At 40.8% G+C, this 576716-nt stretch overlaps 4 protein-coding genes and 2 pseudogenes across 9 annotated transcripts; 3 read left to right on the top strand and 3 right to left on the bottom strand.

Moving 5' to 3' along the window:
• The first annotated feature begins 29580 nt into the window (after positions 1-29580).
• On the top strand, positions 29581-34521 carry LOC136150708 (bifunctional 3'-phosphoadenosine 5'-phosphosulfate synthase 1-like; annotated as a pseudogene).
• Positions 34522-45600: 11079 nt separating this feature from the next.
• On the top strand, positions 45601-54424 carry MTRES1 (mitochondrial transcription rescue factor 1). 4 transcript variants are annotated; one of them, XM_065911498.1, is made up of 4 exons: positions 45601-45636; positions 48264-48745; positions 50320-50392; positions 53913-54424. In XM_065911498.1, exons 2-4 carry the CDS (start codon positions 48276-48278, stop codon positions 54090-54092), a joined length of 723 nt encoding a protein of 240 aa, XP_065767570.1. In that variant the 5' UTR covers positions 45601-45636; positions 48264-48275; the 3' UTR covers positions 54093-54424. The 4 variants fall into 4 exon arrangements, with proteins under 4 accessions (XP_065767570.1, XP_065767569.1, XP_065767571.1 ...); XM_065911497.1 differs by having other exon boundaries at positions 45630-45766; XM_065911499.1 differs by lacking the exon at positions 45601-45636 and adding an exon at positions 45643-45935 and having other exon boundaries at positions 48268-48745.
• Positions 54425-64769: 10345 nt separating this feature from the next.
• On the bottom strand, positions 64770-98229 carry BEND3 (BEN domain containing 3). The gene is made up of 4 exons (XM_065911694.1): positions 98196-98229; positions 82931-82978; positions 80973-81175; positions 64770-70701 (listed from the first exon to the last, which is right to left on the bottom strand). The coding sequence occupies exons 2-4, from the start codon at positions 82965-82967 to the stop codon at positions 68452-68454; spliced, it is 2490 nt and encodes an 829-aa protein (XP_065767766.1). The 5' UTR covers positions 82968-82978; positions 98196-98229; the 3' UTR covers positions 64770-68451.
• A 30827-nt stretch (positions 98230-129056) lies between these two features.
• Positions 129057-380071, bottom strand: PDSS2 (decaprenyl diphosphate synthase subunit 2). Of its 2 annotated transcripts, XM_065911355.1 has the most exons (9): positions 379521-380071; positions 323315-323365; positions 272037-272171; positions 225446-225644; positions 205491-205565; positions 172986-173159; positions 171832-171963; positions 156212-156244; positions 129057-129872 (listed from the first exon to the last, which is right to left on the bottom strand). In XM_065911355.1, the coding sequence occupies exons 1-9, from the start codon at positions 379799-379801 to the stop codon at positions 129714-129716; spliced, it is 1239 nt and encodes a 412-aa protein (XP_065767427.1). In that variant the 5' UTR covers positions 379802-380071; the 3' UTR covers positions 129057-129713. The 2 variants fall into 2 exon arrangements, with proteins under 2 accessions (XP_065767427.1, XP_065767428.1); XM_065911356.1 differs by lacking the exon at positions 323315-323365.
• On the bottom strand, positions 346154-346786 carry LOC136150885 (ras-related protein Rab-28 pseudogene; annotated as a pseudogene).
• Positions 380072-407946: 27875 nt separating the features above from the next.
• On the top strand, positions 407947-576184 carry SOBP (sine oculis binding protein homolog). 2 transcript variants are annotated; one of them, XM_065911414.1, is made up of 7 exons: positions 407947-408073; positions 424435-424573; positions 426647-426832; positions 455007-455158; positions 506869-506964; positions 554609-556558; positions 574531-576184. In XM_065911414.1, exons 1-6 carry the CDS (start codon positions 407978-407980, stop codon positions 556553-556555), a joined length of 2616 nt encoding a protein of 871 aa, XP_065767486.1. In that variant the 5' UTR covers positions 407947-407977; the 3' UTR covers positions 556556-556558; positions 574531-576184. The 2 variants fall into 2 exon arrangements, with proteins under 2 accessions (XP_065767486.1, XP_065767487.1); XM_065911415.1 differs by lacking the exon at positions 506869-506964.
• The last annotated feature ends 532 nt before the right edge of the window (positions 576185-576716 follow it).

The raw sequence follows: 576716 nt of genomic DNA, 5'->3' as shown, positions 1-576716 counted from the left end.
GACGGTCCAGCGGCTAAGCCTCCACACTGCCAGTGCAGGGGGCCCAAGTTCAATTCCTGGTCAGGGAACTAGATCCCACATGCCGCAACTGAGAGTTCTCAAGCCACGACTAAAAGATCCTGAGTGCCACAACTGACAATCCCACATACCAGAACGAAGATAAAAAATCCCATGTGCCGCAGTCAAAACCTGGCCCAGCCAAATCAATGAATAAATATTAAAGGGTTATTGTCTATAAAGTGTTAGAACAGAGCCTGTCTTACACTGGGAGCTCTCGGGTAATATATGCTCCTGCCCTAAAGGTCCCAGGAACCTTCTTTGCAGCTGCATGATTCGTGAAAGACATACCAAGCACCAAAAAGTACTTAAATCTGGTAAAGCACCTCATCACCAGTTAATGATCCCGCATAATTCACAAAGTAAGACCCTTCAGATCTGTCCAGCAGTTCCTCTGGACATCCTGTAAGGGGCAGTACCTGTGGCCATTCTGTGGCCTGGAGGCTTGCACTCCTAGGGAAGTCCTCACGCTGCTCTATTTCCTATATGGCAAGAATCTCAAGTAAACTGCTTGAACCTTTCTTCTCGGTTTCTGTCTGTGAATTCCTTCTTCCTATTCATTCTTCTCTTCAGGTTTTCTGTAGTTGTTTGCTTTTCCATTTGGCCAATAATAGTTCAAACTCCTAAGACTAAATCGTGAATCTCAGTGGTTATCCTGGAATATTTCTTAAGTCATGTGGCCAATTTACATTTTTATAAAGAAAAGTATTTCATGGAATGATCTTGAAACCGATGGATTCCATAAATTGGAATCATAGCTTTAAGTTTTAATATTTTTTCATGAGTTGCTTTTTAAGGTGAAATGGTAATCCTAATTCTAGGGGGACAGAAGATATTATTTGACATTTTTAGCACTTGTCAACAAAACGGATGTGAAATGTGATAGAAATTCCATGCATTTACTTTTGATCTATCCTGGTTTTTTAGCTAAGCTTTTGCTCTACACCCAGGAACTCCAGCCGGGAGATGGCAGTGAAGGTAACCTAGGGAAGGAGCATTTTTGGTTGAGTAGGTTTCAAGTCCCCCTGCTAGAGTTTGTTCAATCAGCGGGTGATACAGCCGGACTCTCCGTGGGGAAGTGCTGCCCCCTACTGGCCATGTAAACCCCTCAGCTCTCACTGCCAAAAAATAAAACCCCTCCCTTGTGCGAACCATAAAAGCTTTGAAATGTTGACGCCTTGTAAAGCTAACAAACTTTACTAAAGAGCCTCTTGATGAAGGTGAAAGAATGAAAAGTTGGCTTAAAACTCAACATTCAAAAAATTAAGATCATGGCATCTGGTCCCATTACTTCATGGCAAATAGATGGGGGAAAAGTGGAAACAGTGGCAGATTTTCTTGGGCTCCAAAATCACTGCAGTGACTGTAGCCACACAATTAAAAGATGCTTGCTCCTTGGAAGGAGAGCTATGACAAACCTAGACAGTATATCAAAAAACAAATGTCACTTTGATGACAAAGGTCTCTATAGTCAAAGCTATGGTTTTTCCAGTAGTCATGTATGAATGTGCGAGTTGAACCATAAAGAAGGCTGAGTGCCGAAGAATTGATGCTTTCGGACTGTGGTGCTGGAGAAGACTCTTGAGAGTCTCTTTGGACAGCAAGATCAAACCAGTCAATCCTAAAGGGAATCAACCCTAAAAATTCACTGGAAGGACAGGGGCTGAAACTGAAGCTCCAATACTTTGGCCACCTGATGCAAAGAGCTGACTCATTGGAAAAGACTCTGATGCTGGGAAAGATTGAGAGCAGGAGAAGGGGGTGACAGAGGATGAGATGGCTGGATGGCATCACCGACTCAATGGACATGGGTTTGAGTCAACTCCAGGAGATGGTAAGGACAGGGAAGCCTGGCATGCTGCAGTCCATGGGGTCACAAAGAGTAGGACACAACTGAGCGACTGAGCAACAACAATCAATCTCTTAGGCTAGAATTTGAATTTGGTGTCTCCATTGTGTTTTGGCAAGGATGTGAGAAAGCCAGTCTTCTCATCCATGCTGATGGGATTATGGAATGGAATTTGATATTTATCAATATTAAAAATATATGTCCCCTGGAAATAGAACTGCCATATGACCCAGCAATCCCACTTCTGGGCATACACACTGAGGAAACCAGATCTGAAAGAGACACGTGCACCCCAATGTTCATCGCAGCACTGTTTATAATAGCCAGGACATGGAAGCAACCTAGATGCCCATCAGCAGGTGAATGGATAAGGAAGCTGTGGTACATATACACCATGGAATATTACTCAGCCATTAAAAAGAATTCATTTGAATCAGTTCTAATGAGATGGATGAAACTGGAGCCCATTATACAGAGTGAAGTAAGCCAGAAAGATAAAGAACATTACAGTATACTAACACATATATATGGAATTTAGAAAGATGGTAACGATAACCCTATATGCAAAACAGAAAAAGAGACACAGAAGTACAGAACAGACTTTTGAACTCTGTGGGAGAAGGTGAGGGTGGGATGTTTCGACAGAACAGCATGTATATTATCTATGGTGAAACAGATCACCAGCCCAGGTGGGATGCATGAGACAAGTGCTCGGGCCTGGTGCACTGGGAGGACCCAGAGGAATCAGGTGAAGAGGGAGGTGGGAGGGGGGATCGGGATGGGGAATACGTGTAACTCTATGGCTGATTCATATCAATGTATGACAAAGCCCACTGAAATGTTGTGAAGTAATTAGCCTCCAACTAATAAAAAAAAAATTAATTAAAAAAAATATGTCCCCTTAGACCTAGCAGTTCTAATTTTAGGAACTTAGCCTACAGCTATATACTTACAGAAATGCAAAAGCTTATATGTTCAAGGATATTTTGCAGCACTGCTTGTAAGAGTAAAGGATTAGAAATCACCTAATTATCCATAGGTAATGTCCCAACTAATGATAGTATATCCAAATATCACAAAATATTATAAATCATTTTAAAAAGTATAATATCTACTACAAAGGAAAATATCCAAATTTCTTAGGTGAAAAAAAGTAATGTACAGAATAGTGTATACAATAGGGAACTGTGTTTTAGAAAGAGAAAAGAAAAGGCTAGGCAGAAAGAAATTATTATTATTTCCAAAGGAATAGGTGAGAAATAGATAGCGGCACTTGCCACTGAGGAGGAAGCTGGCTGGTCAGGCCATAGAAGAAATAAGAGCCATTTTTGATTACATGCTGGTTTGTACTCCATTCACAAATAGATAAAATTATTTAAAGAAAGTAATGTCAATACATTCTGTGGCTGACTCCTATAAAGCAAGTGTGTTTGCACCCCCCCTCACCAAGGAGCCCCCCTTCCATCATTCACAGTGTCTTAAAATTATAGTTTTGCCTCAGTTCATCCATTCTATGACAACTATGAGACCAATTCTCTTGAGTCAAGTGGCACATGCAAAAAAGTTTTCAGGAAAAGTGAAGAACGGAGCTGTAGGAAAAATAATGAGAAATCACTTGGCAAAACATCTGTTTCCTCATTTTGTTCTCCCTGTGGTGGGTGCCTTCAGTTGCCGAAGGCTGTGGGGGAAGAAGAGCTTGGGGTTGGGGGTTGCCTCACAGGAAGGCCTGAGTTAAGTGGGCTTATTCCCATTAAAAAGTGAAAGTGAAGTCGCCCAGTCATGTCCGACTCTTCGCTACCCCGTGGACTGTAGCCCACCAGGCTCCTCCATCCATGGGATTCTCCAGGCAAGAATACTGGAGTGGGTTGCCATTTCTTTCTCCAGGGGATCTTCCTGACCCAGGGATCAAATCCAGGTCTCCTGCATTGCAGGCAGACGCTTTAACCTCTGAGCCACCAGGGAAACCTATTCTCATTAAGGGAGCTTATAAAGATCCCCTTTCCACTCCTGAGCAGACAGTGAAGTAAATGAAGGCTAATGGGATAAGTCCTAGCATACATGAAACCCTTCTTCCCCCTCAGAGAAAGGAATCTCCAGGCCACAAGAGTGCCATCTGCATGTGGACCCTGAATGATCCTTTGTGTAGAAATAATGAAATTGGAAGAATGCTAAAGTGTATGTATTTTTTATGCTCCTATGACTTTTAGTCTTATTTCCGTATCCCTTTGTTTTCCCAGGTCCTTCCCTTTATGTTAGGTTTCAAGCAAGAGGGTCCCTTATGCTACAAGAGATTACAAAACTTTAACTGAATTTTAAGTGGATTAAATATTTTTACAAACCTAAATAATGTTATAACATGTAACACAATAGTCCATTTCATGAAATGTTACATTACACCTAAAATAGGAACCACATTTTCAGACTGTGAAATCCTTTCTAAATCTGTGGACACAGTTATTCAGGATTCCACCCAACAATATCTAAAGCAGACAGTGCTGACATCCTATCCAATATAGTTTTAAGATGTCCCTATGAGGAAGAAGCATTCTAGAACAGTCTGCCATTAAGACTGGGTGAATTTAATAAGCTAGGTTGAAGAGGCATTTCTCTATTGACAGCCATAGGTTTATATGTAGATCTCTGACTTTTTTTTTTAAAAGTCTTCTCAATATTCTTTTACATTTTTTTTTTTCATTTTCAAATTTTAAGAGTAATCTTGTGCTTCGTTGCTCAGTTATGTCCGACTCTTTGTGACCCTATGGACTGCTGCCTGCCAGGCTCCTCTGTCCCCATGGGATTTTTCAGGCAAGAATACTGGAGTGGGTTGCCATTTTCTTCTTCAAGGGATCTTCCTGACCCAGGAATTGAACTCATGTCTCCTGTGTCTCCTGCATTGCAGCTGGACTTTTTACCTGCTGAGCCATCAGGAAAGCCCCATTAAAAGAGTGATATAGGTCCAATATAGAAAGATTTGGAAAATACAAAAAATTATAGTAAAGAATATTAAAATTACCCATAGCCCACTAACCAGAAATAACCACTAATAATAAATTTTTAATATTTTCTTTTTTATTATATATGTATGTATTCAGATTTAGAGTTTGCTGAATGACTTGTTTTGCTGAACTAGGAGCAAATGTGCATAAAGTTATCTTGTTTTTTCCACTCAACAGAAAATAGCAAAAAACTTAATCATAAAATTTGAAGTCACATTACATGGTTAATGAAATGATAGGATGACCTGTGCAGGTGACAACCAGGTTTTCAGCAAGATCCAAATTCACCTAGGGATTCCTGGCTTCAGTTTTGTGCACTGGTAGCAATTATCTGCTCCAAATATTGATGGGGATGATTCAGGCTTTGGGGGTTGGCAAGACTTCCAAGATAGCAGTGTCAGTCTCTGGACTTTTTTTGGAGCTCGGAGTACACTGGGGTCTCTGCATCCCTGATCTCCAAGAAGGGATGTCTGTGGTCAACCTTGTCCTCCCTCTATTCCCAACACCCTAGAAAGACTTTAGTTCAGCCTTATTAGCATTAGACAAGAGGAGCTGATAAGGATGACAGCCAATAGCACTGTATCTGAATTCGTGTTATCTCAGGACATATTTTTGGCAGGCTTTACTGTATTTTTCTTTGTCACTACATATTCTTCAAAAATATTATGCATAATGACTTTACAAAATTCTTTTTTATTGGATGTTTGTTCCTCTTGTAGATAACCTCATAAACATCCTAACACATGCATTTTGTTTTCATTTCTAGTTATTTTCTTATGATACATTCCTGGTTTGGATCCTGAAATAAACTGCCAAGTTGTTGTCTAGAAATGTACACTTGAAACAGCAATGTGTGAGATTGCCAAATCCACAAATCTTTGCTAAATGTGAGAATTATATTTTTTAATTTCATAGGACAAAAATCTCATTTTAATTTGCATTTTCACTATTGTTGTTAAGTCACAAAGTTGTGTCTGACTCTTTGTGACTCCATAGACTGCAGCACGCCAGGCTTTCCTACCCTTCACCACTTTCCCAGAGTTGGCACAAACTCATGTCCATTGAGTCAGTGATGCCATCCAACCATCTCATCCTCTGTTGTCCCCTTCTCCTCCTGCCTTCAATCTTTCCCAGCATCAGGGTCTTTTCCAGTGAGTCAGCTCTTTGTATCTGGTGGCCAAAGTATTGGAGCTTCAGGTTCAGTATCAGTCTTTCTAATAAATATTCAGGATTGATTTCCTTTAGGGCTGACTGGTTTTTATCAGCTATTTATTAGCCATTTGGAATTTTATTTCTATGAATTGTTCTGCATACATTTTTCATATCCACAAAAGTGACGTGCCATGAGTGTGCTCAGGGTGAGGAGACAGTAGACTCAAATGTTACTTGGTTAGTTCATCTAGAACCTATATATGGGAAGGATGCAGAGGTAAGTCAATGTAGTCAGTAGGGCTTCACAGAGAGATCTACAATATTTTCCAAAATAGTCAGAACATGTTTTCAGACCCTGAAATCCTCGTTGGGGGTACACAATTGCAGATGGTAAAATCTGAGTGAATGAGGGTGAGATCAGACTTTGTGTAAGCTCACTGCTCTCTCTCAACACTTGGTCTTATATACATGAGAGTCTAACTATTCTGTAGGTAAACTCGAAACATGTACTACAGGCCACAGCCATGAGACCTGGAACACCTCTTCAATCCTGGAGATATACTACACACTTCATGATTACAGGGTATGGTACCCTGAGGCATGAACTTGGTCCTCTTAATCACTTTCAGCCTCAAAGAGGAACACATCCTAGTTCAAATACATTTTGAAGTTAGAATATTTACTGTAGGTCTTAGTTATTCACATATCTGTGGGTTATCAAGTTAATAAGTTCTTCAGTCAGCTAAAAGTCTCTTCCTGTTCTGTTCTTATGTTTAAGAACCGTTTGTTGTTGTTGTTTAGTTGCCAAGTTATGTCTGGCTCTTTTACAACCCCATGGACTATATATAGCCCACCAGGCTCCTCTGTCCATGGGATTTCCCAGGCAAGAATACTGGAGTGGGTTGCCATTTCCTTCTCCAGGGGATCTTCCCAACCCAGGGATCAAACCCACATCTCTTGTGTCTCCTGCATTGGCAGGCAGATTCTTTCCCTGAGCCATCAGGGAAGCACTAAGAACTCTTTACATATTAAGAATCATTTGCTCATTAGAGATTCATTTGAGTGAGGTTTTTGCTCATACATTTATAACTGACAAGAGTCCAATTAAGGCTGAGGGTGACCAGACAGTACCAACGGTACCAATCTACAAGGGACCCTACAGCATTATCAGAAGTAAAATGAGAAAGAAAACATTTTCTTTAAAACCATCCTGTTCAGAAAATTCTGTCTGTGGTTAAAAGAAATATTTGATATGCACACAGGGAAGTACTAAATGTAGTAATATCCTAACTGTTATCTGTTTTCTTGTTTATTTTGCCAACTAATTTGTTTGAGATAACGGAGGACATGTTGAATGGTTCAACCACTGGGAGTTCCTCTTCCTTCAATTTCTGAAACTCTTCTCTCAAGAAAGGTAAAAATGGACTTCCCTGGTGCTCCAGTGGTAAAGATCCACCTGCCAGTGCAGAGGACACAGGTTCAACCCCTGGTCCGGGAAGATCCCACATGCTGCTAAGCAACTAAGTCCGAGCACCACAACCACTGAGCTTTTGCTCTGGAGCCTGTGAGCCACAACTGCTGAAGCCCACGTGCCTAGAGCCCCTGCTCTGCAACAAGAGAAGCCACCATAAGAAGTCTACACACCGCAACTAGAGAGTAGTCCATGTGCAGCAAAGAAGATCTGGCATAGTCCAAAAAAATAAAGATATAAAAAAGAAAAGTATATAGAATATTAAAAAAAATCTAAGACACAACAATTAGTTATCCTGCCCAGGGTATCCAAACATATTGGTTACCTTCTACGTATTCTCAGCACTTGTTTTCTGTCCCAACAAGCTATATTAGCATCAGTAGCTCTGTTAGTTGTTCCATCGTGTCTGACTCTTTGTGACCCCATGGACTGTAGCCCGCCAGGCTCCTCTGTCCGTGGAATTTTCCAGGCAAGAATACTGGAGTGAATAGCCATTCCCTTCTCCAGGAGATCTTCCTGACCCAGGGATCGACCCTGGGTCTTCTGCACTGCAGGCGGATTATTTACATCAGCTGCCAGGGAAGCCCAGTAACTCTTGACAGCACCAATTCCCAGGGGAGTCACTGGGAGCACAGGTCTGGGGAAAGTCAGGCCTTCAGAGGGGGTGTGGTTTGAATTGAAAGAGTTTCCTAAAGTTTAAGATCACTAGGGATGGCATTATAGCTTTATTAATTAACCACAAAGGGTATAACATAAGTTATAAAGCATTAATCAGTAAAAGGCACACCTATGACCCAATGAGTAAACAAATAATTCAAAATAATTAGCATTTATTCCCTGGTTGTGTAGCTGCCATTGCAAATAAGGAATTTCAAATATAGTGCTTAATTTGTAATTTTTTTCCTTTAATTGCATCTGCCACCTGCTGTTAATCTGAAGCAAATTAAACCCTGAAGGCAGCATCTAAAAGTAAGAAGACTAAGCAGATTTCAGCTTCGGGCAAAAATTATACAACAGCTTCCCCCATCTTCAAAAGGATGAATCATTCTTTTCCAGATGTGACAAACTATTTTCTGATGAAGTGTTTCAATAGCATACCCCAAGAAGTGACAGGCTGATACTCAGGGTATAACAATCAACTCCCTTCAGCATGCTGGGCTACAAAAGCTCCATGAAACCCTTATCTCCCTGGGGTTCTATACCAGTGCTGCCCAATATCATTATAATGCAAGCCACATATTTTAAATGTTCAATTTTCCAGTAACCACATTAAAAAAGTAAAAAAGAAACAGGTAAAATTAATTTTGGTTAAGGTATTCTATTTAATCCAATATATCCAAAATATTATCATTTCCACAGGTACTCAAAATTAAATAGTTATTGATGATGGAATTTATATTCTTTTTGGGTTCTCTATTATCTATGGCAGCACAATAAATTACTACAAACTTAGCAGCTGACAAGAAGACATCTGTTACCTCATAGTTTCTGAGTGTCAGGAATCTAGGCATGATTTAGTAGGTTCTCTGTTTCAAGGTCTCTAAGTCGAGAGGGCTGCAATCAAGGTATAAACCAGGGAGGGTCTCATCCAAGGCTTGACTGGGGAAAGAATCCACTTTTTTTTTTTTTTTTTTTTAGTTTCTATCTACTTTATTTTATTTTATTTTTTCAATATTATTTTATTAGTTGGAGGCCAATCACTTCACAACATTTCAGTGGGTTTTGTCATACATTGACATGAATCAGCCATAGAGTTACACGTATTCCCCATCCCGATCCCCCCTCCCACCTCCCTCTCCACCCGACTCCTCAGGGTCCTCCCAGTGCACCAGGCCCGAGCACTTGACTCATGCATCCCACCTGGGCTGGTGATCTGTTTCACCATAGATAATATACATGCTGTTCTTTCAAAACATCCCACCCTCACCTTCTCCCCCAGAGTTCAAAAGTCTGTTCTGTACTTCTGTATCTCTTTTTCTGTTTTGCATATAGGGTTATCACTACCATCTATCTAAATTCCATATATATGTGTTAGTATACTGTAAGGTTCTTTATCTTTCTGGCTTACTTCACTCTGTATAATGGGCTCCAGTTTCGTCCATCTCATTAGAACTGATTCAAATGAATTCTTTTTAACGGCTGAGTAATATTCCATGGTGTATATGTACCACAGCTTCCTTATCCATTCATCTGCTGATGGGCATCTAGGTTGCTTCCATGTCCTGGCTAAAAGAATCCACTTTCAAGCTCACATAACTGTTGGCAGGACTCAGCTCTTTGTGGGCAGTCAGACTGAGGGGCTCACCTTGCTGCTGGCTAGCAGCTGGAACCCTCTCAGTTTCTGGCCACATGGGTCTCTCCATATGGGGGGTTAGTGAAATATCATTAAAGCCAGCAAATGAGCATCAGTAGAAAGAGTTTACTGACAAGATGGAAATTACAATCTGTGTCACCTGATTGTGGAAGTGTCATCCCATCCCTTTTGCTATATTCTGTTAGGTAGAAGTGAGTCAGGACCCACCCACACTCAAAGGGGAGGAAATTTCAAAGGTGTGAGGCAAGGATTATTGGGAGAGATCCTAGAATCTGTCTACCCAGACAGGGTCTTTGTCTTTGACCCAGTTAGGGTCTTTGAGATCCACTTTGTCTTTTCCACTTGCAATGCATCTCAGGTAAGACCAACCACATTTCAAGTGCTCAGGAGCCACCAACTAGTGGCTTCCATATTGGACAGCACTGTTCTGTAATAACTAAGCCCAGACATCTGGGAATTACAGGGGACCCAAAGACTGATGTAAAAAAATTGTGTCTATATAGATAACTCAAACTCAAAATATTGGAAGTATAAAGATATAGAAGTTTAAAAGTATTTTGTTGCTTTCAATACGTAAAGAACTTAGTACTATCATTTTAAATCTGCATCCTCAAAGCAAGTAAAGCCTGGAAAATAGTTTTGCATTTGTTTTTACAATTTTATCCTTCACACTTCCCCTGGCTTATTGGGCAAGTCCTATAGGCTGAGAGAATGAGCTTAAACAAAGGCAACTTACAGAAGGGTTAGGTGACCGTAATATCACAGGGCTCCCAGGAAGATATCTTGGTAAGTAATCTTATACCTTTCCCCTTGATTCCTAGCAGGACCACTTTAGCCAGTCAACACAAAGAATCGATCGTTGCAAAACATTTTACCAGAAATAGGAGGCTCAGAGGAGGGATGAAGCTGGGGATACTTTCCAAGCAATTCTCCAGTTTCCCACTTGACTCCTGTGTGAGGGAGCCCTGTGTGAAGAGGATCTGATTCCTGTTAAATTAATTAAACAGGGATGCCATTAATCTGAGGTGGCTCTATGCCTTGGCAGCCTACATAAGCAAACCCAAACCTAAGCCTGTCAATGCCTCAAGGTTATGAAACTGAAACCTAAAGACAACCCAGCACAAACAGCCAACTAGGTTTTCCCAAATAAGGCGCACACTTAAGCTCTACAGCCTGTCAAAAACTGCTTTGCTTTACTTCTGCACCTGTTCTCTAAAAGTCTTGCTACAGTCCGTCGGTGGGTCTCTCCGAACCACTTCTGGTTTGATATTGCCCAACTGGAATGGACGTTTGCTTAAGTAGACTCTTCACAGGTTTAATGTGCCTCAGTTTATCTCGTAACAATCCTGAGCATGAGCTGGTAGTCAGAGAAGTCTGCAGAGGGACTGCTTCTTTGCCAGAGCCTGGGCATCCCACATGCAAGCCTATGAGTAAACTTCAGCTCCTCTGAGCTCTTTGGGCCCCACCACACGGAGTTCAAGCATTAACTCCATATGCAAATGTGCACTTGTTTCAGCTGTCGACATGGTATGTTCTCAGGTCTTTCACTGTCACTTCTCTTAAGACTGCCCTAAACCTGCCCTGACTTCTTGTGGGAATTTCCAGTCCCACCTCACCAACTGCCTCCTGGATGTTTCACTCTGAATATTCCCCTTCTGTTTTCCGCTCCACATATCTGACAGCCAGTGTCGAACATTAAATGCCCTTCCATGGGCTAGTCAACCTCAGCAGGGACTGGTGAGGTGAGGGACTGGAGGTGTTCTGTAGAACAGAAGATGAGTGTGTGTGTTGGGGGCTTGGGGTGGCGGCGCATCAAAAGCCATGCAGTGGCACTGCCCAGGTCTGGGCTGTTTCTACACAATAAATAGATCCCATAATTTGAAAGCGTTTAATCTTCTCCATGTATATAATCATATATGTCGACATGAATGAATCAGAGTCATTTTCCCCTTCTGTGTCCCAGAAAGCCTTTGACTCTGAGAAGGGGAGTACTCCACTAGTGTGCCTCAGTGTGGTCTTAGTCAGTCCCTCCCCTTCATCAAACACCAAGGCTATAGGGACATTCCTGGCCTTGGGGAAACGGAATAAAGAAACTCCCAACTCATGGTTCCCCTGGTGACAATAACTGGTAGTACAAAATCATCCTAAATCCTCATCAGTGATTCACAGTCAGATGAAATATAAGATTCATAAAATTGCACCCAGGGTGGAGAAATGATAGCATCAAATTTGATTTTATGTGACAAGTAGCTAATGAAGGGGAATGATAACATACTTACACAAATGCCCTCACTCGTTAAATTCTTATAGTAGAAACAGTAACATCATTTTACAAATCGTATAAAACAAAGAATATCATGATGGTGTGATGTTATCATACTCCTCCACTCACCTTTTATCAAACCATTCTAAGAGACCAAGATTTCATTTATCACCAAGACCTGAGCTAATGTATGTACATTTTAAATTGAAGTATAGTTGATTTACTGAGCTAATATATTTGTGATATCAACCTAAAAAATAGCCACAGCCTAAAAGTTGAGACCTGTTTTATTTGCTGGGAATTTTTAGGACTTCAAGTCTGGGAGACAGTATCTCAGGTGACGCTGAAAGAACTGTTCCAAGGAGGTCAGGGGAGGAGTCAGGTTATATAGAAGTTTGCAACAACTGGCAGGTAGTCTGAACATCAAAAGTATTTTTGTGAATGAAAGAAAACCAGATACCTCAAGTTAAGGAATTTAGCGATTTTCTGTGTATGGTAAGATCCAAGAATCTAGGCTCCCTGAAATCATCCCTTTCATAGGCATCTCAGCTATCTGGAGCCAGCATCCTGTGTCTTTCACAACCTGAGTTCCTCAGGACTCCCTGAAAGGAGAGGCTGCAGCCTAACGGCTGCTGACTGGAGGGATCTTTCTCCTTCCTGAGTCCCCTGAAAGGCTAGAATCCCTGATGACTGTGACAATTTGTTTACTGATATGGCAGGAAATATTCCAATTCTCAGTAATAAAATTCCAGACCCTGGGTGCTATAGACTGAATGTATCCCCCTAAAATTCATATTGTAGAAGAGAAAAAATAATTTTTCTCCTCCATCATTCTAAGTTCTTGGCTGGGGCTCCTGTAATAAGACAGATTAACAAGAAAAAAAAAAAGGAAAAGAGAGTTTTTCAACATGCATACTTCATGGACACATGGGAGATACCCAGGAAAAAACTTAGTAAGTCTCAGAGAGGTGGTTTAGAATTCAGGCTTAAATGTCATCTTCGGCTAAATTAAAAAAAAAAGAAAGGAAAGGAAAGGTGTAGGGGACCAGTTATGGGTAGGTGACCATGAGAAGTTTGGTGCCTTCACCACTGACAAGTCTTTAGCAATTTACAGTCAATATTCCCTTCCTGATAAGGCCCCTGGTGGCTCAGACAGTAAAAGAATCTGCCTGCAATGCAGGAGACCCGGGTTCGCTTCCTAGGTTGGGAAGATGACCTAGAGAAGGGAATGGCAACCTACTCCAGTATTCTTGCCTGGAGAATCCCATGGACAGAGGAGCCTGGTGGGCTACAGTCCATGGGATCACAAAGAATTGGACATGACTGAGTGACCAACAATTTCAACAATTTCCCTTCCTGGTACAGAGAGGGAGTCACCCTTACAAATGGAGATTTCCTTTGGAAATACAAATTCTCCTTACAAAAGGTAACTTCTAGTTTTTAGAGGTTCTCTTGTGTCTACTGTTTCTCAAAATCACCCCCTCAAAATGATCCAAAGAGACATATTTTGTGGTGGCATATTCTGCAATCCTACAATATGTTGAAACCTAATCCCCAAGATGATGGTATTTGTAAGTCAGGTCTAGGGAACTGATTAGGGATTAATGCCCTTATAAAGAAACCCCATAGAGCGCCCTCACAGATTCTGCCATAGGAGGACTCAGAAAGAAGAGGGCTGTTTATGAACCAGAAAGTAGGAAGAAACAGAATCTGCTGGTGCCTTGATCTTGGACTTCCCAGCCTGCAGAACTGTTAGAAATACAAGTGTTGTTTATAAGCCATCCAGGCTGTGGTTTTCTGTTTCAGCAGCCAGAACTGAATAAGACAAGGTGTAGGCACATCTAGGCACATACTCTGGCCACCTGATGTGAACAGTCAACCCGTGGGAAAAGACCCTGATGCTGGGAAAGATGGAAGATAAAGGAGAAGAGGGCAACAGATAATGAGATGATGGGATGCCATCATCACGTCAGTGGACATGAACTTGGGCAAACTCTGGGAGATAGTGAGGGACAGGCTGGCATGCTACAGTCCCTGAGGTCGCGAAGAGTCAGACACGACTTAGCAACTGTTCAGTCTCGTTCAACAACAAGACACATCTAAGCCTATGCTACACCCAGATGAGGCGGCCCCAGCCCGCGCCTGTGCACCTGTGCCTCTGGGATGCATCCACTCTGTGACTAAGGCCAAGCACTTCTCCACATCTCTCACCCTCTGTCCTCAAGACAATGGCAGGTCAGCTGGTGGGTTGGGCTGCTGCCAAAGTGGAAGATGGACATTGCCTCGGCGGTGGAAAGATGTGAAGGGCACAAACGTTCAAGTAAGAGAAAGACTGAATTAATTTACTTGTGAATCCTCCCCTCTGAGATGCAATAGGTTTTCACATAATGGACTACAGCATCTCTGAGGCCTGAAACTGCTGCTCTTCGTGTTGTCATTTGAAGTTCTGGAGGGTCTCATGGCCCTCCAGAAGATCATGGTGAGTGATATTCAACACAATTGTCCACAGCTGCTGAGGAGCATCTTGCAGCATGAAACAGAAATTTTCATACAGATAAACTTGCTGTAACATGCATGAAGCATGATGTCAATTCTCTCCACTGGAAACAAGATGGATACTGACCACAAGAATTTTAATTGCTTTGCTTTCACAAAACTATTAAATAGTATTTAAATTTTTTAAAAAATAAATTCAAGATGTTTTATTTATTTTATTCTTTAACGCTTTGAAGAATTTTGATTTAATATGTTGATATTCATTAAAATTTGCTCTTTACTTTTTAATTTTAGCAGATAATTTGACTATTTTAGAATGAAAGGTTGAAATATATATATATTAAATAATTAAAATTTCTATTTGTATAAACTTTAATATACAGTTTAATGATACACACTACTATATATAAAATAGATAACCAATAAGGACCTACCCTATAGCACAGGGAATTATATTCAATGTTTTGTAATAACCTACAAGGGAAAAGAATCTGAAAAAGCATGTTTTATATACATATATATGTATATATATATATATACACACACACATATATGGGCTTTCCCAGTGGCTCAGCAGCATAGACTCCACCTGCATGCAGGAGATACAGGAGATGTGGGTTTGATCCCCGGGTCAGGAAGATCCCCTGGAGAAAGGAAAGGTAACCCACTCTAGTATTCTAGCCTGGAGAATTCCATGGACAGAGGAGCCTCACAGGCTACAGTCTATGGGGTCACAAAGAGCTGGACATAGCTGAGCCACTAAGACTTTCGCATACATGTATATTTATCTGAATCACTTTGCTGTATGCCTGAAACTGACACATTGTAAATCAACTAAACTTCAACCAAAAAATAGCCTGCATGAGCTACGTAACCATAAATACATATATCACACACACACACACACACACACACACACACAGCTTAATGGAAATCTCTGCAAATAATACTTGAATACAACTATATTTTCATTGTTAATCTTCTAGGCCATTGCTAAAAATCTTGATAACATTATTAGTAATTTTGCTGAAGTGAAAGAGAAACAGATTTATAGAAATACTTATGAATTATGTATCTTTTTTTGGTCTCATCCAAACATCAGTGGCTCATCAACAGAACACTCAAACATGTGCAATTAATAATTAGATGTAGTCAAATTTGAACTTCCTACCATATAAAAACCATCTCTTTAAACATGTTTTATTTTTGTCATTATGAAGGTATATTTATCAATGTAGGAGGGCAAAGCATACTTTATTTAACAGCTGTTAGCTTGACTTATCGGAGAAGGCAATGGCAACCCACTCCAGTACTCTCGCCTGGAAAATCCCATGGATGGAGGAGCCTGGTAGGCTGTAGGCCATGGGGTCGCGAAGAGTCGGACACGACTGAGTGACTTCACTTTCACTTTTCACTTTCATGCATTGGAGAAGGAAATGGCAACCCACTCCAGTGTTCTTGCCTGGAGAATCCCAGGGATGGCGGAGCCTAGTAGGCTGCCATCTACGGGGTCACACAGAGTCGGACACAACTGAAGCAACTTAGCAGCAGCAGCAGCAACTTGATTTATAACTTTTAAATACATAGGCACTTGGAATGTGCCTCCATTTGAATGCTTGCCCTGCATTTTAGTGACCCAGGATGAATTAGGTGCCTGTTACCAATCCATCAGAATTAAGAGCAGTTTCTGTCTGGCACATTTACTCACAACTTAAATCCCTGGGGTCATTCAGAAATAAGAGAGTCTTTTAAAAAAATGAAGCTATTCCTGAAAATCCTCCATTTATAATGCTGCCTTATGACAGGATGCCATGGACAGAAACAGACAGACCAGAGACATTTTTTGTAAAGTCATATGCAGAAAGGTCATATATCACAAAGGGACAAGAAAACCTCAGCAGGAAAAACAGATAAGCTGAAGGAAACATTATTACTGTTGTTGAAAGGACTGTATCAATGAGCCCCTAATAGACAGGAGGGTGAGCTTCTGTTAGACTTTATCACCAGGGAAATGAGAAATCAGTCACTCCTGGAGACAGAAATGTACTATGGACAAGTTGATAAGCAACTTAAGAGAAGAGAGGATCAACCCTACAAGGAAAAAAGGACAGGAATTAAGGGTTGCTGAAGCATCTAAGATACTCTGATGCCTTCAACTATACGACACACCAGTTTTTAACAGGATTTAATATATTAAACCTATAGAAGGGAGGCTACTTAACCTTTAATGTAACTAAGGAATGGACTCGTATGCCCACCTTGCAGAAAGCCAAACGGCAGGCATTTTCCACAAAATCAGGGCTTATTGTAGAGCACTGAGCAAGGAAGTGGACAACAAGCCTTAGATCCACTCCAACTTGGTCTCTGAGTTGGGGATGTTTTAAAGAGAAAGAACCAGGTAGCTGGGGTTAATCATCCTCTTGTGACATTTCTTTATCGTAATCTCAGGAGTCAAGATGCCTATGATTTATGAGTCTGTGGTCTGGTGGTGCATGACCCCGGGGTCTGTGAGCTCATCTTGCCCTGGAGAAACAACCTGAGTCTGTGCATTAACAGCAGCAACCGCAATTTCAGTCCTTTGACTCTAGTTGATTAGTATTCAGTTAGCACAGGATTGCGGTCAGAGGGGACAAGACAGGGAATTACGTTTTAGGTAGAGAGGTTGATCATAAACTCAGAAGTGGAACTGGGTTTTAGGGGGTTGCATTAATGCCTACAGCTTCCCAGGTGGCACAGTGATAAAGAATCCACCTGCCAATGCAGAAGACTCAAGAGACACGGATTCAACCCCTGGGTCGGGAAGATCCCCTGAAGTAGGAGACGGCAACCCACTCCAGTATTCTTGTCCTGGAAAATCCCATGGACAGAGGAGCCTGATGGATTACAATCCATGGGGTCACAGGAGTCAGACATGAGTGAACATGCATGCACATGTGTGCGCACACACACCCATTAAGTTCATTAAGCAAGTTCAAATTGGCTAGTGTTGACTTTAAAAAATAGTCACAACCTAAAAGTTGAGTGTTATGTTTTATTTGGCAGAAATTTTTAGGATGTAAGCCCAGGAGGCAGCATCTCAAGTAGTCTTGAGAGAACTGCTCCAAGGAAGAAAGGGAAAGAGAAGGTCATATAGAAGTTTTACAACAAAGGGGAAGGTAGCCTGAATATCAAGAGATTATTGTTAATTAAAGGAAACCAGATATCTCAAGTTAAGGAATTTAGTGATTTTCTATGTATGGGAAGATGCAAGAGTCTGAGCTCGCTGAAATCATTCCTTTCATACACATCTCAGTAATCTGGAGCCAGTGTCCTGTCTTCACATCCTAGGTTCCTCGGGGCTCCCCACAGGGAGTGGCTGCAGTCTGATGGCTACCAGATCCCATAGGTATTCTTTTCCTTTCTGAATGGCCTGGAGGGCTGGAATTGTTGATGACTGTGACATCATTCACCTAGAGTCAGACATCATGGAATGTGAAGTCAAGTGGGTCTCAGGAAACACTACTATGAACAACGCTAGTGGAGGCGATGGAATTCCAGTTGAGTTATTTCAAATCCTAAAAGATGCTGCTGTGAAAGTGTTGCGCTCAATATGCCAGCAAATTTGGAAAACTCAGCAGTGGCCACACGACCGGAAAAGGTCAGTTTTCATTCCTATCCCAAAGAAAGGCAATGCCAAAGAATGTTCAAACTACCACACAATTGCACTCATCTCACATGCTAGCAAAGTAACGCTCAAAATTCTCCAAGCCAGGCTTCAACAGTATGTGAACCATGAACTTCCAGAGGTTCAAGCTGGATTTAGGAAAGGCAGACGAACAAGAGATCAAATTGTCAACATCCTCTGGATCACTGAAAAAGCAAAAGAGTTCCAGAAAAACATCTACTTCTGCTTTATGGACTATGCCAAAGCCTTTGACAATGTGGATCACAACAAACTGTGGAAACAAGAAGCAACAGTTAAAACCAGACATGGAACAGACTGGTTTAAAATTGGGAAAGGAGTACATCAAGGCTGTACACTGTCACCCTGTTTATTTAACTTATACGCAGAAGACATCAGGAGAAATGCCAGGCTGGATGAAGCACAAGCTGGAAACAAGATTGCTGGGAGAAATATCAATAACCTCAGATATGCAGATAACACCATTCTTATGGCAGAAGGAGAAGAAGAACTAAAGAGCCTCCTGATGAACGTTAAAGAGGAGAGTGAAAAAGTTGGCTTAAAACTCAACATTAAAAATACTAAGATCATGGAGTCCAGTCCCATCACTTCATGACAAATAGATGGGGAAACAGTGACCGACTTTATTTTCTTGGGCTCCAGGATCACTGCAGATGGTGACTGCAGCCATGAAATTAAAAGACACTTGCTCCTTGGAAGAAAAGCTATAACCAACATAGACAGCTAATATATTAAAAAGCAGAAATATTACTTTGCCGACAAAGGTCCATCTAGTCAAAGCTAGTTTTGGAAAACTCAGCAGTGGCCACACGACTGGAAAAGGTCAGTTTTCATTGAATAGTTTCTCCTATAGTTATGTATGGATGTGAGAGTTGGACTGTAAAGAAAGCTGAACACCGAAGAACTGATGCTTTTGAACTGCGGTGTTGGAGAAGACTTTTGAGAGTCCCTTGGACTGCAAGAAGATCAAACCAGTCAATCCTAAAGGAGATCAGTCCTGGGTGTTCATTGGAAGGACTGATGCTGAAGCTGAAACTCCAATACTTTGGCTATCTGATGCGAAGAATTGACTCATTGGAAAAGACCCTGATGCTGAGAAAGATTGAAGGCAGGAGGAGAAGAAGACAGAGGGTAAGATGGTTGGATGGCATCACTGACTCAATGGACATGTGTTTGAGAAAGCTCTGGGAACTGGTGATGAACAGGGAAGCCTGGTGTGTTGCAGTCCATGGGGTTGCAAAGAGTTGGACACGACTGAGCGACTGAACTGAGCTGTGACATCCTTGTTTATTGATATGGCAGAAAATACTCCATTTCTTACCAGTAAGCTTCCTGCCACCTGTGTCTTCCTGGCCCTAATTAGCCACCCAGTCTCCCCCTCCCCTAGCACACTGCCCCTCTCACTGTCCCTAGCACACCAGCCATCTCATGCCTCTGTGCCTTTGCTCATACTGGTCATGGCATGTGGCTGGGGATGCCTTAATCCACTGGCAAAATCCTACCCATCCTGCAAGCCTCAGCTTGAAACGGAGAAGGACAATGTGGGGTTCCTGAGCATGGAAGGCTTTCTGCATCCTGTTTCTTGTTTGTAGGAAATAGGCTTTAGCCTTTATGACCTTCCCTGAGTTCCAAAGGGTAGGTTCAAACAGTTGCTAACCAAGGAAGAGAGGGGCTATGGAGACAGGGAGAAGCAGTAAGAAACAACAGTGCCGCCTCGGGCAGGGTCCTGGCTCCACCTCAAAGGATACACATAACAGTATCTTTGAGCTCTGCTGAAGAACCAAAATCCCCAACAAACACATTAACTACTTGATGTATATTCTTCATTCCAGAGAGGTCACAGTTTGATAACCTCAGGGACCACAGCAGCTCATCAGGAGACTACCTGAGGCCAGATTAAAGGAGTGCAGGCCCCGCACACACCCAGACCTTTATCAGCAACGCCTCCCTTCCACATTGCCGTAACACTCCCCACCAGATCCATTGGGATACACAGTTTTGAGGGCAGTAACCCACTATGCCCCCATTTTCCTGGCAAAGCAATAAAGCTATTTTTTCTACTTCACCCAAACTCTGTCTCTGAGATTCGATTTGGCACCAGTGCACCGAGGCTGAGATTCAGCACCAAGCTCAAATATCACCTTCTCTGTGATAGTTTATCAAACTCTTCCTGGCCCAGCAAGTTTATTTCCTCTGTTTCCATAAAAGCTTCCACATCATCACACATATTAAAATATGTCTTACTGCGTTACCATGACCTGTTCTTATGTCTGTCTCCTCTAGACAGTAGTTCCTCATGGACGGTGCAGTATCTCAGCACCTACACTATACCTGGAACACAGCAGGGGTGTAATAAATGCACAATGACTAAAAGAGTAATTGAATGAATACACACAGGTACTATTTACTAATCCACCAGGGCTTCCCTGATGGGTCAGATGGTAAAGCGTCTGCCTGCAATGCGGGAGACCCGGGTTTGATCCCTGGGTTGGGAAGATCCCTTGGAGAAGGAAATAGCAACCCACTCCAGCACTCTTGCCTGGAAAATTCCACGACAGAGGAGCCTGGTAGGCTATAGTCCATGAGCTGGCAAAGAGTCAGACATGACTGAGTGACTTCACTTTCACTGTTTACTAAACAGTAACATGTAAACAACAGACTTGTGAGCAACTATCTAGAATATCTCAGAGGAGCTCACTTTCCTTTTAGCTCAGTCTGCTGGATGAGATCTGAGCATTACCTTCCATTCCTGCTGGTTGGTTTGTTTGTTTTTTGGTCATGTCATACAAAATGTGGGATATTAGGTCCCCAACCAGCAGAAGTCCCTACACTCCTTTCTTGAGTATATCTTTGAGGCGCATCTTTGAGGCAATCTTGATTCCAGCAAGCCCAGCATTTCTCATGATGTGCTCTGCATGTAATAAGTAGGGTGACAATATACAGACTTGACATACGCCTTTCCTAATTTGGAACCAGTCTGTTGTTCCATGTTCAGTTCTAACTGTTGCTTCTTAACCTGCACACAGATTTCTCAGGAGGCAGGTCAGGTGGTCTGGTATTCCCATCTCCTGAAGAATCTTCCACAGTTTGTTGTGATCCACACAAACAAGTGAGTGATTCAAATGATATGACTTGTGTTAACATTTAACGTGCCAACAATAGATCATTTCAGACCCGTGCATACAACAGAACATTAGGCAGTGATGGAAATACTCTGTTTGCACTTGCACAAATGGTAGCCAGTAGTTAAATACAGCTACTGAGCACCTGAAATGTGGGAAGTGCAAGTGAGAAACAGAATTTTTAATTTTAAATAATTGAAAATAACCACATGTGACTAGAAGTTACTATATTGGACAGCATACCCTTCAGTTCAGTTCAGTCACTCAGTCGTGTCCGACTCTTGGCAACCTCATGGACTGCAGCATGCCAGGCTTCCCTGTCCATCACCAACTCCTGGAGCTTGCTCAAATTCACATCCATTGAGTTGGTGATGCCATCCGACCATCTCATCCTCTGTTGTTCCCTTCTTCTCCTGCTTTCAATCTTCTCCAGCATCAGGGTCTCTTCCAATGAGTTAGTTCTTTGCATTAGGTGGCCAAAGTATTGGAGTTTCAGCTTCAGCTGAAAAAAATATTCAGGACTGATTTCCTTAGGATGGACTGGTTGGATCTCCTTGCAGTCCAAGGGACTCTCAAAAGTCTTCTCCAACACCACAGTTCAAAAGCATCAATTCTTCGGTGCTCAGCTTTCTTTATAGTCCAACTCTCACATCCATACATGATTACTAGAAAGACCATAGCTTTGACTAGATGGACCTTTGTTGGTAAAGTATCTCTGCTTTGAAATATGCTGTCTATGTTGGTCATAGCTTTTCCTCCAAGGAACAAGAGTCTTTTAATTTTATGGCTGCAGTCACCATTTGCAGTGACTTTGGAGCCCCTCAAAATAAAATCTCTCACTGTTTCCATGAAGTGATGGGATGGGGTGCCATGTTGTTTGTTTTCTGAATGTTGAGTTTTAAGCCAACTTTTTCACTCTCTTCTTTTACTTTCATGAAGAGGCTCTTTAGTTCTTCTTCACTTTCTGCCATAAGGGTGGTGGCATCTGCCTATCTGAGGTTATTGATATTTCTCCTGGCAATCTTGATTCCAGCTAGCCCAGCATTTCTCATGATGTACTCTGCATTTAAGTTAAATTAGCAGGGTGACAATATGCAACCTTGACGTACTCCTTTCCCGATTTGGGACCAGTCTGTTGTTCTGTGTTCAGTTCTAACTATTGCTTCTTGACCTGCACACAGATTTCTCAGGAGGCAGGTTGGGTGGTCTGGTAGTCCCATCTCATGAAGAATTTTCCAGTTTGTTGTGATGCACATAGTCAAAGGCTTTGGCGTAATCAGTAAAGCAGAAATAGATGTTTCTCTGGCATTCTCTTGCTTTTTCAGTGATCCAACAGATGTTGGTAATTTGATCTCTTGTTCCTTTGCCTTTCCTAAATCCAGCTTGAACCTCTGGAAGTTCACGGTTCACATACTGTTGAAGCCTGGCTTGAAGAATTTTGAGCATTACTTTGCTAGCATGTGAGATGAGTGCAATTGTGTGGTAGTTTGAATATTCTTTGGCATTGCCTTTCTTTGGGATAGGAATGAAAACTGACCTTTTCCAGTCCTGTGGCCACTGCTAAGTTTTCCAAGTTTGCTGGCATATTGAGTGCAACACTTTCACAGCATCATCTTTTAGGATTTAAAATAGCTCAAATGAAATTCCATCACCTCCACTAGCTTTGTTCATAGTGATGCTTCGTAAGGCCCACTTGACTTCACATTCCAGGGTGTCTGGCTCTAGGTAAGTGATCACACCATGATGGTTATCTGGGTCATGAAGATCTCTTTTGTACAGTTCTTCTGTGTATTCTTGCCACCTCTTCTTCATCTCTTCTGCTTCTGTTAGGTCCATACCATTTCTGTCCTTTATTGTGCCCATCTTTGCATGAAATGCTCCCTTGGTATCTCTAATTTTCTTGAAGAGATCTCTAGTCTTTCCCATTCTATTGTTCTCCTCTATTTCTTTGCATTGATCACTGAAGATGACTTTCTTATCTCTCCTTGCTATTCTTTGGAACTCTGCATTCAAATGGGTATAACTTTCCTTTTCTCCTTTGCATAGCTTTAGACACGTGTTAACCCACAACATTGTAGGGAAGTTCCACGTCATTATTTTTCTGTATAAAACCCCCCAAACTCAGCCACTGACAAACTGGGTAATCTTGAGAACTTTCTTTTCTGTTATCTCCTTCTCCTGTAATGCCAGCAATAGGGACTGGATAATGGAAGACTGATAGCTCAGAGTTCTGGGGATGTAAAACTCTGGGGCTCAGCTGTCTTTGCACAGCAAACTGTCTGGAGAGACAGCAGATGGAAGCACCCCTCAACCCCTTTCCAGGGTGAAAGGGCAGGCACAGGCTTCTGCACCCACAGGGATTCCAGAGGTCTGAATTACAAATGGTTGGTTCATTCCAACCTATGAGTCAGACAACCATAATGAAAACACCTAAGGTCACTGTGGGAAATCCTATGTTTTAAATCTTAAAGAAGAATGAGAAAAGGCCTCACTGATGCAAAGCACTGCATCCTCAGGCCCTTTCTATTCTTCAGGTTGGAGCTATCTCAGGGACTCACCTGGGTCAGGGGTAAATCATTCAGTTTCTTTTCCTTAGGGTTTTGAGCCTTAAAAGAGTGAGGCTTGTAAGGCTAGTTGAGTTTCTAATCATGTTTATTAAGCCTGTTATCTAATTTCCACTTGTTTAGGCAGAAAAAAAAAAAGCACTTTGCAATTTCCAAGGAGAGATAATGCTAAATCTCCTTCCTAAGTTCTCTGAGACAACTGGACTCGTGTGCCTAAGCTGAAAACACCTAGCCCATCCCTTTTTCTTAAACAGAAAAGACAAAGAGAGGGAGAGAGAAAAAGAGAGAGGAGGAGGAGAAAGAGGAAGAGGAGGAGAAGGCAGGGAAAGAGAGGGGAAAGAGCTGCTGAAGTAAAACCAAGGTATCTGCTTTAGAATGTTCATAACAATTCTATAGAACTTTGGTGTTTTCTGTTCATCCATTTGTCTTCAGAAATGTTACAGCCGAGAGTGGAATACTTGCATGAGTGGCCCAGCATAGACACTTCCCAAGAGGAAAGTCTAGCTGAGAGACAGCCTCGGCATATCAGTTGTTGGGGATAAAGAGAATCAAGGTAAAGCAAACTGGAAGATCTCAACAGACCCTGACACCCAGCCTCATACCCCAGTTCCTCTCACTAACTGGATGGGAAGATTTTTATTGACCAGTCAGCCAGTACTGGCTGGTCACATGGCCAATACATGGCCAACCTCTTAACCTGGCTCCTGCAGGAATTTCTCTCTACAAACACACATATATCCTGTCCCTGCCACAAGCAGAACACTAGACTAGATATTATATGCTAGGGGTAAGAAAAGGGAACAAAATACAGTTATCATCCTCTGGGAGCTGACAGACTGGGAGGGGATAGAGGCAAACAGGTAGCCGTAATACCTTATCTCATTATTAGTGACAATTCAACCTGTTGGATGAGACTTGTATCAGATGCCATCCTACTTTGACAATATCCTTGATGGAGACATGGAATATTGCTTTGATGTATTTGCCGCAGGCACTGTAATGAGCACATTTACACAGGGAGGGTTAGCAGACAAAATACAAGTCACCAGTTAAATCTGAATGTATATATCCCATGCAATATTTGGAACATACCTATACGGAAAAGTATTGGTTGTTTTTCTGAAGTTGAAATTTCATTGGACAATTTTTATCTGCTAAATCTTGCAGCCCTATACACAGATTATTGCTAATCCTGACAGTAACTTTTTACTGAGGTAGGCACTAATACTGTCTTAATTTTACAGATCCCGAAACTTCATGTGACATAGTCACATGAAGTAACTTGTCAAGGCATATGTCTATCTGCTAACATACATTAGAAACCAAGTTCTTAGGCTGCTTTGTTTCCACCGATGGCCAGTTTTTTGTATTTTATGTTGCTAACTACTATCATCTATCTCACTGAATCCCACTTTCTGACCTTGTTTTCAAATTATCTGAGTACCCCCTTCCTCACTGACCAACTTGTAAAGTTCTGGGTCCTGATTTTCATAGTTAAGAAACAGATTTAAGTATTACATAAAAGGAAGATGTATGCTAAGTCACTTCAATCGTGTTGGACTCTTTGCGGCCCTATGGACTATATCCTGCCAGGCTCCTCTGTCCATGGGGATTCTTCAGGCAAGACTACTGGAGTGGGTTACTATTTCCTCCTCCAGGGGATCTTCCCGATCCAGGGATCAAACCCACGTCTCTTACTGTCTCCTGCATTGGAAGGCGGGTTCTTTACCACTAGCACCACCTGGGAAGTGCAATAGGAGGGCTGGGATATAATTTACTCATTATAGCAAAAATCAGATTTGTAATTTCCAAGAAGGTGAGTCAGCACAGTCCACGCACAAGGGGACTGCAAAAAAACATGAGATATTGGAACCCCATGGCACCTGAAGACAAGACGACTGCAATTCAACAACTAAACTATTCCAGGGGACAGATGGCAGTGACATTATAAGAGTGCACTCTGGAACATCAGAATTTAAAGTTATTCAAATGTCCTTCATTTGACAGTTAAAACTGCCTGACAATGAAAGAGTGAACTGTACTTAGTTCTTTGTGATATTGACTCTATCTGCTCTCCCTCCCAACTCCCCATATCAGTCATTTTCCCCTCAAGTCGTTTAAAAGAAAACAAAGCCCATTAACAGTGTGCTGAGCAACTGAAACACCACCAGTTCCCTGCTTTAGACTCAAAGTACAAAAAAAAAGGTTTATTTCCTGATCAAATCCTAATGGTTTATCAAAAGTTCAACATTCATTAGTAGCCTTGAATTTTAAGGTTTACCAACTGTGACACAATTACTTATGGTAGTTCTTTAACTTTTTCCCATTTTTTTCTTTTAGCAGAAAAGAGAATTTCCCTGACAATGCCATAGATTTGCTTCCACTCAAGCTCTAACTATTCACAATTGAAACATATGAAATTGGAATCTTTGTAGGTTAAAAATGGTTGAATATCTCATGCAGTTCGACCTAATGTAAATACACCCAATACACCTGCCATTTGCAATGACATGAATGAACCTGGAGGATATTATACTAAGCAAAATAAGCCAGACACACAAGAAAAAAATCTGCATGATCTCAATGATATGTGAAATCTAAAAATGTCAGATACATAAAAGCAGAGAGTAGACAGTGTCAGGTGGGGGAAATGAAGAGTTTGGTCAAAAGTTACAAAGTTGCAGACATGTAAGATGACTAAGAGGATGTAACATACCATATGATAACTGTAGGTTAAAAATACAGTATTGAATACAGAAATTTACTGAGAGAATAGATCCCAGGTGTCTCACCACACACACAAAAAGAATAATTATGTAATGAGGTAATATGCTAATTAGGTGAACTATAGTAATCATTTCATTATCTATACGTATTATCAAATCATCATGTTGCATACTTTAAACACATAAAATTATTAAAAAATAAAAAATTTAAAACATGCATGATATATAAATAAATGCAATTCTCCCTCATTCTTCCTGGTCAGTTCAGTCACTCAGTCATTTCTGACTCTTTGCAACCCCATGGACTGTAGAACACTAGGTTTCCCTGTCCATCACCAACTCCCGGAGCTTGCTCAAACTCATACCCATCAAGCTGGTGATTCCATCCAACCATCTTATTCTCTGTCATCCCTTCTCCTCCTGCCTTCAATCTTTCCCAGCATCAGGGTTTTTTCCAATGAGTCAGTTCTTCACATCAGATAGCCAAAGTATTGGAGTTTCAGCTTCAGCATCAGTCCTTCCAAAGAATATTCAGGATTGACTTCCTTTAGGATTGACTGGTTTGATCTTCATGCTGTCCAAGGGACTCTCAAGAGTGTTCTCCAATACCACAGTTCAAAAGCATCAATTCTTCAGTGCTCAGCTTTCTTTATGGTCCAACTCTCACATTCATACATGACTAGTGGAAAAACCAATGCTTTGACTAGACACACCTTTGTTGGCAAAGTAATGTCTCTGCTTTTTAATATGCTGTCTAGGTTGGTCATAGCCTTTCTTTCAGGAGCAAGTGTCTTTTAATTTCATGGCTGCAGTCACCATTTGCAGTGATTTTGGAGCCCAAGAAAATAAAGTCTGTCACTTTCCACTGCTTCCCCATCTATTTGCCATGAAGTGATGGGACCAGATGCCATGATCTTAGTTTTCTGAATGTTGAGTTTTAAGCCAACTTTTTCTCTCTCCTCTTTCACTTTCATCAAGAGGCTCTTTAGTTCTTCTTCAGTTTCTGCTATAAGGGTGGTGTTATCTGCATACCTGAGGTTACTGATATTTCTCCCAGCAGTCTTGATTCCAGCTTGTGCTTCATCCAGACCAGCATTTCGCATAATTGACTCTGCATGTAAGTTAAATAAGCAAGGTGACAATATATAGCTTTGATGTACTCCTTTCCCAATGTGGAACCTGTCCATTGTTCTCTGTTTGGTTCTAACTGTTGCTTCTTGACCTGCATACAGATTTCTCAGGAGGCAGGTGAGATGATCTGGTATTCCCATCTCTTGAAGAATTTTCCACAGTTTGTTGTGATCCACACAGTCAAAGGCTTTAGTATAGTCAATGAAGCAGAAATGGATACTTTTCTGGAATTCTCTTGTTTTTTCGATGATCCAACAGATGTTGGCAATTTCATCTCTGATTCCTCTGCCTTTTCTAAATCCAGCGTGAACATCTGGAAGTTCTTCGTTTATGTACTACTGAAGCCTTGCTTGGAGAATTTTGAGCATTATTGAGCTTCCCTGGTGGCTCAGATGGTAAAGCGTCTGCCTACAATGCAGGAGACCCGGGTTCAGTCCTTGGGTCGGGAAAATCTCCTGGAGAAGGAAATAGCAACACACTCCAGTATTCTTGCCTGGAAAATCCCATGGACAGAGGAACCTGGTAGGCTACAGTCCATGGGGTCGCAAAGAGTCAGACACAATTGAGCAACTTCACCTTCTTTTCTTTCTTTTGCTAGCATGTGAGATGAATGAAGTTGTGGGGTAGTTTGAACATTCTTTGGCAATTGCCTTTCTTTAGGATTGGAATAAAAACTGACATTTTCCAGTCCTGTAGCCACTACTAAGTTTTCCAAATTTGCTGGCATATTGAGTGCAACACTTTAATGACTTCCTGGTCATTCACACAATAATAGAAAGGTTCCTAGTTACCTACCCCATATCCACCCAAATATGGATCTTGAAATTATGGGATAGAAGAAAATGAATGGTAGCAAGGCGCATGTTCATGGAAGATTAGAACAAAGTGTAGATTTAGAGTATGAAAGGCTGCCCTTGAGAAGCTTCCAAACCATATGGTTCAAAGAACTGAGAAAACTTCTGACCAAAGAACTTCCCCTTTTCATTTTACTAGTAAACTATAATTTTTGGTTTCTCTTTCAGGATACAGTAGAGAACAAACAAGAAGCACATTTTTAAAAAACTGCCATTTACCCCAATATAATCCTTGGTTGTTTTTGTTGTTTAGTCGCTAAATTGTGTCCAGCTCTTTTGTGACTTTATGGACCACAGCCCCCCAGACTCCACTGTCCATGGGATTTCCCAGGCAAGAATAATCATCCTTGGTATTTAAGTATATATTGGGGGCTGAGACTGTTTCTCTTCATTGTTTCATAGGTTTGGGTCACTTTGCTTCCTTGATTACTATTGACATTGTCTTATTCCTATTGACTTCAACATCCTTATAACAAAGGAAAATGTTAGGACTGCAGAAATTCAAGGAAATGAGTCACAACAGAAGTATACAACAGATTCACTTTCCTGTAGATTTTCATATCTTAGGGTGATTATCATAGTGGTTTATACTTAGTAAGTACTCAAAAAATTTCATTTACTTGTCATAAATCAATCTATACCAGAAATCCCAACTGTGGTCCAGAGAATGGTATTGAAGGGACTTCCCTGGTGGTTCAGTGGTTAAAATCTACTTTGCAATACAGGGGATGTGGGTTTGAGCCTTGGTTGGGGAACTAAGATCCCACATGCTGTGGGGCAACTAAGTCCAAAAGCCACAACTAGAGAGAAGCCCGCGCGCCAAAACGAAGGTCTGTTGCAGCCAAAAAAAAAAAAAAAGGAAAAAACACAAGAACCCCGCACCCACATGCGCACTGTGCAGCCATGAAGGTCCTCAGCAGCCTGTGCGAGAAAGTTAAACTGAGCAATAACGCACAGAACTGGGGGATGCAGAGAGCAACTAATATCACCTATCAAGCTCACCATGTCACCAGGAACAAGGGAGATCAAGTGGTGGGGACCACGGGTGGCTTTTGTGGTTGCACAGTATGGTTAACAGGCTGCTCTGGAGCAGGAAAGACCACAGTAAGCATGGCTTTAGAGGAGTACTTGGTTTGCCACATTATTTCATGCTACACTTTGGATGGTGACAGCATTCATCAAGGTTTCAATAAAAATCTTGGCTTTAGTCCTGAAGACAGAGAAGAGAATGTTCGATGTATGGCAGAAATAGCTAAACTGGTTACAGATGCTGGCTTAGTGTATATCACAAGTTTTATATCACCTTATACTTTTGTTTTATAGACTATGCTAAAGCTTTTGACTGTGTGGATCACAAAAAACTGTGGAAAATTCTTAAAGAGATGGGAATACCAGATCATCTTACCTGCCTCCTGAGAAACCTGTATGCAGGTCAAGAAGCAACAGTTAGACCTGGACATGGAACAATGAACTGGTTCCAAATTGGGAAAGGAGTACGTAAAGGCTGTATGCTATCACCCTGCTTATTTAACTTATATGCAGAGTATATCATGCGAAATACCAGGGTGGATGAAGCACAAGCTGGAATCAAGATGGCCAGGAGAAATATCAATAACCTCAGATACGCAGCTGACACCATCCTTATGGTTAAAGTGAAGAGAAACTAAAGAGCCTCTTAATGAAGGTGAAAGAGGAGAGTGAAAAAGCTGGCTTAAAACTCAACATTCAAAAAACTAAGATCATGGCCTCTGATCCCATCACTTCATGGCAAATAGACGGGGAAACAATGGAAACAGTGACAGACTTTATTTTCTTGGTCTCCAAAATTACAGCAGATGGTGACTGCAGCCATGAAATTAAAAGACACTTGCTCCTTGGAAGAAAAGCTATGAAATTTAGACAGTGTATTAAAAAGCAGAGACATCACTTTGCTGACAAAGGCCCATATAGTCAAAGCTGTGGTTTTTCCAGTAGTGTATGGATATGAGAGTTGGACCATAAAGAAGGCTGAGCACCAAAGAATTGATGCTTTTGAACTGTGGTGTTGGAGAAGACTCTTGAGAGTCCCTTGGACAGCAAGGAGATCAAACCAGTCAATCCTAAGGGAAATCAATCCTGAATATTCACTGGAAGGACTGATGCTGAGGCTGAAGTTCCAATACTTTGGCCACCTGACTTGAAGAAGTGACTCACTGGAAAAAACCCTGATGCTGGGAAAAATTGAAGGCAGGAGGAGAAGGAGAAAACAGAGGATAAGATGGTTGGATGGCATCACTGACTCAATGGACATGAGTTTGAGCAGGCTGGAAGATGGTAAAGGACAGGGAAGCCCAGCATGCTGCAGTCTGCGGGGTCGCAAAGAGTCAGACATGACGGGGCAACTGAACAACAATACTGAGAAATGCAACAATGTAAGGCACACTCACAAGGACGCAAGTTTATTTTTCTTTGAAGTGATTGTTGATGCTCCCCCGTATGTTTGTGAACAGAGGGATGTTAAGGGACTTTAGAAAAAAGCACAGCCTGGAGAAATTAAAGGTTTCATTGGGGCTGATTCCGATATTTTCTGATATGAAAAACCAGAGGCCCCTGAATTGATGCTGAAAACAGATTTCTGTGATGTAAATGACTATGTTTAGCAGGTTGTGGAGCTTCTACAGAAATGGGATGTTGTGGATGCCTCTTATGAAGTGAAAGAACGGTGTGTGCCATAAAATAAACTTCATTTGACAAAAACAGATACAGAAAGCTTTCTGGCACTGAAAATTAATAGTAGATACGTAGTGGGTGCAGGTGTTGGCAGAAGACTGGGCAACCCCACTGAGTGGCTTTATGAGAGAAAAGGAGTACTTGCAGTACTTTCATTTTGATTAGCTTCTGGATGAGGCTGTAATTAACTCGTCAGTACCTAGAGTCCTGACGGCTACTCAGGAAAATAAAGAGGGACTGGATGGCTGCACGGCATTTGCTCTGATATACAAGGGACTCTGTGTGGTTATTCTTCAAAATCCAGAAATCCAGAGTTTTTTGAGCACAGGAAGGAGAAGCACTGTGCCAGGAAACGGGGAAAAACATGCAAGAACCACCCTCACATCAAGATGGTTATGGAACAAGGAGCTTGGCTGATTGAAGGAGATCCTCAAGTCTTGGACTGAACTTATTGGAATGATGGTCTTGATCAGTATCATTTTACTCCTACTGAGCTATAGAAGTTTAAAGATCTGAATGTACAATGAATATAGTAAAGTTGCAGGATATAAAATTAACACACAGAAATCCCTTGCATTCCTATATACTAACAATGAAAAAACAGAAAGAGAAATTAAGGAAACAATACCATTCACCATTGCAACAAAAAGAATAAAATACTTAGGAGTATATCTACCTAAAGAAACAAAAGACCTATACACAGAAAACTATAAAACATTGATGAAAGAAATCAAAGAGGACACAAACAGATGGAGAAACATACTGTGTTCATGGATTGGAAGAATCAATATTGTCAAAATGGCTATTCTACCCAAAGCAATCTATAGATTCAATGCAATCCCTATCAAGTTACCAACGGTATTTTTCACAGAACTAGAACAAATAATTTCACAATTTGTATGGAAATACAAAAAACCTCGAATAGCCAAAGTAATCTTGAGAAAGAAGAATGGAACTGGAGGAATCAACCTGCCTGACTTCAGACTCTACTATAAAGTCACAGTCATCAAGACAGTATGGTACTGGCACAAAGACAGAAATATAGATCAATGGAACATAATAGAAACCCAGAGATAAATCCACGAACCTATGGACACCTTATCTTTGACAAAGGAGGCAAGGATATACAATGGAAAAAAGGCAATCTCTTTAACAAGTGGTGCTGGGAAAACTAGTCAACCACTTGTAAAAGAATGAAATTAGAACACTTTCTAACACCATACACAAAAATAAACTCAAAATGGATTAAAGATCTAAATGTAAGATCAGAAACTATAAAACTCCTAGAGGAGAATATAGGCAAAACACTCTCCGACATAAATCACAGCAAGATCTTCCATGACCCACCTCCCAGAATATTGGAAATAAAAGCAAAAATAAACAAATGGGACCTAATGAAAATTAAAAGCTTTTGCACAACAAAGGAAACTATAAGTAAGGTGAAAAGACAGCCCTCAGATTGGGAGAAAATAATAGCAAATGAGGAAACAGACAAAGGATTAATCTCAAAAATATACAAGCAACTCCTGAAGCTCAATTTCAGAAAAAGAAATGACCCAATCAAAAAATGGGCCAAAGAACTAAACAGACATTTCTCCAAAGAAGACATACAGATGGCTAACAAACACATGAAAAGATGCTCAACATCACTCATTATCAGAGAAATGCAAATCAAAACCACAATGAGGTACCATTACACGCCAGTCAGGATGGCTGCTATCCAAAAGTCTACAAGCAACAAATGCTGGAGAGGCTGTGGAGAAAAGGGAACCCTCTTACACTGTTGGTGGGAATGCAAACTAGTACAGTCACTATGGAAAACAGTGTGGAGATTTCTTAAAAAACTGGAAATAGAACTGCCATATGACCCAGCAATACCACTTCTGGGCATACACACTGAGGAATCCAGATCTGAAAGAGACACGTGCACCCCAATGTTCATCGAAGCACTGTTTATAATAGCCAGGACATGGAAGCAACCTAGATGCCCATCAGCAGATGAATGGATAAGGAAGCTGTGGTACATATACACCATGGAATATTACTCGGCCGTTAAAAATTTGAATTTGAATCAATTCTAATGAGATGGATGAAACTGGAGCCCATTATACAGAGTGAAGTAAGCCAGAAAGATAAAGAACATTACAGTATACTAACACATATATATGGAATTTAGAAAGATGGTAACGATGGCCCTATACGCAGGGCAGAAGAAGAGACGCAGAAGTACAGAACAGACTTTTGAACTCTGTGGGAGAAGGTGAGGGTGGGATGTTCTGAAAGAACAGCATGTACATTATCTGTGGTGAAACAGACCACCAGCTCAGGTGGGATGCATGAGTCAAGTGCGCGGGCCTGGTGGGCTGGGAAGACCCAGAGGAATCGGGTGGAGAGGGAGGTGGGATGGGGGACCGGGATGGGGAATACGTGTAACTCTATGGCTGATTCCTATCAATGTATGACAAAACCCACTGAAAAATTAAAAAAAAAAAAAAAAGTTTAAAGATATGAATGCAGATGCTATCTTTGCATTTCAATTACACAACCTGGTGCACAATGGCCATGCTCTATTAATGCAAGATACCCATAAGCAACTTCTAGAGAGGGGCTACTGGTGTCCTGTCCTTCTCCTTCACCCTCTTGGTGGTTGGACAAGGCATGATGATGTCCCTCTGATGTGGTGGATGAAGAAGCATGCTGCAGTGCTGGAGGAAGGAGTCCTGAATCTTGAGACCACAGTGGTGGTCAGCTTCCCGTCTCCCATGATTAATGCTGAACCAACCGAGGTCCAGCAGCATTGTAGAGCACGGATGGTTGTGGGAGCCAACTTTCACATTGTTGGACAAGACTCTGCTGGCATGCCCCATCCAGAAACAGGGGAGGATCTTTATGAGCAGACTCATGGCACCCAAACACTGACTTGGTCCCTGGTCTGATCACCTTGGAAATAGTTCCCTTTCAAGATGCAGCTTATAACAAGAAAAAGAGGCAGATGGACTACTGTGACACTGAGCATCATGAAGACTTTGAATTTAGTCTTCAAAACACAAATGCAAGAACTTTACCCAAGAAGGCCAGAAATCTCCTGAAGGTTTCACGGCTCCTAAAGCCTGGACTGTGCTGATGCACAGATGATGTTTCTTCTCCTTGGAAAAAGCTTAAGTTGTTAACCTAGTCATTTCACGTTTGACACCTCATCGAGTAACAAGAGGGGACAGGTACTTAATGTTGGCATCTCTTTGTGTTGGTATCTCTCTGGACATGCTTCCTAAAAATACACCCTTTTCCTTAACTATTAATAGCATCAGTTTGGACTGCCTTATGAGTTCTGTTCTGAACTAGTGTAACACACTCCTGGCTTTAATGTATCTTTTAATGTATATTTAATGTATCTTTATTATAGTTATATTCCTACTGTACAGTTTTAAAATCCTGTCTTTTTGTATTATACTCATACTTCAGCATTATCATTTTTTTCAAGCTATTATATCAGTTGTAACCAGTAGTATACACTTTGAATCTCACTTTTCTTCTCTTGAAAAAAGAAAAAGGGAGGGGGGATTGGGATGGGGAATACATGTAAATCCATGGCTGATTCATGTCAATGTATGACAAAAACCACTACAATATTGTAAAGTAATTAGCCTCCGACTAATAAAAATAAATGAAAAAATAAATAAATAAATAAATAATAAACAAAAAAGAAAGAAAAAAGAAAAAGTCCACTAAACAATAAACTTGGCAAGACCTTGTTTTGGGAATTTAAAAGAAAAAAAAAACTGATGTTTGTCTATCAAAAAAAATTAAACAAACAATAGCATTGAAAATATTTGTGTGTAAAGTTAAAGCAATTCTTAGAGGGGAATATATATTTTCAATTGTTTACTAGAAAGTAACAGGGTAAAAGTGGATGAGACAGGTATCTAGCTAAAGAAGTTAGGAAAACATAATGAGATAAGTCCATAGAAAGTAAAAGGAAGAAAATGATAAAGAAAAAAGAATCTAAAAACCAAAAGTACAATCAAAAGGATTTTTTAAAAGCCAAAAGTTGGATATTTAAAAACACTATTAAAAGTGACAACCTCTGGCAAGATGGATCTAGAAAAAGAATAAAGGAGGTAAACAAACATATCAGAAATTTTCAAAGATTTTTTAAAATTATGAACAATCATGCCATTTAACACAATGAAATAATTGACAAAATTTTAACTTAAAACTAATTCAAGAAATAGGAAGCCTGGATAGTCCTATTTTAAAAAATAATTGAATCAATAAATAAAAATCTTAACACACATGCACACAAACACACATACATATACACCTAAGTCAAAACATATAGATATAATCTACCAGACTTTAAAGAAATAACAGTATTCCAATATTATATAAATTCTTCTGGAGTATGAAAAAAAAGGCAACAATCTTGATATAATTGAGATTCTAAAGCTATTCAAAGATAGTATAAGAAAGAAAAGAGGCTACTTTTGCCCATAGATACATAAATCCTACACAAAATATTAGCAAATGAAATTTACAGGAGTGTCAGAGTGGACCAAAAAACACAACTCTCCTATGTTGTCAGCAAGAAAACCACTTTAAATATAAATGTCATAATGGAATTTTTTTTTCTTCATAATGGAATTTTTTTTTCTTCATAATGGAATTTTTAATGACCAAGTTGGGTTTATACAAGAATGGTTTAACACTAGAAAGTCTATGCATACACTTTATCACATTAACATACTAAGGAGAAAAATCATATAAACTCACAACATGAAGAAAAGTTATTTGATAAGATTCAAAATTCATTCATGATTAAAATATGTAAAATATTCTATAGTAAAATAAGTACCAAAGGGTACTTCTTGACCTGAAAAAATGTATATGCCAAAAATTATTAGCAAATATTACTTTTAAGGGTAGAAAATAAAATTACAAGCATTACTTTTAGAAGGAGGAAAATTGATACCATGGCTGCTTTTCTTCAACATTGTACCAGAGCACTTAACCAACAGAGTGGAACAAGAAAAGGATTTAAGAAGTAAAAAGATAAAAAAAAAAAAAAAAAAAAAAAGAAGTAAAAAAATTAAAAAAGAAGAAACAAAACTGTTATCATACATAGGCAATATGATTGTCCACATACAAAGTCCCAACTGTATACAGAAAAACAAACACAAAACCACCAATATATAATAAATGAGAACACAGTGAGGTGGCTCAATATGAGTTCAATATATCAAACTTAACTGCATTGCTAAACACTAGCAAGAAGTGAAACTGAGTTCCCCGAAAATTTAGTTCCTTTGCCGAGTTTAGGATTTACCTCTCTATTCAAAATGTTATTCCTTTTCTTGTCCCATACCTGTTCTTCTCAGGACTGAGGAGCATCAAAGAAAAGAGGGGAGTGAAACAGAGAAGGACCCTGTGGGGTCTCCCAGGTGTAAATTTGTTCCATTTCCCCCATTGCTTGTTTGTAAGAAATAAACTTCATTCAGCTTCCTTGACCTTCCGTGAGTTCTGAAAGGCAGATTCAAACAGCTGCTAAGCAGAGAAGGGAAGGAATACAGTAACAAAGGAGGAACAGTCAAAAAACAATAGTGCAGTGTCCTGGTTCCTTCTCAAGGAATATACATCATATATAACAATATCTTTGAGTTCTTCTGTAGGAACTAAGGCCCCCACCCACAGGGAGGATGCTAACTTTGGGCTGAGCACAAGCTTCCTGGAACACCACCTTGGTACCTAACCACCAACCAACCAGAAGAAAGTCTGCACACAGTGGAAGATGATAGACTCTGAAAGTGAAAATCTCTCAGTCATGTCCAACTCTTTGCGACCCCAAGGACTGTAGCCCACCAGGCTCCTCTGTCCATGGAATTCTCCAGGCAAGAATACTAGAGTAGGTAGCCATTCCCTCTCCAGGGGATCTTCCCAACCCAGTGATTGAACCCAGGTCTCCCACAGTGCAGGCAGATTCTTTACCATCTGAGCCACCAGGGAAGCCCAAAGACTTTGACCCCCTCCTCAAATGATTCTCCCTTTAAAAAACTTTCATGGACAAGCCGAATTTTTAGAATTGGTTTTGGGGCACAAATTCATACAAAGCTGTTATATTAAAATTATGTAGATTTGATATAGGGACCAACAGACTATAACAGAGAACTCAGAAACACATACACACATATATGAATACTCAGCACGTGACAGAGATGTCATTCAGATCACTGATGAAAGAATACTTATTCAATAAAACAGGCTGAGATAACTAGATGTTCTTATGAATAAAGATTAAATTGAATCTTTGTCCCTCACCATAAATAAAAAAAATAATTCCAAATGGAACAGAGACTTAAATATGAAAGATAAAACTAGAACTGTTGAAGAAACTATAAAAGAACACCTTCATGACTTCAAGGTTGGGAAGGATTTTTTAAACAAAAAACAAACTGTGTTAATCATTAATGATAAGACATAGACAACTATGAAGGGGATCAGAGTATCTCACTTTAACATAAGGATTATTTTGAGTTGAAGGCAACTAAGAAACAGCAGATGCAAGAAAAGGTCTCTTCCTTCCCCCTTTTGCCTAAGTGAAAGAAACTGTTACTCGCTAAGTCATGTCTGACTCTTTGCGATCCCATGAACTGTAGCCCACCAGGCTCTTCTGTCCATGGGATTCTCCAGGCAAGAATATGAATACTGGAGTGGGTGGCCATTCCCTTCTTCACAAGATCTTCCTGACCTAGGGATTGAGTCCAGGTCTTCTGCATTGCAGGCAGATTCTTTACCATCTGAGCCACCAGGGAAGCCCCTTGCCTAAATGAAGGGTATAAGTTTTCCCTTATGACAGCTTCCTCCTCCTCTCTCCAGGTGGAAGAGAGCCATCAGACACTCACCACCCTAGAAACTGCTGAGGTTGAGACGCTTGCAGACTGAGAGTCACAGGATACAGACAAGGAAGAAAGCCATGTGACTGAAATCAGGCAGGACTCTGTAAGGCTCCTGGGCACTGTTTGGAGAGAACAGACTCCAGCCTTCACGACCTTTGTTGAGTCCCAAAGGGCAGATTCAAACAACTGCTAATAGGTAAGGGGAGGGATGGAGAGATCAGGGAGGAGCAGCCAAAAAACAACAGTGCAGGTGTTGCCAAAATCTTGGCTCTCGCTGCACCAGAAATACAGACAGTTACGGAGGAGAAAGAGTGACTTCACTACTTTGCCAGGCAAAGGGGGAACACAGTAGGCTGGTGCCCCTCAAGAACTCCACCCCTTCCCCTCCCCTCCCCCAACCCTAGTGAGTTGGGAAAGGTTTTACAGTCAGAGTTTATGATAAGGATCAAGGCATTAACACTTTTATATTCCTTCTTCTGCAAAGTTTCAAAGGGTGGGGTTGCTGACAAGATGAGGGTGTGTGCCGGGTCTCAGGTGGTCTAGTCCCCTAATCTTGATGAGCCTCTCTGGTCCTTTAATCTCACCTCAAGTGGTTTCCCTGCTGTTCTTCCCTTGATTAGTAACTGCTCTGTAGTTTGGAACTGAAAGTCACAGAGGCTGGAGTGTTGCCTATAAGAAATGGGGGACAAAATGGGCTCCGTGTCCAGGTGCCCCATGAGGCCATGCTCAGCATCACAGGGACTTCCCTGGTGGTCCAGGATTTAAGAGACCTTGCTTCCACTGCAGAGCAGCGGGGTGTGGGGCAGGATCCTGGATCCACCTCAAAGGCTACACATAACAGTATCTTTGAAGTCTTTGGCAGAACTGAAACACCCAATAAATGGAAGATGTTAACTACTTGATGAATCATTCTTCTTTCCAGAGAAGGTCACAGTTTGAAAACCTCTTTGAGAACCATAGAACCTCATCAGGAGACCACCTGAGGTGAGAATAAAGGAGTACATGCTCTGCACACACCCTGATCTTTACCAGCAACCCAGTCCTTGAACCACTGGTATCAAGTCAGTCAATCAGTTCACTTGCTCAGTTGTCTCCAACTCTTTGCAAACCTGTGGACTGCAGCACGCCAGGCTTCCCTGTATATCACTGACTCCCAGAGCTTGCTCAAACTCATGTCCATTGAATCAGTGATGCCATCCAACCATCTCATCCTCCGTCATACCCTTCTCCCACCTTCGATCTTTCCCAGCATCGGGGTCTTTTCCAATGAGTCACTTCTTCAAATCAGGTGGCCAAAGTATTGGAGCTTCAGTTTCTGCATCAATCCTTCCAATGAATATTCAAAATGGATTTCCTTTAGGATTGACTGGTTGGATCTCCTTGCAGCCCAACTCTCAAGAGTCTTCTCCAACACCACAGTTCAAAAGCATCAATTCTTCAGTGCTCAGCTTTCTTTAGGTCCAACTCTCACATTCATACATGACTATGGGAAAAACCACAGCTTTGACTAGACAGACCTTTGTCGGCAAAGTAATGTCTCTGCTTTTTAATATGCTGTCTAGGTTGGTCATAGCTTTTTTCCCAAGAGGCAAGCATCTTTTAATTTCATGCAGTGATTTTGGAGACCAAGAAAATAAAGTCTGTCATTGTTTCCATTATTTCCCCATCTATTTGCCATGAAATGATGGGACCAGAAGCCATCATCTTAGCTCTTTGAATGTTGAGTTTTAAGCCAACTTTTTCACTTTCCTCTTTCACTTTCATCAAGAGGTTCTTTAGTTCCTCTTCACTTTCTGCCATAAAGATGGTGTCATCTTCATATCTGAAGTTATTGACATTTCTCCCTGCAATCTTGATTTCAACTTGTGCTTCATCCAGCCCAGCATTTCACATGATGTACTCTGCATAAAAGTTAAATAGCAGGATGACAATATACCACCTTGCTATACTCCTTTCCCAATTTGTAACCAGTCTGTTGTTCCATGTCCAGTCTAACTGTTGCTTTATGACCTGTATACAGATTTCTCAGGAGGCAGGTCAAGTGGTCTGGTAGTCCCATCTCTTGAAGAATTTTCCACAGTTTATTGTGATCCACACAGTCAAAGGTTTTAGCATAGTCAATAAAGCAAAGTAGCTTATCTTCTGGAACTCTCGTGCTTTTCGATGATCCAATGGATATTGGTAATTTAATCTTTGGTTCCTCTGCCTTTTCTAAAACCAGCTTGAACACCTGGAAGTTCACAGTTCATGTACTATTGAAGCCTGGCTTGGAGAATTTTGAGCATTACTTTGCTAGCGTATGAGATGAGTGCAGTTGTGTGGTAGTTTGAACATTCTTTGGCATTGCCCTTCTTTGGGATTGGAATGAAAACTGATCTTTTCCAGTCCTGTGGCCACTGCTAAGTTTTCCAAGTTTGCTGGCATATTGAGTGCAACACTTTCACAGCATCATCTTTTAGGATTTAAAATAGCTCAACTGGAATTCCATCACCTCCACTAGCTTTGTTCATAGTGATGCATCATAAGGCCCACTTGACTTCTCATTCCAGGATGTCTGGCTCTAGGTGAGTGATCACACCATCATGGTTATCTGGGTCATGAAGATATTTTTTATATATTTCTTCTGTGTATTCTTGCCACCTCTTCTTCATCTCTTCTGCTTCTGTTAGGTCCATACCATTTCTGTCCTTTATTGTGCCCATCTTTGCATGAAACATTCCCTTGGTATCTCTAATTTTCATGAAGAGATCTCTAGTCTTTCCCATTCAATTGTTTTTCTCTATTTCTTTGCACTGATCACTGAGGAAGACTTTCTTATCTCTGCTTGTAATCTTTGAAACTCTGCATTCAAATGGGTATATCTTTCCTTTTCTCCTTTGCCTTTTGCTTCTCTTCTTTTCTCACCTATTTGTAAGGCCTCCTCAGACAACCATTGTGCCTTTTGCATTTCTTTTTCATGGGGATGGTCTTCATCACTGCCTCCTGTACAATGTCACAAACCTCTGTCCATAGTTCTTCAGGCACTCTATCAGATTTAATCCCTTGAATCTATTTGTCACTTCCACTGTATAATAATAAGGGATTTGATTTCCTTCATACCTGAATGGTCTAGTGGTTTTCCCTACTTTCTTCAATTTAAGTCTGAATTTGGTAATAAGGAGTTCATGATCTGAGCCACGATCAGCTCCCAGTCTTGTTTTTGCTGACTGTATAGAGCTTCTCCATCTTTGGCTGCAAAGAATACAATCAATCTGATTTCAGTATTGACCATCTGGTGATGTCCCTGTGTAGAGTCTTCTCTTGTGTTTTTGGAAGACAGTGTTTGCTATGGCCAGTGCGTTCCCTTGGCAAACTCTATTAGCCTGTGCCCTGCTCCAAGGCCAAATCTGCCTGTTACTCCAGGTATCTCTTGACTTCCTCCTTTTGCACTCCAATCCCCTATAATGAAAAGACTTCCCTGGTGGCTCAGATGGTAAAGCATCTGCCTACAAGGAGGGAGACTCGGGTTCAATCCCTAGGTTGGGAAGATCCTCTGCAGAAGGAAATGGCAACCCACTCCAGTACTCTTGCCTGGAAAATCCCATGGATGGAGGGGCATGGTGGTCTACAGTCCTCGGGGTGACAAAGAGTCATACACAACTCAGCAACTTCACTTCACTTCATAATGAAAAGGACATCTTTTTTGGGTATTAGTTCTAGAAGGTCTTGTAGGTCTTCATAGAACCCTTCAACTTCAGCTTCTTCAGCATTAATAGTTGAGTCACAGACTTGGATTACTGTGTTATTGAATTGCTTGCCTTGGAAATGAAGAGATCATTCTGTCATTTTTGAGATTGTAACCAAGTACTGCATTTTGGACTCTCTTGTTGACTTATGAGGGCTACTCCATTTCTTCTAAGGGATTCTTGCCCACAATAGTAGATATAATGGTCTTTTGTATTAAATTTGCCCATTCCGGTCCATTTTAGTTCACTGATTCCTAAAATGTCAATGTTCAATCTTGCCATCTCCTGCTTGACCACTTCTAATTTCCCATCCTCAACATCCTCTTTTATTTTTAGCTCGGAATGGTATTTCAACCATTTTGGGGACTTAGTTTTTCTGGGTCTCTCTCATGTATACACGTTAAACTGTTTGATTTTCTTCTGTTAAAAAATTAGCAAATTAAAACTTGAAAATAAAAAAGCAATTCATGAGCACATTTTCCATTATATCAAAACCAAAAACCAACAAAAAACCTAGGAAGAAGTCATAGTCCATCAATAGATAGTGTCACAAACACATAAACTCATGTTGTTTCTTGATGGCACGATAAATTCAGAGAGCCCTGACCACTTGGTTTATGATCCTCTGGCCAGAGACATCCTGACTCTCACAACTACAATTTAAGAAATGTCACAGAGGGAATTCCCTGGTTGCCCAATGGTTAGGGCTTGGCATTTTCACTTCCGTGGCCTGGGTTCAAACCCTGGTTGGGGAGCTAAAATCCTGCAAGCCAAGTGGTGTGGCTGAAAAAATAAAAAATAACTTAAAACTCGCCTATACGTAAAACTAAAAGTGCTCTGATTTAGTCATCACTTTATGTAAAATTAAATACTTGAGCTATATTAAAGGCTGGAGTCCAGACTTGTAAGCTCAACTCTCAGTTCAATTCTCAGTGCCTTTTTGTCTGACCTGGTGTAGCCCTATGAGGGAATGTAAACTCGGCCCTCTAGGCGGTCTAAACTAGTCAGAACTACAATGTGTCACAGCAGGGGCCAGTTTCTATGGAAAAAAAACAACCCACAAATATGTGTGTACACACATAAAACTACTTCTTAACCTCACATCATTTTTTAAAAATATTATTTAGCAATTTAAAGCTAAAAATAGTCATCTAACAAAATGTTGATTTTTCTAAAGGCCTGCGACTAGTTGATTTTATGTAATCCAATAGCACTGTATTATCTCCTTCCAAAATCATGCATAATCACACAGCAATTTTCTCAGCTGATAATAATACTGATTAACTCCTATTACTGGCAGATTTAACAATGTATCTGTAGTCTTTTACAAATGACTTAAACTAGTAAATGTAACTGTGCATCACCTGTGTAAAATGTCAACAGTATAATCTGAATTTGTTAGGGGAAGCACACTGACTGACCGCCTACCCTGGCCAGGCACCATAGTTACTATTTGCATGAGTTGTTTTAGGACAGGAGGTCCTAGTAAGGATCACAGAAGGAAAAAGCCACCATCAAACAGAAGACTTTGGGAAAGGTCAAAAGGAGACACCACCTCCCAGAATCCTTCCTGCTGGCATCCTCTTGGCTGAACAACGCATGCACCTCTAGGAAGGACTGAGTCAGAATGATTGGTCAAAGACAACAGGGAAACTAACCCTATCACCAAAAAACCTAAGACTGCAAGCCATGTGGCAGAGCAGTTCTGCCGGGTTCCTTTACCCTACTGCTCTCTGCCCAGGCCCCCCTTTCCAATAAAATCTTTGCTTTGTCAGTATGTGCATCTCCTTGGACAATTCATTTTCAAGTTTTAGACAAGAGCCCACTTTTGGGCCCTGGAAGGGGTCCCCCTTCCTGCGACAAATTCATATAATATGTGAAGTTTCAGCACTTCAGCACCAGATATAATTTGGAACTGCCTTTGCGTACCGCCCGAATGCAACCAAGCAGGTTATAAACTCTGGGGAGTATGTGCATTTTTCTGGAGACAACATCTATAACTCTCAAAGATATTCAAAGCGGTTGGTGATCCCAGAAAACTCAAGGCTCACAGCATTTAAAAAAGCTGTCTTCCCAGAAATAAACCCACGCACTAAAGGCCAATTAATCTATGACGAAGGAACTAAGAATACACAGTGGAGGAGAGAGAGTCTCTTCCATAAGTGGTGCTATGAAAACTGGACAGCTACATGAAAATGAATGAAATTAGAACATTCTCTTATACCATATGCGGTAATACTCAAAATGGATTAAATCCTAAATATAAGACCGGATACCATAAAATTCCTAGAGGAAAACACAGGCAGAACACTGTTTGACATACTTCACAGCAATTTTTTTTTTATCCTTCTCCCAAAACAAAGGAAATAAAAATCAAAAATAAATGAATGGGACCTAATTAAACTGAAAAGCTTTTGCACAAATGGTACTGTTAAATGGAAGAAAACCTTTACAAATGATGACTAAGAAGGAGTTAATATCCAACATATATAAACAGTCCATTCAACTTGACATCAAAAAACCAAACAACCTGATTTTAAAATGGAGCAGAACTGAACAGATATTTTTCCAAAGAAGAAATGCAGATTGCCAGCAAGCACATGAAAATATGCTCAACATTGCTAATCACCAGAGAAATGGAAATTAAAATCACAATGAGATACCATCACAGACATGTCAGAATGGCTATCGTCAGAAAGAACACAATAACAAACATTGGTGAGGACTAGAGAAAGGGAAATCCTTGTACACAGTTGGTGAACTGATGCAGCCACTGTGGAAAACAGTATGGCAGTTTCTCAAAAAACTTAAAATAGAACTACCACGTGCCCCAGCAATTCTGCTCCTAGGTATATATTTAAACAAAACACTAATTCAGTAGAAGAATGGATAAAGAAGATGTCATGTAAGTACAATGGAAAACTACTCAGCGGCAAAAAGGAATGAAAATTTGCCATTTCCAACAGGGATGATTTGGAGGGGATTATGCTAAGTGAAATAAGACAGAGAAAGGCAAATACTATATCTCACTTATACGTGGAATCTAAAGAATACAACCAGGGAATACAATAAAAAAGCTGACTCACACATACAGAAAACAAACTAGCAGGATAACAGCAGAGAGAGGGAAGGGGGAGGGACAATATAGAAATACAGGATTAAGAGACACAAACTACTCAGTTTAAAATAAACTACAAGAATATTTTATAAAACAGAGGGAATACAGCAAAGGAGTATAACCTTTAAAAATTGTGAATCACTATTTTGTACACCAATAATTTATGTAGTTTTACGTATAAACTAGACTTCAATGAAAAATACTTATCTTAAAAAAAAAAAAAAAAAATCCTCTCTTCAACCACGTGGAATCAATCACCCGGAGGTGGCTTCCGGTTCAGCTCACAGCTAATCGGTCCTCCAGGCCGCCCACACGCCCCACGCAGTCCTCCCAGACACGACTTGCAGCAGAGGTCGCTGTGTCGCCATCACCGCGCCCCTGAGCCTCGCCCAGCCCGCTCTCAACGCGCCGGCGCCGACGGAAGGGGCGGGGCAAAGACAGGGCGGGGCCTGGAGGCAGGCGGTCGGCGAGGCCGCGGGGAGGGGGGCGGGGAGGGAGGAGCAGCGCTGACGTACAGGTAACTGCGCCCCTGCCGGGCCAGCTGTGACCCCGGCCCGCGCCCCCTTCTGTTGCTTCATCGCGCGCACGTGGGAAATACAGGAGCGGCGAGCTCCTCTCCCCCGGCTGCGCTCCCGCCAGGTCTCCGCGTGAGTGTCTCGCGTCCTGCCCCGGCCCGGCCAGCTCGGGACGCCCTGTGGACCCCGGGGGCCAAGGCTGTCCGCTCCTGGGTCTGGCTGCTCCTGCTGGCTGCAGACGCAGACTGCAAGCTCGAGGATTCTGGTGTCCAGTTTCCCTTGACCTTGAGAACCTGCGAAGGTGCGCAGCCCGAGGGGGTAGGGAGGGAGCGAGGGGAACATGACCTTGTCTCAGCAGTTTGTCAGCCTCAGAGCCAAGAGATTTTTTAGTTGCAATTGACCTAAAAGCAGTTCAGTCAGGTTCTCCATTCGGAGTAGTTAACAGGCTCAGGAACGTGGAGCGATTCCAAGGGTTCAGGACAGAGTCGCCTCTGCATTCCAGTCGTTGCTCTTCTTACAGACTTTGGTTAGTTCACAGATTTTATATCTCGCCTGAAGATCTCAGTCAAAACCACCTTCAGGCTTCCTGCTGCGATCATCCCTTTATGTCCACGCTGTCGCGCCAAAGAAATCTTTTAAAAAGCACTACTGTCGGATCACTTCCCTACCTAAGATCTTTTCGATAACTCACGCTCTCTGGATAAGTCCATGCTTTGACATGGAAGGCTCCTGGCGATCTGACCTCTTACCCGTCAACCCAGCCCCATCTTTGCTCTTCATTCTAATGCACCGATTCTTCTGCTGTGCTTTCACTTCACAGTATTTAATCAAGCACTTAACCACGTGCCAGGCACTATTCTGGGCACCTGGGCTTGAGCAGAGGAAAAAAGCACCGGTGAACAGTTTATATTCTACTAGAGGAGTCATTAGGAAAAAAAAAAAAACACCAGAAAACCAGTAAATTATATAACATGATAGCAGATAATGCTATGATGGAAGAAAGTAGAACAGGGGAGATTGGGAGGACAAGATACCTGTTAAATGGAGTTGGAATGAGTAGACTTCACTGAGTTAAAAATGAGTTATCCCTGAAGATAACCTGGACTAAGGGTGTAGTAGGGCATCTGGAACAAAGGAGTCTACCCAGAAATTTGCCTGTTGTGTATGAGGATCTTCAGGAAGGGGCTGAGTAAGCAAGGGTGAGAGAGGCGGGAGATGAGGTCAGAGAGGAAATGGAGGGGCCAGATCACACAGGGCCTATAGGGCAAGGGAGGGAGTTTGCTTTTTCAGTGCTTTTGTAGGATTGTGAGGGGAGGAGAGACATGATACAAATTCCTTTTAAAAGAGTCACTCTGACTGACTGTTGTATGGAGAACAGACTGTGATAGAGCCTTGGTGGTAACCCGGATGATAGAAGCCTTAATCTGTGGGAACAGTGGGAACGGTGAAAGGGAAACCAAATGTTTTGGTTTTGGAGATAAGCCAACATGATTTCCCAACATAATGGATCTGAGTAGGGGGGAAAGAGTCAAGAGTGACTGGAAACTTTCCTTCTCTGGAACTAGAAGGGTGGAGTTACTATTAACTGAGATGGGGGTGGCTGTAGCTAGAGCAGATTTGGGGTTGGAGATATATCAGAGTTTGTTTCAGGGCCAATTAAGAATGAAGTCCCTGTTATGCATACAAATGGATATGTCGAATAGGCAGTCAGATACTATGTCAGGATCCCCAAGACCACCTCTGGGTTCACTGATTTCACTGGGGAGACTCAACAGGACTCAGCTATGGGTCATGGCTATGATTTACAACAGCAAAATGATACAACCTGCAAGGTTCAAGATGCCTGGGACAAAGTCTAGAGGAAACCAGGTACAGTCTTCCAAGAGGCCTCTCGCAGTGGAGCATACAGGACATGTGGCATGACAGCACCTCAATGCCTCAGGAAACTATTTCCTAGTTAGTGGGTCTCCAGGCCCTTTCTTTGCTAGCTAGTGAATCTATCAAGAAGAAGATGTGAAAGGGGGTAGAATGCAGATCTGTACAACTTGCTCATTCCTAGCTCTGAGTTGCTGCAGTTGGAGGTTGAAAGTTTAGAGACTTACTGTGGGTTTTATAAAGTGATGATCTGGTATCCTTGGCAAAGTCCATTATTGTAAGCTTGTAATAATGTATGTCAGTAGACAGTGTTTCTTGTTCTGAGATTTTTTTTTTTTCCTAAAATCATTAAGGGTGGTGGCCTAGTGGTTAGGATTCTGGACTTTTCACTGCTGGGGCTCAGGTTTAATCCCTGAGATCCTGCAAGCCGCACGACATAGCCAAAGGGTGGGGGGGAAGCACTGAGCAGTCAGTACGCAAGCTAATTTGGGGGAGTCAGAAGAGTGGAACCTGTGTTTTCACATGTCCTAGCAGCCAGTTTGACCTTCACGACCGTCCTATGAGGTCAGTACATTAAGTACAGCCAGAAGACTCACCCGGTAAGGATGCATGGCCTTGGTTCACGTGGACCAACATGGCCTTTCGTAGGAGGGAACATAGTATCAGCTGTAACGTGTTCACGGTGTCTCTGGTTTATGTAATAAGAATGCCAAGATACCACACTTGTGAAGTAAAACTGAACTGTCTGTTTCAGGTAGTATGTGCCATGGCCATGACTAGTGTCAGGCTGCCCAGCAGCGTTTTAAGAAAGCCAGATGCCTGGATTGGACTCTGCAGGGCACTGCGAGGGACACCTTCACATAAAGGCTGTGCTTCCTGGAATCGACACTTGTATTTGTCTAGTGCCAACTTAAATGCATCAAATTATAAAACAGTCCTCCATAACATTTTCTCACTGAGACTCCCAGGGCTTTTAATATCTCCAGAATATATTTTCCCATTTTCCATAAGACTCAAAAGTAATATAAGCTCTAAAAAATCCACTAAAAAGACTCTACAAAAAGTGGAAGATGAAGGGGACTCTGATGAGGAGAGGGACCATGATGAGATGAGTGAGCTGGAAGAGGAGCCCGAGGACAACCCCAGTGAGGTCAAAGACTATAAAGACCTGGATAAAGTAGTACAGTCTTTCCGGTATGACGTTATCCTGAAGACGGGCCTAGATGTCGGAAGGAAGTAAGTATGTGCGTTTTCATACAAAATCACTTGTCTTCTTGGTTGTTTTAAAGCAGCATTACCAATCGCATGGCTCATATTACAGTGAAGGGTAACCACAGATGTGAAAGAATCTTATAGGAACCTGGTCCAATTATTTCATTCTATATATGAAAAAACTAATTCCCAAAGAAGTCAAATGACTGCCTCCAAATCCCATGTGCCGTATTTCCTTGACTCTTAAGACACAATCAACTGTAAGATGAACCACTGATGTAAAATCAGCTTCTTGAGGAAAAAAGGAATCACCATGTTAGATGTATATAGCAAGCATAGAATGCATCTGGGTTTCATAAATGCTACATGAAACGGTATCTCTTAGATGCAGCATAACGAGGTGGTTAAAACTGCAGGCTTTGTATCCAGACTACCGGGGCTTTAATCCTGGCTCTCTGTGACCTTGGACAAGTTACTTATAATCTCTGTGTAGTTCCCTCATCTATAAAATAAGGGTAATAGAACTGGCTTTAGAAGGTGGTGGCTAGGATTAAATAAGTCAGTCTATTTTTCTTTTTTTTTTTCAGTCTATTTTTCTATAGTATTTATAACAGTGTGTGGCACATGGGTTCTCAATGTATGTTAGCTATGATGATGAAAATACTATGTGTGTTTATATATATAGTGCATGGAGATAGTAAGCGTAACCTTCAAGGTTTCTTTAATCTCACTGTTTCTTTGCTAGACCTATTATATAATAATAGTGATCTTCACTGTTCATTCATTCCTTTAGCAATCATTGTGTGCATGCTGCATGCAAAGAAAGAACTGTCGTATGAATAAAATTAAGATTCCTTTGTCTAATTTGTACCTTTATGTCCTAATTTAATGGCATAGTTTAATTTTTTAATACACGAAATTTAAAGACTTATAAAGATGGCTCTGAGCCCACAGTCACCCTCAGCAGGACTTGAATGTTCTCTAAAATCTGACCGGCTCATTAAGGGCCTCCCCGTCTCTCACAGTAGTAGCTAGTACTGTTATTAGGAAAACCCCCAACATCAGTCACCAGGAGTCTGAGCGTTAAGACGAAAGGGCGCTCATTTTTGTCTGTATCCTGCCTTGGTCTAGTTGCCCCACTGATTAAATTCAGAGAGATCAGCAGTGGCTGGATTGGCATTTCCGCAACCTCAGTGCAGATCAGTGGAGCGTTTCTTAACAGCCTCACCATAGGTGTGGTAACTGGTTTCTCCCTCAGAGCACATGAGGGGAAGGTGGCACCCACTCATTTTGACTGTCGTGGATCACAGGAGCTATCACCCATGCTAAGTCCCAGCAGAGCCCTGCTTACCTCCTGTCTCACTCTAACAGATCTTTGCAGCAGCCGCATCCACTCAGTGGTGCCCTTTGGTCTCCCTGTTTAGATTCATATGGGAGCAGTTGACTTTCACTTTCCCAGTGCCCAGAATGGAGATTTTGTGGCGAGGCCAGTCACTGTCAGAAAAAGCATTATTAATAGCCAGTATTTTTCTCAAAATTATATAATTGTTTTGAATATATTTCTATTTTAGAGTGCTTTGACTTTTTTTTTTTTAAAGCAAAGTGGAAGATGCATTCTACAAAGGTGAACTCAGGCTGAATGGGGAAAAACTATGGAAGAAAAGCAGAACGGTAAGATATTATGACAACCGAATATTTCTGTGTGTTCTGTACTCAGTTAACGCCTTCCCCAATTTCCCTTGGGGCTCCTTCCTTGGGGGCATCAGTGGCTCCTCAGGTTTGTCTGTCTTACCACCTCTAAGGTCTCCCTCAGGTCTAGCTACATAGCTTCAGTCACACAGACCACTTGCTCTTTGTAGCCATAATGACTTTGAGATGAAGCTTCCTCTTTTTCTTTAAAATTTTAAGACAAGTCACGATCAGAACTGGAAAAAATCTATTAATTAAACTTCTTAAGTTATTAATATTAGCCCATCAGGCCAAAAAAAACGTTTGATCCATGTAGAGGTCTCTCTGGGCTGCTGTAACCGGAGCAGATGTGCGATTCTGTTCAGCTCAGCAGAAGTACCTGCTGGCTACAGTGCTCTTGTGTGCAGGGCAGCCATCAAAAAGAAGGTTCCATATTTCCTTAGCTCTATTGATACTGTTGTTTTATGACAGAATCATTCATAAGTGTTACAAGAAAATGAATTTCTAGTATCTGATGTTATAATAAATGATATATATATTCTTATAAACATGTATTTTTGTAAAAATAAGTTACATATATACATACATCTAGAATTAAAATATTAATACTAGTGATATTTATCTTTGAGTGGACATTGTGAGTTATATATTCATGTGTTTTTTTCTTCTGAATTTTTTATGAGTATGTTTCACTTTCATAATTGGGAAAAATAATAATGATAGTATAAGTTAACAAGACAGTTTTAAAAAGTATATGGCAGAGACCCTTAAAAAGTGTGGCAGACGCTGACCCTTGAGGCATTGGCAGACATAATCTAACTCACAGTGTCCAGGGAATAAATGTTCCAGCGGAGTTAGACCCACTTTTGAAGGTTTTTATTTTAGCTTCTCCCGTATTTCAAAGCAACCCTGGGATTGGAGAACGTGAGGTGCATCCCATTCCCCTGGGACATGGGAGGGTGTGAGCCATCAGCGTGGACCTAGGTGGGCACGGAGGCTGTCTTCAGAGGCCCTGATTCCTGTACTCAGGGTGGTTCTTGCAGCTGGGTGGACTGAAGGGGGGATCCCCAGTGCTTGTCTTGGCCATCAAGTCTCAAGGCCCCTGTCCCTCTGAAGGCACCCACCCTGGCAGGTTCACATTATGGGTGTCAGCCCTTGCCCCGTGAGCTGCAGGAAGTCAGGCACTCCAGACAGGCATCTGGACATCAAGTCCTTCTTGTCCCTTAATTGCTTTTTCCTGCATAGCCCAGCCCCCTCTCGCCAGCCGCAGCGTTCCAAAGACAAGACCTGTTCTTGGTGCAGGATGCCTCTGCCAGGGCCTCATTTGCAGACACCACAGATCTATTTTTCTCCCTCTGCTTTGAGATATTGTTAACTACAGTCTAATTGCTGCTTCTTCATTCTGCCTTGGTTGTTCTATTGTCTTGGCTGCCTTCCAGATTTCTCCTGAGGGTCAGCAAAGGAAGGGCCCAGTATTAACACACGGCTGCCTTGTTACTAGGAGGCCTGGTAGCCATAGTAACTGCAGCTAAGGGGAGATTGGAAATGTAGATACTTGGAACAGCCCCTAATCCCAGCCAGTCTTGCTTTGTGTCTGCCATGCCGTCTCCCACAGTTGAAGGGAATGAAGAACACCTCCCCTTCCGTGGCCTGCTCCGTGGGGCTTGTGCCCAGCTGCTAAGGATACATACGGGTTGACTTTTCTCTGTATATCCTTTTATACCTTTTACATCTTGTATCATGTGCATTAACGTATTCCTTTATTTAAAAAGGAATTTTAATGACTTGGAGTTATCCCTAAAAAGGTAAAGCAGAGTTCCCAAGCCTTGTATTTCTGAACACTGATTTTAAATGCCTATATAGGTTGGCGACATGGTCATTTTTTAAAAAATGAAACCCAGCAGAACTTCAAGAGAATTGACTACCCCTGCCCCTGCATCTGGCCCAGATGATGCCCTCATACCCACAAAGAGAAGCAGTCATCATGCCTCGCTGTGGTGTTAATCTCTCTGCTCCTCAGCCCAGAGGGGAGAAAGTTAATGGTTTAAAATAAGCCCTTTGAGTTTTGGGCTTCCCAAATCCGCCTGCAATGTAGGAGACCCCAGTTTGATTCCTGGGTCGGGTTTTCTTGGGCTTCCCTTGTGGGTCAGCTGGTAAAGAATTCGCCTGGAATGCAGGAGACCTGGGTTCAATCCCTGGGTTGGGAAGATCCCCTGGAGAAGGGCAAAGCTACCCACTCCAGTATTCTGGCCTGGAGAAGTCCATGGACTGTATAGTCCATGGGATTTCGAAGAGTCGGACACGACTGAGTGACTTTCACTTCACTTGTGAGTTTTACATCCAGCTGCCAGGATTGACCAGTGTGGCTTCGTGGTGAGCAAGTGTGCGTTCCCACGCTGTTGACTGAGTATTGGGCCTATGGATGTCTTGAGTAGGTCGCTTGCCCTAGTGAAGTACAGATATTCCAACAACATGAAGTTAGGACTGCCTTAGGGAGTTTTCATTGGAAAGTGCAGTAAACATAAGCATTTGGCATGATGGCTTCTTAAACAGAAGCCCCCAAGCAACCTTTTAAACGGGTACCTATGCCCACTTAAGGGTCCATGGCCCACACATGAGGGTCCCTCTCTGTCTTTCTGTCCTGCCTCTTCACCCCTGCAGTGGTGAGTGGTCTGAGATGGCCTCTGGTCACCCTGGATTGTGTTGTAGTAGAAGCCACATATTGCACGTGGGTCAGTTTAGCCCCTTCCTGTGTTGCTGGGCAGATCCCCTGGGATACTGAGCTGCCAGGACCCGGTGTCTGTCTTGGGCTGTTTGCACCCTGACAGCACTAATGTGACTGCCCCCAAGGGCATGTCCTGCACTCGCTCAAGCCAGAGCTCCTATCTGGATAAAAATGGGTTTGACCTCAGCCCTTTTAACCCAGGTCAGCATCCTCTTTTCTGGGGCATTCCATCCTTGTTCGTGGAGTCCTGTCTCTTCTTGATGATGTGTCATCCCTGGGGTTAGCCAGTGCTGGAAAGCAGTTTCTTTACTTCCATTTCTTAAAGAGATACAGCTGTTGTTGCACTGTGATGAATTTTCAACAAATTATGCCCTGTACGCAATGATGTAGCTTATCTGGGTTGAAATCAATGAATGTGTTATACTGAAAATTGTCTTCTCAGTGCCTGTAGTAATTACTGTGCTCATACTCTCTAAGATTGTTTTTTGCCATTATTACCAAAATAAATGCTTCCATTCAAGTGCTCCCTTAAGTCATGCAATAACGGTGAAAACCAGAGCCACAAAGGACCCATCCTCAAGTAGCTAGCTGTCTCAGCTTGAAGGAGGGACACTGGTCCATGTTGAGCCACATGGGTTTGAGGCACTAAGATAAGTGACTGTTTCAAAGGAGTACCTGCCCCCGGGGAGTGGTTCTCTAGGGAAAACTCAAACTAGAGATGTTTGCATTGGCCTGCATTTCCCAAAATGACAGCTGTGTTTTCTTTTTAATTTTCAGGTGAAAGTGGGAGATACATTGGATCTTCTCATTGGAGAGGATAAAGAAGCAGAAACAGAGACAGTGATGAGGATTGTCCTGAAAAAAGTGCTGGAGGAGAAGACCAGCAGTGAGAAGTACAGGGTGGTGTTACGACGGTGGAAAAAGTTACAATTGCCTAAAAAGAGTATGCTCAAATAAAAGGATTGCTTTTCAGTGAGAAAGCTGCTTTCTAGTGGTGCAGGAAGGGGCCAGGTTCAAAAGATGTTTTTATTAAAATAAAGTTCTTCCATCATTTGTAGAAGATGCTGAGCCATTTTGTGCAAGTCAGGATCTGCATCATGGCTCTTGAAGACACTTCCCTTGGACTGGATTTCCCTCCCAGGCTTGATTTATTTGCTTTTTGACCTCATGAGCAAGAGTGAGATTTGTAATGAATGAACTAAGCTCAGAGACGGTTTACATGATCAGCCACTGTTTCTTAGGTTAAAAGCCTCTGGAGGCAGAGTAAAATAAACTGACCTTGTTCTTAGTGTCTTTATTTCAGTTTTATCCCCGTCGACCAGCTTCCCTGGGTTCAGGCTTAAGGCAAACCCGAGCTGCGTCCAGGTCTCCTTCCTCTCCCTAGGGCAGCAGCACTGGGAGACCCCCTTTCTCCATTGACCTTTCTCAGTTACCAACGTCTTGGCCTTAGTTCCCTTCAGTTTGTCTCCAGAGGTCTGGATAGTAAAGTTGTTCCAACTAATTCCAAATGGTTTCATTTGGGCCCATTTAAAATTAACTGTTTAGGTCAAGGGTTTGATAGACAAAGGCAGCCAGAGGCCTTTTGTCTGACACACAAGCACGGCTTACACATTTTTAGAGAGTTGGTTTTTTTTTTTTTTAAAGAGAGAGAGGGAAATATATAACAGAGACCTTATGTAGCCCACAAAGCCTAAAATATTTACATTGACTCTTTACAGAAAGAATGTAATGACCCTTTCTGGTTTAAGCTGATGGTGTACTTTTCAGCTGATAATAGGAAATACACAGATTTTTTATCAGCAAAGAGAATAAAGCATCAGAGGCCAATTATTTTAATTGTCAAGACAGTGTTGTAAAAGGGACTGAAAAAACAGCAGTCATAGAAAGAACACACATAATACACATCATCTAAGAAAAGGGCATCCACAGAAATAAACTGGTTTGCAGATTCTCAGGAGCAGTTTCCTAGCAGTGGAAGGATCGGCTCAAATAGGAGACTTGTTAGACTACGTCATGTAAAAAGACTTTGTTGGGGTCCATTTATCTGCCCTCCAGAAATATCTTGAGAATTCAGGTTAACTGACAGAAGGGAAACTTCTATAGCCCAGAGCAGTGTGATGTTTGGGCCCATGAGTCTGGTAGCCTTATCAGGTCAGATTTCAGAAAACTCAGGAAAAATTGATTTTCATTTGAAAGCTTAAATAAACTCCGAGGAAGAAATAATAAATACCCTGCAGTGTAACAGAAGGAATTTTCCTACTTTACCATTTGTTAATTATGCTTTTACATCAGTAAAAATAATTAACACAATTTCAACATGAGTTAGAGTTTTAATTTAGGAGATTATAGTAATGACCATGATTCTCTTCACCTCCCCGTGCCTTTCTTCCACTCTTTCCCACCCTCTCTCCTTTTTTTTTTTTTTGTTGGGAGGAGGAGGGTGGAAGTGAAGTAGAAAAGGATAGCTTTATTGCTTTGCCAGACAAACGGGGACCCAGTGGGCTAATGCCCTCTAAACCAAATGTCCCAACTTGGGGAAGATAATGACAAGTTTTATAGTAAAACAGTCTCTTCTCTTGATTGCTCTTTGGAAAGTAATAGAAAGCTGAAGATCTCTTGAATGGTGAGGGGCAGCATGACCTAGTGATATGTCAGGGGTCCTGGTTTTTAGGCTCTTGCCTGTACCAAGTTGGGTTACCTTGGTCATACTCTGGCCTTAACCTCTCTTGAGCTTCAGCTTCCTCCAGGTCAGAAGGGAATTGGCATACTAATTTCCTTACCTTGTCAAGTCTTCTAAAGAGGAAGAAAGTTAAAATGTGTTGTGTGAGACCGGATGAGCTGCTAGTATTAATAGCTAGAAAGCAGCAAGGGCCATTTGAAAGGCTTTTTTCACTCTGTTGGTAATTAAGTCCCTCAACTTAGCTGGTGGGATTTGCCCCATTCCAGGCTTCTCTGTTTTTGCAAATCAAAATTAAGAAAAAAGACGTCTGATGGTAGAGAATGTTGATTTGGTCATAGCAAGTGTCAAAAACTGATCTCTCATAGTTATCTATAGCACAAGGACTTGGAACATATTTATGAAAGAGCAGAAACAAAAGCAATTCATAAAGATTTATGAACTCTTGCAGCCCACTCTAAGATAGCTGGTTTATAATGCCAACTTGGCAAGGCCTCAGTGAAAATGTGACCAACATGATGAAACGATGGATGTTTCTAATGCAGTGCATCTCAACCCTGTGTGATTCTGCCCCCTGGGGACATCTGGCAATGCCTGGAGATATTTTTGTCTGTCACAACTGAGGGGGTAGGATGGGTATCTAGTGGGTAGAGACCAGTGATACTAAACATCCTATAGCATACAGATAGTCTCCAGACCTCAAATGTCAATGGTGCTGAGGCTGAGATATCCTGCTCTAATGAGGTGACAAGAATTTTTGCTCCAATAGATCTGGCTATCACAGCGATCAGAAAAGAAAAATAAAAGGTACTCCAAATCAGAAGGGAAGAAGTAAAATTGTCACTATATGCAGATGACATGATACTCTATAGAAAACCCTAAGACTTCAAATATACAACTGATAAATGAATTCAACAAGGTAGTAGTGAAGTTAAAACACACCCTCATACCATACACAAAAATAGAATGGTTTAAAGACTTAAATATAAGATATATAAGACACCATAGAACTCCTAGAAGAGAGTATAGGCAAAACATTCTGACATAAATCGTACCAATGTTTTCTCAATAGAAATAAAAGCAAAAATAAAAGGGGCCTAATCTTTTGCAAAATAAAGGGGCCTAAGCTTTTGCAAACTTCAAAGAAATCCATAAAATGAAAAGACAACCTCCAGAATGGGAGACAATATTTGCAAATGATATGACTGACAAGGGTTTAATTCTCAAACAGCTCATACAACTCAATAATAATTTAAAAAAAACATCTAGCCAAAAAATGGGCAGAAGACCTAAACAGGTATTTCTCCAAAGACACAGATGGTCAACTGGCACGTGAAAAGATGCTCAAAACTGCTAATTATTCAGTTCAGTTCAGTTGCTCAGTCGTGTCCAACTCTTTGCGACCCCATGAACCGCAGCATGCCAGGCCTCCCTGTCCATCACAAACTCCCAGAGTTTACTCAAACTCATGCCCATTGAGTCGGTGATGCCATCCAGCCATCTCATCCTCTGTCATCCCCTTGTCCTCCTGCCCCCAATCCCTCCCAGCATCAGGGTCTTTTCCAATGAGTCAACTCTTCGCATGAGGTGGCCAAAGTATTGGAGTTTCAACTTCAGCATCAGTCCTTCAATGAACACCCAGGATTGATCTCCTTTAGGATGGACTGGTTGGATCTCCTTGCAGTCTAAGGGACTCTCAAGAGTCTTCTCCAACACCACAGTTCAAAAGCATCAATTTTTCAGCACTCAGCTTTCTTCACAGTCCAACTCTCACATCCATACATGACCACTGGAAAAACCATAGCCTTGACCAGACGGACCTTTGTTGGCAAAGTAATGTCTCTGCTTTTTAATATGCTATCTAGGTTGGTCATAACTTTCCTTCCAAGGAGCAAGCATCTTTTAATTTCATGGCTGCAGTCACCATCTGCAGTGATTTTGGAGCCCAAAAAATAAAGTCTGACACTGTTTCCATTGTCTCCCCATCTATTTCCCATGAGGTGATGGGACCAGATGCCATGATCTTAGTTTGTAGTTTTGATTTGCATTTCACTAATTATTAGAGAAATGCAAATCAAAACTACAATGAGATATCACCTCACACAGGTCAGAACAGCTATCATCAAAAAGACTACAAGTTACAAGTGCTGGAGAGGGTGTGGAGAGATGGAAACCCTCCAACACTGTTGGTGGAAATGTAAATTGGTACAGCTACTATGGAAAACAGTATAGAGGTTCCTTAAAAAACTAGAGTTACCATCTGATCCAGCAATCCCACACCGGGGCATATATCCAGAAAAGACAACTAATTCGAAAAGAGACATGGACCCCTAAGTTCAAAGCAACACTATTTACAATAGCCAATCCATGGAAACAACCCGAGTGCCGATCAACAGATGAACAAATAAAGAGGTGGTATATATATAAAAAGGAGGGAATATTGCCATTTGCAGCAACATGGATGGACCTAGAGATTATCATACTACATGAAGTAAGAGAAAGACAAATACTATATAATTTATATGTGGAATCTAAGAAATAATACAAATTTACAAAACAGAAACAGACTCACAGATATAGAAAACAAACTTATGGTTACCGAAGTGGGGAATAAATTAAGAGTATGAGATTAACAGATATGCTCTGCTATACATAAAATAAACAACAAGGATTTACTGAATAGCGTGGGAAGTATATTCGGTATCTTGTATAATGGGAAAGAATCTGAAAAAGTGTGTGTATACATACATATATAGATCTGAATCAGTTTGCTGCATATCAGAAACTAACACAATATTGTAAATCAACTATACTTCAATGTAAAAATAGAACAAAAATTTTAAAATAGGTCTGGCTTTCTCAGCAAAATCTGAAAATGCTTCTAGAGCATGTTTGCAGTTTTTTAAAGATGAACAATCTAAAATTATGACTATTTTGTAAAGACCCATCTAGCCCTTTTACCAGTAATGGTTAATCCTTTCAAAGAAATAGCTCTCCTCTGGGAAATGTAATGCTAATTGCATTTCTCTGCCAAATAGCATTTACTACCTTTCATGGAAAATTATATAGATGGCTGGGCAATAGTTTCATCATCATTATTTTTCTTCTTTAGCATTTTGGGGATAAAAGTAGACATTTGGGGAGAAATTTTTAGGTCATAGTTTATTTGATCAATAATGATTAGGGGGGTAGAAACTTCCATTTTTCAAGAAAATAAAAAGAAGACAGATTTCCTTCAGGAAGGTGGTACATGTTCTATAAACGTTCTTACAGGGTGTGCAACATATAGGAGGCAAATAAAATGACACTCTACTAAAGTCCTGCCTTATCTTGGTTGTATATATTTTGGTTTTCTAAAAGTTACTGCCAGAATTATCAGGCAGCTTATTGACCATCTTGAGACATTAAAAACTCCATTCAATAGACTGCAAAAAGCAGAATGTGAGCATCTCCCAAAATGCTTTCATGAGTCACAGGGTTGGCTTAAAAATCAACCACGGTAGGAGGAATTTCACCTTGGCAATCAGCAAACACCATGAACCAGGACTGATTTTTTTTTCCCCTTGGAGAGCGAAGTGTCACACATTTACCAACACACCCCTAGGTGGAATGGAGAGGTGCACCTATAAGAATTTCCACTGGGAGATGCTGGGGCAGCAGTCCCCACCCTCCAAGTTCTTTCAAGTTACTGTTTCTCTTCTCTTGTTCTCACATGTCCTCATCCCTTACCTTAGCCAATCATTCGGATGTGTTTAATGTATCTTTTTGTTTCCATTCTTGTGAAATGTGTTTTGTTGTTTTGTGCACATATATTTATGTTTCATAAGTGACATTACAATATATTTCATTTTGTGTCTTACTTTCTTCACTCAGATCCATCCATGGCACTCTAGGTGCAGATGATCCACCGCTTCTTGCTCCTTTGTTGCCTAATAAATACCAAAGAGCATCCACTACATTTTGCCCACCCACTCTCCCAGTGACATTCTCCCATCTGACTCCCTTCACCACAAAAAACACAGCACTGATTTCTGCTAGTCTAATTATGAGGGTAAAAAGATGCATTAATAGTCTGACATACACTCTACTTAAGAGTGCTTCTGCCTTTTGGTACCTGCTACTGCCCAATGTGCGTTTAGCATTTCTCTGAGGGCTCTGAAATTGGACAAAACTCTCTTGAGTCTGCCACTCATCTCTTCCCCTCAAAGATACACTTGCTGGCCCTTCTTTTTGTCTCAAGTTTTGGTTTTTTGGGGGGTTTGTTATTAGCTAACAGATCAGGTACATCAAAAGAAGAATGGTGAAAGTCAACAATTTTGCAAGATCCTGAGGACAAGATCACTCACAATGCACTTGATTCCCTTGTAGAGATGTCAACAGCATTCAATGGAACTTTGATTCTGGGACTTTTTTCTTAAACCTAGGGAGACCTTCCCCAAGGCGGACAAGTGAAAGCCTAAAGACTTCAGTCAAAGTAGAATAGCATGTGTCTAAAATGGGCAAGTTCTGTTTAGAGATCTGTACTGGTAAAGCCCATTTCTGGAACCCCACTCAGAGGGGTTACTTAGATACTTCCCCACAGAATGTGTAGGGAATTTTCTTTAGGATTGTAGGAGAAAATCCTTTAACTTTTGATTCTGACATAAAAGTGAGGCTAGAATAATAGCAGCAAACTCTTTGGATTCAAGAAAATAGTATTAATTATGTGAAGACAAGGCAGGCACCACCATATGCTGAAGTATATGCCTTGTCATGCCTGACACTGTGCCTGCACTGAGATTTCAGCTAACCAGATACAGTGGGGAGATGTGGGTTTAATACATCATGTCGGAAATAGCAGGATACTTAGCAACTCTGTCTCAGCCCTGAGAGCCAGGAGAGTCAGGAACCTGCATTCCGGCAGGTGTGCCTCCTGCCATGGTCTCACCTGTCTACATGGGGCAGAGCCAAGGTCCTCAGTCTGCTTAAACCCATGTGCATCTTGAAAATCAGCTGAAGGCAAGAGACATTAGGTTTTGTGCTATTAACGATCAGAATCTTCTCTCCAAGCTCAAACAGGCTTCTCACCTACAAACTAATGAGACTTATTTGAATCATGGAACTGTGCTCAGGAGATAGTAGGTGTTACAAATATTTTTGCTAAATGAATGAACTTCTTTTAGAGGTAGAGATGATTCTTAACTGCATTCCTTGTTCTATTTCCTGTGGCACTGAGAGGTTTCCCGAGTCTGATACTGGGGCAGATCCAGAAGCTCAGAGACAGTGAACAGTCAGCAAAACCCCAAGTTAAATGATGGGGGACCACCAGGCAGACAGAAAAACAGATTTACTCTGCATAGCTACACAAGTGGCAGCATGGAAATCAAGAGCACAAACTTTGGAGTCGGCCTGGCCATCATTAGAGGCCCCCTGCTCTGCCAGCCATGTGACTTTGACCAAATTAATCTCTAAAAGCATCCCCATCTGTAGGGTGGGGAATACAAATATCTATCCCACCAGGTTTCTGTGAGGAATAAATGGAATAACGTATGTCACATCTCTAGCACATTCCTGACCCACTGCAGGCGCTCAGGAAATGGGAGCTCTTATGGAAAACAGAACTCCCTGTAATTTAGGGCCCCACTGTCACTTCTGAATACACAGTTGTCACACTGCAGGAGACTCTGGAAGGAGAAGCCATGGCATTCCACGTTCTCAACCTCTGTTGAAGACATGTTCACCATCTGGACTACACACATTAGAAGGATGAACAAATTCCCACTCCTTAAAATAAAGTCAACAGACAGGCTTTCCTCTGCAGAAATGTTCTGGCACCAGCCACCACACTTGGCCCTGATGCTGAAACATTTGTAAAGCTGCCTCTTCCCACTGACCTGAAAGCTACATGATGGCAAGGTGACTAGACCACCAGTGGAGGAGGGGAACCTTGCTGGGCAGAGGAGGCAGGGTTCAATACGAATGTATCAGAACTGAGTATTCCCCTCCCTATTCAGAACAGGTGAAGGGTTTCTTCTTTTCTTACTGATCCAAGGGCAATTCAGTGAAGACAAAATCCTTCAGCCCCTGACTGCTTCTGCAGCTTCACGAAACTCCTCCTCCTCTAGTTTCAGCCTTCATTGGCCTCCTTTATTTGTTTCCTAAGAGGTTCTTCTCACACCCCAAAGCTTGTTTGCATGCTGAACTTTTCACCTAGTTAATTCCTCATTCTCAAATCTAGGCTAGCCATCCAGTTCCTTGGGGAAGTTTTCCCTGATGACTCCACCAAGGACCAGTCCCCCTTGTTTCATAGCATTAAGGACCCCCTCATTAATAAACTTATAGTTTGTAATTTTTAAAAAGTCAATTCTATTTGAACACAATAGGAAACCACTTAGTTCAGTTCAGATCTAGCTCTACTAAGTGTTAAGCTTTCCATTTCTGGAATGTTCACAGTGTGTTTTTTGAAATTACATGTTTCTGCACCCTCTGGACATCAGCACCAGGCACCATCTCATTAGAGGGGGAACTTCCTAGAAATGCAGACTTTCAGGCCCTACCATGAGAATTCAGGTTCCAACAGACTGAGAACCTCTGGCAGATGGGGCCCCATGACCTGGTTAACGTGCAATCTGGTGGGTCTGCCCCTTAATGGATGCTGTTGGAGTCCCACCCAGATCCCCTTTGCTGGCACACCCACTCCCTCACCGTTGAGGGCCAGCTAACCACTCACAAAGGCCCTTTTGGAACACTGCCCTTGGCAGAGGGAGCCACCCTGCCAGGCCAACTACCCCTTACCTGGAGGAGACTTCAATGACCAACTGGCCCCTCTGCTTCAGCTGGTACTAATTCTGCAAAACAGTTCATGTTTTAGGGCCTCACAGAGGATGGCAGTGAGCCTGGACTGCAGAGACCACACTCTTTTTTTTTTTTTTTTCAGAGACCACACTTGCTTCTGGCCTTCCCTGGCCCCATACTGCTTCTCATGCACCTTTTCTCCTGAGAGCAGGTCCTCAATCAACTGCACAAGAACCCTAGTCTCAGACTCTGCTCCTCAGGAATCCGATCCATGGCAATTACTTTCATAATCTCAAAAAATTTTCTCTTACCAGAACATGTCTGTCCACAAATGGCCACAATTATCTCACCCAGGGCAATGTGAGAGCCAGCACCCATATCTAAAATCAGACAAACTAGTTTCAGGTCTGAATCTCTGTGTTTTATATTGCAGGCGGCTCAGGGGGTGTTTAGTTTCTGAGATGGTGTGGTGCACACACAGGCAGACTCAAATCTTGGCACCGCAGTTTGTGTGGACCTCTTCCTGCTTCCTCACCACAAAACGGAAACAGCAACATTGCCCAAGACACAGAGTTTTTACAAGAATTAAATGAGATGGTATATATACTTTTCAGGGCCTTAGCTTTCTTAACAGGCTTAATTAGGGAACTTACCTCACAGGGCTTCTGAGATCCTCACCAGCTATGATCCAGGAGAAACTCTCAGCAGTGTGCCTGGCATGCGGTACACACTCAGGTAGGCCCAACATTGCCATCCAAGCAAGTGGGCGATGAATGTTCGTGTCTTTTCCATAACTGGTTTGGGGATTTTAGATTTCTCTGGAAGTTCAGTGTCCACTGCATCTCACCATTCCAATAATCAGAATAATCTGGTATGGAGTTCTTATTTCGGAGAACTGGCTTTTACAAGTAAGCCCACTGAAATTCTCTATTACCGTTATCTGCAAGACAGCAGCAGCAAAGAGCTCAGCTTTTTATTGAGCCTGACTCTAAAGAGGTTTAGTCAAAACGACCGACCGAAGCCGCGGGTCATCATCACACTCCTCAGATTCCTCTTTGTTTTCACTTCCTTCTCCTCAGCCGGGGCAGCAGGGGTGGAGGGGTGAGACCTCCTGGCGGGCAGGCCCGCAGCCCCGGCACCGCAGATGAGGCACCCAATGTTGACACTGGCCAGAGCCTCTGCAGACAAGCCTGGCCAGAAAGGCCCCCCGTTTACACGCCGCTCTAATGAGGGCACTGGCCTTACCCTCGGGGACGGTCACCTCACCCACCTCACCGTCCCGTGCAGGCTGAGGCGAAGAGATGCCAGTGAGCTCAGCGGCCCGAGGCCATGCGGCGGACGGGGGCGGCCGCACGCCCCACGCCATGTTACTCGCCGACGGACCCACCACCTTAGAGGCAGCTGAGGAAACGGACTTTTTTTTTTTTTCCTTTTGGTCGAAAACAAAGATACATACGGCCAGAAAGGATCTAAAGAACTTCGCCTTCAAGTCTTGTTTCAACTTGCTTATGGAGTAAACCAGGCTCCCGTCCCCACCAGCCCTGACCTGCGCACGGCCGTCCGCACAGGTGTGCGCGCTCGCTTGCTCGCTCGCTCGCTGTGGGAAGCGCGCTCCTGTCACAGGCCACGACGCACCCTACGCCACGTGACCCCCGGGCTAAAAAACGCTTGGTAGCTTGATCTTATTTTACTAAGAAATATTATTGAATGATTTATAATTCGCCAGTGAGGCAAGAGAAGAACATGCATCCTTTTGTTATCAGTTAATAACAGGTTTGCCTTGAGAAACTAAATCCCATTTAATCCAAAGTGGAAAAGAAAGAGTGAGCTGAAACTCCTCCAGTTTGGCAACAGGGCGGGCTTGGCAGTCGACCAGGGAAGGGAAGGTCAGTTGTGCCTCTACTGCATGGCTGGGAAGCGGTCTGTGTAAGAAATGCGCTAGGGCTTATTTGATGACGTCTCCGTCATTCAGCTGTGACAGACTGCACCCCGACACCCAGAGTGTGGAAGCCCGAGAAGCCGTTCCCCGAGTGCCCCTGCCCTCCCCTGGGAGCGGGTGGCGAAGCCCCACGCAGACACATAGGCCCATACGTTCCCAGAGACCTCTGCCCTAAGAAAAGAAGATGTTAGGAGACCGTATTTTTATAACATTTTATGTAACTCATAAAACAGTGCTTGTATAAAAATTCACACAGTTGCTAGAGAGCATACAATTTCCAAAAAATGTCCTGGGTTTTTGTTACATTCAGTTTTCTAAGGGTGCACTCAAATCAATGGTAAAATGCAGACATTATGCAATGTTTCATTATCTTTGGTAAAACTATTCTCATTATTTTGTCTCCTCACAGTATTAACTCTGATATCCACTTTGCGCAGGGTCTGCTATCACTAGGATGTCAGAAAAACATTAAGGCTGGATCTACAAGAGACATGTATCTCTGAATGACATTAAGAGTCCCTTGGCCCAGGGCCCCCCCACTTCTTTTCTTTTTTTGCCCTATAGCATGAGAGATCTTAGTTCCCTGACCAGGGATGGAAGTCGCGCCCCCTGCAGCGGAAGCACGGAGCGGCAACCACTGGCCCACCAGGGAAGTCCCACCACTTCATAGCATCTCTCTCCATGGTGAGGCAGGGTTAAGAGCTCAATGGCCTCCAACCTGAGGTCTTGAGACCCTCCTCCTCGATCGGGCAAGAAGTAAACATCTGGGGCAAAGGTGGAAAATGAAGCCGTGTCTGCAGGAACCCAAGCGGCCATGCTATGGCGTGGTCAGGCCAGTGACTCTTAGCATTTAAACAGTTAATCCGCTTACCACTAAGTAGATCCCATTGGTTGGTTGATGATTGCTGCTGACGTGGTACCCCCTCCCACCAAACTTAAAGCAAGGAAGGCTGGGGGCCAACACTGAGGGGGCGGGGCACACTAACACCCATGACACCGGGCACAACTTTATTCCCTGTCAGACCTGTGTTGTCATGGAGACACAGCCAAAGTGAACGGAAGCAGGGTTAGAACACTCAGTACATTCATGACTATCTTCGTACATTCTTTTAAAACTCAACTAACAGAAAAACGAGGGACACTACCACCTATTGTGACGTGCTATTTTACTCAACATCAGAATGTGTCTGTGCTACTTCTGGATGTGAGGGAGAAAAAAATTCCCCAAACACAAACAAGTATTAACAAAAATCAAAGAATTTAGATGCGGAGGGAGTAGGGGTTTTGCCAACAGATTTTATGGAAAACATTAAATTTTGAAAAAAATTTAGATATTTTATAATTCTATTGCTTCATGTAAAAAAAAAAAAAAGCCCCTGGAGCCCACCTGTATGGCTGGACGCTGAGGACACCACACAGACACAGGGCCTGCAGGTGGTTCCTGGTGAGTCAGTCCAGAGAGACAAGATGCAGCTCACACAGAGAGCATCCACCTCTCTTCACTGGAAGGGACTCTGAGATTTGGGGGAAGAAGCCCCATGCAGGAAAAGTATTAAAGAAACCATCAAAACACGGTTTCCAAAAACTGAACACGCTCTAGGTTATAAAGAGATATATTTAATTCCTAGAACCTGTTGACGTCTCTATTGTGGGTAGACAGGATGATTAAAAAAAAAAATTATTAAATGATTGTGCTTCTGAAGTTGCAGGGTCACATTCCACCCTCTAGAAAGCAGGGCAATTTTCACATGGCTTGGAATCCTCTTGGATACATCCTAGAGACCAGAACAAATTCCACAGCACCCTCCCACCCGCAGGACTGGTGAGGGAGGGAGCCACTGCCATCTTTGGGTGTGTGCACGCACATGCACGCAGGCATGCGTTTGCGTGCTGGAGAGACTAAGGCATCGAGAAAGGCCCAGGAGAGGGGGAAGTGAGTCTCCGGCTGCTCCAGTCCTCCTCCTTTCCAGGCACAAAGAGGTTGAGCTTGTTATTCATGTCGGTCCCCTTCATCTCACTTCAGTTTTTTACTAAGAAATGTGTGTGTACACATGTATGTGGGTGGGTGAGAGAGAGTCATTAAGTCCCTGTGTGTTTCCAAACTGTAATAATTTCGGTCTGCAGTTACAACGGAAATAATCTGTAAATGACATTTAAAAGCAAATTTACCAAAGTTAGATCGGCAACTTCACACTGCTCAGAATCCTGTCATTAAAAACAAAAAAAATGGCTGTGAGTGCAGGCAAAGTTCCATCATACAGTCACTAAAGCTGAAGTCCTTATCAGTATGAAGAGAATTCACAGATTGTTTCTATTATTTCTGCATTTTAAGGTAGCAAAATATTAAGCCTTTAGGTTATTAAATTAACATTCCACAAGGGTTTTACGACTACCCTGTGTGATTCATCAATTTATTTTCTAGCTTTCTGGTATGATGTATTGTGTTTAGACTGTTCCCTTTCCCTCTTAGGCACTAGCCCCCAAAGTCAGGTAGGTAAAAGTATTGTTTTTACATTAAGGACTTTACCTGTTGGGGAGTTTCCTGGTTGGAATCCTGGAGAGCATGCCACTGGCCTGGAGCAGTGTGACCTTCCCAACCAGGGAAGAGAAAAGAGGTGTCTCATCCTGAGGCCGACGGACCGGCCAGATGTAGGAGAGCAGGACCTTCTGGGGGCCCAAAGGGAAAGCTCTGAGTGGACCCCGGAAAGGGATATGGGAGCCCTATTTCAGATGGCCTGTGTCCTTCCAACACCAGGTATCCTCAAGAGAGCCCATGGTTGAGGCCCAGCCCTGAGGAACAAGGGTGTGTACTGACTGCAGGAGCCGACACTGAGGTGTGGTGAAGCCACCATATAGCTCCCAGAACCTGGGTTTTATACAAATACACACACGCAAAGTAAACAGTTCTTGGTGAGCCCAATGGGGCCCATCCTTAAACAAGAAGCCAAATATCCACACAGTTTTCCAAGGAAATGTGTTTGTCCCTCTAACTAGCATCCTTGTATAGGAAGGAAAGAGGGCAGTGGAAGGACACAGCTCAAATGAAGACATTGTGACGTGTTTCCACATCTATCTACATTCATATCACCATCATCACCATCCAGTGTTCTCGTCTACAGGGTGAGCACAACATTCTTACTGGCGCAGCAGTGTGAGACAGGCCAGGCCAGGCCGTCCCCATAGCCCCTTCCTCGGCACACAGTGGGAGGGAGAGTGCCACTGACCGTGGTCAGGAAGGTCACTGAACTACTCCATCCCCTCCACCGCCATCCAAGAGGCGTCCTGACTCTTCCAGAATCCGATGTACTAATAAAAGACAAGGTCAGTAAAATCCGTCTCTATGCCACCTGAAGCTATCGGCCATCATGCATGAACATGGCACTTCTAAAAATTTCATATATCTGAAACCATCTTAAAAAAAAATTCCCAGTGACTGAAGTCATCTTACAGTACTTCATCTCAAATATTAAAAAAAAATTTTTTTGAGTAAAATGGCCTCCACAGAGCCCAATGATTTTCTTAAAAAGGGTTTCTTTTTAATTTTTAAAAAAAAAAATTTTTTTTATAAAAATGGAAGATGTAAAATGTGGGAAGAGGAACAAGAAGGTTGTTTGATTTGCATTTCAAATAGTGAGGGGACCAGGAGGACGCTGCCGAGGAGAGGGAACCCTGACTCCTGAGGCCCCTCTGCCCTCGCAGCTCTGTTCTCCCCAGACTCTGGCTGCATCACCAGGAACACAGGACAAAAGTCGTAAGTACAAGAGACCAAATGCGAGGCTTCTTTGTCGTGGCCGTGGCCGGCTGGGCGAGCGCGTGTGCAAATGCAGCAGGCCCCGCCGCGCCGATATAAGGTGCGCGGCTGCGGACGCGGCTCGGGCTCGTGGTGGTGGGGGGCAGGGGGCGACGCTCAGTGCCCCACGCACCCCTCACTTCTCCACCTTCTTGGCTTTCTTCAGGATGTCGCATTTCTTTCTGTTGGGGCGGCGGCAGCGTTCGTCGATGCTCGGGATACATTCGTAGTGCCACACCTCCTCCATCTTCTCCACCGGGTACACGGCCTCCACGTAGTGGCGGATGAGCCGCAAGCGTGTGGGGTCTAGCTGCTTCTTGTTGCAGGCCCCGGAGTGGTTGTACTGCAGCCGCAGGTTCTCGGCGGTGAAGAGTTCTGGGAAGAGCCGGACGAGCAGCCGCGCGGCGAAGTTGCCCACGGAGAGGCTCTGCTGCACGATCTCGCGCACTTCCTTGTCGGACAGCAGGTACGGCGAAGGCACCGGGAAGTCGGGCGAGGGCACCACCAGCTCGTCCAGGGGGATCTTGCAGAAGTCCTTGCTGCTCCTTTCGGGGGGCAGCGGGGGCCCCTCAAATTCCTCCCGGAACCGCTCGGGGTTGATTGCATAGCTGGCCAGGTCCCTGCATTCGGGGCCCGGCACGTGGACCTTGCGCTGCTGCTGGTAGGAGCGCCGCTGCTCCGTGTCCCGGCGCCGGCAGCGCTCGTCCAGCTTGCCCACGAACTCCAGTGTCCAGACACGGTCATTCTTGGCCCGTGGGTAGAGCAGCTGCACGTAGTGGCGGATGAGCTTGATACGGGATGGGTCCAGCTGCTTCTTGCCCAGGGAGCCGCTGCAGTTGTACTGCTTGCGTAGGTTCTCGTGGGTGAAGAGCTCCGGGAACAGGTGCACCAGCAGGCGCGAGGCAAAGTTGCCGATGGACAAGCTGCTCTCGTAGATGCTGCGCAGCTGCTCCTTGCTCAGCAGGCAGTCGGCGCCCGGCACTTCGAAGTCAGGCTGCGGGATCTCCAGCTTGTCGAAGTCGATGGGCACCAGCCAGATCTTCTTGGACCGCCGGCCGGGCCGCTCGCCCTCGAAGCTGTCTTCCACCTTGACCACGGAGATGTCATCGGGCAGGCTGGACGAGTCGTAGCAGTCGTCTCGCGGGGGCTCGCCCTCGCTGCCTGCGTCCAGCCCCAGGCCCTCTAGCTCGTCATTGATGCGCTGCGCACACTGCTGCAGCCAGGCCTCCTCCTCCTGCATGTCGGGGAAGTAGATCTCCGTGTAGTTGCGGATGATCTGCAGCCTCTGAGGGTCCAGCTCCTGCTTGCCGCCATCCCCGTAGCAGCTGTACTGCTCGCCCAGCTTCCGGTGGTCGAAGAGCTCGGGGAACAGCCGGTGCAGAAGGAAGACCGCGAATTCGCCAGGGGATGAGGCCTCGTCCAGGAACTCGGTGAGGTCCTGCGTGTCCACCACATGGTCAGAGGCGATGGTGCTGCTGCGGTCCAGGGACAGGGCCTCCTCCTGCTCCTTGCTGTCCAGGAAGTGGCCAGCATCCACCTGAGGCTCGGCCTCGAAGAAGCCAGACACCTGGCCGCTGGGCTGGCTGTCCTCCATCTCCCGCTGGGCCCAGAAACGGCTGAAGAAGTCGTTGAGCTGGGGCAGGCACTCGGCCTGCCACACGGCCGTGTCCTTCACCGACGGGTAGTAGACCTCCACATAGTTCCGGATGAGCTGCAGGTGCAGCGACTCCAGCTTCCGCTTGGCCGCGAAGCCGCAGGCGCCACAGCCCCGGGAGAAGTCCACGTCGCTGAAGAGCTCTGGGAAAAGCTGCACCAGCAGGCGGCAGGCCAGGTCGCCGCCCGAAAGGCTCTGGTCCACGATCTGCTTGAGCTCGGCCGCCGTGAGCTGATACTCGGGTGGCGGCTGGAACTTGGCCACCATCTCAGTGGGGCTCACCTGCTTCTTGATGCGGCTCACCTCCAGGGAGAGCAGGTCCACCTTGCTATGCAGCTGCGACATGTTGGAGGAGAGCGTGTTGAGCATGTAGAACATCTTCTGGATGAGAAAGTAGATATTGGGGTCACTGTCGGTGGCTGCTGCGGGGCCACCAGTGTCCCGCTTCTGTGTTTCGTTCAGGAGCCGCAGTGGTGAGGGGCTGTTGCTGGGGTTCACCTTGTCTGAGAGCTCATAGGTGTTGAGCATGTCCCCTGCGGGAGGGTTCTTCTTCTCCATGATCTTGTGTGAGATGCCATACAGAGGCTTCTTGTAGGAGGGTGTGCTCACGTCGTGGCTGGGATCCTCCTCGCCTGGCCACACGGAGCCCAAGTTCTTGCCCCGGCCTGCCGGCTCCCCGTTGCCCTGGCAGGGCGAGCTGTTCTCCCGGTTCCGCATGCCTGCTAGGAGCGCCTGGAAGACAAAAGGTACGTCAGGTGAGGGTTCTGATCTATGTCACACACAGAGGGAGCCAGGTCAACCTCAGGAGCCTATGAGAAAGTGCTTCCTTTGCCTGGGAACCATTCTGTGGGTCCAGAACACACCATTAACCCAAACCTGCATCCCAGGGCCAAACTTGCTTGCTCTCCCTAACCCCTGAGAGGCTCAGGCTGGACCCTGGAGGCCTTCAATTCCTGTAGGACACCATCCCTGAACTTCCTGTCCATAGACTGCACACAGATGCTGACAGGCCTGGCGAGAGCCCATGAGGGATGGGAGAGAGACCCCAGGAACAGGAAGTGCTCCTGTGGCAGCCTGGCTACGGACAGGTCACCTCACTGCCCTGACTGCTCTAAGACAGGCAGGAGTCCTGCCAATGGCATCTACAGAAAGCACAGCCTATTGCCTAGTTTGCAGACTCTAGGAGAGCAGGCGTCTCTACTATGGACAGCTCCCAAGATGCACAGTGCTGAGCATGGACGAACTGGAATCTAGAGAGCCATAGTCAGCTGCCAGCTCTACCAATGCCTGGAGTCATGTCTTATTTCAGGCTGAAAAGGCCCAGAATTGCCCCAAGCCTAGCCAACTGTGGATTCCGTGAAGTGATGAGGCCTCCCAGGTTTCTAAGTCTCAGTCTCCTAGTTCCAGCAGCCCTTCTCAATCAGAACTGCCGAAGAGTTTTAAGCCCCAGGTCCTAAAGCACCCACTGTGTGTAATGAATTAACACCTTTCCTATGCATCTAGAAAGGTACTTTCGATGCTCTCTCCAGCCTTGCTCAATAGAAGACAGTGAGAGAATTAATGATTTCAGGAATTATCTCCTCAACTTGCCCATTTGACATACTTTGCAGGTCCACTCTCAATGTACTCCCAGGCCCTGTTCAAGATACCAAAGCTTGAGTCCAAGCTTCATACCAGAAGGCAACTGCCCTGACCATTTGGGATCCCAGAGTTCTCACTGTTTTCATTAGTGGTTTTCCCTATTGCTAGGCCCTGGATGGTTTAAGAGTTTTACTGACATATATATGGACAAATGATTTTCAACACAGATTCAAAGGCAATTCAGTAGAGAAAGGAGAATCTTTTCAACAAATGATGCTAGAAATATTGGGCATACATGTGCAAAAAAAAAAGGAAAAAAACTTTCATTCTATATGTATCATATAAAAAATTAACTAAAAAATGGATCATGGATGTAAAAATAAAAACTAACTTGAAATTCTGGGCTTCCCTTGTAGCTCACTTGGTAAAGAAGCCACCTGCAATGTGGGAGACCTGGGTTTGATCCCTGGGTTAGGGAGACCCCCTGGAGAAGGGAAAGGCTACCCACTCCAGTGTTCTGGTCTGGAGAATTCCATGGACTGTATAGTTGATGGGGTCGCAAAGAGTCGGACATGACTGAGCGACTTTCACTTTTCACTTTCAAATTAAAATTCTAACACCTCTAGAAGAAAACATAAGAGCAATCCTTTATGACACTGTTTTAGGCAAATACTTCTCAGAGGTAACACACAAGCACAATACATAAGAAAACAAATTAACAAACTGGACTTCATCAAAATTTAAAACTTCTTTAAAAAAATGAAAAACAAGCCTAGACTGGAAGAAACCAGACATATCATTTATCTGATAAAGGACCTGAATCCAGATTACATAAAGAACACTCAAACTCAATGACACATAACCCAATTAAGTTTCAACAATCACTCTGGAGAAGCTATATAAATGGCAAATAAGCACATAAAAAGATGCTCAGTGGGACTTCCATGGAGGTACAGTGGTTAAGACTCCACACTTCCACTGCACAGGGCATGGGTTGGATCCCTGATCAGGGAACTAAGATCCTGTATAAAAGATGCTTAAGAATGGGACCTAATGAAAATTAAAAGCTTTTGCACAACAAAGGAAACTATAAGTAAGGTGAAAAGACAGCCCTCAGATTGGGAGAAAATAATAGCAAATGAGGAAACAGACAAAGGATTAATCTCAAAAATATACAAGCAACTCCTGAAGCTCAATTTCAGAAAAAGAAATGACCCAATCAAAAAATGGGCCAAAGAACTAAACAGACATTTCTCCAAAGAAGACATACAGATGGCTAACAAACACATGAAAAGATGCTCAACGTCACTCATTATCAGAGAAATGCAAATCAAAACCACAATGAGGTACCATTACACGCCAGTCAGGATGGCTGCTATCCAAAAGTCTACAAGCAATAAATGCTGGAGAGGGTGTGGAGAAAAGGGAACCCTCTTACACTGTTGGTGGGAATGCAAACTAGTACAGCCACTATGGAAAACAGTGTGGAGATTTCTTAAAAAACTGGAAATAGAACTGCCATATGACCCAGCAATACCACTTCTGGGCATACACACTGAGGAATCCAGATCTGAAAGAGACACGTGCACCCCAATGTTCATCGCAGCACTGCTTATAATAGCCAGAACATGGAAGCAACCTAGATGCCCATCAGCAGACGAATGGATAAGGAAGCTGTGGTATATATACACCATGGAATATTACTCAGCCGTTAAAAAGAATTCATTTGAATCAGTTCTAATGAGATGGATGAAACTGGAGCCCATTATACAGAGTGAAGTAAGCCAGAAAGATAAAGAACATTACAGTATACTAACACATATATATGGAATTTAGAAAGATGGTAACGATAACCCTATATGCAAAACAGAAAAAGAGACACAGAAGTACAGAACAGACTTTTGAACTCTGTGGGAGAAGGTGAGGGTGGGATGTTTCGACAGAACAGCATGTATATTATCTATGGTGAAACAGATCACCAGCCTAGGTGGGATGCATGAGTCAAGTGCTCGGGCCTGGTGCACTGGGAAGACCCAGAGGAATCGGGTGGAGAGGGAGGTGGGAGGGGGGACCGGGATGGGGAATACGTGTAACTCTATGGCTGATTCATATCAATGTATGACAAAACACACTGAAAAATAAAAAAAATTAAAAAAAAAAAAAGATGCTTAAGAACATGCATGACATTAAAACCACACTGAGATAGCATATCACTCCCCACAAGGATGGGTATAATCAAAAAAGACAGATGATACTGAGTGACAGAGATGACATGAAGGAACTGGAACTCTCATAGGCTGCTTGGGTAGATATAAAATGGTATAACCACCTTGGAAAACAGTTGGTATTTTTTTTAAGAAGTTATATGTTGGACCATATGAACCAGGTATATTTCATTCCTAGTTATTTATTTGCCAAGCAAAATGAAAGCATATGATCAAATACTTTTATGCAGATGTTCATGGCAGCCCTGTTTATAAACAGCTCCCAACTGGAAACAACCCTAATTTTTATGAACAAGTATATAGATACACTGTGTTTACAGCAGAGTACCACTCAGCAACAGAGCTGACCAACCTGGTACTCATGATGAACCTCAAAATAATTAAGCCGAGGAAAAGAAGCCAGATAGATAAAAGAGGCCTGTAGGATGCCATTCGTATAAAATTCCAGGCGAGGCAAACTCATCTTTAGTGACAGAAAGCAGGGGAAAGGATGCAAAGGGACACAAGGCAACTTTCACGGTAACAGGTGATGGATGTTTCTCACCTTGATCGTGGTGTGGTTCCACTGGTATGTACACGTCAAAACATATCAGATGGTATATGTCGTTCATTACATTCCCGTCATAAACCTGTTTTTGACAAATGTTGAATCTGACTTTTTGAGGGCCTATTTAAGCAGAAGAGCTAACTGGAGAGCAGTGGTGGGTGTCAGGGGAGCAGGCAGGGTTGAAGCACAAAGAAGTTCTTCCAGACACGTGCGAGCCTTGGGCAACTAGAAAATGCCAGAGAACCAAGCGCCTCCTTAGGAAGCTGGGGAAAAATACAGCTGTGTAGCCTGACCTATCACAGCACTTGCAGAAGTCTAATGTCCATATAAATTGCCTGAGATCTAGTGAAAAAAAGATTCTGATTTGAGGCTCTGCATTTCTAACAAGCCACTGGGCCTCTCTGGATGGCCAGGGCTAGGAAGACAGTGTCTGTCCCCGGTTTATCTCATTCAGGCAGGTTCAGTGTCGTTTATAAGCCTTCAGACAGCGCTAATGCCAGCATGGCACAGTACCCGAGGCGCCTTCCTCTTGCAACCTTAAAAGAAAAAAGGAAAAACACAGGGAAAAGAGGCAGCCTCTGGGGGGATTGCTACTATAGCAGCAGGTGAGCAATACGAAGGCCTGAGTTGGAAAGAGACCATGGACTGATCTCCCTACTCATGTCCTGTGCCCCCTGCACGGAAGCTGGGAGTTCTTGCCACTGGACCGTCACGGAACTCCCCAGACCCTCTTTTTTAGATCATGGGAACATCAGACTCATATTAAACACAGGTTGATTTTTCTCCTGCATCTCTGCTGACAACCATGAAAAAGAACACTTGCCTTAGTCTCTCAGGAACCTGAAAAATAATAGGATTCTTTCAAGTGTTTTAATGCTCCTGTGTATGTGTGTGTTATTCACTCATTTATGTGTGACTCTTTGCCACCCCATGGACTGTAGCCCACCAGGTTCCTCTGTCCATGAAATTCTCCAGTCAAGAACACCGGAGTGGGTAGCCATTCCTTTCTCCAGGGCATCTTACCAACCCTGGAATGGAACTTGGGTCTCCTGCATTGCAGGCAGATTCTTTACCATCTGAGCCACCAGGGAAGCCCTAATTATCCCTCGGAGGTAGCCAAAAACAAACCTGATAAAGGCTCAGAGGTCCCTGACCCTCCTACTACTGCCCGTGAGCAGAGGGCAGAGGTCACTGGGCTGGAGCGAGCCTGCTGCCCACCCCTCTCCCTCGTGGGGTCTCCTCCCTGAGACTTATCTGTACCCTCACCACACGGCATGATGGTTACATGTGGGACCACGTCTTCCCTACTCCATCTCCAGTGTCCTGCAAAGTGCCTGGAACACAGAGTGCTCACTGAACATTTGTTAAGCAGGGTAAAGTGTCTACTGCTCTCAAATAAATGCTTAAGAAAAATGTCCAAAGAGGCCATTAGCTTCATGAATAACATGAGTGTAGGGAGGTATAAGGCCTCCCTGGTGGCTCAGTGGTAAAGAACCCGCCTGCCAATGCAGGAGACACGGGTTCGATTCGATCCCTGGGTCGAGAAGATCCCCTGGAGGAGGAAATGGAAACCCACTCCAGTATTCTTGCCTGGAAAACCTCATGGACAGAAGAACCTGGTAGGGTACATTCCATGGGGTTGCAAAAGAGTCACACATATCTAAATATGACTACAGTCCATGGAATCACAAAAGGTCACATCCAACTTAGCGACTAAACAACAAAAATAAGGGAGGTATAAAGGAGTGGCTGGGTCCTCTGCGTGACCCCTTACATGTCAGCTTCCTGTGTGTAACTCAGGAATATATAATGGTCCCTGTCTCAGGTACCAGGGTAGCTATGAGCACCTAATGAGATAATGAGCATGATGCACTGAGCCCATCTCTGAATCACAGAAAGTGCTTAATAAATATTTACTGTTATAGTACGACTATTGTTAACAGTGCTCTTCCCAAGCCAGAGCAGTGACAATACAACGGGCTTTTTATTGAACTAGTTGTAATGATTACTCTTAACTATTAAATAAAAGGGAGAACTAAAGAACCTAACATGAGTTAAGGAAGGTATAAGTAACTTAAGAACTTAAATAAAAGGAGAACGTTCCTCCAGTGTAGCAGGGTAAGTCACTCATAGAAGGAATTCTTAGAGGTCTGTTTGCCCTAAAGGCTGGGCTGGGAGGAGTCCAAGAAGCACAGGTGAGCTCAAGGTGGGGTTTTAGGCTCTTTTCAGTTCTTTAGTTCTGCTGTCAGCAGAGAGCAAAGGATAATTTTAAAAAGGAAGGAAGAAAGGAAAGAAACCACGTCACACACATCAGAAATATGAAGAAAGGAAGGAATGGAGATGGTTGAAAATCTTTACCCCTGAGGCAGCATGTCGGGAACTGTGGGTTGTCATATGACCCATTTAGAAATGATGACACTGATTTGATGGATCAAGACCAGCATAAAAAAGGGAAGTGTGAAAGACGGGAGAGAAAGAAAGAAAACTACAGAAAATATTAGAGGGCATTTCACACAGTAAATACACTCAAGAAGCTTTGTTCTACTTCTCTGTGTCTATATATTTACATACAAATCCAAATATGTGAACCGAATGGCTCTGTAAGGTGGATTTACACCTGTGGGTCACTGTTGAAAAGCACTGCCCTAATAAATTCAAATCTTCTTGCTAACTCCTATAGATTATAAATAAGATTTTTAGCAACTTACTCACCATTAAATTTTACTGCACCAAAATAATTTTGGAGGTCCTATGGATTATGAGATTTCCATGAGGTTTTACCAATGTACAGAAATTTGAGTGTGTAATGCCAATTATTAAAGAAAATCATAATTATATTACAATTGATTTTGGAAAGGGACAAGTAAAGGCTTTATAACAAGCAGTTCCACTAATACATTTGAAATAAGATTCTATGCAGAGAGAGGTTACCAGAAACTCACATGCCACGCAACAAGAGTACATGTTCTTAAAGGGGATCTGCCTTCATTAACACTCAGAGTAGGAAATAAGCACAGAGAAAAGTTTTTGGGTGAACTGTCTGAACAAAACAAACAGAAGTAGTTTGACTCCCCCCACGTTCCTATTGCAGGCAGAGGCCAGAGTTGATCAGAACTGGAAATCCCCCCAATAACTCTCACTCGTCAGCCTCATTAATAAAAATATTTCAGTTTCTACCAGGCATGTTAGAGATACTGCCATCAATACAAACGTTTTTGGCTAACTTGCTTGAATAAAAAATTAAGTTAGAGTCCCAGCAGAGGGCAATGTTCCTCGCTCCCAGAGACCTTGGATGCACAATTCCTCACAGAACAGGACCCAAGCACCGAAGAGACGGTCCTAAGGTACGCCCACCCCGACGTTCTGTCCGGTCGGCGCTCCGTTTAATTCCGCGAACACTGCCAAGGTGACGATGGGCTGGCTGCGTCTGCTGCTGCTGATAAAATCTCTGCTCAGCTGTCTAGGAGCATCAAGAAATCTTTAAATCTGTGCTACTTGGCACTGGTGTCTGGCTGACACCATCCCCAATTCTCCGAGGCTCATCTTCCAACCAGATGGGAAACCTGCTACGCAGCTCAGGCTCTGCAGTACCAGCATCTCTGCCGGATCCAATCGTACATTTCATCCTTCTGCTAGCACTCAGACCCACGCAGGAATGCCCAGCTCTCTCAGCTGGAGGATCTGACTGATCGAAAAGAAGCTGATGTAAGGTTACCAGTGAGGCATGAGCAGGTTAAGGGGGGACCCCAGGTGTCCATACCCAGTGACATCTTGGGGGCTGGGTCGCCACGGAGAGGCCCCCAGCACTGAACATCTTCTTCAGGACTCCAAATCCAAGAGCAGTCACTGAATTCAGTTCAACAAAAGAGGAATGGCTAAATGGTGCCCACGGAGCCAGCAAACTGGGACACCAAGAAAGCAGCATGCCTCCAGAGTAGGGAATTGAGGATTAATGTGGCATCAAGGGCAGACCATGAAAAAGGGCTGGCAGCACCACTCACCTCCAGAAAACTGAGGCAGGGGTGATGCTTTTCAATTCTAATAGAATGTTCATCTTTATCATCATCCTCCTTAAATAACCAGGTATAGCTAGTGATAAGGAATGGATAAGCTGTCTACCACACAGAGCCAGTAAACAAATATTACAAGGCCCTGGGGACATAGGGAAGAAGCAAGTCTCTGCCCTCGTGGCTTTAATCCCCTGGGTCATCCTTACACAGTATATGGCAAGGATGAAGAATGTGCTAACATGCCCCCAAAAAATAAGAATCGGGGGGGATAAAGCAAATGAGGGGAGAAGAAAAAGACTATTGGGATGGCCAAATATCAGACCAGGAGCTCCTCACAGCATCTTACAAACACCCCACAATCCTCAGGTCATGAGTGTTTCAGTGCAGTTCCAAATCAAGCAGGCCTGGGAGTGCTAGCTTCTCTGAGGCTCACTCAACTGGGAAGGGCCCCGGTGCCTATCCGCTAGGGCTGCTGTGGAAATGACGGCGAACCTCCAGCTGGGACCACAGTGAATGACACTGAGGAGGTCCTCAGTACACCTGCACTGATTGAATGAGATGGCATTCCACTCTCCAGTTGAAAAACAAACCACAGACACACTTTAGGATTAAAAACAAAGATACAAGGAAACCCAGGCAAACGAAGCTAACTTCTACCTGGCATAGGGCTCTTGAATATCACTCCCACTTCTGTGAACAAAAAGATGATTAGCAATAAAAATGCTGGCTACTCACCTCCCACATCTGCTGTATTTGGCTATGGTGCCTTTCCCAGCGGAAGCGCCAAATATGTCTTTATACAGCCTTTTGTTAAATTTTGGAGGGAGGTTTTATTTTTCTTCTAAGCATTGTACTAAATGTCTCTCATGAACAGGCCTTCAGCACTGATAGGGGTTTGAAGTGATGGACCTTTAGCATCAGGGCTGCCAATCAATTCCTCCCCCTCTCCCTCATCCCCTTCCTTGGGGTTGAGTGAGAAGATGGAAGGTACTCAGAATGAAGGGCATTGAGGCCTGGGGTGTCTGGGAAGGCATCAGAAGGCCTCTCTTGGCAACTCCATGTCATTTTCCTCCTGATAAATGTGGAGGGAGGCAGCTGAATACTGACCATAATGGGTGGTAGTTGGAGATGGGGGTTAGGGAGCAATAAATAAACACTTCTGAAAGCTGACGTGGGGCAGGCTCTCTGCTGGGCTTGTCTCGATGCTCCACACAAGGAATCAATGAGGGAGCTGTGTCACTCCCATCACCATAGAGGGACCTGAGTTTGGGAGGTCACAGTGACAGCCAAAGGCTCCATGGTGAACTCCCCCTTATCTGACTCCAGGCTCCGATCATTCTGGAAATGACCATTCCTATGGGCTGGATCAGAGAAGGTGGGGCTCACTCACCTCCTCGATAAGGAGCAGGGTGCTGAGTGTTCTAAGTCACTCCTGACACCTCACACCAGGAACAAGGCTGCCCCACTGGGGTTCTGGCACTTGAGTTCAACTTACATGTAGGAGATACAAATTCTCTCGTCACTGTTATATGGATTAAATGAAACAAGAAAAGGTATGCGGGGCTTCCCTGGTGACTCAGTAGTAAAGAATCTGCCTGCCAATGCAGGAGACACAGGTTCAATCCCTGGTCTGGGAAGATGCCAAGGAGCAATGAAGCCCATGTGTCACAAGTATGGAGCCTCTGCTCCTCAACCTGAGAAGTCCACACACAACTATAGAGTAGCCTCTGCTTGCTGCAGCTAGAGAAAAACCTGCACAGCACAGCCAAAAATGAGATAAATAAATGAATGTAGCCCTCAGCGTTCCATGATGTGGAATGTAGGTCAGTCCTCGTTATAAGGTAATACAAACATGCATACTGAAATCCAGTGAAAATCTTACATCTTCTGACTTTGCTAATTAAGAAGAAGGATAGTTTTTACTTTTCAAAGGCTCACTAAATCTCTAAAACCTATCAACTCCCAATCTGCTGTAGCATCTAACAGAGGAGAATTAAACCAAGAGCAACCCAGTGAGTCCCAGGCTGACACCCCATGTGTGGGCTAATGACAATGAGCTCTGAAACTTGGGCTCTATTGGATAGACATGAAGAAGTTGTAATGCCTACCTGGGTCCCCCCAAAAAGTGTGTGTGTTGGGGGGGAGAGGAGGGGGCTGGAGAGTTTGGGGAAATGTTCTGCTAAGAGTTTACGGTGTGATCTGGCTATCTGCAGGGAGGCTCTGCTGACCAGGCATTCTCATCTCCCAAACTCCCCTCTCTCCTCAGCCTTCACTGTTTTGTGAATCTGTCTTGTCTCCCGTGGGGACTGCAGGCTGCTCGAGGGACCACTGTGACCAGTTTCATTTTCTCTCTCTCAGAATTCAGCCAAGTTCAATATAACCAGCAGGTGATTAAGAAATAAAGCAAATTTATAAAATAGGTAGGTTAGGGGTAATGGGCATATTATAAAATAATTGTCCTCTTTACAAAAAGATTCACTGAACAAGCTCCCCGAATAAATACATAAGATGGACCTGATTTAGGAAAAACCCTGCTGAGCCTCACTTTCTCCAGCAAGGCGCAGGCTATGTGAAATGTAGTAGGCTTTCATTAACAGTCCGTGCTGTCAACAAGTTCCTGCCTTCCCAGGAAGCCCTCACCTCAGGAATAAGCCGCCGCCTCTTCACGCTCGGGACGGAGTCCAGCGGGGCCTCGCCACCCAGGGGCTTTCTCTTGCTGGAGTCCTGGAGGGCAGTGAAGACGCCATCCAGAGGGTGCTTCTCGGACAACCTGGAATTCACGGAGCAGTCCAGGGCAGCATCTTCGGCCTCCGTCTCCACTTTCACAGTGTTATTTTTTAGAACTGTGGCAGAGAGGAAACGGGGCTCAGCGGGGAGACCACGGAGCAGGGCCTGGTTTAGCAGGGTCCCCAGGCATCAGGCTGTACGCAGCCACCTTCTGATATTCTCACTCAAGTAACAGTGTCAAGGGTAATAACGGAACTGGCTTTCCAACCAACCAATTTATATTCACCACACTAGTCATGCTATACACTGATATTATATTCCAAGAACATTCAGTTTAAAGCAGCTTTTAAAGTCTTTTCTTGGAGAAGGGAGGAGAGATGGAAGAAGAAAAACACACTACTCTTTTAAATGGTGCTTTTTAAAAAGTAGCCCTGGAAAGATGCATAAGATACCATAAGTGTGAGTGGAGAAGGATGGAGAAGGATGAGAGGAGACTTTTCCTTGATTTTTCATTGTGTATCTTTTAATACTGGGTTGGCCAAAAGGTTCGTTAAGTTTTTCCCATAAGATAGCTCTAGTAGCTCTTAACTGTCTTTAATTTAATCTGAAACAATATTGTTAGACTGTACTGTGACAGCTATCATATCAGTGTGCATTAAAAAAAATGGTGAATTTTTGTGCAGCCATTTTAATATTGAAGATGGAAGAAAAAGCAACATTTTCAGTATATTATGTTTTATTACTTCAAGAGAGGTAAAAACGCAACTGAAACACACACAAAAAGATTTGAGCAGTGTATGGAGAAGGTTCTGTGACTGATCAAATGCATCAAAAGTGGATTTGAAGCCTCATGCTAGAGATTTCTCACTGGACAATGCTCCACGGTCACACAGACCAGTTGCAGTTGGTAGTGATCAAATCAAGACATTAATTGAGCACAATCAACATTATACCACTCAGGAGATAGCCAACATATTCCCAATACTCCAGTCAAGCACTGAAAATCATTTCCTCCAGTTTGGTTATGTTAAATTGCTTTGATGTTTGGGTTCCATATAAGTTAAGTGAAAAAAACCTTGAGAGCATTTCCAGGTGCAATTCTCTACTTAAGAGTAACAAAAATGGTCCATTTTTAAAACAAATTGTGATAGGTGATGAAATGTGGATATTGTATAACAATGTGGAACGGAAGAGATCATGGTGGTAAACAAAATTACCCACCACCAACCACAACAAAAAAGTCTCCATCCGAAGAAGGTGATGTGTATATGGTGGGATTAGAAGGGAGTCCTCTACTACAAGCTCCTTCTGGAAAACCAATCAATTCCAACAAGTACTGCTCTCAATTAAACCAACTGAAAGCAGTACTTGACAAAAAGTGTCTGGAACTAGTCAACTGAAAATGCATGATTTTCCATCAGGATAATGCAAGACCTCATGTTTCTTTTGATGACCAGGCAAAAACTGTTACAGCTTGTCTGGGAAGTTCTGATTCATCCTCTGTATTCACCAGACACGGCACCTTCAAATGTCCATTTATTTTGGTCTTTATAGAATTCTCTTAATGGAAAAAACTTCAATTCCCTAGAAGACTGTAAAAGGCACCTGGAATAGTTCTTTGCTCAAAAAGATAAAAAGTTTTAGGATGATGGAATTATGAAGTTGCCTGAAAAATGGCAAAAGGTAGTGAAACAACAGTGACTATATTGTTCACTAACATTCCTGGCGAAAATGCAAAATGTGTCTTTTAGTGTTACTTTAAAAACCAAAGGAACTTTGTGGCCAATCCAGTAGTTTTGAACCACGTGAATATATCTTGAAAGAAGTATTAAGTTAAACTACTTTTTAAAAAGAGGCTTTTTTTTTTTTACCTTCTTCTACATCTTCACTGAATTCAGTTGCGTTCATCTTCTGTTCCACTAAAAGAAAAGACAAAGTCTTGATTTATTGTTTATTTTTTAAAATTTCACCCACCCATAAGAAATCCCCTTACCCTCCCAACCCTGGTTCTGGGTAATAGAAGGTTAAGTTGATACGACTCTGCAACATAAAGGAAAACTGCAGCCTCTTGTCTGCAAATGCCCAGAAGCAGTCGAGTCTCCTCTGCTCCTGCCGGGAGTTCTTCTCCAAGACTTTATGCGGGCAGAATGCAGCTTACCAAATGAAAGGACCTGAGAAACTCAAGACTTACAAAAGACCTCAGTTTGGATGATCTGTTAGTCCCTGCCTTAAACATCTAACCACACTGTGAAAAGGCTGACAAAGGTCCACAGCAGGCTGTGGCGCCTGTGAACCTGAGCTGACATCCTAAGATTCCAGGTGGTCCAAAAAGACCTACGCCGTCCATGAGGGCGGCCACTAGTCATGCGTGCCTCCAGAGGACTCGAAACGTGGCCAGTCCAAATGGAGATGTGATGTAAGATACATGCTGGATTTCAAAGACTCAGCAGGGCAAAAAGAATGTAAAATATCTCGTTAATAATTTTTATACTGATTACATGTTAAAATGGTAATATTTCAGATTTATTGGGCTAAGTATTAAAATTAATTTCACCTTTTAAAAATGGCACCAAGAATAGTGCCATACATTAGAGCACTACATGAGTGACTCTAGAAAATTTAAAATTGCACATGTGGCTTTCACTACTGTTATTGGATGATGCTGGTCTAGCCCTTTCTTCAGAAGCAAGAGGAGAAGTTCTTAAAGCTCCTGAGCTCCATACAATCTGGTCCAAACCACTCTATTTACTGACGAGGGGATGACATTGGAGGGGTTGGCAGTACCTCCTTCGTATGGGCTGTAGGGTCTGATAGAAAATCAGGGGCTGCATTATACAGAGTGAAGTAAGCCAGAAAGATAAAGAACATTACAGTATACTAACACATATATACGGAATTTAGATAGATGGTAGCGATAGCCCTATATGCAAACCAGAAAAAGAGACACAGAAGTACAGAACAGACTTTTGAACTCTGGGGGAGAACGTGAGGGTGGGATGTTTTGAAAGAACAGCATGTATATTATCTATGGTGAAACAGACCACCAGCCCAGGTGGGATGCATGAGTCAAGTGCTCGGGCCTGGTGCACTGGGAAGACCCTGAGGAGTCAGGTGGAGAGGGAGGTGGGAGGGGGGATCGGGATGGGGAATACGTGTAACTATATGGCTGATTCATGTCAATGTATGACAAAACCCACTGAAATGTTGTGAAGTGATTGGCCTCCAACTAATAAAATAATATTTAAAAAAAAAATAAAGGAATAAATAAAACAGAGATTATAAAAGGAAACAGAAAAAAAAAAAAAAAAAGAAAATCAGGGGCTGGTTTCCCTGCCTGAGCCAAAATGGAATGGACCATCATGGACTGGCATTATGCCTTTGAGATTCCCCAGATGACATAACAGCATGTCCACAAATAGGATAAAGTATAAGTGAGGTGGTAACGTTGGAAAAGAATACATGACAGCCTTTACTGACGACATTGAGGAGTTGTGGTTCTTACCACTGGTGAAGCTGCCTGCAAGTACTGGGTGCCCATTCCAGTTACGGGTCAGAGGGCAGCAGGCGTAACTTCATGAAATTTGTATAAGGAAAAGGGATGCCACCTACAAAGTTCAGTAAACCATTCACCAAGCAGCTGTGGAATGGTGTACACTTCCGGTTGAGGCAGGTCAATGGCGGGACAACCAGAGGATGACCTGTGCAGAGGCTAACAACTTCCAAGGTCAGCAACAATAGCAATGCACAGTGCCTGGCACTATTCTCAGTCATCACAATTAGTTCACGACAGGAACGACTTGTTTCATCTCTGTGTGACTGATTTTCAAAGGAATGAGTAAGAAATTTTAAGATTTACCTGAAACTGAAATTACACTGAAATTATTACTACTTACTAAACTATCTACTATCTGAAAAAAACATGCAGGGGGGATTGAGTGAATATAGACAGTAAGTCAGTCAACTTCAAGGGGCCAAGAACTATTTTACCAGAGGTGAATTTTTAATCAAAGACAATCTCCACTGTATTCCAGGGAAGTAAACCTCAAGTCTGGGTGTCTCTGAGGGGAGAGTGCCAAGTAGGTAGCAGGGCATGAGTACTCTTTTCAGACAGCACGGCTGGCCCACGCTGGGCAGAAACTCAGGCCTGACTGGTAGGGGGCTTCTCAAGGAGGCGAGAATGAGCCGCCCCGCCCCACCCTGACCAAGCCTGGGCCGCCACCTGCCCCTGAAGGCCCTGCCGCCCCGTCCCGAGCCGGTCTCCTCAAGGGAGAACGACCGCTGGACGGGGCGCCGTGTACAAAACCAGTCTCATTCCGGAGAGGAGCGGGAGGGCGGGGAGGAGGTGCGCAAGTTTACTGGGGGTGCTGCGTGGTGAGAGTTCACAAAGCCTCTCTGGCTAAGCAAAAAGCATGAAAAGGACAAGTGGCTCCTAGAGGAAAAGAAAACAGGAGTTGATGAGAAAACCCGGCAGAGAATCACAGGCACTGAGCAGAGGTGGTCTGGATATCCGACACTCCACTTCAGAGGAGCGGCGTGCGTGGGGGTCCCCACGCGAGTGTGACTCGGTGAGACCGCCGTGGAACACCACCAACTCAGCACCTGACCCCGAGCTCCCCCTGGCTCCCGAGGCAGAAGGTGATGAGGGAGGGTACACACCTGAGCCACCGCGGGCGGGAGGAGAGCTGGAGGGGGCTGCGCAGCCTCACCGGGGAGGTGGGAGGCAGGGGTGGCGGCTTCCTGGGCACTCAGGGTGCTCAGAGTGCATCTGCTTTGGAAAACATTTCCGTGTTCATTTATAGACCAGCGACAGATGCTAGACCAGCACAGAAGTCACCCAGGATGCAGTGTGGTGGGCCCCTTCTCTCCCAGACAGTGAAGAAGCCACGCTCATTGAGAAGCTGGGCAATGTCCCATCTGCAAGGCCTGGAAAACTAAGTGCCTCTGGCTCGTGTGGTGGGGAGTGAGGTGAGGGTCCCCACTCACATCCCTGGCTGCAAACTTGGGGCCTGGTGCTGCCCGGCCACTTCATGTGGCCTCCATCTCACCCTGAGCGATTTCAATCCCAATTTTACCAATAAAAAATACCGAGGGCATACACCTACAATATTTACCATTTTTATCTGTCACTCATACTTCGATGAAGCTCAAAAATTATTTTTAGGTCATTCTGATTACAGAAATAAAGAATTTGACTACTGGAAGGGGAAGCAGGTACTTGATCAGTGTCACACAGCTATTAGGTGGTAGAATTAGGATTCAAATCAAATCTGTGTGTATCTCCAGTCAGCCACAGCGAGAGGGAATAATAGAATTCGCATTCTTCTGTTAAGGTTCTTCTGATGAACACCGAGGGCAGTTTCTAGCCTTGGATCTCTCTGACCACTAGCAGCTGGAAATCTCCTTTCACCTCCACGTCACTACCGGGAAGACGAGGGTGCTCTGTGCTTATACAGACTCTACAACTCGGAAGTATCTACAAGAAGGATGGGATGTATGGGTTGCTTCCAGGGATTCAGAGCTGATGGACAGACAGCGCATCAACACCATCCCATCCCTCCACTTCCTGGTCACCTGCCAGATGAAGGTCACAAGGCTGTGCATCCTGGGCGGACACTAAACACCCGCATGCCAAGCATGCCGCAGAAATTCCTTTCGCTTACACAACTATAGGTTCTGTAAGAGCTGCCAACTACTGCAGCATCCCCCACAGGGCTGCTAGGATTACAATCTCCTTTGCCTGCAGGTCTTTGGAGCATTTGTTTTACCATTCTCTCCTTCTCAAAATCCTCTTATCCCTTCACCACAAATCTCAAAATGTGACAGTCTAACCATGCATCCCGTGTCCCTGAAAATCAGCTTCTCCCCTAGGGGTGCCTGTTCCATGTTCCTGACCAAGCCCAGGGGAACATTCAATCGAGTGAAAGGGGCGTGTGTCGTGGAGACCAGTGGGGCTTGCTGCTGCCTCTAGTTAAAACGCACAGGCCCTAAGACATGGATGACCTCTGGGAGGGTAACTCTCAAAGAGGACTAATCTCCAGTGAAGTGAAGTCACTCAGTCGTGTTCGACTCTTTGTGACCCCATGGACTGTAGCCCATCAGGCTCCTCCATCCATGGAATTTTCCAGGCAAGAGGACTGGAGTGGGTTGCCATTTTTTTCTCCAGGGGATCCTCCTGACCCAGGGATGGAACCCGGGGTCTCCCACATTGCAGGCAGACGCTTTACCTTCTGAGCCACCAGGGAAGCCCAATCTCCAGTGGTTAATCCAATTAGTGAAAATGCTAGTTTTTTGTTTCACCAAATAGCCTAGGAAGCCTCAGGTGAGGTGACCATCATTGGTAAAGAAAGGTTTTAAATACTGCACAGCTCATAGCAGTACATATACAGTACACACAATTTTGTTAGACTATCCAATAGCCTCTATCTTTCTTCATAGGGTGAGAGGATAGTGTAGTCCCAAATGTTTAAGAAACAACAGGATGCTTGAGACACTCAAATACCAAATTACAAAGGATAAGTTGCTTAAATTGGCTACATAAATGCAGTATCCCTGGGAGGCCTACCTCTGGGCCTCATGCTGGAAAAATGGCTGAATCTGCCTCCTACCTATCCTGGCTGGGAGCTGGAAGTGAGGGCGGGCGGAGCAGTGAGAACCAGTCACTGGTGTTTCCAAAGAGCCAGTTCTAAGCGACCCCACAAAAAAGTGGAAAAGCGGAAGAGACTTTCCAATTGTAGATAACTGAGCATTCACTTTATGAAGGGAAGATACCTAAAAGTCTTCTTTGCTTTGGACTAGATACACACGCATCCAAAAATTCAAAAGGTATAAAAGGACACTGGTTTAAAAAGCCCCCTGTCCTCCAGTCACTGGGTTATTAGTCTCTTGGAGGCATCTCATTGGTTTTCCTGAGTTTTTCCATAGACACTCTGTACCAGAAGTTGTCAAAATGGGACGTAAGCTGCCTGGATGGACTGCGTGTCTCTCCCCAACTCCAACACTAGTGGAGTCAGGCTGGTAACTTGCAATTGTCGGTGATGGGAACTGACATTTTGTACAAACTTTGGGTTCTGGGCTTTTTTTTTTTCCTTTTTGGAAAGCCTGTTTATCAGTACATCCAAGGCCCTTTCACAAGGTCCATGAAATCAAAACTATTTTCATTACACTGGGGTGCTATTGCCTCCTTCATTTCACAGGTGTGCTACATGATACTTTATTATGCAAAAGATCGACATTAATTCATGATCCCCTGGAGAAGGGAATGGCAATCCATTGCAGTACTCTTGCCTGGAGAATTCCATCAATTGGTGGGCTGTAGTCCACAGCGTGGCAAAGAGTGGGACACGACTGAGTGGCTAATACTTTCACTTTTCACTCTTTTTTTTTTTTTTTTGGGGTAATGGATTTATTTTGGTTATTTTTCAATGAATTGGTAAATAAATATTTAAACTTTTTTTTTTTTTAGTTTCTACCACGTAAATGTTGACAGGAAACCATATAAACAAAAGTTCTTTGGGGGTCCTCAATAATTTTTAAAGGTAAAAAGGGATCTTGAAACTAAAAGGTTTAAGATCCTTGTTCCTTGCTTCTTTGGCTTAATGTATCATGAAAATCTCTATCACTTTTTATTTTAGTTTAAGTTCCCCCAGAAGCAGACTTTGATACGAGGATTTGGAGAGAGTAGTTTCTTTGGGAGAAGACAGAGAAGTACTGAAAACCAGTTCGGGGGCCTGTTAACGGGCTTCCAGTGGGTCAGCTCCTGACAGAGGACAGCACTGAGGTGCTAACAGAGATGTCCCTCGGGGTGTGGTGTGAGCAGAGGGGCTCCCCCGCTCACCTGGGCACCCCCGGAAGGCGGAAGCCCCACTGTGCCATCCCCTCCCAACTCCTCGTCACACTGCCCACTGCTCTGCCACTCTACAAACACTCAAATGCAAAAGACAGCTGCCCACACCCTGGAAGAGGCTGGGCCAAGAGCTGTACTGAGTGGACATAAGCTAACAATCCTAGGAGGTGGACGCTCCTCTTAGGCTCATTTTACAAGTGAGGAAACTGAGGCAGAGTTTTAGAGGCAAATGGGGCCTCCAAAATCATCTTGGGTGGCTCAGTGGTAAAGAATGCAGGAGACACAGGTTCGATCGCTGGTCCGGGAAGACCCCACATGCTGTGGAGCAGCTGAGCCTGTGCGCTGCAACTTCTGAGCCTGAGCTATAAAACCCGGAGCTGCAACTGCCGAGTCTACTCGCCCTAAAGCCTGTCCTCTGCAACAAGAGAAAAGCCCACGCAGCAGTAAAGAGCCAGCACAGCCAAAAATAAATAACAATTATTTTTAAGAAAGAAATCATCTTGCTTAATAGGTGTGAAACCCAAGGCTCAGAAAGGTTAGTTAGTAGCATGCTCAAGCTCCTACGTCGGGCGTCGCCCCCAGTAGCGCTGCGCTTGAGGTGGTTGCACTCCCCGCTGTGTGACGGGTGCTGGTGGGGTGACTGTCCTCTGCAGAGGGGATCGACCGACCGTACAGCTTATTTACAGGGATCGAAGCTGACACAGGGTAGAGATGAGAGGGCCCAGAGGATGAAGGCGGAACTCTGGGAACTCCTATTGGGAGGGGAGGCTGGGTAAACACCAGATGATACAGTAACAGGAAGGAAAGAGCAGTCAGAACCTCAAGATTAGAAGATGTTACATTAAAGTTTCTATAACAACTGTAACTCCCATCTAATAAACAGGCTGCATGCCACAGCTATGTAGAAGACCACTGGTGCTTAAAATTTTGTGACCTGGACACAAATAATTTTAAATTGACATATACTTACAAGATTCCACACCCCTCCCCCCTTCTTTGGGGGAAGAAATAACATTAAAGTACATGCTTGAAGAAAATATTTGCTCTGGAAATAATGCTGCCAATGTTTAAATGGGTCTATCTTGATCTTCTTCGTTACTTTCAGCTCCTAAAGACCCACAGCCAATCTTTCTGTCACTGAAAGCCCCACAGACTTGACAATTATGATAGGAAAGGTCAGAAGAACAATGAACCTGGGCTGGGGGTCTTTAACTTCGAGCTGATCTCAGGTTAAGCACAGGCAGGAACTCTAGCGTCAGGCTGAGGAGGTCCTGGGGCAGAGAAAGCCCCCCGTAACTTCAGTCATTACTGGTGGTGGTTTAGTCACTCAGTCGTGCCCAACTCTTGTGACCCCATGGACTGACTGTAGCCCTGCCAGGCTCCTCTGTCCATGGGATTTTCCAGGCAAGAATACTGGAGTGGGTTGCCATTTCCTTCTCCAGGGGCTCTAATTACTCATTAATTCCACAAAAAGCTGCAGAAAAAATGGAAGGGACAACAAACTCAATATGACCTGGATTGAGACCACCTTTGATCACTATTGTTATTTCCAACAGACAAAAGTTAGAAAGTCAACTGATGTTTTTCCCAACATGACTTCAAAATCTCTATTGACAGGAAGAACTGAGCATTAAATTATGTGTAAAGATTCAAAATCAATTGTTCATCACAGCACCACATAGTCAATAACAACATACTTCAAAGTTCACTGGGGATATCTCTACGATAAAATCAAAATATGCCATAAAGCAGACAGAAGAAAACATTCCAAAATGTTAATTACCTCCAATTAGGATTATGGAAAATTTTTTTCTTTAGTTTCTACTTTCCAAACATTCTACAGTGAGCATGCAGTTCTTTGAAACGGAGACATTTTTTAAATAAAAAAAGAAGTTTTGCAATCTTCACTGCCTAGCCATGTCATGTTCTAAGTTATACCCATAATAGCAACAAGCTAAGAATATAAAATCAAATCTATTCAAGCACTGAAATTACTGATGCTCTAAGAAACAATATAATAACTGACAAACTAGTGCAGACCTTTCATTTTGTAACTGTCCCTGAATTACTAACTCTGAAAGTGTAAAAAACTCCTCAGTATGGAGTGTGGGGGAGGTCAGAAAAAAGTCTCAGCTCAAAAGCCCACGTGTGAACAAGAAGGTGAAAAGATCAGCTTTGAACACTAAGGAAATATCGTTTCCTGGTGGGTATATTATAGGCTTCATCAGTTCATTGCATGATATGTGGGAGTGTTTTTCTAAATAAGCCAAATCCATTCATGGGATGGGGGAAAAAAAAAAACCCCAAGCCTGGACCAAGTACTCTGGATCAGAGACCCAAGCTGAGCGCTGAAGTCAGGACATTTAGAGAGTCTGTGGTTGTCCAGGGAAGCACCTTAGCAATTCTCCAGCCAGGCTTGCTCTGGGTTCCTGCTTTCTGGATGACCGCTGGCCCCTTCGGAGTTCTCTCAGGTCTGTGCCTGAGTACCTTGAGAGACTTCTTACCCACACCTGGAGCCCTCCTTCTGACTCCTCAAAACCAGACTAAACTGGGCAAATCAGAGGCCTGCTCCAGGGGCCGTGGCTCCAGGGTGAAGCAGCAGGATGCAGAGGGGAGGGAGGCCCGGGGAGCTGGGGAGTGGCTGGGCCACAGAAAAAGGAAGGAGTGTGCTGAGGTCACCGGCTCAAAGTGTGTAATAAGGAGTCACGCAAGGACCTGCCAAAGAGGTGGGGTGGTGGGCTGTCTTTGTTGGGAGCTGGATGCAAGGCCCCAGCAAAGCGAGCAGGCGTGGAGGTCCCCTGGCAAAGCCCTGTGCCCGCACAGGATCACCGGGCTCTTGGGTCCTTCCCTAAGCGCCCTGCAGGTTTCCCAAGGAAAACGCCCTCCAGGGCCGCCCCCAGGGGCCGGGAGTCACCTGAGATGCCTCAGTTGGGAGAGTCTAGCCCAGGCTCACCAGAGGCGCCGGAGGCTTGTGGCTGCCCCAGTCACACAGGACAAGCACCGGGCCCAGAAATGGGAAGTACTTGGGCTTCCTGAAACCTCGACGTGCAAATCCCGGCCGGCTGACTCAGGACTCGGCTCCACCGCCGCGGAAGCGTCCACAGGACTTAGGACCGGCCTCACAAAGAGGTCGACCCCAAGACCTGGCCCAGCTGTGCACCCTCAGGCCACCCTGGAGCAAGTCCTCCTGACCTCCATTCCTGTTTCCTGAAGCAAAGTGAGCCGAATTCGCACTCCCCGAGGGCCTCCTTGAGAACCCAAGCCCCAGAACGGGAGTGATGAGAGCCTGAGACTTTGGGGACAGTGGCTGTGCACCCCTGCCACGTACCAAGGGTGAAGCAGGGAGAACAGGCCCAGACTACTTCAACGGTGTCATCAACAAAATACATGCCAGGATTTAAACAATTTATACTTGGGCTTCCCCGGGGGCTCAGAGGGTAAAGAATCTGCCTACAATGTGGGAGACCTGAGTTGATCCCTGGATCCGGAAGATCCCCTGGAGGAGGGCATGAAAACCCACTCCAGTCTTCTTGCCTGGAGAAGTCCGTGGACAGAGGAGCCTGGCGGGCTACAGCCCACGGGGTCACAGAGTCGGACACTACGAGAGACTAGGCCCAGCACCTGCTGTTAACGGAGAGCCACGTGGTCTGACTTTGTGAAACCTCCCCACTGCAGGTCGCACTGATTTTTAAAAAATAAAACACAGAAAAGGAGGACAAGGGTGGGATGGGGTGGAGGTTCAAGACGGAGGAGACATATGCACACCTATGTCTGATTCACGCTGATGAACGGCAGAAACTAACACAATATTGTAAAGCAATTATCCTCCAATTAAATTTTTTTTTTTTAAAGGAAGTTAGCAGCTAACATTCACGTAGCACTGGCTCCAAGGTCTAAGTTTTACACATTCACCTGTGCAATCCTGGCAAAAATCCTCTTACTTTGCAGACAGAGAAGTGGGAGGCAGCAGGCTGTCCCTTGGAGTCCCTTGGAGTGCTGCAGAGAAGCCGAGGGAAAGAGGTGGGGCGGACTCATGCTGGCTTTCCACCAAGAGCTGGGACTGAAGGGGGCTCAACCACCCCCACTTGGCTTTCTCCCTTCCTTACTGAGCACACATCTGTAGGCTGGGCTCAGATGCAGAGGCAAGTCAGCATGCCAAATGGGCCTTTGGATTACTAAGTACAGATGATCAGTACACCTGATGTGGAAGAAAATGGAACTCCCTACTAAACTTCAGGGGCAGGCAGACCTGGGTTATATCTAACCCTGGCTTCACCTACGTTTAGCTTCTCCCGCTGGGCAAGATGCTAACCCATCCAAGCCTTGGTGCTTTCTTCTGTAAAAGCGCCCACTACCTTACCTCCTAGGCTCTGTGAAAACTACAAAGGGGAAAGTGCCTGGCACACAGTGCTCAGTAAATGTTACTTAGCATAAAGTCTTTTTTTTTCCTTAAAGATATGTTAAGTGCATCTTAATAGTGAAGATTTTTAATATTTTAAAAAATTAAAATGGTTTAAAACTTTAAAAAAGTTTTGTAATGTTTCTTTCAAATAAAAGAAAAAAGAAACATTACACTGGAAAGGGAGAAATCAAAATGCTCTCCCTAAGGACAGGAAGAATGTTCCCATGCCACCCACCCTTGCTGGGCTCAGTCTCCGGGTCTGCAGGGAGGGCTGGGAGCCTCGGTGCTCTCGGAACCCGGCCCTTTAGGCAGTGGCATCCTGCCCATGGGACTTGCAGGACATGTTTGTAATTTGTCTTTATTTTTAGACACATCTGCAAATGCAGTTTGAAAAATACCAGTCTTCAGAAAACCAGGGCAATTTCCCCCCCGAGTTTTTCTAAAGCTGTAATTGTCGCTTCCCTCCTTACTGTCTCATCTTTTGGCGCACAGCGAAGGACAATATCACAGCCTGGATGTGGCGTCTCACCCTTCAGACGCTGCATTTTCTGAATGTGACTAAATGTGACGTCTTCCTCAGCTAAGGGCTTCTGCTTATTAAGCCCTCCCTGGCCTCACAAAGGACTGGCTACCTCCTTCAACATCAGTGGTAGGAGGTGCCAGACTCTGCTTTTAACTTTAACCTTGGCGTCCAGAAGCTGGGGTCAAGGAGAAAAGGAAGGCCAGCATATCCCAGCAGCCACCCACGTGATGGACTGGACAATGGTGACTAACCTTCCTAGAGATATAAGCAGAGTTTCCTCTATACTTCCCACTTTTACAAATGTGTCGTCTTGTGACCACATGAGCTAATTACTAAACCCCCACACCCCCAGCCTCCCTCCTTCAGTTGACTAGCTCCGTGCTCAAACCAACAGCCCCTTGCAAACAAGAAAAGATCAACTGAGCAATCACTGCCTTTACAGATATCAATGCAATGGTGTTTCCCTGGCCATTGATAACTGAAAAATCAGACGAGAGGAGACAAGAGGAGAGGTGGCGGTTAGTAGAGAACAAAAACATTGTAAGGGCTGATTTAAAGAACAGTCAACCTTCCAATCTGTGGGTTCCTAATTCGACGACATGGAGGACTTGCTCTAAGAGACTTTGGGCATCTGGAGATTTGGAATCTGAAAGGGACCCTGTATCCAATTCCACACAAATATTGAGTGATGGCTGTACATGTGTTTCAGGTGGAATTAAAAATGGAGGAAGAGGGGAACAGAACTGCCATACGACCCAGCAATCCCACTGCTGGGCATACACACCAAGGAAACCAGAACTGAAAGAGACACGCGTACCCTAATGTTCATCGCAGCACTGTTTATAATAGCCAGGACATGGAAGAAACCTGGATGCCCATCAGCAGACGAATGGATAAGACAGCTGTAGTACATATACACAATGGAATATTACTCAGCTATTAAAAAGAATGTATTTGAATCAGTTCTAATGAGGTGGATAAAACTGGAGCCTATTATACAGAGTGAAGTGAGTCAGAAAGAAAAACACCAATATAGTATATTAACGCATATATATGGAATTTAGAAAGATGGTAATGATGACTCTATATGTGAGACAGCAAAAGAGACATAGATATAAAGAATAGATTTTTGGACTCTGTGGGAGAAGACGAGGGTGGGATGATTTGAGAGAATAGCACTGAAACACATGTATTACCACATGTGAAACAGATCGCCAGTCCAGGTTCGATGCATGAGACAGGGCACTCAGGGCTGGTGCACTGGGATGACCCCGAGGGATGGGATGGGGAGGGAGGTGGGAGGGGGGTTCAGGATGGGGGACACATGCACACCCATGGCTGATTCATGTCAATGTATGGCAAAAACCACCACAATACTGTAAAGTAATCAGCCTCCAATTAAAATAAATAAATTAATCAAAAAATATATAAGTTGAATAAATGGAAAAAAAAAAAAAAAAGGGAAGAAGAGTATGTTACCAGGTGAGCTGCTGAGAAAACGTAACTGTAAAACAACAGTGTGTGGGACTTCCATGGCAGCCCAGAGGTTCCTCCATGCTTCCAATGCAGGGGGTGCAGGTTTGGTCCCTGGTCAGGGAACTACGATCTCATAAGGTGCAGCCAGAAAATAAATAATTAAAAAAGAGAAAAACAACAGTTTGTAAAATGTCTGATCATTCAGTGACTAATATAACAGGCATTAACACCAGTCCAAGTGAAATTGCACCACTCCTGTTTGACACATTGAAGGCCTGATGCCAGGGTGGAGAGCCCTTAGCTAGGCATGTGCGGGTCATGTGTGGCAGCTCATTCCAGAAACCACCACAGAGCCTGGACTGAAATAATAATGCTGCAAGAGATACTGGAACATCAGAAGGGAAAGAGCCACTGTTCAATCTGGAACATCAGAAGGGAAAGAGCCAAGGAAAGAAACAGCAAGGTAATGCTCACAAAGCACATAAAATATCCCTTTGTGTGTGTGTGTGTGACTTTAAATTTTATTTTTTAAAATTACCATACAGTAAAATGTACTCTCTGGTTGCAGGGCGGGGGGAGGAGAGGGCATACAGTTCTATGAAAGGTAACACAGATATACACATCCCTGTAGCCACCATCAAGAGGATACAGGAAAGTTCCACCATACCAAAAGTTGGTTCTACAAATAATTCCCCCCAACTTGCTTTAGCCAATAACAGGCACAATGAATAATAGGGGAGGAACCATAATTTGTCATCAAAATTAAGTGCCAGGAAAAACAAACACATCACACTCCAACCTCCCATACACTGAATTTTTTTTGCTGGTTGACTAGCAGCCTTCATGTATCTCTACATTATAAAATTTGAGGTATTTACAAGCCACATCCCTCTATTTTTTCACTGTGGAATCAGTACAGTTCATAAAAGCATGTTACTTCTTGTTGCTTTAGGGCTTTGCAGACAAGTGGCCAGAGGGACATTCCTGCAGGATATTAAAATTTCACCAAATCAAACCACTGTTAGGGTAGATTCCAGTTCTTTTCTTCCTAATTATCAGACATTCTACCCTTCTTTTGCTCACTTAAGGAATGCTTAAGAACTTAGAAGTTTGCAAGTGGGTCAAGTAAATGTGTCTAAGTGGTACCTTTAACAGACTATTGAGATGCTGACCAGCTTGTCTACTGGGTCCTAAGTGGTCTTGCTTTTGGAGGTTACTAGTGCTTTGTGCGTGATGGGAGATGGTAAGGACATAAAACTTCGTTAAATCCCTTCAACAAGGAGATGGCCTCTAAGGCAAAACCCACGTTCAGTAGTGGAGTTATTATGCGATAGGCTCTGGTTTTTCCATGGATTTATTTCAAGGGCCATGCACATGCCAGCCAGCCCACTAATAGGAACAGGGTGCACTGGTCCTTTCCCCTGGAATCCAAGAGGTTCTCCATATTCATTTAGCAAAAATTTACTGAGCACCTACTAAGTAGTCAGATCCTGGGTTAGTGGCTGGGGATGTAAAACTGTTAAGACATAAAATCTCAAGCACCCTCAGCACTGAGGGAAGGGACATGAAACTGGAAACTAAGGATGGATGGGTTGGGGGGGGGGGGGGAGAAAAACCAAGGCGGGGATTGGGTGCATAACAAAAAAAAACCTGTCCTCAGTCTCTGTCCTTCTGGGCCAACAGGAGCCAGCCCCAGCCCGAGAATTCACTTCCTTGCCTCAGTTTCCACAGCCCCAGCTTTCGGGCACTCCACGTGTTGCCCCGTGGCACGGGGAACAGTTAATAAGTTACAAAAGTTACGTTAAGAAGGTGAACTTGAACGTTTCCGACGCTGAAGCACACAGCCCTCTTCCGCACATCCTCGCCCAGTTGGCATTTGAGTGAAAAATTCTTCCAGACAGGCCACCTGAGCACTCAAATTCCTTGACCTCTGCAAAAACACCTTGGGTAAAAATGTTTCGGCACACAAGGCCCTGACGGGCACTGCAGCACAACTCACGGGCGCGGCGTGCACCAAGTCTGCGTGGGAATCACGTTTACAAGAAAGAGGGAGGGGGCGGTCACGAGGGGCGGCGGGCGCCAGGGCTCCGGTTCCGCGGCCGGCCGGGAAGGCCTCGCGCCAGCCGGGCGCACGCCCAAGGCGCCGGGCCCGCCTCCAGCTCCCGGGCAGCGGGAACCGCGAACCGCGCCGTGGACGGCCCGGGAGGGAGCGCTGCGCCCCCTGGCGGCGGGGCCCGTCCCTGCCCGCTGCCGGCCGCCGGCCGTCGCCGCCGCGGGCCTGCCTCGCTCCATTTGCTGACTCCGGAGGCAGCGTCCCTCCGAGCGGCGGCTTCTCGGGCCTCCCGCTCCCCGCTCCGTGTCTTCCTCCAGTCCCCGCCCCCTACTCCTGCTCTGACACCCCCCTTCTGCACGCCGAGCCCGTTCCCAGCCGCAGCCCGGCGGAGCGCGGACGCCGAGTCCGCCGCTGGCTTCGCTGAGCCTTCCGGCAGCCCCGGCCGCTCCATCGCGGCGCCCGGCGGGGGTGCGGGGCCGGCGCACGGCGCGAGTGGGGCGGTGGCGGCGCGGACTGTTCCACTGCGCGTCCCCCCCCGCCCCCGCGCGGCGCGCGTGCTCCCCGGAACGCCATGGAGCCGCCGCGTTCCGAGCGGGCACAAAGGGGCGCGCGGCACAATGGGCGCGGCGAGCCCGTGGGCGCCCGGCGCCCGCTCCGGCGACTCGGCCCTGCGCGGGGGTGGGCGCCCCTCCCGGCGAGCGCTCTCCGGGCAGCCCCCCTACGCGTCCCCTCCCCTGCTCCCGCCCCCCACCCCGGCATGGATGTTGCAGCCACTCGCCCGTCCGTCTGCTCCGGAGCCGCCGCCACCGCGCGGCCGGCTTGAACCGCCCCGCACTTACCTGGGACACGAGTTCTGTACTTTGCAGAGCGGGCCCGCGCCGAGTTGGGGCGCCACGTGGGGGGTAGGGGCAGCGCGGGGCTGGGGAGTGGGGGCCGCGCGCGGAGGGCCAGGCCGGGGCGGCCCGGGGAGTTGCTGGGGGCAGCGGGCGGGCGCCGTGTATTTTCCCCTCTCTTTGTGTGTGTCCGTGCGCTGCGCTCTCGCGTGACGTGACGGGACTCCGTGTGTCATTTCCGCACAAGGACACAGGAGCCCCCGCTGCAGTGGAACCACAACCCCTCCGCCCCCACCCCCAGCCCGCCCCTCCCCCTCAGCGGGGCACACGCGGGACCGGCGGCGGCGCTCGGGCGTGAACGGCCGCGGCGGGGAGCTGGGGCGCGCACTCCGGGGACCCGGGCGGCCCAGCGCGCTCATCCGGTGCCGCGCCGCTCCACGTGGGCCCGCGCCCGCTGCCCGGGGCGGGGGGCGGCGGCCGCGCACCCACGGTGCGCCGGGCCAGCGCCGGCTAACAATGTACCCTGCACATCGTGTGTTCTCCCCCCCGCGACTCATTTCTCTAAAACGTGGTTACTCAGACCCGAGGAGTTTGACCTGAAAAGCCTCTTTTTCTACTTTTTTTTTTTTTCCCCTCCGCGGATCGGCGACTGTGCGGGGCGCCTCCCTCCACGCCCGCGCCTCTCCCGCATTTTTTGGGATCTCGGCCGTGGCCCTGTCCCCCTCGGGCGAGTGTTCCCTCGTCCGATCGGCACAAAGAGTTCGGGGCGCGGGGACCCGGGTGGCCCCCGCGGAGCCGGCATGGAGTCTGGCGGGCCGCGGGAGACTGACCCCGGCGCTGGGAAACACTGGTTCTGGCCACTCCCCCAGTAGGGTGGCCGCCCTCTCTTGTAAGCCTAAGAGCTAAAATCTGCCTTCTGCTTGTAACCCGAAGTTTTGAGGTTTGAGGCAGCGGAGCCTGAGATTCATAAGTGCGCGGGCTCACAGACCCACATGCCACAGACGAACCCACGGCGATAGCTGCGCCGAGCGCTTAAAATAGAAAGACACGAGTCACCAACTCAATAAAGGCTCATTCTTTCTACTGCTGACTCCCGCACTGGAGATTCCAAGTTGATAAATAACGAAACCTACCCCTCGGGTATTTTCTCAAATCTCAGTGACTTCAAGGGGTGTGGTGTGTGAGGGTCAGGGAAGCCCAACCCAACAGTTAAGCCGCGTTTATATTTAAGACAAACAATGAGAATGTAAATTTTAAAAAATCCTTTAATTTGCTGGTCGAAGAAAGTATAAAAAGAAAAATGCAAATGATCCCATCTGCTGCTCACAGCTGACTGGCTGCAAGGAAGGGCCATGTGGCCCGGCCCTGCGCGGTCAGTGAATTGGTAGAATAGATTTTTAAAAGAAGGCATATGCTGGCTCCTAGCTGCCCGGGCGCGGGGAGGGTTTGAATTAACGTATCGTATAGTTTTGTATTACGTATCCTCTTCCAGACCGCTCCAACTGGGAATTTAGCAATTATGCAAGTTCTTCCCCTTTGGCTTTGAAATCTGTAGGCAAGAGGTTATCTAAGACCTTTGAGGGTCTACGTGGAACAGTCTCGAACTGATTTTGAAAAGTCAGTACTAATTGCTATGCAAAATTAGCAAGCAGCAGGGAGAACCTAGCCCTGAGTCCAGGGGGTGTTTTATAAAAGAATCCATACGTGCTCAGAGCCATTCAAAGGAGGATGATGAAAAGAATGGGGCCGAGATAGCAGCCCTTCAAATTCAAAAGACTTGAGTCGCCCTATCTACATTTAAAATAGGGCGGAGGGAGAAAGGAAGGAGGACCGCTTGGGGCGGAATGGTTAATTTATACATTCCCTGAAGACGGAATGGAGGCACTTCTATTTCTGCCGGGAACTTGACTTTTAACATTCGCACATTAAATAACATGCATGATATAGTACATCTCTTGACTTAGTTAACATATAGCAGTTTTAGTCTCACCTTCAATTTAATGTGAGTTAGAATTAGAATTTAAAAAGTATAAGTTGCATTTCATTAATTCAGTTTTCTAGGGTTTCCCAGTGGAAGACTTAGGAAGAATTAAGAGTAGCATTTAAGCTCACTTTGCATTTTTAAACCGCTTTACTTAGTGCTTTAAAAATGTAAAATGACCTTGTTAAATTTTTACAAAGGGGACTAGATGAAATGTGTTATAGGATATATCTAAGCCAATCATTAACAGTAACAACTCAGGTATTGGAGGAGAAATTAAATAATAAATCAGTGGAAATAAAATAATTAAAAATGAACCAGAGGAATAGGGTGGAGAGGGAGGTGGGAGGGGGGATCGGGATGGGGAATACAGGTAACTCCATGGCTGATTGATGTCAGTGTATGACAAAACCCACTGCAATGTTGTGAAGTAATTAGCCTCCAACTAATAAAAATAAATGAAAAAAAAAAGAACATTTCCTTGTTCACATTGTTCAGAACCAAAGGTTTTGTGAAATAACAATAATTCTATAGTATCTAAAGCAAGCAGCGTGCTTAACTGATATAAACTGACTTTTCAAAACAATCTCTCAGGAAACTACAAAGTGACCTTGAGTATTATTGTAAATTATGTATCTTAATTTGCATAACTGGATCAACATTGCTACTTAAAGTAAGTTATTCCAAATGAGTTGTTAGCAAAAATGGAAGTTACTGCAATGTGGGAAAGGAAACTACCTACCTTCAAATGGTTTTGTATGTTTATATGAATTTGGCTTTTTTTTTTTTAATAAGGAGAAAGAGAAAGCAGGACAAAAGATTTTTTTAAAAACATGCTTGGAATTGTCGTCTTCTTGTATTTTGGAGTCTTTAAAAAACAATATTTTTGAAACTGCTATTGGATAAATGTAATGCCTATGAAAAATTATGAATAAACATGGAGTTTATAAACAGGGGAGAAGGGCTTCCCTGGTGGCTCAATAGTAAAGAATCCTCCTGCCATTGCAGGAGATACAGGAAATGCGGGTTTGATCCCTGAGTAGGGAGTATCCCCTGGAGAAGGAAATGGCAACCCAGTCTGGTATTCTTGCCTGGGAAATCCCATGGACAGAGGAGCCTGGTGGGCTACAGTCCATGGAGTCAAATAAAAGTCAGACGTAACTTGGAGACTAAACAACAAGATGAGGAAAGGAATGAGGTTTTAAAAAACACAATTCTTGCCTGATGTAATCTTAAGAAGTCAGCAGGAGTCACTGCTAATGATTCATAAGGATATGTATAAAGACCTGAAAAAATAAAAACCTAAGATTTAGAGGTCTGCTTGATTTGAAATTTCTTCATTAGAAATGCATTTTTCAAGATTTCAAATTAGAGCTGCTACAGTTGATCTAATGAATTCATTTCCAGTTTTACCTGAATAAAAGGCAGCAGGGAGTAAATTGGCTACTGGCCATACAAAGGACTCACAAAAAAACACTGAATGTAAAAACTCAAAATTATTCAGCGTTTAATGAAGAATGGGATATCTTTAACATCAATCAATGTGTATAATTAAGAGTGGCAGATAGACATCAATTTCACATATCCTTTAGCTGTTGTTCTAAGGTTTTGATCATCATAAAATGTACCTACAGCTGCCTCAACAGTATTTATAGGGCTTTTTATCCCCCAGTAGTTAAGTCTTAAAACAATGCAACAGATTTCACTGTTACTTGTACACATTTCCACTTTACTTCTTGCCTGCTGGATGTATAATTTTGCCAAACCTTCAACTTCAAACAGAAGTAGCTGGCAGATCCAGATTCTGTGAATACTCACAACTGAAGTTAAGAGGGAAAAAGAGGAGGCGCAGAGAAGCTTGTATTAACTTTATTAAATAGAACCTACTGAAAGACAGCTGGCTGAGTAACTTGCAAAACTGACATTTGTTTGGGAAGGTGGGCTCAAGGAGTTCAGTTTAACCCCTTGTGTGCTGGGGATGGGGTGAGAGGGGAACCAACCCCACCTTTAGTAGAATCTGGAGCAGGTAAATGACACACCATGACCCAGAGTGGGAAAGAAAAAAAAGGTGTTGCATGAAAAGTTGCAGAGAATTTGTGCGGGGCCGTTTTCCTTATGTGTAGAACTATTGAATAATTTATAGCCCCTTGAGATTTTAAGCACCCAGCATAACCATTAGGATCTGATTTTAGTAGAATATCTGGCTTGCACAATAGGGAGTCTGCAAAAAGAAATCTTAGGGAGAGTGAAAACTGCTGCAATCCCAGTCTCAATTTCAAGCCCTTGAGAAAACAAATGCCAATATGAAGGATACCTCATTCTGAACCCAGAGTGCTAGCTAGAGGCGCTGCAGCCACCAGGGCCCCCAAGCCCAGAGGGGTGCCCAAGGGCCTGTAGTCAGGAGTTCCCCACACAGATCACACAGCAAAGCGACAGGCAGGAAGCAGGGAGCAAGGGGAGGCTGGTTTCCCAGCCAATCAGAGTACACTAACAAAGAAAAAAAAAAAAAAAGGAGGTATACACTACTCTAGTAACTGGCTGGTTTTTAAGAGATTATTTCTTGCTTTGGGCCAAAAGACTCTAAATGAAATGCTCTCCATACATATATATACATTTTTAAAGTCTTATTTGACTTGCCTGAAATCTCCTCTGTAAAATTAAATACCTCATAGAAATGAACTTGAGATCCAGTGATTCTACTTTTAGGAATCCATCCTAACTCAGCCAAGGCTACAACTACCAAACACTGCAACACTGCAAGCAAATGTTGGATGTTCATTGCAGGATCATTCATAACAGAAAAATTGGGAGAGAACTTGGAAAATAGCCAAAATGATGACACATGCTATGGCATACTATCTCAGCTTTAGAAAGAGGAAGGTACTCTTTTTCATAAAGGGTACAGAAAGTATCTATGACATATTATTGAGTAGAAAGAAAATTATAGATCTCTGTATAGTGTAAACCCACTTTTGTAAAAAAATAAAAATAAAAAGAAAGAAAATCATGTATGTACCTATATCTGGGTGTGAACAGAAGAGGTCTGGAAAGCACAGGGGTAACACTGGTTACCCTGGAGGTATATGATGGTAGAAAGAAGGAACTTATTAGTACTTTTTCATATTCAGCCTTTGTGAAATATTTGATTTCCTTGTTGTCCCCCAACAATAAGCATCGATTGCTTTTGTAACCCCTTCCCCCTCCCACACACCAAAAAAAGAGTTGCCACCTTGGCCTAAGGAACAAGTCACCCTGGAGTAGCTAAAAGTCATGCAGGGTTTCAGTGGCGGCTCAGTGGTAAGGAATCCGCCTGTGGCATTCTCTAGAATGTAGGAGAGATGTAGGAGAGAGAGTAGGAGAGATGGGTTCTGTCCCTCACTCAGGAAGCGCTCACATGCTGCGGAACAACTAAGCCTGTGTGCCACTCCAGAGCCCACGAGTCACAACTACTGAGCCTAGTACCCCACAGCCCATGCTCTGCAACAAGAGAAGCTACTGTAATGAGAAGCCTGTGCACCACAACCAGAGAGCAGCCCCCCAATTGCCCCATCGAGAGGAAAGCCTGTGCAGCAAAGAAGACCCAGCATGGCCAAAAATAAATAAATAAATAAATATATAAATAATTTTTTTAAAAGTCATGCAACATTGGTGTGAGTGCCTGGCTTGACACCTGTCACCTAACTCCCCTTTATCAATCTATTGTTTTGACTTAAAAAAAAGAGAGAGAGTGAGTGAGTTAGAAGAAATCTCAGTAATAATGCTCCAAAAGTAAATATAGTATTTGGCTACAGAATCCACGGCTCCTTTTCCACAAACTTCTGAAATGTCAGCACAGTATTTTAGAGATGTAACCGAATATGTCTAAGGATTTCACTATAATCATGGCACGTTAAGGCTTGAGAAATAATAGATGCCAACAGCCTGGTTTTACCAATAAGGAAACCGAGGCAAAAAGAAAAGGTAGCTTGCCCAAGGCACACTGGCCTTTGGAACAATGTTTTGGGGTTCCTTTTTGTATGTCACGCCTACCAAAGGCCAAACAGATTTCAAAATCAGAGTCCACCAAAGAGTAAAACATACAAGGTTAGTGTTTCACACAGTTGTATTCACAAACGTGGCAGCTCACCTCCGGCCTCAACCTTTACTCCTCAGCAGCTGAGCTCTCTTCCTCAAGAGGCCTCGTGGGTCCCAGCCTGGGGTGGGGTCCTAACCCCCTGTGTAGCTCAGAATGTGGCTGTATTTGTATACAGAGCAAGAGGTAGTTAAGGTTAAGTGAGGCTATATGAGTGGGCCTCAATCTCATGTGACTGGTGTCCTTATACAAAGAGGGATGTGCCTACACAGAGAAAAGGCCATGTCAGGACATTTAGGTGGCTGTCTGTAGGCCAGGAAGTCAGCCTCAGGAGAGCCCTGCCAGCAGCTTGATCTTAGACTTCAAGTCTCCAGAATGGCGAGAAAATACATTTCTGTTGTTTAAGCCCCTCAGTCCATGGTATTTTGTTACGGCAGCCTGAGCTGTCTGGCACAGAAACCTTGTTCACATGAAGCTATAATGGCCTTTCTGTCTGTCTCTTCAAGCAGAATGTAAACTTTTGGAGGGCAAGGGCATGATCCTACACTATCTCCAAGTGCCTTGCTCTGTGCCTGAGACATAATCAGTTCTTAACAAATAGTCGTTGAAAGAATAAGTGAATTGTTAGATATCATATGTTCCATTTCTCTTCCCCTTTCTTTCTTTTTTTCTCTTCCCCTTTCTATAGATGAAGAAATGAATGGTTGAAGGCTTAGAGCAGGACAGCTCCTAGTCTATGTGAACAGTGCCTCCTGGAATGGCCCCTATACCACCTATGTGTTAAATGGGAATAGCCCAAAGACAGGCGGCTGAGTCATGGCAGGATCTGGGCCACATGTCAGAATCCTCTCACCTACCAGTCTAGGACTTCATCCACCATTCTATACCAACTCTGGAGTAATATCACTCAGGTATAAAGTTCTTTCCATAGTTGTCTTAGTCTCCTCAGGCTGCCATAATAAAATACCATACCCTGGGTGCCTTAAATAGATTATTTTTTTACATTTCTGGAGACCTGAAGTCCGAGATCAGGGTGCTGGCATGATGGGGTCTGGTGAGAGCTGTCTTCCTCATTTGCAAATAGTCACCTTCTTGCTGTGCCCTAAATGGTGGAGAGAGAGCAAGCTCCATCCCTGGTATCTCTTCTTGCTATACATGCTCAGTCACTTCAGTCATGTCTGACTCTCTGTGACCCTCTGGACTATAGCTGGCCAGGCTCCTCTGTCTGTGGGATTCTCCAGGAGAGAATACTGGACTGGATTGCCATGCCTTCCTCCAAGGGATCTTCCTGACCCAGGGATCGAACCTGCATCTCTTGTGTCTCCTACGCTGGCAGGCAGCTCTTCTTATTAGGGCACTAATCCCATCATGAGGGCCCCACCCTCATAACATCATCTAACCCTAATTACCTCCTTGACACCCATCTCCAAATACCATTATATTGGCAGTTAGGGCTTCAGCATATGAATTTGGGAAGGACACAAACATTTCATCTATAATAATAGTGTTTTCACATTTTGTCATTCTGTTTGCCCTTGATCACAGACCTGAGAGAGCTGGAGTAGCCATACTATTTCCCCATACCAACCCACCTCATTTTTAAACAAGTGGGGAAAAAATAAAGCCCAGAGAGACGACATGGCTTGTAATTCATTCTTTCATTTAACAAATAATTATCTCAGGCTAATATGTGCCAGACTCTAGAGGCATGACTGGCAATTGGCATGACTTACACTATATCCTAAGTACTAATTCTTCTACTGTTTCCCAATTAAGTCTGGTTATTTCCCAGTTTAGTTGTTTGAAACATCAGCAGTACTGACCAGAATAGAATTTAATCTTTTCAGAAAATTCCATCCTACTCTAAGACACAAGGGAGTCTTTAGGCACACCTTCCTGCTTAGGCTGGGCATTTCTATCTTCTTTGCCTTTGCTTGTGATGCTTCTATCTTGCCCCTCTGAATTCCTATTCATCCTTTGAAGCCCAGCCAAATGTCTACACTGGTGTGAGGTTTTCACCATCCCTCTCCCACATGCAGGCCTGTACTCCCAGTGTTCTAGTTATTCCTCTACTGTAGACGACCCTTATTTTAGCCTAACTGGTATTACTTGACGATACTGTTTATTCGTGTGTTCCATGATGCTCTTGTACTGGACTCCACAGAGCCTCAACATCATCCCTCCTGTTGCCTTCTGCAGTATCTCAAGTGGCTCCTCCCTGCTGTGGCTGTGATGCATGCACTGGACACTCCAGCTGGATGGACTGGGGTCTGAGGCTTGAAATGTGAGTAGTCGCTCAAGGCTGCATGTGGATGATGCCAGACTTCCCAGTGGCAGGGTACCAGCCGTGCTCAGCAGGTCTCTGAAATGGACAATGACAAGTCCACACAACAGAATCTTCTTTTTTAAAGTGTGTACACATTGGGTGATATTTTTCTTTCCTAGGGCTGCCATCATAAAATACCACAAACTGGATGGATTAGATCATCAGAAATTTATTGTCTCAATGGTTCTGGAGGATCAGTTCAGTTCAGTCACTCAGTTGTGCCCGACTTTTTGCAACCACATGGACTACAGCACGCCAGGCTTCCCTGTCCATCACCAACTCCTGGAGCCTACTCAAACACATATCCATCGCATCAGTGATGCAGTCCAACCATCTTGTCCACTGTCATCCCCTTTTCCTCCTGCCTTCAGTCTTTCCCAGCATCAGGGTTTTTTCCAATGAGTCAGCTTTTCACATCAGGTGGCCAAAGTATTGGAGTTTCAGCTTCAGCATCAGTCAGTCCTTCCAATGAATATTCACGACTGATTTCCTTTAGGATTAACAGGTTGGATCTCCTTGCAGTCCAAGGGACTCTCAAGAGTCTTCTCCAACACCACGGTTCAAAAGCATCAATTCTTCAGTGCTCAGTTTTCTTTATAGTCCAGCTCTCACATCCATACATAACTACTGGAAAAACCATAGCTTTGACTAGACAGACCTTTGCTGGTAAAGTAATGTCTCTGCTTTTTAATATGCCGTCTAGGTTGGTCATAGTTTTTCTTCCAAGGAGGAAGCGTCTTTTAATTTCACAGCTGCAGTCACCATCTGCAGTGATTTTGGAGCCCCCAAAAATAAAGTCAGCCACTGTTTCCCTACCTATTTGCCATGAAGTGATGGGACTAGATGCCATGATCTTAGTTTTCTGAAAGTTAAGCTTTAGCCAACTTTTTCACTCTCCTCTTTCACTTTCATCAAGAGGCTCTTTAGTTCTTCTTCACTTTCTCCCATAAGGGTGGTATCATCTGGATATCTGAGGTTATTGATATATCTCCTGGCAATCTTGATCCCAGCTTGTGCTTCATCCAGCCCAGCATTTTGCATGATATATTCTGCATATAAGTTAAATAAGCAGGGTGACAGTATACAGCCTTGACATACTCCTTTCCCTATTTGGAACCAGTCTGTTGTTCCATGTCCAGTTCTAACTGTTGCTTCCTGACCTACATACAGATTTCTCAAGAGACAGGTCAGGTGGTCTTGTATTCCCATCTCTTTCAGAATTTTCCATAGTTTGTGATCCACACAGTGAAAGGCTTTGGCATAGTCAATAAAGCAGAAATAGACGTTTTTTTTGAACTCTCTTGCTTTTTCGATGATCCATTGGATGTTGGCAATTTGATCTCTGGTTCCTCTGCCTTTTTTAAATCCATCTTGAACGTCTGGAAGTTCATGGTTCATGTACTGTTGAAGCCTGGCTTGGAGAACTTTGAGCACTGCTTTGCTAGCATGTGAGATGAGTGCAATTGTGTGGTAGTTTGAACATTCTTTAGTATTGCCATTCTTTGGGATTGGAATGAAAACTGACCTTTTCCAGTCCTATGGGCACTGCTGAGTTTTCCAGATTTGCTGGCATATTGAGTGCAGCACTTTCACAGCATCATCTTTTAGGATTTGAAATAGCTCAACTGGAATTCCATCACCTCCACTAGCTTTGTTTGTAGTGATGCTTCCTCAGGCCGACTTGACTTCGCATTCCAGGGTGTCTGATCACACCATCGTGGTTATCTGGAGGATAGGAGTCCCGTATCAAGAGGTTGGCTGGCTAGGCTCGGTCTGAGGCCTATGCAGAGGCTCTGTTCCAGGGCTCTCTCCTTGCTTCTGGGGGCCTCAGAAGTTTCTTGGCTCTTAGATGATGTTCCCGTGGGTCTTCCCAACCTTTCCTCCAGTACATATCTGTCTCTGTGTCTAACTTTCTTCTTTTTATAAGGACAAAGTCATACTGGATTAGGGACCCCCTGCTAATAACCTCATCTTAATTTGAGTATCTGCAAGGACTCTACTTCCAAGTCGACCCTATTTCACAGACAATGGGGGTGAGGAGTTCAACATCATTTTGGGGACACAGTGCAACTCATAACAGTGGGGGGAAAAGGACTAAACTCACTTGGACTCAATCCTAACATCCCAGAAGCACTGGGTCCCAGAGTGAATATCTGCTGACACGGTGGCTTTCTCCGCTGCACCACAACTCCAAGGATCACTGCTAACATCTCTGTCACTGCACGAATATGCTTTCCCTTTTCTTTTAAAGAATGTGCCTGATTTAATTTTGCTACTCCTTGGGGACTTGGCCCTTTGCATGCACATTTCCATGCCTCCAGCCCTACTGCTGCCCTAGAGGGAGCAGGTGGTGATAAATCCTGTCACATTTGATGGTGACATCAAAGTGATGCTGGCTGACAGTGCAGGGCTCATGAAGTCAAACAGACCCCTGGATTTGAATTCAGGCTCCCACATGTACTAAGTGTGGGATTTTGGATGCTGCTCAAGCTTTTAGCATCCATTTCCTTTGTCAAGGCATGGGGCACCCCGCAGGATGGTTATAAATGAGGCAGGCAGCTGTGGGGAGCACCGCAGAGTGGTTGGCATTAAGTTAAGTTCAATAAAGGATAGTTATTTTTATTGGTTATAAATGGGGTGAGCAAACTGTTGAAATAACTAGCCTGGGCATGTAACAGTTAAGGTTTTGAAAAACACATTTCTAGTTTAGCAGCAAAAGCACAAAGGTTCATATGATTGGCCTGAATGCTGTCTGGAAGACACCACTTTAAATTCAAACTCCACCCAGGAAGGGAAAAAGACAGCATCATGTAATTCTAAAACACGTGATGCCCCACCAACCCTCATGTCCTTTCTCCTTACCCCTCTCATAAGGAAAAGACAGTGCATCTGCTGTCTTTCTCCAGGACAGGCCCTGGTCGCCTCTGTCATGAGTGCGTGTTGGTGCCATCAGAGCCCCTGAGCTAAGTAACCAAGTCAGCCAGAAAGAAAAGGTGCTGCATGCAAATCTCAGTCCGTACACTTGTGTTTGTGAAATAACGATTTTTCTAATTTACTTTCTGTCTTGAGCCCTGCCCTTTTGGAGTCCTCCCTACCCCCACCAGAAGCTTCCAGGGGCCTCTGGCCTCCAGGCATCTGCCCACATGGGTTCTGGCTGAGCTGTCCATCACTCTGCCTGCTCTGTACCCTGCAGGCAGCGGCTCTGCCATGCCCAACCAGGGACGCGGTCGGCTCTTTGCAAGGCTGCCTGGAACAGGGAATCCGTGAGCCAAATGCCCACAGGGAGCAGGCTGGGAGAGCTCACGAACGAAGCGTGCAGTCTGCCTATCAGACACAGAAGAACATCTTCACTTCCATGGAGAAGTGCACCAGCTCCTCTGTTTCTTTCATGAGCCATCTTTATGTTTCGTTTCTTCAGTTACGGAAAAAATCTGGGGTAAAGAGAACCATCTCCTATTGCCTGGAGCAGTGCCAGTGGCACGATGAGTGACAACTAACCCCTGGCGTCAGCGTAGGGATGACTTCTAGGGATTCTGGCAAGCTAGAGCATTTATTCCTTATCTAAAGCAGGCAGCCTTGGTGCTGTAAGAGACTGAACACAGTGTGGCCAAATCTGCTAATTATTCAAGAGAAGCTCCAACCTGGACGTCTGTGTAAAATTGCCTAGATTTATAATGCTCAGTGACTGAAATTCACATGGTCAAACAAAGTCAGATGTAATGCACAGGCCTCTAGTTTGTGGTCACAGGTCCCAGCTACAGCTACAGCTTCTTGGGGCAGGCCTGCCTCCCAGCCAGGCTACTGGAGAGCCCACCCACACAGCAGCCTGCCCATCCCCACCACCTTGTCCAGGGTCCTCCTGCCTCTGCCCACGCATTGTGCCTATGGCTCAAATCTTCTTCCTGCTGGGGCTTAAGATTTTAGAAACAAAAGCTTGAGGGCAATTTCAACTTTCTGCTACATCTTGTCCCTTCACTAAGATAATAAACCCAGATGGGAATATCTGCTTGGAGACAGGGAAGGGAAAGGAGGAAATGCCAGGAGAATAAAAATATAGATTAGTATCTCAACGATACAGTCTTGGCATACACACTTACTGACCATATTTGATCTGAGGTTATCTATAAAACAGCTTCAGAATTTCTCTATGTTGCGGACTCCTAGGAAAGAAGCACCAAGAAAATCTTTTAGAAAGGAAATCCCAGTTCAGCCAATTAATCAAAGATTCCTTTCTTTTCTTAACAGTAAAATAGATGTATCTAGCACTGCATCTTCTTAATAATATATTGATAGTATGATGTAACATTTACTTTTATTATATATGTCCCTTGTTTTCTTGATTCTGCCATGGGAAATTTCTGATTTCAATAATAAGGTTTTTGAAAAAAAAAGTAATACCTTTGAGGTTTTATGCATTGAGTTAATAGTAAACACAGTGCTACTTATTACTGAGCCATCATTGGTTTAAAGGACTAATGTTATTACAAGAGTCATTATTGGTGTGAAGGACTAAAGCAATATAACCCTTGTGCTCTGGGAAGATGACAAATTTGGGAGCAGAAAGTTCAGACTCAAATTACCTTTGTATCATCATTTTCTTGGGTGGAGCGAGAGAGATGTGGGACTCCCTGTAATGCTGATCTGAGTGGTCAGGAATGGGGCAAGAATATTAGAAATATACCAGATGAAAATCCTCCAAATAAATGACCTTATTACCCTCCTGACCTATATAATCAGCATGGAGCAAAGAGGAATGATTGTGCTTTGGAACTCAAGTGTGTGAATTTGAGGAAAGCTACCAGAGGAATCCAATAATCCATATTATTTGCTTCTTCCCCCTGAATGTTTTACACTAGAAATTAGAGAAGTTCCGGGTTACTTGCCTCCAGTAAGGTTACAAACATTTTTTAAAAGGAGAGTGTTAGGAACAGCAGAATTAAATGGTATATCTATGGTGGCAGGGAGAAACTCATGTTTGAGGACAAATATGGTGCTTATGTTATGATTCCCTAAGACTCAAACATTTGGTATTTCCTGAATTTTTCTAGAGATAATGAAGTTTTCAAATGGTGTCTATAGTAGAATATATTACACCCAAGTTGATATCTAATGATTTAATAATATTTAAATATTAAAAAATTAAGACACATAAAAGGTACAGCTTCTGTAACCACGCAAATTCTTCATGAGATGCTTGATGCAATCCTGGTTTTCAGTAAGTAAACTTTGTACTTGTGGAAACTGCATTTATTCAGCCTTGACATTAGGAAAGTAAGCAAATTGTTTCAGTGCCAAAGAGATGGCTAATCTAGCTGGAGTGAGTGAATGTGCTTTCCCAATGCCTATATTCCTGGAGGATTTTTGCAGTGACAGAATCTGGCTCATGCCAACTGTAGAGAAAGGTGGGGGAGACCATTTAGTACCTAAATATAGGGCTGAGCACCCATGCAGTTGGCAGGAGGAGGTGAGACTTCTTTGGAAGATGGCCTGGCCGGCTTTAATGTGACAAAGGCTTTCAAAGTTAAACAAATATTTATTGAACACCTACGACTGCAAAGCTCTGAGTTCTTTGGGGAATTAAGAAACAGATAAACAAGGTCCCTGTCCTCAAAGAGATGTCATTCTATCCCAGAATCAATCATGAACCCTGAAAACTGATATAAAACAGAAGGCAGCACCTCAGGAGAGAGCCAGATCGGGCATGACTGAGGAGTCAGAATAAATCAAGAAGGTTCTGGAGAGAAGGGGCTGTCCTGGGAGCCCGCAGGAAGGCTGAGGGATTCTGACCCACAAAGGGCAGGTGAAGGGCATTCTGAGTGCGGAAAACTTCAGGCAGTAGCTACTGTAGGAAACGGCAGATCCTATTTGGAAAACTTTTAAACTGAGTAAAACAGAGAGCCTTGATACTAGAGAGTGGGCAGAAGTAGCAGTCAGATCAGAGCGACAGGCCGTGGACAGGGTAAGGCCTTTGCTAGTCTGTGCCACGAATCTCCCAAGATTTGACACTCAGCTTGGTGTGTGACAGTGTCGCTGAAGAAACCTGTGACCTCTGGAAGCCATAAGGCAAGGAGACTCTGATCCCAAAATGCTAGTTCTGCTGGACTGCTGTGCCCCGACTCTGGTGGTAGTGACCCAGGTAACTCAAAAGTGGGAGGATGGCAGGAAGGGTGATGGGGACAGAAGCTAAAGGTAAATGATGACTAATCACTACCCCCTCTGTCATCATGCCCCTCCATGCAGCTTCCAAGAAGCCCAGGAGGTGTGTTCAGGGGGTGCACCTGAAAATAACGGAGCAGGGCGGCATGTTTATACAAGGAAGGGAAAGCTGCTCCTCCACATCAAGAAGTTTAACAAAGAAATAACCAAACTAAGAATTTCTGATCCTGCTGGGCAATAAGAGATCATCTTCAAAAGCAGTTATATATTTAAAATTTCACGGCATTCATGTAATAAGGTTAATAGTCTCTGGATGAACTTTTCCACTTTTTCCTGTCTTCCTTTATTTTTGCTGCTTGAAATGGGTTGTTGTTGTTGTTGTTGTTGTTTTGGCCACACCATGTGGCCTGTGGCATCTTAGCTCCCAGACTAGCGATTGAATCTGGGTCCTTGCAGTGAAAGCACTGAGTTCTAACCACTGGAAAACCAGGGAATTCCCTTGAATTTCAGTTGGTTTCTATCTAGTAAAAGCTTTTTATAACCAGCCAGAAACACTTGTAGTAATCAAAGACTCTAAAATAAAAAATATATTGCTGCTATGTTGTAAGCATTCAGGGGATCCTGGATAAAACACAGTAAAAACCCATTTTTAAAAAATATAAAATCCCCATTATATTAAAATATAATTTTAGATATTCTGCAGAATTGGCCACTGGCTCCCATTTCCTGTCTAGCCCCTACTTGAGAACAAGGCAGGGATAAGGGTCATGAAAGTGAAAGTCACTCAGGTATGTCTGACTCTTTGCGACTCCATGACTATTGTCTACCAGGCTCCTCTGTCCACAGAATTCTCCAGGCAAGAACACTGGAGTGGCTAGCCATTCCCTTCTCCAGGGGATTTTCCTGAGCCAGGGATCAAACCTGGGTCTCCTGCATTGCAGGTGGATTCTTTACAGTCTGAGCCACCAAGGAAGCCCCAAGGGTCAGAGGCGGGGGTTAAAGTTCTATGCTACGGTGGGGAAGGGGACCTTGGAATGGAGGTCAAGGTCATGAAGGTGAAGGAAAGTCATGGGAAGTTGTTTCAGAAAGAAGGGTGAAGAGTGAGTCTCTAGTGGTCAGTATTCTCCTAGCTGAATTTTTGAATCTGGACAACAAACTGGTACACCTCTGGGATCACTGATCTTGTCCTGCTGCCTCTGGACTCAGAATTATCCCTACCAATATTTAAGCTGGAGCTGATCACCAGCAGGTGGCACCAAATCACAGCGGAGTCGGGCATGAATTGAGGGAGGGCAGCAAGGCTCCCCAAATTCCTCACCAGCTCGGTCTATACGAGTCATTTGTTCGTTAATCTTAAAAAACAAATTGTGACCTCACATTTCACATGACTGAATTTTTTGGATCTCACTTATCCAATTGCTAATAATTGAGGAAAGTATTCTCTTTGTAAACTACCAAAGGAGAATAAATTAGACATTGTGCTAATTGCTTTATAGACATTAGCTAGTTTAATTCCTTCAACAAACTATGAGGAATAATATGAAACTGTTTTTAGAGGCAAAAAATTCTCAACTATTCACATTTTCACTTAGTTGAATCTAATATTTACTAACTATTCCTTTGGTGCTGAGCTCTATGTATACTTCATAGCTTGAGCTTATTAATTGTATGGTTCAAAATTTCATTATGTATATTTTATGTCTGCTTGATGTATCAATTTCTGAAAGATGTGGCTAAAATCTTTTTAACTAGAATTTGATGTATTCATTTCTTCCTGCTACTTATTTTCAGTTGTTCCTTTGTATATTTTGAGGCTGTATTGTTAGGTGCATACATGTTTTTGATGGTTGTATCTTCTTGCTCTATAGTTCCTTTTAGCAGCATATAATGACCTTCTTTGTCCATTATGTATTTTTTGCCTTATATCCTATATTGTCAGATACTAATATTCTTTCTCTTTTTTTTCCTTTTGGTTCATATTTTCCCCATCTTTTATTTTCAATCTTTCTGTGTCTTTTAAGTTTCTCTTTTAGACAGCTTATTGGATAGTGCTTTTTAACTGAATCTGAGATTCTATTTTTTTAGTTGGTGAATTTAATTAATTTACTGTGATTCATTCTAAGATAAGTACTAATGTCTTCCATTCTATATTGTTCACTTTTTACACATTTTATACTTCTTTTCCCTTTTTGCTTTCTTTTTTAAGAACTGAGGTGCAAATACATGTAAGATTAGTTTCAGGTACAACATGATGATTAGGTATTTGTATATACCGAGGGATGATTACCACAATAAATCTAGTTAACACCCATCAGCATATATAGTTACAATTTTTTTTAGAATTTACTCTCTTGGCAACTTTCAAACATGCAGCACAGTATTATTAACTATAGGTCACCATGCTATACGTTACCTTCCCATGACTTACTTTATAACTGTAAGTTTGTGTCTTTTGACCACCTTCATTCATTCCCCTCCTCCCTCCATCCCAAATTCTGCTGTTGGCAACCACCAATCTGTTCTCTGAATCTATGAGTTCAGTTTTTTTCAGATTACATATATTAAGGGGGCTCATGCAGTATTTATTTTTCTCTCCTGCTTTCTACTGGGTATGTGTGTGCTAAGTTCTTCAGTTGTGTCTGACTCTTTGAGACCCCACTAGGCTCCTCTGTCCATTGAATTCTCCAGGCAAGAATGCTGGAGTGGGCTGCCATCTCCTTCAGGGGATCTTCCTGACCCAGGGATCGAACCCGCATCTCTTAGGTCTCCTGCACTAGCAGGTAGGTTCTTTACCCCTAGACCCACCTGCAAGCCCCCTCTTCTATTCGGTACAGTTCTTTTTGTTTGTTTGGCTTAAATGTTGAGCATTCCAGTTTGGCTGGAATCTGTCTTACTTCAAAGTTCATGTTTTGTCTTTTGTACCACACCAAGAATTAGATGTCAATGGAACCTTAGAAATTTGTTATCTACTCACTGGATCTAAAACTGGTGTGTGTGTGAAAATTACTTTGCAATTTATGAGAAACACTGATCTTGGACCTCCTCTTTAGATTTGGCCCAGTAGGTCTGGGTAAAGTCCTGATTCTACAGCAAGTCCCAGATTTTGATGCAGGTTCACAGACCACAACGTAGGAAAACTGTTCCCATCCAACCCCACAGCTTTCCAGACTGTAAGCTTTATACCTGTCTTGACCCTTTAAATATTGCTTTTTAAAGATACACCCTTGGGTGGGTTCTATCCCCTCTCTACTAGATCTTTTCTCCCCTTATATTTTCCTCTGTGTTAGAAGAATTCTCTAGACCTACTTTAGACGTTCTAATTAGAGTTTCCAATCCATTGCTCCTTTACTATTATTCCATTTTACTTGCTTGTTCCATCATTATAAAAACATATTCAACATTTTTGGGGAGTGCCCTGGCAGCCCAGTGGTTAAGACTTGGCACTTTCACTGTCATGGGCCCAGGTTCCATCCCTGGTCAGGGAACTAAGATCCTGCAAGCCGCGTGGCATGGCCAATAAAATAAAATAATTTAAAAAACAGTATTTCCTTTAACAGCATTTACTAACTATCAACATCTGTAATAGGTGCACTTTCAGGCATTCAGCAACCTCTTCACTAGCAAGCATGACTATATCCATTTCTACCAGAAAGCAAGATAAAGCTTGGAGAATTTGCCTAATATCACATTTAATGGAAAAGCTAGTATTTGAACCCAGATCTGTCTATTCTATCTGTCATAGCCCACTTGCCTTCAAAGAGACTCTGGTTCACAGAAGCCCACAGTACAGTGGGGAAAGACACAATAATCTCCCTTTCGGGTCTTGCTTGTATCCACGATAGCGCTTTGCACAAAATAACACTTAATATACATCAGTGAAAAGAAAACATGAATTTATCCTTGCTTTCTTACTTTTTTTTTTCCTTCTACTTATGGTCAGGGGAATCACAATCTGGTAAAACAAGAAATAAAGAGGACTATCTGGGACTTCCTTGATGGTTCAGTGGTTAAGACTCCAGCACTTTCAATACAAGTGGGACTGGTTCAATCCCTGGTTGGAAAACTAAGATCCCACATGCTGCATGGGACAGTCAAAAAAAAAAAAAAGAGAGAGAGAGAGAACTGTTTGGAAAAAAACAAACTCAGAGACAAAACAGAAAGAACAGTCTGTGTCATATATAGACTTTCTTCCTCTGAACAGCTACTATAATAGGTCATCAAAGTCCCATTATGTGAAAATATCCATTATAATAAGCTAGAGCTATTTTATTTTGAACCCTTTGTTTTTCTAATTAATTCACTGAAAGTCTTTAAGAGATACAAAAAAGTAGTATCAGTACTATTTTCTCCTTCCTGGACTCAGTTTTATAATACTGATGTTTAACACAATAGAGTAAGCAACTATATGTAATTGTAGAAATTACTGCTGGGAATTTGCATATGAAACATACACCTCTCACTGCCTCTAGTTGGCATTAACTCTATTATAAATAGTACAGCTAACACACTGCAAACAGAAAGTCCTTTTTGATGGGCAAGAATGGAAGACTGCTAAGAATGGAGAAGTGTCAGCACACGATGTTTAAGTTGGTAAGCTTTCATTAGAACTAGTCAAGAGGGAAAGTGGTTTATTAACTAATCATAGACTTGCTTAAGAAGCCAATCATACAGAAAAACTATGGTAAAGCTTTCTAAAAACAGATATTTATGCCACTATTTAGGTAAACAAGTAATATATCCAGTCTATAAATATAGTTGAATAGTGTTAATGGGCACTTTCAAGAAAACTGAGCTTTTCCTTTTGGATTAATCGCTTGCTGTGTATATGCAGTGAGGCAAAGGAAGTAAGGGGACCGAGATATAACACTGGAGAGTACAGTTTATATTTATACCACTCTTGAAGATAAAGCTTACATGAGGTCATTTTGCTGAAATTATCTACTAGAATTTGAAAATTTTAAAACTATCTGAAAAACTTTAACCATTGAGAAAGAACAAAAAGATGCCATTCATTGTGACTGCATGACCATAAAAATTATAATTAATAGGACAGTATTTTTGCTGGTGTTTTACATTGCTTGAGGGCAAAAAAAATCAATCACTGTTACCATGCAGGCTGTTTCAATCATTACAAGGTATAGGTACAAAGACTAGTGATGACTTTTGTAAATGACATTTGCAGACATCCTTATAGTTTTATGGGCTGTAATAATTTGGTTTTCAAAAGTTTCAGGTTAATTTGTTTTGTTTTGTTACAGGTGTAAAGCAATTATGACACTGAAATTCAATGTTGAACTACTCATCCAGATGACAGGAGAGGTGAGGAGGCTAGGGACAAAATTTTCTTCCTACATATTTGTTTTTAGCGATTATATCTGCCTGAGTGCATTGGTACCATAGTGATAGCTTAGCAACAGCTAGATACAAATTAAGGCAATGTGTCATGCCAGCTTCTGATCATAAAAAGTTGGTAGGTAGGACAGGGAAAAAAAATCAGATGTTTAGATATTTAATGGTTTAATCAAAAAGAGACTTGCTCTATTACCTGTCCTTGTTCATCTCTTCATCTTCTATCTCTGAATCTCTCTATAAAGAGATAAGGATCTAAAAGAGAATCCCAAACAAACCTCTGTGTTTCAACTGATGCAATAAAACAAAAGTCAAACCTTTCCTAAATATGAAATAAAACACAATTTAATCTTTCTTAAATAGAATCTAATGATCACAGTGTGCGCATGGGAAAAAAATTAATCGCTCAGTCATGTCTGACTCTTTGCAACCCCCATAGACTGTAACACATAAGGCTCCTCTGTCCATGGAATTCTCCAAGCTGTCTTCCCAACCCAGGGGTCGAACCTGGGTCTCCTGCATTGCAGGCAGATTCTTTCCCATCTGAGCCACAAGTGTTTTGCAAAGATGTTTCCAAAGGGTTTTTTTTCATACTAATGGACATGTGATTTCCATTGATGGCTATTAGAACAAAAATACCTTTGGACCAGCTGACTTAAGATGACATGATGGATACTGTCATTTTTAAAGTCAACATATCATATGATGTCTTTCGTTATCTTTATTATAATTTATATGTAAAACAGAGAAAGTAAAATAATTTGAAAGGAAGAACATAACCTTTGGAAAGCCAGGAGTAAATAAAATCACATTGATTTTCAGGACTGCTAATTTTATTTCAAATACCCTGAAATGGTAAAATACAGGTTAAAACATATAGTTGTTAGCCAGCCGAACAGAGATGGCAAACAGACTTCAAGTTGATACAGTAACAGGGCCTGACTGGAGAGCTATGTTGAGGAGAATTCTGAGGTTCTGTAGGAAAAGGGCTGTGAATGAAGAGTGATGTCTGTTAGACCTGAGAGGGAGACTAGAGGGCAAAGGACTCGTTAAGGGGCATGTGTGGGGGGTGGGGGGTGGGAAGGAAGAAGGGTTAGCCCACAGCACATGAATAAAGGCTTTAAATTTATCTTAAGTCTTATTTTTTATAATGAGTGTAAATCTTACATGTAATTCTATTATTTATATATATATATATATATATATATATATATATATATATATATATATATGGTGTGCTATAAAAGTTTAAAAACTCATTTGTAGTTAAATTACCTAATGTTAGTTTTGTGGGGAAAAAATATGTTCCTGGACAATGTGTGTGTTCATTCTGTGGCTTCCACAGCATGTGGCAGGCTGCTGAGTATCCCTGGGAGTCTCTGCACTCCATTTAGGGATGCCCACACCTGGAAGGTTGATAGAAATGAAACAGTTTAAATTTTTGCATGATAATGGAAGACTCAGAGAAGTAAATTAACCTGCTTGTCAGTGGCAGAGCTGGGATTTGAAGACTCTAAAGCCCAATTTCTTAACAAAGACTCGTTTATATTCTTCTAAAGACAAGTACCAGGATTCCCTGGGATTCAGGGTTTGGTGTTAAATTACTAATCTGAAAAAGAATTTTGGGGGCTACAGGAGACCATATGGTAACTAGTTAAGCTGGCAATTTCAGTACTGCTAGTTAAAGAAAAGCATGGTTTCCATTTGGGGTGATGGAAGTTTATAGAAATAGTGATGATGATTGCAAAACAGTATGAATGTAATTCATGTCACTAAATTGAAAACTTTAAATTATTGAAATGGCCCATATCATGATACATACATAGATAGATAGATAGATAGATAGATAGATAAAACCACAATAAAAAAGAAAACCATGATTCATGGATTAGAAGATTAATATCATTAAATGGCAATTATCTGAAAATTCTTAAAGAGATGGGAATACCAGACAACCTGACCTGCTTCCTGAGAAATCTGTATGCAGGTCAGGAAGCAAGTTAGAACTGGACATGGAACAACAGACTGGTTCCAAATAGGGAAAGGAGTACATCGAGACTGTATATGATCACCCTGCTTATTTAACTTATATGCAGAGTACATCATGAGAAACACTAGGCTGGGTGAAGCACAAGCTGGAATCAAGATCGCCGGGAGAAATATCAATAACCTCAGATATGCAGATGACACCACCCTTATGACAGAAAGCAAAGAAGAACTAAAGAGTCTCCTGATGAAAGTGAAAGAGGAGAATGAAAAAGTTGGCTTAAAGCTCAACATTCAGAAAACTAAGAGCATGGATTCTGGTCCCATCACTTCATGGCAAATATATGGGGAAACAGTGGAAAAAGACAGACTTTATTTTCTTGGGCTCCAAAATCACTGTAGATGGTGACTGCAGCCATGATATTAAAAGACACTTACTCCTTGGAAGAAAAGTTATGACCAACCTAGACGGTATATTAAAAAGCAGAGACATTAGTTTGCCAACAAAGGTCCATCTAGTTTATGGATATGAGAGTTGGATTATAAAGAAAGCTGAGCCCCAAAGAATTGATGCTTTTGAACTGTGGTGTTGGAGAAGACTTTTGAGAGTCCCTCGGACTGCAAGGAGATCCAACCAGTCCATCCTAAAGGAGATCAATCCTAGGTGTTCATTGGAAGGACTGATGCTGAAGCTGAAACTCCAGTACTTTGGCCACCTGATGCAAAGAACTGACTCATTTGAAAAGACCCTGATGCTGGGAAAGATTGAAGGCGTGAAGAGAAGGGGATGACAGAGGATGAGACGGTTGGATGGCATCACCGACTCAATGGAGAGGAGTTTGAGTAAACTAAGGGAGTTGGTGATGGATAGGAAGGCCTGGCGTGCTGCAGTCCATGGGGTCACAAAGAATCAGACATGACTGAGTGACTGAACTGAACCGATCTGAAATTATATCTACATACTCAATGCAATCCCTATCAAAATCCCAGCAGACTCTTTTGTAGAAAATGACAAGTTGATCATAAAATTTTTATAGAAATGCAAAGGACCGAGAGTGGCCAAAACAATTCTGAAAAAGAAGAACTAAAAGTATAAGTGGGGAAATCTGAATAAGATTGATGGATTGTATCAATGTCAACACTCTGGTTGTGATGTTATCCTATAGTTTTATAAGATGCTACCATCAGGAAAAACAGTAAAGGGTGCACAGAATCTCTCTGTATTATTTCTTACAACTACTTGTGAATGGGGTGACAGAGGATGAGATGGTTGGATGGCATCACTGACTCAATGGACATGAGTTTGAGCAAACTCCGGGAGATAGTGAAGGACAGGGAAGCCTGGCGTGTTGCAGTTCATGGGGTCACAAAGAGTTGAACATGACTCAGTGACTGAACAACCTGTGAATCTACAATTATCTTAAAATTAACAGGTTATTTAAAATTAAGCTGCAGGACTTCTACTTCCCAATTTAAAAATTTAATATAAAGCTACAGTAATCAAGGAGTGTAGTATTGGCATAAGGATGGACACAGAACTTGCACTCCAGCAGCAAGCCCTTAGATTTAGGGTCAACTGATTTTCTACAAAGTTGTCAAAGCAACTCAAAGGAGGAAAGAATTATCTTTTCAACAAATGGTTCTAGAACAGCTGGATATTCACTTACAAAACTAATTAATTTAGTCCAGTGGTTTTCGATGGAGAAGATTTTGGCTTCCCAAAGGCAGGGAGCATTTGGCAATTTCTGGAGGCGATTCTGGTTGTCACAGGTTTTCAATGGGGAAGATTTTGGCTTCCCAAAGGCAGGGAGCATTTGGCAATTTCTGGAGATGATTCTGGTTGTCACCGCTGGGGCAGGAGCTTCTGGCCTTTAGTGGGAAGAGGCCGGAGATGCTGCGCAATCTCCAACAATGCACAGGTAACCCTCGCAGAAAAGAATGACCCAGACCAATGTGTCAACGGTGCTGAGGACGAAACACCCCCATTTAAACCTTTACCTCATACTATATACAAAAACCAACTAAAAATGGATTATAGACTTAAATGTAGGAGCTAAAACTACAAAGCTCTAAGAAAAGAACATTGGAGAAAATCTTCGTGACTTTGGGTCACACAAAGATCATTTAGATATGACATGAAAGGTATGAACTAGAGATGAAAAAAACTGATAAAGTGGATTTCATTAAAATTATAGACATTGCACTTCAAAAGGAATCATTATGAAAATGAATTTAAGCCATAGATTGAGAGCAAGTACTTGCACATCATATATCAGATAAAGGACTTGTATTCAGAATACATAAAAAATGCTTATGACAATAATAAGATAAAGAACCCGATTAACAAATAGGCAAAAGATCTGAACAGACATTGCACCAAAGAAGATATATAAATGACTAACAAGCTCGTGAGGAGAAGCTTGAACATCATTAATCACTAGGAAAATGCAAGCAAAAATCACAACGAGATAAGTCTCATTCCTACTAGGATAGCTATAATAATAAAAAAGGGAACACCAAGAGTTGGCAAGGATGTGAAGAAATCAGAACCCACATGTGTTGGAAAGGTAAAATGATACCTTTGGAAAACAGTCTGGCAATTTCTAATAAGTTAAACATAAATTTATCATAAATTTTACTCCTGAGGATCTACTCAAGAGCAATGGAAACTTTTCTCTACACAATGACTTGTACACAAGGATTCACAACAGCACTATTCATACTAGGTGAAGAGTAGAAATAACCCAAATGCCAATCAACTGGTAAATGGATAAAGGAATGTAATGTATCTGTACGGTGGAATATTATTCATAAATAAATGGATGAAATAATGATTAATTCTACAACATAGATAAACCTCAAAAACATTATGCTAAGTGACAGAAACCAGATGCAAAAGACTAAGTATTGTAAAACTCCATTTACATCAAATGTCCAAAGAAGGCAGATGTATAGAGACAGAGAGTAGGTGAGTGGCTGCCTAAGACTGAGGATGGGAGTAAGGGTTGACTACAAATGGGCACAAGGGATCTTTAAAAACCAAATTGTGGTGATGCTTACAAAACTCTGCAAATTTATGGAAAAATCACTGAATTGTATACTTACACTAGATGGATTTCATGATATGTAAATTTTACTTCAATAAGTTGCTTTTAAAAATTCAATTAAAGCAACTTTAAATCTTCAAAAAAGGATAAAAAGAAAGAAGTACAAAGCCGCATAAATAGGCAGCAATTAGGAAGTTCACAATTAACTTGCTCATATTCCATGTACACAAGTTAAGTAACTGCAACTCATGATATAAGGCAGGAGGCAGGCAGGGGACTTCACTGAAATGTGGGAAGTGAGGAGTGATGCAAATAGTAAAGTTATGAAGACTAACTTAAGAAAAGAAAGGTTGCAGGTATAGCTTAATTCTTTGAGAATGATACTGTTTTCTCATCCATCTGAAGGCTTAAAAAAAAGGATTCAAACAAAACAAGATAATACAAAACACCGTAAGCTCATACTGTCACAGCACGAAAAAGACTTAAGTCAGATAAAGGTTATTTAGTTTCCCGTCAAACAAACCCGAGGAGTTTCCTTCTCCTACGTCTTTGAAGAAGCAAGATAGCTTATCAATTCTTAGAAAATGATTTCTACATGATCTTGGCCAAGAGCAGAACCTACCACAACTGCCCAAGGGCCTTTTCTGTTCCAGGAGATCCTTAACCTCAGTTGACAAGGAAGAAGTCATCCTACAGAAGCGTGGATGACTGAGAACTTGCAGGAAGCAAGAGGAAAAGGCATGGAAGTGTCAATTTATTTTGAGCATCATCTTGAAGGAATGGGAACCACCAACAGAAAAGATTTCTCATTCAGGTTGAAGAGTTTTAAGGGAATTTATGTCACAGTTTTAAACCTGCTGCTGTGGAGAACCTGGACGGGCACTATCTTTCTATGACAGAGGCTTTCTTAGTAGCAGGTGGGAGGTGGACTTAACGAGTACTTACCACATACCCATTTACCTCAGAGAAACCAATCAGGAATAGAAATTCAAGGTGCCTTGTGTAGAACTTAAGCTTCTTATTAAAGTGGTTATGAAGACTGCTTCCCTGGTGGCTCATATGGTAAAGAATCTGCCTGCAATGCAAGAGACCCGGGTTCAATCCCTGGGTTGGGAAGATCCCGTGGAGAAGGAGATGGCAACCCACTCCAGTATTCTGCCTGGGAAGTCCCAGGAACAGAGGAGCCTAGTGGGCTCTCTGTTGTTGTTTTTTTTAGCGGGCTCTTTGTATGGGGTTGCAAAGAGTTGGATATGACTGGGCAACTAACACTTTCACTTTGCTTCACTGAATTGATACTACTGCATATAATTACAATCATGCAAAAAAAAAAAAAAAAAAAAAAAAGAGAGGCATGGCAGAAAAGACTGGAAGAAATACAAAGGAAATGGTGATACTGATTATGTGAGCATGGTGAGATTCAGAATAATTTTTTTCTATCAAAATTTCTTTATAAGTATTTATTTACTTAAATGCATCAAAAAGTGAAATCTTCTCAACAACAGTCAGGGCAATGGGGAGCCTACTCATCTGCTCACAGGATGCATGACAGGTACAATGTCAGTCTTAGAAATGAACAGACCACATTGAGAGAAAGCTGATAGAGCTTTTTCATGAAGATGGAATTAGCATCTATGAAAAAGGAATGAAAGCCTGTGAAACTTACCCTTTTTTTGGAAGAGTAAGAAATATATATTGAAGAACATTCCTCCACCAGCAGAGGCCTAAAACCTAGTATTGCAGAGCTCCAAGGGCAAGTTGGGGAGCTAAAGGGAGACGTGGACTGCTCCGTTTTGGCCCCTCTGGGGTCTCCCCAGGTGACCTTCTTTTTAAAAATATGTTATCTCCTTAATGGAAAGGCAGGAACCATTCTGAAAGAATAAAACAGCTAATTTGAGAAGAGATTAGGAGTGACTGGTAGGAAACGAAGAAAGGGGTAAAAGATTATCTTGCTAGATTGCTTCATGTTTTAAAAAGAAAGTGCAAATAATTTTATTATTACTAAAAGGTGATTAACAGTAATGGAAACTATTGATAATGGAGTAACAATTGTGTCCTCACAGTTAAACAGACTAAAAAATCAACTCAATCTATCTCTGTCCTTGTGGGTTTTAGCAAAGGTATGGCCTGCCTTCTCCAGACTGAAAAGCAGTCATGCTCAAGGTAAATCCTGGAACTTCTATTGGTCAGAAGGTGAGATCTTAACAAGAGGATCTCAGTGGGAAGACAAATGAAGGGGAAGGAAAGAATCTTCCTGAAACTAAGAAATCTAGGAAACAATGTGAAAAGAGTGTTCTGAAAAGCAAGTTTTCTGTATATGTGATGGACCTGCTGCTCAGTCAAGAGTTTTGTTTTGTTTTTTCCCCTTTTGGCAATGCCACTTGGCTGGCAGGGTCTAGTTCCCTGACCAGGGATTGAACCCAGGCCACAGTGGCGAAAGCATCAAGTCCCAACCCCCAGACTGCCAAGGAATTTCTAGTTAGAGTCTTAAAAAAAGAGAGAGAGAAAAAGAAGTATCCTTTAGCTGTATTTTTGTTGATTAAACACAATTTTCACAAACCTTCTTGCCCAAAGAGATCTATATTACAGCAACTTATCAGGTTTTGAAATATCATCAAGAGTTATTCAGATTGCTTTCTGGTCACCTGAGTTCATTGTGTTGTAGGTTCTAGGCCTTAAAAAAGGTCTACATCTCTTTGGAGCATTCGGCACTAAAGTATATTTACCCCAGGTTTATAGGTTTCACCTGCATCCCAGGCCATAGTAATAATATTAGTATAGATAAGAGACAGTCTCATACTTCAGAGAATGAGACCTGGATCAGGCACACAGTGTCACCCATCATTTATTTTTAGGTGTGACTAGGTAACTATATTATAGGAGCAGGAAAACATGATGTGGATTTAAGGTTATCATCAAGTAAAGCGCACACCAAGTTTAATGATTGTCATAATCCTTATCTTCTTTCAGGGTAACTAATAGTGAATGGCAAGTAACTCACTAATCAGTATCTAATTGATAACTGTTTTTTAGAAACTGTTTTTCTAAGTTGGGGAAATTAAAGGAAGATGACAGTGGCACAGGAAACTGCTTTGTACTTCCTGGGGAAATAGAACCTTAAATTTCAGAAAAGAATGTCTCTAGGGGTGGGTCTGAGAGCAAGATGTGTGGGACACCAAAGAAGCATTGTTGAGAACAGTGGAAGTGGATCACAGGTGCTGGGCAGTGAGCAGGGAAGCTGCAGTTGGCAGCGTAAAATTATGTAGGACGTCCGCGTTCAGGGGTATGGCTGTAAATTTTACAGTGAGGCCACCACCTGAGAGCAAGAAGAAGGCATCTCCGTGGAGCAGAGCTGTGAGACCTGATAGATTTAAACGTCTCTGAGTATCCGAAGTGCCAGGGCTGGTCGAGATGGTGGGGACCCAGTAGTGAATGCAGTGAAATGATGAACTGCAACGGTTAAGTAGTAGCCTGTAAGAAGGTGTACTGCTAATGCTAGGAGGAAAAGCGTGGAGGTGGAAGGATAAACAGGGGAAGTGAGGGAAATTTCATTTAAGGGAGAACTGAGCACATTCAAAGCCAGCAGAGGAAACCCAAGCCTCAAAACCAGAGACATGAGACAGGAGGCTGCAGGCTGAAGAAAGAGTGTGAATGGATTCGAGTGTGCTCAGGAATGTTTGACTCTTTGCAACCCCATGGACTGGAGTCCCACCAGGCTCCTCTGTCCATAGGATTCTCCAAGCAAGAATACTGGAGTGGCGTGCCCATTTCCTCCTCCAGAGGATCTTCCTGACCCAGGGATCGAACCCAAGTCTCTGCATCTTTTGCATCTCCTGAACTGGAAGGCGGATTCTTTACCATTGCACCACCTGGGAAGCACCTTTGGAAAGGAGTAGAGTCTTATCTGGAAAGAGAAGCAAAGGAAGAGAGAAAGAGGCGCTGTCTGGAAAGACTTTAAAGTCGGAAAGGGAGTGTGAAGGCAAGCCAGTCAGGCAGAGGTGGGCTCTCTGCTGGCTCCTGCATCTATAAATGGGGGATAAGCCTTAGCCCCAGAGGGTAGCTATGGGATTTGGACAAGATAGCACTGTTAAAGCCTTCAGCAGAGTGCCTGTCATGCCTGCAGAGCCCTCACCAAGCCTGAAGAAAAGACCGACAGGGAGGCAGGAGAAGTCAGGTGGCTCAGGGGCTGAAGTGAGTGAGGTTCGCAAGTCCAGGTGGAAGGAACAGGACAGTAGCTAATGAATGAATTCTTCCCTCTAGCAAGAGACTGGACGGTGATGCAGAGGGGGAAGGAGGTGGCACGCTAAAGTCACTAACTGCCTGACAGAGCCCTGGCACTAGGCCAAAAAAGTGTAATGAAATGTGTCTCGCTGTGCCCAAATTTCTCCCTAGAGAGTGTCCGAAGTCAGGAGGGTTTAGAATGGATGAATAAAGAAATGTCCCTGAAGAAGGGGCGTGGAGAAGACCATCAGTGTTTAATACCTAAGAGTGACTGAGCCAACAGAGGAGGTTTAACGAAGGCAGAGCTGTCCCTCTACAGTGAGGGCAGAGCTGCTGCTCCCAGGGAGCCCCGACGCGAGGTGCAGGAGAGGGAAGAGAGGCGGGCGGGGCTTCTGGGGAGGGGGAAATGAACCAAGGCAAGCAGAAGGGCGGGGGCGCTGAAACGAGGTCAAGGTTGTAAGACACACAACCGGAGAGCTGGGAGCTCCTTCGGTCACCGGTGGGGCAGCTGGGCGAGGAGTCGGCCGTTAAGCTTCACGCACTCCTTCATCGCCTTTCTTTGGGTTTCACCTCTCTTCCCCGAATCTCACATAGCATCTCTGTCATCTAGAGAGTCAGAAATGGGAAACTTTTTGACAATAAAGCAAAGGTGGAGGGGACTTCATATATTTCCCTGTTTAACCTTATTTTGCAAATGCGGAGACAGGCTCAGAGGGAAGTGCCTTGTTCAAGGTCACACGGTGAACCTGGTGCTCGAGCAGACCTAGAAGAGCCCTAGAATCCTGCGCTGTGTTCCCCAGCGCCTGACCTTCTGTTTGATGAAACCTACAGCTTGCTGAAGTTCCTGCACAGCCAGAGAACAGAAAGCAAGGCTCCTCCTCTGTGGAAGTTAATGATTACAACCTAGTCTGATCTAAAGCATCTAACCCTAGTTACTAATTAAGCCAAATTCTGTGAGAAAAGACATTTCAAACAGAAGAGTGCTGTGTTCTCTTCAGTTAAATCTATAGGCCTTCAAATTATAGTAGCATAAACTGCACAATTACAATGTTTCAAGTATGCTTAAAAATATTTCATAATGCAATACCTTAATCTCCATAGCTTACATTTTCTCTTCACTGCATGCCACATGCTGGGTCCTGCTAAAACGATTTTGTAACTTTTGGAGAAGGAATTTAACTAAAGTGACTTCACTTACAGTGTTTGAGTGAAGTAGGTAATAAAATCTGTTTGCTGTGTTCGATGTCTCCAGATAGGGCTGTAATTACACCACATAAGGAAGAAAGGTGGCTGAGTCTCAACCTAGATCATTTATGTAAACTCAGCCTTCTTGTCAACGGTGTTCTCATATTGCCTGCATCCAAACCGCAAAAATCATCTCCTGTGAACCACACAGAGACAGTGTCCGATTGCAGGCCTGTGAGACTGCTTATATTCTTTCTGTAATTGGAAGTCTGTGGTTCAAGACCAAAATCTGACATTCTGAGGTTAAAAACAAACAAATAAACAAAACTCACCAATGAATTCCCCAGTACAACAACTATGTATCTGACGCTTGTAAAAATTAAGGGTATTCTTTATACCAAAGTATTACAAATGTATACACTTTAAAAAAAAGAAAAAAAAGCATCCTGTTCAGCTTAAAAGAAAAAAACAAGCTTGGCTCTTTGAAATGCACTTGAAAAAAAATTTGGTCCAGAAAGAAAAACAGGCAATTTCTACTATAACCAAGTTAACATTTGACAACATTTTAATCTCCTACTTCAAATATTTGGCATTATTTTTTCAACAATTTCCACCCCTCCCCCAAATCTTACAAAAACCAAGAAGCAAAAAGTATAGCCAGACTGTATCTATAAATACAAAGACATAATTGCAAAAAGACAAAGCATGTTTTTTTCTTAATCATTAGACTAGCCTCCATTATGACAAGTTGGTCACTGGGTTTTCATTTGACGGTCCTCCCTGGCCAGCACTGACAGCGCTTCTGACACCTGCAGCTCCCAGCTCGCCCTGTCCTCTCTAGAAGGAAAACCACAGGCCACCGCCCTGGCGCCATCCCTGGCTCGGTCCAATCAATAAGGACTTATTTCCTGTCCATTTGCTGAGGTCACAGGAGCGAATCTCATTAATTATTTCTGCTACTGAAGCCTCAAGTGTGCTTCTGGCATGACAACTGAAAACTGCTTGACCTTTTTTCTTCTAATTTTGTTTGCAGCAGTTCCAAAAAGAAGGCAGTATTCATTTAGCAGTGTGATAAAAAGAAGAAAAAAAATGTATATGTTGTTGAAGTCATTAATACATTTAGATATTTCATCACGAAAGCTCTCCCGATCACCTCCTTCCCCAATTTTTTCAGCCAACGAACAACAATCTTTTTAATTTGGTGTCAGGAAAATCTCATCACAGCAAACACAATGTTTTCTAAAGCAGTTCTGGCCTCCGAGGGAGGAAAGCTCTCCAGGGCCTCCAGTGCTTTGTTTCCATGGTAACGACACAGGTCAATAGCTGAAGTCACACCTTTGCCAGCTTTGATTGTTTCTCGCAACTGTTAAGAAACAAATGCACAGTAAAAGTCAGTTTTTAAGGTACCACAATTAAACTGGGGAGGGGAGCTGGAAAATGAAGAAAGGCAGAAACAGAACAGATTCATTGTTTCTGCTTTTGAGGTTAAAGAGGACATCATTCTCCAATGATTTGGAGGCACTAACATTGCCTAAGGCTGCTAGATGTCAGCCCTCCCCGAGCAGAACAATAGGCTCCAATCAGCCTAATTACACCTCCTCCCTGACTGCCACCCTGTGATAGCTTGAAGTGAGCCCTGCTAGAGGGTGGAGGTGAGGAAGGTGGAAGGGCATTTACATCTCTGGCATTTTGAATTCAGCAGCCTGATATTCTAAGGTGAGGAAGACTTCATTAACATCCTATTAATAACTAATATTTTTACACTGTATGTTGACACAATAGTTCACATGAAAATTCAAGAAAGACACGGTAGATATGAACATTACTAAAGCTGTAAGACTCTGGGACAAATGAATTAAAATGCCTTTTGTAAAGCATAAGGTCAACTCTTGCTCACAAAGGGAGCTGATTTCCAATCCCTCTCCTTGACAATCAGAAAGGACCAATACAATAGTTATATTCTAGAGCTGAAGAAGAGTTATAATGATTTGGCCGGTCCATTCCATCTTTTCTCTCTCAGTGAAAACCTCCAATGTCTGCCTCACTCCCTAAACCAGATACTTGGGAGTCCTCCTTCATCCATTCAGGCACCACGGCTCACCCATGGCTGAACTTTTTGCACACCCCCGGGTTGGGTGAAGCCCGCTGGCAAGTTCTAGTCCATGAGACGTGAATGGTGCATGTCACTTCTGGGCTGTAGCACTTAGCCATCCATGGGAGTCCCGCCAGAGCCTTCCCTCTGGTAACTCAACTGGTCTCACTGGAGAAGTTCCTCAGGTTGGACTGGAGTGACCACAGTGAGCACCACGATCCTCCCCAACAAGAGCAGAATGTCATACGGGCAAAAAACTTGTCTGTTGTCTGAAGAGACTGTCAGCTGTCTGTGGCCATCTTGACCGATACACTCGCTAAGTCCCAGCCATTCTAGCTCATACAGAGCCGTCATATTATCGTCTACTCTTCACTCTCATTGCATATTAGTTCAGGCTATCATTATCCTTCACTTGGGTTATTTTTGCAATCACCTTCTGAAGAGTCTTCCCACTACCAGCTCTTTCCCTCTGGACTCCATCCTTCACGCTGCCAAGGAGCTCTTTATAAAATGCAAATGTGTTCTTGCTTAAAACCATCCACTGCCTTCCAAGAACTCTAAGAAAAAAAGAAGTCCAAGCTCTTTCATGAGGCATGGGAGTCCTTTATCTGTCTAGTTCTTTCTCAGCCTGTTTCTTCCCTTTCCCTGTTTCATCATTACTTAGGGAACCTACTTGCGTCTGATGAGGTCTTCCCTGATAGCTCAGTTGGTAAAGAATCCACCAGCAATGCAGGAGATCTGGGTTCGACCCCTGGGTTGGGAAGATCCCCTGGAGATGGGAAAGGCTACCCACTCCAGTATTCTGGCCTGGAAAATTCCATGGACTGTATAATCCACGGGGTCACAAAGAGTTGGACACGACTGAGTGACTTTCACTCACTTCACTTGCAGGACTGCTGGTGGGTACTACACGAGACAGTACAGAGTGCTTGACAGTGTCTAAAACACTACAGATATTCAGAATGACTTAATTCTTCTTCCTCCTCAAGCCCTTAGCCACTGCCAGGAAAGCTACTCCAGCCACCAAGATCAAGTCTATTTTAGCTTGATGCATAACAACCTCACAGGTAGTTGAACTTGGATTAGACCAGCTTAAAGACTTAAAAAAAAAAAAAAAAAAGGAAGAGAAAGGACATACCCCTTATTTTCATTACTAGGTGTTAGGGGAACCAGGGTAGGGGGGTGTGCTCTGAAAACCAACCTAAAAACTTTATTTAAAAAATTTTATTATAAAATATTTTTTATTTTTCTTTTCTATTTTTTGGCTGTGCTGCATGGCATGCAGGATCTGTTACCTAACCAGGGATTGAAGCTGTGCCCCCTGCAGTGGAAGCGTGATATCTTAACCATGGGACCACTGGGGAAGTCCCCTGAATATTTTAAAAGTACAGAAAAGTTGAAAGACTAGCACAGGAGTTGGCAACCTATAGCCTCAGACCAAAGGCTCAGATCAGAAGGACTGATGCTGAAGCTGAAGCTCCAATACTTTGGCCACCTAATGGGAAGAATTGACTCATTGGAAAATACCCTGATGCTGGGAAAGATTGAGGGCAGGAAGAGAAGGGGATAACAGAGGTTGAGATGGTTTGAGTTTGAGCAAGCTCCAGGAGTTGGTGATGGACAGGGAAGCCAGGCGTGCTGCAGTCCATGGGGTTGCAAGCAGTCGGACACGAGTGCTGAACTGAGCCTCAGACCAAATGTGGCCTCCCTGTTTTTATAAATTAAGTTCTACTGGAATATAACATGCCCATTCATTTAAGTATGGTTGCTTCTGTGCTGTAACGGCAGAGAGGCAGAATTGAGCAGCTGCCACAGAGACTGTATGAACTGCAAAGCCTAAACTATTTACACTTTGGCCTTTACAGGAAGTCTGTGACTCCTGGACTAGCAGAACACATATCCTCTACCTAGACTCAACAATCATTAATACTTTGCTATTTTTGTCCTATCTACTTGTATATGTGTTTTCTGAATCATTTGAAAGTAAGCTGTAAGCAGTGGTAAGCTGCTTAATTACTCCCCAGAGGAGAAATTAACTTTCTAGAGGAGAAAAAAACCCTACTCGTAGATTTTGTGGTTTGCATACTCCCATCATGGTGGATTTCAAGCTACCAAGGGTTGCACAATCACAGAATTCTTAAATAGTTAACAATTGGCTCTGAGCTGGCAGGCCATGACTTGGATGCCCCATGAGCTGTAGGATGTTTTACCCTTGTTTTGAAAGTATCTCCTAAGATAAGAACATTTTCCTACACGGCCAGAACTCTATTATTAGAGGTCGGAAAGTTAACAGTAATACTCTCCTATTATGTAATATCTAGTCTACCTGTAAATTTTCCCAACTGGTTCCAAAATTTCTTTTTTAACCTTTCAACGCCCACCCCCCCATCCCTGAAACTGTAATAAATCCTGGTTCACACACTGCATTCATTTGTTATGACACTTTAAACTTCTTTCTCCCCCCATGATATTGCCATTTTGAAAGGACCAAGCTATGTTGTACAGTGTTCTACATTCTGCATTTCTCTGATTGGTATGCTTAGTTTGTTAGGCTATAAACTTTATTCAGTCAGGCTCCACTGAATATTTGATGCTGACTTATATGGCATTTAATGGGCTTCCCTGGTGGCTCAGATGGTAAAGAATCTGCCTGCAATGCAGGAGACCTGGGTTCACTCTCTGGGTTGGGAAGATCCCCTAGAGAAAGAAATGGCAACCCACTGTAGTACTCTTGCCTGGAGAATTCTATGGACAGAGGAGCCTGGTGGGGTATGGTAGTTAATCCTACGTGCATGCATGCCAAGTTGCTTCAGTCATGTCAGACTCTTTGCAACCCCATGGACTGTAGCCTGCCATGCTTTTCTGTCCATGGGATTCTCCAAGCAAGAATACTTGAGTAGGTTGCCATGCCCTCCTGCATTGGCAGGCGGGTTCTTTACCACTAGCACCACCTGGGAAGCCCATTTAATCCTACAATGAAGGGTAATTCAGATTATGGCAAAATAGCACCCAGGAGGGCTTCACTGGTGGCTCAGTTGTACAGAACCCGCCTGCCAATGCAGGAGACTGTGGGTTCAGTCCCTAAGTCAGGAAGATCCCCTGGTGTAGGAAATGGCAGCCCACTCCAATATACTTGCCTGTGAAATCTCATGGACAGAGGAGCCTGATGGGCTGCAGTCCATAGGGTCGCAAAGAGTCAGACAAAACTGAGCAACTGAACACACATATACACCCAGGAGGACATCTCTAAAAGTTACTCATGCCCTAAAAAGAGTTAATTTCTCTTTCCCAATGACCATTCTACTTCCAGTTAATATTCCAATCTGCTCTCCACAGAGTTGGCTCATAAGACTTTGCATACCAAGGACCCAATAGCTTCCATGTGTAAAGTGCCCATTTCAGGACTCACTGGTAATCTAATCCTTCATGGAAGGCATTAATATTATTCTTCATAGGCATCTATATACACTTCCACAAACTAAACATAAACTACTGGTTCAAAGGAAATCCTTCAGATATAATTAATAGGGCATAACTGAGATTCATTTTTACTATAAATTAGAATAGGCCATGAGTTCATCCAGAAAAATACAATATTGGAAAATACAGAAAAGTACAAAAACAGAAAATACAAATATATAAAATACAAATAATACAAAAATAATATACAAAAAAATACAAAAATACACAAGACACATTAAACTGGAGTTTCTAAACCTGGCTGCTCATAAGATTCACCTGGGAAGCTTTAACATACAGATACCTAGACCTCATTCCTGGAGATGCATTCAGTAAGGCCTTAAAAAAATACTTCTTAGGTCACTTCAATGATTAACCACATTTGGGAGTACCTCACTCACTGGGGCATGTATTTGTAGCGATGATATTTCAAAATTATCATGTTGGATTTATACTGTTTTAACCACACTTGCAAAGTGTTGTCTTTGTGATGATCAAATTAAATTCAGCAAGCATTTATTGGTCACCTCTATGCCACAGCTATATAGTAGGGGCTAGAGGTACAGAAAGAGACACAGTTGCTGCCTCCCAGGACCACTTGTTAGAGGGCTTGTCATAGGGCTGCAGAACCAGAGAGGACTGAGTGGAACACAGAGGGATTGGACCCATGATGTTGGTTCTGATAGTTGCAAGAGAAAAGACCACATAAAAAAAATTCTTTTCACTTTTGCCCTCACCTACATTTTGACTGGGCAAATTCCCAACTGATGCACTTAATAATGCAACTTATAATACAAAATAATGCAACTTGAAAATACAACTTTCCACATTAGGATGTGGCTAAAATGCTCATAAGCCCACTCTGGCCTTTATGACCTGAAAACCACTTTAGCTGTAGGATAAATCTAAAAAATACAAGAAGGTGAATTATCATTTTGCATTTTATTTCCTTGATATAGCACTTTAGGGCAATAATTTAATTAAACCTCTAATTAAGTCAACTGAATAGTTGTATAAGTACAGTATCACCTGAAATAAATTAAGTCCAAATCGCCTGTTGGAGGATCCATTAAAGATATTAACACAGAGAGAAGAGAATGCATGGTACTTAAAATTAAGTGCATTATTATTAGTATTTATCAAAAGGTATCACTTTTCAGTGATAAATGTATCTTTATGAGACCATTTTAAGAAATCACTGTATGCCTCTGAAAACTCACTGGTTTGAAAGTCCTCTGAAAATTAAAGACAAGCCCCTGCCACGGGGTCGCGGTAGCTTTAGAAGATGAGGAGGCAGCAGCTCCTGCCATCCAATGAAAACAGAGGGAGACTTAGAGCTAGAAGAAACCCCAAGTACTGTCCTCTCACCTCATTTTGCAGAAGATGGTGGATGAGAGAGGCTAAGTGGCATGGACAAGAGTCAACAGCAAATCTGAGAAATGGCCTGGGTTTCATTTCTGCACATCCCAAGCTCTTCCACCCTATAGCACTGGAAAAGACTTGGAGATAACCCCAAGTTGTATTTCACCCAACCAGAACAGGGATACTAAAACCCATCTGGAACACAGGTTAGACTGTGTTCTGAAGAAACTGTATAACAGAGTAAGGGAGTATGAAACAATATAAAGTTGTTGTTGTTTTTTTTTTTAGTGGTTGAAAACAGCTGGATAAGGGTAAAAGAAAACAAACAGAAGCTATGCTATTATGGGAAGAGACCACATACCTCCCAACCAAGAGGTAGGAGTGGACCATGCTTGCTTAATAGAGATTATACAGCTGGAAGAAAGGTACAATACAGTAATGACATGGAACTTCAACCTTTGAACATTTGCTAAAACTTGCATTCTATGGTTGACAAATTCTTGGTGTGCCTGACTGATAATCTTATGTATCAGTTGAGAGAAGAAGCACTTTTTGCTTAGCTATGTCAGCATAACTGGCTATAAATGTGATAGAGATTAACAAAAAATTAATGCCATCCTGGTATTAGAATCGGCTTCCCTGCTGGCTCAGACAGTAAAGAATCTGCCCACAATGCGGATGACCTGGGTTTGATCCCTGGGTTGGGAAGATCCCCTGGAGCAGGGAATGGCAACCCACTCCAGTATCCCTGCCTGGAGAATTCCATGGACAGAGGAGCCTGACAGGCTACAGTCAATGGGGTCACAAAGAGTCAGACATGACTGAGGGACTAACACTTTCACTTTCATTGGTGTTAGAATCAGTCCTTAGAAAGGACTAGCGGGTATGGGTTTGGACACCTGGACTATGTGTTAGGAAAGTGCATTGCAAAAATGAGTTTAGTGAAATGATGGCCATGATTCCAAGAATCTATAACTGGAAATACAGTTCAAGGGTGACAGAAGCTACTGGAAAACTAAACTCCAACAACAGTCATAATTAATTATGAAAGTGAACAAAATAATGGCTACTGAATAAAATAATGGCTATTGAATAAATCAGGACTCACATTTGGGAAGGCATGGGTGCAAAAGGAGGAGCCTATCATCCCCTCCACTGCAGAGTGCCACCATGGAGATCGGGTCCTATCCCTGGCTTGAAGGAGCTGACAGAAAGAGAGGCACAAAGCTGTAAAAATTGTGTAGGACTCCACCAATAGGTCTGTATTGTCACAGGCTGCCTCACAGAAAATGTTCAGAAACAAACAACCTTGTCAAAATCTGCTAAAGTCTGATGGGCATTCACGGGGGCAGCACGGGGAGGAGATGATAACAAAAATGAGGGGCTTTGAAATGTAAAGGCTGTATGCTGAGTAAGAATAAATATGTGCAAATATCTGCAAAAGATAATGTACTATTAAAAGAAGACAAAGGAAATAGAACAACTGAAGAATGAGTTCAAAATTGTAAAGACCAAATTCCACAAAGAGGGGCCTTTAAAGATGATGCATAAGATATTATGCATTCAAATGGCCCATGACAGATTGTCAGGGAACCTTGGATGCAGCTACCATCTTGGCTTTTGGTGTCCTTAGCCTTCCAGGACCACCCACTCTCCCACGCTAAACATCGTGCCATCCTCTGGGACAAAGAGCTGTGTGGTTTTCTCACTCTCTTTGCCTGATGTTCCTGTCCAGTTTTCATCCTCTGACACTTTCCTTCTTTGCCTACCTCCTCACGCTGAAGATGTAGTTCCTGGTCTAGAGCACCTTTCACAGATGCACCCACCCACCTCTGTCCTGCTCTCATATGCCTGGAATGCATATAACTGTCCTTCCCAGCTACTGAAAGACTGTGAGAAATGTCAGAAATGGGAGAGTCAAATGACTAATGCATTCCAATACTGGACCAAAAAAATGAGGACAAATGTGCATTCTGTAACACAGATCCGTGAACTTATGAAAATTATGGCAAAAATCCCGAAAAGGTTAACAGACCGATTGTGAACTCCAGAGAAAAAGCAGTGGTGATCACGGCCCCAGGATAGGTGGGTCACAACTGGCACATTATAACAGAACAATCTCATTTTTCTTTTGATATTAACTTGACTGCTAGCTTCAGAAATAGGAGAGTACATTCAGATTTTCATCATGGATAAGACAGAGAAACAGGATCTGTATTAGAGTTTGGTAATATGGATTCAAATATGTAAAACAACCATTCCCAGAAAATGTTTAGCAGTGGATTTATATTGAACAGAAAGGTGATACCTGGTATTGTACTGAAAGACTCAGTACTTGGTTCCTTTCCCTTATCACAGTGATTGAAAGATGATGGAGAAGAAATGCAGGTTAAATTTTAATTTTCAGATGTCACACAGTCAAGAGAGGAAGCTAACACATGGACAACATCAAAATTTTAATGGCTTTGACATGTTGAGCAATAGACTGATACTAGCCAGATGAAATGGAACAGGGCAACCGTATAGTTGAGCATTTAGGTTTCATAAACTAATTACAAAAATGTAAACCTCAGTTTGGCAGTGACTCATAGAAAAATGCTGAGAATCTTTGATAACGACATTCTGTATATAAGCCAAAACTGTGACGCAGATACTAAAAAAAAGCAAATGCAAACCTTGGCAGTATAAACAGATGCACATGTCCAAAACACAGGCAAGAACAGTCTCACTGCAGTCTTTGATAGCTAATCATTTTTAGAAAACTGTGTTCAAATCCTGGGTGCCATGTCTCAAGAGGGACACTGACAAGATAGACAGGGTTCAGCATGAGGATGAAGAATTATCTGGAAACATGTCATCTAAGGAATGCTTAACCTGGGGGAAAGGGTTAAAGGAAGATATTAAACCCATCCTCAAACTAACGCAATTAAATGGAAAGAGGAGAAGTCCTGTTTTATATGCTTCAGGGAACAGAACAAAGAGCAATCAGGTGAAATTTCTAGGAAGCTTCAATTTCAAGTAAGAAAGAGCTTTTAGATGACTAGAATTGTCTAACAACGAATAATTTTTTTTTTTTGACAAATTGTAAATTCCCTATCATTGAAAGTCCTCAGCAACTAGATACCCACATCAGAGAAGGTATAAGTGAAACTCTAAGCTGAAGATGGAGGTGGGACAAGGCTGCCTCCAAGGTGCCACACAACTTTAAGATTCAAGCTGACTGTGCTTCAACTGAATGGTTTTGCCAGCTTCTGAGTGGCAAGACTTGGTACAAAATGAAAAACAGTAATTAAAACCTTTCTTTAATACAATAAACTGTGAAATGTATCACAAACAACATAAAAATTTCCTTTTTACTTAGAATGATTTATTTTACTTAGAATGACTTATTACTAAAAAGCAGAGACATCACTTTGCTGACAAAGATCTAGTCAAAGCTATGGTTTTTCAAGTAGTCATGTATGGATGTGAGAGTTGGACTATAAAGAAAGCTGAACGCCGAAGAATTGATGCTTTTGAACTGTGGTGTTGGAGAAGACTCCTGAGAGTCCCTTGGACTATAAGGAGATCAAACCAGTCCATCCTAAAGGAAATCAGTCCTGAATATTCACTGGAAGAACGGATGCTGAAGCTAGAGCTCCAATACTTTGGCCACCTGATGCAAAGAACTGACTCACTGGAAAAGACCCTGATGTGGAAAGATTGAAGGCAGGAGAAGTGGACGACAGCAGATGAGACGGTTGAATGGCATCACCAACTCGATGGACATGAGTTTGAGCGAGCTTTGGGAGGTGGTGAGGGACAGGGAAGCCTGGTGTGCTGCAGTCCACAGGGTTGCAAAGAGTTGGACACGACCGAGCGACTGAGCTGAACTGAACTAGAATGACAAATTATGTAAAAGAATCTATAGGGAGAAAAAATGTACTGATCTTAAATACTTGATCTACTGATCTAATGACCTTAATTAAATGTCTTATTTTGGCAAAAATGGAAGGAAGTGGAAATAAGAGAATTTTTAGTTATTTCCTCAATCACATGAATTCACAGGTGAAGACACAATTAGAATGGTAGTGTGTCCCGATATTAAAATAGTAATAATAATAAAATAATAATAGCAATAGCAACAAAGACAACCCCATATGTAGTCCTTACATGTGCCTAGCACGGTTCTAATAATATAATATATATAAGATACATATAATAGTACTTACCTCATAGAACTATTGTGAGGATTGCATACACACACATATACCTTCTGTTCTATATACCTCATGAGGTGTATGTGTGTGTGGATCTATCTATCTAGGAAAAATTTGAATTTCATTTGAAAAGAGAACACATATGCCAATATTGCCCTTTGCACAGGACAAACCTTTAAAATACACATCACAGATTTTAAAAAATACATCAAATCAAATACTTTTGGATAAAACCATATTTACAGAGATGACAAAAACCTAAGCCATCATTAGATTAATTATGTACCTCTGACAGTATACACATTTTTTTTTCCTACCACAAGTAAAAATGCCATACAGTTGTGGAACAAATGTCAACAGGAATTGGAGGTGGAAAATTTCCACATTTTCTGCTAAGAAAAAGCCATAAATACCTCAATATACTTGAGTAAGTATATTCTTGTAGTCATATTTTTTAAACAAAAAGGCACTGAATAAAACAAAACTAATATATTTGTACCTAAAAAATTCTTAATAACAGAAACTTTTTTTTAAAATTAAAAGTCTCAACCAAAGACTCTGACTGCAACACTGGTATTGGGGTTTCACACAACCAACCGGACACTGCCTTTTATCATTTTCACAATTAAAAAAAAAAATTTCAGTGTTCATCATGCTACATTGAAGTCACTGGATAAAAGATAAGTTCAAAATGACAAACATAATTTATCACATGCTTTAAACATTTTTACTATTCTCTAATAAAATATCAGAGTATTTTTCTTTTGTAAAATAGCCTGTAAAATTACTTTAATATGGATCTGTATTGAGTTCTGAGATACTAATTTTTAACAAGTTCTATTTATTGTTTTGAAGAATTAAAGTCATTCTGTATAACGGTGTGAGAGTTCAGGACACACATGACATTTGTTACACTACTCTCCGTTTCCCTGGCTAAGTTCTGGAAGCCCATGGAGATGGGAGGTAAGAGAGATGAACTCTAAGAGGGACAAAATGCCACATATTTCCAGACATGATGGCCTTTCAAGCACCTTGGAGCAGAATCCTCCAAATGAAACCACACAGGGACCAGTTTTTAATCTTATAACAGGATGATATGTTCCCTTCCTAAGACTGATTAATTCATTTATGCTGTTTCATAATAATACAAAAAATAATCATAGAGCAGCAATAAGCACACTGCCTCTCTCCCTGGCAGTAGGGAAACCCTGGACCTGGACATGTGTGACCTTGGGCATAGTAACTTCTCTAAGCCCACCTCACCTATAAAATCACAGAGATAATATTTATGCCACAGCCAATTATTACAAGGAATGAATAAGATAATGTATGTGAAATTAACATCAATAAAATGCTTCACAAATATAAGGTTTGAAGAGTAAGGGAGCATGGGGATACATTGCAAAGCTCACATTAACATTTATATAATGTACCTGGTTCATTTCCAAGGCAAACCATTCAATATCATAGTAATCCAAGTCTATGCCCCAACCAGTAATGCTGAAGAAGCTGAACGGTTCTATGAAGACCTACAAGACCTTTTAGAACTAACACCACAAAAAGATGTCCTTTTCATTATAGGGGACTGGAATGCAAAAGTAGGAAGTCAAGAAACACCTGGAGTAACAGGCAAATTTGGCCCTGGAGTACGGAATGAAGCAGGGCAAAGGTTAATAGAGTTTTGCCAAGAGAACGCACTGGTTGTAGCAAACACCCTCTTCCAACAACACAAGAGAAGACTCTACACATGGACATCACCAGATGGCCAACAACGAAATCAGACTGATTATATTCTTTGCAGCCAAAGATGGAGACGCTCTACAGAGTCAGCAAAAACAAGACTGGGAGGTGAATGTGGCTCAGATCATGAACTCCTTATTGCCAAATTCAGACTTAAATTGAAGAAAGTGGGGAAAACCACTAGACCAATCAGGTATGACCTAAATCAAATCCCTTATGATTATACAGTGGAAGTGAGAAATAGATTTATGGGACTAGATCTGATAGACAGAGTGCCTGAAGAACTATGGACGGAGGTTCGTGACACTGTAGAGGAGACAGGGATCAAGACCATCCCCATGGAAAAGAAATGCAAAAAGGAAAAATGGTTGTCTAAGGAGGCCTTACAAATAGCTGTGGAAAGAAGAGAAGTGAAAAGCAAATGAGAAAAGGAAAGATACACCCGTTTGAATGCAGAGTTCCAAAGAATAGCAAGGAGAGATAAGAAAGCCTTCCTCAGTGATCAGTGCAAAGAAATAGAGGAAAACAACAGAATGGGAAAGACTAGAGATCTCTTCAAGAAAATTAGAGATACCAAGGGAACATTTCATGCAAAGATGGACTCAATAAAGGACAGAAATGGTAGGGACCTAACAGAAGCAGAAGATATTAAGAAGAGGTGGCAAGAATACACAGAAGAACTGTACAAAAAAGATCTTCATGGCCCAGATAATCACAATGGTGTGATCACTCACCTAGAGCCAGACATCCTGGAATGTGAAGTCAAGTGGGTCTGAGGAAGCATCACTACGAACAAAGCTAGTGGAGGTGATGGAATTCCAGATGAGCTATTTCAAATCCTGAAAGACGATGCTGTGAAAGTGCTGCACTCAATATGCCAGCAAATTTGGAAAATTCACCTGTGGCCACAGGGCTGGAAATCAGTTTTCATTCCAGTCCCAAAGAAAGGCAATGCCAAAGAATGCTCAAAGTACCGCACAATTGCACTCATCTCACACACTAATAAAGTAATGCTCAAAATTCTCTAAGCGAGGCTTCAACAATACATGAACTTTGAACTTCCAGATGTTCAAGTTGGTTTTAGAAAAGGCAGAAGAACAAGAGATCAAATTGCCAACATCCGCTGGATCATCGAAAAAGCAAGAGAGTTCCAGAAAAACATCTACTTCTGCTTTATTGACTATGCCAAAGCCTTTGACTGTGTGGATCACAATAAACTCTGGAAAATTCTGAGAGATGGGAATACCAGACCACCTGACTTGACTCTTGAGAAATCTGTATGTGGGTCAGGAAGCAACAGTTAGAACTGGACATGGAACAAACTGGTTCCAAATAGGGAAAGGAGTATGTCAAGGCTGTATATTGTCACCCTGCTTATTTAACTTATATGCAGAGTACATCATGCAAAATGCCAGGCTGAATGAAGCACAAGCTGGAATCAAGATCGCCGGGAGAAATATCAATAACCTCAGATACCCAGATGATACCACCCTTAGGGCAGAAAGTGAAGAAGAACTAAAGAGCCTCTTGACGAAAGTGAAAGAGGAGAGTGAAAAGGTTGGCTTAAAGCTCAACATTCAGATAACTATGATCATGGCATCCAGTCCCATCACTTCATGGCAAATAGATGGGGAAACAGTGGAAACAGTGGCTGACTTTATTTTTGGAGGCTCCAAAATCACTGCAGATGGTGACTGCAGCCATGAAATTAAAAGACGCTTGCTCCTGGGAAGAAAAGTTATGACCAACCTAGACAGCATGTTAAAAAGCAGAGACATTACTTTGCCAACAAAGGTCCATCTAGTCAAAACTATGGTTTTTCCAGTAGTCATGTATGGATGTGAGAGTTGGACTATAAAGAAAGCTGAGCACCAAAGAATTGATGCTTTTGAACTGTGATGTTGGAGAAGACTCTTGAGAGTTCCTCAGAATGCAAGGAGATTCATCCAGTCCATCCTAAAGGAGATCAGTCCTGAGTGTTCATTGGAAAGACTGATGTTGAAACTCCAATACTGTGGCCACCTGATGTGAAGAGCTGACTCATTTGAAAAGACCCTGATGCTGGGAAAGATTGAAGGCGGGAGGAGGAGGGGATGACAGAGGATGAAATGGTTGGATGGCATCACCGACTCAATGGAGATGAGTTTGAGTAAACTCGGGGAGTTGGTGATGGACAGGGAGGCCTGGGATGCTGTGGTCCATGGGGTCTCGAAGAGTCAGACATTACTGAGTGACTGAACTGACTGACTGACTGATTAACCTGGCTTTAATTATAAAGAATATAGGCTATTTTACATAGATTCATGGAAGTATTTTAAATATTTTACAACTGTGATTATTAGAAAATAGGAAACATGCTTGTTCTGAAAAATGAATTTCCAAATCATCTTGATCACTGAAAATTCTGTCTATTCTCCCTAAAAGGAGAAAGAAAAACACATGATAAAAACAGATAGGGTATCATTTTTCTTGCCCTCTCTTCCACATAAGTCTATTAAGCTCAGTCTGGATGATGTGTGGCCTCCTGTTGAGAGTGAGATTTCAGAACTGATTTCAAGGCTCAAACTCTCAGCTAAGTACATCTGAGTCTGTGCTGTGAAATACTATCCACAAAGACCTGAACATAATCAAACAACTCATTTCATACAAATTATCATATCTGAATATATATGTATATTATATGCATGCTATACTTAGTTGCTCAGCCATGTCCGACTGGTTGCAATCCCACGGACTGTAGCCCACCAGGCTCTTCTGTCCACAGGGATTTTCCAGGCAAGAATACTGACGTGGATAGCCTACCCCTTCTCCAGGTGATCTTCTGGACCCAGGAAATGAACTGGGGTCTCCCACATTGCAGGCTGATTCTTTACCAGCTGAGCTACCAGGGAAGCCCACATTATATGTATAAATACCTCTAAACAAACACCCATACATACTTATATAATTTACAAATATTTTCATATAGTTAAAACATTTTATTGGCATAATCAAAACTGACCAAAACTGTTCACTCTATGGCTGAGCATTCAGGTAAAGTTGTGCTTGCTGCTTAAGAAACAAGAGGCAGCTTGGAGCTCAGGGTATGAGTAAATGTGCCTGATTTCAAGTTGCAATTAAAGGGAATAAGTATATGATTTTAGTTTTTAAAAGTTAATTTATAAATTCTCACTAACATTTGGTAAGTAGGGTATCTGAGGGTGGTGGTGGTGCTCAATTGTGTCTGACTCTTTGCGACTCCATGGACTACAGGCCACCAGGCTCCTCTGTCCATGGGATTTTCCAGGCAAGAATACTGGAGTGCGTTGCCATTTCTTCTTCCAGGGGATCTTTCCAACCCAGGGATCAAACTTGCGTCTTTTGCGTCTCCTGCTCTGGCAGGTGGATTGTTTACCACTGTGCCACTTGGGAAGCCCCATCTCACATATGTATGGAATTATATTAAATTTGAGGCTTAATTCCACAGGAAAAGCAATCTTTGCTGCTTGGTTATCATGTCTTCTAGAGGAAAATTTAATGATGCACACACATCATGTATGTAAACCATCCTGGGGATTACGAGAGAAACACATAAATTATGCAAGAGTGAATTTGGGTTTCTAGCTTGACTTGAGTCTATATCTTCCTAAAAAATTAAGTAATTAATTTGAAATTTTTGGTTGCACTGGGTGTTTGCTGCTACACTTGGGTTTTCTCTAGTTGCAGCTGAGTGGGGACTACTCTGTTGTGGTGAGCCGGCTTCTCATTGCAGTGGCTTGTTTTGTTCTGGAGCACGGGTTCAAGAGCATGGGCTCAGTAGTTGTGCACAGACTTAGGTGCTCCAAGACATGTGGGATCTTCCCAGAGCAGGGATCATGTCCCCTGCATTGACAGGTAGATTCTTATCCACTGCACGCCAGGGAAGTACCTTCATTCATTTCTTAAATTCTCCTCATATTCTGATTTTTCATCTGCTAAAACCTTGAGATCACTTACCTCAAAACCACTATTACCACCAGCATCACTACTATCCATTGAGCCTAGATTCCTGGCATCCCAACATACATCCTGAAACAAAATGAGCTCAAAACACACGACTTCCATCAGTGATCTCTGTGTGCATGCTAAGTGGCTTTAGTCATGTCTGATTCTTTGCCACCCTATGGACTGTAGCCCTCCAGCCTTCTCTGTCCATGGGATTCTCCAGCCAAGAATACTGGAGTGGGTTGCCATTCCCTTCTCCAGGGGATCTTCATGACACAGGGATCAAACCTGCATCTCTTCTGTCTCCTGCACTGACAGGCAGGTTCTTTATCACTTAGTGCCACCTGGGAAGCTCCCCACTCATCACTGGAACACACATCAAATGACAGAAAAACGATAGCTACTGAGAGCAATGACAACCAATGTATATCTCAGCCAGGCCTTCCAGGCAGATCACATCAGACTGAGGGCACATGCAGGAAGCAATGCTATGGGGGTGACGCTGTTACTCTGTACCACATAAGTGTAATCACATCTGCAGGATTAACACCTCTTCCAGATGTAGGAGGTCTCGACATTATGGTGCTATGGTATTCGTTAACATAGACCCTTGCTTTCATCGAGAGAACAGTGATGAGAACGTGTTTTATTTTTTTATGTTTATTTATTTGGCTGCATTGGGTCTTAGTTGTAGCATGCGGGATCTTTGATGCTCGTTTGGGATCTTTCATTGCAGTGTATGTGGGCTCTTAGTTCCCCACAAGGGATCAAATCTGCATCCCCTGCATTGCAAGGCCGACCGGATTACCAGGGAAGTCTTGAAAACTTGTCTTAAATGGTCATATCTCTAAAACTTTCATGAAAAAGGGAAGAATGCATACTAGCTTAGGAAAAAAATCACAATAATCACTGAACTAGTTCAGCAAATAAATCCTAAGATATTTACTTACTAGATAGTCACTATTTCAGAGACCAGAATTATGTTAGGATTATAGAGTAATGCATACCATTTTCTGGATTTTGGTAAGACCAGAGACTGACTACAATTTCTCTCTTCTTTTTGTTGTATGTCTAAAGCACCCTGGGAAACAGCGTGGTAGTGAAGAGTCAGTGTGGAGTCAACAGACCCGGCTAGAATGATGACTGTGAGATAGTAACTGTGTGAACACCGTTAGCTTATTTCATCTCTTCTCCATAAAATGAAAGGATTCAGAGACAGGATCTGATAGAACTGCTTGATTGAAGTGCTCAGCACCCTGAAGAAAATGCTTACAGTGACATGCATCTTACCAGGGTCACAGGATGTAGAAAAGCCTGCAGCCTTTCCTAACAGGTGCATAGGAATGAAGACAAAAGGCAGCAAAATTTCTTTGGCTCTAGAACAGCGAGACCTTCCACAGGGGGCACCGTGCATGAATCAACCTTCAGAGGCACATCTTTGGCTTTAGTACTATCTGGTGGACAGGTAAGATCTTTCCTCAAGCCAGAAAGTCAAGCACTTGGAAGAAAGAAAAGATCTACTCAGTGGTAATCTCCGTCATCTCCACCGTGACCTCAGTAATTCTGTTTAACATTGAGGTGCACAGCTACCACGCCATTTCAGAAAGGTGCTTAAGCACATCTAGGATCGAGATTCAGTCTCATGTGTCAGCAGGGAGGCTAAGCAGTGCCTTCAGACACAGCTGAGGAAACACGAGGGAATGGCTTCAGATACACCATCTGAACAAATTATAGCTTTCTGTAAGATCAAACATCTTGACATCACAGAAGTCCTTAAATCCACGTAAAATCAGGCTGTAGGATTAGTGAATAAATTTGGAAATAACAATCTAAGACAATGACAAAGACTTCCATCTTACTGAAACTAGATTCAACATCGACACAGAGGTGCCTCCCTTTTCATTCTCTTTTTGGAAAACTCATGTCCTTCCACTGCTTTTGATGACACGGAAATAAACAGTATTCCCTTCAGATCTACTTAAAACTGTTTCATGGACTAAGCAGACTCCTCCAGGGGACAAAAGGCTCGGTCCTCCACATAAAGTCACACACTCACTCCCTGTTCACAGGTGGGTCCTGATACCACAAACTGGGAACAATAATTGAATCCAGCTACCCCACCGTGCAGAGCATTTATCCACAGAACCAGCTGGTGAGCATCTGTAGTTAGCTAGACTAAGATTCAAAAGGTTACCCCAAATGAATCTTTGTTTTAACCCAGAGAGTGCATGCCATTGAGAAAGTATTTGATTAAATATACTAGGGGAGAAATTAAGAGGATCAAAGATGGAGTCAAATTCATCTTATGAACGAAAAGGAACATAGGCACAAACAGCTGGCGTATCTTGGGTTATCCATTCATTCAATAGTAGTTCAGCATATATTTATTGGGTACCCAGTATGTGGCAGGAACTGTGTTAGGCCCTCAGGATATAAAACCAGACACGATTCCAGGCTTACAGCTAAGAACTCCTCTTCATCAACAATCTAAGTTTGCCTTAGCTTCCTAATAAATGTGAGATATGCAGAAATGTAATTTTTCAAGAACCAGAAATTCAAAATTATAAACCTAAGGATGGGAGAGATTGCCCCACTAAATATTATTGCTATAAACAAAATAATTCAATATTTTATATATAAAATTAGAGATGAAAGGCCAATAAGCTAGAAATATATGGCATAAAGAAAAATAAAGATTTATAACTGCTTTGAGGATTGAATTAAAAGAATATCAATAATATTTGAGCAAACAGCTGAGAGGGTGGCATTATTTTATGATGTCATAAAGAGGCTTATCACTGACATCATTTAATAATTTTATTCATGGTCCATGAGGGACTAGAGATTATGATCATTAAATCTGTTGATGCCGCTGAAGTGTGTGGGACTGCAAACACCTCAGAGAACAAGAATCTAATTTTAAAATAACATTAAGAAATTAGCGGAATGGATCATCAAAGTAAGATGATAGTTACTGGGGACAAATGCAAAATATTATACTCAGAGACTTAAGGAAGAAAAGAAATAGCTTGATAATAGGGGAACAAATGAATGAATGAATGCCCAGAGGATGACTGTTCTGCAGAAAGACTTGAGGGTCATAATAAGGCACAACTCTGGCTCTGGAGACTAACTACTGCATGTGCAATTAGAACTTATTTTTGACTAGAAATTTTACATGGTACAAAAGATTGTGGCTTTATTATGAACAGAAATAGATCAATGATTATTTATCATCATTGATAACTGTACTTTGAAGGAGATTTGGAATCAAAGCAGTAGTTGCAAAAACCAGCTTTAGTACATTAATTGTTCTGAAAAAAAGATTAAACAAAATTATTCATTATTGCTGGGGAAAAAACCCCAAAACGAAATCCCCCTACGTTTCTGAAGTATGACTGCCAAAAGAAAGATAATTGGTCAAATGTGATTTTAGGGAAACAGGGAGTGGAGGATTTAAAAATTTCAGATGGCCGTCCTGACGGTGCCTTTCAGCCCCATTCCTCTGCAGCGGGCGGGACGTCAGTGCTGCAGCACAGGCTGAGCCAAGGTTTCCGTTTTCATCTTTCTCGACTATTCCCTGGCGCCTCAACCACAGTTTGAGGCCTGCACAAAAATTCCCAGTGTAAAACATCATATTCCAGGAAACAAACTTCTGATTATCAAAGAGGGAAGTGGGGGGGATAAATCAGGAGTTTAACATGTATACACAACTACATATAAAACAGGTAACCAATAAGGAACTATTGTAAAGCACAGGGAACTATACCCTGTATTTTGTACTAGTCTATAAGGGAAAATAATCTGAAAATATAAATAAACATGTACGTGTGTATATGTATATAAAACTGAAATAGTATGCTATACACCTGAAACTAACACAACATTATAAATCAACTATACTTCAATTAAAAAAGTTATTTTTAAAAATCCACATTTTCCAGTGAATTCCTTCTACTGCCATAGAAGCAAGCAACTCTTTAGGAGCCTAGGATTAAATTCTGGTTATGAACTAAAAACATGAGTTCAGGAAAGTTATTTTTCGATTCTCAGTAGCTCAGGTGGTAACACAGAAAAACTCCAATTCAAATCAGAGTCTACATTTTTAAAACTGATACCTTTCAGACAAAAAGTTATTATCTTAAGGCCCTTTTTACATTTTACATGTTGTCATGCAGTCTTTATCAAGCATATGAAATTTTATATAATTGCACTCATATCATATGGATTTGGAGTTTTTCTTTTAAATTATATTATAAACATCTCATATAATTGGACCACAAATTCTTAATGAAAAAAGAGGGGGGAATGTTATTGCTTCTAGATAGTCTCCATAATTATTACAAAACCAGAAATCCTAAATGTTAAGACAGCTTCAAGAGGTTAGAGGAAATGAGAGATTCAGTGCATACAATGATGCTGTTTGGAATATTTTACCAAAGGAGCTAATGCAAAGTCCCAGAGTAAGAGAAGGAGCATCTGCCCAAGAAAGGGGTACAGCAAAGAGAAAATACAGCAACATCTGGTCTCTAAATGTGCCAACATGAAAAATTCTCAGAGCCGGTTAGCTAGGGTTATGAGAACAACAAGCCGGCTAAAACTCTGCCAAAAAAAAAAAAAAATCTGGCTTTGTCAGTAAAGAAAGGGCAATAATATTTATAGAAAATTTCCTACACTGGTTCAAAAAAGAATTTTGGATAAAATATGCAGCAAAATGGTTGAAGCAATCTATGGATAATAAATGGGAAGAAATGGCTAAAAGGGCAAGCCGTGGAAAGGAGAACCATGACATGAGAGGAAGTGATGATGTGTGATCGTGCAAATGCAAATGTCTGTGGATGGCACAGTTTGCTGCTGGGAAGGGAATTTTAATGTGTACCCTATGCAAATGTGTTTTATAATAAAACAAAATGTGCAAGGCCTGAGGGTGGGGAGGGATGAAGAAGGCAGGGGCTCTAGACACTGCTCCTGAGGCAGGGGAAAGGGCTACTCTGAGACCTGAACAAATTCCGGGAGAGGGGGAACAGCAAAAAACTCCCACTCCTTTCAAAAAGCCTCTCTCACATTTGACTGAAAACTGGATGCCTGATAAACTAGCATAAGCAAAATCTTTACCAAGTGCTTAACCTTGAGCAACCCTCTGTGCTTCAAGTGAACCTCAGTGGGAAAACACACAAAAAAACTTTCTTTTCTGTACTGAGTCATGGGAAAATTATATGAACTACACACAGTAAAGGCTGGAGATGAATATCAGAAAGCTCCTGCAAACCATTCAGAGTCTTTGCATCAAAATCAGCATGACTGTCAAAGCCCATGTAAGGCCTAGTCCTATGCACTTGTGGGAGAATGAGCAGGAGGGTGGCCCACAGGGCTGAAAGTCTGGTTCTGACCAAGCGATATTTATCCATAATCTGTATATCTGAGGCAATTATTTAAAAGAAATTGAGAAAAGTTCTGTATCCCTGTGATGGAGATATTTTTAAGCCAGCCATCTCGAAAGTGTTAAAAAATTAAAATTGTAGAAACCCGAACCATAGGTGCCATGTTTTGCCTGAAGTGGTAAAAATACCATCTGCCTCAGTCTTTGAGCAGCATGCTTCTTTCAAGGAGCAGTAGGCTAAACTACAGGCATACGCTCAGCTCCAGCTGGGGAAAATACACAGACGTTTGTAGATGTTTTTCTAAGAGTAGCCAACATACTTGTTTTCCTTCAGACACATATATTAAGTTACCATAGCAAACCAAGAGTGAATGTGGCCTGAGACACTTCTCCACGGGTCCCCACACATGTCCATGGATTTCTACAATTCAATAGGTGGCACTCTTCCCTCTAACACTGAACTCAATCTGCTTGGGGCCAGAAACCTTGGGAACATGGAACCGTTTCCTATTGCCTAAGACAGACACATTCAGGGCTGAACACCAGTCACGTAAAGAAGATCCTCTGTACAGCGTATGTGAGCAAAACTGTTGGCACCAGATTTTTGGTCACAATTCACTTCTGGTAAATACATTCTGTCCAATAAAACTTCTGCAGTTTTAACTAGGTAAGTTGCTTCTTGTTTTTTCATTTTAGAAGCTGGGTAGAATCACCTTACAGTTAACAGCTTCCACCCCAGGCCAGCCTCAGGTGAATGAGCTTCAGAAGTGGGTAGAGTGCACTGGGACTGGTGTTAACCACCTTCCAGAGGCGGGAGACTTAATGAAGGGATAGTTGCTGAGCGCTTTAATATCTGCAGATGAAAGGCACTGCCGCAGTGTAAAGCATTCATAATCCAGGCTCCATCGCAACAGGAACTCAATTAAGAAGTAATTCAATTTCTTTTCTGAGTGTTTGAGGACACACCACTGTTTCGTTGAATGTGACTGACACTCTATAGCGATCTAGCGGAGACCGATTTTGATCACCACTTCTACCCTCTCCTCTACTTCCTTGCCGTTCTGAGACTGATAAAATTGGAGAGATGGCATATGAAGCCAGAGAGCACATGGCCAAATAATCTGCACTTAAAATCTGATTTTTCAGATAAAACTTGGCTTTTGAGAAAATGTTCACCACTTGGAAAGAAAGAAACATCCAGCAATAAATAAATTTCATGACACTCTCCGGAAATGGACACTGAGTTTTTAAAATGCAGTTTTACAGGTAAACCCACCAGGGGAGCCCTAAGCTGCCAAAGCACGATGCTGGAATCAAATAGCATGAGACCAGGACTTCCCCACAGGCCCATGATATGCAGCGTAAGAGACAGTACTACAGATATCTCCTGGACGCTTGGCAGAGAAGGATACAATCATTCTACCCGCGGTGCTTGGATCTGGGTCTATGTATGGATAACAGCGGAGAAGGCAATGGCACCCCACTCCAGTACTCTTGCCTGGAAAATCCCATGGACGGAGGAGCCTGGTAGGCTGCAGTCCATGGGGTCGCGAAGAGTCGGACACGACTGAGCGACTTCATTTTTGCTTTTCCCTTTCATGCATTGGAGAAGGAAATGGCAACCCACTCCAGTGTTTTTGCCTGGAGAATCCCAGGGATGGGGGAGCCTGGTGGGCTGCCGTCTATGGGGTCGCACAGAGTCAGACATGACTGAAGTGACTTAGCAGCAGCAGCAGTAGCATGGATAACAGGCCTGGGTTAACTGCTGAGATCAAGTTATGCCCTTAAATGTCAGCACAGCACCACTTACCCCAGTAGGTGGGTTTCTGTTAGCTGGCATCACAACTATTGTCACTGGGTGCTTGGGAAGGCAACCTGAGGGCTACTGAACATAGGGATGGACAGTGTCCTAGAGTATACTGGCTGTATTGGCTAATTTGAGTCTGTGATCCCCAGTTCCAGACCTCTGAGCTGCCTGCACTTCTAACATCTCACTAATGCAGCCCTCGTCCATACACATTTGTCAGGCACTCCTGCATGTAAGCCTGTGCTGGGCAGAGACGATGCCACAATGGACAAGGCCATTGAAGGCCCTGCCTTCAGGTCTTGCCTTAACAGTCTACTGGAAAAAGAAACAAAACACAGGGAACTAAATAAAAATGGTAATTGTAGATTATGATAAATGTTAAGGAGGAAAAAAACAGAGCAAAGGGGGACTTTTGATAGGAAGGTCTAGGTTAGGTCTGGCTGCATATATTAAATATCAGATCCACCATGCTTGGGTGGATGAAGCAGATGAAGGAATGAATCTGGACCTTAATAGTATATAAGATAAGAATGTTCCCTCTGCCCAACTCCCCACCCCAAAAGAATGTCTCCTCTCAAATTTGGGCCTGGAGAGTAGAATAGCACTACTGTAATCTGCTCCTCTCATACTAAGGAAACTGAAAGAAAAAGGTGAAGTTGCTCAGCTGTGTCCAGGTCTTTGTGACCCCATGGACTGTAGCCTACCAGCTACAGTACCCTACCAGCCTACCAGCTACTGTACCCATACTCCTACAGTACCCTACCAGCCCACCAGCTACTATACCCATCCTCTGTCAATGGGATTTTCCAGGCAAGAATGCTGGAAAATATTGTAACCTGCTCCTCTCATACTAAGGAAACTGAGGGGAAACCAAAAAGATTCAGTGACTGATAACAGATTTTGCAGTGAGTTGGTGACAGAGCCATTGCTTGGTTCAGAGTGTTCTATCTGTGTCTCCATTTTCCTTTTTTTCTTTTCTTCTAGTCTCTTCCCCTGGCAGGTGCTTCTGCAATAAGAAATCCTAAAAGAGTTTTCTGAGTCATAAATAAGCAGCAATGATAAGTAATCACTCTATTGCCAAATCATGATGTCACTGCCCTTAATTTTTTGTTTATAAGTTATTTCCTTTATCATAGTGAAATCCCTGCATTTATCTCCAAGTTAGTTCATTAACCTTCTCAAGCAATCTTCTTATCCCTGCTGATACCTGCAGCTTGTGTCAAAAGCTTTCCTTTCCTCTGTGATTGAAATAAAAAACCATATACCAGAATTTCTCCTGCAACTAATTGCATGGGTCTTCTACTTTCTTACAATCTTACTCACTCACTCATTCACCATTTGCCAAGGGCCAAGCACTGTGTTAGTCACCAAGTGTACAAATAAGTTCCATCTGTGCCCTTAAAGAGCTCAAGGTCTATGATCTTTCTCATAAATGGCCATGATAAACAATGGAGTGAAGCGCAATGACTGAGAGGTGCACAGTGGACTAGAGAACGGAGGAAAGCAGCTCATCCAGCCCAGGGACCCAGGCAGACTTTCTCCTGGAGACGATCCTACATTAGGCCTTACAGAAGAGGCAGGGGAAGCCAGATAAAGAGGGACACTGTTGCATTCCAAGCAGAGCGGACAGCTCGGGTCAAGGCACAGAGAACAGAAACAGCATGCTTTATGTAATTTGGTGCCACTGGAGCACAGTCTGGAGGACATGAAGCTGGAGAGTGCCTCCAGGGGGCGAGATCACAGTGCTTTATATGCCACTGTGGTAAGCTTTGAATATGCCTTATAGAAAACATGGGGCCAAGGAAGGGTTTTAAGATGCAGTGTGGAACTGCCAGGCTTGTGGTTTAGATAGACATTCTGGCTGGTGATGGACCTTTGGGGACAAAAGAGAGGCACAGAGAACAGTCACAGGCTTTCTAGTGGTTCAGAGCAGGATGCAGTGTGAGCAATGGAAGAGGCATCAAGAGGAGGGACTGAATTTAAGAAAATGTAGGCAATAAAACTGGTATGACTTGGTCATGGAACATAGGCGTGAGGGGGTAAGAGCATTTGAGAGTGATTTCTAATTTTCTCACATGGTTCACTGGTGGGATGACAGACAACATCAGGAGACAGAACAAGTAATAACGACCAGAGATATAACACTAACACTAGACCCTAATGTCAATGATGGACTTTGGGTTATAAAGATGTATTAATGCAGGTTTATTGATGATAACAGATGTTCCAATCTGCTGCAGGACGCTAACAGTGGGGACGGCTATGCTTGTGTGGTGTCAGAGGGTAATGCAAACTTTCTACACTTTTTGCTCAGTTTTGCTGTGAACTTAAAAACTGCTCTAAAAAATAAAGTACTAAAAAAAAAGGTGACCAGAGATGTTGGGAAGATGTTGAGTTCAGTTTAAGACGCTTTGAGCATCTCTGCCTGTGGGAGACCATTTAGGGATAAGGCTCAAGTAGACATCTAAGAAGGAAATGGCAACCCACTCCAATATTCTTGACTGAAGAATCCCATGGACAGAGGAGCCTGGTGGGCTACAGTCCATGCGGTCACAAACAGTTGGCCATGACTGAAACGACTTAGCACAGACATCAAAGACAGAGTGACAGACACAGAAGTCTTCAGTATAGAGATACCACTCTTAATCTAATTTTTCTTGAAGCACATGTAAGTCTGTGAGACAGGGAAGGAAAGAACTGCACTTCAGGCAAAGAAAAGGCATGGAACCATGGGAGCACACTTCAGGGCTGCCGAGAGAGCACACGGCTCTGGATCAGCCTTGGAGCGATCACTGGGGGGTTCCAGCTGTCCCAGTGCAAGCACACACAGCTCTTACAGGTCCCATCTCGTCCTCCTTGTCTTTGGAGTACAGGTGTGCTCACGCTCTGGCTATTCTTGACTGTTGTAAAAACCAGATGGTTAGCATGTTCCTTTATTCAAGCAGCTGTGTGCATCCCACACACCTGCGAAAATACTTCATTTGTTCCTTAGGAGAAAACCCAAGTGTGTTCAAAGGCTTGCACAGGTGCGCTGAAATCCAAAATCCCACGGCAATGTTTGAACAAGGCTATGTGTCACAATGATCTGTGGAGCCTGTTTTTCAAACCCTCCATCCTGCCCCTGGCCTGCTCTGCCTACCAGGGAATTCTGGCATTGGTGAAAGAGGTATAATGCTGTGGTAACCCAGGCACGTATGTTTTCAAAAGCTCCACAGGGTATGTGAAAACTACTGCCTCTAGGAATCCAAACCTACCCTGTATGGTGCTTCCCAGGTCTTACCTGATGATGCTAAAAGCTCTTTTCCATAGTCCAAAGACATCCTTCTAGCAATGGTCAGTGATCTTACCCAGTTAATTTTTCCTCATGGCACTTACCACCAGTTGACATTATATTATGTATCCATTTAGTTGTTTATTAATCACCTTCTCAACTAGCTTGTAAATGTCATGAATGAAAGAACTGATCTGGTTCACTCTCCTACTCTTGACGCCTGACACAGTGTCTGGAAAGAAGTAGACATTCACTAAATAAACTTACCATTAAATGAATCCTATTCCACCTGTTAATGCCTGTTACTTCACAGGGAAGGTCCCTTAGTTTTGAATGTGATGCTTTTCTTTTGACTTTTCAAATATAAATAAAAACCAAATAGCAAATAGAAATGTATAAAACTGTGTAGAATGCACAAAATCTACCTACCTTAGCATAGTCTAATCTTCCTTTCTCTTGAGCCTAAAATAGAAAAGAGGGGAAAATCAATTAGTTCTTTTAAAATCACTTAGTATTTCTGTAACTTCTGCTTCTCAAAGAATAAGCCAACTTTCTTCCCCTTCTCCACTTCCTCTTCTACCTCTACATAGCATGTAGTGAAACATACATATGTATGTATGTATATACATATACACAGAACTCTCAAACGTATTGAAGAGTTGAAAGATCAGTACCACAAGCACACTTATATACTCTAGGTTTGATAGTGGCAGATACCATGACTCCTCATTCCTTTATGCCTCAGCAAATATCTTGTAAGCACAGGACAACTCATACATGATCACTTTCAAATGAAAAAAAAAAAAAAACTAACAATAATGCCATACCATCTGATATACAATCCATATTCACATTTCTCCAGTTGTCCCAAGAATATATTTTAACTTTTCTTCTCAAACTAGAATTAATCAAGATTCACACATTGCATTTGGCTTTTATCTCTATTTCGCCTTTTAAATCTAGACTAGCCCTTCCCCATTTTTTAAGAAATGAAAATAAAAATCATTAACTTTTTTCATGGAAATAACTGACTTTTTGAGGAGACCAGGGCAGCTGTCGTATAAAATGTCTCTCTCTTATTATTATCACTTTTTTCATTGTGTCATTTAACTTGTCCCTGTTTGCTTACAAAGTTGCGTCTGAAGAAGCTTGCTTAGATTTAGGTTAAACATTTTTTGCAAGAATATCTTCTATGGAATATTATATACTTCATCTGCATCAATTCAGGGGGCACTAAATGTCAGGTTCTCCTGTATCTCAGTAATGCTGTAAGTCTGATCACTGGGTTTAAGTGGTGACTATCAGATGGTTTCACTGTAATGACATATTTCCTTCTGTACAATTAGTAAGTAATCTGTGGGTTCATTTTTCCCCCACTCCCTTTGGCATAATTTTTAACGTGTTGTATTGTGCAAAAGGCCCGACCTCCATCCCACCGTCACCAGGGATGAGGAGAGGGAAAAAGCTGGAGGTGAGGAGACATCCTATATAAGGTCAACTTTTAATATTTTTAGTTATTAAAAAGCAATTTGAAATTAAAACATATACTCAAAAGCGTTATTTATCAAATCTGAACATGACAGAGACAACCACTGCGTTAGTTTTTGCTGGTAGGTTAGCTCATCTTCTGCGGACTTGAGAGCAAAACTCCTGCCACCTCAGCACACAGCGAGAGCCTTGCAACTTACAAACAGGTTGGGTCTTGAGACCGTGTTTTTTCTGAATCCAAAATGACACTCTATAGATAACGACACTAAATGTGGGCAGATTACTTACATGAGAGAGAATGAGATCTTTATAACATTAGTTTAAAATCTTTTGCTTCTTTATAATCTTAAAAAAATTTATCCTAAGAGGCCTAATTTTGTTTTTCTTATTTTCATGAAAAGCAACTTCTAATAAGATACTGCTCATGTACAGCTTTTGACACCATCACAAATGATTTAGTTAAAACTGGGACTTCCAAGATTTCAATGAAACAAAAGGCCTCTGCAACCTATGTACTGTAAAAAAGAATTTGTGGTTTTCAATCTATTCTTCAAAGATGTTTTGGGGATCTAAGATTTTCAGTGAACTAAGAAGGGTTTGAATTTAGTCCTGAGATGTAATATACCAGCAGGAATAAGAGTCGGTTCTTGCAGATATTTTAAAATGAGGCTCATTCTTCTCTCTGCTCGGGTATTTTATATCTACTGTTCAGGGACAGACTTGTCTTTTCCCCAAGTTAAAACAATTCTGTCAAAAAAAAGCAAACAAACAATTCTGTCTACACTGAAATCTCTCTCCCAACACTGTAACTTCTGCAGGCGTGGTGTGGAGCCCAAGAACATCTGCATGGTGCACACATGACCTAGCTACTCACTTTGATACCATGCAAATATGAACTGGCTTTGATCTCATGAATAATCCATGGCTTGTGACCAAAACTTCAGCAGCAGCATTTCACAATATGCTTAGTCTTCAAGTTCTCAAATTCTCACCTGTCTCTCAAATTCACTTTGGGTTAAGGGTTATCTGACATGGAGGCTGATTCTGTGGCCGCCACTTTTCCACCTTTTCAATTGCTCGTCCTTTCCCTTGTCTCTTGCTGGGTTTCTCAGGCAAGGGTTGTCTCTTGCATGGGTTTCTCAGGCACAGCACTTTTCCAGTGATGCACAAACTGGGAGCCCTACGGAATTACACTATCAAACAACTCATTTCTGTAATGTGTCAGCCGTTTCGTCACTACTTTTAGTCATGTTTCTGTTCTAACTACCTCCTCTTCATTCTAGCACTTTCAACATTCTCATCTTACAGTGTTTAACATAAAGGGCATGTGAGAAGTGTTGAAAGTGGTATCTGTTGAAAGTTTGAAAGTTAGAAAGCTGAGTACCTTTCATATCTTAATGTTGCAGGGTAAAGTGCAGAGAAACTATAATTTACAACGATGGAGGTGGCCTTTTCCTTTTGGAGGTGCTGAGCCATTTCCCCAATCGTCCCAGAAAAAAAAAATTCAGTTTCTTCAGATAGTAATAGTGACTATAATGCTATTTACAGATAAAGACATCTAGAGTAGTCTCATCACATACCTTGCTTATAAACTAATCATCTTAAAGAATTATATTATTTTGAAGTACTTGTGCTTTAATCAGTTACAAGCTATTTTCCTTTTTTTTTTTCTTAAAAATTGAAGAGTTGATTTACAATATTATTTTAGTTTCAAGTGTACAGGATTCAACATTTTTATAGAATCACATGCGTGCTAGGTCCCCCCAGCTCCATCCTACCAGCTGATTCGCTTCAGTGGTGTCCAGCTGTTTGCAGCCTTAAGGACTGTAGGCTGCTGGGCTCCTCTGTTCATGGGATTCTCCAAGCAAGAACACTGGAGTGGGTTACCATGCCCTCGTCCAGCGGGATCTTCCTGATCCAGGGATAAAACCCATTTCTACTGCAGCTCTTGTGTTGCAGGTGGATTCCTCACTGCTGAGCCACTGGTGAAGCTAACCCCCACCCTTTTCTTTTCTTTTTTAAATAGAATCACAGCTATTTTCAAACCTTCTCATTTTATTTTGTATTCCGAGCTTGGCTACCACCTTTTACATGGTGGAGATATCCTTTGCAGGGGATGATGGCAAAGAAACACCATGTATGTAAATCCCTATTTAACATCAGCTCTTAAATGTTTTGAAAGCTGAGAGACTAGAACCCTACATACAATGACAGCATGACAGCCACAGCCAATACAACCCGAACAAACTCTAACTGCTGATATGCTGCTCACCTGAATGTCCTTTTTATTTTGTCACAACAAACGTTCCAGTCTTGTGGAGACCATGTCATCCTTGACTGCTTTAGCTTGTACATAAAAGTATCATTTATTTTATAAAATAAAATACTATAAATAATTAGATCTTTATAGGTATATAATATATATTTCCAGCTGCTATGTGAGTTAATATCCATGTATGCCAGACACACACCTGAAAGTACACTCTGATATAAATTTTTTTTTCACAAAAAGCTTTTAGAGCTTATAAAATACAGCAAATTAGAAACAAATGCACATGGTTTAATCCTGTACATAAATAACATTTCTTATGGAATGTTACCAATTGTTTCTGCTTATAAAACAGTTAATTTGGGAAGGGCCATAGTTTCTGTTTCATCTGATGGTGCTCATTCATTCAATACTTGTTCACTGTGTACCTGATGGGTGTTAGATATTGCTCTGCCACCGGAGACACAGCAAGGAACAAAATAAATAAATATCTCTTCCTCTAGGGGGTTGTATAATCTTGTTTTCACATACAATCTCCCTCTAGAACTTAAGCTCCATGAGAATATGGACATTTTCTCTCCTGATCATAACTGTATTCCATGTCTAGAACAGTGCCTATGGATAGGAGATGGTCAGTATCTGGTGAAAGAGTGAATAAATGGATAAATGCTTTTTCTTAATAAGTGCTGGTTATATACTGTTTATTCAGGAGACTTACAGAGCAAAGTTCATATCATTCCTAGTTCTAGGAAAGCTGGGTGTTTAGATTCAGTCAGTATACAGTTAATGGGGAGTCAATATTTTGTGTCTTAAAAATAATTTTTACTGATATTGAACAGTACTGTGTTTTGATTTTATTACTCAACTTCTATTTAGAAGTAAGCTGAAGATGGGAATCTATAAAAAATAAATTCAAGAAATTTGTGAAACTCAACAAAAGAAAAGAACAGAGAAAAATAATCTACCAAGCTTCTCATAGATGCAGCAGTTTAGAGTAATTAAGAGTTTCAACCTTGAAAACAGTGACTGAAAAGGAAAGAGCCCTAATGGAGGTCATGAGACCTCAGATTTCAAATGTGCACCGCCAAACCTCAACTGGTAAGTAGGCCCTGTCTATGGAGGGAAACTGGTGGCCTAAGCCCTTAACTGTGACCACTTTAAGAGGCACTGTGACCTCCTGGGAAATGGATATGCTGGGAGTCAGAAAATATGGTTTCAGGTCCATAATAGAATAACGCCTCAAGTAATTTTAAATTTTTACATGGATTTTCATTTTCTTATTTGTAAAATAAGTGTACTGGGTCAGACCAGGTGTTCCCAAGTACTGGCCTGGGTATTATCAGAATCACCTGGGCAACCTGTTGAAAATGCAGGTCCTCAATACCCTAGCCCTGAATTCTGAGTCATTTGAGGGTCACTGATGTGGGCTATGCCTAACATCCTGCTTCTGTATGCATCAGTGTTTATTTCAAAGGCTAAAAAGAGAACAACTATATAAACTCTGTAAGTCTCAAGGAGAATGGAGTGCTGCAACTTTATCCCCCTCTTTTTTTGACATCTGCCACTTAGTATATTTCTAGCAGAGCAAGATATTAAAATAACTTTCTCACTGGGGCCCAAAATAGGCTGATATAAAATAAATGCAGACTGTATTTCAACAGCCGGCAGCCCTGAACCTCCTCCTGCCACACTGTTCATCTCCAGGAGCCACTGTAAATTCTGCCACGCACGCCAATTCCCTGAGGGCTTCATTACTTGGGTCTTTAAAAGGGATTCACTCATCCTGTGGCTCTTGGAGGTGTGCTTCTTGTCAATCCAGGTCATGAGAAAAGAAAGTAATTTTTCCCGGTCTTTAGCAGTTCACAGAGAATGTGTGGTTTGAACCTTGTTTTATCTTAAAAAAAAAAAAAATGTGAAAACAGACCAGTTGCGTGCCAGCGCTCCTGACACGGAAGGCCTCCTCTGACAGCTACAGTGAGCGCTGCAAAACAGTATTCCACACCAGAGCAAACAAAGCCAGTGCTCTGATTGAGAGGATGCACAGAGGGATTAATTCCAAAACGTTTATATACCCGCCTCTGCAGACCAAAGGCAGATAGATTCCCTGTTGGTAAGTAATGGATGTACAATGTGGTCTTTTTACTTTAAGAAACAAATGCTTTTTTATAAGTCAGGTAACAAAGAAGGATTGGATGACATAAATGAGCTGCTTCTAGTTTCTAACTACTATTATCTGGACTTGAAAACTGGATACGGAAAAACCTTTTTCTAAAAGCAGAAAACTAATATTTCGCAGCAGGGAGTGCAGAAATTGCTAGAGACGGATCATCTCTGCTTATCATGTTATTCTTCCCCAATGCTACCAGTTTATGTTTTAGAGTAACAATTTAAAAAATAAGATTCTCATCTTAAACCGTCAAGAAAAACTTTCTTTTAAAATTTTTCAGTTGAAAGGACATAAAGAACACCCATTTGCTCTCCAACTCGACTGGTTAGTTGCCAATATACTGCCGTCTTTGTTTTCTCTCTAAATGATCATTTGCTCACTATATGAGACATAACGATGTCTCATCTCTAACTATGTCCCTCAGCATTTATCTCATAAAAACAACATTTTCTCCTACACAATTACAAACCCATGACCACATATAATAATTTTAACATTTATTATTTAATATAATGTCCATATTCAAAATTTCAAGTCCAAACAATGGAGTCCTTTAGAGGTATGTTTATCCCAATCCAAGATCAAATTAAAAATCATACATTCCCTTTAAATGTCACAGCTTTTTAATCTCTTCTAATCTAAAACAGTCTCCACACCCCCACCTTTTCTGTCTTTTATAATATGTCATTTTAAAAAGGAATCCATGTTAGTTGCCCTGCAGAATATCCCTTATCCTGGACTTGTTTTCACATGATTAGATTTAGGTGAAGCTATTTTTGAAAGACAGCTACATAGATGATGCTGTATACTTCTCCATTACATTAGGAGTCATACAGTATCAGCTGTCTTATTATTGGTGAGACTGTTTGTTCACTTCTCCCCTTTGTCTTCAGTAAGTAAACTGTAAGGGTGCTTTGAGTCCCTGTGATTATTTGGTTTCCTTACTAACTATTCATTCAATTGTTTTAACCAATTATTCACTAATGATTCTTGTTTGAATAAAAGATTACATTGGTGGCTGCAAAAATAAAAAAGATAATAATGATATTTTAAAGGTCTGCTTTGGTACTGCCAGAAATATCACTGACTCCTTCAGAGAAAAGGAATTTCACGACTTACTGAAAACAAATTCGCTTTGCATTTGCATTGGTATGAAGATGTGTAATTTAGTATGTATATATAAGATCTATTGGTGGACAGAACTGGACTGCGTAGGTACCTGATTTTACCATCCCTCTCCAGGGAAAGCTATTTTTTGGAGGCAAATGTGAATGTCCACGGAATTAACTTTCTTATATTCTCTTCCTTCCTCTTCAGTGTAAGAGGAAGAAATACACAGATAAGGAAGGCTATGGTATGCCATTAGGGTTTCCCAGGTGGTGCTGGTTAAAGAATCTGCTTGCCAATGCAGACAGACACAACAGATGCAGGTTGACATAACAGACACAGGTTGACCTAACAGACATAGGTTCGATTCCTGGGTTGGGAAGATCCCCCGGAGGAGGAAATAGCAACCCACTCCAGTATTCTTGCCTGGAGAATCCAATGGACAGAGAATTGTGATAAGCTACAGTCCGCAGGGTTGCAAAGAGTCAGACCCGACTGAAGTGCCATAACACATGGTACCCCATTAAAAAAGAGCAGAGGCTTTTATCACCTACATGATAAATCTCTCTCTGTTCAGAAGTCCTGTTATTGCTTTTAAGCCATTTTTCTTACCATGCTTCTCTTGGAATCCAGAAGAGATGTGAAATATAAAATTACAGTTTGACTAAGAAAAAAAAATCTAGCTGGATCTCAGAAAGGCCATGAGCAAGGAAATGAGGCTGACAGAACTGAGTTGCTTCCTCTAGTAGCTATGTCCCAAGGTGGTGGCCAGGTCCCAAGGTGATGGTCACCAACCCTGATGGTGTACTCCAAGCTCCCTGTGTCAAAAAGCAAACTTATACCAGTGTTCCCACTTAACTTTCCTATTTTTATTAACAGCACAATTCTTCCTGTTATCCAAGTTCTATATCTTGGTTTTGGCCTCTGACCACTCCTCACTAGTATATATCTGCCAGCTTCTTCCTGTCATATCAATTTTCAGGTCCAATATATTTCCTCTCTAAAGTGAATTTTATAACTAATCTCCTTACTTTTCCATTCTCACTGCCAACACTCTGATTAGGACTTTCCCCCTGCACTTATCAACAGATTCCCCACAACTCTGACTACAGTATTGATAGTATTTTCTTGTTCTTCTGATTCTATATAATGTAGTCAGATATACCTCTAAAACACATTTCAAACCTTGAAATTACCTGGCTCAAAAACTTTCAGTTTCTGCTCCATGACTTCTGAATCAAGTTCACTTTCTACAAACATCCAAAAGTCTTATTTTTTCAATTGGGGCAAAATTCACATCATGAAAAATTTACCATTTTACTCAATGACATTTAGTACATTCACTATGTTGTGCAACCATTACCACTATCCAGTTCCAGAACATTTTTGTCATGCTGGAATATGTATCAATACTTCATTCCTTTTAATGGCTAGATAATAATCCATTGCATGGATACATTATCCATTCATCATTTGATGGGAACTGAGTCATTTCCATTTTTTGGCTATTGCTATACATGTTTTTGTTTGACCCAGTCTTTAAGTATAGTCATTATGTACTATTTTGGCAATTCTTCATCTGTCTCTATACTGCCCTATGTTTTTTGTCCTCCATCCAAATTATAATGTTTTTTTTTCCCTTTGAATACATGGCACACTTGCCCATCTGCAACTGTTCTTCATGGCTTCTGTTGTGAAGGAAGCCCTCACTCCCATCTTCATTGTTAAGCTTTTCTTCAAGGACTATCTCAGATATCACTTACTTTACAAACCCTTTCTTGACATTTTCAACCAGATTCAAACTCTCTTTCCTCTGAGCTGCCCAAATGGCATCAATTACAGTATTCCTTACATTTGTTTCTCTTAACAAGGCCACAGACAACCTTCAGACAACTTACTGCTGTATCTCTTAGATTCAAGCACTTCGTTTCCTTAAGTGCATCAGAAAACCTTAAGAAGTATTTTAATTTAGGAGATAATTAGAGCCATTTCATAGTCTTTGTGGTCTCCTTTCAAATGCCTATACTCTACATGGTAGAGGATGTTGTATTACTCCTTTTGAAACTACTAAAAAATAACATAAATAATTAGAAAAATATCATATGGCATTAATGAGGACTCTCTGAATGTGTACCTTCTCTTTTGTTTAAGAATATACATGTGTTATGTTTGTGCACACTATCCTTTTCTAGCAATTTGTTTTGAATGTTTTATTTTTTGAATAAAAAGTAGGATAGCTAGGGACAAGTGAGTTATAGTTTAGTACTGGTAGTATGTATTCACTTAAGGTATTTTGTGGATGGCTATGACAGTGTCAGAATGTCACAAGCCTAAGTGACATTTCAGTACTTTCAGACATAGCCAAGAAAAAAATTATCATAATTCTTATTTCTTATTGTAATGGCAGCAGGAAACTAGAAGGATCATTAAAAATAAAGCATGCTGACCTGCAATAGCCCCTGGACTGCCTGAGAGAGTCAGAGCTCTGTGGTTCTCTGAAAGATTCTAACTTTCTTTTATTAGGAATCAAAATGATAGCTGAGTAATGACTTCACTTCCCTAGGGTGAATCACCCATTCACTATCAGTATTTCTACCTGATCATTATTTTTCAGCAGCTACAAATTTAAATTTAAAATTAAGGTAGGGAGGGATCTGTAGAATTTAGTATGGAGACGTTGCTCAACAAATATCTTTCAGCTGTTTCTGATCTGGTTTGGGGCTCTGAACTGCCTCTTATAGAAGTGCATAGTGTGTGTGCTGTGGGTGCAATGGAAGAGTGCCTTCCAATCTTAAGACTTGGGGAGGAGGAGGAAGTTGGACAGAGTGATATGAAAAATTCCAGAGGTGCTCTGCTTCTCGGCTTTGCAGTGATGCTGAATGGGCACTAAAGGTATGTAATCCCCTCTTCCCTTCCTTGTCTAGTCATTAATTCTCACTCTCCCTAAGCAGGAAATTGAAAAGGTAGATGGGACTCAAACCTACCTGAGCAGAGCAAGGAAATAATTTTATATGTGACAATAAAAAATCATAATTGTCTTTCATCACTGGGAGCAAGATATTTCTATTTCTTAAAGGTGTCAAAGGTAGTATTTAGCTTCTAATCCAGATAAATATATTTTCTTACAATGCATCTCTTGTTTAAGAGTTTTTAAAAAAAGAAATTTTTTAGATTTGAGAGCCGAAAGGGACCTTAGAAATGATCTACTTCAATGCCATCATTTTACAAAAAAATAATAAAAAAGATGTTAAAGAGAGTGATTAAGGTAAACAGATGCTAGCGGAGCCCAAACCAGAATCCAGGTCTCCCAAATCCTGGTCCTCTATGGGCCATTTCTGTTAATACCACCTTGACTATTTCTATTTAACAAAATAAGCTGCCACCAGTTTTGTCCCCAGAAGACTACACCACACACACTTTTTGACAAATACTAATGGGTGACTGGGGCTTCCCAGGGGACACTAGTGGTAAAGAACCCGCCTGCCAATGCAGGAGACATGAGACACAGGTTTGATCCCTGGGTCTGGAAGAGGGCAGGGCCACCCACTCCAGTATTCTTGCCTGGACTGGACAGAGGAGTCTGGAGGGCTACAGTCCATAGGGTCCACAACGAGTTGGACATGACTGAAGCGACTTAGCACGCACGCACAATTGGATGACTACTCCAAGTGAGTCATTATGCAAATACCATTGGTAATTCAAAAGTAAATTCACTATTATCCTTAAGAATCTTACAATAAAATTCAAAACCTGGGGGAAGAAAGTATCATAAAAATGCAGAGGAGAAAAATATCACAGGAAGTTGGAAAGAGAGCACTAGAAGTAATTTCAGGATTAATAAGTAGCCTCCTTGAGATTGAGGATAGAATGTCCCTCTCAAGTGTTATGTAAATTGTGTTCCCTAACTCTGACTAGGGGATATGCACAGATCAAGATCATTATTGTAGACAGCTTTATCTAAACATGAATATAACTTAGAAAATTAAAATAAACTCAAGTAAGGAGTTTTTTAACCTGAAAAATGTTGCTCCTTGCATGACAGAAACTAACTTCTTACATTTCTTATTTGCTTCAGGTGAATTCATCTTTTTTTCTTCTGTGACCCTGTTCATGACTCAGACATGTAGATATAAGAAGGGCCTAAAGGCACTGAGGTGAGGAATAAACTGCTAGTTTTTCCTGAAGGATGAGGATTTAGAGATGATCACAGAAGACCTAGGTTGATGGACATAACCCTGTTTGCTCATGGGTTTCATCTCAGCAGAGTTTATTGACCTCTGGACAATGTAGTTAATTTACTAGAGTTAATGCCTAGATGGTGGTTTAGTTGCTAAATTGTGTTTGACTCTTGCAACCTCATGGACTGCAAGCCTGCCAGGCACCTCTGTCCATGGGATTCTCCAGGCAAGAATACTGGAGTGGGTTGCCATTTCCTTCTCCAGAGGATCTTCCTAACCCAGGAATCGAACCCAGGTCTCCTGCACTGCAGGAAGATTCTTTACCAACTAAGTTATGAGGGAAGTTACCTGAGTTAATGCCTAAGGCATAGGCTATTTGGAAAGCATATCCCTTTGAACTGAAAATCAAGTTGAAGATAACGATTTGGGGATATTTCACCAGCTGTTTAGGAAATCCTGGACTCTCACGTAGTCTATATTTACAACTCTGTAAGTTTGCAAAGACACTAAGAGTTAAACATGTCCCTTTTCTGTGAAGCTTCTTTAAAATTCTTATCTGTGTTACTCATATATATATTATATATGCATATATGTGAATAGCCAACTGAGACTTCATAGCTTTCATTTAACATATTTAGCTGGATCTTTTCAACCAAAGTATATAAATCTGCAATGTATTCTAATGTAACCCAATTAGAGTTACTAACGCCATCTGTATATATATATTTTTGGTTCAGCTGTCAAAAAGCATACAAATACAATCCTTGTAATACAATATTCAATAGTTGTATAATGTTTCTTTTTATTATACTTCATTTAACTTTTTTCTATTTTCAAGTGGATCAATTTTCATTTTCTTCCTTTTACAATTAGTATCTTACTACATATTTTAATATATAAATCTTTGCCCACATCTCTGATATTTTTCCTGGGATACATTATTAGAAGTGCAATTACTATAGCAAAGTATATAAAACCTTAAAGGTTTAAAAATAAAAACAAACATATATATAGTAATTAAAGACTCGAATAGCGCAAGGCTTCTAACAAAATATCCTAGCACTCTTCAGACCTTGTCGGTCTCATTTTTCCTCTCTTTGGCTAGTTCTTCTATCTTCAAGTACTGTTCTTTCTTGATTTTTAAGTTTTAGACATTATCTATTGATCCTATTATGATAACAGGAATAATTACATTTCTTATATGACCAAACATATTCCTTTCCCTTACCCTCTCCTCAGTGATTGTATTTTTTGGTTTAAATTAGTATTTGGTATTCACATTTTTATGCTATATAAATATTATTCTCTAAGCCATGTACAGTATTATGATTACATTTCCTTTCTTATACATTAAAATTTTTTCACTATAGCTAAAAACTGCCTCATTTAATTTCACATGTTTAATGCGGCTGTTTAAAGAAGTGGGCCCCAAACTGATAGAAACTGTTACCAGTGATAGATGAGGTACACAGGTGCCTCCCCTTGATTCTGGGTGGGCTTGTGATTATTTTCAAAGGAGACCATGAAGACGAGAGGTGACACCAGAGGCTGGTCATAGAAGAAAATGCGGCCTCTGTTTGCTGGAAGGACGCTCTGTGTTTGGAGTTTTGAGTTGGCAAGTAAGTAGTCTGACTACTCCGAGGCAGCCATTTGTGAGAAGCCAAGCTAAGTTGGGGGGTGCGGGGGGATGTATGAGTACTTGGGTTGGTAAAGACCTCATTTTCTTGACAGCCCAGCCCAAGTGCCAGATGTGACTAGAGTCTCCAAATGATTCCAGTCTCCAGCATCACTGAATCACCTCCAGCTTCTGAGTCTTTCCGCCTGAGGTCCCAGACATCAGGGAGCAGTCATCCCCTCTGTGCACTGTCCAAATTCCATCCATGAACATAATAAAATGGTTATTATTATTATTATTATATTTTTTTGGCCAGGCCGTGCAGCATGTGGGATCTTAGTTCCCTAACCAGAGATCAACCCCACAACCTTTGCATTGGAAGCTCAGAGCCTTAACCACTGGACCACCGGGGAAGTCCCCTAAAATGGTTATTTTAAGCAGTTAAGTTTTGGGGTCATGTGTCAGGTAACAGTAGTAACTAGTACACTTAGTTTTCATGTTCCTGTCATTAATTGTTCCTAAATTCTCAACATGGCCAAGCACATCAGGGGATCATCAGTTCCATGTTTTCCTTAGAGGTATTTCTTCTGGAGATCTCTGTCCTCGTGTTCCAATCTGGCTTGGATGCAGAGCCATCAGCCGAGGACCTGCTTGGATGAGAGATAGTATAGCATGTTACTGTATTTAAGGGTTTGGGTCCTGTAGTGAGGCTGCCTGAGCTTGCATACTGGCTCCATCACTTGCCAGTGCTGTGTGGCTGTGCTCAAGTTAATCTCTCTTTGCCTCAGGTTTCTCGTTAGAACAGTAGGTGGCACATAGTAAGTGCTCTTATTGTTGGCATTCTTCTTGTTGTTTACTACTTTTCCTTTCATGGGAAGTCCTGGGAATTCCTATCACTTCACACCTATGGCTGATGCCCTAGTTCCTAAACTCCATGCCTTTTTCTTTCTTTGTTACTCCCTTGATAGAATATATAACCAGTTTCCTAAAAAAAAAATAAGCTTAGGAGGTTTTTTGAAATGCTGTTTTAAGTTGTCTTTATTTAATATCACATTTGCTAGTACGACTGGCATAAAATTCTAAGTTGGAAACAATTTCTCTTTGAATGTTGAAGTTATTACTTCATTGCCTTGAAGCTTTCAGTGTCACCACTAAGATAATACTAACTCTTGATCCTTTGTACATTGGTATTTCTTTTTCTTTCTGGAAGTATTAGGATCTCTTATTTACCCCCACTGTTTCACAATTTGATAATGATAGTACTTGGTGCTGGTCTTTTAAAATTCATAATTGAGAATACCATTTCAATTTGGAGACATCTTCAGGTCCCTCAATTCTTAGAATTTTTCTTTTCTTTAATTCTTTGTTAATTTTTTCATCTCCATTTTCAGTTTTCTCTTTCTGGGACTCATCATAGATGCAAGATCTTTCAATTGGTCCTCTAATTTTCTTATCTTTTCTATTTTTCTATTGTCTTTTTAGTCAGTTTTCTGGGGATTTTCTTATTTATTTATTCTATTCTTCTGATTTTTTTTTAAAGCTCTACTTTCATATTTTTATACTTTATAATTCTGATTCCTTATTTTTGAATTGTCCCACTTTACATATCACCTGTTCCTTTTATTTTAAGTGATTTTATTTATTTCTTTATTTTTGGCTGTGCTGGGTCTTCATTGCTGTGAAGGCTTTTCTCTAGTTGCAGCAAGCGGGGGCTACTCTCAAGTTGGCACGCACGGGCTCCTCGCTGCAGTGGCTTCTCTAGTTGCGGAGCACAGGCTCTAGAGCACGCGGGCTTCAGTAGTTGCGGCATGCGGGCTCCGCAGTTGCAGGTCCCAGGCGCCAGAGCACAGGCTCGTAGTTGCGGCCCCTGGGCTTGGCTGCTCTGTGGCTTGTGGGATCTTCCTGGATCAGGGATTGAACTTGTGTCCCCTGCACTGGCAGCCAGATTCTTTACCCCTGAGCCACCAGGGAAGCCCACCATATCACTTGTTCTTATTTTATGGATTTATTATCTTATGTCACTGAATATATTAATTACAGTACATTTGAAATTTTTTTTTCCCTTTGCACTGTCTCTGTTTCTTTTTTTTTTTTTTAATCAGTTAGCTTTTGACTCGTTCTTTCACGGCAGAGGCTGCTCTGAAATGCCCAGGGGTCCTTTATTAGCTATTCTACTTCAGTTGGATATTTCGGTGCCCTTGGACACTCTGAGGCTTGTCAACTGTTGGACCTCACTGTAAAGCAGCCGGTCAGGGACACGGCATGTTTACTGAGGGAGCCCCAAAGGTCCACATCTGCAGGGCTTTTCCTCTGAGTTTGACAGTTTCCCCAGAAAGGAATCCTCTCGTTTTCTACCTGGTGAATATGAGGAATTTTAAGCTGGCTGTTGGCATTTTGAGATCTATTACGGAGGAGGCAGGGGAGAGGGAAAATCTTATTTTTCCAAAAGCAGGTATCTCTGCTCTCTCTTCTCTAAGTATGTTATCTATCTCCACCTCAACTGTGCCTGGTTCCCCAGGCTGTGTCTCAGATTAACCCAATCAATTAGAACCACCAAGCTAAATAAATTTCATGAAGCTCTGGATAAAAGGCCAAGAACTTTTTAATCCAGAGTTTCTGGATCAAAAAAAATCCAAAAAAGTTTTGTCTCATCTTCCATACCTTCTCTCTCCCACAAAAAAGTAGAAAATATATCCAATTCAAGTCCCTTAACTCCTCCTACTTAACCATACTTTTTTTTTCTTTCTTCTTTGATAATGCCTCAGAACTTGAGTATTCAGGGTCCAAGTTTGTTTTAAAATAACCCAATGAGCTGACAGACGGAGCTCCTGGAATTCTGCAGCTTGTGCGAGAGTCTACAGATGGGAAATTGCCGTCAGTTAAAGGGTGGTGCTATTACCATAGCCCAATTTTTGAAAGCCTTTAGGAAAAAAAGTCATCTGAGTTAATTAGCATTCACCACAGGCACTAGTTTTGTATTACAATATTCTATAAACTCAAATAACAAGAAAATACAGTTGTAGTCTCTAGCTTTTAGCTAACATTTAACTCTCAAAAATCGTATATTATAAAGTAAGAGTTTTACCTGTTACATGAATAAGCTCTTATATGACTGATATATATGCTCTATATGACTATTGCTCTTAGATTGTCATAAAATATGAGTTATGTTTTAAAATTAACTAAATACTATTGGTATCTAAAATAAGAGCAATTTCATTTTACCTCTCCGATCTGCTTTATCCACAAATCTCTTCCAAGAAACTCCTGGTGTAAGACTACAGGCGCGGAGTTTAGATTAAAAGTCGAGGAGTCACTGGTCTTTTCTTTAATAAAAGGCTGGAGATCAGAATTTATCTAGAAAGAGTAGTCAAAGAGTTAAATCAGTAAATGCATATACATTGGCATGTTTCAGTCATGTTCAGAAAGCACCAGTTATATAGTGAAAAATAAAGCTTAACGAACAGTTTTTAGATGTACTGTAATAAGCAAAAGAACAGCTCATATGATTAACAATAATCTTAAAAAAATTTTTAAATAGTTTTTCCCTAACATATTCCTTTTTTATTTAAATTTATTTTCATTTTTAAGTTTAAGCTAAGGATTTAGAAATTATATTTATTTTATAAATATAATTGCTTAATAAACTAATCAATGATTTAATAAAGTACATAAACACTCATCTGGAAATATTACATATTTCTGTACATATTCCCCCCTTCTTATGAGCTATTTAAGCAGCATCTAAGAAATACATACTAAATGGAATTTAAAATAACATATACATAGACATAACAATATAGAAGCTAATCTTGAGACATTTTTAAAAAATTTATTTTTAATTGGAGGATAACTGCTTTATCGTGTGTGGTTTCTGCTGCACAATGTGAAGTGGGCACAAATATACATATATCTCCTCTCTCTTCAACCTCCCTCCCTTAAGACATTTTATATTTCAGTTATTGGAATTAAAGCTTTCAATTTTACTCCATATATTTTTAAATTTCATTAACTTTCCACAATATGTTTTACATAGGAACTACACAGAAACTGTAACAAAAATCCAAATATTCTTGCATTTTGTTACTAGCAACATTACATGTTATTTAATAATTTGCAACAATCCTTTCAAGAACCTTTCAGGTGGTAAAAAGACAAACATCACAAATATGGCTGAAGTAAGTTCTAGCTTTCTATCAAAATTATGCAGTACTCACTAATCATACTGTTTATATTACATAATAATCACCATGAACAATAGATTTTATGTACTCAATAAACAGTTTCTGATATATAAAGCAGTTTATTAAATGGTAAAAGGCTTCTTGTGTATCATTTTAGCTATTTAAATACTGAAAAAACAAAGGGTGTGCAAATACCTTATGACTCATAGCCATGTGCTTCCCATACTGAAATGCCATATCCTGAACCTCAGCATCATGCTTTGCTAATTCCATCGCAGCTTGGCAGCTCTTTGCTAGTAAGGCCCCATGGGAGAGAAAAGTCTGCTCCTTCCAAGTCGATATTCCAATATCATCTGTGATACGATTTTCCTAAAAAATGCAACAAAAGCCAAGATTAAAAAGATTTTAGGAGTAATTTAATTGTTTCAGTTTTTGAAGAACAAGTGTTAAGAAATGAACTATTGGGACGTCCCTAGTGATCCAGTAGCTAGGACTCTGCTCCCAATGCAGGGAACTGAAGTTTGATCACGGGTCAGGGAAATAGATCCCACATGCCCCAACCAAGAGTTCGCATGTTGCAACTAAGGATCCTATGAGCCGCAACTAAGACCCGGCACAGTCAAATAATTTCTTTTTTAAAAAATGAAATGAACTATTTAAAACACTCAGGTTATCACAACAAGACATAACTAAAGGATGCTGACCCTCACCTCCACCTGAAGGGAACTAAGGAGGTGAGAACTGTTTTTTTGGGGTAATTGAGAAAAATGAAAGAAATGTTGAAGTAAATTTTATTTTGAACTAAGGAATTTCTATTAAAATATACTTTAGGGGAATTCCCTGGCAGTCCAGTGGTTAGGGCTCTGCGCTTCCAGTGCTGGGGACTCAGGACAGATCCCTGGTCAGAAAACTAAGGTTCCACAAGTCACGTGGCAAAAACAAACAAAGCAAATTTAAAAAATGATATAAAAAGTATACATCTGTAGATCTCTATCTCTCTATATATACACTTACGGGATAAGGCAAAAATATTAACAGAAACTTAAACCTTCAAACTAACTCTTCTATATTTGTATCAGTTCTTAATTAAGTGCTAGTATTCCAAGATACAAGAATCCTGTTGTCTTTATGTTAAAACGTCAAGGGCATAATGAAGGAACTGCATTCTCTTATAACCAGGTAGACAGAAAAATCAGAGAGGAGGTAAACCATTATTATAATGGAGTATGATTAAATAACACTATTCAACAAAGTTTATTCCCATAAGAAGAAAAAAGGTATAAGGGACGAAATAATTGTAGTTTATTTAATTTCATCTTTTTACATTACAAAAATTACAGTAGTGTCTTTAAGTAAGCATACACAAACCTACTGACTGTAGACCAGTGATGTCAAATAAAAACATAATGTATATCTCTTATGCAATTAAAAATTTGCTAGTAGCAAAATTAAAAAAGTGAAAAGAAACAGGCGGCATTAATCTTAATGACGTATTTTATCTCACAATATATCTAAAATATTACTAAAACATAGAATCAATATTAATAATCATATACAATCATGCATAATCATAATTACTATTAAAATATTTTATATTCTTTTTTATACTAAGTTTTCAAAATCAGTGTGTATTTTCCACTTATATTTCCAGTGACTTTTCGAGTACTCAACAGGCACAAGGAGTTGGTGGCTATCCTGGTGGACAGCTCTACTTTAGGCAGTGAGCTCCCTGAGGAGAATGATGAAGCCATATGTAGAACAAAGCTCATTTCACAGTGTTTCTTTGAAACCTCAAACTAACTAGAAAGCATCCATTAATCCAAAAAGATTAATGAACCTAAACACTTTACTTCCTGCTGCCCACACCGCAATCCTTCTTCCACCATTATGTGGTGACAAAATAAAAAACAGTAAGAAAACTTAAACAGAGAGATCATTAAAAAATGACCTCAGATTTAGCCCCACCTCTTTCACCATGCTGAAGGGAATCTTCAATCCATTGATCAGATCAAATTCTCAATTTTATATGCTTTTAAACAAAACGAGAGTTCCACTTATAGCAACAGTTACAAATACGCAACCTACTATTGTGTAATAATCAAAAAAGTCACACAGGGAGAAACAGTGCATAGACTGCTTCATAAAACATTACAGATAAATAACAGCATTTAATTTTCGAAATTTGAGAATGGATTTTAAAATGTGCAAAGTTAATATATCATACTAATAAGCCTAGATAAAAACCATATTATCTCTCCAGATATACTAAAGATGAATTTGACAAAATTCTATTCTTGATGGGGAAAAAAAGCACTTACTAAAATAAGATATGTATTTTTTTATGTATATACTGCAATCCTATTTCAAATCCATAAATGAAGTTAGCGTGTAGGAAATTTAAATGAAACAGTACAGTAAAAATAGCAGGGAACCAAAAAATCTAAAAAGGCAGCATACCTAAAGCATGAGAATTCATTAAAGCTTCATTTTGGGGTTTTGATTGACACTTGGCGGTTGCAAATTTTGAAACAAACTTTGATATCACAATGAGATATCACAATGAGATTTCAGCACCAGCACTAAGATTTGTACGTTCAGTTGGTTTGCAATTGACTTATTAGCCATTTACACAGTGTATAGTACAGATTTGTCACAGGACAGATCACAGTGTTAAAGGAAAGAAGAACCTTCCTGTAATGAGAAAGGATCCCTTAAATTGCACACAGCTTACGACATCCAACAAGAGCATATCCACAAGAGCGTAAAAACCATCATAATATTGTGATTCCAAGAAAGACAGTTTTGGTCAGGAAGATAACCTGAGATCCTATTTCCCGTTTTAATTTCTAAAATCTCTTACAGTGACAGAACTGTCAGGTAGGACAGAAAGTATAAAGTGCTGGGAAATATAATGTGATTCAGCACCGGTTCTTTTTGTCATTTAACACAGATATCATGCTGATATTAGACCAAAGCACAAAACGTTTAGTGCATAAACCAGTTTCTCTTTTAAGACCTAGGAATTTTATCACCGTCTTTTATCTTAATTTGGACCACTTATACCCAGTACTCTATCCTACTATAGACTAACTTAGTCAACAGAATCAAAAGTAATTTCTGGTGAGATTTATGGGGGACATAAACATTTATATCATTAAAGTGTCTGCATAACCAAAAGTACAATAATAAAAATGAAAATGCCTCATGATCCTTTTAGAAAAATAGTACTTCATAAGCTTGCTGCATTTTTATTGCCTTTACTATTGCATGACAATGAATAGTGGATAGAAAAAAAGAACTATATACTTGAATTATGATAGCTTAATCCATCACAAATTAATCTAAAAATGAAGCTTTTAGGGGTTTCCCTGGTGGTCCAGTGGCTAAGACTCTGTGCTCCCAAGGCAGGGGGCCCTGGTCTGATCCCTGGTCAGGGAACTCGGTCCCAAATGCCGCACTAAGAATTTGCACGCTGCAACTAAAGATCCCAAATGCTTCAACTAAGACCCGGGACAGCCAAAAAAATACATAAATGAAGTTTCTACAGAAACAGGAACTATTTTTTGAAAGATTTATTTATTTATTTATTTATTTTTGGCTGTGGTTGGTCTTCGTTATTGCATGAGGGCTTTCTCTAGTTGCGGGGAGCAGGGGCTACCTTTCATTGCTGTGGGCAGGCTTCTCATTGTGGTGGCTTCTCCGTCCTTGTGGAGCAAAGGCTCTAGGGCGTATAAGCTTCAGTAGTTGCAGCGAGTGGGCTCCAGAGCACAAGCTCAGTACTAACGCCTCATGGGCTTAGTTGCTCAACGGCATGTGGGATCTTCCTGGACCAGGGATTGAACCAGGTTCCCTCACCTTGCAAGGTGGATTCTTAACCACTGGACCACCAGGGAAGCCCAGGAACTATTTTAATAAGGGGGAAAAAATGCCCTCATTCCAGATGTGTATTTCTTTAATATGACAAGTGTGTGTGTGTGCATACACATGCACACACATGATCACCCAAAAGTTAGCAAACACTTTACAGGGAAACATATGACCCTTTCTTCCTAAAATTAGGAACAGGACAGAGGTGAACACAATACCATGGCTATTTAACAATGTAATAGAAGTGGTGAAAAAAGGACAGATGTACAAAAATTAGAAATGAAAGGTTTATCACTATTTGAAGATAACATAACTGCATATTGGGGAAAACCAAGAGACCCAACTGAACAATTACTAAAGCAAAAAGATAATTCAGTAAGGTAGTAGATATTAAGTCATAAAACCTCAGTAATTTTTTAAGAATGTGTGCCTTTAGACAGCCAAACAATGAAACAAAATAGGAAGTCCAGGAATCAAACTACACACCAGAATTTAATATATTTTAGGGAAAAGTTGGACTTTTTAGTAAATGGCGCTGGAATAACTGAACAACCTTCTGGGAAAAACACTAACACTGATCTGCATATCACACAATTTATCAGGATAAACTCCACATGGTAAAAATAAAAACAAAAGAACCACAGACAATAATTGAAGACAAAAGACAATAAGGAAAAGTATTGGATTGGCCAAAAAAGGTCATTTGGGTTTTCCCATAACATCTTAACAGGAAAACCTGAACAACTTTTTTGGCCAACCAAATATTTGCATTTCCTATCACAGATGAATGACAAATCTTCCTATGGTTGGTTAATCATGATCCCCCACAAAGACAGCCACATCCTAATCCCTGAAGTCTGTGAATGTCACCTTACATGGTAAAGGGGACTTTGCAGTTCTGATTAAATTCAGGATCTTCAGTTCAGTTCGGTTCAGTTGCTCATTCGTGTCTGGCTCTTTGCAACCTTATGGACGGCAGCATGCCAGGCTTCTCTGTCCATCACCAACTCCTGGAGATGAGGAATTATCCCATAACTGGATGAACCTAATGCAGTCAAAAGAGTCCTCATAAAAGGGAAGTAGCAAGGATCAAAAATGGTGGACGAAGCCACAAACCAAAAAATGAAAGTGGAGACTAGAAAGGGTAAGGAAAGGGATTCTCCCCTAGAGCCTCCAGAAGGAATGCAACCCTGACAACACCTGGATTTGGGGGCTTCTGATCTAAAACACCCACACTTTCCATCTCCTTAAGGCTTCACTCAGTGTTGGTGAGGCTGTAAAGAAACAGACCTATCAAATATGACTGGTAGAATTGGAAACTGGATAGAAATTTTGTAATTTCTTTCACAATTACAAATGTATTTGCCCTGTGACCTGTCAGTCCTACTTTCAGGAATTAATCCCTCATATAAGCCCCCACACTTGTGAAATTAAATACATACAAGGTTATGGTCTAATGTTCATCCAGCTGCCTGGGTGATCCTTTTAAAACATAAGCCAGACAGAAGCATACTGGCATTTGTGCTGTTTTTCAAACACTCCAGGTCTGTTCCTCCTCAGGCCTCTGTGCCCAGTAAAAAGAACGTATCCAGTTCAAATATCACTTCTTTAAGAAGCATTTGCAAATACCCCCAACATATACTTTCCTCTTTAAACTAACATAACGTTATGTATATTTCAAAACAGGTCTTAATTCTCTATAAATTGTATGCCTGCTTATTGGCCTGTTTCCTTAAGGACTGGATATAGTGTTAGTCACCTTCACATTTTTAATCATTTAGGTCATATTTAACTTTCAACAAATGCTTGTTAAATGAACAGAAATGTGTTTATCTGTTACATTAAGTAACTGTGTGTTCTTTTAAACAATTTAAAAGTTAATGAGCAGATATATCTATTCAACGGAATGCCACTGTACAAAAAAAGAGAAGGAAGTGCTGACACGCACTACACCATGGGTGAGCCTCAAAAGCACGACATTCAGTGAGAGAAGCCATCCATGAGACCACATACTACATGATTCTATTCTTATGAAACGGAGATTAGTGGTTGCCTGGTCCGGGGTGGGAATTGTAAATGGCCATGAGGGAGCTAATGAGGTGTGTGTGAAAATTTCTAAAACTGATTTATGGTAATGATTGTATCACTTGATAAAGTTACTAAAAATTACTAACTGTAATTTTTAAATAGGTTAAACTTTTTTTCTTGGGCTCCAAAATCACTGCAGATGGTGACTGCAGCCATGAAATTTAAAGATGCTTGCTCCTTGAAAGAAAAGCTATGACAAACCTAGACAGCATACTAAAAAGAAGAGATATCACTCTGCCAACATAGGTCAAAATATGTCAAAGATGCAGTATAGTCCGTATAGTCAAAGCTATGGTTTTCCAGCAGTCATGTATGGATGTGAGAGTTGGACCATAAAGAAGGCTGAGTGCAGAAGAATTGATGTTTTGAACTGTGGTGTTGCAGAAGACTCTTGAGAGCCCCCTGGACAGCAAGGAGATCAAACCAGTCAATCCTAAAGGAAATCAATCCTGAATATTCACCAGAAGGACTGAGGCTGAAGTTGAAGCTCCAATACTTTGGCAACCAGATGCAAAGAGCCAACTCATTAGAAAAGACCCTCATGCTGGGAAAGATTGAAGGGAGAAGGAGAAGTGGACGACAGAAGACTAAATGGTTGGATGGCATCACCAACTCAGTGGACACGAGTTTGGGCAAACTCCAGGAGATGGTGAAGGATAGGGAAACCTGGTGTGCTGTAGTCCATGGGGTCCCAAAGAGTCGAACACAAGTAAGGGACTGAACAATGTTATGATATGTAAGATATATCTCAATAAAGTTGCTAAAAAAGAAAAAAGGGTAATGAATATAAAATTTTACATTTCTTGGTCTCAAATGCTTAAATTATCATTTAAGAAATTAACTTTTTGTGGCTTGTATACCATCCTCATTTATTCATATAAGATTTATTTAGTTTCTATTATGAGTTAGATTCTTTATAAAGTAATATGAATATATTTATTAATAAATAGCCTGTCCTCAAGAAACTCACAATCCAGGTATGGCATCTATATATCTATCTCTATGTGGATATTAATATAATAGATAAATTATCTGATAGAGTTCTATCTCAGAATAATTCTTGGAAGATCTCCAATAAAAGATTCAGTTTTATATTTTCCTTATTGTGACTGACATTTTATTATCCATCACTTTTACATTTTTAATGCAATAATACACAGTCACTGAAAATACTCAGGAAATTCAGATAACCAAGAAATAATTAATGTATAGTCTCTTGAAATCTGCTATTGTAAGTTAATCATGTCATAAATCAGTAATTCCATTCTAAATTAATCAGAAAATTTATTCCCTGAATATTAAATTACTACCTATCATGAACTTGGTTACAAATGAAACAAAGCCCCTCCATCCATTTCTGTCAGCTTGCCATGTACCCATTAAGAGAGCATGCTTTATTACAAAGGAAAAGTTAACGCACAATTTTGGATGTGGTTTAATAACTATATCCAAATTAGTATCTTCAGACATCAGATATATAGAATTAATATGAAATGAATGAATGCGGTCAGAGTAAATGAGATTCAGATATACTTACAGCATCAACTTACATTTGTGCAATTTACAGAAGGAAGATACATACAGTTGATATTCACTTTTGATGGGATTTTCTTTTTTTCAGAAAGATAATATATGTCAACATACCTACTGAATGACTGTCAGACTGAAGTATATTAATTTTTAAAATGTAGGTCTCTTATTCACTGTAACCTGACCTTTTTGCTCAAGTAAGACTAGTTTCAAAAACACACAGGAAAAAATAACCTGAAGCTTGCAAGGTGTTCCCTAGATAGTGGGACCGGTTGTTTTACTCAGATACAATGTTCTGTTCTGCTGCTGAGCTGTCAGGGGGACATGCACTTTAAGTTGCTTTCCTAATGGTAGTAATGCATTTGTATATACCTATTTACATGAGATCAAAGTGTATTTGTAAAGTGGCTGCTGCTGGGGATTAAAAGTCTAGTCCATGGTCATAGAACAAAGGCAAGCTAAGTGACCCAGGAAGATGTCCAAGCCCCAACCAGAACCTGCCAAGTCAAACTTTTACCCTCCATATTATCAGAAGAGTGTTAAGGGTACTTCAAAGAAAGCATGCAAATATTTCCTGTTTTATACTTCTTACTTAAGATTCACATACTAAGCTGTTACCTTTATAATTTAACTTTAAAATATATTTATGCAGCATAAATTTGGGTTTGGTGAGAGATCACATTCTCTAACGTCACATTTTACCATCTTAAATGTTTGGTTTGAATTAGCCTCTTCACCTATTTTAAGAAGCTAAACAAGAGCCAAAATGTTTATTAGCCTAATTAAAAAAAAAATTATTTGGCTGCACTGGTTTTAGTGACAGCATTTCTTAGTTGCAGCACGTTGGACCTAGCTCCTGACCAAGGATTGAACCTGGCTCCCCTGCACTGCGAGTGCAGAGTCTTAGTCACTGGACCAACAGGAAAGTCCCTACTAGCCTTATTTTTTAAAAAAAGGCAAGGAAAATTTTAATAAATACTCTCTAAATTTAGGAAGCAAAGTGGGAAACAGAATCTCCTACTTCCTGGGAGCCAACAATATGTGATGACACTTCCATGTTCATTATTATATTAGCACTTAGATTCTATCTTGTTTAATATATAATAGAAATACTTAAAAATATCTTCGATAGTTTAAAAAGTAGGTTTATATATGAGTAAATGACATGATTCATTGATGTATCAACAAAGTATTTTAAGCCCGTAATTAAGTCTTTTAATAATATAAATTAAAAGATCCAAGAATCCAAAGCATATAAATAACAAGATTAGAAATAGTACATATCATAGTATTTTTTTCAGGAATCTTGAGGAAGAGGGGAAAAGTATAGTATTTTAACAGCATCATCTAATAGGATGTAATAATTTGCTTTGATTTACAATCTGGTCACACTGGAGATAGTAAAGTACGTATCTATGTAAATCATGGGAGAGAAACCGATAAGATGTGATGTGTATAACTAAAGTCTGTTTTAAGAAGTACTTCTATATACTAAACAAAGCTATTAAGCTTTTCCTCACACATTAGAGAGCAGGGCTGTCAGTGAATTTAAACGTCAGGAATTCTTTGGTCTAGGTATAGCCAGCCCCTTCCTGTGCTCCCCACCAGACAGTTCTTGCTGAGATGAATGGGAATGATCCTGATGAAGAAGGGTTAGTATGGAGAGGGAAGACTTGACAGCTCAAATTCTCTAGCAAGGGGTATCCTTCAGATGGGGAAAGCTTTGAACAGCTAGAGGGCAGCAGATAGTCTTCAGAGGGGCTGCTCAGAGGGGCAGTAGGGAATGCTTATTGATTAATTCTTTGAGATGAACAAACGGCACCAAAGGGAAACTTTGCTTGCTTCGAGATGTACAGTGTATGATGGTGTTTGACGTACCGTGTAAGTGTGCGGCAGATGCAGTTTAATTAATTTTGTGTGTGTGCTTACTATGCCAGGCACCATAGATTTGGGAAATAGGTATTCCCCCTTGACCTTCAGTAGAAGCTCAGCAAGGGAGAAAGACAGTACAGAGGAAACAGTTTGGTTTTATGAAAAGAAAGCTATGCTTACAGTATAGAGAAGGGAGTGACTAGTTTTACCAAGGAAGGCTTCAGTGTGAGAACTATCAGCTGAATCTGGTTCTGAATAATAACCTGGAATTAGCCAGGAAAATAAGGTATGAGATGACTTTAGGGTATCAGTATGAGTTCCATATTGCTGAAGCAGACAGTGGGAAAAGGAGGTGAAGGACAAGACTAGTTAGGTAGGTAACAGGTCCAGAGGGTTGTATCTTATTATTTAGGAGCTAGGAGACTGACTTTAGCAGGAAATTATATGACTACATGTGCAATCACATGGGCTGCTTCAGAGGCAGTGTGGACTGGAGGGGCAACAACTGGGATATCCATTAAGGGGTGAAGTTATACTCCAGGTGAGCAGGGATGACATAAAGTGGTAGCCAGTGGGAACTGAGAGGCCTGACCATCATTCATCAAGGATCTACTTCCCTCTCCCTCCTTACTAACGAACCCCAATTTTGTTCAGGCAGTCACTGCTGTTGCCAACGTTAATTTAGGAATGGGCATGTGGTCCAATTTTAGGCAATAAGACATAAGGAAAGTCTACTGCAGAACTCGTAGAAAGAGATCCAGACAAAAGTGGCACCTGTGGAAAGTGCTCTGTCTTGAGCCACACTCAGGGCTACTGAAGCCAAACTGCTACAATCTTGATGATAAAGAGGACACCAGGAAGCAGAACAGAGAGAAAAAACCTTGATATCTGGAGTTGTCATGTTAACTGTCCCTTGATGCCTGATTGCCTCTGCATGTTCAGTTAGAGTAAAATGTGTTTCCTTACTTTTATATCTATTTAATTGGATTTCCCATTCTTTGGCAACTGAAAGCATTTCCATGAATTAATTCTTTCCTTAAGATGAAAAATGTTTACACTATATAAAGTCTGCATATGCCAACATTAACAAACTACTACAACATTTAAAGAAGATTTTCCTTAGGATGGAGTATTCTATTGTCACATAACAAATTACCGACAAACACAGCATCTTAAAACAACAAACACTTATTATCTCAGAGTTTCTGAGGGTCAGGAATCTAGGAATGGCTTAGCTGGCTGGTTATGGCTCAGGATTTCTCAGGAGATTGCAGTTAAGCTGTTAGCTTGGGTTGCAGTCATTTAAAGGGGCTGGATAACCCACTCCCAAGCTCACTCAGGTGGCTGTTGACAGTCAGTGTTAGTTCCTTGCCTCCTGGCCGCTATGTAGGGCGGCTCTGACCCAGTAGAGTAAGAGCACACCCAGGAGGGAAGTTTAAGGATTGTTCGGACCCTATCTTGGAAGTGACACTATCTTTCCTGTGGTATGCTATTCATCATACAGAGCAACCTAGCACAGTATGAGAAGGAATGAGACAAGGAATACTAGGAGGTATGGTTCATTGGGGGCCATCTTGGAAGCTGGCTATTACAGATAGAGTCTATGATTAGAATCACTAGGTCAACAGATCTGAACATTTTTAAATTTCTTAAAACATTCTGCAAATTGTTTTACAGAAAGTTTCTTCCAATATGTACCTTGACCAGATAAGTTTGAGACTGTCTTGTCACTGAGTAGAATTGTTTTACTTGTGAATTTAACAGGTGAAAAGTGGCATTTCATTTAAAATGGGAAGCAATTTCATTGATTAACCAGTTGTATTTCCTCCATTTATTCTTTTATTTACTGAGTATCTTCTACATATAAGGCACTGTTTTAGGTGTTCACACCAGTGAGAAAACCAAAGCATCCTTGCATTCATAGTTTATAGTCTAGAAGGGAAGTCAGACAATCATAACCACAGAGATAAACATGTAACTCCAAACTGAGACACTTCCAATGGGGAAAATGAACATACTTTTATGACAGCAGCAATAAGAGGACCTGACTGAGACTGAGGCTTTCGGAAATTGTTTCCGAGAGGAAGTGACACTTGAGCTGACATAGGAAGGATGAATAAGGGATAATTTAGTAAAGAGGTACGCAGGGTTGCATAGTAGGCTGCAAGGATTGCACATACAAAGGAGAATGGTATGTCTGAGGTAGGAGAGAGGCTCTTGGGGCTGATATGCAGACAGTGAAGGTTCAAATGGTAAGAGGAGAGGCTGGAGGGATAGACTGGGTCAGATTATGCAGGGTCTTCTGTGTCACGTTCAGGATTTCGGTCTTTATCCACAGTGATGGGATGTTACTGGGGGTCGAGAGGAAGGCACTACAGCACCAGATTCGCGTTTTGAGATCTCTGGTGGTATAGAGAAAGACTAACAGATGGGAGAATTGTAAACATGGAGGTGAAGGAAGAGGTTACAGGAATTGCTCAGGCCAGACAGGATGACATTGTGGACCATGCAAAAGGGGGAGGCATGGGGTAAAGCTAGACTGCGGCTTGTGCCATCGATGGTGGGCCAGTGAGGGCATCAACAAAGTACTGCCTTTTTTGCTTTTTTCAAACTTTTAAACTTTTGATTTTGTTTTGGGGTATAGCCAATTAAAAATGTTGTGGGTGAACAGCGAAGGGACTCAGCCTTACATATACATGTATCTATTCTCCCCCAAACCCCTCCAAGGTACTGTTCTTGACTACTTATGGACCGAATGTATGTGTCCCTGCAAAATTCATAAGTTGAAGTCCTAACTGCCAGTGTATTTAGGGTAAGGAAGTAACTAAGGTTAAATGAAGTCATGAGTGTGGATTAATGTTCTTTTTTTTTTTCTGGATTAATGTTCTTATAAGGAGAGATACCAGGAAGCTTGCTGGGCTCTCTCTACCACGTGAGCACACAGTGAAAAAGCCGTCATCTGCAAACCAGGAAGACAGTTCTCATCAGAAACCAAATTGCTAGCACCTCCATCTTGGACTTCTCATCTCCAGAACTGTTAGTAAATAAATTTCTGTTGTTTAAGTCAATTCAGGCCATGATATTTTGGTATGGCAGCCAGAGCTGACTAGAGCAACCAACTTCTCTCTAAACCTTAGGATTCAATCAGTGATGTTTTGAAAGTATATTTATACTGTTCCTCCCAACATCTTTCCAGCATGGTAACAACAAGCATGTTGAAAAGATCTATAGTCTAGTTATCTATTTCTGTGTAACAAACCACCCCAAAATTTAGTGGCAAAAACCAACAACCATTTTACCATGACCACAGATTCTGTGGGTCAGGAATTAAGGAAGAGAACAGAGAAGATCTGACTCTGCTTCACGATGTCTGGGGTCTCAGTTGGGAATACCTAAAAAAGCTGGGGATGAATCTAGCCCCAGAGGGCTGCGGCTAGAACAGCTGAACTACCAGGGATCTACTTCCAATAAAATGGCTTATTCATCAATACATCAATCAGGCACAACTGGGATGGATGACTGGAGCACTTATCCACAGTCTCTCACTCATGGTGCTTAGGTTCTGAGGTGGGGAGTGGTGAGAGGGAGTGTTTCAAGAGAGTGAGTATTTTAAGAGACCCTTTCCTGGCACAGACTGAGAATTTAGGTAGTGTCACTTCTACTGTACTCTTATCTATTAAGGGGCTCACAATCCTGCTGAGGTTCAAGGGAAAGAGTCATAGATCCATACCATTTGACGGGAAGTGATGGGAGGAAAGATAAAGAATTTGAGGCCTTCTATTGTTTGTTCTTAACTACCATAGTCTACTGCTGAAGATGGCGCTGAGGAAACCAACTTGCTTTCTCTGCTCTCTCCCAGTTATATTTCTGGCTAAGCTGATGATATAGGAGATGGAGTAAGGCAGTCATGGGGATAAACGTGGTGAGGAAAACAAGTATTAAGAATGACTCATAAGTTTCCGACTTGAAAATCTGGATGAATGGTGGTGCCCTTCATGAAGACAGAGGATAATGGACTGGGTTTGGGGAGAAAGATCATATATCTGGTCTTAGTAATAAGTACTGAGTCTGAGACGAGTGGGATACCACCAGACGGAAATATTGAATAAGCAACAAAATATTCGGCTTCAGAGCTCAGGAGTGAACTGGGATGGAGATTAGGACTTATTGACATATAGACAGACGGTAATTGAAGGCTTGAGCTTCATTTTTTAAAAGGTCTGTTCTTGTCCTGTGATCAAAATGGTATTCTATTAAACAATTTACAAGCTTAATAGTGATGTTTCATCTCTCAGGCAAATAAACTGCCTTTTAAGATGTTTTGCTGCAATAGCTGTCAGTGAGTGACCTGGAGTACCTCTAAATGGTGCACAAATTCAATTTAAACAATAAACACATTCACCAACCATACCCACTCTAAACTTGAGGGCCTGCTTAATCAAAAAGGCCATTATATACACTTAGCTTTCTTAGTCACTAATAGCTTTTTTCTTCTCTATATCAACTTCTGCTTTCTCACCTTTAGCCTATCTAACCTAATACTCCTATATTTGATTTCTAACATGCTTACTTCATGATACATGAGCTATTTTTTCCTTTAAATAAAAACATTTTGTGGATTAAAAAATATAGACAGCACTATTTCTTAAATGTGGTATGGGCATCTAGGTGTTTTATTTTCATTCTTTAAACTGTATGTATCTGCCATATACACTCTTTCGTATGCTTGATACATTTCATAACAAAAAAACATTTAAACTATATTCAATAGCCTTAAATTTTTATTTGCAACAAATGATTTAAGACTATTTTATGAAAAAAGGATGTTATTAAAATTATAGGTATTTATTATTACCACCACCACCATCTTCGGAGTCTTGGATATGTGAGTGATATAAGCTTGAACAGATGCCCAGCAAACAATAAAACATGACATGGCCTGTTTTATTAGCTCATTAACACATGCCTTGGGTACAATATGAAGGACAGGTTGTGAGTAAATGTACCAATGAAATATACCCCAGAGTATCTTAATACTTTTATATTTTACTCACTGTTTCACTTTTAAACCGCTTAAGATACATTTTCTTTTAAAGGTAGTTTTTACATGTATATATACTTGGGATATTTCTTACTTCAAAGAAAGATAAATAAAATTTTCCTATTTCTAATCTACAAAAGAAAACCTTCAACATGAATTCCATTCCACTTTGATGATGTTAATTAGCATCCTTGTACTCAAACTCACTGATTTCCTCTCTCTAACCAACCTCCCCAGACCACCATCACCCATTTTTATGGGAATAGTCTGCAAGGCCCTGAATTTCCTATCATTATTCTGTGCTTGTTTGCACATGGCACAATAATGTCTCCATACAAAACACTGTAGCCCTCTCTGACTGCCTGAGGATTAATTATCATCATGAACAACATGGTAAATGTCCCAACCAGGAAGTATATGACCAACAAACTACTTCAGTGGAAACAAATGATCATTGATGACTTTCATCCTCAGTGCCTTAGATAGAAATTTGGGAAAAGCTTGCCCAAATGGACCACACTTGATGTCATCTTTGAATTTGGATTAAAAAAACCCTTTTTGGTAGTGGCAAGACACCTAGCTTCAGTCTGATTTAAAATTCATGAAGCCAAACACAGACTTGTAAGACATGGTCTTAATGAGAAGAAAAAGATCTCAAGAAAACTGAAAACATAAAAACAGATTGAAGAAAGTTGGCGCTGGCAAAAAGAAGGTGCAGATTTTGCAATGACTATCTGTGGTGACTGTGCAAATTTTTTTTTATAAGAGAATATGCTAAGAAAACTTTAGGAAAAGAACACAAACAAACCCCACTATAGGTGTTTCATGAAAGTCTTGATATGAATTTCCTGAAACTCCAAATACCAAGCCTCTCCCCTTTCTAACCAGGGGGATGTTGGATTTACAATTACTAAGTGAGTCCTAGCCCCTAGAAAGTAAGGCTTCGATCCTCAGGCTAGAAGCCTACTCACCAGCTTAGCTTAGACCTTCAGGTTCCCATGGCTCCTCTGACTTATCTGACTCCAGTTCACTATTAGAAAAGCTACCCCAGACTCAGTGGTTTCAAACAATAATCATTTATTATCGCTCATGTGTTTGTGGATCAGCTGGGATTCAGTTAATTTAAACTGGTGGCTCTGCTTCTCAGTGCATGTCTCTGGACTGGCTGGAGACATCTGGTCTGCTCCAAATGTTTCTCATTCTTCTTGGACCAGCAGTCTAGCCAGGATATGTTTTTCTCATGGCAATGGCAGAGGCCCAAGAGAGCCTCCTATTGGCCATAGCAAATCAGAGTTAAAGGGCTAAGTATAAGAACACCCTACCTAAATGCATCACAATTACATGGCAAAGACATAGATGTATATGCTGTTGTTCAGTCACTAAGTTGTGTCCAACTCTTTGTGACCCTGTGAACTGCAGCAAGGCAGGCTTCCCTGTTCTTCATTATCTTCTGGAGTTTGCTCAAAGTCATGTTCATTGAGTCACTGATGCCATCCAACCATCTCATCCTCTGATGCCTTTGCCTACCCATCCTGCCTTCAATCTTTCCCAGCATCAAGGTTTTTTCCAATAGTTGGCTCTTTGTATCAGGTGACCTAAGTACTGGAGCTTCAGTTTCAGCATCAGTCCTTCCAATGAATATTCAGGGTTGATTTCCTTTAGGGTTGACTGGTTTGATCTCCTTGCTGTCCAAGAGGCTCTTCTCCAGCACCACAGTTTGAAAGTATAAATTCTTTGGTGCTCAGCCTTCTTTATGGTCCAACTCTCACATCAGGACATTTAATACTGGAAAATACCAAAGCTCTGACTTTACAGACCTTTGTCAGCAAAGTAATGTCTCTACTTTTTAATATGCTGTCTAGGTTTGTCATAGCTTTTCTTTCAAGGAGCAAGCGCCTTTTAATTTCATGGCTGCAGTCACCATCTGTAGTGTTCTGGAGACCAGGAAAAAAAGTCTGTCACTGTTTTCATTTTTCTTATCTATTTCCCATGAAATGATGGGACCGGACGCCATGATCTTAGTTTTTTAATGCTGTTTTAATGCCAGCTTTTTTACTCTCCTCTTTCACCTTCATCAAGAGGCTCTTAAGATCCTCTTCAGTTTCTGCCATTAGGGTGGTATCATTTGCATATTTGAGGTTGTTGATATTTCTCCAGGCAATCTTGATTCTAGCTTGTGAGTCATCTAGCCCAGCATTTTGTTCTGCATATATACTCTGCATAGAACTTAAATAACCAGGGTGACAATATACAGCCTTGATGTACTCCTTTCTCAATTTGAACCAGTCCATTGTTCCATGCTCAGTTCTAACTGTTGCTTCTTGACCTGCATACAGGTTTCACAGGAGGCAGCTAACATGGTCTGGTATTCCCATAAACATTTTCCAGTTTGTTGTGATTCACACAGTCAAAGGCTTTAGTGCAGTCAATGAAGCTGAAGTAGATGTTTTTCTGGATTTCTCTTGCTTTTTTTATGATCCAACAGATGGTGGCAGTTTGATGTCTGGTCTGTCTGCCTTTTCTAAATCCAGCTTGTACATCTGGAAATGCCCAGTTCATGTACTGTTGAAGCCTAGCTTGAAGGATTTTGAGCATTTCCTTGCTAGTATGTGATATAAGCACAATAGTAAGGTAGTTTGAACATTCTCTGGCATTGCCCTTCTTTGAGATTGGAATGAAAACTGACCTTTTCCAATCCTGTGGCCATTCCTGAGTTTTCCAAATTTGCTGGCATACTGAGTGTAGCACTTTAACAATATCATCTTTTGGGATTTAAAATAGCTCAGCTGGAACTCCATCAGCTCTACTAGCTTTGTTTGTAGTAATGCTTCCTAAGGTCCATGTGACTTCACACTCCAAGATGTCTAGTTCGAGTTGAGTGACCACACCATTGTGGTTTTCCAGGTCATTAAGAACTTTCTTGCACAGTTCTTCTGTGTATTCGTGCCACCTCTTCTTCATCTCTTCTGCTTCTGTGAGGTCCTTGCCGTTTCTGTCCCTTGTTGTGCCCATCGTTGCACAAAATGTTCCCTTGGTATCTCTAATTTTCTTTAAGAGATCTCTAGTCTAAATGAGTATATTAGTTACCTATTGCTGCATAATAAATTATCTCAAACTTAGTGGCTTAAAACAATAATGAACACATTATGTTTCAGAAGGTCTGTGGTCAGGAATGGCTCAGCTGGGTGGTAGCATGGGGCTTCTCATGAAAGACTAAAAATGCTCTATTTTGTAGACAAAGAGACTCTTGTACAAATATCCTATATTTCTAATTATTGTCTATTATTTATTAAAACATATTTTTGTGCAATGCAATACATTTTATGGGGAAATGCTGTTTAGAGAGTTTTTAGCAGCAAAACAAGGACTGTGACCTTTAAAGAATAGGCTAAAAGATGGCGAACATTAACTCAATTCCACAAAATACATAGCAAGGGAATAATAAAACAGGAGACATAAATTGCAAATCACTTTATAAATTGAGAGATAGGATACCTGCAGAATTCCTGGGCCCTTGCCCTATGCTTGTTTCTACTGCCAACAATCTTGTCTTTTGCTTCATACCTGTGTTATTTCAACACTCTTCCAGATGGTATCTCTGCTTCTGATTGCTTTGGTTTCCAATTTACCTTATTCACAGCTTCTAAATAATCTTTTTATAAAAAAAACTGTAGCTTATTTTCTTAATATTTATTTTTTAAATTAATTTATTTATGTGGCTACGCCAGGTCTTAATTATGGCACCCGGGATCTTCAAATTTTATTCAGCATACAGATCTTTTTTTTAATTTGAGGGATGAGAACTTTTACTTGTGGTATGTAGGATCTAGTTCCCTGACCAGGGATTCAACCAGAGTCCACTGCATTGGGAGTGCAGAGTCAGAGCCATTGGACCACTCCTACAATAATCTTAACCAAAGATCTTCTCTTGTGTAAGAGCCTATGATACTTTCCTTCTGTTTACTATTTTAAATCCAAACTCCCCAATATACATGTTCAGGATCCATCCATTGATGCATTGATTCCTCTTAAAACTATCAGCCATCCCTAGCAAATGCCTTTGCTCCAGTTCAGACAATAGCTTTGTCTCCATCTCAGCTTTCAAAACACAAGCATCTGACATGTCCAGCACAGCTGCTAGTGAATAATGGGTACTCATTATGCATTTGCTGAATGAGCAGACCTTGAAAATAACTAGGTAACCTAAAACAAAATTATAACTTTCTCTTCTCAGTTCTTCTGAATCTGTGTTCAAAGTACCTTCATAATTGAGTCACATATATTGTCATAAAACCTGTCTGCCTCTTTAAACTTACCTCCCAACCACTCTTCTGTTCATCCACCATGTTTCAGCTGAGTGGGCCTACTCTCTATTTTCTGGATACTTTAAGCTCGTTCCTCTCTCAGGCTTTTCCCTAAGTTGCTTCCTCTTCTTGGAACACTTTTCCGTTTTTTTTTTTTTTTTAATTCAGCTAGCTGCTTTTTTGTCATTCAGATCTCAGTTTAAAATTATTTCCTCAGATAGGACTTCCATGAACATCCACTTTAAAGCAACTCCCTCAATCCTTAACTATCGGTCTCTCTTTTTAGTTCTACGTTGTGCAGTATCAGCTATTTCTCTTGTTCATCTATTTATGTGATTGTTTATAGTTGGCCTTTTTACAAAGATGTATGCTCCATGAGAACAAAGATGTCTTGTTCACTGAGCACTTACATTCCTAATGGCTGCCCATCTGGCAGATGCTCAAAGATGATGTTAAATGAATGAATAAACAAATAATGTTTATTTCCAATCTTCCAGATAATGCTCTGATCCCAACAAACCTCAACAACTTCTCTTAATTCATTTCTACTATACCTCCTAAGACTCTAGATAAAAGAAAATTAGCTCTTCCAAGTAGCTTCCCCTGAAACACTCTTCATTCCTGACATTGTACATTCACCTATATGTTTAGTCTGTATCATATAATTTGATGTGTGGTCTTATGGGTAAATTGCTCTCCAGTGGATCCATGCACATGTTTCTTCTCTGATCTATATGTATCATCAGATCCCCAAGAGCATATGTGCGTTTTTGTTGTAGCTTTGAGTGTTCTGGTAGCACTCAGAGTGCTGTTGTAGATATAACTGCAATTCAAGCAGGCTTTACCTGGTGGCTCAGATGGTGAAGAATCTGCATGCAATGCAGGAGACCTGGGTTCAATCCCTGGGATGGAAAGATCTCCTGGAGAATGGAATGGCTACCTACTCCAGTATTCTTGCCTGGAGAATTCCACAGACAGAGGAGTCCATGGGGTTGCTATAGTCCATGGGGTTGCAAAGAGTTGGACACAACTGAGTGACTAACACACACACATATGTATCATCAGATCCCCAAGAACATCTGTGTGGTTTTTGTGGTAGCTTTGTTTTGAGTGTCCTAGTAGCACTCAGCATGCTGTTGTAGACATAGTAGCAATTGAAGTTTACTAATAAGCACTTCCTCAAAACGGCCTAATACAGTTCTTTAGCCAAGCATTTAACCAAGATGGTGGAGTAAAAGAATGTGCGCTCATCTTCTCCTGCAAGAACACCAAAATCGCAACTAGCTGCTGAACAAGCATCAACAGGAGAATGTTGGATCCCACCAAAAAAAGATATCCTGTGTGCGAGGGCAAAGGTGAAGCCCCAACAAGACGGTAGGAGGGGCGAAATTGTGTTTGGAAACAAAGCTCATACCCACCAGAGATGCTCAGAAGGCACAGGACCCAGGGACGGGACAGTGACCCCCACAAGAGACTCAGCCACACCTGCCTTTGAGTGTCTGAGAGTCTCCCGCAGAGGCACAGGTCAGTACTGGCCTGCTGCAGACACAGGGGCTCTGGCTACAAGCAGCCCCGAGAGGCAGAGAATATGGCATAAGTCCTCCTGGAGGAGGTCGCCATTAGCCCCACTGAAGAGCTGCTGAGCAGACAACCCACAAAGTGGAGAACAATTATACCAAAGAAGTTCTCACATTTTTGCAAAAGTTCTAGGGCCCACAACAGATTTCCCAACCTGGGGATCTAGCAGGGACTTAGAAGCTCCAGGGAATTTGACTTTGAAGGGCAGTGGGATTTGACTACAGAACTCCCACAGGACTGGGGAAACAGACTCTTGGAGGGCACAAACAAAGCCTTGTGCACACCAGGACCGAGGACAGAGGAGCAGTGACCCCACAAGAGACTGAGCCAGACTTGCCTGTGAGTGTCCAGGAGTCTCTGGCGGCGGCGGAGGTTGACGGTCAGGGGCACTGAATACAACAGTCCTGGGAGCCGCAGCGTGCTGGCCTAAGTCCTTTTGAAGGAGGTCGCCATTATCTTCATTAACCCTACCACAGTTTGACCTCAGGCCAAACTACAGGGAGGGAAGACTGCTCCACCCATCAACAGAAAATGGGAATAATGATTTCCTGAGCATGGCCCCACCCACCAGAGCAAGACACAGTTTACCCCACAGCCAGTCCCTCCCATCAGGAAGCTTCCACAAACCTCTTAACCTCATCCAACAGAGGGCAGAGAGAATGAAAACCACAGTCACAGAAAATGAAACAAAATGACTGCATGGATCACAGCCTTGTCTAACTCAATATGAGCCATGCCACGCAGGGCCACCCAAAACGGACAGGTCATGGTGGAGAGTTCTGACAAAATGCAGTCCACTGGAGAAGGGAATGGCAAATAATTTCAACATTCTTGCCTTGAAAACCCCATGAACAGCATGAAAAGACAAAGAAGTATGACACTGAAAGATTAACTCCCCAGGTTGGTAGGTGCCTAACATGCTACTGTAGAAGAGCAGAGAAAACAGTTCCAGAAGGAATGGAGAGGCTGAGCCAAAGTGGAAACAACACTCAGGTATGGATGTGTCTGGTGGTGAAAGTAAAGTCCGATGCTGTAAAGAACAATAGAGATAGGAACCTAGAAGATTAGGTCCATGAATCAAAGTAAACAGGAAGTGGTCAAACAGGAGATGGCAAGAGTGAACATCGACATTTTAGGAATCAGTGAACTAAAGTGGACTGGAATGGGCAAATTTAAGTCAGATGACCATTATATCTACTACTGTGGGCAAGAATCCCTTAGAAGAAATAGAGTAGCCTCATAGTCAACAGAAGAGCCCAAAGTGCAGTACATGGGTGCAATCTTAAAAACAACAGAATGATCTCTGTTCATTTCCAAGGCAAACCATTCAATATTACAGAAACCAAGTCTGTGTCCCAATCACTAAAGCCGAAGAAGATGAAGTTGAACAGTTCTGTGAAGACTTACATGACCTTCTAGAACGAACAGCAAAAAAGGTGCCCTTTTCATCATAGGAGACTGGAATGCAAAAGCAGGAAGTCAAGAGAGAGCTGAAGTAACAGGCAAACTTGGCCTTGGAGTACAAAATGAAGCAGGGCAAAGTCTAACAGAGTTTAGCCAAAAGAATGCACTGGTCATAGCAAACACACTCTTACAACAACACAAGACGCTACACGTGGACATCACCAGATGGTCAATACCAAAATGAGACTGATTATATTCTTTTGCAGCCAAGATGGAGAAGCTCTATACAGTCAGCTAAAACAAGACTGGGAGCTGACTGTGGCTCTGATCATTAACTCCTTATTGCAAAATTCAGAAATAAATTGAAGAAAGTAGGGAAAACAACTAGACCATTCAGGTATGACCTAAATCATATCCCTTATGATTATACAATAAAAGAGACAAATAGATTCAAGGAATTAGCTCTGATAGAGTGCCTGGAGAATTATGAACAGAGGTTCATGACATCACACAGGAGGTGGTGATCAAAACCATCCCCATGAAAAAGAAATGCAAAAAGGCAAAATGGTTGTTTGAGTAGGCCTTATAAATAGCTGAGAAAAGAAGAGAAGCGAAAGCAAAGGAGAAGAGAAAAAAATATACCCATCTGAATGCAGAGTTCCAAAGAATAGCAAGGAGAGATAAGAAAGCCTTCCTCAATGATCAATGCAAAGAAATAGAGGCAAAGTAAAATGGGAAAGACTAGAGATCTCTTCAAGAAAATTAGAGATACTAAGGGAACATTTCATGTAAGGATGGGCACAATAAAGGACAGAAACGGTATGGACCTAAAAGAAGCAGAAGATATTAAGAAGAGGTGGCAAGAATACACAGAAGAATTATATAAAAAAGATCTTCATGACCCAGATATGTGATGGTGTGATCATTGACTTAGAGTCAGACATCCTGGAATGCAAAGTCAAGTGGGCCTGAGGAAGTATCACTACAAACAAAGCTAGTGGAATGACAGAATTTCAGTTGAGCTATTTCACATCCTAAAAGATGATACTGTGAAAGTGCTGCACTGAATATGCCAGTAAATTTGGAAAACTCAGCAGTGACCATGGGAATGAAAAAGGTCAGTTTTCACCCCAAACCCAAAGAAAGATAATGTCAAAAAATATTCAAACTACCACACAATTGCACTCATTTCACATATTAGCAAAGTAATGCTCAAAATTCTCCAATCTAGGCTTCAACAGTACATGAACTGAGAACTTCCATATGTTCAAGTTGGATTTAGAAAAGGCAGAGGAACCAGAGACAAACTGCCAACATCTGTTGCATCATAGAAAAAGCAAGAGAAACCAGAAGAATATCTACTTCTGTTTCATTGACTTTGCTGAAGCCTTTGATTGTATGGATCACTACAAACTGTGGAAAAATTCTTCAAGAGATGGGAATACCAGACCACCTTACCTGCCTCCTGAGAAACCTGTATGCAGGTCAACAGCAACATACAACTGGGGACAGAACATTGGAGTGGTTCTAAATTGGGAAAGGAGCACCTTAAGGCTGTATATTGTTTATTTAACTTCTATGCAGAGTACATCATGGGAAATGCTGGGCTGGATGAAGCACAAGCTGAAATCAAGATTGCTGGGAGAAATATCAATAACCTCAGATATGCAGATGATATCACCCTTATGGCAGAAAGCAAAGAGGAACTAAAGATCCTCTTGATGAAGGTGGAAGAGGACAGTGAAAAAGCTGGCTTAGAACTCAACATTCAAAAACTAAGATCATGGCATCCAGTCCCATCACTTCATAGCAAACAGATGGGGTAACAGTGGAAACAGTGACAAAGTTTATTCTCTTGGGCTCCAAGATCACTGCAGATGGTGACTGCAGTCATTAAATTAAAAGATGCTTGCTCCTTGGAAGAAAAGCTATGATCAAACTAGACAACATATTAAAAAGCAGAGACATTACTTTGCCAACAAAGGTCTGTAGAGTCAAAACTATGGTTTTTCTAATAGTCATGTATGGATGTGAGAGCTGGACCATAAAGAAGGTGACCACCAAAGAATTGATGCTTTCAAACTGTGGTGTTGGAGAAGACTCTTGAGAGTCCTTTGGACTATAAGGAGATCCAACCAGTCCATCCTAAAGGAAAGCAGTTCTGAATATTCATTGGAAGGACTGATGCTGAAGCTGAAGCTCCAATACTTTGGCCACCTGATGCAAAGAGCTGACTCATTGGAAAAGACCCTGATGCTGGGAAAGACTGGAGGCAGGAGGAAAAGGGGGTGACAATGGACGAGATGGTTGGATCACATCACCGACTCAATGGACATGAGTTTGAGCAAGTTCCAAGAGATGATGAAGGACAGGGAAGCCTGGCGTGCTGCAGTCCATGGGGTAACAAAGAGTTGGACATGACTGAACAACTGAATAACAAGTTGAGTATTGCCAATAGGTGCAAGGAGACTACAAAGTGTGTGTGTGTGGTGGGGGGGGGGGGGGGCGGGGGGGGCGGAATCATTCAGAAGGTATGTGGTGAACAATTTATAGGGCTGGGAATAGCTCCTGCTGCCATCAGCTGGAGTGGGAAAACAATTCACAGGGTATCAGTAGGGTATTCTGAAGGGTTTGCCTTAGCAGTGGGAAAAATGTTAGACTAAATGTTACTCTGATCCCCTAAAAGCTTAAAGGTAGGACCTGAAAGTATCAACCTGTTTCCAGTAACTTAACTGCATTCCAGAAGAAAATTCAGGAATATTCATAGAGACACAAAAATGTCTAGTATCAAACACAATAAAATTCAGTGTCTGGTAGCCAATCAAAAATAACCAAGCATGCAAGAAAAAACAAATGGGCAGGAAAATAGCAACACATAATAAGGAGTAAAATAAGTCAACTGAAATCAACTTAGAAATGACACAGATGATAGAATTAGTAGATAGGGATAGTAAAACATTTTCCATGTGGTCTGGGAGTTACAACAAATACTAAGTATGTTAAGCAGACGCATGGAAGATATAGACTGGTGAACTTGAATGCATACCAACAGAAATTATCTAAAATGAAACACAAAAAGAAAATTACAGGGGAACAAAAAAAAAAAAAAAAGAATACAGCATAGTGGACTCTGTGATAACTTCAAGCAGTCTATTACTCACGTAGCTGGAATCCCTATGATAAAAGAGAAAGAAGGAAAGATCAAAAAATATTTTAAGATAAAATGAACAAAAATTTTCAAAATTTACTAAAAAAAATAAAGTCATCAGAACCAAGAAGCTCAAAGGACCACAGACAAAAGAAACATGAAAATAAAAAGAAAAATGACACAAGGCATCATAATCCAATTGCTCAAAACCAGTGGTAAAAAGAAAATCAGAAAAACAGCCAGAGAAATTTACACATGTTATGTACAGAAGAACAAAGATAACAGCAGCTTTGGAAACAATGTAAGTGAAAAGATAATAAAGCAATACCTTTAAAACTCTGAAAGAAAAAAATTATCAATCTTGAATTCTATATCCAGTGAACATATCTTTCAAAAGCAGTGTTGAAGTAGACTTTTTCAGACACACAAAAGAAAGAATTAATCACCAGCAGGCCTGCACTATTAGTAGTGTTAAAATACAACTTTTAGGAAGAAAAAAAAAAATACCACATGGAAATTGGGATCAACATAAAGAAATGAAAAGCACTGTAGATATTAACTATGTGGGTAAATATGAAAGATACTTAAATGCTTGTATCATGATCTTAATATTTTTTGATTTTTCCCAAACAGATATAATTTTTGTTCACACTTTCCTCCTGCTATGGTTTTCAATGGCAAAAACTTAGCTTGTTTATCTCTTTATTATATATTAGATGGTGGCATAAGGTTTTTGCAAATAAGAGATAATGTACAACTTCCTAGTGGACTGAAATAGCTTATTTCCATGTTTTACTTGAAAGTTGAACAAGAGTCAAAAAAAAGATAAACATAAATATAAAACAAGTAAGTGGATGGAAATTATCTTGCCCCACAAAACAATGATATTCCTTGTAAAACAATGATATTCCTCATAAAACAATAATCTACTGAAAATACAATGTGTTTAGGAAAAAAACCAGAATCGATCTTTACTATTTCAGCGACAGTGTTAAAATCAGTTAAGAACTTGATTCTCTTTAAAACCCTCTCTCGGCTTCCCTAGTGGCTTAACAGTAAAGAATCTGCCTGCAACTCAGGAGACGGGAGTTTGATCCCTGGGTTGGGTAGATCCCCTGGAGGAGGAATAGGTGACCCACTCCAGTATTCTCGTCTGGGAAACCCCATGGGCAGAGGAGCCTGGCAAGTTACAGTCCATGGGGTCCCAAAAGAGTTGGACATGATTTAGTGACTCTACAACAAACTCCTGAGGCTGCAGTCGAGCTAACATGAGCAGAACCTCTGAAAATAGGGAAGAAGTCTGCCATTCCCTATTTCAACAGCAATAGAAACTGAAGACACATGCCTTGCAGAGGACCTTGATTAGATTCCTAAGGAGGGAGCAGGAGTGGATGGGAAATAAATAATAAAAAATCAGAAAAAGGCAGTGTTGGGGTTCCTAAGATCACGCCCAGGTTTGAGGATTTGTTAGGAGGATACACAGGATTCAGCATATAGTTGAACTCACAGGTATGGTTTATTGCACCAAAAGGATACAAAGTAAAAGCAGCAAAGGAAAAAGGTGCATGAGATGAACATCGGAGGAAACCAGGTGTAAGGTGTTAAGAATTCTTCCTCTTCCGGTGGGGTCACAAAAGATGTGATTAATTACTCCAAGAATTAACACATATGAAAACACACGTGAAATGCTGTCTAGCAGGTATATCCACTGGTGACTCAGTCCTCAGGGTTTTGGTTGGAGCTGGCGATGTAGGTATCCTCTGCCCAGCATGTACCAAAATTCTAGACTCCCAGAAGGAAAGTAGGTGATCAATATAAACCATATTGTTTGCAGAAACTGTTTAGGTACAGTGAACTGCTGTTATCAGTTAGAGAAAGGGGGAAACATTTCTAAAATCCAAGTTACAAGCAGGTTTGTCTTTTTTTTCAAGGACAGTAGTCCTTTTCTGCATGCTGCTGCTAAGTCACTTCAGTTGTGTCGGACTCTGTGCAACCCCATAGACGGCAGCCTACCAGGCTCCCCCGTCCCTGGGATTCTCCAGGCAAGAACACTGGAGTGGGTTGCCATTTCCTTCTCCAATGCGTGCCTGCATGCTAAGTCGCTTCAGTCGTGTCCGACTCTGTGCAACCCTATGGACGGCAGCCCACCAGGCTCCTCTGTCCACAGGATTCTCCAGGCAAGAACACTGGAGTGGGTTGCCATTTCCTTCTCCAATGCATAAAGTGAAAAGTGAAAGTGAAGTTGCTCAGTCGTGTCTGACTCTTAGCGACCCCATGGACTGCAGTCCACCAGGCTCCTCTGTCCATGGGATTTTCCAGGCAAGAGTACTGGAGTGGGGTGCCACTGCCTTCTCCGCCTTTTCTGTATAGGGATATATTAAAAATATTCTTACTTTTTAATTCAAGAATGTCACTTTCAGAACTTTTTTTTAGCAAATAGTATGAAATACAGTAAAGTTATATACACTAAAATGTGCACCATAATATCGTTTACATTAGTAAAAAAAAGGAAAGGAAACAGTGTCCAAAAACTGTGGAATGGTTCAGTAAATGACAGTACAGTAGAATGAAGAAATATTAAATAGCCATTAGATATTTTGAAGACTTTTAGTAACAAAAATGACTATCCTGGGAAGTAAATCAGAATGAAAAAATTACATATACAATAATAACTCAAAAATTGGAGAAATTTTTTTAAAATGGGAGAAATACAGAATGAAAGCTAGAAGGAAATACACTAGAATGTAATCATGATTCATTTCTGGGGGATGGCTTATATAAAATAATTTTTATTTTCTTCAACCTTTTGCTGTGCTGTCAATTTTTAGTTAATGAACATGTATTTACTTTTCTAATTAGAAACTAAGTTATAATAATAACATAATTGTGTTAAAAAGATTTTAGATATAATGGTCGATGGATTCAAAGCAACTTTAGCTAAACTATAAAATATTTAGTATGCATAGTGAATAATATGAATAGAAAGTTAACTAGGGAACTTTTAGCATGGCAAATGACCATTTAAAGTGTATTTTTAAAACTGATGTGCTTCTTTGTTTAACTAGTTAACAAGAAAAGAAAAAAACAGGTAAAGGGAAGAAAGATATAAACACTAAAAAAAGCACTGACTAATTTTTATTGCAAGGAAAAAATGGCTCACAAACTAGCAAAAATACAAAAATAAAAATGTTATTTGCAAAGGATAGAACAAGGATGAATTTTCTAAATAACACTGAATCCCAATTTACATACAATCTGTTAAGCATTACTAACATAAGTCACATAAATTTTCATAGTTTTAAGGAGGATTAGGTAATTACTCTACAAACTTCCAGAGAAGGTGATTTTTTAACATATTTAGTTACAACTCCCCCCCATTTGTTTTAATGCATCTACTCTAGTCACAGAGATACTACTCCACAGAAAGCTATTTTTATACTACCCAGCTTCTTCATCACTGCACTAAGAAAGGAGCACTAAGGAGGGAGAAAACAGACCACTATTGTATCCTCTTATCCCTGGAGAGATGAAATGGTTTGCAGCTCATTTTAAATCACAAAGCAATTCTTTTGTGTACGAATTGGCCCCAGGCGAGGAGGTTGTGCAACTCACTTTCCACATGACCTCCACTTGTGGCTGCTTCCCAATCATGTCAGAACATGAAAACCTTGAAGGCACTCCATGTGGGGCAGTGCTCTCTCTGCCTCTGAAGTGATTCCTGGGCCAAGTTAGAAAAACCAAATTCTGAAGAACCACTGCAATGGAAAGCATACTCAGAAGGAGGGTAAAAAACCCAGAATTTTTCTGGTTAAGAAGGGAAATGTGGTTAACCTAAATTGGTCCTAGAGAGCAAATGGAGGAATCAAGAAGCATTTCTACTGCTTCAGTTCAACTATGCATTTTTGTTTCCGTTATAAAAAAAGAACAGCTCTTTAAATGGTTTGGCTATATTCAGAAATGTAACTGCTTACAAAAATTCTGAAGTGTTTGGGAAGGTGGCGGGGAAAGAGGGCAGATAACAAAGCATTGCTAGAGTCTTGAGTAAAATTTACTAGATAATCAAAGTCAGCAACTGGTGCCCACTAACAGGTGGTTCATCGAAGACTTTGTTGCTACGTCTCTTCTCTTTCCCAGGAAGAAAGATTATACGGGACTTGGAGTAAAAAAAACTTGGGTTCAGATCATGTCACTGTCAAACATGTGTTAACCATTTCCAGACACTATGCTTTCCCGGCATTTGTAATCTCTGAATTTTAGGCTTTTTTCTCTATATTCTTTTCATAGGTGGTTATGCAGAAAGCATAAGCAAACTGTAAAGTGCTAAGCATTTATTATTGTTGTTGCTAGTAGGTCTGCCTGAAATAGAGAAAGTATTTAACAAATGTTCACAAAGTTATTAATAAACTGTAGCAACTACAGTGGACAAATGGTAAGAGTAAATAAGTCAAGAACCTTAAAATCAACAGTAACACTTCACTTAAAACTTAACAGATATTTAACTACAAAACATTAATATCTTATATGGAACTATTAGGTTAGTGCAAGTGTAACTGCAGTTTTGGACCTGAATTTTGAGTCATTATAACTAGGTTCAAACATCTTTATTAATCAAAATAGGAACCATTACAATCAACACAGTTTTGCCAACAAGAAATAAGTTTGTTCCTGTAGCATAAAAATCTGTGCCTTGGGATTCGATGAACTCTTGGAAAGCAATTTCTGCTTTCTGGTTGTGGAAGCGTTTTCCCTGCAAAAAGTTGTCAAGAACATGAAGAAGTGGTAGTTGGTTGGCAAGAGGGCAGGTGAATGTGGCGGATGAGGCAAAACTTTGTGGTCCAATTTGTTCAACTTTTGAAGTGTTGGATGTGTGATATGCAGTCGGCTGCTGTTGTGGAGAAGAACTGGGCCCATTCTGCTGACCAATGCCAGTTGCAGGCGTTGCAGCTTTTCGTGCATCCCATCAATTTGCTGAGCATACTTCTCAGATGTAATGGTGTCTGCAAGATTCAGAAAGTTGTAGTGGATCAGACAGGCAGCAGACCATCAAATAGTGACCATGAACTTTTTTTTTGGTGCAAGTCTGGCTTTGGGAGGTGCTTTGGAGCTTCTTCTCGGCCCAACCACTGAGCTGGTCGTCGCTGGTTGTCATATAAAATCCATTTTTCTTTGCATGTCACAATCCGATCAAGAAATGGTTTGTTGTTGTTGTATAAAATAAGAAAAGATGACACTTCAAAAGAACAATTTTTTTGATTTGCAGTCAGTTCATGAGCCACCCACTTAGGGAGCTTTTCCACCTTTCCAATTTGCTTCAAATGCCGAATGACCATAGAATGGCTGACACAGAGTTCTTTGGCAACTTCTCGTGTAGTTGTAAGGGAATCAGCTTCAGTGACTGCTCTCGGTGGTTGTCAGCTTCTGAAGGCTGGCCACTGCGCTCCTCATCTTCAAAGCTCGTGTCCCCTTTGCAAAGCTTCTTGAACCTCCAATGCACTGTATGTTCATTAGCAGTTCCTGGACCAAATGCGCTGTTGATGCTGCAAATTCTCTCTGCTGCTTTACAACCAAGCCATTTGGAATTCAAATAAGAAAATTGCTAGAATTTGCTTTTTGTCTAACATCATTTCCACAGTCTAAAATAAACATAAAATAAGCAGCAAGTAATAAGTCATTAGCAAAAACATATAAAGCAAGAAATGCGCATTAAAATGATGTATTAGAAGGGTGAGTGAGTGAAAGTTGCTCAGTCGTGTCTGACTCTTTGTGACCCCATGGCCTATATAGCTCATGGAATTCTCCAGGCTAGAATACTGGAGTGGGTAGCCATTCCCTACTCCAGGGGTTTTTCCCAACCCAGGGATCGAACCCAGGTCTCCTGCATTGCAGGCAGATTCTTTACCATCTGAGCCACCAGGGAAGCCCGATATATAACATAATCACATTTATTTAAGAACGTATTCAATAATAGCAAATTTCGACAATGCTAAAACCACAATTAGTTTTGCACCAACCTAATAAACACCTTAGAAATATCCCAGGGGAAAAACAATTCTTCAACTGCCAGAAGCATGCATGCGCACTCAGTCACGTCTAACTCTTTGTGACCCCATGGACTGCAGCCCACCAGGCTCCTCTGTCTATGGAATTTTCCAGGCAAGAATACTGGAGTGGGTTGCCATTTCCTTCTCCAAAACTGCCAGAAGAGGTCACTGCAATCGTCACATGTGGTGGGATCTCAGGTATGGCAGAGGCATGCTCGCAGATCAGGTTTCATTAAGGTACAGGATGAGAGGTTAAGAACTGAGCTCTTAAGTTCAAATCGCCAACTAGCAAGTTGTATGACTATGGGCACACTACTTAATCTTTTCTAAGCCTCAGTTTTCACTGATATAAAATGGGCAGAGCAGTAGTCTCAGCTAGCAGGATTGCTGTGAAGACTTCAAGGAAGACACTCACGAATTACTTACCATAGTGTTAAGTGCTTGCTGTTGTTTAGTCATTAGGTTGTGTCGGACACTGTTCGACCCAGTGGACTGAAGCCTTCCAGGGTCCTCTGTCCATGGGATTTCCCAAGCAAGATTGCTAGAGTGGGTTGCTATTTCCTTCTCCAGGGGATCTTCCCGACCCAGGGCCCAAACCCAGGTCTCCTGCATTGGCAGGAACCACCAGGGATGCCCATTACGTGCTTACCTACCATCATCTGCATCATACTTTATACGAGGCGTCTTTTTATGAGTGGAACCACACCAGGTCCTCCACTTTACAAACTGCTATTTACCCTCAGCCGTGGCAGAGAACTATGGCATGTTTTTGAAAAACACAGCAAATGGGGTCTACAGTGGTTATATATCCCATCCCCACATAGCACTATGCTACTTAGGTGAAGTTAAGATAAGCCTGCCAGGAACTGTGTATCCTGAACCAAATGTTAGCAGATGTTCAAGGTACACTTCTTCATATTTCACTAACCACTCTCTGAGCCATCCAGAATCCCTGGGTTATACTATTAAATCTAAAATTTCATATCCAAGTTGCTCATGCCCTATGTTTCACTTCCAGTAAAATTTATCTTTCTTTTTTTCAAATGGAAATGTCGAAAAGCTTAAGATGTGCATACATGCATATTTTTTCTAATTTGCAGTGAGTGGAATCTTGCTAATGCAGAAAGCTAAAGAAGTTAGAATAATGAAACACTAATAAAGGAGTCCCTTATAATAGCATATAACATGTTAAATGATGGTGGTGGTCAATGAAGCAATTGCTTCACATTCAATATCCTGCTGAAATGAAATAACTGCATTTTAAGGAAATAAAACATAACCCTTTTTGAGATGTCCTGCTAAATGAGTCAAAAAACCTTAATTCTAGATCTATAAAATTAATCAAAATAATCCAACTGTGCAATCACTCTACATCTTATCATAGAGAATCTAATAGCGCAGTAAATTCTAGATCTTGGATATAAAAGACATTCCTCCCTTATGCCCCCAACAGTCACCTTCTTGGGATCACATCTACACTTTTGGGACATGGAAAGCCTCTTCTCCTGAGGAAAGGCTGGGTCCAGCCACCTCACCATGAGCCATGAGCTGCTTCTCCAGCCTGTCTGCCTTATTGACAGTGCTACCTGCCAGCCAGAAGCATCCTGGTGCCTACTGGGCTGCTGCAGACGGAGCAGACTGTGAATCCAGCCAGAGGATAAGAGGTTGTTTTAATTGGCTAAATCTGCTATGTACTAAGCGTATGGCCATGAATTTGTAGCCAAAACACTAATCTAAACACAAAACAAGAATGACATTTTCGCTCAATTCTAGTTCTGCCATGAGGATTTTTAATCTAACGTTTTATAATGAGTACCAAATCCTTACCTTTGCTAAAGTAGAATTTTCATAGTATACTCCTTGTACCAAATCCATAAGAGCACTTGCTATAAGTTCCACAACCTAAAAAACAAGAAAAATAAAATCAGAAGAATTTTAAAAATGTATCCCCATTTTTACCTCAGACTGCCTCAGGAGGCTCAGTTGCAAGGGAGTATTGTGTTTGATAGAAAAAAAAAGGGGGTGTTATGCACAAAAATCCTGGCAAATGGCACTGTCCACCTGGATATTAGAGCTGTGATCCAGTTTTTCCAGTCATAAGTTAAACAAAAAAAATCTTACAAGCATAGCATTTAATGAATATATGTGAAAATCCAGTAATAGCCATATTGAACATAAGTTTAAATTTCAGATAATGAATAAAATCTTAACCCAATTTATTTTCTGAATGTTTGTTTCTGTCAGGTGGATACTTTTTCAATATCCCCATTCTGGGAACCATCACATTGCCAATTTTCATACTTAACACAGAAAGAAAAGCAAAAGCAAAAGAACAGTTAACCTTTCTAATGTGTTCATTCTCTTGCACTAAAAATGTACTGTGGATATATTTGGTATGGGGCCCTTGGGTCGAATGTACTACAACACTGAAAATGTTAATAGAACTGTAATAGTAAAATTGTATTCATCTAACCTGTATCATTTTCAAGGCTTAGACTATTTAAAAAATCAAACAAAATCAAAAGCTTTGAACTTGTTCCAGAATGTAAAACAAGCAGAAAACAGTGAATGGTCTCCTTGGAACTACTCTACAATTTAGAGTTGTTTGCATAAACCATCATAGTTCAAGAGGATAAAATAGTGGTATTTATTATAACGTTCAATGCAGCCATTTCAAACAACAATTCTCAAGGCAACCCTATCTGTTTCTTACCAAGTCTTATTATCTTGTATTTTTAGCTCTCTATGTTATGCAGTCTTATATCAAATTCCCACTCTTGACTTCCTAAAATTTAGCTCAGTTCTGATTGAATTAAAGGATTTTGTTTCAGCTTTTATCATTCTTGTAATTGAAGACATTATTAAGCCAAAGGATACAGACTCAAACAACAAGATACTTCAACCTCAGGTACCTTGGATTTAATAAACATTTTCTAGAGGTAAATGACATTAATTTATAGAAAGGTATGCTTTAAAATTTTAACACATAAGCATTTATCTCCAAATTTATATTTACATTCATCCTGCTTAACACACACAAGGCTGCTGATACGGAAATTTTGCTGATTAAAGGGATATTTTTTTCTAGCTCTGCAGATGGGTTAATTTGTAAGACCTATACAAAGTCTTTTTTTTTTTTTTAATTGCATTGCCCTTAGGTAACCAAATACTTAAGAAATATTGTAGCAATATAAGCTGCAGAGGAACTACAAGGACAATGATCCTACAGTGTTACCAGATGTGTTGAGTTATTTAAGTGGGGAAAAGAGAAAAATGAATGGATTTTTTTTCCCCTGAAGGTATCAGATAAGCTCTGCTCTCAAATCCAGGAGGATAGAGTATCGCCAATAGGTCTATGAAAGACTGTAACTAAATGCACAGCATCAGATTGGATTACAGTTTACACAAGCAACATCCCAAGGTCCCTCTGATGGCTGGACATATAATACAGATCAATCAGTCACTAAGAAATGTTATGGTTTTGAAACAGTTTGAGGTCTGAGATCAGCACTGGTAAAGTGAAGAGGGATTTACAAAAAGAAACTCCAACACTAATTTTAACAGTGGACCTGGTTTTGGATAACCAGAGTTATGTTCCCTTACTTTCTGAAATTCCAGACCAGGAAGAAGCAACAAAAACAATTTATTTTCTGATTCTTTTTTTGTTAATGCAATTAGCAAATATACCTGTATTTACAAATTTATAATTTATAAGTGACCTGTACTTCCAAATGACCTTCCTTGCTTAAGCAGAATATAATATCTCCATTGCCAACAACAGCCATCAAAGAAAAAACTTTGGACTTGCTTGTGTTAACAAGTCCAGGAAGGTAGGAGAGTATAGAAAGCAGGATAGCCTAAGGGAGCTGCTTGTGTCCCAGACAAAAATGACTTATCCAGCACACACTTAAGTATCTTTCCACTGCTTGAAATGTTTACTTTTAAAATTATACCCAAAAGAGATGTGTACCATTCTCCTTTAGAATCACAACTATTTCTAGGAAGATGATAGGGCTATCAGCCCGTATATATGTTAATTAGAACATTTAATGATCCGATCTTTTTTGTTCATTACATGGCTTACTACTATAGGCATTCACCTGTTTAGATGTTTACTGTACTTAAATATAAGAAGGCACCTGCTGGGCTTCTCTGATGGCTCATGGTAACCCATGTCTCCTGCCAATACAGGAGACATGGGTTCAATCCCTGAGCTGGGAAGATCCCAAATGCCATGCAGCAACTAAGCCCATGTGCCACAACTACTGAGCCTGGGCTCTAACCCAGGAGCCACAACTACTGAAGCCCATGCTCCGCAACAAGAGAGGTCACTGACCATGAAGCAGCAAAGACACAGCACTGCCATAAGTAAGTAATTTTTTTAAAAGGCACTTGCTTAATGAGCTCTCCCCTCCACCCCCGACTCCTGCCTCAGATTCTTGAGGAATGATTCATTTAGGCAACCTATCTAAAATTTACAGTAGCAAGGATAATGATAGCCAGAGAAGAACATACAGCCTAACTGCCACACTTTGGTGCTTTAGATAGAAGTGACCCTGAGAAGGATTCAAGGACTTCTGTTCCAAGCCCTGGGGCAGGGTGGTGTGGGGAGGCAAGCAAATACTTTCTATTAGAAAAAGATAGGCTAAAAAGAGCCCTGAAGTTAGCCACCCTCAGAAGCCCAACAGATAAGAGAGCTGTAATGAAATAAAGCAAAACACTACAAGGGAGAAGATCTAAATTTTACTCCAAGGCGTTAACTACCAATTTCATTGTGAGATTTGGGGCAAATCAATTATTTCTCTGAATCTTGGTTTTCCTCAACAATTAAATGGGGGGGGTGGGGGGTTGCAAAACATAATTCCTTGAAGTTTCTTCCAGTTTTAAAATCCTGAGTTTAGAAATGCAAATCCTAGTATTTATAATGAAGAAATTAATTTGAAAACTGCTTTTTTGTAAACTGACATCTTTGCTCATGATATTATTTTTAATCTGTTGTCTTCACATGGACCTTTCCCTCCAACTAAACATTAATGATCACTTTCTTTGTGAAACTTTGTACCCAATCCCTCTTGGTTCTAATATCTGAAATTATAATGAAACTATTTCTATTTTTTAAATCACTTTAAGTCATTTCCACTTTTTAAACTATAATGACTGGTAGCCCACTCCACCAACTGGCAAAGAAGTCCTAGTTGGGTCAATTAAAGGTCACATTGCTAAATTCTGGGGCTTGAAGGGCTCTAATACTAGGAAATAACTCATATATATTGAATTCAGAACAATAACAGGTTTAAGTGCAAAGTTGCAAAAAAACAATAATGGCATAATTGACCATATTGCTTCCTTCCTGGACTCTAATGAGTAAGTATGTAGAGCACTTCGAAGAGAATCTGGAACATAGTCTCAGGGAGTGTACAATATAAGTCTTAGACAGATGAAAGGCACAGCATGGAAACCAAGATTAAAATGTGTCCAGATATTTGGGAAGAAAGTGGGTTTTAATTCAACTGAACACATGAAAAGACTATTTTAACCAAAATCAGAGGTCTCTGTAACACTGACTTACAGTTTTTTGAATCATTATTTCAGATTATATGACTGTCATCATCAATATTATAAAGTTTACTTTATAATAAACTTTAGAGAGTTTATTACTGCCTACAGAGTAATCAAATAGGAAACATGTTTCTTCATTTCTACATTTCTAGAGGTTGTGAGAATAGCAGAATAGCTTACCTGTACAGGCAGATGCAAAAATGCTTTTTGCACAAAAATGATCTGTGTCATGTGTTTAAGTCTGACTCTACAGCAATGTCATACACTATCTCCCAATCTTCTAAGTAACACCTTAGATTTCAGTGAGCCAGAAGACGGAACCACTCACAATGTCAGTGTTATGAGCGGGTTTCTCCTGCCACCTTGCTTTTGGCTACCAAGGAGAAGGCTGCATAGGAAATGAAGTGGACATCAAATTGCTGTTCTCAAGTAAAATGTTGATCTTTTCCCATTTTAATCACTATTCTCTCACCGAAGATTAAAGATTAGGTAATTTTTAGATGCAGCTGAACCTTGGCACAATTACAGATCCGATATAACTGATCTTTGGAATGGCTTTGTTAAATGGTTAATTCACAGGACAAATTTTACCAGTTGCAGGGGAATATGTAATTGCTTCATTCTTTATCTTTTGGAGAGGGTAACCACAATTCAACAATTTTTTCAACTGAAAAACTAAAGTGTTGTGATTATTATGCCCTGAGCTGTAATAAAATTGTCATCTTAAAAATTAGAAATTGAGAGAAGTAGGAGGTGGTAATGACCAAAAAACATCCTCACTCACCGCTATACAAAGATGTCAGTAACATATTCTTAAGGAAAAGAAAAAGAAAAGCTGGTTACAAAACAGAATAACATGACAGGTATTCTTTTTTAAAAAAATCAGCTCAATCAATATTTATGTATGCCGAGAAAAGTCTGATACAACAAAATATTAATAATAATATAATCTGTAAATGGTAAGATTCTAGATGTTTTTAATTAAAATTTTTTCAACGTTTCCAGTTTGCTTAAATTTATAATCACTTAACTATATAGTGAATTACATATTCTCCCCCCTTTATATATTTGTCTTCATAATCAGATACAACAGAAAACCTACTTCTAAGGCAGCGGGACAGGAGGAGGCATATCCTGTTTTAGCCTCAGAAAGGTTTCAAGCTAAGCTGTGTCCACACACTGATTTATGGAATATAGCAACTGAAAGTCCCTGTATTAGCAAAAATAAGATCAGTAACTGGTGATAAGCATTCTTTGCAGACAACTTGTGCCCTTCTCAATAAATGTGATTCAGGAGTACTGTCAGTTAGCATTTGACAGATGGAACAGGCTCAACAGAGTTGTAGATGTTTCACTAGTAAACCAGACCACTTTGGTTTGAGCAAAGGAGTGCCTATCCTAAATTTAAAGTAAAATGCAACCAAATCTTTAGAAAAATGTTAATTTAAACTGATGTGGCTCAAATGAAACTTAAGCCATCATAAGCTATCTGAGTTGATGTAAGAAGGTGGTATAATTGTATTTTAATTCACTTTAAAAAGGTCACTATGTACTTAATCTGCTTGGTATATTAAAACTGTGGAGACTATTTATAATAGTCTTATAATCTATTTATAATCTTTATAGCTTATAAAGATTTTATAATCTTTCAAAAACTTGCACTGGGAAGGTTTTTTAATGATTATTTTTTTACTACAGTGTGGAATGACAGGACAACATATGATCCATCATGCTATCTGGGAAGCAAATGAACACACAGCCCCTCGGCCTTTAGTACTCTTAACAGCTGCTAGCAAAGGAAACAGTCATGTGTGTGCATGCATCTGCCGTGCTCATGGCATTAATTATGCACAAATTTATTGCATTCCTCCCCCAGCCCCCAGGAACAAATAGCAAAGCATGAAGCGGCAGCAAAGGTAAAACACCCTTGAGGGAGAATTAATTCTCATATACATCTTGGGAGGAACAAAAGATGGACTCGGTGTAAATATGTCCTTTTCAAAGAGCTTTGGCATTTGAAGGGATATCGTCAAGAATTTTTTTTTAAGCCACAGAAATTATATTGTCAGTGAAAACATTTTACAGAAAAATATTTTTATAGGTAAAGGATGCCAAATAGGCTGCTAATGGTAATCAGAGCCATTAGCTTCACACTTCCATTCCTCTTCATTCAAATGGAACACAAAGTATTTGAGAGATGCTTTTAAAGATGGAGATTTACTTATATCACCGAGGTAAGGTACAGGAGGACTGGTAAAGGATGAACGCTCTCCCATAGAGGCCAGTAATATCTAACATTTGTAAAGCACTTCATCATTTACAAACTGGGTGTAAACAAACTATCTGGTTCCAGGTGGATTCAGTCCTCAGTACCCGGCCAGAGCTTCCAGGCTGGCAGCCTCAGTGGAGAAGCAATCTCTGAGAACATGGGGATCTGCAGCAGTGGCCAAAGAAAGGGTGAATCTGCTCACTCACCACCTGGGCACAAACCACCCAGATGAGCCCTAATCTGTATGCTGATTAGTATAAATGAGTGGCTTTAACAAGCCGTTGATGAAGTCTACGAGAGTATGGCTCTCTCCACTCCTTCCTACCAGACAAGGACCAGGTCTAATGAAGACAATGATAAAAAGTCTGTTGCAGCAAACACACCACTAACTCACAGGAGTTCTGGAAGATGCTTCTAACTCGGCTTTTTGAAGGGAGTCTTTTCAATGCTGCCAAATGTGTAAGGCCGTGCTTATTTGTGGGAGGGATGGCAATCTGTTCGAGTGAGCTGGAAGTTCTTTCTGGCTAAGGGGGAAGAGCAGAGAGAAATGGCACTACCAGTAGGACAGGTGCAGCAAAAACTAAGCAAATTGATAATCTTAATTTTTAATTTAGAACAGCTGATACATTGGTTTATAAACTCTAACTACTGGTAACATTTGTCAAAAGGGTTCATGAAAATTCAGTGAACTACAGAAAAGTATAAAATCACAGCTGATAAAACAAACAGTCCACAAGTTCAGGAAAACGGCTTGCATGTAAAGTTTGAAATTTAATATTACATTGGCTAGTGCACTCATTTCAAAAACATGTGTTAGCCTACTATGTACCTGGCACGGTATTAATGAGAGAAGTGATAGCCATACAGAGATGAAACCCATTTATTTGTCTTCGATCACCTAGAAGGATAATACACAGATGAGCTGCATGACCTTGGGCCAGTGCATCACTTCTTTTTTTTTTTTTTTTTTTTTTTATTAGTTGGAGGCTAATTACTTCTTAGGGGCTCAGTTTGCTTATCTAGGTAAGAGGTAACTGTATCAGCAGTAAGCCCCAAGATCAGAAATACCTAAATGTGCACCTAAACTGCACATTTGTAAGGAATGTCAATTATAATGTGCAACTCTACGTGTGTTAGTCACTCGGTTGTGTCCGACTCTTTGTGACCCCATGGACTGAATCCCACCAGTCTCCTCTGTCCATGGGATTTTCTTGGCAAGAATACTGGAGTGGGTTGCCATTCCCTTCTCCAGGTGATCTTCCTGACCCAGGGATTGAACCCGGGTCTCCGGCATCGCAGGCAGTTTCCTTACTGAGCCACCAGCGAGGCCCGTGCAATTGCAAGTTATAGCCAATTAGCCCAAAATGTGGATTTCTTTTATTAGCAATATAAAAGTAATCCAAAAGTTGCTTACTTTTTGCATGAGGGTGTATGACTGGCTGTGTTTGTCATTGAGCAGTGACAAATATCATTTATTTAAACAATCATTAGGTTCCTGAAAAAGTGGCGGGTAATTTAAAATGCTGACATCAAGATCAAACTTTTCAGAAGAGATAACGAAAAAGGAGATGCTTTTGAATATTCATTGGAAGGACTGATGCTGAAGCCGAAGCTCCAATACTTTGTCCACCTATTGCAAAGAGTCTATTCATTAGAAAAGACTCTGATGCCAGGAAAGACTGAGGGCAGGAAGAGAAGGGGGTGATAGAGGATGAGATGGCTGGACAGCATCATTGACTCAGTGGACATGAGTTTGAGCAAACTCCAGGAGATAATGAGGACAGGGAAGCCTGGTGTGCTGCAGCCCATGTGGTCGCAAAGAGTCAGACACGACTGAGCGACTAACAACAACAACAAACCTTGTTATGACTGGACTTTCTCTGAAGAAAATAATGTCTGCCATTTCAGTGATCTGCACACTTTTCCCATGTGGCCAATAAGCTACATTTTGCTTTCACTGCTTCTTCATTTGAGGGCCCTCTCAGTGATGTTAAGTGATGTTTTCCAAGTATGACTTTACTGAAAAGTTAATTCCACTTTTGAGAAGTTCACAGTGTGAATCTTCAGAACACTAGAATCATAATCGAGTATTTCATGCAACTGAAAGGATGCTGCTGGCTAGGACACCGCCCAGTAATACTGGGTTTCAAAATTTTTAAATGGTAACCCAGAGTAAAAACTGTATTTTACATCATGACACAGTACATGCATACATGCATATGTATAAATATGAATGAAAAGTTTTATAAAACAAAGGTTTCATTATTCCTATTTTCTTTTGTATTTCATTAAAAAAGGTGTTAATAGTGACTTACTAAAAAAAAAAAAAAAAAAAATAGTGACTTACTAAATCGATTTCACCACCCACCAAAAAACAGGATGTGACCTGTGGTTTGAACCATCATCTCACATCATGCTGATATGTCATGCACAGCTCATGGCTTGTCATATATGACTCATTCTTTGATATGTGGCTTGAATCATTATGTCATGCTGATAAATGTCATGTATAGCTAATACCTTAGCCATCTTTAAAAAATTTTTTAACTTATTATTAATTAATTATTGCTGCATGGGCTTTTCTCTGGTTGCAGTGAGTGGGGGCTACTCTTCATCGTGGTGCAGATTTCTCGTTGCGGTGGCTTTTCTCGTTGTAGCGCGCGGGCTCTAGGATGTGCAGGCTTCAGTAGCTGTGGCTCCGGGGCACTGCAGCACAGGTCCAACAGCAGGCTCAGCTGTCCCGCAGCGTGTGGGACCTTCCCGGATCAGGGACGGAGCCCACGTGCCCTGCGTTGGCAGGAAGAGTCTCTACCACTGAGCCACCAGGGCAGCCCCTTGGTTAGCCAAGTTAATTGCAAAATCCCCAGATTTTTGACACGCAGCTTAAACATTGCTATTCTGAAACATATTTGTAATGGTGTCAATTTCTTTATCACTTTATACCAAAAACAAGTAAATCAACTGAGTGTAAACAAAGGCAGGATAAAACAAAATCATTCTTGGGTTCTATAGGATATATTCCGTTAGGGTACACCTCAGTCTTGTTGGTTTATATTACTGATGTTGACTATTAGCTGTAATTGTATTAGATTCATGAAAACAAATTGGCTTAGACCACATTTGGGCAAAGAGTTTAAAACTTCGGCATTTTTCTGGGATTCACATATACACCTTGCAAATTCCAGGGACACCATGCCCTATTGGGTAACACAATTCACCTTTCAGCACAATCAGTTCCTGTTCAAACTGGGCCATACTGAGAGGCAGATGTTTGTAATTTAGAGACATTCCCAAGGTCTGCACTTCAAAGCAGTCACAGAAATAAAAGCATGGCTCATGTGTGTTAAAAATCCATGCATCAAACTGTAATTGTACTTCTTCCAAATACCTTCACAGTTCTTCAAAATCTGTGATTTAATGAAATTCTAAAAATAATGGGCCCTACTAATACCGCATTCTAGGAAATTAAGACAATCCATTTTTCCCTCCTTTAAAAAAATTAGGTAGTAGAGAATTGAGACTAGCTGCATTGTTCCCTTGAATCAAATGATGAATACCCTTGGGTTAGAAATTCTCTAATTTATAAAGATATACAATTGACTTTTAAACTGATATCTCTGTCTCTAATGCTTAGCACACGAACATAAAAATTTTTGTTGAATTATCAATACTACTCTAATGTGTGAATTCACTGTATAAATCTTAACTATTTCAAAGTAAATTTGCACAATTACCACTCTGTTCAATTGCTGTTTTCATTTGTATACCACCTTATGGCTTAAACTACTTGAAAAAAATGAAGCTTCTCATCACAAAATATAAGTTTCTCATCACAAATCAGCCATAAAGATGAGTTCATAAATTTGGGGTATTACTTTAGATTGCTGAAATATGCGTGTCCAATCTTAAGATCTCTGATAGTTACAAAACATTTTGATTTCTCTATTACACCTCCAATTTTATTAAAATTTTTGTTGATTGCTTTTCTTTATATTGAATGTCTTTTTCAGAATCTGGTTGTATGTTGTAGCTTTTGATATTTTCCCACAACACTCAGAACTACAGAATGTTGGAACCGGTAAGGAGGCCGGGGATGGAAACAATGCTGCTTTTATTTTATAGATGAGGAAACTAAGAAAACAAGTTGCCTTTGCTTAGTAGTTGTTACTCTAAAATGTTTTATAAAGCCTTATTGATATTTCTATTGAAATGTTTATTTAAAAACCACTAATTGCTTAAGATATTATAAATTCCAATATCTCTAACTGCAAAATTTCTCGCAAAAAAGCTATCATGGTTCTTTCTTTGTTTTCTTCTTCAGTTAAGCATGAGGATTTCAAAGCTGGATTGCCTGGATTTAGACAGCAGCTCTACCATTTATTAGCACTGTTATCGCAAGGAAATTAGCTCTTTCCTTTGTCTCGGGAGAGGTTATATAGGTTAATATACAAAAATCACAATAGTGTCTACTACATAGTAAATACTCAAAAGTATAAGCTGCTATTTTTTTAATGTCTGGTGGTAATTTTAATAACTATTATATAGTCTACCTTATGAAGTTTCTAATTTCATTTCCAAAATGGTGTATTAAGACATTAGATAAACAATCTGGAGAAAACGGTTTCACCTGGAATTCTGAGAGATAAAATGAGTTGTCCAACGTTAAATGACTAATTTTTTTAAAAAAAGGTAGAGATAGGAACTAGGTCTACACACTTCAACATCAGGGCTATTTCCATGTCTCTTTGTAGCTTTATCTGACATCACTAAGGAATATAAAATAGATAAATGCTATAAAGCTTAACATATTATGAAAATGTAAATAATCCACAAGAGCGTAGCTGCTTAGCAATAAAGTAGTTAATCTGATATTCTAAATAGGAAAACTGTCCTTCAAAAACTAAAGATTAGACAGACACACATAGCATAGTTTTAGTGTTTACTGATATCTGACTTGAACAAAGAACAAAGACAATTAAACCACATGAATAACAACAAACAACTCAACGTATTTTTCAAAATTCTTAAAAAGAAAGTTCCTTGGCACAACTATACTTTCCAACAACCCACTTTAATGTTTTCACAATTTACAATATCAGAAATGACCTCAGGGTCAGGCATTTGTCAGTTAATGACCTGTTGGGCTAATGGCCTTCAGCTTTGCCTTGGGCACACAAGTCCTCCAGTAGGTCATTAGCTGCCAGAAAAGGGCTCTTCCCAATCACTATTGCTAAATAAATAAAATTTGCTTCTGGGTTAAGGCCCTGTAAGCCAACTTGGGCTTACAGTGAATTTTTTCGTTGAGTATTTACAACTCAGAAGAAAATGATGGAAATGCTAAAACCAAAGTTATATCACTATAATTAATGAAAAGTAGTCACATGGATCCTTTTGGATGCTCTTAAATTTTCTTTTGCTTATGCTATCCAAATTCAGTATTAATTTAATAGAGCAGGCACCAGATTACAACTGTAATACATTTAAAATTTTTATCTATAAGTAAATTTTTTGGAGCTCAAACTACATTTTCCCAAAATATAAGGTTATAAATGATGGCTCGGTTTCCAGGGCAACCCACAAAAGCTTATTTAGTCGATAATATTAGAAATACCTTATACCTGTAACCAAAAAATTGGATAGAAAACTACAATCTTACAATACCTGCAACTAAACAAACAGAAAAACAAAACTAAATAGGAAATATTTTAAAATGATCTTTAAATGCTGACAGTTACAGGGAAATTTGGTTCAATAAGAGAATGAGGATAGATCCACTGGTTCTTTCCTATGCCTATTTCATTTCTATTATAATTTTCCTTTTATATACCAAGTTTTAGCTCTTCAACTCCAAGTAAACTTTGTTGGTTTATTTTTCCTCTTAAAAAAAGTAAAGAGAAGGCCAAAAGGTGGATGACAATTTTTCTGAAATAACAGGTAAAAGGAGAATGAAAAACTGAAGGAAAACAATTAAAGAGGATGTTTATACATTCTGGAGACTGCCTAAGGTGAAATGAACTGAGTAATGAATAGTAAGAGACAAAGAAAGGGGCATTGTGTACAAGCCACTGGGTGAAGAAAGGATGGGTAGAGAAGAGACCAGGGTCACGTGGCTGAGGATGAAGAGGAAGGAATCAGCTGTTTATCTGCCCAGTACTTTGTATACTCTGAACTCAGGAAGTCCCTTGAGTAAAATCAATAGAAAGGCCAAATTAGAATACTGAATAACTCAAGCCGGAAAATACTTTTCTTTCCTCTCTCTGGCTTTGGAGAAACAGCAACTTATGCCAGTGAAATTGGTGAGGAAAAAGTAGATTTAATTAACATTACTTCTAGAAAATGGGTAAAGGGGGATTACAAAAATTAAGATTGCTGAAGTGTACACAATAAGATTGCCATAATCAGTATATTTCTACCTCTCATGGCCAACCATGGTTCAACTCTATCCATTTCAGAGGGTGTATTTTTGCAGAAAACAGGCTTTAAAAAAAACTTTCTTTAAATGCCAAGCATATGGAAGAAATGCTTCTCTTGCTCTTTTTTCTCCTCTTCAGGTTTCTGACATAGACAATTTAGAGAAGTATCCATTTTACATAATGACATTTGACCTTCCTACCCCCAAAAGACATTTCATTTCATTGTTTTTTGGCACCAAAAGGGTAAATTTCAAGGTTTTAATAAGATAATAAATTTTAAAAGAACATAATATTTTGTCTTCTTACTTCTAGTACACATCTCAAACATGTATTACTTTTATTTTAAATGCAAGGAAGCAGATTCAGAATATAAATATAGTGTCTGCTTAGTACTTGGCTATGTTAGCATCATATGATAAGAAAAAACTGGAAAATTATTCTGAGAATTTTGAAATTGTGATTTTATAATGGAATTCTGACTTTTCTAAGTGATATGAAGATAGTTTCCTTTATCATTACAATGTATGACACCCCCCTTAGGTTCTGTGCATATTTATTCTAGTCATGAAAATCTACACTTGAGTGGGTTATATGAAGAAACGAATATTAATCCTGGGGGTCAAACTACAGAGAATGAAAACAATTAATTCAATAATTTCCACAAGTAAAATACTGATGACAAGACTGTAAACACACAAGGTCACAATAATCCCTATTCTAAATGAATATGACAGAGAAAAACTTAAATTTCATATGACATAGCGTGTTTTTAGATTTCACTTTTCAATATGAATTTGTAAGTAAAATTAATATAACAGATAAGAAAAACATCAAATAACCAACAGCAGCTGCTTTATTAAAATATATAGATGGTACAAAAGGAGATTTATATGCATAAATTGAGCATATTTATACAACTAAATTCCTTTCTTGTAAACAACATATTTATGCCTTTAGGAAAACAAAGTTAACATAAGGAAATACATCAGCTATGTAAGGAGTACATCTGTGCCACTGGTTATTTAGAAATATAAATCACTAATGCTTAATAGAATGATTCCCAGGAGTGATATCGTGATGATGTTCAGGGTGCTTAGACAAGACCCAGGCTAACTCTCAGATGTCTAAGGATAGGTCCATTAAATGAAAATCACTACAAAGGTTAAAAATAATAATATGGTGAATTAAATTTTTTAAATACTAGGGTTATTACTGTACATATAAAATAAAACTTTTTTTAAAAAATATGACAAGTGGTAATGTGCACTGTCTTATATTCACTGTGGCTTAATCCTAAAATACAAATCTAGTCCACAAATAAATACAGGGAACCAGGGAAAAACTGTTAACGGTCATCCAGATTTCTAAATTATAGTGCTTTTCCATGTCATGATTTTCCCCCAATTATCTAGCATGTTTCGTTGATAGCCTGATGCTCAAACATTAAAATTTTAGATTCTGGCATGACCCCATCATTTCAGCACTCAATGATGTTTTACATGAATACAATATAGAGCAATTTATTTCAATGGAGTGAGAGAATTTATGGCTTAAAAAGAGGTATTCTGAGGTCTCTTAGTTCACGGTCTTTATATAGTGAAGTACTAAAATAAAAAGTTGCCCTTAGGTTCCATAACTGAAAATGAATGAAAATTCAAGCATTAATTTTTAAATTCACTACTGAATTCAAAATCTTGTTAATTCACACTTATGTGACTATAGCTATAATAGTAAGACAATTACCAGAGGATTAATATACCAATTTCTATACTTAGAGATATTTAAAAATCTAAGTGTTACCTAAGGCAATTACCTTGAAGACCCCTAATATCTTCAGGGAAAAGCCAAAGAGAGAATAATTGACTTTGCTAATTTTACCCTTGGCAATTATAAAAGAGCTCTGAATTTCATATGACTGCAGAATACTTCATCTAATGGTCTACCCCAGGAGAAGTACAATGACAAACATATAACATAGAAATTCAGATAAGAATTCAGTAGCAAAAGAAAGTGGGAAGTTGGTAGAATAAGTGAGTTATAAAAAATTAAAAGTTGCTACAAATATGCTAACTTTAATTACCAAGTTAAATATATACTCTCAAAGAAAAAGCAGGCTGTTAACTGTGAAAAAATAGAATACTATACACAGCATTTCTGTGTTATGTTCTGCCTGTCCCCTTATTGCTGAGGTCTCTGTTTATGTTGCCAATGCAACATAATTTTCTTTCTTATTAAAGAAAGTTAAAATGCCAAACAGACATCAAACTTTGCTAAGACATTATCATATGTAGAGAAATCTTACTTATCATCACCTTTTCCTCCCCTCGGACTCCCTCTTTTAATAGTAGTATACTGAAGTGTCTGGGAACTCTTTTAACAAAATTAGTCCTCTTCTGAGATAAAACCTTACTTTGCTTAAAAAAAATTTCAAGGGGAATACCACCATGTATTTAAATGAAAGGAACCAGTTCTGAATATGGGGTATTTGCTTTATCAAAGAATTTTCTCTGATAAAGCACTTTAGTTACCCATTACAACTTACTCAGTTTAAAACAATATTCATATGATTTGGAAATCATCCATTATGATTAAAATAGGGCTACAGAAAGCCTAGATTTGTAGATCAATTATGGACCCTCGACATGGTACTCAAGGTATTTCACGAAAAGTGAGCCAGTGAAGCACCTTTTGAAAGTGACCTTGTAGAACCTTTAAATGACCGTTTGAAGAACAATGTGCAAAAGATCAATGTTTTGGATGAACAGAGGGGATGCATACAATAAAGACTTCAATTTTACACACGAATATCAAATTCAGAAAAAAACATACCATGGCTTAAAAAGGGGAAAAAAAAAAAAAAACACCTCCTCATTAGACAAAGGTTGATAAAATGCAAATCTAAAGGTGCAAACCTGTGCAGAGACCATGAAGGTACAGGACTTGAGGGGAAGGGAATGCTTGACCATTGTTATTTCAAGGAGAAGCTTCAGGCTGAACTGTTGCTTGGATATGCTAAGCTTTTTTTTTTTTTTTTTTTTGGTAAATCAAGTAGTGCTACTGAAATCCGGTGCCTAATGGAGCAGATGGTGGAGGTCTTAGACTCTGGAACATTTATAGTGATGCTTCTGAATGCAAAGCACCAAGAATGGATTTCACAGGCTATGAATCTGATTTGATTTTGATGAGAACAGAGCCTCCATTTTCTCTGAACTTGAACCACACTGAAAGAATGTGTGAATGATACAAGCTAGCTAAGAAAAGGAACAGATTAAATATTATTTCCATAAAGTGAAGTGGCTAAAGCAAGTGATCACTTGTTTGTGTCATTACAGTATGTTAATAATATTTGTACTTAATACCACCATCTTAACCTTATATAAAAGGTTAATGAAAGTGAAAGTCGCTCAGTTGTGTCCGACTCTGCGACCCCATGGACAGCAGCCCACCAGGCTCCTCTTTCCATGGGATTTTTCCAGGCAAGGATACTGGAGTGGTTTGCCATTTCCTTCTCCAGGGGATCTCCCTGACCCTGGGATAGAACCTAGTTCTCCTGCATTGCAGGCATTCTTTACCAACTGAGCTACCAGGGAAGCCCAACCTTTTATAAGACTCCATCAAGGGCTTCCCTAGTGGTCCAGTAGTTATGAATCAGCCTTGCAGTACAAGGGACACCAGTTCGATCCCTGGTCCAGGGAGATCCTCCATGCCACAGAGCAATTAAGCCCCTGCACCACAACTGCTAGGCCAGAACTGTACAGAGCCCATGAGCTGCAACACCTGAAGCCCTCACACCTAGGCCTGTGCTCTGCAACAGGAGGAGACACCGCAGTGAGAAGCCGGTGCACTGCAATGAAATGTAGCCCCAGCTCATCACAACTAGAGAAAGCCCCGTGTAGCAACAAACAGCCCCCAATGCCAAAAATAAATATATAAATCTTAAAAAAAGAAAAAGACTTCATCAGAAGAGCTTAAAGTGAGTTAAAACTGATGATCAGAGCAAACATGTAAATTTGTCCCATGGCATGTCTTCCTCTCAGGTGTGTAGGTCTAAACCATGAGTGGCCAGTGTGTATGGTTAGTCACGTGCAGCTCAAGGGAGCCAGAAACCATACCAGATCCACACTTTCTGAGGCTTCCTCCTTCTCCAAGACCCAAAGTTCAACAGAGACCATGGTAGGTATGGTGAAGAGGGAAAACGCAGAGCGGCTCCCAAGTAAACTGAGATTATTTATAATTCCATTTTATATGGCCAACCAATTTCTTTCTTTAGCTTCTTTTTCAGATGAACATAAACTACATACTAAAGTCACCATACTATGTTCTCCCTAAAACCAGCAGGTCTGTCTTATGAAACTATGCGTTAACCAAAATGTATGAAGGGAAGGCAGGGCAGAATGCTATTTGTCTCCCAATATCTATTCTCTGTATCTTTCAGATTTTGGGCTGGGCACATGGCAACCCACACAAGTTGGGTTCTCTTCATGGCAGACTGAGTGAAACACCTTCCAACATTCAGTCTGTTTCATCTTCTTCACGTGCTCATGTAGCTATCCCATGTTCTGATATTGTTGGTTTCTCTGTTCAGATTTCTTTTATTTTCTTGCATCTTTTCCCACACAGACCTCATTATGTTCAGAAGCTTCTGCCGGTATTCCTCAGCTCTCCACTGAAGGGAACGGTGCCTGGGAGCACCCTGCTGCTCAGACAGACAGCAGAGTAAACAACACACATCCTTGGTGACTTTACAGAAGTTCTTGGTATACCTGTGTATCTCACATATCTCTTCTGCAGGATTTGGTAAGTCACAGGGTCCTTTCTGTTGGGCAAGAAGTACCAGTTTCCTCAAGTTGGTGCTGGTTTTCAGGTTCAGCTGATAGGGTGTTTCCCTGCACACGGGGCAGCGGGGAGGCCGTGGGCCTTCCTCCCAGTAGAGACAGACACGGCAAGCAGAAGCTGGGCCCACGGCCCAGCATGACCGGGCCTGTGAAACCCTTCACACACACAGGCAACAGGGGACGTCATTCCAGAGGCTTCTGGAACTCATGTTTCTTTGGGTACCGTTAATGCAATGTTCTACTCTTGTTCAGTAAGTAATTCTGTTAATTTCAGTTCAAGGATTAAGTGCTCATTGCCTTGTGGCAGTAACTTCCAAAAGTCTCCACAGCCCAGCCAGCTCCAGACACAACAGCCCAGGGCTCTGCAGAAGAATGAGCGTGGCTCTTTGCTGAATGCTTTATATATTCTCCAGTGACCATGCCCATTTCCTCCCAGTGACAGGGTTATCGAATCTCCTTTCGAAGACAATGGGCTGCTTTTCTGGCGCCTGATGTCCTCTGCTAGCGATCAGAAGTTGTTCTGTGCAGTTGGCTCAGCGTTCAAATGTTCTTTCGATGAATTTGTAGGAAAGTGGCCTCCCCGTCCTAGTCCTCACCATCTTAGCTCCTCCCCCTGAAGTACAGTTTTATACTCAACATCAGCTACATCCTCCAAATCTTACAGTCCTCAGGTCTGACTATAAAGATACTAGTTAGTTTTGGTAACAATAGCTTTTATTTCAATTAGTAGAATGTTGATGCTTGTTTTGATGCAAATATGAACTGTGAGTAGGCCTCAATTAGCTCCAACTACTCTATAGTTTCTCAACAGAGTTAAGATGGTCACTTTTATCACAACACTGTGCTGGGTTTCACTTAAATTTGTACTTGTATTATTATTGTGAGCTAACAATTTTCTTTCATGTTCAACTTTTAAATTGAATTTCCAGTCTCACTCAAAATGGCTTTACCTTTGATGGAATACATTTGTAAAAGTTTTACCTTGATTTCATGAATGGACTGAAAAAGAAAACATTTTTAGAATTAACAAAAATGATTTAATCACTTAATAGTAATTTAATTACTTGATAGTAATTTATCTCAACAAAAGTTAGGCATTACAGAGCTGCAAGTATATATACTTTCTTCAGCCATATGTGTTCTTCATATGTTCTTCAACCATCATGTTTAGGAAGTCTCCCTAAAGTAACTACTAATTTTAGTAGTAACTACTACTAATCGTAACAGTTTTTCAGCAGATTTGATTCTTCTCCTTTTCATGTGGTCAGTAACCCAACTATGGCTTCCACAGTGAACAGTAAACGTCAAGGAACATGTTATGCAAGTTATACATTCCTTATTAAATTAACTTTTCCAAAAAATGAAAATCTAGTACCTTTTTAAACATAAAATACATACTTTTATGTTTTTGAGCTGCTGCCAAAAGTTTTATTGCAAAAACAATGTACTGTCAAATAATAAAATAGTTATTAGTTTACATCATACAAGCAAATGGGCTCAATTTACTCTTAATCTGCACAGAACTGATCAGTCTTGATTTCTCACATGTCTACTTCATAGACAATGGACCTCTCACTTATTATATTTCCCAGTGAGTTTCTAAACTGCTACCTGGTAGTTTTATGACTCTTGAAGGCTAGACATGGGCCATACAATTGGGTGATACACCAAACAGCCAGCTGGGGCAGCAGTGTCAAATACTTCTATCACCTGAGACAGGAAGGAGTTTTAACTGTCTCTAGACATTCAGTATACTTTGTATTAACAACTATCCTATATTCTGTCCTTGATTGGGGTGTCTGAAAGCACTGGGAAAAGAGAAGAGTTATTGCTGGTTCTCTTTCAGATTTAATAATACCTTAACATGAGAACTTATCTTGTTTTGGTCACTGCTATTTTATAGTCACACCAAATTCTAACTGATAAATAAGGACTACATCTACAGTCTTTCTAGAGAGCAGCTTAACAATATGCATCGAGAATACTAAAACTAAACCCTTTGAACCACTTCCAGGCACTTATCTTAAAGAAGTAATCTGAAATGAAGAAAAACTGATGTGTAAAGATGTTTAATGAAAATCTATTTATGAGAGTAGAAAATTAGAAGCAACCTAAATGTCCCAAAATAACGAATCTGTTAAATAAACAATACTACATCAAAATAACTGAATACTGTGCAACCATTAGGAAAGCTTATGAAAAATGTTAATGATATGGGAAAATGCTCATATCATATATGCAATGGGAGAAAAAGGTAGGATTAAAAAAAGCTTACACATGTTAAGTTTTCACTTATGCTACCCCCAAATCCACACATACAAAGGTATGAATAAACAAATACAGACTGGAAGGAAATACATGAAAACAGTAACCTACAGTAATTATCTCTGAATAGTGAGATGATAGGTAATATTTATGATACCGTCTTTATCCTGAGTATTTAACACTACCCTATAATTAACAAATAATTCCATCTGTTACCAGAAAAAAAACAACTGGAAATTAATTTCAAAACTCTTTCCTAGCATTTACCAGTTTTAGCTGGTGTTGATATTGCATCATCATCATTAACCTCATCACAACTTTACTGAGCATCCATGTGTGTGGAGTTGGGGCAGCAGGGTGTCCAGACCTCTGAGACTCCCGCAGTCAACCAAGAGCCACCTAAAGGCCGTTCAGATAAGAACAAACCCTGCCCGGTTTTACCTTGGTGTTCTGTAGCAGAGCGAGTCCATTGCAGGCATTTGCTAGAAGAAAGTCTCCACTCAGGATAGCTATTTTATTTCCAAATTGCATATCTTTCAGTGGCCCATCAGAAGACTGTAATTCATTTAAATTTACTATCCCACGATGTACAAGGAGAGCAGTATGGATAAGTTCTGTGATCTCTGCCAAACTTCTTTGACTAAAACACAAAGGTAAGATTTATCTGAGTGTAAAGAATACCATCTTATCAGTATTGTCAGACTTTAGATTTCAACAACAAAATATTTCATAGATTAGTGTCTCCTTTTTCAGGTTATTCCTTTTTAATGAAGTTTTTTTCTATGAGATATAGTGGACACAGCACTATATTAGTTTCAGGTGTACAATGTAATGATTCACTATTTGTACACACAGCTGACTCCTGAATAGCAGAGAACCATGTGAGTCCTTTTATGAGCATTTTTTCAATAAATACGTAGGTAGTACACAATCTGAGGTTGGCTGAAACTGTAGATGTGGAACCACGGATACAGAAGACAGACTGTGGGCCGTGGACGTTCGTGGATTTTGATATCTGAAGTGAGTCTGGGAACCAATCTCCTGTGGGCACCAAGGGAGGACTGTATTGTGAAATGATCACCACAGTAAGCCTAATTAAATCTGTCATCATACATAGTCACAATTTTTTCCCCTATGATGAGAACTTTTAAGATCTACTCTCTTAGCAACTTTCAAACACACAATACAGTATTATTAACCACAGTCACCATTCACACACTATATCCCCAGTACATTATATCTTCATTTTTTTTTTCCTTCTTGATAATATGTAACTAGAAGCTTGTAACTTTTGACCACCTTCACCCATTTTTTTTCTCCCTCCCTTGGCCCATCCCAACCCTCCCCGCCAACCTCTGGCAAACACCAATCTGTTTTATGAGTTCAGTTTTTGGGTTTTGCTTTGTTCTTTATATTTCACAAATAAGTGAAGTCATATAGTATTTATCTTTGACTTATTTCACTTAGTATTTTGAAGTTTTGTGGAGTTTTGTTTTCTTTTTAAGGTTTCAAATGTACTTTATTTCTTCAATCATGCCATATTTTAATGGGTACACAGTGCTTTTACTTATTTGGCATCAATTATGAGTTCGTTTTGAGGCAATTCAGTACTGTACCAGCTAGATGATTACTGATTTAGCTGGTACAATACTGCCAGTAGGGGACAGGGTCCAAAGTATTCTAATCTGTTCTGCTGCATATACCCCCATATAGCAACACAAAATGACCCCGCTAGCATTACCATATTTGCATTGGAAATCAGGTATACATTTCTGGTGTCTCTGTCCTAGCTGAAGCATCAAACTCAGGGAAACATCATGAAAATGAAGACAGAACTATGGCAACTGCAGCTGAGGGTTTGGTGTAACTTTGTATCAGTACCCTTGCAAAGAGACTTGAATGAAGTTTTTATTAGAGACTTTTCCACTAAGTTATTTGGGAGCTGTAAGTGGATCCTGACACCTTCCTGCTCTCTACCATTCCCTATTCTCTATCCCATGAGCCACCAGGATTCCCCAGAGAGAAGATGACCAATAACGGCCACCCCCCACAATTCCATTTAGATACTTGATTCTCAGTATAAGTTCAGGATTTCTAAGAATCCTTACTAGTATCTTATAAAATTCCAATTTAGGTGGAAATAGAATTTGTGCCAGTCATTAGTCCAAGCACTTTTACACATGATCACTTTTAATCTTAAATACAAGGCTGTGGGATTTACAGAGATGAACAGATGTGGTCCCTTCCTTCAAGGATCTTATCTTTCAGAATAAGAACCACGATATATACCTACAGTAGTAATTAAAATAAAGAAGACCTTTGAGGAACTTACAGTATAGGACTGTATCAGATGGCATTTCAGATGTTTGTTTTCTTGTTTATACGTTTCTATAGTTTGTACATTTTCTAAAATGACAAAAGAATTACTCTATAATCATTAGAAAATCAACAATTACTAAAAATTGTAAACCTCATAACCACCCTATGACGGTATTATTAATCTCTTATTTTACAAGTGAGAAAATTGTTACACATAGTGTAATGACTTGCCCAAAGGCACACAGTGATACAGAGCTAGAACTGCACTGAAATCTGTTGCAAATGACCCCCTGTGAGCCAGATTTCCTCATTTCCAGGCCCCTGTGTAGTCCCCTCCACACTAACTTTGGGCTTCACCACGTGACTGACTTTGGCCAAAAAGACATTAGCACAAGTGACATAAGCAAGGCCTGGTAAGTGTTTATGCATTAAGGCTTGTCAATGCGGTCACATGAGTGATCCCAGAATGGTAAGAAATAAAATGGTTGTTTCAAGTAACTAAAATTTAGGATAGTTTGCTATATAGCAATAGGTATCTGATACAGAAACTGTACATCTAGGAGTGGGTGTTTTGGCAACAAAAGCCTAAACTATGTGTCAACAGCTTTGGGTCTGAATGTTTGGGGCTAGAGGTAAAGGCTGAATAAATGGCAAACTCTCAGTAGAATTTGGAAAGGTAGTGAGGAAACTGTTACTGGAGGACTGAGCAAGGACATATGGTATTATAAGGACATATGGTTGTAAAACTTTTGCCTGTGGTTAACTTGAAAGATAGAAAATATATCTAAATAAAAGCTTAAAAAGTAGGTAGTGAAAGTAGAGAGATCAGAAGAGGCTAAAGCAAAAGCCCAAGGGACAATGTAACAAAAGGATTTGACCTAAAGGTCAAATGTAAGGATTTGACCCAGAATAACAGCCTTAGAAAAGGAGACAAATACATATAAAACAATCAAATAATAAGAGACTCTTCTCTAAAAACAATGTACTGCTAGTTTCACAACTACAAATTATATAAAGATGCAATAAAGGAACCAAACAATTTGGCATCTACAAAGAAAAAGCATGTTTCTAATTTACTCCCTTTGCTTAAAAAAAGTAAAAGAATATGTAAAAATGTTCCAGTGAACATAGTGTACCTCACTACAAATTGGGGAAGTAGGAAAAGAGGAACCAGTAAGTTAAACAGCTTCTGAAAAGAGTAAATTCGTGGTTTAGACGAAAACCTCACTACATCCCAAAGAAAATCACTGAGGATGGAGGTTTAAGGACTGAGAAGTTAACAGAAAACATTTTTTTCAAGGGAGCTAACATTTAAAACTGTTCTTTAAAAGAGTAACTAAAAGAAATGAATAAAAATGTACTTTATTGGTATCCTGTAAATGTATTCTAGTTTACAAAAACGTCCACTGCTACACGTCACAAAAATTTGCACAATGAGATTATGAGCAAGTATAAACCTCAAGAAGGGTTCCACACGGGATAAATCTCTCATGTAGTTCAGCTTATGAAAAAGCAATAACTAGGCAAGTCAAAGTTGTAGGTGTTTTGAATTACCCTAAGGATGAAAATGAATGATTGGGAGCTTTTAATAAAGACATCCATAATCATAAAACTCCATTCATTAAACAAATGGCAATCTTTAAATGCCTCATGGCCAGAAACTGCCGGGAGCCAACACACGAGACCCTACCCCTAAAAAGGCCATAGGGGAGAAAACCTGACGGGCAAGGCGGATCAGGTTTTCAGGGGTTTCGACTCATGAGACCCTGCCCTAACAAGGCCGTAAGGGAAAAAACCTGACGGGCAAGGCGAATCAGGTTTTCAGGGGTTTTTCGAAAAGGCCAGCTCATGAGATCCCACCCATGACAAGGTCACGAGGAGAAAGCCTGACAGGTAAGGCAGATCAGGTTTTCAGGGATTTCGGAAAGCTGCCCCCGGCTCTCACCTTAAAGATATCTTTCTGATGCCTGCCTCAATGGACTACTCCCTAATTTCTCTGACACAGGCAGGAAGGCCTTCCCCGATCTCTTCCCAAATAAGAATCAATTTAGAATTTTAATCAATAAGCTTCCCAGGTGCTGGTATTTTATGAAATTATTTAGGGTGAAAGGAGTGTTTTAATTTAAACTCCTTTGCTGGTAGTTTGTTAGCCAAATGCCTTTATGCTCTTGGTACTAATATGCATGATTGCTTATAATATCCTAATCATAAAATAGCATAAGAAACCTGATTATATAAAAGCCCTAATAGATATAGAGCCCTTTTAAGGGGTAAAGGAGTCCTATTAGAAAACATAAGAAAATTATTCTATAGGTGGTTATTGGGTTGTGATTTGCTTGCTATGTTTTGCTTGCTGTATTTTTGCCTTTAATGTGCTAAGGTTGTGTTGTAAAAACCATTGTTAATATAGTTAAATATCTAGGGAAATAAGAACTTAGCCCTAGTGTGGTAACAATGAGATGGTTGTTAATTGTCAGCCAGGAGTACTAGGCAGAAGCTGCCTCACTGAAGCCGCAGAGTCTGTATGGGGTAAACTACTTAGATAAACGCAACTGACAACTTTTGCAGAAAGATTAATTTTTGTATTAACAAGAATATAATTCTACTCTGTACTACTTTCCTATGACCCTGTTACCTTTCAGTTAAGGTCACCATAAAAACAGAAAATAGGTTTACAATCACCTGACCTGCAAAAGTGTTGATAGGCCCCAAGGCCAGAAGATAATGTACAAGACCCTCATAAACAAAGAAGTATGCAGAAAACACCCTGGTTTCGTGAAGGACAAGCTGACGTAATGTTAAACTATCTTCCCCTTAGAAATGTACTAACTTAGGGTATAAAAGCTACGGTAAAAAATAAAGCATTGCCAGACTCTTCCAGACTCTCTGCACCCCCGTCTGGTCATTCTCTCTCTCTCTCTCTCTCTCTCTCCCTCGCAGACTTGGCCCTATCAAGGCTAGTCTCACGTCTCTCTCTCGCCGACGCCGTTCATCCTGAGGGTACCCCCTGGATCCTGCCGAGGCTGGACCCCGGCAAGAAACAACAAAAACAGTGGTAATAATGAAAGTGAAAACCATAATTTGTACAGTACCCACGATTCACAAAGAACTTTTACTTATTTTATCTACTTGTGATTCTAATTACAGCATGTGTGGGGAGTTTAAATACCTGGTTGGAACATTCAGTTTATGAAAGACAAAGACAGAACTCAGAGCCTCATTGTCATAGTGTCCAATGATAGTTTAAAATGTTTATTTACCTGATGAATAGTAAATGGGGGAGGGGGCAAAGTTACAATGCTACCAAGATTGATATATGCTCACCACAGACTTGTCCAATTTTCACCGTGAGTTCTAGGCGCTACAGAAGAAAACTTTTCTAGGAGAAAGTATGACTAGACTTGACTCTCTGTTATAGTAGCTGGAGAAAGTAATCAAATTGCTTCAAAAATCATTTGGTTATACCAAACCAAGTGATTTAGCTCAATCAGAGGGAGATAACCATTCTCCCTCTGCTTATAACAGACAGTTTATGGGCAAATTCCTTAAAACCCCCAGGTCGTTCGTCTTCTCATCTCTGAAAGGAGGGGAACTGCAGAAAGTCTCTTCTAGCTCTAAGTTTCAGGGACTTCTGTTCTAAATTTAATATTCAGTCCTAAAATTCTAAGATTTGGGGATTAAAAAAATTACTTAGACTGGTAGTTAATAGTTACGCATGTGCCTTGTTGCTCAGTCATGTCCAACTTTTTGGGACCCCATGGACTGTAAACCGCCAGGCTCCTCTGCCCATGGAGATTTCCAGGCAAGAATAATGATCGAGTGGGGTGCCATTTCCTACTCACGGGGATCTTCCCAACCCAGTGATCAAACCCACATCTCTTGCATCTACTACAATGGCAGGCAGATTCTTTAGCACTAGTGCCACCTGGAAGCCCAGTTAATAGTGAAAAAAGATAAAATTATTGTGATGACTGGTATCTACTTTCTAAAGAAACAGAAATGAACTGATTGGTCATCTTGAAATCTGTCCTGCAATTCCGCTCTAGTACTGTGCTCACAACTTCTAAGATTTTATCATTAGAAAAACAACTTCGGGCCACATTATACAACTTTTAATTTAGAGTTACAGCAGTGACAGTATGAAAGAATCTGGGAATTTTTCCTTTTCATTATCTTATTCCTAGTTTAGCCACTAAAAGTAATCTAGTAAACTTTCAGTGTAATGGATTTTTAAAAGTATCTTATAAAAAGTATTCATACAATTTTATGTACATATATTTTAGTACTCAGGTATTTCTTCATGCTAAATCTTGACTGGATAAGAGTCATAAGTGAATACTGTTTATGTTAAGTAATCAGAGTAAGGAAGTAATTACTACATTGAATGTAACCCTGAGGATTAACCAATATTTTTACAAGAACTTTCACCAAATTACTTTCTTTCAATTATATGTTAAACAACTTAATCTGCTTTGATTCATATTCTTCCAACATTTCTCCAAATTGTTTAGCATCCTATGCTTTAGATATAAGATGACAGACATTGCTAGTTAACCTATTCCCTCTCTCCCTCACTACTAAGGTACCTGTTCCTGTATTTGGAGAGACAAAGAACTCTTTTAAAAACTCACCTCCCCCAAATCCCTTGGGGCTAGAGGCGATCCCGTACCACAGTTTGGCCAGTGAATATAAGTAGAAGTCCACTAGATGAGTCTCTGAGAAATCTACTGAGTTTCTAATATAAGGGAATAGATTCAGAGCGCATGCACCTTTGGCATTTTGAGTTTACCCCTTCCTCCTGTTTGGAATATGGCTCAGCTGCCTGGGGGCACAATAGAAACTTTAAGCATCTCAAGAGAGCCCACAACCTAAGGATGGTAGAGCAAGAAGAAATGAGAAGCCTGGACCTCTGGTGATGTCTTAGGGCTACACTAGCACTGATGTACCTGTCTTTACAGTTCTTGATACCTGAGATAAATAAATACCACTTTCCTTTAAGCTATTGTTTGTTGGACTCAAACTCCTAAAAGACATAGTCAATAAAAACTATATTACAAAAATAATAAAGATAATTTATGTTTATATTTCTGCACTCAGATTTTATTTACCTAATATTATCTCTTGGAGACAGTTTCATGTTATTTACAAATAAAATCTCCTTGCTCTATTTAACACCTCTTCAGAGGTCCACTGTATACATGTGCCATACTTTTGCTGCTATAGGGTGAATGAGAAATAAATTTTTGTTTAAATAATTTTTAAGAATCAGTCCATGCATTACTTTTGGGAAGTCTTTCCTCACTTCCCCAAGGTTAACTCTTTCTGCATTTGAAAGCCTTTGAACACAACTCAGTCATTTGTTGTACTATGCTGGCATTATTACTTGAGCCATCTTTCTTCTCACCACCTCTCTTCTTCACAACACTATAAATGATATTATCCTATTTCCCTAGGCTGCCTATAAATATCTTTTAAACTAATAGTTCTTTACTTAGTAATCAATTTTATAAAGGTAGAGGGAACAGCTGTCACTCTTGAGTTTCAAAAGATAAGGAATGATGTAAACTAAAAAGTCAGATTTACAGATTCAGAGTTGGAAGTGACCCCAGAGATCAATTAAGCTCAATTAGCCCCTTCCAGCAGAGAAGGCAATGGCACCCCACTCCAGTACTCTTGCCTGGAAAAGCCCATGGACAGAGGAGCCTGGTAGGCTGCAGTCCACGGGGTCGCGAAGAGTCAGACATGACTGAGTGACTTCACTTTCACTTTTCACTTTCATGCATTGGAGAAGGAAATGGCAACCCACTCCAGTGTTCTTGCCTGGAGAATCCCAGGGGTGGGGTCGCACAGAGTCGGACACGACTGAAGTGACTTAGCAGCAGCAGTAGCAGGCCCTTCCAGGGATAAGTAATAAATTACACAGGAGCCAGGTCTCCTGATGAATAGTTTTATCAGAAATTGTTCCTAATATTAACTTGCATGCTAAGTTGCTTTAGTCATGTCTGACTCTTTGGGATCCTTTGGATTATAGCCCACCAGGCTCCTCTGTCCATGGAATTCTCCAGGCAAGAATACTGGAGTGGGTTGCTATTCCCTTCTCCAGGGAATCTTCCTGACCCAGGGCTCAAACCCAAGTCTCCTGCACTACAGGCACATTCTTCACCATCTGAGCCAATTTGGAAATATTAACTTGAAATCTCTAAAAAATGTTTTACACATTTAAGTTTGTGTTAAAGTAACAGAAGGGTCAATAGTGTTTCATCACACAGGCAAAGATAAAAGACAATAGAGTCTTCTTTCTTATTCTATTTTTTCCTTTTTCTTCCTCTTGTTTTTCTTCTTGAGAGGTCTACGATACAGTAAATAAAAAATATTTCCCCTTAGAAATAACAATTGTTTACCCTTTGCCATTTTCAACAATTTAAAAAGATGTATTTCCTGAAAAAACTTTATTTTGGGAATTTTCAAATATAACAAAAGTTGAAAATGTAGCATAAAGAACCGCTGTGACCCTAATCTTGTTTTACTTACATCTTTCACTCTCCTTCCAGGTTTTTTTGAAGCAAATGTCATGTTATCATGTCATTCCATCCAAAGATACTTCAATATCCTATTTTTAAAAATGCCTAATAGTGGAAGTGGCTCCCAGTTACTAAATTACTTTGAGCCAATTAATTATAGTATGCTGAGCAACTTTATATAAACTTGCAAGCATAATAATAGTTCAATTAACAGATTAATAAATAAAATTATGTAAAATTCACAGACTCTCCGAGGTAAGCATTATCTCTACTGCTTTCTTCAGAAGGAAGCTGGGTGGGCAGACTAAATAACTTGCTCAAGTCTACATAGGAGGTAAACTGCAGACATGGAGTTCAAGCCCAGGACTCTCTGATTCTAAAGCCCAAAACACAAAATATACAAAATTCCAGGTAGGCAAGAGTCACTTATTTAAAAGTCATTTTATTTGAGCCCTAAAAGATTTTTTTTTTAAGTTGGAAAACTGATTTTTACATTCATGTGGGAAGAATAAATTTGAAAATTACAAAGAAAATCTTGGAAGAGGCTGCCATTCTAGATTTTAAAACTTATGAAGTTATTGCAATTTTAAAAAGAATAGAAACACCATGAGAACAAACTAATAGATTAGTGGAACAAATTCCAGAAAGAGATCCAAATATATTTGAAAAATTAATTATGTATGATAAAGATAACATTTCCAATTGTTAGAGAAAAGATGGAATATTCTTATATACAAACAATGTTGGGGCAATTGGCTATCTACTAAGGGAAAATATAATGAAGTTAGATCCCTATTATACTCCAGGGATAAAAATATTAGTATATTTAGATAAACCAAATATATAAATGTGAAAAACAAAACTGTAACTTTAGGTAAACATTCTTATGACCTTGGGGTGAGAAAGCCTTGCAAAATAAAATAGGAAGTTATAAGTTATAAAGAAAATAATGAATAAAAATGAGTGGCTAAAATATACAAACATGTTTATATAATAAAATACAGGCTGAGGCAACACAGATTTGAAATAACACATTTGCAACACACACAACAGGCAAAAGATTACATTCAAAATACATGTGGAGCTTGTCCAAATTGGACAAGAAATTAATAGGAAAAAGATAAACAGCTTAAGAACAAAATGGGAAAGGATATAATGAAGCAATTCCAGAAGAAACACAAATGGCCAAAACCATATAAAATGATGCTTAACTAATAATTTGGAAATGGAATATTATACGAATAATGAGATAATATTTTTAGTCCATTAGCTTTGCAAAAATGAAAACGATTAGAAATGAGGCAAGCAGGGAGATGAAGAAACCATGAGGTCATCACTTTGCTCCTTTGCTCAAGACCCTCCAGTGGCTCCCCATCTCACTCCGGATAAAAACCAAAGTCCCAACAACGGATTATTCCAAGGACCAACACAATCTTCCCCCGAACCTTTACCCTCTTACCTCTATGACTTCATTTACTACTCTTTTCCTCTTTGCTCACTCTTCTCTAGCTACATTAGCTTCCTTGGTTCTCCCTGAACATGGCAAGCTTGTTCCTACCATAGGGCTTTTGCCTCTTCCTGTGTCTGGACTAATCTTTCCTTATATAATTGCAAGATTTAGTCACTTGCTTTCTTCAGGTTCCTTCAAAGCGTACCTGAGCAGAAAGTCTTCAGGTGCTACTGTGCCAGGTTCCAAACGTCAAGAGGACCAAAGTTCCTTTGCTATCCTATGAATCTCTTCATCTGGCTACTGGTTCCTATGCTTTAATTTTGTTGCTGGTCAGTTGCTAAGTCAGTCCGACTCTTTGCAACCCCATAACTGCAGCACACGTGGCTTCCCTGTCCTTTACTATTTCCTGGAGATTGCTCAAATTCATGTCCATTGAGTCACTGATGCTATCTAACCAGCTCATCCTCGGCTGCCCCCTTCTTTTGCCTTCAGTCCTTCCCAGCATCAGGGTCTTTTCCAATGAGATGGCTCTTTGCATCAGGTGGCCAAAGTATTGGAGTTTCAGCTTCAGCATTAGTCTTTCCAATGAATGTTCAGGGTTGGTTTCCCATAGGATTGATGCTTTAATACCCTCAGTAATAAACCATTCTTCTGATCCCTTCTTTGCCCTTCTGTTCACCATGGGGAGGCTGACCCCCTACACTCTGCATCTCCTGAGCTCCCATACAAGCTAGCTGGTTTCCACTTAGATTGGAAGCTGACAGAAGGAAACTGGAGTTTGGGAGGAGAGAGAGATATTTATTTCTTCTCTGCTGCCTCCATGTCTCTGGGTCTTAACCAGATGGTCTTTCCTTCACAACTTTAGCTGTGATTCTGAAAACACCATTTCCACCCTTGTCCCATCAGCCTCACAGACAGGAGAACCAAGAAGTACAATCTTGCAGCCTCCAGAACAAAACCCACCACCACAAAAAGTTAAACTAAATGAAAAGGCACAGGATTATGTCCCAGATGAAGGAACAAAAAAAAAACCCCACAAAGTGCACAGGACCAGTAAGGCCTTCGCTGACTACTCCATTTACAATAGCAACCTTCCATTCCAGTCTGCACTCCCTAGCTCTACTTCCTGCCCTTTTTCCCCTCCACAGCATTTACACTAGTTATTTCATCTGTGTTTTGTTTCTCTCTCCAGGGCCCCACAAAAACAAAGTTCCACAACAGCAAAGAATGGAGAAAGTAGGGAGGAAACCTGGTAAGAGCAGCAGAATTCCTTACATATACTTCAAAAATACCAAAATAGCAATAATAAAAAGAAACAGTATATGCTTTTAATACTAGGTAAAAGGAACTTTCATGGTGATAACTTTAACTGTCAACTCAGAATTTAAGGTTTTCCATGACTGCAGCAATCAAAACTGATATAGCTTCATTCTATCATATGGGAATGAGAATTCTGATTTTAAAAATGGTGACTGAACCCAGAATCTCAAAGCTGTAGGCTGCAGTAATGGTAACTTCCAAATAGAGATCAAGTCACAGGTTCAAGGGCTGAAATATTGACCAGGCCTTCTTTCAGCTCTGACCACACACACTGAGCAATCCTAAAAATGACTGGGGGTCTGCATCTCTTTTAGGAAAGCTCACCTAACAGTCTAAATCAGCATACATAGAAAAGAGGCAGAAAGCAAACGGTCTTTGTATCTGGTCTCATTCAAATGATTAGATATCTAAGCAATGTTAGAATCTTTCTGTCCCATGAAAACACAAGATCTCAAAGTGAGGGGTAAGAAAAGACAAAATCCTTAAGTAGTACTTCAATGAGAATCTTTAAACAAAAGTAAAGTTCTCTCATATTCAATATTGTAATTTTGAGCTACTAATAGTTTTGCAGAAATGATTTTTAAATAATTACAACTTAACACAAAGATTTATCCCTCTTGATTAGTTTCCATAAAAGAAAGTTCAGTATTTTTAAAAATTTTAAATAAAATTACATATATTTAATGTGTACAACATGATGCTTTAATAAACATACAGTGAAATGATTCCTACAGCTAAGTTAATTAACATATCCATCTTCTCACAGTTACTTAAAAAAAAAAAACGGGTGACAGTTCAGTATTGATGTGTTCTGTAATAATTCCCTCCATACCTGCTAACAATCTACAGAGAGGTGAGCTGCCTTCCGTGTTGGTACTCATACTTGAGAAAGCAGAGGATGCAGGGACTCAGCAGGAGTCATAATAGTTACTACTAGAAATCAGCCAACCAAAACAAAACCTGTAATACAGTTTCTCTTTATGCATGAACATAATAAATTTCTGCTTAGTGGTCATTTAATACACCTGTGAAACTAATAAACCATAACCAAGCTAGGTAATTTACTGCCCTTAAGAACATTTCAAGAAACGTTATTTTGAAAAACTAGACACAACTTGACACTGTCACGTAATTATCTTGCAGGTTACCAAGATGCTTATTATAAGGAGAGGGACAGCTAACCTAAGAGTATGTGGTTTCTGGAAAGGCGGCTGGGCTGGGCTGGGCTGCTCTCTGCCAGAGAAGCAAAGGGCAAGCCTAGCTAGGCCTCCTTAGCTAGGTCCCTAAAAGTACTTTTGGGTTTGCATATCACAAAACGGGTTAAAAATACTTGAGATTACAAAAAAAACCTAACAAGACATCTGGGTGCTGCGGCTGTCACTGTCAGGACAGTCCTTGGAGGGAATGCCCATATCAATTCAGTTTATCAGATGGACAGCTGATCAACATTAAACAGATTTGCTCTGGGCAGACCGAGCTGAGCTTCCTGACATGAATTCCAATGAGAGCCCTCTGCACTCTACCACTGAGCTCTGCCATTTTTTACTGTTGCAGCTCCCCGGACATATGGGAATCCCTAGTGATGAGCACATAAAGCTGCCTCTAACTCACGTGACGGCTCATTTCCCCTGGCTGAAGGCAGACATTAATATCCTGAGGAGATCAGACCCGCCTCTCTGACCCCCATCTACTGAAGCAAAACCACTGTCCTATTTCTTCATTTAATAAGCTTTTAATGAAGAAAAGCAAAATCCCCTCTCTGACTGCAGCACAGTTCTACATGAAATGGTTATACAAATACATCTGATTCTGTGTCAAAGTTTCCAAAAACCCTGTCCCCCTCCTCACTGGAGTGTAGATTCTGTCACTTGCCCCCCCACAGTGTCATTCTTTCTGCTGAAATACAAGAGTTTGGTTCTCTGCTCTGATAATTATGAGCCATCGCTACATTATGGCAGGTGGAGGATTAAAGAACTGGTTACAATGAGCAAGCTGGTGTTTCAATTTTCAATATAAACCTTTCTTTAAAGATTCATCATGGAGTTATGAAATTTTCTACAGGCTCAATCAGACTGGGAAAAATAACAGTTCAGTGAAACCCAGAAAGTACACCAGAAAATGCTTGGGAGCTATATTAGAATGTGAGAAACCTAAAAATATTTAGTGAATTGGAGTTGGCATACACACTTTGGTTGTAGAAGTGGGATGGCAAACAAAGAAGATAAGCAGATTTTTACCTGTGATTCTTGGGAGATTGTTTAAAAATAAGGGGAATCAGAATCATTACTGAACTTTAGTGTTGGATCCACTGCCTATTGCCAGGGCTTTGTGAGTTCTGAACTGTTCATGAGAGACTGCGGTGTGAGTTTTCTCTTCTTTTGAAAGCAAGTAGGGGTTAGGAGAAATGCGAAGGCTGCATGTTAAATGGGGCACAGGAAGCACTGTGGGAGGGAAATGTCATTCTGCAAAGACCTCTCCAACTGAATAACAGGAGGCAATGATGTCTGAAAAGGGAACCTTGGCAGGCTTCATTTAGACCATGAAATGTGTCTGAGGCTGGGAGATGTGAAGGTAAGGTGAGCATAAAGTGGCAAAGATTTGTTTCGTATGAAAAAAGGTGTCAGGATACAGGCTATGTAATGACATGCTTTAAATCTGATGACTTACACTGGCTATCTAATCAACCTAGGTATCCAGAGTCACAGATCCTAAATGTTATCCCAAATATTTTGCGTATGAAAGGACGGTGGGTCCGCATGTGTTTAAACCATGGACGGTAAAAACCACGGGCGGGTACTCAGTGTGCAGGTTAAGGCACAATTCATAACCTACTACAACCCAGATATTTAGATTTTTGTTAAAACAAAATCTCATTTAATCTTCACCAAGTTTACTTATTAACTCCATTTTAGAGATAAAGAAATAGATTTCTACAGGGGAAAGAAATGTCAGAGAGCCTCTCCAGGAAATACTACCCAAGAGAGGGAAAGATGGGAAGATTCCACATCAAATGGCATTTCCAAATACCACTTTAAACAATTAGATCCTACAAAATACTCTTGTTACCAGGCAGAAAGCTATTTTCAGATCACATATATGGCTATAAAAACTCTTAATATGGTCACTGAAGGCTACTTTATCTTCTTTTTTAAAAACAGGTTTGTTGAGATTTAATTTATTATCATAAAATTCACCCATTTTTAACTGTACAATTCACTGAATTTTACTATTTACAGAGTTGTGAAACCATCACCACAAACAAGTTTTAGAACATTTCCATCACCCTAAAAAATAAACCTGGTGCTCATTTAGAGTCATTCCTTATTCAGGTTCCTTGTTTTAATTTTTTAAGTATTTGAAGTTTTAAATTAATTATAAAGAGCAACAATTATAAAATGGAAATGTCAACATACTTTTACTAAAAAATAATACAATCAATGACAAAGAATAAAATGTCCACATGATATACATGTTCTTCAAACCCAAATATAAGTTACAGATCTATCAGGTGTCAGAAAGTAAAGTTTGCTTCTTAAAAAACTGACTATAAGGTATCTCAAAGGACATATACAGAAAATGGTATCCATATACAACTTTCAAGCAAATTACTTTAAAAGGTAAACATACACAGTCTGTTTATTCACCAAAAATTCCCCAAACAAACAAAAAAAACCCATATTATTTTATAATCACACCCCACATCCCAGGCAACTCCTCAGTTTCACATTTCTCCTTTAGTGTGTTTTTGTTTACATCCAAAGAAACAACACATACGAAGTAATGAAAAAGTCTATGAATCACAATTTAGATGTGATAAAAAGCTATCTTCATTTCTTTTTTTCAAATTACACTACTTTATTTAATTTTAGTATGGACTTACTGTGTGTTAACTGGAATGAAAATCCTTGACTACTAATTTCAAGTGAAACAAGCATGGCATCCAAATTTCTTTTTCATAGGAAAGTGGTAAAGGAAGATTAAGATAGGATTAAAACTCACCTTTAAACCTTCACAACAGTTAAACGGACTACTTACAAAAATAAATCATACAAGTCAGATGAAAGCATACTTTTATGGAAAAAAAATCAAGACAATATAAAAATATATTGAGCTACACTGTTCAGTGTGGCAGACGCTAACCACATACAACTATTAAGGACTTCAAACATCACTGGTCTGAATTTGGATGTGCTTAAGCATTAAAGACTTAGTAAAAAAAAAATCTCAGTAACAAATACTTTATATTGACGATGTTAAAATGATAATATTTTAGCTATGTTAGCTTAAATAAAATATATTATTAACAATAACTTTACTCATTTGTTTTCTTTTATATTTTTAGTGTGGTTACTAGCAAATTTAAAATTATATTCCTATGAGGTCCTACCAGGTTCATCATCCCTTCATCCTACTTCCTTCTCCAGAAGTTATCTGTCTTGCAGTTTGGTACATTTTCTTTCAGATTTTTTTTTACATGTAAACATGTTTACAGAGACTTCTAAGACCACATTATTTTCGGCTGCACCTTCCCCACACACCTCTAGTTATCTTTGCCTTTCCCAGTGTCTAACCATGACTTCTCATCCTGGCCTTCTGGACCCACAGTGCTCACCTCTACTCCTGGAAAGGCAAGTAACATGCTTATTTAGATAAGCACACATTTTAAGAACATACTTTTTAAACAAACAACTAACCAAATATACTTTCAAAGGATGGCCAGGTGTGCACACGGTTCTGCCAATTTTGTATTGGTGATGTGCCAGGCACTGTGCCTGGTTCTGCCCTTACCCCATAAACACACTGGAGTACTTACCAGTCCCAAGGAGCTTAAAGCCTCGCAGGGACAAAAAAACAAAACCAAAAACCACAAAACCATTGTATAATAATGCGTATGAATGAAACCTAGAAAAATGATACTGATGAACCTATTTGCAGGGCAGGAACAGAGACGCAGACACAGAGAAAAGACTTGTGGACACAGTGGGGGAAGGAGAGGGTGGAATAAACTGAGACAGCAGCACTGAAACATATACATTACTCCACGTAAAACAGATAGCCAGTGGGAATTTGCTGTATGATGCGGGGAGCTCAAACCTCGTGCTCTGGGACAACCTAAAGGGATGGGATGGGGTGGGAGGTGGGAGGAAGGTTCAAGAGGAAGGGAACATATGTATATCAGTGGCTGATTCATGTTGCTGTATGGAACCAACACAATACTGTAAAGCAATTATCCTCCAATTAAAAGTAAATCGCAAAAAATCCCAACAAAGCTAGAAACAGAGACATCTGAACAAGCCCCCTGTTCACCTCAGAAAATACATGAGCTTTATGAAGGGATAAAACTATATATCCCAAACAGCAAACATGTTATTCACGCTTTCAACTGAAATACAAGGCAGCATCTTAAAAAGTCTGGATTTAGATAATTAAATGGAAGGAATTCCCTGGTGGTCCAGCAGTTAGAACTCAGTGCTTTCAATGACATGGGCCCAAGTTTGATCCTTAGTCAAGGAACTAAGATTCTGCAAGCGACCTGGGGCAGCCAAAAATTAAAAAAGAATTAAACAATGACCCTGAAGCTCATTTAATACACTTTCAACCCACAGATAAGCAGTTCTATTCCAAAGACATTTTTTGTAGGCAAGCAGTTGAGAGTATGGCTGCCTGTATTATTGTGTTTATTCTGAGCAAACTCTGCAATGTCTAACTTTCCAAGTAATCTGATCTTTTTCCTCTTCTTATGGGCTTTATCCTGCCTTTCATGTTTTTATACATTTTCACATTTAATCATCTTGGCACTCTGTTACCATTTTTATCTTCCTCACCCAGTAATCTAGTTAGTTCTTATGTCCACAGCATGATTTTCTCAAAGGATACCATCTTCCTTTCACCATTCTGCATTCTAAGACATTCTTTGAATCAAGTCCAATCATTTAAAGAGTAATCTAAGCCTACAGTAATCATTTTAAAAATACTGATGCCTCTTTTCTTTATAAATGTGTAAGTTTTAAAAAAGAAGGCTGTAAAGAATAAGATAAACCTGAAATAACTAAGTCACCAACTTCCCTTATTAAAAAGCTTCCTGATAGTTGGCGATACCAAACGGTTCACAAGCTAATTTGGAAGTCAAAGCTCAACAAAATGTAGTAAGAAATGAGAAAGAGTTATTTAATAGACACGCACTCAATTCAGATTATATTTACTTCTACTACAATAAACTATGCTAACCTTAATATACATATAATAACATGAAATAGCTCACTCCTGAGTTGATTTATGGGAGAAAAGCTTTGAAAGCAATACCTTGACTATTTGTAACTCAAACAAGTCAGAATAGGTGAAAATTGAGAAAACTGTTAATCTTGGTTATCTGATTATCACCATTGTCAGTAAAATTATTAATAGAGTACCTACTTGCCAAACCCCAGAAATGTAAATTATAAAAGTGTTTTTTTTTTCTATCCATGAGTATGTATCAAGGTATGAGTATACATGTACTCTTTTTCTTAACACTGTTTACGACATGGTCTGCGCCTTGAGGACTCACCGTTTAGTTGCATATAGACTACAATGACAAAAATAATTAACCAAAAAAACTATATGGCATATGATAAGTGTAAAATGAATGCCACAGTCTGTACTTGCTGTCAGGATACACAATTATAATCACTGAAGATACGGGGGGAGAATGGGAAGGCTTCATGGAAGAGGTAACAGGAGAGCTGGACTTTTCTTGATCACTGAGAACAAGGATGTTGCTGCTCATCCCCCACAGTGCCACGCATGGCTGCCATAGCCCCACCATGTCACGCGTGGCTGCCACAGCACTGCTGGGGGTTATCTGTATGAGGTGGGGGGTCAGGGGCAATGAATGGCTCTCCAGTTGGCTTTCTGATACTACTGATGCTGCAGGCCCCAACAGGTTTCACTGCCCCTGCCAGACAATGAGCAAAGTCGACAGCTGCCATGCAATAGTTCGAGAACGGCTGCAGATAGAAAAAGGAATATGGGTGAAGCATAGGTTTAGGACAAAGGTTTGGGTATCTTTTCTCAGGGCTTGAGAGGAAAAGAAATGAGAACAATACAAGAAAGGAGGAAAAAAGTCCAGGAACATCCTCCATCCTCTGGCCACAGCCCCAAATGACTTGGACAAAGTAAGGAGAACAGAACTAACTCAGATTGAAAGCAAAAACATGAATAAGCTAACTCAGCCCTTTGCCTTCAACTTCATTCTAAAGAGAAGAATGCAGTGAGGACTTTATCAGAGGAGGTGATACAGAAAACACCCTGGCTTGCCCTTGTAGCAAGCCCTCCTGAAAGATAAAAATGTACCCACAGTTCAGTCTCCCTGGGTCTTAGGTTTAGGCATTAATTTAGATAGTTCCTAATTGAACTGCCTTCAGATGTAAAGGTCTTGCCCTTCTCCATAGGAAAGGACTAATAAGGCAGGAGACCCAAGAGAGGGTATTAAGAGAGGGTTGCTGGTGAAGCCTTGGTGCCCACAGAGAGAAAAGGGTATGAAGCTGGGTTGTTCCTCAGGGGGTTAAAGGTGAGTGGCTGTCATTCTGAATCTCTGCTAATACACAGAGTTTGACTTCTCTGTATTTCTAAAAAAAACCTTATAATTATTCCACTCATATTGTTAATGCTATATCTTGAGTAATTTTGTGGTACTACCTTTTGCTGGATATTTATGTTATCAATTATGAACATTTCTTTATATAATATCTGATTTAAATTCTAAATCAAGACATAGTATAACCTACTCAGGAATATCTGTATATAGTTTTTATTGTTTGATAATGTACTAAAGTCAAGAGAAAATTAAATTAAACTTTGTTCATTACAAAACACATTTAAAATTTAAGTTCATTTAAAAAAATAAGTATGTTTTAATGTTCCATTTCTTTCTTCTCTAAAGCACAATTTTGATAGGATCTAAGGGTAAAAAATGACTAAGACACAGTACATACCTTGAAGTGTTTGCAATCTGACTCAAAGACAAAAGCAGACAATGTCAACAAAACATGGCAAATACACTGCAGTTTTACGAACAGGAGTTTGGAGTAAGAAAGACCTGGTTTAAATCTCAGATCTGCCACTTCGGGCTGTATGATCTTGACTAAACTATTTAATGTCCCCAACCTTAACTGTCCTCATCTATCACTGTTGTTAGGTCGCTAAGTCGTGCCCAACTCTTTTGCGACTCCATGGACTGTAGGCTGACAGGCTCCTCTGTCCGTGGGATTTCCCCGGCAAGAATACTGGAGTGGGTTACCATTTCTTTCTCCAGGGGATCTTTCTGACCCAGGGATTGAACCTACGTCTCCTGCCTTAACAGGCAGATTCTTCACCACTGAAGCCACCAGGGAAGCCCAATCTATCACTACTGGCCCTTTAAGACTGCTGTGAGACATGTGTAAAGTGTTTTCAACACAATTCCTGGCACATGGTCTGTACCCAGTATATGATAGTTATTACTCTCACTTATTAATGCTATTCCCACTAATATCTGTATAGGCTTATGCCCAGTGTGCTATGAGAGTCCAGAAAAAAGTATTTAGCTTAGCCTGGTGGTCAGCGAAGGTTTCCTGGAGATGAGAGCTAAGCTGTGTATTAAGGAACACTTCCTTTATAGCTTAGTTGGTAAAGAATCTGCCTGCAATGCAGGAGACCCAGGTTCAACTACCAGGTCGGGAAGATCCTCTGGAGAAGGAAATGGCAACCCACTCCAGTATTCTCACCTGCATAATCCCATGGATAGAGGAGCCTGGAAGGCTACAGTCCATGGGATTGCAAGAGTCGGACATGACTTAGCAACTAAACCATCACCACCACCACCAAGAGTTAAGTCAGATGAAGAAAAGTAGGAATGGCAGTCCATACTGAGGAAACAGCATAGTGTATAAAGGGTGCTCCAAATATTTGCTATTTGCTGGCAGGTCTCGCATAAGAACAGTCATTGCTCAGTTCCCCCTTTCCTTGGTATCCCATAGCCTAGCTGCTTTCTTCTTCATATAGTTTACCATTTATCTTCCCTAGAAATACCCAACCGATCCCTGACAGCTATGTTGGTTTTGTCCTTTAAGAATAATTCAGCCTTACAAAGAAAGGCAGACCAGGCCTCTCTAGAACCTTATGAGAATCTTCTCTTTCTTTTGTGACATGAGAAAGGGTAAACTGCTGGGGTAATACAGTCGAGCTGAAGAGTGTGGGCTCTGGAGTTAGACTGCCTGGGGTCAAATACTGGTCCCATCAGTGTCACTTTGGGCAAGTTGTTTCACCTCTGTGTGCTTCAGTCATTTTTATCTGTTAAAAGGGGATGAGAATAATCTCAGAATTGCTGTGAGAATTCAGTGAGCTAACACGTGTAAGAAAATTTGAACAGGGTCTGGCTACTAATAAGGATTAGCTAATATCACCTAACAAAATTAAGATTACATGTTTCATGGACAGGACATCCTTGAGAAAATAGAGAATGCACTAGATTAGAAATGTCATCTGTGACGGGCAGAAGGAAGAAGGGAGAATAAAGAGTAGTACAATATTTATTGAGTACCTACTAGGTCCTATTGTCCCTATTTTTATACATGGGAACGCTGAGGCTCAAAAAGATCAAGAAATGTGCCTAGACAAATGAGCAAAACCATGATTCAAAACCATGGGGAGATGAATATAGAGCTATGCTCTTCTAAACACCTGCTTCTCTTCACCAAAATGGTGAAATGGGCCTCCATTTTCTTAGCTTGAAAATTATGATATCAAACTTCACATTGCTAAAAAGAAACCTGAGAGCTGCCTAAGTTTTTACATGATTTTTTGGGCCTACTCCAGGAAATATAAACATCTTTCATGGTATGATTTCATGTATTATGCTGAGGATTCCATTTCATAAAGATCATGAACTATAGGATATAAATCAAGCATACATTTGCTTGTCTGAAGTTCACAGCATATTACAATTACACAATGGGTAACAAAAATACTATTCTTTAGAATCCCACTTTTACATTTTCAGACATAAACTGACTAGATCTACATTTGCTTTATAACAAGAGGTAGGCCCAATTCTAGCCTTTAATTTCCTCCCCCCGGCCAACTTAAGTATTGTATAAGGTGTTTGGTGGGATTTTAATATACTTGAGATTGATATTGCATAGTAATCTGGCTTCTCAGGTACCTTTCTTTTTTTTTTCCTAGCAAAGAATATAAATTTCTTATAACAAAATGAGAATAAAGTCAGGAAAAAATAAAGTTAAAGAAAACCATGGGAAAAGTGAATAATATGAGACTGTCTGGCTACAAAGCATTAGCTTCACGAGTTGAACTCAGAAGTATACACTACAGTCTTATGGATCTTACACAAATCTAGGAGCTTTTCATATTGTCACTTCTTTGTCAATGAAGATGCTTTTTTAAGTGGGGAGGAAATTCAGTCTCTCTCTCTTTCACACACATACACACAACACACACACATGGGATTTGTCACATGTTGGTCCTATACTGATAAAAGAGCACCAATCCTCAGGGGAAACTTCAAATACTCTAAGATAAGAAGCTGCAAAGGGGGGTTGAGGGGCAGAGAAGAGCAGACAATCCTGTATAGAGATATTTTATATACATACACACAATTTTTTAACCTAAAATATGCAATTTTTTCTTTAATTACAGCTTCCTATATAACCATTGATGGGTTCCAGCAATGCAAGCCATATTTATTAGAAGCAGCATGTCAAATAGGAGTTGACAATTACGGTCTCTATCAATACATATTATGCCAGACGGTAATGAGCCATCCACAAAGGGCTAGCCATCCAAAATAATCATGTCGCTTTCCAGAGAAATGTCGAAGAGGTTATGGTTTATTACACAGTGCTCATTAGATATACAGTGGCGGCATTAGCAATTTTTCCTTCATTTGCGTCTCATTTAAAGATCTGCCCCCACAAGCACAGTCAAATTAGTACACAAGGTTAAAACCATTACGCCCAGAAAAAAATTAAGTTGCATTTTATTTTACAGTAATGGTGGATCAAAGGTCCTCAGAATCTATTATTTGCAAAACCATTATCTAACACAGAATATTAACAAAAGGGAAAAGAAAAGCAATGCCCTGCCAGCATGGCTTTGACAGGAACAAAGACAGACTGTCTGAAATAAGCAAACACCACATTACTTAATTAAATATTCTTAAAAAAAATAAACTATTTTAAAAATAATACTAAGGTTGTGACATCAACTGACAAAAGTCACAAGACTAAAGTTAATGATGAAGCACCAACCTATACTTTGAAATGCTTTGTTCGCATCAACTTATTTTTAAACGTTTTAAAAATTGCCTTTGTGCACAATTTGATTATAAATCCACTTATTGCTATAAAGTATTTATTTTCTAAAGATAACCTAGGTTCTCATTTTTGGGGCTAATGCACATTTATAGATATCTATTAAATTGGGAATTTGGATAAACTATTATCATCAGAAAGATCTGGTCAAGAAAGCAAATTTTGGAGTAGGTAATAAAAACTAAAATGTGCTTAGTTGCGTCTGACTCTTTGCGACCCCATGGACTGTAGCCCGCCAGGCTCCTCTGGCTGTGGGAATTCTCCAGGCAAGAATACTGGAGTGGGGTGCCACGCTCTCCTCCAGGGGAGTTTCTCAACCCAGGGATTGAACCCAGGTTTCCACATTGCAAGCAAATTCTTTACCGTCTGAGCCTCCAGGGAAGCCCAAGAATACTGGAGTGGGTAGCCTATCCCTTCTCCAAGGGATCTTCCTGACCCAGGAATTGGACCGGGGTCTCCAGCATTGCAGGCAGATTCTTTACCAGCTGAGCTACTATGGAAGCCCTAAAAACTAAAATAGGTACTACCAAATCATAAATAGTAGATTTTGTCAAATCATCAGATAGCTGATTAATAGCACCTGAATTCGGGACAGTAAATAGTTGTAGCAAAGAGATCTTTTGAAGAGATTTCTAAAGTCCTGCTTGGTTGTATACCTTGCCCATATTTTATTATTAACAGACTTTAATTGAAGTGGATATTCAAAGATCTCTTGCTTTCACTTGGTGGACATTTATTTAGTGTCTGCCACATGTCAAACCACGTGATAAGCTCTGAGAATTCATCTAAAATGGGGGGCAGGGGCAGAAAACTTAGAGCTGTGTTCTTGAGAAGCTCACGGCCAGAGCAGTGAAGGATTCAGACATGAACTAAATGATGTCAATCATAGGCGACAACTGCTATCAAGAAGTAAACACACACAGGGACCCGGGGAGCCCAACTCTTAACGGAGGAAGGCAAGGGCTTTCAAAGAAAGCAACACCTTAAGTGGGACCGAGAGGAGAATTCTACCCTGCAGAGAAGGGGGAGGGAAAAATACGCTGAGAATGTGGAGGAGTGGAGAGCGAGGGGGCTGAAGTGGGATCATCTACCTCAGAGAATCAGAAAACACAGTTTTAAGGAACCTCTTAAAAGTTGATCCAAATTAGAGGAAAGTATCCCGACACTGGAATGATGGACTTTATGAAATAATGTCAGCAGGAAAGGTCTAGGAAGTTCAAATGACCTTTTTTTTTTTTTAAGCATCTTAAGGAAAACAGTTTTTGGTTAGGTCTATGTATGATTAAACTAATTTCAGAGTGCAAAAATGTATTATCCATTTAATGCTAACTGTGAGACCAAATGAATAACTTCTATCTTGCCATGACCAAATTTTGAATTTCACTGGTTATTCTAATTGTTCTTTACCCCTAAAAATGAGAGAAGTATCCTTGCCTCTTTTCCCTTAACTGATAAAAGTATGAACTATAATATACTGTAGTCTAATACGTGTGTCTGCTCTCAAAATATCTGTAAAACATAACAGACTTTTAGAGAACAGAGAACAGAATTATTTAATTCTTTTGTTATGGTACCCAGTACAGGTATAATCAGATACCCACAAAAGTTTGTTTTCTTTTTTTAACAGAAATGCCATTATGTCCTAACACAGCATCTATACATAGCTATGGTCAATGATACAGTGAATTCCTTAAGAGATTGTAGCATCATGAGAGAATATTTCATTTCTTCCAGAGTATAACTGGTATCCTTTTTTTTTTCGAGTATTGTGATGTTTCTAAATGAGGTCCTATGTATCTATGCTGTTTTAATGAAATAGTATTTGACCTTCCAAGACATTCATCTCTTGAACAAATATAAGTAAAGATTCCAAAGATTAAAACATCTGTAACTGTGTACATATTATGTACATACAGCTTTGTGTAAATGGTTGCAGCATCATTCCTGCCTTTGAATTTTGCTTGGCTCAATTTTTTTCAATCAAGAAAAGCCCTAGCTAATGAACATCAGAAGTCACAAGAGGTAAGCAGTATGAGATGGAAACTGTAATACAGGAAGTCATATTGTTAAACTATAGAAAAGGAAAAAGCAATGAGGTCCCACACTGATTATTTATTGCTCTAAGTCCACATCATTACCATGTGTAACTATGAATCGCAAGGAAAAAAACAAAAATGAGACTGTTGAAGGTGGACAGAGAGAAGAGCATGGGTGGCCCACTTCACGAGAGCATCCAGAGGCCCTGCAGGGACAGCTGTTTTGTCAATGTCTTTTCTTCCCACCGTTCCAAGGACCATGATTTATTCATTTGATCTCATCTCTGTCTTATTCTATAGAATTTTAAATCTTTTAGGTATGGTCAATAACAGATAAAAAGCACAACCAGTAGATGTGGGGAAAACATGAGACAAAAGTATAACGAGATAAAGTATGATACACTGAGAAAGAAAAGCACAAAATGCAAGGGAGGCAGGAAGCCACAGCAATAAGCTGATAGTCTGAATTACAGACTTCAATGGAGCACCCAGAAACAGCTTTTTCCTGTGTGTAACGAATGTGCCATTTTATCTCAAAAGGTTAGCGTCTGAGTTTTAGGTTTGATGACTGCATCGCCAAACCAAAGACAGTACCTTGATTAAAATCTTGCCTGATCTCCCAGTTTTAGGAAAGAAAGAAATTCTGTTTTAGAAACCCTCATGGCTTTGGGTGATATCTGCAAGTCCTATTCTATGAGTACAAATAAAACCTTCTGAGTCACCATTTATAACAATAACACAGGGGCTCACATTTTACTATTTGAAAGTGGCACTAAATTAGAAATGATCACCATCTGTATGGCAAAAATATCTGAGCACTTAATTGCTTGATAATATACTCTAAGACAGTAGCTCCCTGTCTGGATTTCCTAGATCTTTAAGGATTCTTCACAGGAGGTGAAAAATTCTTCAGAGAAATGAGCTTTATCCCCCCTTTCCAAAATGTCTAAGGAAACTAATTCATTCACCTCTTAGACAAAGGTACATCTGTTGATAAAAACACCAATTTCCTTAGTGCTGTATTCATTAATAAGATGTGACAGTAGTAGTTACATTTTGGTCACTAGGCACCCAGATTGTCAGTTACAAGTGCATGTGATAAAACAGAAAATCAAGTAATCATTATATTACATATACAGTGTGCTTGGTAAACAGACTCCTTTACAGAAGGGCAGGGGAACAGCAAAAGGAGTCTTGAGGGCTGAAGAGGCTGAGAGGTCATCATCACCAACCCTACGGCTGGCTAACTTCCCTCTGCTTTTCCTTGGCCATCCGCTTTCACCAAGGTATCCTAAAAGAGAGCGGCTGTCCACTTCAACAACACATCTAACAGGAGGCCAGAAGAGGTCAGTGGAGAGCAGTGCTAGGCACCCCATTCTCGCACCCAGACGTCTGGGCTCCGGCACTTCTCAGATCTCTGTTTACTCAAGAGGAAGAAGCCAAAAAAAAAAAAAAGAAAGAAAGAAACACACACACAAACCGAAAACCCAATTTTTTATTCTGTCACAATCAGAGTTGACTTTAAGGCTATTGTAATGTGTAACTTAGAAAAAAAGAGATTTGAAATAGAAAACATTTTCCTGTGACAATGCTCCAGCTTCTAAATTGATTTTAAACAAAGAGTGAAAAAATTAAACATGTTGTTTTGAATGTTTTAAATATTTAAATATAAAATTTTCCTCTCTTTTACCTCCAGGGAAGTATAAACTAAATAAAAAGCTCTTCTGTCATCAAGAGCTGAAGAATTACAAGAAAAAATGATACAGATTTTTAAATACCAGTTCCTGTGTTTTTACTTCTCTCTCTTAGGAAGCTCCTTCACTGAAGGCCCACCTAAAACGTACAGAACCTAAAAGTGAGCTCCAGTCCTTCACAGAGGAGCTACTTTCCCGTCAAAATGGAAGTCACGGTCTGGGGCATATTTATCCAATATAAACTTGCAGTAGTGTACCAGGCACAGAGAGAACCTCAACCACATAAGACTACGTGGTATCCTGACTTTAAGGGCTTTATGAATCTAAGAGTGAAACCAATAAAATTAGACAATGCTAAGGAAAGGCCTAAAATAGGTGGATTATAGAAAGGTCCAAGTTACCTTGCCTACCCTTCTAACTATTCCTGAGGAAGGTTAACTTCTAGTCAAAGTGGTATAGACAATACAAAGCAAAATCTGCATGAAGCATCTTTGAAAAATAACAAGTTGTCTATTAAACACTGTAGATATATATTTTTAAAAGCTAGCTTTTATAAAATCAAAGTCATAAATTGAATTAAATTCTAATAATTTAGTACCACTCCATTTAAAGTCTCTGACAACTGATTTTTCAGCTTATTGTTTTTGTTAAGCTACTCTGGCCTGTACAAAGAAATAAAAAGTAAATTCCTATTTCTAAAGTTCTGAATTGAATGGTATAAAATTAAATACAGAGATGTATTTTAAGTGCAAAGTATCCTTCCACTGTTGCCAGAAAACTACTAACAAAGGGGAGTTAAGTAATTTCACAGCCGTATTTTCTCACTCTCCTTCACTGAGAACACAGTCGTTTGCATGGCATAATAAGCTGTAAATTATAAACATTTTTACATAGCCTGCTGCAAAGAAAAGTCTGCCAGCTACTATATTGGACAGGGTTCAAGTGATTAACTACAGCTTTGGAAAGAAGGGGTGGAAACTTATTTTGCGTCTCAGTTTGTTGGTTCTCTTATGCATAGCCTCTAAAAATCTGTTACATCATTATTTGCAATGAATATGTAAGTTATTCATTGTAATTATAGTAGAGAACTAGAAGCTCCATATTACTGCAAGATGTAAATTACCCATGGACAGCAGCACATTTTGTAGGTGCATAATTATCCAAGTACTTCCTTGAAACAGTGTCTCCAATGAGTATGAATGTAACGGGTTTTAATACCAAAATTTATAGCATTGAGCATTTCAGGACTAAAGACAAATGAAATACACTGTGCTCTTTGTCTATAGCGGAAGCCCATTAGACAGAACCTCTATTTGGGGCAGGTCTAAATTTAAAAATGGTTTCTGTATCAAAGAAAATACACAGGGATCTATATTCCCAACAGATGAAAGAATAACGGAGATGTGCAATGAAAGAGGTATAGTCTGCAAACCTAAATGTTTTCATTTTTAAATTGTATAGAACATTACTATGATCCACATTCAACCTCTAAACAAAAGCGAATTTTGTCTGAATAAATCAACAGTAATTCATGGAGCACCTGAGAGCCCACTATGGTGCTTAGATTTTAGAGGCTAAAGAAAAAAAGTCTATAATCTGGTTTCTAAGCACTATGTAATTCAATACCACTAAATATAAAGATTTGTGCTCAGAGGTGAGGATGTCAAGATAAAAAACAAAGTACAGTTGGCCCCCTGTATCTTTGGGTTTCGCATCCATGGATCCTACCAACTGTGGAGCTGGCTGTATCTGCAAGCGAGAAACTCATGGATGCAGAGAGCGCAATGTACTCCTTGTACTGTATCATTTTACACAAAGGACTTGAGCATCTGTGGATTTTGGTATCCATGGGAGCTCCTGGAATCAACCCCCTGTGGATACCAAGGGGCAACAGTATATTTGGGGCACTCTAATCCAGAGGCTGCCTACAATAATGGAAAGAGCATGAATTCATGGTTAAATGGGGTCTGAATCCCAATTCCTTCGTCTATTTACACTATCAATTTTGTTAGGTTATTAAATTTCTCTAAGCCTGCTTCCCACCAAAAGTGATTTTTTGTTAAGCAGTACTGTAAGGATTAAATGAGTTAACATTTATAAAGTACAGGGAGAAGTACCAGACATACAGAAAATTCAATGTGTTAACTATTTAGTGATTATTTCTCTATATTTATCACAGTCAGCTTTGCACATAGCAGACACTCAACACATGTTGAGTTTGAATGACTGAACAAACATAGTAGAAGGATAAGTATGTGTGTGCTAAGTTGCTTCAGTCATGTCCAACTCTTTGTAACGCTATGATTGTAGCCAACCAGGTTCCCCTGTCCATGGGATTTCCCAGGCATGAACACTGGAGTGGGTTGCCATTCCCTTCTCCAGGGGATCTTCCTGACCCAGGGATCACACCCATGTCTCTTATGTCTCTTGCATTGGCAAGTGGGTTCCTTACCACTAGCACCACCTGGGAAGCCCAGATAGGTATACAAATTACTACAGAATTTTTTTTAGAAAAGTGCCTCAGAGGTACAAAATGTAATAAAAGGCTCAGTGATGGGAGAAGTGCTGAATTGGAAGATGACTAATAAACAAGGCGCTGACTTCAAGAACTGGGGTAACATACATAAATCCATCATTACAAAAAATACATTGGGGCTTCCTTGGTGGTCCAGTGGTTAAGACTCATGCTTCCAATTCAGGGGGTGCAGATTAGATCCCTGGTTAGGGATCTAAGATTCCATATGCTGTATGGTGCAGCCAAAAAATAAGTAAAAAAAAATAAAAAATAAAACAAAAACCCAACCATGTATTAAGCATACTAAAAATTCACAGAATATTCCCTCTACGTTCTGGCTCTAATTGAGCCAGAGCTCTTCCTGGGGTACTGAAATCCCCATATCTTTGTGAGTAGATACCGTTAACCTCCTACAAGCCACAAACGGAGGAGCTGAGAGGTGGGACTGGTGCTCTGCTTCTGCACCATCTTGAGAAACCGCTGGTCTACTTTTTACCACCACTTCTGGACGTCACTGTGTTCACTGGAGTCCTCACCGTTTCGCTTAGTTTGGTTCTCTTGGTTGACATCAGTCACGTGAACTGTCCACCCTGTAGTTTCTCTATCTACTCAATTCAAATGCTGTCAACCCCACTCTGAGGAAAAACTAGAACTTACCATTTAGAACTATTCTACTTCTGAAATCAATCCACATATCCTATCTTCTATCTACAATTGTCAAACCTCTCAGTTCTCTCATTCACTATTACTTTTCCCTCTAAAATACTAATCTTCATGACCTCCAATATTTGATCACTACTTTTAACCTAATTTTGGACTCCCTCAGCCTTCCTTCCTGAGTGAGCCTAAATAGCTCTACTAGGTGGGCATAGAAAAAATCACAATCATGCTTTTATCTCTATCATTTCTACTTTAGGGCAGCTAGAGATTACCTGCTGCTGTTAAGGAATTCAGATTTAATTCTGTAGGTAATAGGATATCACTGAAAAATTAAGGATACTTTATTCCACTTAAAAACTTGAACAGAATAGAAGGGAATGGGGCAATCTTAATAACAAAAAAAACCATCTTGCAGAAGCAAGATGGTGCAGAAGCAGAGCACCAGTCCCACCTCTCAGCTCCTCCGTTTGTGGCTTGTAGGAGGTTAACGGTATCTACTCACAAAGATACGGGGATTTCAGTACCCCAGGAAGAGCTCTGGCTCAATTAGAGCCAGAACATAGAGGGAATATTCTGTGAATTTTTAGTATGCTTAACACACGGTTGGGTTTTTTTTTGTTTGTTTGTTTTTTACTTATTTTTTGGCTGCACCATGCAGCATATGGAATCTTAGATCCCTAACCAGGGATCTAATCTGCACCCCCTGAATTGGAAGCATCAGTATGCCAGTAACTTTAGAGAAGGATTACAGGGTTTGAGATAACCAACCTGAGAATCTTTGCCTCTATTACCAGCAAAGACCCTGATGCTGAGAAAGACTGAGAGCAAGAAGAGAAGAGGGCAACAGAGGATGAGATGGTTGGGTGGTATCACCGACTCAATGGACATGAGTTTGAGCAAACTCCAGGAGATACTGAAGGCTAGGTAAGCCTGGCGTACTGTAGTTCATAGGGTTGCAAAGAGTCAGACATGACTTAGCAACTGAACCACCACCACCACCACTACCCAGCTACCAGTCCAAGAGCAAGAAGAAGAGAATAGTGAAGGAGGAGCTCCCTGGGCACTAAGCTACCTATAGATGCCAGCTTCTCCAAGGATCTTATTATTAGTTGCTCAGTCGTGTCCGACTCTTTGTGACCCCATGGACTGTAGCCATCAGGCTCCTCTGTCCATGGAATTCTCCAACCAAGAATACTGGAGTGGGCTACCATTTCCTTCTCCAGGGGATCTTCCTGACCCAGGGATCGAACCTGCGTCTCCGCATTGCAGGCAGACTCTTTACCAACTGAGCCACCAGGGAAGCCCCCCAAGGATCTTAGGTGAAGGATATTCATGATTGTCTTTAATTAAACAAAGGGTTGCAATTGGACATGAGTAGATTGTGGACCCTATAGTGAATATGGTTACAGTTCTGGAAGTTAAGTTCCAGAAACAGAGTTCTAGAAATGAAGTTGCATCAATGGAGTCAGAAGGCTAATAGATGCATAAATTGTTTCTTTACCTTGTCATTGGAGGTCAAAGACTATTTCTGATTAATATTCGCATTCCCCTCAATGCTCAGCCCTCTGACTTGCAGAGAGGAGGTGGTCAGAACAGACCACAGTCTACTTGAACTTAGCTGGATATGTGCCTGTACAGCTCTCTGATGATTTAAGTCCATTTTATCTTTATCTATCTTATAGATGAGTAATCACACAGCATGATTAGTGACTTGCCTAAGATCAAATAACTAATCAGTTACATATTTGAAACAAGAACCTTTATCCATGTCTCTTTTACATCAAACTGTTTACCAATGGGGGTGTTTTGAGTTTGGGTTCAAAGGATAAGCATTAAGTCATGAAGCTATTAAGCAAACTCTGTCATTAAACATTTTAAATGGCTGCAATTCTTCTGACAGAAATAACACTTTACTACAGTGAATGTCAAGAATTGAGCACAGTTTAAATTTAGACACTGGATAATGCCTTTGCCTATGGCTTCTTACTAGTTAATGTATAGCACTTCTTTAAGAAAAAGAGTTTAGTTTTCTTACTATTGACAAAACAATTTATGCAGCTTGTTTTTTGTTGTGATGTAGTCAAGCAGGCTAATCTATATCAAGATATTTATATACAATTAACTCTCAGCAGAGTAGATTAGTAGCTGAGCCCACCTACTTTTTGTGGTTAATTATACTTGTTTTGTAAGAGGCTGTTCCTATTTTGTGCTTTTCCAAGAGCTCTGGTGAAGTAAAGACTTCTGATGTACTGTACATGGAACATAAAGAGCCTTCCCCTTTCTTACTCAACATATAATTGCTGCATTTGTGCATGCTGTGTAAGTTGAAAATAACAATAAAAAGTTAATGAAGAAAATAAGTACTGGTTGTAACGAATTAATAATATTACTAGATTCGTATCTGGAGTTTATTTTTATTGCTGTAAATGGAACACAATCAATAGTAATATGTAATCAAACTGCACATGCTTTCATCTCTTGAGATAGCTCTGAAAAGGAGCTGAGATATCTTTAAGAAACTATCTTCAAAAGCCTACTCTAAATTCAGTTATTCAGCATAATCATTTTAAATCACTGTCAATAAGTATTCCTCATTTTCTAATTTCTTGTAGTACAAAAAGGTACATTTTCTAAATAGGTTCTTAATGTTTTATAAGTCTGAAATATAATTTCCTTTTAATTTTCAAGTTAATTTAAATTAGATTTTCTTTGAGTTTGGGTTCAAAGGATATAAATAAGAAAAAAATAATACTAAAAGTTATACTAAAAAAATAATACTAAAAATACTAAAAATACAAAAAAGAAATGCTAAAAATAAAGTTCCCTTTGATTATTCCCCTATTACTGTTCTCAAACCTTTCCCCGACCCCACTTCCTCCGAACACAGTTACCATCAAGTAGGTAAGGTTTCCTCAAAGTCTTTTTTCTACACATTTACACATGTCGTTTGAAAAAATAATAATAATCATAGTTTTTTAAAATGCTATCTCAATATTAATTATTGCACATTAATATAATTAAGCCCTAAGTAAATATAATAATATGTTCCTACTTAAGCCTCATTTCTTAAGGTGTTTTTTGATTTGGTCAATCCAAAGGGAAATATGACTTGTTAATTTTGTTTCTGCTGTTGTCCAGTTGCTCAGTCATGTCTGACTCTTTGCAACCCCATGGACTGTAGCATGCCAGATCCCTGTTCTTCACCATCTCCCAGAATTTGCTAAAACTCATGTCCATTGAGTCAGTGATGCCATCCAACCATCTCATCCGCTATTGTCCCTTACTCCTCCTGCCTTCAATCCTTCCAGTATCACGGTCTTTTCCAATGAGTCAGCTCTTCACATCAGGTGGCCAAAGTACTAGAGCTTCAGTTTCAGTATCAGTCCTTCCAATGAATAATCAGGGTTGATTTCCTTTAGGATTGACTGCTTTGATCTTGCTGTCCAAGGAATTCCCAGAAGTCTTCTCCAGCATCACAGTTCAAAGGCATCAATTCTTCATTGTCTAGCTCTCATATCTGTACATGACTACTGGAAAAGCCATAGGTTTGATTATATGGATCTCCGTCCACAAAGCAATGTTTCTGCTTTTTAATATGCTGTCTAGGTTGGTCATTGCTTTTCTTTCAAGAAGCAAGCATCTTTTAATTTCATGGCTGCAGTCACTGCCCACAGTGATTTTGGAGCCTAAGAAAATTAAGTCTGTCACTGTTTCCATTGTTTCCCCATCTATTTGCCATGAAGTGATGGGACTGGAAGCCATGATCTTAGTTTTTTGAATGTTGAGTTTTAAGCCAGTTTTTTCACTCTCCTTCACCTTCATTAAGAGACTCTTTAGTTTCTCTTTGCTTTCTGTCATTAGGGTGGTATCATCTGCACACCTGAAGTTATTGATATTTCTACTGGCAATCTTGATTCCACCTTATGCTTCATCCAGTCCGGCATTTTGCATGATGTACTCTGTATATAAGCTAAATAAGGTAAGTTAAATAAACAGGGTGACAATATACAGCCTTGATGTACTCCTTTCCCAATTCTAAACCAGTCCATTGTTCCGTGTCCAGTTCTAACTGTTGCTTCTTGACCTGCATACAGGTTTCACAGGAGGCAAGTAAGGTGGTCTGGTATTCCCATTTCTTGAAGAATTTTCCATAGTTCATTGTGATCTACACAAAGACTTTAGTGCAGTCAATGAAGCAGAAATAGATGTTTTTCTGGAATTCTCTAGCTTTTTCTATGATCCAATGGATGTTGGCAATTTGATCTCTGGTTCCTCTGTCTTTTCTAAAACCAGCTGTACATCTAGAAGTTATAAGTTAACATACTGTTGAAGCCTAGCTAGAAAGATTTTGAGCATTATTTTGCTAGCAAGCGAAATGAGTGCAATTGTGCAATAGTTTGAGCACTCTTTGGCATTGCCCTTCTTTGGGATTGGAATGAAAACTGACCTTTTCCAGTCCTGAGGCCACTGCTGAGTTTTCCAAATTTGCTGGCATATTGAATGCAGCACTTGAACAGCGTCATCTTTTAGGATTTGAAATAGCTCAGCTGGAATTCTATCACCTCCACTAGCTTTGTTGGTAGTGATGCTTCCTAAGGCCCACTTGACTTCTCACTCCAGGATGTGTGGCTCTAGGTGAGTGATCACATCAACATGGTTATCTGGGTCATTAAGATCTTTTTTGTATATTTCTTCTGTGTATTTTTGTCACCTCTTCTTAATATTTTCTGCTAGGTGCATACCGTTTCTATCTTTTTTGAGTGCCAATCTTTGCATGAAATGTTGCCTTGGTATCTCTAATTTTCTTGAAGAGATCTCTAGTTTTTCCCATTCTATTGTTTTCCTCTATTTCTTTGCAATGTTTCCTCTGTTTGCATTTGAACCAGAGATTCAATTGTCAATGTCCGCTGGATCATCGTAAAAGCAAGAGAGTTCCAGAAAAACATCTATTTCTGCTTTATTGACTATGCCAAAGCCTTTGACTGTGTGGACCACAACAAACTCTGAAAAATTCTTAAAGGAATGGGAATACCAGACCACCTGACCTGCCTCCTGAGAAATCTGTATGCAGGTCAAGAAGTAACAGTTAGAACTGGACGTGGAACAACAGACTGGTTACAAATCGGGAAGGGAGTACGTCAAGGCTATATATTGTTATCCTGCTTATTTAATTGATATGCAGAGTACATCATGAGAAATGCTAGGCTCTATGAAGAACAAGTTGGAATCAAGATTGCCGGGAGAAACATCAATAACCTCAGATATGCAGATGACACCACCCTTATGGCAGAAAAGGAAGAAGAACTAAAGAGCCTCTTGATGAAAGTGAAAGAGGAGAGTGAAAAAGTTGGCTTAAAGTTCAACATTCAGAAAATTAAGATCATGGCATCTGGTCCCATCACTTCATGGCAGATAGATGGGGAAACAATGGAAACAGTGACAGACTTTCCTTTTTGGGCTCCAAAATCACTGCAGATGGTGACTGCAGCCATGAAATTAAAAGATGCTTGCTCCTTGGAAGAAAAGTTATGGCCAACCTAGAGAGCATATTAAAAAGCAGAGACAATACTTTGCCAACAAAGGTCCATCAAGTCAAAACTATGGTTTTTCTAGTAGTCATGTATGGATGTAAGAGTTGGACTATAAAGAAAGTTGAGCGCTAAAGAATGGATGCTTTTGAACTGTGGTGTTAAAGAAGACTCTTAAGAGTCCCTTGGACTGCAAGGACATCAAACCAGTCCACCCTAAAGGAAATCAGTCCTGAATATTCACTGGAAGGACTGATGCTAAAGCTGAAACTCAAATACTTTGGCCACCTGATGCAAAGAACTGACTCACTGGAAAAGACCCTGATGCTGAGAAAGATTGAAGGTGGGAGAAGGGGACAAGAGAGGATGTTATGGTTGGATGCCATCAGCGACTCGATGGACCTGAGTTTGAGTAAGCTCCGAGAGTTGGTGATGGACAGGGAAGCCTCGCGTGCTGCAGTCTGTGGGGTAGCAAAGAGTCAGACACGACTGAACTGAACTGAACTTTGCATTGTTTACTTAAAACGACTTTCTTATCTCTCCTTGCTATTCCCTGGAACTCTGCATTCAGTAGGATATATCTTTCCTTTTCTCCTCTGCTTTTCGCTTCTCTATTTTTCTCAGCTATTTGTAAGGCCTCCTCAGACAACCATTTTGCTTTTTTGCATTCCTTTTTCTTGGGGATGGTTTTGATCATTGCCTCCTGTACAATGTTACGAACCTCTGTCCAGAGTTCTTCAGGCACTCTGTCTAATTTTGTTAGGCATTTTTAAGTGCCAAATACTAATATGCAGTGTGAAGGTAAGAACTGATAGTCACAGCCTATTGTGAGTATAATCAGAAGTCATCAGAAGCTAATTAGGACTACATTAAAATGATAAATTATGCACCATAATATTTGCAGCTGAGATCAAGTCCCTAAATTTAAAGATTATTTTAAAAGAAAAAAAATCATTTTGCTTCTTCACAGCTTTTCATGTTCTCCACTTATCTTCATAAATTAAGATTTCAAATAGGTCTCCAAATATTTTACTACCAGTTCTTCTAACAGTACACCAAGCCTGACCAATTTTCACTTAGAGGAGAGAGTAATGTTTAGATTAATAATTTGATTATAAGCTATTTTCTAGATTTAACTTATATTTATAAGGTCTTTTATCTGATTAGTTCTTTAAGCCCAACAATCACCTTAGATGTTTAACCTTAATCATTAATTTAACTTTAATCAACTGAATAATATACTGAGTTGAAAAAGAATTAGCACAGTTACCAAAAAGTTGATAGTGTCCATTTTAACTCTGCCATGGATGGCAAAGCTAAGAAAGTTAATTAAAAGATGTCATTTTGCATCACTCCTGCTTTCTTTATTTAAAAAACATCTAGAGTTCATGCATTTTCATAGGATATTTTATCCTGTCAAAGAGGGGAAAAGATAAAAGTTTAAATCAGTTCAAAGTCCTTCATTTTAATAGTAGGATAGAATTTCTAAGCTAACTACCTGCAGTCAACAAAAATTTTCACTGCTTTTTAAGAAGTACATAAGTAAAACCTGTATAAATGAAAAATAATTAAGACCACTAAACAGGACATAGAATAAGCAAAGTCTTTCATCCCATTTCCCTACAGCTGCCACTCCCCAGAGGTGACCACTATTGACAGTTCTTTGTGTCTCCTTCCTTCTGAGATATTTTTCATGCAAATAAAAATCCACTGCCCACCCATTCAAGCCCCAATGGGACCAACTATTATAGAATCCATTTCGGAGTCTTGCTTTTCTTACATGTTCTTTGAGCTCTTCCCAGATCGGCACATACAGATCTCCTTCTTAATTCTTTTAAATGACCATTTGATATTCCTTTGCATCAATAACATAACATGTTCCCGCCTGATGAACACTTAGGTTATTTCCTTTTTTGTTGCTGTTCTTACAAAGTATACTACAAAGAGCATTCTTCTACATATATGTTTGGGCACTTAAGTTAATATATTAGTACACAATTTTGCTAAACCAAAGGGTAGCTGGATTAAAATAAAATTTACAGCTATTGCCAAATTGCTCTCTAAGCAAGTATACCAGTTAACATCCCTACGAACAAAGCATTTGGGTGCCTTTTTCCTCACAAAGAAACGTTGGCTATCAAACTTTTTAACCTTTTCCAACCTGACAGAGGGAAACTATGATTTTAATTTGTCCTTTATGATGAGGTCCAGCCTTTCTTCTCTTTTGTTTACTAACCATCTATGAGTTTTCTTCACTGAACATCCTGTTCATGTTTTTCATCCATGATTGCATAGTACTATCTTCTTCCTGATTTATAGGATCCTCAACTGATTTGTTTATTAAAACGTAGCCCTCTGTCATGTATGTTGCAAATATTTTTGTAACTTTGGCACCTATCTTTTGACTTTATGGGACATTTCTTTCCATTGAAGAATTCTTTTTTGATGATTCTTTTTGTTTATGGGTCCAGAGTGCTGAAACACTTTAGGAAGGTCTTCCTTGCTTCAAGATTAAATAATAATAATCACAACGATAATAATAGTTACCAGGATTATTCCACTCTAAGCAAATAGTCAACTGACTGGCATCTAAGTACTAGGAACATGCTGAATACTGGGCTCCTATGAGGAAAACAGATCATTTGAACTATGTTTAATGGCACACACAGCACAGCTGCCTTTTATCAGTACTACAAATAAATACATAAAAAGATCAATCCATAATTTTATTACCATTTATCAGTTCACCTGCCACTCAGAAGCCAAATGAGTAATATGATAAAAGTACTTGTTTTACAAACAGAATTGGCATGATAGACAATTTACCAGTACCCACATGTATCCTGGCCAACAGACCATCTAAAGGACAAAAATAACAATTACTTTGTTGCTGTTGTTTAGTTTCTAAGTCACGTCTGACTCTTTGCAGCCCCATGGATTGTAGCTCATCAGGCTCCTTTGTCCAGGGGATTTCCCAAGCAAGAATACTGGAGAGGGAAGCCATTCCCCCTTCAGGGGAATCTTCCCCACCCAGGGATCAAACCTGCATCTCGTTCATGGCAAGCGGATTCTCAGTTACTGCTGAGCCACCTCAACACCTCAACAATCAGCAGACTGTTGGGAAGCCCAACCATCACTTTACTCCTGATTCATTCAATACCTTTTCATTCTTGTAGGTTCTACTTATCACTGAATTTATCTCTAGCAAATAGATTAGAGACAGAGAAAGGTATGCAAGAAGAAGGTGGCACCATGTTTATAATATATCAGGACCCTGCAGACCTTTAATTAAATTCAGTGGCTATGCCTCAAGATGACAGGTATGCATTACAGTTCCAGACAGCCGGCTGCTCCGCTATGATGCTAATGGCTGCAGGAACACTCTACCACAACAGTCCCTCAGCAGCAGCTCATTCTCCTCCCTCTGCTGCCCAGAGGGAATTAAGTTCAGAAGAGTCTACAACCTATTAGTAAAATTCAAGCCATATAGATACCAGAATGGAAGTTGCAGATAACAGAGATGAATAATCAAAATATAAGTTTTAAAACAGGAAAGGAATAGATGGAAATATTGAGGAAGACAAAACGCACTTTTGATGGGCCTTTTAAGATTGCCCAGTAGATATTGGGCAGTACTTTAAAAACTTCTCGGCTTTTTTGTGTGTGCTTTTGTTGATACTTCATTAACACTTCTCATTCTTTAAACAAAACTATATATTGCTTTACATGATAACTAAGCTAAAAATTAAGACTATTCCACGAAGAGTACTTTAGTGTCTCATTACAGCTCATGTCCTAAATTACAAGTTGCAAAGGATATAATAAGATATAGTGATTGTAAGTTCAGTTCAGTCGCTCAGTCGTGTCCTACTCTTTGCGACCCCATGGACTGCAGCACGCCAGGCTTCCCTGTCCATCACCACCTCCAAGAGCCTACTCACACTCATGTCCATCACATCAGTGATGCCATCCAACCATCTCATCCTCTATTGTCCCTTCTCCTTCAGCCTTCAATCTTTCCCAGCATCAGGGTCTTTTCCAATGAGTTGGTTCTTGACATCAGGTGGCCAAAGTTAGGTAGAGTCCATGTTAAACTACTCTAAAAAGCACATACTGTAAAACGTGTGATTCAAATGTTTGTTTTGGTGTAGAACAGTTATGTATATTGAAGATTCAGTCATCCAGACAAAGATTTAAATAAATACTATGTCCAGCACACTGGTGAGATGAAAATATGCACAAAGCTAAGGGTCTGCCCTGAAGGAGTGAGAAATCTGATAAAGGACATAAAGCAGTATGACAGGGCTCTGGAATAACAATAAGAAATAACACTTGTTAAGTTCAGTCTACACACAACACACTGTTCTAAGTGTTTTATTCAAATTATCTTCTTTGATCCACTCAACAAACCTATGAGGCACAGAGAGGTAACCTAACTCTCTGGGGTCACACAGCAAATAAGTGACAGAATAAGGAATTAAACTGAGGCCACCAGCATGATATATTTCTTCCCCTACTTGATCACTTAATGTAGGATCTCAGAAAGTTACTTCACCTTTTTGACTCTGTTTTCTTATTGGTGACTCTGTTATTTCTGCCTCACAGAGTTTCCACTGGCACTCAAAATTAGGTACCCTAACATGACATAAGATGTACCAAACTGTTTCACAGTATTCCACAAGATGTATTGCTGACAGGGGTTTAAAGGTTTTACAGTCAAATAACCGGGAAACAATATCTCTTCTTAAAGATTCATGATGGATGCCATATATACCTAACAATTTTTGAGATTTCTGAAATGAAGAAATCTTTTAAACTCTGTTTAACCTGGCAAAACCAAATTTATTTGACCACAGGACCTTTTGTCTCACTGACCACCTAGTAAAACCTTCATCCTAAATGAAGCACAAACTGGGAAATGCTGGTAGAAAATGGCATGAGATCAAAGGACCTAACGGGTCTAAACCCAACTCAGCCAACTGCTAACCTGCTGCTTTGGGGAAAGACTCCTTAATCTCTCCAGGTCTCTGTTTTCCCTCTCAGCAACCACCTAGACTATTTCAATAACTCCCTGGCTGGTCCTCTTTACCTCTTGAACCTCAACTCTCTGGGTTATCTTCTCAACTGATTACATTCTAGAACACAGATATAGTAATGTGACCCCCTCACTTAAAGACCTTTATAATATCTATAAACAAGGATAAACATGTACAGAATGCTGACTATGCAATGCATTACTCTATTCACTCATTAATTCTTAAAGCCATTCTCTGAAAGGTGAGAGCTGAAATCGGAGGCTCAGCTAGTAAGTAAGGTAGCCTGCTTCCAGATTCCAAGGCTATTCTATGCCTCTTGGATGGCTCCCCGCTGTTTCTCCAGGATAGAGCTCTGATCCCTTAGGACCTTCACAATTCAACTTCAACCTTTCTTTTCTAGACCATCTCCTCATCAGTGGTCTGCAATATGTTAGTTTGCTGGGGCTATGAGGGACAAACCTGTTCTATGCCCCTCTCCTTGACTTGAAAATGACCATCTTCATATTCATAGGGTGTTCTGCCTGTATATGCACATTTGTGCCCAAATTTCCCCCTTTTTAAAATAAGGTCATTGAATTATGGCTCATTCTAATGACCTCATTTTAACTGGATTATCTCAATAAAGATCCCATCTCCAAACAAGGGCACACTGTGAGGAATGAGGGGTTAGGATTCAATGTATGAATTTGGGGGCAGGGACAGAATTCAACCCATAACACTTACAAGCATAATGCCCCGGTCTCTATTATGTAAATTCATGTATTCACATAACAAGTTACTTACCGAGTGCCCATTACAGTGTCAGCACGGTGGAGGACCTGCTATGTACTTCCAGACCACATGTTTGGTGAGTCTGTTCCTCACTTTCTTTACCTTCAACACAACCACTTTTACCAAACCCCTTGCCTACCTGCTTTCCTCTGATAACCTCCTAGTTACCTCCTAGTTACCTTCAGAAGCCACTTATAAGTTCCCTCTTTGTAAAAGTTCATATGCTTTCTTTTACTGAAATTTTCTCCTTTCCTCCTCCCAACCATTCAATTCCTCTACAGAATTCTACTTATACTTTACTTACAGCATCTATGGCATTGCATTACAGTTGTCTGTAAACTTGTATGTGCCCTAGTTTGATGCTAATAAGGTCATTGAAGGTAAATATACTCACTATTCAGCTTCTATCTTCCTGTACCTGCCTGGAACACCACATCAAATTCAAATTCAATTCAGTCGCTCAGTCGTGTCCGACTCTTTGGAACTCCATGAATCGCAGCACACCAGGCCTCCCTGTCCATCACCAACTTCTAGAGTTTACTCTAACTCATGTCCATCGAGTCAGTGACGCCATCCAGCCATCTCATCATCTGTCGTCCCCTTCTCCTCCTGTCCCCAATCCCTCCCAGCATCAGGGTCTTTTCCAATGAGTCAACTCTTCGCATGAGGTGGCCAAAGTATTGGAGTTTCAGCTTCAGTATCAGTCCTTCCAATGAACACTCTGGACTGATCTCCTTTAGGATGGACTGATTAGATCTCCTTGCAGTCCAAGGGACTCTCAGGAGTCTTCTCCAACACCACATTTCAAAAGCATCAATTCTTCGGCGCTCAGCTTTCTTCACAGTCCAACTCTCACATCCATACATGACCACTGGAAAAACCATAGCCTTGACCAGATGGACCTTTGCTGGCAAGGTAATGTCTCTGCTTTTTAATATGCTATCTAGGTTGGTCATAACTTTCCTTCCAAGGAGTAAGTGTCTTTTAATTTCATGGCTGCAGTCACCATCCTCAGTGATTTTGAAGCCCCAAAAAATAAAGTCTGACAGTGTTTCCGCTGTCTCCCTATCTTTTCCCACGTCACATAGTGACTGCTTAATAAGAATCCATTTAATGAGTGATCAAAGCAGGTGTGCAATTTAACAAGACCCAGAAAACAAAATGAAGAACTATCTAGAGACAGGGAGACCTGATAGACAGCTACTGCTAATATCTAAACATGAAGTAATAGAGGCCTGGAACAGGAGAGAGGAAAGTGGACTGAAAGAAAAAGACCTGGAGAAACTTGTGAGTTGGTGGTTTACTGGTCATGAAAGGTAAAAGAGTGGGAGTAATCAAGAACCACCAAATTCACAGGGATAACCAGGTGACAGAAAGCAGAAAAATATTAATTACTATGGCACTATTGGTGGCTCAGATGGTAAAGACTCTGCCTGCAATGTGGGAGAACCGGGATTGACCTTTGGGTCAGAAAGATCCCCTGGAGAAGGATCTAGCAACACACTTCAGTATTCTTGCCTGGAGAATCCCATGGACAGACGAGCATGGCAGGCTACAATCCAAGGGGTGGCAAAGGGTCTAACATGACTGAGTGACTGATAGACACATGGCCCTATTATTAACAGATAAACCCTAAAGTTTAAGTGGTTGAACAAATAGGTTTTTCTTCTCATACATCAAGACTATATGGATATTCCTGATGAACAGGTGGCTCTCCTTCTAGGGGTGTAGACACCTTTCATCTTGAATAGATCATCTGCTTAAGGTGTACCACAAATGTGCGATTTTTATGGTCAGGAAATAGTAAATATCACTTATATTCTATCGGCTAGATCTCATTTATATAGCCCAGCCAACTGCAAAGGAAGGCTGAGAATACATGTAGTCTAGCTGAATACTCAGGAAGAAAAGAAAATGTTTGGCAAACTTGTTTCAGTCTCTTCTAACATAGATAACAAGAGGTGGTAGGAAATTTCAGGGAATGAAGGTAGAGTGAAAATTTGTGGTCTGTTTATAATCACTAGTTGGATGAGAAATATTTGAGTTGGTTCTTCCTAAAGCAACAGAGAAAACTGAATCATTATTCACAAAATTCACATGCATTTCTTTAAATGTAATAATCATGTTACATTAGGGAAGTCTCTACTTTGTAATACTATGTATTATATATTATAGTTCTCTATCTTCTATACACAAAAATATCCTATCATTAATAGAATAGGCTGTAAACGTATTTTCTCAGTTGTGGTTAGGGATGCTTGCAAATTTAAAAATAACCTTTTTGCCTGATCACCTTTGTAACCAATTTTTAAAGTCAAGGTTGGTGGAATAAACTTAAAGCCCATGGTCTTGCTAGCAAAAGGTCATGGCAGATGTTTACAGTGCATTTTTATAAATGTGATTCACTTACCTATTTTTCAAAATGTTATTACATTCTAGCTAAAAATTTGCCTCTTCTGGCCATTATGTGATCAAGTTCATGAGACACATCCACAAGATATATCCAGCAGTTATAGCCTTAGGCCAAAAAAAAGGAAGTCATCTAACTCACTTTTGTTCCCTTAGGTAATTTACTCAGGTCCCATTAACTGACATCAAAGTCAAGTTTATGAGAGGAAAAACACCAACAATGTAAATCCCAGTAGTTTGGAAGTGAATTAAAAAGCTCCCAAATCAGCACTTTCCTCAAATGTTAAATAATTCATTGTGACATTACAGATACAAGCCTCCAGCAAAAGTTACACTTGAACAATTAAGGAAGTAGGAGCCAAACAAATGACTTTAGGGATAGAGAAACAAATGAATGGTTTCTCGTAGTACTATGCCAAATTACATTTCCACATTAACAAGTCTGTAGAACACCCAAGCATCACCAGTGACTTACTAGATAAAGTCTGATTACAGAAACACAGCCTGGAACCACATACTATCTCTTAAATGTAACTGTGGATTCTATACACTTGGGTATGAAACCCATTTATACCATTTGGGGAATTTTTACATTTGTAATGTACTAGCTACTCTTTTGCAAATTTCTTTTATAATATTCATATTACAACATCCATCAACCAAATACATTATGTTCCTATGAAGAATCAGAAGATAATGTAGCTGTTTCTTAGAGGCTAGATTAGAGATTGGAAACACAAGGTCACAACATAGTGCATTGTACATAAAGGTAACAGCATCTGCATAGTAGAAAGAAATACACTTCAGATTTAAATTCCAACTCTATCATTTTACCTAGAGAATTTTAGACAAGTTTTAGCATCAGTTTTTGTTCCCTTTTCTATAAAATGGGAATGATTCATTTATGCAGCAAATATTTAATGAACACTTATTAGGTCTCAAAGACTTTCAAGTGTTATTTTAAGATTAGTGATAGTAAACCAGCGGATATTCATTAGAGATATGTTGTTGTTCAGTCACTCAGTCGTGTCCAACTCTTCATGACCCCCTTGACTGCACACGCTAGGTCTCCCTGTCCCTCACCACCTCCCAGAGTTTGCCCAAGTTCACGTCCATTGCATCGATGATGCCATCCAGCCAAATCATCCTCTGTCTCCCTCTTCTCCTTCTGTCTTCAATCTTTCCCAGCATCAGGGTTTTTTCCAATGAGTAGGCTGTACGCATCATGTGACCAAAGTATTGGAGCTTCAACTTCAAATGAAGCATCAGTCCTTCCAATGAATATTCAGGGTTGACTACCTTTAGGATTGACTGGTTTCATCTACTTGCTATCCAAAAGTGAAAGGTGCTCAGTCATGTCTGACTCTTTGCAACCCCATGGACTATACAGTCCATGGAATTCTCCAGGCCAGAACACTGGAAGTGGGTAGCCTTTCTCTTCTCGAAGTGGGTAGCCTTTCCCTTCTCTAGGGGATCTTCCCAACCCAGAGATCGAATCCAGGTCTCCCGCATTACAGGCGGATCCTTTACCAGCTGAGGCACAAGGGAAGCTCAAGAATAATGGAGTGGGTAGCCCATCCTTTCTCCAGCGGATCTTCCCACCCCAGGAATCAAACCAAGGTCTCCTGCATTACAGGTGGATTGCTGACCAAGGGACTCTCAAAAGTCTTCTCCAACACCACAGTTCAAAAGCATCAATTCTTTGGCACTTTGCCTTCTTTGCATATTCAGCTCACAACTCTATGTGACTGAAAAGACCACAGCCTTGACTATAACCGACCTTTGTCGGCAAAGTATTGCCTTTGCTTTTCATCACACTGTCTAGGTTTGTCATAGCTTTCCTGCCAAGAAGAAATCATCTTCTAATTTCAAGGCTGCAGTCACCATCCACAGTGACTCTGGAGCCCAAGAAAATAAAGTCTGTCACTGCTTCCACTTTTTCCTCTTCTATTTGCCATGAAGTGATGGGACCTGATATCATGATCTTTTTTTGAATGCAGAGTTTTAAGCCAGCTTTTTCACTCTGCCCTTTCACTTTCATCAAGAGTCTCTTTAGTTCCTCTTCACTTTCTGCCATAAGGGTAGTGTCATCTGCACATCTGAGGTTATTGATATTTCTCCCTGCAAGTGTGATTCCAGTTTGGGATTCACCCAGGCCAGCATTTCTCACCATGTACTCTGCATAAAAGTGAAATAAGCAGGGTGACAATATACACCCTTAATGCACTCCCTTCCCAATTTTGAACCAGTCCATTGTTTCATGTCCAGTTCTAACTGTTGCTTCTTGACCTGCATACAGGTTTCACAGGGAACAGTGAAGGTGGTCTTGTATTCCCATCTCTTTTAAAAATTTTCCAGCTTGTTGTGATCTACACAAAGGCTTTAGCATAGACAATGAAGCAGAAGCAGATGTTTTTCTGGAACTCCCTTGCTTTCTCTATGGTCCAGTAGATATTGGCAATGTGATCTCTGGTTCCTCTGCCTTTTCTAAATCCAGTTTGTACATCTGGAAGTTCTCAGTTCATGTACTGTTGAAGCCTCACTTGAAGGATTTTAAGCGCTACCTTGCTAGCATGTGAAATGAGCACAATTGTGTGATAGTGATGTGGATTGATTTTTAAAGTAAATCAATAAGATCTATTAACCATAAGTCTAAGCTTCGAGAAATAGTTCTTCTTGTGAAGAAAATTTCCTCATCACCATGTTTGTGGGTGCTTTTAGTTTCACGTGCCAAAGTCCACCTGCAGATGGTTACTTCCATAGAGGTTTTCCACACTGTGCCAAGTCACTTCTAAGATTCAGCAAACTTATTGCTGACATATTGCTAAAAAACATTTTTAAAATCACATTTTAAAAATCACAACTGAAATTTTAAAGTTTGTTTTATATGCAGCAAAATAACTAATATATACTCATAAATTTATTTTTTAATCTAAATGTGAGATGTAAAAGTTTCTTATTTCAGTTACTTTAATAAAAACCTCTTCACCATCCACAAAATAAAGTTAATGATACAGCACTAAAACAGACATCTCCTAAAATGGTAGTTGCATCATTATATATATAGCTAAGTTATCCTATTGAGTAGGTTTAAAAACCATGAATCCTGGACTAAATGATACAGAGTTCTCTACAGAAATAAAATGATATCATGATGGGGCAGAAGGGTAGCATTCAATAAAAAAATTTAAATGCTCAAGGTAGAAAGGAAAGTATTAGACAAAAACACAAGGGAAAATTTACCAGAGTTCCATACAAAGTAGCTAAGACTATTAGATTTGTTAAGAACAATAAAAACCCATGTTTTAACCTTACAAAATATTTTAATCTATCTCTGAATCAGAGAATGACAAAGAACTAAACAGTGATTTCTACTGACCACTGTATGAAAACACAATTTAGAGAGCAATCTCAAAATTTCTTCTTACCATGAATAGATCCCACTGACCATGTCATACTTTTGACACGAAGCATTCACACTGTTGGGCCCAGCTGCCTTAGAAATAAGTAACACCACCAAGCCCCTCAACTGAAGGTTATTCTGGCTGTCGTATACAAGACCCCTGCCAACAAGAAAGGAAAGAAAATCACAAAATAAGTTGGATCAAGTAAGAGAACTGCTGCAAATATACCCATGCTTCCAAAATCAGACAACGGGACCCGCTGAAAAGAAATAGGATTGTGGAAGAAAGAGTTAATAGGAGGAAGCAGTGACTGCAGGCAACATCTAGAGAAACCGTGAGCTAGTTTTGAAAGTGATAATCTCAAAACTGTGAGGCCTAATGATTTGGCTTCCTCCTCTTTCTGGGTTTTCCTATGCAATCTTAACCATGTGGTCTGATAACCAGAGGAACCCATAGTGTTAAACTGTTTTGTGGTAGTTGACTGCAGGTGAAATATAAATTGTATGGCTTCGATGAAGTTGTACTATGTGGTGATGACGCTGGTAAGGGGAAGGGTACAAAATGATTTCTGTCTTCACAGGTTGAAAATTTGAGAAGTAAAATGGAAATGAATGCCATGGGCAAATATTTAACCATTTCTTATTTTTTATGCAAAGAATAATCATTCTAAGCAACATTAAGCTTTAACATAGAATGTAATTTTTTTGTTATGAATATTCAATATTTATAATTTCTACTATAAGTAAGGTCAGAAATACTTTCCGAGATTACATTTTTGTTTGTTTAAGTATCACAAAAGGTTGTCATATAAGAACTAAAGGGCAACATTAGAAAAAGAAAAAAAGACAGAAAATTATGTGTAACATATTATAATTGGCTCAGTCAGTAAAGAATCCGCCTGCAATGTGAGAGACCTGGACTCTATTCCTGGATTGGGAACATCCCCTGGAGGAGGGCATGACAACCCACTCTAGTATTCTTGCCTGGAAAATCCCCATGGGCAGAGAAGCCTGGCGGGCTATAATCCATGGAGTCGCAAAGGACATGACTGAAAGACCAAGCACAACATATTATAATAAATTAACACTTACAACAATCTTCATGAGCACTAATCAAAAAGGCTATACTAAAAAGTATACGTAAATAACATACAAACAAAATTCCTGAATGTGGTAAAAATAGCAAAAAAATTTTATTAATTTTTATTGGAGTTAGTTGATTTACAATTTAACTAATACAGTTGTATTAGTTAAGTTATACATCAAAGTGAATCAGTTATACACACACACACATTCTTTTTTAGATTCTAATCCCATATAGGTCATTACAGAATATTGAGGAGAATTCCCTGTGCTATCCAGTAGGTTCTTATTAGTTCTCTAGTTTATATATGTAGTGTATATATGTCAATCCCAATCTCCCAATTTATCCCTCCTCCCCTTCCCCCTTTGGTAACCATAAATTTGTCTTCTACATCTGTGACTTTATTTCTAAAAACAGGAAAATTTGTATTCTAATACTTCACTCACTTATTAAGACTTCCTTGGGTGACTTCTGAACAAAGAATTAAATTAATACAGTAAAAATTAATGAGTTAGCCCATTACTTAAGAAAATTTTCACCCTTCATGCTTTCAAGTAAATTTTTAAAAGGGCCCCTTACTCTTTCATTAGTTTCGAAATAAGACATCTTCAGGCTTACTGCAAAATAATAGTTACAGTTCTTTCTTTACTTATATTTTCTCCTTAATCTAGTAAGTGATCTTCAGTAGGTTAGAGAGGTTAATGATTTTTACAAAGAGGTTCTAATTTCCTAGAAAACGGAAGTTAATTTAAGGTAATTAAGCTATACTATAGTAGAAACAAATAATCAACAGAAATATCCAAAGCTCTTTATTATAATGTAACAATCTACTTAAAGCCTACAGACCTGAATGTAGGGAGACTGGGAAGCACAGTATTTTGGAAGAAAATGTAAAATAGAGTGCTTTCCAAGTTTTTTCTTTGAATTACAGATTTTAACTTATGCTAATGTGTGTGGGTGCTCAGTCATGTCCGACTCTTTGCAACCCTATGGACTGTGGTCTGCCAGGTTTCTGTCAATGGTATTTTCCATGTAATAATACTGGAGTGGGTTGCCAATTCCTCCTCCAGAGCATATTTCCGGCCAGGGATTGAACCTATGTCTTCTGCATTGGGAGGTGGATTCTTTACCACTGAGCCACCTGGGAAGCCCAACATAGGCTACTAGATCCTTAAACATGTTTTACCTGAGGTATATAATAATAATATTAAAGAGAAGCTGTGAATTGGCTCCTAATTAAAGAAAGGGAAAAGAGGAAGGTGAGGCTGTGTGTGTGTTTGTGTGTTTGGGGGGTTGAGCCTGTTTGGGAATGAAAAGCTATGGTCTAGTCAAAGCTATGGTTTTTCCAGTAGTCGTGTATGGATGTGAGAGTTGGACTATAAAGAAAGCTGAATGCCAAAGAATTGATGCTTTTGAACTGTGGTGCAAGAGAAGATTCTTGAGAGTCCCTTGGACTTCAAGGAGATCAAACCAGTCAATCCTAAAGGAAATCAGTCCTGAATATTCACTGGAAGGACTGATGCTGAAGCTGAAGCTCCAATACTTTGGCCAACCTGATGCAAAGAACTAACTCATTGGGAAAGACCCTGATGCTGGGAAAGATTCAAGGCAGGAGGAGAGAGGGACGACAGAGGATGAGATGGTTGGATGGCATCAACGACTCGATGGACATGAGTTTGAGCAAGCTCCTAGAGTTGGTGATGGACAGGGAGGCCTGGTGTGCTGCAGTCCATGGGGTTGCAAAGAGTAGCACACGACTAAGCAACTGAACTGAGGAATGAAAGATATGAGGATAACACTTAACAACTTAAAACTTAAAAACTTAAGTTGTGAGTTTTGAGACATCAGGCCAAGTCAGGCTGAAGAAATAGTCCTGGCAACAGCTCTGATTAACACACCTTCCATAAACTTCTCAGAGAGGAGACCTTTCACAGAGGACACATACATCATCATCATCATCAAAATACAATAGCAGAAGCAACAACAACAAATCCTTACATAGAACCTCACAATATATGCCAGGAACTGTTCTAAGTATTTTACTATATATTAATCAAATTAATTCACAACAACTCTATGAGGAAGGTACCACAATTATTTTGATTTTAGAGACGAAGAGAATGAGGCACACAGAGAGATCAAGCAACGTGCCCAAGATACCAAAGACAGCAAGCCTTAGAACCCTGATGGGGCCAGGATTTGAATCCAGGCCCCCTGGCTCTAGAGTCTATATACATGTTTATCCATTATGCTATAGCGACTCTCCATCTGCTTCATTTCATTCATACACCAGCTATTTATTGAGTCACTAGAATACTGACTGCTTTAGAACCAGGTCTGAAAAATCCTTCTGCCATTTATTAGCTGTATGACTCAGACTATCACTTTCTCTGTAAAATGAGGTTAAATGACACCTGTTTCCTGTAGTCACTGTGTGGAAGAGACAACATGAGTAAAGCATATGCCACTGTGGAAGCACATGGAAGGTGATAAGGGAGTCAGAAGACTACACTCTCTCTCCTTATTACTTTTCTGCCATGTTTTTTTCTTAACTCTTATATCTTTACAACCCCTTGGACTACAGCCTGCCAGGCCCCTCTGTCTATGGAATTCTCCAGGAAAGAATACTAGAGTGGGGGGCCATTCCCTTCTCCAGGGGATCTTCCTGACCCAGGGATTGAACCAGAGTCTCCTGCACTGCAGGCAGATTCCTCACCTTTTGAGCCACCGATAATTTCCTATATTGTTTCTTCTTCTACTCCCCAAAATAACAAAAGTTAAGGAGTTCTTCCTTCTATGAGCCTGAAACATCATATATGGCTGAAACACATTCCACGTTCAGAAAGCATTACTGAAAAGGTCAGGAAAAGAAACTAGCAGACCAGTCGACAGAAATCAAGAGAGCAGTCAGAAAAGCATACCTTCTAAGCATCAATTTCACACAAGACAATAGTTGATAATCCAAAGAACAGGTTAACAGTGTGAGTAAATTAAATGTTTCCAAAACACTACTTCTTTAAATTCACTTCATTAACAGCCTTTAAAAAAAAAATAAGTAACAAGATAATTTGATAATATCCACTACTCAAAATTTAGCTCACAACAAAAATAAGAAATTTAGCTCCTGAGCATAAAGAAGTCCCTAGCATTCTAAATTTGCAGAGATAATGTTTCATATAATCCAGGTCATATTTTCACCTGGAACACTACAATTTATTCTGAGTGCCTCTCTAGGAGAAATACCAACAAGCTGGAGCATATCCAGAAGATTGTGAAATCATTTACTGCCACACGCTTGGCTGACCAAAAAAAAGAATGCTAGCTTAGAGAACAGTAAAGATGGTGTTCTCAAATTTACGCAGCCAAAAATGCAGTAAATGCTTGCTATAAGTCAGGCACAGTGCTAGACAGACAGTGGAGGACACAATGACATACACTGGTGTGTTGTGATCTCCCTTCGTGCGGATTATACAGTCTGGATTTAAAATAATGATAAAATGTGGCATGAGCTACTTTGGGATATGAACAAGGGCAACCAACATAGGTGGGATGAAGGAGTGGTGAGAGAGACCTCCCTGAGACCTAAAGAATGAGAGGGAAGGAGTCACAGGATCTGAAGCAAGGAGGGGAAGTGAAAAAAGAGTGCTTTAGAGACAACATGTGTGAAGGTTTAGAGGAGAGGGAGAAGGACACAGCTGTCCCCAGAACCAACAGCACAGGAACCCAGTGTGTGTGAAGGGGAGGGCTGGGAGAACTAAAGCTAGAGGAGTACGTGATGACTGTCTGCTCATCTGAAAGGGTACCGTATGGACAGAAGACAGGCTCGGTAAGTATTACTTTAGAGACTGACACCAATAGATAGAAAATATAGCTTGCGAATTGTGACTTCACATGAAGAAATTAAAGAACAGAGGAGCCTCTACTGATGCTGAGTCCCTTGTGGATAAAGATCTTCAAGAAGCTGCTCAGCCCCTGACATAACACATCAAAGGGAAGCCTGCATTACCTGACATTTGGGTTTTTCCCTTACTCTGTGATTCTTTATGATTTCACTTTACTACATGTAATTGTCGAATACTCTTCCCTGGGGCTCAGATAGTAAAGAACCTGCCTGTAATACGGGAGACCTGGGTTGGAGACCTGGGTTGGAGACCTGGGTTGGATCCCTGGGTTGGGAAGACCCCCTGGAGGAGGGCATAGTAACGCACTCCAGTATTCTTGCCTGGAGAATTCCCATGGACAGAGGAATCTGGCGGGCTACAGTCCATGGGGTCGCAAAGAGACAGACATGACTGGGTGACTAAGGAGTTTACTTTTCTTTAACTGCAATATGTATAATAAGTATAAAAATTGGGAGAAATCATGAACATCATCAAAAGTGTCATAAATGAAAGCAATATTTAGTCCCTTGTAATCTATATCATTAAAATTCTATACAATTGTTTTCCTTTTGCTTAAATATATATATTTAAACCTTCATCGTTCATTAAACTAATATAGACCAAATACCTTCCATTCATTAAGCACAGATGCCACGGTGAGCAAAACCAGGCAAAGAGCTTGTGAAGCTCACAAGCTGATGCTAGAGACCAGTGATAATGAAAGAATCACAAATAAATTTAAAATTACAATGCTAATAATGCCACAGAGTAAAAAGAGATGATACTCTGAGAGCTTACAACTGGGATCTAGCCTAGCCAGGAAAGTCAGAGGCTTTCTGAGGAAATGATGACTGAGTTGACATTCAAAGGAAGAAAGATGTAAAAGAGGAGTGTGGGGAAGAGAAGAGGTAAGGGGAGTGTCTTCAGAGCAAAAGAATGAGCACATGCAAAGCTGAGAACACTGAACAAATGAGGCTAGACGTAAACAGGGACTCGACCACACAGGTCAAACAAGCTGTGATTAGACATTAGCTCTTTATCCAAAGAGCAATGTGAAACCACTGCAGTAACTTAAGCATCTGGTCCTGTAATCAGATATTTTTAAAAATATACAAAAAACGTCTTCCCTCATCAGTGTGGGAAAGTGACTTGTGGGTGTGTTGGCAGTGGGGGAACAACGTGGATATGAGGAGATCAGTTGGGATGCTTTTGCGGTAGTCAATGAGAAATACAGAGGTAGTAGCTTGGTGGACAAACTAGAGATGTACCAAATCTAAAACAGTATTTCGATCAATTTAAACATATGTCAGATACTATGTAGTCCTGGGAAATTAGTTATTATAGACATAACACTAATTTTAAATAACATCATTCTGAAAAGTCTGTAGGTTGAATTTTGGGGGGAGGAATCTGGCCTTCTTCAAAATTCTGCTGTAGAACTACAACAGATCAATAATTAACACTAATATCCTAATAGCTTTACAATTTCATGGAAATAAGGATCTTACAGGTGAACTTTGTGCAACACAATCGTATGGCCTTCTCACATCATTGTTTCTGTGGTTAACTGCAGTTCCTACTGCATCATCCTATCTTTCCGTAACTATTAACTATTTTAAATCCTCAAATGACAGCTATGGAATATTTCCATACCCTCTCAAATTCCACTGCTTCAACAAATATATATATTATGAGGAATACAAAGGAATGAGGTCTAATAAAAGAGCTGTTAATGATGTTTCAAAAATGGTTAAATTGAAAAAAAAAAAGTGGCTAAATTGAATAACATAAGAACAGATAACAAAGACAGTAGGGTATCAATAAGCTATCCAAACACAAAGAAAGAGAACGGCTTCTTGTTAGAAGTGCCCCTCAGTGGAGACAGACTTCAGACTGAGCCTTAAAGATGGGCAAATTTTCCTGAGCAGAGAATGGAGCGAGGAGAGGGATGGAGTTATTGGAATGGAAAGAATGGTACTTTGGGAGAAAGGAGTGGGTTAGAGTGATAGCAGGGAAAAGAATGGGAAGCAGGTTCAGGACCCGTGGGGCTAATCATCTGGGCAATGTGTGGAGGTGAACAAGCCCAGGAGTCAGCCTAAAGAGTGGGGTGCCTTGAGACGTTCAGACTCAGGACTTTATTCTGCAGGCAATCTGAAGGTATGGACGGTTTGTCAGCAAGGGACTAATGTGATGAGGGCTAAAGACTAAAACTGCTACTTGGGGCCTCATACTGTCACTCTGGCCATAGTGTGCTGTTGGGTGCAGGGGAAAGGAGAGGGAAGATTAGTTAGGACGTGCTTCTTCCAGTGTTCCAGGTGGAGATAATGAGGGCCTAAATTAGGGTAGGAGCAGCAGGGAAGGTTTTCAAGAAAACCTGAATGATGGCAGCAGCATGGCGGGGGGTCAGGTTAGTCTGGCCAACCCTCTGCAAGGGTGAGACATCAGGAAGGGGTCAGGGAGCAAATACAGGGCTGAATTTAAGATTCACACGTGTCTGCTGGAGGTGATGATGCCTGCATGAGCAAGGACTGGAAAGAAAAGGAGTGCTAATGGGGAATTAATGAGTTCACTTTTGGACATGTTAACTTTGAATGCAAGAAGGACTTCCAGATGGAGATGCCCAGCAGGCACCTGGAAATGCTGTGGATAAAGATTTGGGAAGCATCTTCATAGAGGTGATAGCTAAAGCAGTAGGAATTGATGGATGAGTTTTGGGAGCGGGAGAGAAAGAAGAAGAAAGGGGAAGGGAAAAGGGGAAAGGAAGACATGAGAAGAGAAAAGGAATTTTAGAGAATTCCTATATATGTAAGGATCTGAGGAAGGATGAGTGTGAGCCACAGGAAGGAACAGAGCATGTCCACAGATAAAAGGGGTCTCCACAGACACCCAGAAGGAAAAGTGAACATAAACGCACAATGGAATCAGAGAACGATGACTGTGCAGAGTAAAGAACCTGGGATGAAGCAGCTGCCTCTTCCATGGGCTTTTTATTATAAACTTCTAGCCTGGCACTTAATGCACTGAATAGTAAAAGTGTCATTGAATGACACAGTTAAAACATACTATAAACATGCTATAATGCCAGGCATATGCTAATTTATATATGTACATTCTTATTCTCACAAAAAACATGTAAAAGAACTAGCAATATCATTTTACAGATGAGGAAAATTAGCAAGCAGGCTTAGAAAAGCTAAACAATAACTAGTCAATTAGTAATTTAAGTGCCAAGATTTAGATATAATTTTCAGTCTTGCTATTTGATTATTGTATTTGTTCTAAGGTACTCCTCACAAGGTTGTGACAATCTTAAGGGCCCTCAGGCTTAGTCATCTTTGGATGCTCTGCACCCAGCAGAGTAACTGATACAGAACAAGTCTCAAAAAATGCAAGATGAGAGAGCAAATAACTTCCAAGAAGTAGAGCAGCAGACACCATCTTACCATCTTACCCGAATAGACCTATTAGTAGTCTCAACCGTACTCATCTCTCCTATTATCCATTTGCTACACTGAACCAGGGGGCTTCCCAGGTGGTGCTAGTAGTAAAGAACCTGCTTGCCAATGCAGGAGACATGGGTTCGATCCCCGGGTTGAGAAGATTCCCTGGAGGAGGGCATGGCAACCCAGTCCAGTATTCTTGCCTGGAGAATCCCACGGACAGAGGAGCCACAGGGTCACAAAGATTCGGACACAAGTGGAGGAACTTAGCACACACACACACTGAACCTTGAGTTCAGTGTCTTGAGTCCCTCTTCCTAAATCCTAGTGGATTCTTTAAAAGTGACAGCCACACTGGAGAAGAGGACCAATGCACTACCACATGACATGCTGAGAGTTTAATGCAATGTTGAAAAGTTACTGTATGTAAGAATCATGCCTATCGAAGGACCTCTCTCTTAAGCTTTAAGCAGACAGAACTCAATACACTGGAGTGTTTAAGAGCTTTGCCTCTTCATTTAGGAGAACTTACTGAATTCACTGCTGCAGCAGTGCCTGTGACAGGCTACACTCACTTTGAACAGAAGGTAGGGGTAGTTCCAGATGGCGAGCTGAGGTAGGATGGCAGAACCGGAGGAGAGAAAACCTAAGATTTATGTTCAAGAGTTCAGAATTCTAACTTATGCCAGTGACTCCAATCACAATCTTTTGGGAAACTGATAATCAAATACTAAGGAAACAACTTATCAGCGATAAGGGATCATCACCCTTGAGTTAGTTTGTGCACGCATGTTCAGTCGTTAAGTCTCGACTCTTTTCCGACCCCATGGTAGCCCACCAGGGTCTTCTGTCCGTGGGGTTACCTGGGCAAGAATACTGGAGTGAGCTGCCATTTCTTTCTCCAGGGGATCTTCCTGACCCAGGGATCAAACCTACATCTCCTGCTTGGCAGGCAGATTATTTATCGCTGAGCTACTGGGACAGCCCTGTTAGCTCAAAGCTTCTCAAAGTAAAACTGAATGGGAAAAATCAGAACTTCCCAGACCCCCACAAGTGGAAAAACTCCTTCCAGTGCTAAAATCTAGAGGTATAGAGTTTGTTTCACTATTTGACTACCTCACTTTAATATACCTAGTTCTAATAAATCAATCCAGAAAATGTAAACATAAAAGATGGGTGTCAAATCTAATATACATGAGGGAGACTGGTTACAAAGGTTTCTAATAATACTTGTGACTGTGACCCCTAGTCAAAAAAAATTTTAAGTTTATATACAGATAACTGAAGCAAAAGAACTGACTAGAAGATGTACATTTTTTTTGCCAAAGAATCACAGGAATACCCTGATCTTCTCTATTATTCTTTTTTTTTTAAATGTTGACTATAGCCTGCTAAATTGCCTTTGTGATGTACTAATGAGTTTTAACCTGCAGTTTTTTGAAAAAGTGTTTTAAGTCATGTATACATGACTTAATATGTGATATATGTGATATATTAAGTTAAAAGAACTAGAAGTAAATGTAATATTAAATAGGAATAGAATTACCATTATTTAAAAATAAAATCTGTGCAAACACTAGAACAAATTTAGTGTTGCAACAGAGCACTAAACAAATTTTAATGATATGGGAAAATACTTAAAATGTTAAAGAAAAGATAAAGTTATAAAACTATAAATATAACATGATCCCAATTATGTTCAATATATACACATATATATATAATAAACAAGGCCATGAACTAAGAATAAATATGATAAAACATCAACATTTTATTTTAATTCTAGTTGATTACAATGCTGTTTTAGTTTCTGGTAGATAGCAAATTTATATATATATACTCTTTTTCATATTCTTTTTCATTATGGTTTGCTATAGGATATTAAACATAGTTTCCCGTGCTATGAGTAGGACTTTGTTGTTTATCTGTTTTATATGCAGTAGTTTGTATCTGCTAATCCCAAACTCCTAATTTATCCTTCTCCAACCCCTTTCCCGTTTGGTAACCATGTTTGTTTTCTAAAACAGTAACATTTAAAATCTGAGTGTCACTATATTGGTATTTAATACACAAAGTGTCCATGTATTTTTTAGTGTGTTTAAAATATTTTGTTTAAAAAATGAAGAGAAATAATAGGAAGAAAATGCCTCTAAATGGTGACAAGTGTTAATCAACGGATTTTCAGATTAAGGGTGATTTACATATTTTCCAAATTGCATAAGAGCACAGATCTCTTTGTAAGTCTGGAGAAAAAGATAACTATTTTTAAAATATCAGAATATTAAAAAGGCAAATGGCTTACTATATTATAGCTGCAATTCTCACTTGAAGAAAAAATTTAACTCACCTTTAATGAACCCCAAAGTTCTATCTAGATGTCTTTTGGGTTCTTATATTTCACTTTTAATTTCTCTAAGGTTTAGATATAAGGCCAAAGTTTAAATGGTATCAAAGTGATGTTAAATATATATATATAATATATATACGACTAGTAATTCAGTGACAGTAATATTACTAAGTTGTAAAAGAAAAACATTAGCACTCATGAAAATTGTCTTAAAGCACTCTAATTTGAAGGAGACTAAAAATACTCTGCATGTCACAGATTTTTATACAAAATTAGCAGACAAGCTGGAGGTTAATATCCATTGACAAAATGACCCAAATTGTATTATCCCTGCCATATCTATTCTGAGACTAAAATGCTCTAGACTTGAAACAACATTAGGGCCTGCGGTGACCAGTCTTCAGAGTCTGGGAGCTATAGCAGCCAGTGACATGGCTCGAGGGCCACAGGCGCATCCCACCCGCATTAAATCCCCAGGGGAGGGCAGGGCCAAGGAACTGCCTCAACAACGCTCTCGCAAAGCCGCAATCAGATTTGATGGGCATGTGGCAGAAGGCAGGCAATGCAAAGAAAGGAAGAGAGGAGAGAAAGCAGAACAGGTATTGGGCATAGGAGTTGTCGAACGGAGGGGAAATCAAACAGAGCTTTTCAGAAATCGCTAACGAATGAACACCAGTAGTTTAACAAAATATGACTGAAATAAAAAACAAATAAATAATGCTAACAATCAAGTCTGCGGCAAGATATAAGCTGGCCGCCTTAGAATTAAACTATCACTAGGGGGAGAAAAAAAATCAACAAAGATTTCTGAACTCACATGATCACTGAAGGTTTATTTTAAAATACTAACGTAGTAACACAGGTCATTAAAAAATATTTCAGTCACACTGAAAACTCCATTAAAATGATCTCACACAAGTTTTACACACAGACCCCTTTTGTTCACATTAGAAAAAAGTCAATTTAGTATTGAAGCAAAGGGGTAGAAAAACCAAGTGCTGGAATATAGGCATCATTACACTATTCCGACAAATGAGACTCACACCACCACTCAAGCAGTGACACTGGCTAAAAGCTGACCTGCTGTGAATCACACCTCCCACTATCAGAGTCCGCCTGTGTAGGGAATTAATCAACCAAATGTGAATAAGTGTTCCCTTAGTGCTCAATGCTTTTCTCAACTTGAAGTCCTGATTTCAACAGACTCTGACACTCAAATCCAAGGGAACTGCTGTCAGACTAATCCTCTATAATTTGGCAGGGGGGCGGGGGGCAGTGGTGGTTACTTGGGTAGAAGTACATTTTTATCAAAAAGAATATCTCAATGTAAGTAATAAGTATTTGTTTAATACTTGGTGGGTCAGTCCTACTAGCTAATGAAGGTGGTTCAGTTGTGGAAAATTTAGACTATTTGCCTTAGGACAAGTTGGAAAAGACAAAAAGAGAAGGTCATTCAATTGGCTTTACACAACATACTATTAAGAGGCTAAAACCAAATGTAGAAGCTACAACAGGAGATGGACGAATCCAGTAAATATAAGCAAATTGAAAAAAATTATAAAACACTTTATAGGTAAACTGAAAGTGGGAATCAAAGGCAAACTGAAGTGGGAATGGGGCGGGGACAGAAACCATCACAGGTTTTAGCTGGAGAAATCACTCTTTAAAAAAATGAACAGAAAAAAAATTAAAACCTAAAACTGTATTATAGCAATATGATGGTTCAGAAATCAAGTGCAATTTTTTTTTGTTTTGGTTTTTATTTTTTAAATTATTTTTTTATTGAAGGATAACTGCTTTAGAGAATTTTGTTGTTTTCTGTCAAACCTCAACACAAGTGCAAAGTTTTTAGGAAAAACTCGTTTATTTTTCAAAAATCAACACTGAAATCAAGGTACAGGAGACCAAAACATGGGAGAATTAGAAGTGACAGGTGAAGGACATACACCGCTTGTGTTCATCTTCCACAGAAAAACTTTCAGCATGAAAGACTGCATGTTTGGTTTCCCAAGTTAAAATCTATTAGCTCTCAAAATTCCAAATATTGCTACCCAAATAACAATAAGGCCTTATAAATATTTAAAATAGCCATCAAAAGAGGTAGTAAAGAACAATCATTACCATAATAGTGGCATGTCTCAAATTATAGGTGTCAATAGGGAAACATGATTTGATTTCTTAAAGTTTCATTTACATGGTATTAATTAATAGATGGCACCTACTGAACCAAGAGAGTGAGACACTTGGAATAAATTACACACTTGTTACTCTAGCCAATTTAATCCTCAAAGAACGTAACACTTGCTCCACTCTAGCAGGTCAAAAGGTTCTGGGAAGACATCCCTCATTTACCAGATGGCCAGCAAGTGACCAAGAGGCAGACTGTCTCATCCACCCTGGTATATCCTCAAGCCTTAATGGTGCCAGCTCATCTAACCTGACAACAATCCTGGGAGGTGGTAGTTTTCCTCATTTTATTGATGAAGACATTAAGGTTCAAAGAGCAAGTTTATTTTTTACACATCAATGATTAACACTGATAAACTACATATTTGTATTCATTTATTTATTGTCTTCCTTGACTAGAACACAAGCATATTACAGTACATTTACTTGTCCACAGTTATATCTCCAGTGCTTAGAATCCTGCCTGGCACACACAGACATTCAATAAATACTTGTGGATGAATTAATAAGGTAATCTGCCCAAAATTATATAGCCAATAAATGAAGGACCTGGGGTTCAATTCAGATGTCTGCTTCCAAAGCCAGCCTACAGAAATAATGATCACAGCAATAACACACAGAGTAAAAATGGGCAATAGCTTGATTTAGAGCTCAGAAAGGACCTTACAGGTAAAAGACGTGAAAAAAATGTTAAAGTTGATTTCTCGTAAGCACTTCCCTGAAACCTCTTGATTACTGGCTGGTGCACTTATAGCTAGACAAGAATTTGGGTGCTGCCTTCTGCTTACATGCAAGCTCAACAAGACTCCCAAGTAGAACAGAGCAGAGGATGTGCGGTTCATTAAGCACAGAGCCATGGGAAGCCTTGAATAGCCCCCATTCACAGGAGGCTGAGAAAAGTTGGCACTGCAGTGAAAATACAGTCCAGGTTAAAACCCACAACTAAAAAACAACAACAACAAAAACCCACACAGACTGCAGGAGCAGCCAGGGTCTACACCACAGCCAAGGAGTCTTACACTGAAAGTAGGATCTGTACAGGCCTGCTTGTGGCGTGTGGCTCTGCACCCTTCTGGTGGTCTACAACAGTCAATCTGAAATGCTCCACAAAATTATAACTTTTAGGGAAGGAGGAGATCACAGTTTTCACCATTCTTTACTGAATACCTTGGTTCCTTTCCTTGAAATTGGGCAAAATATACATTCCTCCATTGAAATATTTCACTGAGGACTACTTAGTTAAAAAAATAATTTATATACATTCTATGTTTTAATTTCTAGGAATATATTAAATAAGACAGGAAATTTATGTCTGAAGACTTTTTGTTCCCATTTTAATTTTATTTTAATTCATACTACAATAAAGGTAAAAGAAACTAAACACTGCTCATTGATACACTAGGGACCCAATCTTGCAACTTTGTCCTAGAAAGGAAAAAGCAATAGGCTCAATGCTAATGTCTGTTGCAAAAACTATCCTTACACTTTAAATATATAAAAATGTATGTTTATATGTATGTATTTATTTACTTATTTCCTCACTTAAACCTCATACAAGGTTGTAAGGTACTATTCTTGATCCTGATTTTATGGAAGAAGAAACTGAGGCACAAAGAAGTTAAGTAATAAGTAACAAGTAGGGTTGTAAGTAAGTGGTAGGGGCCATGGTCACAAATACAAATTTTGCTTTAATGATGGCTTTAAAAAAGATACTGATGTTGAAAAAATACTGAATTGAGCAAAGAGAGAAACTAGGGTAGATATGAAATTAAAGGGGCAAAAAATGTTTTTTACTACATTAAGATTAAAAATAACCTTGATGAAAGTAATGGGACAAAGGAAATTACTCTTCCCACAGTGCAAATACAGTTCCAAACCCTATGGATTTGAGGACAATGACAAAAGTATGAAAACTCTGCCTCTGAGCACATGTGTCAAAAATCTAACAAATTTCAAAGACATATAACAGACACTTTGGTCCCCAAATGCAGGTGATGATTTCCCTTGGTATAAAGTTCTAGTGGGGTTATGTTAATAAGAACTGGGTTATCTGCATCATCTGATACCAAAAGTTCCCCTCTTTCTCCAAAAGTAGCCAGATAAATGCTAAATTTTGAGATCAGGTGAAGCCTGTGGCCAATATATTTCAGGACTGTTTTGTTCATGCACAGGTAAAAACCAGAAACTTATCAATAGGCTATTTAGGCCTATCAAAATGTTGGACTGTTTGGATGTGTTTCTCACCTTCGAATATTGTGTATTTAAATCAAGGCCTGGTGAATGGTTCTAACTGCTGCATATTATTCAAGAGCTGAAAAGTACTTCAACCTAGACATAAAAAGCAGAGACATTACTTCGCCAACAAAGTCCATCTGGCCAAAGCTATGGTTTTTCCAGCAGTCATGTATGAATGTGAGAGTTGGACTAAAAACAAAGCTGAGTGCCGATGAACTGATGCTTTTGAACTGTGGTGTTGGAGAAGACTCTTGAGAGTCCCTTGGGCCATAAGGAGATCAAACCAGTCAATCCTAAAGGAAATCAATCCTGAATATTCATCGGAAGGACTGATACTGAAGCTGAAACACCAATACTTTCGCCACCTGATGTGATGAACTGACTCATTGGAAAAGTCCCTGATTCTGGGAAAGATTGAAGGTGGGAGGAGAAGGGGGATGACACAGGATGAGATGGTTGGATGGCATCACCGATGCAATGGAGATGAGTTTGAGTAAGCTCTGGGAATTGGTGATGGACAAGGCAGCCTGGTATGCTCCAGTCCATGGGGTTGTAAACAGTCGGACATGACTGAGCAACTGAACTGAACTGAAAAGTACTTCACAATATGTTGCTGCTGTTGTTTAGTCATTAAGTCATGTCTAACTCTTTTGTGAGCCTACAGACTGTAGCCCACCAGGCTCCTTTGTTCATGGGATTTCCCAAGCAAGAATACTAGAGTAGGATGCCACTCCTTCTCCTGGGAATATTTCTGACCCAGGGATAGAACCTGAATCTCCTACACTGGTGGGCAGATTCTTTATCACTCAAGTCACCTGGGAAGTCCCGCTTCACAATATATTAACAGAAGCACTTAACAAAACCTGGGCCTCATTCAATCTGGTCTCAAAGTGTGATATACTGTGCAAGCTTTTGCCTAGATAAAAATGATAGCTAAAATTCACAATCATTTAAGTGCATCTAAAAGGTCTAATATTCTTATTCTTTCCAAAAAAGGTATTTTTCTCTATGTCTGCATTTTTTCAAAGTGTTCTTTAGTTAACTGTAGTGAAATACAGTAATTTCCTACCAAATTGCATTAATAGTCATTTAAAATATATATTTCTGAAAAAAAAAAATATACATTTCTGAAGTCAGTTTTCAGATGATAGAAGAATGTTTTCATATTTTTAGGAGATTTTTAGGAGAATGGGTTAATAAGCTAAGACTATTTGGTAAAGAAAGTTGAGAATCACAGAAACCTGATTAACTTTGTCAATTCAGAGGCCTGCTGAGTTCCATTTCACAGAATCACAATTTTTTAAATGTTGCTAAGAAATGCTTTTTCTATTAAAACATTCATAAGCATATACAACAAAACAGTCATGTTTTTCAAAAACAGCAGAAAATTAACCACAACAAGAAGTTAGCATTGCTAGTGTGAGTATTTTTTAAAGGTTTTTTAACTTTGTAAGAAAGGTCCACAACTGACCATCTTCTAATTTTTCAGTATCAGAGAAAACATTCACACAAGACTCAACTATACTCAAATATTCCTCAGAGAATATTTAGAGGTCAATGACAGGAAAAACAGAATCATCTTAGTTTGGCACCAAGAATTGAATACACGGAAAGGATTCCCTCCAATTTTTAATATATGAAAATCAGCAGATGATTCTAAAATTTTATTATTAAAATTATCTTTTATGAATATATAATTTTGGTGCAACTTACATTAATTACTCCACTTGTTTCATTTTGTTGCACAAGTTTTCAAAACCCTGGATAAAAAAAAGCTATCATAATACATGGGCTCTGGTTATTCAGATGAATAACCAAACAAAACTGGAGATTAGCTGGTAATAAAAAGGATGGCAGTAGGGGTATACAGCATGTGAAAGTGGTTTACAAACGATTTCTACCAGAAAAAAAATCAGACTGCTGGTTCATCTAGAGCAGTGATTCTCAGATGGGAGGCAATTTTCGTCCCCCAGGAGACGTTGGCAACGTCTAGAGATATTTTTTGTTGTCACAACTTGGTTTCTAAAGAGCAGAGGCCAGGTCTGCTGTTGAACATTCTACAACATAACTGACAAAGGACTACCAGCCAGCCCAACATGTCAGCAGTGCCAAGGATGAGAACCCTGAATTTAGAGACTGTACTTTGTATTTATAGGACTTATTTCATAGGATTATTATGAAGTGTAAATATAAACATTTAGCATGTAAAAAGCTAAGTATACTCTCTGGCACAACTATGTGCACAATATGCATCAGTTATTATTATCAGTATTATTACTGTTATCCACATAAGACAAATTTTTGGCTTTAGTGACAGCTAGAACAGATGTAATCCTATTTTACCTGCCGCAGTGTAAAAACGTTAACGATAACTTTTAAGAAGTTGGAAAGAAAAATTTTTTTCAAAGAATATAGCAAACAAGCTTCCTGAGTGTCTATGTAGACCCCAGGTTTACATAAACAAAACATGTGAATGTGCAGTCATTTGGGATTAAAAAAAATTAGTTCTAGTTTTATTTACAGTAAGAACAGTACAACATATCTCAATGCTTCACTTCTTTCTTCCCTAGGGAGAATTCCCAGGAACATCAACTGACTTTATTTACAGTTAACAAAGTATTTTTTAGTAGCCACAATTTTAAAGCCAGAACCATTCCGTTTAAAGTCAAGTACTTCGCTTGGTAATTTTCATCATATCAGCTAATATGACAGCAATAACTAAACATTGTTAGTTTCTGTAACTACATTACAACTGCTTTTCCTTCCCAGATACCATGTTGTTATATATGTCACCTCTTCAGGCTCCTTTCCATTGTTACTCTAGCAAAAAGTTTTCCTGAAGAAGTAAAGCCTTTACTCATAAAGACAGGTGGCAGCCCTCAATAGAAAAGCTAACATTTTCTCGCCAGTTCTTGAAAATACCAAAGAATTCTCAAATTGAGAGTCTCTCAATTTAATTCATGAAATGTTGAGGAAAACATCAGCCTAGAAATAATAAATGAATTTGACAGGAATTAACTTTAAGAAAATCATAGGAAATTTTTAAATGTACTCTTTCTATTCTTTTGCTCAGAAAAAAATGCTTATGACTTTAAAAGGTTGGAGAATTTAAGCAAACACTTGGTGGTTTTGGAAATGTAGTTTCCATGGCAACCAACATGGTCTTCTTTATATAGCATTATAAACAGATGGTAAAGAGTGGTCATGTTTGTTTCTTTGCCAGTATATCAATAAAACTGATGTAATACAGTATTGAATACACTTGAACTATTTTATAAATTTAATATACTAACCATGAGATCTAGTAATTTAGACAGACGAATATAATTAACTTGTATCTGGGTGGGTTTTTTTCCCCCTTTTTAATAAACACATGAGGATCTTGAACAGTGAAGTCACTATACTCCACAGAGTCAACAGTGTTTCTTGGCAAGACTTTGTGCAAATGTTTTCCCAGCACTTGCCATGCAGGGCCTATCACCACAAATATGAATCTGATGAGGAGAAAATAATGCATTGAAATAATAAAAGTGGAACCACATCTGTAAATACATTCTTTGGCCATTTTTTCTTAAAGAACACATGAGAAATTAAGAAGAACAAAGAGTTTCTTTACAATAAACAACAGGTTGTAAAGCAAATAGCAAAGCTGTTGTTTAAAAATCAGATCCATTTCATGTACAAAGTAATGCCTTCAGAAATGCAGGTGCTCTGAACTCCACTGATTTAACTGTAGTAACCCGCTAGGTACTATTTGCTAAAAAACTAATAAGCCAAGAAACTATAAATGTGATTAGTCTGGCAGTAAAAGTTTGAACAACCAATTCCTACATGAATCATCAACACATTTGGGGCAGGGACTGTGTCTGGAAGGCAGTCAGTCAGAAGGGGCCGTACATGAGGCTGTGGCTTCACAGGGACATTGGACTCCTTGCTAACAGGCCCATCTTAGAGGCTTCTACATATTTTCCAAACAAGGCAAGAAATGCTTACATTAAGAAGACTGGGGACAATACCTACTATATATAATTATATAAATGGCTACTTAATTACACTTATAAAATAACATTTGATAAATGGTATCTCTGCTACATTTTCCCTCTCATGTATCTATCCATAAATTTGATAAATTTTATCATTTATAAATTCTTCCTATGATTCTCACATCATAGCAAGTTTATTGGAAATGAGATAATTTCATTTTACAGAACAACCCCTGATGGAAATACAAAAAAGGGGTATGCATATTTACGAAAGAAGTGAATTTTAAATGATGCACCATGGTTTAAAGGAAAAACAAAAAAAATTCAAAATTTTTTAAAGCTGGTAGAAACTGTCCCCGATTTATATTTGAATCAAAACTAGGAAAAATTTAAAAAATTATGTATCTTGGATAAGCTACAGTGAACTCCACAGTCGATTAAAAACTGTTCCCATTACACAATTCTGGGGAATTATTTAAATCTGGAGAACTCAGGAAAGAGCGTCATTTCTCATATGAAGCTGGAGAGTCTCCAACAAGGTACCAAGCTCATCTACCCAAAAAACATGCCTACCTACATACAGTGAGGGATCGCTATCTGAGTGACGATGTAATCAGAAGCCCTTTTCAAAGGATTTTCAGTTTGCCTTCTATAGTACATGCAGTGTGGGAGAGTACCTGCAAAGTTTTAGATATAACAATACCCATATTCTAGCATATGCCAATTTACAGCCAAAAGCTCCAGGGGTGGGGCTCAGGCTTCGGTAGATTAAAAACACTCCTCAGGTATTATTTTAATATGCAACCAGCATTAAACACACACACACCACCCCAGTGTGTGTGTGTGTGTGTTTAGTCACTCAGCCGTGTCCGACTCTTTGCAACGCCATGACTGCAGCCCGCCAGTCCGTGGGATTACCCAGAGGTAATCCTCTGTCCGTGGGATTACCCAGGCAAGAATTCTGGGGTGGGCTGCCATTTCCTCCTCCAGAGGACCTTCCGGACTCAGGGATCAAACCTGCGTCTCCTGCGTAGCCTGCCCTGGCTGGCAGATACTTCACCACTACCACCACCTGGGAGGCAGAGACTGTGATTCACATTCCTCTTTACCCACGGTGAGAAAGAAATCTCAAATCACCACTCTCATTTTCAGGATACACAGTTTAGAGTTATACTTCCTATCCACAGATAGGAACAAGATTAAAGAACAGGCATTGCTGGACTGATTTATTTGATGTGGTAAATTTTATTACGAAGGAGTTCAACAAAACACAAAACCAAGGTGTGAAAAAACTTTTCCCGAGAACTATCCCAGATAGTAATGTTTATCTCTTAAAAAGACTATCATTATGCAGAAGACTTTTGAATGGTGATTTTATTCTCACTCCTTTTGGCACATACCCTGTGTCTGAGCTAGTTACAATGTATTCTTCATCTTCAAAAGTCAGAAAATAAGTGCCTTCTGGATTTCTAGTGCACTTAACACATTTTCTGAAGAACTGATTTAAATGATCAGCAGTGTAATTCTCACTTATTACTTCAAAAATAAGATACTCTCTGTTTCAAGAATGACCTTTAAACTATCACCAACAGCTGTGAAAATTCAGGTGTTTGAAGAAGGAAAAGTTGCACAAGAATGATGCCATTTACCTTTTCCTGAGCATATATATATATATGCATATATATAAACAATATATAAACATATATATATATAAACAATCTAAAGAAATTTGTTAATATGCTATCCCCCAAAGACAGCAGCAATGAAAGCCATGAATCACAAACATTATTTCAAGCCAGATACTCCTAGTAAAATTCTACCATGTAGAAAAATGCAAAGGTCTGGTAAATTGTGATAGTAATTTTTTATATATACTATTTTTTCTTTTCAAAGTATTTGTAAGAAGACTAATTACTTTTTGCTTGCTATGAAATATCAAACAGAAATAAAACAACTACCAACTCTCTGAACTGTCAGTGATAGTAAATAGAGAAGAGAAGTGCAGTTAAGTACTCTCAGAGGACAAACCATGATAATACAAGGGTCTTGGAGTCTATTTCTACATTTTTGTTTGTTTTTTTTACATTTCCACAGGCTATTAAAATTTCCACAAGTCATTTATTCTTTCCTTGAGGAACTTTACTTGGCTATTTGTGTGTCTGGTGCTATCGTAATTTTATATCAAATTCTCATAATATAACATGATTGAGGTTTAATTCCCCCCAAAATTCAAAACACACAAAACAGGAAAAAATATCACCCTAATGCATTTGGGAAGAAACAACCTATTAAAGGGAATATGTGTGTCTGGCAGAATTCTAGAGATGACAGAAAACAAGAGGAAACAACATTTCTTAATGTTATTTAAACACACACACAGGAGACAGGGAGATGTGCTAGGACAGAGAATCAACAGGAACTCCAGTCTTCCTGCACATAGAGCTTCATTAACAATAAAGGAACAGGTGTCTTGGGACCCATTTATACAGGCTATTAACTATTATGAGCTGCTGGTATCCAAATTTATTTTAGTACTAGGCAACTGATTAAAAATAAATACAAATTTAAATTCGATCTATTAGCATGTGAAAGCAATGCTTAGCTTTCCAGAGTCTAATTTAACACAAAGGTATTTTTTTTACTGTCCTGATCATAGAGGATATCAAAGTTCATATACATTATTTCCTAAGTCCCCAAATAAAAAACTTCATACTAAATCTCCTTTGAATGCAAAAAATTGATGAGTGGCCTTTTGTCTAGACTCTTGAGAGTTCCTTGGACTGCAAGGAGATCCAACAAGTCCATCCTAAAAGGGATCAATCCTGGGTGTTCATTGGAAGAACTGATGTTGAAGCTGAAACTCCAATACTTTGGCCACCTGATGTGAAGAGCTGACTCATTTGAAAAGACCCTGATGCTGGGAAAGATTGAGGGCAGGAAGAGAAGGGTACGACAGAAGATGAGATGGTTGGATGGCATCACCGACTCGATGGACATGGGTTTGGGTGAACTCCGCGAGTTGGTGATGGACAGGAAGGCCTGGCGTGCTGCAGTTCATGAGGTCGCAGAGAGTCGGACACGACTGAGTGACTGAACTGAACTGAATAAGAGCAAATAAGAGTTTTGTTTACCAAGAACTAAATTTTTATCCAAACTTAAATAATGAAACAAACATGCAGTTTGGGAGAAAAGTGAAAGTGAAGTCCTCAGTCATGGCTTTGCAACCCCATGGACTGTAACCCACCAGGCTCCTCTGTCCATGGGGATTCTCCAGGCAAGAATACTGGAGTGGGTTACCATTGCCTTCTCCAGGGAAACTGGGAGAGGGAATCACATACACTCCCACTCTATTCAGTGCATTTCACATTATATTCTACTTACTTTGAAAAACATGAATAGCAGAATTATCAAAATATCTTCTGATAATTTTTACTGTCTCATCTATAAATACTGATTAATAACCTAAATACTTGGGCATTTATGAGGAATCACTTGTACATCTTAATAAAAATACTTAGAATGTTAGAGTTGGAACTGCAGCAGGGACAAAGTTTGATACATATTTTACATATAAGGAAATAAATACAGTGAGGCTTATTTGCCTAAATAGCAATATGTGACAATATAAACTGTCAAAATACTATTATACTGTAAAATTAGTATACTAATATCTATCTCCCAAAGATGTTATGAAAATTCAATGTGTTACTGATCTTGATGTTATTTCAACTATTATATTTACCTATGTCTAGTTTTTTCAAAAAAAAATTTGGTTTATTCACTTACATATGTTCTAATAGTGAAATTATTTCTACTTGCTGCAGAAATATTAAGTGATTGTGCTGTTTGTGCCATACTCTGTGGAGAATAAGGATGGTACACCATGATCTATATCCACAAGAATCTAGTAAAAGCCACTGCAGAAATGAAATGGTGAAAAACCTGAGGGATTGATGAATAAGTCAAAGATTGAATTATGATTCTCAAAAAATGTTAGGTAGAGAGTTAGGCATGAGCAACCAGGTGTGGCCTAGCTAAAAAGGATGCAAGCTGATCTCTAAACCCCACCCCAGGCACACCCAGGAGAGCTCACAGACATGCTACAAAAACAAGCACTGAGACTTTTCCATCTCCTGCACACGCACCCTGGGCACACCATGGATACAAACCAACCACTGGGGCTTCTCCAACACCAGCAAGTGTGTCCTAGGCACACAGTGGATACAAACGAACCGCAGGGGCCTCCTCAAGTATACTTAGACAGTTAAGAGACCATTAAGGGTTTATAAATATCCTATATACACATATATATACACATCTGATTATAACAGACTGAATTATGGGAAGACATGTGCAATACAGTCTGTTGCTATATAACTTGCAGCGGTCAACAGGTCTTGAGCATATGTCCATTTGCCTTCCTTTTCTTGATTGGTGGCAGATACAAGCCCTGTTTTGCACAGGGCACAACTGAAAGGAGGAGACAGGAAGTATAAAAAAGGGGGAAGCCAAGAGGGACAATGACCCCTTCAGGGTCAGCCTGCTCCCATGTCTCCGGAGCATCCGTTTAATAAAGTTCTGTCTGCTTGACCTGTAACTGAGCTGTAACTTATCTGTTGTTTTAATAAACTCTTTAGTCCATCATTCCAAATCTTTGCTGTGATGAGACAAGAACAGAGGAAATAAACCAACGTGACAAAAACATGGTGGCATTTTAAATGGAAGTAATTTCATAAGACCAGCATTTCTCAAACTTGGCACAACTGGCATTTTGAGCTGGAAAATTATTTTCTGTAAGGGTTTGCATGCTGTAGGCTGTTTAGTAGCATCCCTAGCTTCTACACACTAGATGCCAGGAGCACCCCCCAGCTGAAACGCAAACCATCTCCAGACATTATTGCCAAAAGTCCTGAGGAGGTAAAGTCATCCTTGGTAGAGAACAATGGATAAGGCAAACTAATACATCTTATGCTGCTTTTCAAGCTAGTGACATGTACTAAATATCATGTACAGACAAAGCAAATCTGAAGCTTTAGTATTCTAAAGCTATATCTAAAGATAGCTCTGGTTCTAAGGCATCAAGCAGTAGGGTATTGCATAGAGGAGTAAGAGCACAAACGCAACATCAAGGTGTGTCCTGGGTTCTGATTCTACCGTTTTTCTGCCACTCATTTCCCAAAGTCCAAAGAAATATGAATAGGTCCATATTCCTGATAAGAGAGAGGTTATCTTTCATTATATCAAAGTTTCTCAAGTTAGAAATAACTCTGCCACATTTCAAGAAATCCTTTGCATTTCCTTTCCTACCTTTCCAAAATATAACTCATCATTTTGCTAAATCATGAATTCCTTTCAAGTACAATTCCAGGCTGGCCACTAATGTGGCAAGCAAATGTCAGGTCTACATATTATAACAAAGGGAAGAACTGACTTCCTCTGTCTCATGCATCATCTTCTCTTGCTCTCTTCTCTAGCTTTCACTCCTGCTGAAGTTACAAGACTCAAAACAATTGTTTGGTAATGGTAGCACCTCATTAAAAATCTGGGGCACAGGGCAAATCAGAGTACTCTATAAGAAGACCACTAAGAGTGAAAGATGGAAAGGAATGTGTGAGAATCAGTGATCAAACATGAGTCAGCTCAGAATGAACTTTTAAAAGAATTAGGGCCACTGGAGGCATAAGTCCATGAAATAGGATTGTCACTGGTGCCCCCGTGGCTTCTGGGAACCGATAGGATCTGTACTGAAAACAAACAAGCAAACAAAAAGCAGTCCGGACAGTTGACAAATGTGGGAATCATAAATACTAAGAGGAGAGTGTTGCTCACTTTGGTTTTGCTTTTACTTGAAAAGTTACCAAGTGGTCTTCATTTCACATACTCAACAAACTTTCTGTTTCTTCAACATTATGAAAGAAGAGAACGGTCTGTTTTCACAAAGGGATGCCTACAAGCTGAAAAGTTCTGTTAATACTATTTTGTTTTGACTCTATGTATAGTGATATCTCCAACATTAGAAATTTGGACATAATCTGCTAAATCTGAATTTCCATACTGGGCAGTATTTCCTTTAACAAAGTCTAATTGGAACAGTAATTTTATGGTACATGAAAATTTAATTTCAAATGTTAGAGATACGGAGAAATCTGATTTAGACAGAAGACAACTTATTTTTAGTTGCAAAAAAAAAAAATGCAATGCCAAAGTAGTTTGCATTTAATGCTACAATTTACATATATTACAATATTCATGATACATGCTAAATACCCAAATCCTATTTGGAAAACCTTCATTGTGAAAAATCACAATTTTAACAAAATGGTGTTTCACATTTTAAAGAATGCTCTCATTTAGAAAAAACAATAAACACATCAGTTTGGCAAATGATACTGAACCTACGACTAATAAATTCAGGCTCCTTTGATATTCCTTAAATAATTCTAAATATTAAAGGTAAATACCACATATGCTAATAAATTTCTAAATTTATAAAATAAACAGGAACCCTTCAGTTTAGTTACATATTGTGGATATTTCACACAGGTACAGGATTACTTCAACAAATGATTCTTTAGTTATTACAGGCAACATGCTGCTGCAAACTAAAGAGGAAAAAGCACTAAAATAAATTGAGTTCTCTGGCCCATTTCATTTATAAATTTGTGTTTCAAAGGAAATTTTTAGGGTTGACATTTTCTACTTGACCCTACAAATGTCTTTTCTCTAAACATTATTTCACTTAGGTAAGAAATCATCTATACTTCTACACAATGGAAATGGAAACTTCCCCCAAAAGACTAAGCAATTAGATGCTGCTGTGCTCAGTCATTCAGTCTTGTCCAATTCTTTGCGACTCAATGGACTATATAGCCCCTCAGGCTCCTCTATCCATGAGGATTCTCCAGGCAAGAATCCTGAAGTGGGCAGCCTATCACTTCTCCAGGGGATCTTCCGACCCAGGAATCGAACCGGGGTCTCCTGCATTGCAAGCAGATTCTTTACCAGATGAGCTACCAGGGAAGCCCAAGCAATTAGATATTTATATATAATACCAACATGTCACACGTGTAACATAACCCAAATTACTACTGCTTTAAAAAGTATAGAGGCTTCTGACTATGTCATGATGAGTGAAGTGGTGGACAAATCCTCCCTTAGTAAAAATAAAGCTGGACAAAACTGTCAAAAGCAGCAATTTTAGCACTCTAGAATTCAAAGGCACACACTTCATGGAAAACTACTGAACTTCAGAGAGGAACGGTGAGAGTCTGGTCGGGGCTGCTTCACGCCTGCTCCTGGCTGTGTCAGGGCAGCAGTTCGATCAGGGCAGGGCAGGCTGTGAACACCAGCAGCAGCATCCCCTCTGGCAGACAGGGATCACTTGATCCGGAGCACTGTCACAGTGGTGATCTCCGTGGCAAGCAAACAGAATTGGCCAGTGGCTCCTTAGCCTGAGAGTAGGCCTGTTGCAGACAAGCAAACGAGCCAGGGATTTAACAGGGAGTTCAAGCATCCAAAGGGGGCCTGACCTTATATGTCTGGAGTTGACTAGTGGCTGTGTGCATTGCTACACAGGCCAGAGAGGGTCCCTACGTCCTTGGATGATGGAGACTCAAGCATGTGAGGTGAGACATGAGAGGGTCCAATAAAAAGTAAAGCCCAGGTAGCCTGAAGTGAATGTGCAACCCCAGCTTGCACACAGACCCAGCAGGAGAGGTTTGAAGACTTACTGGCTCAAGGTGTTTCAGCATAACTTTTGATCAGCCCTTGGTCATTAGATACAGGGGCCATCCCTAGAAAGCCAGGCTTACAAATAAAACAAAGGAAAAAACAGTAGGCAGAGGCAGCAGCAGCTGCACACTACAGACTTCAAAGACTCAGTTCAGGCAAGTTATTAAAACAAACAAAACAACAACCAACACCACCGATGGAGGGGGCAAGTCACAAACTAGAGTTGCTATATTATCTAAAATTTTCAGAATTCAAAAGAAAGTTATGAGTCATGCAAGAAACAAAAAAATGTGATCTATAAAAAATGCAGTCAATAGAAAAGGCCTCCAATTGTCTTTAGATCTTGTATTAAACAAGCTGTGCTGTGCTGAGTCGCTCAGTCCTGTCTGACTCTTTGCAACCCCATGGGTTGTTGCCCTCCAGGCTCCTCTGTCCATGAGGATTCTCCAGGCAAAAATGGAGGGGGTTGCCATTTCCTTCTCCAGGGGATCTTCCTAACCCAGGGATCAAACCCAGGTCTCCTGCATTGCAGGCAGATTCTTTACCAGCTGAACTACCAGGGAAGCCCATTAAACAAACTAGCTATTATACATATGTTCAAAGAACTAAAAAAAATCATATTTAAAGCATTATCTACAGAATCTCAGTAGAAGTTGTTTACAAATTATTTTTCAAAGAACCAAATGGAAATTCTGGAGAGAAAGAGCACAGTAAGTGAAGTGAAAATTTCACCAGAGAGGTTCAATGGTAGATTTGAGATAGCAGAAACATAATCAGTGCATTTGAAGACGGGTCAATAGAAATTATTCAGTATGAAGAACACAGTGGGCAAAAAAGGACTAAAAAAAAAAAAATAAGGAGAGCCTCAGAGACCTATGAGACAAAACTAAAATATGTGTGATAAGGGTTCAGAAGGTAAGGAAAAGCAGGAAAAGAGCAGGAAAAACTAATAAAATATTGGATGAAAACTTCCTAAATATAAATAAAATATTAATTTATAGAGCCAGTCTACTCAATGAAATCCGATATAGAACAGGCACAAAACACCTAAGCACGTCATAGACAAACTGTTAAAAGACAAAGAGAAAATACTGAAAATAGTAAGAGAAAAGTGTGACTCATTATGTACAAAGGAAATAATGGCTGATTTCTCCCCAGAAATGATGGAGGCCAAAAGGCAGTGAAATTAATTGCTGTGGGAAAGAGAATTTCCTGGCAGTCCAGCTGGTTAGGACTCCACCCTTCCATTGCAGGGGATTTGATCCCTGGTCGGAGAACTAAGATTCTGCAAGTCACACAGTGCAGCCAATATAAACTAAGTGCTAGGGTTAAAAGGCTGGCAACTAACAATTCTATAACCTTTAAAATTATCCTTTAAAAATAAAAGTGAAATAAAGGCTTCTGAGCTAAACAAAAGGTGGAGAAATTTGTTATAAGACTTGCCTTACAAAAAAATACTAAAGGAAGTTCTTCACACTGAAGAGAGTGGTATCAGATAGCAATCTGAATCCACACGAATAAACAATGAGCACCAGAAATAGTGAATATATGAGTAAATGTGAAAATTTCTATAATTTTTTCTCATTTCTTCTCTTAAATTTTGAAAAATTATATAAAAGAATAATTATAACAATGTACTGATGGATTACAGACTAATAATAATAACACAAACAAAGGGGGAAAGGAGATATACTGGAGCAACTTTCTACATTTTGCTGGAATTAAAATTAGTGTGATTTTGAAGCAGACTGTGATAAATGAAGATGCACTGTAAATCCTAGAACCACCACTAATAAATCAAAATCATATAGTTTTTAAAAAGCACAACTGAGAATTCAAAATGGTATACTAAAATATATGTATGTAACATAAAAGAAGGGAGTAAAGAAGGAGCAGAGGTAAAAAATGACATGAGACAAATACAAAAAAAAAAAAAAAAGACAGACTTAGAGCCAACTATATCAATAATTAGATCTGATATGCATTGTCCAAATACCTGACTCAAAAGGCAGGGATACTCAGACTACATTAAAAAGGAAGTCCCACCTGTATGCTATATCCAAAAGACACACATTAGACACAAAGACATAAATAGGTTAAAAGTAATAGGATAGACAATGATATGCCATACAAATAGTCACCATAAGAGAGGTGGAATGGATATATTTATATCAAACAAAGCAGACTTTAAGGCAAGAAACGGTACCAGAGACAACGAAGGACGTTTCATAATCATGACAGCATGTGTACACTATGAAGACATAATTATAAATGTATATACACATAGTAAGAGACTCAAAGCGAAGGAAAAACTGAACATTTAAAGGAGAAATTGGCAATTCAGCAGTAAAAGTTGGAGACTCCAATACTCCCCTTTCAATAATTTATAGAACAATACAGAAAATCAACAAGGATACAGAAGACTTTAACAGCACTATCAACCAACATGATATAACTGACACTGATAGAGTACTCCACACAATGAGTACAGAATACACATTCTTTTCAAGCACATATGTAGTATGCTGGACCACAAAACAAGTCTCAATAAAGCTAAAAAGACTTAAATCATTAAAAGCATGTTCCATGTCCACAAATGAATTAAGTCAAAGATCTCCAAGGGAAAGAAGTCTGGGAAAATTGACATCATCAGTAATTAAACAACATACTTCTAAATACCACAGGGGTCAAAGAGAAAATCATATAGAAAAAAATTTTTAATATTTTGAATTGAATGGAAATGAAAACACAATGTGCCAAATTTTAGAGGACGCAACTTAAGAAGAGATTAGGGCTCCCCAGTGGCTCAGTGGTAAAGACTCCGACTGCCGAGCAGGAGACGAGGGTCTGATCACTCGGCTGGAAAGATCCCCTGGAGAAGGAAATGGCAACCCACTCCAGTACTCTTGCCTAGAGAACCCCGTGGACAGAGGAGCCTGGTGGGCTACAGGCCATGGGGTTGCAAAGAGTCGGACACGACTGAGTCGGACTTTGTGAGCACGCACACAAAGGAGTATTATAAACAGCCTTATACCAGCAAATTAGACAACTCAGAAAAATGGACAAATTCTTAGAATCATATTTCCAAAACTGAGACAATAATAGAAAATATAGATGACCTATATAACAAGCAAATAAATGGAATTTTAATAAAATCTCCTCAAAAAAATCTCAGGATTTGCTGGCAAAATCTATCAAATATTTGCAAAAAAATAAATACTAACAGTCCTTCACAAATTCTCTAAAAAGAGAGAAGAAAAAAAAAGAGAAGCGAAACTTCCCCAACTCATTCTATGAAGCCAGTATACCCTAACACCAAAGCCAGACAAAAACATCACAGGAAAAGCACAGATCAACATCCCTCACAAATACAGACCCAAAAACCCTCAACAAAATTTTAGCAAACTGAATTCAGCAACACAAATAAAGGCTCATTTATGTCGACCAGGTAGGAGTCATCCTAGGAAAGCAGTTTGTTTAACATCTAAACACCAAGTAATACAATACTATACTAATAAACAACAAAAAAAAAGTGACTATTTCAAGGGACAAAACATTTAACAAAATCCAATACCCACGATAAAAACCCTCAATACACAAGGAACAGAAGAGACCCTCCTTGGCCTAATAAAAGGCATCTATAAAAAACCTACAGCTAACATCATAAAACAATCAAAAGAGTGAATATTTTCCATCAAATACTGGGAATAAGATAAGAACAGCAGTTCTTGCTTTTTCTATTCAACATTGTACTAATATTTCCAGCTAGTGCAATAAAAAATTAAAGGCATTCAAACTGGAATGGAAAAAGAAAAAATGTTTTTATTCAGGGGTGATCATGTTTGTACAAAATCCTGAGGAACCTACAATAAAAATACTAGAATTTATACAACACTTTTTAAGGTATCAGAATAAACATGATCAATATACAAAATGAACTATATTTCTATAGTAGCAAAAAATGCAAAAATTAAATTTAAAAAACAATTCTATCCATGATAGCATTAAAAAGAATACTCAGGAATAAATCTAACCTCCCCCTGCAAAAATGCAATATTTAACACTGAAAACTATAAAACTTTACTGGGAAAAATGAAAGAAGCTCTGAATAAGAAACATTCCATTTTTGCAGACTGTTAACCTCAATACTGTTAAGATATGGTATGCATGCTAACTCGCTTCAGTTGTGTCCAACTCTTTGTGATGCCATGGGTTATAGCCCTTCAGGCTCCGGTCCGTAGGATTCTCTGAGCAAAAATACTGGAATGGGTTGCCATGACCTCCTCCAGGGCATCTTTCCAACCCAGGGATCAAATCCATTTCTCTTATGTCTCCTGCACTGGCAGGCAGGTCCTTTACTACTAGCACCACCTGGGAAGCCCTGTTAAGATATTTTGTGTGTGTGTTGGTCACTCAGAAGTGTCTGACTCTTCATGACCCCATGGACTGCAGCCTGCCAGACTCCTCTGTCCATGGAATTCTCCAGTCAAGTACTGGAGTGGGTAACCATTCCCTTCTCCAGGGGATCTTCCCAACCAAGGGATCAAACCCAGGTCTCCAGCATTGCAGGCAGATTCTTTACTGTCTGAGGCACCAGGGAAGCCCTGTTATGATATTAATCTTCCCCAAATCGATATACAGATTCAATACAACAGCTATTAAAATTCCAGTAAATTTTTTATAGAAGTTAGTAAGGTGATTCTAAAATTTACATCGTTGGAGGACTTATGCTCTCTAGCCTCAATAAAAAGTTACAGCAACTAAGCCAGTGTCAGTTCAGTTCAGTCGCTCAGTCATGTCCGACTCTTTCCAACTCCATGGACTGCAGCACGCCAGGCCTCCCTGTCCACTGCCAACTCCCAGAGTTTACTCAAACTCATGTCCATTGAGTTGGTGATGCCACCCAACCATTTCATCCTCTGTCGTCCCCTTTTCCTCCTGCCCTCAATCTTTCCCAGCATCAGGGTCTTTTCCAATGAGTCAGTTCTTCGCATCAGGTGGCTAAAGTAATGACATTTCAGCTTCACTATCAGTCCTTCCAATGAATGCTCACAACTGATTTCCTTTAGGATGGACTGTTGGATCTCCTTGCAGTCCAAGGGGCTCTCAAGAGTCTTCTCCAACACCCCAGTTCAAAAGCATCCATTCTTTGGTGCTCAGCTTTCTTTATAATCCAACTCTCACATCCATACATGACTACTGGAAAAACTATAGCTTTAACTAGATGGACCTTTGTGGTAAAGTAATGTCTCTGCTTCTTAATATGCTGTCTAGGTTGGTCATAACTTTCCTTCCAAGCAGCAAGTGTCTTTTAATTTCTGGCTGCAGTCACCATCTGCAGTGATTTTGGAGCCCCCAAAAATAAAGTCTGTCACTGTTTCCACTGTTCCCCCATCTATTTGTCATAAAGTGACGGGACCAGATGCCATGATCTTAGTTTTCTGAATGCTGAGTTTTAAGCCAACTTTTTCACTCTCCTCTTTCACTTTCATCAAGAGGCTCTTTAGTTCTTCTTCACTTTCTGCCATAAGTGTGGTGTCATCTGCATATGTGCGGTTATTGATACTTCTCCCGGCAATCTTGATTCCAGCTTGTGCTTCATCCAGTGCAGTATTTCTCATGATGTACTCTGCATATAAGTTAAATGAGCAGGGTGACAATATATAGCCTTGACGTACTCCTTTCTCAATTTGGAACCAGTTTGTTGTTCCGTGTCCAGTTCTAACTGTTGCTTCTTGACCTGCATACAGATTTCTCAAGAGGCAGGTCAAGTAGTCTAATCAGTTAGTCTAAGGCAGTGTAGTATTAGCCTAAAGACAGGCACACAGATCGATGGAATAGAGTTGAGAGTACAGAAATAAATCCTTAACATTAAGGTCAGTTATTTTTAATAGAAGTACCCACAGTTATTTTTCATAGAGTTGCCCACAACTCAGTGGGCAAAGAATCTTTTCAATAGTGCTGGAACAACTGAAAAGTCATAAATGTGACTTGAATAAAAGATTAATTTCTTCCTTTCCAATTAGAAGTCTTTAAGTTTTTATTGTGATGGCTCTAAACATTAATATAATGTTGAAAATAGTAGCAAGAACTGGCAATCTTACCTTGTTCCCAATCATTATACATATAAACTTAGATCCTCATCCCATACCATCCACAAAAATTAACTCGAATCACAGACCTAAGTAAAAGAGCTGAAACTAAAGTCTTCATCAAAGAAGACATATCAATGACTAACAAGTATGTGAAAAGGTGCCCAACATCTTTAGTCATTAGGAAAATGCAAAATAAAATCACACAAGATATCACTGCAAACCCATATTGCAGACTGACTACAATAAAAAAAGAGAGATAATATCAAGTATTGATGAGCCTGTGGAGAAACTGGAACCCTCACACACTGCCAGTGGGAATGTAAAATGGCAGTTATTGTACTTCAGAAAACAGTTTGGTAATTTCTTAAAAAGTTAAACATAAATTTACCATAGGATCCAACAATTCCATTCACAGGTATCTAATACAAAAGAAATGTAAACCTATGTGTACATGAAAATTTGTCATGAATATTTACAGCAGCATTATTCATCAGAGCCAAAAAAATGGAAATACTCCAACTGTCCATTACCTGGTAATGGATATCCATACCATGGAATACTATTCAGCAATAAAAATGGACCAAAATACAGATACATGTTAGAACATGGAAAATCTCAAAAACATTATGTTAAATAAAAGAAACCAGATGCAAAACATTATGTATTATATGAATCCATTTATATGAAATGTCAGAAAAGACAAATTTGGAGAAGAAAGCAGATCAGTGACAGCCTGGGGCTGGGGGTTTGAGCAAGGACCAGCTGCCAGTGGGGTCAAGGGGACTGTTTGGAATGATGGCAATGTTCTGTTAATAAAAGAAGATGATGATTATGGCTACATGAGTTTATACAGTTACTAAAAATTATTTATGGTATATAAATAACACCTCAACAAAGTTGAATTTAAAAAAGAAGCAACACAAAATTGACTCTACCTTTTGTAATCAAAATAGGGGATGGTATGGGCTGCCAACTAGCTGAATACCTTGAACATGGGTGGGCAGAGTAGATGGAAGACTCACTATTAGACTTCATTTTATAGCAGGGGGTTATCAAGTTGCTCAGGAGGCAGAGTACTTTCAAACCAGAGTAATACTGACTTTTTCCTAGTTCACAGGAAAAAAGTATGTTAAAATTGACATAGTCTTCTCACTAATAAGTTTGTCCTACCATAATTATTCTTCCAGCACAGTAATTCTTTCAGTATAAGAATATAATTATTCTTCCAGTATAATATAATAATTATAACATCACCTCTGCTGCTAAAATGTTTTATTTCCATTATTTTAAAGTTCGAAGTTTATTTTTACCTTACTTTGTTTGATAAAAAATTTAAGTTAGGTGAGTTTTTCAAATTTCACATAAATTTAAGAATTTTCAATTTGTACTTTAAAGTAATAATGTAATGTTAACTGAACATGACAACTATAAGAAATACTAGAAATTACATGTTATATGAAATATATTTTCAAATAACCAAACTTGGTATTGCAGGTTTCTTTTACCTCTAGTCTCAGATATAATGTTCACTATAGCCAGTGGATTCCAAACCATTTGTGGTCTTCAAGCTGATCCAAGTTGCTAAGAGTTGGACAATACTGAGTTTTCCCACTTAAAAGGAAATAAAAAACCAAAATGGACAAAAATCTTCTCAAACTGCCTTTCCATATTTTACGATACAGTTTTCTTAAGCTGTTAATAGTTACTGCTACAATCCAGTGGACACGTGATTTGGGTCATTTTGGGCTGATCGAATTTCACTTGAAGGAAAATGACTTCAATGTACCGTGCCACTTAAATAAATCTGAGGATCAGTCCAAGGTCATGCCATAAAGAGACTTACAATAGAATCCTAAATTTTACTTTTTCATTCCAAGATCCAATAATCAGTCAAAAACAGCATCAACGGCCTTAACACTCTGGTTTCAAGTTAGAATCTAGTAGCCAAGTAAATATTCTAAAATTTTTCACCCCAGCAATTTCCCTATCTACATTCAATTTCTGTCAAACTACTGCATCATCTGGTTAATTCTGTCAGTTTCATCAGATTACAAACTAAACTGAGGAGAAAGATCGTTTTATTCATCTTTACATCTCTTCTGTGTGAGATCAAATTGCCAACATCTGTTGGATCATAGAAAAAGCAAGAGAATTCCAGAAAAACATCTACTTCCTCTTCATTGACTATACTAAAGTCTTTGACTGTGTGGATCACAACAAACTGTGGAAAATTCTTCAAGAGATGGGAATACCAGACCACCTTATCTGCCTCCTGAGAAACCTGCATACAGGTCAAGAAGCAACGGTTAGAACCGGACATGGAACAATAGGCTGGTTCCAAATTGGGAAAGGAGTGTATCAAGGCTGCATATCGTCACCCTGCTTACTCATCTATACACAGAGTACAGCACGCGAAACGCCAGGCTGGATAAAGCAAAAGCTGGAATCAAGATTGCCAGGAGAAATATTAATAACCTCAGATACGCAGATGACACCACACTTACAGCAGAAAGCGAAGAACTGAAGAGCCTCTTGATGAAAGTGAAAGAGAGTAAAAAAGTTGGCTTAAAACTCAACATTCGGAAAACTAGGATCTTGGCATCTGGTCCCACCACTTCATGGCAAATAGATGGGGAAACAACAGAAACAGTGAGAGGCTTTATTTGGGGGGCTCCAAAATCACTGCAGATGGTGACTGCAGCCATGAAATTAAAAAACACTTGCTCCTTGGAAGAAAAGCTATGACCAACCTAGACAGCGTATTAGAAAGCAGAGACATTACTTTGCCGACAAAGGCCCATCCTTCAAAGCTATGGTTTTTCCAGTAGCCATGTGTGGATGTGCGAGTCGGACCACAAAGAAAGCTGAGAGCCCAAGAATTGATCCTTTTGAACTATAGAAGAGAAGACTCGAGAGTCTGAGGTAAAATTTACAATTGATGATCTGGAAATAGAAGGGTAAATAAAAAGGAAGTATATTCAACTGGACAGAATGTTAGATAGTTGTTAAAAAATAAGTATGAGGATTATGGCAATATGGAAAATGTGTACATCTAGCCAAAATGAAAAGTCAAACATAACTACATATATACTATGACAACATCTATATAAAACATATAAATATGATATAAGTTTGGAAAGGAAAAATATTGGAAGGTTGCCACTCAAAATATATGTTAGATTATCATGATGGGATAATTGGCAAATCTATTTTCTTTTACTGCTGAAATGATAAATATATATCATACATATTTTGTATTTGGTTTGGGCCATGACAAAGCTGGCAACCCTTTTCTGTAGATATTTTTAACTACTAAGTAAAAGGCCATTAGAAAAAGGAGAACACATATTTCCACAAAACTTATTACTATTAAGTAATTTAAAAGAACTTAGTAATAAGCAATTTTAAGGCACAAAATGAATCCCAAAAGACCTTTAACAGTGAGAAATAGTTTTTTGAACTATGAAAAATAAGCCATAGTTTTGAACTTCTGAGGTTTGGAACCACTAAAGAGGTGGAGTGATAAAGAGCAAGAGACACCTTAGAGAATATCACCTCATATACCATCCTCTAGTTACAGTTCTCTCTGGATTATGCTGGAGAGTTGTGGCAAGTTTGTTAAAACTTACAGAATCATCATTGTGAGGTTCAGATATTTTTAGTAGAAATTACCAGCAAACTCCCGACTAATTTAGATACTACTCACCAGTAAGTAGGATAGACCAGTGAACACACAAGCAACTCTTCTCTGGGTCACTTATACAATATCACCATCAAAGGTATCTCAATTTGTAGTTCTATTTAGTAATCCAATTGGAAGAAAGCAAGCCCAAGCAAAGATCTGAATAACCTACCAGACTGATTTCCACAAAAATCTCATCAGTAAAAGAAAAATTCTTAATCTGTAGTTTCCATTGGGAACTTGGCATCCAATAACATCTGCAAAATTAAAGAATCTCCAAAGACAGTATGCTGTGGTTTACAATGTTGAATCTAATGTCTGCCACCTAAGCATAGATGGAGTATATTTCAAAGATAAGGAAGCAATATTAAAAAATAATGAAATTTTAATTTCTCCCTCTTCAGTTATAATGCAGAGTATTCAACATCAATTCTGTTCTTTCTCCATTTAGCAAACATCAATCCTCGACCTACAGATAACAGCTCTAGAACAACAAAGTTTATCACCTCCTCTCAAACGGCAGAAAGCAAGATAGCTCTTTACGATGCTAAGAAAATCTAGGTACCTCTAGGCCTCTAGTTTCTAGTTCACAATCAGAGCAATCCTTCTTTTTACCTCTTTAAATACAGATGTAATGAGTGCTTTTAAAAAAAAAAAAAATGTCAGCCATCAAAAGCCAAAGAAAAGCTTTACTGAATATGAGACTTTCCTGTAAAATTTCACTAAGGTCAATTTATAAGTTACCACAGTCTTTCAACTTGGTTTAAATGGACCAACTTCTTTTTACCAAAGAATTGGGATACACAAAATTCAGGTAAAATGAGAAAGGAAATAAGAGTATTTTAGATTTTATCTCTAGCTCCCATATTAAGAGGAGGATAATGTTAAGATTGGGCCTTCCCCGGAGGCTCAGCAGTGAAGAATCCATCTGCAATGGAGGAGTCGCAGGAGATGCAGGTTTAATCCTTGGGTCGGGAAGATCCCCTGGAAAAGGGAATGGCGACCCACTCCAGTATTCTTGCCTGGAGAATTCCATGGATGGAGGAGCCTGGAGGGCTACAGTCCATTGCGCTGCAGAGTCGGACACGACTGAAGCAACTTAGCACGCATACATGCAATGTTAAGATTAAACTGAATATATCAAGACTCAAGGACAACCTAATATGCCAAAGAAACTATCTGCATGTTACATGTTCCCCCATATATTCATTTATTTTAACTGACAGTTTCTCTAATAATCTACTAAATAATTATTCTCATAAATATTGCATTCTCTGGCATGTTGATTTAGATTATTTTAGAGTAAAATTATTCCTGTGTAACGTAAAATTGTTAGCTATGCATTAGTCAGAATTACTAAGAATAAAGGAAGACAGACAAGTCCAGGACCAAAAAAATCAGCTAAGTCTTAAAACATCTTGTGATCTATGATACTTTAAGATGCCAGTTCCTCGAACAACTATTGATAAACTAAACAATTTGTCCAAGAGTCTAACAGGAAGGGACAGGACCTATTATCTTCTGAGTTCCTAGTTTGATGCAAGCACCTGCTAGGGAATATGCATTATATCAATTATCTTCATAACAACCCTGACCGGCAACTTGCTCCCTTACAGATAAGGAACCTGATATTCAGAAGAACTAAGCAATTTGCTTACAGTGAGACTAAGGTCAAAATTCAAACCAAGGACCCAAACTCTAATTTTTTCTTTCATATCTTACTACACTCATTCAAAATACTAGTGATTCTATTCTTTTAAAAGACCCAGTTATAAAGAAAGTAATAGCCACTTATATTCTTATGTTATAGACTTCCTATATTATATCAGGGAGTCAGGAAAGTGGGCCAACAAATTATGTGCCGGAGGAAAGGCGCCTAGCAAAAGTTCCAGCAGGTACCTGCTTCCTTTTTTCATCCTAGCTCTTGATTTCTCTTTTACTGCTGCACACTATTGGTTTAAAAAACCATGGTCAATAAGACTGAGTAAATCTCGTAGTTCAGTGGTAGCTACTCTGAGAATTTCTAGGTAGACTGTTTTTAGGGGAAATTCATGGCAACTGGATTTAGTCACATGGGCAGGGGATAAAGTAAACAAAAATAATTCTTTCCTTGGTAAAAAGGGTGTTACATGAATAACATATAATTCATGCTAGAATCCTTCTCTATTAGTAACTGAGAATTTTGAATTACTCAGTTTTAATCAAGTAATAAATTTAAATGACCACTTTCCAATTCTAGGTGTTGATTTTTCATGTTTCTTAATATATATAGGTAATTGTAAAGAAGTTCCAAAACTAAACCTATGCACTTGACTTTTTTTGATTAATAAATTCAACAAACCATTTTACAAATATATTAAGTAATGGTAATTTTTTTAGCTTATTGCATCTGACTAAAAATAAACAGGCTTAAATAAGAACTAGAACTAACTAAAAATGGGTTTATCTTAAAGAAATAATTTTACCATATTTATTGCAATATTTTTATACTGTTATGATCAATACTACCTACAAACAGGATGTAAGGTATTAAATTTACATTTTAGGGCTTGTTCTGAATCTGAAACAGTTTACTGTCTTAGTTTGCTCCCTTGTATTCTCATATGATCAACCAGGAATAGGTATCTGGGCCTAGCTATTTTTCCTTCAAAAGTGTCATCAATAACTTTTCTATAAAGCTGAAAGGAGAAAGCAGCAACCATTCTTCTCCTCCCCTGAACCACCTACTAGCCTAGTGCCTCTCTATAAGGATGAGAAAGGAATTATTCACCGCCTCCTTTCTGCTAGAGACAGATGATGGATAAAATAGAAGTTTTAGCATAGCCTTCTGCCCCATTTCCAGACCTGGGTTACTTCTTAAGAGAGAAACCTCTTTTTCCTTAAACAAATGAGTAAGATTTTCTCTTCAAAAAGGAGATTCTGTGAACATCTAATAAATTATCACTAATTAAACAACTAAAGGCAGCTAATACTCTTTATTACTGTTGCCAATGTCAATGCTGAATGTTAAGACAGAAAAACTTGATCTCTTCATCCAAACTGCTAACATAATTAGATATGTTCTGATTTAATTCTTCATTTTTATAATTTAACATGGAATTAGGCAGTCTTTATTTAGTCTGACAATTGCTGAAAACATACTAAGTGCCAGAACCTACTAAATGCTAAGCCATGGACATAAAAATAACGAAGCTCAGATGCTACCAAATCCATGTGCTCCAAACTGAGATCGGTTGCGGGGCGGGGTAGGGAGGAGGAAGCGGTTAACACAGTGTGTTCAAAGACACAACAGTGACTTGCACAGCTTACCCCCAGAGGACAGAACATATTTCTGAGAGGAGATGATGCTGGACAAGCATTTTTATAGAAACGTTTTCTTTACTTATTTTATTTTTCTTACTCTTTTCCTTATTTTCTTTCTTTAACCTCTTTAATCACTTAGTTTACAGCCCATTTCATATTTTCCTATATCTTTGGTTCTGAAGATGTGAAGTCTCCCACTTCCTTTTATTTCTGGGTGGGTAATGCCCATGTTTTGTCATTTCTGTTTGAGTGTACACCACTAGGTATTATTTTCATCGTGGCAATCTTATACGTTCTGGATTCTGGCAATGTAACTCCAAACCAGTTTTGCATTTGTTAACACTGTAGTCCCAGAAGGCCAAAGTATGATGTGGTTACAAAGGAATCTCAATTCCTTATTCTGGGTTTAAGGATCCCATACCACATTAGCAGGTTAAAATCAGACTTGAAATTCACAATAAGACACAGGTTTGGGGATGGTAGCAGACTACATTTCCAAATCTGGCTACAATAACAGCTCCCATTTCAAATGTTCTTTGTTCTTTGAGAGCCTGACATTTCTCCCAGTGAAGCAGTAGAATCTATGTGCTATCTCTCTAAACTGGACAGGTCTTTGTGATTACCTTGACCGAATATGGTAGGAGTGACCCTATGACTCCAAAGGGTAGGTCATTAAAATGCCACATACATCCTGCTAGTTCCTTTAGGGTGCTTGTTCTTGAAACTGAGCCAAGTACTGTGGGAAGTGTAATCAGCCCATGGAGAGGCTCATGGGGAAGGAAACTGAGGCCCTAGTCAAGCTCCCAGGTGATTGAGTGGCAACGTATCAGCCATGTGACTGAACCACCTGAAAAGTGACTCCCCCTGCCTTAGTTTAGCCACTCCAACGCCATATGGGGCAGAGATGTATCTGTGTTCAGCCCCACCAAATTTGTAGTTTTGTGAGTAAAATAGATGATGACTTGTTTTAAATCACAAACTTTATTAGAGTCGTTTCTTATGCAACAATAGATAAATAAAACAAAATCTCCTCTTTTCACTAGATTTTTTTTTCATCCTGAGTCTCAAGTGGATACTGTTGAGGAAATATCCCTCTGTAATAAAACTGTACTGCATGCTAACATATAATAGAAAGTTTTACTGAACAAACAATACAACCTCTTTTAAGTGTATGTTATCAGCACCCTTGCTAATTACCCTTCTGAAAATTTTAACTTAGGACTACAAACTTCAGTTACCCCTTGCCTCATGTATGTGGCAGGGTCTTCTATCTTCCACCTGAGTGTCACAGGTTCATTCCTCCCCAGCTGACCACAAGCCAATTCTTAGTGCAAGGAGGCATGTCTTCAATTGTACAATTGTACTGATGTGTAACAAAAAAGCCCATTATTTTGATGCACAAAGGAAGCAGAGTATGGTGGTCCCCAGCCTTTGGCTAGAAACCTGTTTTCTTTCCTTCCTGCAACACAGTCCTTATAATTGAAATATTCTCGTTTTAAACCTCTGAATCTGTGACCTTATTTTTTTAAGAATACAACATTGCTTGCAGTCTTCTGAGCCAGCATAAAATTTCTCTAGATAGCCTTTCTCTCTGTGTAGCCCTTCAAAGATTTTGGTTTTATGCAAGGGTATGCAACTCCCTATATCTTAAAAGCCCAAGGGTTCATTTTCTGTCCCTGAATGGGCATTAAGACTCAAACCCCAACTCAGGAGAGTCTATTTCTGGGTTCAATAACCCTCTCTCCCCACTAAAGGCCAACACAACACTAGCTTGTAATATGCTTATTGTTGTCACTTTGGGGTACGTCTTACTTTCTGGCATTCTGAGAGTTTGCTATTTTTCTTGTGAGCTAAGCTGTGTATCTAAACTACACCATTTGTTTTTTATATACTGTGGGATACTTGCAACAAGAGGGGTTCCATATTATTACATTCTACCATGTTTAGAAAAGCAAGCTCTTTAGCCAAGTAGAGAGAGAAAGAAAAAACATTTTACATAGAGAAAACAGCATCTGCAAAAACTCAGTTGAGTAACAACTTGGTTATATCCTGGAACTCTAAGAAATCTACTATTGCTGCAGTGCAGAGGCATACAAGGTAATAAGTGGCAAGAAATAAGATGGAGAGGTAGGCAGGTTGCTAGAAACTAAGCACTCTGTAACACAAGCTAAGGAGCGTGAAGTTTTCCTGGAGGAAGTGGGAACCACCAAAGACTGTAAAGACATATTTCAGTAGATCACTTCAACAGATTATACAGATTTGGGTCGGGGGTGGGGGACCTGGCAATAGAAAGATCAGATATCTTTGGTGGCGGGAAGAGCAGGAGTGGAGAATAAACAGAGGCCAAAGGCACAGCTCCAAACTATGGCAGCAATAGTAGTGACTGAGAAAAAGGTAGAGCTCAGAAATTTAAGGAGTTAAATGAACATGGATTAGAGAATCAGGAAGAAAGAATTTAGGCTATGTTCCAGATCTGTAGTTTGAGCAACCAAGTGGATTGTAGGGTTGTAAGAGAAATGGGTTTGATATGAGGGAATTCAATTTTAAATGCATAGTCAATATCCTGATAGAGATGATCAAAGAGCAGTTAGATACCGTTACCAAAGGGGAACTGTAGGAAATGGAGGGACCCTAATTCCACTGTGGATTCCATTTTTAATGTAGGAATTTGCATGTCCAACACTACCCAGCTGACATTAATAGTGTCATTTATGGTAGCTAGCATAAGCTTGTCCTAGCAACCCAGGAGATTGAAGGTAAGTCTCTGAATTCAGGCATCCAAGCTACATTTATGGTAACCATGTCTTAGGTCTTCTGAAATACTCAATTTTTGGTGAGTAAAACATCTTTACTGAAGCTATATCATTCCAACACATACACTGAGAAAGGCATTTAAGTTGCATTTTCCCTAAGTACCAAGTGCCTAAGAAGGAAAAAAGTGGTTCAGGTCAGAAACAAAACAGATCGTTTGAACAGCCCTATGTACATGGCTACAGTCCATGGGGTCGCAAAGAGTTGGACACGACTGACCAACTTCCCTTTCTTTCTTTCTTTCTTTCTATGTACTTATCAGATGATCACCAAGGGTGTCACTTTTTACTCTAGAGTCTCTCCTTTCCTTTCCCAACAAGATTAAGAAGGAAAAGAGAAATGTTTAAAGTCCCTAGGGAGGACAAATATAAATTACTAATTTCTCAAGTGCCTTAGAGCAAAACTCCTTTTGTTGAGTAATTTTTTCCTTTTAACTTTTAATTTTGCCATAATTTGAGGCTCATAGAAAAGTTGTAAGACTAGCAGAAAAAATCTCGACGTACATTTCACCCATATTCTTCAAATTTTAACACTTTACCAATTTGCTCTATTATTTTCTCTATATAAAACACTCATTTTTTCCTGAACTGTTTGAGAGCTACTTGCTAGCCTGATGAGCTTTTACCCCAAATACTTCATTGTGTATTTCTTAAAAACAAGGTCATTCTCTTATATAATTCAGTACAAATATGAGGAAATTAACAGTGATACGATATGATTATCTAATCAACAGACTCCATTTGGCTTTGCCAATCATCCCAAAAATGCTCTCACAGCAAAAGAAAATCCCAGATCACACTGCATTCGGCTGTCAGTCTCCTTAACATGGAACAGTTTTTTAGTCTTTTTCTTTTGAAAGCAAAATTTTAAAAGTTATTTTGTAGATAGTCCCCCATATTGAGCCTTTCTTCATCTCTCTCATGATAAGATTTCAGGTTATGCATTTTTGGCAGGAACACCATGGAAGTAACGCTGAGGTCAATTTGGCACAATATTGGCGAGGCTGGGTTTACAACTTAGTTAAGGTGGTATCTGCTGATTTCCTCCAGTTACTATTTCTCCCCAGGTGGAGACCGCCTGCCACGTGGCGTGGAGCTTACAGGATGGAGGTCGTGCCAGCCGCCGCCGGGTGCCCGCGGCGGGGAAGCGCACAGGACAGACCCACGCCGCCTCGCCCCGCCGCCCCCGGCCTGGCCGCAGACCAGACGCGGCACTGCCAGTGGGCTCAGTCATAGGCGCACCCAAGAGCCCGCGCACGGGTCCAGGCGCGCGGCTCCGGCGGCGAGGGCCAAATGGGGCACCAGCTGACGGTCCAAACGCCCAGAGCCCTGCGCGTATCCAGAGGCCCAAAGTCCTTGGCGGCAGACACCAAAGGAGACCGTGTCAGCAGTTACTATTTTTCCCTTAGTAATTAATAGGAATATTGTGGGTGGATACTTTGAAACTATCAAAATATTCCATTACTGATAAACCACCTACCAATTTTAATGTCTATTGATGATTCATGCCTAAAACAATTATTTTGAAGGATGCCAATTGCTGATTTTCTATTTCGATTATTCTACTTTCATAGTTGGCATTATATTGATACTTAAAGAAATTTCTCTTTTCTTTTACCTACCTATCTATTTTCATCAGTATGAACTCTCGCGTTATTTGGTTCAATGAATTATAACTCATTATTTTCACTCCTTTGATGCTGTTTGGGGTGTTTGTTTGTTTTTTTAGTGGGTCTGAGTCCCTCTAAAGAAGAAATTCTTAGTGTTTTTCCATCCCGTTATATGAGAAAGCAAGCATACAGGGGGCTGAGCTGCCTAACTGCCCTTTCCCAGGTGAGATAGGAGTTTCCTTGGAGTTTCCTAGGAGTTTGCTTGGACAGCTGGCCCTCCTTACTGAAAAGAGGACTGGGAGCACTTCAAAATGCTTACTTTCCCTTTCCACCTGTCAGAAACATAAGGGATTTTTCTCAGATCTTCAACATGAAAAAGTGGTTTCATGTTGGAGACAAAAGTCATAAAAGTGTGGGGATCTCCTTAGACTGGATTCTCAGGAGTTCTTAACTCTCAAGCTAGTCCACACTCAGTCTTCAAGCAACTAGTAAGTTATCATTTAAGTGATCCTACAAACTGCAGCAGCTGGTGCTCTGCATTCACCTCTCTAGTTTTCAGAGTGTTGATTGCCCTATGACCTCAACTCTAAGAAATATATTAAAAGTTACTGATTTTCAGTTTCAGAGTTTTTTTTCTTGTTATAAGAAGGGGAGCAACAACTTCTAAGCTCTTCACATGTTAGAGCAGAAACTGGAAGTCTCAAGAGATACAGATTTATTTTTCTACTATTTCTTTCCCCCAAAGTTATTAATAATCTAAATTGAGGCACAGTATGTGCTAAAAGAGGTAAAAGAAAAAAATTAAGGTTTATTTTAGGTAAAACAGTACCCACTAGATTATATAAGACACCATCCTCTCTTTTCTCTTTATCAGTCTACCCTATTGTGGCAGGAGCCTTGTTTGCCATGAGTATATTGCATGCTTGGTACATAAAACAGCATATGGCACACAGTAAGCATTCAATAAATATTTGTTAGAATACTGAGCTAGGAGGTAAGGTGCTTTTCTTGACTCTGATCTCCATTATCATAAGGCTAGAAAGGGGCCAAATCCAGCCCTTGTTTTCTTCTGGGTTTTGTGTTTCATCACCAATTGAAATAGAAAACAATTTTAAATCAAAGAGTTTTAAAGTATATTTAAAATACTATTAAATACTCAGTAACAACAAAATTTCTTTATGGCAACAGAAAACTGACTCATCCTCTTGGTCATCTTGGACACGAGATTTTTTTTTAACCTCATTTATGGATATGTTCCATTTTTTCTTATGATACTGCTTATGTTTACTTACCATATCCAAGAAACTGAAGTAGTAAACTCATTAGATATTTTTTAAACAAGCTAGGCAGTATGGTCAAAGGCAGAATTTAATATTTAGAACATTTGGCACATTCAAAGACCACAATTAGATCTGCTATGACTGAGTTTCATGCAATGCAACTAAAATGCTTTCATTATGGGATAACTTTTGCAGCTGTACTTTTTGACTTCCATTTTAGGATGTCAATATACTTTAAAATATTTCATCTTACTTATACATATTTCATTAAAACTACAGTAATTAAAGTATACTATAATATACAAGCCAATATTGGCAATACAGAAGCCAATATGTTAAGATAAAAAGAGTCTGCTGCAAATTTTTTACAGCTACAGATAAAATTTTAAGAGGTTTAATACTAGATACACAGTTTATAAGAAAAAAGAAATATTCACAAAGGAAGATAGCAGGGAACTTACTGAAAGATGTTAATGTTGGAAAAAGTTCTCTTATAATTTGATAAGATAATATTAAAATTAAATGAGAAATATGAACTCCATCCTGAAAGTAATGGGAAGTCACTGAAGAATTTTAATCAGGAAAGTAATTAGATTAACTTTTATAAAGATTATTTTAATTCCCTTCATCACACTAATTGTTTTAAACTTATTTATTGTGCTTCCCCAACTAGAATGTAAATTCTATGAGAATAGAGATTATATCTGACGTATTCATTATACATTATATTCATTATACTCCCCAATACCTATATGTCACGTGCAGCAGGTAAAAAACAAAAATGGCTGAATGAATTAACATAAACAACCAGTTAAAAAGCTAATGCTTTTGGGTGGGGCTGGGCAACAAAACAACAACAACAAATCATTAAGATCCTAAACCAATGAATTATTAGTAGGGGCACAGTCTCAAATCAGCCTGAAAAATATTAAAAATGAGATTTGAAAACTGGTAACCAAAAGTTGTGGGCACTGAGGAAAAGTAAAAAGTAAAATATCATGTGTGGAATTTCAAAACCTACTACAAAGCAAAAATAATAAAGACAGTGTATCAATGGCATAAAGATAAACAAACAGATATAAATGGAATAGACTGGAAAATCCAGAAACAAACTCTTACATTTAAAAATCAGTTAGTTTTTGATAAGGGTGCCAAGTTCATTCAATGTGGAAAGAACTGTATAAATGGTATGGGACAATTAGGTAGCTACATACTAAAGAATGAAGCTGGACTCTTACCTCACACTATATACAAAAATTAATTCAACATGGATCATAGAAATAAACTATAAACTCTTAGAAGAAATTACCAGGAGTATATCTTCATAAACTTGAATTAGGCAATAGCTTCTTAGATATAACATGAGCAACAAAAGAAAAAAAGAATAAATAAGTTGGATGTCATAAAAATTAAAAACTTTTGTGCTACAGAGGATACTATCAAGAAAGTGAAAAAACAACCCACATAATGGAAGAGAATATTTGCAAATTATATAGCTGATAAGAGTTGTACCAAGATTATATAAAGAACTCTTACAATTCAACAACGAAAAGGCAAATGACACAATTTTTAGATGTGGAAAGGACTGAAATAGATGTTTCTCTGAAGAAAATACTTAAGTAGCACATGAAAAGATGCTCAATGTCATTAGCCATTAAGGAAATGCAAATTAAAGCCACAGTGATATACCACTTCACGTCCATTAGGGTGGCTAAAATTATAAAAGAGAGAACAAGTGTTGATGATGGTATAGAGAAACTAGAACCCTCACTCACTGATCACAGAATTGAAAAGCTATATAGTCACTTTCGAAAACAGTTTTAAAAGGTTAAACAAAGTCAGCATATGATCCAATAATTTCACTCATAGGTATATCCAAGAGAAATTAGAACACACAGCTTATATAAAAACTAACATACACATGTACACAGCAGTATCATTTGTAATAGCAAAAAAGTAGTTAACAACTCAAATATCTAGCACCTGATTGATGGATAAATAAAATGTGGCAAATCCATATAACAGAATATTAATTGTCATAAAAAGAAATGAAGTATTAATATATGCTACAAAATAGATGTACCTTGAATATACTATGCAAAGTCAAAGAAGCCAGACATAAAAACACAAATATTCTATAATTCCATTTCCATGAAATATCTAGAATAGTCAAATCCATAAACAAAGAAGCCAGATTAATGGTTACCTCATGTTGATGGTGGAGGCCTAGGAAAAGTGACCACTAACGAGTTCAGTTCTTTTGGGAATGATGAAAATGTTATAAAATTATCAGAAAGTGGTGATGGCTGCACAACTCTGTGAGTATACCAAAACTCAAAGAACTAGTCTCTTTAAAAGATGAATTTTATCATATGTAAATTATCTCTCAATAAAGCTATATGATGATAGCACACACACGCACTTCTGAACTTTTGAATCGATCACTTGCCTCCCTGCTGCTTTCCAGCTGACTGCTGCAAAATGCTCAAATTTCAAAAATAAAACATACCAAACTCTTCCAGATTTATAACTACAGGCCTGAAAGTTAATTTAAGGAACTGTTAGAGTGTGAAGTCCTTGACAGCCATAAAACTATCAATAGCATAGTTCTATTTCCCTTCATTCCTGACGCTGTTGTTTATTTCCTATCACATTATCTTATATATAGTGAGCGTTCAACAAAAGTTTGCTCAAATGAATCTTCAAAAAAAGTCTGGGAATGTGAATGCTTAGAAGAAAGTATTGCTATAGCGAGGCTTTCCAGAGGAGTACTGATTTCTGAATTCCATCTCTTTCTATTTTTAGCCTTCAACTATTTTGAGGACAGGAAAGATTTGAGATGTGAGAGTTGAACCATAAAGAAAGTTGAGAGCCAAAGAATTGATGCTTTTGAACTGAGGTGTTGTCTCCAACACCTCGAGAGTTCCTTGGACTACAAGGAGATCCAACCAGTCCATCCTAAAGGAGATCAGTCCTGAATATTCACTGGAAGGACTGATGCTGAAGCTGAAGCTCCAATACTTTGGCCACCTAATACAAAGAGCTGACTCATTAGAAAAGACCCTGATGCTGGGAAAGATTGAAGGCGGAAAGAGAAGGGGATGACAGAGAATGAAATAGTTGGATGGCATCAACTCAATGGACATGAGTTTGAGCAAGCTCCAGGAGTTGGTGATGGACAGGGAAGCCTGGCGTGCTGCAGTCCATGGGGTCACAAAGAACTGGAAACAACTGAGCGACTGAATTGACTAACTAAAGATTTGAGAAATCTTCAGAACATGATCCTAATATAAGGGGTGCCAGTATTACCTTCTTGAATTTTTAATTAAAAACATCTTTCATGCAGAACATCTCTACAGCAGAGTTGACATAAAATACAACAAACACCCTTGGACCCTCTTAGATTAAGGAATGGGGTGGTCTGTTTAATATCCACTCACTAGACATAGACTAGTACTTGTCAAATGAATTGGAACAAAATGTACAACAAATTGAATTGATGTGATCTTATCTTTCTTGAATAAATCAGACAACATTTAGGTATCTTGCACTGCCTTAGGGTCATGGCTATAACCAACTATCATTATTCTTTATGTTAGGCTGTTGTTGCATGTGTACTCAGTGAGGAAGTTTCAGTTAATGCCAGATAGACTAATTTTTACTATAGGACAGTGAAACCAAGAAAATTAAAAGCTCAAGTCTGCAAGCTGAAACATCTTTTAAAAAATAAATAAATAATCTGTAATTTACCATTAAATTATGAAGCAAAACAAAAGAAAAGCTGAATGAAAACTTAACTAGGAGGAATGCTGGCATTTGGGAATCCTTTCAAAGAGGAGGGATCAAAGGAGTAAGCTTCATACAGTCTTTCAAATATGAAATGTCTGGTGGACTATAAAGAGAGGAGGAACAGAAGGATCTCTGCAAATACTGGTTTGATGAAGACACAAAAAGTGAAAAGCTGATTTATTTATTTGTGCCTTTTAATTTCTTTCTCTGTGTCCATTCCAAGAAACAGACAACCACACCAGGCCAAGCAAACACGGATGCAGAGTTATAATGCTCTTTTACATGTTAAGTTCACAGCAGCAATTTTATATGGCCTGGAAATTTCATCAAATCTATAAATTTCCAGGTGTTGCCAATTCCAGCTATAAAAATCACTACTGTACAGATCAGCAAAAATACACTGCTTAAAATATCTAACAGGGTGGCTTACTGGAACAACAAGATATCCATGAAAGGCATAGCAAAAAGTCTACAGAAAATCATATGTAATATTTAAATATCTTACTGATTGTTAAGTAAACAGAACCTCTATCTTGGAAGTTCACGTTAAATGAAGGTAAAGTTAACCTCCCTTTCCCCACTCTCTTCATTCTCTAGCCTGTCCTCTAAAATAGCATCTTTGAAAAGGCAGCTGCAAATTTTTCTTTTCGAAAACCAACTCTAACACACATTTTAAAAACTAAGAAATAGTTATATGTATTCACAGGGGGAAAAATCTGGCACTGAACTTTTCTTCTGAATTCCCATACACAGGAATCAAAACAATTTACAAAAGATATCTGTAAATTAGACAAGTAACCTCATGCATATTAGATACATGCAGAAAGATTATAATTTAAACAATTATAATTGGGGACATAGATTTAAAAAAAACAAAAACTAAAAAGTTGATCCTATATTAAAATGTCATTTGAACACAGTAAACATTGTTCTGTGTTTTATGAAGGCTCACGGCAGGGCTAGGTTTACATTTAAATCATTGACATTATTGGGTAATTATTCATTTTGGGGTAAAATCTAATACAGCCACTCATGTCGTAAGACCACATACTATAGAGTTGGAAGGTATCCAAGAGCTCACTAGTCTAAATTTTCTCATTTTACAAAAGAACAAGGCCCAACTAGTTAACTGATTTGTCCAAAATGCCTGGTGCTCTCAAGATTCAGACAGAGCAAAACGCTGGGTTTATTACCTTTAACATTGAAACTAACTGAATCACATTTAATCAAGAAGAAACATCTCTCAAAAGCTTAATTTTTTACTTTCACCATAAAGTGATTTTCAGAGTTTGAAAGAACATTAAGTAGCAATCACTCTCGGTAATAAAGGAAATCTTCAAATATTTCCTCAAGATCTAAAGCAATAAAAAATTTTAAAATAATCCAGGATAAAAACAAGGTCCTACTGTTTAGCACAAGGAACTATATTCAATATCCTGTAATAAACCATAATGGAAAAGAATATAAAAAAGAATGCATATATACGTAAATATATATATATATATATATAACTTAATCACTTTGATATACAGCAGAAATTAACACAACACTGTAAATCAACTATACTTTGATAAAAATAAATAAATGAATAAAAATTCACCAGGGAAGTCCAAAGTTAGGGTTCTCCCTTTTATCTTTTTCTCACAGTAGTAGATGCAGAGCAATCTTATATCTGAATTTGATCTAAGGAAAGGAAAATCATTAATGGAGCAATTTAATCCACAAACTGCCATCTCCTCAAATAATTCTGTTGGGTTTGTCAGTTTTCTGCTAACTATTGCAATATGCTTTGGTATCCTGACCACTGTGGACTAGACATTCCCAAAAAGGGTCTGACTTGACCTACTTAGACCTTGACATCTGGAAGCTGCGCTGTTCCCCATCTTCTCTCCACCACCTGTGAAAAAGATCAGAAAGGTTAGCTGGCGGGTCCCGAGAGGAGCTACCCCATGCCCAAGATCAGGGGCGGTGGCCGAGAGAAGCTACCCCATGTTCAAGGAGCGCTTTGCTAGAGCAGCCGTGAAGAGATACCCCACGTCCAAGGTAAGAGAGACCCAAGTAAGATGGTAGGTGTTGCAAGAGGGCATCAGAGGGCAGATACTAAAACCACAATCATAGAAAACTAGCCAATCTGATCACAGGACCACAGTCTTGTCTAACTCATGAAACTAAGCCATGCCGTGTGGGGCCACCCAAGACCCTCCGGTCATGGTGGAGAGGTCTGACAGAACGTGATCCACTGGAGAAGGGAATGGCAAACCACTTCAGCATTCTTGCCTTGAGAACCCCATGAACAGCATGAAAAGGCAAAATGATAGCATACTGAAAGAGGAAATCCCCAGGTCAGTAGGTGCCCAATATGCTAATGGAGATCAGTGGACAAGTAACTCCAGAAAGAATGAAGGGATGGAGCCAAAGCAAAAACAATGCCCAGTTGTGGATATGAGTGGTAATAGAAGCAAGGTCTGATGCTGTAAAGAGCATTATTGCATAGGAACCTGGAACGTTAAGTCCACAAATCAAGGCAAATTGGATGTGGTCAAACAGGAGATGGCAAGAGTGAATGTCAACATTCTGGCAATCAGCGAACTAAAATGGACTGGAATGGGTGAATTTAACTCAGATGACCATGATATCTACTACTGTGGGCAGGAATCCCTTAGAAGAAATGGAGTAGCCATCATGGTCAACAAGAGAGTCCGAAATGCAGTACTTGGATGCAACCTCAAAAATGACAGAATGATCTCTGTTCGTTTGCAAGGCAAACCATTCAGTATCACGGTAATCCAAGCCTATGCCCCAACCAGTAATGCTGAAGAAGCTGAAGTTGAACGGTTCTATGAAGACCTACAAGACCTTTTAGAACTAACACCCAAAAAGATGTCCTTTTCATTATAGAGGACTGGAATGCAAAAGTAGGAAGTCAAGAAACACCTGGAGTAACAGGCAAATTTGGCCTTGGAGTACGGAATGAAGCAGGGCAAAGGCTAATAGAGTTTTGCCAAGAGAATGCACTGGTCATAGCAAACACCCTCTTCCAACAACACAAGAGAAGACTCTACACATGGACATCACCAGATGATCAACACCAAAATTAGATTGATCATATTCTTTGCAGCCAAAGATGGAGAAGCTCTATACAGTCAGCAAAAACAAGACCAGGAGCTGAGTGTGGCTCAGATCATGAACTCCTTATTGCCAAATTCAGACTTAAATTGAAGAAAGTAGGGAAAACCACTAGACCATTCAGGTATGGCCTAAATCAAATCCTTTATGATTATACAGTGGAAGTGAGAAATAGATTTAAGGGACTAGATCTGATAGACAGAGTGCCTGATGAACTATGGATAGAGGTTCGTGACACTGTATAGGAGACAAGGATCAAGACCATCCCCATGGAAAAGAAATGCAAAAAGGCAAAATGGTTGTCTAAGGAGGCCTTACAAATAGCTGTGAAAAGAAGAGAAGCGAAAAGCAAAGGAGAAAAGGAAAGATATTCCCATTTGAATGCAGAGTTTCAAAGAATAGCAAGGAAAGATAAGAAAACCTTCCTCAGCGATCAATGCAAAGAAATAGAGGAAAACAACAGAATGGGAAAGACTAGAGATCTCTTCAAGAAAATTAGAGATACCAAGGGAACATTTCATGCAAGGATGGGTTCGATAAAGGACAGAAATGGTAGGGACCTAACAGAATCAGAAGATATTAAGAAGAGGTGGCAAGAATACATAGAAGGACTGTACAAAAAAGATCTTCAAGACCCAGATAACCACGATGGTGTGATCACTCATCTAGAGCCAGACATCCTGGAATGTGAAGTCAAGTGGGCCTGAGAAAGCATCGCTACGAACAAAGCTAGTGGAGGTGATGGAATTCCAGTTGAGCTATTTCAAATCCTGAAAGATCATGCTGTGAAAGTGCTGCACTCAATATGCCAGCAAATTTGGAAAACTCAGCAGTGGCCACAGTGGATTGGAAAAGGTCAGTTTTCATTCCAATCCCAAAGAAAGGCAATCCCAAAGAATGCTCAAACTACCACACAATTGCACTCATCTCACATGCTAGTAAAGTCATGCTCAAAATTCTCCAAGCAAGGCTTCAGCAATACGTGAACTGTGAACTTCCAGATGCTCAAGCTGGCTTTAGAAAAGGCAGAACAGGGATCAAATTGTCAACATCCACTGGACCATCGAAAAAGCAAGAGAGTTCCAGAAAGACATCTATTTCTGCTTTATTGACTATGCCAAAGCCTTTGGCTGTGTGGATCACAATGAACTGTGGAAAATTCTGAAATAGATGGGAATACCAGACCACCTGACCCACCTCTTGAGAAACCTGTATGCAGGTCAGGAAGCAACAGTTAGAACTGGTCATGGAACAACAGACTGGTTCCAAATAGGAAAAAGAGTACGTCAAGGCTGTATATATATATATATTTTTTTAAGGCTGTATATTGTCACCCTGCTTATTTAACTTATATGCAGAGTACATCATGAGAAACACTGGGCTGGAAGAAGCACAAGCTGGAATCAAGACTGCCAGGAGAAATATCAATGACCTCAGATACGCATATGACACCACCCTTATGGCAGAAAGTGAAGAGGAACTAAAAACCTCTTGATGAAAGTGAAAGAGGAGAGTGAAAAAGTTGGCTTAAAGCTCAACATTCAGAAAACTAAGATTATGGCACCTGGTCCCTTCACTTCATGGGAAACAGATGGGGAAACAGTGGAAGCAGTGTCAGACTTTATTTTTGTGGGCTCCAAAATCACTGCAGATGGTGATTGCAGCCATGAAATTAAAAGACACTTACTCCTTGGAAGGAAAGTTACGACCAACCTAGATAGCATATTAAAAAGCAGAGACATTATTTGCCAACAAAGGTCCGTCTAGTTAAGGCTATGGTTTTTCCAGTGGTCATGTATGGATGTGAGATTTCGACTGTGAAGAAAGCCGAGCGCTGAAAAATTGATGCTTTTGAACTGTGGTGTTGGAGAAGACTCTTTGAGAGTCCCTTGGACTGCAAGGAGATCCAACCAGTTCATCCTGAGGGAGATGGTCCTGGGTGTTCATTGGAAGGACTGATGCTGAAGCTGAAACTCCAATACTTTGGCCACCTCATGCGAAGAGTTGACTCATTTGAAAAGACCCTGATGCTGGGAGGGATTGGGGGCAGGAGGAGAAGGGGACGACAGAGGATGAGATGGCTGGATGGCACTACCGACTTGATGGACATGAGTTTGAGTTTTTTGACAGGGAGGCCTGGCGTGCTGCGATTCATGGGGTCGCAAAGAGTCGGACACAACTGAGCGACTGAACTGAACTGAACTGAAAGATGAGATGACAGGCCTGTAGATGCACCTGTGGCCTCTGACCAGTGAGCAGCATTCTCACTTGCATGACAAAGTGAAGCAGCAGCCTGGATTTCTAGAAATATAAGCAATTTTCATTTCAATGAATTGTCTCTAGAGACCCTGGGTAGATACCACAAATGAGATGCTCATAAATTTTCTTAGCAAATTCTTAACCCTCATTTTCACTGATACCATTATTTTTGTATGAATAAGAAAGAATAAGTAAAGAGATCTGAGGCTAGAAATTTTTTAAAGAAAGAAAAGCGTGATTTGCTCTGTTTGGCTTCAAGATAAAGCTAATACGCAGCATGCCAAAGGTTAACCAAAATATCTAATCTGGAATCCAAAGAATAAATTTGAAAATTAAAATAACACTGAGACATAAAGATCTGAAGGATAATGGGTACCCACAGTTACTATGCAGGTGTTCCACAGACAAAGACAAAGATGTCTTTCTGTTCCTGCTATTTAAACCTAGAGGCTTCAACCTTTAAGTCAGATACAGAACTACATTATAAGCTGTAATGATTTCATTTTCTCTATTCTGTAAGATATTAGAAAGGTCCAAATTATGGTCAGACTGCAAAACTAAAAGTAAAAAAAATGCACAGAATTGCTTGTGGGTGTCATTAAAGAAAGTGAATAGACAATTAGAAGAGTGATATCACAATGAGGAACCTCACAAGGAGACTGGCATCATTATATGATGTCAACTGTTTAACCAATTGAATTACTTAATTCTGATTTCCTTTACCTATTTATTCCTTAATCCACCATTACTGAAATTAGAAGATTTAAAATCATGCTACTAATGAGGAAAATTGTATCTCTGAACAACAACAACAAAATATACTAGACTCAACAGAGACACCAAAATTCCTCACAAAGAGTCACAAAACAAGAAGACAGAATATGTCATTGTGCTTACTTAACACTGCATAGTTCATCATACAAAACAGGACACTACTGAAAGTGAAAGGGGACACTATTAAAAATTACACTAGGAAAGGATGCAGAGCAACAGGAACTCTCATTTACTGCTGATAGAAATGCAAAATGTTAATGGCCACTTCGATAGTTGGGCAGTTTCTTATCAAGTTAGACATATATCCACCATATAACCAACTCAGCAGTCACGTTTCTAGTTATTTTCCCAAGTGAAATGAAAACATGTTCATGCAAAAATCTGTATGTAAGTTTTTACAACAGCTTTATTCATAATCACTAAAAACTGGAAGCAACCAAGATACTGTTTAACAGGGTAATGGACAAACAAACAGTGAGACATCCATACAATGTAATACTATTCATTGATAAAAAGGAACAAGCTAGTGATTCAGACAAGATGGATATAACTTAAATGTGTCTTCCTAAGTGAAAAAAGGCAGACCTGAAAGGTTACATATTATGCAATTCTCTTCATATGACATTCTACAAAAAGTGAAACTAAAAGTACAGAAAAACAAGTAAGTGGTTGTGAGGGACTGGGGGAATGGACAGCAGTTTACTAAAGGGGACACATGGGAATTTTTAGGGTGGAGGGAATATTTTGGAGAGGTAGACACCCAATACTATGTATCTGGTAAAGCACAAAGAACCTTACAACACAAAAAGTAAACTTTAATATATGCACATTAAAAAAAAAAATCAACCAAGAGGTTGGGGACCTCAAGATGGAATGCAGACATAATCTCACTGAAAAGGGTACAAGAAAAAAAAAAAAGGAGCTGACTTAAAATTATTTTGGAAAATCATGTTTTTATTGCAAACAGTAAGGGTAGAAGAAAAAGGAACTGTACATGAACAGTTTTCTAGTTGGCAGGTTGTTTCTTATAGTGATAGAAGTTAACATTTCTGAAACTTATGCCACAGTTGAAGAAATAAAGAGATGGATGATAGACAGTGGAATTCAGGCTAAAAAGTTCAGATAAACAAAAGGGGAAAGCTACAACAATTCTATGGTATGGGATTAGTTAGCGTTATCAGTATGAACTGATGTTTAGCTTAATATACATACAGATGAAAAGATACAGAAATAACTAAAGGTGTGAGATATAGATATATAGATATATATATATATATATATATATATGAGAATTAGTATATATACATGTATTTCCTTGCTCTGTCTGTTGAGAAGGCCTAGAAACAGTGACATTCCAGTAGCAATGAGCATATTCATTGCCCAGATATTGGTTTATAAATACCACTAACCATGGAACCAGGGCTTCCTGGAGAAATGGTTGATTCTAGGACTAAGGTAGAGAAAATACAAGATGAGCCCACAGCATCCTGCAGTGCCAAAAGTAAAGAAATTTTCAAAAAACCCAAAAGGATGGGGACTTAAGAGCCAACCTGAAAGAGCTTCCATCTGCCAAAGTTGGAACCACCCGAACAGCAAAGTAACATAGTAAGGAATTACAACTCTAAGTTTAAAATAAATATGCACAAGTCCATACTGATATCAATAAATGATTAAGGAAATAAATGAGGGAGAAAAGACAGATCTTCCTTATAAAACTTCAAATAATTTATGCAGATACTCTAAAGGTTTAATCTACCCCTCCTTTGAGCATGGGCTGGACTTAGTGACTTATGAAGAACAGAGCATCGAGGGTAGAGGTAACCTTATAGTGAAGAAGCCTAGCAAACACCGCCTTGGCCAGATGACTCAAGGTTAACATCAATAATAGTAAGTCATATTGTCAACATGTACCCCAAATATTATATGATGAGAAGGGCAATTTATTTCTGTGGTATCATTCCCCCTAAAAACATAGACTCAGTCTACACGAGGAAAACATCAAGCAAACCCAAACTGAGACATGATAATAAACAAAACAGCTGACAATACTCCTCAAAACTGTTAAAATTATGAAAGATAAAGACTGATAAACTGTCAAAGAACAAAGGAGGCAAAGAGACATGATATCTAAATGCAATGTGGTATCCTGGACTGAATCACAGAACAGAAAAAAGACATTAGTGGAAAAGCTAGCAGAATCTGAAAAAAGTCTGGAGTTTAGTTAATAGTAATGTATTGCTACTGATTTCTTAGTTTTGACAAATGTACCATGGTTGTACGACAATAGGGAAAATGAGATGAGGGATAAAAAACTCTGTAACATATTTGCAACTTTTCTGTAAATCTAAAATTATTCCAAAATAAACACTGTAATTAAAAAGTATGCCAGGAAAAAAATAGGACATTATGCTTATCTCATGTATGATCCAAGTCTACCTTCACTTTTAACATCCTTTGTTGAAAATCTAGAGCATAACAGTTGAGTTTGTGTTATCTGGTGATAAACAGAATATCTAACGGGATTCCATCACGGCTAAAAAAATTTTTTTTAGACTTGCTTTTATAATTTCTAGCTATAAATATACATTTTTTAAATGCTTTAAAAAAAGGCACCCTGAACTGATTTGGGGGTGGGGTACAGAAGAAAAGATAATTTGTAATGAACTTTATGACTTCCTTTCTGTTCAGGTTTTACATTTAGGGCTTAAGTATTTTATTCTAGCAGAAGAGATAAGAACAACATGGCAACTGGAAAAGAAATTCCATTACTCACAAGATCAGTGATGAACGGAGGAGTCCACAACACTACTGCATCTCAAGAGAGATAAGAAACAAACAAATTCGTAGAGTTTAAAAAGATGACTTACAAGGATAAACAGGAGTAAAAGAAGATACTGAAAACTGACAAGCCATCTTCTCTCCTCGGCTGGTAGCAAACAGGCTGCATGTTTTAATTAACTTTTTGTATTAAAACAACTCTGTCTGCTGAAGTAAGATTAACATTCTCCGTAGACAGCTCCTGTTGGCAGAAATACCTTCTATTTGGAGGGGGGGGGATAAATTACAGAGAGAGTATAGAAATCGTTTGAAAGCAAACATTTTTCTTGATGCGCTTCTCCCTTCAATAGCTGTATGAAGAGGGTAGGTGTTTAAGGGAGTTACAGGTATTTCTAAGTACACTAGAATGGCATAAACCCACATACTTCATGGGGGCGGGGGAGATGCATGCTGCCACTACTGCTAAGTTGCTTCAGTCGTGTCCGACTCTGGGCGACCCCATAGACGGCAGCCCACCAGGCTCCCCTGTCCCTGGGATTCTCCAGGCAAGAACACTGGAGTGGGCTGCTATTTCTGTCTCCAATGTATGAAAGTGAAAAGTGAAAGTGAAGTCGCTCAGTCGTGTCTGACTCTTAGTGACCCCATGGACTGCAGCCTACCAGGCTCCTCCATCCATGGGGTTTTCCTGGCAAGAGTACTGGAGTGGGTTGCCATTGCCTTCTCCGGGGAGGTGCATAACAAACTAGAATTATAGACAAAATTACTTTCCAGTATGTCCAAAATACCAACGTGCATTATAACTGAACCTAATAGTAACACAATAAATATTACCCTTAATTTTCCCATAGAATCCATTTTATTTATTCATTTAGTCAATAAATATTTACATTCCTTATGTGCTAGGCACATTTTTTTTTAACAGCTCTATTTGTTTGGGGAGAGAAAAGATACATGCTCATTATTTTAAAATTCAAACAATTCAAACAAGTATAAAAACGACAGGCAGTAAAAACCATTCTACAACCTAACACACCCAGATTTAACATTTGGTGAAAAAGAATCTAGACACTCCTCTTTTGTCAGGCACATTAATAATTAATTTATTAAAAGCAATTTAGTCACTTTTCAAGTAAGTTTCTTTTAAAAAAAAGGATAATTCAGCTAAAAAGATTGAATTTTTAAATCAATATTAACCCTAGACTCTACCCTTATTAAAAATAACTTGAAAATTCAGCCCAATGATTTTCCTTCACCTGAAATGTATCTAATAGAACTTTTCTCTATTTCTACCTAGCCTATAGTACATAAATGGTCACTTACTACCTGCAGTAATAAAAAGTAATAGTAAACAACAAAACAAAACCAAAGGGAAAAAAACCCAGTAAAATATATAAGTGTTGAAAATCACATTTAAAGGCAGGGATAGAGGGGTGAAGACAGGGAACTGCACAAGTCGTTGCATATTTCTCTTGATTTTTACTTCCATGTTCATCTTGAAAATCCTCAACAGAAAAAAGTTCAGGCACTTTCTTACTAAATACAATTTTAAGTTAACTTGGGCTTGACTCACTAGGTTAAATCTGAGAGTGAAAAATGACCATATCTAAAGCTCTCACAGCATCTGAATTTTTAATACAGTGCAAACAAAACAGACTCTCCTCTAAGCGATCAGTTATCCCTATTCCCGCCCACCTTTCCTTTCACTCCCACTTACATAGATATCAATAGATGACTTGATGGATCCCCCTGACTTCCATCCTGGCCTCCCTTCACTTTCTCCTCACCTCACTCTAGTGTCAGAAGTTATAGGTATACTCTGGAATTGATTTCAGAAGGGTTCCACTAAGAAAACTTGGCATTCCTCTTTTTGAAGCTTAGCCTTTGTTTTGGCTCTTCTCTTGCTGCCCCATAACTCAATACCCTGTCTTTATGTCCAATTGGGGACTGCCCATGTCTCTACCTATTCTTCTTCTCAATATCATTTCTGATACTGCTGAGGCTATTGATCTTTAAAAAAAAAAAACAAAAAACAGCATTTGGCTTTAATATTTTTCCTCTATTATCTATTGTCTTTATCTCTGATTTGTGCTCTTATCTTTATTTTTACATTCCTTCTGCTTACTTTGGGTTTACTTTGCTCTTCTTTTCTAACAGACTTCTTCAGGTAGAAGATTAGACCATTGTTTTAAAGTAAGCATATTTATTTTAGCTGCTTCAGTATTCTTGTCTGTTAGTTCCATCATTTCTGCCTTTACTTGGTCTGTTCATTTGGTTGTAAGTTATATTTTCTCAATTTTTTGACACGTCTATAATGTTTTTACTGTATGCTAAATATTGCTGATTTGTATTCTTGAGTATTAGATTCTGTTAAAAGAGGATTGGACTTTGTTCTAATGGGCAGTTAAATTACATCTAAACCAATTTGATCCACATGGGACTAATGTTGTGTAGAATAGTCTTCATTCTAGAATTTAGTCCTACTACAAAGTGGGTGACCCTTCTGAAGTCTTCCCTGAATTTCCCATGTATTCAGAGAGGTCTTTTTACTCTGGTGATGGGAACCCAAATGACTTCTGATTCTGTATGAGCACTGGGAAGTGTTCAGTTTACAGCTCTTAATAACTTCTTCCCTAGAAGCAGTTCTTTCCCAACATCATGGCATTTCACCACAGCCAATGTGCAGAAGTATGGGACTTCTATACGGATTTCTAGAGCTCTACCTACATAACTCCTTCCACTATGGTTATTACCCTTAAATTACAGCCACCATGGCTTCCCCAAAGTCTGAAGATTGTGTCTCACACCAGTCAGCAATATCATAGGGTCTATTTGGGACTGCCCTCCTGTACCGCAGTCTGGAAACTGACTCCAGGCAAAGAGCCACAGCAACTGCAGAGCTCACCTCTTCTGATTCCTTTAGGAATCAGACCGTTAGACTGCCAGTTGTCCAATATGTGAGGACAATTGTTTCAAGTATCTGTCCAGTTTTCCAGTTGTTTATATAGAGCAGCAATTCTAGATCCTGTACTCTCATGGTGGGAAACAAAAGCCCTTTCTCACAGTATTTGACTGTATATCAAACACTATATATAAAACAATTGTAGAGACTACATTAACAAAAATGAATGCAGTGAGCCTATTACTTCAAAAGAGAAAAATAGCAGCATTTGTTGCCAACAATAAAATTAGAACCTTCAGGCAAAAATTAGAATTGCAGAAAACATATCAGCGACCATAACCTTGACAACTTTCCAATTCTTACTTCTTACTACTTTTTGGATAAGATCAGTGGTGATACTAACACATATGTGGAGTTTTAATGTTGTATACTAATGATTTGCAAACCTCAGTGAACCAATGTTTCCAAATGACCAATGCATGGTACAAAATTATGGGTGAGTAAAATATTCATTCAAAATAAAAGACAGTACAATAGATTTTAATGTAACAATATACAAAAGTTCATTGAAATGATTTCAGATTCCACACTGCAACTAACCTTTAAGAAACTACTACCTGTCAAGTTCTGCTGTAAGATCAAAGAAAAATATTCAACTACCTGAAAAAATGATTAAATTACTCCTTTTTTTTCCAGCTGCTGCTGCTGCTGCTAAGTTGCTTCAGTTGTGTCCGACTCTGTGCGACCCCATAGACGGCAGCCCACCAGGCTCCCCCGTTCCTGGGATTCTCCAACAAGAACACTGGAGTGGGTTGCCATTTCCTTCTCCAATGCATGAAAGTGAAAAGTGAAAGTAAAGTCGCTCAGTTGTGTCTGATTCTTAGCGACCCCATGGACTGCAGCCCACCAGGCTCCTCTGCCCATGGGATTTTCCAGGCAAGAGTAGTGGATTGGGGTGTCATTGGCTTCTCCGCTTTTTCCAGCTACATAACAGTGGAAGACTAGATTTTCTTCATTTACTTCAACCAAAACAACTTTCCAACAAACTGAAGGCAGAAGCAGATATGAATATTCCATTGTCTGCTATTAAGCCAAAGATTTACAAAAATATGAAACAATTAACTCTTTCTAGTATTATTTATATTAACATTCAATGAGTTTATTATTATTTTTATATTAGTAAATATTTTAAATTTCTCTTATTTTTTTAATTTCTGAATTTCTGATACAGTAAATATCAACAAATACAATCCACTGAGGCAAAATATCCTTGCTGTCCTCAGTAATTTTTAGCATTGAACAGGGGTCTTGAAATCAAGAAATTTGAGAACCTAGCAAGTCTAAGTACTGTGAAACTGCAAGAGATTTTGCTCAGTTATACCAGGCTAACTCTAGCCTCTGACACTGCCCCCATTACTTAGCAAGTGTCTGTGCTAAGTCACTTCAGTTGTATCTGACTCTGTGTGACACTAGGGACTGCAGCTTGCCAGGCTCCTCTGTCCATGGGATTCTCCAGGCAAGGATACAATTGCTCTCAGTAACAGCTAGCTATCTCAGTTCACATGAGAAGGGATCTCTAGAATCTAAGTTTACCTCTTCTCTTTGCTTCCACAGCTCTATCAGTTCAGTTCAGTCACTCAGAGGTGCCCGACTCTTTGCGACCCCATGAACTGCAGCACGCCAGGCCTCCCTGTCCATCACTAACTCCCGGAGTTTACCCAAAATCATGTCCATTGAGTCGGTGATGCCATCCAACCACCTCATCCTCTGTCGTCCCCTTCTCCTCCTGCCCTCAATCTTTCCCAGCATCAGGGTCTTTTCAAATGAGTCAGCTCTTCATATCAGGTGGCCAAAGTATTGGAGTTTCAGCTTCAACATCAGTCTTTGCAATGAACACCCAGGATTGATCTCCTTTAGGATGGACTGGTTGGATCTCCTTGCAGTCCAAGGGACTCTCAAAGAGTCTTCTCCAACACCACAGTTCAAAAGCATCAATTTTTCGGCACTCAGCTTTCTTCACAGTCCAACTCTCACATCCATACATGACCACTGGAAAAACCATAGCCTTGACTAGACAGACCCTTGTTGGCAAAGTAATGTCTCTGCTTTTTAATATGCTATCTAAGTTGGTCATAACTTTCCTTCCAAGGAGTAAGTGTCTTTTAATTTCATGGCTGCAGTCACCATCTGCAATGATTTTTGGAGCCCAGAAAAATAAAGTCAGCCACTGTTTCCACTGTTTCCCCATCTATTTGCCATGAAGTGATGGGACCAGATGTCATGATCTTTGTTTTCTGAATGTTACGCTTTAAGCCAAATTTTTCACTCTCCTCTTTCACTTACATCAGGAGGAGCTCTTTGGTTCTTCTTCACTTTCTGCCATAAGGGTGGTGTCATCTGCATATCTGAGGTTATTGATATTTCTCCTGGCAATCTTGATTCCAGTTTGTGCTTCCTCCAGCCCAGCGTTTCTCATGATGTACTCTGCTTAGAAGTTAAATAAGTAGGATGACAAAATACAGCCTTGATGTACTCCTTTACCTATTTGGAACCAGTCTGTTGTTCCATGTCCAGTTCTAACTGTTGCTTCCTGACCTGCATACAGGTTTCTCAAGAGGCAGGTCAGGTGGTCTGGTATTCCCATCTTTTTCAGAATTTTCCACAGTTAATTGTGATCCACACAGCCAAAGGCTTTGGCATAGTCAATAAAGCAGAAATAGATGTCTTTCTGGAACCCTCTTGCTTTTTCAATGATCCAGTGGATATTAGCAATTTGATCTCTGGTTCCTCTGCCTTTTCTAAAACCAGCTTGAACATCTGGAAGTTCACAGTTCACATATTGCTGAAGCCTGGCTTGGGGAATTTTAAGCATTACTTTACTAGCATGTGAGATGAGTGTTTTCAAAATAAGATTTTTAGAACTTATCCAATTTCTGCATAACATCTATAGCCTGCCGCTACTCACTGCATACTATTCAGACCTTTTAATCCACCTGCTGCTGTTGTTTAGTCATTATGTCTCACTCTGCGACCCCTGGACTTTAGCCCACCAGGCTCCTCTGTCCATGGGATTTCCCTGGCAAAAATACTGGAGTGGATTTCCATTTCCTTCTCCAGGGGATCTTCCCGACCCAGGGATCGAATCTGTGTCTTGTGCTTGGCAGGTGGGGTTCTTTACCACTGAGCTGCTGCCAAATAACAATAGCCAACACTTATTAACTAGCTGCCAAACAATATTCTAAGCATTTTATATAACAGTTAGAACTCATTTAATTCTCAAGAGAACATAATATGGTATTGTCACTAAAGTTATACAGCTTATAACTGGTAAAGTAAGAATTCAAATCCAAGCAATTTGGTTTCCAAGTCTTTAACCTTTGCGTTATCTACTGTACATTTTTCCCTCAAGAAACTTAGCCCATTTTCATGGTTGTTACTATCATCTCAAGACTGAAAATATCTAAATCTTTATCTCTAGGTCTAAACTGTTTAACTACTTGCTGAACTTCAACCTGGATATTCAGCGTATCTAAAACCAATGTGTCTTTCTTCTTCACTCCCTGAAAACGTCCTTTTCCAAACATTGCTCTTTCACTGGTACCATCCTTTCCACCTCTGGTCAATCCAGGCAATTATGATTTTCTTTTCCTCTAAATTTCAGAAACATCTATGTCAGTAATTCCCAAACAATGATTTATAACCAAAAGTCTACCGTGGTGCATAAAAAAACAGTAATATAATATGCTGTTCTATTTTAAAATCTGTCCTTAATTCTATGATAATTCCTATATTTTACTGTTAGAATCTTTTTTCTTTTGTGAAATTGTGATAATAGATAATATTTAAGAAATTTTTTTTTCGTGAATTGAAAAGTTGATGATACTATAATGATTCCCAAGTTATTTGGTTGATTTGTTTTAAAAATTTACTGATCTGGGATTTTGAAAATCTGCAAACTACTCATCTATACTAACATTATCAGTTTACCAGGATCTGCTTTTGACTGTCCCCTTGCTTCACTACTATCATGTATATCAAGTCAGGAATTCTTCTCAAAGACAGGTGCAAACAAAAGTAATAAAAGTTAGTAACTTTGGGGGCAGTATCAAAGAGTTAGAAATGTACTGAAATTGTCCAAATTCCAATTTTATGTTATGATATAAATCCTCACAAAAGTAGACTTAATAGCAAGCTTTTTCACTATAGTCCAATGTGCGAAGTCACTTTAGTCGTGTCCAACTCTTTGTGACCCTATGGACTGTAGCCTGCCAGGCTTCTGTCTATGGGATTTTCCAGGCAATACTGGAGTGGGTTGCCATTTCCTTCTCCAGGGGATTTTCCGGACCCAGGGATCGAATCCATGTCTCCTGTGGCTCCTGCGCTGCATGTGAATTCTTTACCACTGAGCCACTGGGGAAGCCCAGTTGTGCAAAACAGGCATTATCAGTTGGTTCTTCAAAAGGTTCAAAAAAGATACTGTTGTCTTCCTGCCTTTAGACTCAGTTAACTATTCTTAAACTCATTTCCTTCTGACATATTAGACAGCCCCACCTATCTATGCAATAAGGAAATTATGTTTCTTACTTAATTCTTAAGCTTTTCTAACAGCTTCGCATGGGATTCTTTTTACAGGTTTAATCATGGTAAAACCACCTTTTACCAAGCACTTTCTTTTTACAGTCAGTCTTAATTATGGTAAAACCACCCTTACCAAGTACTTTCTGATATATAATCTTACTTAATTCCCAGACACCCAAATGGATTTCCATTAATTTTTACTTTTACCACCAGGCTGAAAGCAAGTAGCATGTTTTGAATGACAACGTATCATTGAGAAGAAATATGAAATACCTGCTCTAAAACCCTTCATTTCATAATTAAGAATAATGTAGCTTAAACTCACACAGTTAGTTAGTGAATGTACACAGTTGAGACCAGAAAGCTAAGCCTTCTAGATATCTAAGGAATTGCAGGAAGAAGGTGTAATTCACAGGAAAAGAACCCACAGTCATATAGAACCAAGTCATAAATTACTATATTCCTAGAATTAAGCAAAACAGTGGGTTAGGAGAAGGTCAGAATATACATAATACAACACCTTCACTAATGGCAAAAGGGAGCACAATTGCTTTGGGGTCACAATGACCAAAAGTCATGCTGAAGTGCAAGCTTCCTGGGGCAATTTGAAAGAAAGAAACCCAAGAAGCCAGTAAGGATGAAGAAGAAAAATAATCTACCCTACAACTTAGCCACTAAGGAAGGTGCAGTGCAGTCAAAAGATTAGAATTTTGATCCATCAATAGATAAATGAATAAACAAAATTTGGTATATCCATAAACTTATTTGGTATATCCATAAACTTATTTCTACAGAATATTACTACTCATTTATAAAAAAAAATTCTGATACATGCTACAACATGGATGAACCTTGAAAACTGCTCAGTGAAGTAAGCCAGACAGAAAAAGACAAATAATGTATAATTCCACTTATACAAGGTACTCAGAATGGACAAATTCATAGAAACAGAAACGGGAGTAGAGTTTACCAGGCATGAGGAGAATGGGAGTGAAGAGTTATTGTTTAATAAGTACAGTTTCTGTTGGAATTATGAAAAAAATTCTAGAAGTGGATAGTCGTGATGACTATACACCAATGTGATTATACTTAGCATCAGTGAAGTATATGCATTAAAATGGTTAAAATGGTAAATTTTATGTTATGTATATTTTACCACAATGGAAAAAAATGGAAGAAAAAATTAGAATTTTGGAGGTATGAGGAATTTTTGGTTTTCTAGGCTACTCACTAACTTATCACCTTGTTAGTTAAGAGTTATTTCCCCTAAAAACATTTCTTGAAAAAAACAGTAAACTCAAACATTTTCATCAACAGGTACATATTTTGACAAATAAATAGGAATTACAGGCAGCTCCAGACAACAGTTCTGGCAGTAAAAACCAATACTAACTGTTCTTATTCAATGGTTATTTAATCATCCTAAACTTATTTCTACAAGACATCCATTGTCATTTTTTAAAAAAATCTCATTTACCAGGGGAGGGACCAAGATCTCCCTTAATCAGGATGCCACAGGGATGGAAGACCTCTGAGACTATATAACTGAACCAGCTCAGCAGACCATTGATTTTAGCTTCTCTTGCTCTTAACTGAATAGTGTCCTACCTCACTGTGCCTGGGGTCACATCTCAAAAGCTTAAAGAAGCCAGAAGCCAGGCAAGAAATGTAAATTAACGAAGCATGGGCATGAATTTGGGGAGAAGCAAGAAGATGAAGAAAGCTACAGCAGCCTGGAGTGTTTCTGTCATACTTACAGAGCACTGTCAATTGCTGCCAAGTGGTAATGCTAGCTCACTCTTCCCATTCTTTCTGAACTTTTAAAAGAGGCTACAAATTCAGATTTTTCAACTTACTCTAAAAGCTAAGCCAAACAGAGCTGAGGACCCCAAGTAGCCTACAGACCCCAAATCTGTGCTTCTTGCTCCAAGCATATCCTTCTCCAAACCATGAAGGAAAACGGCAGGAAACAATACTTTCTAGTTATGACATATCTCATTTTGCATAAGGACTTCAATTCCCTAAAAGCAAGGCAGCAAGCACCATTCAAGGAACATAAAGAAACCAAAGGAGTGAACCAAAAAGAAAATTTACATACTTAATACATGAAAAGTAAAAACCTGCACTTCAAATAATCATTCAACTTTCACAATGTCAGGAACTGAGATGAGGGCTATGCTAAGTGGAGAACACTGGAAGAAAATATTAAGCAGCTAGAATAAATGTTTTATAACTCTTTAAAGTCACTATAAATTACACAATAGGGAATATGATTCCAGTGATTTACAATAAACCTGTCCCCTATGGCACAACATGAAATATCTGCTGTATCATTTTTGATCCCACTATCTTGAATTCTACCTGATTTTTACAACTGTGGTTGACATGACAAATACAGAACTACAAGTGTATGTGCAACTTCCCAGATTTCACGTGAAAAATTCTGTTTTGTGAATTTTTTTTTTGAAACTACCTCCTACTTGAGAAAGATAAAGGAAGGGAGAAATGCAACTGGAAAGGGGGAAAATACTTTGGGAAAAAAGCTGCTTTCTTGCAGTTTGACAGATACAGGAGCCAAGAATAGTGGAGAAATAAAAGCTAATTTCTTGTTTTTGTTTTTATTTTTTAATTAATTTATTTTAATTGGAGGCTAGTTACTTGACAAATAAGACTAGCTACTACCTTCCAAAGGTAATCCCTTCTCTGGCCAAGAAGAGTCAGAATTCTTCCTTAAACTTTATCCAGTTAATTTATCCACAAATAGTACCATTTCCTTCTACTAAAAACAAAATATATAGTAGGATCCAGTAGCATGACATGCTTCTATGTTAGGTACCATGCTAAGCATATCGCATTTATCATTTAATCCTCACAATAATATGAAATAGGTTCCTTTTTTTCATCTCTGATCAAAGTAAACATAGTCCCTACCGTCATGAGGCTTCTTTTCTAATGGGAGAGACAGACATTAAACAATGCCAACAAGGAATGTACAACTGCATTTATCACCAGAGTTAAAAGGAGTTGGTAAGGCACCACTAATTCATGGAAAAGGCAAATCTAATCTTATCCAAGAAGCCATCTCTGTGAAAGTTAACGTACGGTTGAGATCAAAGGCTAAATATGTTTCATCTAGGCAAGGTCTCCTGGCAGGGGTAAGAGCATGAGAAAACGCTCTGTGATGGAAGGAAACACAATGAGTTTGAGGCAGAGTATAAAGGAAAATGCAGCCAAAGCAAAAAGACCAAGGGAAAGCATGCTGTGTGGTCAGGGCAGAAGAAAGACGCCACCCAGGGCCCTGCTACTTACAAGTCTCCATCTTCAGAGGAACAAAACCCACTAAAGTTATTAGAAAAAGAGGCAGAAAGCATGATTCAATTTGTGGGTATCTTAATGCATTTTTAAATAAAAGAAAAAAATAACTACAGAAAAGAAAAATATCTACTCTCTTAGCAACTTTAAAATACACAATACAGCATTGTTAACTCATCATGCTATATGTTAATCCCCAGGACTTATTTATAACTAGAAGTCTGTACCTTTTGATCACCTTCAAGTATTCTGCCCACCTCCCACCTCTCACAAGCTACAAGGCGGCTTCCCTCATAGCTCAGTTGGTAAAGAATCTGCCTGCAATGCAGGAGACACAGGTTCGATTCCTGGGTTGGGAAGATCCCCGGGAGAAGGAAATAGCAACCCACTCCAGTATTCTTGCCTGGAGATCCCACAGACAGAGGAGCCTCGAGGGCTATAGTCCATGGTTAGCGACTAAACTACTATCACCTCTCACAACCACCAATCTAGTCTCTGTAATCTCTAAGTCCTTCTTCTTCTTTTATATTCCACACACGTGATATTACACATTTGTCTCTCACTGTCTGAGAACATACAGTATGTGCTTTTCTCTGACTTATTTCACTGAGCAAATGCCCTCAAGATTCATACACAAAGGCAAGACTTCCTTCTTCTTTATGGCTGAATATTTCAGTGTCTGTGTGTATGTGTACCAGACTTTCTTTATCCATGAATGAACACAGGTTGTTCCCATATCTTGGCTATTATAAAGATAGCTGCAATGAAAAGGGGACTGCAGATTTTTTTTTGACATAGTGATTTTATTCCCTTTAGAGAAATACTTGGAAGTGAAATTGCTAGGTAATATGGTAGTCTATTTTCAATTTCTTTGAGTACTCTCCATCTGGTTTTCCATAGTGGCTGCACCAGTTTACATCTCCACCAACAGTGCAAAAGTCTCACCAATATTCTCACCAACACGCATGTCTTATCTTTTTGATACAAGACATTCTGATAGGTATGAGATGATGTTTTATTGTTATTTTGACTTGCTTTTCTCTGATGGTTAGTAATGGTAAATACTTTTTCATGTACCTGTTGGCCACTGGCATATCTTCTTTGGAAAGGTATCTTCCTTTGCCTACTTTTTAATTGGATTGTTTTTCCCATTGAGTTGTAGGTGTTCTAAACATATTTCAGATATTAATTTCTTATCAAATATATATTTTGCAAATATTTTCTTCTATTTGGTAGGTTGCCTTTTCATTTTGTTGATGATTTCCTTTGCTTACAGAAGCTTCTTAGTTTGATGTAGTCTCACTTGTGTTTTTTTGTTTGTTTTTTGCCTGTTTTTGGTGTCAAAAAATAATAATAATAATCATTGCCAAGACCTATGTCAAGGAATTTATCCCCTGTTTTCTTCTAGGAATTTTATGGTTTCAAATTCTATAGTCAAGTCTTTAATCCATTCTGAGTTGATATTTTGTGTATGTTAAGATAATGGTCCATGTTTCACTGTTCTGTATGCAGCCATCCATCTTTCCCAACCTCATTTATTAAAAGAAACTTTAATCCCATTGTATATTCTTGGCATCTTCCCCCATTGTATATTCTTGGCTCCTCTATTATAAGTTAACTGACCCTGTATATATGGTCTTATTTCTGGGGTCTTTACTTTGTTCCATTCATTGATTTGCTTGTTTTTAGGTCAGTGCCATGGTGTGTTGATTACTACAGCTTTGTAATTTAGTTTAGAAATCAAGAAGTGACATCTTCAGACTGGTTATTCTTTCTCAAGATTGCTTGACTATGTGGGGGTCTTTTACGGTTCCACATAAACTTTAGGATTGTTTATTCTATTTCCATGAAAACTGTCATTGGAATTTTAATAGGGGTTGACATGAATCTTGCATTTCTCTTCTGACTTTACTCATGGACTTTGGTCATGTGGATTTTTTTAAAGGCAAATAAACCAACACTTTGAGTTTAGGATTTTGAGTCATAATTTTAGAAAAGCTTTATAACTCTAAAGTTTTAATTAAATTCTCCCATCATTTCACATTTTATGTTTAAATCTCTGACCAATCTGGAGTTTATCCAAATATATAATGTCAAGTATTGACCTAACACATTCTCTTTCCAGATGGCTACACAGTTATACCAATACCAGTTATTAGAGTTCATCCTTACTCCCACTCAAGATACTGCTTTTACCATATCCTAAGTTACTGTATTTTCTAATTTATTCCTGAATTTTCAATTCTGCTCTATTAGTTTGTCAATTCATGCACCAGTATTACATTGCTCTAACTGAAACTTCATAGTATGTCTTAGTATCTAGAAGGGCTAATCCCCTTTTCATTGCTCTTCTTCTTCAATGTTATTCAGGGTTCAGTATGCACTTTATGATTAGTGTTTCAAGTATTTTTATTGAAACCAGTTTAATTTGTAAATTAGCATGGGAGAGTCGGCTTCCCTGGTGGCTCAGATGGAAAAGAATCTGCCTGCAATGCAGAGGACCAGGGTTCAATCCCTGGGTCAGGGAGATCCCCTGGAGGAGGAAATGGTAACCCATTCCATTATTCTAGATTAGAGAATTCCACCAGCTATGGTCCATGGGGTGGCAAAGAGTCAGATACGACTGAGTGACTAACACATACACATGGGAGAATCAGTGATTTATGATGTTGAAATCTCCTATTTGAGAACATGGTATGTTTATGCTGACATCTACTTTTGAGTTTTTCAGGAATATGAGGAGTAGATTGGAAGGAGGCCAGGTGGATGGATTAGACTAATGCAGTTTGTAGTAACTGAAGTATACAGAAGGGATAAACTGGAGAGAGAATAGGGTGGTTAAGAGGGAATAGTAACATTTAATCACCCGGAAAAGCCGGCCGAGGGGGGGAAGAAGTGGTAGAAAGAATAAAATCAAGTAAAGAATGTTTTTCAAGAAAAAAAAAAACTTGTCAACAATTAGGACAGAAACATTTTTAAATAAATTCATTAGATTAACTGATACAGAAGTCTTTAGTCATCTTACTAAGGTCTATTTTGGGGAGACTTAGAAGGCTGGAAGCCACAGTGGGACTTCTATTCCATTATGGCCAAATATAACAATTTTGTTCTAATTTGATCCTAAAAGGGTCTTCCTGAAGTCAAAATGCACTAAATTTGGAATATAACTCTACATAATTATTCCTAAAATGGAGTTCAAACATAGTCTTAGATGAGGGCTGTGGAATAACTCATGCACAGAATGCATGGGTCCAGAAAACACTGCCAATAGAAAGAAGTATCAGAGTAGAAAGTAACAGCTGTAGAGCAAAGGGGATGGCAAACATGAAGCAAATTTTCTCCAAACCAAACTAAGCTATAACTTTACAGGGCGATTTGGCTTGGAGTTAGGCCCTGCTAACATTCTTAAGCACAGCTGAAGATTCAGATAAAATAGGTGACTCCTTAAATAAGACGCAACGAACAAGCCCCAACTGCTCAGAAATACTTGCTTCTGCATCTTTTCAAGATTCCACTCTCTCCCTCCCTCAACTTCATCCCCAAATCCCAATTGTGCTTTCTCTTCTGGTTAGTCCTAATAGAAGCATACAGACTTCCCTGGTAGGAAAGTAAGGACACTGGCAGGAAAGTTAGGGTAAGAACTATTCTCAATTCCTTCCTAATATTCAGACAGTGGAGGAGGGCATGGCAAACAACTTCAGTATTCTTGCCTTGAGAATCCCATGAACACTGTTATTTTTGTTTAGTCGCTCAGTCGTGTCCGACTCTGCAACCTCATAGACTTAACATGCCAGGCTTCCCTGACCTTCACTATCTCCTGTTGTTTGCTCAAACTCATATCCACTGAGTTAAAGATGCCATCCAACTACCTCATCCTGTCACCCATTCTCCTCCTGCCCTCAATCTTTCCCAGCATCAGGGTCTTTTCAAATGAGTTGGCTCTTTGCATCAGGTGGCCAAAGGATTGGAGCATCAGCTTCAGCATCAGTCCTTCCAGTGAATATTCAAGGTTGATTTCCTTTAGGATTGACTGGTTTGATCTCCTTTCAGTCCAAGGGGCTCTCAAGAGTCTTTTCCAGCACCACAGTTCGAAAGCATTCAGTCTTCTTTATAGTCCAAATCTCACTTCCATACATGACTACTGGAAAAACCATAGCTTTGACTATATGGACCTTTGTCAGCAAACTGATGTCTCTACTTTTTAATATGTTATCTAGGTTTGTCATAACTTTTCTTCCAGGGAGCAAGTGTCTTAATTTCATGGCTGCAGTCACCATCCACAATGATTTTGGAGACCAAGAAAATAAAGCCTGCCACTGTTTCCATTGTTTCACCATCCATTTGCCATGAAATGATGGGACTGGATGCCACGATCTTAGTTTTTTGAATGTTGAGTTTTAAGTAAGCTTTTTCACTCTCCTCTTTCACTTTTTTTTTTCTATTACAACTTTATTTCAAGCATTTTCAGTTAGATACCACTTTATATATTTTTACTCACAAGAGATAGCAAAAGAATCCTTTCTTAAGTATCAGTAGATAAAACACATGACTCATTCAGATGTTTGCACTCTGAAGTGTACTTTGCCAGGTATGAGTTCAGATAAGAGAATGAAACTGCTGCAGCAAAATCCTGGCTGATGATCAAGACCTGGATAGTTTTCATATTTGTTTAAAAAAAAATTTACATCATAGACAAAAGAAGTGAGGCCATAAGAGAGCCAGCATTATTCTTTCTCAATGGAGCAGTCTGATTCCACAGAATGGGCTTTCCAAGCTGAATTCAAAGTGTGTGGTCCCGAAGTTGAATTCTTTCCAGTACAAGGAGCTGCCTGTGGCTGAGGCAACACGCAATGATGAAGTGAGTTGAGCGGAAAGTGTTAACTGAACTACAGAGATGGTCACTGCTAAAACCAGTTCCTAGAGGTCCCTGGGGCCCACACAGAGGTGAAGGGTAGTCAGAACTATCAATACAAAAGAAAAATGTGCTCACTGAACTGCACACACAGAACTTCTAGTAGGGTTAACAGTTCTTGACGTGGGTTCCTGGTTGTAGTTTACAGTATCTGCCTTCACCACTCTCTGTGACTGTTCTATTTCTGCTTTGTTTAACTTGATTCCAAGGATTTCAGCAGCAACTTTCTGAAAACACAGGAAGACAGAGTCTCCTGTCTTTGCTGAGACAAAGTGGCTACTAAAACCATTTTCCTGGCAAAATCTTAAGTGTTTTTCAGGTTTTACTGTTCGCATATGCTCCAAATCAATTTTATTGCCCACCAAGGCAACTAGGGGCTGAGTTTCTGACTCCTCACTCACTTTCTTCACCACAGAATACCAATCTTCTAAATTCTCAAAGCTTTGATAATTTGTAACATCATATACCATCTGCCCTCCTATGTCCCAGACTTGAAGAGTAACATTCAAGCTTCCTGGCAATGTGATTCTCAAAAAGAAATCCAATCCTATAGTCTGTTTGTACTGTTTCCCAAAAGTTTCTTGAGCAAAACAGGTAGCTAAGGAGGTCTTCCCGGAAGTGCCGTCCCCCAGCACGACGACTTTCAGTTGCCGGTCCAGGCTCTCCTCAGAGTCCGACATGGTGTCCCAGGAAGGAGGCCCGCCTCCCCTCCCTCCCACCGACCCCACCCCCGAGAAATAGGAGGAGGAGGGGAAAGAGAGGGATCTCCGGGGGCGGGGGAGAGGAGGAGGGCCGGCAGCGGGGACAGGACTCCCCCACCCCCGCCCCGGTGTCTCAGAGGCCTGGAGGTATGGGGGAGAATCACTCACCGACGCCATCTTGCCCGCCGCCCCGCCCCTTCCTCTTTCACTTTCATCAAGAGGCTCTTTAGTTCCTCTTTGCTTTCTGCCATTAGGGTGGTGTCATCTGCATATCTGAGGTTATTGATCTTTCTCCTGGCAATCTTGATTCCAGCTTGTGCTTCATTCAGCATAGTATTTAACATGATGTTCTCTGCATATAGGGCTTTCCTTGCGGCTCAGCTGGTAAAGAATCTGCCTGCAATGTGGGAGACCTGGGTTTGATCCCTCGGTTGGGAAGATCCCCTGGAGAAGAGAACAGCTATCCACTCCAGTATTCTAGCCTGGAGACTTCCATGCACTGTACAGTCCATGGGGTCGCAAAGAGCTGGACACGGCTGAGTGACTTTCACTTTCACCCTGCATATAAGTTAAATAAGCAAGGTGATGATAAACAGCCTGGATGTACTCCTTTCCCAATTTGGAACCAGTCTATTGTTCCATATCCAGTTCTTAACTGTTGCTTCTTGACCTGCATACAGATTTCTCAGGAGGCAGGTAAGGTGGTCTGCTTTCCCATCTTTTTAAGAATTTTCCAGTTTGTTGTGATCCACACAGTCAAAGGCTTTAGTGTGGTCAATGAAACAAAAGTAGATGTTTTTCTGGAACTTCCTTGTTTTTTCTATGATTCAACAGATGTTGGCAATTTGATCTCTGGTTCCTCTGTCTTTTCTAAATCGTTTGTACACCTGGAAGTTCTGGGCTCACATACTGTTGAAGCCTGGCTTGAAGGATCTTGAGCACTACCTTGCTAGCATGTGAGATGAGCACAATTGTGCAGCAGTTTGAACCTTCTTTGGCCTTCCCCTTCTTGGAGATTGGAATGAAAACTGACCTTTTCCAGTCCTGTGGCCACTGCTAAGTTTTCCAAATTTGCTGGCATAACAAATACAGCACTTTAACAGCATCATCTTTAAGGATTTTAAATAGCTCAGCTGGAATTCCATCACCTCCACTAGCTTTGTTCATAATAATGCTTCCTACGGCACAAATTTGGACCAAGAATGGAAACAAAAAGATCACAGCACTAACATGCAGGAGTTCCAGATCCCCTCACCATATACCAGCTGCATCATATAGGCACATTAACTGTGTTATACCAAAAAGCACTGATGAGATCTCTTCTAGGTATAAGATCCTTGTTCATTAAAAGAGGATACTCTCAAATAAGGATTATTATTTTCTTTGGATGCTAAAGATACCAAACAGGATCAGTAGATTCAACTAAAATCATTAAGGTAGAAGTAGAAAAGAAGGAAAAAAGGGTATCTGAAATTTAAAAAGGCAATTAACAACTCTATTGTAACTACATCAAGGAGGGTGATTATAATTTTCTTCAGATTGTTCTACACTGTATTGTACCCCACACTCTAGTCCACTTCAACGTTCACCCTAACATGGTGGTATTCAAATATATTTGGGTCAACTAAGGAAATGTAATGCTTCTAAATTATTCTGTGGAACTAATAATAAACTTCTAAATTATTCTGGGAACTAGTGCCATTGGCTGTTCATCCTGCCATCAGCCTTAAGGGTAGAATTTAAGAAGGTACTGCATCAGAGAAATGCATTCACTTGGTAAAATCTACTGCCTAATACCAATTTCCTACATAAGGCTGTCTCGAAAGAAACAGGAGCTGTTTCAGTTTAATCTGTGTATCTCTTTTTTGAAACTAGTGGGCAATAATAGAGGATATTAAAGGATGCAATGGCTATTCTAGGGGGCACAGTTTTTATTTCTTTGTAGAATTAGAACTGCTAGTTTTTACCAGGGCAGCAAGGAATAAATCACATATTAGTATATTATGGTGACAGTTTATTCTATTTACTGTTACTGGGGGGAATGCATTCTATCCCTATAGTAAAGTGACACAATTCCCCCCCAGGCATGTGCCTAAACCTTATTTCAAGAAAAAGAATTTGTAAGCACAGGATTCCACCAACTTACAGCAGGCTGAGTGGGGGTACATGAGCCATGATATGGGAAACAAACAGGAAAGAAACTGGGCATAGGCATTTGACGGTAATAAATATAATAGCAATCTAGAAGATGAACGGTTCATGTTGTTTATGATTACAGACTGATTATCCCTCTAAGTGCAAAGGCTATCCAATAAGTCATATCCGGGTTGATTTGTTAGCAAGGTACTTTCACCAGATAATAAATTAGAATGTAATTAAAGTGCATTCTGTCTGTTTATCATGGACTAAGATAGCTCACTATAATTCTCAATTATCTGCTTGAAAACACAACATGACAGGCATGGTGAGTAAACCTTTCAGCGAAGGGCAATAAACATCTTAGGAATGCACTAAAAATGCTAGATTCTTCTCTAGTCCTTTTAAAATTTTGCTTCCAATTTTGATAAATTATGTGAATGGAACCAAATGAACTTGCTACTTGCTTTCATACGGTAGGTAAGTCATATAGTAAGCTTGGACTCATAAGTCTCCAAACTTCTTAGCTTGCTGGCAATTCACTGAGGGCAATGACTAAATCATCAAAGAAGTCAAAGAAAATAATATGCAATATTTAACACAAACCTCTCTGCTAGATAGAAAAACTTAAGCACAGAAAAATCACAAAGGAAACAACATATATGAACATCTAAAATTTTAAAATGTGTTTAAAAAAGCATTCGTAGCACATAAGAAAATAAATCCACTGTATAAAAACCTCAAAAGTATTAATAATAAGAAACTCAGACCATAAGAAACAAATGAACAAGACATACAAAGAGAAACTAATAAACAGAAACATAAAAAATAATTTCAAGTAAATTAAATTTAAATCAAGGCAACATTTTTCTATATATCTAATTAATAAAAAGTCCTTTTTAAAAATTATAATGACCAATATTGGCAAAAATACAGCAACACTTGTACTCTCAAATTGTTGTTCAGTCATGTTGTTAAGTCATGTCCAACTCTTTGCGACCCCATGGACTGCAGCACACCAGGCTTCCCTGTCCTTCACTATCCTGGAGTGGCTCAAATTCATGTTCATCAAGCCAGTGAAGCCATCCAACCATCTCATCCTCTGCTGCTCCCTTCTCCTCCTGCCTTCAGTCCTTCCCAGCATCAGGATCTTTTCCAGTGAGTCAGCTCTCATACATTGTGATTATTTCTTGAAATAAGTTGATTAGAACTCTTTAAAAATACAATTAGGCATTTTGAATTTGGCTGTATAAAAATGTTTATGTTTTAGTTTTGTATTCCCACATCATGGAATCTAATAAACAAAAATATTTATCACAGCTTCATGTATATCAGTAATAAAAATCTGAAACAACAAAAATCCGACAATAAAGATACAATGCAAAATATGATATAATCATAGATGGACTATTGTGTGGCCATTTTAAGTGATGATTATGATAAACTAAGTAGAAAAGGCTAGAACACTATATGTAATGTGATCACATTTAAATTAAACATATGCATATTAAAGACTAGGAAGGAAAACACCCAAGTGATAATCATGTTAAGCTGGTATGATACACTGAATAACTGCCCCTCCCCCTAACACCACCATCCAAAGATGTCCCAGTCCTAATGCCCATAACCTGTGACTGCTATTTTACTTGGCAACAAGAACTCTGCAGATGTGATTAAGTTAAGGATTTTGAGATGAGGAGATTGTCCTGGATTATCTGGATAGGCCCAACATAATCACAAGAGTCCTTATAAGAGGCAGTCAGAAGAGTTGACTCTGAAAAGGAGATATCACAACAGAGGCACAGGTTGGAATGATGGACCACAACCACAGCTGAAGAAAATGGGCAGTCTCTAGAAGTTGGAAAAGATAAGGAATGGATTCACCCTAGTCTCCAGAGGAATTCAGTTCTGCTGACACCTTGATTTTATCCCCATGAGATTCATTTCTGACTTCTGACCTTCAAAAAGTCAGATAATAAACTTGTGTTGTTTTAAGCCACTAAATTTGTGGTAATCTGTTGCAACAACAGAAAACTAATAGATGGTAAGGTTGCCCTTTCTAAACTTTCTGCAATGTTCAAATTACTTCTACTGATGCATTCTAATATACAAATTTAGCTAAAATTAAGATTCTAGGTGAAAAACTTACTCTGCTGCAGTGGGTCTCAACTCTGGGTGCATATCAGTATAGGCACACCTCGGAGATATTGCAGATTCAGTTCCAAACCATCACAATAAAGTGAGTATTGCAATAAAGCAAGTCACACAAATTTCTTGGTTTCTCAGTGTATATATAAGTTATGTTAAAGTTATGTTTACACTATACTTAGTCTATTGAGTGTGTAACAGCATAAGGTGTAAACAACAATGTACATACCATAATTAAGTAACACTTTACTGCTACAAATGCTAACCATCACCTGATCCTTAGCAAGTCATAATCTTTTTGTAATAGCAACATCAGAGCTCACTGATCACAGATCACCATAAAAATAATAAATAACGAAAAAGTTTGAAATACTGCAAGAATTATCAAAATGTGACACAGAGATGCAAAGTGAACAAACATTATTGGAAAAGTGGTGCTGAGAAGACCTGCTCAACACAGGGTTTCCATAAACCTTCAATTTGTGATATCTGGAAAGTACAGTAAAGCAAAGAACAAAACGAGTATGCCTATATCAAGTAATCAGCTTTAAGAAAAAAAAGAATATGAATGCCATGCTTTCTTCCCATTCCCAGAGATTCTGATTTAACATTTTTAGGCTCAAACATCAGTACTTTTTAAAAGCCCTACAAACCACTGTGCGGCCAGGGTTGAGAATCACTGTTCTTATATATCCACTCATGACTGACAAGTTTCCCTAACCCAAAACAGGAATGTTTACCTATCTAAAGCTACATTTTTCAAGAATTCTGAAAATGAAAATACATAATGACAACTTGTCTTAAATTTAAGACTGAGAGCTGTGTCTAGTTGAACTGATACTGTCAAAGAAAAAGAAAAAATAAAGTCACTTCCTCTTCTTCCTCAGTGGTTTTCATTTGTGGACTTCAAAGGGCTAGTATCTCTTTAGAGACACTGCACTCCAAGAAAAAGTTTCTTATTAGCTGTTACCTCGAGGCCTCATATTTAAATAAGAGCAATCCTTAAGAAAAATTGTTCTTCCCTCACTTTTCTATTAACAACTGATTTTATTATTATATTACTAAAACTATGTAAGATATTTAGTCTTTGATTTTTTGTGAAATGTTTTAAAAATAACATAGACTATCCAAGTCTGTCAAATTCCACTTACAGTGTATTCTTTAAAACTGTATTTCCCCTCAATTTTCCAAGTAGCAAGCTTATACGTTAAAAAATAAGATAAAACACGCATACTTTAGTATGTTTGTGAGCAAATGTATAACTTAGGAGTTTTAAAATTTGAGACTGAAGGACTTCCCTGGTGGCGCAGTGGGTAGGAATTTGCCTTCCAACGCAGGGGACACAGGTTGATCCCTCGTCCAGGATTCCATATACCAGCGAGCAACTCAGCCCATGTGCCACAACCACTAAGCTTGTGAGCTGCAATACCAAGCACATGTGCTGCAACTACTGAAGGCCACATGCCTAGAGCTGTGCTCCACAACAAGCCCATGCACTGCAAAGAGGAGGAGCCCCCACTCGCCACAGCTAGAGAGTGCCCACGTAAGGCAACAAAGACTCAAACATTAAATAAAATCCGAGATCAATATCCTCAGCTAGAGAAATCACTGGCAAAGTCTTACGCATCTCTTGGTCAACTCGTAGCAGCAATATCCATATATGAGAAACATCATTATCAACCAAGCATGTCAAAGGTTGATCTCCATAGCAACTGCAACTCTGCCACATGTAGCGTAGAAGGCATCAGAGTTAACAACACATGCACATAAAGTGTTGGTAATACCAGACTGTGGTTGCTGTAGAAACCTAAAACCAAGTCCCTGACTACAGTAGATAAAATGAAAACAACAATAGAAAGGTCCTTGAGTACTTAGCCATATACTACTTTGCTTTCAAGCAGGATAATGCCATTCTAAACACTACATAATAGTCTTGAATTGATATCATTAAAGGAAAATCTTCTAAAAAAATAATATTAAATGATACCATATATCTGTTTAACATTAGGAGCATCTATATTTCCTAAAAAATTCTCCTTCCTACCCGGGGCTCAACTGAATGTTCAAAACCTCACCCCAACAGAGCACTATCACCTCACCTCCTCCTGCCCTCAGTCAGGGTCAGTCCCACACACTGGCAACAGGAGGTACTAGGTTTTGCTGCCGCCACCATAACCACAAGAAGCTTGAGGCTTCCCAGGTGGTGCTAGTGGTAAAGAATCTGCCTGTCAATGCAGAAGACACAAGAGACTTGGGTTCAATCCCTGGGTCAGGAAGATCCCCTGGAGTAGGAAACAGCAACTCGCTCCAGTATTCTTGCCTGGAAAAATTCCATGGACAGAAAAGCCTGGCAGGCTACAGTCCATGGGGTCACAAAGAGCTGGTCATGACTGAGTGACTGCGCACAGACAGACAGGCTTATTTGAAAACAAATTTACAAAAAAGAAAAGCAGGAAAAATCACTCTAGCTGATGTAAAGTCTTACTATATGGTCACCGTAATCAGTACAGTGTGGTACTGGTAAAGGAAGAGAAACATAGATCAATGGAACAGAAATGGATCAATGCAAATGCACCAACTGATTTTTTATAAAGATGCAAAATCATTTCAATGGAGGAAGGAGAATCTTTTCAACAAATCATCTTTGAATAACCAGACATCCATAGACAAAAATGAACCTTGACTTAAAGCTTAAGCTATATACAAAAGCATGTGCAAAATGGAATCACAAATTTAAACATAAAAAATGAAACTGCAAAGCTTTTAGAAGAAAACACAGAAGACTATCTTTTGGACCCAGGGCTAGGAAAAGTGTTCTTAAACATCACATCAAAAACTTGATCCATAAAAGAAAAGAAAATCAATAACTGAACTTTATTGAAATTAAAAAATTTTACTTTGTGAAAAGACCCCGTTAACAAGATAAAAAGATGAGCCACAGATTGGGAGAAAGTATTTGCAAATCATAAATCCAAAGGATTTTGTATCCATAGTGTATAAAGGACTCTCCAAACTCAACAAGAAAACAATGTGAGCTTCCCTGGTGGTTCAATGGTAAAGAATCTGCCGGCCAACACAGGAGACACAGGTTACATCCACGGTCCGGGAAGTTCCCACATACCATGGAGCACCTGAGCTCATGTACAACCATCGAGCCTGTGCCCTAGAGCTCAGGAACCACAACCACTGGGCCCGACGCGCCGTCAAGCACGTGCTCCGAAAGAAAAGCCACTGCAGTGAGATTTCACTCGCACTGCAGTGAAGAGGAGCCCTCGCTCGCTGCAACTAGAGAAAAGCTCTCACAGCAACAAAGACTTGAACAGCCAAAAATAAATAAAACTATTTTTTTTAAAAAGTGGGAGAAGGTGAGGGTGGGATGTTTCGAAAGAACAGCATGTATATTATCTATGGTGAAACAGATCACCAGCCCAGGTGGGATGCATGAGACAAGTGCTCGGGCCTGGTGCACTGGGAGGACCCAGAGGAGTCGGGTGGAGAGGGAGGTGGGAGGGGGGATCGGGATGGGGAATACGTGTAACTCTATGGCTGATTCATGTCAATGTATGACAAAACCCACTGAAATGTTGTGAAGTAATTAGCCTCCAACTAATAAAAAAATAAATAAATAAAAAATAAATTAAAAAAATAAATAAATAAAATTCTCCCACATAGTTAACTGCTGATTTTTATTCAAAATTACCATGATAATAACTCTCTCTTCCTGACTTTCACACTTTAAACCCCATATGTTTACATCTAGTTTCCTCAAGGACACCGATTCCTTAAGTACGTATAGGAAGCTCTTTTACTATGTTTTAACACACAATAGATGGTCAATAAATATTGGTTGGAATCATAGCTATGCCTTTCAAGTTCACTACTTAACTGATACTAATTTTTTTTCAAGTCTTAGCTATTATTCCTCCTTCCTTCCCTCTGCTTTATTTATAGGGACAGAACTACAAAGCAGAGGCTGAAGACAGGGACTTGGAAGGGCACTGTTTTCTACTTGCAGCAAAACTTGTTTAAACATTGTAAAAGAGAATAAAACTAAACTTATACTTTTGGCAAATGTCTTTGAAAGTAAAACAACCATCATTTAACAAATAAGCTACCTTTGTTGAGGAAGAGTCTAAGGGAAAAGCTGAGGGAATAACCCTTGTGCACTAATGGATTTTAAAGGATTACTTTTCTCTAAAAGCATATGAACTCCATCAGTGTCAGCCCGCAGTGCTCCCAAACTCTGCACTCATGACTTGTGGGAGCCTTCATGAATTCAAATACACTTTTACCAATCATATGACTTCTATCTATTCAAGAGAGTTATTCTGTGCCAGAAAAGTTTTATGATTAGGAGTCCATTCTTTTAGAAATATCTATAGTGCCTAAATAACTCCAGGTGTTTTGCTTTGGTTTTCAGTTAAGGGTGGAGGCAGGAGGGCAGAAATCAAAATGAGGATCCTCCCAATTAGAAATGTTTGCCATTCCATCCTAAATGAGCTCTTTCTTATATTTCTGCCTCGAACTCCCAGAATTTAAACTTACGACACTCATACATGTAATATCAAAACATAAGGATTTAGATATAGGATTGCTACTTTATTTTAAAAAATGGTTTGTGGATAGCATACATCTAAATTATTTTTACAAATCACAATAATACGAAACAGAGATTGCTCCCTGCATTTGTGATTAATTTGCCAACAGTATGAAGAAGCATTCTTTGGAGGCAGCTGTTTTTCAGAGGAGCAAATTATGGAATGATAAATTCCGTATTTTTTGCAGAATTTGTGTACCTGCTGATTATAATCTGTTCTCAAATTCTGTCTAAACCTATAGTCTTAAAGCTAGTATATTTTCATACTATATATTAAATATAGTAAAAATTGTCTGAGACATTCTGAACATCACTAGACTCATAAGGAATTTAATTTTGCTTTTTCTGTCTTCAAGAAGGTATGTGCCAATCCCATGGAAGATTTCAAAACAAAAGGATGCAACAGTCTCTCATGGTAACTCATTCCTAAAAAATGTCACAGCTAGGAAAAAGTTTCTCTACCTAATTGTAATCAAATTCTGCTACAATTCAAGTGCATTATTCTTCCTTCTCTGTCTTCAGGCAGAGTTGATCACTATCTTCAACCATGATATTCTGTGCTATGAAGAATAATATGTAAGATAAACACCCATGATCTAATTAAATTAATGAGTAAAGCAAAAAGGTCAGAAAAAGGCCTCTGGTTAGGAAAGGTTCCCTGTGTCAAATATATGCCAAGCAATATGAATATAAAGACAAAACAATCTCTTTCAAAAAGTTCAGTCTTAGAAATACTTATACCTAAATCAGAGGTTCAAAATAAAGGAGCCAGATAGGCTCAATTAATCTATGAAATGGCCAGTTGTAACTAGAGAATCTTGAATGGTAAACTGGAGGACATAGGCCCAATCTTTTTTTTTTTTTTTCCAGTTTTATTGAGGAATAGTTGACAAATATAATTGTATATATTTAAAGTGTACACGCCCAGTCTAAGGCAGCCACCACTTGACACCAGCAGACTAAGACAATGGAAAATGCAAGCTCAATAGTGTCATAGCTTCCAATTTTTTGAAGAGATTGAAAGGTAGAGGATAAGCAAAACATTTAACTTGGAGAAATCAGAGAATGGGTAGCAAAAGAGCTAACACTTGAGTCCTCAAGGTGAAGCAACTCTTAACCAGGTACAAATGTAGATGGTTTATCTTCTATGGCTATTGCCTAGGGTGGAAAGAGAGGAGTGTCAGAAGTGACTAGAGAAGGAAGGGATGTTTTGCATGCACAGGTCAAACTGTATCCTACAGAACACAGGAAGCCACTAAGGAGTCTCTGACCCCACATCATAGAAGGGTAGAATCTATCAATACGTAGGAAGCTTTACCAAAATGCTATCCAGTGAGAGGTCAACATTTGATAAGCATTTTTAGAACTAGGCACCTTGCTCATAATCCATAAAGCTAGAGTGGGCACCGCCATAACTAAAAACTTTTCTTAGACCTCTAACTACTGTAATGTCTAAGTGTTCATATGACTCCAATAGCAGCAATGACTGCTTAAACAGATAGCAGCCAATTTGCCCACAGAAAAGAGTATAAATTAAGTCACTCAGTCGTGTCTGACTCTTTGCGACCCCGTGGACTGTAGCCCACCAGGCTTCTCCGTCCATGGGATTCTCTAGGCAAGAATACTGGAGTGGGTTGCCATTTCCTTCTCCAGGGGATCTTCCCGACCTAGGGATCGAACCCAGGTCTCCTGCATTGCAGGCAGACACTTTAACCTCTGAGCCACCAGGGAAGTCCAGAAAAGAGTATATACTAAACCCCAAAAGAAAGTTTTGTGATATCTACCATCCCCAGACGTTTCTCCTATATTCTTGGCAAGAGTTTTTAAAAAAAAAAGAGAGATAATACCTTACTCATTGCTAAAATGACCTAGAGTTAACAAAAGATCTTGATATATATTGTTCTCTCCCAGCTAAGAGATCCCTTGGCTCCTTATTTTCTACTTTGTCTGGTTTATAACACACTCACAGGAGCCAACTGTATTCCTACCTTGAACTCCTTTCTTTATACTAAACCATTTCAAATTGTAAAATCTAATTCAGGGCCACAGGTTAACCAGTACCCCTACTTTCTTCATCCTCCTAACCCACTAGTTATCTACCTAACCACTGGTTGATCCTATTTTACTTGCAATTCATTAGTGAAAACATAATCAACTCTAATCCAAAATTAATCTGTATTTTGCTTCAGAAAGGATATTTGTTTTTGCCAGGGACATTTCCTATTCTCCACTTAGAAACAGGGAAACAAAATATGTTGTCCCTTAGGCCTTTCATTCAAGCCTCACAATAGGATAGGTATTATCATTACTCCACAAGACAGGCATTATTATTCTCATTTTCAAGGATGAGAAAACTGAAGCTCTGAGTAGTCAACCTGTCCAACAGCAGCTAGTAGATGACATAAGCCATGTCTGAACAAGTCAATCTGCTTCCAAAACCGTGCTCCTTCCACTATATTAAACAGTTTCAACTGCTGTTTCTAGTAACAGTCGTAATACTCCACTTCCACCTTATATTTGTACCGTGCAGCATACCTTTCAAATCATCTGAAGTACCTCTCTGGGTTCCTAAAACTATCCTTCAAGTAAACATAGGCAACAGTGGGCGGGGGGGACTAATCTAAAAGCACAGATAAAAAAATTACTGGGCACAAATAATAGCTAATAACAGCAGTGACGTTTATAAGAGCATTTGAGTTAAACATTTTACAGTGTTGTCTGCTGTAATCCTCATTACAATCTTGTGAATAATAATAATGTCATCTCTTTTACACATGAGGTAACAAGACTCAAAATATTCTGCAGTTCAGCTAGGAAATGGCAGTATTGGAATTCAAATTTGGGTATTGGTTAGCTCACAAGCCCATGCTCTTCTCTAAACCTCAGCCGGTACTGCCTCCCTCACCGAAGTGCTCCTTACAAAATATTATGCTCTCACTATAATTAAGTTAAACAAAAATTATTTGAAATTCCAAGTTAACATTAAAATCCATATGCATTGCCCAACCCACCACTAAATGAAAGTGGAACAAGCAGCAAACAGGTGGCAAGACAGTATCAACCAGGAATTTAAAAGAAACTCTTCACTGGAAAACTGACACACAGATAATCAGAAATTCAATAAAGTTTCAAGAAAAATTAAACTATCAAGCTCCCAGGACTACCCTTTTATAGGGCAAGAGACATTACCCTGACCATTTAACAAATATATTATTCTAACAAACATTCAGTATCAAGAATTTTTTTTTTTTAACATAGCCTATGAAACAGTAAAAGTCATCAAAGATGGAAAAGTTCCATCTCAGTTTTTCCATAAGTTGCCCAGGTACATCCATAAGTATTATTAAAGTTAGGTTAAAATGCTGGGGCCAGGACCACTAATCTCTAGATGTTTATTTCTGGGGTTCTTTTCTACGTACTCATAAAATCATACCAGGCACACTTTATTGTCATATAGTCACGCTTGTTTTTCATCAGGGGTACTATGGAATAAATAATACTTAAAAATAATATAACTACATAAAAATGTTTTTAATAAAAGCTTTGTTAGTATTAGTCCTATGAAACTAAATGACATTCTTTTAAATATACAATAATATAAAAGAAACAGCCTAAAGTTACAAAGAAATGTTGATGAAGATTTGTGAAGTCAGTATTATTGAGGATAAAATAAATTTCATTTATTTGGTGATATTTAACCATTTAAGATATAGAAAGTACCTGTCACAAACCCTGTAATTATTAAACACTATAAAGAATATGCTTATGCAAATTAACAATGCTTGAAACATTCAAAACACACTGCTAAGTTTTTAGAATATGACATAATATTCACTAGAAGTATCTGCAGCCTCACAATTCTGGAAATAAAACCAAATCAGTTTGCTTTAAAAAAAAATCTCTGGAGCAAACGAAATAAACTTCCAAGGAGATTCCAAGAGAATGGTAATTTTTAAAGCTATTTTTAAATATTTGTTAAAATGAAGTTTCAGTGCACAAAAATAGAAAAAAATGAAAGGCTTTGAGAAGACACTGGTGAGTCACAGGAAGAAAAGCAAATCCAGCTGCACTCCATAAACCAAAGATTTGTATCTAGAATTTCAAATAAGAATTAAATCAGAAACAACTATCTGAATGGTTAACATCTAGTATCCATTTTTAAAACCTACTCTAGGGTAGTTGTTCCTGGGGAAAACATTCATCAAGCTCTTAAAACCACAAACAGAGATAAATAAATTTTGGTAATGAAAAAACCTCCCAGGTGTGTAAAACATGTACACACACGCACGCACACACACACACACACACACACACACAAGAAAATTCTGAATCCTACAAAAGAATCAATGACAATTATAGAATACATATTGATGAAAAGCATTTGGTGATGCAGTAATGAGAAACATGAGAAGAAATATGCAGATATCTGAATCCTAATTCATTAAAATTCAACCACAAAGAATTAAGTATTATAGCACTTTAGAACCTACAACCAACTTTATTAACTGGGCCCAGAATTAAGAACATAGGCTAGTCAGTATTCCTCAACCTTGAGTAATATTTGGAGTATTTTTAAAGGGTAAAAATTCAGCCATCCAGTATGCTTTAAGTGATTTTTATTAAAATGCTCTTTAAAAGTATATTAATATGAAAATTATAAACACTGTAAGGATATGGTTCTTAAACTACTAAAATTACAAACTGGCACTAAGTTACTATGACAGATGATGGTACTTGACTGAAACCGTTGCTGAAATGCAAGTTTGTGTGCCTGATACTCAGTGCGGCCAAACAATACCAAAATGTCAGAGTCTGGAACAGAGAAAGGTTTATTGAGGGCTGTGCAAGGACACGGATGGCCCATGCCTTAAAAACCCCAAAGTCTCCAAAAACCTTCAGCAAAGCCCTTTTCTAGGAAAGGTGAGAGAGAGACCTGGTTAGCTGTGGCAAACTTCTTGGTGTCAGTCTTGAGGTCAGGCCATGGTCAGGTAACGATATGCCTGTAAATCTCCACCAAATGAATGTTACTCTCTGTTCTGACAAGTAACGGCAAGGTCCCAAGGCACAACTTTCCCCCTCTGAGGTCCTGGTCCTGGTGAAGAGAGACAGATCTCAGTTGGCAGCTCTCTCAGGTCCAAGTCCCCTGACACCGCCCATCCATAGCCAGGCTCCCAGGACGCAACTGGCCCTCAGATTCCTTAGGCCGCTCAAGGGGTAGGAGGACGGGCGGTGGCAGGCCCCCACCATAGGTGGGGACAGGGGAGATGTTCACTGCTGCCTCAAGACCTGGGCCAAATTCGGTGGGATGGTGAGGGCTCTGGAGCCCTGCTGGAATCAGCCTCCAGTTTGTTCCCTGGGCCTCCCAGTTCACCCACCAGCCCGAGGCCAGGTGAACTGGAGGGCTGCAGGGGAGGCCAGGATTCATCTCCTCCTTCACTGTGTACCTGATGACCACCATTCCACAGACGACTGGCTGAATGGCCCACTGACGGCTGCTCACTGACAGTTGGCTGCTTGTGGGAGGGGCCTACTGTGGTGTCAACCAATGGCTGAGCAGGACAACCAACAGTCACTCATTGACAGTTGGTTGCTTGTGGGAGGGGTCCAGGTAATGGCGCACAGCAAGGGCTGTGTGCTAAGGGCTGCACTGGCCACGCGCTATTACAAAAGGAAATTGCAATGTCCAGTATGAAAATGGTTCTGACTGGACAGGGCGGTTCTTGGAATAAGGGAATCCCATGGGAAAGATAGGCTTTCCAGGTGGCGCTAGTGGTAAAGAACCTGCCTGTCAATGCAGGAGATGAAAGAGATGTGGGTTCAATCCCTGGGTTGGGAAGATCCCCTGGAGGAAGATATGGAAACACACTCCTGTATTTTTGCCTGGAGAATCCCATGGACAGAGCAGCCTGAGAGGCTACAGCCCATAGGGTTGCAAAGAGTTGGACACGTCCGAAATGACTTAGCACGCATGCATGGGAACGATGCTATCCTCTCACCACTCTTCTTTATTCAAACCATATGAAACTTTTATTCATTTAACATACTGCTTTTACCAGGTCTCCTGACTGGGCCCAGAAGACGCTCTGTAAAAGAGCAGGATAAGGAATTGCATTAAATCTATAGATTGCTTTGGGTAGTATAGCCATTTTGACAATACTGATTCTTCCAATCCATGAACACGGTATATTTCTCCATCTGTTTGTGTCCTCTTTGATTTCTTTCATCAGTGTTTTATAGTTTTCTATGTCTTTTGTTTCCTTAGGTAGATATACTCCTAAGTATTTTATTCTTTTTGTTGCAGTGGTGAATGGTATTGTTTCCTTAATTTCTCTTTCTGTTTTCTCATTGTTAGTGTATAGGAATGCAAGGGATTTCTGTGTGTTAATTTTATATCCTGCAACTTTACTATAATCGTTGATTAGCTCTAGTAATTTTCTGGTAGAGTCTTTAGGGTTTTCTATGTAGAGGATCATGTCATCTGCGAACAGCGAGAGTTTTACTTCTTCTTTTCCTATCTGGATTCCTTTTACTTCTTTTTCTGCTCTGATTGCTGTGGTCAACATTTCCAAAACTATGTTGAATAGTAGTGGTGAGAGTGGGCACCCTTGTCTTGTCCCTGATTTTAGGGGAAATGCTTTCAATTTTTCACCATTGAGGGTAATGCTTGATGTGGGTTTGTCATATATAGCTTTTATTATGTTGAGGTGTGTTCCTTCTATTCCTGCTTTCTGGAGAGTTTTAATCATAAATGGATGTTGAATTTTGTCAAAGGCTTTTTCTGCATCTACTGAGATAATCATACGGTTTTTATCTTTCAAATTGTTAATGTGGTGTATTACATTGATTGATATGTGGATATTAAAGAATCCTTGCATTCCTGGGATAAAGCCCACTTGGTCATCATTTTTTTAATATGTTGTTGGATTCTGTTTGCTAGAATTTTGTTAAGGATTTTTGCATCTAACACGATACACAAAAATAAACTCAAAATGGATTAAAGATCTAAATGTAAGACCAGAAACTATAAAACTCCTAGAGGAGAACATAGGCAAAACACTCTCCAACATAAATCTCAGCGGGGTCCTCTATGACCCACCTCCCAGAATATTGGAAATAAAAGCAAAACTAAACAAATGGGACCTAATGAAACTTAAAAGCTTCTGCACAACAAAGGAAACTATAAGTAAGGTGAAAAGACAGCCCTCAGATTGGGAGAAAATAATAGCCAATGAAGCAACAGACAAAGGATTAATCTAAAAAATATACAAGCAACTCCTGCAGCTCAATTCCAGAAAAATAAATGACCCAATCAAAAAATGGGCCAAAGAACTAAACAGACATTTCTCCAAAGAAGACATACAGATGGCTAACAAACACATGAAAAGATGCTCAACATCACTCATTATCAGAGAAATGCAAATCAAAACCACAATGAGGTACCATTACACACCAGTCAGGATGGCTGCTATCCAAAAGTCTACAAGCAATAAACGCTGGAGGGGGTGTGGAGAAAAGGGAACCCTCTTACACTGTTGGTGGGAATGCAAAATAGTACAGCCGCTATGGAGAACAGTGTGGAGATTTCTTAAAAAACTGGAAATAGAACTGTCATATAACCCAGCAATCCCACTCCTGGGCATACACACCGAGGAAACCAGATCTGAAAGAGACACGTGCACCCCAATGTTCATCGCAGCGCTGTTTATAATAGCCAGGACATGGAAGCAACCTAGATGCCCATCAGCAGACGAATGGATAAGGAAGCTGTGGTACATATACACCATGGAATATTACTCAGCCATTAAAAAGAATACATTTGAATCAGTTCTAATGAGATGGATGAAACTGGAGCCCATTATACAGAGTGAAATAAGCCAGAAAGATAAAGACCAATAGAGTATACTAACGCATATATATGGAATTTAGAAAGATGGTAACGATAACCCTATATGCGAAACAGAAAAAGAGGCACAGATGTACAGAACAGAATTTTGGACTCTGTGGGAGAAGGCGAGGGTGGGATGTTTTGAGAGAACAGCATCGAAACATGTATATTATCTAGGGTGAAACAGATCACCAGCCCAGGCTGGATGCATGAGACAAGCGCTCGGGCCTGGTGCACTGGGAAGACCCAGAGGAATTGGTGGAGAGGGAGGTGGGAGGGGGGAACGGGATGGGGAATACTTGTAAATCCATGACTGATTCATGTCAATGTATGGCAAAAACCACTACAATATTGTAAAGTGATTAGCCTCCAACTAATATAAATAAATGGGGGAAAAAAAAAAAAAAAGAGCAGGATAAGCCCAGTCCTTAGCAGGCGCCCATTGCTGGGCCTCATTGCGCCACACCCTGTTACTAGGCAACAGGGCTTGCTCAGCCACTGGTCGGTCCTCAGGGCCCTGTCCACAAGCAACCAACTGTCCATGAGCAACTGTTGGTTGTCCTGCTCAGCTACTGGTCAGTGCCACAGTGGGCCCTGCCCACAAGTAACTGTCAATGAGGGACTATTAGGGAAGTGATTCAGCCAAGAGTCAGTGGTGTAATGGTCATTAGGTAGAGAGTGAGGTAAGAGGCAGACTTAGGCCTTCTCCTGGAGGCCCTCCAGCTCACCCAACCTTGGGCCAGTGGGTGAGCTGGAGGACCCAGGGAACAGATTGGGGACTACATCCTTCAGGGTCCAGAGCCCTGATTAAGGCCCTTGACTGTCCTGGCCCAGGCCTTGAGGCAACAGTGAACCTCTCCCCGATCCCTGTCTCTGCAACGTAATAGCAGTGGTTGTCTGCCTGGGTTGCAGACTGTGAGACCTGGTCTCCGCCACTTGGGCAGCCTGAGGAGACTTGAGGGCCAGTGGGGTTGGGTGCCTGGCTCCATTAGAGATGACAGCTGGGCAAGGTGTGGGAACCTGGTCCTAAAGGAGCTGCCAACTGAGATCTACTCCTCTTAGCCAGGACTGGGACCTTAGAGAATGAAAGTTGTGCCTTGGGACCTTGTCCTTTTTTTATTGAGACAGAGAATAACATTTGTTTGGTAGAGATTTCAAGGCAACATCATTACCTGACCTCAAGAGCAAAGGATCTGGCACCAAGAAATCTGCAACTAACCATGCTCATCTCTCACCTTTTGCTTTTAAAAGGACTTGTTGAAAGCTTTCACTAACTTCGGGGTTCTCAGGGCATGAGCCACCCATCACCTCTCTGTATGAATCTGTGATAAACCTTTCTCTGTTCCAAACTCTAATGTTTTAGTATTGAATTGGCCTCACTGTGCGTCAGGCACACGGACTTGCAATTCGGTAACATCTTCACTCTTGACACAAGAAAAAGATTAGTGAAGGATATCCCACAATCATTACTAATCACCTTAGTGGCTTCTAGAAAGGGCTAAGGATTTAGGTGGGAGAGACTACAAGTGAAATGGACTCCCTGAACTCAGAAAGTGATGGTAGGAGCCCAGGGAAGGCTGAATCTAGTGGAAGCAGTTAACTGCCAGAAGCAAAGGGGGCATGGTGACTCTTAAAGGCAGCAAGGTGAATATTGGGAATACTAGGTAATCTCAGGTTTTGTTATGATAGACAGAAATCCCTGTCTATATTTAATTGATCAAACCGAAGAATTCAAACCAACAGCCATCCCACTAAGATCTGTTTTGATTTAAATAATCAAAAACAAATAACTCCAGGTCTAGTGAACAGAGACCTGTCTGAGGCACTACTATAGACAGTCCTAGCCTCTCAGTCAAATCCAAGACCCTCGGTTCTTAGATAAGAGGCCAAATCCCTTCTGGAAGGTTTTTTTGCCCAAGTGCATCTCTGGCCATTACCCAGATAATGCAGAGTTGGCAAAAGGAAAATACCCAATCCTCTTGAGGATTTTTACCTACTAGCTCTGAGCTAACATTAATTAATAGGCATTAAGAATACTTCTTGTCCCATTACTAAGGCATAATTTTTCTGGGTTCTCTAGAGTGTCCAGCTGATCAAAGAGTTCTTTCCACACTGTCAGTCAACCTGCATGTCTCCCAGTCCCCAAAGAACTCTGAGAGTTATACAGCTTCACAGCACTCCAGCCTCAGGGAACTTCATCCTGTGTGTGTGCTGCTCAGTTTTCAGCAACAGACTCAAGTGGGCACCTGAGGTTTCTGGAGCCCTTCTGTGCATGCTCTCTCCTCTTCTGCATTCTGTCCCACATTTCCAGCTGTCTCAGCCTCCCCCAAATCTGATCCATCTCTTCAATTCAGCAGTGCCAGCATCCTCTGCTGGAGTTTCCTCTCTCTGTGCTGCTGTTTGGAATGTACCTCTCAGCAAGTTACAGTGATCACAGCTCGCTCCTCATTTGTTTTCTCACTCACAGGGATCACAAGCCTGTGCTCCCTGCACCCTAAGCAGAATATGGTTGTTCATATTTTTTATCCAGTTTCCTACTTGTTTGCAGCATGTTATCCTATCTTAGAAGAAGCAGACATTTCCAATCTATTCTTTTTGCCTCATCCATCCCATGTTCAGGGTACACCTAACTACTACTTCCCTATACTTTGCTAGGCAATTTCTTGTGTCTTATTATTTCCAGCGTCATTTCCTTCTCATCCAACATGTCCCAACTCATATGTCACCTCAACTTTGGAAGTCTTCAGTTTTCTCTAGAGAGAGATTTTTTTTCCCTCTGCATATTGTTCATATATACTACAGAATTTATCACAATATCCTCTATTTGCATGCCTCCGAACTAAAAAAACTTTCTAATAATAAGGATAACTGCTAAAATGTGACTACTTTTTATGTTCCAGGTACTCCTCTATATTTGCCCATTTACTCTTCATAAAACCCTAAGACATATTAATAGGTATTTTTATCCTCATTTTACAAACAAGGAAACTAAGGCATAGAGAGGTTAAGTAAATCTCCTGAGATCCCATACCTTGGTAGGGGCAGAGTCAGGATAGTCTGATTTCAGAGCTCACTATACTGCCTCTCATGAATTCCTGAAGGGCAGCAACTATGTCTTATTCTTGTTTGTATATCCATGCCGAGAGCACCTCAAATATTTGTGGAATGAATTAAAATTTATAATTTTCTCCAAGTCATCCAAGAAAAAGTCCTTCATAAGTAAGGTAGGCTTTCAGTACAGTAATTACAGAACTGAGTCTAGAAAGGGTCTTTCATAAACATGGAAGAGACTAAGACTAAAATTAAATATCCAATAATAAATTCAAAGAGCTCTGAAGAATTTTACCATGCAGAAAAGACTAATAAGGTTTTTTAGGTCGTAAGAAACTGCAGTAAACTCAGGAACAAAAAGTCTCTACCAAGGTATCAACACCCTCTAAGAGATGCATACCAAATTGATCCCATCTATTTAAACCTGAAATAGAGATCACAGTTTTCTCAAGACAACAGTAAAAATACAAAGTATTTAAACAAAACTTTTATCCTAATAGTCAAATCTGTCAAGAGTAATCAATGAAAACAAAGCCATACTGCACAATGGAATCAGCTATGTTAAGCAACAAAAATTTAACCAATCCTACATGAAAAAAAGTATTATTCATTACCTTTCAAAGTGTCCTCCATGTTTATTAAAAGCTTTAAGAAAAATAAATAAATAAATAAATAAAATAAAAGCTTTAAGTTCTTGACAATAGATAGCATATGCAGTGAATTCATGAAAGCTAGAAGTACTCAAAAATAATACAATTTATAGAAATTTAAATGATTAAAAATTTTAAAAAAGGGCTTCCCCAATGGCTCAGCAGTAAAGAATTCAACGGCCAACGCAGGAGACATGGGTTTGATCCCTGATCAGGGAAGATCCCTCATGCCTTGGAGCAACTAAGCTTGTGTGCCACAACTACTGAGCCTGTGCCCCAGAGCCCGGGAGCCACAGCTCCTGAGCCCACGTGCCCTGGAGCCCATGCTCTGCAACAAGAGAAGCCACTGCAATGAGAAGTCCATGCACTGCAACTACAGAAGAGCCCCTGCCCACCACAGCTAGAGAAAAACCTGTGAGCAATGAAGACCCAGCACAGCCAAAAATTAAATAAATATTAAAAATTTTAAATAAATACATAAAAATGTATATTTTGCACAAATGGATAATTACATTTAATTCCCTGGTGGTTCAGCAGTAAAGAATCCACCTACCATGCAAGAGATGTGGGTTTGATCCCTGGGTTGGGAAGATCCCATGGAGAAAAGAAATGACAACCCACTCCCGTATTCTAGCCCAGATAATCCCAATCCATGGGGTCACAAAAGAGTTGGATGTGACTGGGCAACTAAGCAACAATAAGAGCAAGATGGCAATGGCCATGGGATGCAGGTGGTACTGGGAGAAGATGGAAACTGATACACCATCATGACCTTCAGCCTCTCCCACATGACTCATCCACACACATACGTGGACTTCTCCTCCACCCTGCATACCACTGTCTGGCTTGGACAGGTCCACAATCCCTCATCCAAAGTTCTTGAAACTGAATGTCTTTCAAAATTCAACATTTTTTTGAGTTTAGAAAGGTGCAATTCACCTAGCACTCCAGAATAATCTGTGGAAGCACCCTGGAATCAAACAAGTTTATATTTCTGTAGCAAAATGCAAGAATATTCACATTAATTTGGATAAAGAAAGACTATGAATGATCTCACGTCAGGTCAGATTTATGAGTCTAAGAAAACATTTTTTCCCCTGACCTTTCAGGATTTTTAAACAGTGGGAAAAGGATGATAAATTTGTATTACATACTGCATTCAATCTACTCATCATTACCTGTCTGAGAAGTGACGACAGCTCCCTTAGCTACCCTGCTCAGTTACAATACTAATTTCTACTATGCAGAATTGGCAACACCTTTGGAAATCATTTAGTCAAACTTATTTCATTGCTTAGGAAATTAAAGCCCAGAGATGGAATAACTTACTTAAGGTCATACTGTTGACACCTACTGACAGAGATGAAACTAAAACACACATATAAGATTCTGGTCCTGCACGTTACTTACTGTTTGTTCATTTGTTCATCCATCCATTCATTCTCTCTGTTAGAAGTGATTTTTTTTTTTTTTTAGCTTTTCAAAATAATTATAGACTCACAGAAAGACGTAAAAATAGTGCAGTCTTCACTAGGTATCCAGAGATCCAGAGAGGGATTGGTTACAGGACCCCAAAATTTGTGTTGCTCAGCTCTCATAAATAAAATGGTGTAGTATTTACATATAACCTATGCACATCCTCTAGTATACATTAAATCATCTCTAGATTACTTAAATACCTAATACCATGTAAATATTATGCAAATAGTAACAGACACAATGTATGTTATATGAAAAGTTGCCTGGCTCAGCAAATTCAAGTTTTGTTTTCTGGAAATTTCTGGAATTTTTTCCTCCAAATATTTCTGGTCCATGGTTGGCTGAATCCACATATATGCGGAACTTGTGGATATAAAGTCCTTATGTAAAAAAAATAAATAAATAAAATAAAAATAAAATTCTTATGTATCTTTCACCCAGCTTCCTTCAATACATAACTATAGGATAATACCAAAACTAAAAATTAACACTGGGACTTTTCTGGTAGTCCAGTGGTGAAGAATCTGCCTGCCAATGTGGGGAACATGGGCTCACTCCATGGTACAGAACGATTCTACTAAGCCTATGAGCCACAACTACTGAGCCCACGCACCAAAGTACTGAAGCCTGCGCACCTTAGAGCATGTGCTCTACAACAGGAGAAGCCACTGCAATGAGAAGCCTGCGTGCTCACTGCAACCAGAGAGTAGACTCTACACAACACAACCAGAAAAAACCTACAGCAGCAACAAAGATCCAGTGCAGCCAAAAATAAATAAATAAAAATTTAAAAAAATACATGAGTATATTACTGTTAACAAAACTACAGGCCTTATTCCATTTTCGGCACTTTTTAAAAACCTGCATTCATTTGTGTGCAGGTATATATAGTTTGAAGAACTGACACTTTGGAATTCTGGTGCTAAGAGTCCCTTGGAGCCCCTTGAAAGGAGATCAAACCAATGAATCCTAAAGGAAATCAACCCTGAATATTCATTGGAAAGACTGGTGCTGAAGCTGAAGCTCCAATACTTCTATCACCTGATGAAAAGAGCCTATTCACTGGAAAAGACCCTGATGATGGGAAAGACTGAAGGCAAATGGAGAAGAGGGTGGCAAAGGATAAATTGGTTAGATAGCATCATCAACTCAATGGACACTGAACTTGAGCAAACTCCGGGAGATAGTAAAGGACAGAGGAGACGACTGTGCTGCGGATCATGGGGTCGCAAAGAGCTGGACCAAAGACCTGGTCGCAAAGACCTAACAACTGAACACCACCATATAGAGTTCCAGGGCTTCCCAGGGGGCTCAGTGGTTAAAAAAATCCGCCTGTAATGCAGGAGACCCGGGTTCCATCTCTGGGTCAGGAAGATTCTCTGGAGAAGGAAATGGCAACCTAATCCAGTATTCTTGCGTGGGAAATCCCATGAACAGAGAAGTCTGGAGGGCTACAGTCCACCAGGTCGCAAAGAGTTGAAAACAACTTAGCAACTAAACAACTACTCCATTGTATGCGTGCACCACAGTTTGCTCAGCCGCTCACCATTCAGTGAGGTGTGGTTTGTATCCAGTTCTTAGCTGGCACAAATACGGCTGCTATGAGCATTCCTGTACAGATTTTGATACGAGTTTTTATTTCTCTGGAATAAATGTTCAAGTGTGATTGCTGGGTTGTATGTTAAGCGTATGTGTAATTTAATAAAAAATGGCCACACTGTATTCCAGAGTCAGTTCAGCCCGTCACTCAGTCGTGTCCGACACTTTGCGACCCCATGAACCGCAGCACGCCAGGCCTCCCTGTCCATCACCAAATCCCGGAGTTTACCCAAAATTATGTCCATTGAGTCGGTGATGCCATCCAACCATCTCATCCTCTGTCGTACCCTTCTCCTCCTGCCCCCAATCCCTCCCAGCATCAGGGTCTTTTCAAATGAGTCAGCTCTCCGCATCAGGTGGCCAAAGTATTGGAGTTTCAGCTTCAACATCAGTCCTTCCAAAGAACACCCAGGACTGATCTCCTTTAGGATGGACTGGTTGGATTTCCTTGCAGTCCAAGGGACTCTCAAGAGTCTTCTCCAACACCATAGTTCAAAAGCATCAATTTTTTGGCACTCAGCTTTCTTTATAGTCCAACTCTCATATCCATACATGACTACTGGAAAAACCATAGCCTTGACTAGACAGACCTTTGTTGGCAAAGTAATGTCTCTGCTTTTTTATATGCTGTCTAGGTTGGTCATAACTTTCCTTCCAAGGACTAAGCGCCTTTTAATTTCATGGCTACAGTCACCATCTGTAGTGATTTTGGAGCCCAAAAAAAGTCAGTAACTGTTTTCACTGTTTCCCCATCTATCTGCCATGAAGTGATGGGACCAGATGCCATGATCTTAGTTTTCTGACTATTGAGTTTTAACTTTTTCACTCTCCTCTTTCACTTTCATCAAGAGGTTCTTTAGTTCTTCTTCACTTTCTGCCGTAAGTGTGGTGTCATCTGCATATCTGAGGTTATTGATATTTCTCCTGGCAATCTTGATTCCAGCTTGTGCTTCTTCCAGCCCAGTGTTTCTCATGATGTACTCTGCATATAAATCAAATAAGCAGGGTGACAATATACAGCCTTGACGTACTCCTTTTTCTATTTGGAACCAGTCTATTGTTCCATGTCCAGTTCTAATTATTGCTTCCTGACCTGCATACAGGTTTCTCAAGAGGTAGGTCAGGTATTCCAGAGTGGCTGTAACATTTTTACATTCCCATCAGCAATGTTCAAACTGTGGTGCTGGAGAAGGCTCTTGAGTCCCTTGGACTGCAAGAAGATCAATCCAGTCCATCCTAAAGGAAATCAACCCTGAATATTCACTGGAAGGACCAATGCTAAAGCTGAAGCTCCAATACTTTGGCCACCTGATGTGAAAAACTGACACTGGAAACGACCCTGATGCTGGGAAGGGCTTCCCTTGATAGCTCAGTTGGTAAAGAATCCGTCTGCAATGCCAGAGATCCTGGTTCAATTCCTGGGTTGGGAAGATCCGCTGAAGAAGGGACAGGCTACCCACTCCAGTATTCTTAGACTTCCCTTATGGCTCAGCTTGTAAAGAATCCACCTGCAATGCTGGAGACCTGGGTTCGATCCACTCCAGTATTCTGGCCTAGAGAATTCCATGGACTGTATAGACCATGGGTCACAGTCAGACACATCTGAGTGACTTTCACTTTCACTTTTCACTCTGATGCTGTGAAAGACTGAAGGCAGGAGGAGAAGAGGGTGACAGAGAATGAGATAGTTGGATGGCATCACTGACTCAATGGACATGAGTTTGAGCAAACTCCAGGAGATGGTGAAGGACAGGGAAGCCTGGCATGCTGCAGTTCATGGGGTCACAAAGACTTGGACATGACTAAGTGACTAAACTATTTCAAGTTTCTATTTCAACTATTTCAGTTGAGCTATCTCAAGTCCTAAAAGATGATGCTATTAAAGTGCTGCACTCAATATGCCCGCAAATTTGGAAAACTCAGCAGTGGCCACAGGACTGGAAAAGTTCAGTTTTCATTCCAATCCCAAAGAAAGGCAATGCCAAACAATGTTCAAACTATTGCACAATTGCACTCATGTCACACGTTAGCAAAGTAATGCTCAAAATTCTCCAAGTCAGGCTTCATCAGGATGTGAACTGAGAACTTCCAGATGTTCAAGCTAGATTTAAGAAAGGCAGAGGAACCAGAGATCAAATTGCCAACATCCGTTGGATCATCAAAAAAGCATGAAAGTTCCAGAAAAACATCTACTTCTGCTTTATTGACCACGCCAAAGCCTTTGACTTGCATGGATCACAACTAACTGTACAAAATTCTTCAAGAGATGGGAATTCCAGACCATCTGACCTGTTTCCTGAGAAATCTGTATGCAGGTCAAGAAGCAAAAGTTAGAACTGGACATGGAACAACAGACTGGTTCCAAATAGGAAAAGGAGTATGTCAAGGCTATATACTGTCACCCTACTTATTTAACTTGTATGCAGAGTACATCATGCAAAATGCTGGGCTGGATGAAGCACAAGCTGGAATCAAGATTGCCAGGAGAAATATCAATAACCTCAGATATGCAGATGACACCACCCTTATGGCAGAAAGTGAAGAAGACCTAAAGAGTCTCTTGATAAAAGTGAAAGAGGAGAGTGAAAAAGTTAAAACTCAACAGTCAGAAAACTAAAATCATGGCATCTGGTCCCATCACTTCATGGCAAATAGATGGGGAAACAGTGGAAACAGTGACAGACTTTATTTTTTTGGGTTTCAAAATCATTGCACATGGTGACTGTCGCCATGAAATTAAAAGACGCTTGCTCCTTGGACATGGAAGCAACCTAGATGCCCATCAGCAGATGAATGGATAAGGAAGCTGTGGTACATATACACCATGGAATATTACTCAGCCGTTAAAAAGAATTCATTTGAATCAGTTCTAATGAGATGGATGAAACTGGAGCCCATTATACAGAGTGAAGTAAGCCAGAAAGATAAAGAACATTACAGTATACTAACACATATATACGGAATTTAGAAAGATGGTAACGATGGCCCTATATGCAGGGCAGAAGGAGAGACGCAGAAGTACAGAACAGACTTTTGAACTCTGTGGGAGAAGGTGAGGGTGGGATGTTTCGAAAGAACAGCATGTATATTATCTGTGGTGAAACAGACCACCAGCCCAGGTGGGATGCATGAGTCAAGTGCTCGGGCCTGGTGGGCTGGGAAGACCCAGAGGAATCGGGTGGAGAGGGAGGTGGGATGGGGGACCGGGATGGGGAATACGTGTAACTCTATGGCTGATTCATATCAATGTATGACAAAACCCACTGAAAAATAAAAAAAAATAAAAAATAAAAATAAATAAAAGACGCTTGCTCCTTGGAAGAAAAGTTATGACCAACCTAGACAGCATATTAAAAAGCAGAGACATTACTTTGTCAACAAAGGTCCGTCTCATCAAAGCTATGGTTTTTCCAGTAGTCTTGTATGGATGTGAGAGTTGGACTATAAAGAAAGATGAGCACCAAAGAATTGAGGCTTTTGAACTGTGGTGTTGGAGAAAACTCTTTAGAGTCCCGTGGACAGCAAGGAGATCCAACCAGTCCATCCTAAAGGAAATCAATCCTGAATATTCATGGAAGCACTGATGGTGAAGCTGAAACACCAATAGTTTGGCCACCTGACGCAAAGAACTGACTCAATGGAAAAGACCCTGATGGTAGCAAAGACTGAAGGCAGGAAGAGAAGGAAACAAGAGATGGTTGGATGGCATCACCAACTCAATGGACATGAGTTTGAGCAAGCTCCTGGAGTTGGTGACGGACTGGGAGACCTGGTGTGCTACAAAGAGGTTGAAAAGAGCTGGACACAACTTAGTGACTGAACTGAATAACTAAACAACAACAACAATCAGCAATGTATGAGAAATCTAGTTTCTCCGCATCTTCACCAAGATTTCATACTGTATTTTTTATTTTAGTAATTCTAAAAGGTATGCAGTGGTATCTCATCATGGTTTTAACACACATTTTTCTAATTGCTAATATTGTTTAACAACTTTTCATATACTTATTTTCTGTCTTTATTGGCTCTGTGCCCATTTTCTAATGGTTTGTTTTCTTACCATTGAGTTCAGAGCACTCTTTATATATTCTGGATGCAAGTCCTTCTTCAGATAAGTGATTTACAAATGTTTTCTCCCTGTGGCTAATCTTTTCAACCTATTAACAAGGTCTTTCCCAGAACAAAGTTTTCAATTTTGATGAAGTCCAATTATTGATCTTTTTTCCTTTAATGAACTGCATTTTTTGTTTCACGTCTAAAAACTGTTTACCAAGTCCACGTTCCAAAAATCCTCTCCGATGTTTTCTTCTTAAGTTTTATTTGATATTATTTTGTTTACGTTTTATTTAAAATGTGAATGTTTTATTTACCCTTCATGTTTCATTCCATTTAACACAGATCTTTTTTTTTTTAAATACAGTGTGAAGTTTAGGTCAAGGTTTATTTTCTCGCCTATATAATGTCCAAATTGTTCCAGCACCATTTACTGAAAAGACTATTCTCCCTCCATCGAACTGCTCTTGCACCTTTGTCAAAATCAACTTGGGTATATTTGTGTTGATCTATTTCTGAGTTCCCTATTCTATTTCAATGATCTATCTATTCTTCTGCCAATACCACAGTGTCTTAATCAATGAAGTTATACATATATTAGACTTAACATTAGGTAGAATGACTCCTTCCATTTTCTTTTTATTTTTTTCAATATTGCTTTATATTGAAGCAATATATATTGAAGTAATTTCAATATTGCTTTATATTGCTATTATAGCTCCATTAATAGTGTTCACTTTATCACACTGCTTATTCTTGCTTTTAAGGTCTTCCCTGAAGAATTCCATGGATTGTATAGTCTGTGGAGTCGCAGAGTTGGACATGAATGAGCGACTTTCACTCCCTCACTCACTATGCCTAGAGAAGGAAAATGAAAAGAATCAAGAAGGAAAAAACTGTAATATATTACCACCATCCTAAAAAGAATACACATGTAGTTTTCATCCATCTATTCTCATCACACCCCAATTTTTCACAAAAGATTCTCTACTATTCTAGGCCACTTTATTTTTTATGTTTGTTATTGAGGAACAATTAATGTACAATGGTATATATTTCAGGTGTACAACAAAGTGAATCATAATCTTTAAAGGTCATACTCCATTCATAAGTATTATAAAAATACTAGGTATATTCCTGGTGTTATACAATATATTCTTGTAGCTTATTTAATTTATACCCTGTAGTTTATACCTCTTAATCTCCTACTCCTTTCTGGCCTCTCTCCACTTCCCTCTCCCTACCAGTAACCACTAGTTTGTTCTCTATACCTGTGAATCTGTTTTTGTTATTGTTATATTCACTAGATTATTTTTCATTCCATATATAATTAATATCATACAGTGTTTTATCTTTCGCCAGGTCACTTTAGTGTCTCTAAATGTAGTAGCTAATGTACCTCTACTACTCACTAGTCACAAGTCATTTATCTCCTTCTGTTAGATATCTGTAAATATACTTGTGTCCAACATGATGCCTAGTCTCAAAGGACATGGTCCATGTTATAGAGTTCTTTACACTCCTCCATAAACTTTAATAAACATTGAACTGAGGATTATTTACCTAATTGGAACTTACAACACAGAGATACTAGAACATCTAGAAGAACAAGAGTGAAGAAATTAATTGCTACACTGTTGTTAGCAATATGATCATTATCTCACCAAATCTCAAGATTTTAAATTTTAGTCTCACTTCTCAATTAAACTGTTATAAAAGTAAGTTCTAGACTCTTTCCCCTCTTCTTGATGAGATAGCTTTGGTAAAGAAAGAGAAGGTAGTGAATAATGAATCCTGGTGATTTCCTTCTTTTCTCCTCTTGTTTGCCAAAAAATGTCACTGTACATCTAAATCTTAGGGCTATCAGATATGATTCATCCCTAATACACCATGTTTATCTACTCAAAAAGTAAAATGAACCAAGGGATCAGACTATCAGTATAAGTAAACAATGGAATCTCAAAATATAAAACAAAACTAAGTAAAAGAACTTACCAAATCCAATTTTCTCTGGTCTTAACTACATTAACCATATAGGGTCTTTGTGTCCTTTGGCTAGCATACTGAGTCACTCTTCTGTCTTAATTATCAATGCTTTGCCAACAAGATTTCAACAAAGTAAGGTGCAGCATGTGAAACAATATAGCTACTTAATCCATGTTTTTAGCTATAATTTACAATAACCACAATCTGCCTACCCTATGGATCAAAGGCTTGCTTCTTTGCTGAAATAGATGTATACATGATCGCCTCCCCAAAAGTTTTCTGTTCACTGACTGCCTGTGAGTTTAGACTGTTTAAAGAATTTAAACATGTAACAAAATTACATACAGATTAACTCGTTCTTTTCTTACAAAATAAAGTAATCCACATATATTACTATGGCTTTGCTGAAACTTTCTCCAATTCTTTCACTGTGTTAGATCAGGGACAGGCAGGTGGGGGAGGCTACAATCAGGAAAGTTTCAGAGCCATTAGTCTTACAAGCTTTCATCTAGAGTGTCTCTGGTGGTCTCAGAAGGAATCTTCTCTAAGACCCCAATTGATACTCTGGCAAGTAGATGAACAACAATTCTCAGAATATGCACATTACTAAGGCTTTTTCTAGTTCTGCCCTTTTCATGTCAATGCTTTATTATAGACACTACAATATGCATATGCACAATGTAATATGTACTCCAAGGGGATCAGATTCAGGAACCCCCATGGATATCAAAATCTGAGGATTCTCAAGTCCCTCACAGTATCTGTGTATAATCCAAGGCACATCCTCCCCTATACTTTAAATCATCTCTAGATTACTTACAATGCCAATTCTATGTAAATGGTTGTATATACAACATTAGTGCTATAAAAAATAGTTCCCGGTGCACAGCAAACTCAAGTTTTGTTTCAGGGGGATTTTCTGAAACATCCCCCCTGAATATTTTCAACCTACAATTGCTTCCATCTGTGGTTGTGAACTCACGGATCTGGAGGGCTCACTGTACTACCACATCCTCCACTGCTAACACTACCATATTCCCATCGCATACAGAGAAACCCACTATTTGATTGGGAAAAAATAAGACATTTCATGGTTCATGTGTTGTGAGAACACAGAGTAATTTGAACTCAGACACTGCTAGTAAGAATGCAAACTGGTATAACCACTTTGGAAAACAACTTGTTATTATCTCCTAAAGCTGACAATGTGTACACACTCCTTTATTCTCTCAAGACAAGTACACCAGAAGACACATTCAGGATATTCACAGCAGTACTTTTCATAACACCACGAACTGCAAACAACCCAAATGCTGATTGAAAGGAGACTATGGTATTTACACAATAGAATCTTACACATCAGTGAAAAACTAACAAAGTATAGTTAACACAACAGGGATAAATCTTAGAAACAATGACGAATTTAAAAAGCAAGTCACAAAGGACTACATGTAATAAACTACAACATTTGTAAATTTTAAAAATGAGCATTATTAAACACATTACTATTTAAGAAAACACTCACGAAACTTTAAAAAGGAAAAATAAACACAAAATTCAGTGGGGATCAGGGAGATAGACCAGTGAATAGAGAGAGCTTCAACAGGATTGATAAAAGTTATATTTCTTCAACTGGGTGGTAAGTTCATTCCTGTCACTATTAAGCTTTAAAAGATACACATTGTGTGTTCTGAGTGTGTACCATCTAGAATCTCTGCAGAACTAACATTTCAGCTTCAAAACAAGTTTAACCTACTCATAAAATGACATTCCTGATAACTGGGAATGATGCCCAAGAAATAAAATCTCTCTACTACTGCTATTTGGTATTGCAGTAACTTTTATAGTAACAAAGAAATAGCAGATGTCTCATAAAAAATTAAAGCAAGAGAATGGGCAAGGAAAGTAAGGTTAGCTATAAAAGAGCAATATGAGAGATCCTTGTAGTGATGGAAATGTATCAGTGTCAACATCCTGCTCATGGGACAAAACTGCAAAGGATACACTGGACCTCTCTACAGTATTTCTTCCAACTGCATGTGAGACTCCAATTATTTCAAAAGTTTGTGCTTTTTCTTTAAGAAAACATTTAAGAAAAATGATAATTTTGTCCAAAATTTCTCCACAATGGTACTACTGACATTTTAGTGCACCTAATTCTTCACAGTAGGGAGCTGCCCTGGGCACTGCAGGACATTTAACATCTCTGGCCTCTTACCTACTAAACACCAGTAGCATGCCCCAGTTGTAACATTTCCACACCCTGCCAAATGTTCCCTAAGGGACAAGTAAGTTGCTTATTGTACTGGAGTTATGTAAAGAATATTCCTATGCTTAGGCAATACACAACGAAGTACTTAGGGGTAAAGGAATGATATATGAAATGTACCACAAACAATTCAGGAAAAACATGTGCGTGTGTATATATTTTGTTTACATACACATGAATAGTGTGTGTGTGTGTATAAAATAGGTGAATATAATTAAAGTATGCTATTTATTATTTTTATTCCTGCAACTTTTCTATGTGTTCACAATTACTTATTAATATAAAGGTGGGATTTTTAAAAACGGAACCAAAAGTTGTGGTCCTTAAAGTCCTAAAAGCAGGTTTCACTGAGGCAGTCCAGCATAAATGATAAAATTCCAAAGGAAAATGAATACTGACTGGATAAATTCCTACTTCAAGCCTGAGACAAAAGTTGCAAACGACTGCCTAACTTTTGGCCTATCTCCCCCTAACCCATTCTTTCTAGAGGTGACTTCCTTGAATAATGCAGAACCGAAAATAAAACTATCCCACTTTTAAAAGACCATTTCTAGGAAGTGACTCAAACCCACATCCCTACTCGATGTTTCCACAAATCACCGCGGCAACTTCACCTTCAACAGCTAAGAAGCAAAAACGCGAAAATCGCACGTGTTCTCATTCTTACATCGCAAATATTAATAAAAGTATGTTAAGGTGAGTGCACTAAGACACAACACCGAATGTCTAGGAAGGCTGAGGAAGCTAAGGAGTAAAAAGAAATAAACAGGCAGGCAGTCCGAGAGAGGCAGGAAAAGTGTATCGGCCAGGAAAAAGGACTGGAGCGGCTCGAGTGTGTCAGGCTCGAAGGTGTATCTCACCTGGCTGTGGTAAGCAGAGGGTGCTGAGTCCCCACCAGCTTCCGCACCTGCACAGCGATGTTGCTGAGCTCGTCGCTCAGCAGGCAGCGGAGGCTCATGAAGGACGTGGGGTAGCCCACGATCTTCTCAGCCTCTGACACCACTTGGTTCCACTGGGCCGGGGACCTGGAGGACTGACCACGCCAGGAGATCACCGAGGAGATGGTGTCGAGGGGGCCACGCAGGGGACCCGAAGCCCCAAGATAACGGGGCAAGCGCAAAAGCAGCTGCCGCAGGCTCATAGTTTGAGTCTGAGGGTTTCAGGGACTTGAGGGTGTCCGGAGGTGGCGCGGGGAACAAGCCAGGGACAGAAGAGGAACTTGCGGGAACTAGAAAAAAGCGGCGATTCTTGACCCTCAAGAGGAGGGTGGGTTTTTGGAGTCGTGACCAGAAACGAACTTTAACTGCAGATCCCGCGGTCTGGGTTAGACACACAACACTCCCAACACAGCACTGCCCACGTCCATCTATGGTAGAAACCACGTCCGCTGCCTAAATGGGGAACGCCATATTAGAGGAGTGAAATACGGCTTGCCGTAAAGACGGAGGCGGGCTGTTCTGCGGCAAGAATTTTCCCTACTTTGCGGCGCAGCCCGGACGCCCCGAAGGGGCGGGGCTCTGGAGGTGATCCCGGGAAGGCGGGTTAGGGTGCAAACCTCAGCTCTTCCCACCTTTTCCCGGCCTGTCAGGGCAGAGGGTGACAGAGATGGGCGAGTGGTGTCCCAGCCCCTGGAGTTTGGGCAGAGTCCGATTCATCGTAGGATTCCCAAAGCCCGCCACGGAGTAGGCACGCATAAATATGTGTTCTGAACCAGGGTCGGTGTCTGCTAAGTGTCTTCTGCTGGCCCCCAGCCCTCCCGGGAGAAAGGGATGGAAGTTCCTCCGGGAAACTTCCTGTCAGACTCTGGCAGTGGTAGTGAACGGGCGTGACGGCATTCTCGTATCATCTGTGCCCAGCCTATGAAATGTGGCACGGCCTCGCAGAAAGGGTGTTTTTTGTTTTTTATTTCCCCAGGCTCTGTCCTGGGTCCTTGCTTCTGGCTCCTCACTGAGCCTTGGGTTCCCCTATGTGCAGCTCAGGCAGAACCAGCTGTGCCTCCGGAAAGGGTGCAGACAGGCACTTCAAGAGGGGTGTACTCCCTCACCATGGAGGATCTGATACAGAGCAGAGCCCTATGGGACTCCTGGGCACAAAGCCTTTGAGCCCCCCATTTTTTTTTTTTTTTTTTTTAATTATAGGAAACAGCTTTCATTCATAGGAAACATTATTACAAAGCTAGTGGAGGTGATGGAATTCCAGCTGAGCTATTTCAAATCCTAAAAGATGATTCTGTTGAAGTGCTGCACTCAATATGTCAACAAATTTGGAAAACTCAGCGGTGGCCACAGGATTGGAAACAGTCAGATTTCCTTTCAACCCGGAAGAAAGGCAATGCCAAAGAATAATCAAACTACTGTACAATTGCGCTCATTTCACATGTTAGCAAAGCCTTGCTCAAAATCCTTCAAGCTAGCCGTCAGCAGTACATGAACTGAGAAATTTCATATGTACAACCTGGATTTAGAAAAGGCAGAGGAACCAGAGATCAAATTGCCAACATCCGCCGGATCATAGAAAAAGCAAGGAAATTCCAGAAAAACATCTGCTTCATTGACTACACTAAAGCCTTTGACTGTGTGGATCACAACAAACTGTGGAAACTTCTTAAGAGATAGGAAAATCAGACCACCTTACTTGCCTCCTGAGAAACCTGTATGCAGATCAAGAAGTTCCAGTTAGAACCAGACATGGCACAACGCACTAGTTCAAAATTGGGAAAGGAGTATGTCGAGGCTATATATTGTCACTCTGCATAATTAACTTGTATGCAGAATACATTATGTGAAATGCCAGACTGGATAAAGCACAAACTGGAAAGAAGATTGCCAGGAGAAATATCAACCTCAGATATGCAGATGATACAATTCTAATGGCAGAAAGTGAAGAGGAACTAAAGAACCGCTTGATGAGGGTTAAAGAGCATGGTGAAAAATCTGGCTTAAAACTCAACATTCAAAAACTAAGGTCATGGCATCCAATCCCATCACTTCATGGCAAATATATGGGGAAACAATGGAAACAGTGACAGATTCTATTTTCTTGGGCTCCAAAATCACTGCAGATGGTGACTGCAGCCATGAAATTAAAAGATGTTTGCTCCTTGGAAGGAAAGCTATGACAAACCTAGAGAGCATATTAAAAAGCAGACATCACTTCACTGACAAAGGTCCATATAGTCAAAGCTATGGTTTTTTCCAGTAGTCATGAACGGATGGGAGAGTTGGACTATAAAAAAGGCTGAATGCTGAAGAATTGATGCTTTTGAACTGTGATGTGGGAGAAGACTCTTAAGAGTCCCTTGGACAGGAGGGAGATCCAACCAGTCAGTCAGTCCTAAAGGAAATCAAACCTGAATATTCATTGGAAGGACTGATACTGAAGCTGAAGCTCCAATTCTTTGGACACCTGATGCAAAGGGCCAACTCATTGGAAAAGAACCTGATGCTGGGAAAGATTGAGGGCAGGAGGAGAAAGGCCAACAGAGGATGAAATGGATGGATGGCATTCTCTGGTAGCTTAGTTGGTAAAGAATCTGCCTGCAGTGCAGGAGACCCAGGTTCAATCGCTGGGACGGGAAGACCCCTTGGAGAAGGAAATGGCAAACCACTCCAGTATTCTTGCCTGGAAAACCCCGTGGACAGAGAAGCCTGGCCAGCTACAGTAGATGGGATTGCAAGAGTGGGACATGACTTAGTGACTCAACCACCACCACCACCAGGAGATAGTGAAGGGCAGGAAAGTCTGATGTGCTGCAGTCCATGGGGTCAAAAGGAGTCAGACACAACAACAACAACCAAGACCTTCCCTGAGCTCCAATGGGCAGATTTAAGTAGCTGTTAATTAATTGTTCAAAGAGGGTGTGATCAGCTAGAGAGCATTCTTCTGATTGATTCCCTTAGGGAAAGGATACAAAACTAGGGAGAAACAGTCAAGAGCAGCCTTGGGGCAAGGTCCTGTTTCCCCATCAATGGATACACATAACGGTATCTTAGAGCTATTTTGCAGACACTGAAACCCCCTCCAGGTGGGAGAAGTTAAAGATTAACAATGGTATGCTGCCCCCAAGCATGCAGATGACCAGTTGGACCTGAAGATTGTTGATGCTGACTCCTACTGACCTCACCACCAACCCATCAGAAGAATGTCCACAAGCTGATCACACTCCCTTTGAACAATTACAATAAAACATCCCACTATCTTCTCCAAGTCGGGACACATGGTTTTGAGGGCATTAGCCCACTGTGGCCCCCTCCCCGTTTGCCTGGCAAAGTAATGAAGCTATCCTTTTCTACTTCACTCAGAACTCTGTCTCTAAGATTCAATTCAACACCGATGTACAGAGAAGCTGAACTTTCCCCATCAGATCCATAATTATCATCTATTCTAGTGCTTTCATTTATAGCTCATGTATTAGCTTATTTAATCCTCAAATCATCCCCATTAAGTAAATAATATTGGCATTCTCTGTGTTTCATATGAGGAAACTTAGGCACAGCCAAGTAGTGTAAATTGCCTAAGGCCACACTAGGTAGGATGCTATACCCAGGCAATCTGGTTTCTGAATCCATGCTCTTAGTCATAACATTACTGTATAAGTAACAGGTTACCAACCACTCTTCTCACTCTGTCAATGTGGCTCTATAATGCTCAGTTCAGTTCAGTTCAGTCGCTCAGTCGTGTCCGACACTTTGCGATCCCATGAATCGCAGCATGCCAGGCCTCCCTGTCCATCACCAACTCCCGGAGTTTACTCAAACCCATGTCCATCGAGTCGGTGATGCCATCCAGCCATCTCATCCTCTGTCGTCCCCTTCTCCTCCTGCCCCCAATCCCTCCCAGCATCACGGTCTTTTCCAGTGAGTCAGCTCTTTGCATCAGGTGGCCAAAGTATTGGAGTTTCAGCTTCAACATCAGTCCTTCCAATGAACACCCAGGACTGATCTCCTTTAGGATGGACTGGTTGGATTTCCTTGCAGTCCAAGGGACTCTCAAGAGTCTTCTCCAACACCATAGTTCAAAAGCATCAATTTTTCGGCGCTCAGCTTTCTTCACAGTCCAACTCTCACATCCATACATGACCACTGGAACAACCATAACCTTGACCAGACAGACCTTTGTTGGCAAAGTAATGTCTCTGCTTTTAAATATGCTATCTAGGTTGGTCATAACTTTCCTTCTGAGGAGTAAGCGTCTTTTAATTTCATGGCTGCTTTGCAGTGATTTGGAGCCCCCAAAAATAAAGTCTGACACTGTTTCCACTGTCTCCCCATCTATTTCCCATGAAGTGATGGGACCAGATGCCATGATCTTAGTTTTCTGAATATTAAGCTTTAAGCCAACTTTTTCACTCTCCTCTTTCACTTTCATCAAGAGGCTTTTTAGTTCCTCTTCACTCTCTGCCATAAGGGTGGTGTCATCTGTATATCTGAGATTATTGAAATTTCTCCCGGCAATCTTGATTCTAGCTTGTACTTCTTCCAGTCCAGCATTTCTTATGATGTACTCTGCATATAAGATAAATAAGCAGGGTGACAATATACAGCCTTGACGTACTCCTTTTCCTATTTGGAACCAGTCTGTTGTTCCATGTTCAGTTCTAACTGTTGCTTCCTGACCTGCATACAGGTTTCTCAAGAGGCAGGTCACGTGGTCTGGTATTCCCATCTCTTTCAGAATTTTCCACAGTTTATTCTGATCCACACAGTCAAAGGCTTTGGCACAGTCAATAAAGCAGAAATAATGCTACCTATTTCTATATCAGATATGCCTAGCATCCTACTCCCTTTCTCATCACCCAAAACAAGTATTAACAAACCCTTGTTAGTAATAAAGATATATCACTGAATTTTACACCCTAAAAAATAGCTTGTAAAATGCTCTTTAACTTTCAAAATCTTTTAAAATTCATGATTGATATTTTTAAAATTAGCTTCATGCATAATACTGGGCAAGACTTGGGCTACATTAAAAAAAAATTCAGACTTAAAATCGGGCAAATTAAAGAGTTATTATTCACTTTGCACAAAAGATGCTTTTCTCTGAAAAGATTTAGCCTCAGACTCTCTTTGAATGGCAAATTTCCCTTGTGATTTAAAAATTTTATTTCCAAAAATTCAGTTTAGGGATAACTTTTCAGGGGTACATTTTAGATAAATGAATTATGCTCAGAAGTATTAAAAAACTATCTATACCCAGTAAATAAATAAGGCAAGCCAAAGTTCAAAAACAATTCCTGTGAAACAGATAATAGCCTCCTGGCAATAAAATTTAGGTCCATTTTATATGAAAATAAATGTGGAGAGTGAGATACCTTACCATTCTCAAAAGTTCTAAAGTCTGAACATCTGGGTTATCCAAGGTGAAAGAAGTCATGAAAAAATGAAGGGAGATTAAGGCTGAATGTGATATATTGTGCACCTGAGGCTGCTTTCTCAGGATCATGGTACTTTAAGACTAACTTTTCATGCAATTTCCTTAATACCGATTCACAGCATGTACTTTAATTTCTCCACAGAAGCCAAGTGCATTATTCTCTGGTCATACTCTATTAACCAAGTTTTTGATTATTCATGGGACTTTCAGTCCCATTTACTTTAAATAAATAGCACTTTCCTTTATTCTTACAGTTAAAAGGTTGCATTATACCTAATGATTATCAGTTTTTAGAAGATTAAAATGGTATTTGTTATTTAATCTTCCAGATAAATACATAACTCCTTTGAGTTTGAATAAAGAGATTTCTAAATTGCCACTGACTTTTGGAGGTGCAAAGAGAGGGAGTCTCTGTGACTCTGCCCTTCCCCTGCCACGGGTTACAGTCATTTTGAGGATGTCTGTGAATATGTCCATAAAGAAAGAATACAGCAGGGTTCCTTACTTTGGCATTAATGACTTTTTGGACCAGATAATGCTTTGTTAGGGGAGGCAGGGGGCTGAGAGGTGAAGGCTATCCTGTGCATAGTAGATGTTTTGCAGCATTCTTTGCTTCTACTCACTAGATGTCAGGAGTGCCCCTCTCCAGGTTGTGACAACCAAATTTGTCTGAAGACCTGGCCAAATGTGACCTGGGGAACAAAATCACCCATGAGAATATAGAGAAATGGGAGCTGCTGAAGAAAAAAATTTCTATGCATGACATTTACTCCTATAAAGCAGCAAAAGAAGAGGTCCTGGGTGTAGGCAGCCCTGCAGGTGAGAGAGTAGTCATGCCAGAGTCTGTGGAAACCACCTGTACCCAGGGACGTCTCCTCCTTGGCTTTGGGATTGTTCTGGAGACAGAAACCTGACAAAAGATGGCCACAGTTCCTCTTTCATCTTTCTCAGGATCCTGAACCTGGTAAATTGCCAGTGGACTTCATCTCCTGTCCTCTCTGCATTCTCCTGACCTTAGAAAGAAGTGAGATCATATTTGTTGTCCTTTACCCTGGCTGGAAACCCAAACCAGCTTTTGGAAATACAAAGTCTTAACACGGATGGTGTGAGCTTTGGGCTTTGGCATTTCCATGATTAGCTGAGTGGAAATACATAGGGACACTACAGCCACCCCCTATTACCCTCAATACAATCACCTATTGTTTATGCTAACAGAGTTCTTCCAAAAGTAGATGAAAACATATATATATATCTTAGGCATATATCTTAGGGCAGAATAAAAGGAGGCAAGTAATCAGATTAGCAAAAATCCAAAAGTTTGACCACCTACTGGGTTGGCAGGCTGGAGAACTGGGATGGCACATATTGCAAGGAAGAATGTAAAATGCTGTGTAAACAGCACCTGTGGAAGGGAAATGATAATCCTTAGCAAAATTATATATACATTTAAATGCATGCATACTAAGTCACTTCAGTCGTGTCCAACCCTTCGTGACCCTACGGACTGTAGCCTGCCAGGCCCCTCTGTCCATGGGATTTCCTAGGCAGGAACACTAGAGTCGGTTGCCATGGGATCCTCCTCCAGGGGCTCTTCCAGACCCAGGGATTGAACCTGTTTCTTAAGTCTCCTGCATTGGCAGGTGGGTTCTTTACCACTAGCGCCCCCTAGGAAACCCTTATATTAATATACTGTTATGTAATTACAATATACATTTGACCCAGAAATCTTTCTCAAAATATAAAGTGACTTATGCACAAATGTGTTCACTGCAATATTATTTGTGCTAGCAAAAGATTGGAAACAACAACAACAAAGACTGGAAACAAGCCAAATAACCATAAGTAAGGAACCAGTTGAATAAACTGGGGTAGATCCGTACAATGAAACACACAATGCAACTCTGAAAAAGATGATCTCTTTACACTGATGTGGAGTGGTCTCCAGAATATACATTGGCTTTAGATAACAATAAAAACAACCAAGGGGCAGAATAGTATAGTATACTTTTTTATAAGATAGGCGAACTACAAATATATATTGCATACATTTGGGATAGGGGAACACAGGTGGAGAAGACAGGCATGGAAGCAAACTACTGTGATGAATATACCTTGACCATATAGTTCTGACTTTAGAATCATGTATATAGACTTTATTCTTATATTCAAAATAATTTTAAACACAAAAGAAAAATGTGGCTCCTAAAATTTTTGTGTGTGTGTGTGGTTCCTAAAATTTGAAAACAACTGAAGTACATCACCTAACTGTATATTAAGTTGGTGGCATAATCACACCAATTGAATAATTTAATCACTTTAGAAAATAGTGTTTTCACTGTACATTCATAAAGGAATATGTTCTTAGGATAAATAGATTTACAAAGAAGTTTTAAATTTTGTTCAGTGTCTTATTGCTAGTAGAAATATTACTTTCAAATTATTCTTGTATATTATCGGTAAATACCAATATTAGAGTTGTTAGGGATGATTTTCAAAGAAACCATGTAAGATTAAAAGTAAATTGAAAATTGTATGAACTTATGATTTTTCCTTTTTTAAAATGTTTCTTAGAAACAGACTCACAGATATAGAAAACACAGTTGTAGCTGTCAAGGTGGGGTGGGGAGGGAAGGATTAGGAGTTTGGGATTAGTAGATGCAAACTATTATATATAGGATGAATAAACAACAAGGTCCAACTGCGTAGCACAGGGAACTATATTCAATATCCCGTAATAAACCACACTGGAAAAGAATGTGTGTGTGTGTGTGTGTGTGTGTGTGTGTGTGTGTGTGTGTGTGTATAACTTAATCACTTCACTGTACAGCAGAAATTAATACAATATTATAAATCAACTATACTTCAATAAAATAAATGTTTTTAAAAATAAGTTATGTACTTTTCAGTAAAAAAAAAAGTTTCTTATGTCCCCAAAAGAAAAGTTTTACATTTATTGAAGAAGAAAACACTTACTTGCTTCATCCCCTTAAAAGGCCTATAAGTAATGATAATTATGTACCAATGAGCACCTTTAGCTCACAATATGTACTTTCAATACATCATTTCCTATTAAAAGGAAGAGCAGTCTTTGGAGGAATGACAGATATCAGGTCTGGGGCTAGAAATGTGCATAATCAGCCAGGACACCCTGTTGTACCAGAAGCTATTAATGTATAAAGTCTAATGGGACAAGTCAAAGGGGAAAAGTTCAACATAAAGGAGGATCAGACAGTAAAAAAACTGCCTGCAGTGTGGGAGACCCGGGTTCGATCCCTGGGTCAGGAAGATCCCCTGAAGAAGGGAATAGCTACCCACTCCAGTATTCTTGCCTGGAGAATCCCATGGACAGAGGAGCCTGGCGGGCTACAGTCCACCGGGTCGCATAGAGTCCGACACGACTAAGCGACTAACAGTTTCATTGGTTGAAAAAAGGACAATCTGAGCATCTAAAAAGAGTAAGACGACTACAGCTGATTGAAATTCATTGATGACATATAAATCCTAGAGCTTATTATTAGATACAGCTATGGTAGTACTCTGAATATTTGCAATATAAGGAAAGAATTGAGCATTTATCCTGCCTTCCCTGTACGAATTATATTTAGTGGTGTCTTAGCCTGGTTTACCCCCTTGAAAGCTGAACCTGAGACAAGGGCCTACTTTAAGGTGGTTTATTTTGGACAGAAATCTCAGGAAAACAGCAACGGATGACTAGGAGAGTGAGACAGAGCACGTCAATACAAGGATGTTCTTCAGTTAGTCATTCGTTAGCCACAGTGGGCGAAAAGGCCTTGAGCCTGAGGGGACTCCTTGAGTTGCTATGTAGAAAACACTTCCTAATTATCAGCTTGATGCAGGAGAGGAGCAGTTATCAACCAACTTGCCCTGCCTATTGATCCAGATCTCCGCCTTGGAACCTCAGTCCCTGGCATCTCTAAGCTGTCCTGAGTGCCAGAGGACGTCCCGCCCTGACAGACTCAGAGGAGATCGAGGGCAGAATGTGAGACGTATGCAGTGCACATGGGGAGAGATGCTTCCTTCAGCAGCGGCGGTAGCAGGAGGCCGACTGAGAGGACGTGACATTGGGAACAACTGCCTCTTCTAATGCGGGGACCAAATAGCTCAGGCTGGCGAGGGGGCCGTTTATCACACAAGTCCATCGAATAGAAGGGGAATAACAGGTAAGATTAGGAAATCACCGTATTGTAATTCTTCATAAAACAATCGATCCAGGCAACAGTCATCAACAGACAAGAGGCTGGTAGAAAGCTTCACAACAGAGGCTCAGGCTGACACCACCCGCAGGCACTCACCAATGTCAGCAGCGCTAGGAGTGGGCACTCCACACTGATGTTCTCCTCATGTGGCGCGTTACGGAGCACAAAGCTACCTGTGAAATATTCTTGCCTAAATGTTGTTGTTGTTTAGTCATTGAGTTGTGTCTGACCTCTTTTTTGACCCCATGGACTGTGGTCTGCCAGGTCCCTCTGTCCATGGGATTTCCCAAGCAAGAATACTGGAGTGGGTCGCCATTTCCTTCTCCAGGGTATCTTCCCAACCCTGGGATTGAACCCACGTCTCCTGCATTGGCAGACGGATTCTTCACCACTGAGGCACCTGAGAAGCCCTCTTCCCAAATAGTTGAATCTAAATCTCATTAAGCCTGTAGGTCTAACTTCCAGTTTTCTAGAAACATAGGAGGGAACTGGACAAGTGAAACAGCCTCACAAGGAAGCAGACTAAAACTGCATGTAAGATATTCTACAAGACAATTGACTGCATTTATTCAACAAGACAAGGGAGGTTAAGATGGGAATGAATAAAAGGACTCCTTCTACATTGAATGGTTTCTAAGGGGCATACCAAACCAAGTATAATGTGTGGACCTTGTTTGGATCCTGATTCTAAAAAAACAACTATAAAAAAGTAAGTTTTCAGACATTTAAAGAAATTAAAGGCTTCCCTTGTGGCTCAGTTGGTAAAGAATCTGCCTGTAATGCAGGAGATCTGGGTTCAATCCTTGAGTTGGGAAGACTGGGTAGAAGGGAAAGGTTACCAACTCCAGTATTCTGGCCTAGAGAATTCCATGGGGTGTCAAAGAGTCAGACACAACTGAGTGACTTTCACTTTCACTTTCAACTCATAGGTTTGAAATATTAGATATTGCAAAGGAATTATTATTAATCTTATGTGTGAGTCTATAAGAAAAATGTCCATGTTTTAAAATGATACATACTAAAGTATACAGAGATAGAATAATACAATGTCAAGAACTCGCTTTAAGGTACTTGAGGAGGGGAAAAATAGACAAAGCAAGTATGCCAAAATCTTGAAAGCTGTTGATTTAGGATGATAAGTATATGGTATTTGTTATTCAATTTTGTGTATGATTGAATATTTACATAATAAAAAATTTAAAGCAGCAAGTAAATATCCTTTTTTATAAATGCAAGGAAGTCAAATGAATCTCCCAAAGTCAGAAAACTGAGAAGTGGTAGAACTAGGACTAGAGCTCATCTCACTCCTTCCCCTGTAGTTGTCTTCAGAACTGAATGCATTTGTTTATTTACTCGTTTATTTTCCAGCCTCAGCTCCCACATAATTGCTTCTTAACACATTTTTACCATTGGTCTATGCATTGTTCTTTTTTGTTTTATTATGGTGGTAGGCACCCTCCAAGATGGTACCCAGTGACCCCTGTATCCTAATAGTCATACCCCGTGGTCCCCTTCCATCTTGTCTCAGGGTAGGTAATGAATGATCAATAAAGTCCAACAAAAGTGATGGTGTGTTAATTCATTATTAGTTTTATGAAAGACATTGCAGAGACTTTCCTGGCAGTCCACTGGATTAGATTCCGTGCTCCTAGTGCAGGCGGCTGGATTCGATTCTTGCTCAGGGAACTAGATCCCCCATGGTGCAATTGAAGATCCCACATGCCACAACAAAGGTATCATGTACTGCAATGAAGACCAGGCGCAGCTTCCCTCGCAGGCTCCTGATTGCTCATATTCTCTGTCTCTGTCTCTCTCTCATTATTTGCTCTGGTGGAAGAAGGCAAGTCACAAGCAGTCCTATGAAAAGGCCCAGGGATCAAGGAACTGAGCCTTGTGCCTAAAGCCATGTGGATGAGCCATCTTGGAAGCAGATCCTCCAGCTCTTTCAGAGACTACAGCTCTGACTCCCAGGTTGACTGTAACCTCGTGAGAAACTCTGAGCCAAACCAGTCAACCAAGATGCACTGGATGCCTGACCAAGAAACTATGTGTAATAATAACTATTTTTAAGTTGCTAAGTTATAGGATAGTTTGTTATGCTACAATTTAAGAACTAATACAATTATCTATAAATCTTTGTATAACATATATAGTGACCCCATCGTCAGCACAAGAATTCGAATATTGACAATAGCTTATTTCTGACTATGTGACCTTCCTTCATACTATTCTCATTTCTTCCTTAATCCAAGGTTATTTTTACCTTCAATTTGTATTTATCATTCCTATGATTTTTAAAACACATAGTCTAACACTATATGTATTCCTAAAAGTATATTATTTGGTTATTTTTAGCTCAAAAAAGGTGGCCCCATGCTAGATGTTGGAGAGGGAAATGGCAACCCACTACAGTGTTCTTGCCTGGAGAATTCCACGGACAGAGAAACCTGGTGGGCTGCAGTTCATGGGGTCACAAACAGTCGGACATGATGGAGAAACTAACATACATACACACATGCTAGATGTACTTTTCTGTGATCTTTTTTATTTACTCAACATATTTTGCTGCAATTCACCCACGTTGATGTTTATAGAGACAGTTCATTTGTTTCGACTGCTGTATAATATCCACTGGGTGAAAACACCACACTTTATCCCTTCTCCAGTCAATGGACATTTGGGTTTCTTCCAGATTATTTTTTTTCCTATTACAACAATGTTGCCATGAAGAGGTTTACAAATGCCTCCAGGTTCACCTGTTAAGAATTTACATCTACCACTGGAATTACTGGGTTGCTCTCTCTCTCTCTCTCTCTCTCACACACACACACACACACACACACACACACACACAATGTATGTTAATATTCAACTTTAATAGATAATGCCAAACAGTTTTCCAAAGTAGCTTTTCTAGTTCACACTTCCACCAGCTATTTATGAGAGATCCAGTTGATCACTCCCTCTCAACATTTGATATTGTCAAACTTCTTAAATTTCCAACAAATGGGTATAAAATGAAATCTCTTTACAATAGGAATCTGCATTTCCCACATCACTGAATGTCCTTTCCATCTTACAGCTTAACCTTCAAAGATGATGTGGGAAAGGATATATAATTCTTCATTGTAGTTTTTGTTTTTGTTTAATTTTTAGGTCTTCTCAAATCCTCCCCATGTTCACAATAGACTTTTCTTGACATATGCTTATGTTCTGAGCACTTTACCTTAGAGCAACAGTAATCAGGGAGGAAATGGACCTCTATGCTCCTTTTTTCCTAGTTTATCTCAGTCGTGTCCGACTCTGCCATCTTATGAACCGTAGTCTGCCAGGCTTCTCTGTCCATGGGGGTCTCCAGGCAAGAATACTGGAGTGGGTTGCCATTCCCTCCTCCAGGGGATCTTCCTGACCCAGGGATCAAACCAGTTCTTCTGTGTTGCAGGCAGGTTCTTCACCATCTGAGTCACCCTACAGAGGAGCAATGTTGAACTGACTAGCAGTGCTGCTAGTTAATTTCACACTAGGATTATCTCACTGCAGGGCAAGAACCTGGTCCTTTTCTTTTACAAAGGGTCTTTCTGGGAGACAATTTTCTTTAAGGAACTTAGGAAGGAAAAAAAATCTGTTGAGAAGGTTTTTACTTGAACATGCTGCTGCTGCTGCTGCTAAGTCGCTTCAGCAGTGTCCGACTCTGTGAGACCCCATAGACAGCAACCCACCAGGTTTCTCTGTCCCTGGGATTCTCCAGGCAAGAATACTGGAGTGGGTTGCCATTTCCTTCTCCAATGCATGAAAGTGAAAAGTGAAAGTGAAGTCGCTCAGTCGTGTCCGACTCTTCGAGACCCCATGGACTACAGCCCACCAGGCTCCTCTGCCCATGGGATTTTCCAAGCAAGAGTACTGGAGTGGGTTGCCATTGCCTTCTCCGTTACTTAAACAAAATGTATTAAGTATTAAAAATGACTAGCAATCTGAGTTATACAGCTCTGACCTGAATCACTATATGATCATGGGTTAGTCATTAAACATTTTGAGATTAAAATTACTCATCTGCAAAAAAAAAGTAGATGATCTCTCAGGTCCAGCTAAGTATCAAAATGTTTTTATTCCATTATGAAAAATTAGCTAGTAGACTAATCAGGTTCTTATGATCATTTCATTCTCTGTCTCTCCCATCCAACCAACCCAATTGATCTTGACATTAACAGAGGTTGAAACACTAAGCCTAGAAGGAAGATTTTAGAGAGGACTCCATAATTCTTTAACTGTTCTGTTTGTAATTGCATCCTCACTCTTACTACAGTGTCTGCTGAAGAACAGACACTAAGTAAACATTGGTTGGCCAGTTGAATAATGAATGAATGAACTGGATCTTTATTCTCCATTCCTATCTTCACTTCACCATCACACTCAAGTTCAGAAGTTATCTGAGTTGTGTTTTCAGAGCAGGAAGTCGAGAGCAGAGAATGTCTCCATGACTACAAGTTCAGCTAGTTCTTCATTGCCACTTAAACATTTCTGATGAAGACCAAAAAGCCACCACAACCAACTGAATCAATATCTCTGGACTTGAGGACCAGGTATCAGTATTTTTCAAATATTCCTCAGGAGATTCTAATATGCAGCCAAGGCTGAGACTCACTATTCTAAAAAAATTGTAATCTAAACTTTTTTCCTATTATTTCCTATTGCTTCTCTCTCTCGTATCTAATTTCCTTATTTGTTTCTTTTTTTTTTTTAAATAAATATTTAGGTCAGACTACATTACCTAAGGTTTTAGAAAAACTGTGATAGAATTCTATATAGAGAAAAACCTCCTTTTGTTGCATGGAATGTATATATAGGTAACATCAGGCAGAAGGGGATTAAGACATACTGCATTTATTATATTTATAAAGGTTGACAACTTCAAATTACAGAGTTGTCAAGGAATCTTGTCAGGATCTACTGTTCTGCAGTCATAAATATAACCCCTGAAATATTTTACTTGAAAATACTTTCTCTGCCTTAAAGAGCAGTTTTCTTCTCAAATTGGAAAATGTAAAATTCAAGGATAGATGTATCTATGGGTGGAACAATCATATCAGTATGGTCAGTTAATTCTAAGAAATCACTTTTCACAAATTTACTGAAACAAGTCAATCAAGTCATTCTTTTCATAAGTTCAATGATCAAGTCAATTAGTCAATATGAAGCCCCATGTAGACTCAAACTAACTCTTGTCTAAAATAGCTATTGAAAGTCCTCCAGGAATTGGGATGGAGAGGCTTTGGGAGTAGGCCAATTTGAATTCATGGACTAAAATTTCAGGATAATTGTAGTTTGCCAAGTTTATTTCAGGTTATAACATAGGTATTTCAAACAAATTCTTAATTAGGCTGCATGGATAAAAAGTGTCCCAAATTAAAGTCATCATATGCAAAGGTTATTGTGATGTAGCCCATAGATAAATAGATCTTTGAAAAATTCTTCTTTCCCAAATAATGTGTCTAAATGAGAGGGAGAACGAGAAAGAGATTCCATTATTAAACTTGGAAATATGGAAGTCATGGTATCAACTTGCTGGGCTGAAAAGAATTCGCAAAAGACCATCTGAGTGAAAGTGATAAGTGATTAGGACAAATCATGTAAGGTCATTTCCCAACAGCTGACACCCACATAAGAGAGATGTCATTGTCAACTACTATGGTGTTGAACCTCTTTCTCAAAAGTACCCTGCTTTAAATCAGAAGAGCTTGCTGTGATGTTTTCTCTTCTTTGAAATCATGCCATAAACAAACATCTGTAATAAATGTGTTTGAATATTAAAGGGCTGGTATGACCATGTTGGCAGTAATAGGTTTGAAGTACATAACAAAGCAAAGAGAATATGCTGATGTCAAAGGGAGTAAGAGTTACTTTATTTTTCTAAGAATAAAAGACACTAGGTCCCCAAAGTCTCAACAAACAACTCTACAAGACACTCTTTCCATGGAGAGTGACAGAACTTGGTGATTAAGGGCTCATGACACAGGAGTCAGACTCCCTGCATTTGAATCCCAGCGTTGCTGTTAACCAATAGTGCAAACTGGGCAAATTATGTCATTTATCATCAGTTCTGTGGTTTTCTTAGTTGTAAAGTGGGAAGAACAATATTACCTATATTAATGAGTAATTTTGAATATTCACATGAGTTCTTAAATTTAAAGTACTTAGAATAGTGCCCAGCACATAGAAAGCTTGTTCTATCATCATTCTCCACTATTCAACCATAGATCCTCCCAACTTCAAATCAATAAACAATATAAAGTGCTTTTGTTTCTTCTACTTCTAGGAGAAAGGCTGTTTTTAGCTCCAGAACAAAGCATGCAATTTACCCACATAGGATAAGCATGTATACACTGCAAAAATGATTGAAATGCTGTTTGCTTGCAAATATTATGGTCATGAGTTATTCTAAAGATGTTACAAGTTATAGGGCTTAGAACTTTATTTTAGGTAGAAATCCATTCACTGTTGAAGCCCTCTTTTGAATTAGACTTAAAGAGGTCTTTTTGTAATTTTGTAATTTTTTTTTTTTTACTTTTTATTACATTCTATTATAGTTTTCAAACTTTACACAAAAGTAGAAAAAATAGGGTAATTAGACCATATGTGCTTATTACCCAGTTTGGGCAATTATTCACATTTTTCACTCCTCAACAATGCTGGAGTATTTTGAAGCAAATCCTGGATATCATATTTTGCCTCAAAATATTTCAGAATTTATTTATAAGAAATAGGATTTCCTTTTTTAAAAAAAAGTAACTACAACTGTGCCTAACAAAATGACCAAAATTCTTAATATTCCAATTGTCTCAAGAATGTCTTCACAATTAACCTCCAACTAATAAAAATAAATGAAAAAAATAAAAATTAATAAAAATTTAAAAAAAAAGAATGTCTTCACATGGTTGATTTAAGTTAAGACCCAAACAATGTGAAATGGGTAGTTTAAGTTGTAAGTATCTGGTTTTATATTTTGGAAGATGTTTCAGCTTCATACTTTTTTCTAAAGGGAAATGAATGACCACAGCTGCAGTTTGAAATTGAAATCGTCATGATAACAGAGGAGAGAAAGCTAGAGTGAGAAGTAGGAGTCTCATAGTAGGTGCGGGTTTTGCTTGTAACACTGATCCAGGGGTCTATTTCATGACAGTAGATTCTTTTACTACTGCAGAAAGAAGAAAAACAATCCTTCTAAAGTACTTGTGCCATACTAAGCATAGGGAGTTAAAAAACAGCCTGTCTGTGGTCATTCCAAGACATTGAAGCCGAAAGAACTGGTCAACATCTCAATCTTCGAAGTCCTCTGGGTGCAGAACTCCCTTCTGTTTTTCATCTGTCTCAGACTTTAAGAGAGACAGTTTCCTTCTTAAAAATATTTCTAAAGGATTTATTGGTGATATTTGCACCTTGGTTCTCATATTTAATAATCATGCCTCAGTTTTTTTTATACAAGACTATTTGCATGCCTCCTAAGACTTGGATTTAATGTTTTTATTGGATTTCATCATTTTTAATATTGATTTAATAGGACTACCACTGAAGCCCTCAAGTGTGTTTTACAAGGAGACATTTTATAATTCCTTTATATTAGGTTACTTGTAATGACCAGAATAAATGAGATGTCCCTTTCAAAGGAGGTAGATAAGGAAATAAGTAACAAAGATAGTATTTATATAGATATAATGTTAACATATTTGTATGGTGGGAGGGATCTAGAAATAAATGAACCCACATCCTTCTGTGGGTTCCTACAATACAACCTCTTGCAGCTATGAAAGCTAATGTGAAAATCATCTTTATTGATTACAACCTCAAAATAGTCTGTTATATTGCATACGTCTTTTCCTCAGGTCCTATTTATTATTGTAAAATTACCACTGCTTTTATATTTCCTTTTATAATGTCTTCTGGAGTATGGTTTGTTAAAATTGTATAGGTTGAAAGTTAAGATCCTAGGCTCTAGAATCAGGCTAGATCTAAATCTAGATCTTGGTTCTGTTACTTCGTAGCTGAATGCCTTTAGGCAAGTCACTTAACCTTTTTATGCTTTGGTTTATTCATTTGCAAAATGGATGTTAAAATACCTATGTAACGCTACTGCTAAGTCACTTCAGTCGTGTGCGACTCTATGCAACCCCATCCCTGGGATTCTCCAGGCAAGAACACTGGAGTGGGTTGCCACTTCCTTCTCCAATGCATAAAAGTGAAAAGTGAAAGTGAAGTCGCTCAGTCATGTCTGACTCTTCGAGACCCCATGGACTGCAGCCTACCAGGCTCCTCCATCCATGGGATTTTCCAGGCAAGAGTACGGAGTGGGGTGCCATTGCCTTCTCCGACCTATGTAATACTTTATTATAAAATAATTTTGATTATAGTTCAGCAAATATTTAAGCTCCTTTAGGGTGGCATTTGCAGCCATTGATGATCTGTTCCTATCCTACCTTTGGGGTGGTCTCACAGATCCCCTTTAATACACTCATCCTAAACCCGCTGAATTATCCCCCTTCCCTTTGCTCCATGTGCACCGTCATACCTTGAAACCTTTCTTCATATTGTTCTTCCTGCCTAGGATGCTCCTCCTCCTCCCTCCCTCACTTGTCAATGTCGTACCTTGATCATCCATCAAGGCCTAGCTCAAATGGTTGCCATTTCTATCCTTCACTAGGATTAGTCTCCCTTTTTCTTACCTCCATCTCCCTAGGCAAACTTATATCAGAAGTTTGGCTAATAAACTAATATTGGATGCTTTCATGGCTGTTACATTTTCAAGATCAAATGGTACTATATGTTTCTGTGTTTGTAATTGAATATATAGCCATTTCTTCCTTTACATTCAGAAATGATAACTCTTTTTTAAAAAATAAAAATGTTAATAAAAGTTTACAGAAGGATTAGCCTAAAATGAAGAAAAAAAGGAAGTTTGCCTAATGTATACACATTATATATGTACAGGGTACACAATGTATACCCTGAGATCTACACACATTTAGCACAATCTACTCCCAATGCACTTTACAACCATGTATGGTGGCATCAGTAATTCTGAGGCATTGCAAAATCTTCATAATCCAAATATTTTATAAAGAATTGCAGTGACAAGATCTCAAATATAAAGGTTTGTGGGTCTTTTTTAAGGGCTTAATCACTTTTAGTTAGAAGTTTAAGTTAATAAGAACATTCCATTCCCTAAACATTCCAATTAATTGCTGTTTAGCATATGGGTTACCAAATTTGTCTTTTTAAAGTTTGCATTTAGAGACTGCAAATAAATCTATTAGGATGAAATTCTAGGTCAGTCAGGTTTTGATTTGCAATATTTAATGTTTGCATAATTCCACCTTTGCCTGACCTTTCAAAATTATTTTAACAGCCCTACATTTACTTTCCTAATGGAACGATTTGCTACAAAGCGGCTACAGTGGGTAGTCTGGAAGGACATCATAACATTCCTTTGGCTGTCAAAACCCATCTGTCCTTGTGTTTAGGGGAATTCTTCATTACATGTGATATTGGGATATAAGACCTCACTTTCCACTGCAGATGCCAAACAGATTGGATCGCACTCTCCCCTCACCCTGGAATATGGAGCAGGGGCCCCAGTGCCAGGCCGTGGACCCTCCCACACAGGTCCGTGCACCCCAAGATGAAGGAGGAGCATCTGGAGCAGTCTAAGGGGTCAGCATGATGTCCAGTAGTCATTTCTAGGAGGTGTGGTGAAGCAGAAGCAGAGATGGTGGCATCTTGGATAGAGTGTTCCTACGGCCAGGCCTCCTTAGGCCCTGGGTTTTCCCCAAGCCTGTTCTTCCAGCCTCTCAGAGTCTATGAGCCCCCTTTCCTTCAACATTTTTGTTTCCTTTAGATGACCAGAGCTCATTTTGTTGGCTGCAAGCAAGAACCCTCGTCAAAACCATTGATATTGCAAGGTGGCAGGAAGAATTCTAGATTCCGGTCAGATTGTTGGCCCACTTAGTAGGCAACTGATTAATGTCTCCATCTCCTCATCTGCAAAATGGAACACAGTCTATAATTGTGTCAACTGTGTGAGGATCGAATAAAATAATCTCTGTAAGATATCAAGCACAGTACTACTTATTAAAGTTCTATTTATTAAAATAAATAGTAGCTTTTGTATTACTAAATTCTATGTAATTGTGTGTTCAGGCCACAAAACTCTACTGCTCTTCACATAAAGAGATGCTTCTGTGCACACTCTGTTCAGTGTAGAACTTCCTTTTATTTCCCCATGCTGGGGTTTGGTTTGGTTTTGCTTTGTTTTCTAGCTTAGGACTTTGGCACTTTCCCATATTGTACATCCCGGGACTTCCTTGGGGAGCGCAGCCTGCAGTCACTGTCCCTGGATCTTCTCTCTTCTCTTCTGTCTGTCCCTGCCAGCTCTCCCTCACCTCCAGACTCCAAAAGCAATCAGCTGCCCTAAAGACTGACTGACGTCAGATGGGAAAGGCAAAACTGAGTTGAGTGAGTCCTACTTCAGCATCTGGTATACAGATTTAGTATCTTTAATGGATTTAAAAAACAAAGCAAAACAAATGCACAGCCTATATCCCAAGACTTATTATAGCATCTTTAATTTATCTACTTAGCTTTTGATGAAAATTTTTTTCTTCCACTGAAATGTGTAACATCCTCTCATAGTTAAACTGTGGAATCTTTTCCACTCAACTTCTTCCCTCTGGGATGTAATAAAGAGACAACTTATGGCTCAACAGCACGTTGGAGACAATTTTTCTGTGAAAGAAAAATGTTTCTTACAACATGTAATGTTTCTCAAAGGAGGTGGGTCAAAACATAGATATCAATTCTCTGTAACCATTCACTGAATACCATATTTGGTTTGAGAATATTACAGTGTGGTATGTTATTTTTGAGAGGTTGAGTACTGGTCATGGATATTTTAATTCCAATAACATCCAGGTGTAAATCAGAATAAAGTAGAGGTTAGGATTATTTATTGTATCTGCATATTCTCTTTCCCCCCAAAAAAGTGATAGAAGTGCTGAGCAGAGAAGAGCAGAGTATGGAGTAGATGGCAGCATATCTCACCTGTCTGGAAGTTGGCCAACTGAAGACGTTTTTCTGGATCAGTCATTTCTTAGTGTGATCTTGAGCTCAGCCTCGGTCTCCTAAAGTGTGAAACAGGAACAATTATACTCTGACGCATGCTTGTGAGAAATAATTGACATAATTTGCGCAAAATAGCAGGACTTGGCTCAAGACAGGATTGTTGATGATGTAACTCAACATCGGATTGTCAGAGGGCTAGTCATTCTAATGGCATTTGACTGTCTAAAGGAAATATGATATTATTATATCTACATTAGTATCTGCATAAATCTAACAGAGAAGAGATCTGATTTCATCAACGGATGTCATTGGGAAAGGCAATGACAATTCAAGATAACTCAGATACTAAGTTGAAATTTGTATTTACCAGAATTTGGGATAATTATTGAAAATGTTCTATGTTTAAGTTGGTCTTATTGTGATAGTAAGGCCATACCCTCAAGGAAAGCCATTCTTGTTCGGGTGATACTATTTCAGATAGTAAATAATCAGGCAGGTAATGCACAAAATTTACTTCAGGAGTCAGAAAACTTCTTTGAAAATTTGTTTAAAAGCAAATTTGAGTTATAGGGTAAAATATATGTGTGAGCTGTAAGTATCAATGTAAAAACTTCAGGTACTTGGTACATGTAAACTTCATTTCTTTATAACTGAACCCAAAGTCTGTTTCACAAGACTCCTATGCTAGGAGGTGGAAATGAAACCTCCAGATAATCTCAGCTGATTGAATCTCCTCTCGTGTCCACCCCTGCACTCTTCTCACTGTGCTGGCATCCACAGGACAGGTGGGTGGGTGGGTGGTATTCACTCCTCAGCCACAGTCACCTCTCCAGCTGGCCTCCTCTGACGTGGAAGTCCTAGTGGGGTCTCTGATCAAACATTTTAGGGGCAGGTCTACTTAGACTCTGTAGTCTCATGGAAACAACCTACATGCCCTTCAACAGATGAATATATAAAAAAGGATGTGGTATAATATTCCACACTACAATGAAATATTACTCAGCCATAAGTGAAATAACGCCATTTGTAACAACATGGATGGACTGGGTGAAGTCAAAAAGAGAAAGACAAATACCATGTGATATCACTCGTATGCAGAATCTAAAATATGATACAAATGAATTTATTCACAAAATGGAAACAAACTCACAGACAGGGGAAGGGGGAGGATAAATTAGGAGTTTGGGATTAGCAGATACAAGCTACCATATATAAAATAAACAACAAGGTCCTACTGTATAGCATGGGGAACTATATTCCATATCCCGAAGTAAACCATAATGGAAAAGAATATGAAAAAGACTATATATGTGTACAATGAGTCACTTTGCTGAACACTAGAAACCAATAAAACATTGTAACCCAGCTACACTCCAATACAAGATTATGTATAAATTAAAAAAAAGATTCTGCAGTCTCTCAGAGCCACACCTACTCTACCCCCAGCCACACATGAAACACACACTATGGTGAGTGCGGGGTATTTGTAGCAACCCCAGAACCTTCTGTTCCTGCACACCACCCTGCCTGCCCCCACTGTGCCTGGCCATGACATGTTATACAGGTGCTCTTCCGGGCTCCATCTCAGACAGGAGGCACGATTCCCCTCTACTCTCTGGCCTCTGCCTTCAGACTCCAAACCTAGAAAATTCTGATCTCTTCTCCATCCCTTACCTACAGGCCCCAGCAAATCTGGCCTCTGCATTTCTCTTTCACTACCTCTCCTACCACTCTCCATGCTCCAGATACTTTCAACGTCCCCAGTGTACTGAGTGCATTCTTCAGCTCCTTAAGAATTTGGATCAGAACACTTTTCTCAAGGATTATAAGACCTCTGCAGAAGCAATCCCTCTCATCTTTCCTATTTCAGATCAAATATTCCCTCCTAAAGGTTAATTTTGACTATTTAGCTAAAGTAGACCCCAACCTCCAGTTCCTACTCCAGTTATCAACCCACTCCAGTTCCTATCATATTGTTCTTTTTTCTCACCTATCTGGATCTAAAATTGTCTTTTTCAATTATTTAGTGTCCCCTTTGCAGATTATAAACTTAACGAGATTTGGGAACTTGTGTGTCATCTTTGCTGCTGGATCTCAAGAACTCAGAACATCATGCCTGGAATATACTGGGCTCTCAACACATAGTTGTTGAATAAAGAAATGGATTAATCACGAATCTCAACTGAAAATGACCCATTCCTCAGAAAAAATGCACTGAAGATTTGGTATATCCTTTTAGAAGGTTCCAAAGCCCTGAAGCTCACCTGTAGACTTCCTGAATTATAGTTATGCTATTTCATAACGTTCTTTTTGAAGAATTCTGAATTTTGTTCTTTGAAGTAAAACATAAGCATGAATTTTGAAAGTGCACTTATGATGGACCATAACAGATCACAGGCCAACTGTTGCTCATTGGTTTTTATTAAAATAGATCCATGATATTTACATTAACTTACCCTAATGATCATATTTCATAAATACTTGCCCATATCCAGCTCTTCACCCCTTTGGAGAATGTGGTAGATTCAATTCCCAGCTTCCCTAGCAGTTGGGCAGAGTCATGTGACTAATTCTAGTCAATGATTCATAGACAGAAGTGACCTATGTCACTGCTAAGCTGGAGCACTTAACAGCTGTGAGATCCTCCAAGGTTTTACATTCTTCATCTTTGTAGCTACGGGAAGTAATACTGGTACAAAGGTGCAGTGCCCTCTGGAGGGTCACACAGATCTTCAGCAAACTTTGTGTGAACAAGTAGTATAAACCTCTCGTGTGTATGTGTGTGTTTGGTGTGTGTTTTTTTTTTTTTTTTTTTTTTGGCCGCACAGTCTTAGTTGTGGTATGCAGGATCTTTAGTTGAGCCATGTGGTATCTAGTTCCCTGACCAGGGATCGAACCTGGGCCCCCTACATTAAGAATGTGGAGTCTTAACCACTGGACACCAGAGAAGTCCCAAACCTATCTTGTTTTAAGTCTCTTAGATTTTCTGATATTTGATATTGCAGCATAACCTACCATAACCAAATACACCACTGTTTTGGAAAATATGTGATTTCTTCACAAACCAACGCAGCAGGGGTGGGGGGAGCTGTTATTTATAATTTAAAGAAGTCTTATAAGATATGTCACAATTTCAGAGATGTTAAAATTTGAAAAATGTGGGCCTTAGATGATACAAAATACAGATTGTCGAAAGGAATATGTCGAAGTAGATTAGTATAGTGTCAAGAACTCCAAATCCAGAGTTGAATAGAAAGTTTTAGATTCAAATCCCAATATTTACTGGCTTGTGACTTAATAACTTAGCTTATGCAAGCCTTAGTTTCTTCATCTGTAAAATGGGGATCACAGTAGATGCTGCCTTATAGGGTTTTATGGATATTAGATGAGACAATTCTTATAATGTGTTCAGCATAGTAATTTTCCCACATATTATAGCCTCCACATTTGGTTAGATCACAGAGCTTGTTCAAAATGAGCATTAATTTTAGACAATATACAAAAGTTTGTTATTATATCATACTAATCTATCAGCAAATATCTATTCATTTCTTTTAAGTCATGAAGACTAGGCCTCTGAGTTAGGTGTTCTTCGAGATAACAAAGAAGCAGATTGAGAGGTTGAGGGCTGAAGGCAAATCACACTGGGGTCTTCTTCCTATCCACTCTCTGAAGTATTTTCTGAATTAATCAGGCTAGAATGAACATTAAGAGCAAGCTTGAAGAGTAAAAGTCATAAAAATATACCTGAGGAATGAATGTAATGAAAGGTCAATCTTGTGCCTATTTTGGTGACTGGCAGGACTAGTAAAGGGAATTTTTTTCTACGTTCAGGGTTTGTCTTGGATGTGTGCTTGAGTGTGTGTGTGTGTGAGAGAGAGGGCACTAATATTGGGAAGCATAAAGATAATTCATAGAATAAAGGGTGGCTCTTCCAAGATAAGTAAGAGATTGTCCTGTCCACATTGGGTTATACTCTTCCGAGTGTCTGAAGTTATCCAGGGAACACTATTGGACTCATGGCATATCCAAATTCATAAAAGAGCAACCCATTACATAATTGTCTTCATCTGTTCCCTGGTGGCTCTGATGGCAAAGACTCTCCCTGGAGTGGGGGAGACCTGGGTTCGATCGCTGGGTTGGGAAGACCCCCTGGAGAAGGGAATGGCTACCCACTCCAGTATCCTTGCCTGGAGAATTCCAAGGACAGAGGAGCCTGGCAGTTCATGGGGTCGCAGAGAGTCAGACATGACAGAGCAACTTTCACTACACGTTGTCTTTGCCAAGGTGTAAAAATCATAAGCTGAGGTTTGTTCAAGACTAAAAGTCTTCTCACACATACTTTACGAGCTTTCATTCTGTCACCGATGACATGCATTGTGGATTCTAATTCGAGGTTCTCACCTCAGTTTTCTGGAGGACATATGCCTGTGAAGGAACAGGTTGCTGATTAATACGATTATTTGTATTAAATGCCTGGCAGAGCAAGTAATTTTCTCTAAAGGAAGTGTAGCTGCCTCTAAATATAACTCTGGGCTACAGTTCACCTTTTCTGTTTATTTTATTCTTAGCTTGTGAAACTGTATCTTAGGACTTGGGGTATATAACTTGTTATTTGATATCAACTGAACAACAGTGAATCAATTGTAATGGTTCTGGCACCAAAGGAAACAGAGGGGACTTAAATATGTCTCCAGAAGACAAAAACCTTCTTTCTGTGTACACTTTACAACATACCTTTCCACAGTTATTCAAAAGTCCAAAAAAAAAAGTTTTCTCACTACTTCTCATTAAAGACCGAGAGGACAAAACGGAAAAAACTAACTCCAACCCACATCCTATTTATCAGATGTTTTGGATGAAATTCAGATTGAAAAATCAAAAAGATTCCTTCTTCTTCTCTCTCTTCCAGAAATGGCATTAGGATGCTTATTTCTCACTGAGAAATACACCCACTCTCACACACTCATTTAAAAATGAGAATGTTGTGTTAGCGTTCCAGGAAGGGGGCGGGGGTTGTGTTAGCGCAAATAGGTTTTGGCTCCTCCCGGTATTCTCGCTGTCTGAATGGTCTTGGGTCCCACTTTGGGTTCCTGAGGATTCCTGGCCAGAGATCTGGTCAGAGTACTTGGGCTCAAAACCGGTGTATACCTGGGTACGCTCCCAGAGGCTACCGTAAAAAAATCTCGAACTCTGGTATTGCAGAGCACTCCCTAATACCTCATCGGTCCTCTTGAGTTTTTCTCATCCGGGATAACCGCCCCAGGATTTTTAACTTTACTGGGGGCAAGGGTTTCGCGGAGCGGAGCCTGGTTTGGCCCCGCTCCCCCTGGCCTCTTGGCTCGCCTGGGATCCACGAGCCACGCGGAGCCGGGTGCGGCTTCTCCTCGCTTTCTCCAGACAGGGAAGAGAAGAGACGAAAGGAGGTGCTCATTTCTCCTGGGTACACGCCCAAGCATCTGTAATTTGACCTTTACGAAACAAAACGATGCTAAACGGCAAAATAGCCAACGTGGAGGTACTCAGTCCTCCCGAGTACGCTCCCAAAGAGCTCTAATTCGACGTTTAAAAAAACAAAACAATGCCAAGATGCAAATTAGGCAGCGTAATACCCAGGATGAGCCTCGTTTGACAGGCCAAACTGAGATTTTAATGGAAAGCTTACTCATATCCTGCACATGGAATTCATTCTTTTAGTAAAAATGTAATAAAAAAATTTTTTTAATTGTGCAATTTTAAGTTCCACCACTGTCACAGTGCACACTCTACAATAACACTGAACGGAACAATGGACACCCCCATATCGCATTGTGTCAGGTAATTACGAAGTGTCGCGGCGCGGGAAAGCGAAGCCGGGAGCGTCAGCTTGTCCCCCGCCGCGTGTACGAGGGATTTAAAGCTGCGTGTCTCACCGAAAACTCATCAAACCGTTTAGGCCACTGCCTTAACCCAAAGAGGGACAAACGCCATCCGAGCCTGGCCCCGGGCGTGGACGCAGAGGGCCAAAGGCGAGGCGCGCGAGCGCAGGGGGAGTGAGGTCGACTGGCGGAGAGAAGGTGCGCGCCCGGCAGTCGAGGGCAAAGAGTCACCCAGCGCGGGGGAAGGGTCCCGCCGGGGGTGGCCAGGGAGTCCTGGTCCCTGGAGAATGGAACCCCACGCGGGACGCTGCGCTCCCAGCGGCACCTAATCTTGGGGGTTGGGGTGGTATATATCAAGCGCACCGGGAGACGGGTGCGCACGGGGCAACGCTGTTAACTTTGCAGTGATACAAACACACGTGTGTGTGTGTGTGTGTGTGTGTGTGTGTGTGCGCGCGCGCAAGAACTGGAGGGAAAAGAAAGAGAAGAAAGAGCAGGGAGCTGCAGGCCGAGATGTCCTACTTCTAAGTGGTTCATTGAGAGGCAAAAGCTTTCCTGCAAGCGCAGTCGTCACCCGCGCCGCGTTGGGGACCAGCCGAGCAAGGCGCCGGGATCTCCAAGGGGCCTCCAGCCTCGCGAGCCCTGAGGTGGCCCCCAGAAGGCGACACTGTCGCCGACAGCTGTGGGGAGGTCCGGACTGTGGTTTCCTTTTCCCGAGACCCCGACCTTGCCGTGCGGAGGGGACGAGCTCAGCCTGCCTTCTTCTGGGCGGGGGTGCGGAAAGCGGCCTTCTATCGACGCGACCTCTGGTCCCCACGCCCTCCCACCGCCCTATCTCCTCCCCGCAACCCCATTCATTTTTCCTAAGCAGCTTCCAGTTCGGGCTCAAAACCCAACTCCAAGCCCACCCGAGAGCTCATCACGGAGCTGAAGCGGGTGGCCGGGGTCGGAGCGGGGCCCCCGGGGGGCCGTCGTACGGAGGCAGCGGCCGCGAGGGGCGCCGCGTCCCGCCGGGGCCGGCCACGGATGAGCCCGGCGGCCGCGAGCAGCCCCCCGGAGCCGCGCAGCATCCGCGTCTACTGTGACGGTGGAAGCCACGCCCGCTCGGGAGCTGGGGGCCGTCCTAGCGCCCCCCCTTACCTTTCCCCCGCCCGCCCCCTGCTCCCGGCGCCGGCCCCCGGCCCGCCCCCGGCTCGGCTCGCGGGAGGCGCTGGGTGCCTGGGCTGGCGCGCTCTCCCGGGCGCGCACACACACACATACACACACACACATCCACGCACGCACGCCCAGAGCCGCTGTCTCGGCGCCGGGCCCTCGTCCCCCTCGCCCATGCAGACGGACAGAGCGCCGGAAGATGGCTGACTACTCCACGGGGCACCGAGGATGCAGCCCGGCGGCGGCGTTGGCGGTGGGAGCGGCGGCGGGAGCGGCAGCAGCAGCGGCGGCGGCAGCGGCAGCGTTGGCGGCAGCGGCGGCGTTGGCGGCGGCGGCGGCGGGAGCCGGAGCGGCGGCGGCGGCGGCATCCCCGAGACCCCTCGAGCTACCTTCCCCTCTGACAGCCACTGACGTTCTCCGCCGCTAGAAGCGACCGCGCTTCTCCGGAGCCTGCCTCCCCGCCTCCCCCGCCCAGCCCCGCGCCCGGCCCGGCCCCGGCCCCGCCAGCACCGCTACCTCCGCCAGCACCGCCACCATCAGCACCACCTCCGCCACCGCCGGCGGCGGCAGCAGCCATTTCATCTCCACCGAAACCAGACACAAAACATGGCAGAAATGGAGAAAGAAGGGAGACCTCCGGAAAATAAAAGGAGCAGGAAGCCGGCCCACCCGGTGAAGAGGGAGATCAATGAGGAAATGAAGGTATTTTTTGGACTTCGGGGCCAGAGAGCTTGAGCTCTTTCTTCCGCCCGCTCCCTTTGGGCTGTTGTATGGATTTTTTGGGGGGGGGGAGGGGGTGTACTGGGGAGCGCTTGTCAGTTTCCGTAGGATGCCCTGAACGACTCAGCTCCTCCTCCAGGTGCAAAACAGAGGCCAACTGTCGGGCTGCATCCCGGAGATTTGCCTGCCTCGGATTTGATGGGGGGCGGGGGGGGGGGCGACCGGGAAACCACAGACTCTTTAACCTTATAAACCCCCAGGTTGGGACGGGCGCGTTTCAGGGAGGAGGGGACCCGGAGCCCGAGGTGGAGGGTGGGTATGGTGAAGAGGCTTTCCGGGTCGGTGGGGTAGTTTTTTTCCCCCTCTTCTTCGGCAACCATCCCTGGATCCCTCCAAAGTTAGGAAAGCGCCGAGCCAAGGGTACCCCGGGAGCGCTCGATTCCACCCCCCTCTTGCTAGTTCATCTGCCCGCTCCTCCGTACCGCTTCCTAGTAGCCCGCTGCATCGGTGTAAAGGGGCTGTCAGTGCCGAGGCGAGTTGTGGCCCGAGCGGCGCGGGTCTAGGTACCGTTTTTTTGACGGCCGGCTCGCCTCGCCCGTCCCTGCTTGCTCCTCTCGGTTGCCTCCGCCTCCCTCTCAGCCTTTGCATGCTTCACTTCCCAGTTTAAGCAGACCCGGGCAAGCCCTGGTGAAAAGATAGCCGTCTGAGGGGCGGCCTTCGCAGAGCGCCTGCCCATTGTTCGGAAAGGCCGGCCCGGAGTCCTCTCGGCGAGGCCGGGCTCCCCGCCAGGCCAGCGGTGCTCCAGAGGTGGCGAGCGCGGCAGCCTGGCGCTCCAGCTGTTCGCGTTGGAGTGATTGCACAAGAGCCCCGCTCAGCTCCGGACCCCCCTCGTCCCCCCCACCTCCAACTTATTTTCCATGAAGTTGCAGCTTTTGCCCGGTGAGGGTTTTGTCTTGTGTTGATTTCACGAGTCTCTCTTGATTTTTATTTTTAATGTTTTATTTGTAATTTTTGTCTTTCTGTGAGTTACAAGCTAGTAGCAAATTTCAGGGAGGACTTTGGTTTTCATTCTGCAGCCCTCTTGGTGTTCTCCATCTTCTGCATAGAATCCTTAACACTGCCCACTGACTTGGTCAGGTTGGTCAAGTTGGTATTTAAAAGACAAACGAGCAAAATGGCAAGCAACTAAGTAAAATCTATTACAGTTTGACATCATCTTGATTAGAACAAGCATATTTTAGAGAGTGCCTTGAAAGGGGCCCATGGATAATAATACTACATATATTATTATATAGTACCTAGGTGCATATGGTTAGCGTTCCTTTCTTTCAGAAAATGTCTGTAGCAATCAACATTTTGGGATAAAGAGTTTTGATTTCTGGGTGAGGAACTTAGCACCCGGAAGCATGCTTCAGTCCAAAGAGAGTTAAGGAAGATTTGCCTTGGAAATCAGTGCCATTCCTTGTGATGGAAACCACCACTGATTCCATTGATGGTTGTTTTTTTTTTTTAAAGAGACCGGTAGGAGTTGTCTTCCCATGGGGACTGGAATTCAGACAGTTTAGGATAACCATTCTTTCTCACTCACCCTTCCCTCCTGTCCTGCATTTCCAGATTACTTTTCTATTTCATTTTAACTTGGGGTTGGAGGAAGAGGAGAGGGGTGAAGCCACCAAGAAATCACAGTGTGCGCTGGCCCTTTAAAACACTCTGCCTAATGTGATCTATATGGATGGCCAGCTTTTAAGTTTCATAGGTTCTAGGATTACAAATTAGCTAATTTTAATCAAAACATGTGAAATGTTATCCCGGCTGGATATAAAGGCTGACTGTGCTCGATGCTTGGGGCTCACGTTGTTGACTTTGGCTGCGGGAGCACTCCGTGGTTTGGGAGATAGTTGTTCTTCTACAGTATAACAGATGTTTGTCTGAACTGGTGAGGAAGAAACAAAAACAACATTGTGTGAAGGGGAAAAATTACACAATTTTTAGCCAGTGCTGCAGGACTAAGTATGGAATTAACCTTCATGCACAGATTTTCCTCTTTTTAAAATCTTATTTTTCTTCCAAATCGCCACCTACTATTTGAAGTTTGAATCCTTGTCATTTCAGAGTAGCATTAAATAAGAAGTTTTACGCAGCAATTCAATTGCCTGAAGTATCCATATTTTTCCCCTAGTTTGGAACAATGTGTAAGAGACCCCAGGTCAGAATCTTCAGTCAGGTTGGTGCGCACCACGCCAGTTGAGGGATGAAATCCCATTTCTAGAGTAGTTCTTCAGTATGCATTCTTCTAATATGATAGCACCCGAAGTTCTCATTTTTAAAGTGATTTCTCAAAGTCAGAAGGTGGGTTATCTTGAACTCGTGAATATTTTCTGCTTTTAATGTTAATAACCACATCCATAAAGCCCTTTCCCATACCTCTTGGTGTTACTACCTCTCCACTTCCCCAAACCTAAAATGGTAGAGTAACGCAACAAGTTGATTGCCTTATGTAAAAATATGTGCAACAAAATGTCACCGAGAACATAATGTGGCCTTGTGCAGCGGCACCGAGCTGCCTGGCTGTGTTTGCCTTCATCTGAACGGCTTTCATCTGGACCAGTGTAAACTAAGCCCTGGTAAGTAATCACTGCCCGGCAGAAAGAAAGGAATGTATACCGCTAGCATGGCCTAAGCTGTAAAAACGGAAACCTGAGCCCCCACCGTGGATCGCATATCAAGGCTGGAAGGTAGGGGAAATGAAAGGGGGAAAGAGGAGAGAGCGAATGCAAAAGTCAGCCTGGGAAGTGGAGGATCAGGAGGCCCCCCTTAGGGAGAGTTGGCTCGGGGATTAGGGAATTTTATCGTGGTGTCCAGTGACCTACTCAGGTTTCAACACTGCTTGGATCAAGTTGCTTCTCTGTGAGCTGAAAGAAAAAGGACTGGTGTGTATGTGATTTTTTTTTCCCCTTGGGGTAATAGAAAGGACATTGGTACAAGTGTCTATTTTAAGTACAGCAAATGCAGGGCACTGAAAATGAGCACCAAAATTGCCTCATCATAGAGACTTCAAGATTTCCTAATTGAGATAGTCACACATTTATTTAAAAATGGACGGAGAAGACAAACTGGCTGAGGTTTAGCTGACACCAGTAATGTCATTGGAGATTGTCTTCATGTGGCTAGAAGCTAATGTTGGTTGCTGTTTCACCAGATCAGATATTGAGTTACATTTTCCTTATCACTGGTGTAATGTAAATGGCAGTTGTAACAAATTTAAATTTGATACAATATAATTTGTGTGTGAAAAGTACATGGCTTGGCATAGCTTGCCTTTAGTGTCCTCTCGTGAAAATAACTTCAAGTAGAAATGTTTGTCTCATTATGATCTTTACTATGTTTCATTATCTTTCCTTTCCCCCACTTCATCCTGGTTTTTCTTAATTAAAAAGACTTGTTACATTACTGTACTTACAATCAGTCTGCCTTGTTTAGTTAGTGACCAATAGAGGGAATTTTAAACAATCAGATGGCAATTCAATTTATATTTTGAGTACTTTCGGTTTCTAAAGTGAATATTATGATTGTATCTAATGTAATATGCCTTCAATATATTGTTAGCTCACATGAATCATAATAAGTGGCCCTTAGGAGGAAATTTGACATATGGAAGTGTTAATTTGTTTCAGGAGTTCATCCAGAACATAATATAGAAACTAGATGTAATATTGGATGTGTAAATGTAAATATATGAGTGAGTGTAAATATAGTTGCACTTAAGGGTATGTATTTTATATGCAGAGATCTTGGTGAGCATGAACATGATTAGTGACTAGCAAACAGTAATACAGCTCAAAAAAGTCTAAGCTATGTGTAGAGATAATGAGTCAGATTTTCATCTTCTAAAACTTTTTGACAAAACCAATGTGATTAGATCATGCACTCTGCCCTGGAAACTTTCCTAAACAAACCAAAATTAATGCATTTACAATGTTTGGCTTCCTTATCAATTGCTCAGCTACAGGATAAGCTGTGTTAAATGTTTTAGGTTCTTTGCTGAAGCAGTTCTCTGTCTATAAATATTCTTAATAAGTAATTTGTACCTAAAATTATGCTTTAGTCCTAATGTTAGAGTCAGGCACATCTGTTAGAGTTTAGTAGTAAACCCACCATAAGATTTTCTAGTTTAGTTTCTGATGGTCTCCATTTGGCATTAAAAATGACCTGTGTCAACTGCATAGACAATAAAGCCAGTTGCAGAGTTGAGCTTGTGAGTGTGGTGATTTAAATAGCTTGTCATAAAATAAAACGGTGATATCAGAATGTGGATTGGAAAAGTCAGCATGTTTAAGGCTGAAACCAGCTCATTACTAAAGCAGGTATATTTTAAGTTTTGCTCCTGAAACTCCATCCTGATGTCAGAAACAGTAAGGAACCTAGGAAGTGGGCTTGGGACCAGATCTCACTGTGGCATTCACAAATTATGTCAGACCTCCCTGGCTAAGCAGTGGTCTGGGGTGCTGTCCGGCAGGGCTGGGAATTCATGTCAGGTGGGACGTGGCCCTTGCCCCTGGAGCTGGAATAGGATGTTCCCTAGCCCGCTGGACTTGTCCTCTGCATTGCCTCAGTTGTCCTGCTCAAGGCTCTAGTCTCAACCCAGAAGAGAAGTTCCTGGGAGGGCACAGAGAGCTATGAATCCTGCTCTGTTCAAACCTGGAGTTTTCTGAAGAGTCTCTTTCTCCATCTGTGAACCTGTGAGGATGATGTGTGGTAGAGCAAGGCTCGCTAAGCCTTACACGACTCACAGGTTCCAGAGAGGAGGAAATGGAAAGGAACCACTCCACTTCCTCCCGAATCTGAAATAAACATTTGAACTAGAAGAAAATGAGTCTGACAGACTCATTCCCTTCTGCGTTTCCTGCCTCTGTGCTTGCCAAGCCCGGCTCTGAGAAGCCAAGCTCTACTCTCCTCGTGTGAAAGACGGACTCATAGGAACCAAGAGGTAACGGAGTTTTTAAAGGAAAGTCAAAAAACAGGGCCTCGAGAAGGGCAAATAGCAGTGAATACACACTACAAGTGACTGTCTGAAAAAGGAGAGTTCAGGGAAATAGACTATCTTGCTAGGGTGACCAGACTTTTTATATCTTCTAAGGAAAGATTCTTTTTATTGAGTCTTTATACTTTTTCTTTTGAAAAAATTATTTGAAGTAGTAGAAGGTGGATTCTTTAAAAATCTCAGAAGTCTAAAACTTCCTTTTGCGGAATGGGAAGTCAGCCACATTTACACTCTTGAGCTAATAAGATTATTGAATATTTTCCTAAAAGAAAAGGGATATTTCAGGGAAGAATGAAAAAAAAAAAAAAAAAAGCAACTTTGTTTTTGATGGTGCCAGTTGAAACATGTAAACAGACTTGAAAGCCTGAGGTGGGTGAAATTTGCTGAAGGTATATTTTCGAATCTGTAGACTGATGGGTGTTAATATCTCTTAGATAACTAAGCGTCTGTGGAACTCCTGCTTTAAGGCCAGTGGCTTCGCATGGACAGGGAAACAATGTCACAAGTCTTGGTGATTTTGAAGCCAGTGCTGCAGCTGTGATAGGACACAGCTGCCCACAGCTGCACGCCTGCTATGCCTGCCACAGTGTCAGCCCCAGGGCCGGCCTCCACAATTCCACACATTTGTTTGACCTTTTTAGGACGTTTGATGTCCTGGCCACAGATTAAAACATGGGGACATCATTGTCCGCTCCACATCACAACAAGACAACAAAGCAACATAGATGTTTACATGTGGAAACACACACATTTTGGTTTCATGTGACAATTTTGCAACCTTCCCATTGAGACTGTGTCAACAAGAGAGCAAGACTTTCTGCTCAGGCCTGCTCCAGGTCGGAGCGGACTTTAGTGTTCTGATGGATCCCCTGCCCTCAGAACCGTGTTATCATCCTTGGGTCGTGGCTGAGAAGAGTGCTGCAAAGTGACCCGGATGGAGCTCAGTGACCTTCTGCAAAGGATTTCAGGCCAAGAATCTGTGTGTGGTTCAGGGACAAGCAGCAGGGCTCAATGGGTGCAGTCTGCATACAGAGTATGAGTCTGGCAGCTCTTCATGACATCCATGTGAATGATTCTCTAATGAGACGTCTGTGGGAGTGGCCTTTCCTTAGGATGCCTTCTGATCCTGTGAAGTCATGAGTGTGGAGGCACTCTGTAGACATTTCTTTTCCACCACTTAAGTTTTACCTCCTTCTTGGTAAAACCCTTAAAATGAAACTGATCCATTAGATCTGTGTTAAGAGAGATGACTTCAAGTTGAACCAACTTGAATTCCCAACAGTCTGAGAGTGCTTGTTATCATTGGATGTTATAATTTTTTTTAACTTTCAGATCTGGGGGATAGATAGAGCTAGAAACTGATTTCTAATCAAGTTTAATTCCTACTTCCTACAGAAGAAATTGCCTTTCTTCTGCAGCTTCCTCCCCCAAGCCCTTTCAGTTCAGTTCAGTTCAGTCGCTCCGTCATGTCCGACTCTTTTTGACCCCATGGACTGCAGCATGCCAGGCTTCCCTGTCCATCACCAATTCCCGGAGCTTACTCAAACGCATGTCCATCAAGTCGGTGATGCCATCCAACCATCTCATCCTCTATTGTCCCAAACCCTTTAAAAATCTTAATTAGCAAGTCCAATGATGCTTAATAGAAATTTACTTTACAACTCAGTCAGAACCCATGGAGGTGAAAAGGGAGATAAAATATTTTCCAAAAATAATCATCATTCTATTATTCATAACCTTAACTGGCAGAGATACTAGCATTTCTTTTCCTGCCTTGTAAATGGTTCAGGACTGGGGGTTTCCTTTTCCTTTGAAAGTATTTCTCATATGCTATACTTTCTTGGGTAATGTGTGTCAGAATGTTTTGAAGTTAAGTGATGTAACTGACAGATCCTTTTTATTGTCATTAGGACTATGGATATGACTGACATGGTTGTCTGTGAGAAGACTGTGTTCATTTTTAATTAAAACTTTTTTTATTTTTATAAAATAATTCATAGGCATGACAGAAATAGTAGAATAAGCAATACAAATAGCAAAAAAAGAAAAACAAAGGCTATAATTTTCCCACCCAAACACAATTACTGTCAACATTTTGATGTATGTCTTTCCATGTTCTTTTTATGTATGATACATTTTTAAAAGATGGTTTTATAGTGTAGTAACCTTCCTTTTTGAACTTAATATATTGTTAACAGTTTTTTATGGCAGTAAAAATTTATCCACAGAATATTTTAGTGGCAAAGTAATATTCTGTTTGAGCAATTTTATGATTAAGCTATATTTATTTAACCAAATTCTGATTGTATTTAGTTTATTTTTTTTTTTTTTTTTTTTTTTAAATATTATTTTATTAGTTGGAGGCCAATCACTTTACAACATTTCAGTGGGTTTTGTCATACATTGACATGAATCAGCCATATAGTTACACGTATTCCCCATCCCGATCCCCCCTCCCACCTCCCTCCCCACCCGACTCCTCAGGGTCCTCCCAGTGCACCAGGCCCGAGCACCTGACTCATGTATCCCACCTGGGCTGGTGGTCCGTTTCACCATAGATAATATACATGCTGTTCTTTCAAAACCTCCTACCCTCACGTTCTCCCCCAGAGTTCAAAAGTCTGTTCTGTACTTCTGTGTCTCTTTTCCTGTTTTGCATATAGGGTTATCGCCACCATCTATCTAAATTCCGTATATATGTGTCAGTATACTGTAATGATCTTTATCTTTCTGGCTTACTTCACTCTGTATAATGGGCTCCAGTTTCATCCATCTCATTAGAACTGATTCAAATGAATTCTTTTTAACGGCTGAGTAGTATTCCATGGTGTATATGTACCACAGCTTCCTTATCCATTCATCTGCTGATGGGCATCTGGGTTGCTTCCATGTCCTGGCTATTATAAACAGTGCTGCAATGAACATTGGGGTGCACGTGTCTCTTTCAGATCTGGATTCCTCAGTGTGTATGCCTAGAAGTGGTATTGCTGGGTCATATGGCAGTTCTATTTCCAGTTTTTTAAGAAATCTCCACACTGTTTTCCATAGTGGCTGTACTAGTTTGCATTCCCACCAACAGTGCAAGAGGGTTCCCTTTTCTCCACACCCTCTCCAGCATTTATTGCTTGTAGACTTTTGGATAGCAGCCATCCTGACTGGCGTGTAATGGTACCTCATTGTGGTTTTGATTTGCATTTCTCTGATGATGAGTGATGTTGAGCATCTTTTCATGTGTTTGTTAGCCATCTGTATGTCTTCTTTGGAGAAATGTCTGTTTAGTTCTTTGGCCCATTCAAATTAACAAAATAAGAAATGAAAAGGGTGAGATCACAACAGACAACACTGAAATCCAAAGGATCATAAGAGACTACTACCAGCAGCTCTATGCCAATAAAATGGACAACTTGGATGAAATGGACAAATTCTTAGAAAAGTATAACTTTCCAAAACTGAACCAGGAAGAAATAGAAGATCTTAACAGAGTCATCACAAGCAAGGAAATCGAAACTGTAATCAGAAATCTTCCAGCAAACAAAAGCCCAGGACCAGATGGCTTCACAGCTGAATTCTACCAAAAATTTAGAGAAGAGCTAACACCTATCTTACTCAAACTCTTCCAGAAAATTGCAGAAGAAGGTAAACTTCCAAACTCATTCTATGAGGCCACCATCACCCTAATTCCAAAACCAGACAAAGATGCCACAAAAAAAGAAAACTACAGGCCAATATCACTGATGAACATAGATGCAAAAATCCTTAACAAAATTCTAGCAAACAGAATCCAACAACATATTAAAAAAATCATACACCATGACCAAGTGGGCTTTATCCCAGGAATGCAAGGATTCTTTAATATCCGCAAATCAATCAACGTAATACACCACATTAACAAATTGAAAGATAAAAACCATATGATTATCTCAATAGATGCAGAGAAAGCCTTTGACAAAATTCAACACTCATTTATGATTAAAACTCTCCAGAAAGCAGGAATAGAAGGAACATACCTCAACATAATAAAAGCTATATATGACAAACCCACAGCAAGCATCACCCTCAATGGTGAAAAATTGAAAGCATTTCCTCTGAAATCAGGAACAAGACAAGGATGCCCACTCTCACCACTACTATTCAACATAGTGTTGGAAGTTTTGGCCACAGCAATCAGAGCAGAAAAAGACATAAAAGGAATCCAGATAGGAAAAGAAGAAGTGAAACTCTCGCTGTTTGCAGATGACATGATCCTCTACATAGAAAACCCTAAAGACTCTTCCAGAAAATTACTAGAGCTAATCAATGAATATAGTAAAGTTGCAGGATATAAAATTAACACACAGAAATCCCTTGCATTCCTATACACTAACAATGAAAAAACAGAAAGAGGAATTAAGGAAACAATACCATTCACCATTGCAACAAAAAGAATTAAATACTTAGGAGTATATCTACCTAAAGAAACAAAAGACCTATACATAGAAAACTATAAAACACTGATGAAAGAAATCAAAGAGGACACAAACAGATAGAGAAACATACCGTGCTCATGGATTGGAAGAATCAATATTATCAAAATGGCTATTCTACCCAAAGCAATCTATAGATTCAATGCAATCCCTATCAAGTTACCAACGGTATTTTTCACAGAACTAGAACAAATAATTTCACAATTTGTATGGAAATACAAAAAACCTCGAATAGCCAAAGTAATCTTGAGAAAGAAGAATGGAACTGGAGGAATCAACCTGCCTGACTTCAGACTCTACTACAAAGCCACAGTGATCAAGACAGTATGGTACTGGCACAAAGACAGAAATATGGATCAATGGAATAGAATAGAAAGCCCAGAGATAAATCCACGAACCTATGGACACCTCATCTTTGACAAAGGAGGCAAGGATATACAATGTATTTAGTTTATTTCTAAGAAAACAACACTGAACATACATTGTTTTGTATATATTTCCTTAGAATAGTTTTTACCTAGGAATAAATAAAATTGCTAGGCATACCTAGAAATAAATAAAATTGCTGAATCAAAGAGTATGTAAATTCTTCAGCTTTTATTGCATACAGTCAAGTTACCTTTTCTAAAAAATGAATCAACTTGAATTCCTAATAATTTGAGGGTGTTCATTAACATTGGATGTTACAATTTTTTAAACTTTCACACACTTTTTTTAGAATCATGTATCCTGAATTTTGTTTCTATATTTACACTTTAGAAAAATATGGAAAAGTCATTTTTCTATATTTGCACATTTTAAAAAATATTTGTGGATGTATCCAAATGTATCCACATTTATTGATTAGATTCTAAGTGTTGGTCATTGTGCTGGATGAGGCATAAAATGAAATAAAAAGTTTCTGCCGTCAGATAACTTACAGCGTGTTTGGGATGGAGGATATATTTTACTAGCACTAGAAAGGGATGTAGGACTTGGAGTAAAATGGAAATTATATTTGTGAGAAGGGGGAGAATGTGACTTTCCCCTCATTTGAATGAATGATTGGGAGCTCTCCGAAAACTTTCTGCTTTCTTGGGTAGGATACCGAGTTGAAAACAAATCGACATTTGGTTATGCAAGGCCTGAGATGAAAGAAATCAGTGATGCCCACCCTATATTTTAAAGTTGGATTGGTGTGTTCAAAATAAAATCATTAGTCCTCTTTGAAGACCTTGAAGTACTTTCATTTCAGAGGTATTTTGAGATTTTGTAATTACTGTGATTTTCAAAATGACTTGAAGTCAAGTCTTTATTGTTTACCTGGTAAAATGTTCAATTAAAAACCATTTAGATTGAACTTTGACATGCATACAGTATTTTTAGTTGAGTAAAGAGAATGTCTAATGAATGTCCTGTGAATTAAATTCCAACAAAAGTAAATTTTGCCAGCGTAGAAAGAACTCAGAGGAATGAGGAAAAGTAAAGTTTCCCATCTTTCTACTATTTATTATTTCCACCTTTTTTTTTTTTAAATTCTAGGAAAAGACCAGGCTTTCAGACTAATGTTAGAATTAGAATTTTCTTCTTTCTTTAGGAACCCTGGAGATGAGAGAGGGGGATCTGAAAGGGAGAGAAAAGGTATGGGGGTAAAGTATTAAAAGTGCAAAGCCATTAGAGTCAGATGTGATGTCAAAAAGTTGTCAAATGAAAAGATTAAATTTTAATTGTGAATTTTAAGAACTACTATTCCAACAGTACAGATAATTAAGGAGAGTAGAGATCAATGACCAAATCAGAAAACAAGTTTACCATAGGTAGATATATCCTGGTTAGAAAGCTCTTTGTATGTGAAATTGATATCCTGTAATATGATTTCTTTGCAATTCTTTGTTGGACCACGGAAGTAGTTATTTTGGAGTTGCTGACACATTGGACTGAACAGAATTTATAGTAGAAAGAGTCCTGGTATAAGAATCAGAAGATCTGTATTTTTGTTCTGACTTTACTAGGTGATCTCTCATGTCTGCCATTTACCTTCTGTACGTTCCAATTTTCTGTTGTAAAATGAGGATGTCACAGAGGTTCACCAAAAGTTTACTGTGGAAACCAAACACCTAACTCGCAGGGTTGTTGAAAGGAACAAGAGAGTTAAAGGATGTGGAAACACTGTCAAGTGCTATAAGAGTGTTAGACATTATCATTGTAATTATAGTGACCTATTTTCCAAACCCAAATTGAACCACATGGTATGAGAGAGGATTTTTGTGTCACTTCCAAGGGCGAGAGGCAGTCTGCAAAATGTGTTTTGGGTGCCAGAATATTGAAATTCTGGCACTTTTGATGGTGTGTGGGAACAATGATAAAATATTTGAGATAGTGGCTGTTCAGTGAAATTTATGATGTGTGATCACTGTAATTATGATATTTCTTTGTGAAATGTACTTTATTTCATGTGTAAGTAGAAGTTCTTTGATTTCACACAGTCTTAGCGCTGGAAGGGACCTTAAGAGACTGTACTAAAGTTTCCCGCTGTAAGCCTCCATGGGAAATTCTGGGTGAAGATTTTGGGGGAAACCAACTTTACAATTTCTGTCCGTACAGTAGCTTGACCTTCTATTGAACATCCTTACCTCAAAAATTTCTCTGCACTTAACTCTTATCACCTCAATAGAAAAACCTGAAAACCTTTACGGACCATAAACATTAAATTCACTTCTCTTGGAATATGTTATGTTTCTTGGATGGTTACTGCAAAAATCCATTTCATTTCCTTTGGTTTGGCCATAACGAGCCCATATGATGTCTAGCATCAAATTCTAAGTTCTAATTCTAAATCAAATTAAAAATTATTTATTCCTTGGGGTTCTTCAGTTTCTTAGTATAGTATAGTATATAAGACAGAGGTAATACCTATTTCTTGTAGTTATTATACAAGAAACTTTGGTGTTTGTTTTCTCTTTTATCTTGTTCCTTTTTTATGAAAGGTTTGAGATTTGTGGCTCAAGGCTTTATAAACCTTTTATTTTCTGCTTTTGCAATCATATATCTAAACATTAAGGTGTTTCTTTTTATTTTCAGTGATAAGAAAGGAAATGCTTAGAGTTTATTTTCACTGACATTTATAGTAACTCAAAAATCATGAAATAGATCATGTTCATATTGATTGTTCCATGAGGCCTTTGAGTTTTCAGCACAAACCATAAACTGAGTGATGCAGTTAAGGTGCCCAAATAATACAAATTTGGTATCAATAATCCAGTTGCAATTTCAGTTTTTACCCAAATATTTGAGACTTCTGGATCCCATCCTTGGTTTTGAAAGTCTGAATGGGTTTGCAGCTGAACTGAAACAAACAAATCTATATCCTTGACTGGGAGGTTGCTCCATGAATGATGCATCTGTAGCTTTTGTGTCACTTCAGAGATTAGACACGATCAGCGAGAGGCGCCCAGGATACAAATGGCCTAGAAAATTAGATATGGTGGCCAGCAGTTATCTTTTTGGCTCATTTCTCTTAGAGATTCAGGCAGACAGTATACATTACCAGTAGGATGGCTTGAACGTGGCTTTTAACACTGTTGGGAATTGTGGGGGTTTTGTTGTCGGTTTGTTTTTTAATGCAAGGTATAATCGTTATCCTTGAGGTTTCTGCTGCCAGACCCCTGATGGAAGACCTCTATTTGTGTGCCTAGGACTGTCATTCTCCAGCCAGGCACTCAACTCAGTGAAAGAAATTGAGAGCTAGGGAAGAGTGACACCTCATTCAATTAAGAATGTCTTTTGATTGAGTAGTGCCGTGTTTAGCTGAATCCTCCTCAGTGGTATTCCAGAAGTTGCTGAGCTTATTATACATATCGATCATATCATCTTTGCACATTCATGAAAGGAATGTCTATTTAATGTGGACATGACCAGCCATCAGAGAGAATAAATGCCTCACTAAAGCTTGATATGGCTGACTGTTGGCCTTGTGGATGGTAGCACTGAATCAATCTGTCTAGATTTTTTAAAAATTGCTTGTGCATTATACCATCACAGATTGACCCATTTGGAGCTCTAGGCTCAAGTAGGTACTAAAGCAAAAAGAAAAAAAGTCTAGCATCATGTAGGTGGTTTGAAATGCCAGGTTTGTTTTTGTGGAGTAGTGTAATATCCTTTCTTTTTTATGCAACCCTGCTGAAATCTAAAGTGAAATTCAAAAGAACGTGGAACTTGCATGTTGAGGCTGTGCACGTGCTGGTTGAGCCTGGGTGCTTTGTTTCAGGTATAAATTATACATCCCAGTGTAATTCAGAAATGACAGCTTCTAGAGAGAAGGAGAAAAGATTCTTTGAGTCACAGAGAAGGTTAAAATGTATAGTTTTTCTAACTCCATCTACAGCGCTCAGGCTGTCTTGCCAGATAAAGATGCCTTAAAAAATTTAGATGCCTTAAAAAAATTAAGGTCCATCTAGTCAAGGGTATCAGAGAAGGCGATGGCAACCCACTCCAGTACTCTTGCCTGGAAAATCCCATGGATGGAGGAACCTGGTAGGCTGTGGTCCATGGGGTCGCAAAGAGTTGGACACGACTGAGCGACTTCATTTTCACTTTTCACTTTCATGCATTGGAGAAGGAATTGGCAACCCACTCCAGTGTTCTTGCTTGGAGAATCCCAGGGATGGTGGAACCTGGTGGGCTGCCGTCTCTGGGGTCGCATAGAGTCGGACACGACTATGGCGACTTAGCAGCAGCAGCAGTCAAGGCTATAGTTTTTCCATTGATCATGTATGGGTGTGAGAGTTAGACTATAAAGAAAGCTGAGCACTGAAGAATTGATGCTTTTGAACTGTGGTGTTGGAGAAGACTCTTGAGAGTCCCTTAGACTGCAAAGAGATCCAACCAGTCCATCCTAAAGGAGATCAGTCCTGGGTGTTCATTGGAAGGACTGATGCTGAAGCTGAAACTCCAATACTTTGGCCACCTGATGGGAAGAACTGACTCATTGGAAAAGACACTGATGCTGGGAAAGATTGAGGGCAGGAGGAGAAGGGGACGACAGAGGATGAGATGGTTGGATGGCATCACCGACTCGATGGACATGGGTTTGGGTGGACTCCAGGAGTTGGTGATGGACAGGGAGGCCTGATGTAGTTCGTGGGGTCGCAAAGAGTCGGACACGACTGAGTGACTGAACTGAACTGAAAAAAATTCATTCAGCAAACATTTATTAAGCTCTTACTCTATGGTATAGGATTCTTCCTTCTATTAATTTTTCCAGTTTAACTGAGATATAATTGACAGAAAACACTGTATAAGTTTAAGGTGTACAATGTGTTGGTTTGATACATTTATATATTGTAAAGTGACTACAACCACAGTATTAGGTACCACCTCTATCCTATAACATAGTTACCTTTTTTACAGTGAAAAGATGTAGAATCAACTCTCTCAGCAACATTCACGTGTATGATAGTGTTCTTAGCTACAATCACCGTAGTATACACCGTTCTGTACTCTACCCTTTGACCAGTCTCCTCATTTCTGCCACCCCTCAGCCCGGGTAATCCCTTCTGTCCTCTGTGTTTCTCAGATAGAGATACTTTGAGGCACACACAAGCATTAAGACCTAGCAGTGGTTAAGTTCATTAAAAATAGTCACCTGGTAGTATAAGCTTTAAATTTGTTCAACTATTATTTACCCATTATTTCCACAGCTTGACATCTATACTAACAACAATAATACCTTACATTTATAGAGTTGTCCCTTCAAATCCACAGGGGATTGGTTTCAGGGCATCCTGCCTCCACACTGGAATACTAGATTCTTAAGTACTCAAGTCCCTTGTGTGAAATGGTGTCGCATTTTCATATAACCTAAGCGCACCCCTGCCATATACTTTAACTCATCTCTAGATTATTTATAATACCTAATATAATGTAAATGCTAGGTAAAGAGTTGTAAGTACAATATAAGTGCTATGTAAATAGTTGCCTGCATGACAAAGTCAAGTTTTGCTTTTTGGAAGTTTCTTAAATTTTTTTCCTACATATTTTCCTCGGGGGTAACTTGAATCTATGAATATGGAACCTGCAGATACTATATGGCTGATTGTATACTGATTTATAGTTCATAAAGTGTTTTCATGTGTTATCCAAAATTTGAGCTGATTAGTAACCTTAACGTTATTTGGTGCTTTTATGTTATTTGTCAGAAGACAATCATAGTGACCTTTGATTTCATGGGGAAAGAATCTGTCACTTATGGATTTCATAAAGGAAGATATGCTTTGATGTTTAAAGACTACTGTTACAAAACATAAAATTAAAAAGGGAAACCGTTATAGCCTATTCAGCTTCCTGGATGGTAGTGGTTGACAGTTGAGGAATTATTTCTTTGCTGAGATTTTGCTTTATCTGAGATCAGAGTCATGTTAAGAAACACCACCTGAGTTAGAAAGCAATTCTAATTTAAATTAATCTGAACCACAAAATGCTCAATTGTTTTCAGTTTTGAAATCTCTTCTTAGCTGTTTTCGTGCTTTTACCTTTCAATATTTTTGTATTAGTTCAAGATACAGACTTTGCAGAAGGATATGCCAAAATATGACTTCCTATTCTTAAGCAAAACTGACAAATGCCTTTTTTCTTATTATCTTTAAATTGCAAATGTCTGAAGGCCTGTCATAATTGGATGCGTCATCCTGAGATTTAAATGCATGACAGTTTTCAAACGTGATTTGAAAAATGAACATGACTCTAAGGAAGGAAGGGCAAGGCTGGCAGAATAGGGGGTGGTGCTAATAGAATTCAATGTATGCATTCTTTTTCAAATAGTTATTGATTATATACATAAGTAGCCTATGCTTTTCTTTCAGAACTTTGCAGAAAACACCATGAATGAACTCCTTGGCTGGTATGGCTATGATAAGGTTGAATTAAAAGATGGTGAAGATATTGAATTCAGGAGCTATCCTACAGATGGAGAGAGCCGGCAGCACATTTCTGTTCTCAAAGGTAATGACATTTAATGTCCCTTTGTTCATGCAAACAAGGATTAACTATCTCAACCTGCCAGAATTGAGTTGCTCTGGGACTCATTTTGTTGATTATGCCAATAGTTGATTTAAATGTGCATCCCCAGGAGTGCTTTCCCATAAGCAGAATATAAGAGCACAACATAAAACAAAAACAGACACAGCTTAATCTCCTTCCGGCTATGGGAGGGCTAGCTAGACAGGGCTAGGGATCCTAAGCACTGCAGTCCTGCTCACAAATATAGAGAAAGGGACAGTGTTTGCTAACTTCTACTTTCCTAAACCCTTTGATATGTCAGTTGTTAAGGGCTGGTGCTTTTAAGTGAAATGTTAGGTTTAAAGTTTCAGACTGCAAGAGACAATCATGGTTAATTTGGTAATTTCTCTTCTTGCCCCCCAGTTTTAGGTGAGAATTCTAAAGGAGAGCCCTACTTCTATTTTCTGTTTGAAGTTTTCACCTTATTCCCACAGCCTTGGATAGGGTAAGAAGAAAAGAGAGTAGTAGATGATTGGATCCTATATTATTCTTTAGGAATTATCATCGAAGCCTGGCCAGGGAGTAGAAATTAGAGGCTTGGCAGAGTTGACTTAACACTGATTCTTCCGGTGGGTAGCAATGTCAGATACCCCATAAGGGGAGCCTAGAACCCTTGGTGGGTGTTGCTCTGCATAATGAATTTATGAACCTAAATATGGAGTGAAGATTCGTTCATCAAAGAAAAGAAGAGGAGTATGTGAAGAAGCTATTCATTTGGGGAACTTGAATAAAATGTGGGCTAAACTGATTGTGTGATATCATTGGCAATTTGATCTGTATTTTCATTGCATGCAAAATCTTTTGGCATACACTACCTGGTCAAGCATTTTATTTCCAGTCTCTAAGATAGTGCTTTTCCTTCTTCTATGCCAAGCAACGAAATGTAAATGAGCTGTCCTGCAGGCATATGGAATTGAACATACCTGACAAATTTTATGTTAAGCTTGCTATGAAATTCTCCATATCATGTTACAGAGATAATATCATCAATTTCACTGTAAATGAAAAATGCAAGTCATGAGTTTATATTCTGTAAACTAATAGCTCATTTAATACTTGGTCTAGGTAATAATCTTTGCCTCTGGGGAACATGGAGAGAATGCCATGATATGCTACTGAAGGGAAAAAGTTGTTTTCCATGGTTGACTGTTTTATTTATTTTTTTAATGGTTCATATGCGAGGATAAGATTCACAAAGTTCATATCATTATAAGTTTTCTTTGTGATCATTTTTGTTAATTTGTAAAAATTATTTCATTTATTTATTTTTGACTGTGCTGTATCTTCGTTGCTGTGTGTGGGCTTTTCTCAAGTTGCGGCCAATACGTGGGCTCAATAGTTGTGGTTCCCGGGCTCTAGAGTACAGGCTCAATAATTGTGGAGCACGGGTTTAGCTGCTGCAAGGCATGTGGGATCTTTTTGGACCATGGATCGAACCCGTGTCTCCTGCATTAGCAGGCAAATTCTTTACCACTGAGTCACAGGGAAGCCCCATTTTTGTTAATTTTTAATGGCTATTAATGGGTTAATTTAACGAGTCTACCCTGTGAAATAGCAGTTTGTGTTCTTTTTTCCTAATCATCAGCTTCTTTCTCATTGATTCTTTTGATTATATTGCCACTCAACTTTGTAATGTATCAGGACCTGGTCACCATGGTAGGGAGCCACTTTTTAAGCTTCTCCTTTGGTAGCCAGAGAGCGATGCCTGCCATCTATCACTTTGCACATGTAAAAGGTTAATTGCCTCTCAATTTTCTATGGGCCTTTACAGTGCTAAAATTCATCACTACGATACAGTAGAGATATTAGCTATCATGGTGGAGCAAATGATAAAGGAGCCCATAAGAAATTTACCGTAACACAGCTGAGAAAGGTTCAGGATTAAGTTCTGGTAAAGTGTTTAAAGATTGGCAAGAAAAAAAATTTTTTATTCCATAGCCATTTTACTTGAGAAAATGTGGTTGTAAGGAAAGTAAGTCTTTCCATCATATTGAATGATTTTTTTTTCTTTTACAGAAAATTCTTTGCCAAAACCCAAATTACCTGAGGACAGTGTTATCTCACCATACAATATAAGCACAGGCTATTCAGGGCTTGCCACAGGAAATGGACTCAGTGACTCGCCTGCAGGGTCGAAGGATCATGGCAATGTGCCCATTATTGTACCTTTAATTCCGCCACCTTTCATAAAGCCGCCGGCAGGTAAGTCACTCCTGGGGTTTCCAGTGATCATGATTTACGGAAAATTGTTTAAACTGCCCTATGATAATTATTCAGTGCTTAAGTTTATTTTGGAAAAGACTGTTTTAGGGACATTACAGCTAAGAAATGTGAGTGGATGTATCATTTGAAGAGCATTACTTTATTAAGCAGATACCCCCAATCTACTACTGCTTAGGCTGTTGACATTCAACTGACAATACATTTTCCTACCCCTGGCTACAAAAAAAGTTATTTTCCTTCTCTGAAATCTATTTAAAATTAAAAAGGATAAATTAATTAAAAAAAAAAAGACATATACTGATGGGTTAACAAGAAAAAAAGGTTGAGCTCTTTGGTGTGGTGCAGTGAGGACCACGTCTCCCTGGTGCGTTTCCCAAAGGAAGGGGCAATTTATAAAGCGTGTGTGGCAGGCTTGTTCCCCAGTGTGCCTTTCTTCTAAGTCTTCTTAAGAAACAACCCAGGTTACTCATCTCCTACAGAGTTGTTTCTAATTCCTGGAAAGCTTTCTTTAAGAGCTTTTTGAAAAATGGAGATTCAGATTTTACTTGGATGAAAATGTAATCAGTTCTTATCTATTTCCAGAAAATTAGATGGCAGTGTTTTAAGCTAGATGGCTATAGGCTGAGCATGATGTTATATTGCAAGTTAGGTTACAGTTATGTTCCACATGGAGAAAGAAGGTCAGTAATGTTGTGTCTGGCTTGTTGTAAAATGTTAGAATTTTGCTAGAATGCTTAATTGCTGTGCTGGTTATTTTTCTGTATGTTGAATTAAGCAATGATAAATAATGAATTTTGATAGCAGTACTTACCATAACTCATTAAAGGTAACGCTTGTATTTTATTTTTTTTTTGTGGGGGGAGAAGATAGGTGTTTGGTTATGTTTCCATAAATGGTGAACATGTTTGTAAAATATAAATTACTGGGCTTACATTATAGATGTATTTATACCATCTTCTAAGTGTTACTAACATTTTCCTTCATGTTATGGGCACATTCTCTTCCTCGACCTGTTACATTTTAGCAGCAAAAGTGTCCTTTCATATTGAGGTCCTCACATATGTCATTAAAATCCATTTACATATCAAAATCACTTGTGATCGTGTTTGTCTACTGAATACTAACATAATTTTTGTTTTATGTAATGTTTGTCTTTGTAATGCCACTGTTATTCTTTGGTTGACTGTTTTATGGTGCAGAGGGACCCAGATTTATCTCCCAAAGGGTCAAAGATATATTTTGCATAGGACAGCTGGAGAGAAAATTGACTAATTTTGCAAATGTAGGATTCTTTGTTTTGATGTATGTCAGTAGCTTCAGTGCGTGGTGATGTTGAGGATACCAGTAAAACAGCGTGACTCAGTGAAAAGAACACAGGCTTCAGGTTCAGATAGATTGGGTTCAAGTCTAGACTTTGTCATTTACCGGGTCTGTGAGTGTAGAGAAGCTATGTGATTTCCACATATATAAAATAAGGGTCGCAGTTTCACCACCTGAGATGGTTGTGGCCCTGAGATGAGAAAATGTATGTAAAGCACCAGCATAGTGCTTACCGCATGGATACCATTCAGTACATACCATGCCTCTTTGTCATTTTTTTTTTCAGTCCTTATTCTGCCCTAGAGTTATCATGCACATAATTTGTGCATAAAAAGGTGTGCATCCAAATGCAAATTCCCCTCTAAGGTTTATTTGAGCAAAGCAAACAGCTCTAGAAATTAGCATAGCTGAGGCTAACATGAGTTTGGCATGCCAAAAAACCTGCCCTGGAGTTTCCTGCTGAGCCAGCCACGTGGAATTCAAGCACACAGCTCCTATTTAACTCTAATTCCACATCAGATCAGGAAATAAATATGCAAAGGATAGAGGCCAAAAATTGAGCCTTGGAAGTCTTAGATGTAAAAACTCTGAGGAATTAAAAGCCAGAGTAACTGAACACCAGTGGTTTTGTGCTGTCTTCCATGGAATTCTAGGACACTCATCTGTTGAAAACAGAATATAGGAGAGGACATGTTTAATTTTCTGTATCTGCTCTAAATCTTGACCCAATCCTACTCCAGGGTTCCATAAGACAAGACAAAGGTACACAAAGTTCTCTGCTTTCAAGGAGCTTACTCTATTATTCCCTAAGCAGAAACCTACAGGAGAGATGAATTTTGACTTACGTTATCTAGTGCAGGGGTTGGAAAGCTTTGTCAATGGCCATATAGTATTTAAGGCTTTGGAGCTATACTGTCCCATCACAGCTACTGAACTCTGCTGTGGCAACAGAAAAGCAGCCATAGATAAACAGGCCATAAACAAGTGGGCCTGGTTGTGTTCTCATAAAGCTTTATTTACTAAAAGAGCAGCAAGCAGGGTTTGGCTCAGGGAAACTAGCTTGCTGACCCTTGCATTAGAGTAAGATTGGCAAGTCTCATGATAACAGGAAGGTGAATAGAGTTTCTAAGAGTCAGGCTATGAGCTTTGTGAGAGTGCTCTCTGTTACATCACGAGGAAGGGATGTGACAGGGTAGGAAAACAGCAGGGTTTTTAGGGAATGTGGTGAGCTCTTGTCACATAATAGTAGTCCACCAGGATCTGTTGAATAAATAAATGAATGACATATTCAAATTCCTATTGCACATACAGAAGACAGTACAGGCTACTTTGTTGTTCACTGAGAAAGCGCGAGGATCTTGTTTGAGTTAATCTCAACCTTTTTGACCATGACCATAGCCTTTGTGACAGTGGTTTGAGTAGTTATCCATAGATAAGTGTAAAGTTCACCAATTGTTCAGAAACTCCTATCTAGTTAATCATTTCAGTTCTTCCTTTTGCTAAAACTTTTACCAGAGTTGTTATTCAAGATAAGATGAGGGACACTCACTGTCAATTTTCTAGCCATATATAGGTTAATGTGGCATTTCTTAGGGAAACTAATCATACAATGGCTGAAAGAAAGTGGCCCCTTGATAATCAGGCCCTGAATAATTTAGAGTTGACTGTATCATACAAGTGTCCACCTCTCAGGATAGGGAAGATGAGCACTGTATGTATACTCTGGATTCCTGGAAAGAAAATAACTATTAGCATTCAAATTATTCCTGTTATACTGTAAACGAGCTATGTGAAAATGCTCACAATACCTATATTCATATTAAATCCTATAGTTATGAAACTCATTCAAATTTATTATTTTATTTACTTTGATCTTAATAATAACCCTGGGAAATAGCATTTGAGATATCATTAAGTAAGGAACTAAAGCTCAGATGGTTAAATGGCTTTCTCAAGGTCAGGTGGCTTCCAAGTACTTGAATCAAGACTAGTACTGAAGTCTTCTGATTCCTAATCCAATATTCTTTTTAATATAAAGTTGCCATTTCAGCATATTTATATAGAATTTCCCTAGACTGTATCAGGATAGGAATACTTATTAATATGCTACTTCAGATTCCTTAATGATGGGGATACAACTTGTTTCTGCAGATGGTTATTTTTTTCAAGCCCACATCTTTTGGGAGACTTGATAAGTTCTCTAGCTCTAAGCATCTGTGGTTCTGTGAACCTGGGTGACCTAGCAATAGTAGTAAAACCCCAACTTGGTTTTAAAGTCTTGCCATCATGAGGCAAGTTGCTTCTGCTCCGAGGTACCAGAAGGCTACATCTGGTCAGGCACTAGTTCCAGAGAGTTTCATGTGCTCAGGCAGGCTCACCACTGGATCTCGTCCACGTTTGGCAGCCAGTGGGCCCAGTGGAATTCTCGTGATCGGGAACACGGTGATACCACACTCGCTTGGATTTCCACTCTGCTTTTGCACAGCTGCAGACAGCAGTGTGGGGGTAGCTTATTCCTGGGCCTCGGGGACTGCTTTTCTGTTCCTGCACCCCTTTTCTTCCGAGAAGGGGAACTCCTCATGCCTTGGTGATTACCACAAGCTTTGACCTCGCTTTGGCTGCTTGTTTCCATCCAATTTCAACCGATTTCCGAGGCTAAGCTGCCCTTCCCTCCTCGGAGACAGAATCTGGCCCTTGGTGTAGGGTTTGTGACATCACGGTCGTTGCTGTGGTAATAGACTTGTTATAAACACAGAATAATAGCTCTGCTTTTACTTTTCTTCCCCCCTCCAAACAAATGAAGGGAATCACCATGATCCTTAAATAAAAAGCACAAACTTTTCTGCAGTGGACAGAGTAAGGTTTTGCCATACAGAGTAGCCATTTAAAAAAATAACTGTAAGAATATGGTTATAAGAATAATATTAGAAAATAATAGAAAGTGTTGGCCAACTCTTTTTATGCTAACATTCCTTTATCCTTTAAGTTAGAATGAATATGAAAACCTCCTTCTTTGCTAATTTAAAAAATCAGAGTGTAAGCATAGTCTGAAGTGACAGAATATATTTCAGCAAGAGTTTTGAAAGATAAGTCAGGTTAATTACATTGTAACCTTGCTGTAAATCTTCTCATATTAGAGATTTTTAATATGAGTTCAACCTTTTGGGACTTCATTCAGAGAGGGCTGTACCACTAACGGACTTTCGGCATGGATTATAAGAGCTGTGGAATAGTGAGTCTCCATCAAAATACTTATGTCTGCTCTGTTCCCCTGCAAGTTTGAGTATTGAAGCAAAGCCATTCAAAATGAATTTTAAATTCAGTAATTTTTTTTTTTACAAAGATCTTATATTAGTCTTTATTGCTTTACATATGTAATAGCACTCAGTTGCATTGACCAGGTAGCCCAGATGGTAAAGAATATGCCTGCAATGCAGGAGACCTGGGTTTGATCCCTGGGTTAGGAAGATCCCCTGGAGAGGGGAGTGGCTACTCACTCCAATATTCTTGCCTGGAGAATCCCATGGACAGAGGAGCCTGGCATACTATACAGTACGTGGGGTCACAAAGAGTCGGACACGACTGAGCAACTAACGCTTCCACTTCCATTTCCATTGACCAGACATCAGCCCTCTGCAATGGTTGGGCAAGGTTAGGTCTCCCCACCTTGCCTACTCCTGGTTAAACTAACCAACTGGAACTTGAACCAAGATTTTCTATCTCTTACTCTTAGACTTGTTCCAAGAACAACATTTTGTTCCCAAGACTTAAAAATATCAGTAAAATGATTAGTATGATTTGTTTTGCTGATGAGGTAGCAGAGACTTTGCTAGTGCAAGTTTCACTGATCCCGGCTGCAGAAGACACTGTGTATCTAGTGAACAGTATTTTAGATCTGAGTCTTTTGACAGGTTTTTCTGGAGGCTTATAACTTGCCTGTTACCAGTCTAGAGTCCCTCTAGATCTCTGAATACTTTAAAATAAAATGAATGTGAAAAAAGGAGGGAATATACTTCTCTGGATGCATTTCTATGGCAGTTTTGAATAACATGTCTTTTACCTTAAATAATAAGTGACCATATTCATATTCCAGTATGTTCCCATGTGTGAGATGAGACATAGGGTCCATCCATACAGCACTCACAGGTTTATGTGGGGGACTTGAGATTAAGCTCCTAACACCAGTTTGATTTCCTTTATGCAGAAGCGTCTTGCTTTCTTGGAAAACAGTGACCATTTCCTGTCTTCCAGGATGGTTTGCTTTCAGTGAGCTTTCCAAATTTGTGTGTAGTCATAGTCATGGAAATGTATTTTTTCAGGCAAATCTTGAAATTCTTTAGGGGTTATAAGAACTGGGCTCTAAGGAACCATTAGCTTAACGGAGAATATGGAAACATTCACGTGATCTGCTAAGCTCTATGTATATAGCTGAGTAACCCACAGTTAATAAGCATGTTACTTTTTGGCTCTTGTAATTCTTACATGGAGCTGTACTTGCAGGAAAGCGGGAATCAGAATGTGGTTTCCATTATGATCATTATTTATTTTATCTGTTATTCAATATTCTTGGGGCTTGCATATGAATGCTGTATTCCAAACAGCCATTGAGAAAACAGGATTTAATAAAAATTGCTTTGCCATTTATTTATTGTCCAAATTTTAAAATATGATTATTAAATAAAATTACCTACGGTTAATGGGATTTGGATGAGTTACTATTTATGTAGCAGATACATTTCTCATCAAAAAGAAGAGGTTCACTGAACCCTCAGATTTGTAGAGTTTTCCAAACCACTTAGGACAAGGACAGGAGGAATTATGGTAAATGGCAAGAGCAGTAGTAGTTAAGAACAGTACTGATATAATCTCATCAAGCTAATATTTTCTGAGCACTTACTATGGGCCAGGCAATGTGCTAAGAGATTATCTCATCTCATTTTCAGAACAACTCTATGTGGATGCTCTTATTAACTTTGTTTTACAGATGAGGAAACTGAGACCCAGAGAAGTTAAGCAACTTGTCTGAGGTCACACAGATAGTAAGTGGCCAAGCTGTTAGCTGAACTTAGGTGCAATATCTCCTTAACTCATATTGATACCACTGGACTGCCGAAAACACAGTATCAGTCTTTTAGTCAATAGCGTGTTTACTGAATGTTCTTTATATTGTATGAGATAAGATAAATATATAAATGCAATTATAAATGCATTAAAATTTATAAAATGCATTATAAATTAAAAATTTTAATACATTAAAATTTGTTTAATGTATTTAAAAAATATAAATGCAAATTATATATAATATACATAATGAAACATTACACACACACACACACACACACACACACACACACACACGTATATATGGTGGAGCTTCCCAGGTGGCACTAGTGATAAAGAACTTGCCTGCCAATGCAGGAGACATAAGAGATAAAAGTTCGATCCCCGGGTTGTAAAGATGCCCTGGAGGAGGACATGGCAACCCACTCAAGTATTGTTGCCTGGAGAATCCCTGTGGACAGAAGAGTCTGGCGGGCTACAGTCCATAGGGTCACAAAGAGTCAGACATGACTGAAGTGACTTAGCGCACACACATGCACATGTACATGGTACAAATATATATATCATCCCTGACCACCAAGCACTTAACAGTATACTTGGTATATAATCAAAACATTATTCTACTTTGATTTTGGGAAGTATAATATAATTTTAGCAACATTGGGAGGGTATATGGTGGCAGTAGAGGGCAGTTAAAGTGGAGTAGTAGAAAATCTACAGGCAGATTCTCAGGAACTGTTATGTTTGTACAGTTAAGGAGAAATGGCATCTGAAACATAATGTAGGCTAGAAGATAGTCACTGAAAATTCAAAGTGATAAAAAAGACACAAAATGAAGCTTTAAAATGTTAACGACTATGATATGGGTCTGTTTTATCTTTTTAAATACAATCAAGGGGTCTTGAAAAGTTATTTCAAATTTCAACATGTTCAGTCATTCTTTTGTTGTTGCTTTTTATGAATTTATTATTGATTGTGCTGGGTCTTCCTTGCTACACGCAGGCTTTCTCTAGTTGAGGTGAGTGGGGGCTACTCTTCATTGCAGTGCATAGGCTTCTCATTGCGGTGGCTTCTCTTGTAGAGCAACAAGGCTTTAGGCATACAGGCTTTAGTAGTTGCAGCTTGCTGACTCTAGAGTGCTGTTCAGTCATTCTTAATGCCGAATGGAATGTGTAGTTGAATGCTTAGCATGATGTGGTGGAGAGACTACCAGAGCAAGAACCAGGAGACCTGGATTGTTAATGCCAGCTCTGCCATTTGTTGATTGTATAACCTTGGATAAGCCACTTAGCCTCTCTGAGCCTCAGTTTCCTTGTCTGAAAAATGATGTAGTTAATTGAAGTAATCTGTAATTTCCCTATATTTGTAAAATCTTGGCTTTGTGACTTGTATAGTGAATTGCCTAGGTGATTTTATGATTTGAAAGGGTCTGTTTTAACATGCCACAATATATATTTGTCAATTGTTGACTATATTTAAAGCCAGTTACCTATGTGTGTAGGTACAGCAGCTGAAAGTCTGATGGAAGATTTATGCTACTTAGGGCAACTTTCAATGATTGTTAATTTTTACTTTGAAAGAGTCATAAATAAATGCAGAAAATAAACTTATGGTTAGCAAGGGGGAAAGGTGGGAAGGAGGGATAAACTGGAAGACTGGGATTGACATATACACACTACTATATATAAAATAGATAACTAACAAGAACCTATGTATAGCACAGGGAACTCTGCTTAATGCTCTTTAATGACTTGTATGGGAAAATAATCTAAAAAGAGAGTGGATATATGTATAACCAATTCACCATGCTATACAGCAGAAAGCAACACAACATTGTGTATCAAATATACTCCAATAAAAATTAATTAAAAATAAAATAAAATTGAGAAAAAGTGCTACAAAGTGTTAAATATGAGTAAATAACAAGATTATATCACTCATATGTTATTAAATCTGATCATTTTGATGTTATACATAAGTTGTGATCACTAAAAGTATTTTCCAAAATTTCTGACAAAGAGAAGTCACATTATGTCAAATTTAATTTACCAAAACAGGCACAGGAGTAAATAGAAAACCTGAGTAATTCTACATTTACTGAGTAGTAAGGGAATTAAATAATTAAATCATTTTACAAAGGACATTCTAGACCCAGATAGCTTCAGTGTTAAATTCTACCATTTAAGGAAAAAATAAAAACAAACTTAGAGAAACTCTCCTAGAGAGATAGAAATCATTTTATGACCCCAGCATGACCTTGATCTCATCACATGACAAAGGCATTAAAAATAAAAATGATTATTTAATGTAATTAGTTTACATTAACATGGAAAAATTGTTTATCATGAACAATGATTCAAAAATCCTGAAGAAAATTATAGCAAATCAAAGTCAGTGATATAAACAGTAGGATAATGTGTCTTTTTTTCTAGAAATGCAAGATTGATTTGAATTGTAAAAATTAGTTAATATAATTAACTAATTGACATAACAAAATAAAGCTCATGGAATATTCTCAAAAATTGCAGAAATTTAAAATTTGATAAAAATTTGACACAATAATAAAAACTCTTATAAAAGTAGGAATAGAATGGAACTTCCATAAAGTGACAAGCAATATCCACAAAAATCTGCTGCTAATATCATACTTAATGATGAAATATTGAAAGCTTTCCTCTTGAAGTCCGGAATCAGATAAAGATAACCACTATCACCATTTCTATTTAATTTTGTACTAGAATTCATAGACAATGGAAGAACGCAAGAAAAAGAAGCAAACAATCTAAGATTTTAAAGGTAGAAATGCTATTTTGTTTAGAACCTGTCTCCCTCAACAGTGAATAGGTAAACTATTATAATGAATGATTAGTGCTAAACAAATCAGTACCCCCAAATCCATTATGTCTCTGTATTTCAGCCACATACACACACCCACACACAAAACCTTAACAATACCATTTAAAATAGCATCAAACCATCAAATACCAAGGGGGGAAGAACCTAACGAAATGTGTGCAGAATTGCCACACAAAAACTATAAACACAAAGAAAACCTAAATCAGTGAAGGGACACACCATGTTTAAAAAGTGAAGACTAAATATTCTAAAAAGGCAGATACTTCCTAAATTGATTGATATATTTAATTCAATTCTGATAAAAATTTCATCATAAAATGTGGAAATTCTATTTCTAAAATATACATGGAGATGCAAAGGGGTGAGAGTAACCAAAACTATCTTGAAGAATAAAAGCAAAATTAGAAGACTTCTACTGTCAGATCTCAATATTTATTATAAGATTAGAATAATTATTAATTAATTAATATTATTCATGTTAATTGTTGCTGTTGTTATTCTTCTTTTGATCATATTTAAAATTATCCTTTAGGATTTATTGATCTACAATTGAGATATAAAAGAGGAAAGAGCACTTTCTGTTTCATGTCAATTCTCTTTTGGTTTAATGTTTTACGGAACCTTTCCTTGCAATTATGAAATATATAAATTTTGGAAAAGTGCATAAAACATATATGCATTCTTTTACAAATAGTGATTCTTGTGTACTTAAACCTTCTTTCCTCCATAGGGTAACTACTTTCATGGTAATCATTGCTTTCCTTTCTTCTATAGTTGAAACAACTTAGTATATCTCCCTAAGTAATATAGCTTCTCTTTCCCTATATTTGAACTTTATGAAATTATGGTAGCCAGCTTCCAAAATGACCCCCAATTATCATAGTCTCCTGGTGGTGTCTTTCTACGTTGAATCAGGCATAGTCTGTGTGACCAGCTTCTAAGGGTATCATAAAAGGTTATTGCAGTTTCTGCATAATTCTCTGACATTATTCACTCTGTGGGGAGCATGAAGAAACTTAAGCAGTCCTGTGAGAAGGACCCATATAGGCTGGAACTGAGGCCTCCTACCAATAACCAGCACTGATTTGCCAACCTTGTGTCTGAACCACCTTAGAAGTGGATCCCCCTGTCTAAGTCAAGTCTTCAGGTGACTGTAGCCCCCCAAAGACATTTGATTGTAATCTCATGAGCAATCCTGAGTCAGAATTGCTCCAAATCACTCTCAAATACCTAATCCACAGAAACCATGAATAATAATAAATGATTTCTATTGAATTTTTTTAAAAGACAAGGAGATAATGATATAAAGATATACATATAAGCCATGGCAATAGAATCCAGAAAAATAATCTAGATTGATTATTTATGACAGATGTATTAGTCAGCTTGGGTTTCCATAATAAAATACCGTAGGCTACGTTGCTTAAATAAGCAGCATTAATTTTCTCACAGTTCTGAAGAATGGAAGTCCAGAGCAAAGTCATCAGGGTTAACATCTGATAAGAACTCTCTCTGTGAGTTGCAGGTGGTTCCTTTTCCCTGTGTCCTCACTTGGCAGAAAGAGATAGCAAGCTCTCGTGTGTCTCTTCTTATGAGGGCAATAGTCCCATCAGACCAGGGTTCTACCCTCATGACCTCTTCTAACCCTACTTAACTCTCAAAACACACCATCTCCCAACAGCATCACCTTGGGAGTTAGAGCTTCAACATGAATTTTGGAAGGACACAAACATTCAGTCTGTAAGAACAAAAATGACTGTAAAGCAGTGAGGAAAGAATATTCTTCTCAATAAAAGTCCTCATGATAAAAAAATGTATGTTGACTCTCCTCACACCATTCACAAAAATCAGTTCTAGATGGATCGTAAATCTAGATGTGACAAGTAGAACATTACAGCTTGTAGAAGAAAACCTCAGAGAATATATTTGTGATATTTAGTAGCCCAGTACTTCTTAAACTATATACTGTGGGCATTAACCATAAAGAAAAAGATTGAGTAAATAGACTCTGTTCAAGTTAAGAATTTCTGTTGATTAAAAGATATCTTTTGAAAAAATGAAGTGGCAAATCAAAGTGGGAAATGGTGTTTGTAATACATGTTGCACAAGAGACTCATTCACAATACGTAAAGAACCCCTGGAAATAGAAAAGAAAACATCCCAATAGCAAAATGAGCAAAAAATATAAACAGGCACTTCATTAAAGAAAATATCCAAGTGGCCTATAAACATAGTAAGAGTTGTTCAGTCTCATTAGTCATTAGGAAAATAAAATTTAAAATCCCAGTGAGATACCAGTATACAAACACTAGAATAGCAAAAATGAAAAAAATTGACAATACCCAGTGTTAGAGAACACAGCAACTGGAATGCTCATACATTGCTGGTGGGAGTATAAACCAGTATAACCATTCTTGAAAGCTGATTGCCAGCATCTGTTAATGCCGAACATGTGTGTCTGTGCTCAGTCGCCAAGTTGTGTCTGAGTCTTTGTAACCCCATGAACTGTATAGCCCGCCAGACTCCCCTGTCCATGGGATTTTCCAGGCAAGAATACTGGAGTGGGTGTTGCCATTTTCCTCCTTCAGGGGTTCTTCCTAACCCAGGGATCCAACCTGCATCTCCTGTGGCTTCTGAATTGGCAGGCAGATTCTTTATCACTGAGCCACCTGGGAAAGCCAATGCTGAACATACACATATCCCATTATCCAGTAATTCCATCCTAGATATGTACTCAACATAAACGTGTGTGTATATCGATATATATATATATTGTCCAGTTGCTCAGTTATGTCCAACTCTTTGCGACCCCTTGGACTACAGCATGCCAGGCTCCTCTGTCCTCTACTATCTCATGGAGTTTGCTCAAATTCGTGTCTGTTAAGTCAGTGATGCTTTCTAACCATCTCATCCTCTGTCGCCCTCTTTTCCTTTTGCCTTCAATGTTTCCCAGCATCAGGGTCTTTTCCAATGAATTGGCTCTTTGCATCAGGTGGCCAAAGTATTGGACCTTCAGCTTCAGCATCAGTCTTTCCAATGAATATTCAGGGTTAATTTCCTGGAGGATTGACTGGTTTGATCTCCTTGCAGTCCACCGGACTCTCTAGAGTCTTTTCCAGCACCACAGTGTATATATATTGAGCCAAAAGCATTTGAAAGAACCTTTAGAGTAGCATTTATTCATAATAGCTAAAAACTGGAAACAGTTTGAATGCTCAGCAACAGTAGTTAAGATTGTTTCCTAGGGATTCCTTGGATGGGCCTATGTGGATGAGTGTGGGCCTTGAAGTTAAGTGTGAAACTGTGTGTATATGACCTGTACAAAATTCAGATTGAAAAATCCTTGTCTCAAAAGATCTTGAGTCTTTGACTTAGAGACCTAGATTAAAAAAAAAAAAAAATTAACTCCCGCCTCTCTTGATTTCTTCAGCTAAGCCCTAGAATGTAGCTTTAACATTTTTATCCTTTGTCTAGTCTGTCCATAGCTTTCTCAAATTGAGTATTTAAAATCTCATCATTCCTTATTATTAAGGAATTATCATCTGTTTACATGAATTATATCATGGTGAAGCCTAAAAATTAAGTTACAGGCATGAGACATAAATATCTCTGAAAGTGATCTACTTGAGAGCTGCTTTTGATATGGTGTAAAGTAGAGAGAAATGAAGGGTCACTGAATGAGCGACAAGAAAGTAGGATACACATTACTCTAGAGCAGTGGTTCTTATCAGGGGGTAAATTTGTGCACACCCCCACCCCCCACCCCAGGAGGACATCAGGCAATATATGGAGATCTTTTTTGTTGTCACAGCTGGCAGAGGGAACGGTACTGGTGTGAGTAGATGCCAGGGTCCAGCCTTGGCAGGATCCAGGGGTACCCTCAGGATGAACGGCGTCAGCGAGAGAAAGAGGGAGAGAGAGACAGAGAGAGACCAGACTGGGGGTGTGCAGCAGAGTCTGGCCAATCTTTATTTTTTACCGTAGCTTTTGTATTCTAAGTTAGTACATTTTTAAGGGGAAGATAGTTTAATATTATATCAGCTTATCCTTCATGAAACCAGGGTGTTTTCTGTATACTTCTTTGTGAGAGTCTTGTACATTATCTTCTGGCCATGGGGCCTATTGACATTTTATGACCTAGGTGAATGCAAAGCTGTTTTCTGTAATCTATTGTTTAATGAACACAAAGGTCAGTCCTTTTGCAGAAGTTATCAGTTAAATTTATCTAAAAGGTTTACCACACAAAGACTCTGCAGCTCCGGTGAGGCAGCCTCTGTTTAGCATTCCTGGTTAAAATTAACAATTAAATTATTAATAATTAACTAATTATTAATTAAAATTAACAATTCTAAACTCTTATTTTTCTAAATCTTTAACTATAACCAGGGCTGCCACAGAATAATATTTTTGTGTTCTCTAATAGGGCTTTCTCACCCCCGGAAGGGCTCTGTGCCTATTAGGGCCTTTATGTGATAAATGCTGTTTTATGATTAAGGCATTATGAGCAGTCATGCATATTAGTACCGAGGGCATAAACGCATTTGCCAAACAAAATAAAATGCCAGCAAAGGGGTCTAAATTGAACCACTCCCTTCATCCTGGATAATCTTACAGGATACCACCGTCCGGCAGACATATTGACTAAGTTCTAGGTTGATTCTGTTTGGAAAGAGATCGGGGAAGGCCTTCCACCTGTGTCACAGAAATTAGGGAGTAGTCTAACATAGCAAGCATCAGAAAGACAGATATCATCTTTAAGGTGAGCGCCGGGGCAGCTTTTCGCAATCCCTGAAGTCCTGATCTGCCTTGCTTGTCAGGTCTTCTGCTCATGACCTTGTCATGGGTGGGATCTCGTGTGCCGGCTCCCGGTAAGTAGAGGCCAGGGAAGCAGCTAAATACCCTACAAGGCACACGGCAGTCGCACACACGCGTAGGAAGCCAGGCCCTGTAGTGACGGCAGCTCTGTGTCTGGGACACCTCTTGGGTACCGCTCCAGCTCCTGTTGGCCCCACAGTGACTCCTGCGCGGCTTTGACACCTTAGACATGTGCATTCTGAAAGGGCCTTCCTCATGCTTCTGGCATATGTTTCCAGTTTCTTGCCCTGGGACTTCCCCGATGTGGCAGCATGGGCTTCATGTAAGTCATTTTGGCAGCACATCCACAAGTGCAAACCAGAAATATAGAGGGCTTGACACACTAGGTCAATGGGACATGACATGTGATGAGTAAATTCTTTCTCCTTTTGCCACCCTGGTTCCCTGGTGGCTCAGATGGTAAAGAATCTGCCTGCAATGCGGGACATCTGGGTTTAGTCCCTGAGTTGGGAAGACCCCCTGGAGGAGGGAATGACAACCCACTCCAGTATTCTTGCCTGGAGAATTCCATGGACAGAGGAGCCAAGTGGGCTACAGTCCATGGGGTCGCAGAGTCTGATGCAACTTAGCAACTAACATTTTCACTTTTTCACTTCAAAGAGTTATGAAATTTATTTCACACTCCAAAGAACGTTCTTTATGACTGAATACCAGTCTCTGTTAATAGTGGCCAACTTAGTATTACATTGTTACTTTGGCTCTTCCGTCCTCCCCAGGTTCATTTCCCTTGTCCCCTACTTCTTCCTGGAATCACATGCCCAGTAAACCACACGCATGCAAATCTTTGTCTCAGATTTTGTTTTGTGGGAAGAGTCAGGATAAAATACTGTGTGTGTGAAGGTTCACACTGAAAGATCAGAAATTGATGAAAAATAATATAAAAAGTCAGAATTTTATTCATGTTCATCTCTTTAAAGTGAAGCATGAAAATATAATAAAGGATTAAAAAGAGGGTACCAGATTTGTGGTGGCGCAAATATTAGAGAATTTAGAAAGGTCCACTTTAAAAATTGTCCCATCAGCCAAAGAATTTTCTAAGCCTCTTCTTTAAGGGCAAGGCAAAACAGTGGTGGTCATAAAGAAGAAAAAAGGAGGAAATTAAATGAGGGCTTCAAGAAAGAAAATGAAAGGAAAAAGATTATTCCCTGGCTGCACTCCTTTAAATGGATCTTGTTGTTTTGAGAAATTTTGAATCCTAGATTTTTAGTTAGAAGGAACCTAGGAGATCATCTATGTAAATTTCCTCTTTTACAGATGAGAAAAATGAGGCTAGAGAGGCTAAATGAGCTTACCAAGGTCACCGAATTGCTTGCATGGCAGAATTAAGGACACTATCTAAACATGGATTCTAAATCACTCATCTCTGTGATTCCTGAGGCAGCCTGGAACTTTTCTTGGCATTCTATAAACTCTTTTGAGGGGTATGACCAAGCTTGGATTTTGGAACACCCTGCCCCAGGTCGCCAAGGTGCGAAGATGCTAACAGGAAATAAGAGGAAATGTCAGCTGTCCTTGCCCTTGCTTGTAGAGGGTGGGTGTATTTCTGGAATTAACTAAGACCTGACTGGAGTGTTTGAAATTAATCATTTGAAGGTATAAATAAAGTTTGGTTAAGAGAGAGGAGTGAAGGTTAAGTTGGTTAACTCTTGTTATTCTAGGGACATTCTCAATGCTGACTTCTGAAAGTTTCTGTTAAACTGAGAAGACTTAGTTTATGGAGTTGGCCAAGGAGAGTGGAAATAATGATTGCATTCTGTTTGGGGGATTTTCATTGGTGTTTCCTTCTAAGGCAACTTTGTTCTGAGTGATTAGCAAAGAGTGTGCTCTTGGTTTCCTCTCCCACCTCCTGCCCCCACTCTGGACATCCAACTACACAAAGTGCGTCTAGTAAGGATTCTGCTTTTTCTTCTCCTTATGCTGATGCCCAAAGTCAGACATTTCCTTCTAGTGGACAAGACAGATATGGTCTCTGTCTTAACTGGCTCACGGTTTTCTGGAAAGGACAGACATTAAAAAAAAAAAACAAAAAAAAAACAGAACTCAATCAGGTCTGATGATGGATCGAGTCCAGAGTGCTTTGGTATCTGATCAGGTTTGGGGGCAGGAAGAGCTTCCATAGGAGGAGATTTAAGATAAGATACGAATCAACCAAGGATTTTGAGGTTGTGCTTGAGGGAGGAAGCAGCACGTGGAAGGGCTCAGAGGAGAGAGCACCTCAAGGAAAACAAAAGGAGGCACAGCCCAGAGAGTGGACAAGCTGAGAGGCTGTCCTGAGCATGGGAGCCATGGGACAGTTTGACTTCTTGAGGGCAGTGGATGCCACTGAAGGGTTTGGGGCAGGTGAAAGCAGTTCATCAGATTTGCCTCAGAAGAATTCCTCATTTCCACAGTGGAGGGAATGAGCTAGATGAGAGTGAAGTGGGAAGCCACCTGTAGTATGGGTGAGAGGTGTTGGTGGCTTCCTTGGAATGGACAGCACTAAACTCCATGGTGATGGGTGTCGTATAGCCTAGGACATTGCCTGGTATGTAATTAGACTGCGTAAATAGTAACTGAATAAATGAATAGATATATTATAAAAAATATTTAGGAGGACCTGATAATTAATCAGAATATAGGAGGTGAAAGGGAGGGAAGGGGCAGGAAAGATAACCAGATTTCTGCTAGCAGGTAACTGCATGGATGGCCAGGAACTGAGATGGGAAACAGTTATGGGAAGGTTGAAGGGGCAGGTAATGGGAGGGGTGTGTATGTAGCTTTGGACGTGGCAGGTTAAGACGCTGGGAGGCAGTTGGATATAAACTGAGTGGTAACTGTATTGATTTGGAAATCTTCATCTTCTGGATGGTAGTGAGAGTCACAGGAGTGCGTAGATGATATGGCCCAGCAGGAATATGCAGAGAAGAGAGGACTCTGCAGCGTTGCAGTGGGTGTGACCCTCTACCTTTCCCATTGCTGGGCTGTTTTGGCACGTGATGGCTCTTCATGTTTCCAAAGAGGGGTTGGCATGGGGCCCCTTCAGAGAGCCCCGCAATCACTCTTTATTCTCATTCAAGAAATCTAAACGAATATTTCAAAGATCGGAAGGTGAAGAGGGAAGTAAATTATCTTTTTGACAGTGTTCCAGCAGGTTCATCTTGGTTCTTTCAACAAATTTAGTTCAGTGAAGGTGCTTCCCACTCTTCAGTCTGCTGAACTTGCAGTTCAGGTCGTGGAGGGAAGGGGAGGGGCTGAGGAGATGACAGCAGTGTGTGATGCAAAGGCTTCGCTCTCCCCACGTGTCCCTCTGACCCCTGATCTCTAGGCTGTCAGTTCCTCTCTCCTAGGATGGTAGCTGCAGCAGGAACTCTGCCTGGCTGAACCCCCTGGAATGCTGAGAGGTGGCACACGGCTTGCTGGTCAATCACACTGAGGCTGCCTATACCCCCTCTGTGGTCACCAAGAATGCCTGACTCCTGTGACCCCTGGGTGGTGACAGAGAGCCCTGGGGATAAGCAGGCTGGCTTTTCACACAGTCCTTTTCTTCTGCTTGTTGGCGTTTTATGCTAGGGGCAGCCATGGGAAGCTCCTTGAGGACTGGGATCCAGTGTATTTTCAGACCGTAGTAGATTGTCTGACACAAAGTTGAGTAAATAAATGAATCCTTTGTCTACAATGAAGGTTCCCCCTCTGGGCAGATTTGTCAACCACTCTGAGGCCCATTAAGTATAATTTATGGGGCAGCCAGATTTCAGAAGGAGAAATGAGCCTTTCAGATAAATAGTGGGTAGTGGGAATACTTTTCTTATTCTGAAGTCCTATATAAAGCAGATTGACCCTTTAGTCCTAATATGCTGCTATTTGTCTTTCTTTGGAGATGATACCCCTCTGTGTAGAGCAGGGGCTTGGCATTGCTTTTCCGGAAGTGATCAATGTGCTGGTGCACACTTTTGACCTTGACCTCTTGTCCCTAATTATGGGTGTCTGTTGGCTAGATGCTGAGACTTGGTGTCTGGACTTGAGCCATGTAGAAGAGAGAGAGGTCCAGAGAAGAGCAAACCCATCACTGCAGCAGAATAGCCCCAGAGCACCTGAGGTTGGACAAAGGGCCAAATCCAGGACTCGGGGATGGGGGACAAGATTTTCATCGAGTTTCTTGTCCATGGCAACCACCCAGTGAACCTGAATTATTCAGTCTATTAGGAGCAGGGTTATTCTCCCATTGCCTTATTATGGATGTCTCCCATTTTCTCTGTAGAACTTTACAGTAGAAAGGGTCACCTTCTCTCTATATGATGCATGTAGCAGACACCACAGGACTTAGTGGACTGTGGGTGTCTTTGTTCAGACTGGTGGTGTTTATTGAGGACTAGTGGATGTCAGTCAGCACACCTAGCACTGGCCGTGTGGCTGCTGGCCTTGTCCTCCTGGCAATGGAGGATCCAAATTCTGCGCAGAAGAGAAGAAACCTTCCTGATAATTAATGACCCACACAGAAGTGCTCATGCTTTAGCACTAATACAGGGAAGTACTGCAGAGCATCTCAGGGAGACGTCCTTGGAAGTCCAGTCTTGTGGATTCTCTCTGAAAACACCTGTCCGGGGTCACATTGGTGAAATTCATCGCACTCTTATCTCCCTCTTGAAGATTCCTAATGACACATTGGTGGAACCCAGGAGTCTTATAGGAAAGAGCTTGTTGTTTAGCTTTGTTTGGCCCAATGCTTCCCATACATATTTGACCATGGAAGTTTTTTTGTTTTAAATGACACCGCTTTAAGTATCCCATGGTATTAGTGTTCTGTGGGGGTGTATTTTAGAAAATGTTGTATCGAGAATTCTGGGTTGTGTTTTTTTTTACCTCTTAAGTTCTACCCTCTTACTTTCTTACTCCCCCTTCTCAGGGTGAGTTCATAGGAAAGATAGACTTTCTACAGTGAGTACTGAGGAGTGGAGGTAAGGTTTTCGGAGAGACTTGGAAGATGTCCCTTCACTGGCTAATCAGTGAAAGTATTTAAGCTAATGTTAAGCTGCTGCAGGCACGCTGTGCTCAGTAGTGTCTTGTTAAAGAATTCAAGTTCAGCGTGGTATGCAAGAGGGAATGACTACTTTGGCACTTTATGGGATCTCTCTCCTGTTAATACTTTCTTTCTTCAAGTGTTGGGGAAATGAGTAAGGAAGGGACGCTGGAAGTAAAGCAAATTCACTTTGAATTTGACTACAGAGTCAGTTTTCACAAAGAACTCTTTGGACTTTCCTCTGACATGCTCTGATTAGAGACACAGGGAGATGAATTCTCTGAATGTGAGTTGCATTCCTACATTTTCGTGATTGTTAAAGTCTCAGCCTTAAGTCTTTCCTTTCCTTTTCCTTTCTACTGTTAGTATATAGGTTCAGAACTTCATCTCCTTTCCTCTACATCCATCCATCCATCCATCTGTCCATCCATGCTTTTATGCCTTCATTCAACATACTCTAAGTATTGATATGTACTAGTTACTGAACACACAAAGGTGAACGAGTCATGGTACCTGCTCTCCTGTTGCCTATTTCTAAGATGTGGAATGAGAGTCCAGCCTTTCTGAATTCTGATCCTCCCAGCCTTTCTGAATTCTGATCCTCCCAGCCTTTCTGAATTCTGATCCTCGCGGCTGAGTCATTTCTCAGCACATCTCTGATCCTGTCACCTCCTTTAAAAAACATTTGGGAGCTCTTTATTACCTGTGGAATGAGGAGGAGCACCTTCCACCCCAGAGCAAGATGATATTTAAGGGACCCTTCATGCAGGCCCCAGCAGTCCCAGTCTCATCTCTGACTTTTCTCTTCATATAGTTGGGGTAACTGGGGGACCGCAGGGCTTCCCCCAGTGCTTGAGCATGTCTGCCTTTCCCTGGCTCCTGCTGGTCCTCTGTCCTGTGCCTCCTTCTCTTGAACTTTCTTCCCCTTCAAGACCCAACTCACAAGCTGTGTTCTCTGGGCTTTAACAGGCTTCGGAACCCTCTCTTCCCACATTCTCCTGTTTTAGACTGTGAGGCAGAGACTTCTTGGTTTCTGCAGGGTCATATCCTGTTCAACTCAGCATTCTTGACCAGTAACCTAGTGCAGGGACCTGCACCTGGATGTAAGTGTTTAATTCATTCTGGAGCCATATCTTTGACAAATATGTGTGTGTATATGTGTCATATGCCCCATATATATATATATATATATATATATATATATATATATATATATATATAATTTTAAATTAGCTAGAAAAGTTCCATTAGAAAATTTAAAATTAATTTTATTAGTTTTTAACTTTTTGTACTTTGTACGTATTTTAGCAAGCTTAAAAACCTTTCGTGTAATTCTTTTTAATATTTATTTATTTTTAATCACTTGAATGCTTTACAATATTGGTTTGATTTCTGTCATACATCAACATGAATTAACCATAGGTGTACATGTGTCCCCTCCCTCTTGAATCTCCCTCCTACCTCCCACCTGTTCCTAACCCTCTAGGTTATTACAAAGCCCCAGTCTGAGTTCCGAGTCATACGGCAATTTCCCACTGGCTGGCTCTTTATGTATGTTATCATATATGCTTCCATGATTCCATCATTTTCCTGTCATTCTGTGTAATATGTATATAATGCTTTGTATACATATTATATAATTTGTATAATATGCTCATTCCTTTTATATGTGTGCATGCTAAGTTGCTTCAGTTGTGTCCAACTCTTCGCGACCCTATAGACTGTACCACACCAGTCCAGAAAAGCCCTCCCACACCAGAAAAGCCCTTCTTTTTATATACTGGAACCAAATTTTAGTTTATGTATAACAATTTAGATTTTATTTTGGAGTTAAGTACTACTCTATTTGGGCTTCCCAGGTGGCTCAGTGGTAAAGAAACTGTCTGCCAGTGCAGGAGACATGGGTTCAATTCCAAGTATTCCTGCCTGGGAATCCCATGAACAGAGGAGCCTGGCAGTCTACAAGATCATAGGGTTGCAAAAGAGTTGGACACTACTTAGTGACTAGACAACAACTGCTGTATTTGGAGGGATGTGAACTATTTTAAATCTTGAAGACACTTCAGATAATTCTACTTCCAAAAGAAAAATGGGGATTATTTTAGGTACTATAAAAAAATCATAATTGTATGGAACCACTATCATATAATTGCATCTCTCTTTTTAATGAGAATTAAGTGCAATAAAATTTTATTAATTCAGACTCTATTCTTTGGCAATTTTTGGTAGTTCAGTTACCAAGGTGGCAGACATTTTCAGTTGTTACTATATACTTTTTAAAAGAGCAAACTTCTCAAGTGCGTAGAAAGATCCACCCATGTATAGATAGTTGATGTAATAATTACAAATAATTCCCATCTATTAATTACAGAATATCTGGCAGTACAGTGATATATTTGGCAACACCTTGTCAACTATTAATTTAAGTACTTTTTAAAAAGAATAAGTGTAAGTGAAGCTTTTATTAAATCTAATGGCTTTATTCTTAAATAGTCTGAGTTAATGAAATTTAACCTATTACTGGGTTGTTCTTTGTATTCAGAGATACTGGGTCTATATATAGCTATCCACTGGGTGGGAGGGATGTGATTGAAGGGGCTGGTACCTACTCATTGGGCCTCCCAGACTGCATGCAGCCGTCACCTCCCCTTTTCTAATGCCTCATGCTGTGCTGTGCTTAGTTGCTCAGTCGTGTCCGACTCTCTGCAACTGCATAGACTGTAGCCTGCCAGGCTCCTCTGCCCATGGGATTCTCCAGCTTATGGCTCTAATTGCCAGTAATTTTACGGAGAAGGCAATGGCACCCCACTCCAGTACTCTTGCCTGGAAAATCCCATGGACGGAGGAGCCTGGTAGGCTGCAGTCCACGGGGTCGCTAAGAGTTGGACACGACTGAGCGACTTCGTGTTTGCTTTTCACTTTCCTGCATTGGAGAAGGAAATGCAACCCACTCCAGTGTTCTAGCCTGGAGAATCCCAGGGACAGGGGAGCCTGGTGGGCTGCCGTCTATGGGGTCGCACAGGGTTGGACATGACTGAAGCGACTTAGCAGCAGCAGCAGCACCAGCTAGAGTTAAGGTGGGCATTACTATTCCTTGAGTGACTTGCCCACGTCACACACCTGGAAGGGGCAGTGTTAGTACTTTGACCTGTGATCTCTGTCTCCCTCTCTCCACACTTTATCATACTGTCTTTCAAATAATAGCTACTTAAGTTTGCAAAGGAGTAGGTATCTGTTACCCCATTTGCTTAAAGACAGTCACCCCCTTGAGCTGTAATAAGTGGATCTGCCTGTTGGTTTTCTTTTCTGGAGATCTCTAGCTATACGCCATTCTCCCCACCTCCTTCAGCTTCTACTGTGCTTTAAATTCACATCTAACAGTCATTCTGAAAATATTCAACATTATGCTACAGTATGATCATACAGTAGGCTTTTGGCCACTCTGCCTTCACTTGTTGGTCCTCAGCTGGCTCTACCTATATGCCCAGGGCTAAACAGTGAGCAGAGGCTTCTTGTGCCCTTAGCTTCTCCCATCTCTGCCCTCCTTTTTCTCATGGAGCTCTGTTCTTAGCCCATCTCTCCATTCTCTGTGAAAACTTGTTCTTCCGAAAGAATCACTCATTTTAAAGCATAAATCATTATAGACAAATATGTATTAAGCCTTATTGCTTTCAGGGAATTTGTGTTTTAATGGAATATAAGAAATATTTAGCCCAGGAAATTACTCCATAATGGTAGAATTGGATTTCTGTGAGTAGGTGAGGATAATTTTTGAAGCTAAGTTATTCTTGTTGGAATCTAAAAAGTTACACATGTAGAAGTGGTTTCCTACCTCACCCACACGGAAAGTCAGTCTTATCCATGTCCTGCTCCTGGTCCCCCTCCTTACTAAAGAAAAAGCTGGGAAGAGTATTGCTTGCCTGTGAGTAGAATGACTGCTTCCTGAGACCCAGGTGTATTGGTTCTGTCTCATCATTTAATGTTCAAGTGGCCCTTGATGATGCAGACAGAATGTTTGCAGCGAATCCAGGTCTCGTAGTCATAAAGAAGCATAGGCTTGCACTGTGGGCCTTTAACTTGTTTCTTAAAAAAATCGACCAACAAATATTGATTGAGTAACACTTCAGCTGTCTCCTCAAAGACATTTTGACCTTTCTGATTCCATTTTGTCTATTAGTGTGTTATGGAGCGGTGTGCTGTGCAAGTAGCAGAATCTGTGACAGCTTTTAGTCTTTTTCTTGAAAGGATGTCTGTGTGGATGGTGTATAATCTCACCTAGTTAGAAAGACTGTGGTCTCTAAGGTGTAGTAATCAAGAGCTTGGGCCCTGGAGTCAGATGCCCCAGTTTTCATCTTGGCTTTGGTATGTACTGACTGTATGATTTGGAGCAAATTACTTGGCTTCTAAACCTCACTTTCCACATCTGCATAATGGGGATACTGTTGGTACCTACCTGCCTTGGGGGTGGTAGCTGTGGTTAAGATTAAATGATGGATTTAAAGAACTTTGCCCTGTGCCTGGCACCTATTAAATATGAAATAATTACTAGCCATAATTATGTTCCTTTTGGTTCAGTGATCCAGATTTTCTCTTGGTCTCCCTTATGTTTATTTCTAGAACACAAGGAATTGTACAGAAGCTTCTGTAGGACTCTAGAGACTTTTAAATTAGACTGCCTTAAGGTTTTTGAAATTCAGTTATTCCAAGAAGGACTTCAAAGAAAGCAGACTTTAATCTTAGTTTCTTGCCCACTTTCCAGGCCATGTGTTTATTCTGTTCTTGAGTGTAACTTCTCCAACAAATAGTTTGAATGTTACCTGTGCTTTCCATTCATAATGTGGAAAACACACAGGAATCACTTCAAGCTGTCTTCTAGCTTGTTTCAAACATAATTCAAGTCTTGAAATGATTACCTGGACATATGCATTCTAGGAACTGTTGGAAGAGAGAAACAGCAGCAGATACTTTTAGACTTATTTTCTCAGTCTTAGATTCCCATAAAAGTTACAAAAGGGTGGTGAATCACTTGGGGTCCATCAAGTGGGGTCCCTCCTGATTTGCTTGCACTCTGGTCAGGTAAGCTAGTATGCATGTTCATAGCCAATTAAAATGCCTCTAGAATGGCATTGACCAAGGCCATCCTTATTTTTAAGTCCCCAGATAAGCAATTTTTCCACTTCAGCAAGGCATTCCAGAAATGCTTGACTTCATACTTCTCTGCCTTGTGATAAATAAATACAATTTTGATTTTATCTCAGAGTAATTACTCTAGATTTCTCCTTCTGGGATGTAAAGTAGAATAATGTTCTATAGCTCTTTGAACATTAGATTGGAAAGAATATGCCCTAAACATTTTGCTTAATTAAATCCTAAAGAGGTGGTACAAACTTTTCATGATTAATTGAAACATGCCTATTTTGACTGATGCATATTTATATGATATTATCATATGAAAAATTTATCATGTTATATAAACTATTCACTATGGAAATGTGATTTAAAGCTGTAAGCATTTTGCATTTGTTGCTGCATTGTTCATTATGAAAAATGCACAGGCTAATAATGTCTATAAGGAAAAATCTTTTCTCAATTTTCTTTGAGGTAATCTTGTCTCTAATGGCCCAGATTTTAGCCTAGATGTAAGAGATCAGGTTTTCCTAGTTTGAAGAAATATTTTTAAAATTAAAAAATTTTAAAGCAGATAAGGTTCAAAAGACTAAAGGGCTGGGGCCTTCTGTTTTGCCAGTGTAAAGGATGCACACAATTCATGGGTTTCAGATTTTTTAAAAAGAGATGTGGTTGTTAAAATGAACCAATTCTTTTGGCTTTAGTGTTTCCCAGGTGATGCTAGTGGTGAAGAAACCACCTGCCAATGCAGGAGACTCAGGAGACCTGGGTTCAATCCCTGGGTCGGGAAGATCCCCTAGAGGAGGGCATGGCAACCCACTCCAGTATTCTTGCCTGGAGAATCCCATGATCCGAGGTGTCTGGTGGGCTGCAATCCACAGGGTCACAAAGAGGCAAACATGACTGAAGCGACTTAGCATGCACGTATGCATTTTAGCTTTAAGCACTTAAGAAAAGCTCATTTTCTAGGGGTACAGACATGCTGTTTAAGATGGGGTACCATCTCATGTCTGGTGTAAGAATTTTCAGCTAAGTTTTAGCTGACAATTTTAATAACCCAAGTTCTTTCTTATTTCTTAAATATATTAATAAAAATGACTTTTTTAAAGACTAGAACATCTGAGATATCTGAAAATGTTTTCTTGAACTTTTGGAATAATACCTTTATCTGACTCTTCTTTGGAGCATTAGCTGTTGATAACAGTTTGGTGACAAAACAGGAGATATCTGATGGCAGTTTTCCAAAGGGTTTGCCTTTATGAAACACAATTTTATGAAAAACGGAAGAGAATATGCTGAATTATTTAACAAGACAGATGCTAAGTACCATTCTAAGAGTTTTCCAACTGCCAGATACAAAAGTGCACAATTTCTTTTGTCTCATTTTCTCATATCGTTAACTTTGTAGTACAAATTATTTATAAAAATAATCTGCTTTAAAATTATACTTTTTATTTGTTAGCTGTATTGTAAGAAACTATCCTTGCCTCTCCTTTAAAAAAGACAAGTAGGACTGTGTGGTGATGATGGAGTAAAGTATGAGACAGACCTGTGAGTGGCCTTTTTGCCCTGGGCATTCCTTTAGGTCAGGCCAGGACGCAGACCAGCTGCCCAGCCTTCTTATAGCTTTGCTCTTTACCCTATGTGTTCTTGCTTTTAGTCTATGATAGTTAAAGATCTAGGACTAAAACACTTACTACCCCCACATCCCTCCAAATCCGACTATTTAAAGGAAGAAACCGCAAGGGGAAACCTAATGCATGTTCTAAAGTGGATCCTGGGGAAGTGGGGTCTCCTCGTTGAACTTTGAGGCCAAATAATTTCCCCCGTAAAATCTTTTTTTCCTTACAGATTTCACCAGAATCAAGCTTATTGCCAGCGGATCATTTGTGAGAATTCTGCTGTATCATCTTTTTTTCAGGAATTTAAGATTTTAAAGTAGCTAACTGAAAAAATAGAAACTATTAGTGCTAGTTAGTTTAGTAATGATAGATGATTATTTTCTACATATACTCTTTCTAATCTAATTTTAAAAACTCCACCATAGTCTAAGGTAAATTATAGAGTCTTGTTAATTTTTCATACCATGTAAAACGTCTGTAGACAGGTGCCATATTAGTAAGCATACAAAATGTAAATAAATCTTCATTTGAATAGAATACATTATTAGTCATTGCATGACATTTGAATTCATGTTATGACTCCATTTAAAGGAAGTTATTTTATCAAAAATGCTTGATTAACATCAAAGGTTCTTTTTTTATAGCGTCTTATTTGATAATTAACAATCAATTACAACATGTAATTTGTGAAATAAAAATGATCATTAAAATGACAATACTTATTCCATTAAGGTAAACAAAATGCTACACAGAGTTCTGAGTGATGACACTTGGGGGGAAAAAAAGCCATATCTCTGCACTACAAATTAGTTTGCTTCTAATTTTGCAGGCTGATGACCATACTGCCTCAAACCAAATCTTTTCCCCTGGAAATGGAATGATTGCATGACAGGCTCTATGAACCATGAATATGTCAACAACTCATGGACCAGGCCTTGCTTAGCAATTAGTCTTTGGGGGATTTTATTTGGAAATCAGACAACACTATACCAGAGCTTGTTGGGGATTTTATGATTGCCACCCATGTCTGGAGCATGAGTTTGGGTTGAAGAGGTATGGCTAATAGTGGCAATAAGTCACACACACACACACACACAGTCAATTGGGACGACCATGGAAACGTAAGATATAGTGAGAGCCCCCTAGGAGGTAGCAAGGAAATATTTCTTAGATTTCCACTGAGAAATCATCTCCTATTTTCCTTGTAAATACCTCAGTGTTTCCCTGACTCCAGTCATTTGAATATCACCATCACATTTTGTTACAGCATCTTACCACCTGCACTATGATTTATTCAATATTTTATTAACTGACTCACTTTAAAATCCTTTGTTTGTCTTAAACAATAATATTTGTGATATTCTGGGCTTGTTATGCTAGTTAAAATTGTTGTTTTTTTTTTTCTCTTACAAAGGACAAGAAATACAGTAGTTTAAATATTGAAAATATCTGTCTACCACCTAACATTATTCTAAGTGTTCCCACGACACGGGTAGCAGGTGCTACAGAAGCTCCTAGGACCACCAGTCTGGCTGAGAATGATCTGGGCACCTCATGGCTGACTCCCCCATTACCATTGCTCCATCCAAGGACCATGAACCACATCACCTGGAGGGGAATTTGAATCAGTCCTGCGCCTCCCCAAGGATAACCGTGAGGGAAGGCTGTATCATAGCAGACTGCTGAGTGAGCTGGGATACTGCATTCCTTCTGGAGAACCTGGCCACTCACACCTTGTCTTTCTCTGACTGATCCTATCACCCGGAAATCGTTATATTGCAAGAGTCAACAACACCCCCTTTCATGTAACCGTATTTGGGAACACAGAAAGATTGAGCCCGGCTCCTGACTGTCCCAGCTCACATGGGGACATCACTTTTGTAGTTTAGCACTGGGCAACCCACTCAATATGGATCTGGTAGGCTGTCAGCAGTACCTTTGAAGGAAGGAGTCATTTTACAAGCTTTATTAGGACCGAGCCTGGTTTAGCCAGGCAGAATAAGCATTTGTACCAGAATGAGAAGTCTTGGGACGCCTCATGGCTCTGCAGTCATGCTTTGGTTTTTAAATAAATGATGTCTTTTGGAAACATAGGAGCCAACTTAAAAAAAAAAAAAGAAAAACGAGAGAGAAAAAAGCACTAAGTCTTTCCACCCGGCTATTTCCTAGGTCAGAAAGTGGTGAGGTACTGAAATTAAGATCAGACCTCAAGTAATTCTGTGAGGTTCAGGGTGTGTCTAAGTTTGAAGGGATGTTTGCTTCTGATATGAACATTTTTCTTATACTTTTATTATAGAAGATGATGTGTCAAATGTACAAATAATGTGTGCCTGGTGCCAGAAAGTGGGAATCAAGCGCTATTCCCTGAGTATGGGAAGTGAGGTGAAAAGCTTCTGCAGCGAGAAGTGCTTTGCCGCCTGCCGACGAGCCTACTTCAAGAGAAATAAGGTAAGAGCACCGTAGAGAGAGGCGGCCGTGCAGGCCTCACCGCCCGTGCGCATGCGCCTCTTAGCTTCTAGCCGAGATCACTGCGCACCCCGAACTGTGACTCTTTCTGTTTTCTCTGTTCTCTTTCTCTGTCATAACTTAACCTTCTGGATTAAGGAGCCCCCTTCTAATGTGTAACCTGTCCTTCAGTTTCTCTTGTCTTGGTGTTTGAATTCTGAGAGGGTGAATGAATCTGATGAAGACGCGGTGGTCGCAGCCGGCATCCTGAGTGACAGCGTCTCTCTGGCCGCAGAGTACTAGACGAGGGTCTATGAAAGAGAAGTGGTAGAAATTCCCCATCAAGGCTGAGAAACTAGCCGCAGAAGCATGGCCAGAAAGCTTTTAGTCCGCTCAGCTTTATACCTGTTTGCAAGGCGAATGTTGCTCTGGCTCTTTCCAAAATCCGACCCACAAATTCTAATCAGGAAAAAGTCAAGTTTTTCTTGACACCTTACATTAAAATTGATTGATATTGAGAGAAGATGAAATGATGAATATATGAACCAACCCTGCTCATACAGCAAAGTGTTTGTGAGAAGCATGGTGGGTGAACACAGGAACAGCCATGGTCATGGTTTCTTTTTTTGTTTTGTCTTAAGGCATCTCAGATCTGAAACTGTCCTTTTAGAATAGCATTAGCCACCATTGATGGGAAATGGAATTCATGATGTTTTTACAATCAACATACACACTCAGTTAATTTCCTAATCTTTTAAGAACTGCTACTGCATTTTGCCACTAATAATTGAAGTCAATTGCTAGTTCTTGATGATTTTCCACTGATCTGCAAATCTTCCTTAATTCACAAAATCATCCACATTTTGCTCAGCATTTCCATTATACAGTATCAAAATCTGTCCTTCTTTGAAGCAGTTACTGTTTTTTTAAGTCTGATATTTGCAATCCTGAAACGCTAATTTGGGGCTCACTGCATTGCAAGAAGCACTGTTGCAGCAAATTATCTCCTTCAAATTTGGGTCACATCATTCGGCCAAAAAACATAATGCCAAAAGAATTAGGCTGCAGAATTCAGCGAGGTGGAATTTTAGTAGCAGTCTCTAAGAATTAGTCTCATAATCTTCACTGGAACAGGGAGACAAGTAAGGAAATTGGAATTCTTTTGGGACAGTCAACAGTTCACTTTCCCTTGGGAGGGGCCTCACAGGAGGGGCTGGTGAGGCTTTAGAGGAGGGTGGTTGGAGCAACGCATGGGAGACACGTTTTGTTTTAATATTTGGGGATTAAAATGATCTCTGAGACCCTGGGGCTCCCGTTTTGAATGCTGAGCACTGGGGTAACAATCACAAGAGTGGGCCCAGAGCTTTCATCTTCAAAGCCGTACTTACCACAACAAAATACTTTGCATTCCATCCCAGAAGATGGCTATAGAACAGGGATTTTGTCTTTCTATGATTCCAAAGGGTTATGGGTCTGAATGTTGATGGACTGCATGTAGTGAATAAAATCAAGCAAGATAAAATTTGTCACAACCCTAGTAATACATGTTGCACTTTGCACAGTGTTCCAACTTTTTAAGCCTTTGATAAAAGTCGTCTGATTCAATTTGAGAAGAAAACAGTCCATAAAATATATATGTATAATACATATCATGTATACAACATATACATATTTATAAAGTTTAAGGTCAAACTGAATTTAAACTTCCATAGCATACAGTTTTGAAAAATGGATAACTGGGAGCCAAGATAAGAGTATTTGGAATACTTAGTAGGTAAAATCAACAAAGGGAGAAAGACCATTACTTTTCACTTCCTGCAAGTAGTTACTGGGGTAGTTCTTTGAATATCCTATGAAACCTGGGAGCAGCAGTGACTTGAAGTTTAGCCAGTGACTTTGAGGGCTGACCCCAGCAGCCCATTAGTGTACATACAATACCTGTCTTCTCTGCAATCTTCATGCTTATTTATGTATTCCAAACCTCTGCCGCACTAGACGGTCTCATTTTTCAGATAGAGAAATAAACTGGTCACATCACTTGCTAGATTCTTTTTTTTTTTAATTTCAAGAGTGTTATCTCTGCAACAATATCCTATTGTATTACGATAAACATGTACAGCTGCTGCATTTCTGTTAACTGATAGGATTTTGTGGTCATTTCATTTAGGGCTTGGGTTTCCTAATGGATTGTATTAGATACCAGTCTCCATCCTGCCATTTCTAAGAACTGCTGTACTAAGCCCCAGGGTGTTCCTCACTGAAGACAATAGCAAATAGCTACTTCTGTTCTTGTATCATTTAACAAAGTCTTTAGTCCTCATTATTAAAATTGTGGACTGCTTAATCTTAGAGGGCAGAATTCCTCCCATTCCTACATAAAAGATTTTCTGGCTAAATTCTACACTTTTAAATATTGAGAAGTGGATGGAAAACAGAGTGAATAATGTGTATGCAGAACAGAATTTTGCCTTAGGTATACTGTAGAATCTAAAAAAAACGTGTAAAATTAGCCATGTTGTAAATTATGCTTTATAATGGCAGCCCGCTTCTTGGTAGATAGCATGCTGGGATCTAAAAATGGTCTCTAAGTTGAGCCCAAATTACATGCATAACTTTACAAAGAAAAATCCTGGTAGAAAAGGTAACTAATTAGGAGCAGTATTCAGCTGACCTCTGTTTTGTGTCTGAGCAACACCTGCATTTGTGAATGTAAATTGGACAGCTGTGCCTGTGCTTCCCCTGCCATCCTCTTCACAAATGCTTGGGTATAAAGGCAGGAACTGATTTTCTGCTAAAAAACAAGGACAAAAATAGCCCAACTCTCAGAATCAAAGCCCGCTGAAAATTGGCTCTTTAAATTTCATTTGCTTCTCAAACCTTCTTTCTCCTGGGGTCTCTGTGTTTGTTTGATGGAATAGGTTAAGAATGTCACATCCCTCTCTTCCAAACCCTGATGCTGTGAAGTAAGGGGGGATGGAGGGAAGCCAAATTAACCCTTTGTGGCATGTAGGTTATCATTTTAAACCAACTTAAAATTCAATTTGAAGAGTAAATTGAATTGCTGTAAGTATGTAGGCTTTCTTCGGAATGCTTCTGCTAGAACTGTGAGTCACAGCTGTATTCATTTAAGGAGCCCAACTACCAGCTTACACATTTCAGGATGTTGGCTCTAGGAAGTGTATGGTGTTGATTCATAATCATATTTCATAGAATCCTTATCCCCAACAGGCTCGACTGCTGACTCCAAAGTGTTTGAAACAATGGGTAAGACAAATACTTTTGTAGTCTGTGGGCATCAGCCGAACAATGGGATGTCAATCTCATTACTTGATGCACTGCAGACTTTTCAGGGAACTAATAGCTCATTCTTTTCCCAGCCCCTTCTTGAGGCCACAAGTAGAGAAGAACTTGAGAACATTTCTAGCCTAGTGTTTTGCCTAGGAGTTGGAAAGTTGCAGACTCCTTGGTGGTTTTGTAAGAGATGCTGAAGTGTTTAGTCCAACTAATACCAGTTTTACTTTGCACAATAACAGACACTTAAAAATATTCTTTCCTAAGGGAGTGATGCCTTGTAACCATTATCCCACTTAAAACAAGAGTAACAAACAAGACCACAAATAGTAGTCATTTCCAAATATCCTGTGTTTGATCTTTTTCCTTCTGCATGGGAAATATCCTGTTGTCTAAACTGATGTCTACAAATCAAGCAAGAAATCAAAATTCAAGACAAACGACTAACACAGGCAATGTAAAGGAGGTTTTCTTTCCTCAAGTTCAGATACCAAATTTATAGTGGTATCACTGATACTTTAGTAATAGACACAAATTCCTAATAGCACCAAAGTTTTGCTTCTTTGTTCTAATTTTTCTGTAACTTGAGATAAGAGTAGACGGAAATACATCTTCAGTATCACAACGTTGCTATTCTTCCACAGACTATAGTGGGAAAATATCAATGTAGATAAGAGATAAAGATGAACTAAAAATAAAAAGGTTATATAGACAGAAACGACATTTGCAGATGATATCAGTAAGATCTTCATAACAATCATGGTAATAATAACAAATATTCAATGGGGAGAATATTGTATAATAAGCATTTCCTTTACTTTAAAGCTATATCGCTGGATACACAGCATGTATCATCATAGTATTTGGAGTTACATTTTATTTAGACTATTGGGCTGTTTATTAAACTTGAATATATCCTGGGGAAGATTCCCAGTTTCAGACCTCACTATAGAACCTAGTAGTGCAGAAGAAATGTGAACAATTGCCTTGTTAATCTAGTGATTAACCTGTCTACTTTTTTTCATTTAAACACCTGCAAGATTTAATTTGCAAAATGGCTATCATTCATGAAGGTTTAGGGAAGGACATTAAATTACCTGTAATTAATGTCCCAGTTGCCTGAAGCTTAGGCCACAGACTTGCTTTCGCCAGTTGTTTGCAAATATTCTTGACTGACGAGAATTCTTAGGGAGCACCAGATTTCTTCCTGTAGATTCACCGTGTTTTTATGGGGTGCCATTTTTTTTTTTTTGGTGCCAGTGTATTTATGGGGTTGAGACTGTATGACTGTATGTCTGCACTGTGGCTTGGAGAATGTCTGCTTTGGTTCTGCATTGTCCTCGAACTGTGCTGCAAGCCTGCCCACTGCCTCCCAGGACTTTAACCCACAGGCCAGAGGCCGAGTTAGTTCCTTTTCAGTTACAGCAAACAAAGGTGTCCTTAGGAAGCTTTGGGGGAAAGAATAACAAGCTCACCTGTTTTCTTGTTCTCTAGTATTTTGAAATAAGGGATGGAATATTGATGAAATTCTGCAAATAAGAACCTGTGAGAAAAACACCAGCAGAGGGGAGGAACTGTGTTAGTCCTTTGAAACACATTCAGGGTAGGGGTAGAGCAAGAGAATTCTGGCCAGAGAAATAAGAAGCAAATCAGATTAAAGTGATGCCTGGACCCTTCAGGAGAGGCAGAAAGAGTCTGAGGGCAGAGCTTCTGCAGGCCAAGTAGGATCCAGTGCCCTAGGAAGCCATCAATCAGAAGCTTGGGGGAGAGGCATGCAATCTTGAGTTTATCAGAACACTTGAACACTACTTGAGAAACACTGGTCTAAGGGACCCCCAGAACACAAAGAGAATGGGGCAAGCGAAAGAAAGAAAGGGATCGCAACTATGTCCCATAGTTTTGAATGGGCTACATGTTGGCATCTTGTGGGGAAACAGAAATAATTTTAAACTATTACCCAGAATAGATGTCAGCTTCTGAATAATATTAGATATTTTAGATTAAATACGAAGAGATGATTAAAACTCCAAATAGCTTCAAGCCCTAATACTTTATTCGTTTCTTTTCAGTGAGCAGAAGGAAGAGGGGCTACTTTCCATAGATCCAAATCCCGTCACCCAGAGAGCGATACACGGGGTTACTGACATAGATGCTTGAATGTTAATTTTCAGACAGTCCGTCTCTGGCCATCCTTCTGGTGATAGCTAATGCTTTACACTTAAATCAAGTTTTTCTCATCTGAACTGCCGGTAATTATCCAATCCATCTCAAAGGCACACTCCCTTTTAACATTAACCACAGTGTCAGATTGCATCAGCTGCATTGTGCTCCGGTGGCTGCGGCTGCAGAGTGATGAATGTTTGTGCTCTGAGTTCCTCGTCCGGTGTCTGTTGGTTAGTGGGCAGTTCAGGGAAACAAATGATCAGGAAGGGGTTTGGTTATTTGGGACCTGCGTTCTCCTTATTGATCCAGTCACTCGCATCGTCAACTTTCTCACCTTGCTGCTAACAGTGTTTAGGTTTATCTGAAGAATGAGCTTTTGAAGAAATATCTAATGGCTCGTTTTCATGTCCTTCTCCAGGCGTCAGCTCCATGCAGCTGAGTTACTCTTTGTGCTGATTTTAAAAGGGAGGTGTCATGCAACCTTACTAGTAATGACTAGGAGGGGGAGAAGTTTCTAAGCATGCTTAGTGCACTGTCTGGAGAAACCAAGAGAGATGATTGTGCATTTTCCTAGGATTGTAGTTATGCTCTGTAAATTCAAATGCTTTGTTAAAAATGTTAACTGTCTAAATAAGTGCATGCATAAGTCAGACCAGGTGGCTTGCTTTGAGATATTTTAAGATGGTAGTTTGAGTCCAGAATTTCTCTCATACACTTTTGCAATGTCTGGTCATAAAACCTAGTACGCCCAAGAGGGCCATATGCAGGAGATGCAAACTATAGGCACACCCGTGGTTATTTTTATTTCTCTCCCATCTCAGTACCTCTGGATAGCTTTTGTACACATAAGCAAAAGTGTGAACTGGGCAAGCCACGTGCAATTCTTTGTTCCTTGGGCTCTCTGCTCTTTGTTCTTATTCTCACAGATTAGGATGGAGTAAAGAAAATCTTGCAGCAGAGGACCACTTAATTTCTGCCCCAGCAACTCAGACTGAGAATGGGAAATTCCCTGGGTTGCTATCCACTCTTAGGGTGGCCATGCACACAGTAAAGTCTAATGTCTCCTGACAGGCTGCCCTTGGAGGTTACAAATGCCAGTCTGTTGTATTCTCTGTAAACACAGGCTGTGGGCCAGAGCAGGGCCCTACTACAAGCTCTGGAAGGCAGATCAATGGTTTAATGAATCCATAAAAGATGCTTGAACTCTGCTGCATTTTACTGAGCACTCTAGTTGAATGAAACTCCTGTAGTCTTTAACAAAGATGGAGATAATCTATGGCCATAGGTAGAAGCCAGTGTCTGGTAATCACAACCTCCCAGAATTTGTGTTGTGGTCTCCTTGCTAACAGAGTGTTAGGTCAAGGCTCTGGAGCTCACCACATCTGTACTGATATTTTCTGAATGTTTGAGCTGAATTTGGCCTGGAGATGATACAAGTGTAGTAGTGCTACTTCTGTGAGAACTATTTTTAAAAGCTATGAGATAATATTTAAAATAAATTTTTCTTAAGGCAGAATGATTAAGCTCAGGAATTATATTTATTCTAACACGTGGTGGCTTTGAAAGGCATCCCTGTGATGAAAAGTAAATAGGTGAATAAAATTCATTCTTGATTAAGTTCTCAAAATGTCAAATTGCACAGTGTTAAGAGCCCTGATTAATCTTTCTGTGGTAAAATATTCCTCATTAGTTTGCTATGGTTAAGGGTTAACCTCTTCTATTATAAATTCAGGTATTAATGTATTTAATGTATTTTCTGCTTAACTCACCTTCTAATAGAAGAAAATATAGTTAGTAGATGTGCATTTTTTAATTCCAAATGTGCTTTGGAAGCATACTGATTTGTGAGAGAATTTTGGATGCATGTAGGAGAATTCCTTCTTAAATATGTTGAAAGGTATTTGAAAGTATTTAATCACTTTTGATTGTGAGAAAACAACTTTAGAATGATTATTCTTTCCCACAGAGACAGTAGATTTTATGACAAATGAGAGACTTTGCATCTAATTTTTGTCACAAAAACTTAAACTGAGTTTAACAGAGTCTGTTCTCTTAATGCAGGCTCCTACCGCAATAAGTATATTTGGGGGGGTTCAATGAGTAATAGGAGTTTTGAGGTTTAAAGGCTGCTAGTCTTCTTCGCAGGCAAATATCACAAGATAAATTGGTAATTTCTATATGGATCCGATAAATCATATGTTATCTTGTATTCTGTTTTGATAGAAAGGTTGCATATTATTTATAATGTGGCAAGCGGTTCTGTGACTGCACATCCAGTTCTTTGCTATAAGAGCCTTTGAAGGCCCTGACACTTCCTGTGATCATCCATAGGATTGCCTATTTTATAAGTTGGAGCAATTTAAGTTGTTGGTGTCAAATGATTTAGAGACACAGAGATCCAGGAGTAGGTGAGATAAAGTTGGGCAGAAGGTAAAAACAAGGGGGATTTGTCCAACCAGAGGCAAGTGCCTCTGTGCTGCTCTTTTGTTTGTTTTTGGCCAAGCTTAAGAAAAAAAACCTTGTTACTTATTCATCCATTCAGTCTTAGAAAATAAAATGAAATGTATATTGAGTTCCTATACTGTGTTGGGTACTATTTTAGGCTTAGTGGCTACATCATTGAACAAGAGAAAAATCCTTGCCTTAAAGGGACTTACCGTCCATTCCTGAAGGGAGATAGATAATATACAGGTTAAAAATATGTATGTATTGAACACAATTTCAGGTAGTGATATATGCTATGAAGAAAATGTAGGGTGAGGGGATAGATAGTGATGAGGTACTATTTTGTACCTGATGGTCACAGAAGTTATCTCTGCGGAGGTGAAATGTGGGTAGGGACATAATGAAGTGATGGAATAGTCATGTGAAGTGTTTATAGCAGAGAGTTCCAGAGAGGAGGGGGAGTGAGTGAAAGGCAGCGATCAGGCAGGAACAGTTTTGGCATTTTTGAGCAATAGCAAGAAGGCCAGAGTGTCTGCAGTTGAATGATCAAGGTGGTTAGTGGCCAGATCATGTAAGCTGGAGAGGTAATAGTTTGGGTTTTATTCTAAGTATGATGGCAACTATTGGAAGGTGTTGAAAGGGTGTGTGACATCTGATTTTTGTTGTTGATTGAATTTCTGTATCAAAGAAGTAATACATTTAAGGAGCTTCCCTGGTGCTCAGAGGTTAAAGTGTCTGCCTGCAATGCGGGAGACCTAGGTTCAATCCCTGGGTGGGGAAGATCCCCTGGAGAAGGAAATGGCAACCCACTCCAGTATTCTTGCCTGGAGAATCCCATGGATGGAGGAGCCTGGGTAGGCTACAGTCCACAGGGTCACAATGAGTTGGACACAACTGAGCGACTTCACTTTCACTTTCAATACATTTAAGATCCTGGAGGCAAAGGGAATTTTGAGAGTAAGAAAGGCAACAGCTTTCCCGTCAAAGTTGGGTGTGTCTGGCAATAGAAAATTAAAAATATCGTATTCACTGAATTATTCATTCGTAGTTATGAAACATTTCCCAGTAGCAAAAGTGTGTTGAACCAATTTAGGTTTCTTTTTCGTTCGTTCTTTTTTTTGGGCACACTGTGGGAAGAAATGAATGAAGGATGGATGTTGTTGGTTAAATGTTCTGACACAGCAGTTTTCTTTCTATGGGGTTGACAAGGCTTGCTCTCAACCTAATCGGGAGGTTAAGGCCTCAGGAGGCAAGCTCAGGTGCCATATGGAACCCAAGTCTTGTCCTGGGAGACATATAACATATACAGGCCTTCTCAAGCTCTACCCCTCAAAGAAGCATGATGAAAAGGAGGTAGAAACTTTGAGGGGACCATCTTTGGATCAAATTATTTAAAGTTTATTTAAGTGTGTTAGTCACTCAGTCGTGTCTGACTCTTTGTGACCCCATGGACTGTAGCCCGCCAGGCTCCTCTGTCCATGGGATTCTCTAGGCAAGAATACTGGAGTGGGTTGCCATTCCCCTCTCCAGGGGATCTTCCTGACCCAGGGATAAAACCTGAATCTCCTGCATTGCAGGCAGATTCTCTACCATCTGAGCCACCAGGGAAGCCCCAGTTTATTTTAAGAGCAGACTGAATTTGGTGACTGCATACTTTTAGGGTATATTAGAATTTTTTTAGTGCATGTAGCAGAAGACCCAACTCAAACTGATTTAAGCAATGAAAGGCATCTTTTATCTGATAGAACTGTAGAGTCCTAAGTTAGAGTATACTTCAGGGTAGGTTGATCCTGCAGTGCAATGGTCTTATCATGGTCTCATTTCTTCCCACTTCTGTATTCTTCTGGATAGAGTGTTGACCATATTCCAAGGCAAACTCCTTAGGACCAAGGAATGGCTGCTAGCAGCAATCAGGGCTAGATGTCTCTTCGTTCACATCCAGTAGAAGACAGAATGCATATGGCCTAGTGTTCTGAGCAAGAATGTTGAAATTCACACTCATTGTCTGTGCTGAAGTTACATGCTTAGGCCTGAATTTGGGACTGTGACCAGAGCAATAGATATTTGAATTAGCTTGAACCAGTGATGATTCCCTTCTGACAATGGAGTTGGGCTCATTTTTCTGTAAAGCCCATGGGAAGCTGCATGGGGTAAGGGTAGCTACCAGAATGAAAATCTGGACACTTTTTAAAGAGGGATGAGGTCAGAGTGATGGCTGATGATATGTGCCAGCAAATGTCCATGAGAGAGAAGGAGAAGTGATCTCATGACGTTGAATTCTTTACACAACGACTATGTCATGTCCATCAACTTTTGTCATGTGGAAGGACTCTGAAACCCGTGTGTGGACTGAAAGATAAAAATGTGGTTAACATTCATCAAAGGGCCCTTAGATGCACTACCTCGTCTATCCAGGACCAGCTGCTTTGACAAACCCAATAATTAGAATGTTGGTTTTAGTGCCAGGACCAAAGTGCTGACTCTTTTGATTCTTTTTGGACTCTGTAGAACACGAGATTGCACAGAGCGAAGACAAAGGGACTGTAGTTAGCTGTTAGATATACTCATTTAGGAAGAGGAACAAGAGTGCAGTTAGAACAGCAGATAACCCAGCATGTGGCTTCATCAGTGTAGTGGCCTGGGAGATGTTGGCCATGGACCATATTGAATGTGGGGAGTCAAATGCCTGGGACTAGATGGTGATGGGATGAGGCTGCTGTTACCCATCAAGAGTTAGCCTGCTTGCCCATACATTTAAGCTTCTTTCTCTCTGGCTGAAAACTGAGTCTGCTAAACTGAAGGGAAGGGAGAGTGGCCGAACAAATTGTGATTTAGCCTGAGGCCGAATACATCAAGTTCAGGTGGGCAAAAGAGCAGAGACCTTGGAGACTTCAGCTTTCACAGTTATTAGTTAATGAATCGATCTAACAAATATTTGTTCAGTAGCTACCATCTGTCAGACACTGTACTAGTCATTGGAACTACAGGGGCCAAAAAAAAAAAAGCCCTAGTTCCTGCCCTCATGAAGCTTACAGTCCAGTGGGGGACAGCGATTTGTTTAAATAAGAATGCAGTTGTGAAATTAGCACTGTGGCAAGAGCTATGATGGTGTGGGCATGGTCCTGTGAGGGCCTCTCATGGGGAGATTTGACCCGTCAGGAGATCTGGAAGCTTCTCTGAGAAAATGGTGCTTGAACTGAAGTCTGAGAGATCTGAAGGGGTGTTAAGTAGGGGAAGCCGGGAAGGAAGAACTCACTGGGCTGAGAACACAGCAGTGTGATTTCCAATCCTGGCCCTAGGTTGCTGCAGATTTGCTCATTTCAAGTTCTTTTGGAAGGAATGGAATTTTACCTACAAGCAATAGAGCAATTGAACAAATAAACATTCCCCAAGACAATAATCTCATTTATCCATTTGTTTGTGTGTTCATTCATCCATTTGTTTATCCATCCCACCAACCTTTAGAAATGTGTGGCTTGCCTGCTGGCCTCTGCCGCCTTTGATCCTTCACTCAACCTCATAACTGTAGAGTTCGCCCATTGGTCCTAATTCGTTTCAGAGAGTGTATTGACAGCACTTAACTCCTGTGGGTAGAGGCAATTTGTAAATAAATAATAATCAAAATAAAGAGAAGAATAAGAACCCAAGTGTTTTTAGTTATCAACTGTATCAGAAAAGCAGCAATGACAACAGAGAAAAGATTGGATAAAAATGTGCTGATTTGAAAGAGAGCAATAGTGTCATTGTTGTCTGATAGATATGGTTGGAAGTAAACCTAACCCCTTCCCACCCCCTACCCATGACGCTGAGTGTGGAAAGAGGTATGGTTTTGTTATAGAAAGAAACCGTAGAGCTATGTTGGGCTTCCTTGGTGGTTCAGATGGTAAAGAGTCCACTTGCAATGTGGGAGACCTGGGTTCGATCCCTGGGTTGGGAAGATCCCCCTGGAGGAGGGCACTGCAACCCACTCCAGTCTTCCTGCCTGGAGAATCCCCATGGACAGAGGAGCCTGGCAGGCCACAGTCCATGGGGTCGCAGAGAGTCAAACATGACTGAGCGCCTAAGCACAGCACATGGAGCTATATTAACATTAATGTGAGGGCAGACAGGAAGTTTGGGTGATGATATAGTCCAGCAAAGAGGAATGCTTATTGACACGCAGGTCCCCAGACTACACAAGTGTGATAAAATGGAAGCAGAGCAGCTCACCCGCTGGCCTGCTAACCCAGGGCGATTCTCAGGGCTCGGTGGTGTGGCGGGAAGTGGGGAATCCCCGCCCTTTCTTTGGATTCTTCGTTTCAGCCTCATGTTTCATTTAATGGCTAGGATCAGGATGACAAAGCCATAGACGTGTGGTAATAATAAAAAGGAGGTAGGTGAATCAGATTTAATGTTCCTGGGTCTTACTGGGTGACGTGGACATGGCTATTCTAAATCCAGGGGGTCTCCATCACTCTTGGGGATGCCAGGTGGAGAAGGTGACCCTCCTCAAGCTCCGCCATGCCTGCACCTGCCTCAGGTGACTGTGAATGGAAACCCAGTAGAGTTCGGCTGGAGTCAGTGGCCCGCTTTTCAGTTCCAGTAACTTCTGAAAACTACATATAGTGACAGTCGTCTCCAAAAGAGGCTGATTTTAAAACTGTGATGAAAATGGCTAACAGCAGGCTGAAGGTTAAAGTAAAAAACTTAAAAACCATAAAATCTGCCTGGAGGCTATTTAAGCAAACTGTTTTCGAGGCACAGATGGTTCATATACCTCTGAGCCAAAAACAAAAAAGTAAAAAAAGGGACAGTAAAGCTGGCGTGATTAAGCAGACAAGTATGAAAGTTTTATTAGTACTAAAAAGGCATCCTTTAGAAAAGTGAAAAATCTGTCTCAGGAAACTCAGAAGACACGTTGAAGACCAGTGAGAAATGGAGAGGGCAAATGGATGACATTTCAAAAAGCAACCGAAGATGGCATAAACGTGTAATGTGTGTAAGTTCCTAGGGTATCAGAAGCTGTGCTCCTAGGACATCAGAAAGCAGTGTGAGAGAAAGATGTAGCGCGTGGAGATTGGGTGTGGCCTCCCTGTCCTGCAGAGCAGTTTTTATAGGGAATTCAATGCACCTTAAATGGTGAGTTGAATCTCCAAGAAAAATCAGCTGAGGCAAGTTTGAGAGGTTTACGTGCAGTAAATCAGAAGGTCCAAAGCTCATGAAGGAAATAGATTACGATGTTGCTATTAAAAATTGTAAGCATACTTGAGAAGTGGGAAGTCACTGACTGGGAGGGCCTCCAGCCTCTCTGGGGGACCCCAGGGTGCTTAAGGGTGCAGCCGTCCGGTGTGTTGTGTTCACATGCGGTGCAGGGGCGTCCACATACGCATACACAGAAAGTCCCCAGATTTTAGGTTGCTGATCTTCCGTTATCATAATTTTGAGAGAAGTCAGACTCTGAAGAATCACAGAACAATACAGCGTTTGTAGGGTTACCATTTGAGAAACCTTCCCCTAAGGAAAAAATATAATACTTGTGTTTTGAGGTAACATTCAATATAAACCTAACTAAAAAGGACCAAGGACCTGGTGGCTCAGATGGTAAAGAATCCACCTTCAATGCGGGAGACCCTGATTTGATCCCTGGGTGGGGAAGATGCCCTGGAGAAGGCAATGGCTACCCACTCCAGTATTCTTGCCTGGAGAATTCCATGACCAGAGGACCCTGGCTGGCTACAGCCTGTGGAGTCACAAAGAGTCGGACCCAACTGAGCGGTAACACACATACACGCAGACACACACACACAAATGACCAAATATAGCCTTGCAAAATGTCAGGTAAGTTTGGATTTTCAAAAATCTAAGTAATTCACTTAGAGTTTGGCTGACTCCCTCTGAAGGGACCCTTGAGGAAAATAAATAACCAAAGGCAAGGAATAAAGCCTAGCCTTGGATTAAGAACCTAGGTAGGGAGTGTATGATATTCCTCAGAGTACAGTTAAATTAATAGCATTCCATCTCAGGGGTTTATATTATGAGTAGTGTCACTTAATATACTGATTGCTTGTTTGGGAGTAGATGTCTAGGAAGGAGGAGAAGTTTGTTATTTTCTCTAAGTTGCATTCATTTGAAAAACCACAGAGGAATATCTGCAAAATATCTCTATCCCCCTGCCCCCTCCTCCTGCTAACCTCTGTTCTACAAATATATAATAAAGTAACCTGACATCAGATGCAGTTCCATTCACTGAACTGTCAGCTAGCATGGTGGTGGTGGTGGTTTAGTTGCGAAGTCGTGTCTGACTCTTGTGACCCCATGGACTGTAGCCCCCCAGGCTCCTCTGTCCGTGGGATTTCCCAGGCAAGAATACTGGAGTGGGTTGCCATTCCCTTCTCTAGGGGACCTTCCGCAGTCAGGGATCGAACCTGCATCTCCTGCATTGCAGGTGGATTCTTTACCACTGGGCCACCAGGGAAGCCTGTCAGCTAGCCTAAGCGAGTGAAAAGTTTCAGTTTCCGTGCTACCTGATATGGGCTGTCTCTCAGCATCTTCAGAGAGGGGAACTTGGTCCTGTGTGAAGGGAGCTCAGTTGTGCTCCTTGCCTAGACTAAAAACAAAACAATCTTTGGCTGCATTAAAGACAGGTTTTTAAAGTGCACAAAAATACATTAGACTGTATGCTGATAATCAAGTTTTGTCTTATCTTCTCAGGAAATGTGAAGTTCATTCTTCTTTAGCCAGAGTTTTATAAAAGGCTAATGCTGAACTTTAAAAGAGTTGACATAGAGGATTAAATATATTTTCCTTAGACTCTAAGCTATGCAAATATGGGACACAAGAGCCTGAAAAGATATTCTGTTGAGGACAAAAGAACCAATAATAAAACCAAAGAATTGGTACAGATAAATGTAATGATAGTGTACTATGCCTCTTAACACTCACAGGTAACCTTTGCAGTTGGCCACCATGGAGAAAGACTGGGTCAGACTTCGTGGCAGATGGTTTAATACATAGTGCATATATTAACCCACCGAGGCAGCCCTGGAAATGCAAGCAGGTTGTTAATGATCGTGTATAGCAGTTGTGAGCTGCTTCTGCTCTTGCAGTAAGGTATTCAGATGTCATGCTTCAGGGTCCAAGTTGATGAGTTTCTGGGTTGGGAAAACATTTTCCCCTTTGTGTTGCAGTGCACAGCTGATGAGGCATGCTCCAGGGAAGGGGTGATTTAGACTATGTCAGCTGGATGGAAGGGAGACAAGGTGGACTCATATTCCAGGTCCGTGATTTAGTTTGACTTCTTACTTCTGGTTAAAATGGTACCAGCGAGAGTACACAGCATATGAGGAATTTGTGAATCAAATGTGAAGGCAGTGGACATCACTGCTATAAATCTAGTGGAACTTCAAATCTGATTAGCAAGTCAGTATGATTTAAAAAAAAAAAGAATTCCCAATCCTATAGCCTGTTAGCACCATAGGGAACCTGTACCAATGATGTAATTTTCATTTTCCTATATCATTAATTGTTTAATAAGTTAAAAAAAAAGTACTGGCTTCCCAGATTCCAGAGTATTAAAGTTGACTTAAAGAGTGATAAGGAATCCGCATGCCAATGCAGAAGACTCAAGAGACACGGGTTCGATCCCTGGGCTGGGAAGATCCCATCAAGCAGGAAATGGCATCCCACTTTAGGGTTCTGGCCTGGAAAATTCCCTGGGCAGAGGAGCCTGGTGGGCTACAGTCCTTGGGGCTGCAAAGAGTCGGACACCACTGAGCAATTGAACACACAAAGAGTGAATTAAAAACAGATAAACTCCAGAGAATTAATTATGAAGAGGCGTACTCCCAAGACCAGGGATGGAGCTCATAGAAATTATTTGTATTTATTGAAGCTTAAATCAAGACAGCCAGAATTAAATAGAAATTCGGGAAGAATTGGGTGAAAAGTTTAGAGGCCTTATCATGTTTCATTTAAGGCATTGTTTTGTATTAAATGTGATGAGAGAAGAAAATTAAAGTGCACCAAAGTAAACAGAGGCGATATTAACATTTCCATTCCCTGCATGCAGAAGTCGCCTGCTCATTCAAGCCGTTTTGCTCACTTCCTCTGCATTTCTAATGCAGCCATTTATCACTTAGCAAATATCAGTGAAATTTAATTCTTTTTAACTATGAAATTCAACTCTAGATGAGGAGACGTTTGACTCGCCAGGACCTGCATACTTGGTCTGGGGCTGACAATGGTGATGTGGATCTCAATTTCTTTCTCCTGGTGTATGCAGGGAGATAGGAGGGTATATTAAAACCTATATCAAAGTGATTATTACCGTTTTCCTCCATCACCTGTGCTCTCCAGAGACATCCAGGGCCTGGAAGTCACCAATCATGTTGCTTTAAACCAGCTGTGCAGGGTGTGAGAAGTGGGGACATGGGCCTCACTCATTCCTGCATAGCTCCGCACTCATGGGGCTCCTCCCTCCCACACCTGGAAGGCCGGGCTTCCTCTCACCAGGGACAGGAAGAAGCTGATTGCTTCCATCTTGGTTGTGGGTCCTGAAATAGCTCCCTCTGTCACTCAGCCCCTCCCCAGGGGCTGCTGCTAGCAAGACTAGGAACAGGGGGACCCAGCGCTCTTGGCTTGGGCCAGAGTACTGGCCTCGGTGGGGAAAGTGAAAGGCTGGAGAGAAGCGCAGGGGTTTGGGTACAGACCATATCTGTGGGGCCAGTGAATGAACCGGCAGCTCAGTTAGCTTCTCCAAGGCTGGACCTGTCTCAGGGCTGGGTGCCATGGAACACAGAAATCTGAGACGTGGTTTCTGCTCAGAAGAATGTCTGCTTGAGTGGGTGTTTGCCTGTGCTTGCGTGGAAATTGACCTCATGCAGCACTTTTATTCCTTTACCCGCTTATGCTTCATCCACAGCACTCTGGGCAGTGCTGTGTAGCTGGGGAGACAAAGGTAAACAAGGAGAGGTGTCTGCATCCGAGGCTTTCATTGTTGAACAGGGGAGACTGACACGTAAACAAATAATATGGTACGAGGCGGGCTGAAACAGATGTGGGTGATAGGAACTGGGGCCCAGATGGGGACTCCTCCAGCCCAGGGGCCAGCAGGAATGAGCACGTGAGGATGGAGACCAAAGTGTACATTCAAGAAATGGGATGGCCAGGAACAAAGCTAAGGATGGTGAGGCAGGAAAAAAGGCTCTGAGTCAGGAATGAGAGCTCCACATGCCACATGTTAAAACACAATGGTATAACCCTTACTGCTATTCCCACATTATGTTTTAACATTTTTAAAACATTACAGACATTATAGGAATACTTAACATCATTCTGTCTCAGGTGTATGGGGAGCTTCTTCTACAGGAGAGAAAGGAAGCAGGGAAGGAGACAGCCCACAGGGCCCATGACAGACATGTAAAGAGTTGCATGTGTATCTGCACCCTTCCTGGACTGTTCAAAATGAAAGTGCTGTTAGAAAGCTTCTCCAGCATCCTCCTTGTACAGATGGGAAAAGAGAAGGGGTCGCACAAGTAGTGAAGGGCAGATACCTCAGTTACAGCGAGTAAGGTGAGGTCTCAGAAGCAGGGAGTGGTAATGGCGGTTGTCTGAAGAGCAATGGAAACCGCTCTTCTGTCTAATTAGAATATCAGTATTAGTAAGTGCACATATAAATTTTTTGAAAGGGCTTAGTATGCTGTTTTTCAAGCTTTTATTTCCCATGCACCTGTGGTGAGAAATAAATTTCACTTTGTAATTTAGTGTACACGCTCCCCATCCAACACACACACACACACACACACACACACACACACACACACACACACACACACACACACAGCTCATACCATATTCAAAGTATCTAAATCACTTTGGTGCTGGCAGTGTCTTGATTTTACCAGAAAGTGTCATCAGAAGGTTTTCTCACAATTATGTCATAACTGCAACCTGGCTGACAGCAACTGTAAGATGCATCATGATTTTAGAAGTGTTATAGTGTGAAAAAAGGTTTAAGGTTTAGAATACACAAAACAGGGCATATCTATTTAAAACTGAAACAAAAGTTTCATGAAACAATACTTAATTTTCCATGTGATGTACTCTGATATTTTCTGTTTTGTTCTGTTCTATCTCATTAAAAAGTTGCTGGTTGGATCTCATGAATGGACTGAGAACCCAGCTTGAAAATAGATGAATAGACAGATTTGTATTAAATGTAATTACGGACTTCCCTGGTAGTTCAGCTGTTGAAGAATCCTCCTGCCAATGCAGGCAATGCAAGAAATGTGGTTTGATCTCTGTGTCAGGAAGATCCCCTGGAGAAGGAAATGGCAACCTCTTCCAGTATGCTTGCCTGGAGAATCCCATGGACAGAGGAGCCGTGGGGTTGCAAAGTTGAACATGACTTGAGCATGCACACACACATTTTGGCACAATGGGGACCCTTCAAGTTCTCACTATTAGATTCTCCCTGACCTTAACTCTACAATTTTACTAGGTTAAATTGAGGTATTCCTATCAGCTATTCTAAACTTTCATTGTGGACTCTCTTAATTGCCATATGTATCCCTTAAAATAGCCAATGGCTGCCCCATTTATAATTTGTTTTCAAGTATGCATTTGTCTTGATGGAGAACTTAGAGTGATGAATATACTGATCAGACAGGGAAAGGAAATCTCACTTTTAAAATATGCTGTGCCAAGCTCTTAACTCAGGTGAAAATGAAGTAAAGGAAGGTAGAGGTGACTTGGTGGAGAAAGTCCTAGGGATGGAGGGAAATTGGACAGGGAGGAGAGGCCAGAAAAGAGGTGTGAAGGAGGAGGAGCAGCCTCCCAAACAGCTTCCACTGTAGTTCTGAGTCTTGGGCTAAAGGTGATGAGGTAAATGACCAGACTATCCAGTGTTTGGCCTGATTTTCTCACCACAGTCAATGAAACAACAGCCATACCTGTTCCAGGCCAGAGCTGCACAGCTCATCATGACATGAGGGTCATTCCTCACAAGGGCTGGCAATGCCAGGGGAATTGTTTGGGAGGACAGCTTGGCTGTCAAGGGAAGCGTGGTTGAATCTATTTTTTAGTAGGTTGATGAAGAAATGACTATGAAGGCTTTCCCCATTTAAATAATTCAATACTCACAGCTAGATTAGACACAGGGTGAGGATGGAGTGGGACATAAACCTACATAGAAGCCTGTCTGGAGCAGAGGTTCTTAACCTCTTGTTTGAATCATGGCCGCCTTGGGTAATTCAAGAAAGCATCAGAGTGGATGTTTTCTCTAGGGAATAAATATACACACAGATTTTACAGATAATTTCATGGACTTTCTGAAATTCACAGACCCCTTGATTCCAGGTTTAGAGTTCTAAGTAAGGATTACAGGAGGTGGGCGAACTCAGCTCCCCATCTGTTCTAAAAGTTAGAGTTCTTCCCTTAAACCAGAGATAGAAGACAAGGTTTTCTGACCTATGCAGCCTAGAATAGAAGCTTGGAACAGGTGGAGGTGAGCTGTAAATCTGTTAAGCAGACTGCGAGTTGACTGCTACTGCTGTATGTCCCCCAGACAGATTTTTAGAATAAGTGTCCAATGGGACTTCCTTGTAGCTCAGGTGGTGAAGAATCTGCCTGCAATGCAGGAGACCTGGATTTGATCCCTAGGTTGGGAAGATCCTTTGGAGAAAGGAATGGTGACCCACTCCAGTATTCTTGCCTGGAGAATCCCATGGACACGGGAGCCTGGCGGGCTACAGTCTGTGGGGCCTCAAAGAGTTGGACACGACTGAGTGATTAACAGTACAATACAATAATAAATAATACCTTCTGCCTTAGTGACAGAAATGATGCCCCTTCTATAGACCTTGAGAGTCACATGGCACATTTTTTTCATCAGTTTGTCCAGTACTTGGAGCAGAGAGATACTTCTCAAAACAGATGTCATTAAAGTCACAAAAACTGGTGATGTTATGGACAGGTTCTTCCATCTGCATTGCAGAGACATAACAGATGTGGGAAAGCCATCAGTCTTGGCAAGATACTGGATTAAATAACACCTGATGCCTGGATGTCCTGTCAGATGCCTTGTCATACTTAACTGAACTCCTTGTTACTTTTAAAAGAATTTAACTGTCAGCCCATTTAATGCTCATCTCCAGTGTGAAAATTTTAGATGAAGACTATTTAGTTTAATTTGCCAAGATGTGCCTTCATGTTCGGGGAAGGGGAAGCAGGGCCGGAGTCCACCGGAACTGCCCCTTTGCAGAAGTCTGGAGCACGTGTGACACAGAATGGCTTCTGTGGGTCGCGGTGGTGTTTGTTATGCGAAAGCAGTGCACCCTGCTCTGTCTGCCACTCCCGCTCTGGAGAAGAGTATCATTCATACCACCATTCTGCAGACACGGGAATGGTCCAGGCACCAACCATTCTTTCTTCAGGGTTGGAGGGTGGGCTAGGGAGAGACTTCTGTTCTGAGAGCCTGCCTGGGACTGTAGATGGAAGGGCTTGGTCAAGTCCAGCAGCTTCGTGCTGCAGTTAGATTTTTGTTGGTTTTTTTTTTTTCCTTCTGAGGGAAATCTGTGATGACATTTTTTTTCTCTGCACAGGTGCTAGAATGCATTGCACAAATACAAACATATCCCACTTCATGAGAAAATTTGGAAGTCATTTTCCTTCCATCTGTCTAAAGTAGACTGTGCTCTAAAACTGGCCATGCACCCACCCGTCCTCCCACGCACCTTCCTGGTGACAAGGAGGAGATGGCATTGTAAGAGCAGGAAAAAAAAAAAAAAGATAAACCCTGGGAGGCATTTAAAAGGATGGCTTATTAGTATCATTTGGGCGGCTCTGAATAACATGTGGCCGCTTCTGGGGCTGCTATGATGCCCAGAAGAGTAGCCTGGGTTTTACTTCCCTCCTCCCTCCCTTTCCAGTGTCGCTTTATTAACAGATCACTTTCTCCATGTAATTTCCAACTCCCTGCCGAACCCGAGCATCCTTTGATCACAGCTCCTTTCCTGTGTCCGCAGTGAGTTCTCGCCCACATTAGGTAGGTAAGCAGCGCTCTTTTAGAAAAGGGAGGTCGTTTCCAGAGGCTGCTGCAGCTGTGAGCGCTCCGCAGTCAGACAATCAGAGGCCCAGCGGGGCACCTTCCGAGCGCAGCTGCACGGCTCTCCTCTAGCTCTCCAAGGCCCTGGACCCTACGTGCGGATTCCAAGCTACATTTAACACAATTGCCCATCAGCACTTAGGAAGCAGTTACCACAGAAACCCAGCAGAGACCAATTAGTCACATGATTAAATTAATTAAAATAACCCAGGGCATCTGCCATCTTGCCTCTTTCTGCTGCAGATAGCGCCTGACCCAGACAGAACTGTAATTGGTTAGCAACACTGTTGTGTCTCTACATCCTAGAATTGTCTTCTTACCACGGGAGGGGGTTCTTCTCATTTGCTTTTCTTTCCCTAAAGAGCTCTCTTGGGTTGCTTTGGAAGATACTCCTTCCCTATAAGCCAGGCAGTGTCAAATTTACCAAACATCAGATTTCATAAACAGTGGGATTTGTTATGTTGGGGATAAGAGGATTTGGAGACATTTCCAGTTGCACAGTGGAAGACTTTTGGAGGTTCTTTAAGGAGGGCTTTAATAATACACGTCAGCGGGTGCTCTGTAATATGCATTCACACTTGACCTGAGAATTCTGTGGCAAATCAGGGAAACCAGACCTGGACTCTGCTTGTTAAAGTAATAGAGGTGTTATAACGGGGCACAGGTGACCTGTGTTCTAAGATGGTCCTGAGTCAAGGATGCTGTGCAGTGATCCCACTCAGTGACTTATCACTGGTAGAAGGCAGAAAACGCACACTCTAAAGCTAATGTGGTATATCAGTGCTTTGTCCTGGGCGTGCTGAATGACCCAATAATGGCCTCTCCGAAACCTCCATGCAGTCAGAGGTTTTCTGTCATATCAGTGACATACTTCTACACGCACACACACAAATCCGCTTACTCAAACTCTCACAGTGCTCACGGTAGTGTGATTTCCACCACCTTAGACACTTTTCTGGAGACCCTCCTTATCCATCACACCCAAGAACAAATGATTGAACATGATTTAGAGATGCCAAACAAGGCAATGCTGTGGTTTCCTAATCCTCTTTCTTTGTGAATTGGCTTGACAGAATGGCCTGAATTAATTATTTAGTCTGACTACATTAATTTGTGCCTAACAAAGCTAGTGGCACAGTCTTGTCCACAAACCTGGACTCTGAGCAGGAGAATCCTGGTTATTATACATGAACAAGAGGTAGCATGTAAATAGTCAGCTGGGGCGGATCTTTCGGCAGCTGTAGGCATTGGCCTCTTTGAACTTACTTCTTCCTGGGTGAATCAGAGTCTAGTCAGACCTCAGAACAGATGTATCCATCTGGCAGTTCTGAAAATCAGGTGACTGATAAAAGAAAGCTGCATGGTAACTCAGAAAGCTGTGACCTAACCTATTATGGAGTGAGCCTTAAAGGAAATCAATTGATGGGATGTCACTAGTAGCAATAGTAAGAATAAGAAGACACGTTTCTATCACATGTTATCATTTACAAAACAGTCACGTCCCTCTAGGCTTGGACTTAGCCTTTCCTCTGATCTTCACCAATTGTGTTATTTAATTACACATATTTTGTGTGCATTTGGTGCATTCACTTCGTTACCAGTGCAAGGATTACTTTGTAGATAAACATAGTATGAATGCAAAGCAGAGCTAAAATTAAGGGAGAGAAAATGTATTTCACATTTTAGAAGGTTTTTTTCTTTGAAATAAACAGAAAAATGAAAACATATGAAACTTTCTTTGCATATGTAATTAATAAATACTTCCAGTAGAGGTGATTTGAAAAATAAAAAATATATTTTAACTATTTTATTATTAAATAAAATAGTTAAAATATTTATTAAATATTAGTGCCTCTGTGAACCATAGGCTTACTTTTATTAGCAGAAAGCTGTTTCTGTTATTTCCATATAAAATTTTTCTCAAGCTATGAAAAATTATGGAATACGCAGCCATTTAAAAACTGTTAATGCCTACTCTTTTGGGAATGGCAAAATGAACCACAAATCAAAGTGTGTCTTAATTCCTATATTGCATATCAGGTGTGGTCAAAATTAGTCAAACTTTCAGTAAGTTATTCTAAAATGTTTCAACAGATAGACACTGAGTGCCAAGAGATTTCACATTGCTAATATTTTGTACAGACCAAACTTGATTATCCAGGAATTGAGTTTTCACAGCAGTGCATGGGTTTGCCTGTCATCATCATCACCCTAAATTCTGGCTGCCAAGAGGAACTTTGAAGGGACCAAGATTGATTATGGAGGGGATATTAGTTATGCATGTTCCATTGCAAATTTTAGATTAGCCTTTGTCTTGTGTGATTCAGACTTCTCTCACCCTATCAAAGAGGAAAAGCAGAAGGTGACTGCACAATTTATGAATAATTTCTCCCTTCATTCTGCCTCCACTTTCTCATGTCTTATTAATGTTCACTGTATATTGACAAGAATATGAAATCTGAACGTTTTAAAGTCACAAAGCTAAATGCAGGATCAATCCTGATATGCTTCTGAGATTGACACATTGTGAGAAAAAATCACAAAGTTAAATTTCTATGAAAATTGGGATTATAAGAAGTGGTTGCTGCCGGTATTGATTTTTAGCCTCTTCACTTGCTCTTCCTGGAAAATCTTGGTTCTGAGTACTTACTGACACACTTAAGTTGTCAAGGAAATCAACTTGAGAGAAAATGAAATATTTTGGAAATGAGTTTGTGTCTCTTCTATTTTCATAAAGACCTAGTTCTTTAGTAGTAAAGAGACAGGGCATTTTGTGGAACTGCATAGTAGCCCCACCATGAATCTTTTCAGGATTGAGTGTATGAATAAATTAATAAACAAAATTATATTAATAAGTAAAACTGCATAACATCAGGGCTACATGTTTGTTCCAATGTGCTAATTCATAGCACTCTAGGGAAGGTGAGAAAAAAAAATTAAACTCACCCTAGTGATATTAAAAATTGAGCACTCGTTATTTTATTCAACAAATACCTATTAAGATCCTCAGTCCCCATCACTCTAACGTCTTTTGACTGCTTTTCTTTTCATAACATATGATACTACGGGATATCATATATTTTTAATAGATTTGTCTATGGTTTATTGTCTGTATTTCCCATCATAATAAAACCTTATGAAGATAGCAATTTATCTGTCTTGTTTACCGGCATATCCCCAATGTTTAAAATAGTGTCAAACCATATAAAAGAATCTTGATAAATATTCATTGAATAAATGAATGAACTAGGTCTGAACTAAATGATGAGCTCAATAAACTAGATCAGACTTTTTGAAATAGGATCATGGAAAGGAATGTTAATTTGTTTACCAACTTAGATGAATTAAATGTTAAAAAATCTAGTTTGTAGGCTAATGAAAGTGAAAGTCACTCAGTCATGTCTCTTTGGAACCCCTTGGACACATGGCCAGAATACTGGAGTAGGTAGCCTATCTCTTCTCTAGGGAATCTTCCCAACCCAGGAATCGAACCCAGGTGGATTCTTTATCAACTGAGCTATCAGGAAACCCAATAGATAACCTCATTTTTACCATCAAGTGTTGGTTGCATTTTTTGAACCTGGAAGGCTTCAAGAATAGGTGGATTCTTTATTAACTGTGCTATCAGGAAACCCAATAGATAACCTCGTTTTTACCATCAAGTGTTGGTTGCATTTTTTGAACCTGGAAGTCTTCAAGAATAAATGGTAAACTAATTGATCGTTGTAGTTTTTCTTTTTCAATATGTAAATCCTTTGGCACAAAGAGTTTAAATGGATTGAAGATGAAAAGATTCAGATGAAATTAATTTTAGCCAAGAAGACAATAGAAATAGGCATGAAATAAGAAAAAGAGGAAATATTGGAAAAAGACAGAACTACAATGTGTGCATAATCCTGTCTGAGGTAAATGGACCAAGAGTCGGGCGTCCTTATTCTCCTGATTGCTTATCCACAAGGCTTTGTTCCTGAATCGTTGGGTTGTATAAAACCCCTGCAGATTAACAAATCTGTCTTCCCAGGTTTATAGTAGTAAGAATAATTATCTTATTATCAGCCATTCAGTGGTATCACCATACAAAACTTTTATTTTTTATTGTGTGAAAGAATATGGATTTGGCTAAAGTTCAGGTGACATATAGATCTGATTATTTTCTCTTAATACTATCCACACATAGTTTGTACCTTGCAGCAAACACAGACTCTGGTAATCTAAAATAGAAATCATCAATCACTCACTCATTTGCAATATACATGTCAATTTTTTTCCCTTTTGAAAAAGCACAGTGTTCAATGCATTGCATAGAATGACTGACCTGAGGAAGCTATTTAACTTCTCTGAGTTTCAGTTGCCTCCCTCTTAAGATGAGGACAAAAACACTCTTTCCATCAGGTTGTTATAAACTTGACATGTATACTGTATGAAAAAAATTGACATGTATATTGCAAACCAGTGAATGACTTACAGACTTAGGAGGAAAGGGGGCAGCAGTGAGGAGGGGTTGTCTGATGCCCCAGTGTATAGCAAATGGAGCCTAGAAGAAGGTCAAAAATAACTAATTCAAAATAACCTTTTAGATAGTTGAAATAATACTATGTGCCAAAAAAGAACCTCTACCCCTGCCCACCCCCCTCCCCCACACCATCCCTCATGTCTGCCTGGTAACTTCCGTTTTCCTAACTGCTTCCTGCCTTCATCTTACCAACCAGTTTGTTAAAAAGAGGATTTCAGGAGCCTTACCTAACCTCCCCAACCCCAAGTGATGTTCAGATAAACTTTATGCAGCTCTCTCTGGGGTCCCCTGAATGGATTCTCATGGTAAGGATAAGACTAGCTCAGAACGGATTCTCATGGTAAGGGTAGGACTAGCTTAGGACTAGCTCATTTGAGAGGTTTCCTGGGGACCTGCTTAGGGGACCATGCAACACCAGAATGAGAGGTCAGCCCAGTGCAGGAACCTGTCCAGCACTCCCTCCAGGTGTCACCTCTGCCCACCCCACAAGGGGTTTCTTCCTCTTTTGTTCCTCTCCTTCTAGAATCCTTTCCCCAAATCCTGGCCCTGAGAGTCTTCGTGACCCCCAAGGGTTATTGTGTGTCTCTATAAACCTGTGGATACTCATAGTTCCTCCCGTTTTTAAAGTTCTCACTACATGAGACGATGAGCCAAGCACTTTATGTTGTTTAATCCTCACAACAACCTGGTGGAAAGAGTTCTTTTGTCCTCATCTTAAGAGGGAGGCAACTGAAACGCAGAGAAGTTCAGTAGCTTCCCCAGGTCAGGCAGCCCAGAAGTGGCCGGGTTGGGTCTCTTTCCCCACCAGGGGTCTGACTACCCCTGCACCAGGCTGAAGGGGGGTGCACGCCGTCAGGGGTGCGGCTGTGCCACGCACACGGTCCGTGCTCTGCTCGGATGCTTGTCTTCTGCTCACACAACCTAAATCCCTGGAAAAGCCCAACCATCTTTTCAGGATTTTTTTTTTTCTTTTCTTTTCTTTCAGAAATGTGTGCTTGCAGTGAGCCTACTGTCAATGATACACTTGCTTTCAGTTTCATAAACACTTCCTATGCCTTCTCCCTGGGAAGTTGTCTCCAGGGTTATCTGACCTATGAGTGTGAGATACCAATTAAATCCATGTGCAATCTAAGCATTTACAAATCAGGGCTGTGCCGAGCCTAAAGATTGTGGGGTCATCAGCACCTTCCTTGGGAGTGTCCTAGCTAGCAGATAGAAGTTTAGGTGAATGCTTCTGCCAGCCTTTAAGACATTCCAGCTTCATTTGATCCAGAAGATATTGTGAAAGGGAAAGCAGGGAGCATATATACTTCATATACGCTTTACATGAAAATAATTTCTTTTTTTTAAAAAAAGAAAGAAACCTAAGCTAAAATTTCATCATCGTTGGAGGGAAGTTGGACTTAGTGTTTTCCGCCAGATGTGTGGACAATTTCTCCAACTGGAGTCCTTTAATGGGAATTACATTTTCCGTAGACTTTCATTTCCTTGAATGTTCTGTGTTTGCACAGCATGGCTCCAAAAACACCCTGCTGTGGCTGAGGAGGTCTTCTCCATGAGGCCGAGACAAGTCACGGGGCTGGGCCGGGCCATCCCTCTGGGACGAGGTACTTTTTCTAACCTAGTCCCGTGCGTGGTGGCAAACTCCGAATAGCACAAAGGAGCTTGGCTGGTCAGACTCCTCGTCAGGTTAGGAAGCCCTTTGTTTCTGTTTAGTTCTCTGAAACAAGACAAATTATGATATTTTCTGTTAATTTCTTTCCTTAATGAGTTTCATTAAAATCAAAGCTTCCGGAAGACTGAGCCTTGACAGCTGTCTAAGGACTGTTTCATTTACTGGGGGCTGCTTAGACTGAATAATTATTACAGCTTGGTAGTTTAAAAAGAAGTAAGAACAACAGAGAGAAATAGATCCCTTGAATGGTGTGTCATAACGTTTCTATTTCTTTCCAGGGTCTGCGATTCTATGGGGTTCAAAAGAGATCATTAAAATCATGTATTCTTTGAACTAAAATATTATTAAATCATCACATGCTTGCTTCTTAATGGCTCCCTGGTTCTTAAATACTGAATTTCACTTAATGATGCTAGATTAAAAGGAAACCTTTTAGAGGTTAATAAAAGAAATTTTAAAGAAAGGCTGTCTTTAGACCCCGGCAGGTCATTCAGTACATGGTGCTGTGTTGTCTTGTTGAGAATGTGGGCAACAGCACATTTTATCTCATGGTTACTGAGTGGTATAGTTAAGCACATTCACTTGTCTACCCCAAGTAATTTTGTATGCCAGTTTGGCTTAAAATTTAAATTGCTGGCCAGAATCTCATATTTCATGATAGGGTCTTCTTATTTGTATGGCAGGCCTTCCCCCCGCCCCCACAACCCTCTCTCCAAAGCAGAGACAGTGAATGCGGTACACTGAGATGCTGAGATCCTCTGAAACCTTCTGTGATGGTTTACATGAAGACCAAACCTGAAAAAAATCTCAGAAAGGAAAAGAAATAATATCAAAATTATTGAAAAATCGATAGAAAGGAATATATACTGCTGATGGCTCAGACAGTACATAATCTGCCTGCAATGCAGGAGAGACCTGGTTTGATTCCTGGTGGGGAAGTTCTCCTGGAGAAAAGAATGGTTACCCACTGTAAGTATTCTTGCCCAGAGAAATATGGACAGAGGAGTCTTGTGGGCTACAGTCTGTGGGGTTGCTAAGAGTCGGACACAGTTGAGCGCCTAACACTTTCATAAGGATGCAGTGACTCAGAATTATTTTAAATGCTTCTTCAAGGAGAAAAGAATGAGCAGATGAAGTAAGTGGAATAAAAATTTGATAATTGTTGAAGCTAAGTGATGGGAATTTGGAGATTTACTATTGTGTTATCTTTATTTTTGTGGATATTTTAAAAATTCATAACAAAAATTTTTTTAAGTGATAAAATATTAATAGGAACATGGTATGCATGAGGTAGAAAAACAAGATCATGGATGGTAGCAATTTGATGGGTCCAGGATAATTTCGCAAGAAAAGCTTTACATCATTTGAAAAAAAGTATATCATTGGAAATGATACATAACTGAGAAAAAAATTAATGAGACACAACTCTGCAATCTTTCAGGTTCTGATTTTTTTCAGCAGATAAATTGTTGATTTAGGAGAAATTAAACTGGGGAAATACTCTGTATTGGGGGAGGGATTTCTAGGAGCAGGTTTAAATTTCACAAAGGAAGCCCCATTAGTAAAAGTGAGTTTAGTGGCTCAGGTGGAAAAAAAGAAATTGGATATAAATTATGAGGAACAAACTACAGAAAAGAATATGCATTTTCATTGTTCTTATTTTATCCCTAGCTATTTAAAAACTTGTCATAGACAAAAGAGAGCGTTGCTCATGGATTCACCTATATGCCCAGAAAAGCAGAGGGTCCCCTTCTCACCATGGTCTTTGGTTTGGGATGGAGTCTTAGAGCTACACTCTCCATGAATGTGGAGGCCCAGGAAAGCACAGGGAAGCCCCCCTCCCCTCCACAGCTTGAGATGGAGAGCAACTAGCTTCAACTCTTGGGATGAATCAATTTTGCTGGCTGTGTTAGCCCTCGATAATGTCCCGTAGGGTTTCCTGGCCTTTCTGGAACACTTCCAAACCGCTCCCATTTTCTGATAGTTCTACTTAGTGATGGAACTGGATGAGTAGTTGGACCAGAGAGTTTTTAAGTGTCCTTCAAATTCTGAGATTTTATTTTTTGATTATGCAAGACAAAGAGAAACGAAAACATCCTCAGCCATAACCGAGGTAGTTGGATGTAAGATAGGTATGTCTGCAAATGTGCCTCTGCACATTCCCTGTAAAGAGAAGATGTATCCATATTGTGAGCCGTAGGCTGGCTGCCCACCAAGTAGCAGACTGGATGTAATCTGGTCCTTCTATTTCTTAAAGCTTTTAATACCAGGGAGCCTGGTCTCTCTCAAGAACTCCTCATTAAAATATAAAAACACTCTCCTGTAGTTTCGACGCTAGGAAGGCGCTCTCCGTCCGAAAAGTCTCTCGCTGTCTTATGGAAATGTCTCCCCTAGGAGGTCAGTGAGCCCAGAGCTGCAGCTGTGTTTTAATAAGGGCTGGATAATTTTATGACCAATAACATTTGTCGTTACACATGCTACAAGAAGGTTAATCAAATCTCAGCCTTCAGGGCATAATCTGGGCTCTCGCAGGAATTTACCCACAGAATTCTGTGTTTGCCTAGGGAAGCTTCCTTCCCTCCTCACACATTAGCTGTAGACTGTGGCTTCTCCAGTCTGGATTTGCACCGCCATTGTCTCTTACTATCACTGGAATATCGCAATGTTTGGGGGGTGCCAACCTTGTTTGGGGGCACCAACCTGATGGTATGGCTTGAGGAGGCTGGATTTTACAGCTTCTGGGCTTTCAGGCCAATAATTTGTTTTTTCAACTTGAAACTTCAGTGAGACTGGAGTATTCAATCTATCTGTTTCATTTGCCTTAGGGAGCCAAAGTTTCAGGCAACTTTCAGACCTGAGATACCAAATATTTTTCCAGCATTTCTCGGTTGCTTAGGAAACTCATAAACTGGTTCAAACATCTCACTTGGGGAAATATTGAAGTGACATTTAACTCAGAAACAAACTGCTTTTGGTCTGCTAAAGAAAACAGCATCACTGCCTGGAAGGGCAGCAAATCAAAATAAAGAGGGCAAGAGAGAAAGAAGAGACGGCTCTTGAAAGCTGAAGTTCGGGTGGCGGGAACACAAAATTTGAGATTGTGCATGTTTTTTTCTTCAGTTTGGATTCTGTGGCTGGATCAACTGGTGGTATTTCACATCCTGCTATAACATAGAAGTGAAGTCCCCTTGTCATTTGAGGGGTCAAGAGACCTCAAGAATTCTTTTCTTCAGGACTCAGTGATACTGAATGACACAAAGGAGGGGATATAGATAATCAGAAATAAGACCTAGCTGTCCATGGCTTCCGGAGTCTCTGTTAGGTCCCGTTGAGCTGGCCTCTGTTTTGATTTGCTGTAGACTATCCGCACAAGGCCACTCTTGCAGGTTCTGTGTGATGGAGGCCACGTTGCTTCAGAGTCTCCACCATGGTAGAGTTCTCCCTACTCATTCCCCGCCTTGTCATGCTGGTTTCTCCAAATCCAGCACAAGGCAGGCGCAAAGGGTCTGATTCAGATTGTTTGAGTACTGAAAAGGGAGTGGTGTGTGTGTGTGCACGCACGTGTATGGGGGGGCACCAAATTTGACTCTGTTTCCATATGGTCACCTAAGTAGGAGGTGACTTGAGCCTACTCTAGGACTAAGAATAGAACCAGGTCCGTGTGGAATGGAGTGGGTGGAGTCCCAGGAGATGAGGCAGAGCTCAGGGAATAACTCTACTCCTTAGCACTTTCTTGGACTTTGGCTGTAACTGGAGGTGTCTAGAGATAAGTAAAATGCGTACATAATATTAACTGAACAGAAACAGAAAACAAAAATGAAATTCTGTTAGGTACCAGAATATACACCTAATCTCTAGGCATTTGTGCAGAGCCAGGGACTGAAAAATCAAAGTGCACCTTATCTGAGTATTCAGATGAATTGACCAGTCTCTGTATTGGAATATGTGAGATGGAAATGAAGGGATCTGGGGAGGGAAGGCATCCTGCCTCATCCCGCCCCTCCTGGGTGGAGAAGGCGCTAGAAGCCATGTTCTCCAGCTGCTTCAAGCATAATCTTGTAGTGTCCCCCATGGGCTTTGGCTCAGGTTGTGTCAGCTTATGTGTACAAGCAGATTTTAAAAATTGTCCCTTGCTAAGGGAGCTGACATCTGCCACTCTCGGAAATTAGAAATGACAGATGCCCCGAAGGGTGAAAGGCAGTGGCTGATTTTCTGTTAAAAAAAAAAAAATAGCATCTACTCAGACTCCACTTTTCACCAAACAGACAGCATTGTCTAATCCACGCACTTAGTGGTGATTTCAGGTAACAAAGGAAAATGGGCAAGCTGGTTGTGTGTGTTAACACTGCTGTTTTCTCCCGCATAACAAAAGCAGAACCGTCCTCACTCTCTTTCCTAAGGTTTAATGCAGCGCCCCGTGCATCAGACACAACAGGTGATGGATGTTTGTGATGGGATATGTGGTGTTGTAGAATCCTCATGTTTGGTCACCCTGGGAGGCCCCTTGTATTTGCAGTTGCCACCTCCCCTCTCCGCCATGGGAGAGAAAGAACACAGGCCTCGGTACTCTTGAAAGAGCGTGGAGTTAAACTGAAGATAGAAGTTCTTGTCTATTTTAGCCAGGCGGTTTGTGAAGGGGAGCTGGAATTGGAATGAGGAAACAGTGAGAACCGAGGCATTTAGGGCTTGGCTTCTCTCCACCTCCTCTCTGTTGGTATCTCTGAGTTTCTCTGGCTGTTGGCTCCATGTTTTTCTCAACCAGACTTCGTTGCTTCCCTACAATTCTTAGTCCTCATTACTTCAGTGTGCACAACTCCATCATGGCCTCTCCAACGCCTCTCAATATTGTGATTTTTCAGTTCAGCTCCCGTCCTTACCTGGTGTAATCTCTTGCTGTATTCTAGTTTTGGTTCCTGAGAGAAGAAATCTGATGGAATCACTGCGTCGTTTTGCAACAGGGCATTTCATGGGTTGCTGGCCGGCTTGTCTGATGACTGCCCTTGGGTCACATGCTCCACTCAGCTAAGGCTGGTCACGTGGTACGAAGCAGGGCACACACTCTCTTAGAAGGACTGTGATGGGTAGACACCTTGGTTGATATCTCAAGTTTACTGCCCAACATGTATTGAGTGTTGACTTGTGACTTTGATAGACATCAAGGGTGATCAAAAGCCTTTTTCCCCCCTATTTATGTAGTAAAGGGGGAAGGAAAAAAACATGACTCCATCTAGAAGCAGATAAGAAATAGTAGGAAGCACATGAGGAAGATGGTAAAAGTGTAGGATTTAATCATCTATAACCAAATTTGTGGTTCTGATCCAAAATCCAGAGTGTACTTTCTTCCTCTTTAGTCTTGCTCTTTGGGTGTGAAAAGATGGGCAGATCCTTAAAGATGACTGAAAACCCCTATTGAAAAGCCTCCTTCCAGGGCTCAACTAAATCCCATCTCTTCCTCACCACCTCAGCCCAAAAAGATACATCTCTCCCATGGCCTTGGCAAGCATGGTATGTATTTAAGCAAGAATCTGTCACGTTTTTCCTCCCTTTTATATATATATATGTCTAATCTTCTTAACCAAGCAGAAAACTCCTTGAGTGAAGGAGCCAGCTCTTATGTGTCTCTCTCCCATAATTCCCATAGCTGATGAGATAAAGAAAGTGAATTCAGAATGCTGGAATAAGTTCATCTAAGAGGAACCTTCATTAATGATTTGAATATACTATGTGTGAAAATGCAGTCCAGTCCCAGAATTTAGTTAGTAACATATGCAGGTATTTTGACGATATGAAACAGCAGAGCAGTACTTGAAATGCCCCAGAATATAGTCTTTGAGAAGATAATTTCTTGACCGAGGAAGGACGTGGTGTAGACAGTGGTGGATCACCCAGGAGTGAGCTGTGATGCTGAAGGTGTGCCTTTGCTCTGGGGGGTCTGGCATGGCAGAGAGTTTCGAAGGGGAGAACTACAGAGATACTCTGAGAGTAGCCCAGAGGATCTCCCTTGCCTCTGCCTTTCTGGCTCTAGTGTGGGTGTGTGTGGAGAGGGGCAATATTTAAACTCAGCTGGCTGGTTCTCTTATGACCTTGTCCATTTTAAGAACCTGGGATTTTATCCAAAAATGTAGTATGTTTCTTTCCTTTTGGTTTACATATACTGCTCAGAAGACTCTGTTAAGAATTTTAAATATATCAGTAATAATTCATCACACACTGTGTTGTCAATAGATTAGAGTTAAATGGCAAGAGTCACTTCCAATGATTGACTTTCTTCTGTTTTCTGTATATTTCAACTCATTAAAAAAAAAAAGAAAGCAACCACAAGAACAAAACAAAGAAGAATAAGGCAGGACAAAGTGCTGAACAGTGGAAAGTGCAGAGAATTTGCCTGTGGAGTCCTTATAAAACACAATCTTTTAAATATGTATTTTATTGTTTCTAGCAACTCGACAAACTAAAACCATATTGAAAGTGAAAAAACTGACTGAAATAAGCCGAAGCATGCCTCAGGCAACTCAAAGCTTCCCACCAGTTTGGGGTTAACTTCCGTCACTCCTAACATTTGTGAGAGATTCTGAGTAACGTGGAATCGAAATCACAAATTCTACACACAGATTAAGTGAGGAAAGGAACAAACACACTCAGCATTATTAAGCCTACTGCTCCTTTGCAACCTCTGCTGTTGCACCAGCAAAAGGTTTAGGCGGGGAGAGAGATGTCCTTGAACGAGGAGGAGCTGCTAGCAGATATTGGGGACTATATTGGGCTTGACCTTGGGTGCCTTCTGCTGTTTTCCTTTTATCCCTTAACCTGTCAGCGTCTGGCCAAGAACACCATATTATGATTCTTTTATGCCTTCAGTTGGATCACCCAGTTACCTCTCAGTATCTTCCATTTGTGAAACAAGGACACATTACTATTCTCAGCAGGCTGAAAAAGTGCAATGGAAACCTTAATGCATTGACCCCTATAAAAACTGACTTCATTTATTACAGAAATCTTTACACTCTTACGCCTTTTCCCTATGTATATAAAAGGCTAATAGGAAAGAAGGGAAGACCTCTGATTTAAAGGGAGAATGGATTTTTATATCAATCCCCTTCATTAGGAACCATTTATTTGAAAAGAGTTATCTTAAGAAATCATGCTTCAGTTGGTGGTGGGGGGCGGTCAGGAAAGGAAGAGAGGGAAAGAGGGAATCAGAACCATCCAGCACTTGGCCCCTTTTACATCCCCAATATACAGGGAGTCCTGAATCTTGATCTGTATCAGATTTCCACTTTTAGAAACACTTAGGAAGTGAAAATGAAGCCATTGATTGGCTAAGGGCGGCGGCATCCCATGACAGGATGGTCAGCTGAAGACCTCAGGATAAAACTGAGGACCAAAATAGCCATTTCATCACTAGCCCCTACCAAGGTAAATCTGAGAAATTTCACTGACATTTTTTCCATATAAATTTCAAGCATTCCAAGAGTGAGAGCAGCACTGGATCCAGGCAGAGGTTCCCCAGGGGACCCTGTGTGTGTGGAAGGGAAGCCCATCTTCGGGTCTGAAACCCACAGGATGAAGAGGAATGAGGCGAGTGCTGGCTCTGAGTCCTTGCCTTGCAGAGCTGCCTTTTGTTGCAATGAGTGTGAAGCACATGCCTTAACTTTTAGTTACTTTGGCTTTTTTGGCTAGTGTCGCATCTTATAAGTCACAGTCTAGCTTCTCTTGTCCGTATTTTTACTGCACAGAAGGTTTCCCAATTTGCAAGCGTTTGCAGCACGGCTGGGCCCGGAGATAAAACAGAATGTGTATGTAGTACAGCATGCATTCAACTGATGCACAAGATTCTTTCCACCATATGTGCAAAGTAGTGTGCTTTTCACTCGAGGTTCCACTGCCAGAATTGCCAGGAGCACATGAATAAGTGGAGGAGAGACACCCCGTCCGCCGTGCGATGGGATGGGGTGCCAGGCCTCACCCTGTGCTTGGAAGAAGACCCTTGCTTTCAACATCCACCTGTATTTTTACCCCTCCCTTTTTAGCTCCTCTGTCCCGCTGTTTTCCACTCACCTTGACACAGCTCCCCTAACCTCATCCTGTTCCCTCAGCGTGGATCTAGGGTGCCTGCTGTTGTTAAGGTTGGTGTGGGGGCCCTCCCAGTAGGAGAGGTGAGGTGTAATTAGCACTTATGCTAATGAGGATAATAAGACTGTGGTTAAAACCTCATCAGTTATGGAGAGGAATGACATGAGAGGAAAACCAGCTGATTTTTTTCTTCCCTGTAAATGTTTATTGTTTTTCATCTCAGGCAAAGCATAGCTTATTGAGCATTTTTACAGGAACGTAACATTAGTCTGGTCTTTTTGGTAAATCTTCTAGTGGAATACTTTTCATGATAAGAAAAAAAAAAAAAAACATGAGAGATATAAAAGAACTGTATTTTTCACTCATCTCTTTGTATCTCCTTGTCTCCTTTAGCCGAAATAAGCCAATTCAAAGAGTTTTTGGTTCATTGTATTTTGTTTTCATATTTGCTGCCTAAAATTTGAGTTGTCACCTCCCTTGGTTTTACCGAAAACTTGTTTGAAAGCATATAGTGTTTCTGACCAAAAGATGTCAGTGGACACATGACTCAAACTCTCTTCTTAACATGACCTCCATGTTAGTTTTCCTGGAGGTCATAACCACTGTCTCGTTCAACCAAATGTGGGTAACATGTGCTAGCACCTCTTCACAGCTGGGGAACCAGGCCACAGGGCAATAACTGCCTTTCACCTGTCCTTCAAATTCTTCAGCCACTGATCTGGGAGGTAGGGCTCCTCCACCCACAGGCCTTGCAGCCAGAGAAGTTGGTTTATTATATTTGATGAAGCATAATAACAGTGTTATTATAAGCAATCTGTTGTAATTAAATCATTATCTCAACTTTCTACATTGATTTCATGTGAGTTATTTGCAGGCTTTCTTCCCCAGCAGGTTAACAGGTCACCTTTGGGCCAATCGAAAGTGTGATTTTTGGGTTTACATTATTTGTGAGTGCTGACAGATTTGCTGTTCTTGACCATACCCACAACATAGAACAACACACGGCTTCTGACCTGGCTCTCTGTGTTGCTACCCTGCCTTTCCCGAGTTGGAGATCTATTGGAAACTCTTTGTGTGGGAGGATGCACTGGGAATGGCAGGGTTCTTGGGTTTTAGCATTGTCCTGTGTCACTGTGGTGTCTGGGGGAAGGTGATGCACTCCACAGGGGAAAGAACAGGCTGATGGTAGATTCTACCCTGTCCATGTAGAAATCTGGGTGAGCAGACAGCCCTTGTGCTAGCGTGTGCTCTATGAGAGGTGAAGCTTGTGTGTTCTGGAAAGGCCAAGGACAGGAAATGACAGGGATGTTGAGAGATCCCCACTGACCATCCCTGGTGGCCTTGTTGGAAGCTTTAATCCTAAGGGCAGGGACCAGCAGAGAAATGTCCCTCATTTTAGCAGATTCCTTGTGGAGCAGGAGAGTCTTCTTTCCCAGGCTTGCAGAGCATCCTTCCTTGGCTGGGGAGGAGCGCACCGTACACTCTCCTTCAAGCCCGTGTTTCAGATGCTTTGCAGTGGTGGCGACAGTCACACAAGGGCTCGACCCACATTCATTGGGTAATTGGTTATTTTAACACAAACTGTGACTAAGGAACATGATTACACACCTGTCAGCCATGTGATGGGGAAGAGAGCTGTCTGTGAGCGGGGGGACTGGCTGCATTTCTTCCCAGGTCTCGGTGGAGTCTTCTCCATCAAAGATGTCATTTTTCATTTTTACTTTAAAACAAGACAGACATTATAGCCACTGCCTTGTCTGTATCATTTATAGGAATTGATGCCACAGATGCTAATCTAAACTAATACAATTTCATTCTGATTATATCTTTGTAGACCTCACATTCTAGAGCACAGGAGGGCAGGATGTAATATGAAGAAACAAATGAGCATAAACATTATATGGTACCCGGATAGCAGCTTCCTATAACAGGGCAAGGGGTGGAAAGAAATCAAAGTGTTTTGTACAAGGACAACATTTTAATTTATGATGAAATAGATCAGAAAAAGAAAGCTGTTTCAGATTGTATAGGTGACTGAGTGGGGGAGGGGATTCCCACTTGTGGTGAGGGGATTGCCAGGTGATTCAGGGTCCTGTCTGTGGGTTTCAAAGGAGGAGTGATGTGTCAGAAAGATGGGGATAAACACATTATGAAACAAACAAGCAAAAAAGACCTCAAAGGCAACAATTTTGAACTGAATTCTAAAACAAATAAGGACCTAATAAATGTTGCAACATTTAGTTTTTTTTTAAAAAGCCCTAACCTTTTGAATAAGAAAGTAGTGTCCATTCATTTGCACATTGACTGAAAATGCTGAATCAAATATTAGATTGTTCAGAAATTCTCCCTCTACTTTATTTGTCTGCTCCTGTCCATCTTTGGTGAGGCCATTCAGCTCGGGCCGTGTGCTTGTGGGACAAGCATGTGTCCAGCCTCTGCAGAGCATTGAATTTGATGCATGTGTCTTCTATCACTGAGTTAGAAACAAAGTTGATACAGGATGAAGTTAGTAGCTGGAAAATAAGAAATCAAGGGAGATGGTGTGAATGGTAAAGAAGGGGGACTAACAAAACCTAGGTCGTTATTTGGAGGGAGTGTGGTGAAGGCAGTGGAATTCAACATGCAACAGTCCCCCCAACATGCAACCCTAGGCCGCTTATGTGGGTGGGAGCTGCCCAGGAGGGTGGGAAGTTTCTTGATGGAGATGTTACTCATGAAACCTAAGAGGAGGTAAAGAGAGAAAACAAAACAATGCCTTATTTGCAGTGGGCACAATGGTAGTCAGGGAGCAGAAGGCAAGAGGTCATTAAGTACTGTTGTGTCCAGGCTGCATAGAGGGTTAGGACCCTGATTAGAGGGTGTATTTATGCATTTCTAAAAGCCCTGAGACCTTCATCAGTATCTTCACCTTTGCCTTTGGCTGCTGAGCATGCCCTTTGACTGCGTGCAACTTAATTTTAATCAAGACTTTAATGATAAGAAAAGATATTGAGTCCCTCTGACCTTCCAGTCAGCTGAGTTTTTCTCTCCAGAAAAGCAATGGGTTTGTAAAATTTAAATAACTGTCATCTGTTGAGTTCTTACCCTGTACCAGACATTGTGTGGGACATGTAATGGATTTTCTCATTCAATCCTTGCTACGAATTCTTGAGCTGGATGTTAATGTCCCCAGTTTTTACCGGTGGCCCCGGACTCAGCTCATTATAGGCATCCCGTGGCTCTCCTCGCCCCTTTTTGTACTAACATCTTCAGCCAGATGGCACATGGGGTGTTCAGCCTTTAAGAGTTTGCTCTTTTCCCCCTTGATTTTCACTTCCTCATAATTCTTGTGTAATTATGAGAATATTTTCTAGTCCTTACTTTTGTGGTTTACTTTTATTTGCCTTTCAAATTTTACAATTATTTAAAAATCTAAATTTTAAATAGGATATAAATGTATGATATTTGACACTTGGAAAGGTGTATGATTAGACCTTGGCAGGGAATCATTTGTTCTATTGTTATCATTGAAGTTAAAAAATAATCGTGTGTTGAATGTTGAACGGGCTGGATCCCATTCATTTTGTATCCTTCGTTGTAGATGCTCAGTAAATAATGAATATGAATGAATGAGACCTAAGGAAAAAATCGTTTAAATGCCCCTGTCATTGCTACCCATTTTCTGTGGGTTCACAAAGTCACGTATTAGTGGTTTGGTATAAATTTGGAATAATGTAACCTATAGCTTATGAAGTTGGGCTAAACATTTTATGATTCAGAGACAAAGGTCTGTCATCCCCTAAGGCAAAGAAATTAATGAAATTTCTTTATCACACTAGAATACTTGATTGCATGTAAACACTGCTTATTATTATTAACAAGGAGAGGCTAGGGAAATTCCCTGGTGCTCCAGTGGTTAGAACTTGGCGCTTTCATTGCCATGGGCTGCGGTTTGATCCCTGGTCAGGGAACTGAGATCCTGCAAGCTATGTAGCTCAACAGTAAAAAAAAAAAAAAAAAAAAAAAAAAAGGAAAGCTAATACTAGTGATAGATATATCAAGTGATCATTTTTATTTCCCTTTTACAATTTTCCATATCAAACCATAACAGTTTTCTATCTGATGCTTAGGCAAGAACCACAAAGTGAGTTTTATGAATTTAGAATCCTTTGTCCTTGGTCTCAATCCATCTTGAAATCCAAGAAGAGATTTGGGCTCCCATTCTCAATTAGAATTCCATAGTCTTAAATTCACAGGATGTGTAAATGAAACTGAAATATAGGAGAGATTTGAAAGCAAGCAGGCCCCCTAATCAGAGGTCTGCCAAGTTCAAAGGACGTGTCCTTCCCCATCTACAAGCAGAGTTTCTTCGGCTGTTGTACAAGACCCCCCCACACACTCCCATTTCCATATCCACTACCCATTCTCCCTCCCCACCCGTTCTTCCCCGTCCCTGTCCCATACCTCGAGGGCAGAACGCTTGGAAAGGCCGTTGCCCTCAGGTGGGCTCAGGGTTTGGGTCTGCTCAGCCTTTGGCTGCATTTTGGTTGCTTGTGTTGCCTGTGGTCTAATAGACCACAGTCTCTTCTTGGTGGTGGGGAGGGAGACGGCTTCCACGAACACCTCCATTTGAGTTGTGCTGGGCATCAGTGCTTCACCGTGAAGTAGGGAGACCAGAGGCAAGGTTTCTCCCTCTCCCACCAGCAGCCACAGGGATGTTGAGCTGTCACTTCTGTCTGCAGTTTCTCTTGCTCCTCATCAGCCAGGCTTCCGCTGCTGGCTCTGCTGATGTGGAGGAGCCACTTGTGGTGTGGGGGTAAGAGCCTGCGCTTGGGGTCGAGATCCCTGCGTTCAGAGCCCAGCTCTGCCTTTATCAGCTCTTTAGCTTTGGACAAGGTACTTTACCTTCTCTATACTTCAGATTTCTTGCTGACAAAATGGAGGTGGTAATGGTAATATAGACCTCATAAGGATTTGCTGGGGGGCTTTGATGAGATGAAGTCTGCAAAATTCTTAGTGTGGTGTCTTGCACAGAAAAACCTGAGTCTTGTGTTACTGTCAGAGGGACTTCTATATTGGGTTTTCTTCCTTTGTGGTGACAGCTCCATGAAGCAGTCCTTGAGTGGGAAGTTTCTGGAAGTGATAATGTTCTCTCCAGTGGGGTCCAATCTGTGGTCTTGGAACCTCCATTATCTCTGGGAGATACCTACCAGTTATCTCATATCTCATATCTAGAATCACACTGAGCAATTGAGACACCAGGGTGCAGAGGAACTGGAAGAGCTTGGGAATTTTGGTACCAGAATGGTTGGGTGAGGGGTGGGGAGGGATAGAGCAAAACAGGAGTGGCAGGTGGGGACTGCTCGCTGTGGAGAACACCTGTTCATCTCTTGTTCTAAAAAGGGAGAGGATATGGAAACCCAGGTCATGTTTTGTCTTTTGTCACATGGACTTTGATTCCAAAATCTACTTCGTGGGATAATAATAATGATAGAGGAGCAAGTGTTCACTGAAGTTGTCATCCAAAAATGGATCTCAGCCTGATACTTGGCTGTTGACCTCAACGAGCCTTTCCCTCAACACCAAACTCTGCTAGAATGATTATCTCCCATTTAAACATGACAGAACCCCACCTTTTATTACCTCCATTTTTCATCTACAGAATGACTGAGATTTAAAACTAAGACTCAGAGAGTATTGTTTGAGCAGAGGTTGTATTCACGAAGGCTCTGTGCCACCATCTTTGCATTTGGGTCCTCAGAGAGGCTGATTGGCTCTAGGGTTAGAAGCAAGGTAATTTTTAGACTTTGTTGCTCCAAGCCTGATAATGCCTATATTGATGTGACAGGTCAAGTGGCACATGGATTCTAATTGAAGCTGTCAGGAGGGTCCATCCTGTTCACAATCGCATTCCAACTTCACGCTCTGAAAGACCCAAGGGGCAGAGCCAATGGATTGGTCACCCTGCCTTTCTCCTTTGCCTGCCTCCAGTACATAAATCACAGCACCACTCCACATTAGTCAGAACATTTGTGTGGACAGTGCACAGTGACATCAGAGTTTTCCTCCTAGTCCTCATCTTTCTTCATGTTCAGGCCAGTTTTATAAACATTGCATAGTTTCCAGATCTGTTTCTTGCTAAAGAAATCTTACCTTTAAGGCAAATTGTACTTGACATAACATATTGGATGCTGACCATAAAACTGTCCCAGGCCAGAGAAGTGACCAGAGTAAGTCTCCTGTGTCTTTCCTGAGTGGAGGGCCAGAGTGGTGGGTCCACAGCTAAGTCCATGAAAGAAAATAAACTCCAGGCAGGCCAAGTGCATGGATCAGAGGGTCCACGGCAAGGCCAGAGCCAAGGGTGAGGGTAAAGAGCTGGGAGTGGTATGGAAGTGGACTCCAAGTTGAAGCTGGTAGGAAACCACTGATGCAAGTGCAGAGTGATTGCTGAGATCAACCTTGGGGCCTTTGTCATCCTTACTTAGTGAACACCCAGGGGACAGGGTTGACTGCAGCTTAGCATATGAACCATCCAGAGAAGATGTAGGTGACCCTGCTGCATCTGGACATTGATTATGGCGTTTCTTTGGCTGCTGGTAGGAGAAAAGAAAGTTAAATTGGTCTGAGCACTGAACTTTTATCACAGATAACAATTGTGACATCATGGTCATTGACAAATACTTCTGCTAATTCAGAGTTTATAGTCCTTGACCTCAGAATTAGAAAATAATTCGGAGAGACCATTTGTTTCCGTTCATGACACATAGCTCTCCGTGACCACTATCTCTGGGGTATGCCCTTTGAGATATTTCTTCCAGAAGTAGTGAGAGTCGTGCCCTGACTCAGCCATATCCTCTCACATGTTTTCTGGTATCCATCTACCCTTTGGAAGACCTGTGTGCATATGTCACGAAGAAGGGTGTGTTCTGGGATGGAGACGCAGAGCAAGCTGACTGTCCCAGGACCATGACCCACACTTCTTGCATCATCTTCCCACCATATTATGCCCACCAACTGAGCTAAGCAGCTGTCAAGCTGATCAGAGTGCATTGCTGATGCTCTGTCTCAATTGTCCTTAGGAGTGGATGGGGTTGTGGTAATGAGCAGAGGCCCATGAACTGGGCCTTTGGCTCTCCACCCCTCACCCTTCAAGAATCACCACAGTCCAGCCCCCATTTCTCCTCTAGGCAAGTCCAGGGACTCCGTGTCACTAATTTGTATGGGGGGGCTCCACTGCTTTGATGAACTGACTCATGTTAACTAAGGTCACAACCTGCACTTATGTACCAGAGAGCTGGGACTAAATGGGATAAGACACACAAGCGTCTTTTATAGTTTGTATGGCATTTTCTATGGGATTAAGAAAAAAAATCATATGATAATATTGATAATGCTTTTAGAAATTCACAAAGGAAATTACTAAAGGGTCTGAATAGTTGAGTGAACTCTGCAGGGGGCATCCTTCTAGAATTGATGAACTTAGCTGTCCTGATCAAGGATCTGAAGGTTATATAATAAGAATTAGGTTAAAGAGGTTGGTTTGTTTTAAGGATTAATTTTATAGCTTTTGAAGTGCCATCTCCCCCAGGTTGTGCAAGAGAAGTACTGTCTCCTGCTTGCTCTTGGATTTTTTTCCCTAGGCTCTTTGCATACCACCCTGCCCCCTTCAGTTGTATCTGTCATTAAATACCCTCATTTTCTAATTTCCTTGGTGTATTCAATCTTGGACTGCTAAACCAAAGACTTAAAAAAAAAATCTCCCTTAATAAGAAATAATACATATTTTAAAATTAATGGCACTAGTATTTTCAAGTTATTCCATATTGATTTATTTTTGTCGCTAGCAGAGAGGTGGTAGATCATCAGAGTGTCGAGTGGTCACCCTGAAGGCACACTGCCTAGGTTTGAATCTAGATTCTACCACTTGTTAGCTGTGTGACTTTGTGTAAACTATGTAATCTGTCTGTGCTCTAGTTTCTTCATATAAAAATGGAGGCTAGTACCTACCTCCTAAGACTTTGGTGTATGTGTGAGTGTGTATGTAAAATCAGTTAATATGTATCAAGCGCTTAGAATGCTGTCTGGTGAGTACATTAGAGCTGCAGGAATGTGAGCTGTTCCTATTAATCCCTGATATTATCCAGAGCAGTATCTTCGTCTGGTTCTAGTGTGTTTCTTACTCCCCTTGGAGACCAGGTTGTTTCGGGGGGAGACTTCCTATGGATAGTAAATTTCCCCCGTAACATCTGGATCCTTTCCTAGCCTTACAGGTGGGGTCCTGAGGTCTGCTTCCAGTCCTTGCCTGTTTCACATTTTCTCTAATTTCTCAGGTCCATCATGAGAGCTATATATAAAGACCAGGGTCCAGCCCCTTTGCCTAGTGATTTCAGAAGACAGGAATAAAAGGACCACCTGAAATGCTCAATTATTTGAGCATTTTATAGGGGTCAATTGGTAGCAAAATGGTGTTATCTGTGTTTCCCTGCCTTTTGTTTCCCCTCTAGGGTCCCAGGGTAATAGATGCAATTAAGCAGTGAAAAGTCAAAAGGCAAGCGATGGGCAGAGGCCGGAGATGGGGGAGGGTAGCAGTCAAAGAGTCTGGATCAAGGGTCCTGAGATAATCAGAAGCTGCCTAGATGTAACAGTGGTATCGCTTTAGCTGAGAATTGAAAAGAAGGAGCCACATGCCCCAGTTGCTGGGTCTTACCTGTGGTCACTTTGAAAAAGCAGTTCTTACCAAACAAAGATGCTCAGGTGACCTGAAAAAGAGCAATGCAAGATAAACCCAGAAGGGCCACCTGTTCGATAAAGGGGAAATAGATTTTAAAAATGAAAAGCAGAAACAGGGATTTCAGAACCACTCAACAATGGCTCTGATAATTCCAGACACAGCTGTAACGCGTGCTGGATGGAGGATGATATATTTTCGTCCACGTGGTAGCTGTATTTCAGGCTGATGTGGAATCTGTTGCCGTAACTGTCATGCAATCCATTAGGCCCCTGAGTGAGGGCAGCCATTAATCAAGCAGGAGATCAGCCCCACAGCCTCACACGCTTGCGGCTCAGAGTGGCTCTGACCTGACATCGTTTAAGGTGATGCTCATGGAGGCCATAAACATGATTCGATTCCCATTATCTTCGTGTTGCATGTTTGTTACCGTTATTCTTTGAAGACTCCAAATTGGATATTAAAAATTTATGATATATATAAAGGTTTGTATGGAGTGAAAAAATAGCTGCAGCAAATAAGTCCATCTCATTCATCAGAGATGTGTGAGCTGTCAGAGGAGCCTGAAGAGGGATGGAGAGAGCCCCCTGTTTGCCAGCTGAGGAGGATGGAGACTTAGGAGGAACTTTGCTGCGGAAACCAGCTTCTCCCTTGGCCCACATGCTAAGTGGGAATTTAAATACATTTTGTTAAAAGAACTAAGTAAAATGGGTGTCACCTCAAGATCCCATAGTCAGTCTTCAGTGACAAGCCAATGAAAGGGAAGGCAAGAGATACAGATGCCGAGATTAGGAGCAGTGTTGACTTGAGTGAGTGCCTGGCTCCACACACCCCTGTTTCTGGGTGCTTGGAATATTGTGGAGCAGGGACCCTGAGGCCAGATAGGAGTCCCCAGTCTAGGAGAAAGCTCTCTGCCCAGGCTGCATGCATACACACTCCTGTCCACGACCCATCCGCCATCTGATCTTCAGTGACTTGAATATGTACTTACGTAGAAGTAGGCAGTTCAGAGTGAAGAAGAAAGCACACTTCCGGGCCTTACCTTAAGGAAGGGCAAGGATTATTGAATCCATTCAACATATATGTAGAGAAGGAAATGGCAACCCACTCCAGTATTCTTGCCTGGAGAATCCCATGAACAGAGGAGCCTAGCGGGCTACTGTCCATGGGGTCACAAAGAGTCACACCAATTGAGCGACTATCACTCGCTCACTCAAGATATATGTATAGGGTTGTTCAACAAGGTACTCACTGAGCCTGGGGCCTTCGTACATAATGCACAGCCTCTGCCCTCAGGCAGTTTCCATTCTGGTCGGGAGGATAAGACAGGAGTCCTGACCAGGGTGAGTTACACCAAGGTGTCCCAGATGGACTTGGGGCACTATAACTAGGTGAGACAGACAAACGGAGCAAGGCACCAGGTTGGTTAATCTAGGAACAGAATTTTGGAGAGGACAGTTTTGTAGGCAACGACCAGAGGCTAGACTGACTTGTCTTAGGCGAAAGTCCATCTGGGTGGGAGGTAGAGGAAAGAAACACGTGGGGAAAAGGTATTATTGGCTAACGTCCAAGTTGAGTACTGGATCTGCAAGCTAAGACACTGATGTCTAACCACATGGGAGGGATGTGTGTTGGGCAGAAGTGCATGGAATAGTGAGAGGTCAAAGTGTGAGGCAGATGTGATCAAAGAGCTCCAGCAGAAGCTGAGACTCAATGTGGCGAGTACTTCTGGGTTCAGGGGCAGAACTCTCACCTCTAGGGACTGGAGTGCAAGGCAGAATGTCCAGTTGTTAGGGTGAAAGGATAGGAATTCATTCATTCATTCTCCATTTATGTGGCCTTTATAATATGACAGGAACTAGATGAGGCTCTTGCAGCTTGCAGCTGAATAGACTGCAGTTTCTGCACTTGAGGACCACACAGATTCGTGGGGAAGGCAAACACAGAGATGGTCATAGTACAGTGCAATGGATGGAGTGGGTGTAGAGAGGACAGAGAGGTTAGACCAGGAGGAGGAGGTCTCAAATTGGTTCCTAGAGGAGCTGCAATCTGAATGAAGGCTTACAAGATGCCTGCGAATTTTCCAGAAGTGGGGAGGAGAGATGGAGTCTGGTTTTACCCTGGGAAAATGAGGTAAGGGTCAGGAATCTAGCTGAAGGGAATGGGACTTTCAGTCATCAGGAACTGGGCCACTGAGATGAGAATAACTGGGCGGTAACTCCGGAGGCCCCCCCGTGCTGTTGCAGCCCAGGGCCAGCGCTGGCTGCGCTCACTGAGAGGTGAAGACGCTGGGCTGATGCTTACATCAAGCTCACAAGGATGTTCACAGCACTCTGAAGGGCCATGTGGCAGCTGCCATCCACTCCTTGCTGAGCTTCCTCCAGACAGCGTGCGTAGACATGTAACAAAGGGACAGACCAGAAATGATCCACCAGAAAATGAAATTCCAAGGGTTTTTGGAAGTTGTCTCCCCGTGATAAATTCCGTTTCTCTTGATAAACTGATAGAGTTAATTTATCTTGAATTTTGAAAAGATATTCTATGGCTTATGGTTCCAAACATTAGTTATAAAAGTATAATTTTTTTTTTTTTGCTCTACAACTCTTCATCTCTAAACTTATTCCCACAACTTTGAGATGCACTGTTTTTGATGTTCCCAAGTCTATTCACCACACCACATGTGTGAGCTGACATGTGCTACATCTGCTGAAGAGTTGCAAAGCAAAGTCTGGAAGCTCTGCAGCACTCTCCCAAGCTCTGATTCTAGGTGGAACCTTTTCTTGTTTTCAAAAGAAATTCTGAAATCACAATGACGCAAAAGTGTAAAACCCTATTCATCTCAGGGAGGTGTTAACTCTGAAGCCTAGTTTTCTTTCCACTTAAATGGCAAGAGTATTAACCTTTTCATTGAGTCAGAGACATCTCACTTTTCTGGGTAGGTAGTGCAGTTGTTTTTAGAATGTTCCACATTTTCTAAAGGAGTCCTCCACAGGAGAAAAAATGCTAACCTTGCTTGGATCTGCACATGACACCAAGGCTCTAACCCAAAGGAAGAAGTGGATTCTTTGAAAGAAAACTAAAGTTTGCTATATGTAAGAATCAATATTTAAAAGGCAAGTTAGTGATGATTCACAAGGAAAGAGAGGTGACTAAAAAGTTGTTTAAGCCAGAGCTCTTTGAGGTAGAGAGGCAATTAATTAGTCTAAGTTTCTCATATCCGTGCATGCTAAGTTGCTTCAGTTAAGTCCCAACTTTTTGCAACCCTGTGGACCATAGCTCACCAACTCTTCTGTCCATGCACTTCTCTAGGCAAGAATAGTTGAGCGGGTTGCCATTTCCTTCTCCAGGGGCTCTTCCCAACCCAGGGATCAAAACCATGTCTCTTACGTCTCCTGTATCTGCAGGCGGGTTCTTTACCACTAGCACCTCCTGGGAAACCCTTCTTACATAATCTATTATTTATTCAAATATTAGGCATGGCATGAAAATAGATGCATGACTGGCAGCAAGATGGGGAAATCCCTTTGCAGTTTAATTGAAGAACTTCTTAATTTCTATTTAATGTCAAGAAGTGAAGGTTTCTTAGATTAATAGATCAAAAATGCACCTTTGGTCTCACAATCACATTTGTAGTAAAATGTGAAAAACAGTTTCCCATTTGCTTTTCCCCATAATTGGCATAAATATCTAGCATATTAGTCAGAATAAAGCTATTGAGAGTGAGACACATGGAGGGACTTAGTTCATCATGACGTGTCTCGACATTGCTTCTGTCCAAACTGGTCACTTTAAAATGAACTCAGACACCAACATGGGTCTTGTGGCCCCAGTAGTTACTAAGAGCCCATGGCAGTGGTCTCCGTTGAGACGGACAATTAGCGGGGGCACTGTCTGTAGAGAGTTCAAGAACAATAATAAAACCAGCTGAAAGTCGATCTGCTTTGTGTTACTACTATGAGCAGTGATTTCGTGAAACTCCAGTGTTTGCACACGCTCCCTGCGGGCGTCAGGGGCTCCCTCTGTCCACCCACCTTGGTATGCCATTGTCTGCCACCCACAATGGGGTTGATGCAGAAGAAGGCACTGGCTTTGAAATATGAGAGGTTATAAAACATGCTGAAGTGAATCTGCATGTAGAGTTAGGAAGTTCTAGTGGGTTTTATTTAGCGTTGCCACAGTTGGTATGGAATGATAATGAAGCTCGTTCCTACAGAGCAGTTACCAGGCTCCAGTCAGTGAGTGGGGCCAAAGATCCAATGGTGAGAAACCCTTAGGAAACTCGCAGTCTGGTGGGGAAGACAGAAGTCACAGCAGCCAGTGTAAGGGTGCGTCTGTGTCAGGCCTAAGAGAGGCAGGTGGGAGCTATTTGATTTGGTTAGTGAGGTTCAGGAAGGTCTTTTTAGGATGAGGTATAGTAGGTCTTTCAAGATTGTCACACTTGAAACTAAAACTAGATAGATTTTTTCTTTTTTTTTTGCTTATAAGCAACTAACCATGTGGGGCTTCCGTGGTAGCTCGGTTGGTAAAGAATCCACCTGCAGTGCAGGAGACCTAGGTTTGATTCCTGGGTGGAGACAATCCCCTGGAGAAGGAAATGGCAACCCACTCCAGTATTCTTGCCTGGAACATCCCCAAGGACAGAGGAGCCTGGCAGGCTAAATCCATGGAGTAGCATAGAGTCAGACACAATTTAGCAACAAAACCACCACAACTAGCCTTGTAATCTCTTAAATATGCAGAGAAAGCCCCACTGCTGGGTCCACATCCTGGATCTTCCTAGTGTTGCATAGCTATTCACTCCAGAGGACCTGGGGCCTGGCTGTAGACCATCCAAATTCACTCAGGGTCTCCTCTGAATTCTCCCCTCCAAGCAGACTTCTTATATTAGTGCTTCTTGGGCTGCCTGTGCATTACTGTTACCTGAGAGCTTAAAACAGCAACAAAACCACCTGTGTCAAGGCCCAATTAAATCAGAATCTTGGAAACATGGCAGGGTTGGGGGGTCAGACACCCCCCCCAATATGTTAAAAACCACTGCAGTTGATTCTCCTGTGTAACCAGAGCAGAGAACTACTGCCTTAGATGGATTCACCTAATTTCACTTAGGCTGGTAAAAGTAATTTAAGCTTTTACATTAACAAAAACTTGAGAATGCAGAGGGGATTTCTTCCATGAGAGGTGTGTGAGCGTTTGTGGGTGCACACACACACGAGGGTGATGGTGCTGGGTCTCCCTGTGTGTCGTGTGCGTTCCGTCTCTGGTGTGTGGTGGAAACACAGTGAGTGGCTGGGGATGGAATTTCTTAGACTCAAGAATCAGGTTCGTTGTCAGAGGCAGACCCTTCCAAGCTCCATGGGGTGTGATGCAGAGGCAAATACATGGCTTAATAAAGAAGCAAATTTCTGCCTTTCTCTCACCACTCCTAATCATTCCAACCCTCCTTCTCCTTTCTTTTCCCCTGCTGTTTTATTTAACCTCATAATTTATGAGGCTTTATATAAAATCCATGGCCCCTTTGACGAAGCACATTCAAATCTTAATGGGTTTTTTTTTCGTCCTTTAAAAACAGAAAAAGCATTGTGAGCACCTTACATGTAAGTGAAATGAATGTATTTTTGCCACTGATGTTGAAAATATCCCCAGGCATCTGGTGTGTATGAATGTGTATACATAGTACATGCATAATAAACATATTCCACCTTATGAATATTTATACACAAAATACATATATATTGAATATAGACATATATATGTAAATAGTAGCCCTTGCAAACTATATGCAATGTATGTTTCCAAGCATTTGCATCATAGTGCATCAGGAATATAATAAACCTACCACCAAGTTTAGCATATTTTGAGGTGGCATTTTTCTACAGAGTTGTGCTTAGGTCTAGTTACTACCCATGTATGGGGTTTTTTTCATCACGGAAATGTTTAAGAACTAACTGAAAATAAGGTGCTGGGTGTAGCAGAGTAAGAAAGATGAAGTAGATGTGGTCTCTGCCTTCAAGAGACCTGTACCTCTAACAGAGTGCCTTAAGATTCACTTAAGAAGAATCTGATATGTTTGCTACCCGTTGGCATCTTATTGCTTTTTACACTGCTGCCTTTTATGTATACGGTCTGCTTAAATGGGCCGCCTTTAAGGCTCTATTGGCTTACTCTCTGATGTAGCTGCAAAGTACGACTGATGCTGGGAGAAGAAATATCATTGGTTCCAGTGCCTTGATAGCCATTGGGCATGAGCACGCTTACACTTTTTTCTTTGTCACACATAGTCCAATCCTGCAACTACATTTTCATTTTACTCTGATTTGGTGGTGGGTTGCAGGGGAAGGGACAATTAAAAGGCACAAAATCCCGGAGATGTTTGTAAATCTCAAAAATACTTCTTGTAATCCCACTATTCCTACCATGGCAGTCCACTTGCAAATCCCATCAGTTCCGTCCCTGCAAAAAATAGCAGAAGCCTTTATTAAAGACAAGCTGCCCCTTCTAAAATGTACCGAATAGGGATCCCTTTCTAAACTGACAATCCCTAGTCTAGCTGAGAGCTCTGAGTGGTACTTGTCAGGGGCAGCTTTGAGGCCATTAAACAATGCTGGGCGCTGTCACCGCTCTGCGACGTATGCGCGTTGTTTTCTCCCCCTCAATCCATACATCACAACAGGTAGTTCTCAGCTGTTCCCCTGGTGCCAGACATACATTTTATCTAAAGAGACAGCAGACAGAACTACCTGCTGCTTCCTGTGCGGCTCTCCCTGTGTTTCTCTCCTTTTTCCTACTTCACTTGGGCTTTTTAAAATCAGCTGGCAGGGAGCCAGGAGCTCATCATTTTAATGCAGTGCAAAATGGAATATGCATAATTATATGCAAGCCATATGTGAGGGAGACAGCTCAGCTGTGAATTTCAGAAGGGCCAGGAAAGAGAGAGCAGCTAGGGCTGAGATAAGAGGAGAGCAGAGCGGAGTGCAAGTGTCACCAAATGGATGGTTTAATGAGCGCGCTGCGGACACGCCTCCTTTCACCTACCGTTTTCCTCTCTCCAACTCCAAACCAGAAACTGATGGAGACTAGAAAGGGAAGACTGTGTGCAAGGGGTATTGCTAATGGGTTCTGTTAATGTCTCCATTTAAACTTCAGCTTTCTTAATTAACAGTGTAGATGAAAATAACCAGTAACTTTTAATGCAGCTTCTTAATTAAATCTTTTTTATTTTTACTGCATTTGATTTAAGAATCATTGTTCTTACTAGATCATTGCTCCTTTCAGATCTTTATTTAAAAATTGAGGGGAATCAGTTTATCTCTAATAGTATGACAATGCAAAATATAACTATGCAAATTGCTTTTCTTATGGCCTTGCTATTAGAATTTTTTTAAAGTGCATTATCTACAAATTGCTTAAGCATGCCAAAAAGTTTAAACACGTATGTATGTCATATAATCCTAAATGTGCACAAAAAAAAAGTCACTGGAAGTCTGAAGTGGTGGTAATTTTCAGCAAAATTATTTGATTTTGTTTTGTTTCGTATCATTTAAAATATTACACCACAATGAATTTGCATGTTCAAACTGAACTATGTAAAGAAAAATAAATCCTAAATTTTGATATCTAAAAGGCGTACTGCGTATTTAAACAAATTTCTTAATGATGTTGTGATTTCTGGATTCCCGTTTGTTTAATGATCTGAGCTGTTATGCTTTTAGCTTTTTTTCTTCCATTATTTGTAAGTCCCTAAATAGGCCATTATATTTCCCTTCAGGCTAGAGATGAAGATGGACATGCTGAAAATTTCCCCCAGCAGCACTTTGCTAAGGAAACTCCAAGGCTTGCCTTCAAGAATAACTGCGAACTACTTGTAAGAATAACATACTTACAACAAGTCTAGAATGTTACTTTAGCACAGTGAAAACAGTTTTTGAAAGGGTTTGTTCATTATTACATAATTTTTGAAGTATTATAGCTTTTCTGTATAGAGTTCTTAATGCTAATTCTGATATCACTGAATATGAAGTATAAGATCTCACATTGTTTGCACATCTTTTATATCTGATTATAGAGCTTGGATGGCCCTGTCTTTATTAGTTTGTTCTGTATAGTAGTTGATTATCAGTCATTTGGAGAATGGCTAGTAAAGTTAAAAATATAAAGACAGTTGATATATGTAAGCTTGGAGAGAAAAAAAAAAACACAACAATTCCACCCCCTTCCCTCCTCCTACTTCCTAATTGTACACTATTTTAGGCGACAACATGGTAATATTTTGTTCTGCTAGGAAAGATAGCAGAGTTGACACGCAGTACTCCCTTTAGAATTCAAGTATTCCTGCACTCTCTTGCCAAACTCAATCAGGCGCTTTCGTCTCTCCTATGTAGAAGTCAAAGCAGCGACAAGATGCGGGGATGTTTCCAAGTCGTGAGAGAGAGGATCTCAGCTGTGACAGGGACTCTGTTCCAACGCAGGGTTAATTTGCTGTTCATTTTAGCATTTACAGTGAGACAAGATGAAAAGAAAGCAGGAATGCCTATTATATTTCTATTAAATGAATCTGTTGGGACCTAATGTTCTTGATTAGCTTTTGAAAACGAGTGCTCCGCAATGCATTTTCTGTTTACCTAAAGTAAACAGAGAATGAATTGTCATTTATTTAGAGATTCAAACACTGCTTTTGAAAATGAAGCTTTATGAGGGATCTAGCTATGTTGTCCCTAAATGTTCTTTTCTTTTCAATTGCATTAAAGCAAAACATTTGCTGCAACTAAATGAAAACACTCTAAGAGAATGAGGATGCTCACTTGTGACATTCTGAGGTCGTCTCATTTCTGTTTAGATTTTTGGCGGAACACATTAGGAAATCGCACATGTAATAGTCTTTGGACTTAGCTCTGATACCAACCATTCATTAAAAATAAAATGTCCAAAGAGCAGGAGAAGAGAGAAGAATACAGTTCTTACTCATTCTAGCCACAGTAGCTAGATGTTGACAGTAAGAAACTCCTTCCGCCTCCACAGTCTGTGTGGTTACGATAGTATCACTTATTCTGTGTGTTGTCCTCTGACCAATCAGTCCACAGGCAAATTTACTGCTTATAAATGCAATTTTTTCCTGAAATTTTAACTCACCTTGTATTTTATCTTAGGGCTCTTAAACTTCCAGGGTTGCTAGTGTTACCTATTAGGGGGAAACCCTTTCCATTTATTTCCATTTTAATGTTTCACTCTGTGACTCTGGTTTTCTAGCAGAAGACCATAAGGGCCATTTATACTATGTTTTGATATTGAAACGCTTTGGGGGATAGCTGACTTCTTTTTAGAGATACTGTTTACAGTAATATGCCATATTTTACTTTTTTCCTATTTACTGGAAAAACGAATGGGCTTGAGTCCGGGTTGTGGTCAGTTTATACTGGACAAAGTAAAACATACATGTGAACATCTTTTCCAGCTATCTTTAGAGAAAATATATGTTTAGTCATTGATGTGCTTAAACACAGTATTGTGTTGGCAGTAGTTTCAAGAAATCAGTGCAGTCTTTGTCCTTCTAGTAGCTATTAGAAATACTTTATTTTGGTCAGCATAATTTCTTGTGATAAAAGAAGAAAATAATAGAGTGAAAGAACAAGTGAGCTTATTTCTCCAAGGAGAAATGTAATTTTTTTCAGCTGCAAGAGAAGTGATGGTGTTTGGCTGGTTATGAATCTCTGAGAAGTTATGCTTCTCTGTGAAAGAGATTTGTTCGTTCATAAGAGAGGAAGTCCTTGGAGTTTTCTTAGTGCAGCTTAGGGCAAATTTAAAAGACTGTGAAAGAAGATTGCAAGCCCCGCTCCAGAGGGCTTTTCTTAGCTTGAGAGTGAGTCTGCCCTCCTGTACAGCTCACTATAACAGGCGTGGGTTTAGAAAGTGGGGGAGCTCTTTGAGGGATGATGATGGCTCTTGGGAGAAAGCGTTGAGGGAACAGATTACTCTGGGTTCCCAGGTGATCAGGGACACATGGCTGAAAGGTTAACCCTCTGGGCCACAGCTGCTGACAGAAAGTGCCCTGGCCAGGGAAATAGGACATAGCCTCTGACTCTGTTACTGACTGTTGATGGTCTCTGCCCTCCTTCCCTTCCCCGCAGTCTCTGCTTCTTGGAAGAGGAGGAATATTAAGTAACCTAAACAAAAGCAAAGTAGAAGCGATGCCTAGAATGCACAAGTGTGTGTAATCAGAAGGCACTGACAAAGAAAGCATTGGCTGAAAGAAAAATTGGCCATGAAACTGTCAATTTCCTGTAGGTATTGATTTGCCCATTTAAACCTCAAACTATGATACGTGCCTTCACACTTAATGTACAACACAAATGACAAGATTTTTAGCTTGGTGGCCAAGATTCCTTGGCTGGTGATTGTGCAGCAGTTTCCTTATGTTTTTTATTAGTTTTGAAAATGCAAGGCTGTCGAGATGAGTGATATAAGATAAAACTTGCATATTATTTGATATATCACAGTTCACTGTGGCCCCATCTACCACTTCGTAAATAGATGTGTGTACACACACACACTCTCTTCAGGGTATTTTGCTGGTCTGTCTAAGCTTATGACCAAAGTAAATAACTTACAGTAGAAGACAATGTGGGGAATTCATATCCCTGAACAATACAACAACATGGGGGACTTCCCTTGTGGTCCAGTGCTTAAGACTTTGCCTTCCAATGCAAGGGCGCAGGTTCGATCCCTGGTCAGGGAGCTAAGATCCCTTGTGGTGGAAAAACTGAAACATAAAACATAAACAGTATTGTAACAAATTCAAAAAGACTTTAAAAATGATCCATATTAAAAAAAAATCTTTAAAAATCAAAACCAATACAGCAACATAGCTTATGAGAGCCCAGAGGGGGCAGAATTTAGAGCCAGCTTTGGTGACCAGCACTTGTCCCAAATTACAACTCTGTTGCTGATCCCTTTACTGTTATCGCCTCATTCTTTTGGGACTGGAAGTCCTTCTCATTTCCCCTGTTAAAATGCTCATACTGATGGTGGGAGTTGGATTAAGAGCCAGAATGGAAGGAGGACCTCGATTATACCAGGAGCTTACAACTTCTTGTTAGTTAGTACTTGCCCAGTTCTTGAAAGCTACCTGGCGTAAGACCTAGCAGCACCTTAGGTAAGAGCTGAGCCCCGATTGTTCTTCGGAGCCGTCCAGAGAATACAGAGAGCATCAGTGTACTCAGGAATAAGGTCAAAATATAGTCAAAGATGTACAGAAACCAGTGTGGTGTAATTTGGTTAGAAAGAAACTAGGTTTAGGAAGTCTGAAAGGGGAAGGGGAGAGCAGCCAACTTTCTTTAGTTCCAGATCACAGATCATTACCTAGACAGTCTGGTTCCTTTTGGCTTTTCCTTAGGTTGTTGAGGGTGGCAGTTTTGCAGAGGAAAGGGGAGATGCCCTTCGTTGGGAGTGCATATGTGTGTGCTCAGCCTCTAAGTCATGTCTGACTCTTTGAGACCCCATGGACTGTAACCCAATAGGCTCCTCTGTCCATGGGATTTTCCAGGCAAGAATGCCGGAGGTGGGTTGCCATTTCCTCCTCCAGGGGATCTTCCCAACCCAGGGATCAAACCTGTATCTGTTGCGTCTCCTGCATTGGCTGGCAGATTGCTTACCACTGAGCCACATGGGAAGCCCCCTTAGTTGGGAGGCTAAATAGAAGTAGCATCAGGGAAGAATTCTTTCTGGTCACTTACAATGTCAGTGTAGGGAGAAGGTGAAAACTATTTTAGTTTTGTGGCCTTGTATATAGAGCTGGTGGAGAGGAGAGATGCTGGGCAGTTCTGTGGGCTGCTTTGTCCATCTGATTTCCTTGTGGAGGCAGAGAGGTGGATTATAAGAGTTGGATGTTGCCTCTAGGAAGAATTGCTCTGTGTTAATTCAGTGTTCAGTTAATAAGACATTACTGAGCATCTTCTATGTACAGGGCATTATGCTAGACAGTGTTTGTAGGGGACAGAAATAGAGAAAGACAGTTCTTTTCCTGAAGGAGCTTAAATTCAGTAGGAAGAACAAGGATAGTCCGTGTTGTAGTCATCAGGAACATGGGGTCTCTGGTTTTCCTGAAGTTAAAATTTTGTCTGATTTATACCATATCACTCTGATGGTATAGCGAAGGATCATAGGCACAAGAGCTTAACGTTTATGGTGATACATCTGACGTCATATCATATTGGATCACCATTGCGCCTCATGGACCTCTTTGCATTTCGGATCTTCATCTGTAAAATGTGATCATAAAAGTTAATAGCCTCAAAGGGTACTGTCAGGACTGAACATGATGACACATTTAAAGTGCCTGGTACATAGTAGCTTTTAGTACATATTAGCTGCTATGGTCTTGCTCCTTCTTTATTTCATGATTATTATTGTTCCACAGTGAGCTGTGGCCCAAGAGGGCACCAACCAAGTTCTGGAGTACAAGGGAGGAAGAGATTATTTCCACATGTTGTAATTAGAGACTTAACCAGGGGTACTTTTGATACAGGCCTTCCAGGGTTGGGTTTTTTTGTAGTTGGAGCCGGGGTATAAGGGTCATTCCCAGCAGAGGGAAATAACATGCACAAAGGCAAGGAGGTGGGAAAGTTCAGATCAAGTAACTCACATCTCAGCTGGCAATTAAGTTGACTGAAGTGGAGGGACCTGAAGGATACAGAGTGAGCTGGCAGGCCGGTCCATTTGCAGAGGTCTAAATAGCTGTCTTATATTTGGGTTAAAGTGGGTAAAGAATCTGCCTGCAGTGCAGGAGACACAGGAGACAAGAGTTTGATCCCTGGGTCAGGATGATTCCCTGGAGAAGGAAATGACAACCCACTCCAGTACTCCTGCCTGGAGAATTCCACGGACAGAGGAGCCTGGCAGGCTACAGTCCATAGGGTCGCAAAGAGTCGGACATGAGTGAGTGAATAAGCACACACAAATAACGGACACCATCCTATCAAGTCTAGCCTTCAGTAGTTTTACTTTCAGAAATCCCTAGTACTGCTGTGGATTAAAAAATTATTATGGAAAATTCCTAACATACGAAAGTAGAGAGTCGTAAAATGAATGTCTATGTACTAATAGTTATCAACTATTGATCTTGCTTCATCTACCCCTTTACCCTCTACCCACTCCACCCTTTTAGTCTGCTGAAGTATTGTGAAGCATATGCTTTTTTGTTTGGTTTAACATTTTTTTTTTTTTTGGTAAAGATTAGCGCACCACTTATCTGTCTAGAAAGAATCCATTGAGACTGATTAAATTGGGAATTGGAGCTTTGGGATTAGGAATACATAAAACAAATGACTCTTGGTTATGCACTGTGCTCCTCCCTCCCTGCTCAGCACAGCTCTGTGAGGGCTGGGTTGTCAGATGGAGTTTTAAAAACCCTTAAGGTGAAAGACATGCCACAGTGCTAGCGATGACTTTTATTTTCTTTACTGTTGGACCCCTGGTTTTATTGTTTTATTTATCTTTCTTTTTAAAAATTGATGGATAGTTGATTTACAATATTGTATTAGTTTATGTCGGACAGCAAAGTGATTCAGTTATGTATATATGCATTCTTTTTTATATTATTTTCCATTATGGTTTATCACAGGATATTGAATGTAATTCCCTTTACTACACAGTAGGACCTTGTTGTTTATCCATCCAATATAGAATAGTTTGCATTCACCCCTGGTTTTAAATGTATTTATTTAAAAATAAGATCTCTTTAAGCTTAGATGGACAAGAAAATAGACAAAATTTATGACCAAGATTTAAAATTATGTGTAAGAAATACATTTCTACAAGCAAAAAAATTAAGATCTCTTTGCAACCCAGCCCATCTCACCTGTACATGTTGACTTCATCACAGCAGTGAGGGGGAATTCTGGATTGCTGTCAGATATTAGCTATTGCTAAGACTTTCTAGGTAGATCATGGAATCTCAATGCGAACCCCCAAAAAGGATGGTAGAAATAGCCATATTTCACTTGAAACTTGATAGGCTTTTCAACATAGGTATAATTGGCCAAAGACCTCCCTTAATGCTGCTAGTCTAGCAGAAAACCAGATACATGCCCTGGCTCAACTTGAATTGACACACAGTTTCTCTGATGTTACAGCTGAGCAGCCCAGGCATTGAGAATTAAAATTCATGGTGACACACTTGGACTCCCATAACATCAAATAAAATATCATATGACGTGTGCGTATGTAGTATGCTGTGTACCAGTTTCCTGAAATAGTCATTGTAAAAACCCCAAAGGTGTAAAATGACCCACAAATCCCCAGGGATTGGTTGCTGTCTAGAGAGAGTTGGCCTAGTCAACCATTTTTTTTTCCCCTTCCCTCACCACCCCAGTTCCTAACCCCTGTAGTCTAGAGCTATTCTGGTGTTCTCCGAAGGGTTCTCTGAACTAATGTTTTTAGAAAAATAAAACTTTTTAGAGAGAAGAGGACCAATCTTAGACTAAGCAAGGAGCAGTTCTGCTAGAGGTGGCCCCAATACACACTCCATCTAGACCATCCAGACTTTGACACGGGCAGAAGAGTGGCTTCTGCCTGAGCTGTCCTATTTCCGCTCACACTCCTGTCTCCATCTGTGCTGTGGTTTCACCCTCTTTCCAGCTGGCTCTGCTGCTTCTCTCTTTCTCTTTTTAGCCCTTTGGCTCCATGGCTGCCATGGTCTTGTGATTCAGAACCTTTTCTTCTCCTACAAAGACCCTCTCCCACAAAGACTGTCTCCCATGAAGATCCTACTTTATGCACTTACCACCCATGCACTTACCACCCATGCAAATCCTACTTTAACTGTCTCTTTTTAGTTTCTTCCTTTGGGAGAGAAGCCGCAGGAAGGCTGGAGTTCCCCTGTTTCTGCTCTGGTGTAGGTACTTTTCTTGGGATGAGATTTAATTGGAGACCCTTGGTCCCCTGCAAGCTCCCTTTTCCAAGGCATGGAGATCTTTGCCTTTACCACTCTGGGGCCGTTGCACAAAAAAGATCAGAGGCATATGGTTTGGTGTTCGTGTAGACTTACATGAACAGTACATCGTGGTGGTTCTTGAGAGAGACATGGAGGACCATGTGTTTTCCAGGTAAGAGTGGATGTCCCAGCCCTGCTCTGCAGACATACCAGCTATGCAAGCTGGTCAGGTTTCCCTGAGCCTCAGTGCTTTTATCAGTACAATGAAGATAAATACAGTACCTGCCTCATAGGGTTGTTTTCGGGGATAAGTGAGATCATGTATATGAAGCACTTACTATGCCCGACATATACTGAGTAAAAGTTCATTAAGCCTTAGTCTTATTATTAACCGAAAGGATCTAGAAAGTAGCATTAATTTAAGCAAAATCTTAAAGCAGATCCTGGAAGCACCTGCCTTTCTTCTCTATTAGAGTCTCTTCCCAGTTGGGTTGGTAGAAGCCCATAAAATACTTGAAATTAAATATTTTAATTTAAGACAAAACTTCAGAGAAACACTTGAACTCACTTGCCCATTTATGCCAAGAACACTACAGATCCCTATTGGCTGCATAGCAAATGTTGTTGATTTGTGAGGTACTGTAATGTTAGGGTAATTTTCAAAGAAGGATTTAAAACCTCCCCAAAATAGTATGGTGTTAGGTTGAAGAGCTTGGACTCTTGAACTGGACTATTTGGTTCAAATTCAGGAAACTCCTTCACTCCCCCCACTGGCTATGTGACCTTGGGCAAGTCACTGAACATATCTCTCTGTCCATGTCCTTGTCTGTGAAATAAGGAGAACAATCATGTCTGTCTGGTAGGGTTGGTGTGAAGTCTGAATGAATGAATACCCCTAAGATGCTTAGAACAGTATTTGGCAAACACTTGGCATTCCATTGAGGTTGTTGTAACTAAGATTATTTCTTTCAAGGCTGTCTACTTACTAGCACATCAGAGAATACCGCTGACTGAATTTTCTAGCAATTGATTATCTGGAAGTCTTGAGTATGAATATTTGCAAACAAAAGCCACGAAATTTCCTTGTGAACAATGAAAGGAACAAGGTATATCAGGCAGATAATTCTTAGAGCTAAGCTTTAAAAAAAACTATCAAAGAATATTCTATGGGCTCCAAGACCCCTTCATCTTGCCCTCCCATCTAGTAGTACAATCGTTAATCTTAGAAATAGGCAACTATTAAGAAAATAAATGCAAAGCAAAGGAAAATATAATTTACACATGGAAGTATCTGTAATAGCAAATGAATGGGCCTCTGATAAGCTTGTTAAGGGAAGGAGATAAGAAACCATCCTTTGTGGGGCGCCTCCAGGGTGCCATTGTGCTTGGTCTTTACAGACCCTTTTTGAGACCCTGTATGCTCTATACCTTTGCTAGTAGATATTGTTATTATCAGGGCTTCCCAGATGGTGCTAGTGGTAAATAACCTGTCTGCCAATAATGCAGGAGACATAAGAGAGAGACAGGTTTGATCCCCATGTCGGGAAGATCCCCTGGAGAAGGGCACAGCAACCTACTCCAGGATTCTTGCCTGAAGAATCCCATGGACAGAGGAGCCCGGAGGGATACAGCCCACAGGGTTTCAAAGAGTCAGACATGGATGAATCCACTTAGCACAGCATGGCACTCACATTGTTATTATCATTTCATGAAGTGGGGAATTACAATTTGGAGATGTTATGTTCCTTGCACTGGGAGACGGGAGAAGATGTAGTGAGAGATTGCAGAGCCTGAGTTGATTCACATCTCTGTGACCTGTGACCCTCAGGCCAGAATACTGCCAACTTCTCAAGATAGGCACCAGGTCTGATATACTTTTTCATCCCTGGGTGAGAGAAAGGGTCCAGTCTTGTGTTTGTGGGATGACAGAATTAAGCAATCAATCCAGAATCACTCTTTCTGGCTTCTTTATGGTAACAATTCTTTGGTAGAATTCTGAAGCCAGAAGGAACATCTGTGGGAATGTTAGGAAGGGGAGTTTATTCAGAAAGGCATGTCAGTGTTTGAGAATTTCCAATGAATACTAAATTGTAGGGAAAGGAACCAAAGTATATATTTTTAAATTTGGTAGTCTGTAGAAAATATAATTTTCAGTGTGTAGTAAGCATTTGAGTGGGTTTTTTTTTTTTTAAATCTGACAGCAATAGATGGTATTTGATAAATGTTAAATCTTCTTTTGAAGATTTTTTTTCTTTTTATGATCAGTAAAGCCATTTCAAAAAAACCTGGCCTCTTTTGATTTGGTGGAGTTGTATTCTTTGGGGTGAACCTGGTAAACCAGGTTTAACTGATCTATTGCCTTCAAGACCTCTGGCCATCAAATAGCATACTGGAGATAAGTGTCAGTGACATTTTCCTTCATTGTTTTAATTGCTAGGACTGAACAATTACCTAAAGTACCAAAGAGAATTCACCTCTGATGGCTTGAAAGAAACTCTAGATCGTATATCAAACAAAACCAGAAAACCAGACAGGATATCAATTATCAATATAAAGGTGCCCAAGAAACCAGCCAGAAATAATATTAATCATATTTAGTCATATGCTTGGTTTGTGGCTTGAACAAGCTAACGAAAGTCTTTTGGGAGAAAAAGGAAAAGGAATAAAAAATATTTGGACTTGAGAAGAATGGCATACATGAGGAATAAAGGAGGCAGAAAATTGGAGATGGGGATGTGGAGGTGATGGAGGACTGATGAGAGGGAATTTTAAAAGAGAAGAAGAAAGAAAGAAGTCCATGGTTAAGCTGCAAATAAGGTCTTTAATGTATTTTCCCACTGCATTTGGCTTGAAATGCCTTTTGTGACCATGTTTTTTGCACACTTGCTGCTCTTCTGGTTTGAGGCATTGGACTTCCCTGGAGAGCGCTCTTCCTAGCTTCTCCTCCCTGGCCACATTCAACCAGATGTTGAGATGCCCTCTTTTAATTCCAGACAGGGCTCCCCCGGCTCAGAACTCTGTGAGGCAAGACCTTTGTCTTTACTCACTGTACCCTTGACAACCATACTTGTCCACCCCATATTTTATGATGCACCCCCCAATACGTTTACATCTCAGAAATGGGATTTCGTGTTATAATGATGACCTGTCATTTTAAAAAAATTGGCAATGTTTTTCCCTGGTGGTATTAAAGAATAGCATCCTAACAATCAGTGGTGATATAGATTCAATGAACTGTAGAGGTAGGTACTCAAAAGTTATTTGTTGGATGAATACATGAAATAACATATCCTCCTGGTTCTAGTTCAGATAAAAACAAAATGCTTAAGGTTGGGTCTGGATTGTTCACGGGCCATGGACAAAGTGGAGTGGAGGGTGGGCCTGTGGTTGTCTTGGCTGAGAATTGGACTGCTGTATACTTCCCTTCAGTGGAGCTGATAGATGTCTTTGTTCATAATTTCAAGAGAAATATTGAGCCAGTTTAGACATACTCTCAGTAAATCAGGTTTAAAATAATAAGCAGTACTTCTGCTTTAATTATCGAGAAAATTGCTTAATGTTCTCCGTTGGATTGTATATCCATCAGTATTCCTCTTAAATATCCATGAAAATACATTGGTGGAGAAGCAATGGTTTCTCTCTCTGTCTCTCTCTCTCTCTCTCTCACTTTCTCAATAGGACAAGCTGTAGATTTCATTAGGAGAAAGTATGGGTTTTTAAATAAATTGGGATTTTCTTTACCCATTCCCATCACCAACACCGTCACCTCGTAGAGAGGTTCCCAATCTAGAGAAGAGACAAGTACATATAGATATGTACATTCCGTACACTTTGAATTCTGTAATCCACCTTCAGGATATCAACCAAGTTATACCCTAAATTTAACTGTGTGAAATACTCTGCTGTTTTATAGTGTTCAGATCTCAATATAGTTTAGTTTCCTTTGAATGGAAAATTTGAATCTGATTCTGATATTGCAGCAGAATCTGTTATACTCTTCTTGGTGTGAACACGGAAGGGGAAAAAACCACATAAACATTTTTAAATGTCAGAGCCTGAGATAGGAACGGAGGCAATATTTAAATATTGAGCATATGCTAGGATAAGACCTTCATGTGGAGAGTATCCTGATTATTAACAAATATGAAACACTTTGGGGTCTCCATTATATAGCCATTTCACACAGTGATGTTTTTAATTTTTAAATTGTCTGATAACTGTGTTAGGACAAAAATAGTATAAACACTAGTTTTGGCTTAGAGAAATATTTATATACTTGCCAGATAGCTTTGACAATATGTGACATCATTGTGTATATACACATACAAAATACAATATATGGAGGCAAACATATATCCCTTGCAGAAATGTCGATACATATATAAAAGAAAATGAAAATAGACTGGAGCATTACAGAAGTGCTTATGAGCCTATGGCATTTAACACATCTCAATCATTTATGCAGTATTTGATGTAAATATCAAAACATAATTTGATGTTTATATATGAACACATAAAAATAAGTAACATGAAAAAATAAAGTTGTAGTGAAATTTTCATTTTTCCTTAACACTTTTATTTTTAAACAATGTTCTGACTGTCATCAAATCATCCAAGTTAAAAATTGAGTGGCATCAGTGGAGACAGCTGGTCTTGATCATTCAAACCCCAAAGTCCTTTTCTCAAGGGATATATTCTCTGCTGTGTTTGGTCTGGATAGTTTCTTATATCTAATTTCTTCTGCGTACCTTGCATGAAACAATATATATATATATATAATTCAATACAATATCTATAAATATTTAAAAGCTTTTCTAAAAACCTGAATATTTAGTGTCATAGACACATCTCAGAAAGTGGAATTTTTATGAGTAAGTGGTTATGGGTGTGTATATGACCTAGATTTTGAAGATATTTATCTTCCAGTCAAGATGTATTTATTGAATACCTACTCTCTCCTGAGTGCTGTACTTAAAAGATGGTATAAAATGTGGATCCTTCTCGTTAGGCATTTATATGCAAACTGTGCTGGTGTGAACAATGAACTTCCAGTGTAGATTAAAGTGCCAGAGGGGGTTGTATGGTGATTAGAGAATAGAAATACATATTAAAGTATTATGTGTACAAAAAGGAAGTAAAAGTTCATTTAATGGGTAAGAGAGGGTGAGCTAGAGTCTTCAGGAATAGATCCTCAGGGGAGGTGAGGTCTGGGCTGGTTTCTGTAGGCTAGAGGGGAAAAGGAAGTGTATCACAGAGAAAGCGAAGGAGTTGGTACAATGATGGGAGTGAGGTGAGCTTGGATTTCAGGGGGGCCACTGAGACTCCGCCTGGCAATCATTGTGTGAGTGATGAGAATAGTTAACTCAGTAGCTTATGGTCAGATAATAAAAATAAAAACAGTGAGAGCAAGGCAGCTAATTTTACACTTGGTGTTTTAGGCTATGGGGATCTGTATTAGGAGCCTGAGCAGTGAGGCACAGTTATGAAAGCAGTGCTTTTACCCCTTGGAGAATGGGAGCGGTGAGGCTTCTAGAAGGCAGATAGAGCAGTCTAGGTACATCGTGATGAGGACAAATGCTTCTCACAGCTGGAAAGGCAAGAAAGATACTGCAGATGACTGTCCAGAAATATTGGTCATCAAGTTCTTATGACCATGTTAATATAAATAACTGGCAAAGATTTCATCTCCAGCCAATTTTCTTATAAATTTAGATTTTGGATAAGAGTCATAATTGAGTAAGTAGCTAGTTGTGTCCAATGGGAAAAAGTGAGAGCAAGTAGAAGCAAGAAACTGAGCTGTGATCCAGAATGATTCAGGGATCAGTGTGGCTTCACTGTAAAAACACAAACTGGGGGGAAAAGGCTCTTAAATTTGAATTAAAGAGGCATAGAGTCTCCCTTCACAAGAATGTAAGAACTCCTTCTCTCAGAGAATCGCACAGAGGCAGTGCAGATTATGTGCCCTGGAGTTACACCAGCCTGGCTGGGTGGGGACCAGCTTTGTGGCCTTGAGAAGGTCGGTTTCTGCAGCTGTAAAACAGAAATAATAGCTGTACACACCATTTAGAGTGGCTGTAACAGCTAAATGAAATAATACTTACAAAGTATTCAGTATATAATAAGCCTCAGTAAAAGGTTACTAGTAAAGGCAATAAGCCCTCCCCCCTTTTTTGTATTTAACTTTCAAGAGAGAGAAGGAAATGCCAATAAATAAAGTTCACAGGAATATTTAGATCCCTTGCTGTTTAAAGAGAAAATTACAACATATAGTTTTTGATTGTGTGAATTTAGCTTACTTTTTTATACCTTGCACGTGTACGGGACTCTAGAAGGAAAACTGGTATTTTTCTAGTAATGACCCTAAAGATTTTCAAGATCTTCATAAAGAAAAAACATCTTATTTAATTCACTGTCTTTACTAAGATAGAGTATTAGACTAATATTAAATGGTTTGGGGGTAAAAAAAAAAGTCTTATACAAAGAGGGTTTACTAGTTAAACCCCAAAATCAAATTTCTTATAATCCGATATTCCCTGATTTTCCTAATTAAACTGACTATTTAAATTCTACTCTTCTTTTGGAAGTAAACACCATCACCCACTTCTTTGGCCATCTTCTTAGTTCATATGCTGATAAATTTCAGGATATATCAGTTAGGCACTTACTTATTTGATAAATCAGTTTTTCTTTGGTCAGATTTAACAGTTTGGAATGCACTGGGGACTTGTTGCAGTTGTAAAAAAGAAAAGAAGAAAAAATCCAAAATAATGTGAGCAAAATATCATTAAGTGAACATGGTAAATCTGGAGAGCATCTCTCTTGGTTTGAATTCTTTGAAATCGCTGGGCTGCCTCTACCTTACACAGATTATCAAGGTCATGTTCAAGATTAAAATGAGCTGTGGGACAATAAATTGTCTGTTATAGCAGAAAAACAGACAAACAGAAAATGAGACCTAATGTCTTTCCACATGCCCTGATTTTTTTTTTTCTTTCTGAGCCCAATACACCTATTTAGTCTAATTTAGCTTTAGCATTAGTTATGGTTTCTAAAATTACAATGTGTGTGAAGATTGGAATTTTTCTTCCAGCAGGAATGAGAGTATATGTAATATGCTATCTCTCCTCCCTCAGGGAATGGTAGAATTCCGTATCTCCCTACTCTCTCTGTGTCTGGTCAGTCTGCTTGTGGGAATGCCTCTCACCATGCCTACTATGGGAACCGTACCTCCCCGAACCAACAGCCCCATAGCCTTGCATCTAGATGGATCATGTCATCAGTGTATTAACCCCAGCAAACAATGAAAGTGCAATAATGTCTTTTTAGATTGTGAAACTAATCTAAAGCTTATAGAGCTTTAGATTATAAAGCTAATTTTAGATTTGGAAGTACGACTTTAAGATATATGGTTGAATCTTTTGGCTTTTTTTTTTAATGAGTACAATACAAAGGTTTACATTTTAAGTTTTCTGTTGCAAGAAAGGAGTGACTGGACTGGTAAGGATGCTGATGGTTAGAGCAAGAGACCTGGAAATAGACAAAGATTCTGGAGTCAGTTCTCCTTCACTCGCTGCTGTCATCCTCACCATCTCTTTGGCTCATGCTGGCCATGCATTAACATCTCTTAACTGTTTCCATAAATTAAAGAACTTTATGCAAGTGCAACACACAGTCAAGCTTTCCTCAAAGCCCATGTCATCAATTTCCTCCATCATTCGGTCAGCACGATTTCGGGAGGATCCCCTGGGAAAGGAAATGGCAACCCACTCCAGTATTCTTGCTTGGAGAATCCCATGCACAGAGGAGCCTCATGGGCTACAGTCCATGGGGTCGCAAAGAGTTGGACATGACTGAGGGACTAACACAACGTGTGATGTGCAGGGCATAAGATCATCTCGGGTGGGTGTGAAATGAGCTACATTTTCACAGAATCCCCTGTTGTTTTGTATAAATTCTTTGTATACTTTATAGTATAGATAGATGATAGATATAGACAAACATAAGTATTTATAAAATCACCTTACTATAGGCTTTGAATAGGTGCCCAAGGAATACCGACGGTATGAATGAATGAACAAGCCGTCCTCATGTGGCTCTCTGTTGGCACTTTTCCACAGCCAGTTCAGACTGCAAGACACTCTCCTGTGTCTAGGGAGTTGTCAGGAATGTCTGGAATGCTGCAGCCTTGGCTGAGTGGACCTCCTTTCTGACACATTTCTGAGTTGTCCAGTTTCTTGGGCAGAATGAATAATGGCAGAAGATGTAGGAGCCACCTTTGGGTTCTGAGAACTCTCCGGGACTCCCTCTCTAAACTATGGTATACCTCATCCTCCCCACCTCCCCAGTCGTTGTCCATGTTTGTTTCCCAAATAAGAGAACGGAGCCTGAAAAGAATTTTCTCCAAATTGCATTCAGTGCCCCTATATTCATGTATATGTCTGAATTTAGCTACTAGAGAAGGTATCAGATGTAGTTCTCAAGGCATTAGATTTAAAAATATGTAATTTTTCATTCTTTTTGAACTATTTAAAATTTTTAAATGAAAGAATTGCTTTGAAAACATGACAACCTTCCTAGGTTTAAATGAGACTCTAGCTCTAGCTTGTCTAGGATGATAAGCAAAGCAAGCTTCCAGAGACCCTCATAACCCTCCTTCCAGCTCCCTCTCTCTCTCAGGTGATTTTCATACAAAATGTCAGTGAATCCAAGATGTAGTTATTTTTCTGGAACCCTCATTCTGCTCAATTGGCCCCATAGAATGATCATACTTCTTTTTGAAATAGAAATGTGCAAAGTCTTGAATTTTATTACAGAATTTAATACCAATAATTACTTAAAATTTAATGAATTTCACTACTGACTTAATTGCTTTTGAGTAGTTCCACTTAACTTATTAAAGAGAAGCAAGGACATATTCATTTAATGAGCAGCAGAAGTCTTGCCCTCACATCTGCCTACATTCTCTTTTCAATTAATCAATTATAGTCTGATGGTGTGTAATTACACATTAAGAAAGTTATTGGATATCGCAGCATGTCTGTCCCGGGGGGCTCATGAATACACGAATATAACACACCTGTAATGACCTGCACTGAGTTCTGCAAATTACACTCATTTCTCTCCCTCTCTTCCTCTCTCTTCGCTAAATTAAGATGAGACCAATTACCATTAACTTTTTGAGTCACATCTAGTCAATGTGATATGGAGAAAGTGAAAAAGACTGAAAGAAAGTGAAAATGGAGGGAAAATACTTTATCTCTGAGTGTGAGTAATCTGCCTTTTGAAATGAAGCTTGCCAAGGCCTGGTCCTGAGAGCCGATCAGCGGTGGTTGGTGGTCGTCCGTCAGAACCGTGTCTACTGAATCGTACTAAATATTTGAGAAAATCAGGCCGGCATTATTTGAACTCAGATAGTGTCTTGCTTCCCAGCTTCCTTTAACCTCCTGATGAGAAAAATAGGAAAACCTTTTGAAATCACATTCAGGCAAATTTGCTTGGCTTGTTTCAAATCAAACCAAAGTCTGGAACTGATCCCCAGGCAGGAGCGCTAAGCCTCCGCATAGCAACTAAGCCGCGTTAAAAAAAAAAAAAGCAAAGAAAGAAAGAAAAAAGAACCCACTAAAAATGCAGCACAAACAAAGAGCAAATTTTACTACGTTCATGGCCTAAAGGCTCTGGTTATGTGAAGGGGTCTATTCCAGTATGTCCTTCTGATTTATGCTAAATCAGTAAAACCAACAAGAACCTCTTAATCCAAATTATATAGTCAGAGACATTCTAAATGCCTCAACCAACCAAGTGATTTTAAGCAAATGCCCTGTTAAAATAAGCTTTTGATGTCTGCACAACTCCAACTCAAGAAGCAATCTGTTGACATTTTCGGCAAATGCTATCTTCGTCTGAGACAGAGGCAGTCGTGGCTCCTTTGGAGTATTTTTCAGAGAAAAGTGGTTCTTCTCTCTTTCCCTCTCTCCTCCTCTACTAAAACCCCTCATTGAGGTACTGACATGGTCAATTCTGTTGTGATGAATGGCTGTCCATCAGGATAGTAAGAAGGATACATTGATCCTCAGCTAGCAGATACTCATGCACATGCAAACAAATGTGGTGAGCCTCCTTGCTAGAGAAGAATTTGCTTTGTTGATGTTTTTAACTCTGCAGCCAATTTGGGGCATTTTGTGTGCTGTTTGCCCCGCTCGCAGCCACTGGCCATGCATACCGCGCCATCACTTGGGCAAAGCCTGCCTCTCAGGGCACCTCCTAGGGATGCCCGAGACCCCACGGGCCCAGGACAGAGGATGTGTGTCAGTGGCAGAGGTACCCCGTGTACTTTCAGGGTGTGCCCTTTCCTGGCACTCCTGGCCTGTCGGGACAAATGTCTCTGCCGAAGGGGCTGTCTTCCTGTGTGGGCTCCATTTGTGGCATCTCGTGGGCCTCCATGGGGTTGAGTTGTAAATAGTGGCCACCACATAAAACATGCCATCTGTACCCCTGTGGGTAGTAGGATGGAACACAAAAAAAGATTTATTCCAGGAATATGAACTGATGTTTACAGACATGCCAGGACGGGCTTTGAAAACACAGTGGAAAACTGTCTCAAAAGCAGTTTAAGTACCATGTAATAGAAGCCTGAAAAAAGTGCTATAGGAGCATGAAGGAAGCCTCTATGCCCAGGGAGATGCGCCAAGCTGGTTTGTCCACACCAGTCCCCTTCTCCCAGAGACGGGAGGTACCATAAGAGAGGGCAGGGACAGGAGGCAGGGGGTGCCTGTGGCTCTCATGCTTTAGGGGCCAAGAGTCCCCCCAAACCCCAATCCCTGTAATAATTCCATAAAGACTGGAAAGTAAGGAGATAAGTTTAGATTGAGCAAATTGGATTGCCCTGGGAAACTTTCATTATTCGCTGGTCTGGGGTTCAGGGCTGTATTGGGGGGGGCATCCTTTGTTGGTGGCGTCATACCCATAGGCAGACACAGGAACCTTGGCTCTCGGGGTGACAACCGCCCACCCCAGGCTTTGCACAGCCTTCCAAGTTTCACCTTTATCACCTGTTTTCATAAACCAGTGGTCCTCCTCAAGTGAGTTCAGGCGCCCAACATTGGGAGGTAGCGTCACTCTTGGGAACACTATGGATTGTTGTCCTATTTAATCCCCATTGTGTGAACTAGGAGTAATTCTTGCCATCTGTAATCCACTTGTGAGATAGTCATAAACAGTTCAACAAATACATTATTAAGCTAACTAGACAGGACCGACAGTTTCCTGTTTCCCACTCATGTTTCTTTGCTGCCTGCCCGTTGACTTTGTCATCTTTGAAAGCTTGCTAGCAGACACAGAAGGCTCGGTCTGTGAGATGAGAAAGTCCTTTTCTACTGAAGCTGGGTAATTTCTGTTCAGGCATGCTGTTGGTTTCTGCCTTATGAACCGATTTCCCTGCTCAGCCTGTTCTGGAGACCTGGCCACTCCGTGTCTGAAGAGACTGGGGCCTCACCTGCAGGGAGTGGCGGCTCGAATTTCTAAACTCAGCCGCGTGTCTCTACCCCTGCCCGGTTACCACCTGTTTCCCCTTCCCATCCCCTTCCCTGCAGAAACGGAGGAGACTGCAGTCTGGGCCTGGGCAGGCGCTTCTGGGCCCTCACCCCGTGTGGATGTCTGTGAGGGCGCCCCCTAGTGATTTGCGGTATAATGACGCCCTCCAAGTTGGCCCCAGGCCTGCGAATTGTGCCATCACTTTAGGACCTGTGAGTTTGATATTTTAGGTTCTCTCAGCCAGACTGTGGTGTGTGTGTGCTGTGTGTGTGTGTCCTCACGTGGGCGTGCATGTGCATGCAGTTTTCACGGAAGGTTTGAGTCAGCGAGGGCTTTTATATCACAGGACTGTGAAAAGCTTAAATATGACATTCCGGTTCATAAAAGTTTTCCAGCCACCTGCCCCCAGGAATTTCTCCCTGGCCACATTTTCCCCCCAGGTTCCGGTCACCTGTCAGCCTGCTCAGAGTCACCTTCCCCTCCTCCCCTCTCTTTCTCTCACCTTCCTGCCTGTCCACACCTCAGGCTCACCTTCCCCTCAACTTTTTATGCTGAATGGACTAGCTGTCACCCAGCATCCTTTGTGCATCCCGCATTCTCTGAGTCCATTTCCCCTTCGTTCTCACATCTTGTGTACTGTACTATCTTTTTTGAAGTTCCGCTGGGAATAAAGCAGGTCAAAGGAAGCTGAGGCTTGTGCTTTGAAGACCAGGCAGCTGTCATTTCACAGACCTGTGGGGGCCCAACAGGGCTGAAGTGGGGGGACCCCCGCGGTGGTGGAGCTCTGGGGTCACTGCCTCTTGCTCAGTTGGCTGCCCTCCTCCTACTAGAGATTCTCCTGCCATAGCCACGTCTTGAAGCCTGCTAATGAAAGCTGAGGAAGATATATAGGGGAAAAACATAAATTTGCAAAATCAGTGCATTAACATTTTTCCTCAGTGGTCTGGGAGAAGACAAAAGTGATTTGATTGCAGTAGCAGCTCCAGCTGGTCCAGCATACAGGCAAACTGTGTCCTCCGAGGCTGAATTTGAGAACCACCACCCCCAGTCTCTGAGAATGTCCCAGGAAGTGCGAAGCTTCAGCCTCCTGCTGCAGCTCCCACACCGCCTTTGGCTCCAGGAAGCTATCCCAAATGTTTCCTCAGCCCGTAGGCCCTGGTTTGAGGTTCAGAAGGTACGCTTCCCTTGATGGTGGGCTCACCCTCCCGCCCCAAGTTGACTTATCAAAATGTCCACCCACCAGCAGGCTGGACTCCATTTGGGCCCCTGGCAGGACTGCAGAATCTCAGGCTGCACCCAACCATCCTGAATCAGAACCTGTGTTTTAACAAGATCCTGGGGGAGTCGTATGTACCCTAAAGTTTTTTGAGAAGCTCAGGGTTAGGATTTTAATCCTATAAATTTGGGTCTGCTTTGGCAGGCCCCTTTTCCTCCCAGGACATGTGCCCACAGCTTGTGTTGTGAATTATTCAAAAATTCACACCCCACACTCCTTCCCCTGCTTTCACAGCCATTGAAAAACTTACAACGGATAGAATTTTGTCCCCTCAGCTGAGAGAGTATCTTGCTGGGCATCTTTAGAAGGAGCAGGTAAAGGTAGGTGGGAGCGGGACAGACACAGCCTCGAATGATCGGAGCTCTGCAGGAAATTCAGTCCACTGCTTCAGGGCCTTTGCCTATTTGAAGTGTGAGCCTTTGGGCTCCAATTTAGGAAGAGAAGGTGAGGACTCTGATGGGAAACTGAATTCCAAACTGAATTCTGGAGCCTGGAATTTGGGCTTCATTGTTTAATCTCTGGAGGGAAAAGGGAGGGTTCCTGCGTGGCCTCTCATCCTAGGGGAGATGGCTCAGCAGGGTGGGATGGGAGGTGGGTCGCAGGCTGGGCGGGGTGGAGGATGGGGCTGGGGGCAGGGTCAGCACCAGGATTTACCCCCTAGTTTTCTGCCTGGAGGACCAGGAGAGGCTGGGCTTGGCTGGCCTCCCTCTGCTCAGACAGATCAACGTGTGCGGTGGGAAAGATAGCGAGGGCAGTCCCAGTCCTTGCCACGTGACTTCACAATAGCTGTCCACAGTGACTCCAAACTTGGGACTTAGCACCGCCCCCATTCCTCTCTCCCCTCCCCACTCTCTGCATGGAACAGGTGAGGGAGCTTAGCACATGACAGACTGGGAGACCTTGGGTTTCTCATCGTCTGGGGATAGAGGCTGTTGTCCACACCAAGAAAGGGAACTGGGAAGGAGTCATGTGTGACAAGAGATTAGGGCCAGTGAGCATTTGACCTTAAGTCCAGTCCCGGGGATATGCTCTGGGTGATGTTATTCATATGGCGACTGTACATTTTCCAGGGCACCTGGTTTCCAATATTCTGCCTGTTGTCACTGTAAATCATCAAGATGACTTGGGGCCTCAGCTATACATCCCAGTTTGCCTTACACATCATGGCAGATCAAATACAGGTCAGATCATGTTTCCTGATTTTTTTTTCAGGCAATTGGTGACAATTTATCGCACAACAAGAAGTGGACAGTTAAAGAATCATGTCTATGGCCACCTGGAATTTCTGGGACAGGCATGATGTAAAATATTCTGGGCTGTTATCTTGAAACTCCCAAGGAACACTGGTGCACCTCCAACTAGGCCTTTTTGTTCTACTGCTGATGTCAAATACAGGCATTGTTGCAGAAAACAATTAAGTTAATGAATATAGTTTTTTTCATTGAAGACTTTTTCTTCTAATTTTTCTTAAGCCTCTAATACCTGGTACATGCTGTAGCAAGCATATGCTAGCACTTGATAAACTGAAGATGCAAGAGAAAAATCTTAGTACTGAAGAACTCAGGAAGAGCTGCTCCTGTGTGGTTCAGGAGCCTTTTGTGTGCACGTGGGCAGTTCGTGGCTTGAGGTTGGCTTTTGTTGATGATGCACACGTAGTATAGTCAGTACAGTCACATTTTCTGTGTATAACACTGTTTTCAGTTCAAATGATAAGAGTTAACCGTATCAGCATTTGATGCTGTCCTCTGACCAGTCAGTCAGCATCCTTACAGCAGCTGGAGCTTTGGACCTCTTTACAGGGTCAGCTGGAGAGCGGAGGATTGGTTTGTAGCCATGAATATGCTGTGATTTGAGGGGCTACTCAAGGGGAAGGTATGGTCACCCACTCACCTGAAATTCTACCATCAGAGGTTATTTTCCTTGGGTGTTGAGGCTATCCAAGGTGAAAGCCTTGGTTTGACATGTTGGGTTTATTTGTCGGAGATCAAAGCCCTGAAAAAAGGATAGATAACCCAGGGGAAGACAGACTGATGAAGGAGAAGGTGGGACAGACACCTTACACCTCACAGGTTATAGTTCTGTTGGGACAGGCTTGTCTCTTCTTTAGCTGCCCAGGGGAACAGAGCGCTGTCAGTGACTTGGTTGGAATTGTTGTGCTGCGGCTTCCCTCCACCTCAGTTGTGTCTAAATGGTGATTCCTGGACTGGGGCATGATAAATGGGAAAATGAGGATGCTGTTTAGGTGCTAATTTTTATGGAGGTGTAAGGTCCCAGTCCTTTGCGGGAAAGGATGATCTTTTCTTTCAGAGCTTATGTCTTTCACTTGTGTGGCATTAAGATGTCTTTGTTCTTTTCTTTTAAAAAATGAGATTACAGTGATAATAAATAGTGGTGGCTTGGCAGTAAAGAATCTGCCTGCATTGCCAGAGATTCAGGAGACGTGGGTTCTATCCCTGGGTGGGGAAGATCCCCTGGAGGAGGAAATGGCAACCCACTGTAGTATTCTTTCCTGGGGAATCTCATGGACAGAGGAGCCTCATGGGCTAGAGTCTGTGGGGTTGCAAAGGGACACGAGTGAGCATACACACACAAAATTCTTTAGGCAAAATTAATTTAAGGGACCGACATAAGGTGGCGAACTTAAAAACTGTTTTTGAGTTTTCACTGGGTATGGAATCCGAAATCAGGGAAATACTTAGTGCCCAGTACCTCACTATGACATGGTCATCTTTTTTAAAATGAAAGCTTTATGTTTGCAGGTGTTCTTCATCAGATACTGTATGCAAAGTCTTTAGGAGATGAGTTAAGAAACAGACACTGCCCTCAAGAAGCTAAGAGTCTAGGACAGACATGGTAAAAACTCAAGTAGCATCAGATTTATAGTGACGTGAGCTTTGAGCAAGGGGAAAAGTGCCAAAGAGGGGTCCCAAGGCAGGACCAATCACATCAGATCCGGGAAAGGGAGTCAAGTGAGTCTATTAGATTTGGCGTCCGAAAACTCCTTAAGAAACAAGGGATATTCATCACTTTTGATCTGTTCCTTACACTCCTAGGTGTAAAGAAAACCTGAGCAGTATCATCCTTGCCCCGCAGCTGTTCACACCCTAATCTGCTGCGATCAGTGTTTCATAAAAAGTGAGGCCCCACTGTGCGTTAGACCTGTGATCTCAAGTCAAAAAACCTGTGGGTTTTTGATTGCATGCCCAATGAGTAAAAAAATTTTAAAAAACCTAGATGCCCTAATATTTTCTTCCATCCCTTCATTGGATTGTCCTTGCACCCTCTGAGGTACCCCACCCTGCCTCAGAGATCAACACTCTGGAGAGGAGCACATAATCTGCTGAAGGAGGCTGGGTTTTGTAGGAATAGCTCCTCTTGATAAGAAAAACCCCAGAATATATACTGTTAGGCTACATGTCCTATTTCTGAGCAAATCTCAAGAATACATTGATGCTTATGTGTGATAGAAATTACAGAACAACCGTGGGGTACAATGCTGAGATTCTTGGTCGTAATTCAGCTTGTAATGCAGAATTTGTGTGTAATGCATAGGTAGTTGATACATTGCCCAGGTCCTCTCTGCTGGATCCCGAGTTTTCAGGCTGGGGTGATCAGCGGGGTGAGCTTGTCCACTGGCTCCATTAGGCATTAGGAATCCCAGGTAGAAGGAGTAGGACAGAGTTTCTGGGAGGACTGGTGGGGAAACCCTGCACCCCCCAGATCACCACTTTCCCTGGGGAGGACTAAACTGTGAGGAAAACAGTAAGTTAGGGCTGGGCAGTGGGGTCATGATCTTTGATGCTGCCCCCAGGCTTTCTCAAGGCTCCATCCTCTGGTGCTCTTTGACCCCTTCCTGATCTTGGGATCCAGTTCTAGGAGGATTCCCCCCACCATAAACACTCATCTCCAATTTCCATAAGCAAAGTTGGGGCCTATAGAGGGATCAATTCATAGGAATTCATTTAAAGAGCCTGCTTTTTTTAATGATTAAAAAAATATTTATTTGGCTGTATAGGGTCTCATTTGCAGCACATGAGATCTTTGATCTTTGTTGTGGCATAGGTGACCTTTCTTAGTTGTGGCATGCAAGGTCTTCAGTTGTGACATGTGGAATCTATTAGTTCTAATCGAATAGTTCTAATAGATCTAATAGTTCCCTGAGCAGGAATCAAACCCAGGCCCCGGCATTGGGAGTGGAGAGTCTTAGCACTGAACCACAAGGGAAGTCCCAGAGAGCCTTCTTCTTAGTCATATCTCCTCTCCCAGTTGGTGATGGGAGGGGAATGAGATGGGTATTCCCTTCCAGTGGCACTCACTGGGTCCAGAGCTGCCTGGGGTGCCCCTGAACAAGGCAGCTGGGGCAGGACTGCGGAGCTGGCCCATCTTTCTTTCCTGGGGAGAAGGAGCCGTAACTGCTCTCCTGACTGTCTCCTGTCTAGAATCCTCACCAGGGCATATCAGAGGCGACTGGCCCACAGAGGCAGCAGGGAGTGAGGCAGGCTGGTCTGGGAAGAAGGCACCCGGCACATCTGAGCAGCCAAAGGATCCATGAGTGAACCTGTGGCCTTTGCTCAGGAGGCCAGGCCTGGTGCCACGGGGCTGCCACGAAGCCCTGAGGGAGGCCCCACCCGCTGCAGGCCAGCTGAGTCAGAACCCCTGAGAGTGGGGGCCGAGCAAAGCTTCCCCGGTAATTCTAGGGTGTAGTAAAATGCTTGGGGCATCTGAAGGTGCTTAAGTCGCGTTCCAAGCAATATCTGCTGGTTGGTCCTGAAAATACCTAAGGCAACATTTCTGTCTCCCTCCCTCTCTCCCTGGCTACCTCCTTCCCTTCCCTCCCTCTCCTTCCTCCCTCCCTCTCTCTCTCTCTCTCTCTGTCTCTCTCTCTCTCTCACACACACACACACACACACACACACACCCTTGGGCAGGAAAAAAGGAGAAGGAATAATAAAGGCTATTGAACACTTGTCTTGAGAAAAATTGAACATTTGCTGAAAATGCATCATTACCATAGTTACCATTTGCTGGGTGTGAATATAATACCTGAAAAACAAAATTCTTCCAGCACGTGGGAGGGAGCCGGCCGTCTGGCTGGCTGGAGCAGGTGTGGCTGCTGCTCGGTCCCCAGACGCAGGAGTCTTCTGCTTCCCATCCTGCCCAGCCCGTCCTGTCAGGCTCCATCTTTTCCTTCCGAAGGTCGAGTGATCCTACCCCTGATTGCCGCTTGGTTCCCTCTTCCCCGAAGACTTCAGAGGCGAGGGCCTGTGATAATAACTGAGAACCCACGTGAGGCCTTTGTGGGACTGTCTGAGCCTGGGGTGTTTATTATCCTTCTGAATGGCGTTCTCCCTTCGGGAGGGGGCCCTGGCGGAGCCAAAGAACAGTAATCTAAGGAAAAGAAAGACGAGGGCCAGCACCAGCAACAAAAACTTCCTGCAGATGTGGAATTTGAAGGAATCCAGAGCAAGCGAGCCTATTTTTAGCAGGAGTGAGAGTGCAAACCGTGATCGTCTCCACAGGCTGCTGTCACTAACATTTGTCTATAAGCAACATTTTCATATTTAAACATGACAGCCCTGTGAATTGAAAAGAACCAACACTTTATCTGCTTACTAAGTAAAAGCTATCGCCTTGCCTCTGCCTGGTGGGAGGACCCGCCCCACGTGGTCCGCCCGGCCCGGCACTGGGTTCACCTGTGTTGCCGTGGATATTCACATCGGCCGCTGATGGCAGGCTCCTCAACAGCGGTGATGAGGGGTGCTGTTTCTTCCGGTTGAGAAAGCTGCGCCGTGTTACCTCTGTAGGGAAAAATGCCCAGTGCACTTTGCTCAATTAAGCATGCATGTGTGGAAGTACAGCTCTCAAATGAGCAGGAATAAAAATATATTAAATTTGTAGAAGTTAAGTAATACCATTGGGAAAACCAGTGAACTTGAGGTGAACCCAAAAATGTCAAAAAAGAGAATCTCAGAAATGTGAGCTCTTTGGCAGTTTCGTGTGGACCCTAAACGAGACACATGCATTACATCCTTTATGCCTTGTGTGAATATCTTGCCCAGGTCAGTATCAGGGAACCTGGCACACAAATTCTTTTGACACTTAGGCAGCAACGACTTTATTAAGTCCCATTAGAAAACAGTTCACCATTAATGTGGTAAGTTTAGACTGGGGAGGGAGACAGTCCTCTGAGAATTGAGGCCCCGGAAGATGGCTTTCTCCATGACCCCACTGCCCATTCTTGCTCCCGTCTCTACTCGGCTGTTGCTGGTGTTAGTTACTGGCGTTCCTGCTGCAACAGCGGCTCAAAACTTAGTGAGAAGCAAAAGAGGGAGAAAATCACAGGGCAGCCCTGAGAGCTTCAAGTCAGCCTGCATGCAGCTGTTTTTATCATCCCCAACCTGGATCGACATTGGACTTCCATGGTGGCTCAGTGGTAAAGAATCTGCCTCCCAATGCTAGAGAAGCGGGTTCGACCCCTGGGTTGGGAAAATCCCCTGGAGGAGGAGATGGCAACCCACTATAGTATTCTTGCCTGGAGAATTCCATGGACAGAGGAGCCTGGCGGGCTACAGTCCATGGGGTCACGAAGAGTCTAACACGACTTAGTGACTAAACAGTAGCATTGGGTTGACATTGCTATACATGCAGAGAAGTTTGACCTTTTCTAGACGATGAGCAAAGCAAAGCAGGAGAAGTTGAAGGGTTTGCTCAGCCTCATTGTGGGCTTGGGGCAGTGATTTCAAAATGTGGTCCCCAAGCCAGCTGCACCAGTATCACCTGGGAGCTGGTTAGAAATGCAGATTCTTAGACCCGCTCCCAGACCAGAATCACAGACTCTGGGGCTGTGGCCCCGGAATGTGTGGAGTTAAAATTTTTTAATATTGCAAAATATAACATAACGTAACATTTGCCATTTTAACCATGTAATTCAGTGGCATTCTCAATGTTGTACAAGTGTCACCACTATATATTTCCAAAACTTTCATCACCCCAAACAGAAACTCTTTAATCATTAGGCAATAACTCCCTTCTTCCCTCTTCCTCCAGTCCCTGAGAATCTCTAACCTGCTTTCTGTCTGTATGAGTTGCCTACAATATAGATATTTCACACAAGTGGAATCATATAATCTGTGGCCTTTTGTGTCTGGCTTCTTTCACCTAACCGTGTTTTCAAGGTTCATCCATGGTGTACCGTGTATCAGCACTTTGTTCGTCTTTACAGTTGAATAGTATTTCATCACATGCATATGCCGTATTTTTGTTTATTCACTCATCTGTTGATGGAAACTTGGATTGTTTCCATCCTTTGGCTCCTGTGAATAATTCTTCAGTGAGCACTGGCCTATCAATATCTGGAATCTGTGCTTTAACATAACCACCAGGTGACTCTGGTATGTATCTAAGTTGGAGAAGCTCTGGCTCAGAGCCCCAGAGCTGTCTTTATGCAGAAACTGGGACCACTCGGTGTAGTGTGCCTGACTGCAGCTTTATCCATTCCAGTCAGGGGTCAAGTCTGTGGCTACTTACATTTTATTTCTCCACACAGGGATCAATATTTAGAATCTCTCAAGAACCCTTCTAAGACTGATCCCAGAATAAAAATACCTGTCCCATTTAGGGATTCTCTTTGACTTAACTTCAAGGATAATGCCTCACAATATTTCAGAAGGATGGCAGAAAAACATTTATTAAAAATGCCTATCCATCCATTTGCTGTTGACTAGAATTTCACTCCCATGTTTTATGTTACCCTTGATGACCTCGGTATTAACTATGATGATGACACAGTCTACCATCTTTTTTCTGAGAATTGTAGAGGTGGTAAGTAGAAAGAAAACAAAGTGAGAAGGAAATGTGTGCTTGCTATAAGTTCACAGATGCTTGGGTAATGACTATTGTCTGTAAAAAATTTTATTTTTATTTATTTTTGACTGCGCTAGGTCTTCATTGCTGGGCACAGACTTCCTCTAGTTGCAGTATGTAGGGGCTTCTCATTGCAGTGGCTTCTCTCGTTGTGGAGCGCAGACTGTAGGTACACGGGCTTCAGTAGATGTGGCAAACAGGCCTAGTTGCCTAGTGGCATGTGACATCTTCCCAGACCAGGGGTTGACCCTGAGTCCTCTGCATTAGTAGGCAGATTCTTAATCACTGGCCCACCAGGGAAGCCCTCAATGACTGTTGTCTTAATTTGCAGACCCCAGTACCTCATTCTCAACTAATTATTCTTCCTATTCAGAGAGGTTAAATAATGTGCTTGTGGTTGCATAGCTAGAAAATGACAAAGCCAGCAATTAGAATCTAGGTCACAGTCCAAAATTGCTGAATAAATCAATTTATACTGGCTGTGAGTGGTTTAAAATATTATCCCTTTGGGGATATTTGGATTTTTTACTCATGGAATTTGTAACATTTTAACCTAAAGAAATAAGTCTTTAAAGATAGAATGTCGTTTCTGAGGAAAAGGAAAGGAAGACCTTTCCAACAACCGCAAAACCACACCATGAAGACTCCTGCAAGCTAAGCGCTAGCAATCCCTGGAGGGCAGTCTCAGGAAAGTGTTTGTTTTACCTTGGGTGTCACATATTGAAAATGGAATGGAGGTGAATTGGAGGCAGCCTGGATTGGGCCAGTCTGGAAGTCATGATGCCTTAAGAACAATGGAAGTGACTGAGGATGCTCTGCTTAGACAAAAAGGTCAAGGGAACACATATGACCCCATTGCCAAGTAGATTCAGGGCAGCTCTGTGGAAGAGGATGTAGCCATGCTGAGTGGCTCTGGGGTAGAGGGCCAGGCCTATGGGTAGGGGTTGCAGGAGGACAGATCTCTTCTCAGTATCAGAAAGAGTTTGCTAGCAAAAGTAGGATGGACACCCTTGTGAAGCAGTGAGTTCCCCATTGGCAGAAGCATCACAGTTGAGTCAGATGACCAGCCAAGCATATAGTGGCAGGGCTGCCTGCACTGACTGGAAGGTGAGATGTAAATGACTCCCTGGTGCCTGCTCATCTCGAGGCATTATGACTTTGGACTTCTGAAAGTTGCTGAATTGTTATATGTGGAACGCAAAACCAATATCAAAAGGGAGTGGTAATAATCTATCATTTTCACTGTTTAACTTGTATCCTTCCTTTAAAAAAAAAGTCTCTCAGCATCACTGATGGAAATTTTTGAAATATTTAGAGGTGATTATTCTGCAGGGATTTTGTCTCCTGTTTATAAATTCAGCGGGAGCATCAATTTGAATACCCTCCGATAACTGTTTACTGCTCTGACCTGTTGGAATTTCCCTTTTTAGACTAATAATTGGAACACTCACAATGGAGCTGCTCCATGGGTAAGGATCTTGGGAGCTAAGAAAGCAGGGAAGACCCAGCTGGAGTCTGAGGCAAACACAGGGACTGTTTGTGTTACCATTCTTCCTATTGCATTTGGCTCACGTTAGTTAGGTCTGAGGATTGGATGGTTGGCATGACCATGGTCTTCAGACATCTAACGGATATAAACACCGAGGAAGGAAGGAATTTATTTAGCTCAAGACAAGGGGTTTCATTAGGGTAAGAGTGAGGGAATGAAATTAAGCAAAGAAAGATTTGAGACTGAATATTAGTGGGCTACTTCCAAGCAACAGACTGGTAAAGCTTTTAGATATTTTCTAGGGAATACAATCCTGTGTTTTCCAAGTCACTTGAAAATCACAGGGACAAAGGCTGAAATAATCTTGAGGAAACCACAGTCTCTGGGGATCAGGCAAACAGAGAATGCTTAGCTTTTTCTGCTTCCTAGTCTGTCTCATAAATGTAAAAAGCTCACTGGGCAATCTCCTACTGAATGACTTCTGTCCACCTATAGCAAGTACTTGTTTTCTTAAATCCAGGAATTATTCAAATGTTGGTGTGTTCCCAAGGGTAAAAATCTGAATGTGAGAATCAGTGGAGCGTTCTGGAGAGTCAAGGGTGGAGCAGGCATGTGACTGCTCCACCTACTTGTTAGTTGTGTCTCTGAAGGGCAGGAAGAGGAGGTGAAAAGCATCTGTGCCTGCGGTTGGTGGAAAGGACCTTGAAACTCTGGGTCAAAAGGAGATGCCTGCTGCAGGGAGATTTGAACACAGTGGCTTGAGAAAGATGGAGGCCTCAGCCACTGCAGAAGCACCCAAGAGCTGAGAGCATTTCCCCTGCACACTAGGAATCTACTTGTTCTTCCTGAAGTCTAGTACAGACAAGCCTTCCAGGATACACTCAGCTGGTGGGGCCCACCAGTCACTGTCCGGGACTCGCAGCCTTCCTGGACTAGCCGTTGTGGGTACCATGCATTGCCTGGAGGGTGTGGGGCTGGGCTTCCTTCTGAGACTTAACTAGAGATGTTTGCATTGAAGTATTTTGCATAAGCCATTCAATGGCACTGACAGGTAGAACAAAGATATGTAGACATTCGGTGGAGATCTTTACGTTTAACCTCTTGAGGTGTCAGTACCTCCAGCTTCCTCTGTGGTAACAGAGGTGGGCACTCCGAATAGGGATGCTCCTTTTCTATTACAAAGGTAGCTCTCAGATAATTTTCCATTTTGAATCCTGCATCTCTTTTTTGAAATAAAATGGGATTTTACTCTTTAAAACAGGCCATCGCTGGTCTGCATGGTCAACTTTATCTTAGAAGGGAATAAAATTCATAAATTGAAACCAAATTGGAGACCGTTCTGTGGCACACTCTGGGAGGGCTGAGAGGACGATGGGTCTGCTGATGACCTCGACTGTGGAGACCGTGGGGTCGTGGACCCTCACTGCATGGGTTCCCCCTGCCCTTGGGTTTAGACAGCCCTTGATCATCCTGCCTGGTCTCAAGTCCTGGATTCCACTGATTGTCCAGCCTCAGGCCATCCACTCTTGCATTCAGGCTTTGGGGAAGCCCTTGTCTCTGTCACCAGGATGTTGTGCATTGGAGCTGGGAGAGGACAGACAGGCAGCCAAAATCAGAGTCAAAAAAACCCCCGGCAGCAGAGAGAAGGGCCCTGGGGAGCTGGTGACAGAGCTGATGAGACAGGAGGTGGGAAGGCCACGGAGTGCCCCGGAGGACCGTGTCTGCTGGCCAGCGAGGCAAAGTCCTCTCGGCGTGAGGCCACTGCCCAGAGCAGGGTTAGCCCTTAATGAGGTTTCATGTGTGCTGCGGGGTTTGGAGTTTTCTGCTGGCGTCTCATCACAGTGTGAAGTAGTAGCCAAAGAAACCCTCACGTGCCTTCACATTCATTTCCCAGCCCTGGTTTTGCAGAGGGCAGGATGCCTCCCACCCCTGAGGTCTCAAGGGGCATCATAAAACTCTCCAAATAAGACGAATTTGAATTCTTGCTGATTAAAAAAGTCAGCGTAATAATGAGTCTGTTGGAAAATGAAGAAGCTGCCTTGTAAAAGGCGGGTAATTATGGTACAGGGTTGGGTTGAACCGGGGGTTAGTGTCACATTACTGTTACTGAACATCAAAGATGTCAAGCTAGGAGCGCAGTCATCTCTCACAGCGTGACTCTCGTTTACTGCGTGTCAAGCTGCAGGAAGTCCAGCTGATGTAAATAGATTAATATTTAAAAAGTAATACAGAAGAATGAGGTTCCAAACATGTAATGTTTAATTATTAAAAACCCATAATGGAATTCTAATCTGAACTCATGTCTCACTGGTGCTCAGCGAAAAAACTCAATTAAGCCAGCAAGTCTGCTCACCCTTCGGCTCATTTTGACTACCTCAGGCCCAAGCCTGTATTCTCTGAAAGTGCCTGAAAACACGTATGGGCAGCTTAGGTCATGTTAGGCTCTCCCATTAGACAATTGTTGCAAACTTTCATTTAAGTCAAATTTGGGGGCAAAATGACTATCCATTGTTAACAGGACTTAGAGAAGAATTTGAGATACTTCCAACTAATAGGACTTGGAAGAGTAGGTGATCCGTTTGAAATCACAGCATGAGGCCCTCCGTGCCCCTGCTGGGTTTATCAGGCCATGAAGTGTGTGTTATAGGATGCAGGTGTCTGATTAGAAACATGGGCTAGCTAACCACCCATTCTTCTTTGGAGACCACAGTTCTCCTGGCCCTTTGGGACACACATGTCACACTCTCGATGAGGGTGAATTTGCCCAGACACCTGTGGTGGGCAGTGGCCAAAGGAAGAGATAACACAATCAGTGTGGCCTGGAGTAGAATAAACCTCATGGGCAAGTGGAATTCCATTCAAAGTCAGTGTGCCTGGAAGGCTGCGTGGGGTAGCAGTTCTTGATTTTATATTTTTATTCAGCAGGACAGATAAGGATGGTTCTTATGTGACCACGTGTCTGAATAAGAAAATATCAACGGGCCATTTGTTTTTCTTGTTCTTGTACTCTGTGAGTTTGCTTCTCGCTGGGGCACCTTGGTTCTCAGGAGGTGCTCATGCATTCATCTATGATGAGAAAATGCAGTCGTGTGACCTAAAATGCTCTTGGGTGGAGCTTCAGGGTGTGGAAGGTCAGACAAGAGGTAATGGCATTCGTGACATCCTGTGGGCTGGTGGGTGGTATGGAGTAACCAGAACTGAGAGGACAGAAATTGAGTTTGTAGTGACTGCAGAAGCTGAAACCACAGGGTGAAATGTAATAGGGTCCAGGCCTCTGTGAACACAGGAAGCTGATAAGAGGGGAGCGGGGAGCTGTAGGGCTGAGAAAAGTGCTGTGAGGGGACGCAGAATCTTGATTGCCGGCAGGACAGAGCCTGTGAACATGCAGAAGGGCAAAGGCGTGGGAATCACCATCACCTTCTCTGACAGTTCAGGTAACAACGGACATTCGCATATGGGAAGCCTTATCCTGTGCCAGAGTGCACTGGGGTGTGAGAACCCAGGCCCAGTACCACAGAGGAAAGCCTTAATCAAAGGAAAAATCCTAAGGCCCAGGTTTCCTGGCTCTTACACACATCCAAATCATGACAGTAGCATTTTCCAAAGTGATTTTCTTCAGGATCCTACTAGGAAAAAAAAAAAAAGTTCTATTTTTGGAAAGTTGAGAAAACTCTGGATTAGTGAAGTTAAATGTTTCTTTTCTGCAGAACTTCTCAGAGACTTAAATATGGCAACGTGCATTGAGAATCTCCCAGAGGTGTGCAACTTTTCCCAAACCTATTTGACTGTGGAATCCGTTTTTAGGGTAAAGCATTGATGGGCCTGGTATTTCTCAGGACACCCTGTAGGCAATTGAGTTGGGGGTAGGAGTGGTCAGTGAGTGGGGCAAGGGGGAAGATGCTGCAGTGGATTTAGGAACAGGCAAGGACCTGACGTGGCAGTCACATTTCCTTTCTGTGGTGACCCTCAGAAATAGCGCTGGTGTAGAAAGGCCTGTGTCAGAGGCTATCCTGGGGTCACCTTCCTGCTTTCCTGGGCCGAGGCTGCCCTGTGCACCTCACACCCATAGCAGAGGGTACTTGGTGGGATGAGGCCACAAGGAGCTCCTTAACCTCGGGAGGAAGTAGTGTGGGACCAGAAAGGACTTTGAAGTCACTGCCTCTTTCCAGGAAGGACTTTGAAGTCACTGCCCCTTCCCAGATTTTCTTCATCTTTTAATAGAGGGTAATTACTGACAAGGGCTGTGAAAAAGTGAAAATGAAAAGGGCTGTGGTCAGGATTAAATCGGAGAAAGTATACACAGTTGGGTTAGATTCTTGGCCTCCCTAAAGTTGGAGGTCACTGTATCAAGGAAACAAGACAGAAATAGCCATTGCTGCCCATGCTCATGGGCAGTTGTTTTGGCAGCAAAGATGACCCCACAGGCCTAAGAACTTGGTGACGGGACTGTCTTTTTGCCCCCAAGGAGCTGGCTGGCACCATTACTTCCTGCTCTTGCACACATCCTTGGAGGACTTGCAGCTCCTGCCACACACCATTCTCTCAGCTCCAGTCTGCCCCGTGACCTGCACTGCCCTGGGGCTTCTGCTCACTGCCTGTCTTCCATGGTGCTCCGGCTCTCAGCCATGTGTTTCTGCTCACAGCCATCGTTCCCACCACTGCTTAGTCTCTTGGGGTTACCTTGATCCCCAAACCCCAGAGAAGAAGATCTGATTGACTTGTTGGATTACCCTGTTCTCATTCGGCAGAGCCCCACCCCAGGGCTTGAGGTATCCTTGGGTCCAGTCTGCTAAGGCCAGGAAACCAGCCTGGCAGTGGCCACAGCAGGCATTCAGCCTCTAATGGGTTCTGTTCTGATACAGAGGTAGTTCCTGCAAGTTCTTTTTCTCCTCCTCTCTTTCCCCTTTCCTGTTCCTCCCCACTTCTGTTCGGGCACAATGTATCCAGTGCGAGTGCTGGAAGAGAGGCTCCACCTCCAGTGTTTTGATTACCCTCCTGCACACCTTTCTTTTATATCTTACTGGGTCTGAGGTCCATTACACAGGCTATTTGGATTAGACAGTGCATCTTACTCTTTTCTTTTTTAACTCAGGAGCCAAAAGTCCAATCGTACAGTGCGTCAAATAGTAGGATCCTTTCCCATTTCATTTCCTTTCTTCAGAGTTGATCAAAGAATGATGTAGTTATTTACCCATGGGTTATGAGGTGGGGACTTTTACCCAAATACTGATAATGGGATATATAGTTATTGCTAGTTTTAATTTGTGGAGAAGGCAATGCAACCCACTCCAGTACTCTTGCCTGGAAAACCCCATGGACGGAGGAGCCTGGTAGGCTGCAGTCCATGGGGTCGCAGAGTCGGACACGACTGAGCGACTTCACTTTCACTTTTCACTTTCATGCATTGGAGAAGGAAATGGCAACCACTCCAGTGTTCTTGCCTGGAGAATCCCAGGGACGGGGGAGCCTGGTGGGCTGCCGTCTATGGGGTCGCAAAGAGTCAGACATGACTGAAGCGACTTAGCAGCAGCAGCAGCAGTTTTAATTTGGGCTTCCCTGGTGGCTCAATCGGTGAAGAATCCACCTGCAATGCAGGAGACCTGGGTTCGATCCCTGGGTTGGGAAGATCACCCGGAGAAGAGCATGGCAACCCACTGCAGTACTCTTGCTTGGAGAATCCACATGGACAGAGGAGTCTGGTGGGCTACAGTCCGTGGGGTCACAAAGAGTCGGACACAACCGAGTGACTAAGCCCAGCACAGCGCAGTCTTAATTTATTTATATCTAAAATAAGGCATGTTACCTGATATCTTGCAGACTTCTGGTGAGTCATATTATGATAGTGTCTATTATACCACTTGAATTTTGAAAGAAGTTATAGAGATAACAAATGTGTTTAAACCTATATGAATACATATCTTTGTCCCAGGTTGTCTTGCTCTCTACTGTTTAGCACTTCAGACATTCAGCCTGGTTGGGGAGATTGGGTTGAGCTAACCCAGGATTTGCTTATGAGGATGGACGTGTAAGAGGGATGCTCAGTGGCAAATCTGGCATTAGTGGAGTGCTGGTTTTCAACTACGTAGTTAGCCCAGCGTGATAGCTGCATTCACGGAACAAAGATGAAAGAGAACTAGGCAAGCCAATGGCCCACAGACGTCCAGGAAGCTTTTCAGAGACAAAGGAACCAACATGGGGATCTGAAGTCAGAAGCAGTCCCACACATCCTTCCCAGACAACTAAGAAAGTGTCGCTAATTGGGTGCTCTCACACCAGCGTTGATTAACTAAAAAAACAAGACAACAGGCAGCCTAAATTATTTCTTTTCCCCAAGTTTGTGAGTTCAGCTCTCTGAGCCTTTTGAATTTGTAGCATTGTGCCCAGGTACCATTAATGTCACATTTGCGTGTACCTGAGCATAAGGGATTCCATCGGTGACTCTGGCCCAGGTGACCATTGCTGGCCTGAAGCTGAGCCTAGGGCTAAAACATCCATGAGCTTCAGACCACAACCTGGCTGGCAAGCCTCCTCATTATTGCAATTATGTTACTGTCAAACACTCCACAGCTCTTGCAAACACAGTGGAGAAAATTTGGGGTCAGGTGTATTGTTGATTTGGGTTTCTGGGTTTTATTTTTGTGGTGTGCTTTGACTTTGAAGTGCACATCATAGGAAGGTTGACAGTAGTGAGTTTTCTCTTTGTTTTTAATAACTGAGATTTAATAAAAGAATAATGAGTAAATAAGAGTGTAGGTAAACCAGCGAGCTCTGTTTTAAACCTGTAAAACTGGATCCAGTGAAGGCAGTGCGTGTGACACAGGAAGAGATGGGATAGTGAAAAAGGGGCCAGTCCCTTTCAAGAGTAAATAAAGTCATGAGCAGGAACAAACAATGGCTTCTGACATCTCTCTACTGATGCAGAGAGTGGAAGAACCAAGTTACCCTGGATTGTGGGCACAAAAAGATAAAAGCAATCTCAGTGATACCACTGAGACTTGTGTATGGGGGATGGGTTATGCCTAGACCAGAGCTGACATATAGAACTAAAACTTAAAACACCATATCCCACCAACATAGCTAATAGGTGGGTAAAATTCAGGAAAATATATCTTTGTATGGCAATACATACATTTGAGGTGAAATTCAAAGTGGTAATTTTAAGAAAATAAAAGGAAACATCCAAAGAATTATTTTGGGGGTACTGAGTACAAAATCTGAAGTAGAGATTAAAAACAGATTAATTAGCAACAAAGTAAGATAAGGGCAATTTACCTACATATTTGCTAAGAATATCAGTCTCTTAGAAACAGCAATTGATCCTTCTTCCCATGCCTTGTGGATAGTTCTGAGAAGGCAGAAAAGTTGTGAAAGGAATCCTGCTTTGACCACCATGGTGCTTAATACAGAGGAGAGCTGCTTGGTGTGTGGATGGACAGAAGTGGCCCAACCATCTTGCAATGTGCACGGATGTGATCAACTATGTTCCCTAGAATTTAAAAAAGCAAACATTTTTAATCCAAGGAAAGGTTGCTTCGTTTGCCAGATCAGAAGCTCGGTGTAGTTTGTGTGGGTGAGGAGGGAAAATGGAGGGTGGGAAATTCTGAAAATGGATATTATGTCAGGAAGGCTAGGGTGCATGAAGGAATAAATGCTTGGGGGAACTGCCCAAGGTAATAAAAGGAACTTTTAGGGCTCTGCTTATGGAAGCAGCAAGAAGTAGAATTGGAGAGATCAGTGTTTAGAGCAGACAGTGAAATGTTTAATAATAGAGGGTGAGAAGGCAAGACTGGACACCTTTTTACTTGTTCTTTTTTCCATTATCTCCAGAAAGACAGTGCTCTTTATACTGGAAAGGGTAAAACAGACCCCATAAAGAGGACCATGAATCCCACATTGAGGGCAAAGAGGTCGAGAGCACCCGCTACACTCACCAAATTCAGCTGTCCCTGCCACGTGGGGGAAATGTGTAGATTATTTCATATCAACTTTTGGATAATCTCTCTTCTATCATGATGAATAGGAAAGATTTCAAAAAGACATGGACTAAAATTTCAAAACTGGGAAAGGGTTTCTGATTTCTGAAAGTCTAGACCAGTCGGCTTCATGGCTCACCCTCAAAAGTCTTTGAATATATCATTAAGCAAGTGGTTGATGAGCACTTAAGAGAAAAGGGATTTGTTTGAGCAACAACTCAGCGTGAAGCAAGCAAGCAGCACGGGCAGAGTGAAAGGAGGGTGGGTTGGGAGTTCTGATCTGGATCCCAGCTCCATGCTTTGTAGGCCGTGAGAGCTTAGGGAAACCACATCGTCTCTTTGAACTCGTGTCTCCTTATTTTCAAGTAAAATGGGAAAAACTGTAGCTCCTTTACAAGTTTGTTGTCAGAATTAAAGGAGATCAGTGTAAGCTTCAAGCTTCGTACATAAGAGACATTCAATAAATGTTTGTTTTGAAAAAGCAAATAACTAACAGCGGGATACGATTAGCTTAAGCACGTGTGTTCTGGGGTGGCATTAGCGGAGCTACAGTGTTCCACGGGAGAGAGGGAGAGGAGAACGCCCTGGACTTGGCCAGGTGGCTGCGTTCTGTTCTGGGCGTTCCCAAGGTGAAGTGGGCGTCTGGGTCAAGGACAGACAGGACGGGAGAGCTCTGGGAACTTGTCCCTGGCGAATGGGTGCAGGATCTGGGGAGTTGTAAAAACAAAAGCCCGGGGGAAACATGATGGCTTTTTTTAAGTATGTGGAAGGCTAAGCTTTGGAAGAGGTGTTGACCTGTGCTAGGACACCTCGGTGAACAGAACTGCTAACAGTGGGTGGACGTGACAGGGACATTGAATGGTTAAACTTTCTAACACTCAAAGCTGTCCAAGGACAAAATAGGCTGCATAGGGCTTTTCTCGGTCTTGCAGCCTCTTTAGAACTCATTGGCCATGTGGACGGAGCTGGATGGTCACCCTGTCACAGGAAGATAGGGCCACCTGGAAGACCATCTCTGTAGAAGGAAACCCACGCTTTCTGGGGGACACACGCTGGGCTTGACCTGTGAAACTCCTTTGAGGTCTAAATGTCTGCAATTCCAAAATTTCAAACTAAAGTTATTATCAAATACAGACATATGTCAGAGATATTGTGGATTTGGTTCCAGGCCACCGAAAATAAAAGCAGATATTGGAATAAAGTGAGTCACATGAATGTTTTGGTTTCCCAGTGCATATAAAAGTGACATTTACACTATAAGATGAGTGCTATAGCACTGTCTATAGTAATGTACATACCTTAATTAAAAAATACGTTATTGCTGAAAAATGCTAGCCATCACCTGAGCCTTTGGCAAGTATTAATTTTTTCCCAAGAGTAACATCAAAAATCACTGATGACAGACCACTATAACAAACATAAAATGAAGTTAGAAACATTGTGAGAATTACTACAGTGTAACACAGAGACACGAACTGAGAAAATACAGCAGGAAGTAAGGCACCAGTAGATTTGCTTGATGCAGAATTACCACCAACCTTCAATTTGTAAAAAAACAATATCTGAGAAGTGCAATAAAGCAAAGTGCAATAAAAGGAGATGTGTCTGTATTAGTCAGTCATTTTAGTTTGTAGTTTTAAAGGAAAATGCCAAAAATCCTTGAGATAGTGGAGCAGTACAGGCTTTGACCCAGACTGATAAAAGTTAGAATCTGGATCTGCCATCCCTTATCTGCATAGGTAATCTTGGGCAAGTTATTTAACCCATCTAAACCCCAGTTATCTATGTGGTAAGGTACTCGTGGAGATTAAAAGAGGTAATTCATGTAACATGCTTAGCATGGTGACTAGTGCTTAAATAATGCAAGCTCTTTATTACTCATATAATCTATTATTGTCACATCAAACTGGTGCTTCCACTAGGCATGATAATAAAAACCATAGCTTTTGACAGAGCGTCCTGGAGAGATCTGAGGACTGGGCAGTCATGGATACAGGGGGTGAAATACCTGGGGCAATTCTGGCACCCATAGATTGGAGCTGGTTCAGTCTGGAACCCCGGAGCACAGAAGTGTGCAAAACTGTTAAAAGAGGATTGAATGAGGTGTTGCGCTTCCCTGTGGCTCAGATGGTATAGAATCTGCCTGCAAAGCAGGAGACCCAGTTTTGATCCCTGAATTAGGATGAATGAGGCATTGCAGGTGAAGCCCTTTGCCAAGTAGCTGGCAGATTTCAAGCGATCAGAATATAGTTGGTAAATAAATGAGAGTAACCAGGAGCAGCTGTGAGCCTTCGAGAAGACGCCAGAGAGGGAGCTGAGGAGCATGATTGACAGGGGAGCTGTGAATTCTGCCCCGCAAGTGTCCTTGACCTGGACCACCAGCACACACACAGCCTTGATCTTGTGGCATTTCAGTGCTGCTCATCACTGATGCCAAGACACAGCCCAAGTGGGTGAGGAGGCAGATACAAATAACATCCCTAGGGAAAAAAGAGACTGTTTCAAATATCACAGATAACAATAGCAATCCTTCCAAAGAGTCATATTATTGATGTATGATTAGCTCTGTTGTGGAATTAAAATCTTGTATTGAAATATGATTTTTTAGGAGAGCCATCAACGTGATGTGTTAAAAAGTGAAGTATAGTAGTTACCTGACTTCTTTTTATCTGTGGTCACTCACCTCATTTCTTCCTTCATACAGACTTTTTAGAAAATGCAAAAAATATAGATCAATGGAACAGATTTTTTGCATTTTCTAAAAAGTCTGTATGAAGGAAGAAATGAGGTGAGTGACCACAGATAAAAAGAAGTCAGGTAACTACTATACTTCACTTTTTAACACATCACGTTGATGGCTCTCCTATTTCACACACGTGCAACCCAGAGTCCCTCCATGTAGTTTTTTCAGGCAGAGAGAGGGCTCTTATAATGAATTCAAGTATGAATTCAAATATTCAAGTATGCATTCAGGAAACAGAGTAGTGATAAATGAGATCAAAGTACATTTCATCTGAGGCATGGGGAAAAAAAAGTACATTTCAAAAGAGATTCAGATATCTATTTTGAAAACAAGGAAAGTTTACAATAACCAAGGTAAATACATATCTGAAAAAAGATTCTGATACACATTTGATAAAAGAGGAGTCATGGGGTAGAGGAGCAAAGAGAAGTTAGATACTCAGAGAGTAAAATATTAAGACTATTTTTAGTTAAAAACTATTGCATTCAGAACAAATCTGGGGAGTGGGGCACTCAGATTTCTCCCATGACTGTTGTTGACGTTGTTATTTTAATATTTATTTGGCTGCACCAGGTCTTAGTGGAAACATGCAGGATCTTTAGTTGCAGCATGTGAACTCCTAGTTGTGGCATGTGGATCTAGCTCCCTTACCAGGGATCAAACCCGGGGCCCCCGCTTTGGGAGCACAGACCCTTAGCCACTGGACCATCAGGGAAGTCCCTCCCATGTCTGGTAATAGATTCTGAGCTTCTTGAGGGCAGATGCTGAACCTTTCCTGTGCTGCTTCACAGTTCAGTGCCTCCTGAAACAAGGTGGGTCCCCAGTGAATGAATAATTGGATTATGTGATGGCAAAATTTTCAGGGCAGGTCACCATTAGAATATCTGGAGTTAATAAAAGGAGAGAAGATCGAGTCACAGGGCATGGCAGCAGCGATTCCGAGGGGGTTGGGGTAGGACATGGCTCTCTGCTTTTATGGGGCACATTTTCCATGCCTGCACTCACTTGCTGGTTCCTTCTTGGCCATGTGTTTCCTGGGCAGTACGTCCCAATGGATGATCTCAGTTAACAGCTGAGCGCCTGAGCTGAGCATGATTAAGTACTGCCCTACCAGGAGCTGGAGGCTGGAGGGGTGTCCCTAGTGATCTCTGAGGTTCTGCTCAGGGCTGAATTTCATTGCTCTGAGATCTCCTGGACTCTGTCTGTGTCTGTCCTCTCGGGGCTGCAGAACTGAAAAACAGAGAGGCAGACATTTGGCATCAGGTGGACCAGATTTTCCAATGTTTGAATTTTTCAGTTTCCATCTGGGTGATTTGTGTTAGGAAGATGTAAGTAGCATTTATCCAGTTTAAATGAAGTGGAGAGTTTTGTGATGATACACTAATGCGCTTAGGCAACCTAACTTGTCAGAACAAAGGGAAAAATCACCTTCTTCTGAGTCATACGTTTGGCCGTGAGGGTGGATGGACCCTCCATCACTGAATACAGGGCACGAGTCCATCTCTTGCTTTGGCTGTAGAAACAGAGGCTTGGGTCAGTAAGGAGCCGTTTGTCAGCGCTCATTGAGATCTCGAAAACCTAGCCTATCTCTGCTCTGCCTCTCAGAACTCATGGCACGTGTGAAAGAGTAGACTCTACCCTGGTGATCTGGGCCAGGGTTTCTGGAATCCAGCTGAAAATTTAGATAAGTAGTACTGTACTTTATACAGTTCCTACAGGGCAGCTTTCTAAGGAGATGTTCAGTTCTAACAAAGATGGTTGTTAGTCTCTTCTTGAGTTCCAAATCCTATACGAGGGAGAGAGAGACGGAGAGATGGGGGCAGGGGGCGGGGGTTGGAGAGAGAGAAGCCCAACAGCAAAGCCAAACAAAAAACCAAATAAGACCCTTAAACAAAAAGAACTATGTAGCAAACACCATCCTATTGGAATCTAAACCTGCAGAATGCTTGAGAATGAACTTCTCCATGAATTGAGTTTAAAAAAAAATAACAATAATAGCCTTTGCTCATTCTAAATCCCTCTCCTGATTTCTGTGTGGCTATGCATGTCTAAGGCTAGGTCATCTTCTTCCTTCCTTCTCTGTAATCCAACTTTGCAAGGAAAGTTGGAATGGTGAACTTGGTCCCCCCCTTCAGAGTTTGGCGCCCCGCTCCATGGGGGCTCGCCCTCACACACATTCTGCCGTGCCGGCTTGGGTCATCCTGTCTTCAGGGCATGTGATACCGTGGCTTCTGGCCCTTCGTTTGGAAGACAGTTTCTGCCATGTAATGAGTCAAGCAGATCGTTCATCAGTTCTGTTTTTTAATAAAACATGAATAGCACAGTTTATGGCTTCCACTATTCAAACAGCAGTTGAGCCTAAGAGGAATTACTCATCTTAATGGTTCTAACACTCATTTCCATGCAGCCGTGCTGCTTTTTCAAGCTTTTGCCTGAACTGGAGAATGACTGGCCTTAGAAAAAGTGGGCTCAGCAGGAACTGAATAAGGCCTTCCCAGGAGGATGGGCAGCTGGGACTCACACAGGTCTGTCATCCCGTTCCTTGTCACTGCAGACAGTCCTTCTGTCACCCCTGGAATGGCAGGATGGGAGCTGGCTCTGTGAGGTTCAGCACGTGTTTGCCCAGAGAGAGACAGGCTCCATTCTATGTCAAACAGATGCAGGCTCCTAGGAAAGCCTGGATGAAAACCTTCCTGTTCCTCCTCACGCTGCCATAGAAACATCCTCCCATTAAGTTAAACTGAACTTAAACATATGGGATGTTCCTAGGAAATCAGCAACCATGAGGGAGGCAGGTTAGGAACTGAAAGAATATTCTCTAAAGGTTACTGATATGCCCAGTACACCAGCATTACCCATCACTACTATTAGCTCCATTTCACAGACGAAGAAACTGAAGCTGACATTTTCATAAGGCTGTGCTGCTGGAAAATGATGGAGCCCAAACTTACACCCACATCTTCTAGTTCCAAATCTATCTGCTGCCCAAGTGCACCAAATTAGGGCCCTGATAAAGGCAGAGCCTGTATCCAAAGGAACAGCTGATGCTGGGGCCATGGACTGCAGGCTTGAGCTGAAAGCAGGTATTCAGGTAGGATCAGTCTAAGGTTCTTAATTCATGCTATGAGGTGATTATCTATAGGTAAAGCAGACCCAAACTCTTCAAAACACTGATCACCCCCGTCCATGTCTCTCGAGCCTCCTTGGCTTCACTCCTAGGTGAGCTCGTGATTTTTTGAGCTGGCCTGGACTGCAAGATCAGTGCTGTGTTCAACAGGCCAAGATCTAGAGAACCAGCCTCTTATGGCAAGTTCCAGTCTTGGTTACAGCTACAGCTGTCGCTTCAGTCGTGTCCGACTTTGTGCAACCCCATAGACGGCAGCCCACCAGGCTCCTCCGTCCCTGGGGTTCTCCAGGCAAGAACACTGGAATGGGTTGCCATTTCCTTCTCCCCAGTCTTGGTTAAGCAGCTACGATTTCAGAGCTATTACCTGAGTGCTGTATTCATGAAAAGTCAGGAGCACACGAAGATTTTGTTTTGTTTTTCAAATTGTTGATGGTATTCAAGGATTTGCTAATATCTTTTTACTGTTCCATTGCTGCAAATGTCTTTGCCTAGTAAGAAAGGTTTCAGCAAGAGTTTCTTAATATTGCCTGATGCCGGTTACCACTCAGAAGGCAGTGGTGGGTGGATTCCACTCGAGGCTGAACTTCACTCCCACAGCTGACAGCTGATTAATGTGTTAATTAGGCACCCTGTCCCCCTCCCTCACTGCCGGAATCTTCTTCTGAGCCCGGCCGAGTATATATATTGTGCCCACGTGGGTAACCTCATGGCATACTTTGGCTTTGACTTTGGACGTTTATATAAAAATAAAGGCTCAGTTGCCAACATGAATAGCTTTCTTTCTTTCCAGGGGAAATACAAGATGGAAAGAGTTATAGGAACCAGAAGTCCTGCTTTTCAGTTTTCTTGTATCAAGAGCAAGTGATATTTTTGCTGAGGCAGTGTCTTTTGAGCAGTTTAGCGGTGTAGGTTGCCACATTTATTTCACAGGAAAGGAGTGAATCCATCAGGCCACTGAGCTTATAAGTACTACTCTGGCAGTCAGCCACCAAAATATAAATACTCTAAATGGACTAAAGGAAATGTTCATTCTGTTGTTTAGAATTGGACACATCCCAGGAAGGTAAATTTAATCTTTTTGAGGACTGCTGTTATAGGGTTGAATGGAATACGCATTTGTTTATCTCCTTTGTGATCTTTTTGTCTTCCACGTGATACATTATGTATTTGTGATACGAAGCATTTCAGCTGTCTCACTCAAAGGCCTCGCATTAGCTGATTGTTCGGTCCCCAGATTGCCATCGTTAAACAGCTTCAGCCTCGGCTCTGTCCAATCTGGGACCTGTTAGGGGGAGAAGTGGAACCAAAGAGGCCAGATTCCAACAGAAACAAAGCCGGGTGGAATTAGGGGAAATCATTCCAGAGCCCAGTGAGTTGAGCTCTGCACTTCTTACTCTTTATCTTCTAAAATATCTGAAGGAATTTTGGTACTTCTTGGCATAATGAGGAAAAAAATAATGCCTCAAAAGGTTAAAAAGAAAAAATTAAAGCCGTCTGTGGGGAAAAAAAAGACAGGGAGGATACCCTATAACACAATTCAGAAAAACCATAGCTTATGAGACACATGCTGTGTATTTCATGGATATGCAAATGTTATTTTATTAAAGAGAAAGATCTACAGTATATATTTTCACCTAACTACGACATCTTAAGTAATCAGCTCAGGCTCTCATGATGAACTCTTTAATTACGAGAAGTGTGTCATTAGTTAGATGTAGAATGAATGATGTGATGCATTTTATTGCTTCACATGATATAGCCATTTGTGCCATAAATTCATTGACCCAATCTTAAACGATGTGTCCTATAAGACAGACGTGATTCATTATGTCTTAAGTGACAATTTTTTTCCTCTAATAATTTTTCGCTTCATCAGAAAGATTGCTTTACTGTGTTTTTAGACCAGTGTTCAGAATTGAAATGTAATAAGACAAGGATACACACACACTCACACTCCTTACCCAAAATGAGACAGTCATAAACTGTCACAATATTACATAAACCCTTTGAGATGCTGCAGAAAATCAAGTAGGTAACCATTAGGCTTTTTCTTTAACTGGAAAGCCTGATGAAATAGAATCTGCTTTGAACTTTCATGTCCGTAATTCCTTTTATGAGGAAATAAATAAAATATGGTGGAGAACTCTCCTTGGATAATTGGGATAGATCTATAAGCATTCCTTATTCATCAATGAATTATTGAAAGTGAAGGAAGTGAAGGGAGAGCATTTAAGTTATATTTAGATTATTTTTTGTTACTCTACTTGAAAATATTTATTTAGCTTGAGGAAACATAGGAATCCTCTGGAGGCAAATAATTCAGTCTGGCAATTTGAAAACCAATTAAGGATTTCAGAAAACTCTTTCCCCTTATGGTTAAAAAATACGATCCAAAAGAAATATGCCAGAAAATTTAATATATTATTTTAATTAGTTTAATTCATTGATAATGTTCTTTTAGTTCATGATTAAAGAAGCTATATTTAATCCTTCACTTCAAGCTTAAAAATTTACATTTTAGGCTCTCTCTGGATTCCTAATGTTGAAACAGAATCTGGTGGCTTTATTTCATATTGGAATTTAAATGTCATGTCATTATACATTAATTTTATAAAAATGATCAGGTCTTAAAATCAATAACTTATGAGCATCAAGTTTTCAATAGTTTATTTAACCTTTATCTAGATGAGAATTTTAAGAGTCTGATAGATTCTGTGTGTCTCTTCTCATCAGAAGCAATTCTGTGCTTATTTGTAAACTAGACATCCCAACTGTGATAAAAATAAAAACACAACTCTTAATTCTGGAGAAACTTGAAACACTCTAATGAAACACAGGAGTATCTTAGTATTGTTGGTTTTTTTTTTTTGCTACAAGCATTTTGAAAGGGTTTTTTGATATGAGACCAAACAAAAAAACTAATGTATGCCAAGGAGTATTTGTTATTCAGTCTCACACCATCGAATATATTACCTGCAATATCAGGGGGAAAAGTGAGAAGGAAAAGAGTGGATTTACACATACAGACACATCTGCCATGAGTGTGTACACTCACAATCACACACGAGCCTGCCACCACTGTTTACAGTCTAGGAAAGCTGAGAGTTAAATGAGATGAGTAATCAAATGCCCAGCATATGTTGTTTTTGCATTGTTTATGTGACCAATCATTACTAAAATTTATCATTTTTAATGCTATCAGTTTGCCATAGTTAAAAAAACATGCAACAGAACAACAGACACCCTTCTCAACAAAAACAGGGCTCCATTCAGAGCAATATTGGAACCAGGGCTTTATTGAAAAGAGATTCAGATTCAATGAACTCACCATTGCATTGTGTTTCAGAATTCTTCCTCTCCTGCCGTATGGCTTGAGTGCTGAGGAAATGACCAAAAAAAAAAAAAAAAAGAAAGAAAGAAAAAAAAGATTGTGTGTGTAATGTTCAGTCAAAAAAGTAAGGCACTGAAAGAACTACTGAAAATTTTGACATCTGTTTATCTGTTTATAGCTATGGCAAGATTACTCATATTAATTCTTGTTTAAAATGCCATATGAAGGAAAGACATTTGTGCAAACAAGAGTCATATTTGAATTGTAGATCATGTCTTCACCATCTGTGAGAGCTGATGGTGTTGCAAAATTAATGTGTTAATGAAATCACAATAATTTCTCCAAAGTAATGGGTTCTGAAGCCGAGAATGACTATTTTTTGAACTTTGATGTCTAGTGATTTCCAATTGGGAAAAGCTCTCAGCCTTTAATTAGTTCTGCAGCCCAACTTTAAAATAAATTTGGTGATGTCTTTCTTTTGCCAGGAGTAGATTTGAAGGGGGGAAAAGCCATAAAAACTTTTGGAAAATGTTCTCTGGTGTTTGAAAAGTTGTTAAATAAGACTGCCTGCCAAGAAATGTCACCAAAAATTCTGACTACTGAGAGAGAGTGGGCAAACAGCTCAAAAAATAATTCTAGCTTGCTGCAACATCACAGGTTGGGAATAGCTAAACCTCACACAGACTTCATGACTAATTCCAAGTTTCCCCTTGGAAGCCAGACATAATGATGTTCAGTGCTATGTGTTATTGGTTAACACAGCACACCCCTTCCAACTGCATTATCCAACAGTCTATAGTGTAAAGTGACTTTGTGTGAGGAGAATTTTAAGGGTCTATATTTCAAAGCCCACTGAACTTTTGGGAGAATTCTTTTCACCAAAACTATTTAGATTTGCATGAACAGTGAGCCTCTTTGACTGGGGAAAATATATGGGCAGGTATATGTGCTCTTTGTCAGATCCACCTTTAAGTCATGCTTAAAGGGGAACACCACAGTTTCTTTTTCTTTTTTTTAAAATAGGAGATGGTGGTAATTGCTAGTCTGAAGAGTTAATATTTATAAAGCGATTCTGGCTTCCAAAGTGAAATCATTTTACAAACATTTAAGAATTTTACCTTTTAGAAGGAAACACTTCCGCCTAGTTGAAAAATTATGATAAAGTTTGAAAAGAACCTCTATGTAAAACATGAAATGCTATCCACCAAAGGAGCTTGCTTATCTTTTTTCTTCTTTATTACTGTGTTGTAGGTATGTGACTGGTGTAAGCACATAAGACACACAAAAGAATACCTGGACTTTGGGGACGGGGAAAGAAGGCTTCAGTTCTGCAGTGCGAAATGTCTCAATCAGTACAAAATGGACATTTTCTACAAAGAGACACAGGCCAATCTTCCAGCTGGGCTGTGCAGCACATTACACCCTCCCATGGAAAATAAAACAGAAGGCTCCGGGGTGCAGCTGCTCACTCCAGACTCTTGGAATATCCCTCTAACAGATGCTCGCAGGAAGGCCCCCTCCCCGGGGGCTGCAGCTGGCCAAAGCCAGGGCCCTGGCCCATCGGCGTCCACCACCGTCTCTCCATCTGACACTGCCAACTGCTCTGTCACTAAAATCCCTACGCCAGTGCCCAAGTCCATGCCCATCAGCGAGACTCCAAACATCCCTCCTGTCTCCGTCCAGCCACCTGCGAGCATCGGGCCTCCCCTCGGAGTCCCACCTCGCAGCCCTCCCATGGTGATGACCAACCGCGGCCCGGTGCCGCTGCCCATCTTCATGGAGCAACAGATCATGCAGCAGCTCCGCCCGCCCTTCATCCGCGGCCCGCCGCACCACGCCTCCAACCCCAACAGCCCCCTGTCCAACCCCATGCTCCCCGGCATCGGACCCCCGCCAGGCGGCCCCAGGAACCTGGGCCCCACCTCCAGCCCCATGCACCGGCCCCTGCTGTCGCCCCACATCCACCCCCCAAGCACCCCGACGATGCCGGGGAACCCCCCGGGCCTGCTGCCCCCGCCGCCTCCCGGCGCACCCTTGCCGAGTCTCCCCTTCCCGCCGGTGAGCATGATGCCAAATGGCCCGATGCCCGTGCCCCAGATGATGAATTTCGGGCTGCCGTCGCTCGCCCCGCTGGTGCCGCCGCCCACCTTGCTCGTGCCATACCCCGTGATCGTACCCCTGCCCGTCCCCATCCCCATTCCCATCCCCGTCCCCCATGTCAGTGATTCCAAGCCCCCCAACGGGTTTTCCAGCAACGGGGAGAACTTCATTCCGAGCGCCCCCGGCGACTCCTCGGCGGCAGGAGGCAAGCCAGGCGGACACTCCCTGTCCCCCCGGGACTCCAAGCAGGGCTCGTCCAAGTCCGCGGACTCGCCGCCCGGCTGCTCCGGCCAGGCCCTGAGCCTGGCGCCCGCGCCGGCGGAGCACGGCCGGAGCGAGGTGGTGGACCTGACGCGGCGCGCCGGCAGCCCCCCGGGGGCGGGCGGCCAGCTCGGCTTCCCCGGCGGCGTGCTGCAGGGCCCGCAGGACGGCGTCATCGACCTGACGGTGGGCCACCGGGCCCGGCTGCACAACGTGATCCACCGCGCGCTGCACGCGCACGTCAAGGCGGAGCGCGAACCCGGCGCCGCCGAGCGCAGGACCTGCGGCGGCTGCAGGGACGGCCACTGCAGCCCGCCCGCCGCTGGCGACCCGGGCCCGGGCGCCCCCGCGGGCCCCGAGGCCGCCGCGGCCTGCAATGTCATTGTGAACGGCACGCGGGGCGCCGCCGAGGGCGCCAAGGGCGCGGAGCCGCCGCCCGAGCAGCCGCCGCCGCCGCCGCCGCCTCCCGCGCCCCCCAAGAAGCTACTGTCGCCGGAGGAGCCGGCGGTGAGCGAGCTGGAGTCGGTCAAGGAGAACAACTGTGCTTCCAACTGCCACCTGGACGGGGAGGCGGCCAAAAAGCTGATGGGGGAGGAGGCCCTGGCGGGGGGCGACAAGTCAGACCCGAACCTTAATAACCCCGCGGACGAGGACCACGCGTACGCTCTGCGGATGCTGCCCAAGACGGGCTGCGTGATCCAGCCTGTGCCAAAACCCGCGGAGAAGGCTGCCATGGCGCCTTGCATCATCTCCTCGCCCATGCTCAGCGCCGGGCCCGAGGACCTGGAGCCTCCACTCAAAAGGAGGTGCCTCCGAATTAGAAATCAGAATAAGTAAAAGGTTTGTATGTCCACCGGGGCTCTTCTCCGCACGAGTCACTTCACTGCTCCTTACTTCTTATAAGGCAAATGCGTGCAAAGGGGGTAGACAGAGTTGTGTTGACAATCATGGTTTTGAGTTCTGTGCTGTACACTACGCCTTGTGTGGTCACATACTACCATCATTTTCATCCAATACCTATTTTACAGCTGAGAGAACTAAATCAACAGCAAGTAAGTGCCATGCCCAAGGTCACTTAGTGATAAAGCCCAGTCTTGAACCTGAATTGAAACACTGTCTACTAATTACACTTTTGTTCTTAGGCTTACGTCTGTAAGTAGAGGAGGATGCAGGGAGGAAGGAGCGAACGATTGCTCAGAACCTCTACGTGTTCAGTCATGAGGTTATAGACTGATTGTAGTAAAAGGTGATGGAGAAGGAAATGGCAACCCACTCCAGTGTTCTTGCCTGGAGAATCCCAGGGACGGCGGAGCCTGGTGGGCTGCCGTCTATGGGGTCGCACAGAGTCGAACACGACTGAAGCGACTTAGCAGCAGCAGCTGCAGGGGTAAAAGGTGAGCAGAGCCACTCCCTGGAGCTAGCTGGTTACAGGCATTGGCAGAATGTCCCAACTCACCAAATGGTCTCAATAACCAGGGAATTCCATTTGCAAGATGAGAAGAAAATCTAAGCTTCTTAGATGCCTATGCCAACTGAACCCAGGCCATGCAGCCCCATTTGCCTGGTAGGGTGTTGGAGCAGCTCCTGTTCTTGGGATCTCTTCCTTCATTTGTCCCCAGCCAGCATTCCCCAGGGCAGGCCTCGAGCATCACCGACCAGCTTTGCCTTCTCCCCTTTTTGGGACTCGGCAGCTCAGCTGATGGGCTGCTCACCTCTCCAGGCAGTGGGAGGCTCTGGCAGAGAAAAGGGCAACAGTCACTGAAGTGGTTGAGAGTATACATCCCTGACCTTGGTGGGGCGGGGGGCGGAGGCAGGAATCCTCCTTAATACCAGGTGGACGATAAATAACAAGTTCACAATTGCAGTTAGGGGGAGGGCAGTGAGCCTCTGTGGCTGCCCATTGTAGCCAGATGCAGCCTCATTTGATCTTCCCGCCAATCCTGGTGGAATAAGCATTGTCTGCGTTTACCAAGGATGAAGATGAGGCTTGGAGATGTTGCCCAAATCAAAGCTGGTAAGTGAGGGAATTGTTATTCGACTTAGGCCTGCTGGACCCAAAGCCTGGGTGCTCTCCTCTGTCCACAAGGACAGCAAACAGGCTAATGTTCTGCTGAGGTTTATCAGCTGTTTATGGAGAGGAAAGCAGGGAAATGAATATTTACTGAGCACATAGCTTGCGCACAGCTCTTTCCAGGAGCGGGGGTCAGGGAGGTGGGTTGGGGGACCCAAAGTGAATCTGGAGCAGTGCCCGTCCTCAAGGCACTTACAGTCTGGTGACAGTGTACACTGGGAGGAAGGAGGTCTGGCAAGGAGAAGCAGACCTTTTAGGAAGAACAGTTGCTCATATTTGTATGTGCAGGTCATTCTCTAAGTGTTTTTCAGTAGTATTTCTTTGGGTCAGGATTCATTTGGCAGTTGTCTTCATTTTACTGATGAGAACACTAAGATGTAGAAATCAGGTAACTTGCCCAAGGTTCCAAGATTTCCATGTTATTAAGTTGAGATTCAAATTTAGGCTGTCTGACTCCAGGGAATACATTTTCTTTAAACCACTGTAGGAGAATAGGTTAATTGGTCCCTACAATAAGCCCTACTTGATGAAATTCTTTTATTCACCTCAGTTGTCTTGGGGGAAATTTCCTAGATAAAAACTAAGCGTACCCACCAACTTCTCTAGTGGTTTTTTTGTTTGTTTTTAGCATTTTCAGTTGTATTTTTCATCAAGAACAATGAAAAAGCAAAAATACCAACCCATTACTTCACAGTAGGAAATACAGATGTGGACAAGAACACTTGATGTGATGTGTCCAAACCATTGTCCCTCGAAGTCAGCATGTTTACCCAGACACCTACCTGACTTGTAACCAGGAATTTTCCTGGGAAGCTCAGAGCCCGTGAAAGGGGCCTTGCTGGGTGATGCAAGAAGGGTTTCTCATAATTTGAAGCTTCCTTTTTCATTGATGACTTTGTCAGTAGGAGCAGAATACTAAAACTCAGCTCACCAATTCTTGATTTTACATCTGCAAGTTTGGTTCTCTAAAGACAGTCTCAGCCTTCTGCTAGTCACCTGAATTGAAAATGGCCCTAATTTCTCTGCCAGCATAGTTTAATCTGGCTGACAAAGCAGTGAGTAATGCAAAGATGTGGGACAAAAAAAGTGATGGCCTTTAGAAAGCCAAAAAAGCATCAGGAATTGTAATTTTAAACACATTCTAGTGTCACTCATTCAAATGACATTAAAGAAAGAACAGGAGGGTGCAAACTTTTACTACCATTACTAAAGTGAGAAGTGACCAGGTCAAGGAGAGTGTCACTAGTCCATAAGTAGCATGGGGCCAGAAGAACATAAAAGCATGAAATATATGATGGCTATTTCGATGATATATATTTCTGAATAAGGAATCAGGCAAGGGTCTTGTACGTGGACCGGAGTCATTACTAAAAATATTAACCTGACTTCAGTCAATTTCAGAAGAGGCAATGACGAAATCACCTACAGTCCCCCTGAGATTGGAAAGTTCTTTTTTATGATGGGTTTCCCCAAGAAATTACAGCTTTTCTCTAAACCCAGAGACTCTCAGTCTTTGCCAACTACAGCGGGGTGACAAGGCGAGTGATTTAAGACGGGGGAAGAACGCCTCTGCTCCTCTAAATCACATCGCCTCTTGCCCTGTGTAGCTGCGTGTCAATGCATAGCACAGTCTCAACCTGCTGTAATTCACTCCCATTCTCTGACCCTTCCTGATTTTCTCTGCACATGTGGCGCTGTTTTTCTTCTATGCCTTCAGAAACCCGGCCCATGCGTGTGGTTACGGAAATTGGAAATGCATCCGTTAAATAAAGGACTGCATGGCTTTTGTGACCTGACAGTGAACACTGTTTGGTGACAAGTTAAAGCCAAAGGGGAAGCATTAAAAGCCAAAACCAAACCCGGGCTGAGTTGTGGTAGGTGAGGCGGAGGTGAGTGATTCTCCCTGCGCTTGTTGGTGACTCGTATTATCTCTCGGCGTTGAGTCTGTCAGTGACTGCCATCCAGGTTTTTCATTCTTTTTGCTATGCCCACCATTTTCATGCAGTATTACTATTTTAAAAAATAATTTAAAATAGATTCAAAGCAGACTGTAACTTGAAATCAGTAGTCCAGGCAGCTGCTGTTACCTTCAAAGAAGTCATCATTTTTACTAGTTCTCGGCAATCACAGGGTTTTGTTTTTTCCTTTTGACTGTTTCTGTTCCTGGTTACCTGACTTTATGCATTCTTGTTTGTTGATATGATTACAAGTGATTTAAATAGGCAGATATTTTCCTAGATGCAGAACTAATTAAGTTTAGTTGAAGATTTTAAAAGGTTGGAAACTTCCTTTAATCTTCAACTTTTAAGATGCCAAATACCAGTTCTGCAGCTTCTGTAAGCTGAAAATAAAATCCCCCCAAATAATAAGGAAAACAATGTATAAACATTTCCCAAACTCTTCTCTCCACAAAGAATTCCACTTATAAATGGAATACTCCTTTCTTTGTCTTTGCCTTGGAGTTTGGGGGATAGCTGTTTGTATTTGTACATTTTCTGAATTTCAGCAGTTTACACTTGTTTATGGTACATTGGGGAGTTCACAGTAACCATTTGCAAATGTTTGAAGTTATTCAAAAGAAAATATCCCCCCTCCTTGATTTTCCAGGGAAATGACATCTTCTCTTTAAGTAAAATAATCAATGGAAAAAATGTGTACCATGAGTAACCCTTTCACCCTCACTTTTTCCATTCCCAAGGAGTGGCAAGACCAAGAACTCCCCACCTTTGCGGCTCCCAAATTTCTTATGTGTTTCTAAGACCAGAAAGAAAATCTGAGAATCTTATCCCTGGCCCCCACTTCAAGATACTCCCCTAACTCCAGCAGCAAGAGTTCCTTCCACTTTTTATTTGCTCTGAGAGGGCTGAAGAAGGGATGGGAGCTGTAGTTTTGACTTTTTGGAGTTTAGAGTTTAATTATTAGCCTGACCACAGAGCTACAATCCCAGAAAGGACTATTTCAAGAAAAGGGCAGGGGACTCTCCTCATTAGGAAAGCCCAAAGGATGGAGGTGAGAAGTAGCTTTTTGCCAGTTCGGTTTCTCCAGCTAAGTTTGAGAGAGTCGGCCGTCTGCAAAATCAAGTCCATACAGTTGAAATATAACTGTGGATGCCGACCATAAAAGTGAGGAAAAGAGGAAACCCTTCAACTGAGAAGAGAAAATCAGTACAAACAGGATGTGCTCAGATCCTCTGCCAGACTTGAGATTTTTAATGTGCTAGTACTTAGTTGGAGAAGGCAATGGCACCCCACTCCAGTACTCTTGCCTGGAAAATCCCATGGATGGAGGAGCCTGGTAGGCTGCAGACCATGGGATCGCTAAGAGTCAGACATGACTGAGCGACTTCAGTTTCGCTTTTCACTTTCATGCATTGGAGAAGGAAATGGCAACCCATTTCTTGCCTGGAGAATCCCAGTGTTCTTGCCTGGAGAATCCCAGGGATGGGGAGCCTGGTGGGCTGCCGTCTATGGGGTCGCACAGAGTCGGACACGACTGTAGCGACTTAGCAGCAGCAGCAGCAGTACTTAGTTACTGGAAACATTCATTGGCAACATCATCCCTGATGGTGCAGCTCTGCCTCTTTGTTGGGATGCAGATGGCTGCCCAGCTCTAGGTCCAGGTGGTTCAAAGAGCCAGCAGTGAGGAACGGCCAGGTGTGTGTCATGCACACACGTGAGTGGTGAGAACCGGAGAGAGCACTTGCTGCGATCATTGCAGACTCATCAAGGAGCGTCTTATGGATGAACAGTGTCAAGGCTGCTCCTAGACACATCTCGCTTAGTGTTGCTGGGTCTCTTTTAACTTTTAGGACAAGGAGATTGAAAGAAGGTTTTAATGTGTAGGCATCTGACTTTAGATATTATTTTAATCAAATTATGATGGAATAGGAAATGCCATTTGTGATCGGGTATTTATTTCCTTTAGATATATCACAGCCCTCCTTCTTCACAGGGCTGTGACTAGAGTGAGGCTAGAGAAACGCTTAGTGCTCGAGTTTTAGCGAGGACTCCAGGGTCAGGCAGTGTGGCATGAGTCCTGGCCCTGATCTACCGACCTCCTGATCTGTGTGGCGGCTCCCCAACCGAAGCTGGTCTCCATGCATAGCCTTCAGCCACACTCCCCCTGGAATTTTGTGGAAAGCTTTATGTGCCTGTGAGTGGAGGCATTTTCTTGGGAGGAGCAGTTCATAGGTTTTGACTTCAGAAAAAAGTATCTTACATATCTAACATATCTGAAGGGTTATTTTATATGATCACCAAGCAGTACCTGAGCAGAAATTTTTCTTGTTACTCTGAGGAAGCTGAATTAATTGTAAATTTCCCTTAAAACTTGGAATTTATTTTTAGCAATTTTTGCTGTGGACCTAATATTGCAAAATCACTGTTACAGCCATATAATGTAGCCCTTGTCTCAGTAAGATTGCCTTAGTGACAAAATGCAAAAGGTCACAGACCTTTCTTCAAGTTACTATAACCTGTGAGCATCTGTGGGGAAAGCAGAAAAGGGAAGCAAGGACAGGAACAAGCTCAATGCTTCTTCACCATTTGGCCTTTCAAAGTTTATGCTGTGTAGGCAGCGGCTGCCCTGCACTGGAAAACCATCAACCCTGCTATTAAGGCCAAGGGAGTGGAATGGCTCGAGTTGGAGAATTGGGTAGATCAGTAAACACCAGAGCACTGGTGTGGCCATATCTGGGAGCGCCACCAATCCCCATAGCTCCTTAGCACATGCTTCTTCACCTGGAGAGAGTGTGCTTGGGAAGGTGAAGGCATTCGACTAGCTATTAACAAGCCATGGCCCAGAAGGTCACTGGAAATAAGCTCCCCGTCTAGTTTCCAGTGAATCGCTCCCTTGCCAGCTCGAGTGACTGCCTGGGCATCCTGGTTCAATCACTTTCACCTACCTCCATGCAGACAAGCATCGTGGGGGGCAGAGGTGTTTGAGGACCAAAATATACTGCAGCATGAAACAGTTAGCTCATGTTGTGGACACCCCCACCACCAATACACTGCCTTTTTCAGTCTCTCTTGTCAAAGAGATCGTGTCAGCGGCTGAGGGTGGCCGCCGTTCAGTCTTCCTTCACCCTGTCCCATACAGAGTTGTTTTGTATTCTTTTGTTGCTGGTTTAAATAAATATACGTGGATGCATGTTAAGGCAATGCATTCTGCATGTGTAAACTTCTTTTTTTTTTTTTTAAATGCCTCACAAACATAAAAGGAATCCATTTAAGAGAAACAAATAAATTAGCTTTAAAAGATAAACAATTTAGCCCTGGCATCATTTAACATGGTCTTAGTCTCAAGGAAAAGGAGTAAATGCCATCTCAGATGCCAGCTCTAAATACTAACCCCAGAGAGCTCTTCTCCAGATCTGTGGATTTCCACAGCACTCTGCTTGAGGAAAAAACAGGGTGGGGTCGGGATGGGGAACATGAACCCATCAGCAAGGAGGGGAAACACACACACACAAATTATTTCAAGAGTCATTTAAAAGATTCTAGTGAAAATGACTAGAGCAGAAGCAAAGGACGACAACAACAAACGTTGGAATAAATCTCCTGTGCTTTGAAAAGCTCCTGCATGTGCTAAACGTTCTTAATTTGGACCCTCGGCAAGTTGCCCCTGAGATCCCTTATCTCTGAGCTCCTAGGACCGAGCTGTGGCCATAAGCAAGAATGTGCCTGTGCGATTTTACCCAACGCACAAGTCTGAGTAGAGAGATGGGAAGGTAGGTGTGGGGTCAGGACTGGGACAGTCAAAGCTGCCTCATGCTGCCCGGCCTCATTCCATCCAGAGACTTGGCTGCGATGGTTGTCTAATCATTTCCTCTCTTTGAACCTCTGGTTTGTTGTCTTTCTGTGATAGCAAGCTGTGTTTTGTTTTGGGGAAAAAGGGAAGTAAGAATGTGACAGAAGAACAGAAGGGAGAAACACACTTTATGGACTCGTTTGATATGAAACATTGACCTCATGTCCAAAAGATGCAATTAAAGAGTATATCTCTCCCTCATTTGCATGGCTTATTTCCCCAGACGTGTTTTTGGTATTGAAAATGAATGGTATTCCCATACAACATGTGTCTCAATTTGTAATGATATCCTCCTTGCAGCTGGCTTAGTTCTCCAACTGTTTCTAAAATGTTACTGTCTTAAATTTGAGTCAACCTACAATAACAAATTATCTGGAAGCAACGTGGCTGAGCTGCATTTGGTGAGAGAAGGGGAAACCCTATATTTCATCCTTCAACTCTTGTTTTGGAAATTCAGAACTGTAACATGATCTTTTTCTAAGGAAATCTACACACGCACACTTTAAAAATTGTGCATATTGGGTGTTGTGGGAGCAAGAATGACCTGGTTTAGGTTTCTCTGCAAAGTTCTGCATCCCATCAACAAGCCCTTTTGATATTTTAAACCCATATTTAGAGTCATTTCAAGATATTTGGAGCACATGTGGTTAAATGTGAAACTTTGTCATTATGATTTGTTAGATGCTTTTATTTTAAATATTTATAAGCCATTTTTAAGTACTTTGTCCAAAAGATTTCTCCTGCTAAAATACTATAATTGAGTGGTATCTGAGCATCAACTGAGCGTATATTAGACAGAGGGTGAAGTCACTGCAACATGCATGCACGTTCTTCTTGCTTTTCTGGTTTTGATTCAAATGTTGTTTTTAGTAGATTCAGCTTATTTTTTAACTGTATAAAAAGTCATGAACTGGACTGGTTGTCTCTGATTTTTTTTTTTTTAATGACCAAATCTCCCAAAGGTAAAATGTTCAACTTGAATTATGTTGATTCCTACCTCTTTTTTTTTTTATCCTGAGAGTAATTAATAAAACTTTCCATTAGAATGTTGGATTGGAATCTGTGCCCATAGGAACTTAAAAGTGTCATATTGTTCCTCTGACATGTCTTAGAGACAGTTTATTGGTGGTTAGATTGAATTCTTTACTATTCACCCTCAGCCTTCAGAAACTGAGACATAAGATCCCATCTTTATCATAAGTAGCCTGTTTGAGTACTTAATATGAAAAAGAGGAGGCAGGGGGAAAAACCTTTTTCCAAACTTAAAATCCATTTAACCTTCAGAGGTTATAAATTTCAAACTGACCACAGGCCTCTGGGGCTCACACTCTTTATGGCTGGCAAAATACAACTTTCTGGTAAGAATGGGGAAAAGAAGGCTTTAAAAGGGCTCATAAACTAGCTTGGACATCTACTAGCTCTTACCAAACAGCATTTTCATGAGTTAAGTGTAAATGAGTCAGAAACATATAGATTGAATTTCTTTTAAAATACACATGGGTTTAAAAGTTAAGGCCAAAGTGCTTGGCAAAATAAGTTTTGGTTTTAGCCAAACCCCAAATGTTTGAAAAAAATACTTCTACAATTTGCCAAACCAAAAATATATCCAGGTCCCTCCATTCCTCTCATTTAATACAATGGCATCATAAGCATGGGACTGAATGTCTATTTTCATATCCACCAGGGTTTGAGCAATGTGAGTCCCAAATACTAACTGAAAAACTATGAAAAATTTTTTGTGGAAAAACCTTATGACCTTGAAAATGAAGATGAGCAGTCACTGGTTCAGGGTTCTGATTTTGACCACACTTCTCACTGTCTGATCCTCTGATCAACTTGTTTTCTGTCTCAGCTGTGTGTGTGTGTGATGCACAGAATAATAACTTTTTAAAGATCCTATATTTGGAATGCTTAATTTTTACTTAATTAATATACCACAATCCACAAAAGTTAATAAACTCAATCATATCCGAACAAAGGGAGGCAGTCCCCTTTTACTCATTATGGTTCAAAGTTAGTCTTCATTTATTTCCCTAGAGGGTAAAACTTATCCGTTTTCAACCAACTGTCTTGAATACTGACTCCATGCAGGAGACACTGTTATTAAGAGTTAGAAGGAAGAAAAAAAAAAAGGAAGGAAGGAAAGAAGGATGGAGGGAGGGAGGCAGGGAGGGAGGGAGGGAGGTAGGAAGACAGGGAGGGGAGAAAGAGAAAAGCCAAAAAGTGGGAGAGGGAGTGGCAGGAGTCTTTGACTTGTTTTGAGGAGCCAGTGATCTGAGAGAGACAAGAAATAATCAAGGTCACTGTTACAAGCCTCACGCAGAACCTGCGAATGGATGTGATACTGGAGACAGCAGGCTTTGACAAGAGCAGGGACCCGGGCAGTTCACACTTTGTCATAACTAGTACCCAGCTCGGGGCTGGCGGGATGGGCACGGGAGTGAGAAGAGAGGGTCAGGAAAGGCGTAGTTAATGAAGTTACCCTGGTAGGGCTCCATACAGCAGGTGAATTTGGGGTTAGGTTCTAAAACCCAGCAGGGCCGTGAACTGGCAGTCAGGAATGGGGGAGTAGGGGAGGCAGTAGGGTGTCAAAAGCCGCAGGTGAAGAGAAGAGAACCCACATGAGGGAGGGCTGTCCCCTTCACCCGGCTGGAGCAGAGGGCTTGGCTGCAGAGAGGGCGAGGGGGGAGGCCGGAGGAGGGCAGGTGGGTGGTGGAGCAGGGGGTCGTGGAGCTTGTACTCTGAATCAGGCCACGTCAGGAATGGCTGGAGGTCTGTGCTTGAGGGAAATTCCTTTAGCAGCTGTTCGCAGACTGAAAGGAAGCAAGAGAGGCTGGCATCGCTGAAGCCGATCCCTGCATTCTGACGACAGGCTGATTATCAGCAGTGGATTCTGAACATGGCGGGACGTTCTTGCTGCAGCATCGGGGGTTGAGCACTGCCACGTCCACGTGTTCAGCGTGAAGAGCCATCGTGGCAATGCGCAGGGAGGATGGACTCCTTACTTTGAGCCCAGAGTAGGCCTCAAAGGCTTCATGGCACACAGCAGAAGGAGACCTCAAGATGACAGAACTTCCCAAAGTTCAGGCAAGGGGGATACTGGCCAGGGCCCCAGATTGTCATGGAAATGGGGCTCCACCCTTCTGACCACCCCCCACCCCCGCCCACGACTGGGGCAGGGCCTGGTGCAGGCTGTCAGTCACCTCTTGGGTGCTCAAGGAAGGCAGAGGCTCACCAGCAGGGGACGTCCCTGGATGGACGCCGAGCCTGGACAGTGGCCGTAGTGAGGCCCAAAGCTCTTGTCTTTGGACTGCAGAGCAGCCACAGGCTTGGGTGGCTTGCTCAAGGTCGGACACCGGGAGAGATCTTCACAGAAGCTGAGTCAGTTCCCCCCAGGGCCAGCAGGTACTTTTAAAAGAGTTTGGTGACTGTGGGAGATGTCCTTTTATCTTCTTAACTTCCCAGGCCAAAGGCCTTCCGAAACTTTCCCTTGTGGCGAAGAGGACTCTCGGTAGAGAAGGGAGGTTGTGTCTGGTTTAGGGGTACACACTTATGCGTTGAGGTTGGGCCAGCCTGTGTTCAGATCCCAGCAGAGCGGATGATTGAGGAAGTGGTTTCTCTCCTGGAGCCTAAGTCCCTAGCTCATCACATTGCTGGGAAGAACAGATGAGGAAACCTAGGTAGAGTGTGGTGCGTGTGTGGTACCCAGGAAAGGGAGTTCCTGTCTTACTAGAAAAGCTACAATACCTGGGAGAGGAGCCCCGGGCTGGAGTGAGGTCTGCTTGGCTCTGAAACTGACTGTGTTGCTTACTACCAGCTGTGAGTTTGGACAAGTTTTATAACTGTGTTGTGCCTACGTCTTTCTCATTAAACAGTTGTAATAACTAATATTTCCTGCGGCCTTTTTAGATGTAAGCAGTGTTCCAGATGTTATATGCCCACAACAACCCTCTGGGGTTTCGTTAGTAAACGCATTTTATAGATGAAGAAACTGAGGCAGAGACGTTAAATATCCCACCCAGAGTCACTAGCCAGTAAATGGCAGTCCTGGGGTCTGACTGGCAGCCTAGCTGCCCTTTGCTGTCCCTGCAAAACCACTGAGCATGTCTTATATATTAAAAAAATGAAGGTAATAAGCCCCACTTCATAGAGTTATCGGGCTCCAGTGTAAACAACAGAAGTACAATGTCCAGGAGGTTCCTGGCTTACATATAGTAGGTGCTCATTATATAAGAATTGTTGGGGTAATTCCTGCAGCCCAGAACTTCTTCCCTCAACGTGTCATGGGAGGTCATGAAACACTTCCATGCTACCAACCTTGGAAGTTAGGGAAACTACTCCAGAAATCCTCCTAAGATGTCTGGTTCCACTTTTATAAGCAGAGACTGGGACGCGCAGAGCACATGCTCATGGTCACAGAGTGGTGCAGACAGGATTAGAACCTGAGTCCTCCTCTGCCTTTCCCCTCAGTGGGACACGGGATACGACCTGGGCTGCTAGAGTTACACAGCCGGTGCCAAGGACCAGAATCATATTTTTGCCACCTACGGCATTGCTTCCTCACACCGGGCAGCTGATTTCAGAGAGGAAATAGGTTGTACCTGAGTATCTGGGTGGAAAGGCCAGAGAAAAGCAATTATTAGCCACACACTCCATCTCACTGTCTGTTGGGGAGGGGGCGGCCGGGAATCAGTATGCTTGCTCTTATTTTTCACTTGAAGTTTCCTTAACTATGAAGCCCTTCTCTCCCTCTTTCTCCTTCTGTCTTTCTGCTAAAGGGCTGCTTGTGAAGAATAAATGAAGTGTCAGACCTCTTTCCCAGACCTAGCCTAAAAATCTTAAAGTCTGTTGATCCATAGACAATAGCTACTTGCCACATAAAGCTGCCTTTTTCTGTTTTTTTTTCTTTTCTTTTCTTTCTTTCCTTTTTTTCCCCCTAACTTAGACTGCCTACGTTCAGATTATATAAATAAATAACAAACTCAATCTTAGTACAATAAACATCTACATTTGTGTCCAAGGCAGATTTTTTGGAAGGCGCGTGAGCCAACATCAGCTAGTTTGTGTATTGGATAGGACTTGAATGAAAATGCAATTATTATTTCTTGTCAAATAATTTCTTGGAGTTCTTGTCTCTAAGGCCCCTGCAAGCTTTGACATCTGCTTCTCATGGGGAGGAAGGGGAGAGATGAAACCTGGACTCGGGGGCAGTACTCCGAGGGGAGCGTGGACTTTGGGGTTGTAGGAGCTGGACTTCAGATTTGCCCCTTTTGAGCTGGTGACCTTGAGCAAGTAAGTTCTTGGCAAAGTTTCCTCATCTGTAAAATGGGGACAGTGATAAATACTTCATTAGCATTATTGTTTCAATAAATCAGTATATAAAATACACTTGTTTTCAAGTGAAATAAATATATAAAAGTGCCTGGTGCGATACTTGACATAAAGTAAGTGCTTCTTAAAATTTGACTCTTTTCTTTGAAAACACTGCAACTTTCCCATACTGAACAGGAAGAGCTTGGTCCTGAAAGGCAAGGGGCATAGGGATCGAGGCTCTTCTTCCAAAATTTCTTGCAAAACATTAGCTATATCATGTAATTTTTTGTTTATTTTTCTCTTTCACGAATGGATGTAGCCACTTGCTCCAGCACATTTGTAAAAATGTGTGCAGTTAGTCATAAATCCCTGCCTGTTTTTAGAAAAGGACCAGAGACAGGGTAGTTTGTTTTGCTTAAACTCTCAGGTTTTAGAAAAGACTTGAGGTGGCTGAAGAAGATCCATTGTCCAGGGAGAAGATAAAGGCTTTTGCAGAACACAGGAGGGGTTCTGCAGGTCAGGGTTCTTTGTCCCCCAGGATCTTTTAGAGGTCAGCAAGAGATAGCTGTGGCCACTTGTGTGAATAAACAAGTCTCTCTGACCATTTGACTCATGGAACCAGCTAAACAAAGAAAAGCAAAACTTAAATTTGTAAAACAAAGAATTAAAGATGGAGTTTTCCCAGTTGAGGGTCTTACATGGTTGGAATTTTTGTTGATTAAAAAGTAAAATAAGAGATATTGCTAAAGGAGGAAAATTATTAAAAAAGAAAATGAGGCCTTATGTTTGGTTTAATTTTTTTTTTTCTTTTAGATAATATGAGCCTTAGTTTATCAGAGCTGTGGGCTAGGCATCTCAGTAGTGATGGAACTTACCCTTTGTCCCACAGCCTTCTCATCATGGGTTATTTCCCAAAGCAATCGTGCTAGAAACAAGAAGCGATGTTTTTAAATTACTTTCATCAATTAGCAAGCAAGCTCTAAGAAAAGAGATGTCATCTACTTTGTAAATTAAAATAGTTTCCAGCTTGTAAAAGCCATTTCAGAACTCTTCACAAAGCAATGGTGGATGGAGGAGAAAGGGAACCATTTTTTGGCAAAACCCTCCCAAGCTGTAGCCCTGTCCGGAATGGGCTTGGTGCGGAGACCACGATCTGGCGTCACACCCGGGCTTATCAGCCAGTGCAGGCGGCTCTGTTCACTGACCGCGGGGCTCTCCCCTTGTGAGCGTCCCAGAATAGCTGCAGCTACCTGAGAGCAGTCCAGTCCTTGGGGACTCATTATTGTCCCAGATAAACAGCATGGCTGAAGCCAGCACGTAATAGCTGTATTTAACTGTGATAAGTGATGGGCCGACGTGCCCGAGTGAGTGGCATCACGGCAGGGCCGGGATAACTGGACAAAGACAAGCCAGCCTGGCAGTGGGCATCTCTTGCACATCATAGGGTTGATGCCATGGGATTTTGGTTTCTGGGGAATATATATGACAGACCTGGAGAGCTTGCATTCTAAAAGACAGGACAAACCTCTGGGATTTTGATTATGCTAATGACAAAGGTATTTAAGGAATCAAAGAAGAATAAAAGTTTGGAAAATGGACTAGATTAATGGAGGCAGGCTTCCTCACAGAGGTGGAATCTTGGATCTTGAAAATACAGAGTAAGACATTTTTCATTGGAATACAGACATTTTCTTTGGCTACACATTTACATTTGGGAATGTGTAAATTAGAAAATTTCCTTTTAAATGCAACCTGCATCTATCTTGTTTAGTCGCTACGCTGTGTCGGACTCTTTGTTACCCCATGGACTGTAGCCCACCAGGCTCCTCTGTCTATGGGGATTCTCCAGGCAAGAAGACTGGAGTGGGCAGCCGTTTCCTTCTCCAGGGGATCTTCCCAACCCAGGAATTGAACCCAAGTCTCCTGGATTGGCAGACGAATTTATTATCACTGAGCCAATAGTTAGGCTGTAAAGGCCAAAGAAGAAAAGGTGAGAGTGATGTATGCTGACAGCATCAACATTAAGATAAGTTATTAACACTCAGGCCTATTTTTGTTTTCTAATTGTGCTCTGAAAGTGCTCCTGTGATAAAGGAAAAGTAACTCGGTCTTTGCAGTGCTGTCCTCGTGAAAAGGGAAAGTGTTGGTGGACAGAGGCTGGCTCCGTGCACTTGGTATACAGTTGTGACTCCACGAAGGAGACACTGCGTTTCTCTGGCCAAAGGGGCAGCCAGGCCTGGAGTCCTGAGGGCGCCGGCTGTGTGTGCCTGCCTGAGATCGTGCACTGCGGAGCAGTTTTCATACACGGTGACTGCATGGTCCATGGGATGGGCTGCGCGCGCGTGTGTGTGAGACATTCCATGTGGCAGGGCCCTGAGCTGTCCTGCCTTCAGCAAACCCCGAGTTCAGAGGAAAACCCAAACGTGAGGCACAAACAGAACTGCTTGCATTAAGAGACACTTCCCTTAAGAGAGGAATGTGTGTGTGTGTGCATGTGTGTGTGTGTGTGTGTGTGTGAGATAGGAGACTTTCTCTGAACCTTAGGATTTCAGGGTAGAGACGTTAATAGTCTTTCTTCTACAGTGTGTACTTCCATACTTGATGATGGCTTCGGTCCAAAGATCCTATAAATACAATCACAGAATATGAGAGTTGGAAGATGTAATAGAAAATCTCACCCAGGCCTGCATTTCACAGAGGAAGAATCCAGGCCCAGGGGGTTAAGGAATCAAGGTCACACGGCTGCAGAGGGTTTGTGCTGGACTATAGTCTACTTCCCTGTCTCACTTATTGTAGAACGTTCCCCTTAGATCAGGAAATTTAGACAGAGAGACAGATTGTCCCATGTGATGTCTCTGCTGGGCAAGGGTCGGCTCGGGCCCCGGAACTTCCTGCCACGAGCACTTTCTAAAACCCCAAGCTCACTCCCTCCCCACTCTTGAGTTTCACACCTTGCTAGCCAATAGCTCTCAGGAAGGTGACTCCCAAGCTTGGTTCTTCTTTTTCACTGATTCCTGTCACCAACAGAGGGGCTGCCCTGACCAGCCAGAGCCAGGAGGACAGAGGAGGAGGTCTTCAGTTCACCCCCTTCTCAAATATCATCCGCCGAGAGCAACTCGCACTTGGGCAACACCACCATCCTGCCTGGGTGGGTGTCCTAGACATGGCACGTGTGTGGGGAGAGGGAAGGAAATGGTACAGATTTTGCCTTTAGCCATTAAAATAAGCTTGGTGTGAGGAGGCTTTCCGAGCAGCAGGAGTGGGGCTGCAAAAAATAGAGTGCGGTGCAGCTGCACCCTTTAGAACTTTGGGGGAAAACACATATTATTTACCAGACAATAATAGATACCAGAGAATAATAATGATTATTATAGTGTTTGGGATGGCAAACGCTATAGTTAAGGTTCCAGAATGGCTCTCATTATAATCCCGTTTTCCTGGTCCCTTATGAAAGCCTGGAGATTTTCTCCAAGTAGGCTGTTGCTGTCCGTGATTGGCCTTTGTCCAAAGGCGATTTCAATATAAGGAGATTTATTTGAGACATATTCCCCTTTGGAGGCGGTCACGCTCACATTAAAGAAAAAAGCTATATCCTTGAAAAAGCAGTTGTAGCATTCTTGAGTGAATAATTCAAAATGGTGGTGTTTCCCAGTCACTGGAAGAAAGCATTAAACACCTTTTTTTTTTTTTTCCTTTTTAAAGAAAGGATTCAGAGGTCCCCTCTGACTGTGAGATTTGGTCACTCTTGGTCCCAAGCCCAGAGGTAGGGATGGCTTTCCTCCCTTCACAGCAAGTTTCTTGCTGTGCTTCTTACACAAAAATAAATCCTCCCCAGAAAAAGCTGTGCTCTGTCCATTTGGATCAGTTTCCAAGTTCTCTTCTCAGTCCTTTGTGATCTCTCATGTGATGGTGGCTCTTAGTGTTTTTGTTTTGGTACCTCTTTTCACCACTGTCTTAAAGAAAGCAAGAAAGAGAAAGGAAGGAATGAAAGAGAAAGAAGAAGAGGAAAAGAAATTAAAGCGAGCTCTTTATTCTGAGATAAATATCCACATTTCCAAATCTGACCATGCCAAATGAAAAGGTTTCCATGGTCTTGTAATTCCACTCCCATTGCATATTTGTGGTGTTTTGCATTTTCACTTTGGTTATTTAATATACATATTAAATGCACACGGATCTGGTGATTTAATGTGATTTGGGGAACTCAGGCATTTCCTGTCATGCACATTCAGATTTTCAAGTCTTGTTTTTTGGCTGATCATTATTATGGTTACCATTAACACCAGGATTTGGATAGCAGGGTTCAAAGCACGAGCTTGGATGTAGTCCTCCCAGCGGGCATTTTGACCTCTTCACACTCGTGCTAAATTCATGCTGCAGACACTCTGAGCACGTTTCCAAGTCTCTTTGTGGCCTCCATTTCTTCATCTATAAAATGAGGAAATTGTGTATATTATCTCTGGGGTCCCTTCAAGTTCTCCATTCTATCACCTGAAATTATTTGTTCATTGTTCTAGGAATAATCTCAACAGTTGTAAAGATGTTTACGAGCCCTCTGCTACCACGTCATGTTAGCCAAATTCTACCTGTTCACATTTCTGACATCCCCATTTACGGGCAGGGGGGAAGAAAGTACTGTTTGGGGACACGGGGGACAAGAGTTGTTTGACTCCCATTCATTTGACAAATGTGTGTTGAGCTGAACACATTTGTCCCTGGATGTGGGGACGTGAGCTAAACAGACACCACCCCACACCTCAGGGACTTCACAGTTTGGTTGGCCAACTTCTAAATGGCTGCTTCCTAGGGGTGACGGCAGAGTAGCTTCAGGAGGTTGTATTTCAAGCCAAGAAACTGGTAGCAAATGAAATAAGCCAGTAGGGATAGAGAGGCAGAGCCCGACATCTGTGGTGGAAGTTGGGATGGGTGTTCCCCACTTTGCTGGTGACCGTCCCGTTCATACCTGCTGCACTGGGACCAGCCCCGTGCTTGGTTTGGATATGAGAGGATGTGAGCAGCTCACCTTTCAGGCCTGACCCACAGAGAGAGACACTTCTTCCCTCTCAGTGGTCCCTGGAGGAAACCCCTAAAGAGAGGTCTGGGTGTCTCAGGAATTTCTCACATGCTAAAACGTTCATCTCATGGCCTTCCTCCTTTGCAGCAAACCTCGGGGCTGTTACATGAGGTACGGGGGTGAGGTCTGCAGCCCCAGGTCCCCTAACGACCCTGCCTGTCTTTGGGGATGCCCTTGAGCAGCTCCAAAGACCTCCTGCCAGTTAGGGGTGCACTAACGTGGAGAGCGAAAGCTGCCGGGTCGCAAAGGATGCCGCTGTGGTCTTTGGGCGAGGGCGTGGTGCGCCATGCTCATTATGGTATTCCAAAAAGCGACTCGAGTTTCATTTCCTCACACAAAGCTGGCAGGGCTGACCCTGCGCAGAGCCGTGAATGAAAGTCGTGTGGAAACCAGGCCGGGCCGCCCCGTTGTGGGGCCTCCTCTCCAGGCTGACCTGCCGGCTGGGGAGCGTGCTGCCCTGACTAATGCCGGGGTTCTCTCCAGCCTGGGGGTGGGGGGCGGTTTGGTCCAGTGGATTCTAACAAACCCCTTCTCCTCTATTTCTAGGAACGCGCGCTCACAGGGTACCTTGCGTGGAGAGAGGGCGCAGAGCAAACCATATCTCGCCATCCAATGACACCAGCTGGTCCGCTCACCACCCCCTCTGGCTAAAACTCAAGCAAATAAAGCCGCTTCCTGTCATTAAGCATCTCAGAGGAAGCAGCTCTCCCTCAGTGGCCTCTAGCCCAGAGAAGCCAGCACGTCTTGGACCCACCAAGCGGGCCCAGCCTTCCTGCCGCCACCATCTCTGCTTCTCCCCAGAGGAACTTAGGGATTTTGCCCCTGGTTTGAAAAAAAAAAAAACCAACAAAACACCAACAAGCCACAAGGACCAATGTAGGTATTCTCCCTGCCCCATCTTCCAAGGCTCAGAGGGTGAGGCTGGAAGACGATCCGGATTTGAAAACAAAAATCTTTTTTTAATCTTTTTAAAAACTGCTGTGGTTTTGCTGCTACACGAAGAGTTGTGATTTGCATTGTACGGTTTTGGACCTATACTGTTCACGTTTTGACGGCGGAGAGGGATCGTACTGGAGTCCCAACGCTTCCAGATTCATCTCTGTCCTGCCCAGGATGCACTTTTAAATGAAGAGTTAGAATATTTTATTGGCTAATATACTTTTCTTGTTATTTTTACAAAGGCCACCTTTATCCTTTTTAATGCCATATTTTCAGTGTTACACTTTTATGGCTTTTAATTTTCGATTTGACAGATGTAAGAAGCAGCATGAATAGTTTATACTGTGGTTTTTCAGAGACTGAATGCCAAGAGAACTCGGTAAATGTTTATTCTTCTCAGCTTTCTCTTTAAATTCCCCTAAATAGCGCCCCATTTGGGAACAGAGCAAGAGTGTTGAACTGAAGACCAAAATGCCCTGAAGGTGTAAAATAATCCGAGGGGGAATATTTGCTGGGCGTCACGAAAGACTTGGATGAAATTTCAACCCTGATGGTTTTCGGTGATCCAGGAAGTCAGTGAAGCAATCTCTCTATATGCAGAGCCCTTTCATGATAATTAGAATGGTATGGACAAACCAATGAAAACAGGAGGGAAAGTGAGAAAGCTCACCCATGATTCTGTTTCACTGTTTGCTTTCTCCTGTCATGGTTAAGAGAAATGTGCAATTCGATCCTCAATCAGTGGGTGGAGGATAACAGGGTAGATTTTCTTGCGTGCACTTGTACAGTTGTTAGCTGGGAGTCCAGAAGTCCTCTAGAGCATGTGTACTGGCACTGAGTTGGTGAGACAGTTGTGGAGTATCCCATTCTGATGAGTACAGAAAAAAAAAAAAAAAGAAAAAAGAAGAAAAAAATCCAAAAAAAGAAGAAAACTAAAAAAAAAAAAAAAGAAAAAAAAAAAATCAAATCACCTTGTGATTCAGTGTATCTGTTTACTAACTCCAATAAAGCAATTGTTCCCTCTGGAGGGGTCCAGGTGCCCCCGCCCACAGGCCGCTGAGCTGGCAGCAGGAGGGGGCGGGCGGGCGAGGCCAGGATGGTGTCACGCTGGCCCTGAAGCACCACGGGGCCGTGGATGCGGTGTACATACTGTATTTCTATATCCTCCTTTGTACAGAGTCACTTAACAAGTCAAGCTACTGTCTTACAGGTGCTCCTTATTTATTAGAGCTGTGAGAGCTTGGGGGGACACACCTGACGAGCGAGCTCGCTTTTTAAAAATGAAATTGGGGAGGGGGGCAGGGGCAGGGGGCGGGAGGGAGGGGAAGCTCGCAAGCCCAGGGAGAGATTTATAAAAGTGAACAAAAGGAAAACTTCCAGCCACCGATTAAACCAACCAACTGACCCCAACACCAAACCCACCCACGCAGGACGCAGCAGCCCCACCTCTGGGCACCCCTCTCCCTGCGGGGGGCCCCCAATGTTCTCCTCGCTCCCTGACCCAGTGTCCGATTCATCAAACAAAAATAAACCTCTAAGAAAGAAAAATGCACTTACATGTGCTTATTTTGCTTTTCTCATTATTATGACTATTGTTGTTATTTTCCTTGTTACAGAAGGTGTTCATGTCTTTCCCCCAGGGAAATTTTTTTTTTTTTTTTACATAAAGCCAGTTTTAAAAGATATCGAAATAGGAGTGAAGCTGGCCCTTCCCAACCTGCATCTCTGCAAACAAGAGGCCACCTGGTCTGTTTGAGGGTCTGATTTCCCACGGTGTCCATCACTAACAACAC

Source organism: Muntiacus reevesi, chromosome 19, assembly GCF_963930625.1.
Source record: "Muntiacus reevesi chromosome 19, mMunRee1.1, whole genome shotgun sequence".
In the NCBI taxonomy this organism is placed as follows: Eukaryota; Metazoa; Chordata; class Mammalia; order Artiodactyla; family Cervidae; genus Muntiacus; species Muntiacus reevesi.
Note: the sequence above shows the minus strand (reverse complement) of the source record. Positions and strands in the feature narration are given on the sequence as shown.

Coding starts and splice junctions, on each gene's coding strand:
- MTRES1 (XM_065911498.1), top strand. CDS start 48,276: ATGGCCATGACTAGTGTCAGGCTGCCCAGCAGCGTTTTAAGAAAGCCA. Junction 48,746..50,319: donor GGCCTAGATGTCGGAAGGAA/GTAAGTATGTGC, acceptor TTTTTTTTAAAG/CAAAGTGGAAGATGCATTCT. Junction 50,393..53,912: donor TATGGAAGAAAAGCAGAACG/GTAAGATATTAT, acceptor TTTAATTTTCAG/GTGAAAGTGGGAGATACATT.
- BEND3 (XM_065911694.1), bottom strand. CDS start 82,967: ATGAACGCAACTGAATTCAGTGAAGATGTAGAAGAAG. Junction 81,176..82,930: donor CAGTGAAGATGTAGAAGAAG/GTAAAAAAAAAA, acceptor TCTCTGCCACAG/TTCTAAAAAATAACACTGTG. Junction 70,702..80,972: donor GGCGGCGGCTTATTCCTGAG/GTGAGGGCTTCC, acceptor TTTGTCTTCCAG/GCGCTCCTAGCAGGCATGCG.
- PDSS2 (XM_065911355.1), bottom strand. CDS start 379,801: ATGAGCCTGCGGCAGCTGCTTTTGCGCTTGCCCCGTTATCTTGGGGCT. Junction 272,172..323,314: donor TTCCAGATGTCAAGGTCTAA/GTAGGTCAAGTC, acceptor TCTTGTTGGCAG/GGGTCTTGTATACGACAGCC. Junction 205,566..225,445: donor CTCTGCTACAGAACACCAAG/GTAAAACCGGGC, acceptor CTTGTTTTTTAG/GTTGTGGAACTTATAGCAAG.
- SOBP (XM_065911414.1), top strand. CDS start 407,978: ATGGCAGAAATGGAGAAAGAAGGGAGACCTCCGGAAAATAAAAGGAGC. Junction 408,074..424,434: donor AGATCAATGAGGAAATGAAG/GTATTTTTTGGA, acceptor CTTTTCTTTCAG/AACTTTGCAGAAAACACCAT. Junction 426,833..455,006: donor TTTCATAAAGCCGCCGGCAG/GTAAGTCACTCC, acceptor CTTTTATTATAG/AAGATGATGTGTCAAATGTA.